The sequence below is a fragment of the Lepisma saccharinum genome, chromosome 2 (genome assembly GCF_977018435.1).
Source record: "Lepisma saccharinum chromosome 2, izLepSacc3.1, whole genome shotgun sequence".
NCBI lineage: Eukaryota > Metazoa > Arthropoda > Insecta > Zygentoma > Lepismatidae > Lepisma > Lepisma saccharinum.
In genome coordinates, this window is record NC_139230.1 from 111,520,948 (window position 1) to 112,097,663 (window position 576,716).

Consider the following 576,716-nt stretch of genomic DNA (forward strand, 5'->3'; position numbering starts at 1 on the left):
GCTCGGTGGTCAAGCTCATTAAGTGATTGACATTCGATATCGTCGCCAAAGTTCCCGGGTTTGAGTACCATCCTTGTCGGGGGTGTTTGACTATTTCGCCATCAATTTCATGTAATGGTCACTCGTCCTTATCGTCGCGATCATCGAACAGGGAATAAAAATTATAAAAATAAATACGATGGAAGAGTACTTATTTCATCTCTCACGAAATCTCCTACAAAACCGGAATATATAAAATACATGTATATTCATTCACATACATTTTCGATTTCTATATTTAACTAATCGAGACCGAGAACGGGAGAGCAATTTTCAATTCGACAAACCGAGAGACGGAGAAACTGTCAAGTCTCGTTTCTTCTTGGCACCTCCGTAATCGAGTTGTTCTGTTTGTCATTGGCTTTGTATTGGCAATTATTGCCAGTATTCTTCCCCTGCAGGTAAACCATAACGATGAATTATGATGAAATGGAGCAGATAAAAGGGCAAGAACAAGAAAGTCATGCCTGTTCGCGACTCCAACCCAGAACCTTATGTAACGAGATTTGAAATTCTGGAGAAGGCGTCCGTGTTTCGCTTGGTTTTCTCTTTCCTCTACTTCTCTTATATTATCATACATGTATAATAAAAATGGATCTGATACGATATGTTGCGATTCATAATTGTGCTGGTTAGATGCTACAGATGTGAACTCCAAACTGCAATATATTATTCCCTTGTGTTTCGTATGTGGTTGAACATGAAATTTTCTTACACTGTGACAATTTCTTTCTTAGTTTTGGTTTGGTGCACAGATATGCTAATCTGGACTCGACCTTCAGTTTAAAGTGGGATACTAACCACTATGTGCATCCACCGTGTATCAAACCCGGGATCCGCTGATTACAAGGCGACGACGTTATCACTACGCCATCGAGGAGGCCCCATGACAAAATGTTATTCACTCGATCTCTACCATAATTTATTTCAGCATTTACATTTTCGATTTCTTCTTCTTTTTTCCTTTTGTTAACTACTCTTATACAACTCTTTTTGCGTCTTCGAATTTCTTCTTGTTTCAGGAAAAAATAATACATGCAGGCTGTATAAAAATCCCCCGTTCAAATAGATAAAACGTTCACTCTCGAGAACTAATTTACATGTTTATCACTAAAGTAACCATTAGGAAGGAAACTATTGAAATGGTAACTGATATAACTGCAGATGAAACAATACTTACAGCCACTAACGAAATATCTATTCTTGTGTAGCCTCACAGACAAGTACCGTGCGTCCATTTCGATCTGCAGCCGAGAGATCGAGAGAAGCGTGGCGGGCGGCACTGACGGAGATGCCGACATTTGCGGCCTGAAATGCCCGCTTATTTTTATGGACATATGCAGACATTTATATAAATATTGCAAAACGAGCACTAACCTGTGTTATAAGAGTATGGTTTTAATTTTAGTAGCTTAGTGACTGTATGTGCCGATGATTTTGACACGCCCACCTCTTGTGAAACACGGCGTAGAGGTTTGTTTGGAGAACGTTCTAACGCTGCACCAATATCATCGAGTTTTGCTTAAAGTTAGAATCCGTCATTTTTGCTTAGGTGTTTTAAAATTTAACGATCCAGTTTCTCGTAATTTAAGGACAAGATATCTAACCGTATCTCTGTGTGGAGTTGAAACGCATGGGAATTTCTGTACAAATTACTACACACGTCTCTACACGAGTTTGTTTTCACGTAGGTACGTGTCACACATAAAAAATCTTTGTTCTAACGTGAATCTTGCGGCTGGCATTCCAATCGTCTCACTGACACGTCACACATACACACTACAATAACACAAACAAGTAACTGCAAGTAACCAAGAATACCACTCTTGCGCACAGTACGAAATTAACACGCTCTTGGTTTACATTGCTCGCCACTATATTTACAACTCTGTCTTCATCTAGTCGCGAAGGAACAAAAAACTCGAGCTCGGATATTTCGGATTGCGAGGAAGCTCACGAAAACCATTCACTTTTATCGGTTTCGTCTGCAGTGTAATCCTGATACAGTGTTGCACATTCGAAACCTCCAAACGATTCCCATCGCCACAAAACTCTTTCAAGGATATAAACTTAAGCAGGACGTTACTGATCAAAACCATGATTAAAATGCTTTTTTATCTGTGGCTCTTAACATCGTTTCTATAGCGTATTTATTTGTGTATATAAGAGCAGAACTTGGATGAATTACAGAAGAACTTTTGCGTGTTATAACACAGGTTAGTGATCGTTTTGCAATATTTATATAAATGTCTGCATATGTCTATAAAAATAAGCGGGCATTACAGGCCGCAAATGTCGGCATCTCCGTCAGCGCCGCCCGCCACGCTTCTCCCGAACTCTCGGCTGCAGATCGAAATGGACGCACGGTATATGGTGAGTCATTCACTCTTGCTGACTACGGGCGAAGGTCACTGAACTAAAGGGTGGTGGCAAGCAAGCAGGCTTCTGCTCTACCAAAGACGAGGTCAAGTGTTCCAGTTATCAATGGCGTACGAAATAAGGAGGAACACAGCTATCTGACGTATGTTTTGGTCCCGTCATTGCACTTTATCGTCGTGGCCTTGAAGTTCCCTCAGGGCACTCCTACGTAAAGGCTTCTCAGCTAGAAGGATATCTTCCCCATTGAGTGGAGGAAAAGTGGGTGCGTATAGAGGTCCTTCAACTTTCGTATTCTTTTTCATTTCAGAACCCGTGCTGTATCGTCGACTTAATCCAATCTATCCGATGTAGGTTTTAGGTTCTGTTTCTGTTCGGTTATTTCACGTTGTCTTCCTGCTTATGTTATTCGCGACGAAGGTTCTGGATTCGATAATCTGGACAATAACGGGATTGTGTTAGTTGCTTGATTTGGTGTCTTAAGTCCACTTTATGTCCTGTTAGGCTAATCGTGAATGGACCTATAATTTAAAGGAGGATCCGAACCACTATGTTCCTCCACCGAGTATCGAACCCGGGATCCCTTAATTACAAGGCGCCCACGATCCCACTGCGCCATCGGGGATTGTGTTCGAAACGAATGAATCAAATTTGAGTGATATGATATGCAACCATTGGAAGACTATTGAAAGAAAAGCTCTGGGAACCTGCCAGTTTTCCTACTGCAGACAGGAAACCATAAACATGGAAGAGAAGCTTATATTCTATGAAACCTGACGCTATGTGCTCGAATACTGGCTAAATATAATCCATAGAGGCATAGCAACGTTAAACAACCTCGTATATGATACATATAGGTTTAAAAAGGTCAAAATACAAAGATTGTGTGCGCCTCACTGATGGCGTAGTGGTAAGGCCTTGTAATCAAGGGGTCTGGGGTACGATACCAGGTGATCGCACATAGTGGTTCGGATCCCACTTTAAACTGTATGCACTTCAGATTAGTCTATCTGTGCCGGTGACTCAGTCGGTAACGCGTCTGACTACCATGCTATAGGTCCCGGGTTCGATTCCCGGCCGGTTCAAGCTCGAGAACTTTCCTAACGTTGGAAGCGGCCCCAGCGCCCACCCAGCGTCGAATGACATGGGTACCTGGGGGAAACCCTGGTGGTAAAGGCGGTCAGGGGCGTGATGCTGATTACATCACCCCCACTCACGAACGAATCAAGAAAGTGTGGGGCGGCGTGATGCTGATCACATCACCCCCACTCACGAACGAATCAAGAAAGTGTGGGGCGGCGTGATGCTGATCACATCACCCCCACTCACGAACGAATCAAGAAAGTGTGGGGCGTTACCCCCACACCCCCTATACGCCTTCATGGCGTAGCGCCAAGCACAGGTGAGAACTTTACCTTTTTTTTTTTGCATACAGTGGACTTACAACAAAATTTCAACTTGCGATAAAGATTATGATAAGGTATTAAAGAATTGGGTCTAACACATTTTTTTATTGTTTACCAATGACATTATTAACTAACATTCTTAATTTCAGTTTCAAGATGAAATCGGCTACGAAATAAAAGGAGTGGATTCATATTTCTGTTACGAAATTCCACTTTTGTAGTAGACCTGTGCCACACTAAGTTGTGACAATAAACAAATCTGAGACACTTTCAAAGTATTAAATTTCTATCTACGTATTTGGGAAAAATCTTTCAATATAATACTTTTTTTGGACGCGTCAAATCATAGTATTTAATTCCTGTTTTAGCAGCTTTAAGAAACCTGATTTTTTTAGGGGGGGTTACAAATGCCCTTTCTGCTCCCGTCAAGTTACGCCTATGACAAACAGGAATTCAAAGTAAAAGACTGTCCCGACTAAATCGGGAGACACGTCTGATAGATTTACAATTGGGAAAATCATAATTAAGCGTGTAGTTGAAAACAACCTATTTTCATATATTGCATGCAGCTCTACTTTTTCTGCAATGTGGATCAAGAACTGGGGACGTGGAGAAGCACAACACTCCACATAACCTATAGTCACGTGACCCTCTTTGCTTTCCTGTCATGTTGACCTTCGCGTGGAACACATTTCTCGGTGTTAAGACAGGCAAAATCACCCGATCATCGAAGGGTGCAATATGTGTTGCCTACCCTCCTGCATTACTTGCTCCTATTAAATTTGATTTGATTTTAGTTTATTTTACTTCGCGTTTTGTGCCTCTTGGCTAATTTGCGAAGATGGGGATGAGTGATGAAATGATGAAATTGATGAATGGACATTCACAAACAACCAAGCCCGACCGGGATTCGAACCCGGGACCCTTGGCGTCGCAGCGCGATGTGCTAACCACTCGGCCACAGGGTCGGGCGCTCCTATTAAAGCCTTATGGGGAAGAACTTTTTTCCATGACTGTACAACATCCTCGAAATTCAATCATTGTTGGGTCGACACATCCGCAAGCTGCTCCTCTTTCTGTATGTTTTCACTGGCTCTAATACCACACCCAGAATTTATCTGGCCTCCCCGATGGCGTAGTGATAACGTCCGTCGCCTTGTATTTAGTGGGCTCAGGGTTCGATGCCTGGTGAAGGCATGTTGTGATTAGGATCTCACCTTAAATTGCATGTCCAGTACTGATTACGGTATGTGTGAATAAAGCGGGCCTGAAACAAAAACTCGAAACCACATCTACAATGTGCTGAATTGTGAAATCCTCAGCATTAAACTGATGAACGTAACTGAACTCCATTCAGCTGCAAATTCATTTTGTTTCCATTCCTGCCAACATTCAGATATTGAAGCCGTTGGAAGAAAAACAATGCTTCTGTTGTATGGCTGCGAGTCGTCGGAATCCACAAACAAACTATGTCGTCGAATGTTAATTGAAAACATTACTAACTAACTAACTCTCTAGCCTTCTTAAACCCGAAGGTTCATGGCTGCAGCAACACAGGCCTTCCATCTTTCCCTATCTTGAGCAAGATCTATATACTCTTTTCCATCCCTACCGATTTCCCTTAGGTCCATCTCAACATTGTCCCTCCATCTTCGTCTTGGCCTTCCTACAGGTCTCTTACCATCAGGTTTCCCAACAAGAATCCTGTAAACTCCTCTTTCCTCTCCCAATCGTGCCACATGGCCTGCCCACCTAAGTCTTCTTGATTTAATTATTCTAATAATATCTGGATATGAATACAAATTATGTACTTCTAAATTATGTAACCTTCTCCACTCACCTGTCTCCTCATCCCTTTTAGGTCCAAAGATTTTCCTAAGGATCTTATTTTCAAATACTCTCAATTTATGTTCCTCTTTCAATGTAAGGGACCAAGTTTCACATCCATATAATACTACAGGCAAAATTACGTTTTTGTATTAGCTGCAGTTATATCGTTTGTTACACCTGAGTGTTTGCCACCTACCGAATCGTCCACAAAGTACCTTAAATTTCGCACACACTATGAAATAAGAATCTGGAAGTAAGACGATCGAGGTAGAAGGAAGGAAGTATGTAAAGAATAATTCCTGCTATGTTGTACATACACCCACAAAATCTAGATTTCCTCCTTAAGGTAGTTTGCTGTTCCTGCACGTCAAACCTTGATGATGCTTCATGATGTGGATGCAAGCGTAATCGATTGTCCTCTTCAATATCTCGTGGCAAGTGGTTGCAATAATAATATGATGACAGTTACTAGCGTACGCAGGATTCACTTTCTGGGGAGGAAAGGGGGGGCTGGAATTGTAAAAATGGGAATTACCTACGTTCTACTGATTTCGTATATTTAGAACTTTCACTCAACATTTCTGTATAAGGATTAATTAAAGAGTGATTTGCATTTAGCAATTTCGTTATTCCCAAGTTCTTTGCTGCTTCCATTTAAAAATTTTGATTTTTCTCAAAATGTCGGGAGGGACTGTAGCCCCCCCCCCCATGTGTAAGCCAGCGTTTACGGTGATGAAGACTATTAATTAAACTTTGTCCATCCTTAGAAGTTGACTTTATAATTAAGAGAACTTAAAAGAACTTTATTTGAAGTAATTGTTATTTTCTCAGTGTCTAACTTCTATAAATAACTTTTAATATCAAAATTGCATAAGAAATGGCATATTTTTGAAAGATAGTTTTAGTTTAAGTATTATTAAATGTAAATAAAAGCATTACCTCTATCTAAAATCCCTAAATTACTTTATTTTTTGCCTTTAGTAGAAAACAGCAAGTCCGCCATTTTGAAATCCGTTTGGGTTTTTCCCTGGTCCGGTTTTGTCTGATTTCGGATATGTTATTCAGCAATGATTTCTGAGCTAGAAACTGTTTAAAAACCTTGTGAAGCAATTTTGCCCAGGTCAAAGTGTAAATTGCCTGGAATACTACTTCTTCTTGCAGTTACCAGTCTGCTGGTTTACATTGGCCGAGTGAGCGGGAGAGTTACTGGGACGAGTTAGTGGCCGTCTGCTCGACTCGACCCTTCTATGGCGATTAGCTGTTTACACACTTTTTACTCGACTCCAGCAAAGTGGGATAGTGGCTGCAACTGTTTGGTGCTCTTTTGATAGAATGAACCCATCGACGTCGTTGGCGATTTTTTAAAAAATGTTCTGAAACAGTTTACACACTTTTTTTCACAAGAAATGAATACAATAATGCACGAGGACATGTCTGGAAAGAAAACTAATTTACTTGATTTTTCAAATTTCTATTGTTCATGGTTGTACGTACAACGTAAATTCCTTATTTTTAATTTTACTTCTCCTACGCCAAATACGTACATCAAATCTCATCTCCTACACTTATAGCCTCATAGATTATTTTGTTTGTTCCTATGATTGCTATGATCGACCAAATTCCATGGTCACTCACACAACACAGACTCTATACTAACTTCAGAAAGCGTTTACATTGACCGAGTGGTCTGTCGAGTTTACGCGCAAGTGAGAAAATCGATGGGAGAGGAAGCAACTCGGTCGAGTCTATCGCACCCCCGGACAAAATTGTCTGTTTGAGAAATGAAACGGAGTTAAGTATAATGTTCAGAGTTGATGAGGATAAGGTCCCCGTGGAAAAGATTTTGTCAATAGTCATAGTTCCTAATGGAAGGGCAGAAACTATTGCAAATACTATTGACGAAGAGCTTGCTGCTCTTGATTTAACATCGATGATATTGTTGCTTTCGGCTTTGATGGTGCCTCAAATATGGCTGGGAATGTTGGAGGTGTGAGAAAGAAGCTTTCGGAAAAGGCTCGCAAAGATTCTGTATATGCATTGTAGAGCGCACATTTTGTCCCTTGCAGCGGCTTCCTGCAAGAATAAAAAACAAAAGGTAAAAATATTTTTTCTTGTTTTCAAAGACATTTACAAGCTGTTTAGCAAGTCGCCTAAAAAGGAAAATATTTTGAGCGATATTCAGGCAATAATAAAGACCTAGTTATCAAGATTCCAGAATGTATTGAAGTCAGATGGTTGTCGCACTACAGAATAGTCAACGCTGTCTCCAGAACCTTGAAGTCAATTTTAATGGCTTGTGAGCATATCCACAATGAAGGGGCGGATCTTGCATCACTGGCAGGAGGCATCTTGCTGGATATCAGAAATGAAAGTTTCATTATTACCTACAATGTGATGAATGAAATCCTCAGTACACTTTCTATCCTCAGGAACGCTTTGCAAAAGAAGGATTTGAGTCAGGCGAAAGTCATCCCTCTAATTACTTCAAGCAATTTGCATTTGCAGGATAATGCAAATGCAAATCAGTGTGAAAACATCAACAGTGATCTGCAAAAAAGTATTCGGACTGAACTGAAGAATATCGGATCTGAAGCGCACCTGGTTGCTGATGAAGATGCTAGGAAAGCTTTCTGTGAGTGAGATGAAGGAATACGCGGAAAGTGTAATTGAAGAAATGGAAAACAGGTTCAACGATCAATCTATTGATACCATGAGATTCGCAAGTCAATTTGAAACCTTTCAATCAGCAGTAGACTTGAAAGACACCGAAGTCAAAAGGTTTTATGCTAATTTTCCCATGCTTAAGGTGGAAGGCGTTCTTGCTGACCTCAAGTCCTACAATTTTTTTGTGAAGTTGATGCTTGATAATGGAATGTATACAGAAGCTGACAAACCATTGGTAGAAATCTTAGAAGCTGACATGGGTTATTGCGAGTTGAAAAAACTCTGTGAAGTCCTTCTAACCATTCCGTAACGACAGCCGGCGTGGAAAGGTCTTTCAGTGCTATGAATAGGATACTAACTAGGACAAGAAGTAGAATGCTAGCAGGAACTTTAATGCATTGCATGATAATAAGCAATGAGGGACCTAAGATTCCAACTGATGATTTTCTGGAGAAAACGATAGATTTATATGCCACGAAGAAAGTTCGCAGGATAAAATTGCTGTAAATTCTTTATGCCATCTTAAGCTTTGAATGATGTGTTTTATTGAGTTTAATAATTGTAATATTTTTCCTGGTTCACCGTCGTGGAATTTGTACTGGATGATAAAATGTAAAAGTAGGTGATGTTTTGTAATTTACTATTTACTTTGTAATGCTGATTGCACAAGATAATATCTGTAAATGTTAGACAACAGACTAATAAAAAGAAACAGAGAAAATAAAAAGAAAAATCTGTCTTTCCACATTGAATTACTAAGTATACTTAGGTCATCGCGTCCTACTTTATTTTTGTTACTATACGTCATTTCCCACCTGTAACGCTCAGGGTCAAGTTCATTGACGAACCACGAACGACCACTGGTAATTCACAATGTTAAACGCACATCTATTTCGCAAATGAGATTCACAACGCCCTCCCGGTTCTCTGGAAGGCCTCCCCCCGGAGCGAATTTACTGAAAGAAACACTGCTGACTACTGGAGCGAGTACTGGCTCCAGTACTGTCCCCAGTTGTTTACATGGGGAAAGTAGCTCGCTTTACCCTACTCGCTCCAGCTACTCTCCCGTATACTCGACCAGGGGTGCCCACAGGGGGGAGGGTACTATGGCGCCATCGATATTTCTTCCCTTTCAAATAACATAAAGTTCAACATTTTTATATATTTCTAAAATATATATAAAAATTTTACACCTTAAATGCACCATATTTAATCCATTAGGTAAAGAAAAGAAAGTACTTAGGGGCAGGGATGCTCACAGGTGGTTTGTGGACACTCGTTGCGTGCACCCAATTTTTTGTGGGGGGATTTTTATGATGGAAATTTGAGTGAACAATATAGCATTGGACACAAGTTACCATTGCTGCTATATAAATAGCAATTTGTAGACTTCCAAGGCAATTGTAAAGGGTAATATGTATTATCGGGAGGGGGTGGAGGGAAATATATCCAACTCTTATATGTTGACATGTGGATTCTGGGAATTAAACATTGGGGGGACAATATCGAACTCTTGAATATCATGTTAAGTCTTAGATTAAAGAGGGTATTTTAGTTAAGGGGGACTGAGAGTTAAATTCAGGGGGTACCCAATTATTGTATATTACTAAGTCTTAGAATTGTTGCGAAAATTCTGGTGATTGAGAATTATTTGTTTTGGAGGAGGCGACATCCACTCTTCAACATAAACAGTAAGTCTAAATTTGGCACGGAAATTTTGGTGGGAGTATTAAGTATTCAATTTAAGGGGGGAGATATGAAGCTCTTGATAAAGTGTTAATCGTCTTGTAATCAAGAGGTCCCGGGTTCGATACCCGGTGGAGGCACATGGCACAGTGGTTCGGATCCGACTTTAAACTGTAGGTCCAGTCCCGATTAGCCTTACTGTGTGTAAACTGGACTTAAAACACCAACTCAATCAATCAATCAATAAATTGTTAAATTTTAGATTGTCAATGAATTTCTGTAGTGGGGGAGAGTTCGAATATTATATTTAGGGGATTATATTTAGCGATATGGTATCCACACGTTTTCTCGCGCCGAACGTGCGAAAAGAGATGCTGGAAAAGAATAAATATCGCGGGGTTATAAGAAAGTATTGACATCCCATTAAATTAATATTATTCTTGAAAGACTTCAAAGAAAAGGATGCAAAAGTTTTCTATCTCGCTTCGCTCGCAATGTTGTCTTGCGGAACTCGTGTTTCACATTTTACTAAAGTTTTGTACTATAGTTGCATTACAAGAAATGAACTACTTTCTCGATGTTGATTCATAACATCACTTCTTAAAATGTAATGCTTATAGCGTTGGTGTTCTGCTCAATTTAATGCAGGTGCATCATTTGGATTATGTACTTCTATTAGCCGTATTATTGTAGTATTGATTCCCTGTATGCTGTAATCATTGTACTAAGTGTACTTCATACAATAACACCTTGCACGTTACCCGATAAAACAGAAAAATAAAAATTAATACGTAATATCTAATTCCCTCGCGTTTCTAACATCTCGTCGCAGGACAATTTTACTTTAACAAGTGATTTTTGCACTGAAGATACGTAGAATCCACGTATTTATTGCTATGGATTACTAAAGCAATTATACTATACCCCAAGCAGAGGGAGCAATTTATTTGAAGGAGGAACCGTATTAAATTCTCGCCATTAGCGTAGGAATTTCTAGCTAAGGTTCTGTAACGTCTCTTGAAACAATAATTGAATCGGTCACACGGCTGTATTTGGTTTGCCCAGGTTGAATTTTCTATCTTAAGTTGTTTACCAATTTCTGTTAAATTCTCAAATTGTGGGTTTTATAAATCTCATAAATCTTATTCACCATTCACCAACACTGTTTAAATGCATATTTGTATAATTTAACTTATTACACTTAACCAATCAATGTGCTAGCTTTCCGTTATTTCGAAAACTGAACTATTAAAAATATATGGACAGTTTAACATGGTATTGTATTCAAATAAACATCAATTATTACTTATTCATCCATCCTATCTATTTGGTGGGGATTATGATGAACGATTTTGAGGAGGTAATGAATGCATCTTGGGGTGATGTTCGAGTAAAGGTTATTAAAAGTAGGTTGCGTTCTAGTTTGGGGGATTCATGATTGTAAAGTTTCCTTGTTTTGTGTAGTGAGTGACATTCTTGCACAAATTCCAAATGATGAAATAATAGATAAATTAGCAAGGTCCAGTATTCAGAGACAAAAGCTTCTTTTAAGATCTTTATACTAAAGTTTGTTTTAGTATCAATGCTGTCTTGTAAATAAACATTAATTTGAAAACACCACAAACGTTCTACTTCTGATATTCCTTTTGAATGAGTAATCAAAAAACAAAGCAAAAGGAGTAATATGGCTTACCATTCACGTGATACTCTGAGAACTTAAGATTTCTTATGTCGTCATAAAAATGAACTTTGTAAGCTGTGGTTCAATAAATACCATTAATTGCTTTCTTTCTACAAAATATTAAGTTTTTAGTGCTTACTAGGAGTACAACTGTACATTTTGTTCATATACATGTTTTAATGAATGAGCACAATAAGTAAATAGTAAAAAGTCAATACATGTCTTTACTTAAATTCATATAATTATAATTACCTATTGTATTTCCAAATATGCAGTATATTTTCTCTTAACAGAATTCGCACATTGTTATTTCATATAAATTTAAGCAGTTTAAAAATGATAATGCATTTTACGACGTTAAATATGTTAAGAGTTAACTAAACCGGGTGAGTTTTTCAGCTAGACACAACGAAATATCTCGAAAGGTACACATCTGATCAAAAAAAGTTCTGAATTAAATTTGTTCGTCTCGAAGGGGCTCATCCAATGATGCCAAACTCCACCCCCCCCTCCTGGGGGTGGGATAAGGGGCAACTGTAAAATCTCATTTTTTATTGCAGATTCGGATTCTCCAGACAAAAATACGTAGGTTTTGTCTTAAACGTGTTTGTGGATTTGTGAAAGATGGCGCTGTAATCGCAAAAATGAAATATTGTGGAAATGGTAAAAAATGCAAACAACAAATTTAAGTCAGAACTTTTTTTGATCAGATGCGTACCTTTCGAAATATGTCGTTGTGTCAAGCTAAAAAGTCACCCGGTATATCCATACCATGTAGTTTGATGTGGCAATTCATCTCCTATCCCCTGATTAATCATAAACCTTGCTCATACTAGACGCAAAATAGATCATCGAGTCTCCACTTTGCACTAAACAGTATTTGATGTGATAGTGACATGTTAGATGAAGAAATGGAATAACCCAGGACGGGGAGTATCAAGTGAAGTGTTCATTAAAACTAAATATATACAGTATATATATATATATATATATATATATATATATATATATATATATATATATATATATATATATCCGGAAACACTGTCCTAATTAAATACGTTATGGGGATTATGACATGAACTTGGGGGGCGGGGGTGCTTCATTGGATTTTGTGGGGATGCGTCATTAGCTTTTGGGGGAGATTGGACTTGGGAGGGATGGGCACCCCTGTACTCGACCAATGTAAACCAGGCTTAAACTGGAAGTTACGAAGCAACATGGCTGCCTCATGCAGCTATTGAAGTTCCACACTCGCAACTTCACTGTCAGATTAAACAAGATATGATTCATAAAAATGTTAAATTGGTACAGAAGAAGACTTGTTTTGTTTGGCAGAGCTTACCAATGTCCATGCAACTATGGAAATTAAGCAACGTAGTTGCTAGAATTCACTTGGCGAGGTCATGTTGGAGAATTTGTGACCAGGATATCCGGTCTAACAGGCGGGACAATCTCCAAACAGTAGTTTGATGCAGTAGTTAGCGTGTTGTGTTTTGTAGTACGAGTTCGAGTCCTGGTCGCGGATCTCTTTTTTTCTTGTCAATTATTCATTGTGTGTGTTGCCTTCAATTTATGCTTTATTGTCGGAATAATATTACAGTAAATTTTAAAATTATCTTTACTCGTACCTTCATATTTTTAGAACTTGACCTACAAAGCATGCTTACTATTAAGTATTAACATGTTCTTTTTTCGCTCAACAAACATGCACCGAGAGGTACAAAGCATGCAGTCAAATGTACAATATTTACATATTAATAGTGTTTATATCAACAGACAGGTATTATTAATGTTACGACATTCGAGATCTTCACGCTTCTTCCACAAGAAACTACGTATCTACCCTTGCGCCTCATAACAGCATTTCCCCGACATGGAATCGACTTTTATTAGAAGAAAGCCAAATCTGTACTGCTTGCTTTCGTTAATTTATTTCGAGGCCTCCCCGATGGCGCAGTGGTAGCGTCGTCGCCTTGTAATCAAGGGGTCCCGGGTTCGATACCCGGTGGAGGCAGATAGTGGTTCGGATCCCACTTTAAACTGTAGGTCCAGTCCCGATTAGCCTTACTGTGCATAAAGTGGACTTAAAACACCAACTCGTAACACCAACTCGTTAATTTATTTCGGAAGCATAAATAATGGATACGCAGCCATAGTTTCAATTCCCAATGCAATATCGTGCTTTCGAGCGCGAAGCGCTTGTAGTTCTATACTTAAACGCCAGGCTGTGTGCCAGTCGACGCGGTTTGAAACTATACTAACAGATGGCGCGCAGATCGATTTCCTGTAATTTCCGTGCTTCAGCATTGCCAACACACTGTTTCGGAGAACGAATCTCAACGAACTATGTGTTGTTCCTTCCGTGTGCTAAGTGCCCCTTTACAGCCTCAGCTTTTAATCTAGGAAAGGGGATTTTAGTCCTCAGAGATAGAATAGTTTTAGTTCCTGTTAAGTATAACGAATGAATTAGTTTTAAAAATTGAGTAAGGAATGTTATATTGTTTTGTTAGGGGCCTGTCCTCAATATTGTTTTAGTTAAGGAGCCAGGCCCGTAGCCAGGAATTCTTTGTAGGGGGGGCAAAGTCAATCCTAGAGGGGGCAAATTTTTAATATATTATGTCGGATTGGCACATATAACAGGGTACACAGAGGAACTTGCCCCTTCCCCCAAAAAGAGATAAGTAACAGAAAAGGGATGATATCTTGAAACTGCAACGAACAAAAGAACTTCGAGCAACATGAAATTACAATATTTCGATAATGACCTTTCCAGATTGTCGATAATGTTAATAGATGATTAAGATGCACCAACAACTTTGGGCCTCTCTGCAGAACTGATTAACGGAGCCCTTTATAAATCATGCTTCATAATGATTCACTCTAGTTTCCAGTATGCAAGATTTTTACGCACAAAGGAATCTAACGAGAATCCAACAACACCATTGTGTTGTGTTATGCAAGAAAAATAGAATTAATTAAATAATAATGGTTACATATTACCTACACTTTCATGAATTGTGTAAAAATTTGTAGCTAATACATTTTTTTTTGTACTTGCTAAAACATTAAAATATGGGTCCCTTAGTCCACCACGGACTCTATTTCTTCCAAAGGGGGAGACTTGCATCACTACAGACAACGTTTGCCTACTGGTTACGTTAACCATTTTGCAAAATATTGTGTGAATTGTATTATATTATAGTTGAAATACATTTTTTGATATCTGACAAACAAATAGGAATCCCTTGATTGATCAATGACTTCTCGGATTACAGTATCATCATTAATATTTCATATTAAGTGTCATAGAAAGAAATTGTTTTAATAGGGTGCAATAATTTCACGGGGCGCCATGGCATTCTCTTTAACATGTTTTTTTTCATATAGATCTTTGGCTCCCAGGTCCGACCCCTGCCGCCCCATAGCTGGCTCTGAACTTGTACTATAAGAACAGCAGAGATTGCGAGCGAAGCGAGCAAGAAAATTTTACGAAATGTTTTTTTATTTGTATAAAATTTGTGAATCGAGGGGGTCAATTGCCCCTCTGTGCCCCTTGCAAGTGCCCTTGGCCGTCTCATAGAAAAATGCAAGGAATATGTAAGAACTAATTCCATCATGAGTATCCAATTGTCCTGCTATTCTTAGTTTCTCCTAGACTTGTTCGTTTTACTTCAATGTTTGCTTCGCCTAGAATGGACTTCTGTCTGCCCCTTGTAGTTGCGGCACTGTTTATGAGTGTCTCTTCATCAATTTCACGTCATCCTTCATTGTTGCGATTAGCTAGAAGTGGCAGAAAAGCAACGCAAAGTAACAAAAATTAAATATCCACTCCCTCTCTCTACCACACTATTACCACAAGATAGACTTGGGAAACAAAAATTTAAGCAATTCAAAGTTCATAGCAACACATCCAAGAAAAACATCCAAACACATTAGGCACCTTTAATACAATACTACTCAAAATGTCACAACTGTTCTAGATACTGAAAATTGTGAAATCATTTCCCGAAGTCTAATCTGGAAAGGAATTTTTCCCCCCAATCCTGATACGACATTATACGGAATCCCATACACCCTAATAAATCACAAAATCAATAAGTGTCTTTGCAATGTTGCTAGAGTAACACATGATATAATTGTAAAGATTAGTGAGAATTCCAGGTAGGAATGTATTCTGTATTTTTCACAGGGGGGGCAGAGCAGGCTCTCAGGGGGGGCAGTTGCCCCCCCTGCCCCCCCTCTAGCTACGGGCCTGTGGAGCCTATCCTTATATCGCGTGACGGGCAAAAATAGCTAAGCTATGTGTTGATGTGTTCATAGATACTATAAAAATCTATCAATCAATCAATATTGCTTTTTCTCAATCCTACAATCATTCTAAAACACTTGAATTTCTTTCCTACTTGTCAGTCCACCACGTTTCCTTCGTCAGATGAGGATTCCAGGTTCCTAGGTTATCGTCATCGTTTACGGGCTCAGCTTGTATTCTTCATAGTGCACATTTGCCCTTAATCGATGATTCTTTACTTCTTGTCTGTAATTTCTTAGATGTTACTTAGATTTTATGAAATATCTTCATTTATTATTTTTTCAAAACATCATTACCATTATTCTTTTCAATTAGGAAAAGAAAAATGAAATTGAAATTAAATAGGGTATCTCTCCTTTATTCCGTGGAACTTTCCTTTTTCCTCGAATATTATATAATATATAATATTATATATATAATATATATATATATATATATATATATATATATATATATATATTTGAAAACTCAAACTCGTCGTGGGCAACACACCGAGATCATTGTTTTGTTTTCTGAGATATTGATAAATAAAATTTGCACAGTTGAAAACTTTGTTACAATTTAAGACACTTGCATGGGAAGGGCAGGGACCATACCCCCCGAGGACCCTGAAGGGGACTGGTGAGCTAAAACCCCACAAGGACTTTATTTTATTTTTTCAGATATGCACAAACAAATACGTAATTTGAAAATTGCATCATTTTACTTCACACAAAAAGTACGTAGGTAGGAGGGGAGCAGGGGCAATTTGTATGGGGTAAAAGGTAAGTGGGCGAAAGATAGGGGCGCAGAATGAAGGGTCTGCCGAAAGTTGGGTGTATAGTGTTCAATTTTCAGGTGCATTTTTGTGTCTTCAAATGACGTATCTTTTCTGTGTAATTCCGATGAGACCCAGAAATTCCTGCATATCTGTTAGGTTCTGTAGTTACCTTATTTTACGAATTATATATATTTTTTTGTTTCAGTGAGCGATTTATGTGTTAACATCATATTTCTTGGCCATATTGGATAATGAAAACTACGGTGATTTTACCAGCTTCGTTGATTACAGGACATAGGATTTTATACTAAATACATTATTGTTGTCCATACCATGCACACACTGGAAAAACTACCCCACAAATTGATGCTTGTAATAGCCAGCAGGGTACTCCAGCTTCGCCGTGGGGAAGTCTTTACACATTATTAAATCCCTTAGAATCAGACACTTCACCTCATTAGCTCGGCGAGTAAAGAAGTTCCGCACAAGATGTCACTATTGTCGCTTCATTTTGTTAGTTAGTTCCTGAAAGGTCCAAAGTGAGGCGCTGTGGGTATTCTCAACACGTCCTTGCATGAGCGTGCGTAAGTTACGAACATTTGTGAGGACAAATGTTTTCAGTAATTAACTTGTTTCCTTGGGAAATCGTTTGCAGACATTACAATTGAAGCTGTGTGTGTGTGCGTGCGTGAGAGCGCGTGTTCGTACATAGGCTACAGAACGGATGCATTGTAGTAGATATCACGGCTAGTGGCGTAGCAAGCGGTGAGCAAAGTAGGCGACCGCCCGGGGCCTCGCACATTAAAGGGCCTCGCATCCCATGAGGTTGATACGAAAAATGTAATAAATAGAAGTGAGAAAAATAGATGGAAAAGGATAATTTTTGTGGGCAGTAAAATTAAAACATTCTGTTTTTATCTGGCTTTAAATTCAGTTTAACGTTATAATTTGAATGAATACATCAAATCAGATACGTAAAATACAGGCAGGCGGGGTCCTAAGCCTAAGAGGGCCCGAAAAAAAAAGTAAAAATTACTGTCGTATTTCTCATGTGAAACATTTACGCAAACATTTGCGATAACTTGCTTGGGCATTTTTTGATTGAGTTTGTGTTTTAAGTCTCTTTATGCACAGTAAGGCTAATGTGGACTGGACCTAAGGTTTAAAGTGGGATCCGAACCACTATGTGCCTCCACCGGGTATTGAACCCGGGACCCCTTGATTACAAGGCGACGACGATACCATTTATTCTTTTCTTGAATAAAAATAGCTTTGTCTTGTCATTTCTTCTTTCTCTTGACCTTCCACTCCCGATTTTAATATGTTATCAAGCGAGCACCTCCAACTGCCAGGGAGCAAGGTGTGAGGCCAGGGACGACGACAGGGATGGGCACGGGTGGGCAAGCGCCCACCCAAAAATTCTTGTGCCCACCTGATTGCCCACCCAATCAAATTCAATAAGTACATATACTCGGGGATATATGAATGATTAAATATTTAAGTGTAACCTGGTGTTCATAACATGTATATTTTACTTGTGAATATTATCTATGCTGTAAATGTTGACATATTATCAACCCATAAAAAGCCACTTTTGTCCTTGTTGAAACAAAAACTGTGATCAAATTAACACTTCCATGTTTAAAAGCAGCTAATAGGCTTAGGAGGCTCAAAATTATGAAGGGTATGATCAAGATTAAATCAGAATTGAGGGTGAACTTGAGGACTGCAGCTCCGGGCCTCCACTACGTATATATATTCCGGCCTGGCTATGGTTAAAATAATCTCCAAATAAACAAAGCTAAACATCATCTTAGCCTTACTTCCTCCAGCAACACAATAAATTATTTCGACTTTTTAATTAATATTAGAATAATTTAATCAAGAAGACTTAGTTAGATGGGCAGACCATGTGACACGAATGGCAGAGGAAAGAATAGTTTACAGGATTCTTGTTGGGAAACCTGATGGTAAGGGAGCAGTAGGAAGGCTAAGACGAGGATGCGTTTGTTGGTCGATCGCAGTTATCTATTGTAATTATACGAATATACGTTATTTGAATTCAACTTCTATAATGTTTAATAGCTTAGTAGGTACAAATGTTTGCAAAGATTAACGATTAATAGTAGCTCACTGCCCGTTGTGACAATAAAAAGTAGATCACTGCTTGATTGAAGTTGGACATGCCTGCTATAGAGTATAATATAATTTTAATTAGCTCTGCATTGAAATTCCAGAAGTGTCCCTTTTTTTTTCATTACAATTTTTATATACCTGTCATCTTCAAATATCAATATGGTATACGAAATATCAACTTTTTATTCGTTCTACTAATAAGAAAGAATCACAACAATCACTACAATACCGAAGTGATAAATTTTAATAAATCAGTTATATATGGAAAAAGCTACAGAATTATTCAATTGCTAATGAGTGGCTTATCCTATTTAGAAATCATCTTTCCACACATACATTTTGTCACATGAATCAACCGAAAATGTCAACAGAATCTGTAGATGCAGCTGAAGTAAAGAAAACAAAGTTATGTCACGAAGTATATAGAAGACGATTTTGTTAGTTTGTTTCTAAGCCCACTTTTATGCTCAGATAGGCTAATCGGGACTAAACCTACAGTTTAACGTGTAGTCCGAACCAGTGTGCATTGTGCTTCCACCAGAGGAGGGGAGAGTCGAACACAGGACCTCTTCATTATAATGCGATAGCGTTATGTCATTGGGGAAAAATATACAGAAAGAACTCGCACCAAACGTGGCATTTTATCACCACAGAAGATGCGTCTATTTTAAGAGGGTGATTGCCTGAGACAAATATTTGAGACTTTCGGAAAACAACGTCAATGTTCACGGAATTAGCTGCCTTGGTCCACTAATGAAAAGCTGTACGATTGAAATTACCACCTCAACTTTCTAAGAGGTATAAACTAACGAAACTCCATTTTTGGAAGAGTAAGTTCTGGTTGATTTGTTTTATTGTAAGTTATTTTTCTGCTAATTTTAATTATGACGACGTTATAAGGTTCAATGGTCATTAGATGAAAGTAACGAAGGGGCGAAAACAAACACACGCTGACACTCAAAATACAAACCCTCATAAATTATGACTTTCACAGTGGTTCCAGTCACCAGGGAATCGTTGCCCTGAAATAATAAAGTTTCCAGGGTATGCTGCACAGGATAGAGGTTGACATTCTAGTGTGTTCGAAATGGTCACGCCATACAACCCAATGAAAAATAGATGAAATATTACTGGTACGATGATAAACTTCGATTAATTCCTTGTGTTCTACCTCTTGTGTGTACCTCAAAAAATATGTTCATGTAACCATACGTGTATTGCTTCTCCCGCATTAATAATGTGACAGTTCTTCAGAAAACGAATAGAAACTTAGCTAATAATCTCTTAAATTCTGAACAGATTTCTCAATCTTACTTGTTTATTACTTATGACGAGTGATATTTTGTCAAAATAGCCTTTCATTAGCCTAGGTATACTTAATGGACAATGAACAAATAATTTGTTTTCCGTGTGTGTTTTAAATCATTCCTAATAAAACGTTCATTTTAATCAAAACATTCAGTGGCTGCGATTAGGAGGAGCGGGAAGTGGGGGATGCAGTTCCCTCCACCACATTTTGCCACTTTTTGCCCCCGCACTGTGGCCTCTTTATGCTAAGCCTTTTCTACCAAGAAAACGTATATTCAGGGGTGCCCACAGGGAGGATTATGGCGCAGGCTGCGCCATCGAGATTCTTTGGGGGATTTTTTCCCTTCAAATAATGTAAAATTGAACATTTATATATTTTTCCAAAATTCAGGTAAAAATTTTACACCTTAAATTCACCATATTTAATCCATTAGATGAAGAAAAGAAAGCGTTTAAGGTCATTATTGAGGGTGGGGGGGGATAAATATCCAACTCTTATATATTAGGCCTTAATTGACACGTGGGTTCTGGGGGGAATTCTGAATTAAACGTTGGCGGGGACAGCATTCAACTCTAAGTCTTAGATTATGGCGGGTATTTTAGTTAGAGGGGCATTGATCATTAAGGTATGCAATTCTTGTGTATTACTAATATCCAGTCTTCAATATCAACAGTAAGTCTAAAATTGGCATGGACATTTTTGTGGTAGGATTGAGTATGAAATTTAAAGGGGGAAATAGGAAGCTTTTGATAAAGTGTTAAATCTTAGATTGTCAAGGGATTTCTGTAGTGAAGAGAGAGTTTGAACATTATATTTCGGACATTGTATTTAGCGATATGGTATCCACACGTTTTCGACCCCGAACGTGCCAAAACAGAAGTTGGAAAAGACTAAATATCCCTGGATCCTAAGAAAGTATTGGCACCCCGTTAAATTATTATTCTTGAAATCCTGCAAAGAAATGGATGTAAAAATGTTCTTGCTTGCTTCGCTCGCAATAATGTGCTTGTTACAACAATGCTTGTTTGGCGCTTTACTGAGGTGGATGTGAATTTTTATGCTATATGCATTACAAGACATGAGCGATATTCTCCATATTCATGAGTAACATCACTTCTTAAAATATAGTGCTTAGTGTTGGTATACTGCTTATTTTAAAGCAGGTGCATCATTTGGAACAAAATGCTAAGAAAAAAGTTACTTTCGGTGTAGGGATTACAATATAGTTTCAGGGCGCAAATGATATTATTTGGGGGGGGGGAGGGGACGGATGACATGGACATGATTTTTGTGGGGATGCGCCATTGGCCTTAGGGGGCACCCAATCGCTGCTGCTACTACAAACATTCAGATAGATTTGTCAGTTGTTCAAACCTTGTAAGCTAAGAAAAGTAACCCCCAAGGAGTAAGAAAACTCTTTCAGTCAAAAACTTAAACGATGAAAATACTATGCTCAGGAACATGCATTTCAATTACGAGAAACTTCACGATTGTCTACCATCGCACTCTCTATCATTGTCGCCGAATACATGAAATCAAGTATGTGCCTTGTATTTTCAACACAAGCTTAAACCTAATTCACATTTATTTCACTGTATTAACATGCATGAAGGAATGTGGTTAGAATGTATGACTGGGCATGGGTAAAGTGATTGTGTCCAAAGAGACAAAGCGAAAGGAAATGGAAGAAGATGGGAGAATAGATTAGAAAAGAATAAAGAGGAAAACAAGGAAAGGGAAAAGAAGTAAGAGGAAAATCGGGAGTGTAAGAGAGAGAGGGGGATACATACGTCTTACGTACACATACATGGTCTTACATTTATACTGCCCACCCTAATCTATCGCTATGGAGCTTCTGCCCACCCGGTCGAAAATTTCTGGCGCCGCCCCTGTGTGAGGCACTTAAATGTTTGCGTTGTTTTCAACTCAAGGAGGGCATGAATAACATAGGTGTACAAAAAATATATATAGCTATAGTTTTGTTTAGTTTACAAGGATTTTTGAACGAATTTAGGACATTTTGGTTGTGCTGAATCTAAAATCAACAATGGTTTTGTCAAGTTGGCTCTAGTTCTTGAGATACTCGATATCCTTCGAATTTAAGTTTATCTCAATATAAGCTGTAGGTGTTGACATGGAATGGGGTATGCCTTTTATTTTAGAATATAGAAATACTTCTCTAGTCCATTCATTGCATTACATGTTAGTTTTTCTTTATTTTGTTCTATTTTTATGTTTTATTTCTATTGTTGCGAGGAATGAAACATGAGTTCTTCACAAACAGGCTGCATAAATGATCCTAATGGATTCTGCTGCATTTGTGATGAATATTCTCTAGAGAAATAAAGATAAACTTCGCTGACTCTGTAAAGGAGTCATATCTATCAGGCGCATACCCAAGAGTGGACCAAGGGGGCCATAACCCCCTCGAATCATGAAATACTAATTTAATGCGAGCCTATATAAATCTACACAAAAAAAAACATTGTCAATTTTTGAGATTTTGCAAGAATTTTGATTTTTTCATCTTGCATAAATGAATGGGTTGTTTCTGGAGAGAAGCAGACTCCAGAAGTCTGCAGTCTATTATATTTAGTAATTTTGATTTTATAACCATCGATGAAAATTTGGTCAGGACAGTTCACTAATATTAATCTCTGTTCTGAATCTCGAACTGCAGTCTTGATGAGAAAATGTCCTTTCTTTGGTTAATTCACATTCAGACATGTTCTTCATTGTAAGAATCATTACTAATACTTGTCATTTAACTTATAAATATATTATTTTCTAAACATAGATTATCATTATTATAAATGAAATGAAATCAAATCATGGCTGTTCAGTGGAGCTGATATAATTAAGGGAAAATTGAAAACATTGTTAATTTTGCAATACATATTCGAATTCTTTTGAGAATTGAATTTAAGTAATAAGCACCAAGCTGTACGTCGTGTGACACCATTTCTCTGTAAGCGTGGTCAGGGAGAGGGGAGAAGGTCTATCGCTGAGTCGAATTATTTGCCGTTACTTTGGACCATAATATTCCAACTCTACAATTGTACATCCAGTTGGTCTCCAAGCTGCATTCCAAAATATGATAGATATCAGGCCTATACCCAGGAATTTTTTGAGAGGGGGGCCAAACCCAAAACTGTGAAAAATATATGTCATGAAATATATGTCAATTATTAAATAATATAATTAAATATATATCAATACATTAATTTGCTACTGGTTCAAAATGTCAAGAAATTAGAAGATAGGTGAAATGTTTTCAATAAGTGTTAGATTTTATTTAATTATTGCTTTCTATTAATATTGATCAATAAAATTTATACTTTTATTGTGTATATGTTTCTATAATGGTGTAAATCTGTATTATACAAATCTACATCTAAACTGAGTTACCAGATATTGTTTACAACTATAGGTTGCAGCATTGGAATTTTGCTGCACCAGCCTGCTTTTTTCTTGACAAAACACACATGGCCCCCTCCAATTTCTACTTTCTCCAGAGCTCAAGTTGTCGCGCGAGACCTATAGCAAAGTATGTTTGAAGTCAAAACAAATTGCTTATCTTTGTTTTCATAACACAAACTCTTCCCATCAGAAAATTTTGATGGGGTGAAAATTTTAGAACAAGATCGTTGGTGGGAAAGTGGGAGATCCCCCTCCCCCATGCGATTAAGTACCCTGGATGTGACCACCAACGCCAGGCACGTATCCAAGGGAGGGGCTTATGGGCTCGAGTGGTTAACACTAGATAAAATGAGTTTTTTTTTTATTTCTTCTGGTGGTGAAAAAAATAATGTAACGATAATTTAAGTAGAAAAATAATTATCGAGGAAAGACGGAGAATGTTCTATAATCCTGTTATTGATAATAGCACCTATCCAGGGTTGGGTACAGGGGGCTCAAGCCCCCCCGAAAATTTTTGGTTAACACTAGATAAAATGAGTCTTTTATTTCTTCTGGTGGTGAAAGAAATAATGTGACGATAATTTAAGGAGAAAAATAATTATCGAGACAAGACGGAGAATATTCTATAATCCTGTTATTGATAATAGCACCTATCCAAAGTGGGGATCAGGGGGCTCAAGCCTCCTTCAGGAATTTTTTCTCTTTACGCTAGATAAAATTATTTTTTTGGCTTCTTGAATAATGTGACGATTATTTAAGGAGAGAAATAATTATCAAGGTAAGACGGAGAATGTTCTATAACCCTGTTGTTGATAATATTGCACGTAAACTTTCCTTGCGCTTTCGGGGTTGTCGCAGAGTACTTGAGCACTACGTAAAGACTTGTCAGCATTTGGAAGCTGCACAACAAAGGTAGCGCCACACGTAGGGCGATTCATTGTATTTTTTTTTTCTCTGTAAAGCGCGAGAGGGAACGTTCTTGAATGAGAGAAGGAGTCGAACAACTGGCAATATTAACGAATCGTTTTATCTGCGGAAAGTTCTAGAATATAATGAGGATATAAATACGCGGATTCAATTTTCCGGTTGATCTGTACAAAGAATCGGTTAATGAGACTTCAGGGGTAAATGTGACAGTTCATACAGTTGATTAGTGATCAGTCAGTGTCCATTGGTAGCTTTATAAGATCTAGTGATGCGAAAATGTAAAGGACTAAATACCGTAAAGTAACGAAGTCTACTACTTATTCCAGATCGGGTCCAGAGCTGAAGACATTGACGACAGCGGAACTTCCGGAGTCTCGGTGTAGTGCTAGTTCGGGTCTAGGGCCGAAGAGATCGAAGGTCTCTCTCTATTGGAGCGGTTTATTAAATAAATAAATAAGCTGCACATATCAACTGAAAATCAAAGTTTTGAGTGATGAATTAGTTGTGCTCGGACCAAATTTTGGGAATGCAGTCCGAGAATTTCATGGCATAAAAAAGACTTTTCTTTAAGCCCACTGGGTTCGACACACACTCAAACACTTAACTACCATGAAGGGACAGCCGAAAATTTTATGAATGTCGAGAAGAGAAAACAAGATGTTGCATATGTAGACATTTTGGCGGAAATTGCAGGCTCTACCAGGACCCGAATTAGGGCTTTGGCATACCGTGCCATTGCTCTACCAAATGAACCACCGAGCCACCGAGCCACCCTTGCCTTCGACTGCTTTTTTGCTAAAATGTATACATAGTACATGTCCTGTGTATGTCAAATCGTAAGATGTTGCCTATATAATGAACAAGCACAGAAAGTAAAGGAGAAAGAAGAAAACTGAGTGGAATTTCCACCGCTTGAGAAGAAATTTTCTGTAGTCAACACGAGCTGCCACTTCGAGGAGACAATGACAGAGGGCCTAGTAAGGGAGATTTCACACCATGTTGCCTGAGGATTTCACAATTCGAACGTAGGTTTGTGCGGCCTTTTGTGTCGCTACGGTGTGAAACGTTGCTGTTGATTGGCTCATTCCAAACAACGTGTACCTCCGGTCTGAAATCTTCGTCTTGACGAACCAAGTCAGAAGGATGGAAAATTATAGCTTCGTTAAAGTTAGGTGCGAAGGCAGGCGACAGCACCCTAAAGGATAATATCCAAACCTGCAGGAAGAACCCATCTTACTTCAGTCTCCAATGGAGGCTATTCACCGGATGTTTACATTTCTGTGCTTCCTTTGCTCGAGCGGGAACTTTACTTCCGGTTTTCAATAGAATAACTTGGAGTTCAAATATGTAAAGGCAGTCAGTGTCTTAAGAAAAGGTGACAATCATTGTGTGGCTTTTGGTTACAACACGAGTTTGGGAACAAATATTTTTTCTCGGGTATTTATGAATAGTTTTTAGACAGATCCGATACGGAAAAATCAGTGAATTCAGGCAGTAAAGCGCAAAGACTGGACACAAATACGAGAAAATAGGCTCTATAGTCGACACTACATCGCCGGAGTAATTCAAATGAAAATATTTTACGTGTTTCGAAAATCATAATTGTCTAACGCACATGTGTTGACTACCTAGGTATATTTAAAAATTGAAACTGTTTATAATCATCCAGAATTCCAAAAAATATAATTTTATAATTTAATGTAATCTATGTAAACTTTATTAGTGAAATTTTTACTAACTTCTAAAGTCTATTCTTGAACAACACTTGCAAAAGTTAATAATAAAATACAATAACTTTGCATTTCAGTATTGTAACTGTTGTGCTTGATATGCACTCGAATAACATTAATAATTAATAATAATAATAAATTTAGAATAAAATTTGTTTATTTCATTATCTATTGTACATCATTTATAACATTTGTAATTATTATTATTATTTCTACTATTCTACTTCTATTACTGGCCTTTACCCCCTACAAAAATTTCTGACGACGCTCTCTCTAAGCCATATGATAAAATTAAAGGGGCTGTGTTTGACTACACAATGTCGAAAATTATACATTATCCTGTTGTAAAGATGATTTATTTCAATATTTGTAATTTATGTAAGCTTTATTTCAACCTGCAGAAGTCTTAAGACGAAACTGTTGGTAGAAGATCAACATTGTCTTGGAAAGGACGACTAAAATCTTCATCCAAAGGATCCGGAAAATTGCCAATCTTTTTTAGGTATCTTTGTTTCTCTCAAAAATTTCAAGTGATCCATTTTGTATCCGATCTTTTATAAGAAAATAAGCTCGGTGACGATCTGCATTCCACTTGTTTACATTGGAAAATTGCCCAAACCGGAAGTTCTTGCCCCGCCATCTATAATCGAATTGTCTGATCTATTATTTTTTGTTTACTCAGGAATAACCCTCACGCGAAATAATAAAAACTTCTGGTGAGTCGATTTTAGATAATGTGTCCGAGATAAAGAAAGAGTGGCGTGCCCAGGGTTTTTGGAAGGGAGAGGGCTTATGCATACTATTTTTGGTAGTCAGTCATTTTGCCATCTTTTCCTGTGTTTGACATTCTTTTTTTGAGGAATACTTGGTCAACTGGAGGTTATGACACCACCAACCCTCCCTTGGCACGTCACTGGAGATAAATGATTGGTTGATTTGGTGTTATAAGTCCACTTTATGCACATTAAGGCTAATCGGGACTGGACCTACAGTTCAAAGTGGGATCCGAACCATTATGTGCCTCCACCTGGTATCTAACCCAGGACCCCTTGATTACAAGGCGATGACGCTACCACTGCGCCATCGGGGAGGCCCTGGAGTTTAATGAGGAAGCATTTGATCATATTGGGAGACGAAACATTAGATGTATTGGGAACGGAAGGGTTTTCACTTTGCATTTATTGTTTCGCTATCCAGCTGTATTCGAGAAGACTTCCTTTGTTTCGTGCCGATGCATGACAAGACTGCTTTGACACAATTTTCAACACTTGCGAATGCTTAGGCCTGAATATGAACGATTTGGTGAGTTTCGGCTTTTATAAGAACTGCAAACATGGGAGGACAGGACACATTAGTGGTGTTCAGACTCAAATCGAAGAGAAATATTCGAGAACTGTCTCCATCCAGTTCGCAGCCCACAGTTTGAATCTCGCGTTGTCTAGTCTCCAGTGCATTGTCCATCCCGTGCGTGTGTAACAGCTTCGTAAAAACAGCTTCCTTGCACCCCCCCCCCTTCCCGTTTTGGAACCCAATCGCCACCACTGGCCTTAAACATACAATTGTGAGGTTCTATCTTTACTCCTTAAAAAGATGGTGTTCAGACATACACCCCCCCGAAAGGAATTCCTGGATACGTGCCTGACCAACGCTATGGTATTATTGCAAAACCTGTGTTGAATGTTTATGACAGGAAAAATGGAGAATGGAAAAGTCTGAACTTTGGCGTGCCTATGGCGTGGAGGGAGCCGAAGAACCACCACGACTGTTATTTTTGTGCTGTGAATGTGAAGGGCTTCAACCGTTACAATAAGCATAAATGGGAGTATCCTGATTTGATCTAGCGCGACGACCTGCTCCTCATTGTGAAAACATTCCTATACCAGTATTTCATTATCACATTGCCTGACCTCCCATTGCACAATGGGAATCGCTACGCATCTTTTCCAATTGTCCACTCAACAAAGCTTGAAGAAGAATATGTAAATATCAAAGTGGTCTCACAAAAGCTGTGCTATGATGAGTACCTACCAGTGGTCTATTTGTGCAGATTTAAAGGTGGCAAAAGTCTTGCTTGAACAACAAAATGGATACACGAAGTACCTTGCTTAATCTGCTTGTGGTATAGTAGGACACTGGCGTACCCGGGGGGGCTGAAGGGACTACAACCTTCCCCGAAATTTTTAGAAAATAAAAAATCAAATGAAGGTAAGTAATGAAGTCGGAAAAAAACAACTTAAAATTACCCCCGATAACCATTTCTTGTTTGAATAACTTTTAAAACGAAGGTTTAAAATGGTAATTGGAGCTCACATCTCATGAAAATAAAACGCCAACAACGGGGTACCACCAAAATTAATTTACGCCGATGTATTCTATGATCCAAGCAAATATTTAATTTCACTCTGTTCAGTAAATGTTAGATTCATGACACTGAACCCGCGTTCGCATTCAGCTGTAGATATTTGTACAATTTTAATTGAATTCGCATAATCCTTGAGTGAGGTGGACATTTGTTTTGGATTTTCTATGTAGATGTGAAAATATTTAACTAGTGACGCACATACGTATGTTTTAACTTACATTAAAGTTCACCTGACATGTCTCCATAAAACACACGTTCATATACAAGCCAAGTGTGTGTGTGTGTGTGCATTTAATAGGACTACATGCGAAAAGAGACCTAAGTTTTCAAACCGGCTATTCATATTGTGCACCAAAGATTGACAAAATTACTTTCGAACGTATGGTTTTACTTTAATTCCTGAACTACCGTCCTCCTACGCAATGAATCAATCGTTTTCAATGTTTCAAGAGTAGCCATGCCAATTTCTTGCTTTGCTCTAAGAACTGAACCATTTTGGTTTTGCATATACAATGATAGTACTTTCAGTACTTGTATAGAGTCTTAAAATATCGCAAATTTCATCATAAATAACTACTTTGACAAATGTGTTACCAATTCTTGAAACCTGAAACTCCCACGAGTCGATCAGGGACCATCTCGACTTATTTTTATAAAACACAACAAAACACTATAGATCTCAACAAGATCTCGAACAGGATTAAACGACGAAGCAACCCAACATACGTCAAACACCGCCCAGTTTAATATTCGATAGAAAAGTAGCCTACTTGTGAAACACCAGAAATCTTAAAGAATACAGAATACATGGCATCTAAAAGAGAGACAACCAAGGGCACCAATTTTTCAAAAGCATTGGGTGGACTCAAACACTTGATTTATAAGTTAACAAAAAATCATACATGACCCCACGCCCCCATATAAATTGGCGCCACTGTACAAAGTCGACATAAATTGCGTAATGATTTTTTTGTAGGTATGGTGCGGTAAACTTAATTTGATTCAACTGGAACACCATAAGTACGATATAGCTTAAAAGTGAGTTGGATGTAATGATCCCCGGTTGAGATGTGTCATTCATAACCAGAGAATTAGGGCCTCCCCGATGGCGCAGTGGCAGCGTCGTCGCTTTGTAATCAAGGGGTCCCGGGTTCGATACCTGGTGGAGGCACAAGTGGTTCGGATCCCACCTTAAAACTGTAGGTCCAGTCCCGATTAGCCTTGCTGTGCATAAAGTGGACTTAAAACACAAAATCAATCAATCAATAACCAGAGATTTGATGTTTCATAAAAGAAAGGGGGGATCCCTCCTATTACCCCTTCAAATCGCACCCTGCATTAAAATGAATAAATGCATGTTTGTTCGCTACTTTCAAATGACAAAATTCTGATTTTCCGTTCCATCACATTCCAAATGAACCCAAAACGATGTCTAGGGGCTTTATATGTGTCGGAATTATCTGTTTTTAAAATAGCCATAAATTCTAAAAAATAAACAAATTAAATATATTTTTGTAAAGAAAAAACAGGATATCCAGATATACACAACATGCAGGACGAATTTTGTACCTCACAGATGAAAAATGATTCTGCGCCACTGTTTATGGACCATCAAATATGCTGTATAAAGAAACGAACTGCCGGAGTACTAATTGAGGTGATTGTACTAATGAAGCAGTTTGTTAAAGTCTTGGACGAAGATGGTGAGTGTTTCATTACATTTGTAGACCTTTTCCTGGACTGAGTATTGAGAAAATAAAAACAGGGTATTTGATGGCTCTCAAATTCGTAAACTCATCAATGATTCAAATCTCTCAAATTTTAAGAATGATATTGAAGCTTCTGGATGGTTCAACTACGACTCAGTTGTCAAGAACTTCTTGGGCAACCACAGAGCCGAAAACTATGAAGAACTGCTGAGAAACATGCTCACAAGCTTCAAAAGTTTTGGTACTAATATGGGCAAAAATGCACGTACATTTCATCCAAAGCCTCATACACAGATTTCCAGATAATATTGGTGATTTTAATGAAAAAGAAGGGGAGAGATTCCACCAAGATATAATGGAGGTGATGGAGGAAAGGTTTCAAAGTAGATGGGACAGACACACACATGATGACAGAATCAGTGGCGGTGATTAAGAGGGGTTTGCACCCCACTTCTTGCCTCGCTAAGCCTTGTCTACTAAGTAAACTGGCCTTGCCCCTGCCCCCCACATCCCAATTTTGATCCCCAATCGCCGCTAGTGTGGAAGATTATTGCTGGTGTCTTCAGCGTGATTGTTCTGATACACTACACACAAGAAAATCTCAGAAACGACGTTCTTCTCATCATTAAGCGTGATTAACGATGAGATTTGTGGTCTTTTTTATGTTCTTCAAAGAGACAGCCGTTACACAAAAACTAGAGTCAATGTAGAAAAACTGATGTCATATTCGAAATCACAATGGAAAACGTACCCTAAAATGACTCTAATTTCATTGGCAATAAAATGTGTATTTACCAGTGTAATATCAGCAGTTCTTTCTTTCTTCCTACAGCTTCAAATGCAGAAATTGCCCTCTGTAACGAGTACGATCATTTATCCTCCGAATTTCCTAATCAACTTCTACGTTTCAGGAATGTGCTTAAATCTGAAATCACCTCAACAGTATTTTGGCAAAGTTTCTTCTCCTTGATAACTCTACATTAGCTTTCAGGGTTCTCTGTACCCTGTACCGCCATCTGTTTGTTTATTACTCTTCCAGTAACAGTCACAACAGAAGAAGTAGCTTTCTCAAAATTGAAACTTACGAAGAACTACTGGAAAGTAGTGTAGAGTAGTATGATTCACACTATATTTAGCAGACTCAGTAATCTCACTGTCGAAATTGAAAGGGTAAGATATATTGATGTTGTGAAGTAATAGTGCCATTCCCAGCCCAGAAGTCAGCTTTCTGTTAAGAGGGGCGGGGGAGGGGAGAAGTACGTTGTAATAAGTTGTAATAAGTTGTAATTAGAAAGATAAGTTGTAATCTTGAAAATTCACAGGTAGAGGTTCGATTTGTATAATGATTAATGTAAGTGTAGCCACAACAAGACTTTCAAAGTTATTGTATTACTTAAATTTCTTGGAAGAATCAGACTACATTGGGGACCCAAATTTGTTTCTTGCGGGCGCGTAGATGGCGATTTTGTTACTGCAACAAGAACACTTCAGACGTATGCAACAAAATGAGATTTACAATTTGGCTATATTAAAAATAAAAGGAAAGTAAAATTAGCTGCACCAATTGATTATTACCAAAGATGACAAACGTATGGAGCAAATCACTATCGTTTTAAGATTTGTTGATATTGAAACCGAATGTGTCGAGGAGCTAGATATTTTGGAACCCTAGTAGGATTGTGGTTTAGAAGAAGAGGGTCGCAATGAAAGAAGGGTGTGTTGGGCCGATAAATTTTGTAGTGATTGTCGTCAGTATGTAGTATGGCTGGAACAAGGTCTATAGTAAACAATGGCAGTGACTACGTCCGGATCGTTTTGCGCAAGAATGAATGGAAGAGAGCTCTTGAGGTAGAAGATAGTTGCCAGATTTAAGGTATTCTGAGGAAATCTCAGTAGGAAGATACAGGGATTTTGCAAGTTGGATAGCTACGAGACGAGGCAAAAGTCAACAGACAACAGACAACGTGTGACGAATTAGGAGTTTGCGAGGGGGAATCTTACAGCAATAACTGGCAAGAGCCTGCCTGCTAAGAAATCGAAAACATGTTGGAACATCGAGAAATACGGAAAAATGAGAGAATTCTTAATCGATGAAGGAAATTAATTAGAAATTAGATATTGATATGGACAGTGATAAAAAAAAATGTTCCAAGCGACACGTGCAGGTTGTATTTGATCGGTTCGGAAGGTTGCATTTTTTTCTGATGGTTCGTTTAGTCGCTTGTCGCTTCTCGCCTGTCGCTTGTTGCTTTGGTCTGGTCGATTCTTACTTCGGATTGAAAGCTAGCTTTCAGACTTAAGCAACACGCGACAGGCAACAGGCGAGAAGTATCGCTTGGGAACAAACTCTCAGTAATAAATTGAATTACTTTGAACCGAAGCGACGCGACAAGCAGGAGGGGATGACAAACACACAGAGAAGTTATGACACAAATCTGTCCTTTAATTGATTGCATCTCTTCACAGGATTCCTTTTCTTCATCTTTTATTCGTGACCGAGAGGTGGGTGGGAGGGGAAACGTTTACAAAGAGCAAGGGAAGTTACATGTCAAAACTCAGTTCCTTACATTAAAAGACTACGATATTGTTTTTGAACAGTTCCTTAGATGGCACGATTTCATGTGTAATAACCCTTGTTCCTTACATGGAAATATATCCTGCTTTGACAATAACAAGTATGCTAAGGCAATCTTACTGTGGATTGCGCGTGATAGCAGCAGTTATTATTTTAAGGCCGTTAAAAAAAATTTAAACTGTTTTGAGAAAAAACATAGAAGAAATTTTATTAACATGGAAAAGCAAACAAAGCCCGAAATTTTCTCTGTAAAGTTTACAATATTTTCATCTGGAGTTCCAAGTAGAGCAACCTTGAATACATTGAAAAATAAGAAGTATTGCTGGGTTTCGAAAGAGTATTAAAATAATTAGGGTAGCCTTTTTTAATGTAATAGAAGCTGATTTAGGTTTCCAAGGCAAACACATCATTCCCAATAAATAAATATTTGCAATTGATTACTTCTTTTGTTTCTATTTATTCGACACTTTCGAGACGAGACGTGACTTTTCACGAGCCGTCTCGTATCGTCTCGTCTCGTATTTTGTCTCGAAAACGAGACGAGAGAGGTGGTCAGTCTCGTCTCGCCTCGAATATTGGAAAGCCTGTCCAGTCTCGTGTCTCGTCTCGTGAACAACACTAATAAACAGGATCGACTAAACTTAACAAGTGTTGTCCCATTTTCCATTCAATAACAATAACAATTTCTGTTGACCTAAACCTTTAAGTTTGGATTACGTCATACATTTACTACAATAGATGGTTGATAAAGGTCTAGTGCCCGGTTCGCTCAACCATCTTTAAAACGTTCTTAACGAGTTGATAGTTAACGCATCACTAAAATCTTAGCAGCCTGTTAAACTTTTAATGTTCGCTCAAGCGATTTTATAGGCCCGTTAACTAACGACATGTTAGTGATGTTTTGCTTTGATGCCTTACTATTCTCATACTTTGATACGAGAAATGCAACGTTTTCATTGGCTGCACCGTGGACAGTAGACTGTGCGTAAGCGGATTTGGGCTTTTTTGTATGAAATCCCAGGAACAAAAATAAATAAAGTAATGTGTTACACAAATATATGTTTAAGAAATGAATGTTAATTAGGTATTTACGTCCGCACACCGAAAATAATATGTATTAGGATTAACAGTTACATTGTAATTTCGTAAGTTAGATTTAAATGCCTACCGACTGCCAATACAAGATCATAAATATATAAATAAAAATTACTGTTCTAGGTAAGGGTAATCTGTTTGAAGTTTTATAAATTTAATTATATTAAAATGGCATTGCAAAAGAGGCCTAAAGGTGGAAATGAACGTGTGTTTGCTATAATAATTTTCCTCAACGAAAGAGAACATTTCACGAAATGTGCACCATGCATAACTTAACTTACTATGCCATGGCAATTAAATAATATGTAAATATTGCAAGTCACTTCTATTGGCATTGATGTAAATGTAAATGTGGCATTGCAAACAAGAAAGCTACTGTTTCCAAATAATCACTGACAAAAAAAGAATGCACGTAAAATGTTTACCAGTATGATTACCGTTCATGCATATGTACAAGGGAGGTTTCTGAATCGTTGTGTTTTCGTTTCGTACAAATATTTTTCAAAGAAAAAATATATATAATACAATACGATATTTAATATTTGATTTATCATAAATGGTAAAAAGGACAAGTACACTGTTAGACAGTATCCTCACCACTTGTACGAACGTACAGTGCAAACAATAATTTCCGAATGCGTGGTAGTGTGTTTTACAAACAAATATGCATACTTTTACAATGTCCATGCACGAAACTACATTACCAGAAATAGCTTAGGATTAAGCTTTTTTCCTAATGAAACATACATGTGTAGTACGGTACTTTACATTATGTTTGGTTATTCATTATGTGATCATTCAGAAAATGTACCTTGTACATGGAATGGTTGATAGTAGACTCCACTACAGATCTGACCAAACAATAGACCCTTTAATTGACATTAATGGCTTTTTTATTCATTTTCGAGGGGTGACGCTATTGTTATTTAATCTAGCGCCACGTGTCGGGGGTGGAGGAGGAGATGAGTCATCGATGACTCATGCACACGTGTGAGTTTGAAATTAATGGTTTTCCATTAGTGCACAAAATACACTATTATGTATTCCGTTTTTGACCTAAGCTAACCTTTTGTTGTATATTATATATGCGTTTCTGCCGGATATGAGTCACAGATGATTTATACTGACGTTGGAGTTTGGAATTAATGGTTTCTCCATTAAGGTACAAAAGACAATATTATGGAGTTCGTTTTCGGACTATTCTAACACTATTGTTGTATTTTATTAATGCGTTTCTGCCGGATATGAGTCACGGGTGCTTTAGGCACACGAGGGAACTTGGAATTAATGGTTTTTCCATTATTGTACAAAAGACATTTTCGGCCATTTTGGCGTCGGTGGTGAGTTATATTTGGTATAATTAAGGATCCGGATTTACCCGTATTCAACCGGTGCCGACGCGTTCGATCGGAGGTAGAAGATATTATAACACATGTTCGCTTTAAAGGCGAAGAAATTGAACGATGTATCCTATATGAAAACGAAGTATGCGAGCAGAATCCATGTTATTAATATTAACCTGTTACGGAAGAACCTGTTATGTGGTTGCATTCATCGGCACCCCCAAACCGCGCGCGTTCATGGACACGTGAGGGGAAAAAAGGTTCTCTATTGTTACGGCCCCCATCGCTTGGTCTTCTTCCGAAGTTGAATGGAAGTCAAGTGTCGCCAAATTTTTACACACGAGTATTGATTTTCTTTGAGGTTCCAATTTTATTTGGTGGAAGTAATCTACGCGGTATTTCTGCCGCCTTTTGTAACATTGCAAAGACTATTTAACCTAAAGCGTAACGAATTTGGCTGAACTAGGAACATTCACTTCCAGTATCTACAGGTTAAAGTGGATGCGATCCACTATTTGCTCTTATTTCTGGGTTGCGAACCACGGCCCATTTGATTATTGGGTTATAAACATCAGGATTCATGTAAAATTGACCAGATGTTTTTACTGTTAGAGACAATATTTCGCATTTTTTGTGTATTTTTACTCAGAAAACGCTATTTGAACGAATCAAGCAAGAGTTCGCATGGGAATTTAGACTCACAAAGACATTTTTCAACTTTAGCTGAAATTTAGGTTTATTTTTTTACTCTAATATCACAATTTCTTCTATTCAGGCAACATTTTTTATTAAATTTTGGACTCACAAAGACATTTTTCAACTTTTAACTTGCTATTTTAAAAGTTTATTTCCATTTTTTACTCTAATATCACAATTTGATCTATTCTTGCAGAAGTGTTTATTGCAATTTTGACTTGCAAAGATAATTTTTTCAACTTCTTTTATTATTTTTTCTATTTATTGCCTTTTGTATCTTATATTTTAAATTCTTAACTTTGAGTTTTGTTCTTTATTTAAAAAATTTCTCTAATCACTAAGGAAGAAGTACTTTTAAGTAAAACTGTACCCACAAAGTTTATTATTACTATTATTATTATTAGTATTATTATTATTATTGTTGTTGTTTTTGTTTTGATGTAGTTGTTGAATCTTGTTGTTGTTGTTAGGGTTTATTGACTTCCACTACGCTCTTTTTGGTTTGCTTCGTAGGAAAGTTTGTTTATTTTAGAGTTTCCTCGGTATTTTCTTACTGTTAGGGTAGGTAAAGTTTCCTAAATATATGAGTAGGGTTCCATATATTCTTGTTCTTGCATGTTTTTCATATGATGTGATCACCACAACTCTCCAAGTGCTTTTACTGCATGTTTCCATTTTTATTGAGGCTTAGTGATTCCTAGAGCCACTTTATGCATGAGAGAAAGCTTGAAAATTTCGATCTCAGATAGCCGTCAACCTTATGTCAGAGTATTTTCGAGTATATTTTAGTCTTATTATGGGGCAGTAGAATATCATGGCTTGCTTATTTTTTAAGTATGTTGCGCAGTTATTGTATTTTTGCTTTTGCTTTCTAGATAAACTGTATGAAATGTTTAATATTTGTACTTTTTGCACTTATAAGAGGCCAAACTTTTACTGTAACTAAAATTATTATCTCTCTAAGCACTGAAACCCCTTTACCAAGAGTACTATAACTGAATGTTTATTAATATTGTTTCTTTCATCCCTTAAATATAACTACTTAACAATATAATGACAAATCACAGGACAAGACGATGTTAGCAGATGACTACGTGGCTCTTAAGTCCACCTGCCAAACTTTTCTTACCATGCTATTTACCCTTATAGTCTTTTATTCGGGGTACGTTTCAAGTACTACTTGACTTTTTGAGTGTTTGATTAACACCAGGGGTTATTTGTATCTGTTATGCTGTATTATTTGAGGCTTCTTTTTTTATTCTACAATCACTATATGTCCCTGAGAACTAAATTTCCACTGACTGAAGCTTAAAGCTTAGGCTCTACAGCTAGGAACACACGCCAGAGCCTTATTAGCGTGCAAGAAGCATTTTCAGGGAGTACTACGAGGAAACGAAGTTGATTTTTTTGAGGGCTTTACCAGTTACACAGCCAATATTTGCTATTTCAAGTAACTACATGTACCAAAACATTTTACAGCCCAACACTAACTAGACTTCAATTTATATTTTATTAGGTGCTAAATGTAGCAAGAACACTGATTGTACATACTTTTGAGAATCCAACTATTTCAGGATTTTTTCTATGTACGCATATTTTTATTGATTACTAACTTTAACAGACCAATCAGGAAGACGCCAAAATTCACTAAACTTAGTACTATAGTGTATGTGATTGCATGAAAAGTAGAAATTATAACAACCACAAGATTTCGCTTTTTTTGCTTTTGGGACTAATCGTGACGCTGAGGATGAATGGATGGCCAAAAATCTTAAGGACTGGATGTATTTTACCACTACAGACGCCTATGTAGAAACACTAGAGTACTGTTAGCTTTCAAAATTGAGGTTATACTGTACTGTTTTTTAAATATTTCGTATTTGGCACGCTTAACAAGTTACATTTATATCCATTTCAGGACAAATATTGCTAAAACTCTCAAATTAATGTGTACAACTTTATATTTCTGCTATCAAAGGAATTAACAATCCTATTTTACAAACAAAGGGTATTGTTTACACTTTATTTACTTCAATCTGAGACTAATATTTTACAGTAATTGAATCATTCAGCCCTAGTCAATATTTTACTGCATCAGAAAGTTTGTTATTAATCTAATAAGTATCCTATTTTGTGCTATTCTAACGCAAACGTTGTTTAATTCACTGGTTATAATGCAAACTTTTGCACAAATTCGATATATTCACTACCTTCAAACCAAACAATTGTACTTATTTAGCGCATTTCATTTATATTTCTTGTAATTAACTTATGTTTCTTATAATTAACAAACTAAACTAATTACTTTGGCATGTTAAAAACCTTATTTTTTACTATTTCCTATTCTATCAGGTTCTATATTGCTGTTTTTATCAATTATGTAAGACCACACTCTGGTAAATGCACATATATTCTCTTTTATACACACGCACGTCACACACACACACACACACACACACATTTACACACTTATACGAACATACATCTGACGTTTTTCAATATTTTGCTATGAAGTTTGCATCCACGCTATTCAAACAAGGGCAGGCAATGTAGTATTTATGAGTATTAGTAATCCCAAAGTGGTGTTTTTGGTGTCCAAGTTCAGATGAGAGGCTGCTATGTGCCTTTTGCAGGGGATTGCATGTGAAGTGTATGCATATGGAGCATTATTGAGTGTGTAGGCTTCCAAGTTTTGCTGTTATTTTCCTATAATTCTGTGAGACTGTAGAGAGTTCTCCCTTTTCAACCAGTTTTCTTTCATTGATTGGATACTTTTTGGGAACTTAGCAGTTTTTTATGTTATGAAGCAGATTGTTGTAGAATATTTTGCATGGTCTTTTGTGATATTGAGTGCCTGCTGTAACGGAAGTAAGTATCTTTCCTTCTTGTGTTGATGTTCTCGTGTAGGTTTCCTATTTTCGGTCAAGTTGCAGTAGGGAACTTAGCAGTTTTTATGTTATGAAGCAGATTGTTGTAGAATATTTTGCATGGTCTTTTGTGATATTGAGTGGGTGCTGTAATGGTAGTAAGTATCTTTCCTTTTTGTGTTGATGTTCTTGTGTAGGTTTCCTATTTTCTGTCAAGTTTCAGAACAGCAATCAACAATAAAGTTAAAAAAGGATAGTCCTGAAGTCAAACAACCTAACTCAGATAACAAGCAGCAACAAGGATAAACAGAAACCAACATGGAATTCAGAAAGGGACATCAATAGCCACAGCCATAGCAAAAATAATAGATAGTCAAACAAGCTACCTCAGATATGAACCAGCAACATACCTCAGATATCTAGCAGCAACAAGGCATAGAATAGAGTAAAACAGGACATGCTTATGGAGAAACTCAACAACATAGGAATAAAAGGGACAGCCAACACAAATACGCTACATCATACATAGCCCCTGCGAATAGAAAATTAACAACATCAGCAGTAACTACTTATACCTGCTAGAACAACTAAGCGACTATAGTTAATCAGAAAAATACATATTTTCACGAACTAATTTACCTCTACGATAATAATACTGTACTAGCAGAATGCCAAGGCTTCAAAAGATAGCTCCCAGAACAAAGTACAACGTGGAGTATAGGGTCACATGCAAATGATTATTCAAAGGAGCTTCGTAGATCAATAAGACAGTAGCGATTATTCTAAGTACTGCAACTTGACAGAAAATAGGAAACCTACACAAGAACATCAACACAAAAAGGAAAGATACTACCATTACAGCACCCACTCAATATCACAAAAGACCATGCAAAATATTCTACAACAATCTGCTTCATAACATAAAAACTGCTAAGTTCCCTACTGCAACTTGACCGAAAATAGGAAACCTACACGAGAACATCAACACAAGAAGGAAAGATACTTACTTCCGTTACAGCAGGCACTCAATATCACAAAAGACCATGCAAAATATTCTACAACAATCTGCTTCATAACATAAAAAACTGCTAAGTTCCCAAAAAGTATCCAATCAATGAAAGAAAACTGGTTGAAAAGGGAGAACTCTCTACAGTCTCACAGAATTATAGGAAAATAACAGCAAAACTTGGAAGCCTACACACTCAATAATGCTCAATATGCATACACTTCACATGCAATCCCCTGCAAAAGGCACATAGCAGCCTCTCATCTGAACTTGGACACCAAAAACACCACTTTGGGATTACTAATACTCATAAATACTACATTGCCTGCCCTTGTTTGAATAGCGTGGATGCAAACTTCATAGCAAAATATTGAAAAACGTCAGATGTATGTTCGTATAAGTGTGTAAATGTGTGTGTGTGTGTGTGTGTGTGTGACGTGCGTGTGTATAAAAGAGAATATATGTGCATTTACCAGAGTGTGGTCTTACATAATTGATAAAAACAGCAATATAGAACCTGATAGAATAGGAAATAGTAAAAAATAAGGTTTTTAACATGCCAAAGTAATTAGTTTAGTTTGTTAATTATAAGAAACATAAGTTAATTACAAGAAATATAAATGAAATGCGCTAAATAAGTACAATTGTTTGGTTTGAAGGTAGTGAATATATCGAATTTGTGCAAAAGTTTGCATTATAACCAGTGAATTAAACAACGTTTGCGTTAGAATAGCACAAAATAGGATACTTATTAGATTAATAACAAACTTTCTGATGCAGTAAAATATTGACTAGGGCTGAATGATTCAATTACTGTAAAATATTAGTCTCAGATTGAAGTAAATAAAGTGTAAACAATACCCTTTGTTTGTAAAATAGGATTGTTAATTCCTTTGATAGCAGAAATATAAAGTTGTACACATTAATTTGAGAGTTTTAGCAATATTTGTCCTGAAATGGATATAAATGTAACTTGTTAAGCGTGCCAAATACGAAATATTTAAAAAACAGTACAGTATAACCTCAATTTTGAAAGCTAACAGTACTCTAGTGTTTCTACATAGGCGTCTGTAGTGGTAAAATACATCCAGTCCTTAAGATTTTTGGCCATCCATTCATCCTCAGCGTCACGATTAGTCCCAAAAGCAAAAAAAGCGAAATCTTGTGGTTGTTATAATTTCTACTTTTCATGCAATCACATACACTATAGTACTAAGTTTAGTGAATTTTGGCGTCTTCCTGATTGGTCTGTTAAAGTTAGTAATCAATAAAAATATGCGTACATAGAAAAAATCCTGAAATAGTTGGATTCTCAAAAGTATGTACAATCAGTGTTCTTGCTACATTTAGCACCTAATAAAATATAAATTGAAGTCTAGTTAGTGTTGGGCTGTAAAATGTTTTGGTACATGTAGTTACTTGAAATAGCAAATATTGGCTGTGTAACTGGTAAAGCCCTCAAAAAAATCAACTTCGTTTCCTCGTAGTACTCCCTGAAAATGCTTCTTGCACGCTAATAAGGCTCTGGCGTGTGTTCCTAGCTGTAGAGCCTAAGCTTTAAGCTTCAGTCAGTGGAAATTTAGTTCTCAGGGACATATAGTGATTGTAGAATAAAAAAAGAAGCCTCAAATAATACAGCATAACAGATACAAATAACCCCTGGTGTTAATCAAACACTCAAAAAGTCAAGTAGTACTTGAAACGTACCCCGAATAAAAGACTATAAGGGTAAATAGCATGGTAAGAAAAGTTTGGCAGGTGGACTTAAGAGCCACGTAGTCATCTGCTAACATCGTCTTGTCCTGTGATTTGTCATTATATTGTTAAGTAGTTATATTTAAGGGATGAAAGAAACAATATTAATAAACATTCAGTTATAGTACTCTTGGTAAAGGGGTTTCAGTGCTTAGAGAGATAATAATTTTAGTTACAGTAAAAGTTTGGCCTCTTATAAGTGCAAAAAGTACAAATATTAAACATTTCATACAGTTTATCTAGAAAGCAAAAGCAAAAATACAATAACTGCGCAACATACTTAAAAAATAAGCAAGCCATGATATTCTACTGCCCCATAATAAGACTAAAATATACTCGAAAATACTCTGACATAAGGTTGACGGCTATCTGAGATCGAAATTTTCAAGCTTTCTCTCATGCATAAAGTGGCTCTAGGAATCACTAAGCCTCAATAAAAATGGAAACATGCAGTAAAAGCACTTGGAGAGTTGTGGTGATCACATCATATGAAAAACATGCAAGAACAAGAATATATGGAACCCTACTCATATATTTAGGAAACTTTACCTACCCTAACAGTAAGAAAATACCGAGGAAACTCTAAAATAAACAAACTTTCCTACGAAGCAAACCAAAAATAGCGTAGTGGAAGTCAATAAACCCTAACAACAACAACAAGATTCAACAACTACATCAAAACAAAAACAACAACAATAATAATAATAATACTAATAATAATAATAGTAATAATAAACTTTGTGGGTACAGTTTTACTTAAAAGTACTTCTTCCTTAGTGATTAGAGAAATTTTTTAAATAAAGAACAAAACTCAAAGTTAAGAATTAAAAATATAAGATACAAAAGGCAATAAATAGAAAAAATAATAAAAGAAGTTGAAAAAATTATCTTTGCAAGTCAAAATTGCAATAAACACTTCTGCAAGAATAGATCAAATTGTGATATTAGAGTAAAAAATGGAAATAAACTTTTAAAATAGCAAGTTAAAAGTTGAAAAATGTCTTTGTGAGTCCAAAATTTAATAAAAAATGTTGCCTGAATAGAAGAAATTGTGATATTAGAGTAAAAAAATAAACCTAAATTTCAGCTAAAGTTGAAAAATGTCTTTGTGAGTCTAAATTCCCATGCGAACTCTTGCTTGATTCGTTCAAATAGCGTTTTCTGAGTAAAAATACACAAAAAATGCGAAATATTGTCTCTAACAGTAAAAACATCTGGTCAATTTTACATGAATCCTGATGTTTATAACCCAATAATCAAATGGGCCGTGGTTCGCAACCCAGAAATAAGAGCAAATAGTGGATCGCATCCACTTTAACCTGTAGATACTGGAAGTGAATGTTCCTAGTTCAGCCAAATTCGTTACGCTTTAGGTTAAATAGTCTTTGCAATGTTACAAAAGGCGGCAGAAATACCGCGTAGATTACTTCCACCAAATAAAATTGGAACCTCAAAGAAAATCAATACTCGTGTGTAAAAATTTGGCGACACTTGACTTCCATTCAACTTCGGAAGAAGACCAAGCGATGGGGGCCGTAACAATAGAGAACCTTTTTTCCCCTCACGTGTCCATGAACGCGCGCGGTTTGGGGGTGCCGATGAATGCAACCACATAACAGGTTCTTCCGTAACAGGTTAATATTAATAACATGGATTCTGCTCGCATACTTCGTTTTCATATAGGATACATCGTTCAATTTCTTCGCCTTTAAAGCGAACATGTGTTATAATATCTTCTACCTCCGATCGAACGCGTCGGCACCGGTTGAATACGGGTAAATCCGGATCCTTAATTATACCAAATATAACTCACCACCGACGCCAAAATGGCCGAAAATGTCTTTTGTACAATAATGGAAAAACCATTAATTCCAAGTTCCCTCGTGTGCCTAAAGCACCCGTGACTCATATCCGGCAGAAACGCATTAATAAAATACAACAATAGTGTTAGAATAGTCCGAAAACGAACTCCATAATAGTGTCTTTTGTACCTTAATGGAGAAACCATCAATTCCAAACTCCAACGTCAGTATAAATCATCTGTGACTCATATCCGGCAGAAACGCATATATAATATACAACAAAAGGTTAGCTTAGGTCAAAAACGGAATACATAATAGTGTATTTTGTGCACTAATGGAAAACCATTAATTTCAAACTCACACGTGTGCATGAGTCATCGATGACTCATCTCCTCCTCCACCCCCGACACGTGGCGCTAGATTAAATAACAATAGCGTCACCCCTCGAAAATGAATAAAAAAGCCATTAATGTCAATTAAAGGGTCTATTGTTTGGTCAGATCTGTAGTGGAGTCTACTGTTGATTAATATGATATTTTATTTTACATTTGATTTATCATAACTGGTAAAAAAAAAAACAAGTGCACTGTTAGACAGTACCATTACCACTTGTATTGTACGTATGTACAAGGAAAAAATTCCGAATGGATGGTAGTGTGTTTTTCAAACAAATATGTATACTCTTATAATTTCCATGCACGAAACGACAACACCTTTAAACTGCTTAGGACCTGAAGCTTTTTTCCTCAATGAAACATATATGTGTAGTACGGTTCTTTACAATATGTTTGGTTATTCATTATGTGATGAAATTGTAGTCATTCACCTTGTACATGGAACGGTTGATTAATATGATATTTTACATTTAATTTATCATAACTGGTAAAAAATATAACGAGTGCACTCAGACAATATCATTACCACTTGTACGTATGTACAAGGAATAATTTCCGAATGGATGGTAGTGTGTTTCATGTCAAAATGTTACAATGTCCATGCACGAAACTATATACCTGAAACTGCTTAGAACCTCAACCTTTTTTTCTTAATGAAACAACATATGTAAACTATATTATGCGATGACATGGTAGTCGTTCGTAAATGTACCTTGTACATGTATCGCTTGATTATTTTTTTGTATTTTTAAGTGCTCTTTCAGTTTGTTATGAATACGATTTAATTTCCATTTGCACCGTTATATGTCAGCCCATTTTCAACATACTGTATAATAATTGTTTTGATTTTGTGATTATATTAAGACTCACGTTATATTAAACAACATGTTTTATTCTACAGTACTTACGTACAGCTACGAACTAAATAAGTAAATAGGTTAGGCAGGTTTTCTTTATTTCTGTACTTGGTTAGGTTAGGCAGGTCAGGTTTGGTGCTTTTAGCATCTCCAGTTTGCTACAGCTGTCCCCAGCCGCTTGTGATTCAGAATATAGAATGATGAACATTTGTGTCGAGCATTCTCGTCACTGCAAAATCATTTTTTTCCATTATGTTAATTGGAGTAGGTGGATAATAATTTGAAAAGTTCGAAAGAACAATTCCCTACTACTTTGAAAGATTGCAAGTTACGTTGTGTAATGTCACAAATTTATTTTACACTAAAGGAGAGTACAGGACATGTATTGCCTATTTCTAGGACAGTTGCTTCATTTTAATTTTATCTCTTACGTTTTCTGACATTTTTCAGTTTAAAAAACAACATAAAATTTGAATGGTAGTTATAAGCAGACATAAGCATAAACACAAGAAACCACGACTTTCTCCAGTTTCTATGTGATCCACTGGAAAACGGCGTGGACGACGACACCGAATATTTTGGTGAATAACTTCACCTTATACAAATTGAAATATGCAAAAGGAGGTTACATTATTTTAAAAAGTCATGCGATATTTTGTGTTTATGGTTACAGTGCATTAAAGGTGGAAGCCCAATATGCATTTTAAAAACATCAAGTTCGTATAACTAACTATAAGCATATATTTTTAGCTCGACAGGCAAAATTAATAAAATTTAAATAATGTGTGATGATCACGATGCCATTATTGACAAAACTTTCAAAAGTACATTCATACAATATTTCTCATTTAACTTACATGTGATTTCTGATTTGCAGTACGAATTTATAATATGAAATACGAAATGGGAAAATTATTTTTGCTGTAGAAAGACATGGTATGGAAATAATGTGTTCAAATCGGTTTGGGATAACATTTCAACACAACAGCTGGCATACGCAATTTCTCCATCTTATTTTCGACATAACACAACGCGCTGTTAAGCACTTCAATGAAGCAAAAGAGTGCCTTTAGATTTAACGACGACATTAGAGGTCTGTTAGCCTTAACGAAGGTTGGAGAAATGCCTCAATGTGCTAATGTAGCGTTAACTTGATTTAACACTTCTTTAAAATTTAACGCGCGTTGCCGGGTTATTAAAAAATGGAATAACTACCATACAAAAAATGGATATTGTCAAAATAACTCAAATCATTCTTAAATTATAGTTCAGACGTTCAGTTTCAGAATATAGGCTATATATATATATATATATATATATATATATATATATATATATACACATACATAAACATGCAAACACATAAACATACACACAGGATGATTCAAAAGTCCCAGTGTCACGGTATCCAGTGACATGTCAAAAAATCACCTTTCGATATTAAACATTTTTGTTTATTGATTCATATTATGTTTAAATGTAAAGTGTGAGGTTTCGTTTATTATGTGGCAAAAATGGTATCCGAGCCAGACATCGGGAGTTGGGAGACGGTTTTTTCTGAGTGACAGCCGAACTGTCAATACGGCAAAGTACATGGCATATTTGCACCAAAGCGGGTCGTCACGGAGAAAGGATGTACTTATTTTCGTCAGGACCAACGGAGGATTCGCCGCGGGAGGGCAAAACTACTTTTCATGAATGACCAGGATAATCAGCTGGAGCCCAAGCTAGCAAGAACCGAGGACACGCCTCGTGACAGCATTTCGAGACAATGGACCGGAGTCATTTCCATCTCTTCGGAAACCCAAGCCAAGCCACTGTAACGTCTTTTCAACAGACAATTTTGAATCTGATATAAATCTGCAGGACTTAGAGTTCACCACACAGTTTTATCCAGATTTTGTAGAGAGAGCATCTCCGCGCTACACTCTCGCGTGACTACTGTTTTGTTTCCGTGGACTTCGTTTTCTTGCGTACCGTGAGCGAGTTACCGATAGTGAGTTTACCAGTGTGTGCTTTATTCTGTGATTTGTTTTTACAAGCGTGGACTACCATAAAGATGGCCGGCTAAAAAGATAGAGAAAGGAGGCTGTCACCTTCCCCGACGCCTGCAACGATGCACCACCACCATCCGCTGAAGCCAGCCGACGCCAAAGCTCTCAATCCCAAGAATCTTGAATCCTAGTGTAGAAAAGAAGAACCCTCAATAGACAGATTTGCCCACACTTAAAATTATGTCAAGAGGGGGCATATAGCCCAATCGGCCATGTGTGTACATATTTAAATCTAAAGAATTCTGAATTCTAGTGTAGAAATGAAGAACCCCCCTCAGACAGATTTGCCCATGTGTGTAAAAGCTACATCTCTCAGTTTGTTGTCCATAAACTTGTCAAAAATATGCCCCCTTTGATATTGTTTTGACTATACTTAAAACTAGGGCAAAAATGCTTATATTCTCATCCTTTACAACTTACAGATCAATACAATAGGACAAGGGCAGGCAAGCAAATTGGTTTCATGTTTTTTCTAATCTTTGATCAGTTTCATGTCCCGGCCAGCAATAAATTATGCACGCCTGTGAGATTTTATATGCTTGCATGCATGAGATAAAATCTACACTGTGCCCTTTCAGGGAAAATTCCCCATACATGCCATTATGTTATTGACTCCAAGGGAAATTCTTAGTAAAAAGAACATTGGCCTCTTGAATGTTGTCATATATGCCTGAATTGGATTCAGGTTTTGCCTTGTTCTGATAATATATACCCGAGTGAGACTTACAGAATATTCATTGCACAGTTCAAAGTCCAACTTTGAATTGTATTTAGTTGATATAGAGCTCATAGCTCCTGGGTTCTGATACTCAATAAAATGTGGACATAGTCCCATGGCTTATTGCCTTGTAAACAAGAGCTCTGGGTTTGAGTCCTGGTAAAATGTGAGGCCTCCCCTGATTGCAAAGTGTTAATATTGTTGCCTTGTAAACAAGAGCTCTGGGTTTGAGTCCTGGTAAAATGTGAGGCCTCCCCTGATTGCAAAGTGTTAATATTGTTGCCTTGTAAACAAGAGCTCTGGGTTTGAGTCCTGATAAAATATGTAAGATTGAAATACATGTGGCAAAATAATATCTCCACACGTGAGATTTTGAGAATATTTACTGCTAGCTGATATACAGCTGAGGTTTGAAACCTGGTAAAGTGTGTTGTACAACAGCATAAAAGAGCAAAACTATTTTATATTGGGGATCACCAGAGCCTAGTTATTGCTGTTGTCTGGGTATAAAAGCACCAGCTCAGCCACTAACTGCTGTTATAATTGTTTTGGCATATTATCCATAGTTCTGTTTTTTTGGACCAATAAATTTTATATAAACAAACAACAAAAATGCCAAATCAAAAATATTGCAATCAGTGTAATAAAAATATATCTAGTTCTAATTGGTCTAGACAAAGGCATATTTGTGACCCTAAGAAATGCAGAAAGGCCACAAAAATGTGTCCAAGATGCCATAAAATATTAAGCAAGGCTTATTACAAATGGCATAAGTGTATTTGTTATGAACAGTCATCAACATTGCCCCCTCAACCATCTACATCTGGTCTGAAAAGGAAGCATGAAACACCTGTTAATGCTGGACCGGCAAAGCAGCCACGCTATGCACCACCTATCCATAGCAGTTTTAATGGCCAACTTAGGGATTACCGGTTTGTATCAGAGCCAAAATGTGACATTAAGAATTTTTTGAACAGTATAAATTCTGATGTGCAGGCAATTCTAAATGCACAAAATGGCTCTTATAAGCTGTCCCTCAAATTGTTTACACAATATAAGAAGCCAAATGGCACAAAATTTACACAGCCCCACATAACAGAAACTGTAGCTGTATATTCAAATGCAAATTCAGACAAAAAAATAAGCAGTTTGATAGATCAATTGAATATTAAACACTCTGAATTTGCTGGAAAAGAGTCTGGATGGAGCCTATGCGGATCTTCACACAAGCTCTATGTTAATATTTCTGAATTCAGCCCATTACAAGGATCTACATATTTGCCATTACCTGCCAATATTAAAAACAAACAAGCCGTGGTTAATATAAAAAATAATGATGAGAAATGCTTTTTGTGGTGTATTTTAGGTGCTTTGTATCCAGTTTCAAGGCATCCTGAGCGAATAAGTTATTATAAACAACATGAAAATGATTTTGATGAAGCAATGGAGGGTTTAGAATATCCAATGTCTGTTCAGAATATTGATAAATTTGAAAAAAAGGCCAGGGATATTAATGGTAAACAATTATCTATTAATGTATTTATTTGTTCTACTGGCCGTGGAAATTGATTGATAGCACCTCTCAGAATCAGTACATTTGATGATGATTCTGCTGTTCCGATTGATCTGCTCTTAATTGAAGGGGATGATACACACCATTATACTCTGATACATAATCTTGAAGCTTTAGTCAGAAAACAACTAGACAAAACTCATAGAATATTCAAGTTGTGCAGAAGATGTTTGACTGTATTTGATGGTAAAAAAATAATAAATTGGGTTCGGGAAGTGAATGCAGAAATTGCTAAAAACAAGTTAATTGAGCATCTGAAATACTGTGGCAACCATAAACCTGTTCATATGCTTATGCCTAACCCAAATGAAAATGCCAAATTCAAAAAATTTGAAGCCTTGTTGGAACACCCAGCATATATAGTCTGTGATTTTGAATCAAACCTCAAACCCCTTGCATTCTGTAGCCCAGATCCTGATGAACCTTCAATTACATCATAAAAGTTACATGAACCTTCTAGTTTTTATTATGTGATTGTACAGGATGGTGTTGTTAGTAAAGAATATTTATACATGGGAGCAGATGCCATCAAAGAATTTGCACATAGAATAGAAAATGAGTGCCATGACATAGCATCTAATATCTTATTAAAATCAAAACCCATGTTGCCTTTAACAGAGAAACTGATTGAAGATTTCAACAATGCAGAAAAATGCCCGGTATGTGATTCTGAATTTTCAGATACAAATATCAAGGTGAAACACCATTCTCATACAGATGGTAAATTCTTAATGGCCCTGTGTAATAGCTGTAATATTAAGATCCAGAGACCAAAATTTGTCCCTATATTCTGCCATGGTGCATCCAATTATGATTTCCATCATCTGATCAGGTACGAGGGGTTTGACAAGCAGAATTTAAATATTTTAGCTGAAAATAATGAGAAATATATTGCCATTAGCAAGATAATTAAAGTTAATGGTGTTCCTATTCACTTAAGATTTCTTGATTCATACAGAATTTTATCGGCTAGCCTGGCTACACTGGCCAGTCAATTATCTGATGATCAATTCAAAATCACATGTGCTTTGTTTCCAAATCAGGAGCTGAAATTAATTAGGCGGAAGGGTGTATATCCATATGATTATGTTACAGATTTTTCTAAATTTGATGAGTGTTCTCTGCCACCACAACAAGAGTTTTACAGCAAAATCAGAGCATCTGGAATCACTGATGAAGATTATCACCATGCCCAGTTGATGTGGAACAATTTAAAATGCCAGAAATTTGGTGATTATCACATGGCATATTTAAAACTTGATGTGACCCTCTTAGCTGATATACTTCAGGCATTTAGAAAATCTTCCATGCAAAATTATAAGCTGGATCCAATGTATTTTTAGCATGGTCTGCAATGTTTTTAAACAATAAAATGCAATTGGATCTGATCCAGGATCAAGACATGTATCTGTTTATGGAACAATGTATAAGAGGAGGCATGGTGCAATGTTCTCAGAGATATGCCAGAGCAAATAACAAATATATTCCTGATTGTGATCCAGCACTGCCATCAAATTATATACTGTATGTAGATGCCAACAGCCTCTATGGTTATGCTATGATGAAAAAACTGCCATATGCAGGGCTTGAGTGGGTTGAAGATTTCAATATTGAAGATCTTAAGGATTTTGATGACAGTAACTATGGGCTGTTCTTAGAGGTTGATCTGACAATTCCTGATGATTTACACAACACATTTTCTGATCTGCCCCCAATTCCTGAGGTTGAGTGCACACCTGGCTCTAAACAGAAGAAATTGATGATGACTCTAGAGCAAAAACAGGGTTATGTCTTATATTACAAAAACCTCCAGTTCCTAATAAATCATGGTGTCCAAATGACCAAAGTTGGAAACGTTTTGAGGTTCAGGCACTCAAGATGGTTGAAGCCATATATTGATACAAACACAGAGCTTCGAACATCTGCAATGAGCCAATTTGATAAGACCTTGTTTAAATTGATGGTCAATTCTGCGTATGGCAAAACAATAGAAAATGTCAGAAAACATATTGATGTTAAAATAATTACTGACCCCAGCCGGAGCAAAAAATTGATTGCAAAGCCCAACTTCAATTACAGAAGAATTTATGATGAGAATATGGTACTTTTCAACATGATAAAAACAAAGATTAAGTTTGATAAGCCTATTTATGTAGGGGCTGTGATATTGGAATTGGCCAAATTACACATGTTAAAATTGTTTTATAATGTGTTGAAGCCTTTTTATAAGGTTCGTGTAAAACTGATGTACATGGACACAGATAGTTTTGTTCTTGATATTCAAACAGAAGATGTTTATCAAGATATAGCACAGCCTGAATTGTTGAAATATTTTGATACCACTGAACATTCAAAAATTAAAAACCCACAACAAAAAGGTGCCTGGCAAGTTAAAAGATGAGACACTTGGTGATGTTATTGTGGCATTTGCTGGGTTAAGGGCCAAGATGTACAGTTTTGAAACATGTAGTGGCGCTATTGCCAAAAAGGCCAAGGGCATTGGCAGAGTGACTGTAGACAAAGAGCTTGAATTTGAAGATTACAAAAATTGCCTCAAATCATGTAGCACAATCAGAACATCAGAATCCAGAATTCAGAGTGTGGATCACTTGTTGACTACAAATATTGTAAGAAAAGTGGCTCTGGACCCACATGATGATAAGAGATGCATTTCATCATGTGGCATACATACTCTACCATGGGGTCATTGTGATTTGAAAAGTGGTAATCAATGCCCAATTACAGAGCATGATTTGAAATAAATAAACATGCCTATGAACTTATTTGGGTTCAAAAAACAGGATATTATGGACCTGCCAACACCACAACCCTCTTCTGATATGATATCTAAACTAAGTGCTTTGTTAATTATTCATCTGAACAGCATACTTACAGATGTTGATGATGAAACAGGTAAAACATTGTACATATTTAACAATAATTTAAATCATTACCAATTACCTGTAGGTGGTCAATTGCAATTTATTACAACCCCTGAGGGTAATGTCAAGATTTCAGTAGGGAGAAATATTTATAGAATTAAGCACTCAAACATGGTTTCTGGCACTGTATATACTGTTTCTGCTGGTGACTGCTTATATATTGAGGTCCCGGGATCATATGACAAGCTTATACCTTTTTTTATAGAATTAAGAATCAGATATTCAATAATAAATAACCACTAAAAGAAAAATGCCTAATGATATATTTGGCCATACAAGGCATGAAGATCACAGTGATGAGATTCTGATGCTTGATGTCAGAGTCAAGAAATTAAGAAGTGATTTACAAGCTTTACAAACCACACTGAATGCCAGTCTTCAACTAGAAATTACAAATTTGCAATCACAATGCATGGACCCTCTTCTTAAAATTGATTCTGAACTCAAATTGCTGCTTCAAAAATATACTGACTTGGCCACATTGGATAATTTTCAAAGTTTAGAAGAAGCTGTAGCAGCTCTTCAAGCCAAATTTAAGACCAAGGCCACCAACTCTGAGCAATTGAAACAGCAATTGGAAGAGCAGATTAATAATGTCCAGACACAGCTCCAAACAATTGTCAAAAGCATAAAATCACAAGAAGATTTTGATCTAGTGATTTCCACTCTAAAGGAACAGATTCAATCACTCCAGATACCTAATCTGGACCCCTTGAACAATGCCATAGCCGAGGTTAAAGAAAAAATTGAGACACTTGAAAATTTTATGAACAACTTGCCATCTTCTGATGCTTTGAGTGCAATAACTCGGAGTGTTGCCAACATTAAGCTGCAACTTAAAACATATGAAGATTTTGGAAAAATTCAAAGTACCATAACCCATCTTGAGGGTACAATAGCAGCAGTGCAAAGTGATTTGACAAATGTACAAGAATCTCTAGAATCTCGCCTGCCTGGTATTGTAGACACACTTGTCAGTGTCCAGCAACAGATCACAAAGCTTGAAAACCTCAACACTGAATCTGAGCTATCTCATTTTCATCACTTGATCGATGATATACAAACAAAACTTGAAATTTTACAACAATCAACACCCACTCAGGCAGATATAGCCCTGCTCCAAAATGCTATGCAAAATGTGGCTGATGCTTCTGAATTAAATAATGTGAAATTGGCACTTGAATCTTTGCAAAATACTGTATCAAATCTGCCTACATCACAGGAACTTAAAAATATTAAGAGAGCTGTGAATCGCATATTGAAATCAGAAGATATCAAGAATATCCAGACAGAGATCAAAAAACTTACTCAGACAGTGGCCACTCTACCAACTAATCAACATATTAATGAACTGCATGCCCTGTTTGAGGATATCAGAAGACAGGTCCATGATCTTACTGCTCAAAATTTAAAATTGGCAGTTATTGAAAATTTGCAACAAATTGTAGCTAATATCAAGCAACAGCTAGGGACCATGGAATCCAATCAAGCAAATGCTCTGTCTGTTTTTGCCACCCAGCTTCAAGATATTGTGCAACAATACAAGAAACTTGTTGTGGACATAAAAATCAAGCCAGGCCATGATGATGTTGTTAGGACCATCAATGAGCACCTTGAATCTGTAACAAGCAGATTGCTTACAGCAGAAAAAGAAATAACAGGCATAATCGAGAATCCAAAACATACAGTAATTCTTGAATTGTACAGCATCCCCAACAAAGAATATGATTCACCATTTACACCAGGTGGCAAAATATATATGCTGTCCCCTGCACAATTTTATTACCAGTTTTTTGTTGGGGGCACACTGAGACCAATCAAGATCAAAGATTGGCTACAACCACAGCACACCACTACCCCGCCTTATCAATAACAAATGCTGACAACAAACCAAAAATCACCAGTGTAGAGTTAGAGGATTTTACAGATCCCAATACATTAGAAACATCTTATGCTGAAGATGATGGCTCTCTGGAATTTCATATACAAATAGGAGACAAATTATATTTAGAGAATCCTGTAGTATCAGTTGCTGAACACCCCATAGTTGCAATATTCCTGTTTACATATTATGTCTAGACAAATTATTGTTGATGAATTACACAGACAAGCCAGACATAATTATAAGAGACTGCCAGTAGTTACAAAAGGCATAAATGATTTATGGCAGAGCGACTTGATTGAGATGGCAAGTGGACAGCTGAAAAACTTAGACAAAATCAACAAGGGCTACAAGTATCTACTTACTGTAATAGACACATTTTCAAAATTTGCCTGGGCTGTGCCACTCAAATCCAAGACTGGAAAATGTGTTACAGAAGCCTTCAGGACAATCATCAATCAGAGTGGAAGATCACCGCGCTATTTGCAAACAGATAATGGCAAAGAATTCTATAATTCTGTGTTCCAACAATTTATTAAAAGCCAGTCAATACAACATTATTCGAGTTACAGTGATCTCAAGGCCTCAATTGTAGAGAGATTCAACAAAACCCTAAAAAATCTTATGTATAAACAATTTACACTTCAAGGTAATTATAAATGGCTTAATATTCTTCCAGAACTTCTACATAAATATAACAACTCGGTCCATTCCACAATCAACATGAAACCCTCTGAAGTAACTTCATCTGATGAGCAAAAATTGATCAGGACTGTTTATTATCCTAGATACCAGCCAACAACAAGAAAAGCCAAATACAAGGTGGGTGATCAAGTAAGAATCAGCAAATATAAGCACTTATTCAAAAGAGGCTTTACAAGAAACTGGAGCACTGAATTATTTACAGTGGTTCAAATTAAACCTGGGACCCTTAACACATATATAATAAAAGACCACTGATGAGAAATTCTCAAAGGCCGGTTCTATGAAGAAGAACTCAACAAAACTAAACAGCCTGACACATATCTCATAGAAAAAATCATCCGCAGAAAAGGCAACAAGTTATTTGTCAAATGGCTAGGACTTCCAGAACACAGCTGGATCGATGCAGACAAAGTGATAATATGAGCACCTGGGATGTTATAAAAAGGCTGCCAGAACCTGAACAGCAGATTAAGAGAAATGGAAAGTGGCTGCCTGATAATATTAGATGTCTTATTGTTGGGCCATCAGCTTGTGGTAAAACTACACTAATGATTGATAATTTTTTATTAGCACCCAACTGGTTAGATTGGAAAAACAGGCACTTGTATGTCTTCTCTAAGAGTTTGGAACAATTAAAATATCAGCAGCTGATGAAGCTATATGATGGATTGGATATAGCCACTTTTGAACCAGATGTTAAGCCACTCCATGACTGTCTCGATAATTCTGTTGTTGTGTTTGATGACATTATACTGGATAATCAAAACAAGGTTAGAAATTTCTTTACACAGGGCCGACACAAAAACATTGATTGCTTCTAATTGGCACAGAATTTTCTAAAATACCGAAGCAGCTGATCCGAGACAACAGCAATTTTATATGTGTGTTTCATCAAGATCATACCAACCTCAAACACATACATGATGAATATGTAGGTGGGGACTTGAGCTACAATGATTTTTCCAAGTTTTGCAGTAGGTGCTGGAATCAAAACAGTTATGGGTTTGTCACAATTGATATGACAAGAAAACCCAATAGTGGCAAATACAGAAATAAAATCAACAATTTTCTAGACATTGAAACATATATAAATAACCATGAAAAGGCCAATCATTGATGATCTTAAATTAAGAGATTATCTTGTAAAAAGATTTAAGGGATGGAAATCACAGAACCGAGGAATTTATGAACAACACAAACAAACAGAACAGCCTATTATTGATGCTATTAGTGAATTAGGTAAAAATATCAAAACTGTTACAGAGCAAAATCAAAATTTGATCACAGAGCTTGTACCTGTAGCTGCAAGGAACATATTAGATTATCCAATCACCCCACTTTCCAGTATTCATACACCTAGTCCTGTTGCTCCTCGAAGAATTGAAGCTACACAGGATCCTATTGAATTGGGTCTTCTTGCTCAAAAATATTTAAGCACACCTAAAGACAACAAAGATGAGGTCTTTGGCTTATATGCTGACACAGAGCGTGATGGTAGCATCATACATAGAATTGGCAATTTCAGAGTAACATTTATGGGAGATGATCTCATTGTATATTCAGAATCTCATCTTGGAGAAAAAGGAGGTTTTGTTAAATATCCCGGCACACCTGGGTTGTGGGAACTGATGACTAGGAACAGACCTGGCAGCTATACAGATCAAGATTATGAGCACTACAAAGAAATATTAATAAAATCAGATGCTCTATACCAGAACAATGATCCTACACAAAAAAGAGTCAAGTCTAGCAGTGGAGCAAAATATAACAACTTAATCAAGCCCATATGGTCACAGATCAAGACTGGCAGTGGAATCAAACAATACAACACCCTGCCTAAAGAATTTGTCTGGGTTGATGATGTCAGGAAACTTGTAGATAGGTTATTGGTGATAGCTGGGGAGGAAAATGCTGGCAACCACAATTTTTACAATGAAAAGGTTGGAATTATGGACATGATAAGCACCAAATTGTCTAATTTTATAGTGAATGACACTAAGGGGATTGGATATCTTATAAAAATTATTAATACTCTACCACCTAAATTTTGGAATATTTCTGAGGGCCGGGGACTGGTTAATGACATTATAAACAAGCTGCCATTTGAACTACACATTCCAGGCTATCAGTATTGTGGTCCCGGTACAAAATTGGACCATAGATTAAACAGAGGTGACCCTGGTGTTAATCCCCTAGATGCTGCTTGTAGAGACCATGACATAGCATACAACACACATTCTGATCTTGACAAGAGACATGTTGCAGACAAAAAATTAGAAGAGGCTGCATTTGGTAGATTTGTAAGCAAAGATGCTTCTTTGAGTGAGAGAATAGCAGCATTGGGAACCACCATAGCTATGAACACCAAACAAAAACTGGGGTGGGGGTTGTGAATATATATATAATAAACCTAGGATGAAGGCCAACGGTGTTATGTATCAAATACGTTATGCAGGTCTTAAATCTCTTAAAACTATTGATAGTCTTTTAACCAAAAAGCAGCGCAAGAAAAAAAGCTCTTGTATTGCCAAGGGCCATGGTATGAAATTGTTGCTTAGTACCCCCCAATTAAAAAAATTACAGCAATCTAGAAAAAAATCACATGTGGGTGGCTTCATATTTACTATCCCGGCCATCTTAGCAGCTTTGGGGGCTGTTGGGAGCTTGGCTGGGGGATCAGCTGCCATAGCAAAAACAGTAATAGATGCCAAAAAGAATAAGGCAGAATTAGATGAAATGAAGCGCCATAACCTGGCCATACAGAAACAAGGCAAAGGTGTTAAGAGAGCCATGAATAAGTTTAAAAAAAACAAGAGCCGCTTACAAACCAAGATATTGAAGCTTTAATCAAGCCACGGGGCATCAAAAATTTTAGAGGTGTGTACATGTGTGATTCTTTACCAGAACAACCACTCAACAAAGAGTGTGGCATTGTTAATTTGGATAAGTACAAAAATTAGGGCACTCACTGGATTTGTTATCTTAAATATTTAAACAATGAGGCATTTGTGTTTGATTCATTTGGAGGTATTCCACCTGAAAATTTAGTAAAATATCTAAAATCAACTAATCTTTATTACAATAATGCCCTTGTTCAAAACTTCAAAGATGTTAATTGTGGACATCTGTGTTTATCTGTTCTTAGATATATGTCTCAAATAAATAAACCATCAATTGAAAATTTTCAAAAGGCCCTGTGGTATTTAAAACATCATGGGGGTATTCCATCTCACCAGCCAAAATTCAATATTGAAACTCAAATTACATGATGATATAGTGTATCCCAAAACAATAGCTCTCAGAGCATTTTATGGCATGTACTTGATCCCTAATATTACACACCACAACAACAAAATTGCAGTAGGGGATCAAAAAATTGTCATCACTCCAGGGCAATATAATCTGTCCACTCTAAATGCTCAATTACCCAGAGGTATAGTATTAACTCAAAATTCTGTCACTCACAGAGTAGAGATTGTATCTGCTACAGAAACAGTGGATCTGGGTACTATAGGAGAGCTGTTAGGCTTTGAGAACAACACAAAACTTGAACCAGCCATCAAACACACTGCTATTAATATACCTAAATTCTTAGCCATAGAGACTCTGAATATTCACTGTAATGTGGCTGAGGGTATGATCACCAAATCAAATGGCATAGGCACTCACAAACAAACTGGCATCATTGCAACATTTAAACCTAATTCTGAATTTATGGAGCCCATCATCTACACTCCATCCCCAACATTATATTTTCCTGTGTGCCATAATAGAATAGATAACATTGAATTGATGGTCACTAATGAAAAAGAAGAATTAGTTGATTTTGCTGGAGCCACAACAACTGCTATCATAGAAATTAATATTTAAATAAAAATACATACAAAAAAAATGGAAAATATTGAGAGTTATGAGCTACAATCATTCCCCCCAAACAGGAGGACATTTGCAAATTTAAATCAACCCAACACAGAAATTGAGGTTGATCTTGATGTAGGGGATGGCTTTATACACCCCCACAGAGCAGATCTATACATAAAATTTGATGTTGTAAAGCTCGATGGAACAGATTATCCGGCAAATTCAAATATAAGATTGGTAGACAATTTTGTGCCGCATCTGTTCTCTGAAATTGAGATCAGAAAACATGGTGTTGTTATAAACAGAGTGGATTATCCCGGCATTACCTCCACAGCTTTGGCCACACTAAAATTATCCAAAACCGAGGCTTCTTACTACAAAATAGGTGGATTTGAGGCTGGTGATAAAATTATATCTAAAAGCCACACAGTGCTGTTCCCTATGCGCCTGTTGCCAGGATTCTTCTCAGATTACAAAGATATTATGTGGAAGGGTGGTTTAAGAATCACATTTAGAAGAGCTGCCAATGATAATAATGCTTTGATGAGGTACAGTTCATTAAACTCTACAGGGGAAGCTCTGCCTAATACCCTACCTGATGAGGGAAATGCATTATTCAGACTATGGAGCTAAGAATCCCGGTTGTTGAATATGAAGCCAGTTATGCTCTTAAATACAAAGCAGATATCATAAAAAATCCACAGATTCCTTTACAATTTTATACATATCAATGTGTACAGCAGCCTGCCGCTGGTACTTATTATGAGTTTGATGCTACAAATTCATTCTCCAGTATACAATATGACATGCCGGATTTTGTGGTGGTACTGTTTCAGACTGGAAGACACAATAATCAGGAAAAAAATTCAAGTAAATTTGATAACTGCAACATCAAGAACATATATCTTAAAAATGGCAGAAATGAGGTATTTCCTAGAGAAAATTATAATTTAGACATGTCCAAGGATGATTTCCTTAAATTATATGAAGCATTTACAGCATACAAAAGGGTCAGTACTGGCAATACTGACATGTATTACACACCAGATGAATTCAAAGCACAGAGACCCATGTTTGTCATCAACACTTCAAAAAGGAAACAAGTTGTGGTTAATGACAGGACAAACATTAAAATTATCTGTGAATTCCACGATACACTCCCTGATGACACTATATGTAGTGTTATTCTTATAGGGGAAAAATCATATATTTATGATGTAAGAAATTAGAGAGTCACAGAGCAATTCTAGAAGATTTTTGCATATTACCGGACCGGAAGTAAATATAAATAGGTGTGGGTGGGTGAGAGTGGCTTTTTGCCTTAATTTTAAGTGTAACCAAAACAATATCAAGAGGGGGGCATATTTTTGACAAGTTTATGGACAACAATCTGGCAGATGCAGCTTTTACACACATATGCAAATCTGTCTGAGGGGGGTTCTTCATTTCTACACTAGAATTCAAGATTCTTGGGATTTTGACAGAATAACACACTATAAACAATAAAATCATATGGGTACTTGACATAGTTTTAAGTGTGGGCAAATCTGTCTATTGAGGGTTCTTCTTTTCTACACTAGAATTCAAGATTCTTGGGATTGAGAGCATATCACACTTGAAGAATTGGGGAATAAGGGCATCTTGGCATAGTTTTAAGTGTAGGCAAATCGGGCTGTTTAATCATATGAGCTCTTCTTTTCTACGCTATAAGTGTCCCAGTAGTATATACTTTTATACTACTGACGTCCAACAGAAACCCGGTACCAGAGAGAGAGAGAAGGATGATTCGAGATCAACGCCCGACAGAAACCCAAAGAGAGAGAGAGAGAGCCGGACCGACGAGTGAGAACGTACAGCCGACGTTTGTGAGAAGAGAGAGACGCGGCGTTCTATGAAAGTGAAAGTGTCCATTATCGTCGCAATCATCCTTCGCCGCGTTCGACCTCGAAGAACATTTTCGCCGCAAAGGAACCTTGTGCAAATCCCCGCATCTAGGAAAGATGAACGATCACACGATGTAGAGTATTCTTCAGATGGTCTATGTCCATGTAAGCATGTATTTGTTGTATCAACGCCGTACCGTAAAAGCCAAAGTCTCACTGATTTGCAAAGTGACTCAGGAAACCCCGAACCTAACTTCCGTGTCTGATATTTTTGAGTAATGTTATATAAAAGGTCATTTCATGTTCATATGTAATAATTTGATTGTCTGCATTCAGAGTTAGAAGCTCCATTCCATTACGTTAATTTTTCGTGTAAATTGTCAAAGTGTGCTCCATTTTTGTGTAACCGACCGCCCCGTCGCGTCAATTAGCTTGTCAATAGTTGACCGATTAGCCTTTTTAATTTGTCGAAAGCGTATTTTATATTGCAAGTCGTGCGAGTGTAGTATTCTTTATTGCATAGTGGTTTTTGTTGTAATTTTTGCTCGCGCCGACGATTGATTTGTGTATTCCGGCAGCTGGAGCCGATTAAGTTTTGCATCACTATGTAATGGTGTATTTGTTCTCAATGGACGAGAGAGGCTTGTGTGTATTACCCCCGTCCTAGAAACGTGGTAAATGTCGTGCTTACGACTTGATGCGTACGTTCATTTGAACGAAAGGTTTAACTACGCCGACCCAGTTGTTTTAGATAATTGCTTTCCGAGGGCTGGCGCATATTTGATTTAAAAGAGCACAGGAGCGGGCAGACTAATGACCTAAATTCACGTAAAGGTTCAAACAAAAAGGAAATGGTATGTTGATTAGATCCATGATATTGTATGTATATTCCCATGTGAAATTCCTCAGAAGTGAGAATGATAGAGAGAATGAGAGAGAGTGAGTGAGGAGGCGATGTAAACCGTTTGTTGATCCCAATATTTTTTTTTGTTGATACAATATATTCATATTTTACCGTTCGTCAGTGTTATCTTTGATGATTTTCAGGTATCTGGTATAATGCTATTAGTGTGTTATTATTGTTCGAGTCTACATATCTAAGGTAAACCAAAAAGTGTAACATTTCAAGGTATTTATCCCCGTCTCACATTAGTACGACAATAAACGACCGTTTCAGTACCGAACTAAAAAACCTGGACCGTAAGTAAAAGTCACGACCGGTTTCCCGTACACATAATGACGTCTGGCCCCGTACCGGGGTATGAAAGATACGCCATTCCGGGGACCGGGAGTGGACCTATTACACCAGTACATCCTTTTATCGCAGAAACGGATGCGGTAATGGCAGATTCACCTTCACTTGGGTACATCGGGGTAAGGGCTGCAATACATTAGGATGCTCGAAATTCCTCGGAATTTCATTAAGGCCGAGAGTACTTGGAAGTGAAGTTTACATCTTCATTGGGTTACGCATATATTCTCCTTTTGCTTCATCAGGGGCAACAACTGTGCTACAAGTACACGTCTGTATGTACAGGAAAAGATGAAATTGAACATGTTATCACCAGGTATCTACGAAAAATTCTACAAAGTTAGGCAAAGTGACCGGTTTAGAACAGTATATTACCGTATAATATAATAGTTCAATATATTGATTGGATTGATTTGTTGTTTTAAGTCCACTTTGTGTACAGTAAGGCTAATAAGGACTGGTCCTACAGTTTAAAGTGGGATCCGAACCACTATGAGCCTCCACCGGGAATCGAATCCAGGACCCCTTGATTACAAGGCGACGACGCTACCACTGCGCCATCGTGAGGCCCTGATATTTCAATATATTGGCAGTGGGGGCCATTAGGGGTGGGGGCATGAGGAGCAGTTCCCCCTCCCCCCACATATTTTTTGCACCCGCACTATGGTCTCTCAATGCTAAGCCTTGTCTACCAGTGGAATTGACCCGAATCCCATTCTCAATGACATTCTTTCTAATTGCAGTAAATAGAAAGTAATCTGTCCTTGCCTCCCCCCTCACTTTAGACACCTAATCGTCGCTTGTGTGCATACATTTATAAACAACAAAAACAACATGTTACAAATGCAAATGAACGAAACACTGCAGATAAAAAAATATTACGTTCTCCTCACCAATATCACAAGAAATGGAACATGGAAAATATAGGGAAACACATGACTCTTCATTAAACTACATATTTCCTGTACCCCTGGCTCTAAAGGCATGAAACAAAAACCATCATCTAGAGAAAATCATTATTTATGAATTTGGTCAGTGACTTTAGGACGTAAAATACATAGTTTCTTACATAATTGCTATTATTTGTGTCGAAAACCAATTTTTACGCTAATTCTGAAAATTAAAGAAATGTTTTCAAGCTTTGTAATTCAATTAAGGTTTATGATAGCTCTATCAAACGAAAACCATAATTTAGCAAATATTCTGCTCTTTCATTTTGTTTATCTTCACTTTTTGTGTACAATGCACCGTTTTTACATATTACTTTTTTTACTTTTCTATGCGAATTTTTGGCACCACTTTTTCAAGATGGTGGCGAACCTACAGGTCAGAGAGTGGTAGACTCTTCAAAATCAGATTCCTCACATTTTTTTACTATAAGAAGCAGTTGGTTTCATTTCTGTTGCAATTAGTTCCCCAGATGGCAAAAAATTGCATGACTTTCCTCGATTATTTTTTTGGGCAAGAGGAGAGACCTTGGAAGGTTCTCTCGGTGCCGGTAGAGTGGCTGTGGCTAGTCCTAGGGCCAGTGGTCACGGGTCAACCATTTTTTCCATGGCAATGCATAGATAAATCCATGCAATTTTTCATTCGCTTGGCGACAAGCCAAAGTTTAGTTTTCGAAGGATATTGTAATTTTTATTATTATTATTATTATTATTATTATTAGAGAAACATCTTTCGAGCCACTGAAAGGGAGCGACCTCTTAATCGGAATCCGAGTGGATTAAGGGACGCCTTTATTTTCCCATATTTTTCATAACACTATCCGTTGGCGAAGTGCCAAGTACCTTGTTCTGCGTACCCTCGTTTAAAGTAGTTGATTCGACACTGTCAAGGTGTATTGTTCTTTCTCTAATCTGGAATTAAAGGGACAGTGGCAATGAGCAATGGAATCAAACCAGTTTTAAGTAATTTCAGTAATAGCTCATACTTACGTATTGTTAAAAATATTTTCGGATAAACTTTAGTGTCATTTTGCGCGGCTATTTTGTATGAGGAAGAAAAGGAGAAAATTAGAGATCCAATCATGTATGCAAGCAGTGGCGTAGCAAGGGGTGGGCGAAGTGGGTGACCACCCGGGGCCTCGCGCTTGAAGGTCCCTCGAGTCCCATGGGGGTTGATAGGAAAAATGTAATAAATAGAAGTGAGAAAAATTGATGGAAAAGGCTAATTTTTGTGGACAATAAAATTAAAACATTCTGTTTTTATTTGGCTTTAAATTTTAGTTTAAACGTCAAATCAGAGACGTAACATTCAGGCGGGCGGGCCTTAAGTCTAAGCGGACCCAAAAAAAGTAAAATTATTGTTGTATTTCTCATATGAAACATTTACGCAAAAAATGAAGATAACTTGTTTGGACATTTTTATCCATTTGTTCTTTTCTTGAATAAAGAGCGCTTTGTCTATTCTTCTTTCTCTTGACCTTGCACTCCCGATTTTAATATGTATAACACTAAAGCAACCCCAACTGCCAAGAAGCAGGCTGTGAGTCATTTAAATGCCTGCGTTGTTTTCAACTCAAGGAGAGCATGGATAACATTGGCAGTTAGTTCTTTCTTCCTTCCTAGAGCTTCAGAGGCAGCGATTGTCCTCTGTAATGAATACGAAGATGATTTATCCTCCGAATTTCCTGATGTTCTAAGTTTCCGAAATGTGCTTAAATCTGAAATCACCTCAACAACATCCATAAGTGATTTGGCAAGTTTCTTCTCCTTGATAACTCTACAGTAACTTCCGGTGTTCTCTGTACCCTGTACCGCCATCTGTTTGTTTATTACTCTTCCAGTAACAGTCACGACAGAAGAACGATCTCTGTCAAAATTGAAACTTACGAAGAACTCCTGGAAGCTAGTGTAGAGTAGTATGATGCAGGCCAAATTTAGCGGACTCAGTGTTTTCACTGTAGAACGTGAAAGGGGAAGGTCTAATGATGTGGTGAAGTAAAAGTGTCATTCGCAGCCCAGAAGTCAGTTTTCTGTTTAGAGGGACAAAGGAAGGTATAAGTAAGTATTTGCCTTTTCTTCTTTTGGAATACACATGTCAAAGAAAGATCAGTTGTAATCTATGATAATTCACAGGTAGAGAGAGGCTACATTTGTATAATTATTAATGTAAGGGTAGCCCCAACTAGCCATTCAAATTTCTTGAAGGAATCTGACTGCACATGGGGGGGGGGGGGGGGGGGCAAATTTGTTTCTTGCAGACGCGTATCTGAAGATTTTGTCAACTCCACTACGTCAAATATTTAACACTCGAAGAGCATTTCAGACGTACAAAACAAAAACGAGATTCACAATTATCATCTAACTCCTGATATTTAAAATTAACTGGTCAAATTAGCTGTAGCAATTGATTGTACCAAAGATTCCACACTAATGGAGCAAATTATTATCGTTTTAAGATTTGTTTATATTGAAACCGATTGTGTGGAAGAGCTAAATATTTTGAGGCCCTAAGCAGGATTGTAGTTTAGCAAACCCCTCCCCCTTGCTCTATCAAATACCAACAATTGTGTGCGTCCTTCGATATTTTCTTATTATGTGATTGAGTGTAAGAAAAGGCATGAGCCGTAATCTCCGCCACAAATAAATAAGAGACAAAGAAATAAATAAAATAAATATTTACATTCTACAAATTTTGAAATGAGGAAACAAGGAAGAACTCATTAAAAATAATATAGGTTGTATTTAAGGATTCGTAGTTTACGTTTCTAATTTTTATAAAAGTTTATCATATTTAAAGCTATTTCGGGTATGTCTTAGTGCCCGAAGATCTTTAAAAACGTACTCTTACTACTACTTTGGTTAAAGAAAATTCCAGTAGTGTGTTACAAGTGTAAATTTCTTCGGTTTCGCATATTATTAAATATCATTTTCGTAAGTAATTTATTATTATTATTTAAATATGATAATCTGCTGACTTATCCCTGAAGATTTTATACCGATTCACACTCAGATTTCAAATTTAAAGAACGGATGAAAGCCTCGCATTCCAATCTCGCCCAGGGCCTCGCGATATGTCGCTACGCCACTGTATGCAAGTGACAATCTCGAATACATTTATTTAAACTAGTACTGCTGGTCTAGGCCAGTGTGCGAACCATTTTCTTACATATTTCAAATAGAGTATTTCATTATTGGATCGTCATTTTTTTATGTGGGGGTTATTTCTTTTGTAACTTTTTTTGTACATATTTAATCAAGAAATAAATAAGATTTTTTATATATTCTTAAACTGAACGTCTGGGATATTATTGAAGAAAGAACTGCGGTTTCCCAATGTCCATGGTGAAAAATATAATATTTTTGTGTGGTAGTCATTGAATTTCTTTTGATTTGGTCGAGCCGTTTTTTGTTAGTTTTTAAGGTGTAATTCAAGCAATTTGCCTCAGGACGTAATGTAAACACACACTAGGTCGAGCCAAGGCAGGTTACTCTCCTTTGGAAAGCAAGTAAAGCATTACATAGAACTCGCCGCCTCTTCTTGGGGTAAATATATTTATTTTAGTAATCCATAGCAATAATTACGTGGATTTTTTCTTCAGTGCAAATTTCACTTGTTAATGTGAAATTGTCCTGTAACAAGAAATTAGAAATTCGAATTTGATATAATTTATTTTTCTGTTTTATTGGGTAAAGTGCAAGGTGTTACTATATGAAGTACGCTTAGTAGAACTATTACAGCATACAGGGAATCAATAATAAAATAATATTGCTAATAGAAGTACATCATCCAAATGATGCACCTGCTTTAAATCAAGCAGTATACCAACATTAAGTATTATATTTTAAGAAGTTATGTTATTAATCAATATCGATAATATCGTTCAAGTCTCGCAATGCAGCTATAGTATAAAACTTCACATTCACCTCAGTAAACGCCAGAGAAGCATGTTTGCAACACGTCATTGCGAGCGAAGCGAGAAAGAAAATTTTTACATCCGTTTCTTTGCAGGCTTTCAAGAATATTAATATATTGGGGTGTCAATACTTTCTTAGGATCCCACGATATTTACTCCTTTCCAGCTTCTCTTCTCACACGTTCGGCACCGAAAACATGTGGATACCATATCGCTAAATATAGCCCCCAAAATGCAATGTTCGAACTCTCCCCCCACTACAGAAATCCCTTGCCAATCTAAGTCGATATTGTCTCCTCCAAAACAAATAGTTCTCAGTTACCACACCAGAATTTCCGCAACAATAGTAGCACACAAGAATTTGATATGAATCCGCCCTAACAAAAATACCCGCCATAATCTAAGACTTGACACTGATATTCAAGAGTTGGATATTGCCCCCCCCCCAATAGTGTATTCTCAATCCCAACATTTTAAGTCATAATATGTAAGAGTAGGATATTTCCCCCTCCCCTCGATAGTACATGTTGCCCGTTACGATTCCCTTGGAAATCTACAAATTTATATTTATATAACAGCAATGATTAATTGGTAACGAAATTCAACTTGTGTTCAATGCCATATTGTCCACGTCAAGTTTCCATCATAACCCCCCCCCCCCCGCCCGCAAAGTTTGGTGGACACAACACTCGTGCCCCTAAATACTTTATTTTCTTCATCTAATGGATTAAATATGGTGCATTTAAGGTGTATTGTTTTACATATATTTTAGAAAATATATAAATGTTGAATTTTACATTATTTGAATGAAAAAAGGCCAAAAATCTCATTGTCCGAATGACGTGATTAAACCTGTTGGCTCTATCAATAATACAATAACTTGAGGACAAGGAAGCGAAATAACTGGATCTCGTGATTGTGTTCTAAGTGATCTAATATTGCATATGGAAGTTAAGTTATTACTTACTGCATCTTCCAAGTGATAGGTGCTTATATCTCTAGTACATATTATGATAGCTCATAATTTATAATTTACAACAATATACTTAGTTTAGACTTTAATATAACGTTCTGTTTATAACAAAAGAAAAAAGAACACTATGTAAGGTGGACTCAATATGGCCTACATAGGAGTATATCGAAAAGGACATTTGTTACTCTTATGTTTACGTAGAGTGTGTGGAACACAGTAAGGATGATAAAGGACCTTTCATTTGCCCAGACTGTGATGGGATCCATGGTTTTCTGGTAACGAACTGTGACATGTCACTCCCTTGTTTATTGGCTTGAAACAATGTTATTTATTTGTGCAAATCTCATTTGTCATTATGTAAATAAAATGCAAGTGTATCAGTACACTTATCTACCTATAAAAACAATATTGTGGTACTTTCTTTACAATTTCTGTTGCATATCTTGATGTGAAAGAACAAAATATATGAGTAGGCCATATTGGGTACATATGTACAGTCACGGACACTTCTGGGTTGTAACAATCCTATTAACTTTCAATGTGATCGTTACAACCCAGAAGTGTCCATGACTGCAAATGTAGTACATTATGGTCTAAACGTAACCTTTTTAATAAAATCTTGCTTACATGCATGTTATTATTTTGAATTGGCTCTAATTTTCAGTAAATGTCCAGAAATGTTCTTGAATCTTGCCATTAGTTTTACCTTTCTGACTTTGTACACCATCAGAAACAATCACAAACCTTAGGTAGGCCATATTGGGTTCAGGTACCTTACGTCTTACAGTATAACCTTTTCCACCATTTTCCTTTATTTTAACACACATGTGAATTATCGGGTACCCCGTTCACGAAATCTTCTGTTTAAAATTCTCTCTTCCACTCCAATCTAGAAAAAAGTAGGAATTAGTGTTCCTTTCCTGATGCCCTTCAATTGTTCACTGGGCACTTCGCTATCTCTTTAAACAAAGAAGGATTCTATCATAGCCTATACTTTATTAGGTGGACGTCAGATTATATTAATTGATTTATTTGTTTTATTTAACTTCGCTTTTCTTCCACTTTTGGCTAATCGCGAAGATGAAGATGAATTGTTATAAGATGAAGGAGACGAAGGGACAATCACAAACACACATGGGCAGATCACAAAACCACAAAACAAGCTCAACGTAGGATTGTTGAGTCCAGGCGCGAGAGTCTCGTTAGTCTGCAAAATGCTGTCTAGAGTGTACTGTGTGACATTTTGGGTGGCAGATTGGAGTATATTATTTAATTTATGCGACAATTATTGAAAATATGGATCGCCGCTCCCCTTGGCGGAGTGGCTAGCACACACATCGCGCTACGACGCCAGGCGTCCCGGGTTCGAATCCCGGCCTGGGCATGGATGATTGTGAGTGTTCATTCATCAATTTCATCATGTCATCACTCATGCTCATCTTCGCAAATTAGCCAAAAGTGGCAAAAGAAGCGAAGTAAAATAAAGCAAAACAATCAATCAATGATAATTAGGATCGAAATTCGATTTTCCTCCAAAATCTATTTGGCATCCGTAATCCCTTTCGCTCCTAAATAATGCTTATTATCAGTTGTCGATTACCCCTTGAAGTCAACGAATTGCAACCCCTCCCCCCCCACACATACTTGAATAGACAAGACCTGAGTCGAAAAACCCGCCTGTGGTGACCTCCCCTACAGCAGGTCACTTGTCACAAACTCTGCAATGCCGATCTCTTCTCAACCTCTTTTCCCTGTAGATGTCCTTGGTAATCCGAGGAGCTGGATTCCTCAATCCGACAGTTTCCTGCCATGTGATCGATTTTTTACTTGAAACTGGAAAGTAAATTTGTTGTATCGTAAGGAAGATACGTCATTCAATATTTTAATTGATCAAGAATGCTATTATGTATTAAATGTTGGAGGGTGTTCGTAACTTTTGATTAAACCCGAGTAAAATTAAACAACAAAGCAATAGTAATAATGTTGAAATAGAAAAGTTAAGCCCAACATCATTGATTCTTTCTTGGCTTTAACGGACTTTCGGAAGGATATTGTTTCTACACAGCACACATATATACTACATATATTTAATTTTAGTTCTCGAAGTAGCGGGACTGTCCTCTCCCCCTTTCTCAGAAATATATGTATGGGTACGGGAAGGAATTTCGCTTTATTTGGTTCTGAATATTGCCCTTCCGCAGATCTGCATCTGATGTTTATTTACAAAAATCACAATTGCGTTCCTTCATTTTCTGCCTTTTATTTCACATATTTCACATAGTTGCGAGTGCTTTTGAAACTTTGTGTTCCTTCGCGTTGTCTGGCGAGGCTGCGAGCGGCCGAAGCAACAGCACTTTCACGCGATCCTCGGGGCATGACACAAGTCACGTGATTTATCGCCGACGTCATTGTCCATATATGGAAGGTAGCCCCACCTTGTACGCAAGTACGACAGCGCAGCCGAGCAGCCACTTGTTGAATGTTGGTGGAACAGACAGACAGTGCGGTGGTGGTGTGTTGCGTTAACAATTTTTTTTCTTCGTTTCCTTGCTTGTGTTCTAGTGCAGTTGTGTTGACATTTAGTGAAATGGCTTACCACGGTCCTTCCTACGGACTAAGCAGAGAATGTCAAATGAAGGTAAGGAGATTTAAGTCTGTAACGTTCTATTGAAACAAATGTTATTTTTTGTCATATCAAAAAAGGTGTGTTCACCTTTGTTTTTGCCGACAGCCTGCTTGCTCTGTCTCTACACCTCGTGCTTCGGATCCTCAAGTATCGGTATGTATCACCATTAAACGCATTCCAGTGAAAATGATCGGTAAAGATACATGCTTGGAAAGAGTGTACTTGCAAATAAAATAGATTTGTGTTTCGGACAGGTTTTCGTGTGGGTGGAGGAGGTCTGTGCGACGAAAGTACCAAAGTTGTATTTGGAAAGTGGTTTCCTTGAGCGTGCGTAGAAAGGCAACAGATGATGCGTGTAATGCTCTCGATAGGTGTGGTGCTGTACTTGTTATTGGTCGGTGCATCTGAAGCTGGTAGCATTGAGGTACACGTTTGCTCAATAGGAATGACAGCATGTGAAGGACCAGATGTAGCCTGTTTTCATTGAACCTTGAATTTGTTTATTTTTGTTTCAATTGAATGATAATAGAAAGGCACCGTGATGGACACGTAGTACTCTGGAATCCAGAATTGGCATTGTAAACTACAAATTCATTAATTTTGATATATCCCAAAATTGCGCCAAAACATAATAATATTATTATAATAATTATTAATAATAAAATCGTCTTTATTATTGCGGGCGCGTTTCGGCCTCTAGGGTCGCCGCTCTTACAACACACCCTTGTCTGGAGATTAATACAATGCAAATATGGAATATAAAAATACAATAAGCATTCTTAAGAATGCATTTTTACAATGGAGTGCACTAACGAGCGAGAAAATGAGGGAATAAACCCTGTGAGTAATCCACTACTTTGGTGGCCGAGTGCTTCTTGTGGTCGACTCACGATGAAGTTACAGAAGGCTCCGGTTTCGAGCCTTGGCCTGGACATCAAGTTCATCAAATGGCGATTTATCCTCATCGTCACGATTTACCTAAAGAGGCAGAAAAGCGATGTAAAATAAAATAGAAATGTCTGTACACATGCTTTGCGACACTTACAGAGATGTGATTATTGGCTAGAGTATATGTCAAATCTTCCATATTTTGTAGTTACTTATCACGTAATGTGAAAAAAAAAATGGCAATCGATTGTAAACCCTGCTACTACATTTCTCCGGTCACCTTGTAAGGGTTCTCATTTCACAGGTTCGACTCCCAGTTGAGGCACATGCTGGACAAACAAACAAATTGCTCTATTGTTCAAATTGCATAATTCTCCAAGGTATGAAGAAACTCTGTATTCGTTGGAAAAGAATACTTTGTTATCACATTTATGGATAAATCACGTCATTGTGTCTTTTGATTTCAAATGTTCTTCCGGCCTCTCCGATGGTGTAGCGGTATCGTCTGCGCCTTGTAATCAAGGGGTCCAGGGTTTGATACCCGGTGGAGGCACTTAGCGGTTCGGATGATCGGCGTGCGCAGCCCTCCGATTAGGGGGGGGGGCAAAGCCTTGATGAAAATTCAGTCGGGGAAAGAAAAACCTCATTCCATATCAAAGGCCAGTACCCAGGATTTTTTTAGGGTGGGGACGGGGGGGTCCGAAAATGTGGAACAAAGAGAAGGGCCGAAAATGCTGTTGGATTAGTTGAGTCAGGTTATTTTACGTCACTTTTTGCTAATCATGTAAGCGTGACGATGAGTGATGATATGATGAAATTGATGAAAAACACTTACAAAGAACACCCATGTTCAGGCTGGGATTCGAATCTGGCGTTGTTAGCGTGATATGCTAGCCACTCTGCCACGGTGGTCGGCGAAATGCTGTTGAAGTATTAGATGTGACCAGCAATGCTATGGTGGTATTGCAAGGAACTAAATAATTGTAGAGTTGAAATTATGGTCCAAAGTAATGGACAAAATTCAATTCATCGATAGACACCCCCTCCCCCAACCTGACAATCAGCAACACAGTCGCTCACATACAAAGTCTGTCACACAGCGTACAGCTGAGTGCTTATTTTTGCACTCAATTCTCAGAAGTATTCTAATACGTAGTACTTTCCTCCGCAAATTGTGTTTTCAATTTTCCTTTTTCTTATAACAGCACCATTGAACAACCATGATAATTCTAAGTTTAGATAATAATATATTTATAAATTAAATGATGCGTATTAGCAATTATTTTTCTAGTAAAAAATATCAAATACTTAGGAGTAATACTAACAAATGAAAATTATATTAAAGAGGAAGTAAAACGTTGGCTTAATTCAGGAAATGCATGTTACTTCTCTCTGTACACATGTTAGTCTTCTTGTTCAATATCGAAGAAATTAAAAGTTAAAATATACAAAACAGTAATTTCTCCTGTAGTATTATATGGGTGTGAAACTTGGTCCCCTTACATTGAAAGAGGAACATAAATTGAGAGTATTTGAAAATAAGATCCTTAGGAAAATATTTGGACCTAAAAGGCATGAGGAGACAGGTGAGTGGAGAAGGTTACATAATTTAGAACTACATAATTTGTATTCATGTCCAGATATTATTAAAATAATTAAATCAAGAAGACTTAGGTGGGCAGGCCATGTGGCACGAATGGGAGAGGAAAGAGGAGTTTACAGGATTCTTGTTGGGGAACCTGATGGTAAGAGACCTGTAGGAAGGCCAAGATGAAGATGGAGGGACAACGTTGAGATGGACTTAAAGGAAATCGGTGGGGATGGAAAAGAGTATATAGATCTTGTTCAAGATAGGGACAGATGGAAGGCCTGTGTTGCTGCAGCCATGAACCTTCGGGTTTAGGAAGGCTAGAGAGTTAGTTAGTTAGTAAAAGAATATCTAATTCTGAGTTAACCAAGAGATTCCCGATCCTTCTTGAACTAAAACTTTCACTACACACACGTTTGCAAATTAAAGGCACATGTTTTTACATATATATTTACAAATATTGGATAACGTAAACACTGGTGGTTAAAGATTAGAATGAACTTCTGCCGTCTTAGGAGAATATCCTATACTAAAACGTTAGTCTTCTTACAGTTGGTAGAAGTTCTAAGCACCTCCACTATGTCTTGAATTGGTGTTTTAAGTCCACTTTATGCACAGTAAGGCTAATCGGGACTGGACCTACAGTTTAAAGTGGGATCCGAACCACTTGTGCGTTCACCGGGTATCGAACCCGGGACCCCTTGATTACAAGGCACCTCCACAATGTCACTGACACAAACCTGTTGCTCAACATAAGGCAACAACAGATACTTTAAACTGTTGAAACGTGTATCTGATATTGCGCCATCTTAGAGAACACCCTTTCACACGAACAACTTGTCACAGGAAAAACATAAAATATCTTCAGCAGTGGCGGTCATGGACGTCCGCAGGATTTTTTCCATGGAGGAACAAGCAAGGTAATTTATTTATACGTATATATATATATATATGTGTGTGTGTGTGTGTGTGTGTGTGTGTGTGTGTGTGTGTGTGTGTGTGTGTGTGTGTGTGTCTGTGTGTGTTTTCGTGCGTGCGCGCGCACGTGTGTGTGTGTATATATATACACACACACACACATACAGGGTGTCCCAGGTAACTTGACAAATCGAAACAAGCACCCCGATGTTAAGAGGCGAGGAGACTCACCCAAAACAAGCACCCCGATGGTGAGAGGCGAGGGGAATCACCCAAAATAAGCACCGCGATGGTGAGAGGCGAGGGGACTCACCCAAAACAAGCACCCCGATGGTGAGAGGCGAGGGGACTCACCCAAAACAAGCACCCCGATGGTGAGAGGCGAGGGGACTCACCCAAAACAAGCACCCCGATGGTGAGAGGCGAGGGGAATCACCCAAAACAAGCACCGCGATGGTGAGAGGCGAGGGGACTCACCCAAAACAAGCACCGCGACGGTGAGAGGCGAGGGGACTCACCCAGAACAAGCACCGCGATGGTGAGAGGCGAGGGGAATCACCCAAAACAAGCACCGCGATGGTGAGAGGCGAGGGGACTCACCCAGAACAAGCACCCCGATGGTGAGAGGCGAGGGGAATCACCCAAAACAAGCACCGCGATGGTGAGAGGCGAGGGGAATCACCCAAAACAAGCACCGCGATGGTGAGAGGCGAGGGGACTCACCCAAAACAAGCACCGCGACGGTGAGAGGCGAGGGGACTCACCCAGAACAAAGACCGCGATGGTGAGAGGCGAGGGGAATCACCCAAAACAAGCACCGCGATGGTGAGAGGCGAGGGGACTCACCCAAAACAAGCACCCCGATGGTGAGAGGCGAGGGGAATCACCCAAAACAAGCACCGCGATGGTGAGAGGCGAGGGGAATCACCCAAAACAAGCACCCCGATGGTGAGAGGCGAGGGGACTCTCCCGGAACAAGCACCGTGACGGTGAGAGGCGAGGGGACTCACCCAAAACAAAGACCGCGATGGTGAGAGGCGAGGGGAATCACCCAAAACAAGCACCGCGATGGTGAGAGGCGAGGGGACTCACCCAAAACAAGCACCCCGATGGTGAGAGGCGAGGGGAATCACCTAAAACAAGCACCGCGATGGTGAGAGGCGAGGGGAATCACCCAAAACAAGCACCCCGATGGTGAGAGGCGAGGGGACTCTCCCAGAACAAGCACCGCGACGGTGAGAGGCGAGGGGACTCACCCAAAACAAGCACCGCTATGGTGAGAGGCGAGGGGACTCACCCAGAACAAGCACCCCGATGGTGAGAGGCGAGGGGAATCACCCAAAACAAGCACCCCGATGGTGAGAGGCGAGGGGAATCACCCAAAACAAACACCGCGATGGTGAGAGGCGAGGGGACTCACCCAAAACAAGCACCGCGACGGTGAGAGGCGAGGGGAATCACCCAAAACAAGCACCCCGATGGTGAGAGGCGAGGGGACTCACCCAAAACAAGCACCCCGATGGTGAGAGGCGAGGGGACTCACCCAAAACAAGCACCGCGATGGTGAGAGGCGAGGGGACTCACCCAGAACAAGCACCGCGATGGTGAGAGGCGAGGGGACTCACCCAGAACAAAGACCGCGATGGTGAGAGACGAGGGGACTCACCCAGAACAAGCACCCCGATGGTGAGAGGCGAGGGGAATCACCCAAAACAAGCACCGCGATGGTGAAAGGCGAGGGGAATCACCCAAAACAAGCACCGCGATGGTGAGAGGCGAGGGGACTCACCCAAAACAAGCACCGCGACGGTGAGAGGCGAGGGGACTCACCCAGAACAAAGACCGCGATGGTGAGAGGCGAGGGGAATCACCCAAAACAAGCACCGCGATGGTGAGAGGCGAGGGGACTCACCCAAAACAAGCACCCCGATGGTGAGAGGCGAGGGGAATCACCCAAAACAAGCACCGCGATGGTGAGAGGCGAGGGGAATCACCCAAAACAAGCACCGCGATGGTGAGAGGCGAGGGGACTCACCCAAAACAAGCACCCCGATGGTGAGAGGCGAGGGGACTCACCCAAAACAAGCACCCCGATGGTGAGAGGCGAGGGGAATCACCCAAAACAAGCACCCCGATGGTGAGAGGCGAGGGGACTCACCCAGAACAAGCACCGCGACGGTGAGAGGCGAGGGGACTCACCCAAAACAAGCACCCCGATGGTGAGAGGCGAAGGGACTCTCCCAGAAGAAGCACCGCGACGGTGAGAGGCGAGGGGAATCACCCGAAAGAAGCACCCCGATGGTGAGAGGCGAGGGGACTCTCCCAGAACAAGCACCGCGACGGTGAGAGGCGAGGGGACTCACCCAAAACAAGCACCGCGATGGTGAGAGGCGAGGGGACTCACCCAGAACAAGCACCCCGATGGGAATTTGAATCTGCAAAAATAAAAAAAATAAAAGGGGGTTCCCTTTTAACATTTCAAGTTTGCCTCCTGCCTCACACGCCCGGGGGTGGCGGGGTGGGTTCATTGTAGCGTAGGTGACTTGCCCCCAAAATACTATTATACTTTCATATGGAACATATTTTCGTTCGATTCATATATTTATCGCAATATTTCGCCCACGGACCACGGAAACGTATAAAGGACATCAAAACAAGCAACTTTTCTTAGTAATATTTTTCTCGTTGGTGCGTCATTTCAGCGCTACAGTCGTTCAAAAAAGCCCGTTTTGCCGCCGTCTTTGCTTGCTGTTTCTTTGTGTGCGTGTTAATTCCCCCCCCCCCCCCCCCAGTTTCATCTAATCTTCATCCATTTTCATAGTCTGGATTTGCCTACAGAAGAAGGAAAGCAAGGTAGCATAAAAATACCAATACAAATTATTTCCTTGAATGTTTTCTACGCCGAAGGGGGTAAAGAGTAACGAAACAATTGAAAATGGCTTTTTGTTTAATCGTCTGTTCACTTGACCAACTCAACTTTATTATTTACAATTTCCAGTTATTACGCGTAGCAATAATTCTGGACGGCATATTCTCAAGCTCCAAACATCGTCGGTGGAAATTGTAAAGCGCTTTCACTCTAGACTAACTGCGGACGATTCTTCCAGCCGCTGTCCTCCAATAGTTAACTTCCTCATTCAAATTTGTGCGATACACCGAACATGTGATTCTGCTCTCGAAAAAAAGAAGCAGAGGCTGGAGAGAGAGACTGGTGCTTGACTGCGTAACAGCATAGCATTTGAGAGCATCCCCACACAACTTATATTCTCATGTTTTGAAGTTTCTAAAATCAACGTTCCTTTTCGCCAGGTGAAGAGAAAGTCCACATTCTTTTTCCGGTAGTTTTGTAACCTTGAAAAAATAGATAATATACTTGTTATTTTCCGAGCATAATGTCGTGTTCACTTATGGTTGTTGCATGCCTTTACCATATTTCTATGCCAGGAAAGTGACAGGGATACATAAAAGTGACAGGGATACATAAAAAGTATCACATCCTGGACGTTACATTTTATGATGAACATCTGGAAGACAACTCCTGCAACTGGGCCTTGGAAGTTCCCACGATCTGATACAGCGTGGGTGTTGGGCATAAAGGTGAAAACACATTGAAATGCTGCGAAGATAGCAAATACCGTTCAGATAAATTTAAAAGATTATAAATACAAGTTTAGTAATATATTTTATTATCAAAGCGTGGAATCTATTAAATCCCTACTGAAGACTAAATCCCAGTTAGGGATAAAGAATCATTTGAGACTAGAAAAATCTTCTAAATGTTTACTTTTTTCTTTTTTTTCCTTTAAAATACCAATGTTGTGTTTGGACGTTACCTCTGACCTCTGAAATTCCTCTAATACATTTTGCTTGAAAACTGAATAAGACTTTCCTAAGGGCAACGTGGGTATGTTCATGAGACAACATGTTTGTCTACAAAATGAACGAAATATTGCGTTCTATGTAAGGAAGCGCTTTCTTTGCATACTAGGGTTGGTACCCAGACAACACTTGTCTCACCCTGTCTCCGTCTCGAGTTGCGGGCGGGGTTTCCCTGCAGTGACGGTGCCAGGAAAAAGTTACTGGGGAGGCGAGAAAATATTGTAGGGGGCAGTCACATTAAAACGTGAATATATAATAATAATAATACTTTTTATTATTATTTGACTATTATTGTTATTATTATTCGATTATTATTTTTATATTCTTGTATGGTGTTTTGTGTTTGTCCTTTATTCAGAATGGAAGTTTACTGCTTAAATTTAGTTCTTGATTACGAGTTCATCTCCATATGATTCGTTTTAATAAGGGCATTAATTCTAATAATGCCGTAAGTTGCGTTGTTGATTCTAGTGGCCTATTTCAGTATTGGAAGAGAGGTAGAAAATGGTCTAAAATTGTTTCCCCATTTATAATTTTATAATTCATCGTCTTTCTGGAGATGAAACCACTGTTATAAATATTCAAGTTATTAGATAGCATAAATGACGAAAAAAATGTTTCGAAGAGTTTAATTTTCTTGCACGATAAACATGACGTTGGAAGAAATTAATTTTCTTAAGCATTAGAAACAACGAAAGTCACTTACTGAAGTGCAATTCTCCTATAGGAGAATTCTGCTATACCTGTATGTGCTTTGGAGAAGGCATGGAGACCACCTTCGATGCGTCCAAGACTTGACATTCCTCCTTCTCAATAGCAAGAACAGTCGAGCAAGGCTTTTCAAAGGTTTCAAACACGAGAAGGTTCTGTCACACGCTGCATTGGAAACTGGGATTGTTGAAGAGAAATGTGGACCTCTTGAAATGCGAATTTATGATTTACTAGGATATCTAAGAAATCCATTAAGTGGACTACTTTTGTTCCATCCTCGTAATGCTGAATACTTTTGGGGAAATCTACGTTTTACCTTTCAGGGAAATGATATCACAGGAATAAAAATCTGAAAAAGGTTACAGTTATCTCATAATTCAAGAAATATTCTGACCCTGGTACACCTCTCTCTACCACTCCAAAGTATGTTTGTGTTACACAATTACAGGCATCTATGGAGTTCTTGGGAAGAAGTATTTTTGGTTTTGATATGTGCAAAGAGCGAACCTGCATCTAATGATTGAAGGGCGGAAAATCCTAAAAAGCGTTATTTTACCTGCCCGCCATACAAACATCTGTCCTGTTCCTTCCTCGCAATGTCTTTCGTCTGATCTGCATCAGTGCGAATACTTTCGCCTCTTCCACTTCCTGGCTAATTTTGCTGAAAATAAGAGTGGGCATTGCGCAGATTAATTTGTTTTGAATTGAATTGTGAGTGTAATTTGCAGTTTAAGGTTCAAGTTCAATACATTTGCGAATAATATCGCCTCATTTTGAAATTACTTTCAAGAGTTCCAACTCATCATCATCTCGAAAGGCAAGTCTCTGAATAATAAGAACCCGCGATGCATCCACAACAACTGACATGTAGCGTCCGTTTTCTTCAACTACCTTTGAAGCCTTTCACTAATTAGCGTTGCCACTAACGATCCACGATTAAAATAGTTCGCGCGTGCTACAGATGATCCTCAGAATGTTCGTGATGATTAAAAAAAAAAGTTTAACGGTTTTCTTCCAGTTCTTTAAACTGGTTAAAACTTAGGTTAATCGCGACGATTACAGGACGTAAATGAATGAAAAATCACATATGCCCAGGTTGGCGCTGGAATCTTGAACGAAAATCACACACACACATATATAAACTAAAACACAATTAATTTTTGTTAGTCAAGTTGGTATTATAGGCAGGGAAAGTGATATCATGCACAATACGCCACTTAGAAAAGGTGAAAATCGCCATAATCTTAGAAATGAACTTTCTAATTATTCGATATTTCATTAACGTCAGTTGGGGTGGGGGGCGGAAGAGGGGGCTAAGTGTCTGACTGGGGAAGCGCCCGCCCCCCTGTCCTTCCTCTGGCATCGTCACTGTTTCCCTTATGGCGTAGTTGTAATGTCGTCGCCTTGTAATCAAGGGGTTCCGTGTTCGATTCCCTGTGGAGGCATATAGTGGTTCGGAATCCACCTTAAACTGTACATTCAGTTCCAATTATTCTATCTGCGCATAAAGTGGAGTTAAAGCAAAAACTCAACTCTGGTTGCAGATACATGTTCAATTCTTGATCTCGTCTTAATATCAAAACTCCCTTCTCCTTCTTTTATCGCTCTTGTCCAGAATCTACAAATAATATCAAAATGTAGAAAATACTTACCAAGACAGGTAAATAACCATTTTTAATTTAAGCAAATTTTTCGTATAGCATACACTCTAATTGAATAAAGTCTCGATCGAAACTTGAGAGAGTAAACCGCAGTCTCGTCTCCACTTTATAGACCTCTGATTCTCATTCTCCTCTCGACAAATCTCAAAGGGTCTTGTCTTGTTCTTTTCATGGTCTTTAAAGAGTGCTTTTCGTCTTCGTCTCATTTATAATTTTGTCTCGATGCTATTCTCTATAACAAACTGAACAAAATTCCCACATCTCTTGTTTTTTAGATTATTTTGAAACCAAGTAAGTAATTGACGTCACGTATAGTCGACTTGATTTATCAAAAATAAAAAAAGTGACCATCATTGTGCTGAAGGTCGTTAAATTATGATATATTTTTATGATGATTATATGATTATGATAATTATACTGCACACAAAAATAAATTTGACAAATTATACTGGAATATACTTTAATTTTGTCGTTCCCTGTAGAATAGCCAGTCACAATGCTTTAGTTAGTACTGAAGTTCCGTATTATATCTTTAAGATTAACACAGGTTAAAGCTGACCCACACTTCACTACTTCGCCCAAGATTCCACGTCAAAATTACTAAAATTCTTAGTTTCACAGCTTTGATTATTTATCTATCATGTTCCGACATAATTTTTGAGGTTAAGATGAAAATAAACTTTTAATATAATAGCAGCACGTTCAGCATCAAATTCCCCATGTATTTAAATGGGAGAACAATTGACCATCAAAAGCGTAGGTACACAACAGGGGTGCTGCCACCTACAATAGTTTGCTTTGACCAGGCCCATTCAGATTATCGTAAATCTTCAAATTTTCAAATAATATAAAAATCGTCACAATGATAGGAAAACCTGTGCTAAAGTGATAACGAATAATTAGAGACTATAATGTTAAAATTCCATATTCATATACTTAATAGTTTCTGTGAAAATGAACATAAAGTTATGACAATTAAGCTAACATTGTCCAGATAGGGAATTGAAACTTTCCTTAAGGCACCACGAAATAAATTAACGTGCGCACGCTGCACGCTTATGCTAGGAAGGTTGGTAAAAATTGCAGCGATGCGAGTCGACGCACCAACTCTATTACCTATGAGTGTATGCTCATCTTTGAGATTTCGGATTCGAACGATCATCCGTAGATGGGCAGCTGCCTGGCAAGCCTTGCACCGCAAATGGCTATCATGCCACTGAGTTTACACATTTTTACCAACAGTCATGTGTGTGTGTATCAGTAGCGTATACTGGGTTTAAAAGCTGGGCTATCTCGCTATACCATAGTTTTCGAATGGACAAATATTTGCTGGGAGATTTTGAGATTTTAGAGTGATGTGGCATTGTGCTTTAAAACTACATCCCTCACAAACAATTATGAAAATTACCATTAACAGAAAACAGTAAAGAAAGTATTTCCTGATTATTTTTAAAAAAGAAAAAAGTACTGCCGGCCTGCTTATCACACCGCGCTATACGCGCCAGGAGTCCCAGGTTAGAATCCCAGCCTGGGCATGGGTGTTCTTTGTGTGTCCCTTCAACAATTTCATCATATCATCACTCATTTACTTCACGATTAGCCAAACGTGGCAGAATAGCGAAGTAAAATAAACAAATCAATCAATTATAAAAATATAGCAGCCGCCCGTATTGTCAAATATTTATGTGGTCCTACATGCGAGAATTTCATACCCTTCTTACCTTGACTACTTTATTTGAACAGGCACTCCATTCTTCTGTTATTTTGGAAAACTTTCTACATGTAGATTGCCAATTCCTAAGAAATCAAGTTCTTAACTCCTAAAAAATCAGGTTGCCAACTCCTGAAATACCATAATTGAAGTGGACAATTTTATGCACATTTTCTAATCACTTTTTCTTCTGTATTTTGGTCGTCTCTGAACATTCAGTGTGGAGGAAATGGCGAGACAATTGTCCATTATATATCCGTTCTCGTTTCCTGCCCGACCCTTCCCTTCCCTTTCTAATTTTACTTTACCACCGCATTCACATTCAGAGATTTTACAGCGTGCGAAGGGAGTGGAGTATTGTGATAATTGTGCTGGACGCCAGAGCGATGTTCACGCCGACGGCAATCAGTGAGTCGGGCTGCAGTTTGAACGTGTTCGCGCTGATTCGTGAATGGTGATCACGCGGGTATAGGCTTTGTTTATGCATGGAATTCAGCAGCTAGTATATGTTATTTTAGCGTGTTATCCTTTCCCCTTACTTGTGTCGGAAGTAAACACTTGATGTAAAAAGCATTAGAACAGTTACCGCAACTAAGAATAATGAGATAAGTATCTTATGGGGGCTAATGGCCTGACGTAAAGTGGGGAATCCTCCTCGTGGCACCGGAATGTATGAGTTATGAGGTTTTTCTTGCCGGTAATTAATCCATATTGTGCCTGGCTGTGAAAGCAAAGGGCTCTGTGGAATGTTGTCCACCGGAGCAAGTTGCACAACACAACTGTCTGCACTTTGTTTATTGGGTTACTTCACGTCTTTGCCTTGTAATTGCTAGCGATTGAGTGAAGTGAATGATAATTACGAACGTGGATGAATAGGGCGATCACAAATACCCATGAATTACCGATATTCAAAAACAAGATTCTTGATCCGTACCAGTGATATTCTAGAAATACAATTATTTTTATAATGTTAATTATTCTATAATAATAATAAATTTTGTAATAATTTCACTTTTTAATGACATGTTCAAAATATTCAGTCGACATATCCACTACAATTTTTTTATAACAATTCTACAAGCTACATCATAGAAAATGGCCCACTACACGTTTTCGATTTTCTGTGCTTTCAAATTAGGGCAAAAACGAGATTTCCAGAGTTGCGAGGCCAGTGATGCGCTAAAAACACGAGCCGTAGATGGTTTGTCGTCTGCTCTTCGAGGTTCAGTTTACTGTATAGCCTGCGGAGAGACAACGTGTGCAGCATTTTAACCATCTGTACAGATTAAAATAATGGAAGAGGGAGTGGGAAGAAACACTTTGCATTGTAACCACCATTCTATTAAATATCTCTGCTGTCCACGTTGAAGATAAATGAAACAGGTCTTTCACACGTGAGTATTCTCATCAAATCACACGAAAAATATTAATTCTAAAAATCTGTTACGACTCAAACTTTTTAAAAAATAAATGTAAATCTTACGCGTCGAAATTGACAAGAAAGAGTAGTGCAAAATTAGAATGAGATAATAGTTGGAATTCAACGTTCATATTTTTCACTCTATTTAGGAAGCCTCTCTTACTTCCTTTTCCATAAGGCAATTCCAGTTCGTCTTTCCTTTCTGTGTGCCCAATCATAAATTATTATCAAATATTTTTGTACAGATGACTAAGAATACAATGTGTAAGATTGCATCAGTTGTACAGTACATTTCAATATTTATTTTATGTATAATGATCGCAAGAAAGTAATGTGCATAACATTATATCAATTATATCACCAGGGTGGCGACAGACCTGGAAAACCGGGAAAAGTCAGGGAATTTGAGGTGTCAAAAAAAGTCGGGGAAATGTCAGGGAATTTCGTCTTGATCGACTTTTTAAATTTTTTTTATTTATTTATTTATTTATTTATTTAAAGATATCGTTATGGAACTCTGCATGGGAACAGGAAATCTCGTTCGTAAGATTCGGCCTCAACTTTTAGGCCCCTTTTATGCGCAACACAACCACGGCGCCAGAAACCAGTGATGGCAGGAGGAGAGAGATAGAGAGAGAGAGAAATTTCTCTCGTCCTGGCTTCTCGGCGGGAATTTTAAATACGAACACTCTTTGTAGGAAAATTGTTATAACTCTGGCACTATGGGAGCAATCTACTTCGGATAACTTTTGTTTTGCAGCTATAACATCAGCGCATGTGTACAATTCAGAACGCCGAACCGAAAAAGGGGGTTTGGGGGGCGCGAACCTCGAATTTCAATGGGAAAAACATAATAATCTGGAGTTTGCACCTCTTCTCCCACTATTTTGGAGAGAAGCGGCGAACTTTAGTATTCTCTTCAAAGAAAGGATATTTGTCAAGAGAATGAAACATGTTTCATGTTCTTGGGTGCCATACAAGTTGAATAATAAGCCAAAATGCGATTTTTACGAAAAATAGGTAATTTGCATTTTTGGAGGAAAATTGTTATAACTCGGACACTATGGGAGCAATCTACTTCGGATCAGTTTTGTTTTTCAGCTAAAACATCATAGCATGCAACCGTGTACAATTCAGAACGCCGGACCAAGGAAGAGGGGCTTGGGGGGCGACCCCCGAATTTCAATGAAAAAACCCACAAAAATCTGGAGTTTGCCCCCTCTTCTCCCACTATTTTGGGGAGAAGGCGCAAACCTTAGTATTCTCTTCAAAGAATGGACGTTTCCAAAGAGAATGAAACATGTTTCATGTTCCTGGGTGCCATACAAGTTGAATAATGAGCCAAAATGTGAAACTCTGTTCGGAAATGTGGCATGGATATGTTGCGGAGAGGGGGGAGGTTGGTCATCAATATGAATTTCCCAGGCTTGCTCCAGACCTGTGTCAGACCGTATGGGAGTAGTAAAGGGACTTGTAAACAGATGGAGGGGATACGAGCGGGTGGGGCCATCCGATAGTTGTCGGACGTCGTAGTAAGGCATTTTGTTGGGCAAACTGAAGGAACATGGAAACAAATAGGTTCCATTGATACATACGATTTTTGTGGAATATCGCCACCCGACAAAGTACCTCACTACAACATGCGACAGAAAATGCATGGACTGCAACATCCAACAAAAATCGCATGCATAAACAAGAAGAGCTTTAGACTGCAAATATGCTGCTCGAATTTTGTTACTCTTCTGGCTCACTTCACGTTATGTAATGTAGCAGTGCTTACGAAGGTTTTCTTTCATCATCCTGACGTATTACTGGTTTCGCACAAGTTAACATATGTTTACAATGACATTGCACTATTCTTAGGTAACAAAAAGAATCCAACCAAATGGGATATATATTGAATAGCCACGAAAAAGTGAAACATAAATCTGCATTGTTGAACGTTATAAAAATTGGCAAGTGCATGCTCCCAACCTCAAATTTACTGCAACACTAGTATTGCAATGAAATTAAGGCCACTCTCTGTCCTGTCTGTTTAAACTCTTGAGAGATGGTCATTAATCTCTCACTGAGTAAGGTTAATGTCCAATATTATGAAATAAAATAATAATAATAAATATGTAAATATTTTAATATCATATTTACTCAAATCATTCAATCATAAAAACAAATCACTTTCTTCAAGAATTGACTTTTCTCTTCCAGCCCTGCTAAATTTTCACTTTCCATCTACTGATTTATACAAGGGGTGGCCAAAAAGTAATTTCCAATTAGTAGGGACATTAATTTTTCGCAAACGCCAAAGCCGTGAAAAATGGTAATTTTTCGCCCGTTCGAAATATCGAAATAATACGAATTTGGCATAAAATGCGAATTATTGGCGTTTTTAGCGATTTTTTAAAAAAGAAATGTCCTAAAACAACGAAAAATTCCATGAAATCCAACATTCTTGTCTCTTCTAGGCCATGTTTGTGTACATAGAACATGCAAGTTTCCCAACATTTTACTCAAGAGTAAACTATAGAGTTATACGTACATGGAATAATTCCGACAGCCACATTAAATCATGTATTTCCCACGATTTTTCCAACTTCTATCAAAACCATTTGCATCACAGAGCAAAGTGGCAGGGTTCTAACAGGAGATCGAGTGCGTATCTACCGTCACACGGGAGCCACATCTTCGTATTTGCCACACGAGATATGTTTTGAATTACCAAGCTAAGTGCGCACATCGGCATTTGTCGAGCGAGTAATAATGGAGCTCAGTCATTAGGGTGTCTGACTACTATGCGAGAGACCCGGGGTCGATCTCCTGTGGGGGAGAACCGGGATGTTTTCCACCTATTCAAACTGTTCCGGCGCCCATCCAGCATCATATGAAGCTGGTACCTTGAGGAAACTTGGAGGGATAAAGGTAGCCAGGAGCGTGGTGCTGATCACATCACCCCTACCTTCAGCCGTGATCAAGAAAGTGTGGGGCTCTAACTCCATACCCCTACTATACACCTTCATGGAAAAGTGCAGGGGAGCACTTTACTTTTACTTCCTCAAAAATCTGTTCCAACATATCAAACTGTGACAAAAATACATAGACCATGTGACCTACAATTTAAAATAATAGTTTAAAACCACAATAGAGTATTACGTTTCGGTATATTTGGCAGATAAATGTTCTAAAACAAAAACGCGAATTTTGAAAACTTAACACTAACAAGTCAAAAAAAGATAATGCCAATTTTTGGTGCCATAATATATCGGTATCTGTCACGTGAGATTGATTGTTTTTAATTTTTTGGGTGCGTCGCCACTTATGGTCATTATACACCCTTCAGTATATACGGGGAGAATTCCATTATCTAAAATCCTTACCTTAAAATTAAAAAAGAGGTATGGAAAATAACTTTTCCAAAATAACTTTCAAGATATCAAACTCTCACGAAGAGGTGTAAGCCATGTGAGTTACAATTTGAAATAGTAGTTTAAAAACACCATGAAGGTATAATTTCAGATATTTGCCAGAAAATGAAAATGTGAATTTTGGGAAAAATAACACCGTTTAGTAGAAAATAAAAAAAATAACCCAATTTATAAAAATATATATCAAGGTCCCTCCCGATTAGGCATAAATATAACAAGAATATCAGTTGTAATTTATTGCATTCGTAACAGTTAGTCCTAACCTAATTTTCGGCATAATCACCACCATTGTTCTGGCATTTATCGTAGCATGGCACTAAATTTTGTATGCCCATGGTATATGTGTCTGACAGCAAAGACTGGAACTGTCTCTACCGCTGTGTAGCTGTCAAATCCTTGCCCTGCCAGAAACCTCTTCAGTTAAACAAAGAGATGAAAGTCTGTACATTCAAGACCAGGGCTGTACAGGGAGTGGTCCAAAATCTCTCACCTGAAGTGATGCAAAGGGCCCGTGTGTACTCAGCTGTATGGGGCTGTGCAAATTCGATTGGCCTTCCGTGAATTGTCTGCACCATCGTCTGACCATACTATCACTCACGACGTCCGGTCTGCACACCTCACACGATTGCTGGTGGCTCTGTGCCAAATTTTGAGCGTGCAATGTAGGCTACATCTACATCGCAGTCGGTGGGAGACTGTATGAGAGCTGCAATCTTTAACCTAGAACTGTCCTAAAACTTCTGCATTGCAACTGTACCAGATTACAGCTACATGCCACTTCTTCCTGCCTGCATGTGTGTGTGTGTCGCTCTCCGACCACTATTGCTGCGTATAGGCACCATTGGAGCGTTTTTACATGATGCCCCTCGTATATGAACTTTCAGAAGCTTTTATTATTAGAGTGTTCCTGTTTTAATGCGTGGTTAGCTAAATCAGGTACAATGCAATTCTATAAATTCCTTGCGTTTAATTTCTAATACCTACGTACCCTTTTCGTCAGCATTAATGGTATAACTGCATGTTGTCAGTTTCACAGTACTTCACTTGGATATACTGTACTGAAGCAGAAATTCCATTGATAATGTAAGGAAATATGACACTTTATTTTGTTCGATTCAATTGTTTCACTTATATGCAAGAGTTAAGTTGTTTGCTTTACATTGAAATGAGTCCGCACTCATGGTTCTTGCAAGCAGAAGGTTCCAAACCTCAGTGGAAATATCAACATATAATACCGAGAATGTATAAGGAGACTGATAAATTACAAATTGTATTTCTTAATCAATCACTCTTCACTCTTCACTCTTATCTCATTTAGTCGTAACTTTATAAAAATAATCAAGTATTTTATTTTAAACTTACTGCGTATGACAAAATTCCGTAATCCTTCCCTAGCTTGTGAATTGTAATAATTTTCCAAATTCACTGTTTTCTGGTTTGAATTCAAATCATAGAGAATAGAGAAATTAAGTCAATTTCATAGAAGATAATATTGGTACTTAACAAAACCATACGTGGATCTGTCTGAGTTTATTATTTCTATTTGCAAAAACATCGATTTAGTTTAGTTTGTAATTGTCAGGGAAAAATGTAAATTTTGTCCTGGAAAACCTGGAAAAGTCAGGTAATTTTATTTCTGCTTGTTTGTAGCCACCCTGATCACATACTGAAATAGTACGATATATTTTCAATTTTGTACTGCGAAATAGTCGCCACATCTCATTAGCCGAACGAGTTGATTGGTGGACTCACATATTCACCACTAGGGATGATATCGAGACGAGTCGATTTATGAAAGTTTATGTCTCGAACTCCTCTATTTGTAAATGCCTGTCTTGTTTTCGGTCTCGTCTCAATTTAAACATCTGTCTCGTTCTCGTCTCGGTCTAGCAGGGCAAGTCTCGTATATAATAAACATCATATGCAACGGGCAACCGCACAAGCTTTCACAGTATAGAGGTTATTAAGACAAACAACTTTCCTTAATAATGTTTTTTGTTTGACGCCTCGTTTCGACAATACGAGCCCTCGAAACCGGGACTTATCCTAATTATACAGTATATGCTAACCACACAGTATATTCACAATTATCACGAATGGACTACCTTTGCAATTATTATAGAAAAAGTACATGACTTCTCTGTAAATAATCAAATAGATATCCGTTTGGTGTGTCTGAAGAAGTCGCACAGTAAAGTAAATTCGGTTTATATTCGGTTTTTCAATATCGTAAGACTTCGAACGAGATCGAGAGTCTCTGACACTAAGTCCCGATCTCGCCTGTAATTTTCAGAGGTCTGTCTCGATTTTTGCAAGTTCCGTCTCGATCTCGTCTCGTCTTCATGTTTCAAGCCCGTCTCGGGCTTTTCTCAATGCTATCTCTATTCACCACCAAATGCTCCAGGTTTGACTTCTGATGTGGGTATATATCCGACCCTTTGTGAATGCCCTTTCATTTATTTCATCTAATAGGGTGTAAGAAAAGGACTTAACAAAAACAAACAACATATTTCCTGTGTTGTTACAGACACCGGCTCCGAACTTCATGTAGGGAATATCTATACACTGTGGAATTTAGTCTACATATTCTTTAGTTCTCAGACTGCAGTAATATTTGTCATGCAAATACTTTTCCTTTCAAGGAAAAATCTTCATGGTGAAAGAATATTACAAAAACAACAGCAGCCCAGGAAATACTATGTATGAGGTGAAAGTGGGTCCATGGCAAGCAATCGGTAATGATAGCAAAGTTCGAACGAACTGGATTACCTTTGAGGCGTCTTGCATGAAAAACATAATTTCATAAATTGCATGAGTTATGTAATTTCCATCTTGAATGAACTGAATATCTGATTTCCTTTGAGAAATATGACTGTTTATTTTCGTTAAATTCTTTTATTACACCCAGTATCAACAGCCCTTGAAGTGAAAATTGTTAGGTAGTGGATGATTGCTCGGTCCTTGAAGATAGGTGGGGGGGGGGGGGTGCTTCTGTGGTTAATATGGTGGTAATGAGAGATAGGTGGGATGTGCTTTACATAAGTTTTGCTGATGGCTCCTGCATCTCCATTTCGAACATTGTTTATCGTCATTCATCCTTATTGTCACTATTAACCAAAAGGAGCATAAAAGCAAAAATGGAGAAGAGAAATATTAACCATTCGTCCACATCGTTGCGATTAACCAAATGACAGAAAAGCGACGTAGAAAAATACATAAATTTGCAAAATATATTAACTAAAGAAAACTTTAGTGTACTGTAGGAAATTCAATTTTTATGCCGTCGTCATCGCATATATTGAGAGAATTGACTTGTAAACCTGAGTGTTCTCATCGTTTCGTGTTTTTTAAATATGTGAACAAAATGTAACTAATGACGAAAATAAATTTAATTCCAGAAAGTGCATATCTTGCTATAGTTTTTGTAACAATAATTTCTTGCCAATCAGAATCTATATGTTGACACTGAACAACTTGTTCACGTGTTCAGCCATTGACTGCTGCCAGTATTATTGCTTTTACAGTTTAGTGGAAAACCCTCCACTGATTGGCTGAATTACAGTAAATGCTGCAACTCTTATGACGTAAAGTATCCACAATAAATGGAACACACGTTTTTGCACTACAAGCTATAAGATATTAGTGTCTTACGCAGTAATTCATGACTTTTTTCTGTCGCTTTCACGGCCCATGCTAAGTTTACGGGGGAACAGAAAGCACTGCCTGCACGCCTTCATGAACGGCGACGTCAGGCCAATCAAATGACGTTTCTACTATAGTGACGCAGGACGTAAATATCAGCTATGTTTGAAGCGTATTTCTCAAGAAAAAACAAAACAAGTATCGCGGAGATATTTTGTACATCTCATTTTTATATCATTATCCTTAGAATGAATTTATTGAAAACGTATTTCATGCTGTAGTGGAAATGTCCATTGTGAAATCGTGCATTTCAAATGTATCATGAAATATTCGTATTGTTCAAGTTTTCTTTTTAAGTAGTTTCTTGGTATAATTTCGGCCATCCTGGCAATGAACACCATGACATGTCATGCATTTGTTTATTTATTTAATAAAATAAACTTACTCTCCAAGTGGAATTAGCAGAGAGGTGAATGGCGGTTTGCAGCAGTCAACCTAAAATATCTGCCTGCCCATTTGCTCTCACCCCTTCAATCTTAAATAAATATACTTTTAGCTTTTCTTTCAACTTTCTTAATTTTGTTCTTGGAAAGTGGAAATGCTTAACTGATCACTTAAAACATAAGAATTGCAATCTGGTTAACACCCGTGATTCGGACCAGTGCAATATCAGCCAGTAGATTTGAGTAACTGCAACCAAGACAGATTTTCTGCGGCGGGAGTGGGGGGGACTCAATACTTATAATGGCAAAAGTGATCATCAAATAAGTATAGTCCGGCATAATCTAGACTCTACCGTGAAATTTGGTCTGTAGTCAAACGTGGTCAAAGTGAGTGGAGATGCGAGGGGATGGTATCTCCCCAGCTAACATTTTCGCAATGCACCTCCTTTCTGTCTTATTGTCACCGTGTTAAACCATAGGAGCATTCCCCCAACTGGCCCCACGGCTAGACCAAACACCCCCCTCACTAAGAATTTCCACTTCAAGCGTTGCTTATGACATATCTGACGTCACCTTTACGCTCCACCGAACATATGCAGCATGGCACATAACTGAGGATTTATCTGAAACATTTTAATGATTTAAACTCTTTTTGACAATGTATTTTGAGATGACACCGATTTAATATAATATAGATATGGCTGTACATTTCATTTTAGAGTAGTTTTGACCAAAACTCAGATATAAGATAAAATTGATGACCTCCCCCTCCCCCTCATTGTCTCTCCTAAACATCGCAAAATGCTTCAACATTCTCATTGTCTGAAAAGTGATTTCCTTTGAAAATGTCAAAAATGGTCAAATGGTGATATATGTATACACACACACACACACATATCCGCTTAGCATTTTTTTTTTTTTGGTAAGAAAGATTTCGTCGATATTCAAGTTGGTTTGTTATTGTACTCATTATGAGAACTACTGAAAATATTGTGGTATGTTCATAAATAATCGGGTATTCATCTAGTTATACACACACACGCACATTTCTTTCGGTAAAATAAAATGTTATTAGTTTAATATTCACCATAAAAAGGTGGTGGTAAGGTTTACCGTTGCGAACCGCCAGAAAAAAAAAACACACACACTGTGTGTGCAGTTACTCATGAAGGCGGACTGGAGTTCGGATTCCACAACGAGGGTCTCCTCAATGAGGCAATTTCAAAATGCACTAGATCGGAAGTGAGGCATAAACTGAAACCTAGGTGAGTGCAATGTGATATGGTTTCAATCTTTCGCTTATCAGTGCCTCCCAATACGCAGGAATTTCACTACAACCTCCAATCCTAGCTTAAGCTTTGATTTGATTGATTGATTGATTTTGGTTATTTAGCATCGCTTTTCTGCCACTTTTGGTTAATCGCGCAGATGAGGATGCACTCGCGGTGCAACTCTCACTCGTCTACTTCGTAGATTTGGTGTCAAGTAGTGTATTTGGTGTCTGCACCGTTTGCACTACGTTCTAGAGCGGTGTAATGTGTGGCGTATGGTCACGTGGTACGTACTAACTAATCAGATGAACGTTTAAAGCAGCAAACAGACATTTGGTGAATCTTCTGAACTTGAACCCCGCTATTCGCCTACTTGGTTGAACGTCATTTCCTTGCACCAGCCTGACACCGGGATACACTTGATACACTTTTGCATACGCTCAAACCAATTTTGAAAGAATTTTTTCCACTCTGAAGCTGATACCTCAGAAACCGCTGTTCGGAATGTGTCAACAGCTGCTTCAGGCGACACAAATCGCTCACCATCGTATTTTTCATGTGTGGGAACAAAAAGAAGTCATTAGGTGATAAATCAGGTGAGTACGGACGATGAGTCATTAATTCGACATTTTTACTGGACAAAAAATCAACAGTTTGGTGTGCTGAGTAGGAACTGGCGTTGTCGTGGTGAAGAATAATGCGACGATTTGGGTTTGTTTTACGCAATTCATTGATGACCTCTGGCAAACAAATTGTTGTATACCACTCAGCGTTTACAGTCCTTCGATTTTCTAAAGTATTGCTGCCACATGTCCGGTATAACCGAAGAAACAAGCAATCATTTGCTTGGCAGCACTCTTCGAACGAACATCTTTTGTTGGTTTCGGCTCACTTTGAAACACCCAAACAGTGGATTGCTGTTTAGTTTCGGGTTCGTATGAATAGATCCAAGTTTCGTCCCCTGTAATGATGTAGTACACCAAATTTGACTTGCCTCGGTTGAATTTTTTGAGCATTTCCCTACACCAATTTACACGAGCCTGTTTTTGAGCTTCGGTCAAGTTGTGTGGGATCCAACGGCTTGAAAGTTTCCGTACGTTCAGATGACCATGCAAAATCGTATGTATTGCTTTCATGTCAATGTTCAAGGATGCCTGAATGAAGGACGGATTTAGGGGGGAGTCTAGGGGGTCCTGACCCCCCGAAAGATTTAGCAAGTATTAAAATTTAATAATGAAAAATTTATTCGTTTAGTCGTTGTTATATAATTTCCTCTAAACTTATTGTAAGACAAGGATTATATTGGGATCATACGGCTTTGAAGGACACGAAGGACGTATTTCGGGGGTCCGGACCCCCCCTTCCTACCCCAAAGGCTTATTAGGTACGAAAATTAAATAATGAAAATATAATAGTTTAGCATTTGTGGTATAATTTCCTCTGAACGTATTGGAAGACAAGAATTATATTTGGATCATATGGCTTTGAAGAACGGAAAGGACGTATTTAGGGGGTCCAGCCCTCCCCTCCCAACCCGAAAGACTTATTAAATTTGAAAATTAAATAATGAAAATATACTCGTTTAGCATTTGTTGTATAATTTCCTCTGAACGTATTGGAAGACAAGGATTTATATTGGGATCATACGGCTTTTTAAAGACAGGAAGGACGTATTTAGGGGGTCCGGACCCCCCCCCTCTCACACACACACCCGGAAGACTTATTAAGTACGAAAATTAAATAACGAAAATATTAGCATTTGTTGCATAATCGATGGTTATTAATTTCCTCTGAACTTTTTAGAAGGCAAGGATTATATTGGGATCATACGGTTTTGAATGGCATTACAAAGAAGATTTATGTAACATCATTTTTGTTATTCGATAAATATTCAATTATTCATCTATTTGACATTAATTCATTGCCAGGGCATTTGTTTTTATGTAAGTTATTCCGATCTTAACTACATGTAAGCTACGTAATGAATATGCGCTGTTATATCTATATTCTTATACAGTCTTTTTACCTATTCGTGTAATAATAATATAATATTAATTTATGTATTGTAATTATTATTAATTTAATTTAAACATTATTATTATTATTATTATTCCTGAGACGCTTGGTTCGGCCCCCCCCCCCCGAAACATATTTCTAGATACGTGCCTGCCCTGAATCTCACGGTATGTCACATACCGATCTCTCTCTATCATTTCACGCACAGCATCAACATTACTGGCAACAACAGACGTGGATGGACAACCTTCACGAAATTCATCACTGAGAAATGTGCGACCACGCTGGAATTCGGAAAACCAATTGGATGGTGCTTCATCCCCAAAAGCCAAATGAAGTCGCTGGATGCATTGTTTCAGTGTTAAACTACATTTGAAATCATAAAAAATCATTGCCCAAAAGTGTTCACGAGAAATTTTCATTTCTCACACGAAACTACTTCTTCAAACTGCTGCGAAAAATAAACGAATAGGCTTAAGCTACATACCACGAAATACGTGGGTGAGCGCAGCGCTCACCACCCGACCAACCGCGTCCGTCTGGTTCTCCGATTTTTATAATAGCGGAACACTAGCACCACTGTTGGTGGTACTTTGCAGAAACTTTTCCAGCAGCCCTCGTATAATGATTACACAACTTGATATTTTTCCTTTGGTCGCAGTCAAGTCGGCACGGACTATAATTTTTCGATTGGCAAGAAATTCAACTCCATAGTGTTTTGGAGCAAATGAAACAATATTAGTGTACATTCAAAAATTTCGAAGTCGAAAAATAAGAAATAAAAATAATGAATTTCTTGCTAGTCGAAGAAAATTTCACTATGAAAATGCGGCCGCGAACAGAGGAAAAATTTAAACAGTGGATGTGCAAAAATTTACGCATCCTCTGTTGGGATATTTTTGGGTATAGCCAAAAATTTGCGCAAAAAAGAAGACATTTTTGGTGAAAATAAGTGACATCCTAGTGTGTGTGTGAGAGAGAGAGAGAGAGATGTGTACCTATATGAAACAAGAAATGTTGTGATTCACTGTTCTACAAAGGTTTTATTTCTTGTGTGAAAGTAAGTTTTTCTGAAGGAATTTGGTATGGGAAATTCAAATCCGTAAATAGAATTTCGCTATCAGGGACAGATTTTTTAGTTATAAGGAAATAAAGAGTCTCATTTTACTCAGATTCACCGTTCGTGATAAATGTAGGGAATTGTCAGATGAGCAGTTGGCAACATCTGCTTCTGTTTCAGATGTTGGCAGTTCTGTTACTAAGCTACATGATGTACCTGCAAGTTATTGTAAAAATACTAAGCATTGTGTTTGCAGCTTTTGTTTAAGTTGATATACTTTGCCTGTCGAAATCAACCAGGTAGCTTCTGCTACATCTGTGGAGTGGAGAGTTGGCCTCTGCAAGGCAGAAGAAGAGGATTCGATCCGATCTATCATGAAGAATTTCTACAAACATTACCTTGGAATTGACCAATATAATCTCCACCCCAGCACAAACGTTACTAAATTTAGGCAAATGTGCGTATTTTCAAACTGACCACCTAGTGACTGATCGCAACGACGTTAGTGGTTTAATGAACGTTGTTCATATGTTCTTCTGATGTCACAAAGAAACCTGTGAGATATTAGAAGCTAACTAACTAACTCTCTAGTTTCTTAAGCCCAAAGGCTTATGGCTGCAGCAACACAAGTCTTCTATCTGTCCCTATCCTAGGCAAGATCTATCCAATATTTTCCATCCTTACCGATTTCCTTTAGATCCAGAGATATTAGAAGAAATCCATGGAATATAATGAGCATAAGTGGAAGATAATCGGCGACTTCAAGATAGTTGCAATGATATTGGGAATGCAACATGGCTACACAAAGTATACCTGCTTCCTCTGCAAGTGGTATACCCGTGACAGAAGAACCACTACACAAAAAAGAATTGGTCTCAACGAAATTGACAAGTGGGAAAAAAATTATACAGCGTGTGATGTTCCTCTTCCCCCTCTTCACACCAAGCTAGGCCTTACGAAACAATTTGTAAAGGCTATGGACTCAATTGGATGAAGATTTAAGTGTATTTCAAACAAATTGTCTCGTCTTTCATCAGCAAAGCGAAAGAAAGGTACTTTGTGGGACATCAAATTAGAGAACTTCAGCAAATCCAGAGTTTGAAGCATGTCTAACAGACAAAGGAAAAAGAGCATGGATATAATGTTATATGCAATATAAATTGCAAAAAAAATATTATATTTTTTGAAAATAAGTATTATGTAACAATTCTGTGTGCGAATATTGTGTCACAAATCACATTTATAACTTTAAAACATAATATACTAGGTTTCAAGAAAGGATGATTAAATTATTCCATGAGTTCACTCAGTATTCACCTTAAAATTAATTGCAAGAATTTTAGATAAAATTAAAATCACGATTACTCGTAAACTATCCCTGACAGAGAAAATTTAAATACAGATTTGAAATCACCGCAAAATTTGCAATAGGAGTCAGAACTCTTTCCTCCAGAAAAAATAAAAAAGATTTTTTTTTTTTGTAGAACTGTCTTGAAACTGTCTTGAATAAAATGAAAAGGTTTGAGTAAGCTGCAACCCATGAATGAGACGAAATAACCAAATAAATACAAAATTTGGGTACTTATTCTTGTATGTAACACTGCTTGCTTGGATGTTTTCCGTGCTTTGGAATGAAATAGTTAAAGTATTTTCATAAAATATTTTTAATTCGCAATCAACAGCTTATTGGATCCTTTGTAAATGACGTTTCGTCTGCTGAAACATCGGTGATCGATGCCTTTTTTCGATATTCTCCCCATGAACGTTAGCGAAGAGGAATGCAAATGAAATTGTGCATATTAGAACAATCAGTCTCCGGGCGGAAGGTCGTAATGTAACCTTTATACTGTTGCCAACCGATGCGACTTGTGTTTTATGACTTCGGTCCGCAGTCTTTACAACCTGCGAATGCTCGTTTATAATGATGCGAGTTTTCTTCATGTGACGTGGTTGGTTAATGTCGAATGGTTTCGCCTTGTGCTTGGTTGCAACGAGGTCTTCAAATCGATTGTTATTGTATTGCATTCTGTTAACGTCGCTTCGACGATGAGGATGATGGTAAGATTTCGTAGCTTTTTACATCTTTAGGTTAATTTCGACGAAAAGATGAATGATGGAATGTATGCAAAGAAATGTATACACATCTAGGCTAGGACTCGAACTCAGAATTTTTTTGACAAGATAGTGAATCCATCACTCATCACAATTTGCCTACGTTCCACTCCTGACTAATAATATTTAGTGAGAGAGATGCAGTCAAGAACCTTTCATTCACACATTATGGAGTATTCAAGCATAAGTTTTGTGAACACTTGTCCTCATTTGACAACTTCGTTAAGGTAAGCTTTTACGAAGTCCAATTTAGATAAAAATATATAATCTTGCATTGGCATTAAAGGGAATGAGTGATTCATTTGTGTTTCTTCTTTTAATCTATTTATCTTAGCTGGTAAATTAGGTCTTCCCTCAAAGACAAGCATACGGTGTAGGTGCCATCTTCATTCCTTTCTGTAGTTTGGCGAAAATGTGCTTCCATTTTCTTATTTTAGGCGACATAATTTTCTCCGACAAATCTTCAATGATCCAGAAACGACATAATTGAAGTTCCAAAGGCTCACCCTGTATCAAGAATGATTTGCTTGGATGTGACGTTGTACACTTCTGTTCAGAGAAAGTGACACACTTGTTTGAGTTGAAGTCAGCTTCGTGTCTGGCAGTACAGCCGAAGTAAGTGTTCGGAAAGCAGCAGTGTTGCTTACTATCAATCATTTTAACCACATGCAGATAATTTTGTGTCTCTCCGACTCAAAGAAAAGGGCTAACGGAAAGATTGCAGCGTAAATATTAACTAACTGAAGTGTCCACGTCTACAATCAAAGTAATATAAATGTGAACATTCGTGAAAAATATATATATAAAAAACTCATTTCTAACATTCGTGACGATGTGGTTATCACAATGCGTTAGAATGCGAGGGCCCCGGGTTTGAATTTGGCCTGAGTCTCTCTTTATCGTCGCGAGTGGAAGAAAAGCAACACTAAATAACGAAAAGAAAAAAATGCCATTAGAATAAGCGAGACGGAAATAGTGCTGTTGTAATTCCTGTAAATGATGAAAAAAAAACAAAAAAAAAAGAAACTTTCGGAAATAGTGTTATCCTAATCCAGGACTTCTTGAAGAATAAAAAAAAACCTTCCCCGGACCCGGACCCGGACCCCACTCCCTAAGCTGGACCCCCTTCCTGTTTCCGTAAGTAGGTGCTGCCGCGTGGTGACAATGGGCGAAACACGTCAAGAATAACGAAATGATTGTGTAGGGAAGGTATCAGCACTAACGTGCAAATATCAAGTGCTGTAGTCCGCCATGACTTGTTTTTGTGCGAATGAAAGTTTGTACATCGGTGCACAAGAATGGGAATTTTGCTAATTAAGAGACAGGTAAGTAGCAATCTTGTTACAATTTAGACACTAGTAAGTGTTGTACTTTGAAATGATGGTAATGGTTTGTTTGAAGGTACGTGTGGTTTTATTGTATAAACAATAAGACTCCACGAGTAAAATGCCCTAAGTAGGACCCCTGTCTACTGCCCAATGTCGGACCCCTCAATGAATGCCTAACATTACAGTTGTGATTGAAGCAAAGGGTCGTTACTTGTTGGTAAAGTCCTTTTACATATTGTTTCAGATGTTCAAGGGGAAAAAAGGCAATGCAGGTGGGAGAAGGTGGGATGTCCAACAAATGGAAAAGGCGATTTTCGCAGTTAGGACATTGGTAGTCTATATTATATTACTTTTGTACATCTATATTCTTTATGCAAGCTCAATAAATGTAATTCATTTACTACATACCATATATTTGCATTTCTTTGCGTCTTTTCCAAGTTTTGGAACTTGTTAAAGGAGGGGCCCGACTTTGACCACTTTTTCTCCGGTGTTACTTTTCGTCCCTTTTTACAGAAATGCTTACTGGCAAGGCATAGTGCGCTTTAAGGTGGATTAAGTTACTTAAAACGTTAGCAAACATATCAAAGAACCCATTTAATAAATTTTTTAATAGAAATAATATTCCATAATGACACCAGGGATGAAAAACAAAACGGGAATTCTATTTTGGTCACTTTCCTCTACAGTTTGGCAAACAGAATCGCAAAGTTGGCACTGAATATGCGATGGGAAAAACAATAGAAATCATAAAGGAAGAAGAGTTTATGTCACAGCCAGGGAAGCACATGAGAGGAGGTACTCCCCCCCACATCAGTCATCCAGGCTATTAAAAATAAGTCAATGGTTGTCATCTCATTTAACTTCAACAGTAAATGGAATTTTTGTAAAATAGAAATTGTCGTGCTTTACTTTTTTTACACGTGCACGTTGGTTTCGTAATGGAGCACAAAAACAGAATTGTTACTCTCGTAAAATTATTACCGAATGAATGAATGCCTCCGTAGATTCCAGAATAATGACTCTTCATATTGAAATAAATAGTTTAAAATAATATAATTTATGTGCTGTGGGTTAATGAGATTCGTCGTCACATAGCAGAATCCGCTATGTTGGAAACTTGAGTACGGTAATTATTTAGGATTGGAAACACTAACCTTCCACAAAAGCGCAACTTCCCAACGTCTTGATTAATTTTCATGCACAAGTTTCACTTGTATTTTGTCAGCAATGTGTACAGCATATGAATCCTATCTGATGAAGCGTATTGCTTTCAAATTAATGTAGCCGGACCTTGTGGCCGAGTGATACAGTCTGGCTCGAGCAGTGGTCTGAGACGGTTGTGTTTGCGCGTCTCTCTAATAGCTCGAAGTCACGTAGCGCGTATTACTCGCGAGTCCGGTTGAAGTGAACCACGGCGACGCTGCCAACATGGTAATCAAGAGATTGAATACACTAAAACTGAACTTCAGTCAAGTGCGAAGGAAACCAACTTCGACGGAAATACACAATTGGATCAGCAAGACCATGAAATTGAAACCGGAACAAGTCGTAAGTATTGAAGTAGACAATTATAGACGTTGTATCTTTCTGAAACTACTATCGAAAGTAGTGTGTGAACAGTTGTTGCTACAGTCAAACGGAGAATATACATATAGTGACGAAGACGGGGATTGTCCAGTGCTTGTTACGTGGGCGGATGCAAATTACGTGATAGTTAGAGTCCACGTTGTACCGAGTGAACTGTCCGATGACGCCATTCGATCGGTCCTGAGTACGTACGGTCAGATAATATCCTTAGACGATGAACGGTATTCCAGTGATCACATTTATCCGGTAAGAACTGGCCGTAAAATCGCCAAAATGAATCTAACTCGTGCGATTCCATCGTACGTCACAATCAGTGGCGGACGATACTGGGTGACATATAGCGGGCAAGACCGTACTTGCAGTTACTGTGACCTTAGTGACCATTTTTACGTTACCTGTCCGTCCCGACGTCGTCAAATGGAGAAACCCGAAGATACGTCCTATGCCGGGGCGGCGCGTCCTGTCCCGAGGAATGTGCCGGCTGCTGAGAAAATGATGACCCCGACACCCACTATACTACCTGTGCATCTGAAACGCTCCGGAGACCAGGAAAATGAGGACAACGTACAAGCTTCACTACAGGGTGTACCTAAAAATACCGTACCAGATTCCACTTTACCACCCAGTGTAGAAAACAAGACAACAGCAGACGTTCCTAACCCCGTCAGTGTGGACCAAGTTAATGTCAACCAAGCAGCCCACGTAGCAGAGAAGAATGGGGAAGAAACAATGGACGTTACCCTAGAGGTGCCCAATAGTCCGATGCAGCAGGCAGATGATGACCATGCAGGTGAAGGTGGGAACTCCGAGACGGCGTCCCCCGCATCAGGCACTCTTCCGAAAACAACGAAGGAACCAAAAAAGAAGAAGAAACGCAGTCTCCCTACGAACGATACGGCGTCGACACGGCGGCAAGATGGCCCTCATCGTTCGGTGTCTCCAGTGTCTCGGCGACTGCGTAGAACGATGAGTGCGACAAGAGAACAAAGTGCGAAATCTAGCGGCGGCTCTGATTGGTCGCTTGACGTCAATGTGTGATATATGTCTACCATATCCCAGTTATGAAGTGTGTTGTTCGCGTTATAATGGTATTAGGGTTATGTTTGTCGCATGTCGTAGTGAAATTGAAAAAGGTAAATAGTTTAACGTCAGTAAATGCACATAACATTCCCACCGGGTACACTAGTACAGAATCCCACATGACGACCCCCATATATCATTTTGCAACAACAAACATTAACAAGATGAAATCTAATGACAAGCATCATGCATTCTTAGACTATATTAAGCAAATTCACCTGGATGTAATTTTCCTGCAAGAAGTCGGGACCGATGATTTCTGTCTGGGCAGTGAATATACCGTGTATAACAATTTTACTCACAATTCTCTAGGAACCGCCATAGTTGTGAAATCAGGCCTCCATATAACGGAAGTTTACCATCACCCGTCTGGTCGTATCACATGTATCCAAATAGGAAACATATGGTTTTGTAATGTTTATGCACCATCAGGTACCAACGCTAGAAATACTCGGAACATATTTTACGCTACAGACGTGGCGAAGGCATTAGGTAGCTCCCGTCAAAACATTGTGCTGTTGGGTGATTTTAATTGTACTCTAAGAAGACCGGACCAATATCCAGGATTCCATACATCACCTAGCTTGCAGGCGCTGGTTGAAGGGTTTAAACTGCACGATGTTTGGGTGGCTAAAGGTCCGAATATAGACGGCTACACATACATACGTGCCGACACAGCGAGTCGGCTTGATCGTTTTTACGTTAGTGCACACATGATTAGCAAAATATCTGCGATTCGAATTTTCCCAACGTGCTTTAGTGATCATTTAAGTGTCCAACTCGACATGAGTTTGGATGTACCTTCAGTTGGACGAGGGCGGGGATTTTGGAAGTTCAATGTACGGTTATTGGAAGATGAACAATTTCGTACCGAATTTAAACAAAAATGGAAGAAGTGGGAAGAAATGAGCGTACGTCAAACTGACATTATTATGTGGTGGGACACTTTTCTAAAACCCTCCATTAAATATTTCTGTTTAGCATATAGTCGTGACAAATACTCAGATTTCAATAAGAAATATAACTTTTACTACAGAGTGCTTCACGAACTAACAACACAGCTACTACAAGGGAAGCCAGTGCGTCAAGAAGTGAAACGAGTGCAAGCAGTGCTGCTGAGCATGCACAGAGAGCGTATGCAAGGTTACAATGTTAGGAGTCGTCTTCCTATGTTTGATGCACAAGAAGAAGCCTCGTTGGTGCAGGTGTTAGCAGAGAGACGCAGTGCACAGCGAAAGAGAATAACGTGTCTCGATACAGCCACGGGAAGACTAACCGAACCCAAGTTAATACGAAAGTACTTACGGGACTTTTATGCAGATCAGTTTAAAGAGAAGGAAGATCAAAGCTCCCGTCGCACTCCACTGCAAGGGATGGACCTTCCCATGTTAACGGAAGATGATCGTCGCTATTTAGAACAGCCATTCTCAAAGATAGAAGTGTACGAGTCTGTTCACAGTGGAAAAAGAGGTAAAGCTCCGGGAATCGATGGTGTCCCGATAGAATTGTTCCAAACCTTTTGGACAACGGTGGCTCCACTGTTCACACGCTGGCTCAATGCGGTATTTACGAAGAAACGCCTTGGACGAACGAGTCTCACGGGTGTTATGGTTTTGATTCCCAAAATATCTCAGCCCAGAAAGCCAGAAGACTTCCGGCCAATCACATTACTATGTGCTGATTATAAAATCTTTGCACGTTTGATCACCCGAAGGTTGCAACAATTTGCGGATACTTTATTAGGGCCGTATCAATATGTATATGGTACAAGTGGTAAAATATTTCACATTCTAACTAGTGTACGTGACATCATCACTTCTATGCAAGATATTGAAGGTTCTCAAGCTGCTTTAGTGGCGTTAGATTTCAAAAGTGCCTTTGACTCCCTCAGACATGACTATCTTTTCCACTACTTTGGTAAAGTGGGATGTGGTGATTTCTTTGTACAATCTATACAGAGCTTATACAGAGAAGCTCGAGTTCAGTTATCTATCGATGGCTTTCTGTTGCAAGCCTTTTCTATTCAGCGCTCTGTTCGTCAAGGATGTCCATTTTCCTTATTTGCATTCTGCGCAGCTCTGGCTCCATTTTTACGACTGATGCATGCAAAACTTCAGGGACTCAGGCTTCTTGGGAGAGACCACAAAATATGTGCGTACGCAGATGATGTGACCGTAATCGTGAAAGATCGGCTAGACTTGACTCGTATGGAGGCCGTACTTGAAACGTTACGAAAGCAGACGGGACTTAGTTTGAACCAGAAGAAATCTAAAATCCTACCCCTAGGGTGTAACCCCACTCTGTGGACTGAATCTGTATCTATACCCATTGTTAATAAAGTGACAATTTTGGGAATAAACTTCACTACGACCATCACAGAGACTGTCTCCAGAACTTTTACAACTATTCTCCCAAAAATCCAGGCAGTGTTGAACATGAATCGTTATAGACAATTATCCTTACGCTCTAGAATACAGTATGTGAACATGTTTGCATTATCGAAGTTGTGGTATGCTGCGCAAGTTTTGCCTGTTACTGCGAAAGACGCGGCGCAAGTACGAAAGATGATAACGCGCTTCATATGGCATGCACATTTGTTTCATGTCGCACATGAAACGTTATGCCTCCCAGCAAGTAAAGGAGGACTGAACTTGCGCCAAGTGGAGAGACAAGCCTCAGCCTTGTTTCTACAACGGAACATTGAGTTGCTACTGCAATACCCTGATAGTTTAACAGCAAGATTACTACATACTCTGATAGATGAAGTGGAACTGCGAACACCCATTTATCCAGGGAAGATCCCTTCCCACTACAACTATTTGAGGACAACTCTTGTCGAGTTTTGCTATCTCCTCATCGGTTCACCTCATATGGATGTCGATGGCATGACAGTGAAATTTTTCTATAACCAATTGACTTGCAGGTTACACCACCAGCCACGAATTGTGCTTCTCCGAACTAATGTAGTGTGGTCAAACGTATGGAGAAATATATCTGCCTCTCATCTTTCTAACCACGTTCGATCTTTGTGGTACCTAGTAGTTCACGATGCCATTGCGACTGGTGCTCGAAAGTGGCGATACCAAATGACTGACAGTGCTGTATGTTCCAATTGTCATCAAGCTGATGACACTCTACGACATCGCCTCGTAACATGTCCCGCAACGGTAGATCAATGGAAGTATTTGTGTAAATGCCTTGGTACTATATGTAGAACATCGCCCGATACATTTACTGTAGATCATTTATTGTTACCAGATTTTGTGTTCTTCCCTCTTACTAAAGTAAGAGCGGTCCAGTTTTTAGTAGCTCAATATATTTATTATATTTTAGGACATAATTCAGTGTCAATGCAAATTTCGCTGCAATATCACTACAGTGAGCATTATTACCAGATGGACCAAGCCAACCGCAAAACACTCTATGAAAATTTTTTGCAGGCCCTTTTCTTGTAAATACACCTAATTATGTAATATAGATCTGATATATGTGTAATGTTATCATAGGATCATGTAAGTAGTCACTACTGCATAAAATAAAGAATATTAAAAAAGAAAAAAAAAGTGGTTAGCTCATCGAGCTGCAATGCTAGGGGTCCCGGGTTCGAATCCCGCTCGGGCTTGGATGTTTGTGTTTGTCCGAGTAATGAGAACCAATGTGAATACAGTGAACTTGACGTGTGTGAAAGATTGTGAAAAATGTGTGAATGACGGGGGATACTGCCGAATAGGGGTATTCCTTTAAGAAAAAATAAAGTGGTTAGCACATCGCGCTGCGACGCCAAGGCTCCCGGGTTTGAATCCCGCTCGGGCTTGGTTGTTTGTGAATGTCAATTCATCAATTTCATCACTCATCCCCATCTTCGCAAATTAGCCAAGAGGCACAAAACGCGAAGTAAAATAAACAAAATCAATCCATCAAATTAATGTAATTAGCGAGAAGCGACATCAAAAGTTTCGAGCTGGTTAGGAAAAGATGCAATGTTATGGATAAATTACTCGAATAGCTTGGTTTCTTCACCGTGGCTTGTGCCCATGTCGGTTAAAGGCCAGCTTTGTAAGCTGAAATCCTAGGTTCGAATCCCCGTGTCTCCAAAATATTTTTCTTACCAAATGAGTGCTACATAATGTATTTTATTCTCGTCACACCAATTGCAGCTTCAAACTTTGTTTTTGTTTGCGTGCCAATAAGAAAATATGTATTGAAACTATTACTCATTCAGAGAACGTGACTGTTACTCTAGACTACTTGAAATTGAGATTTTTAGTTGCTGCTAAGCCTCTATATTTACAACAAGTGCTAAAATTGAAAATTGTTGTGTGATAAAACACACCGTTAATATTCTCAAGAAGAAAACCACTGACATTAAATGAGTAAGTTGTGAGGAACATCAGCAGATGTATTTTACGATGTTCCGCCATTCACGTGTCACTCTCCTCGTTTTATACATAGATAGATATTTACAATGAATGCTCGCACCTTAAGAGTAATTTTCAGATGGAAAAGAAACAAGCCTGGTCCAAATTGTAAAGTCAAGACGTGCTCAGATTGTAGATGTTATTATCAGAAACAAACCGAATTAATCAGTAACTACAATTATTTACCTAAACATCACTCATATGGCAACTTAGAATAGAGCTGTAAAATATGTATTTTGGATAATTAGGTGTTTGAATAATTTTTCTTATATTATACTTATGCATACTTCTGCTTTCGAGGTGCAATTTGAGAGAAAGGGCTGAATCCGGACTGCAATCTAATATTAATAGCAATACAACCATTGCAGTATAGAGAGATGAAAGGGGCAAATATGTCGTTTCCATTCACATTATACTACGTTTACCGCCATGCCACCCAGATCTTCTTGCTTACTTTTCTTGTGTTCTCGTTCTGCGTAGACAGTTTGGCCCGTATGCAATGCCAACCCTTCTTCCGTGCGTCCCTCCTCTACGTATGGCTTGGGCGTGAGGCCGCGAGAAAAAAACAACAACATACGTATATTTTAGGCGCAGAACGGTGGATTGAGGCGGCCAACATGACTTTCCACCTTGAGTCTAAAAACAAACAATGAAAACAGCATTTGAAATAAATCATCCACCTTGATAACCTAGGGTACAAAGAGTGCAAGGGACAAGCTGTCTTGGTTTTCCACAATAATGTTATATACAGGGTGACTGGTAATTAGATGTATTCCCTGAAAGGGGTTAAAGTAGAGACAATTTGCAATAAATTTGACCATATGATACCCCGTCCGAAAATTAGTAGTTTTAGAGATAATCGAGTTTCAATTGTTTTTTTAAAAAATGACAATTTTCCACATAAAAAGATGAATTGAGAAAAAACTGCTCATTGTATGGAACTTATTTCAGCGTTTTCTGATAGTTAACAAATAAGTGGTTCGTTGAAAAAAAAAGTTTTTCCCAAATAACAATCACATGTAAGTAACGGGTGGGTCTAAACTTACAAGTGATGATAAAAAAAATGCACTCTTAGTTTACTTGGCAACGTATTAATAACAAAAATGGTATGACTCGAAGCTTACAAATTACTTAAATTACTTCCTTGTGACATCTGCTATCCAACAAGGTTCAAATGTTGCTAACATTCACATTTGTGTACAAGAAATAATACTTCATTCATCTTCATGTGAATGGAATCAATGAACAATACAATTAAAGAACATTACACGTCTTGCTCAAAGTGGGCACCTCCGTTACGAATGCAGGCACACAGGTTTTTACGGACATTTGGTCTCTTAACTCGTGATGTAATGGTGTCCTTGATGTGTTGACCAGCTGTTAAGATCCTCTCCCTGAGCTCTTCTTGCGAGTTTACCGGTGTCTTGTCATGTGGCTCCAAATGTAAAAGTCGCAAGGCGTAAAATCGATCGGGGGATCGAGCTGGGCAGTCATCATGCTGATAAATCATGTCACGTCTTGTAGCTAGAGGCACATCCTCCAACAACATTGCCATTCCGTTCCTCAAAAAATGTTCATAAGTGATGCCATTTAAGATTTGGGGCAGGAAAAATGGCTCGATCAAATGATTGTTGATTACTCCCATCCATACTTCTGCCTGGGCGTGCGACAGTGTGTGGATGAAAATTACCCAAAGAAATGGATTGGTCGAGGCGGCCCGATTCCCTGGCCGGCTCGATCCCCCGATTTGAAGCCTTGCGACTTTTACATTTGGAGCCACATGACAAGACACCGGTAAACTCGCAAGAAGAGCTCAGGAAGAGGATCTTAACAGCTGGTCAACACATCAAGGCCACCATTACATCACGAGTTACGAGACCAATGTCCGTAAAAACCTGTGTGCCTGCATTCGTAACGGAGGTGCCCACTTTGAGCAAGACGTGTAATGTTCTTTAATTGTATTGTTCATTGATTCCATTCACATGAAGATGAATGAAGTATTATTTCTTGTACACAAATGTGAATGTTAGCAACATTTGAACCTTGTTGGATAGCAGATGTCACAAGGAAGTAATTTAAGTAATTTGTACGCTTCGTGTCATACCATTTTTGTTATTAATACGTTGCCAAGTAAACTAAGAGTGCATTTTTTTATCATCACTTGTAAGTTTAGACCCACCCGTTACTTACATGTGATTGTTATTTGGGAAAAACTTTTTATTAAACGAACCACTTATTTGTTACCTATCAGAAAACGCTCAAATAAGTTCCATACAATGAGCAGTTTTTTCTCAATTCATCTTTTTATGTGGAAAATTGTCATTTTTTTAAAAAAAACAACAATTGAAATTCGATTATCTCGAAAACTACTAATTTTCGGACGGGGTATCATATGGTCAAATTTATTGCAAATTGTCTCTACTTTAACCCCTTTCAGGGAATACATCTAATTACCAGTCACCCTGTATGGCTGCTTCTTGTTGTACTCGTGTGCAGTGGCGTGCCCAAGGGGGGTTGATGGGGGTTATACCCCCCCCCTTTGGTCCAGTATTTGTTAAAAAAAAGAACGTCAAATGTAGGAAAAGATGGCAAAATGAGGGATGACTACCAAAAATAGTGTACGTAACCCCTCCCTTTTAAAATTCCTGGGCACGCCACTGCTCGTGTAAATCACAAATACCTTTCAAAACCTTATCTCCCGTCTCTTCGAAGTTGATATTTTAATAGTGGATATAGAATTATTATTATTATTATTAGAATTTTGACATTTATATAAAATACGAGGGTTTATCAGATACAAACAGCGAAATTCAAGTCGAGCTACGCTCCTTGTATACATGACTAGGATGAGTATCTCTCAAGCAGTTTGGGTGGTCGAGTTGCTGTTCAAACAGTTCCTGCGTCCTCATCGACGTTTCCAGAGAACTCGACTGCTCGCACGGCCGGGGGAGCGGAGCGTCGAGGAGGGAAAGCGAGAATAAACGCTTCTTATGAATTGAAGGCGCCTCCAGGTCTGCATCATAAAGTTTGTGGAGCTGTCAAGAAGATAGGAGCAGGGCTCAGAAGATTAAGAGTAATATTTTTCCTTGTCAGTCTGTACCTTGAACATAATAGTACGCTGATTTCATTTAGTTAGAAAAAACAATATTTTTATTTTGTATTGTTTTCCGTTTTTTCCCTTTGGCTCATTGAACATTTTCAGTTATTTATTGAAATTTTTTTCAGTTTTCGAGATTTCTTATCTGCATTTAATGACCGTTAATTGTAAGAGACCGATGCAGAGTAACTTGGATATTATTGCACGCAGTTGATACATTTCAAGTTGAAGTTTTGGTTATCCATGTCAATTATCGTTGGCGACATGCTTTAGTGGGTTGGCCCGAAATTGCCCTAATTTCAAATAAACAGAATGTTTACCTTACAGTTTTAACGTCAAATGTTTAAGATACACTTTGGTCGTATTATGCACAGTCGGGAGTAACGTAACACAAGTAACTTGTTAGTTCATCGATATTTGTGTTAAAAATGCGTTGCTTTTTCAATACTTCTCTTAATAACTCGTTACTAAATTACATGAATAATTACAACGCACTTCGATATTTTGTGTTATTTCACTTGCGTTAGGTTGATATATTCAGAGCTGAGCCAGTGTCACAGGAATGGTTTACTCCCTCGGTATAAAATCCCTAGGAATCTCTTACCTCCTCCGATAATGTCGGCATATGATTACACTACAAATAAATTTTAGTGGGGGCATCCCCGATGGCATAGTGGTAACGTTTTCGCCTTGCAATCAAGATGTTCCGGGTTCGATACCTGGTGGAGGCACATGACAGAGTGGTTGGGATTCCATTTTAAACAGAAGGTCCAGTACCGATTAGCCTTTCTGTGCATAAGTTGTCTAAAAACAACAAATCAAACAAACAAGTTTTGAGTGAGAAGAGAGTATTATGCTAGGAATGAACGGTTTACTCGGTTTAAAATCCCTAGGAATGGTCAGCCCCTTTCACTATTGTCGACATATTATGATGACACTACAGGAGGACCTAGTAGTTACTTGGTAGCATGGTACATGTATAACATTTTTGAAAAAAAAATTGGTATTGTTATAAGATTCTGATGGTTTTTATAATGCAATATAATTGTTCCAAATAGCCGGACCCTGTGGCCGAGTGGTGCCACAACGCCAGGAGTCCCGGGTAAGGCATGGGTATTTGTGTTTGTCCAGATAATAAGAAACTGAGAAACTGTAACAATTGAAAAGTGTAAAAGTGAGAAAAAGTGTGAATGGTGGGGGATACCTCCGTGTGGGGGTATTTCCTTTTTTTTTTTTTAAAAAAAAAAAAAGTTGTTAACTCATCGCGCTGCAATGCTAGGGGTCACGGGTTCGAATCCCGCTCGGGCTTGGATGTTTGTATTTGTCCGAATAATGAGAACCAATGTGAATACAGTGAAACTTGACATGTGTGAAAGATTGTGAAAAATGTGTGAATGACGGGGGATACTGCCGAATAGGGGTATTCCTTTTAGAAAAAAAAAAGTGGTTAGCACATCGCGCTGTAACGCTAGGGGTCCCAGGTTCGAATCTTGCTCGGCCTTGGTTGTTTGTGAATGTCCATTCATCCATTTCATCACTCATCCCCATCTTCGCAAATTAGCCAAGAGGCACAAAACGCGAAGTAAAATTAACTAAATCAAAAAATAAACAAATAAATTGTTCCAAATAAAGTATTGGATAAATTTTATTTGAAGTGTCGCCCCACAATTTTCGTAGCTTCTATTACGCTTTGGATGTATTTTTTAAATATATAAATATATTTTAGAATTACCTTTTCGGCACATCCAATCACTCGGTATTGCTAAATCTAATATTCATCTGTACTTGAAAGAATATTGTCACTATTTTCCTCAAGGTCTTTTGGTGTTCCAGGTTCACCTCTCGCTTCAGAAATAAAATCCTAGTCATTTTAGTTTTTCTGGAGTATATTCTGTGATGTCACAAATCAAAAGACTTTACAATGCCACACACACAGTAGTTTGTCCCTTACGCACTGCTGTAGCTTTATTTATTTATTATTATTTTGGTACAAGATAACATTTTGATATGTTGTTTAGATATAAGATCCTGGATTACTGTTTTGGTGTATCAAAGGAAACATAATTATTTTACTACCAATAATAATTAGATTGAATATGCCAGTTATGAGTTCCCTTTTTTTTTACATCCATATTCTCAACACGTGTGTGCTAAAATTTACAAAAATAAATTAATATTACTTCATCTAATATTATGTAAGATGGTTGATAAATTAAAGAATAATGCAATAATTAAACATTAGCATGTTTGCATGTACATAGAATGTAAAATATTTGCCATGCCAACGGCAGCTAGGTTACAAACTCCTCAGAAATCAGTTTGCTGCACCACCACCTTCTTACTGAAAGGAACAGTTTTATTCACAGTTTGGAATCGATTTTTCTTCAGTGTGTTTTTAGTCTCTGGCCTTCACACTGCGCAGATAGTCTTAACTAGCATACAATATACGCTCTTGATATATGTAGAATTCGCCGGTAACCACTGTGTATGAACATAACGGCAAACAACTTTTCTTGATAATTTTTTGCCGGTTGAAGCTATGTTTCTGCACTCCAAGACCTCGAAAAATATATTTCATCATTTAGCCCCACACTGCAGATTCAATGTTGTCACACACTCGTGGCGGCCCTGTATTTAACAAATCTGTTGTTACTTCTATGAATGCTAATTTATGGCCTTAACTGATATTGCACTAAATTATTGCTTCGTAATTATTCATGCGAGTGCTAATTTCTGATGTTTCCTGATATTGTACTAAATTTCTTCTTCAGAATTATGTGCTACTCATTCATTCTAACTTGACAACTTGGCTTAAATTTGACGATTTTGCTTTGGATTAATGATTTCGACGATTTGGTTTATCAAAGCATCGGGAAGATCGCAGTTTATTCTTACGGCGAATGTCTCAGATGAAAATATCCTTACAACCGTGGATGTCAAAAGCAGAGGGGACAGTGGTATGTGCATCCCCAATAATTAAGATTTTATATGGATGCATGTGGCACAAATTTTAAATGCAGAATTATCATGATAAAGTTTATAAACATTTATGAACAATTATGTAGTTGTCCAAGACTCAGAATGGAAGAACAAGAGAAAATGCTATGAAATGTGTAAATCAGGAGCTAATGAAATCTATGTATATCCATTCGAATTTCAGGCAAAAATTTGTGTTTGAAACAAAAATGCTATGGAATAAGAAATAATTGTACATCTTTCAAGTACTCTAATACACAACATCTATTTTTCACTCTATGCATTCTTCCCGTTGTTTCATATTCACACTGGAAATCTTAAGGGTTATAAGGAAACACATCGTTATTGAGTTTCTTTTTTTATTAACAAGTCAACTCTTGAAATACTGGCATGTATAAAAGTACGTAGAGTTTGTATATATTGTAAAAAAAATATTCAATTTCGATTTGAAAAATCCGGGAGAAACTTGAAAGAAATCGTATGTACCCTACATTTTGGGTATCACACAACTTGAATTAAGAAAATACCTTTCAATGGAGAGACAGTATATCTTCGGAAAATTATAGAAAATTGTCTCATTGGTGAAATATGCTTGAAACTGTGAATAGGCGGGGTCGTTGACAGGATCTGCGAGAAATATCCCATCCCGATCCTGACCTCGGGAATGACTTCCCAATATAAGTGGGAACTAAAGGCAATTTTGCAGTAACTTTTCGATAACAGATGGCAGCACCGTTTGTCAGGCAACCGAGAGCCATGTTGCCAGATCTACGCATGAATCAAGGGTAGGTACTATTTGTCTAGGTCCTCCTCCGTGGCCATTCGGTCTAAGGCGCTGTACTTTCGGCTCCGACTGAGGGACGGCATTGGTTCGAGTCCACTTGGATTCAGTCTCTGGGTTCTCGGCCTGTGCATAGGGCCGGTGGAAACCCACCATCGTGAGGAAATTTAGGAGCTACGAGTGAGTAGCGTAACCTGGTCGCGGATATCTCCTATAAAGGCTGGGGGTTCGTTTACACAACTTAGCATTGTCACCTATTAATATGTTTAATTTAATCTGTATCTAAAGAGATATTATTCTGGAATCCTAGAATAAGAATGAAACAGACGTTTAAACTATTACCGGTTGAAGAACTCCAAACCTCTAGGTAGGATTGTGGGAGGGAGACTGGCAGTCGGGAGATAGGCCAAGGCCCTTCGAGGGCTGTCGCGCCATAGGTTATTTTTTTATTATTATTATTATTATATTACTATTTGTCTAGAAAGTTTGTGCTTGGTTGATTGTGGCGTTGCAAGCAAAACTTCAAATATTAAACATTTTAAGGTGATATGTGTGACTGAACACACCAGTACCACCTCATTTTTTTTTTAAACTAAGATATTCTCTTTCTCGGAGTTGCACCCCAATAATGTATTGCAGAAAGATGTACATGTGTGGCAGGAGGTTATAAATTATAGCGGTCTGAAAAATAACTACATATGAAAGAAAATGAGCGAGAAGAGATACAAGTCGCTCGTGATGATACAATCGAAACAATTTTCATTATAAGTAAATACTCACGGAGCTACCAGTAGGAGCTGTAGGTGAGTGGTTGTACTCGCTTCGGCGGTACATATACTAAAATTGGAACGATGCAGGGAAGATTAGCATGGCCCCTGCGCAAGGACGACACGCAAAATCGTGATAAAAAAAGAAAAGAAAGTTGTCAGTGTTACGGCTTCACGTTCTGAAGGATGCGTGTTCGAGCCCGGTCAAAAACCTTTTTTTATTTTGTAGTTACCAATGAAGCTCCTACATGTGTGAGTTCGAATCTGCATTTTGACGTTCTAACTTTTTTTAAATCTTGTGTAACTATGCATATTCTCGAATACATGGAATGTGGGAAGTGCATACGACATGCATTTTCAATTCATAATTTGACCCGGTAATTTCTAAAATCGTCTTACATGTTTTGTTCTTCACAAAATCATTTTACACTTGGGAACCAAACATGGAGCTGTTAGACCATACCTACTTTCACAGTGACTGTAAACTACATGCCTCTACATTTTAAACTAAAGGTGATTTCGAGTTTGTTTACACAACTTAGCATTGTCACCTATTAATATGTTTAATTTAATCTGTATCTAAAGAGATATTATTCTGGAATCCTAGAATAAGAATGAAACAGACGTTTATACTTTTACACAACGTATGCATACTACAAATGTAAATCGGGACGATACTGACTGGCCGAAAAACGATGTACTAAAGGTTGTCGTAAGAACATTCGTTTCGCTATTCTTATACATAGTCACAGATTTTAAAACAAAATTATAATGACGTGGTTGTTAAGGATTTTCACATTTAGGTTTTCACACAAAGCAAGAACTATAGTGAAATCAATTCCATACACAACAATATGCTCGTATCAACTCTCTAAGTTTTTTTTTTGTATTTATGGCTCGTCCACGTGCCGTTCCACATAATTCAACGACTAACTTAATGAGTATTTAGATTATTAAAAAAGTTTGCAAAAACATACGAACCAAGATGGATGTTGCGCATTTTTCAAATATGTTTGTGCAGGCTGTGTGTTAATGGGAGAGGGTTTACATATGAAGTTTGGGAGGGGCTTGATTTCTACCAAACCATAAGCATAAGCACCTTTCATTACGTACTACTATTTTGTCCTCAAATTTCTTCATAGCATTATTTATTGTCCCAGTTCATTCAATTTGGTCCACTCGACACTCTTTTCTTCAACGAAGTTGTCAAAAATTGCTATTATCTTTTATATCCCAAAATCATACAAATAGTTACGTTTTAAGAGCAAGGTTTATATCAAGTCAACTTGGCGCACCAAAATCTATCCGGGCTGTAATACTATAGACGAGCTTCCACAAAGTTCGGACATTGGATAGCCTGATAAAAACTAGCCTTCCATTCTATTCCCCAGGAATTCTTTTGTGTTATTACTGCAAATCCGAAGGCGTAGTGGTAACTTCGTCGCATTGTAAGTCAAGGGCCCCGGGCTCGATACCCGGTGGATGCACATCGTGGTTCGGACGCCATTTTAGATTGTAGGTACATTCCCGACTGGCCTATCTGGATATAAAGTGGACCTTAAAACTCAAAACTCGCAAACTTCAGAGCAGTAGCCAGAGATTTCTACCCCGAGGAGGAGAATAGAATTCCACGCCTCCTGCACTGATTTCGGCGGCTTTTTACAGTCACCGGCAATAAAAATGGTTATTATTGTTATTATTATGAAAAAGATTTATACGCATGGTTTTAACTTTCAGGTAAGGATGTTCTATGAGGGAATTTTTCCTCTTATACGTTGAAGGGTGCAAAAATGGCCATTTGTGCCGACACACCCCAAAATTTTTAACTCATTCACTAATTTCGCGCAAAATATCGCTTCCTGTGTGGCCACCTGGTGTAGCAACCATAGCAAACGTAGCATACATAACAAATCTAGCAAATATAAGCTAACGCTTTGCGTGGCCGCAGCTTTAGCAGAGTGAACTTCTAAGGCAGAAGATTTGCGTGACAATATCCTGCAAAGTAAACACAAGTAGAAATTATTTATATCATGAAGCAAACAAAAGAAAGTGGCTCGATTGGAACTGTATGCAATGCAAATGGAGCAGAAGTGTTATGGATATGGAATGTGTACATATAAAAGTGAAAGTTCTATGGACACGTAATGGTTCTAAACTCTCCCGTAATGACGTTACGTGAAGCCAGGTACTTTGTAGAGTTGGCCAGATCCGGATCCTAGCGGATCCGAAATCCGGATCCGGATCCTAAAATTTTTCGCATCCGCATCCGTTTTGCCATCCCACATGAGCGCTTCTTTGGAAAGTAAGAATGTGTTTATAACATATTGTTACCTGCTAATATACATATATATATATATATAATATACATACATACATACATACGTACATATATATATATATATACAGGGTGGTGCAAAATTCCGTTTACAACGCTTGGGAGGTGAATCGCCAAGTAAAAACAAGGAAAAAATGCCATGTGAAAAAATGTCGAAATCGGCACCGTTTGCGAGTGACAGGCGTGCGAAAATCGCCTCACACCATGTTTAAAGCACAATAACTCAAGAAGGAAGAAAGGTATCAATGTCGGATTAAAATAATAGAAAGAAAGTCGTGTCTGACGAATACAATGGTGCAGCAATTGAGGCCCAGTGTAAATTGCGCGAGGGGACTCTCAAAGAAAGTGGGGAATCCCCTGATGGAAAATATAGAAAATGTACTACTATTTTCTACATAACGTTAATGTTGAGATCGGAATGTAGGCAGTAAAAATGACGACGTATGTTCACATGTTCCACTACTGCTGGGACACCGTCCCACACTCGGGAAATAGGAAATTGACCCGATAATGACGCTATGCCGTCAGATTATGCTGAGATTGATTTCAGCTAATTGATACAGAAAGCCCCACTAGAGACGCTGGAACTGTAGGTCACCTGTTACGTATTAGCGTTGGTGGATACTACATACAGAGTGTAGTCGACCGTTGTTCTTCATGTCTGTTCTGCGTGTCGCAGCGTGGAGTTAAGTCTGGTTGAATTGCGCCAAGGAATATTGTACGTAGAGTACGTATTCCCCTGTTCTTTCTCGGTTTGCAACAACTGCGTGGACCTGTGTGACATTACGTGGGTGCTAATAACGGTAGTTGTGATCCGTCACTCGGAGGGAAAGTGCCCCTGTTGCTGGGCAGTTCTCGAACAGGACAATGGCGGAGTACTCTACCCACGAGCTTGCTGATATGCATCTCGTTTGTGGAGAGGCAAACCGAAACAGCCGTGAAGCACGGCGTTCGTATCACGAACGTTTTCCCAATAGCCAGTTACCAGCACATGCACTCTTTCAAAGACTTGATGCTCGACTGCGTGAAACTGGATCTCTACTACCCCGTAGGTGGGATTGTGGAAGACCCCGCACTGTGCAATTTGAAGAGGACGTGTTGCGGGCGCGATACGAGACCGTCCTGGCACCAGCACACGTGTCATTGCTCGTACGCCACAAACTCACCATAGCAATGTGTTCCGCGTTCTTCAGGAGGAGGGATTGCACACATACAAATTGCATAAGGTGCACCACACGGACTTTCCCCTACGCATGGATTTCTGCCAATGGTACGTGCAAGAAACTCTTGCCATTCCAGATTTCCCAACAATAGTTTTGTGGACCGATTAGGCAATGTTCACCAAGGACGGCATGTTCAATAGCCACAACAGCCACGTCTGGGATATGGACAATCCGCATGCAATCATTGTGCGCCATCATCAACATAGGTTCGCAGTGAATGTGTGGCGTGCCGTAGTAGGTGACCACTTGATAGGCCCGTACATTTTGCACTCTACTTTGTGTGGTGGGAATTATCGGGTATTTCTACATGACGTATTACCCGAACTTTTGGAAAACGTGCCACTGGCAGGTAGACAACGTATCTGGTTTCAACACGACGGCGCCCCCGCACATTTCGACCGGGGAGCCAGGGCCTTACTCGGCGATCGTTGACTTCGCAGGGGTGGACCTTTACCGTGGCCACCTCGTTACTCCGACCTCACACCACTGGATTTCTTTGTATGGGGAGAAATGAAAAGGCTCGTGTATGAAACCCCTGTGGAAAGTGCTCAGGACCTCGTTGCTCGTGTTAGTGCCGCTGCTGGGACAATTGATGACATGCCAGAGGTATTTGACCGTACCAGACAATCAGTGCATCGCTGATGCCATCTTTGTCTTGAAGTCAATAGCGGACATTTTCAACAACGTCTCTGAGTATACCGGTGATTGTGAGTCCCTATCAGCACCTCATAGTGCTGGAGATCGCTGTACTTCATACCATCGATCTGCATGTGCGGAGGTTGTTCGCTTCTCAATGGAATCCCTTCAAGATGAGCTGTGCCTGGAAATGTTACATGTCATTGTGTGCGTTTTCTAGCCATTCTACGTCTTCATTCCTTCGAGAATTACCCACTTTCTTTGGGGAGCTCTCTTGTAGTATGTACAGCCTGACGTCATGTAGCCATTGTTTAACTTTTGTTTTTCGTACTGCAAAGTAGTGTGTCAACATTAAGGGATTGAAAACATTTTTTTTATGATTTTCCGGTATTTTTTTCCATTTGGGACGGTGTCCCAGCAGTAGTGGGACATGTGGACATACGTCGTCATTTTTTACTGCCTACATTCCGATCTCAACATTATGTTGAAAATAGTAGTAAATTTCCTATATTTTCCATCAGGGGATTCCCCACTTTCTTTGAGAATCCCCTTGCGCAATTTACACTGGGCCTCAATTGCTGCACCATTGTATTCGTCAGACACGACTTTCTTTGTATTATTTTAATCCGACATTGATACCTTTCTTCCTTCTTGAGTTATTGTACTTTACACATGGTGTGAGGCGATTTTCGCACGCCTGTCACTCGCAAACGGTGCCGATTTCGACATTTTTCCACATGGCATTTTTTCCTTGTTTCTACTTGGCGATTCACCTCCCAAGCGTTGTAAACGGAATTTTGCACCACCCTGTATATATATATATATATATATATATAATGTGTGTGTGTGTGCGCGTGCGCGATTTGTAATTAATACACTTACAAGGGAGGTCTAAGTCTCCCCCTCCGATTTTCATGAAACTTGGCAGGTGTTTAGAGGGGGCCCAAAGGAAGAAATACGTGTTTTATGTTTCGGCTAAAAAACTGTTTTAGGGGGCAACCCGCTTTCAAATGTTAAGATGAGGACAAATTGAAGTGGGGATCTGACCCCGAAACCACGTAAACAGGGGGCATAGGGCTCCTCTATACACCTGCCAAATTTCATGGAAATCGGAGGGGGGACACAGGGGTCAGATCCCCACGTCAATTTGTCCTCATCTTGACATTTGAGGCGGGTTTTGCCCCCTAAAACAGTTTTTTAGCCGAAACAAACAAACACGTATTCCTTCCTTTGGGCCCTTCTATACACCTGCCAAGTTTCATGGAAATCGGAGGGGGACACTTAGATAACCTCCCTTGTTAGTTATCTTTGTAATTATATAACACTGCATATATTATAATGTTCTATTTTAATTTTTAAAACTGTAACTGTAGAACAATTGTATAATTTTTGTATAACATTTCTATCTTGTTAAATGTGTTAAAGGTTTCATCCTGGAATGGAATGTCTCACATTTATGTGTGTTTCCATTTCCAATACATTCGAATGAATACATATTCGTTTCAATGGCATTTACAAAATCACCTCTGACATTTTATGTTAAACAAGTAAGATTATTTTAGTGCACGAGTGTGTTAGCCGATGCGTAGCAAAGTATTTTAGGAACAACACTTGAAAAAAAAATCTTGAAGGACTAACTAACTAATGAAAAATTTCTTTGTAATCGAAGATCATAATACCTTTTAAGGTGTGGTAATATTATAATAGGATTGAGATAGAAACTCTCGGATCCGGATACAGATCCGAAACTTTCGGTCCCGGATCCGGATCCGTTTGGCCATTCTTAGTACATTGAGGCGCTTGTTACGCGTTTTCATGTTCAGTCGATAACTAAAGATTTTTTTTGAACCAAGATTGAAATGATAATTACGACAGTCCATTGCAGTACTACATTTTATAGCCTATTGTTGTATTTCCGAAAATTAGTAGCAAACTAATTTCTTTACCAATTGATGAAATTATAAAATAGTTGAAATGGTTTTTATCATGTACGTACGTACATCATATAAGTTTTTGTTTATATTTGTCTTGCATTATTGTTTTACTTGTATTATTCATATATTGTTATTGGTGTTAATTCTCTCTTGAAAGAGAGCGAGAGAGAGAGAGAGAGAGAGAGAGAGACAGACAGAGAGAGAGACAGAGTACATTCACAATCACACAGAAAGAAAAACATTTTTTTTCGTTCTTTTGTGCGTGTTTTCGATTTTATCATAGTAGGTATATTTGAAGTGAAAACTAATTGCTTATCTTTGTTGTTATACCAAAACCTCTCCCCACTGGAAAATTTTGTTTGGGGGGAATTTTTAGGACAAGATTGTTGGTGGCAGCAAAATCCGCCCTGTCCCCCCAGGATTTCGCACCCTGCTCTCTGTACCTTGGCTGGGATTCGAATTAAGTTTATCAGGATGGTCGACGTGTTGGCTAAATAGTAGCCCGGCGACTATGACTTGTAATGTCGCTTTCTTCTTCGTTTTGTCGTGTCATTCTTTACACCTCTTTGTGTCAATCGCAACGCTGAGGATCAATCGATTTCTTAAAGGCTCAAAACCCGTGAGCTCCCATCGCCTTATTCTAACCATTACACCACGAAGACCAGCTTGTGTAGAGAAGAAAGCAATTATTACAAATATTCATACAAGTGCAGTGCAGTCTGTATAGCAGTGGAAACTTCACAGAACACGAGTGAGAATGAGCATAATTTACGTGGTCCGATGTAAGAGGCTAAGAAAGATAGCTGGCAATAGCGATAAATATACTTTGCTGAGAAAACTATGTACGAACCTTTATTGGCTTCCCCGCCTTGTAATCAAGGGGTCTCGGGATACTCGGTGAAGGCCCTTAATTGTTTGGTTCCCAATGTTAACTGTAGGTCCAGTCCCGATTAGCCTATCTGCATGAAATGGACTTAAAACAAAATTCAAGCTGGAGTGAAAATTTAAAACTTGAAGTAGAACTTAAAAGTGTATAAAATAATAGTTGCAATATGTTGCTGGAATGGTGTTTAACTTTTAAGGTTATCGTATTCATCTACAACAGAGCCTTCCCTCCCCCGGTGGAACAGTTTTATTATTAATAATTTGGTTAGTAAAACCCTTCTGCGTAAAAGAAGCAGTACTTTCTGTTACGCTTCCACGACTCCAGGCATTGAATGGACAAAGCTTGAATTTCATTGCATTTGTCCCATTTAGTCAGTTCGTAATTGATCCTCATCGTCGCAAGCAGGAGCAGTAATGTAATCAAAATGGAAATAGGCCTTGAAGAGAATGACATCTTCGTAAATTGACATATTATTAACTCGCATAATAATTCGACGCGGGAATCGACATTGAGGACACAAAGCGAGAGGTCAAATAATTCCCATGTTTGTGACAGTTTCGCCGGAGGAAATGAATTCTCAGGGTTAGCACCAAGCTGGATTGATTTAAATCAGGTTGATTTAAATCAAGATTCAAATCAGGTGATTTTCTTGAAAAAAAAAAATCACGGATTTCAATCACTTTAAATAAATAATTTATAGAATAATGTACTTAAGGATTTTGTAAATATCAGAATCATTTTTTTATGAAAGTACATTAATCTCGTAATCATTTAATAGTGTTTATTATGCTCTAAGAAAGGAAACAAAATATATGTACTGATGGTGTGAAGTGTCATACAAAAGGAAATGCAATATGAAAACTGTAAACACACTTACATTCTCTTGATTTAAAATTCAATAATTTTTATACGCAAAATAGGAAACATTTTGTGTAAAAAATATACAAGACACTAATGTTGAACCATAAATAGTGTCATTATCATTAAACTGTAAATAAAAATGGCAATTGATATTTTGCAAATTATCATTTTAAAAATTTCCAAAATTCAGCTACAAAGACTAAAAAATATTTTATGTTGCAATTATAGAGTACATCCAGAATGTTTTATTTTCACTGGAACAAAAGTTACTGAAATTATGTGTTATAGTTTCATTAACACATTCAACAAAGATTCCCACAGTAGGTTCGTATGTAGAGTATCAGGAACAGAAAAGTGTACATTTACATGTAATATTTTATTTGCTTTAATCAAACTGTTCAAATATTTTACAGGGCCGTTTTCTAGGAAAAGCCTTTCTATAAAGAAAGCATATCTATATGTATGGTGCCAAAAACCATACAAGCAATTTTAAGCGTGTTTTTTTTTAAAAAAGTAAAGAAAATCGATTTAAATTAAAAAGAATCCGATTTAAATAAAAATAATCCATTTAAATAAAAAAATCATCAAATATGCTTTTTAAAATTAAAATCATGATTTTTATCCACCCTGGTTATCACTCTCTCCAAGTATAATGTAGAATTATTACTATTTCACAAGACAAAATGCAATCACCTTATAATCGAATGGTCATTTGGATTTTTTTCTGGTGGAGGTACAGGTATTACACTGTGAAGGTCGAGTCCCTATTAGTTTATATGACACCAAATTTTGGATCTAAAGTGAGTCCTTGTAATTGTCTTGATGTGAATCATGTGTGTATATTCATATATATATATATACATATATATATCGTAAAATCTGCACATTATATTTCTAGCGTTAGTACATCATGTGCTTTCAGCATATTCTGTGCCCCTACCAGAAAAATCTAGATCCGCCTCTGTGTGTCAACATTAGTTGGTTAATTACTTTATCAGTGTGGGCAGTTACTCGGGTGTCTGTCTACTAGTCTGGAAAACATGAAAATCCTGGAAAAGTCAGGGAATTTACTATTTTTGGAAAAGTCTTGGAAATGTGATGGGAATTTACTGTGTTTCCGGAAAAAAATAATATTTTTGCAGTAGTACACTAATAGTAGGTTTTTGGAACAAACAAGATAAGAAAGAAAAAAGGAAGAGAAATAAAATTTGTTGTGGACACAATGTACTCCATTTTGATATACTTATAAACTTAATAAAATTGTGTGTTTTGCATTATAATTAGAATGAATTTTTAGAAAAGAAATATGTTAATCAGTAGTTCATACATTTTTAAGTATTACATAGAAACTCATTCCTTATACCTGCTTCCCTTCCCCCACTCAATAGTCAATTACCATTTAAGTTTTACATTATTACCTTCACATGTGAAATTAATATTCTAAACTTTGGTTCAGTGGGATTCTAAGTGTGCTGTTTACCTAAAATATAGTGAGTGACCTTGTCACAGACTATGTCCATGTACATTAATTACCCCATTGATCTGGTCTGGAAAATTATGGTTCTTGTTCTGGAAAACCTGGAAAAGTCGGGGAATTTAGTTTTTACAAATCTGTAGACACCCTGCAGTTACATAGCTTGTTACCACCATGCGCTAGGACAGTTAAATGTTTAATTGCTGAAGGGCGGTGAAAGCATGAAAGAAGTTAATATATATTATAAATTTATAAATAACGATATGAGAGCTTAAAATATGCTTTCTGAAGTGAGACAAGTGCAAATTATTGATATAATCCTATTTGTATATCGAAATTTTATTTTTGAATAATATAACAACATTTAGATCTGTCAGTTTGAAAAGAGAATGGAAATCAAGATCCCCTTGGTCTTGTGCCATGTTCGAGTGTCACGCTGCTTCTGGTGGAGAGGCCCTGATCTCGGTCGCAGGATACTTGTAGAACGGGGTCCAAGGACCGGGTGACATATGAAGTTATGAAGCGTGTGGGAAGACAGCAAGTTGAACACAAGTTCAACGAGAGGAATCGTTGAAATAAGACGGAATGCGGAAGTGGCCATCTGTAACTGAGAAGGCTCTGTAGGTTAAGAAAAACGAGTTCAGAAGCCACTTCTTGATCAACCGAATGTCAAGCTGTTGCCACAGTTCTTATTGAAAACCGTCTCGACTTGATCTTTATATGCAGCAGCAGCGTATGCTGACTTCAAGATCTGGGCTTTCACCATAGTCGAGTTTTAATTTAGAAAAAGGTACTGGAAAAGAAGGGGGGAGGAGTTTTGCTCCTTCATGTTTTGTTTTTTATGCGAAGTGACATTGTGTCCAATTTTTCTCTTCATCCGAAAAATTCAAATCACTATTTACAAAATAAAATACTACTACTTACTAATAACAAGAATTCTAACATCACTAACATTTATATAAGTAACCAGTAAATAACCTTTACTTATTGGCACCTCAATTGAGTGTTCACCCCCCTGTATATGTTGTATAGTCATAGGAAATATTAATTGAAATACTTAACTGCAGTAGAACGTTTCCCCAGTGTGTGTGTGTGTAGCTTCGCTACCCGAGACCAAGTTTTCGAGCGATTCTCCTTGCTCGGACATGAGGCCTCGAGATTACATAGCGTGACTTCAGAGCATGTGATATAGCGTTGCCAAGTTTATCGTACAGCTATGAAATGGGGGGGAGGGGTGATAAACATATTAAATCCCAGTTTCTGTAGTTATCAAGAAGCTCACTAACAAGCTCTTTGTAGTCATCTGCCTCATGATTTCCCAGGAAATTCTTTGTAACTTTTTCGAATGCCCCTCATGATGTCGCTTCATCTTCATGGAAAGGTCTGGAATGGGAGGCCTAGGCCTTGTAGCTGAAAAAAAAATATCGTACGGTACAGTACTGAGATAAACGATGCTTTCTCTGCTGCTTATTTGTTCCTTTGTTTTTCATAATATGAAAGGTGTATATTAATTACAATTACAATTTATCATGTTGTAATGCTCAGTATCGGAAGGTATAGAAGACGTGTTCAGGATAAAGTTATGTCTGAAGATAACTTACATCTTTTAAAATGATCATAATTTAGAGCGACTGATTCAATACTTTAGAGTTTCACACTGCTGTTCTCGAGAAAATATCCTAATCGAACTTTACATGATTATATTAATGTCCATTACGTATTAACGTAATAATGCAGGTGTGATTTGGTGAATCACTGTATATTTCAACAAATGCATTTTCTCCCCTAGCAGAGGCAGACCCCGGCAACGTGTCTGCTAACTATCAAATCAGTAAATAGAGTTGCAGTGTACTTCAGTGGTCCATAGTTTCCTATTTTCCTGTTTTTGTGAACATGTTATTTGGGTGTTCCTGCTAAAAATGCAAATTTTCACACTTAATTGTCAACATATACAGTTACTGGCCACATTTTGTGCTTCTTACTTGATATATTTATTTGAAAAGTAAAAATGTTTTACTTGTCTGCTTCTTTGTAAATATTAAAGCTATAAAATAAAATTGAAACCATCTGCATAACTAGGCGCCATAAAACTGAACAAACACACAAAAATGTCATTATTTGGCAAGAGAATATGTAGTTTAATATGTAGTACAGCGATATGTAGTCACAGTGATACCCATTCCATTGCTTGGAACACAATCTACCTCTTTATTTGTTGAGGTGTGAAAGTTGAAGCTCATCCTTCTCTTCATACCAATTTCATATTATATATGCTTCCATTCGACTTTACTGGAGTAATTCTTCCCGCTAATACCACAAACTCTTAAATTGGTTGAAATACAATGTATAGTGTGTTGTTTCGGAGACAGTTTGACACGATACACAACAACCAAGTGTTATTTAATACCGTATGCCTCGTATCATTAAGTAGCTGAAAATAACAGAATGGTCTGAAACTAATTGCGCCCTCGGATGTTCTTCATAATTTTCTTTCAAATGTGATTTTGTCGAGCCTGAAATGTTTCGACACAATTAAACATATTATTTTCATTTGACAGGCAGATTAAAAATATACTAACCAGGGAACTTACCTACGTTTGATAGTAAAGAAATGGATATTCAGTTCTGAGTACTTTGACCTTGCATTGTACAAAATATACTATATAAAATATATATCATACACGACATACTTGCTGCTGTTACTAAGTAAAACAAAAGTCGAATGATAACAATTGCAGTGTATGCATTGTTTGACATTACAAAAACCATCTTATTCAACTTGCTGAACCAAAGTGTTTCAGGCAACCTTTGGCTATGGCAGCCTGTTGTTTTGGATATTTACGGGAACTTTCACACACTCAGTTTGTACATTATTGCAGGATCATCAGTTTGGGATTTCTTTCTCGCGAGGAGCTAGTAATGATCCTTCTGCATTTTGGAAAGGGTATGGCACTCGTATCGTGGTAGTTCTTTCTTCTCATAAAAACAGCCCCATTTCCTTATCCACGGTCACGTTTGCATATATTTACAATGTATTTGTTGTTACATTCTCATTTTTCATTATTAATTTCTTTAGAAAGGAAAATATAATTAATGGGCGTTTCCGTATGGAAATTTCATCCTGTTACCCATTTGACTACTTACGCAGCTACAACGTCATGCACCTCAGGTTCACTGAAAGTTACCCTACAATACTGGAACTTTGCATAATTTGTTCCGTTAGTTATTTCTTTAATGTTTTTAAGCAATATCTACAAATAAAAAATAAAATGGTATCCCGCGCATGACTCTACAGGGCTAAATTTAACGTATTCACATGCTAATCAGCATGGCTAGCTTGTGGGCCTAGTATTCAATAATACCAACAGATGTGATGAAATACATAAGAAGCAACGCACTTGCCGCTCCGGCCAGATACGATGGCGGTCATTGCTCTCTGCTAGCCAGCACCATGGCACAGTACTTAACTGTAACCTGCTCTGTAAGCAACTACAAGAATGATGATTACGCTCTGAGCTTTTGAGCTGTGTTCAATATTTCGGCGATGTTTTCATAAGCGCGAACATCATTATCAACTGAAAATGGCTGTAATTGTATGATTGAAGGCTTGTTTATCGTAACCGTACAGTGCAAAAAATATTCGAGTGTTCCGAGTGCATTATACTGTTTACATTTCGTGATAAGAGTGTAAAGTTGTTTATGAAACAGGCTGTAGTTAAGGATAAGGTGAATCACCAAACCGAGAAATTGTGCATACAGTGTAACACTGCCATTCTCCTTACATGACTCGAAGTCAGCTGACAGAGTAATGGACTGTACTCCTTTCACGATATGTAGGTAAATATGGATACATTTACCTCGGCTTCTCTACTATTGTACATCTAATGTAGACTTTTGTGAAATTAATTATGTTTGTTATCAAGGCGCGATACGCCAGGAGCCCCGTGTTCGAATCTCGGCCTGGGCATGGGTGTTCTTTGTGAGTGTCCCTTCATCAATTTCATCATAATATCCCTCATCCCCATCTTTGCGATTAGCCAAAAAGCGTCTGAAATGCGAAGTAAAATAAACTAAATCAATCAATCATTATTTTCGAACTGCTTACGGTAGTTGAAGTCACTGGTTACGGGTTAACATTTACTGTAAATGAGATATAGCTACAGTGGTTCAAAAGTTGAACGTACACTTATTTTATTAAGTAAAATAAAGTAAAAAAATGTAAGCAGCAAGAGTATAATCATTATACAGTGCGTTCGTTTTGGCTCTGGGCCGAGATAGTACGTGACGGCTCGGCATGGTGCGGATGACGTCATTTTCGACCCAAGACGTCCCTCTTAATTTTACGCACATATCTTGAGCATACAGATAATTATATTTATATTCCATAACGAGTACTAACCTGTGTTGTAAGAGTTGTTCAAAGTGGTGGCCAACTGCATTCACACATTTCTAGCATCTTTCCATGAAATTTTGATTGACACGCAAAAGTTCCTCTTCCGCAAGTCTTGTAAGTTCTGTTTCTCTTAATCTCAGAACAAGTTGCCTAACTGTTTCTCTACCTGTAGCTGCGACATAAGTGTCATACATAAAAATTCTTTGTTCTAACAAACTTTTCGGCTGGCTATCAATGGTCTCAGAATCTTATTAAACACACACAAACGCACACTTGGATTACACTGATGTGATCTATGAAAGTAGACGAACGTGCACACACGCACTTAATTAAACAGACAGAAATTACACTGCCACGGTAAAACGAACAGAACCGTACTGATAAGCGAGCAAAAATTTCACCTGCAACGCTTCCGAGACATCCAGTGGCGCAGGAACGTTTTTCATTTAGGGGTTACAAAGTTCGAGTTGCGCGCGCGCGCGCACACACACACACACACACACACACACACACACACACACACACACACACACACACACACACACACACACACACACACACACACACACACACACACAAATATATACATAACTAAATCGAAAATCAGAAGTTTGTAATATATATATATGAGAGAGAGTGCATGGTATATTCCGTTTTAGAATAGCGCACATGGATTTCCTGCTTTTAAATACAGAATTCACCTACATATTTTTATATTTCTTTAGATATTTAGAAATTTTTAAAGATATTTTTAAACTCAGGTTTTGAAAACATAACTCCGGAACAGATGAAACTCTGAACCTCGTTCTGAACTTGTTTGAAATTTAATAAAATGAAAAATCGTAAGTTACTAATATGAAAGTTGCGAGCAAATAGGCTATACAACTATTTATTTTAAAGTCTCGGAAACGTCCCTGTTCCATTTCAACTAGGAATAGAATCGAGATTAGGTCCTTCTCGTTATTATATCGAGTTGCAAATGTTTGTTTGTTCTCTCTGCGGTCTTGGTCTCGACTCAAAAGATCGTCAAAGTTTATGTTATGTCCAATTTATGACCAGATGGAATAATCCGGACTGCATGTCCAGTTTAAAGTGAAATTGTGCAATGTGTCTCCACTGGAATCAATCTCAGGACTCCTTTCGGGGTGAGAAGGCCCGTTATATCGTTTGGAGTCACTAAATATATAATATGAGAAATATATATGTACAGCCTGGCTTGCATGATCTCTTAAAACATATAGAGGTCATTAAGGCAAACACGTTTTCTTAATAACGTCTTCCTGCTTGACACCCTCGTTTCGACGCTGCGAACTCTCGAAATGCAGAATTTTATCCACAATTGTAACTTATGAACTTTGCAATTACGATAGACAAAACATATGATTTATGTGCTAATAATCAGGTAGATATTTGCTTCATCCGTTTAAATAAATCACGTAGTTATGTCATTTTTTTTCCTTCCCAAAATACAATGCCAAAGTTTCGAACGAGACAGAGTGCCTCGGACACGAATTCTTGTCTCTTTTAAATTTACAGAGATTTTCTTCGGTTCATCTCGAGTTTTAAAAGAGCACCTTGGGCTCGTCTCGAAATTCGAGAGGAGACTGAGAACACACCGAAACTTGCCTCCGCTTCAGCTATATTTTCAAGAAAATCTAAACATGAAGTTTAACTATATTTCTCCGAACATGCTCAGGGAAGTTATGTAAACAATCGGCGAGTCCTCTCAGAAGAACTGAAGAACTAATTTGGTGAATATTAAATAGACTGGGAGTATTTGACTCTTTCGTTTCATTATCTTACGTTTCTAGAAAATTTAATAATTTGTTTTTAATTAATTTAGAGACGCATTTGGAGACACGTTATAGACCTTAAAATTGGTGAGTGGTATGTTGACCGTCACAATTGATATTTTCATTATTTCAAGTTAAAATTAGAGTTGGCTATATAGGATCATAGAAATATCTGCAAACAACATGGCATTTTAATACACTTATTAAAGCTTTAAAAGGAGAGAAATAACAATTCCATTTATAACGATGGATTATGAAAAGTTTAAATTTATCAAAGTTTCGTAGTAAGTTTCCCACAATTACATCTTCTGTGATAATTGAATCAGAGATGAAACAGGGACGAAAATTTGATCAAGAATGAGTCGAAAATGAACTTTCGTTATTTAATGGTTAGTTATTTCCTAAGATTTTATGGAAGTTATGAGACAAAGATCCGTGGTGTCTTTACCGTCCGTTGCGTCTGTGATGCGTCAATCGTCTCTGAATTGAGAAGGGAAATTGTATTACGTTTTGCCATTTTTTGGTAGTTGCTGAAAATCGGCGAAGTATAACGACTTCCGCATGTCGGCTAATCGAATTAATATTTCAACATAATTGTGTAGAACTTTTGAACAACCGTATCGCCATATTTGTCAAAAATATGGGTAGACAGTTGTTCAGTTTTTGCCGTTGAACAATTGGCCGGCTTTTCAATATTTTAAAATTTTCCCCTGAATTCCTACTCTATAACCTGATAAAATGAGCTAGTAAAGAGCTACTCATTTTACTTGTTCTGAAGTTTATTTCCTGAAACTTACTATACAAATATTTCAATTTTTAAAATTTACCGTGTAGTTTCAAAAATATAACTAAAACTTTATATTGGAAGTACGTATTTAGTTTCTGAATATTCCATTTTAGAAACTCGAAAGTGAAAGCCAGTGGTGCTGTTATGAAATAGATTTATGTCTTATCTTCCAATCACTTATTTCTGTAGTGGCGTGTCCAGGATTTTCGAAAGGGACGGGTTATGTATACTTTTTCTTCGTAGTCAGCCCTCATTTTGTCATATTTTCCTACCTTTGACGTTCCTTTTTTAGGAATACTGGGCGAAAGGGGGGGTTATAACCCCCATCAACCCTCCCTTGGGCACGCCACTGCCTTTCACACAAAGTTGCAAAAGCCTTTGATTGATTTCCTTAAACTAAGGTATTAATTGCATAATACTAAACTTTATCTGATTCCATCGTTTTACACGCGTCTTTATAAAAGCTTTTCCAGGGTATAAATCAAGTACCAACCACAATGTAGTACAATAGGTTTACAGTGGTTCAATTTTCTTTCTTTTTGGAAAGGAAGCTCTAATTCTACGCACCCTAGTTAAAGTCTGGTTGTGCATCCACCGTTTAGAATCACAAGGCTTGTATGACACATTGAATCGTCCAAGAGGAAAGAACAAGAGTAAGGTTGCTTTTCTTTATCTTTTAGATTGAATGACCTTACATCAAGTACTAACATTGATTACGTGAACAAGAGTCGAATGCTTACGTAGTTGGTGGGATGTTTCGCTTCCAACTTTGCAATGTTTGCAGTATTTATGTCCATGTGTCACTTTTTGTTTCTTGCACTTACGTATAGTTGCTGAGATATACTCGACGTATAATGATGACACTTGTGACATTTTATGATCGTAAATTTAAGACATTAATATGATCATGTGAAGTTTGATAAGGATAAGTTTCTTGGAAATAACAACATTGTGGAGTTACAAGTGTTGAATGCGGTGTAAACTCGTTCTAAATGATGTTCCTTTTTCAAATGTATTGTAAATTGTCTTAATTCATAATTTGATCTTGAATATGTCTTCGATATATCACACACTGAAAGCCAAAGATATTATTATCTCATCGGTATCCACCAGCGTATAAAAATTATATTGTGTAGACTTTGATGTTGTGGATCATTTTATATGTAATTCGAAGTAGATGAATTGCTGCCTGCAATGATATACGTGGGCTATTCAGAAATCAACTTCCGATTGGCTCGTAAAAAGCAATACATAACCGCAGCGACATGACGCATGCGCAGTAGCCATCAGTAATGTGTAATCGCACTCCACACACAACGGCAGTCGATTTACTTCAACAGTGTGCAAGTAGGAACTGACGAACATGGACACTAGTATTACTGCTCCCGCCAGTTGTGAGATGCGTGGTATAATTTGATTCCTTCAAGCAGGAGTCAACAGAGCAAAAATTCATCGCCGATTGTTTCCTGGAAATTTGAGGAAATTCCTCGGAAAGTTGTGAAATTGTGAAACGGCATTTTGCTCGGATAATTTATTCAATTTGTCGGACGAGTTCATCAGTCACAATCGAAGGTATTCCTTGACCTTCCTCATTGTGCACATCTGCACGCCCAGCCTTAAATTTTCTACACCAGTCTCTCACAACACTATCACTCATAACGCCATTGCTATAAACACGACACAATCGGCGATGAATTTCGACTGCGTTGACTCCTTCTGCTTGAAGAAATCGAATCACACCTCGCACCTCACAACTGCCGGGAGCAGTAACACGAGCGTCCATGTTCGTCAGTTCCTACTTGCGCACTGTTGAAGTATATCGACTGCCGTTCAGTGTTGCCACAATCTGTAAGCACAATTTCCCTTTCCAAGTGGTAAAATTTCCTTTTTTCGCCCATTTTTTCCCTTCATCTAAAGTATTATTATTATTATTATTAATAATAATTAAATATTATCGTTGATCCATGTTCGTATGTATGTATAAAATGTTAATCAATTTAACTTTTAAATGCTACGACGCCAGGAGTACCGGGTTTGAATCCCGGCCTGGGCATGGCTGTTTGTGAGTGTCCATTCATAAATTTCATCATACATCGCGCTGCGACGCCAAGGGTTCCGGGTTCGAATCCCGGTCGGGCTTGGTTGTTTGTGAATGTCCATTCATCAATTTCATCATTTCATCACTCATCCCCATCTTCGCAAATTAGCCAAGAGGCACAAAACGCGAAGTAAAATAAACTAAATGAAATCAAATCAAATAAATTTCATCATATCATTACTCATCCCCATCTTTGCAATTAGCCAAAAGTGGCAGAAAAGCGAAGTAAAATAAACCAAATCAATAAACAATAAAATCAATAACTTTTAAATGTTTTTTTGGAAGATTTAGATTTTATTTCTAAACCAAGCTAATTTTTTTGTTTTGAGATGAAAGCTAAAACTATGTTATAGTTGGCAACTGAAGATTTTCATCAGTAAAAAGCAAAACACACAAACAGAGATTGGATTTAGGGAGGCCAATGCCCCTTGTCTTCTTCTCACCATCAGAAGAAAATTAAAAATATTCTACACAAAATGCTGTTCTAGTAAGGCGCACATATGAAGAGTTTGTGTGGAAAATCACATTTTTGCCTCCCCATAAAACTGTTAAGTTCGGCGCATGGATATACGCGTTTTATTCAAAAAGATATATAGTACATACCTGAGCAAATGTTCTATTCTGGTAAATTTTATTAGGTGGAAACTTCTAAAACACAGCAAGTTTTTTATTAAAATGTAATCCATTGTTGGTCATTTCTTGCCACTCTGCAAGGAATTTTTTAACTTGTTTCCGTGGTGTTTTTTCATCTTCCGATAATTCTCCACGACGTTTTCTAATATATTCTGGAGTTGCAGATAGTTTCCTTTGCTTCCCTTGTTCTCGCGTCGTCCAAGACGGGCACAGCCTTCCACCAAACACTCGCACACGACGAATAACCCACCAAGTGTCCAATGAAGACTGAAGTAAAGATAGGTTTGCGACAAAGATAACTTTATGGTTTGCACGTGTAGTGTTTGAGGCAAAATTCAGAGAACCGGGGAAAGCTTAAATAAACAATACCCTCGGACTCCCACTCCCATAGCCAGATGTGGGTCAACCCAAATTCCACCCTTCCTCTCAGAACAAAGTATACGACAAAATAAAAAAGTAATGAGTTCTCATTTTCAAAACTGGAATCTGTTATAATGTTTAATATAATTAATGTTTAGTCTGTCTTAAAATTTCCCTGAAAATTCGCTATTTTTAATCGAATTTCCCTTTTCCCTTTTCACTTAAAATTAGCTCCAAATTTCCCTTCAAAAAGGGAAATTTCCCTTCATGTGGCAACACTGCTGCCGTTGTGTGTGGAGTGCGATTACACATTACTGATTGCTACTGCCCATGCGCCATGTCGCTGCGGTTATGTATTGCTTTTTACGGGCCAATCGGAAGTTGATTTTTGAATAGCCCTCGTAGTTTGAATAAAAATCACCATTGCCACATGCTATTGGCCATATTTCTACTGTGTTCTAATGCCTTTACCTCCTTTGTACCCGATAACAACCTACATTACATGCTAACCATCCCTTACTACAATCGCGAGGGAAATGAAATTAGGTGTCTGGCAGATATCTGCTGTTTTCACGGCGCTGGCGAACCTCTTTCGGGGGATTCGACAATGTATGCTGTCGTTTTGCAGAGCTCATGGTAGACAAAATGCATCAGAATTTAGAAAGATCCAGTGACGCAACCACAGGGGGGCAGGGGGCATTGCCCTACCCCCAATATTGGACAGAAACCAATTCTAGGGGGCAAGGGAGGGGGCAAACATTGAAGTAAAGAATAGCAAGGCTTGCAGAATCTAAGAGTAGCAGGACAAAATGATACTCATAATGGAATTAGTTTACATATATTTCTTGCATTTTCCTTCCAGATAGCCAAGAGCACCTGCAGGGGGTGCACAGAACGACAATTGCCCCCTTTGATTTCAAGTTTTATGTAAATAAATATACGTTTCGTAAAATTGTCTTGCTAGCTTCGCTCGCAATGTGATTGTTTTCTGTAATGTATTGTAAATTACCAGAGAGATGTAAGCCCAACTATGTACTTCAGACTGTTGTTGATAAACAGTTTTGTTTTGGATGTATGAACAATTGCTTTGAGGAAAAGGAGCACACACATGTGAGAGATAATTTATATAATTTTTACTGTTGGTCTGTTATGATGTGGATGAATTGATTATGATTGATTTGTATGTAATGCAAATGAATAATATACATATGTTTTAAAGAAACATTGAATACGTGCACAATTTAGTGTTAACATATAGTGTTGCATATTTTCTTATTTTACGTCGCTCCATGTTGCATGTGTTTAAAACATGTGTTCTACATGGAAGTTACATATGTACAAAAATAATTATATTCGTCATTTTTGTCTTTCAAATATACAGTTTGTGTGTTTGTTTTCCATTATTAGCCAATGTGAAATTGAACGTGTTGAAAAAATACCAGAATAAAATGCCAATAATAATAATGTCTTTATTATTATTATTATTATTATTATTGGCACGTTTATCCTCTGGGTACTTGCCCCCTCCCCATCAAAAATTCGTGGTTGCGCCTCTGGAAAGATCAGGGATGATATATTTTCCTTTAGGGAATGTTCACGCTTGTATATGTTAACGATGTTGCATGGCGAACGTGGCCACATTATGTGCGGGAGCGGTGATTGTGGGCGTTTCCCTTTAAGAGTTACCAGCACAGTTCTGCCCATTGCGTGGTCATTGGTGTAATATGCATACATTCATACATACCTATACATGTACTCCAAGTTCAGTATGTCATGGACACCTATTTTCTTTGAATTTTTATGTCTACTTCATGTACAGATAGGCTAATCGGGACTGGACCTACAGTTTAAAGTGGGATCCGAATCACTGTGCAATGTACCTCCACCGGGAATCGAACCAGGATGTCAAGGTAACAACGTTACCACTATGTCATCGGGGAGGCACTATTTTTTTCTTTATTGCCTCTTTCTGTAGGATATGTCCTCTTCAATTCTTGATATCTTCTCAAGTGCCAATTCCTGGCGAGTAGGGGGATGCTTGGTCGAGTTTTGGAATAGGTGGGGGGGGGGATGTTTGTTTGGATTAACATAGAGGTCATGCAGTGGCTGGAGGGACATCTATGAAAATTATCCTAGCTGGGGAGGTAGCATTCACTGCCCACCTTCCAGTTCAATCATTCCTCACGGAAGTATTTACTTTGCCTAAAACTTCTTTCTTAAGCCCCTCGACGATTAAATAAATCCTGCCTTAACGCTGCCATTAAGGATTCGGTTTCAGGTGAAATTGGTAAAATTACACGTGTATAAGTTTATTTCTGTGTGTGAAAAATTTCCTGAATGTGAAGTAAACTATGGGAGAATACAGAACTGAACACAGTAGTTGTACGTTATTAATGTTTTAATGTGTTTGGCGGACTTGGTAAAGAGCAGTGCTGAGATTGCGTTCAATGAAAGATCACAGTACGTGAGCAACATTGATATGTATGTGTGAAGAGTTAATGAAGGTAAAGAAATATTGATGCAAAACACTGCAAGTCATCACAATCAATACCCATATTCCTTTAACCGATCTCAAGACAGTTGTCCCTGTGTCCGTCTCATATATTTTTCTTTAGCTCTAAGAAATTATTATTTTGTTTTGCAGAAAGTAGCTGATGCTGTCAGGTGAATCTCCATACTATTCTCTACCACAAAATAATCACAAATTTTCAGAAAGCCTGGTTTCCTGCAAACAATGTACATGATGCCACGAAAAAAAAATCACGTTTCATATAAACTTACTCTGATCGTACTTTAATTTCCCCCGTTCTATATATAGTGTGCGGCAATGAATTGGGCGATTTTGCAACACTGGTTATAGCTAGTTGTTGCGTCAGAGGTAATACGTGGCCGCCATCTTGCAGCCCCTGCTTCACCATTTAGTTATGATGGAATCGTGGAACAGGGCACAGCAAGCATTCGCTATAAGAGCATATTACAAAAACAACGGGGATATTCCTTGGCCAGCCAGATCACCGGATCTGTTCGTGTGTGATTATTTTCTTTTGGGATATTTGAAAGCAAAAGTCTTCCAACCAACCCCCACGCACCCTCAATGAACTTGAAGATCAGATCCAGGAAGAATTGATTGATTGAATTGTTTTAAGTCCACTTTATGCCCAGAAAGGCTAATCAGGACTGGACCTACAGTTTAAAGTGGGATCCGAACCACTATGTGCCTCCACCAGGTATCGAACCCGGGACCCCTCCATTACAAGGCGACGCAGATCTAGGAAGAAGTGGCTCAGATTCCTATCTAAAGACTGATAGCACAGCTGTGTGATAGAGAGTGTGTGTGGAACAAAATGAAGGTCATCGTGGGAGTGGCGGCTGGTGGCCTGGCTCTATATGAGTGTGCACCTACCTTACCCTCGCGTCCAGAAGAAGTGTTATCACCCCGCTTAATTACTCACACCCTCTCTTGCGTACATAATAATGCTAAATGTATTGGCAACTTAAGTTGTGACCACCTTTCAGTGATAATGAGACTATTAAAGAGTTAAATTGCAAAAAATGATTTAAGGTATGAAGTTTTACAGAATTCAAATGCCCCGGTGATTTTTTCCCGTCGATCACGAGAGGTGCGATGTAATTGGGTTTCTTTCGTGACCTGTAGATAATTCAACGTTCGTTGACCTCACCCTGTAATTGGTTCCAGGGGACGTGCTTTCCAAAATTTCTTAACGCTGTACAGCAATGCTGCGGTTCAAATCGCAAAAACTACAAATTAATTTAGGTAAATTATAATGTGTTACAGTGACGAAAGTAACTAATATAGTAGTCTGGCGAACACGTAACAATAAACAATTGAGTCTTCTCGGAGCGCGGGCGCGTTGAGTGCTGAACTCACGATGTCGCCCAAATTCGAATCATGGCGTGGTCATAGTTGTTTCTTCGCTAGTGCCCCTTCATGAATTTCACTAATCCATCCTAGTCGTCGCGATTTGCATAAGATGCAGAAAAGCGAAGTAAAAGAATACATATACAATTGATTGGTGAAGACGTGTTCTCTTGTGCTTGCGGCAGCTAAAATTGCATTTGAAATAAGTACAATAAGGAAAGGCCGTAAAGTAGTCAGTATTGAAACGGCTGTTATTTTTGCATGACTGGATATCTTATGGCTAACTTCATAAAATCAACTCAGGCCGTTAGAAAACTCATGATATATTTTGTTTATGCACACATGCAGTACGTACTTTTGAATATTGCAATTCTTAATTTCGTCCACGGTATTGAAGGTCCTTATATGTTGTGTACTTTTCCATTAGGTTAACAGGAACGGAAAGTATGAAGTGATGAAGGCAAGAAGTGCTCATGCTTTCATTGAGAATACAGTCGCTCGATTTTTATTTTATTCTGGATGGAAAGTTGTAATCACCATGAATGTAGCTTCATAAAAAATTCTCAACTGAGCATCAGACATTTCCTTTACAAGCCGTATACATTTCATTTGTTATTCTTAGCATGGCGATTGTTCTAATATCTTTGTTTTTCGCAGGTCACTTAAAAGAGTTCGCTGAAACTCGACTTTACCACTTTGCCTTACGTAACACAGCGAATTGCTCAATGGTTTTTAAACTCTCAATTGCTGACGTCAAGCATTTGCATTTGTTGACTACGGCGAGAGAGCTGAACTGCTTCAATGGAATCGTAATTCATTTATGTTGCATAAGAAACTTGTATCTAACGAATAGAAATGTAGGTTAGAAAGATAAACCTTGTTTCTTTGGTTGGATATTCATGCCGCCTATATTAATCATTACACCAACAAGAACAATAAGAGACGGAATTAAAAAGGAATACAATTTTTCATGACAATTCAGATATTCATTCCGAACACTGTTTCCCGGTACCACACACGAGTCACTTCACCACGGAAATGGACAATGATTTCCCCTCAGTACCGACCACATATATGGATATCTGAATAATAATTGCGATAAGTGTCTAATGTGTTTGCCGCGCTGCGACGCCAAGGGTCCCGGGTTCGAATCCCGGTCGGGCTTGGTTGTTTGTGAATGTCCATTCATCAATTTCATCATTTCATCACTCATCCCCATCTTCGCAAATTAGCCACGAGGAACAAAACGCGAAGTAAAATAAACTAAATCAATCAATCAATCAATAATGTGTTTGCCAACCTCCGTGGTGGAGTGGTCAACGTAACGTGCTCATGTTAGAACCCTCGTCAGGCAACGATTTTGATTGATTGATTTGGTTTATTATGCTTCGCTTATTTCCCACTTTTGGCTAATCGAGAAGATGAGGACGAGTGATGATATAATGAAATTGATAACACCCATCCCCAGGAAGGGATTCGAAAGTGGGACCCCTGCCGTCACAGCGCGTTGTGCAAACCATTTCACCACGAAGGTCGGCTCAGGCAACGACGTATCATTGTGATTGTCCCGTGATTCATTACATCAGTTCATCGTTCATTCTCATCGCCGCAATTAACGCAAGATGTAGAAAAGGGAGGTAAGTAGCCAAAATGTATACAGAATACAATGGAGTGTATCACGGCTCTATATCGTAAGTGCAGATTCAACCCGTTTGCATAAAATCATTGTGTGTCAGTATAAAACTTGCCCTTCATCACATTGTTACTTGTGTGCTCTTTGCGAAGCACAAGAGAGAGTTGGCGTAATTTTTGTATCCTGTTGAGCATCCACGGTTTGAAACGACGTGGGATGCGGGAGGCGCACATTGAGCAGATAGCTAGATAAGTGAGCGTCCGCTGGAGCAGGGATGTATCAAATGTTGTGTTGTGCAAATTGTTTATGGAACTTTACACAGTCTGTGTAAAATAGTTATAATACTGGCGAAATTTCTAGTGCCGAAAGAAAAGAGGAAAAGAGGTGTTCAGGTTCATGAGGAAGAAGTGGGTGTCTTCTGGGGCCATTGTCCTTGGAGGTTTCTGGAATAAATCTCTCTCTTAAAATTCTCCCGAATTCGTTGGACCAGGTGATGTGAAAAATCACCCCCTCTCCAGACACACACATAAACATATTGTATATAGGCACTGAAATAGCTGTTATCTTCGAAAGAAACGCTTGTGACTAAAACAGTCACAAAGTAACACTATACCTGTGAAATATGAATACCACTCACTCAGGCACATAGTTGTTCAGATCCCACTTTACACTGCAGGTCCAGTCCCGATTAGCCTTACTATGCATAAAATGGACTACAGAAGGTTGTTTCACGTTGATGGTAACGATTTCGATCACCAGGGAGCAGCACATAGGCACAGCACAGAGCAGCAAGAGCCAGTAGGACGAAAGTACTGTGTGTTGACTTGCAAAGACGATGGTTGGTGTGTGAGTGAGTGTTTATTAGGCACCAAAAATTCCAGTCTTTTGGGAGGGGTGCATCTTTGTTCTTTCCGACGTTGGTTATAGTTATAGCCAGATAATTAAACAGTGCCACATGAAAGCATTCCATGTGTCAAAGAAGGCATCAATGCAGTGTTGAATCGCCATAAAGCCTTCACTGTACCTGTTGCTGGAACCAGTCAAAGTGAGCCCCTGACATATCGGAAGCCCAAGCGTTCCTCCGATATTGTGCGGAAAGTGAGATCCTTGGTGCGATGTGAAAACCCTGCAATGCAAAGAGTGATTGCACAGGCAGTGCAATATTTCCCTGCAACTGCAAATCGCTTCATAGCCCAAGATTTACAACTTGTACGGAAGCACAAGGCTCAAGTTCATAAGTTGCGTGCCTCACATGTCCAGGAGAGGAAGACCAACAGTCGGAAGCTCTAGGAACGCCATCTGGCAGGGGGCCGCTGGAAGTATGTGGTGTCCCTGGATGAAGCATGTGTGTATCTGTCGGGTTGTGGTAAAAAAAGGGCCATCTACTATCGTCCACGTGATGCAAAAGGTCGATCTGAGTGGGTACGTGATTGTGCTGAAAGTTTTCCATGCGGGTTTATGGTTGTTGGTGGTTACTACCATAATGGCAAACTTCCACTGCGCAGAGTGGAAAAAAAGGCTCAAATAAATGCAGCCTATTACCAGACGAATATTTTGTAGCTACTTTACAGACATGATATTCCTTCTCTCTATGGCAGCGACACATCTCGTGTTGTCATCCACCAGGACAAGGCTTCCAGTCATACGGCAAAGTCCACGCAGTCATACATGGATCGGATGGCACGTGAAACGGACATTCATGCAATCCCCTTTACAGACATCCCTGTGAAATCCCCCGATGCCTCTTTCATGGATTTTTGTGGGTTTCCGTTGTTGAAACGAGCCTTGGAAAGCAGACGGCCCCGCACAATTGAGGGTCTTTGGAAAGATTGTCAGGAGGAATATGATCGTTTGGACCAATGTGTTCTTCAACGCAGTCTCCTCCAATGGAAACTCCCCTGCAGGGCCATTGCTGCAAGACAGGGGTATCACGTGGAGCACCACCGCTCGTGGCGTCACGGTTTTTCTTAAGGTAAGGTGGGTTCTAACTTTGTTACCATGGACGTGAAACGACCTTCTGTAAAAACACCAACTCAATCAATCAATCAAATAGTACCACTCATAAATGTCACGATACGGGTTTTAAACATAAACGCCTACATTATATGGCCAGGGATCAAGAAAAGACAATTTACAGCAAATCGTTAGCCTATTATCGCATAAAATTTAAAACAAATCTCCGGGATCAGCCCACAAATTTCCTAAAACCATGCCAGAAATGTGTGGATGCACGAGGACAACATTTCCAACATCCTCCGTGACAATTCACGTGCTTATTTTAAATGTAATTATAACTGTAATTCTGAGAACTTGAAGTAATTTCGAAGCTAGCGGTTTCCATAGCGGATTTATCGCACGCGATTTGACGGGAGTTGGCATCCGGGCGACCGCCAAGCGTGCCGCCGACAGGCGCCCAAAGGTAAAAGAAACACACTGTATGTATATATATATATATATATATATATATATATATATATATATATATATATATATATATATGTATATATATATGTATATGTATGCATATAATATATATATATATATATATATATATATATATATGTATATATATGTATATAATATATATATATATATATATATATATATACAGGGTGATTCTAAAGGTATAGTACAAACGAAAACCACAGATACCTCCCATGAAATAGAGACGAAAGTTCCCACTTTGCCGAGAGATGCCTCCGTGAGGAGCTAGACAACGCCGAAAACGTGTGAAAATGAACTTCACACCTCTGTACAGCCAGTACCAGTGAAGATAGAAAGGCGGAACAAACGAAGTCAAAAGGAACACCAAAGTCGCCCATCCGAAAAACACTAGGCGGCAGCTGCGCAACGCATGCGCATGGGGTTCCACAAAGGAAATAAGAGTGTCCCGCAAGGCAAGTGAAGGGAAAGGGTAGCGATCGACAACGGTAGGGAGAAAAGAAGCTATGAAGCATGAAGTAACAATTGCACAGCGGGAAACAAACACCATGACTGAAGCAGTGCAGTCGAGAAAAGTAGTGCGGGGTTGCAGAACCACGGGAGGACGACGTAGGATGTAAAAACACACCGAGAATGCAAGCAAAGTGGTCCGTGACACTCGACAGGCAACAGACGCGTACATGGTTCGGGGCAGAAATGGCTGCGCTGGCGGTGCAGCGCAAGGGGAGTCCCAAAAACACAGTGGGGAGACACCGCAGCAAGAACAAAGCACGGTGCAACAAAAGAGAAAGAGGACCGGATGGGGAATGGTACCTGCCAAGGAGACAACAAATGCGGGACGAGGGATTCCCCGTAGCAGCACCGAGGGGATGTCACACAGAGGTCGTGCGCCAGCAGGACAAACACAGCAACTACGGGCACAGGAGGTTATTGCTAATGAAAGGTGCACGTACAGATAGGACCACGTACCCCGTACTGACGTTGTAACAAACGTCGTGATGGGGCCCAATCAGCCTCTTAGAAATGAAGCCGGAGGCACATCGCTGGGTGGGAGCGGGCGAAAGGCTGCTGGAGTGTCGTACGGACCCCACCACTCCGTACGGTGGACGACACTAATGGACGAGGTCGGAATGTTTCCATCCCGATCACCAGGTCCACCGTTCCCAGACCTGACGCGGCTGCTTGCTTCCGAGCGCAACCCCAGCCGAACAACTCGAGTCCCTCCTCGGCCGCAGCCTTCCGCTCCGAAACCAAGCGTGGCCTCACACCACCGCAGCCGCACACTGCCGCGTGGGTGTGAGACCGAGCCGAGCAAAGCTGGACAGATAAACTGCCTGGGACAATTGTGTAATGAAGCTACGTGGGGGTATGCACGTCTGTTCAACTGCTGGGTTACCCCACATTGGTGTACACAAACACCACACGATCGTACGTAGTGCTCCCCGTCGGCTCGAGCAAGACGGACGAAGTACGTGTTGTGGGTGAATGGGGCAAGAATGAAGGACGCTACATGTGTTCCACGATGACAAGGCCCCAGAGTACATGGCCCCACCTGACGGCAGTGGTCAGGTAGTGAAGAGCACAGGCACGGGTGGCTCAGGAACGTCAGCTGATTGTACCACAGCGCCGTGCGGACGTGTGGGCTGATTGGAAGTGCGGCGTCAGGGAGCATGTCAGTGAAAGAGCCGGTGCGGTGGTGGCGTGCTTGACGTACGACAATTGAGTACGTTGTTTCGAAGCCGTTGTGACCAGTGTGTGTGTGTGTGTGTGCCACCTGTGCACCTCACCGTACCATGGAACGCTACACATCTGTAGAACTGAGGGACATGCATTTTGTCTACGGCCTTGCAGATGGCAATGGCCGAGCAGCTGCACGCCTTTATCGCGGACGGTATCCGGAGAGGCGACAACCCGACAGCAGGTTGTTTTCGAACGTGCACCGTACCCTTGGTGAATCGGGTGTGTTACGTGCAGGCCATCATGTCGGTCACCCAAGACATGTGCGCACCGCGGCGGTCGAGGAGGACGTACTTGCTCGCGTGGACGACACACCGTCCACTAGCACCCGTAGCATTGCACGTGCAGTGGGAGTATCACAGTCGACAGTGTGGCGTGTCCTTCATGATGATCTGCTGTATCCCTATCATCCACAGCGAGTCCACGCGTTGCAGGCTGGGGATTACCCACGACGTGTGGAATTCTGTCAACGACTGTTGCAGTTTTGTACCGACGATCCCCGTTTTTTGCGCCATGTGCTTTTCACGGACGAGGCAACATTCATCCGTGAGGGCATCTTCAATTGCCGAAACAGCCATGAGTGGGATTATGAAAATCCACATGCAGCAGTCGAGGTGCACCATCAGACCCAGTTTGCAGTGAATATCTGGGCAGGTATCATCGATGAACAGATTATCGGTCCATACCTGCTGCCACCACGTTTAAATGGCCGCCTCTATCGCACCTTTCTTGCATCAGTCCTTCCAGAGCTGCTAGAAGATGTACCCCTCAACGTGCGACATCGTATGTGGTTTCAATTGGATGGAGCGCCTGCACATTTTGATGGCACAGTGCGAACCCTTTTGCACCGTACCTACCCACAGCGCTGGATCGGCAGAGAGGGCCCCGTCCCCTGGCCCGCCCGTTCGCCTGACCTCACACCAATGGATTTCTTCTTGTGGTGCCATGTGAGTACACTCGTTTACGAGACCCCGGTGCCTGACAAGGAAACATTGGTAGCGCGGATACTTGCAGCATCGGCCGAGGTGTGTACCATGCCAGGGATTTTTGATAGGGTTCGCCAGAATTTCCTGCGACGCTGCAATGCCTGCATTGAATGTGGTGGTCGTCAATTTGAGCAACTTTTGTAACAACGTCAGTCCGGAGTACGACTACGTACTACGTCCTATTCCTATCTGTAAGTGCACCTTTGCGTGGCAATAAACCTCCTGTGCCCGTAGTTGCTATGTTTGTCCTGCTGGCGCACGACCTCTGTGTGACATCCCCTCGGTGCTGCTACGGGGAATCCCTCGTCCCGCATTTGTTGTCTCCTTGACAGGTACCATTCCCCGTCCGGTCCTCTTTCTCTTTTGTTGAACCGTGCTTTGTTCTTGCTGCGGTGTCTCCCCACTGTGTTTTGGGGACTTCCCACGTGCTGCATGTGTTTGTTTCCCGCTGTGCAATTGTTACTTCATGCTTCATTGCTTCTTTTCTCCCTACCGTTGTCGATCGCTACCCTTTCCCTTCACTTGTCTTGCGGGACACTCCTATTTCCTTTGTGGAACCCCATGCGCATGCGTTGCGCAGCTGCCGCCTAGTGTTTTTCGGATGGGCGACTTTGGTGTTCCTTTTGACTTCGTTTGTTCCGCCTTTCTATCTTCACTGGTACTGGCTGTACAGGGGTGTGAAGTTCATTTTCACACGTTTTCGGCGTTGTCTAGCTCCTCACGGAGGCATCTCTCGGCAAAGTGGGAACTTTCGTCTCTATTTCATGGGAGGTATCTGTGGTTTTCGTTTGTACTATACCTTTAGAATCACCCTGTATATATATATCAGGGTGTCCAAAATGTTGCTGAACCGAAACTTTGAACTTACGTGACGATAGAGACATGAAACTTACATTGGGTATTAGCCATATCTATGTGGATACTTTGATAAACGTTCACCAAGAAAATCGTGCTCTCCATGAACGTTGAGTACGCGGAAAAGTTACAAAGGTGTCAAAAAGTTTTTGTACGAAGTAAAAACAAATATGGATAAAAGACAACTGCGGAGTCGCTTGCAAAAATTTTTGATGTGTTTCGATGGTCTCCATGGGTATCCTATTTTATGATAGTAGTGGTATTGATACTACGGACAGCACCGGAAAGGAAGAGCTCCTCTCAAGCAGCTTTGCTACACTTAAAACTTGCTCAACATGTTCATATGAGTTTTTTGCTCAAGTGTGGAACTCCGTCTAATCTAAGATTTTTGTAAAAATGCCCTCGGGCATTTTTTCAGAAAAGAAGAGCTCTTCTCAAGCAGATTTGCTATACTTAAAACTTGCTCAACATGTCCATATGAGTTTTTTGATCTAGTGTAGCACCTGCCTAACCCAAGAGTTTTGTTTCGGAAAGTATCAACCCCCCTCAAGCAGATTTTGCCCATATTTACAAAAATTGCATCAGCCAGATTTTTGTCCATAAACTTGTCATATTTTTGGCCACACCAGAAATTAAGCCAAAAACCCATACATACACACACATATTTACTTCTGGTTTAAGTTTAATTGGATACCAGGTTCAATTTGCTTATCTAATATTAAAACAATGCAATATGCAGAGCCCCTCTAGAATTGCCCTCGGGAATTTCTCGGAAAGAAAGAGCCTCTGTTAAAATCCCAGGAATCTTGAATTGATATCTATTGGGTTCTGAGACCCAGTGGAGTGTGGTGCATGGTTTTTATTGCCTTGTAATCAGGAGGGTTTTGGGTTTGAGTCCTCATAAAATATGAAGCCTCCCCTGATGGCAAAATGTTAATATTGTTGTTTTGTAAACAAGGGGCTCTGGGTTCGAGTCCTGATAGATTGAAATATGTGTGGCATTCCATACGTGAGATTTTGATGCTAGTTGATATACAACTCCCAGATCTGAAAACCTGGTAAAAGTGTTATACAACAGAGCATAGTTAATAGCTGTTGTCTGGGTATAAAATCACATTAACTGCTGTTATATTTCTATGAGGCAAAACTCCCTGATCAATACAATAGAATGGAGGTCAAGTAAACATAATTCATTGTTTCCATGTTCTTTCCAATCTTTTGATCAGTCCCATGTTTCGGCCAACAATAAATCATGCTTGCCCGGGAAATTAATGCCAACAGATATAATCTTTATTGTGTCTTTTCAAAGAGTTATTCATCATCAAAGAGTAATTGCCTTCTTTCTGTATGCCTGGGAGATTTTATCTATTGGCTTAACCTGCACTATGCTTTTTCCGAGGGAAATTACATGTCATTTGTCATGGGACTCAAAGAGAAATTCTTATCTACACTTTACCCCTTTCAGGGACCATCCATCATATTGAGGAAATTCCTAGTATTGGCTTCATGGATATTCGTCATGCAAACTGAATTGCAAGTTTGGTCTTGTTGCAGCTCAAGTTTTTAACTTACAAAATATTGTATATTTCTGTATTTCAGCTTTTGGCAGATGTGTTGTGTTTTGGGTAGGTATAAAAGCTTTCCTGCCACGAGCAGAGGTACTATAAAATGGGTAGGTAACTGACGGTAAAGTGTTGGTATTATTGCTTTGTAATCAAAGGGCCTCTGTGTTTGAATCGGGCTTCTAGAATTGCTCCGTGACCCTCTCATTTCTTACATCATAAACATATGATTTTTCACCTATGAGAATGACACTACAAATGGTGTCATCGGGTAATGCCTCGTGGAATTCACAGATAATTTTAATGTTTGTCCTGTCATTCACCACAACCTGTTTTCTTTTTGAAGTGTTGATTACAAACATGGGTCTCCGTGCCTTGAATTCATCTGGAGTGTAATACATATCTGTATTGCCAGTAGTGACACGTTTGAAAGCCGAAAAAGCCTCATATAATTTGAGGAAATCACCCTTGGACATGTCTAAATTGTAATTTTCTCTAGGGAATACCTCATTTCTGCCATTTTTAAGATATATGTTCTTGATGTTGCAGCTATCGAATTTACTTGAATTTTTTTCCTGGTTATTGTGTCTTCCAGTCTGAAACAATACCACTACAAAATCCGGCATGTCATATTGTATGCTGGAGAATGAATTTGTAGCATCAAATTCATAATAAGTACCAGTGGCAACCTTCTGTACGCATTGATATGTATAAAATTGCAGAGGAACCTGTGGATTTTTTATTATATCTGCTTTGTATTTAAGAGCATAACTGGCTTCATATTCAACAACAGGGATTCTTAACTCCATAGTCTGAATAATGCACTTGCCCTCATCAGGTAGGGTATTAGGCAGAGCTTCTCCTGTAGGGTTTATCGCACTGTACCTCATCAAAGCATTATTATCATTTGCAGCTCTTCTAAATGTAATTCTTAAACCACCCTTCCACATAATTTCTTTGTAATCTGAGAAGAATCCTGGCAACAGCCGCATCGGGAACAGCACAGTGTGGTTTTTAGATAATATTTTCTCACCAGCTTCAAATCCGCCTATTTTGTAGTATGAAGCCTCGGTTTTGGATAATTTTAGTGTGGCCAAAGCTGTGGAGGTAATGCCGGGATAATCCACTCTGTTTATAACAACACCATGCTTTCTGATCTCAATTTCAGAGAAGAGATGCGGCACAAAATTGTCTACCAATCTTATATTCGAATTTGCCGGATAATCTGTTCCATCGAGCTTTACAACATCAAATTTGATGTATAGATCTGCTCTGTGAGGGTGTATAAAGCCGTCCCCTACATCAAGATCAACCTCTATTTCTGTGTTGGGTTGATTTAAATTTGCAAATGTCCTCCTGTTTGGAGGGAATGATTGTAGCTCATAACTCTCAATATTTTCCATTGTATGTATTTTTATTTAAATATTAATTTCTATGATAGCAGTTGTTGTGGCTCCAGCAAAATCAACTAATTCTTCTTTTTCATTAGTGACCATCAACTCAATGTAATCTATTCTATTATGACACACAGGAAAATATAATGTTGGGGATGGATTGTAGATGATGGGCTCCATAAATTCGGAATTAGGTTTGAATGTTGCAATGATGCCGGTTTGTTTGTGAGTGCCTATGCCATTTGATTTGGTAATCATACCCTCGGCCACATTACAGTGAATATTCAGAGTCTCTATGGCTAAGAATTTAGGTATATTCATAGCAGTGTGTTTGATGCCTGCTTCAAGTTTTGTGTTGTTCTCAAAGCCTAGCAGTTCTCCTATAGTACCCAGATGCACTGTCTCTGTAGCAGATACAATCTCTACTCTGTGAGTGACAGAATTTTGACTTAACACTATACCTCTGGGTAATTGAGCATTTAGAGTGGACAGATTATATTGCCCTGGAGTGATGACAATTTTTTGATCCCCTACTGCAATTGTGTTGTTGTGGTGCGTAATATTAGGGATCAGGTACATGCCGTAAAATGCTCTGAGAGCTATTGTTTTGGGATACACTATGTCATCATGCAATTTGAGTTTCAATATAGAATTTTGGCTGGTGAGATGGAATACCCCCATGATGTTTCAGATACCACAAGGCTTTTTGAAAATCTTCAATTGATGGTTTATTTATCTGAGACATATATCTGAGAACAGATAAACACAGATGTCCGCAATTAACATCTTTGAAGTTTTGAACACGGGCATTATTGTAATAAAGATTAGCTGATTTTAAATATTTTATTAAATTTTCAGGTGGAACACCTCCAAATGAATCAAACACAAATGCCTCATTGTTTAAATATTTAAGATAACAAATCCAGTGAGTGCCCTGATTTTTGTACTCATCCAAATTAACAATGCCACACTCTTTGTTGAGTGGTTGTTCTGGCAAAGAATCAGACATGTACACACCCCTAAAATGTTTGATGCCCAGTGGCTTGATTAAAGCTTCAATATCTTGGTTTGTAAGCGGCTCTTGTTTTTTTTAAACTTATTCATGGCTCTCTTAACACCTTTGCCTTTTTTCTCCATGGCCAGGTTATGGCGCCTCTGTTCATCTAATTCTGCCCTATTTTTCTTGGCATCTATTACTGTTTTTGCTATGGCAGCTGATCCCCCAGCCAAGCTCCCAACAGCCCCGAGTGCTGCTAAGATGGCAGGGATGGTAAATATGAACCCCCCCACATGTGATTTTTTCCTTGATTGCTGTAATTTTTTTAATTGGGGGGTACTAAGCAACAATTTCATACCATGACCCTTTGCAATACAAGAGCTTTTTTTCTTCCGCTGCTTTTTGGTTAAAAGACTATCAATAGTTTTAAGAGATTTGAGACCTGCATAAGGTATTTGATACATAACACCCTTGGCCTTCATTGTAGGTTTATTATATACATGTTCACAGCCCCCACCCCAGTTTTTGTTTGGTGCTCATAGCTATGGTGGTCCCCAATGCTGCTATTTTTTCACTCAAAGAAGCATCTTTGCTTACAAATCTGCCAAATGCAGCCTCTTCTAATTTCTTGTCTGCAACATGTCTCTTGTCAAGATCAGAATGTGTGTTGTATGCTATGTCATGGTCTCTACAAGCAGCATCTAGGGGATTAACACCAGGATCACCTCTGTTTAATCTATGGTCCAATTTTGTGCCGGGACCACAATACTGATAGCCTGGAATATGTAGTTCAAATGGCAGCTTGTTTATAATGTCATTAACCAACCCCCGACCCTCAGAAATATTCCAAAATTTAGAGGGTAGAGTATTAATAATTTTTATGAGATATCCAATCCCCTTAGGGTCATTCACTATAAAATTAGACAATTTTGTGCTTATCATGTCCATAATTCCAACCTTTTCATTGTAAAAATTGTGGTTGCCAGCATTTTCCTCCCCAGCTATCACCAATAACCTATCTACAAGTTTCCTGACATCATCAACCCACACAAATTCTTTGGGCAGGGTGTTGTATTGTTTGATCCCACTGCCAGTCTTGATCTGTGACCATATGGGCTTGATTAAATTGTTGTATTTTGCTCCACTGCTAGACTTGACTCTTTTTTGTGTGGGATCATTGTTCTGGTATAGAGCATCTGATTTTATTAATATTTCTTTGTAGTGCTCATAATCTTGATCTGTATAGCTGCCAGGCCTCTTCCTAGTCATCAGTTCCCACAACCCAGGTGTGCCGGGGTACTTAACAAAAGCACCTTTTTCTCCGAGACGAGATTCTGAATAAACAATCAGATCATCCCCCATAAAAGTTACTCTGAAATTGCCAATTCTGTGTATGATGCTGCCATCAAGCTCTGTGTCAGCATATAAGCCAAACACCTCATCTTTGTTGTCTTTAGGTGTGGTTAAATATTTTTGAGCAAGAAGACCCAATTCAATAGGATCCTGAGTAGCTTCAATTCTTCTAGGAGCAATAGGACTAGGTGTATGAATACTGGAAAGTGGGGTGAATGGATAATCTAATATGTTCCTTGCAGCTACAGGTACAAGCTCTGTGATCAAATTTTGATTTTGCTCTGTAACAGTTTTGATATTCTTACCTAATTCACTAATAGCATCAATGACAGGCTGTTCTGTTTGTTTGTGTTTTTCATAAATTCCCCGGTTCTCTGATTTCCATCCCTTAAATCTTTTTACAAGATAATCTCTTAACTTAAGATCATCAATGATTGGCCTTTTCATGGTTATTTATTTATGTCTCAACGTCTAGAAAATCGTTGATTTTATTTCTGTATTTGCCACTATTGGGTGTTCTTGTCATATCAATTGTGACAAACCCATAACTGTCCTGGTTCCAGCACTTGCTGCAAAACTTGGAAAAATCATTGTAGCTCAAGTCCCCACCTACATATTCATCATGTATGTGTTTGAGGTTGGTATGATCTTGATGAAACACACATATAAAATTGCTGTTGTCTCGGATCAGTTGCTTCGGTATTTTAGAAAAAGTCTGTGCCAGGTAGAAGCAATCAATGTTTTTGTGTCGGCCCTGTGTAAAAAAATTTCTAACCTTGTTTTGATTATCCAGTATAATGTCATCAAACACAACAACAGAATTATCGAGACATTCGTGAAGTGGCTTAACATCTGGTTCAAAAGTGGCTATATCCAATCCATCATATAGCTTCATCAGCTGCTGATATTTTAATTGTTCCAAGCTCTTAGAGAAGATATACAAGTGCCTGTTTTTCCAGTCTAACCAGTTGGGTGCCAATAAAAAATTATCAACCATTAGTGTAGTTTTACCACAAGCAGATGGCCCAACAATAAGACATCTAATATTTTCAGGCAGCAACTTGCCATTTCTCTTATTTTGTTGTTCAGGTTCTGGCAGCCTTTTTATAACATCCCAGGTGCTCATATTATCACTTTGTTTGCATCGATCCAGCTGTTTTCCGGATGACCCAGCCATTTGACAAGTAACTTGTTGCCTTTTCTGCGGATGATTTTTTCTATGAGATACGTGTCAGGCTGTTTAGTTTTGCTGAGCTCTTGTTCATAGAATCGACCTTTGAGAATTTCTCCTCTGTGATCTTTTATTATATATGTGTTAAGGGTCCCAGGTTTAACTTGAACCACTGTAAATAATTCGGTGCTCCAGTTTCTTGTAAAGCCTCTTTTGAATAAGTGCTTATATTTGCTGATTCTTACTTGATCGCCCACCCTATATTTGGCCCTTCTTGTTGTTGGCTGGTATCTAGGATAATAAACAGTCCTGATCAATTTTTGCTCATCAGATGAAGTTACTTCAGAGGGTTTCATGTTGATTGTGGAATGGACCGAGTTGTTATATTTATGTAGAAGTTCTGGAAGAATATTAAGCCATTTATAATTACCTTGCAGGGTAAATTGTTTATACATAAGATTTTTTAGGGTTCTGTTGAATCTCTCTACAATTGAGGCTTTGAGATCACTGTAACTCGAGTAATGTTTTATTGCCTGGCTTTTAATAAATTGTTGAAACACTGAATTATAAAATTCTTTGCCATTATCTGTTTGCAAATAGCGCGGTGATCTTCCTGAATGATTGATGATTGTCCTGATGGCTTCTGTAACACATTTTCCAGTCTTGGATTTGAGTGGCACAGCCCAGGCAAATTTTGAAAATGTGTCTATTACAGTGAGTAGATACTTGTAGCCCTTGTTGATTTTGTCTAAGTTTTTCAACTGCCCACTTGACAACTCAATCAAGTCGCTCTGCCATAAATCATCTATGCCCTTTGTGACTACTGGGAGTCTCTTAAAATTATGTCTGGCTTGTCTGTGTAATTCATCAACAATAATTTGTCTAGACATAATATGAAAACAAGAATATTGCAACTATAGGGTGTTCAGCAGCTGAAACTGCAGGATTTTCTAAATATAATTTGTCCCCTATTTGTATTTTAAATTCCAGAGAGCCATCATCTTCAGTATAGGCTGTTTCTAATGTATTGGGATCTGTAAAATCTTCTAACTCTACACTGGTGATTTTTACTTTGTTGTCTGCATTTGTTATTGATAAGGTGGGGTAGTGGTGTGCCTGTGGTTGAAGCCAATATTTGATCTTGATTGGTCTCAGTGTGCCCCCAACAAAAAACTGGTAATAAAATTGTGCAGGGGACAGCATATATATTTTGCCACCTGGTGTAAATGGTGAATCATATTCTTTGTTGGGGATACTGTACAATTCAAGAATTACTGTATGTTTAGGATTCTCGATTATGCCTGTTATTTCCTTTTCTGCTGTAAGCAATCTACTTGTCACAGATTCAAGGTGCTCATTGATGGTCCTAACAACATCATCATGGCCTGGCTTGATTTTTATGTCCACAACAAGTTTCTTGTATTGTTGCACAATTTCTTGTAGCTGGGTGGCAAAAACAGACAGAGCATTTGCTTGATTGGATTCCATGGTCCCTAGCTGTTGCTTGATATTAGCTACAATTTGTTGCAAATTTTCAACAACTGCCAATTTTGAATTTTGAGCAGTAAGATCATGGACCTGTCTTCTGATATCCTCAAACAAGGCATGCAGTTCATTAATATGTTGATTAGTTGGAAGAATAGCCACTGTCTGAGTGAGATGTTTGATCTCTGCCTGGATATTCTTGATATCTTCTGATTTCAATATCCTATTCACTGCCCTCTTAATATTTTTAAGTTCCTGTGATGTGGGAAGATTTGAAACAGTATTTTGCAAAAATTCAAGTGCCAATTTTACATTGTTTAATTCAGAAGCATCAGCCACATTTTGCATAGCATTTTGGAGCAGGGCTATATCTGCCTGAGTGGGTGTGGATTGTTGTAAAATTTCAAGCTTTGTTTGGATATCATCTATCAAGTGATGAAAATGAGATAGTTCAGATTCAGTGTTGAGGTTTTCAAGCTTTGTGATCTGTTGCTGGACACTGACAAGGGTATCTACAATTCCAGGCAGGCGGGATTCTAGTACATTTGCCAAATCACTTTGCACTGCTGCTATTGTACCTTCAAGATGGGTTATGGAACTTTGAATTTTTCCAAAATCTTCATATGTTTCAAGTTGCAGCTTAATATTTGCTACACTCCGAGTTATTGCATTCAAAGCATCAGAAGATGGCAAATTGTTCATAAAATTTTCAAGTGTCTCAATTTTTTCTTTAACCTCGGCTATGGCATTGTGCAGAGGGTCCAGATTAGGTATCTGGAGTGATTGAATCTGTTCTTTTAGAGTGGAAATCACTAGATCAAAATCTTCTTGTGATTTTATGCTTTTGACAATTGTTTGGAGCTGTGTCTGGACATTATTTATTTGCTCTTCCAATTGCTGTTTCAATTGCTCAGAGTTGTTAGCCTGGGTCTTAAATTTGGCTTGAAGAGCTGCTACAGCCTCTTCTAAACTTTGAAAATTATCTAAAGTGGCCAAATCAGTATATTTCTGAAGCAGCACTTTGAGTTCAGAATCAATTTTAAGAAGAGGGTCCATGCATTGTGATTGTAAATTTGTAATTTCTAATTGAAGACTGGCATTGAGTGTAGTTTGTAAAGCTTGTAAATCACTTCTTAATTTCTTGACTCTGACATCAAGCATCAGAATCTCATCACTGTGATCTTCATGTCTTGTATGGCCAAATATATCATTAGGCATTTTTGTTTTAGTGGTTATTTATTATAGAGTATCTGATTCTTAATTCTATAAAAAAGGGTATAAGCTTGTCATAGGATCCAGGGACCTCAATATATAAGCAGTCACCAGCAGAAACAGTATAAACAGTGCCAGAAATCATGTTTGAGTGCTTAATTCTATAAATATTTCTCCCTACTGAAATTTTAACATCACCCTCAGGAGTTGTAATAAATTGTAATTGCCCACCTACAGGTAATTGGTAATGATTTAAATTATTGTTAAATATGTACAATGTTTTGCCTGTTTCATCATCATTATCTGTAAGTATGCTGTTCAGATGAATAATTAACAAGCCACTCAGTTTAGACAGCATATCAGAAGAGGGTTGTGGTGTTGGCAGATCCATAATAGCCTGTTTTTTGAACCCAAATAAGTTCATAGGCATGTTTATTTATTTCAAATCATGCTCTGTCATTGGGCATTGTTTGCCATTTTTCAAATCGCAATGACCCCAAGGTAAAGTATGTATGCCACATGATAAAATACATCTCTTATCATCATGTGGGTCCAGAGCCACTTTTCTTACAATATTTGAAGTCAGCAAGTGATCCACACTCTGGATTCTGGATTCTGATGTTTTGATTGAATTCTGGGATTTGATGCAATTTTCATAATCTTCAAATTGGAGATCTTTTTCAACAGTTACTTTGCCAATGCCCTTGGCCTTTTTGGCAACAGCGCCACTACATGTTTCAAAAGTGTACATCTTGGCACTTAACCCAGCAAATTTCACAATAACATCACCAAGTGTTTCATCTTTTAACTTGCCAGGTACCTTTTTGTTGTGGGGTTGAATTCTTGTATGTTCACTGGTATCAAAATATTGAAACAATTCAGGCTGTGACATATCTTGATAAACATCTTCTGTTTTAATATCAAGAATAAAACTATCCGTGTCCATGTACAATAATTTTACACGATCACCATAAAAAGGTTTCAGCACATCATAATACAATATTAACATATGTAATTTGGACGATTCCAATATTGCAGCCCCTTCATAAATAGGTTTATCAAACTTGATCTTTGTTTTCTTCATGTTGAAAAGTGTCATGTGCTCATCATAAATTCTTCTATAATTGAAATTAGGCTTTGCAATCATTTTTTTGCTCCGGCTGGGGTCAGTAATTATTTTAACATCGGTATGTTTTCTGACATTTTCAATTGTTTTGCCATATACAGAATTGACCATCAATTTAAACAAGGCCTTATCAAATTGGCTCTTTGCAGATGTTCGAAGCTCTGTATTTGTATTAATATATGATTTCAACCATTTTGAGTGCCTGAACCTTAAGACTTTGCCAAGTTTGGTCACTTGAACACCATGTTTCATCAGGAACTGGAGGTTTTTGTAATATATGACATAGCCTTGTTTCGCCTCCAGTGTCATCATAAGCTTCTTCTGTTTAGAGCCAGGTGAGCACTGAACCTCGGGAATTGGGGGCAGATCAGAAAATTTATTGTGCAAATCATCAGGAATTGTCAGATCAACCTCTAGGAAGAGGCCACAGTCACTGTCATCAAAATCCTTAAGATCTTCAATATTGAAATCTTCAACCCATTCAAGCCCTGCATATGGCAGTTTTTGCATCATAGCATAACCATAGAGGCTGTTTGCATCTACATACAGTATATAATTTGATGGCAATGCTGGATCATAATCAGAAATATATTTGTTATTTGCTCTGGCATATCTCTGAGAACATTGCACCATGCCTCCTCTTATACATTGCTCCATAAACAAGTACATATCTTGATCCTGGATCAGATCCAATTGCATTTTAGTGTTCAAAAACATTGCAGACCATGCTAGGCCCGGGGCACTGTAAAAATACAATGGGTCCAGTCCATAATTTTGCATAGAAGATTTTCTGAATGCTTGGAATATATCAGCTAAGAGAGTGACATCAAGTTTCAAATATGCCATGTGATAATCACCAAATGTCTTGCATTTTAAATTGTTCCATATCAAGTTGGCATGGTGATAATCTTCATCAGTGATTCCAGATCCTCTGATTCTGCTGTAAAACTCATGTTGTGGTGGCAGGGAACACTCATCAAATTTAGAAAAATCTGTAACATAGTCATATGGATATACACCCTTCCGCCTAATTAATTTCAGGTCCAGATTTGGAAACGAGGCACGTGTGATTTTGAATTGATCATCAGGTAATTGAGTGGCCAGTGTGGGCAGGCTAGCAGGTAAAAATCTGTAAGAATCAAGAAATCTTATGTGAATAGGAACACCATTAACTTTAATTATCTTGCTAATAGATATATATTTCTCATCATTTTCAGCTAAAATATTTAAATTCTGTTTCTCAAACCCCTCGTATCTGATCATATGATGGAAATCATAATTGGATGCTCCATGGCAAAATATGGGGATAAATCTTGGTCTCTTGATCTGAATATTACAGCTTTTACACAGGGCCTGTTTATATCGACCATCTGTATGAGAATGGTGTTTCACCTTGATATTTGTATCTGAAAATTCAGAATCACATACCGGGATATTTTTCTGCATTGTTGAAATCTTCAATCTGTTCCTCTGTTAAAGGCAACATGGGTTTTGATTTTAATAAGATGTTAGATGCTATGTCACGGCACTCATTTTCTATTCTATGTGCAAATATTTTGATGGCATCTTCTCCCATGTATGAATATTCTTTAATAACAACACCATCCCGTATAACCATGAAACAAAAGCTGGAAGGTTCATGTTGCTGGTATGGTGTAATTGCAGATTCTTCTGGATCTGGGCTACAGAATGCAAGAGGTTTGAGGTTCGATTCAAAATCACAGACAATATATGCTGGGTGTTCCAACAAGGCTTCAAACTTTTTGAATTTGCAATTTTCACTTGGATTAGGCATCACCATATGAACAGGTTTATGGTTGCCACAGTATTTCAGATGCTCAATTAACTTGTTTTTTGTAATTTCTGCATTTTTTCACGAACCCCATTTACCATTTTTTGACCATCAAATACAGTTAAGCATCTTCTGCACAACTTAAATATTGTATGAGTTTTGTCTAGTTGTGTTCTCACTAAAGCTTCAAGATTATGTATCAGAGTGTAATGATATGTGCCATCCCCTTCAATTAAAAGCAGATCAATCGGAATAGCAGATTCATCATCAATTGTACTGATTCTGAGAGGTGCTATCGGGCAATTGCCAGTGGAACAAATAAATACATTAATAGATAATTGTTTGCCATTGATGTACCTGGCCCTTTTTTCAAATTTATCAATATTCTGAACTAACATTGGATATTCCAAACCCTCCATTGCATCGTCAAAATCATGTTCATGCTGTTTGTAATAACTTATTCTCTGAGGATTCCTTGAAACTGGATACAAAGCAGCTAATATACACCACAAAAAGCATTTCTGGTCGGTATTTTTTATATTGACCACGGCTCTTTTGTTTTTGATATTGGCAGGTAATGGCAAATATGTAGAACCTCGCAATGGGCTGAATTCAGAAATATTAACATATAACTTGTGCGGAGAGCCGCATAGGCTCCATCCAGACTCTTTTGCTGCAAATTCAGAGTGTTTCATGTTCAGTTGATCCATCAATCTGCTTATTATTGTGTCTGCATTTGAATATACAGGTACAGTTTCTGTTATGTGGGGCTGTGTAAATTTTGTGCCATTTGGTTTCTTATATTGAGTATACAATTTGAGGGACAGCTTATAAGAGCCATTTTGTGCATTTAGAATTGCCTGTATATCAGGTTTTTTACTGTTCAAAAAATTCTTAATGCCACATATTGGCTCTGATACAAACCGATAATCCCTAAGTTGGGCATTAAAACTGCTATGGATAGGTTCATAGCGTGGCTGCTTTGCAGGTCCAGCATTAACAGGTGCTTCGTGCTTCCTTTTCAGACCAGATGTGGATGGTTGTGTTGATGATTGTACAGAGCAAGTATCTTTATGTATATATGTGAAGTATTGCATGCTGTATTTTTTATGGCATTTGGGGCAAATTTTTGTGGGAGTTCTGTATTTGTCTGGATTACAAATTTTTTGGTGTCTGGCCCAATTAGAGCTAAATATATTTTTATTGCATTGATTACAATATTTTTGATTTGGCATTTTTGCTGTTGTTTATTATATACAATTTCCTGGGTTTCAATTCAAAACTTTATACTGAACAAAAAATATCAGTTGGGTTCAGCACTGTGCTTTGTATGTATGTATGTGTATATGTGTGTATATGTGTTAATATTTTTGGCTTTGGTATTTATATACAATTTCCTGGGTTTTAAATCTAATCTCTATGGATTAATATTAATAATATTAATCTTATGACAGGTTGTAAAGCCAATAGCCCACAAGTGGAAAAAGAGAATAAATATTCATTCACATTGACCCAGCGCAAATACCTGTACAGACGTGCAGGACATGGAACAAATATAAGCTTGACTCTAAATGTGAGATTTTATATTGTTCAATTAAACCAAACAGGCCGGTAAGTATGAGAAGTACTGCAAAAACACATCTGCTCTCCTCAACCACGCTCACAATACTGGATGATGCAATACTCGGGAATTTCTGTAAATACTGGCGCTGGGGAGAAACGTGCAAAACAAAAATCAATACTACCGTCTCGGGAATTGTACACACTGACACAGAGAGGGAAACATGCAAACACGGGGCAATTCTAGAGGGGCTCTGCATATTGCATTGTTTTAATATTAGATAAGCAAATTGAACCTGGTATCCAATTAAATTTAAACCAGAAGTAAATATGTGTGTGTATGTATGGGTTTTTGGCTTAATTTCTGGTGTGGCCAAAAATATGACAAGTTTATGGACAAAAATCTGGCTGATGCAATTTTTGTAAATATGGGCAAAATCTGCTTGAGGGGGGTTGATACTTTCCGAAACAAAACTCTTGGGTTAGGCAGGTGCTACACTAGATCAAAAAACTCATATGGACATGTTGAGCAAGTTTTAAGTATAGCAAATCTGCTTGAGAAGAGCTCTTCTTTTCTGAAAAAATGCCCGAGGGCATTTTTACAAAAATCTTAGATTAGACGGAGTTCCACACTTGAGCAAAAAACTCATATGAACATGTTGAGCAAGTTTTAAGTGTAGCAAAGCTGCTTGAGAGGAGCTCTTCCTTTCCGGTGCTGTCCGTAGTATCAATACCACTACTTATGATTGATAAAATGACGATAAATTTTTACGCATTTTATGCATTACAGACCATTTATGGGGATAATTATGACATATTAAGAAATATGTTTTTTATGTTATTTTAATTACTATCACTACAACATTGGTCGTGTCAGAGGGCAGTACCCAAGACTATTGGAAGGAGAAGGCTGGGGCCATACCTGATCACGTGGTCCTTGACGAAAGCGTGACGTCACCGGGCGAACAGATCGCTCCGTGCCACGGTTTCTTAGCGGAATCAATACAGAAATTATGAACAAAAAAGAGCCGTGATTATGCCCAGAAGCTAGTTGGGACTGAATATACAGATTCACTTAGGATCCGAGATAATGTATGTTTTCAGAATTGGATTACACAGCTAATAACACATGTATTGCATCGGTAGTTTTTAGGTCGTCACATTTCTCTGTGAAACCTAAAGTTTCATGTAAAATTGAAGTTAATATGCCTGGTCATGCGTTTTGTTAAATAAAGAAAGGCAGAAAGTCAAAATTATGGATAAGTTGAATATGTAAAAGAATACCAACCTCATCTACAGGAAGGTTGTTAATGCGTATTTTTCTATATAAGATTGACCAGATTTTAACTCTATGTCCAATATTTCACAATTGTTCACGTATCTTTACCCAGAAAACGCAATTTATTCGATTCAAGCAAGAGTTTTTATTACATATTGAACACACAAAGTGTGTTTCTTCAACTTTAACTGAAGTTTAGGCTTATTTTAACTCAAATAACACTATTTATGCTATTCAGTCAAGGATTTTTTAATATATTCTTAACTCACAAAGAGATTCTTTCAACTTTTAACTTATTATTTTAAAAGTTTACTCATTTTTACTTAAATAACACGATATAAACGTGCGAATCTCCAAGGCGTACGATGAATATCTGCTAAACTGTGAATTAGGTATACAATACGATCCCAAAAGATTTTGGTCCTTTGTAAAAAACAAAAGAAAGAATACACCTACCCACCCCACCACCTACCAAAATAAATCTCTACGAAGCAGAAAAGAGATTGCGGATGCATGTGCTCGTCATTTCAAATCAATCGATAGCGATGAGAAATCAAGCTACGAAACAACATTCCCCCTGGATAACGCTAACGAACTATTGGACATGCTCCATATTGGTGAAATTTCCCTAAATGACGTGGAAGATGCAAATAAATCACTAAAACCGAAAAGATCTGTTGGTCCCGATATGGTCCCCCCGTACGTGATAAAGGGATGCTCGGAAAGCCTTAAGTACCCGCTACACATCTTATTCAACCTTTCACTCTCCACCTGCGTTTTCCCGGAAATATGGAAGCTTTCCGAGGCGTGTCCCGTACCAAAGACGTCCGACAAAGCTGATATCAACAACTATAGACCAGTCGCTCTTATTTCAACTCCTGCAAAACTCTTCGAACAAATCTTATGTAAATACATTTCCAGACACATTCATCCGATACTGTCCCCTCACCAGCATGGATTCATACCTAAACGGTCCATTGTAACAAATTTATTGGAAATCTCCGACTTTATAACCTTGATGCTAGACGGGAAAGGGCAAGTTAATGTAATTTATACTGATTTTTCAAAGGCGTTGGATCTTGTTGACCATGATACACTTCTCCAAAAGCTTCACCATCTTAACATCTCAGCCCGTGTTTTAAAACTTATCTCCTCCTACCTGAAAGACCGAAAACAGTATGTTAGATATGATAATAGCATGTCTACTGTATTTCAGACCTCCTCGGGTGTCCCGCAAGGATCGAACCTTGGACCACTGCTATTTCTTGTGATTGTTAACGATCTCCCAGAATGCCTGCTACATTCCAAGAAACTCTTGTACGCGGATGACCTGAAAATATTTAAGTCTATAACGAACGATAAAGATACCTTGGAACTGCAAAACGACATTGAAAATCTTGTAGAATGTGCGCTAAAAACAAACTAAAACTCAATTTTAACACATGCAAAATTATGACTTTCACTCGAAAGAAAAAACGCTACACGCACACTTATACAATCAGTGGCCACACGTTAGGCAGAGTGTCAAGTTATAAAGATCTTGGTGTTCAGTTTGAAGAAAATAACAGTTTCCGAAAACACATCGACCGCATTGTAGCAGAAGGGTACCGAAACCTAGGGTTTATAATGAGAATGGGAAACGACTTTAAGAAATTAGAAACATTCCAAACGCTATACAATACCTACGTAAGGTCGAAATTGGAATACGCGTCTATCGTCTGGTCCCCACAAAACCTAAATGAAACCAGCAGAATAGAGAATGTACAAAGCAAGTTCCTTCGATTCCTAGGACTGAAAAGAGACGGCGTTTACCCCAAATATACTCCTTATCATACCCTAAAAAAATACTTCAACGTACAATCCCTAGGCGATAGAAGAAACATACATCAGTTACTATTCTTACATAAACTTTTAAACAACTCATTAGACTCCTCTCAGCTGCTTTCAGAAATCCCTTTTTATGTACCATATAATAAGGTAAGACCACGGAAAGAGCTGTTTCAAGTACCGAGAGCTCAAACAAAGTCAGCCAATGCGGCACCCACTCGGACAATGTGTAGGTTATATAACGAAATTGCAAAGACATATGATAAGATAGACAGACATCTTCCAAAGTATTCGAAAATTCAAAAGGGAAACAGAAACTTATTTCCAAAGCCAGACTTAACTTTGTTTATTAGTTCAGTCTCTTTATGTACAGGCGTAGAGTCCATCCTATTTTTCTTTTTTCTTTTGTGTTATTTACTAATTACTGTCATTACATCTATATATCATCGTTTTTAAATGTAAGGTGAAGTACATATGTTTTTCCTTGGTTACTTTCTTGGTTATCATGTGTAAGTTCTAACCCAAACTGTCAGGTTAATACTTTATACTTCTCTTTCATATCTAATCTTATATTAATTTTTATATTACTGTAACACATATTATCATTTTATTGTACTTTTTAAATTCTTCTGATTGCATATTTTGTGTACCAAACAGTGTTATAATTTCATACCAACAAGACACTGTAAATGGGCATTTGCCTGTAGTGTCATGTCTTTAAATAAATAAATAAATAAATAAATATTGAACACGCAAAGGCTGTTTCTTCAAATTTAACTGAAGTTTATTCCTATTTTCACTCAAATAACACAATTTAAGCTATTCATTCAACATTTTGTATTGCGTTTTGGACACACAGTGTATTTTATCAAACTTTTAACTTAATATTTTACAAGTTTATTTCTATTTTTACTCAAATAACACAATTTAAGCTATTCAGGTAACATTTTTTATTGCATCTTGGACTCACAAAGAGATTTTTTCAACTTCTTGTATTAAGTTTTCTATTTATTGTGTTTTGTATCATATATTTACTAATTTTTAACTTAGAGTTTTGTTTTTTATTTAAATAATTTCTCTGATCACTAAGGAAGAAGTACTTTTAACTAAAACTTAAGCCACAGATATATTACTATTTTTATTATTTTATTATTAGTATTATTGTTGTTGATGTAGTTGTTGAATGTTGTTGTTGTTGTTAGGGTTTATTGACTTCCACTATGCTATTTTTTGGTTTTGTATTTCTATATTTATTCAAGTCAGGTTATGCATGCTACGTACGAAAAGTTTGTTTATTTTAGTTTCATCGGTATTTTCTTACTGTTAGGGTTGGTAAAGTTTCCTAAATACACGAGTAGGGTTCCACATATTCTTGTTCTTGCATGGTTTTATATATGACGTGATCAGTACCATGCTCCAAGTGCCTTTACTGCATGTTTCTATTCTATTGAGGCATAGTGATTCCTAGAGCCACTTTATGCATGAGAGAAAGCTTGAAAATGTCGATCTCCGATAACCCACAACCATATGTCAGAGTATTTTAAACTACATTTCAGACTTATTATGTGCCACAAGAATATCACTGTTTGCTTAATTTTTAAGTATGTTACGCTGTTATTGTGTTTTTAGCTATTGCTTACTAGATAAACTATACGAATTGTTTAATATTTGTACACTTTGAACTTATACGAGGCCAAACTTTTACTACAGCGCCTTGAATAACGTAGTGTGGAAAACGACCCAAGAAACTAGTTCCCCAGACGGATGACAAACATACAAGTAGATGGCAGTACGATCGAACCAGGTGCTAATTTTGTTATGAAAGTAATGCGGCTTAGTTAGTTTTTGGAATATATTGTGTAGATTTGTTTGTCTAGAAAGGCGGTAAGTGAATTTATGGAAACAGTTATATTTGTGGAGTGATTTGCAGTCACGAAATGACATTAATTTGGAAAGAAAAGTAAAATAAAATAAATAAATAAATAAATAGCATGCGTAACACAAGAAGAAACATCGCAAAGTGATTCCGGACGTCAGGTGTTGGATTGTGTACTAGAGTTTTATTTTTCTATGTTATTAGAATATAAATAGTATCGTGAGAGATATTTCATACCGAGGCGACAAACCACAAGTGTCGCTTGGAAGCGAGCAGTCCGTAATCAATGCAGCCTTTCGAACCATAGGGACACAAGCTCTGACTGCACCGTTTCCTCAAGGAGATTTTACACCAAAGCGACACGCGACAAACGATACGAGGATTTCACACCAAAGCGACACGGGTCCTTCGGTCCAAGGCAACTTTCACACCGAAGCGACACATGTTGCTTGGAAACGAGCCAATCAAGAGCAACATTTCACATTGTAGCGGCATGACGGGAAGCACAGGCCAGCGTTCGGTTGGTGAATCCTCAACCGATAAGTGTCGCGTTGTCCCTTGTCGCTTTGGTGCCCAATCTCCCTAAAGCAAGACACTCATTGCATCGCGCATGCACGAAAACAAACCACGGCAACATGTTGCAAGCTATTGAGGAAATGGACCAGTTTGAGCGACGCACAAGCGACAAAGCGACACGTGTGGCTTATCGTGTCACCTAGATCTGTTGTTGTAAAGTGCGGTTTGTCGTGTCGCCTATCTGTTGTTCGCACAATTAGCAGCGAACGCTTGCCAATAGACTGAAGGCACCATGTCGCTTGTCACTTAGTTGGGAACTCCCCCTGTAGCGCGTCGCTTCGGTCTGAGCACCCTTCCTTTAAGGAGCTTTCCGACCGAAGTAACAAGTAGCACGCGAATACGCCATATGAACGTGTCGTTTGCTGTTTGGACCCTCATGTGCAATGAATGCTATTTTACAGTCTGGAAGTGTGTGTCACTAGTGTGACAGTGTGAACATCCCGTGTCGCTTGTCCCATTGGTTTGAAAGTTTCCTTACACTCATGTCGATGGCACTAAGAAAGTTTTGTGGGGTTCCCAGTGTCGTTTCATGCAATCATCATTATCATCATCGCAGCGATTAGTTTAAAGCGGAAGAAAAGAGACAGTAAATATCAAAAATACAAATGCTTCAGTGTGTATATCTTCAAAAGAAATGATGATGATGATGATAATAATGAACCTAATTCATACACAAAAATTTAGTTGCCAAGAGCATTCCACGCGTATTTTTTCTCCCGTATTATTAACGAAAGTATGACGATAACAGGACGTGGTCTAGAATGTTCGTTAATATCTTCGCGACCACTGTACCAAATATCATAGCAATTATCACATTCATAGAAATGCTTCATGTAAAAGAATCAGACGTTACAGCGAAAACTACATTTACTTCCATTATAAGCAGACGAATACCAAGCACCGGGTCCAACACCAGCGCCTCTAGCGGATCACTTTCGAGTGGAACCAGCCAGAGAGCGCAGAACCGTGCCGTTTTCCACACTACGTTATTCAAGGCGCTGTACTTTTACTGCAACTAAAATTATTATGTGTCTATGAGGACTGAAATCCATTTACCAAGGGGACTATAACTGGACGTTTATTATTATTATTGTTTCCATTTCCTCCTTAAATATAACAATATAATGACAAATCACAGGACTAGACGATGCTAGCAGATGACTACGTGCCTCTGAAGTCCACCTGGCAAACTTTTCTTACCATGCTAAAACATTTAGCCTTATAGTCTTTTTATTCAGGGTGCTTGTCAAGTATTAGTGACTCTCTTGAGTGATAGACTTAATATCAGGGGTTATTTGTATCTGTTATATCATACGAGTCTTATTTATACTACAATCACTATATGTCCCTAAGGACTAAATTCCACTGACTGAAGCTTAAAGCTTAGACTCTAAAGGGGCCATTTAACACGTATAGTGACAATTCATAGGACAATATGAACCTTACGGAGGCTTGTAGGAGGCATAGGACCACACGCCAGAGCCTTATTAGATACGAGTCTTATTTATACTACAATCACTATATGTCCCTAAGGACTAAATTCCACTGACTGAAGCTTAAAGCTTAGACTCTAAAGGGGCCATTTAACACGTATAGTGACAATTCATAGGACAATATGAACCTTACGGAGGCTTGTAGGAGGCATAGGACCACACGCCAGAGCCTTATTAGACTGCATGAAGCACTTACAAGGAGTACTACGAGGAAACGAAGTTGATTTTTTGAGTGCTTTACTATAAGGTTCGTATTTTTCGAAGTAATGTTAAGTCTGTACTGTTGTATGGGTCTGAGACATGGAAAGTAACAAAAACGATTACCTCTAAATTACAGACCTTTATCAATCGCTGCCTGAGAAAAATTTTGAATATCTTTTAGCCAGATGTGATTCAAAACCAAGAACTTTGGAGAAAATCTGGAGAAACCGAGGTGTCCATACAAATAAAGCGGCGAAAATGGAATTGGATAGGGCATACGTTGAGGAAGGAAAATGAGGCTGTCGAGAGAGAGGCACTAGACTGGAACCCGCAGGGAAGAAGGAAAAGAGGGAGGCCTAGACAGACGTGGCGAAGATCTGTTCATGCTGAGGCCTTGGAGGAAGGAAAGAGCTGGAATGCAGTGAAGAGAATTGCCGTCAGTAGGACCAGGTGGAGATGCTTTGCTGATGCCCTATGTTCCACAGGGAACAACAGGAATTAAGTCAAGTTAAGTCAAGACTATAAGACTGTATATCATGGAAAGCCCTTTTCCGAATTCGCCTTCCTTTTGCCGATAGAGCGCGCACAGCGTTTACACCACCAGATGTTTTGTCCAGGCCCGCTTCGCGAGGCTCCTCAAGAACACGCCTCCTCCGGTACACGGACAGTTAGTGATTGACAGGTCGTAAAACCCTTGTAATTTCTTTCCTCAGACATGTCCTAGGTTTTGCTGTTCGGGTCTTCACTGCCAAAAGCTGATCTTACCATTTCGTGTCAAAATTCCAGACGATAATATAGAGTCCTGCAGCAACAATATGTGGCTTGTAACATACATAATTGTGAAAGCTTCTCTTCAACGAATAAGGAGTCCCAGTAGTCTATTATTGACCTCCGGGGCGAGGTAGTTAGCGCAGCGCGCTTCGACAGCAGGGGTCCCGGGTTCGAATCCCGAGTAAGACATGGATGTTTATGTTCTGAATGTGAATGTGAAAAAATATGGAACTGAGTAAAAACTGATATATGAGAAAAGCAGAGAAAATATGACATCGGACTGCCACGTAGTAAACCCAGGTTCGATTCTCAGTGTGAATGATTTCAAGCAGAAAATTTTCCAACATTATCCTTGCATAAAACCAACACTGTGAATGTATTTGATCTATTTTTATAAAACTTTCACTGATACGCAATATATGCACTAATTTAATCAAACTTGCATATTTTAATTAATATTAGGTCTAAAGCAAAATATGGTTATTTAATACCATGTTTTCCAAAAAGATAATAATAACAAAATGGCCAACTTTTTCTATTTATATATATTTTTGTTGTTGTAACCCCTATGCAAGGGTAGTATTTTCCTAAACTTGATTTCGTATAAAAACTTCAGCCATGTTTGACTTATGATTTGCGGCATTTTTAGCCTTTGTAGACAGTTGCGGTAATTATGATAACTCATCTAGCTTGGGTAAAGAAACATTGTTTTCAGTTCATTTCAAGCTACATTGTATGTTTCGTGTATTTTTTCAACATATTGATTTTGACCATAATTCAAAGTTTAGGATCTTTTTTTTAGGGAAGTTATGTAATATTCGGCTGAATTACTGTTATAGCTTTTTGATCGTTTCTTGATTCTCTTTTTCAAAATTTTGAGCCCAGATGTCTCCGATGGGGGAGCTAAAAAAATTATATTTACAGCGTAAGGATTACTCTATGACAGGTACCTGTGAAACAAAATTTCAAGATTGATATTTCATGGATAACAAACCTACAACAGGGGAGGGATTGTTCAAAAACAGGCATTTTACATTATTATTTGCAAAGAAATGTTTGCTTTTTAATAATCATGTAATTAGAATTATTGTATTTATTAATTACATCATGCGAATGGCGTAATAAGTCCGTTAGTAGTGTTACGAATTAAATTTTCCTTTTTCTTTATCCCATTAGTTATGAAGAACTTCATCCCATCTCGACAAATGTCACAAGGTCTTTCAAACTAAAAAATAGACTGCTTTATGCCAAATTTAAGTCAGATTACGTGCCAGTAAGCAGTTTTACCTGTTTAGACCACTACTTCAACTGCGACATTTGTCCGAACGGGAAGTTCACCGATTCTGGCCTATGTTAACTTATTCTTTATAGAATTACAACAAAATGGGTTGCTTTGTTATTTTATTGTAATTTTGAAAAATCCAATTATGTATAAAAAGATGTTTTGTTACTATAATTAGCTACTTGTATTTGAAAGAAATTGGTAAAGCCACCCACCTGCATTATGCAATGTGTTTTGAAGGCATGTTGGTGGGTGGGTGGTGGTGGCTCTTTACATATTCATAGTCTTGGTTATTTATAGAGGCGATGCAGATCGTCTCTATGCTCCCACGAAGTTATATAGTAGAGTCCCTTGTACGTAGATGCACCCCATGCAGTGGGAGAGTCCACTTTCCTCACCCTCTCCTCCGGGAATCGAACGGCAGTCAAGCTCTCCTATCGACTGTCTTTATTCTCCCGAAAATAATTTCCGAAATAAATTATGACCGATTTTGAATCAGGTGCAGCACAAACAACATTGGAGATATTGAATCGGTAGAGAAAACCCGATTTGCAGGTTGTAAACTTATATTGGCTCCCGAGCGTTCGTGTATACTCGTATAAATACAACCTCCCCCCAATTTTTTATAATTCTCTAGGCATTGAATTAATAATGAAGGTTAGTATATTGAATCTTTAACCCGAAATTCATTATAAAATTTTAAAATGAATTCTTAATGATTTATTGATTTGGTGTTTTAAGTCCACTTTATGCACAGTAAGGCTAATCGGGACTGGGCCAGGCATGGAACCCGGGATCCCTTGATTACAAGGCGACGACGCTACCACTTCGCCATCGAGGATGCTAAGTTTTTAATGGGGATGTAATTTAAATTACTAATATTACAAAAGCCTCCCCGCTATTTATTCCATCCTGTTTAATGATTACGAAAGATTGTTGTTTCAATTTAGCATGTAGAAGGATTCGAACAGGTGTACCAGCCAGATTATATCGGCGTTATCTTCCAACGTTTCGAGCACATACATAGCAACAACATCTCATCCCTGAAGATGAGAGCAATGTATACGATGGATGCTAACGCTGATTTGACCTCCCCTGTTCAATTGACGTCGCCAGGTAAGCTACAACTCCTATGTAGAAGGGTGGAAATGCAAACGAGTTGGATGAGATAATTGAGGAAATTAATGAATGATAGCCTAATTCTGATGAGATGGAGGCCAAAAAAAATGTACATATGAAGATAAAGTGCCTACTGGCAAGAGCTAAATAGAATAAGATATTAGATGGAAAATACAAAAATTGATTTAGTAATAATTAGAGGTTATTGTAAGCGTAAAAAATTGATGAATGAAAAAATATGTTTTGATATGTTGAATAAGTTTTGATTAGGGTGCGGATTTATAGGCAATTTTTTCTATCTATCTCTCTATCTCTCTCTCTCTCTCTCTCTCTCTCTCTCTCTCTATATATATATATATATATATGATATATCATTACATATGTTTTGTCACTGCTGTTTGTCTACTAACTATTCATACTGTGCTTCAAAAGCTGCTTACTTTTAGGGGTACTTCATATCGAAGCAACACGTGTCTCTTGGTAACTGGCTCTCAGTAATAAACGCACTGAGTTCTTTTTCATACCGTGCATCGTGTCGCCCTGGCCTGTTGGCGCATGCACAATGAATATTTTGCTTAAGACGGTGTGAAATATCCGTGTCGCTTGATTGAACGCAGGTTTGTTATCCTACAACTGTGTGAAACGTGACAGGAACTGTTAATTTAAAGGAATGACATTTCTCTTTGTACATTGCATGAAATGAAACTGTGTATTTTCAGAATATCTGCATGTAATATTTCAGATTCTTGAAATTACTAAAGGACAGGGGTTCGAGGCTGAGAGCTTGAGTATAAATTCCTCGTAAGTTGGGGTAGTTGAAGTGTTTGTTTAATAGGGTTGGCATGGATCTCAGGATACCAATAATATAATTTTGAGAATAGCCCGCACTGCCCTAAGTCCTTACCTTAGTGATATTAGACGAACGTTGATTGGATTGTTCTCTAGACGAACGAGTATCTTTTTATCTTCGTATATTAAAAACAACTATATTCAACGTCTGGTGCTCAAATTTGCTGCAGATCGGAAGTATTCTGGTGGGAAATAAATATTTACAGTCTAACTCATAAACAGTGGGTGGATTTTCTTTACACCTACCATGAGATGGGTTGATGCCCCGACTACTGGAGAGGGATAGAGTAGTTTCTAGGAACGCAAACCCTTTCCGAAAATAAAATGGTCGCTACGCTGCGCCGCTGTTATTGTTGTTACTTTTATGACAGTTTTGCCATTCGCCGGCTTTACTGATCTTCAAATTTAACAAGTATTATTTATATATTTATTCTATTTCTGTTATTTAGCGTCATTTTTTAGCCAACATCGACTAATCGCGATGATGATGAAGGGACGCCACCAAGGTCTAGTATATTATTGTTGTTGTTGTTTCATTTACTGAGTTTTAATTGTTTCATCATTTCACAATTTGTAATATGTAAATATTAAAAACCATTGCATAAGAAGAAAGTATAAAATGTCGGTGCTTAGTAGTGCGGGGGAAAGGGAGGCATCAAACCACAATCCTGCCCAGGGATTGATCTATGGGGCTGGCGTCTTGTTTCAACTCTTAGAACCTCGGAAAACTGAATTCGCCTGAATATGTGAAATGAATGCGCACAGGTTCACAGTTGACACTTACGATTTATCTTTATGATTGTAATTTCGATTATGATAATCTGTAAATAATGAAGTTGATAAATAACGTTCAGTGAAGTAGTCGAGACCGAGAGTATGAAATACTAATTTAAAAAAAATGAAACCTGCAGAAATGAGGTAAAGGCGAGGAAGAAGAAAGATCATCCGTGTTAGATGTAGTGAAACAGCAGTATTTGTTGGTGTTTACCATAAATGTGGAAGTACTGCGCAATTAACATAAAATTTCTTGCCCGATCATTTAGCCGTACCATAGAAGTGTACCATTAAAATTCCTTTGAATTATTATTACTTTTCAAACAATGTATCTATATTTATTTATTTATTTCGTCTTCTTTTACATGGCTAAGTTAAGACTGTGGAGCCTTTTCTTCCACTTGACCATGTTTACAAAAAAAATGAATGTGAAATAATTAAAATATTGAAAAATAAAAATATATATTAAAATTACAGAGAAATAAGAAATACATATAAGAATGGTAATCTACTAACCTATAGATACGGGCACACACACTCACTCACATACAGTGCTGTGCAAATTAATGCGGACAAAGAGAGAAAAATCACCCTTCCACAGTTCTCCACGCTTTATGGGAGATAATCGAATAAATACGTAACATAAACTTATACTAGTAGTATCAGCTAACTGTTTTATGCGTACTTGATACTGTTTACAACAATTGCAAGGTTTGAAGCATTTTTGTTGTTTCATTATTGTCGTTGTGGTGCAATGCCAATTATTAACCAACAGACTTCTGTGAGTGCTTGGCTGTAGTAAACACGCTTTTGTTGTGCTCCGTGTTCCTACGTGTTTTCAGTATGGATATAACACCCAGAAAACGTTCTAGAATTATTACATTGAGTGAGAACATATCCATGACTGTGCGGCAAATCGCTGAAGTGGCTGGTGTTGGGAAATCAGCGGTGTCAAAAATTATTAGAAACTACAGGGCAACTGGTAGTTTTTCTCCAAAACGAAAAGGAAAGTGTGGTAGAAAACGTATTTCACAACTGTATACATAGCTACAGCTCCTCGACTCACACATGAGAAGGAATAAATATCCTACCTCCAATTCTGGTTTGGTTCTATTTTAGAGACGGAGTCTCATACTCGATCTCGTGTCCCTAGGCCACGCAGGATCTGATCTCGTTCTTCAATGTAAATTAATATCTTTCTGATAAACTATGGTAGGTGTGGTGAATGCAAACATATAGTGACATTAGAAAATCATGCGCTTATTCATACCTGTATGCTACACTGGTTGTTCTCTGAATTAATTCATGTTAAAATGGCATTTGAAAATGATTAACTAATAGTTATTGTCAGCTTAAGAGCATATGTGCTAAAAAGGCTACAGAAGTGGCTGCAAGGGTAGGGACCCTCTTAGTATCGATCACGTAAAATTTGAATATCAAAATATATTTATGTGAAGATGTGGTCCACCCAAATGTTTGACAGGTATCCAGTAGTTCTCCCACGTAAGAAAGTCTGGCGCTGTCACTGCTGTTTACCTATTAACTATTCAAAAGCTGCTTACTTTTAGGGATACTTCATATCGAAGCAACACGCGACAAGCGACACGTGTCTCTTGGTAACTGGCTCTCAGTAATAAATGCTACCAACCATTCAGCTTGTGTTGTCTGTTGCTTGTGTGTCCCTCCGACTGAGTTCTTTTTCATACCGTGCATCGTGTCGCCCTGGCCTGTTGTTCGCTCATGCACAGTGAATATTTTGCTTTAGACGGCATGAAATATCCGTGTCGCTTGAGGATTTCACCAATTTAACGCAGGCTTGTATGATATGTTATTCTACAGCTGTGTGAAACGTTACTGTTGATTGGATTGTTCTCTAGAGGTATGTGTCGCTTGTCACTTCGGTCTGCAGCTACATTGAGAAACGTTGCTGTTGACTGGCTCGTTCCCAAGCGACACGGAACATTCACATCAAGCAACAAGAGCCTATTCAGTTTAAAGCAAAACATGCACGAACAACAAACCGAGTCGACATGATACACGATATTGAGAGAAAGTCCCAATCCGAGCGACATGCGACACGAGTAGCTTCTTTCAGTCATGAACAAGCTATGAAGATGTAATTGAATTCATTGTCACTCGCCCTCTTAGGGAGAACTCACACCGAAGCGACACGCAACACATGTCGCTTGGCAACGAGCCAATCAGCAGCAACGTTTCACATCGTAGCGGCATGACAGGCAGCACATGCCTACGCTCGATTGGTGAAATTCTCAAGCGACACGTGTCGCCGGTCACTTGTCGTCCCGGTGTGTTTTCTCCCTCCATCACGATTAATGTATTCACATAATATCCAAAGTAAAATACCAATGAAACTAGAATTAAAAACTTTGCAAGATGTGGGTTCCATCATTATAACATAACATTACATATAGTATAATTGAATGTGCAGTGAATTATTTTTAAAATTTAAATATCTACCTTCAGCATAGTTGTCTTACCTCTTTATGAAATAGTTCGGTGTTCTCTAAATGTGAATGTATTGCCCAAGCGTGTTCTTTGTATAGACACAAATTGTATTTTTAAAATGCGTTGAAGTTAATGTGACTACCTATATGCCTTCATGGCGTGGTGCTATGCACAGGGGAGCACTTTACCTTTTATAATTGAAATTATATTCAGAGATCGAGACGAAAACGAGAGAGCTTTTACATAACTTGGGACAAGAACAAGATTTACAGTTTGAAAGGGGACCAGACTGCCTCACTTCCTTTCCCTGTAATTTCTGTAGGGCCTCCCAAGGCACGTATCTAGAAATACACCGAACAAATTGTGTCAGGAATAATAATATGATGTTTAAGTTAAAATTATATTATTACCACATAAATAGGTAAAAAGATCGGATAACAGCACGTATTCATTATCTAGCTTACCTGTAGTTAAGATCGGCATAATTTGCATAAAAAACAAGTGCCCTGACAAAGAAATTCATTTCAAATTGATGAAGAATTGAATATTTATTGAATAAAAGAGAATGTTAGATCCGGTTAGCGAAAAGTAAAGTTCCTGATTAATATTTTATGTATATTGTTATAAATAGTAGCGTGCAATCATAATTCTTTGGTAATTGGTACTGTCCTTCTAAGCTCCCTAATTCCAATCTTTCTTCCAATAAGTTCAAAGAGTGGGCCTCCTCGATGGCGCAGTGGTATCGTCGTTGCCTTGTAATCAAGGGATCCCGGGTTGGATACCCGGTGGATGCAAGTAGTGGTTCGAATCTCACTTTAAACTGTAAGTCCAGTCCCGATTAGCCTTTCTGTGCAAAAAGTGAACTTATAAACTACAAATCAATCAATAAGTTCAAAGGAAATTATAACCATCGATTATGTACTAAATGAATGCTACACAAATATATTTTCATTATTTAATTTTTGCACTTGGAAAGTCTTTCTTGGGGAGGGGTCCGGACCCCTCCCCAAACAAGTCCTTGAGTTTCCTCGATGAAATTAGTAGTAATTATCTCGACTTGTATTCAAGGGGTCTGACGTTCGATCCCCGGTAGAACTACACAGTGGTCTGGATCCCACTTTATCCTGTAGCCCCAGTCCCGATTACCCTATTTAAGCATGTAATTAACTTAAAAATAACTTTAATTTTGCTATAATGTATGCAAGATTCAATTGGGACAGTCTCTGTATTAATGTATTTTTCCTTTTGGAAAATAGAAATAAGACAAATGGAACACAATGAAAAAACAGCCGGGTGAAGGAAATCAACTTTGGATTTTCCGAAATGGTCGGAGCACGGTCAAAAGCCGCCCCCAAGGGAAAAGACAATACCAAGGGTAGAAGAAGAAGTAAGCGAAGCCATGCCCACTATCCCACTATTGTAAAACCTGGTCAGAGTCATCTATCGGCAGACGGCTGAACTTGTAGGACTTGAACATAACCCCGCCAGCCGATGGCCAGCCCCGCTATGGCTCGAATAAAGCCATTCTCAAAGCTGTTTGAAAATGCATATCAATGTTTGCAAATGGCGTATTGTCACAATGGGCCTCTCAATTTGAAAAAACAAAAAATCAGTTTACTCAGGAAGGATGCAAGAAAGCCTTGCAAGGTTTAATTTTTACAGTAACTTAGAATCGGGCTCTATACGCCGATCCAAAAAGTGAGATATTTGACATCTAATATCTTTTAAAATATGGAAGTAATAAAAAAAATTCAATATTCACTGTTAAGATTCATCCTTTCTAATCAATTCACCACAAAGCTCATTCAAATGTCTCAAATAGTTTTCGAGTAAAAGTGTTCTGAATCAAGGTCTGTTTTTCCGCTGCCCATGATATGGCCTCTTAACAGTTACACAACCAATATTTGCTATTTCAAGTAACTACATGTACCAGAATACCTTACATCCGAACACTAACTAGACTTCAATTTATACTATATTAGTTGCTAAATGTAGCAAGAACACTGATTGTACATACTTTTAAGAATCCAACTATATCAGGATTTTTCTATGTAAGTATATTTTTATTGATTACTAAGTTTAACAGACCAAACAAGATATTTGATATTTATCTATAATCTTGTATATTTATTTTTCAGTATTTGTCAAAGTTTAACTTATTTGATATTTTGAATGGTATCTTTGTCAAGTACCATGATTTTGGAATTTAAATATATAAATTGATGTTAATTTACTTTAATCTTATATCATCTAACATATTTACTTTAACAAAAGTAAACAATTGTAGAAAATGTTCAAATAGCAGAAAAAATATACTTTTAAATTTTTAACTTTGACAAATACTGAACAAGAAATTTACAAGATTATGGATAAATATCAATTTTTAAAAATACTTTTGATACTATAGTATATAATATTACAAGTCACAAAGAAACAATCAACAATAAAGTTAAAAAAGGATAGCACAGAAGTCAAACAACCCAACTCAGATAACGAGAAGCAACAAGAATAAACATAAATCAACATAGAATCCCGAAAGGGACATCAATAGCCACAGCCATAGCAAAAATAATAGGAAGTCAAACAACCTAATTCAGGTATCAATCAGCAACAAGGATGAACAGAAACCAACATGAAATCCAGAAAGGGACATCAATAGCCACAGCCATAGCACAAATAATAGATTACATAGAAGAAACCTTAGAGAAACGTGAAACTGCAAACACAATATATCTAGACCATCTCAAGGCATAAGATAGGGTAAAACAGGGCTTGCTTATGGACAATCTCAACAACAACATAGGAATAAAAGGGACAGCCAATCCTAATTACAGTACAGAATTCAAATTTTCCAAATAAGCTACACCATACATAACACATAAGAGTAGCAAATTAACAACATCCGCAGTAAACTAATATCTAACTTATACCTGCCAAAACGACTAGGAGGTTATCAGAAGAATACATATATTTACGGACTAATTTGCCTCTACATTAATAATACTGCCAGAATACTAAGGCTTCAAAAGAAAGCACTCAGAACAAAGTACAGACTGTAGTACAGTGGATCATGCAAATGATTATTCCGGGAGAACTCCATAGATCTATAAGTCAATAGCGATTATTCTATGTTCTATAACTTGTCCAAAAATAGCTAAATACACAACACAAGAATGAAAGATAGTTACTACCGTAACAATAGACACTCAATATCTCAAAAGACCATGTAAAATATTCTACAACAAACTGCTTCATAACATAAAACTGCTAAGTTCCCAAAAAGTATTCAATCAATAAAAAAAAACAAAAAAAAACCTACTTGACAAGGGAAAACTCTTTACAGTCTCGCAGAATTAATGGAAAATAACAGCAAAACTTACAAGCATACACACTTAATAGTGCTCAATATGTATACCGTTCACATGCAGCTCTCATGAAAAAGGCAGATAACAGTCTTCCAGCTCTGTTCTCATCTATACTTGGACAACAAAACCAGCACTTTGGTCTTACTAATACTTATAAATACTACATTGCCTACCCTTGCTTGAATAGCTGAGGTGCAATCTCCATAGTAAAATATTGAAAAAGTCATGAGCGAGAGAATATTTGTGTACAAACCTGAGTGTGCTCTAACATAAATTGATAATAATAGCAATATAGTTAAAATCAATGACTACACCTAATAATATTATTTTGAAAATTAACTAATAGAAAAAAAGATAAAGTAATTATAAGCTTTTTAACATTTTAAAGTAATTAGTTTAGTTTGTTAATTACACGAAATAAAAGTTAAATATACTAAATAAGTACAATTGATTGGTTGAAAGCAGTGAATATATCGAAAATTGTGCAAAACTTTGCATTATAACCAGTAAATTAAACAAAACTTGCCTTAGAATAACGCAAAATAGCATACTTATTAGATTAATAACCAACTTTCTAATGCAGTAAAGTATTGACTATAACTGAATGATTCAATTACTGTAAAATATTTGTCTCTGATTGAAGCAATTAAAGTGTAAACATTACCTTTTGTTTGCAAAAAATGCTTCTTAATTACTCTGATAGCAGAAATATCAACTTTATACACCTTCATACATTCTAAACAACCTAACTTAGACACCTAAATTAGTAACAAGTCTTAAAAATTAAGTTAAACTGTAAAGTAATTACCTTGGTTCATCAAAATAAGCATAAAGTATTTAAAAATAATGAAAGATTTTCCTATTATTCGTTATCAAAAGGATGCCAGATAATGTTAACCCGTTGTTGTTATATTACAAATTTAATTAATTATTAATCATGTATAGAATTTAATACCTAACTAAATAACATAAAAACAACATTTGAAGGCACTAACAATATATTTTTTTAAAAAAATTGTTTTTTTTTACCTCACTTTGTTAATTAATTCCTAGTACCTTTTGTCAAGTTATAAATAAAATGTAGCTCTTTCTTTGGTACTTGTGCTATATTCAAGGAAAATGTTATTAAAAATTAGCTAGTAGTTCGTATGTTCACCGTAAATCTGAGAGTTTTAGCATTATTTGTCCTGAAATGGATACAAGCGTAACTTGTAAAGCTTACCAAAAACAAAATATTTAACAAACAGTACAGTATAACTTCAATTTTGAAAGCTAACAGTACTCTAGTGTTTCTACATACCTTTCTGTAGCGATAAGTTATATGCAGTCCTTAAGATTTCTGACCTTTCGCACATCCTCAGCGTCGCGATTAGTAACAAAAGCAAAAAGGAGAAGTCTTGTGTTCGTTATAATTTCTACTTTTCATACAATCACCTACACTATGGTACTCTGTTTAGTGAATTTTGCCGTCTTCCTGTTTGGTCTGTTAAACTTAGTAATCAATAAAAATATACTTACATAGAAAAATCCTGATATAGTTGGATTCTCAAAAGTATGTACAGTCAGTGTTCTTGCTACATTTAGCAACTAATATAGTATAAATTGAAGTCTAGTTAGTGTTCGGATGTAAGGTATTCTGGTACATGTAGTTACTTGAAATAGCAAATATTGGTTGTGTAACTGGTAACCTTATAGTAAAACACTCAGAAAATCAACTTCGTTTCCTCGTAGTACTCCTTGTAAGTGCTTCTTGCAGTCTAATAAGGCTCTGGCGTGTGGTCCTATGCCTCCTACAAGACTCTGTAATGTTCATATTGTCCTATGAATTGTCACTATACGTGTTAGATGGCCCCTTTAGAGTCTAAGCTTTAAGCTTCAGTCAGTGGAATTTAGTCCTTAGGGACATATAGTGATTGTAGTATAAATAAGACTCGTATGATATAACAGATACAAATAACCCCTGATATTAAGTCTATCACTCAGGAGAGTCACTAATACTTGACATACACCCTGAATAAAAAGACTATAAGGCTAAATGTTTCAGCATGGAAAGAAAAGTTTGCCAGGTGGACTTAAGAGGCACGTAGTCATCTGCTAGCATCGTCTAGTCCTGTGATTTGTCATTATATTGTTATATTTAAGGGGGAAAAAGAAACAATAATAATAATAAACGTCCAGTTATAGTCCCCTTGGTAAATGGATTTCAGTCCTCATAGACACATAATAATTTTAGTTACAGTAAAAGTTTGGCCTCGTATAAGTGCAAAGTGTACAAATATTAAACAATTCGTATAGTTTTTCTAGTAAGCAATAGCTAAAAACACAATAACAGCGTAACATACTTAAAAATTAAGCAAACAGTGATATTCTTGTGGCACATAATAAGTCTGAAATGTAGTTTAAAATACTCTGACATATGGTTGTGGGTTATCGGAGATCGAAATTTTCAAGCTTTCTCTCATGCATAAAGTGGCTCTAGGAATCACTATGCCTCAATAGAATAGAAACATGCAGTAAAGGCACTTGGAGCATGGTACTGATCACGTCATATATAAAACCATGCAAGAACAAGAATATGTGGAAACCTACTCATGTATTTAGGAAACTTTACCAACCCTAACAGTAAGAAAATACCGATGAAACTAAAATAAACAAACTTTTCGTACGTAGCATGCATAACCCGACTTAAATAAATATAGAAATACAAAACCAAAAAATAGCATAGTGGAAGTCAATAAACCCTAACAACAACAACATTCAACAACTACAACAACAACATCAATAATAATAATAATAATAATAATAAAAAAAAAATAAAATAAATATTATATCTGTTGCTTAAGTTTTAGTTAAAAGTACTTCTTCCTTAGTGATCAGAGAAATTATTTAAATAAGAAACAAAACTCTAAGTTAAAAATTAGTAAATATACGATACAAATCACAATAAATAGAAAACGTAATACAAGAAATTGAAAAAATCCCTTTGTGAGTCCAAGATGCAATAAAAAAATGTTACCTGAATAGCTTAAATTTTGTTATTTGAGTAAAAATGGAAATAAACTTGTAAATAATAAGTTAGAAGTTGAAAAATGTCTTTGTAAGTCCAAAATGTATTGAAAACTATAGGCCTGAATAGATGAAATTGTGTTATTAGAGTAAAAAATAAGCCTAAACTTGTAAAGAATAAGTTAAATGTTGAAAAAATCTCTTTGTGAGTGAAGAAATATATTAAAAACTCCTGCGTGAATAGCTTAAATTGTGTTATTTGAGTAAAAATAGAAATAAACTTGTAAAATAATAAGTTAAAATTTGACAAAACACACTGTGTGTCCATAACGCAATACAAAATGTTGAATGAATAGCTTAAATTGTGTTATTTGAGTGAAAATAGGAATAAACTTCAGTTAAAGTTGAAGAGACAGCCTTTGTGTGTTCAATATGTAATAAAAAGCACGTTTATGTCGTGTTATTTGAGTAAAAATGAGTCTAAACTTTTAAAATAATAAGTTAAATTTTGAAGAAATCTCTGTGAGTTAAGAATATATTAAAAAAATTCTTGATTGAATATCATAAATAGTGTTATTTGAGTTAAAATAAGCCTAAACTTCAGTTAAAGTTGAAGAAATACACTTTGTGTGTTCTATATGTAATAAAAACACTTGCTTGAATCGAATAAATTGCGTTTTCTGGGTAAAGATACGTGAAAAATTGTGAAATATTGGACATAGAGTCAAAATCTGGTCAATCTTATATAGAAAAATACGCATTAACAACCTTCCTGTAGCTTATAAAGCAATAATCAAAGGGTATTTGGTTCGAAACCCTGTAATAAAAGCAAATAGAGGATCGCATCTAGGCCTGATTGCCTTGTTCCTAGTTCAGACAAATCCCTTACGCTTTAAGTCAAATAGTCTTTACAATGTTACGAAAGGAGGAAAAAACCTCCAAGTTACTTCCACAAAACAAATCAATACAAACGTGTTAAAATATTGGCAGCACACGACTTCCATTACGAATTATTATCCCATCAGTCCCGTAAGGGGAGCGCGGGGAACCTAACAATGATCCCCTTTCTCCCCCTTATATCGGAGGCAAACCCTCCGGTTCGGGACGGTGGGAAAAATATTCTTCTTTTCTGGTGCAAATTCGTACGCTAGGTGTGTCTGCACTCATCGCGTTCTTGCCTTTTTTAAGAGTAATTATTATTAACAACATGTTTTCTGCCCGTATACTTCGTTTTCATAAGGGTTACAACGACCCTGAATACTAATAAGTTCTTCGCCTTTAAAGCGCACATAATGCTATCTTATAATAGCCTCTACCCCAGGTCGCTTCGAGTTCCTCAATTATACCAAATGTGAGTCAGCAGCTAAGCAAAATGACCACTCCTGACGTCATCACCAACTGCAAAACCTCGCATAAATAGACAAAAACGTGTCCTCGATAGTGATAGTGAATATTGTTCCAACGTATTCACTTCAAGTTCCCACGACTGCATGAATCATACGTGACTCATCCGCGCGCATAAGAAATGCATAAATTGGGTTAGAATAGGCCGGAACCGGGTTCCAAAATAGTATCTATTATACACTAATGGAAACCCTCGACGGCATGAATCATCCATGACTCATATTCGGCTGTAACGCATATATAAAATACAACAATAGGGTTAGATTAGGGTGAAAACGGGATACATAATAGTAACTATTGTGCACTAATTGAAAATCAATAAATCCAAGCTCCCACGTGCGCATGAGTCATCGATGACGCATTTCCCTCTCCCTCTCCCTATACTCTCCGCTTGATTAATTAACAATTGCGTCACCCCTTGATACTGAATAAAAATGCCATTAATCATAATTAAAATGACAGAATAACAATAGCCGAGCGTCGTTATGAATAAATTAATGTCCGGGAAGTGTTGCCCCTTCTACTCGGGTTTGTGGAAGCTGGTTGCGTCCACTTAACTTTAGGGGGGGGGGCGATTGTGATGAAAATTTGACTGAATAAATAAAGAAGCAATGGAGGACGGAAGTTGAACTATCGTTGTCATTTAAGCATCACTCGTATATAAGAAGAGATGGGATTTTCACGCGACGAGAAAGACCAGTGTCTTCTCTCGGCAACACTTTATCTTTGAGATGCACAATATCCAGCTATTACATATTAAACGTTAAATTGCCACGTGAATTCTGGTGTGGAATTACCCTTGCTAGGGGAAGTTTCTAACTCTATAGGAAGGGAATTGAGCACTAGGCTGGGAGATAGCCAAGTCTTGAGTATTACTGTTGCGCTTAGACTGTTATGGGAATTTTGGTGTGGCGATTGAGAATTAAATTATTTGGAGGAGGTCGAAATTCAACTCTTCAATACCAACAATATTTTGCTATACTCGTCAGAGTCTTTATTATAAATTACAATATATATTTTTTATTCTAATAATTGTAACCCAATTGAAGTATATGGTAGTCTGATGTTGTGTAATGAGACTACTGGTATCGCAATCCACGAACAAGTCTCGTTAGATGCGTTGTGTTCAGTTATATATTATCACTCGCTGTTTTCTTTTTTCGTCGCAGATTACGACTCGTCGCAACACTTCACTCTGAATGCATTATAAACTACAACACTTCACAACCCAACAATCCAGAAATACAAGAAAAATGGAGCGAAAAGAACAAAACAGACCAACCTTTCCAAAGAGTTAATATGTTTCTTTTCGTATGGGGTTTTGTCAGCCGATGACGTCACACCCACGCCAGTCGCGAAAAAATGCGTGTCTGACCCCAGCCTCAAGTTCTAGTAGTCTTGGGCGGTGCCAGGTGAGCTCGACATCTGGATATGTTATTCAATCAATACCCAAATGATGCCGCCCCCGGTGGCGGAGTGGTTAGCACATCGCGCCACGGCGCTAGGGGTCCCGGGTTCGAATTCCGGCCTGGGAATGGATGTTTGTGAGTGTCCATTCATCAATTTCGTCATATCATCACTCATCCCTATCTTCGCAAGTTAGCCAAAAGTGGTACAAAAGCGAAGTTAAATAAAGTAAATCAACAACAAAATACCCAAATAAATGAAAAGAATTGAAATTTGACTTACAAGAAATTACCTACCTAACCTACCTATTCTGTGCGATAAATTTCAACTCTTTTCTTTAAATCAACTATTCCTTTAATAATTCCACTAACTCTGATCTCCATGAGGTCCGTCACCGTCTGGTATAGCCAAGCATATCGTTTGCAGCTTTCAATCAAAATTTCAGGACAACGAAATTTTGTACCCGTGCGTCCATTTCGATCTGCAGCCGAGAGATCGGGAGAAGCGTGGCGGGCGGCGCTGGCGGAGATGCCGACATTTGCGGCCTGTAATGCTCGCTTATTTTTACGGACATATCCAGACATTTATATAAATATTGCAAAACGAGCACTAACCTGGGTTATAATTCATCATCTGTAATTCATCCAAGTTCTGCAATTATATACACAAAAAAATACGCTTTAGAAGTGACGATAAGAGTCACAGATAATAAAACATTTTAATCATAGTTTTGACCAGCAACATCCTGCTTAAGTTTATATCCTTGAAAGAGTTTTGTGTCGATGTGGATCGTTTGGAGGTTTCGAATGTGCAACACTGTATCAAGATTACGCTGCCGACGAAACCATTAAAAGTCAATGGTTGGCGTGAGCTTCCTCGATGAACTCGATGAAATTGGGGCAGCGTTAGAAAGTTATCCAAACAAACCTGTACGCCGTGTTTCACAGGAGATAGGAGTGTCAAAATCATCAGCACATACAGCCACTAAGCTACTAAAATTAAAACCATACTCTTATAACACAGGTTAGTGCTCGTTTTGCAATATTTATATAAATGTCTGCATATGTCCATAAAAATAAGCGGGCATTTCAGGCCGCAAATGTCGGCATCTCCGCCAGCGCCGCCCGCCACGCTTCTCCCGATCTCTCGGCTGCAGATCGAAATGGACGCACGGTACTAAACAACTCAACTTACACAAGGCGTTGGTGGGTTGCTTATAGAGTTAGGCGTAATATCAAGATTGCCCGGTGCAGAATGGATATGTGTGAAATAAAACAGAAAAAAGAGATGTACGTTAAAATATACGTTGGATGGTAATGAAGTTCCGCAATAGATTCAAATTTATACTATGAAATTAACGATTTACATTGATTGATTGAGTTGGTGTTTTAAGTCCACTTTATGCACAATAATGTTAATTGGGAATGGACATACAGTTTAAAGTGGGATCCGAACCACTATGTGCCTCCACCGGGTATCGAACCTGGGACCCCTTGATCACAAGGCGACGACGCTACAACTGCGCCACCAGGGACTTTGGGGGTGAGCTTAATATGGAAAGTCTGTATCCAAGTATGTGTCTTCTGTAGAAAATATAGACTTAAAATTGTTAAAATTTACCTTTTAAATAATGTAAGACACTACGTGCGTATCTCTTGAGTTTTAAAACAATTTATTGCGCTTCTCTCGGCATTGTAACTATTGCTGTGACTGTCTTGAAAAGAAATCAGAAGCTAATCCTGTACGTGTGCCACGAAATCGTTGCTTCTGGCGGTGCTGTCGGGCGCGCAACTAGCAGCGAGGGTGGGGTTAGCTATGGGATACTGCACTTGGACTTTCTTCCAATGTTGCCAAAATAACGTTTGTAACAACCAGGAGCCGACGCTCTACAAGTAAACAGAAATTTCAAATGTTTTACAATAGCAAAAGCAAACAGTTGGGAGGTGTAAAAATGGAAAGAAAAAAATTATTGTTCGGATGACAGAAAACTTGTAATTAGCGCAATTGGAGGGTATATAAAAGGCCGTAAACTTTCATTTGTTTAACGTCGCTTCGGAATTTTGTCAGTTATTCTCAAGAAATTCACCAACTTTTTCGGTCACTCGGGGACATTAGTTATTGCGCGAATATGGAGTATATGTTGAGATATGTTCTGAAATATGGAAATAATATGTAAAAATATCTAATACATGTAAAATGCGAGCCTAAACCTAACTACATTTTTCGAGTCTACATGCCATGATGCGCAAAGATAATACAAAATGTAACTGATTTCAGCTTCATACATAAATATTTATTTGCATATAAATTCGTTCCCTGATCATAAACAATAGTAGTTTTAGTAGAAGATTGTACGACACGGACTGTCGCATGAGGGTACATATTTCAGCTTTGCTGATTGCTAGCTGAAAAAAATCATGATCATCATGCCGTGCCTCGAGTTCACATTCATGAATTGGTGAATTATGAGGGAATTTACAATTGTGTGCACTTGCAGATCTTCTGCGAGGGAAGCAACGTCCAGCCAAAGTCTTCACTTTGCACGCAAGATCAACACGAACTCTAAGTCTCAAACTTACCGTGAAGCGCAGGCAATCACCCAGTCACAAGCTGTGAACAGTGTGTTGTGGTTCGTCCTTGCTTCCGAAACGACAACAGTTTATCCACATTCTCGTACCCCCCTCCCCCTCTTATACTCTCGCAATGCATACAGGTGAAAGTACGTCATTGTGGTAAATTCTAAAGAAGATGTACAATGGACAATCTTGTCAAGAATACGTTCAACTCTTCACTCATAACAAAATCGTGGATATGTCCTGATCTATAAAAACCGATGAGCTTGAAAATGTTATAAAATTAGGTTGTTACGTTTTTATATCCCTTACTTACGGGCGTCTGGGACCGGGGGAACGAGTCAGTATAATAGTAAAAAGTAGTTTGTGTGTGGGGGTGGGTGATGGTGTGGGAGGTTGTTTGTGGGAGGTGGTGATGTTGGTTTTAGGCAGTGGTCAGAAGTAGCTAGCTACTTGTAGCGTCGCTACTGTAGCTAGCTACAAAATTTGTAGCGGTAGCTGTAGCGACGCTACATTTTGAAAATTGTAGTTGTAGCGGTAGCGAAACTACAAAATTCCTGTAGTTGTAGCGGTAGCGAAACTACAAAATTCCTGTAGTTGTAGCGAAAATTTCGCTACAGCTACATTTTTCTCAGCATTTTGAGGTGAATTTTGAATGCGGCAACAGCGCCAGAAAAAATTGACAGTAACCCTTAATTTTGCAGGAGGTTCATAAATTTTGCAGGAGGTTCATAAAGACAGTCTATTGCATGGAGATAAAGATTATCTAGATTGTAGATTATAGATATCTGCGTAATTTATTTAATTAGTATATGAATAATTCAGATATCCAGATAACTAACTGACATATATGAATATATTCCTGCTAACAGCTACGTTTTTTTAGGGAGAAACATGCCTCGTTTGCTGCACCACTGGAAAAAATGCCTCGTTTGCGTCACCCTCGGAACAAATCCTGTGGATATTCATGGTGTAAGAGACACCAAAGTGTCATTAATTGCTGTGTAAGACACAACTTGCAGTGCAGAAACGAGCGATGGATTCTCCACTGCACTGACAAGGGAATAGTGCCAGCAATAAATGGCTCAGTATGTTAACAGCATTGATCATCCATCGTCAGTATATAGGATCTCACCAGCAAGAAATTATTGTTACATGAATGATAGAGTTTCTGGAATTACAATTATTTTCGCGATAGTATTTGTTCACAAATTTTAAAATTACAATACGTTTAGAGCACTCAGGTTTACACGACAGTTTCCTCAATAATTTTATCATATTGCAAAAATTATGTACGAGTTATTGACTTTCCTGCAGAAACGACAATTTTCTTTAGTTAATATACATAGTTTTCAAATTTATGTATTACTCCTACTTTTGCGTCACTTTTCTGTAACTTTTGCTAATCATAACATGATCATCATCATCCTTTGCCGTTTCCTGCCTCTGTCTGGGTCGGCATAGAAGTCAAGCCTCTCCATTTTTTCGTGGTCTTTCACAACTCCTCTCTTTCCACGGTGTTCCAATCTTGTCCTCTTCTCCTAACACTCTCCACTATCTGCTCTTTCCACCGACATCTTGGTCTCCCCTTGGCCTTATTCCCACTCCGTAAGCTCTTACTGGTAGTCTTTCTGCATCCATCCTCTTCATGTGTCCAAACCATCTCATCTGTGCCTGATCTATCCTGTCCTGAAACTTCACTACACCCACTGTCTGTCGGATCTCCTTATTTCTTATTCTATCCCTTCTAGTCTTCCTCAAAAGACTCCTTAAAAATTTCATCTCCACTGAATGCATCTTTTCTTTGTTTCTCTGTCATTGTCCAAGTCTCTGCTTTGTACGTAATTATTATTCTCTTTTCTATAGTCGCTTTCTGCCACTTTCGGCCAATTGTGAGAACGAGGAAGAATGATGAATGATGCATATCAGTCTATAAAAAATGAAATATTTATTCTCAAGAAAAATATGTTGATGTGAACATAAATACGTAATCCTATCAAATTTTATTTGTGTATAGTTGTAATAATTAATTTGTGTAACACCCTAATTGCAATATTCATATATCAAATTTGAATTGATATGCCACTTGCATAGGTATGGTATTCTCAAAAACTATAGTAAAAATAAGTAACTGAAGTAACACTGCTATCAAAATTATCGAATGACTGGAATCATGAAAACAAATAACAGAATTTATTTACCAGTAGTAGAGGATTTTTTTAATACCCATATGGTTGTTTTCATTTTTTTCATGCAGAAGTAGCGCAAAAAGTAGCGAAGTAGCGAGTAGCGAACAGGAGTAGCGTAGCGAGCTACTTTTTGGTAAATGTAGCGAAGCTACATTTTGGAAGAGTAGTTGTAGCTGTAGCGAAGCTACTTTTGAAATGTAGCGTTCTGATCACTGGTTTTAGGTCCACTCTATGTTCAAATAGCTTAATCGGGACTGGACCTACAGTCCAGTACAGTAGGGTACGAACCATTGCAATGCGCCTCCCGGGGATCGAATCAAGTACCCCTTGATTATAAGGCGACATAACGGAGGTTCATGTGATATATGTATATTACACAATACGCAATAATTTTAAGGTAGCCTCAGTTGCATTATGCTAATTATATTAATACAATGTTGTTTTGTATCGTAGATTCTGCCATGTGGGTCTGAACAACCCATCGGATGACTTCTTAAAATGCTGAGTTAAGAAAGTAAAGCTGCCATGACGTTAAGTAATTCAACTCCTGGGTGTCGTACTCTTCAATAACATCAGCTTAGATATGCGGTATAATGATGGGAAAATGCCTGATGACCATCTTATTTGCCTCGCGTGACTGAGAAAAAATCTCACGACCTTTGGAGTCTATAGGTGACTAACGCTCCTTCTGCTTCTACCTGCTTGCTCGAAGATTGTCACCAACATCCTACGGTGTCTGGAGGAAAATTCTCATACTATTGCTGTCACTAAAATGTATATACATAAGACCTCAGTGAAAGACGATAACTTTTTCGCAATAGAATTAGCAAGTGTATTTGTTTGGGAAGTACATGTCATTGTAAAAGTCAGCATATTGTACACTTTCCTTTTCTTTTTGAACACTAGCAGAACACAAGTTTTGAAAATAGGGTGTATTAATAAAAGTGAACACCTCATCCAGTGGTAAGCATGCGCTCATATTTTGATATGAATGAAATAGAATACATCCTCAGAAATTGACCAGGCGCTAGTGTCATTAAATACACACACTTGCGCATCACCCCGTGTATACGTACATGTCTCCAGGTCATAATAATGTTGGTGCATCTATGAGAGTTTACAACCTATGCGAGGGAAGACTTTATTCATACGAAAATAGAGCACAAACCTCAGTTCTTTAGTATTTGCTTCGCTACAGTTGGATTACGTGTTCATGAACAAGTTAGTAATTTCTATTAATATAGAATTCTTACATTTGATTAATTTCAATTTTCCAAGTCCATTTTTTAAGAAATATTCCACTGGCCAACTTATACATGTGAAACCTTTCGTTATAGAATTAGGCCACCGCCTGACGTAGACTTTCCCGACATGAGCGAGCATTTTGTCCGAGATGTTTGTGCATTTCTGAATGGGTTCAAGTTCAGGGTGTCCGAAACTTTTTAGAACCATGCACGACCAATGCTGAGGGTAATTAATTGTCACTATCCATCTTCTCTTCACATGCACAAGAAGCTTTTTAACACCCATGGGTTTAATGTAGTCTATACGTGTATTCTTGCGGTGTCTGTTTTGTGTTGATGGTGAAAATTTTACTGTTTTTCTCGAAGGATAGTACATTATTGCGGAGACTTTCTTGGTGAAATATTAATCCGTGAAAATGTGATGTGCACCGATCTCACAATTAGTAATGAAAATTTTAATATGGACTTCTTTAGGAGCGGCGGGAGAGGAAGTATCCATATTTCAATTTTGTGAGATCATAAATTTAGAACTTCGGAGCTTCAAAATTTTCGTGTCTTCTTAGATATTTTGAATGGCTTGTTTAATATTGCATTTGAGCAAAATCGATCTTCTTAATATGGCGAGGGGAAAACCTATTTTATCCAATTTTCCTCACAAGCTCCCAATTTAATTGAAACTGTCTGTGCGTTGTAGTCTGAAAAGTAAAGAACGAAACTCTCGGTAAGTTTAGGACCTGATTTGGGCTATGACTAGACAATAAGGAACTTTAATCTTTTAATGCTGTAAAAATACAGCATGTGGTTTATGAGGGGTGGAGGGAGAAACGGGTCAAGTTGCCAGTGTTGTTACCACACTAACTGCCGCAAATTTAGAGCTTTATGAGCTGAAATGTTTGCATCTGCTGGATGCCATTTGAACGAAATAAGCCAACGCCTTTCAACACGGCAAAGTTTGAACTTACGGGAAACAAATTTTGCGAAATGCACGTAACGAGGTTCGTGAGCGGAATGGCGGTCCATTTAAATTCATAAAAAAACCTGGCCTATTAAATGTCGGATTGCGGCTAAGTTGTAATATTCTTTGATTCGAATCATTGGCCATAAATGTGCATGTATGAATGCACGTGTGAACCTTCCAGGTGGTGTAATTTCACTGCCCCCTATAATCAAGGGGTTCCGGGTTCGATACCCGGTTGAGGCGCACTGTGCAGTGTTTCGGATTCTACTTTATATTGTAAGTCCAATCCTGATTAGGCTATTTGAGCACAACGGGGATTAAAACAAATATTATCAAAACTTTAAATGTGTATTTCACAATTATATTTTCATTCTCAACGCAGTCGTTGTATTTAATAATAATGTATCCTAGCGATCTTTCACTAAAATGCTGTTAGGACAGATGGAACCAATTGAAACGATCCTGCAAGATCCTTGAGAGTCTGTTATCTTGTATTTTATCTCTTCGCAAAAGTTGGCGAGCACGACGTTCTTGCGTCTCTCGCTAGGGAGAGTTGCCGTGCTGTTAGTTCTAGAGTCCCTCGACGATGGCTGATGTTAGCCATCATCGAGGGACGCTGTACTCTATCCCGGTAATCTCTGGAGCAAGGCCGCTCATAACGGTAGAGAAGGGGAGAAAGCGAGTTGGCGCTGCAAACGGCTGGTAGCCTCAGTCGCTTTTCCCCCTCCACGTAATCCGTTCCCTTGCACGTGTTCATTGGTCGAATCCTCTCGAGTCACTACTTGCACAGAGTCTTGCTTTCGTTCGACCCTCCAGAGATTCCCAAGACAGAGTAAAGTTACTTGAGTCTTGTTCCGAATATTAGATGACAACAGTAGTAGTAGTTCGCGAGAAAGTCATGCTAGTGGCGAGGTCGGTAGATGCCGGGGCTTGCCACGAGTTGATACCTACCTGGAGACGAGGCCTGCTCGACAAGAAAAAAGAGAAGGTATTTAAAGTTCCGGGAGCTCAGTCTCTGTTGACACTCGGCCGACTTATGACCGAGCCGTGCATCCACGATTGTGTAGCCTATTAAGCACTCTGATGCTTAAGTAAAGCCTCTTACGGTGCAACCTACTGCGTAAAATGATACGTAATCTTGTAGGTTTACGGGGTAGAATGGTACGCACGGTATCAAGTATACGGGTAGATCGTGTATTAATTTTCTGTTAGGAGACGGAATACTGGTGGAGCAAGCAGGCACAAAAGGTATCCGTATATTTTGGCTTACCAGTAGATCTATAAGTTTCACGACAGTCGACGCAGAAGTGACGTTGACTTTTGACCTATTCTATTAGAATGGAACGAAGAGGTATCAGCATCTATAGACCTACCAATATTTAGTATCATAGATGATACTAAATATTGCGGTCACCGTTTATTAGCTTTTGTGTCTAAAGAGAGGAAGCAGCGTATTCATTACTGTAAATCATTAGTAGTACAGGGTGTCTACTAGTCAAGAAATCAACAGGTAGGTCAAGAAAGTCAAGAAATTATTCTTGTAGTAAATTATTCTTGCTATATTTTACAGTATAGTGAATTTACATTGTTACATACCTGTACTGGCATTTGATAAAATTGAATAAGTTAAGATTTGTTCACTTTGTTTCTTAAGAATTTCATTCTTGTATGCGTGAACTTTTTGTAAAAATATGAAATAAAGTAATGTGGCAATTCCCTATCCAGAATGATGTCTGAATCATTAATATTTACATGCATTAATAATTATAGCAAGTCTAAATCTCTTGTATAAGTACAGCTTCAGTTTCATCTTAATCGGCTTTGTAGTAGGGGATTTTTATTGAACAAAAATATTTATTTTCTTAATTTGAAACTATACCTAAGTAGGGGACGAATAAATGTTAAGAAAAATGAAAGAAAAAAAGGTCAAGTAAAAGTCATGACAAAATTAAAAATTTTGGATTTGTTATTTTGGTAGACACCCTGTAGTACTGTTATTGTTTGTAGGATTTCAGATTAATTGTTCGATGAGTTGCGAACAAATCTATGACCTATTGTTCCCCATAAGCTACAACGTTTTCCCGGAGACAATTGGAATACTAACTCAACTTAGTGTTGTGAGAAATGATATCCTAAAGAAAACAAGGTCTCTAATTTCCCCACTGGTTACCTCTTTAGAGGAAAAATTGTATTGCCACTGCCCTCTCTATCGGACCCAAGGTCTTCAGGGACAGCGACGCCTCTTGAAGTGCAGTGATATTATAAGTGTGATTTATAATTGTGTTTGTTCGTTTACATTTATCATTAGTAAATCATTCATTCTCATCGTAGCTATTAAACCTAGTAAGGTGGAAAATAACATTTCGATAGACAATGTTAAGTATTTGTCTTAGTATGTTTAAATACCCCAGTAAAACAGTATTTTGTTCACACATTAAACCACCCTTAAATCTATGTTGGATAAACTTTAGGTTCGCCTTACAATCAATACACTGCTATGCAACACTCCTTTCCACAATCCTTGCAGAGGAACAAGTAATCTGTAATTTGATGGTCTAGACAGTCGCATACTGAGCGTAACTGGTCGAACAGGCTCTTGTTCCTTCGCTTTCGAAAGGTCAAAAGTTGTCACACTCAGTTTTGATGTTCGTTTGTCCACCTAAGTATGAACTTACAATTGTGCTATGTCTTCATACACTGGGGCTGTGACGCATGCGCCTGGCGAAATGATGCCTCTTTCTATGAGAACTCGGACTAGCAGGGCGGAATAACTCACGCCGGACACCAAATAGTTTTACGAGGGTCATTTCATAAATAATGCACGCTATTTTTTTTTATGACAAGTTTATTGTATGTCAGACTCTTATAATCCCTCAGTGTAGTTCTCTTGCTTCTCAATAACCGTGTCCCAACGTCCCAGAAGATTTGCTGTGTCAGTTAGGGTACCACAGTTGTTGAGCCCGCGGATAAATCGTATACCGCTCCAGAAAACTCTCCCGGGGGGAAGGGGGTGTGGAACGTTGTGCACGTATGAGCTCTTTCAACTTGGTGAATAGGCCGAAATCTGGTGGACTCATGTCTGGACTGTCTGGCAGGTGAGTCAATACTTCCTACTCATAATTGCTCAGCAAATCGGCCACAACCTTCCCCAGATGCGGGCGTACAAAATAAGTGGCCCATCTACCACCCAGGTTGGGTTTTATGTCTTTTTCTGCATAATTTTTGGATCCAGACATGATAATATGCTCCTCTCACACTAGTTCCATATGAGACTCTATTAGTCATGATGGTTCCTTGGTGATCACAGCCAAATATGATCATTTGCTTCACCTTTGCCTGTGCTTGTCGATTGATGGGGGGGGGGGGTATGGGGATGATGGACTTCTCCACTCCATGCCTTAACCAGGATTCGAACGTAGAACTGCTGGCTTCGTACCGCGCCGCGCTAACAACTCTGCCAGGCAGATCCTTCCGGAATCCTTGCCGTATAACTGCACTTTCGAACCGTGCAGATGTTTGCGGTTTCATTAGACCCATTACAAGTTTGCAACGGAATCTAGGACGAGATATATTTCTTTCCCTTGGCTTTCCCTTACATTTTAATTAATCTTTTTGTTCCTGCTGCAAGGTTCACTACATACGTAAGATAAAGCAGAAACAGGTCATGAAAACATTTTCTATGGTAGTCAAATGAATACAAGCATGAGTATTGATCTACAAGAGAATAGGAAAACAATTGGAGAATATCTATGAAGCCGTGGAATTTAATTGTTTCATATCTTGCTCGTGAAGTTAAATCCAAGTGAAATTTCTGATTAAAGGTAATTATCAAAAGGTAAAATAATTGTACATATTTTATAGAGTTCTCACTTGAATTCATTATTCATTTTGTCTGTAGAAGAATAGTGGCGAACGTCGTTACTCGTTACATTTCAATCCAGAGTATCGTGCTTTCTATTCCCAGACTGTGTTCTGTTCACTTGTGTGATTGGCCTCTTATTTATAAAGTCTGCTTTAAATTCTTCATAAATAATAAATTTATTTCAGCTCTTAAAGCAGTAAAATTCGGTTATGATAGGGGTATCATACGCAGTTTTTCAGGGAAGGTGATGTAAAATTATTTTATGAAATGTCCGTGCTTCATGATATTAAAGTTTAATATTATAATGAATTGGAACAGGTCTTTGATAAATCTAATATGACATGAAAATTTTCTAATGTGAATGTAAAGAGGAGATTTTTAAACTCACTATCGGCAAATAGAGCCTTCATGAATAAAGTAATGAAAATGGTATCAGATTAATTAACTTTGCAATATCGAAGAATTTAGTTGTGACATTTCAACATAAAGATATCCATAAACAAACGTGATCTTCTCCAGATGGTAGGACAGACACAATGAGATTGATCATATTCTAATTAATAAAAGAATGCAAACAAGTATATGCGTTTACCTATATAGATGTGCTGGCTGTGCAAGTGACCATTATTTAATAATTACTAAATTAAGGTAGAGAATCATAATCAATAAAGGATAGAAACATTAAAATTTGATACACAAAATTTTGCAGATGATAGATATAAGAAAGACTATCTGATAAAATTATCAAATATATTTGAAATTTTGCAACATCTATATGATAATAAAGGTACCAAAGAAGTGGGAATATATTCATGACGTAATACAGTTCGCACCTGAAGAAATTGTAGGATACCATAAGACAAAACAAAGTAAACCGTGGTTTGATAACTAATGCCATAGTTTAACGGAGGTAGGAAAACTAGCTAAACTAAGTAGTTAAATGATTCTAATGATATATTTTAAAGGAATTATAGTAGAATAGAACGTAATGTTACCCACACTTTCAGAAGTAAATAAGATATTATTTAAAATTCAAAATTAATGAAAATTATACAAACAGCAAAAATACAAATATGATATATGTAAGAAGGAGAAAATTAGAAAATTATGGTAACTTAAAATAAATTTGGTAAAAGACCAAAATATACGAATTTTTGGCCATGTCAAGTGATATTCTAAACAGGTGGAAATATTACTTTAAATGTACTACATGCCGGAGACGATTCAGGAATAGATGAAATTCACACAGCTGAACCTTTACTCCCAGAACATAACATTGCTGAAGTTTGCTATCAGAAAGTCTAAAAAGTACCAAAGCACCTACCATTAATTTAATACCAGCACAATTAAATACATGTGATGGAAATTCACTAGTATTCCATATTCATAGCTTAATTTGTCTAATAAATTCTAAAAAATAAAGAAATTCCTCCATTATTGTTCCGGTATCTAAAGTGGGTCATAAAATTAATTGTAATATCTACTGCAGAATTTCCCTCCTGTCAGTATCATTTAAAATATTGTCTAACATTATTTTAACAAAATTAATCTCATATGCTAATGGAATTTTTGGTAATTTATCAGTGAGGCTATAAACGTTATAGATCAACTACTGATCAAATATTTCATATATGGCAGACATCTGAAAAAAGCAGTGGCCACTCGTGGCTATTTTGGGGTGTAGAAAGAAGTTACGGTAAACCGAGGAAGGTTTGAAAAATGCGTCAATTAACGTCACACGTATCGCTTGTACTATCCATTGCATTTAGAATGTTAGCTGCAGACCCATGCACCAGGTAAGACAAGGGGTCCTTACCCCCCTTGAACTATGAAATATTTTAATGTGAACCTATAAAACATACGAAAATAGCATTGACGATATTTTAGATTTTGCAAGAATTTCGATTTTGTCCCCCACCCTCCCTCCCTGTCGTTGTGTGAATTGAGGATAATAAAAAATGCTGCTCTGAAATGATGCTATAAATGCTAATAAATTGTGCTAGGATTTATTATTATTAATTATTTTTTTAATAACTGTAGTTTTAAGTTCAATTATGCACTTACTTTGGGAGTTTGAACTGGTGTTACTTATTATTCACTACAGTTATGTAATATTGTTACTTTTCTCACACAATTTTGTACAATGGCTCAACAAACTAAATGGGTTCAGCCTAGAACTTGAAACGGTTGGAGGAAATTGTTTGTTTACCCCCAACCTTCTACCAATTTCATTACGAACAAAATCTGGCAGGATAAAGGAAAGATAGAGGATGGATCGTGACATGGTTGTAAAAAGGCTTGTCGCCGTGTAGGCATACTCCCTTTTATTTGAAACATGTCCGCTGGTGAAGTAGAAATAAGATTTGGACATAATTTTATTTTTAATTCCTGAAAACATATTCCTATGAATTAGATTTCCCTCTCTCAGATACTCAATTTGCAGATTATGCGAGATTTTACCATTATGCCAAAAGCAGGGTGCCAGGTGCCAACAAAGATCAAACTGTGCTAGGTTTAGTACCATTTTGCGGGGTTGGCATCACTGATTGAGGAAACTCTTGGTGCTTCCTCGCTGGGTCTTTAAAAAACCACAACCTGCCCCCTTCCCTTCCACTCCTCACCCATCTGTTTGCAGTGATAACAGCGAGGTTCCTCAGGCGGGACAGCAAAGCCTGTGTGTCCATCGTCTTTGGGCTGCGGCTGGAGCGAGCCACAACAGTTAACTCTTGGCAGTAGCTAACCTAGTCAGTTGTACGTACATTGCGTTTGTAATTTTATAACGCGCATTATTATGAAATTCCTAGAAAGTAGAGAACTGGAAATAAGTATAAATGAACTGTAGGAAGTTCCTCGCTTCCTATTTGGAGAAATCGCCCCTAGAAAAAAGGAAATACAGTATAATCATAATGTCCATCAACTATTTATTGACTTTAACAAGCATATGGTAATGTTAAAAGAGAGAAATTGTATAATATATTAGTTAAGTTTGGAACAGCTAACAGAAGGTAAAATCCTTGTAGGTAACAGTGTGTGTATGATAATGAAAATTCATGATGGGCTAAAACAGGGAAGTACTTTACCGCCTTTACTTTTTAAATTAACCTTAGAAAATATGGTCAGTAAGGCAGAAAAAACTAAACAAGGATTAAAATCAAATGATGTTATTCAGCTGTTATCGTATGGGAATTATGTTCTTAGGGGGAATGGTGTAAATAATTACAGTTAAGAATAATACTTTAAATAGTTTTAAAACTAACAAGCTATAGCCCTATGTTTGGAAGTTAGCAAGAGAGAACAAAATCATGTGTTATGCAATTATCAAAATCCAATTATAGATATCAATTAATTTGAATCAGTTTCTAAATTCAAATACTTAGGAGTAATATTAAGAAATAAAGACGTTATGAAAATGGAAATTAAATTAGACTTAATTCAGGTAATGCATGTTTCTCTTCTATTCAGAAGCTTTTATCCTTTTGTCTAATAACAGGGAATCTAAAGGTTAAAATACAAATTTAAAAAAAAATGTGTGTAGTTTTGTGTGGATATGAAATTAGTTCAGATGTATCTCGTACAGAAGTGCATATTCGGGGAACAAGTTGTTTAACTTTTTCTTGTCTTTTGGGGACGGACTAACTGACTGGTGGGCTGACACTCCTTTCATGTCGTAGCTTCTTAAATACGTCATTGTTCCCCCATTTTTTACCTGAGGGAGCCACAAACATTCACACTACGCCACTGATTCTTAACCAGAATATGTATCTACCTTGAACATGGCAGAATCAAATTCAAGATTGGCCGCCTCGATTACGTAGTGGTAACGTTGTCGCATTGAAATCAAAGAAGCCCCGGGTTCGAAACCCTGTACAGGCACATTGCACAATGGTTCGGATCCCATTTTAAACTGTACGTCCAGTCCCGATTAGCCTATCTGTCCATAAAGTGAACTTAAAACAACAATTCAAATTCAATATTGAAGTAATCTAATTAGTATTTTGAAAGTAGAAGATTAGGAAATTTTTGAGGTCTGTAATTGTAAATTTTCACTCAAATCGGGCATTCATGGAGACTTTTTTGAGGAGGTGTTTGAGTGTATAGATAAATTCATGCACCATTGCGTCAGATGAGAAGGCTTCTCAAATTCACCAAGAAAATATTACGTGTTTAAAAATATCTTGGGATGCACTATCGCGCTGTCACATTTCAGAATTATGGAAATGTACAACATTGGTGACAATGAAGTTCGACCAGAAAGGAATACGTGATTAAATGCACAGAGGCATAGGCGGTGGAATGGGTGACCCGCAGAAGTGACGCATGTGTGTAAGAGGAGGCGTGTGAGCAGGCAAGAATCGTGATCCCAGCATGTTGCACACAAGGTCACGTAAAGAACAAAAACGGGGAACTATACGCGTGACATTGAACTTCGACCAGGCACCAGACCCATACGGAAAAATTCCAGATAGTGGCGCATTCGACGGAAGCATGACGTCACGGACACGATAAGGGAGTCCGCCGTATATAAGCGCGTGCTGTGCACCGAGGAACCGCAGTGCATCATCACAATGGCCAGGGGCAAACCTATTGACAACACCGTGAGGAGAAGAGTGGTGGAGTTGCAACGGGATGGACTCAGTGAACGGGAAATAGGGCGCCAACTGAACTTACCCAAGTCAACCGTCCACTGCATCATCAAACACCACCAAAATACGGGTACTACAGAGCCAGGTAAGGCCCCCGGTCGAAAACGCCTGCTGAGCGTGCGTGACGTACGGATATTTAGGCGCTATATCCAGACCAACAATCATGTTTCTGTGGCCGAATTACGACTGTGGACTCGAGAACGCTTTCACATTGAAGTGTCAACCAGAACCATTCGCCGTTACCTACAGCGATGCGGTTACCGAGTGTACAAGGCGAAACGTAAACCCTTCCTTTCCATGTTGAACAAAGGCAATCGACTACGGTGGGCACGAATGTACCGGGGATGGACATTTCGGCAGTGGAACAGGGTTTTGTGGACGGACGAATCAATTTTCAATGTTGTGTATGGGAAAATACGGAAAACAGTCATTTGTCGGAAGGAGGAACAGAATGAAGCAAAATGTTATGCACGTCGGGTACAGAAACCTGCGTCAGTGATGGTATGGGGATGCATGACGGCATCTGGGGTTGGCCCACTACACGTCTGTGAGGGCATTGTGAACGCACACGCCTATACACGCATACTGGAGCGGCATCTTCCCACAGTGCGAAGGCACCTGTTCCACGGGCGGCGTCTCATCTTTCAACACGACAATGCCAGGCCTCATACAGCGCGGCTGACAAGAGAATGGTTGACTCGCCATCACGTGCGAACTCTGCCATGGCCACCATCGAGTCCCGACCTCTCGCCCATTGCGAATGTGTGGCGTGTTCTTAAGCGACGTGTGCAACAGAGGGGACCCACGACAGTGGCTGCTCTTATCGCCTGCCTGCAGGAGGAATGGCACCGCATCGATGTGGAATACCTTGAACGACTCGTCCGCAGCATGCCCCGACGCATTGCCACAGTTATTCGCCGACGGTGCGGGGTGCAAGGGGTACCTTCCACGTAGGCGCCCAAAAGTCAGCCTCACTTCCACGTAGTGCACCCTGGACAAGAGACTAACGAGGCTCTGGCGACTGGCACTATGGCCAGTATAATTTTGTTTGTATTGTCCTGTTCTTTTGTCCTTATGTGTGCTGAGTGTTCTTTGCAGCGTCAGCTTTTAACCAAAGTCAGAACATTTTAATATTTTATGATTTTAATTAAGCAACGTTAGAGTTGTTATGTGTAAAGATAAGGGGCTGGACCCCGTATAGTGTGACGGGTGCAAAATAGCCTTAGTGCTGACGCACCCAAAATTTTAAAATCAAAATCAAAATCGCCGACGGGGCGGCGTCACACCATGGTAAACAGGATCCCCTCTAACAGTGGTCGAACTTCAATGTCACGTGTAGATAGACGAAAATGTTTTATTTTGTGTGGACACCATACATTGCTGCGTTGCAGCGGAAATTTATGTATTCCTTTGTTCCATGTAGCCTGCTGAATAAAATATGTTCAGCATATGCATGTGTTCTCCTTCTTTCACAACGCACTCCTATATTTGTGGCTGGTCGAACTTCATTGTCACTAAGGTTGTACGTAGGCCTGCAATAGCCGGGTAGCTAAGTCAATTATGTAAACATCGAGAAACATGGATTCTGAGGTCCGACCTTCTGACTCACGATGTAGCATGTCTGTTTTCTGGTTCCTTCGTATCAGTAACGGAAGTGCTACTTTCCCAACATCTTTGTCTAATGTCTACCTGAGGCAGAATCACTTTTCACAGCAGTTAACAATTGTTCTTGGAAACGGAAACGCGACATTCTGCTTCATCTTATGTCAGATTATGAGGAAGGCTTTCGCAGTTCTCGGTAGGGTTGCCAAGCTAGTGAACACAACGAGAACAATTCCCGGCGAATATTTTATTTGGTCACAAATTACGTATTACTGCCAATTTGAGTTGTTTTAAGACCACTTTATGCATAGATAGTCTAATCGAGACTGGACCTACAGTTTAAAGTAGGATCCGAACCACTGAGCAATGTGCCTCCACCGGGTATTGCCAATTTGTATTAAGAAATATTAACTATATGAATTTCTTTCGAAGGCAGCCTTGGAATAGGTCCTACCACTATGGACAATAACTATTCGGTGTCCCCAGTGAGTTGAATCATTCCAGTATTGCACCCAAAATTTGAGCAACACTCATGAAATTACGCTACACGTTGAATTCAACTACTCATTCGTTTCGTCTGTCTTGTCTTTCAAGGATTGTTTCTGTGACTTTTCGAAGTGATCTACTTTCCTTGATATACAGATGTACGCGAGAAATGATCATAGGAATAGCACGTAAACATTTGACCAATGCTTATTTTTAAGAACCAATATTTTGAAATTCAAACAAAAAGTGATACTTGGATAGTTGTACTTCTTGATCTCCGTGGGTTTTTTAATGTTGAAGAAGGTAATGAGAAATGATTACTATGCAATTTTTAGACCCTCAAAATATTTCCCTTCCCCTGTAGAAAAGTCGAAGTTCAAGGCCATGCCCTCCCATTTTCCATGAAAAGTAAGTTCAGAGTGCGGTATCTTTGGAAAACAACCCCCCAAAGTTTTTTTTATGTACTGTTAATATAAGACTGCCCACTTGCTTTGTTGCTTTCAATTGTTATGCGGCAACAAAGTGTCAAAAATGCAGTTTTTTCCTGTTTTCTACACTTCTCGGTTAAGTAACACTACCTAAAAAATTTGTTCATAGAATAATTAATCCTTTCGTTCATAATTGATTAGTGCACAAAAATCCATTGTCTAGGATAACTTTTCCTGGACATTTTCTAATTAGTTGTTGGAACATGCCCCATAGTTAACGGCCGTAGTCAACTGATAATCGTATTTCAATGTTCATCTTCAGGATGGTTGCATGTTTTACTTTCGCGCAAACATTTGGCCTTGTGAAAAGAACGCATTTCATTTGAAGTATTCTCATTTAATCTTAATATGTTCCTAATGACTTCACCTTTACTGAAATACTTGTAAGTTACTTGGGGGAGTGGTTAGCACAGCGCGCTAGGGTTCCAGGGGTCCCGGGTTTGAATCCCAGCCTGAGCATGTGTGCTTTTTGTGAGTGATCCTTCGTCTTGATCCAGGGGTGCCGCCGATCCCCCCCCCAAGTCTTGTGACGCATCCCCCCCAAAAGGTAGAAAATTCTCCCCGTTCATCCTTATTCCCAAATATTTACTCAATTTTTTTGGTCAGACAAAATTTGCGGAACAATATAATACAGACATATTTGAGCAATGTATGTTTACTTTTGGTATTATTTACAATATAGATATTTACGTACATGTATATTGTACATTACTTTGACATTGATTGAAATAACATTTTACATAAATCGTGATAACTTCTGACGTTGCCAAGTTGTTGCAGCAAATTTATTGATAATTTCCTCTTTTTGAACCACTTTTAAAATATTAGACTCACAAGATTGAATTAAGGTGGACATTAATCACTCATCAGCCATACACGAACGTAGTCTGTTTTTATTGGTTCTTGCGTTCTGCGTTCTGCAGAGCAACTTGTCACTGGGCACTGGTGCGGAGATCAGAATTTTGTAAAATACCTGCAAATTTGGAAAAGTCGATAACTGGACAATAACAACTGGTCAAGCAGACAGTTTGTATTAATGTGAACAGCACGCCCCCCCCCCTTTTCCAAACCGATTCTAAAGACATAAGAGGTGATGTTTCATTTCAACCCCACAGCCGCGATCACCCACAGGTAGGTAGAAAAACTGTACATAATAACCATAACTAGAAATCAATAACAAGTCAATCAAATGAAACGATCACCCCATTTTCGTTTGAAAATATATAGAATTGATAGCTAGACTATAAAAAGTTGTCACCCCAAAAAATTCCCATGACGCAGACGGTCTTGATCGAATCACCACTCATCGTCGGAATTAGCCAAAAGTAGCAGAAAAGCGACGTAAAATAACCCAATTCAGTCAATCGTCATCTAGTTCTGTCAGACGACAGAACTGATTGTTCACTTTTTGATGGTTTGTGCACACTTCAATTAAAATAATTCCACAGACATCTGGAGTCAGAAGCGCAACCACGAATTTGGCAAGGCAAGTACCAGGACCAGGATAAACGTACCAATCATAATAATAATGTAAAAATAAATTAATATTATTAGTAGTAGTAGTTGTCGTTTGAAAGACGTTATTATCCTCGTAAATCACGCAAAAAGGGGTAGAAGTCGGTGCCATAGGATTTGTGTTGGAACAAACGATTTGAGATATTGTTTTTCAAAACGAAGCACACTGTATTTTTGAAAGACAGAAAATGCTTAATAAATGCATTCCGAATATAATTATTTTCTTACACATAACATTTATAACTTCCATGTACAATATACGAACAATCATGTACCGTATATAATAAATTAACAGCAAAAATGATAAAAATTGCCTCCAAAATGTGCACGCTCCTTTTCCTCGAAACAATTGTTCATGCATTTAAGACAAAATCAATTAAGAGAAGTCTTAGTTTTCTCTCTGGTAATTTACGCTGCACGCTCGCAAGAAAATTTTTAGATCCATTTTTTGAAAACTGAAAACAATATTGATTTAATAGGGCCCAAAAAATTTCACCAAGCGCCATGACATTCTCTCCTTTACAACTCATTTCATTTAGATCGTTCGGCGCACATGGTCGACTCCCGCCATCTTGTAACTCTGAATTCGATAAGACAAAGGAAATCAGGCATTGCGAGCGAAGCGAGCAATAACATTTTACGAAACATATTTTTATTTGCATCAAATTTGAAATCGAGGGAGGCAATTTCCCCTCTGTGCACCCTGCAGGTGCCCTTGGCTGTCAATATTTGCCCCCGCCCCGCTTGTGGTTGTGCCACTGTCTGGAGTAATCCATCATGTTCGCAATTTAATATCTGAAAAATTTGTGTATGATGTTTTAAAATGTATTTAGAACAGTGGCAATGCACGCTAATTATAATTATAATAATTATTTGCAGTAACAATGTTAACACCTGTTTTTTCTTGTGTTATCTGAATTGAAATGGGTTTTATTTTGAGAATCTCCCACACACAATAGTGAGTGATAGTGATACAAGTACAGACTTCTTCGAGGAATTAGTTTCTTTCAGCTGTTTTCTTTTGTAAAAATATAGAAATCTTTTACACATTATTATCGCATGAATTGCATCAAAAATAGATATAGAGTTTGGTTTTAATTCCACTTTATGCACAGGAAGACTAATCGGGACTTGCAAATTAAAGTGGAATCCGAACCACTTGTGCCTCAACTGGGTATCGAGCCCAGAATCCCTTGATTACAAGGCGGCGAAGTTTCCACTACCCATACATTAAGAGAAGAAAAACGGAGACAGTCACACAACGTGCCGAAACATGGAATGTTCCATTTAGAACAAAGAAAGGGAGGAGAAAAGGGCTGTTCCACTTTCTGATAGTGGAGGAAGTGTGATAATGTACATTGAATTTTCTTAACGTTTTTTTTTATTTTTTCTCGAAAATGAAACAAGGCCCCACTGCTTTTTCTTTTCCTTATGTTAGTAGAGTACATACAAGATGGTATACTTAGTTTTTTCTGCCCTAATGCTTTTTTTGATATAGGCCTAAATTTGTGAATTTTCCCAATTTTGAGTATTAATATAATAGCATTAATATAACAACCTGTGTCAGTTAGCTTGTCCTAGTAGCGAGCTTCCATGCTCGGTAAACACATTTTTGGGGTAACGATGTTACGCCAAATGTAAGTGTAGAAAAGTATGGGAAGAAAAACAGTGGCTCCAATCCAAGATGTAAGAAAAAAATGTGGCACCTAAAGACGACAACATTTCATAACATCCCCAGAACAGCTATATTTAATTTGGTTGCATCAAATCAGGCATCGCAGAATGCTGGAAAGGAATCCAAGTTTTTCACCCGAGTTGGAGAAACAATTGGTGCAGTACTTCGTTACGGACAGTAAAAATTTTGTGTTGCTACCTCTCTTCTGTCCCATCTACGTCTGACGCTTGTACTCGAACCACTGGCCACCAGGATACTGCTTCAACGTTGACTACGTCTGCTACATCTGGCAAAGAAAATAACACCCTAGGACGGTTTCTTCAGTGGCAATGGTACAATTGAAACAGTTCCCGTAAATCTCGTAGGTATAGTTTTGTAGTTTCTCAGGGCCTCCCCGATGGCGCAGTGGTAGCGTCGTCGCCTTGTAATCAAGGGGTCCCGGGTTCGATACCCGGTGGAGGCACATAGTCGTTCGGATCCTACTTTAAACTGTAGGTTCAGTCTCGATTAGCCTTACTGTGCATAAAGTGGACATAATACACCAATGCAATCAATTTTGTAGGTTTTCAGAAACGGGATATCTCCTAGTTACTTTACTTGTATTTACCTCAGAGTTATGGATGCCACTTGGAAACTTAGGTCCAGTCTTTAGTCCTGCCCCTACATGTGCCTTCATGGCACGGTGCTATATGCACGGGGAACTTTACTTTTACCTTACCTCGATTAGCCTATATACCTGAGCATATAACGGACTTAGAAAATAATATTTGAACGGCTCGGGTGTAAAACATGGTAAGTGACATTTTGGTCATTTCTAAGTTCATAAAGAAAAATGGTTATTTGGAGCTGTACTGTAGACAAATTGTTTTCGTGTTGTGTTTACCAATTTTTGAAGCCTTCACTGACTCCAATGCAAATTGTATGATATGGCAATTTCACTCGAAAATTGAAGGATGGCACATTTTACTTTGTAACTCAAAAATGGCCAAAATGTCACTTACCATGTTTTACACCCGAGCCCTTCATTTATGAAGTGTGAAACAATGTTAGAGCAATTCCGCACCATGTATAGGTTTACATTACGCTGGTTTCAACTCTAGTTTCTTACCATTTACATAAGGACGAACGACAATCATACATATTTCATATTTCCATTGCACGAACTTTCATATTCAAGAATAAACTACCCTAATGCAAAGTCATCTCGAATATCATATATGTAATGAGGGGACAAATAAGATCTCTACTTTGACGAAACCCTAACATTGATCGATCTTAACATTAAAAAATTGCTCCAATATTTACGCTGTGTTTACATCATTATGAAGCCTTATCCAATGAAAGAGTGGCTTTGGAAGGATGCATACTACAGTTATTCGGATCCTCCTCTGCACTAACCTGTGATACATTACATATGGAATTTCTTTGCCGTTACCCACACCTAGCCATTATTAAAAATATCCACGACAACTGCCATAGCCTGTCACATTTTCATGCTAAGGCAATCAACTGTCCCAACTCCGCAAACATCCTGGAGGTAGAGCCGAACTCAGAAAAGCACTGGAAATAGCTGCACTTTTCTTCATTTATAACTACACGTATAAAACCCATTCGTCTGGTATCAACAGTGAAATATAGATATTGTGGGACACACGGAATTTAAATAACTCAGTCGCACTCATTGCACCCTTGATTAGGAAATAGATGGATCAGTACGGTTGTAATCTAATCAGCTTTCCACCAAAAGAAGGAATGAGTCGTCTGTTGGTGTGATTTTATGTATTTTTACGAATGAGAATACTACTGCAAGTTTCATCATACATTCGCAAAAGCAAATTAAAAATGAGACAGTCCTATTATTTTATAATGTTCCTGAACATGTATTCTTAAATTTCTTATCGAACATTAGAGTGAGTTTTGGTAGATCGATAATCTTTTATAGCCAATAGGCGCTTGGAAAGGCATGTGAAGGGGCAAGAATAGATGCAAGGGAATCAGATCTCTTACTAGTCGTCATGTCATGCAGTGCGAGTTCACACACAAGCTGCAAGCATCGATTGGGTTGGCTAGTGAGCAGTGATGGACTAAAAGTAAAAGGTGTGTGAGGTGGCTGGCCGTTTGTTTTAACTGCGTCAGGTGAACGAATCATTCTTTCTTGCATGCACGTTTAGTTCTCGAGTGGGGATGGTACGTATATACCAAGACAAGTCTCGCTCGTTCCCGAAATTCGAGACGAGACCGCTGTGAAAGTCTGTGCGACGACACGTAGGGTATGGTATTTACCAGTGAATGTGGATGGTTCTTGAAGAACGAGACCGAGTCTTGTTCTTCAAGAACGAGACGAATGTTTATGAATTGTGACGAGAACGAGACAGGCATTACAACTCAAGACGGGATCGATACCTGTTTTCGAGGTATGATATTTTACGCGTGGCTTCGCACCATTTAAATTCCCAGTTACCGCAGCAGAAACGTCAAAAGGAATAAACAGTGATTTGTTCAAGGCAGGGGGTGCGGTTCTTGGGCTGGAACCCCTCTAAATACCTAATTTCCACACTCTAATAATGAGAGAAAATATACACTTAAAATGCTATTACGTGCACTAAAATTTCGAAAAAAAAAAACCAAAGTGCCCGTGAAGACACATTCCTGGCACGTGCTATCTTGAAATGTAGTATATCGTAACAAAACCAGAAAAACTAACAAGTTGCTAATTAAGTACAAGCAGAACGCAAATATGATGCAAATTATTGTGTTACAAAGTGACAGTACAATGTACACGACTGCCATATAAAGTTTTATCATTATAGTTGTGTATATGTTATGAGGGTAAATCTAATTCTTCATTATTTAGAATATTTGATGTGAGTATTAAATATTTTCCTGGAAAATTTGATTTGGTTTTGGTAAAGAAAAATCGAAAAACTATAGCTACGTAAGGTGCCGAAAGAAATGGTAAGGCAACTCAATATAAAATAAGAAAACCTTACCCCTCCCCCCGAAATGAAATCGTAAATAGGCCACTGCCGGTAAAACCTAATTTATCCGTCAATCTACTTCATTATCTTTAGATCCATTCCATTGTCTCTTTGAGTCTAGCTGTAGAACTACGCTACTAAAACAACAAAGAGTTCACCAACACAATACATACACGGGTTTAGTTATCAAGTGTAAATTGTAGATTAAAATGCCTTACTCCTAGTGTATAATATATCATTCGTATTTCTTGTTAATTATCTTAATGATGTTTAGGTAATAATGCACCTAATTGAACACTGTAATTGAGCATGCGCCTGTTATCTTCCAAATAAATGAATTAATGTATCGTTTGAGCAATACAGCTGTAAGTATCTACCGTATTTGCCAGCGTATAAGACGCAGTCTGAAAAACAGGGTGTGTCTTATGTGTGTCAGGGTGTGTTTTTTTTATTACTTTTGGAAACTTTCTCTGCTCTGAATTAGACGAGTTCTTTCTAGCTTTCTTGCGGTGTGTGATGAAGAAGATTAAAATGTATTCTTTCCTAGTCAGATTAGGCAAGTTATTTGTTGAAAGTAGACCTACTTATTACTTTATATTTGAAATACTGTAAATTAATTATAAATTCAGTGATATATGCTTTTCCTAAAAAATGTGCACAAAAAATGGAGTACGTCTTATGTGCCGGCAAATACGGTATTCTCCGATTTATACTAAGAACATTTCCGTGAATGGAGTGTTTCTTGCATAATAAAGGCAAGAGCCAGTGTGCTTCCAGAGACTGCAATGTAAAACAAAAGAGAAACAATCTCCCGCAGATATTGTTGCATTCGCTTTCACAAGATCCACTTGGTAGAAACGCTGCAGTTGCAAATCCAGTCAGGATGGCATTGTTGCACATTCTTCCATGCAAGGCGATCAACTTGCACGCAGATATTTATTTTATTTTGTCTACGTAGCATGCCGACGTAAGATTAATTATTCTCAATTGGTTAAACATCAACCTGACTGGGAATTTGAGACATTTAGCAGAATGAGCTAATGCCGGGTAGGAGAGACACACGCTGTTGTGTCCCTGCGAACATTTTCGCACTAAGTCCAGTTGAAAGCATTATCCTTGAACTTGATATTTTTAAAAGTTCGTTGCCATTCCTGTAACAGTTTTTTTTTTGAGGAAATATGTTTTATGCCCCAACGTGTTCCACTACGAAGCTATTGCTACCTCCGGAGGGCGACCCTTGTGAGGGCAGACCTCATCCTCGCCCTCCGAAGACTTGTGATGGTAAGGGCGTGTGAGGGTGAGAGCTGGGTCGTGAGGGCGGGGGCGAGCCGTGAGGGTGAGTAAAAACGAAAATAACAACATCTGTTACACATGCGGGACACGTTGCTACATACCCTGAAAACGTAAGAGAAAAGCTGTATGTGGTAAATCATAATAGTTGTGAAAAACGACGTAAAGTATTTGTATTTTCGTTACTTGGAACTGTTCGGACTGAAGCGGCGTCACGACCATAGACAAACTACTAAGAGAGACCTGTGAACTCTATGTTACCTAGTCTGGCCATAAATACTGTTACAAACTTTCGGCTTGGACTGCACATCCGGTACAGGCTCATGAACCAAGCTTGTGCTGAAGTTCACCCCTTACCATTGTGTGTTCAGCTGTGAAACAGCAAGCGTGTATCTTCTTGTGCTTAGCATGGAGTGGGGCAAATATGAAAACAGAGTAGCCGTAATTGCTCTGCATGTGGTTGGGAAGTCACTCACCGAGATTTTCAAGCCCCTAAAAATCCCTAAGATCAGCAAAAGGTTTGTGTATCAGACAATCCAGAGATTCACTGAGACTGGTAGCATGAAAGATCGCCCAAGAGTTGGTCGACTTCACACCGTATGAACAGCTGCGGCTGTTAAAGCAGTGATGGCTCACATCCGCCGAAATCCCATCCGGAAGCAAGTGATAATGGCACAGGAGCTGAACATTTCACAACAATCAATGTTCAGGGTCCTGAATGAAGAACTTGGAATTAGAGCTTACCGGTGGAGTACTGGAAATTTCCTGACGACACAAGTGAAGAAGCAGAGGGAACTGAAATCGAGACGGCTTCTGCAGCGGTACGTTGCTAATGTACATTGCAGGATTATCTTCACTGATAAAAAATTATTCACCACTGAATAAAGTTTTAACCGCCAAAATAAAAGGGTGTATGCTTCAAACTCTCGAGAAGTTTGTGAGAGAGTTCCCAAAAATCAGAGATGCCAACAGCCCTCCTCAGTCATGGTTTGGTGGGCGTGAGCTATGAGGTTACACCAGGCCTAATTTTAAGAAAAGGGCTTGAAAGCCGTGCGAAAGTGTATGTGGAAAATGTCCTGGACCCTCTCGTGACACTGTTGAACCAAACAATGTTTCACAATGATTCCTGGATGTCCAAGAAATATTCTGCCCCAGCTCATAAGGCAAGGATGACGCGACGGTGACTGGAGACCAGTGCACTCGATTTCATATCCACTTTTGATTGGCCATCTAATAGCCATGATCTCAGTACCTTGGACTACAAACTATGCCCAGAGCTAGAGGGGACTGTCTGCAAGAAGAGGCACCCTATCACTGAAAGTTAAAAGCGCTCCTTGATAGCATCAGGGGCGGGCTTTCCCATCAAGACCATCCGTGCGGCAATAGATGCCTGGCCAGGAAGACTTCGAGCCTGTGTGAGGGTGAAAAGTGTACATTTTGAAAACTGATTGGTGCTATTTGCGTGTAATATATGTAAGTGTTAACATACTAAAAGAACATTTAAAAATCCGAAACCATATTCAATTTATTCACAAAATAGTGTGTAACAGTATTTATTGCCAGACTAGGTATAATCTGTGATCTTAATACGTCACGGACGAAACCTGCGACATCTAGTTGACGATGGCCTGACATCTAGCGTAAAACTATGAAATACTTCGCGACTGAGAAGCGCATAGCTTGGGTGCACTGCCAATAGATGTCGCTAACATCGCTGACGTCACGAAGACCACATCTCTCGTCATTAGAGTCTCACCCCCCCCCCTCCCTGGTCACGACACAACGTCCTGTTATTTGAGTGTAGTTGTTGTAGTTGGTTGTCTAGGCAACGAATTGCCGACATCATTGAAACCACTGTTGAGGAAGTTGAGAAGAAACTCCCCACACTCAGATCACAGTATTTGAGGCAAAAAATAAAAACCGAAAAAGAGTATATATATATATATATATATATATAAAGTGGTGCAGGTGCAAAGGATGTTTACGTTCCGAAATGGCACTCCAGTGTTGTTGCGGGCGTATTTTTCAGAAGTAGTTTTGAATTGGAAACAGTGCACTACATGACACCCAACATGCGACGGAGCATGTTGCGAGTCATGAGTCTGGAACTTTTCAGAATGGAAACGTAGCTTAACACCACTAAAAACTTTCCGAACCAGCTCATAAAATTTTCTACTGAGACATTTTCTTGTCATTCTTGGGACTGAACTTACCCTTACACCCGCCTAAAAGATCTTGTACCTCCACAGACAGAATATCCTGGATAATCCCCTCCTGAAGCAGCTTAGGTATTCTATGATTCTGAGAGTTCATGGCGTGTGCTTGATGTGGAATAATTGTAATGGTAGTTTTCATTTTCACTTGAGATCGCAGGCCTCTTCAGATATACAAGGTGACCTTCCGAAATGTTGTGAAATGTCAACCGCCAACTACTCTTCCACGTACTTAGTACATCCTGGAAACTGCACCTTTGCATGATACTAAGTTTTTTTCAGCTGGGAATACGAAGCATTGATAATCCCCTGTGGGGTTGTTTATTTCCTTGTCTTGTGTTTGTCGTGTGTAACAATTTACACCTGGCGTGGTGTAACAACTAGCTCCATGTGCTACTATATAGATTTTTTGTCGCTACACCTAACCTATACGTTCAGATAAATTTGTAATGCATATAATACAAAAATAAAATAGTATACTTTTAAAGTATGCTGAAGAAAAACTTACCTCGTAATATAGGAAATCACGAACACGACAAATACGTCACGAGACTTTTCAAAATGCCTCATATAACTACAGAAAACGAATGAATCGCAACGAATTTTCACTCGTAGTCAACAAGACACATCTGTGATAGTTACAAGAGACTACAGCCTCACCTGCAATTAATATATATTTTTTTTCTACTTGGACAAAGGACATTTCATCTCTTTCATTTGAACCATCTTGGCGCAGTTCATGTATATCTCCACTTGATACGTAAACTATCTCGTAACCAGAGGTACTAAGTTCTATTTCAATACTAGAAAATTGTTATACTTGTAATTATAATGCAAGAGGGAACTCTGGCAGCTCATGTTCATTCAGTGTGTAGGCTCATAAGCTTCCATGCTTACTGGAAGTGGTGTTTTATCATTAGGAACTCCTATGTCCATCAGATAAATTTTTTCCCTGCCTCGTCGTCCAGTCCTTTTAATACTTTTTTTTTGCATTTCAAGTTAAAAATACGCAGATTAAGTATCAAATCAATGTGTCAAAATTCCAAATAGTGCCGAGATTATTTGATATTCTTTGCTCCTTTCCTAGCTTAAGCCATAAAGTCAACTACCACTATTGTATCTGATTTTGATGCTGTAACAGGGTGGCTGCTTACCGGGAATTCCTTGAATTCCGGGAATTATGCGTGAATTATTGGCTGCGGGAATTATACGTGAATTCTGTGGGAATTTTGCTCCTCAGACGTGAAAAATTGCAACTTTTATTAATCCACATCTCATTTAATCTATTCATATTCATAAATGTTCAGAAGCATGTTTTTCACATTTTAGATTTTTGTTTGTCGAGGAAGTAGAAGAAAGATGCATTGGGAAATATTATAAAACAGAATTCTTATCTGAACTCGTGGTAGGACAAATGTATAACATTGGTAGGCTATGATAATTGCTAGAAGATCAAAGAGGAAAGTACAGCACAGTAATGGAATTAGTATACAGGGAGGTCACAAAGTGGGCGTACCCCCCTTTGTTTCCGATACTACAGTGGTTGTTGTTGTTATAGCGATGTGATCACGTACCTGACAGTTCACTTATCCAGGACATCGGCATGGAGACCATCATGATCGTAGCACAGCTGAATTCTGCGCCATGTCCTGGCAGATGTTTTGCGGAGATATTCCGGCGCCACGTCCTATGAGCATCAGAGATTTCATTAACGTGACGAGGAAGGTACGGCTTGCACTTTAAATCAAGTTTCATGTGTTTCATCATGGTCGAACGATTGCAAATCCACAACAATTAAACATACTTTCCGACGAAAACCTAGGGGTACGCTCACTTTGTGACCACCCTGTAGATTCCTATTTTAGCTTCTCGTGCAGTCTTTCCTTATTTTAGCTTATTTTTATGAACAATGTATCATTTCTAAAACTGGGACGTTTATGTACGAGTACAGTATCGGAGATAGGCCATTATTTTGCATTATTTATATTTCTTTAGGATAGAAGCAGCAAGTCTAGTATTACTTTTCAGAACTGTAAATATTATTTTTTCTCGTTTGCTACAATATGTGAAAGTTCAGGAAAGTAATATACGTGACCTGCTTGATGTGCTTTATCAAAAATTTGGTACTCTTCTTATCCAAGCATCCTCCTACAAAAAAATATTGTTTTATGGAACACAATCTTCAACTGTAAAGAAATTTTCAGAGAAAAAATTATATCAGGACTCGAACTAGAAAATTTTGAAATAATGTGCTAATGATCTATCTGGCCAGGTCCTACTATGATGATTCTGAATTGTGTTATTGAACGACAAAACTCTTTAGAAATACAATGCCATATATTGTGTGCTTTATTGTTTTGGTCCCTATTGTTTTTTGTAACACAAGGAATATTGTAAAGGTAAAGTTTTCCCCTGCACAGTCACCGGCAATATAAATGGGATATATAGATCCTGAAATACTCGTTTGCCTGCAAGACGTTGTGTATGTTGCCCAACTCTGCGGCGATAAACTGATTTTAATAGATAATTTTCAATGGCAACTTCTACCAGCCCCGTAGATTTAGGCAACACACACAACGCCTTGCAGGTAAACGAGTATTTCAGAATCTAGGTGTTCCATTTATATTGCTGGTGACTACATTGCACCGTGCCATTCAGGAATACAGAAGGTGTGGAGGACAGAGCTTCATACATTCTCGATCTCGGCCATACTGGAAGTGATGTGATCAGCACTACGCTCCGTCCACCTTAACCCCCAGGTACACGTTGATGCGAGGCTGGGTGAGCCACAGAACTTCTGCAGGGACATTTTCTGAATATTACAATATTCTCACCTGAAATCACAGACCTCGGGATTGGAACTATGGTTACTTAACGAACCACAAAGTTTATCTTTATTTTTTAGATATTTTTGGCCCATTGGAACCACAGAAACCCTTTGTATTGTTAATATATATGTGTCTGTGTTTGGGTGGGGGGGGGGGGTTAATGAGTAAGGTTGAAATAGAGGAAAGTATTGCATGTACCCTTAATAGGCCAGTCAATAAGGGGTCCAATAAGGAAAGAAAATTGGGAAAGCTGAAACAAATTTTATTATTTTTCTAACAGGTTCTTAACAAAGTATTAATTTTGCAATCCTTCTCTCTTCTATAAAACTGGACTTATTAATTTGTTCTTTATTTTAGAATGTCATTTATGGTTCAATTGCTTTTATCATTGCATGCAGTACTTTATAGGAAATAGTTTAGTATGTAACAAGGTAAAAAAATGTAAAGTGCTTCCTTGTGCTTTGCACCGTGCCAGTTTAGTGTGTGCGGGAGATAATATGTTTGGTTAGAAAGTCAAAGTATCTCCAAAGGAACATGTTGACTTTGTCCAAAAGGGCTATTTAACAATAAGACGCCAATCTAATCGAGGAGTCCCAGGTTCAATACCCGGTGGAGGCACATTTGGTGGTTTGGAGTCCATTTTGACCTGTGGGTCCAGTCTCTATTAGCCTATTCGTGCATAAAGTAGACTTAAAACAATAATTCAAACCACAATAACACGATCACAAAAGTTTTGGTCTCTGATCTGGTCAGATATGACGACTGAGCCGTGATGTGCCCCATGAAGAGTTGTGGGGAACGGCAGAGAAGTGACTGACTAAATACTAACCAAGTGGATTTTTGGCATGCCTACTAGTTCACAGATAAAATAGATGAGCTGCATGTCGATGTACGAAAGTCTCGTATATCAAGGGATAAGCAAAGACTTCCAGTTCATTTGTCAGTGATTCTCTCTCACCCATCATTCCCTGGTTTTGATTGTATAAAGTCAATAATTACAGGATTAACAGGAAACAAGAAAACCAATCCTTCGGCTGCTCATGATGTTAGAATGTCTTCAATGTTGAGTATTTGGCAAATGTCAAGTTTGAATGAAATAAGAGAGATAATTACTGGATCAGTCACTTCTGAAGTGAAAATCAGAGAAGCATTGTATCCAGTTGATCCAGTGATTTTATTTAAAATAATATTTTACTAAAAAATCACAAGACCTATTCAGAGTACAAACTGTCCCATACCCGTTGTAGCTGATGAGGTAGGGATGTGGAAAACCAAAAAGCCTTCTCTTTATGAGCCTCTTTGAACCACTCTCTTGAAAGTTTCACAGATGGTATCAACAGACAAGGAAGCTGCACCACCAGAGTTTCTTCGCATTATATTCTGTGAACACCTTCAAGGTTCCACAAGGGGCCTTGTAGCTGTAGAAAATTGGGCTAAAGAGTTCAGTGATCTGTGAACATTGCAAAGATTTACCTGTTCAAAACCTGACACTGTTCTATACTCTGTCCAGGGAATATCTAAAGCAAGGCCGCGCGCATTATAGTAGAGAAGGGGATAAAGCGAGTGGGTTGCGCGAAGCACTATAAGCTCCTGTAAACGGCTAGTATCTACAGTAGTTTTCCCCCATCACGCAATTCTGTTCCGTCTCACGCAGAGGTTTGGAATTAGGAGTGTGGAGTTAGGGCCCCACACTTTCTTGAGCACGGCCGAAGGTGGGGGTGATGTGATCAGCACCATGCCGCCTTTACCTCCAGTTTCCTCCAGGTACGCACTTTATACGACGCTGTGTGGGTGCTGGAGCCGGTTGAACAGGTGGAAAAAATCTCCGTTCTTCCCCGCTGGGGATCGAACCCATGTCTCTCACGTGGTGGTCAGATGCCCTAACGACTCTTTTTTTTCTCCGTCTTTCTTTTTCGCCGTCATTCACCATTTTCTCAACTTTCACACATATCACTTTTTACTAATATTCTAGGTTTTTCTCATTACGGACATACACAAGCATCCATGTCCTAGCCGGGATTCGAACCCGGGATCCCTGGCATTGCAGCTTGATGTGAAAATCACTCCGCCAGGGAGGTCGACAGGATTGAGCTACCGCGGCTCATACATTTAGAATAGGTATTATAATAAGAAATAAGCCCTCAAGTTACCTTGTAAGAAAGTTTCCTTGTCTTTCGCTCTTGCAAAATAGAGTGGAGAAAAATAAGTGAAATTACTGGCTCCTCTAGCACCCTAACGGTGCTTCTTAAAACAAAAATGCACATAACCTTTTTTGTAGAGCATTTTATGTCAATTATTTTTCATCATAACCTCTTTTCCTGCAAAGTGCTTTCCAAGCGAGATATTTGCAATAAACTGATTTTGGGCTCCATTTTTCAAAGATGGCAGCCAAATCCGGGGTGGTACAGGGGTGCAAAATTAATATGTTTTTAAGAACCCTTTTAGGAAGATAATAAAATTTGTTCCAGCTTTCCCTAATTTTTTTCCTTATTGGACCCCAAAATCATTCCTTGTTGACTGACCTATACATTTTTTGCGTTGAATTTTTTGAAAGTTCGCCTTGAAAACCGGGAATTATACTTGAATTTTTTCACGGTCTTAGAGTAGCCACCCTGTGTAAGCTCCTTTAGAGAAAGTTTACTAAATAATATTTCAAGTTTATGCATAAGTCTGACTTCACAATTTTCTTGCAAAGAAACATTTATGCATAGAAAAAAATATGTTTGTGTTATGAATAGTTGTTTTAAGTCCGCTTTATGCACAGATAGGTTAATTGGGACCAAGCACCTGACTTTCCTTTTTTTTATTTACTTTCTGTTAGGAGTTCAAAGAACACCTCTCTTTAATGAAGGAAATTGTACTATTTGTTGTATTAGTGATGTTGCTCAATGCGTACCATCTACATCTATCATCATGATGATGTTTTCATAATTTTGGAGGTGATGTGATCAGCACCACGCTCCGGCCGCCTTTACCGCCCAGGTAGCAATTGATCTGAGGTTGGGTGAACCTCAGAGGCGCTTTATGCGGAGACTAGGCCGGAATAATTCCGACCTTAGATCACCCACCCCGGGAATCGAACCCGGGTCTCCCACATGGTAGTCAGACGCCATACTGATTTTTTTAAAAGGAATACTAGGCGGTAGTATCCCCCGACAAACACAAACATCCATGTCCTAACCGGGATTCGATCCCGGGACCTCTGGCATCGTAGCGCGATGAGCTAACCACTCCGCCACGGAGGCCGACAACTAGACCACTCTCTCAGAAGATGAGATATTTTGTATTTTCTCCTGCTTCAGAATGTCGTGTTTTGCTACTGCTACTTTTCTTCTGGTGATGCTGATAATTCCTCCATTACGTTTTGCAGGCTATTTTAATTTTCCTTCAAACCCTTATCCATGGGCACACTATTAAAGTGTCTATCTTAAAGCATCACAACAAAAAAATCAGATAGTAACTCCTGTTTTAACTCATGGCAGTTTTCAGCCAGCTTCAAGCAATTGTAAACAAACTACCCCACTGTGAGTATTTTATCTTGTCAAACCCTAAGTCAACAGAAATTACATGAAGCTCCCAGTTTTCATCTCGAAGAGTACATGTGAGGTCTCTGAGCACTGGAATGAATTGTTCATCTTCTCTTGCACCTTACAGTAGGTTTGAACAAATCTTTTTGCCTACAGGGCCAGTAGCTACTTGAGGAATTGATCGCGGGCCATATTATATCGTATTCACTAAACTTAATGCCTCAAAACAGTGGCGACGATAAGGGGGGTTCCCCCACCAAACACACTTTTTCCCACTTTAGCCCCCGCACTATGTTAAACCTTATCTACCATGGGAAATAATAACCCATAGCGCGACAGCCCTTGAGAGCCTTGGCTTACCTACCGACTGCTGGTCTCCCTCCCACACTGTTCCTCCGTCACCTGTTATAGCGTGGAGATCTTAGACCAGTATTGGGGTGACAGGTGGTCAGCCCGACGAACCCCCAGCCGTTGTAGGTCTTCTCGACCGGGTTACCGCTCACTCATTCGGAGCTCCCTAATTTCCTCACGATGGTGGGTTGCCACCGGCCCTATACGTAGGCCGAATAAATTCCGACCAGAGCCGGATTCGAACCTACGCCGTCCCGCAGCGAACGATCTCAAGACGAGTGAACGCCTTAACCCGCTCGGCTACGGAGGAGGACCTACCATGGGAAAGTAAACTGTTTTTCCCCATCAGTTCTGGTATCTTGCCCCCGCCCCTCTTCAGTTTTGAAACCGAATCACTGCCACTGCCTCAAAATAAAATTAGTACTAGGGAGGGCCATATAAGAGGTAACGGTGAGCCTAGTCTCATATTTTCATTTGTGCCCACAAATCCCTTTGGATTCAAACGAAAAAAGAAAAATTGAAATCGGTTGAGAAATAGCCGAGAGACAATCGATTTAAAAAAATTGAATTCCGCCATCTTGAATCCAATATGGCGGCTAATCGATCAACAATCAAGTCACGTGACCAATTTTTTCTACATACTAGGACCACCTGTTGAAAGCCTGTGAAGTCAAACAACTGAGGGTACATTTCAGTGCACATGACTATTACAATGTAATCGTTAAATATGTGTGTTTTGACACAAGATAATGCTTTATGTTTCCTATATATTTTACATAGTAGCTAGAGATTATAAAACATACAAGTAAAGCTTAAGCTATTCCTGCGCTTTTACCTTGTCGTCCGTGTCATGAAAGCACATAGTGACTGTGGGGGCCCTCTCACATATTTTCGATTTTGGCAATAGTGGAGGTGATGTGAACAGCACTGCACTCCAGCCATCTTTACCCACTCCGGACGGTTTTCCTCCAATTTACCCATCTAAGTAGGCTACATAACCGTTTTGTGCAGGGTTATCATCGGTAAAGTTTCCATCTGTGATCATCCACTTAGAAATCAAACCTCGGTCTTCCGGGTGGCAGTTTGACGTCTTGCCAACAGACCAGTTATTTAATTCAGAACTTCCATGGAAAATGTGTCTGCAGTCCATTTTTGTCAAATAGACTGTCCCAAAACACCCATAGCGATATGGAAAACGTCAGAACTTGCCTGGGCATGGGTGTTCTTTGTGAATGTATTTTTATCAATTTTATCTAATCGGTAATCATCCTGGCAATTGTAATAGTTCAAGGAACTAGTGGAGCTTCTTAAATAGAACACAATTAGTACGAACGGTCCCCACCCTTGACACTGAGCAAGAGAAAGATATAGTGGGGGGAGTTGCTCCTTTACTTTTGTCCTCACCACTTAGAATTCGAGGTAATTCCGTCCATTTGACCATCTTCTAGTTGTTCCAGTAGTTCACACGAAGAATGATATCAGAGTAATTTCCTGCCATTAATTCCAGCTGTCCGACCCCGTCCGGCGTTATCCAATTCGACTCTCTTTAGGTTGCAGGTATGGTCGGCTTCCTCACTGGCGACGTGTTCGGGTCCGGGATCTGCCTCATCTACATCAACCGCTTTTCTTCCCGTGTGATAGTTGCGGCGATGACCTCGGTGCCTCCGAAATAATTCTCGACTTGATTTTGACTTGATTTTGACTTGATTTTTGTTATTTAGTGTCCCTTTTCTGCAACTTTTGAATCGCGACGATGAATGTGAAATTGATGAAATGAAGAAAAACACACAAAGAACGCCCATCCCGGGATTCGAAACCTGGTACTCCTGGTTTCGTAGCACGCTGTGCTAACCAATTCGTCGCTTTCCTTTTAGGTGATTATCCCTTATTAACATCTTTATTCTATTGTACAATTGAAAAATGAGGAAAAGAAGAACATGTTGAAACATGCCCGTTCCCAAGAGAGGGCACGCCCCCTCCCAATGTGAACCTATAAAAAACCTACGAAAATAACGTTGATGGTTTTTCAGACATTGCAAGAATTTCGATTTTGTCCTTGCACACTGAATGAATGGGTGATTTGTGGAAAGAGACAGACTCCAGAAGTCTGCTGTGTGCAATATTTGGTCATTTGTTTTGCTTGCGAGCCGATTTAGTCGGGGCAGTTCATCCCTTTTAGTCCATTTTAGTCAAATCCGGCCTTGGTATGGGTGTTTGTAAGTGTCCCTTCATCAATTTCATTGTATCATCACTCATCCTCATCTTTGCGATTAACCAAATGTGGCAGAAAAGAGAAGTAAAATAAACCAAATCAATCAATCAATCCATGTCCCGACTTTTTTCATCTCCGAGTATACTTCGGTCACTACTTACTACAAAGGGAGACCATTGCACCACTCTGACATTATACTGGTTATGTAGGGCATTCTGTAGACTACTGTATACATAGTTAAAATTGTTTTAAATTTCCTTATTAGTGAAAAACTGTTGTTTCACACTCGACGAACAGATAGGAACACCTTGATTAATGAATGGTCTCGCCGATTACAGAATCATTAGTGTTTGACTTTCATTTCATTTTCAGAGAAGGGAATTTTCTAAACTAGCTACATTATGGAACAATTTACGTCTCCACCTGCATCGTAAAGTAAATGGTACCTTTTCGCTGACACTGAGCAGGATGATAAGAAACTTTGTCTTCTTTCTCAAACCTCAGGGTTTTTCTGCAACTGACATCTATTCTGCCAGTCACAGAATGGCTTAGGATTATTGAATGTAATATAAATAGGAAACTCTACTTCACAGCAGAAGGGTTGCTAGATTTTTTTATCAAAAATTTACCTGAGATACTTTTAGCAGATACCGTTTATTTTTCCAAAACATTCAGAAAGTTAAGTATAATATTATAAGAGATTGTTACATACAGGTTAACGGTGATGCGTTATGGAAATCCACAACAAAACATCCTTCGTGAAAAATCTAGCGAAGATAGGTATAATCATATTAAGCATTTGTTTCATTCGTGTTAGATTCTATAAATATTGACAATATCTCTGAAGACTGTGTTAAGAAGATTAGTGTTGATGTGTCGCGGCTTAAGCAAAGTATTTTAAAGATATGAAAATTGTCGCTGAATAGAAGATAAGTTTCTTTAAAAATTATTGCATTTGGATTGAAAAGAATGAGGCGTTCTTAGTTGCTTCTTTTATAATATATGTATGCACTCTGAAAAGCAGAGTGTCAGTTTTGAAGAAAGTAGCGAGAGAATTGAAAACCGATAAACTGAGAAACTTTGCCGGAAAAGGAAGGAACTCACATTCGCAACCAAAGTACAGTCACGGACACTTCTGGGTTGTAATGATTCCATTGAATTTTAATGGGAGTGTTACAACCCAGAGATGTCCGTGACTGTACATTTAAAAGAGGAAGGAGAGGGAAGGCATCGGAACTAGTGGGGGAAAAATATTATTTAATGCCTTAAAATACAATAGTTTATCTTGAAAGGGATTTGAGAGGAAGTCTTTCTTTTCCTGTCGTTAAACATTTATGGACTTTAAGGACATTTTTCACTATTATATCAATATTATTATTATTTAGTATATTTTTGGAGATGTATTTCAGTATTCAAATGCCTTGCTTATACGCCTCGCGCGACAACTTGAGCTCTGTGAAAAGTGGAAATCCGAGGAGGCCATATGCGTTTTGTCAAGAAAAAGGCAGGCCGGTGCAGCAAAATTCCAGTGTTGCCACCTACAGTTGTAAACAATTAACTGGTCACTCAGTTTAGATGCAGATGGCAGGAGAGGAGGATTCTGATGGCAACCATTGGCGTAACGCAGTTTCCTGTGGCCTTCCGCAAGTAAAATATTTGGGGTCCCTAGTGAAATATATATATCGAGAATACTATACTATGACATATATACGCACGCATTCATGATGTCAGAAGGATGGACAGACGTTTGAACCCAATAACTTCCATTACGAAAAGGAGAGAGGAGGAAATGGGGGGGGGGGGAAGAGGAGCTCACAGCATTGCGTAGAAAGCAAACATGGCTGTAATACGTTAGAAGATCGATAACCTTTTTTGTCAATGAAGACAGCGTAGTGTATATACAGCTTTGCTAAGATATGCTCTTGATTATCAGGCATTCTAGTAACATATATTGGGAATAGCAAGAAATTAGTGTGGTTGCAAACACTGCTTTTGAAGGGTGGAGAATTCATTATGAGGGTTGTCACTGCCTCCACGGTCAACTCGAATACTTTCTCCCCAAAGCACTAGTTGTGGCGCAAGACCTACAGTCAGGGACGTCGTTAGGGGGGGGGGGGGGCACGCGGGGGCACTGGCTTCGGCAAACGTCCACGTGGCCCCGGAAACTGTTGTGTATTTGCTGGAAATTTTACTTTGATGACAAATATTGCAAAATAATTCTTCAGTAAATTTTGCTTGCAGTTTGAAACACTTCTTCAATTTTCAGTAGCACGAACCCAAGCAAGGCATTTATTTCTTATTTCCCTGTTTCTTGCTTGTTCAACACAAACAGATGTATTGGGAGGGGATGTAGTTAATGGGTTTGTGGTCCGCCCCTGTCAGGGAAGTCTTAAGACCTATTGAAAATGCACTTTTCCTCCCTGATGCACACCAGATCCATAATCCCCCCCAAAACCCTCACTTTCTCTGCATCTGGCCCTGCACTGGCTCCATGGGCGCCGAAAGGACGACACAAACAGGAAGATTTAGCTACGGGTGGCTAGAACTTTTTTGTTAATTATTTTATGGTTCAGAAAAGATATCCCCATGCGTTTCAAATTCCAAGAACAGAATTCTATTGCTCGTCCCTTTTTCGGCGCGGGAATGAATGACATAGCGGTTCTTCTCACATGCACTCAACCCACCTGCTAATGACCTGCCCTGCAAGGAGGGAAAGGCCACTTTCTGAAAATTCAGAGAAACATCGAAGCAGTCGGTTCATCTGTTGATTTGGTGGACAGTTGATATCTGCCAGTTTGAAGTAGGATTTGTTGTCAAAGCGGTGGTAAACTTCTGTAAACGCGAGAAGATAGCATCACGAAGTGTTTGTGATCCCATTTTCCTACATCGCGAGTGAAATGTCGAATGAGAAGCTGCCAGATTGTCTTCCTCTGAAAACAATGGATTAGGATCGACTGATCGACCAAATATCCAACATATTGGCATTCTAAAAGAGAGCCTGACTACCACACAAGATCCTGGGTTCGACTCCCAGGGTGGTTGATCTCATGCATAATGAAGAATAAACCACGTTTTAATTAAGAAAGGAAACTAGGTATGTAGCAATTGTTTTTACAGCCGTCTGGATGCTCTATAAGTATTATGTTACAAAATTTGTATATATTTCTGACTTTCTGTGATTTTTCTTCATTTAGCCTCCACCTGCAAATGCGGAAGCTGATGCTGCTTAGGTGGCTAGGTTGGCTAGACATACAAATATAATTAATCCCTAGTCATACAGCGAATAATACTTATAATACAGAGTGTCCGAAAAGTCACGCAACCCGGTGTTTACGACCGTATAACGGAATAGCGAAACGGAATGAGAAGAAACGCTTTCTGCCAAGAGAATGCCCTGTACATTGGGAAAATTTAGAGAGACAAACATATGTAAGAACATGCATGTTTTAATAACAAATAAGCAAAGTGTTGCCAAAGGCGGAAAAAAAATATTTGCAAATCGTGTGTATTGATGCACAGAACTCATTGAGGTAAATTATTGCAACATTTCACAATACCAACGAACAATTTGGATGGCCATCTATTGAATTTGACAGAAAAAGAACTTTGACGAAGTTTCAAAAACATTGCAGAAGGGAATAAATGGGCTGTTCCAAAAATCGATGTTTTCACAATATTACGAGGGACACTGGCAACACTGTTGGTGTCACGTGTCACTCAAAGACGTGTTTCACCTCAGGCTATCACACTAAGGCACTTTTAACGACAAAGGAGAAAGTTGGTTATTATCGAACATATGCAATAAATTACATACACCTTGCAACCCTGAAAGGTGGGTGCAGAAGAACGTGTATCAATTGTTATGTTTTCTGTGCCTTAGGTGGTTGCTGTTTGCCGCGAACGACATTCCAGATTGTGTCTACTTATGCTGACGTCGTGTGTGTGTTTTTAAAATGCCATATTCTACGCAGGAAAGAGTGTTTATTGTTGAAGAATATATCCGAACATCGTCATATTCTTGCGTAAGAGAAGCATTTAGGGATACCCACATTTCAGGGTTGCAAGGTGTATGTAATTTATTGCATATGTTCGAGAATAACCAACTTTCTCCTTTGTCGTTAAAAGTGCCTTAGTGTGATAGCCTGAGGTGAAACACGTCTTTGAGTGACACGTGACACCAACAGTGTTGCCAGTGTCCCTCGTAATATTGTGAAAACATCGATTTTTGGAACAGCCCATTTATTCCCTTCTGCAATGTTTTTGAAACTTCGTCAAAGTTCTTTTTCTGTCAAATTCAATAGATGGCCATCCAAATTGTTCGTTGGTATTGTGAAATGTTGCAATAATTTACCTCAATGAGTTCTGTGCATCAATACACACGATTTGCAAATATTTTTTTTCCGCCTTTGGCAACACTTTGCTTATTTGTTATAAAACATGCATGTTCTTACATATGTTTGTCTCTCTAAATTTTCCCAATGTACAGGGCATTCTCTTGGCAGAAAGCGTTTCTTCTCATTCCGTTTCGCTATTCCGTTATACGGTCGTAAACACCGGGTTGCGTGACTTTTCGGACACTCTGTATAATCATGAGTTATGGAGAAGCAAATATCTTATCAAGCATTTGCTGTTTCTGTTTGTTGTGGAGTGGTTAACAAGGTGCATTACGATGCCAGGGGGTCCTGGATTCGAATCCCGGACTGGGCGTGTGTGTTCTTTATGATGGTCCTCTCATCAATTTCACATCACTCATTGTCACCTTCATCTTCACGATTAACCAAAAAGTGTCAGAAAAGTGAAGTAAAATAAACCAAATTAATCATTTATATATTTCTATATTACGCCGCTTTTCTACCTCTTGGGTTAAATGCGACGATGAGGATGAATGATGAACCAAAGGAATGGCGATGGGACAGACATGATACAACCATACCTCTCCAATGTCCGAACCTTGGACATCTGGTTTCATAGCGTGTTATACTCACGTCAGTGGAATACTTAGGAAGAAAAACTGTAGAAGTAGGGTGAAAAGAAGCAAAGTTGTACGATGCATAAAAAGCCATGTTTAGTTCTTCTAAAACCTTCCAATTATAGAGTTCGTGTTTTAAGTCCACTGTATGCACAGTAAAGCTAATCGGGGATCCGAACCACTATGTGCCTCCACCGGGTATCGAACCCGAGGCCCCTTGATTGCAAGGCGGCGACGCTACCACTGCGTCATCGCGGAGGCCGAGAAAAACGTAAAATTAATCAGTAAAATTAATATTGAGGGACAAGGTCTGCGAAGAGTTCTTTCATTCTGTTGCGCGTGGTCATCACATCCAGTCCCATAGTTTCGAGAGCAGAATTTGCTTCCATGTCGCTTTCAAGTACTTCCCAAATTGTCCTCACGATGTTGGAACAGCACAGAAATTTTGGAACTAATACAAGCAGGCACATACCCAGGGAAGGGGCTCGGGGGCTGCAGTCCTTTCCCAAAATCCTACAAATATCTGATTTTAATTATGTGTAGTAGTAATTAAATTTACTTCATTAACATGATTAAACATCTTGTATATGGTAAGTTGCAATATACCAAGAAATTCATCTTCAGCGCATTTACTCCTCCCCCCAACCTTTTCGTCTTTAGATGGCGGCTGCCGATAAGGGATAAATAAGCCCCTTCCGAAATCAAATTCTGGCTACCGGCCTAACCACCAGCGATCGAACCTTGAACCTTTCGATTGATTGATTAATTGAACAGGTGTTTTAAGTCCACTTTATGCACAGTAAGGCTAATCGGGACTGGACATACAGTTTAAAGTGAGATACGAACAACTATGTGCCTCCATCGGGAATCAAACCCGGGCAGGTTGTTGAACCTGCCGAACCAAAGACGAGAGCTTAATTATTTGAGCATGTGGGAACTTTGTTTTATCGAGTGCCATCATACAGGGTGTTTCGTAAGTTCGTTTACAACGCTTGGGAGGTGATTGTACGAGTGAAAATAAGGTGGAAAGTTCATGTAACGAAATTCCGGAAACGGCTTTGTTGCCGAGTTATTGACGTTTGAAAACGTGACAAAATGATTTTCCGAAGTGAATAATGGCAAAACGGGTGGAGAGAAGTCGTCGGTGTTGGGCGGTCCACTAAGAAATTGGGTACGATCTTGTCAAAAAATCACGCGGCAATGTTGTGCAATGGAGGCGAAAGTGATTCCCCAAAGGACGCGAACGAAGATGTTGACGGGAGTGGGGTGGGTGTGCGTTCTGCGTGTACTGGTATCGAAGAAAATTGGCATTTGTTGAATGGCACCAAACAACAGAGAAAATTTCCTCAGCGAAGGGCACCATGACGTAAAAACGAAAAAAATGAACTGTCATAGGTTGCATACCCTGAAGGGCAGATGGGTGTCCGTGTGATCTGATGTTAAGTACCACTTCCCGGTAGGGGCGCCAACAGTGTAGGTTTCCTCATGAAGGAGCGCACGTGTCTGTGCCATTCGTGCTTCAGGTGCTGTGCCAGCAGCAGGTTGTTAAACATTCACGGTTGAATGGAAAGACGTGAGGATCTTGCACAGTAGTGTTGGGCAAACATTTGACCTAGCAGTGTTACGTGTTAATTCTTAGCCACAGCCCATCGTGTTCTGTGAAGTGTACTAGTGTTAACGGCCATAAACACTTGAAGCCCGGTGTAACGGATGGCTGCATACACGTCCCAAGAGCTGGCGGACATGCATCTGATTTATGGGGAGGCTGGAGGTAATAGCCGTGCTGCAAGGCGTCTGTATGGGGCACGTTTTCCAAATAGGGTGTTACCATCGCACACCTTATTTCATACTGCAGACACTCGACTTCGGCAAACAGGATCAATGTTGCCACCTCGTCCAGAAGTTGGACGACCGCGAAGTGTGCGAACACGACGGTTTGTGGAAGATGTGGTAACTGCAGTGATGGATCATCCAGGCACCAGTACGCGCGCACTATCCCACGAACGAAACACCTCCCATGTGTATGTGTGGCGAGTCCTGTCAGAAGAGGGGATGCACCCGTACAAATTGAAGAAAGTGCAAGACCTTTTACCTCGGGACTTTGGCTCACGTGAGGACTTTTGCCAATGGTTTGTTCATCAAATTGAAACTATCCCTAATTTTCAGAATACGGTACTATGGACTGATGAGGCTATCTTCACGTAAACTGGTGTGTTTAATAGTAAAAATATTCATGTGTGAGAACATGAAAATCCACATGCACTGCTAGTGGCACATCATCAGCACAGATTTGCAGTGAATGTGTGGTGCGGGATACTGCATGACCATTTGATTGGACCGTACATTCTGCCTTTTCGCCTATGTGGACCCACTTATCAAGCATTTCTCAGTGAGGTTTTGGGTGAACTACTAGAGGACGTGCCCTTGGCACTGAGACAAAGACTGTGGTTTCAACATGACGGTGCACCCCCACATTTCGATCGGAATGTGCGCCATTTCCTCAATACCGTATTCCACAACCAGTGAATTCGCAGGGGAGGGCCTGTGCCATGGCCACCTCGATCGCCTGATATTACGCCCCTGGATTTCTTTCTCTGGGAGAGATGAAACGCCTCGTTTACGAAACACCTGTGGTGTCAGCCGAGGACCTTGTTGCCCGTATCAATGTAGCTGCAGCATCGATAGCAGAAACGCCGGGGTTGTTGGGTCGCACTAGACAATCCTTGATTCACCGTTGTCGCCTCTGCTTGGAAGTGCATGGTGGACACTTTGAAAACCGTCTGTGATGAGGTTCCCTTCACATCTCCATTAAGCATACTGTGTGCCCTTCAGGGTATGCAACCTATGACTGTTCATTTTTTTCGTTTTTACGTCATGGTGCCCTTCGCTCAGGAAATGTTCGTTGTTTTTTGGTGCCATTCAACAAATGCCAATTTTCGTCGATACCAGCTCACGCAGAACGCACACCCACCCCACTCCCGTCAACATCTTCGTTCGCGTCCTTTGGGGAATCCCTTGCGCCTCCATTGCACAACATTGCCGCGTGATTTTTTGACAAGATCGTACCCAATTTCTTAGTGGACCGCCCAACACCGACGACTTCTCTCCACCCGTTTTGCCATTATTCACTTCGGAAAATCATTTTCCCACGTTTTCAAACGTCAATAACTCGGCAACAATGCCGTCTCCGGAATTTGGTTACATGAACTTTCCACCTTATTTTCACTCGTACAATCACCTCCCAAGCGTTGTAAACGAACTTACAAAACACCCTGTATAATCAGTTTTCCTCACACAAATAAGATTAATTTTGAGAAATTAGACGTGTGCATATAATTTCTTATCGTCATCATTTCCAAAGTGAGCAATCAGATGCCATACAAGACTCGGGCCCGCCCTTGAACTAAGAGATACCGGATTCGATTCCGGTATGAACTGTATACATGACATGCCTAGCTTGAACTCATTACGCACACATTTCATATTTGCACTGTTGCCAATACTTGTAATCCTGGTTCCAGCACTTTATACCTAAAATCACTGAGAAGGGTTTTATCTACTTCTCAATTTTTTTCCATCAAATTTACAAATCTAAAGACTAATAACATTGTTCTTGGTGTATAAACCATTAAGCTAATGAGTTCATTCTGCATTTATTTTCCCGAATAATGGCTGTGTATTTCGCGAGAGTATATCCGTAGACTGTTGGGGGCTACAGACGAAAATGATGTTCCTATCCAATTTATTGATTGATTGAGTTGGTGTTTTAAGTTCACTTTATACACAGTAAGGCTAATCGGGACTGGTTCTACAGTGTAAAGTGGAATCCGAACCACTATGAGCACCCACCGGGTATCGAACCCTGAACTCCTTGATTACAAGGCGACGATGCTACCATGCGCTACCGAGGAGGCCCTTGATACTTTTCCTTCCAAGACTATATATATATATATATATATATATATATATATATATATATATATATATATATATATATATATATACACACACACACATACATATAAGCGTATAATGTATGTATACAGCATAGGCCTATATGGTGTATAAATAGTTTGTTCATTTATAATAGTTTGATAGAAAAAATCTTACGTTTGGGCCCCCGCAAACTGATTAACCTAGCTACGTCCCTGCCTATAGTATTATCGTGCTTTCAGATGTTTATTGAAAGAGGTCAAATTTATACTTGGGGTGTAAGGGGTGAGTGAGCCTTCCATGTAGTACACCCAATTGTCAACTTCACTTCCACGTAGTACACCCTGGATTGTATTGTGCTGACTAACAAGGCTCTGGCGTCTGGACCTATGACCAGTATAATCCTCTGTAGGGCTGTGTGTGTGTGTTGTCCTGTTTTGTCCTTATGTGTGCTATGTGCCCCTTTACAGCCTCAGCTTTTAACCCAAGTAAGAATATTTTAATCCTTGGACATTACAGTTATATTTTAGTTATGGTAACGGGCTGGATCCCGTATAATGTGATTGGTGCAAAATGGCCTAAGTGCTGACGCACTCAAAATTTCAAATTCAAATTCAAATAAATTATACTTCTTTATAAAAAATTTAAATAATCAACCTCGTGTCAATTCTTTAGACCCAAATTGTCCATTTTCCCTTAAAATTGTTAACATTTGTATAGATTGAGAGGTCAAATAGCGAGCTCCAGATTTTTGCCGATTTCTTCGGCATCCTGGATCACTGTGCGTCTGTCTGGTCCGACTGCCGATTTGTAGAGGGGAGCTCCACCTGCATACCGACCTGTTGCGGGTCGTTCGGGAAAATTTATGGTGCCAGACCACGTGTGCAGCTGTGCCATTAAGCCCATTTGATTTCGACGATATCGGTTTCGGAGACGCCACCGATTTTATTGGTCCGTGTTCAAAAGTGTAAATGCAGTGGAACCTGCAGAGGGTTGTTATCTGCCGTTTCAAAATAACTATCTGCTTAGTTCTGCGTGGCCGTTTTTTCAGAACATATGACAAAAGCTGAAAGAAGAAAATATCCATGCATTTGAAAACGTAAAGAAAAGTAAATATAAAAGTAACCGTTGACTACGTTAATAGTTACCACAAAAAGTAACATAGTTACAGCTACAGTTACTCATTAAAGAAGTAATTTACTTACAGTTACAGTTATTCGAAAACGTAACGACACGTACATTACAAGTACTAGTTTGTTACTTTCAAATGCTAAATATTGACACCTGTATTCGATTCGTAAACTTGGGAGAACATAAATTTTATTTAAATGTGCAAAGACGAGGTTGTTTTTGCGGTTTAATCGAAAATGATATTTGTGATTGATTTAATTGTCTAATGCATGTACACATTCAACGGACAGTGAAGGCTGATTTTACGCTAAGAACTACTCCACAGTATCTGAAATGTTGACACTCATTGATAAGAGTAGAGTAATCATATTTCTTCTCCGCCATACTTGGTACGAGGCCTATTATTTTTATTAATTTAAGCACAATGGAAAACCTATTTTGACGATGTTTTTGTTGATTTTATACTTTTGCAAATCTGTGTTTTTTCATCTCGTACTTGGTACGAGTGGTACGAGGCCTAATATTTTTATTAATTTAACCACAATGGAAAACCTATTTTGATGATGTTTTTGTTGATTTTATACTATTGTAAATCTGTGTTTTTTCATCTCGTACTTCGTACGAATGTCATAATTTCTTACGAGTTAAAGTACGTAACGCCTACACCCACGCACGCCTACACTTACTCACACCCACACTCACGCACACCTACACCCACCCACGCACACCTACACCCACTTACACACATTTACACCCACCTACGCACACATACGCACACCCACGCCCACCCACCAACACACACGCACAAGTTATTATGCTACATTGCGATGGCTCGTAAGGGTAAACTATTGCATCATGTTACGCAACAAGTTATTACGCAATATTGTGATGACCTTGTATCTGATGTGTTGTTTTCTGATTGGTTGGATTATGACGTAATGGGTGTCTTCTGATTGGTTGGATTATGACGTAATGGGTGTTTTCTGATTGGCTCACTGTTTGTGATGTTTTCAACGCGGTTTGCGCTGAGGTTATTTAAATGCGAAAGCATTACAGGTCAGTCAGTATCGTGAGAGTGTTTGAAGAGTGCGGACGCGTTGTTGCAGTGCTGCTCATAATTTTTTTCATGTGCTAAGCACAGGGTGATATTTTTTATACTTAGTACAAATATATATTTTATATATAATAAAAAAATAGCTAATATAAAATAAAACGTCATGAATATTTTTGGGTTTAAAAAGCAACAACATAATCAGCCTGTAGAGAGAATTCAAGTGAACATGGATGTCTTGAGAGAAATTTATCATCAATTGAAAGGGTTACTTCTTGTTCATTTGAATAGTATATGGTCTCATGTTGACGAGGATACTGGAAAGCACTTATTTGTATTTAATAATAACTTATCATCATATAAGTTACCTGTTAGTGGGAAAATTCAAATAAACGTTTCACCACCCAATGCGGCAGTTTTGCACATAGGTCGAAATTTGTATAGAATTAAACATAGTACATTACTTCCTGATACGTCTTATGATGTGGATGCTGGTGAATTTTTGTATGCTGAGATAATTGGAGAGTATGATAAATTTATTCCTCTGTTTGTCGAAATAAGAATAATCTATCCTCTTATTAATATATAAAATACCTAAAAACAAAAAAACATGGATATATTTGGTAATAGAAGGCGACAGGAGATTCCAGATAATTCAAGCGAGATTGCTAGTTTAGATGCACGTCTAAAGAAACTGAAATCAGATTTACTCATATTATAGAATTCGCTAAATCTAAATATTCAAGCAGAGATTACAAATCTTCAAACTCAACTGATTGATCCTATAGTAAAAATTGATGGAGAACTCAAATCTTTGCTTGAGAAGTATACTAATTTAGCTTCAATAGATAATCTTCAGAACTTAGAAGAGAATATTGCCAACTTGAAAAAAGAACTTGATAAATTGAGACAAATCCAGAGAACGAATACCGAACAGCTGAAACAGCAATTAAATGACCAGGCAAATAGTATTCGTACCGAACTGCAAACCATCATCCAGAATATCAAAACTCAAGAAGAATATGTGCAGGTAAATGCTAGTATTGCAAAATTGCAAGAACAGTTTCAATCTTTCGAAGTTCCTACATTGCAAAGTATCAAATCTGAATTACAGACAGATGAACTGCATACCGCTATAACAGAAGTTCAATCGAAACTACAGACATTGGAAGATTTTATCAATAATTTACCTTCATCTTCTGAATTAAATGCTATTGCTCGGAGCGTTGCCGGCATCAAATTGCAGTTGGAGACTTATGAAGATTTTGGGAAGATACAAGGTACCATAGCTACATAGAAGATACTATGGCAACTATGAGAAATGAGCTAACAAGTGTACAGGAAACTCTGGAATCGAAACTGCCTGGCATTACTGATATTCTAGCTATAGATCAACAGCAAGTTACTAAGCTTGAAAGCTTGAATACTGAATCAGAATTATCGCACTTCCATCATCTTATTGACGACATTCAGCGTAAATTAGAAACACTGCAACAGTCTACACCTACGCAGGATGACATAACGCAACTGCATGAAATTTTGAAAAATGCAGCTGATGCAACAGAACTCGATGCTATAAAATTGACTCTCACCACACTTCAGAATACTGTAGCTGCTTTGCCTACTTCTCAGGAAATCAGAGCTATGAGGAGAGCAGTACATCGAATTTTATAATCTGAGGATATCAAAAACATTCAAGCAGAAATTGCGCAAATCAGAGAAACAGTTGTCACTCTCCCCAACAATCAAATAATTAACGAACTACATGCATTATTTACAGAATCAGAAGTCAAGTACACGATCTTGCTACCCAGAGTTCTAAATTGAAACTTGTAGAAAAAGAGATTATTTCTAATATTACGTCACAAATTACTACTCTTGAAGCAAGTCAAGAATCTGCTTTATCAGGTTTTGCTACTAAACTTCACGATCTCAAAGAGGAATATAAACAACTGTATGTTGATGTAAAATCAAACCTAGCTACGATGAGTTGGTTCGTACTATCAACGAACACTTGGAATCGGTATTAAGCAGACTAGATGACGTAGATACTCGTCAATTTTATTCTATGGAAATTGTTAGGTTACAAAGTGTTCCAAATGCTCGAGGGCACTGGACGTACGCCAAAGCTGCCAATGTTTACAAATTATATCCGTACACTCAGGTACATGAATTTTTTGTTGATTGTAGTTTACGATTTCTGAAGTTTAGTTTTCTAAAACATGGAAAAAATATTGAAGTTCCTCAGTTTACTATAGTGCGAAAAGATTGTATACACAAGGCAGTTCAAATACCTATTGCATACTGGGATGAGTCTATCAATAAATATGAAGTACATGACGACGAACAATTATCAGTTTTTGATATTGAAATAGGTGACAAGCTAGTATTTGATATAAAGCGGTTATACCCTGAGGACATCCATTTTATGCGATATTCTCACTTCGAACTCGATGTCAAGACAAGATATAGTTCATGAATTACACAAACCAGCCCGTCGCAATTACAAGCGATTAAGTGTAGTAACAAAAGGTGTAAATGAATTCTTCCAGGCTGATCTGATTGAGATGGCTCCTCGTCTAAAGGGGGGGACTTTAAAAAATGTGGATAAGATAAATCATGGTTACAAATATATGCTTACAGTTATTGATACTTTTAGCGGTAAATTTCTCGTATCGGACAAACGGATTTCGTCAAATTTACAGGAGAAATTACTTACCGAATGCAGTTTCTTTATAGTTGTGGAAGTTCGGGGAAGTGTTTTCTCGCATCGTTCATTCAATTTTGCCGGTTAATCATCTTTTTTTTTCGATATAAATGTGTGACCGTTGCACGAGAGCTCTTGCATCCATTTACTTCCAGGTGGATGTAGCCTGTGCGTGATGACGTAATCCGGGCCAGTGTTTCCAAACATACGTTTATGTAACTGGTCACACGTTTAAATACGTATGATCGGTTGAACGTGATCAACGTTTTGAAAATGACGTGTGCAGGATGCGCTGATGCTAAATTGAACGAAAGGAGTGCTAATGGAACCGAACCTAACAGGCCTAACCTAACCTAGTAGGCATACCTCGTCCCCGTGATGGTCCTTGGGGCTATCGTGAGTTTTTGGGCTAACGTCAATGGTTTTTGGGGCTACCCGTGCATGGTTTGTGGGAAATAAGGAACAACAGTAAGTACTCGTTAATGTAGTTAACGTAACATTCTGCATTGCGGAACATTTCTTTAGGTGAAATAATGAATTTGTAACGAAAATAATGTATATTTCTTACATTAACGAGTACTTACTGTTGTTCCTTATTTCCCACAAACCATCCACGGGTAGCCCCAAAAACCATTGACGTTAGCCTAAAAATTCACGATAGCCCCACGGACCATCACGGGGACGAGGTATGCCTACTAGGTTAGGTTAGGCCTGTTAGGTTAGGTTCCATTAGCACTCCTTTCGTCCAATTTAGCATATACGGACAACGTCGGCTTCTAGCAGCAGCAATAGCGTGTATTGTGCTCTTGTGCAGAAAGCAAATGGCGGCAGCAGCAATAGCTCGTCGGAAATATATTTTCGTAGAAAACCACATGCATTCCCATTAAAATGGATCAAAACTTCATTCCCGAACACGTTTCCCACATTCGGACAACATCGGCTTCTAGCAGCAGCAATAGCGTGTATTGTGCTCTCGTGCAGAAAGCAAATAGCGGCAGCAGCAATAGCTCGTTGGAAATAGATTTTCGTAGAAAACCACATGCATTCGCATTAAAATGGATCAAAACTTCATTCCCGAACACGTTTCCGACATTCGGACAACATCGGCTTCTAGCAGCAGCAGCAATAGCGTGTATTGTGCTCTCGTGCAGAAAGCAAATAGCGGCAGCAGCAATAGCTCGTCGGAAATAGATTTTCGTAGAAAACCACATGCATTCGCATTAAAATGGATCAAAACTACATTCCCGAACACATTTCCGACATTCCTCCTCACCGGTAAATAATGAGCAATTGTGCCAATCGCGGATCACTCAATTTCGCTTATCTTGCACTTTCTACGCGTGGTGGGGTTGAAACATTGCATATGGACTACGGTGGTGAAACTGTGACGGCCATTTCCCGTGTTACGGAAGGGAAGAAGCAACCAAGAAAACTTACTCGATATGTCGCAAATATAGCTATTTTCGGTGAAATTAGCGAAATGTCACCTTCAGCAATGTTTGTCAATACAGAATACGTAAGTACGAATATTGAAATGAAAAGAAGTATGAAATTTCAGCTGTTTGTCCGATACGAGAAATTTACCCTTTTAGCAAATATGCATGGGCTGTTCCCCTATAATCCAAGACTGGTACTTGTGTTACCGAGGCTTTTAAGTTGATATTCAGTGAGGGAAGGATACCAAAATATTTACAGACAGATAGAGGGAAAGAATTTTACAATGCTACATTTGCTAAGTTAATGCAACAACATAATATTAAACATTATTCTACATACAGTGATCTGAAAGCTAGTATAGTGGAACGATTCAACAGAACATTAAAAAATCGCATGTGGAGACAATTCACTCTACAGGGCAATTATAAGTGGGTGCAAATTTTACCCGAGCTAGTTCATGATTACAACAATACAGTACACAGTACTATTCGCATGAAACCTGCTGAGGTAACCAAATCTGATGAGCAACGATTGATTTCTACTGTTTATTGTAATAAAATATACATACACTACCAAGAAGCCAAAGTATAAAATAGGAGATCAGGTAAGAGTCAGTAAATATAAACAGTTATTCGAGAAGGGATTCACTAAAAATTGGAGTACGGAGTTATTCTCAGTGGTTCAAGTTTTACCAGGGAATAGAAATACATATGTCATAAAAGATAATCGTAACAAAATATTGAAAGGGAGATTCTATGAAGAGGAACTTAGTAAAACAAAATATCTAGATACATATCTAATCGAGAAAATATTGAAGAAGAAAAATAATAAATTGTATGTGAAATGGCTAGGTCTGCAAGACAAAATTTGGATAGATGCAAACCAGATGATTCTTTGACACCAACATGGAATGTGGTACAGCGTTTACCAGATGTAGTGGAAACTAATAAGAAAAATAGAGAGTTGTTACCTGCTAACATAAGATGCCTCATTGCAGGCCGATCAGGTTGTGGAAAAAACAATTAGCTGGTTGATAATTTCTTGCTTGCCCCCAATTGGCTAGATTGGAAAAATAGACACTTGTATGTATTCTCAAAGAGTTTAGAACAACCGAAATACCAATAACTCATGAAGATGTACGAGGGACTGGACATAGCTACATTTGCATCAACAATAAAACCTCTCGACCAATGTTTGAAAAATTCTGTTGTGGTATTCGATGATGTTATTCTGTAAAATCAGAATGAAATTAGACATTTCTTTACACAGGGTCGTCACAAAGAAATAGACTGCTTTTATTTAGCTCAAACTTATTCCAAAATTCCCAAACAATTACTACGAGATAATACAAACTTAATCTGTTTGTTTCGTCAAGATCATACTAATTTGAAATATGTATACGATGATTATGTGGGAGGAGACTTAAATTACAACCAATTTTCAAAATTCTGTTCATCTTGTTGGAACAGCAACGATTTTGGATTTTTCACTATCGACATGACTCGCAAACCTAACAATGGTAAATTCAGAAATAAAATGAACGACTTTTTAAACGTTGAAACGATATAAAATAACCATTAATCAAAAAACAAAAATATGACGAAGCATAAAATAGAAGATAATTCGAAATTACGAGAGTACTTGTCCAAACGTTTCAAAGGTTGGAAATCAGAGAATCGAGGTTTTTACGAACAACACAAGCGTCAAGACCAACCTATTATCGATGCAATCAGTGTTCTTGGTAAGGAGATTAAGAGTGTGATAGAACAAAATATAAACCTCATCAATGAATTGGTACCTCTTATTGCTAAAAATTATGCAGATTTTCCTCCTACGCCATTATCTAGTATCCACACTCCTCTAGTACTTAAGGAACCACCTGCTAAAGCAGCTATAGAAGAATCAGAGAAAATCGAGTTGGGTCCCCTGGAAAGGGATTATTTGAGTACAGGAAAATTCGAAAAAGATGAAGTATTTGGATTGTATCCAACTATGGAGGGTAATGAAGGCGTAGTATGGAAAATTGGTAAGTCTAAAGTAACATTTGAAGGGGACAACATAAAAATTAATTTGAGTGGGAGAAACAGCTGGTACCGTAGGGCTATGGGAGCTTATTACCAAAAAAACAACCAAAAAATTTTACAGAAGATGATTATCAAAGTTACTCTGAAATTTTGACACTCTCTGATGCTTTGTACCAAAATAACGATGCTAGTCAAAAGCGTGTAAAATCGAGCAGCGGGGATAAATAAAAAAATCTGATTAAACCTATCTGGAATCAACTCAAAACCGGTAGTGGTATAAAACAATACAATACTCTACCTAAGGAATTTGTATGGGTAAACGATGTGAGAAAACTTATAGATAGGTTGCTTGTTATAGCAGGAGAGGAAAATGCTGGGAACAATAATTTGCATAATGAGAAAATGGGTACTGTAAACATGATTAGTGACAAATTAGCTAATTTTATTGTAAACGATCCTAAAGGTATAGGGTACTTAATTAAAATTATTAATACTCTACCTCCTAAATTCTGGAATATATCAGAGGGTCGAGGTTTAGTGAATGATATTATTAATAAACTTCCGTTCCAGTTACACGTACCTGGTTACCAATATTGTGGTCCTGGTACAAAACTTGAGAAACGAATAGAAAGAGGGGACGGGGGTATTAATCCTTTGTATGCAGCTTGCAAAGAACATGATATTGCATACAACACACACAAAGATCTGAATGATCGTCATGTGGCTGATCAAAAACTAGAAGAGGCAGCTTTTGGAAGATTAACAAGCAGAGATGCATCACTGGGTGAAAAAATAACAGCGTTGGGTACAACTATTGCTCTGAATACAAAACAAAAAATAGGGTGGGGTTTGTAATATAAATACACTGAAATATAATAATAATAACAACAACATGAAACCAAAAGGAGTTGTGTACCAAATACCGTATCATGATCTTAAAAATTTAAAACTTAATTCGATTTTAACTAAAAATCAACAAGAAAGGAAGAGGCAATGTATAGCCAAAGGGAACGGAATGAAATTATTACTCAGTACGCCAAAATTAAAACGATTGCAAAATGCAAGAAAGAAAACGCACAGTGGTGGATTCATATTCAGCATTCCAGCTATCCTGGCTGCATTGGGGGCTGTTGGGAGCTTGGCTGGGGGTAGTGCTGCTATTGCCAAAACTGGGATTGATTCGAAGAAGAATAAGGCAGAACTAGAAGAGCAAAAGCGTCATAATCTTGCCATGGAGAAAAAAATAGTCAGCGGTGTGAAGTCTAGAGCACTTAGAAAATTAAAAAAAAGAAGCACTTACCAACCAAGACATTGAATCTTTAGTTAAAATATTTAAAATTAAACACTTCAGGGGGTTTTCATGTCTGATTCTCTCCCTAATGGTAGTCCTCACTCTCGAGAATGTGGTGTGGTGAATTTGGACAAGTCCGAAAACGTTGGTACTCACTGGATATGCTATTATAAACAAAATGACAATGCTTTTATTTTCGATTCTTTCGGAGGGGTACCTTCTACAGAATTAATTCGTTACTTGAAACATGTTAAAATTTATTACAACGACGATCGTGTTCATGATTTCGATCAAATTATATGTGGCCATGTTTGCATTACGATGCTCAGAATTTTAAATAAAATACCAAACATCGAATTAAAAAAATTTCAAAAAGCTGTATTATATATTAAATATGGGAATTTTCCATCTCTCCAGCGAGACTTCGGTTTTGAAACTACATCTTCACGATGATATTATCTATCCAAAATCCATAGCTCTGAGAGCATTCTACAGTATGTATCTGATTCCGAATGTAACTACCTACAACAATACTATATTAGTAGGTAATGAAAAAATAATTATTCCTCCTGGACAGTATAACTTATCTACTTTACAATTTGAACTTCCAACCACTGTCTTGCTTTCTCAAAATTCTGTAACACACAGAGTAGAGATTGCAACTACCAATGAAACAGTGGACTTATCTACCATGGGGGAACTTTTAGGATTTGAGAACAATAGCAAATTAGAACCAGGTATTAGGCACGTATGTAAATTTATACCGAAATTCTTAGCTATAGAGACATTGAATATTAACTGTAACATTGCCAAAAGTATGATTATCAAAGCAGAAGAAAATTCGATTGGCAGTCACAAGGAGACAGGTATCATTGCTACATTTAAACCGAATTCGGAATTTATGGAACCTATCTTCTATTCCCCAATCCCACCAGTCTATTTCCCTGTTTCTATTGATAAAATTAATTACATAGAGATAACAATTACGAATGAGAAAAATGAGATCATCGATTTTGCCGATGCTAATAGCACTGCGATAATAGAAATATTTAAAATATATAAATAAATACCAAGATGGAAAATATCGAGAGTTATGAATTACAGTCCTTCCCTCCAAACAGAAGAACATTTGCACATTTGAATCAGCCCAACACAGAGATAAAGTATGAAATCACAGTAGGCGATGGGTTCATTCATCCACATAGATCTGATCTGTATATAAAATTTGATATTGTAAAACAAAGTAATTGTGAAGAATATCCCATCCCTGGGGCTAATATAAAACTTATAGATAATTTTGTTCCATTCTTATTTTCTCAAATTGAAGTCAGAAGGCATGGTACAGTGATTGACGGGATTGATTGCCCTGGAATTACATCCACTACAGTAGGGACATTGAAACTGTCCAAATCAGAGAGTGCATATTATAAAGTTGGTGGGTTCGAAGCTGGAACAAAAATTCAAGAAACAAGTCACACAGTACTGTTCCCCATGAGATTGCTGTTTGGATATTTCTCTGATTATAAAGAAATTATGTGGAAAGGTGGTTTGAGTGTCATATTTCGCAGAGCACCCAGTGATCATAATGCCATCATGAGATACAAAACTTTGAATGCAGATGGAACAGCTAATGAGGCTAGTTTACCCGAAGCTGCGAAATGTGTGATCCAGTCTATGGAGTTACGAATGCCTATAGTTGAATATGAGTCCAATTATGCTCTCAAATACAAAGCCAACATTTTGAAAAATCCTCAAATTCCGATTCAATTGTATACTTATCAATGCATTCAGAAGCCTTTGGAGGGTAAATTGTTTGAATTTGACCTTACTAATCAGTTCCAATCTTTGCAATATGACATGCCAGAGTTTGTAGCTGTGCTGTTTCAGACAGGGAGAGATGACAATCAGGAAAAGGATAGCAGCCAGTTTGGTAATTGTAAAGTTAAAAATGTGTATCTGAAGAATGGCAGAAATGAAGTATTTCCTCGTGAAAATTACAATTTAAACATTGCAGAACAAGATTATTTAAAATTATATGAAGCTTACAGTGCATTTAAACGAGCAACTGAAGGTAGCATAGACATGTATTATAATCCAGATGAGTTCATAATTCACAGACCAATGATTTTAATCAATGCATCGAAATGAAAATTAGTAGTTATAAATGATCGAACTAATATAAAATTGATACGTGAATTTCATGAAACTCTACCGGAAAATACTACATGCAGTGCAATTTTAATTGGGGAGAAATCATATATTTATGACGTAAAAATTAAAGAGTGATAGAAAAATTGTAATAGTATAGTAGAGAATAATATATAAAAAATTAAACTACGTCTAGATTTTTTTTGTTATTTTCAAAATTTTAGTTTGATGTTAGGTTTATTTTTTTACACATGTGTTGACTGCAATTATTATTAACTTCTAAACTAAAATGCCCCCAAGGCAAAGTATGGATTCCACACTCGAGAATACACCTTTTGTCGTCATGTGGATCCAGGGCTAGTTTTTTTTATTTTATTCGTTGTAATCTCATGGTTTGAGCTTTGTATTCTATTATCCTCTCGAAGTATCCTCGACTGTGAAGAAAGACAACAAATATAATCCTGGAATGTTAGTTTGTTTTCCACAGTCTCTTTGCATGTTCATTTTGCTTTCTTCGTGATGGTGCTCTCTGTTCTGAATGTATACATCTTGGAACGCAAACCAGCGAACTCAACCATAATATCACCGTTACACTCATCTTTGAACTTGCCGAGAACTTTCTTGTTGTGGGAAGGAATTCCAAATCTGTTGGGTTGAAGATAGGAAGAAGTGTCGAAATACCCAAGCATGGAAGGATGTTTAAGATCTTCGTAGAGGTTAGATGTTTGTATGTTATAAATAAAACTATCAGTGTCCATGTACAAAATTGACAGCTTATCATTATAAAAAGGTTTCATAATATTATAGTGAAATTCGAACATGTACAGTTTCGACAAGTCGAGAACCGTTGCGCCAACGTAAATAGGTTTTCTGAATTTTATCAATTTTATATCTAGATTAAAAAGTGTTAAATTCTCATTGTAAATTTTTCGCGATTTGAATCTAGGATCAGATACTAATTTTCTACATTTATTGTTATCCGAAACCAATTTTATGTGTACATGCTTTCTGACGTTCTCCATCGTCTTTCCATAAACGGCATTATTCATTAGTTTATAAAAATCTTTATCTAATTCTGAAATGGCAGCTATTGTGTATCTCGTGTTGGTCTCAATATAAGATTTTAACCATGCAGAGTGTTTGAACTTGAGAATTCTTCTCACATTTATTACCTGAACACCCTCCCAATCAAAAACTGGAGATTCTTGTAGTGGACGACATATCTCTCTTTTCTCTCCAGAGTTAACATAAGCTTGCTTTGATTAGAATCAGGTGGACATTTAATTTCTGGAGCCGGAGTCAAATCGGAAAAAGTAGCATGCAAAGTATTTGGAAATTCAATGTTCACCTCAATGAACAGACCAAATTCACGATCGTCGAAACGATTAATATCAATTGAAGTAGGATCCAGCCACTCGAATCCTCCTTATGGAAGTTTCTGTATCATTGCAAACCCGTAGAGATTGTTTACGTCAGCGCAAAATATGTAATTCGATGGTCGATTTGCATCGTATTGATTCTCAGACATGTGAATATTGTTTGCCGCGTATCTCTGCGAACATTGCACCATCCCCCCACGTATCCCCCTTTCTATAAAAAGTAACATGTCCACATCCGATATCAATTCCAACTTGATCCTGGTCTGGAGCAACATAGCAGACCACGCCAAACCAGGAAGACTGTAGAAGTATGCTGGATCTAATTTATAAATATTTATTGCTGTTTTTCTAAACACTTGGAAAACATCAGCAAGTATTGTTTCGTCTAATTTGAGATACGCATCGTGATAATCGCCGAGAGTATTGCATCTCAATTCCTTCCATATTAATTTCGCATGTTCGTATTCTTCGTTCGTGATTCCGGTTTTTTTCAGTTGACTGAAGAATTCTTTTTGAGATGGGAGAGTGTCATCGTCAAATTTAGATTCATCAGTTACATATTCGTAAGGATAAATGCCTTTACGTTTAATCAGCTCTAGGTGTAGGTTGGGAAAACTAGCTTTTTGTAATTTTAAACTGTTCGTCAGTAAGTTTACTCGCTAAAGCATCGAGACTTGCCGATAGGAATCTAAAAGAATCTAGAAACCTCATCTCTATGATTTCATTCGTTGCTTGAATCTTAACTTTCTTACTTATAGAAATATAACGCTATTCGTTTGAGCAAGAATATCTATTTTTTGCGTATCGTATCCAAGATTTCTAATTAAGAAATGGAAGTCGTAATTGGATCCATTCTGAAAAAATATTGGTACGAATTTGGGCTTCTGGATCTTGAGGTTGCAGGTGTTACATATTCCACTAATGTAGTTTCCGGTGAAGTGATTGTGGTGAAATACTTTCCGATTCTCATTCGTGAAATGTTGATCGCACACTGGACACGTCTCAATGTTATTGTAAGATTGAAGTTCATCGCTTGATAGTGGAAGCATTGTGGAAGCCCATGTTCTCAACATCCTCCCCCATCTTTTTGATAAAGAGTTCAATGACATTCGGTCCGCGATATATATATGGTTTATCTATCCTATCTTGCCAAACAACAACATGTCCAAAACTATTTGAATCATGAACCTGGTACGGTGTTGTGGAAGAAAATTCTGGATCCGGATCGCAATAAGACAATGGTTTGAGAAAAGCCTCAAAGTCCGCAATGATGATGGCCGGATGTTCCAACAAGGCCTTGTGCATTTTAAATTCTTCGAATTCATTTGCTTTGGGCATCAACATGCGAGCCGGTCTGTTGACTCCACAGTAGACTTTATGTTCAGCAAGTTTTTGTTTGGCAATTTCTTGATTTTGGATATCTTGGTAATTACGTCGGTCACGATCCTCGAATACGGTTAAACACCTTGAACAAATTTCGATGTGTGCACAATGCTTGGTTGCTTGGCTTCTGACTAAGCGGGAGAGTGAACGAATTAGCGTGTAATGATAAACATCATCGTCAGCAATAAGAAGCAGATTAATTTCCATAGCTTCGTCATCAACAATATTAGTTATCCTAACAGGATGCACAAAATACGTAACTGAATTATACGAATATACATTTATAGGTAATCGTTTTCCTTCTCTATTTCGTACCCTGTTTTCAAACTTTGTTATGTCGGAAATAGCAACATGGTATTCGATGCCTGTCATAGCATATTCAATCTCATCGATATATTGTGTGTAGTGACTAACTCGATATGGATGATTTGAACGATAAACCGGGTGAAGCGCTGCTAAAATGCACCATATGAAACACTTACCGTCAGTGTTATAAATATTTAGCACAGCTTTCTTATGCTGAATTTCTACCGGAAGTGGAACGTAGCTCGAAGCAGAAAAAGGTGTAAATTTGTTTACATAAGCGATTAACCTGTGAGGACTTCCGCATAGAGACCAACCTGATCCCTTAGCCTCGAACTCATCGTGTTTCCTAATCAATTCACTAGTAAGATTAGAGAAAAAACGTTCAAATTATCAATGTCTGCCAAATAAAGAACTTGGTTTCTTGTTTTGTGAAAGAAAACATTTCTTGTACCATTGGGTTTCTCATATTCACAAGTTAGATCAACATATACTTTTATGCAGTTGTTTTCTAGTTTATTTTTCAGAATATTTATGATAGATGTTTTAATTTCACTCAATAAACTAGAAATATCACAGCGTGGGTTCGAGGTTAAACAGAAATCCTGTAGTTGGTCGTTGAATGCAGATCTAATCGGCTTTTGGTCATTAGACATCTTAATTTCTTTAGAAGTAGAAGCTTCAGTTTCAGGATGATCAATTTTTCTTTTCAATGTTCCATGTCTAGTTGATGTCTTGCAACTTTTCATGTGTTTACTTAAATTAGCAATGATGATTATTTTTTCGCATTGAGTACAAGGCCTAGTAGGTAACAAACGATTTATTTTCGAACCTGCTTCAATGCATCTTGCCCTATGCTTGCTAATATTAGTTTTGGAGATGAATTTTCCACAAATGACACATTCGATGAAAGTGGTAGATGACATTTTTTTTAATATGCTTTAAGTAAATAACAATAAGACGCACAATCAAGTCAAGATTCAAAAAGACAATTTTAACCTTACGATAATTGATAGAATGTAACTTAAAAAAGACAATAGTTATAATTATATTTTTTTCAGCTCTGGTATTTATATATAAATTTTCTCCGAAAAAAATACAAAATTCAATACAAATACAAATTCATACAAATTCAATCTGTATGAAAAAACAACTTGACCAACTTCAAAATAAAATAATTTTAGCCATTACGACAAAATTTTCGGCTATGTTATTTATACAGAATTTCCAGAGACAATAGAAGTAGACCGGAAGTAGACCAGAAGTAAATTTGTGTGGGTGGGCGTGGGTGTATACTTAAAAAAACAACAAAAAACCTGGAAAAACTCACAAGTGTCTGTCAAGTGGACCGGAAGTAAACCAGAAGTAAACCGGAAGTAGACCGGAAGTAAATTTGTGTAGGTGTAAGTGTAGGTGTGGGTGGGTGTAGGCGTTACGTACTTTAACTCGAAAGAAATTATGACACCCGTACGAAGTACGAGATGAAAAATCACAGAGTTGCAATAGTATAAAATCGACAAAAACATTATCAAAATAGGTTTTCCATTGTGGTTAAATTAATAAAAACAATAGGCCTCGTACCATTCGTACGAAGTACGAGATGAAAAATCACAGATTTGCAATAGTATAAAATCGACAAAAACATCGTCAAAATAGGTTTTATATTGTGCTTATATTAATACAAATAATAGGCCTCGTACCAAGTATGGCGCAGAACATACCCGATTACCCTACTGATAAGGAATGATAACTGAAGCAGGGGGCAACGGAATATAGGTGTGTGTTTATCTCGCACTCTCTCATCCTCCGGAGTCTAATTTTCAGATAATGTTGGGTTTGTGTCAACTTCAGCGATTTTGTTGCTACAGATAAAAATATAAGATCATGATTTTACCTATTCACTTATGATTTCAGGTTTAATGCTCACTGATATGACACACTGACTGAACTAGCTTATGTATTCACATTCTATGGATGCGTGATTGTATACGTCGGACCCTCGGATATTATCAGTACTTTTTATTGTTCATCAGACCTCATTCGCATAATTTTTAAGGACCACCAAATGGAGAAATCATAATAAGAAACAGGTTGGTGTTTATTATTCAGTCTTCGAACAACGATAGGCAAACGTTTTGGTCATCCTTTGAAAGTCACCGAAGTTCCTGGGTTCAGGTCTCGACGTGGATGTCCTTTGTGAATGTCCATCAAGTCTACTATTCCGTTACAATAGCTACGAAAGTGATAACATTTCATTTTGCTTTTTTCCTATCGTATTTTTTATAGCAGGTCTTACTTATTCGTTTTTCTTGGACATTCTGATGAATTTCCTGCAATTGCGTTGATGCCATTGTGAGTATTTCTGATCATAAAATTTGGAATTATCGTTATGGAAAGAAATTAGGTTAGTGCCATTTTATAGAACCTTTACCTTGTATAGTGGTCTTATTGGTACTTCCTTGATGCCTCAAATCAATATTTTGAAGAATGGTACTGGATACTTTTACGTTTATAGAATTGGCCAGAATGTAAAACGAATGGTACTAGATACTTTTACGTTTATAGAATTGGCCAGAATGTAAAGAAATTGTAAATTTATTACAATGTCATGTGTTACAATACATTCATATAGAAGAATTTTCCAGTTTCTTAAATTCATTATAAAATGTTGCTTTCAAATCTTTAGGATCTTAACTAGCTTTCAATTATTTGACAGTAAAATATTTATTCTGTGGGAAAATATGTACTGCATGACTGATAAAATTAAAAATGTGTCATTCCATGTCAAGTGGCCTAAATTCAGATATGGTCCCTGCTCGACCATCTTCAATTTTGATGAAACTTCTACAGTTTGTGCTTAAGTATCCCACATGGATACCTGCAAATGATCAGATTTGTAAGTAGTTTTGTTGGTGCTCCAGGGCTGCTGCTGTGAAGGTCACTTTTTCAAGGCCGTGGCATATACGAATGTTGTGATGAATTCGCCCTAAACAGTAAGCAAGCTGTCACTACTCAATAAATTGCTTTCAGAGGCTGTTCATGGGCCATGGCCATGCCATAAAGCTGCTTAAATTGTATCCTATCTGCGCCCCTAAAATTTACTTCATAAATTTGAACCCATTTTCAGAAACCTATATCTAAAAAACTGACACTTCTAATTTGGTCATTGTTAGCATCAATGGAGAGAGCAAATCCAAGTTGTCTAAAAACCTTGTTTCATTTTGGCATCTAGCTGCCATATTGGACTGAAAATGGTGGATTTCGTATTTTCATATTGCTTGTTTCTCGGCTATTTATCAGCCGGCCCCAGTGGCGGAGTTAGTACATCGCGCTACGGCGCCAGGGGTCCCGGGTTCGAATCCTGAATGGTCATGTATGTTTGTGAGTGTCCATTCATCAGTTTCATGACTCATCCCCATCTTCGCAAATTAGCCAAAAGTGGCACAAGAAGCGAAGTAAAATAAAGCAAATCAATCAATCAATCTCGGCTATTTATCAAGCGAGTCCAATTTTTATTTTTTAAAATTTGAATATTCTATAAATAAGATCTTCATTTTTTTTTACCAATTTTAGTCTTTAATTTGAAAAATAAAAATTATATAGTAATATGATCAATTTATGATTTATTCAAGAAATTCACCTGTAATGCAGGATTATGCGGTTTCTTAAATCAGGCATATCATATATGTCCGACTTCACGCCGGGGTAGGCCTTTTATGGTGCAGGGTGCTCAGAAAGTAGCTCGTTCTGATTTCGGATCTCGGCCGTTTCTGGGCTAACGATGACAAAATCGGCTGCTTCCAGTTTGTACCCAGCGGACATGTCGGTACAAATAAAAATGTGGGATTAGGACATATGCGTATGCCAGGGACGTCTAAACCACTGCTCGAAGGGTCATATCGGGCTGACAGTTGCTTCTTATGGTAAGCAAGCTAGAGAGCTAGCTAGTTATATCATATAGATCCTGCTAGGTAACAACGTTAGTTTAGATAAAAAGTATTTATACAATCCTTTAAACTTCAGAATTATTGTATCTTAGAGATAAACCTAAGAATATTAGCTCAAATAGTTTGATTTCTTCGTAGTTACTATCTGAGTACAATATAATTTCTAAAAATCTTCTTTAAATTTAAAATTTCAAACTTTACACAGGAAAAATTGGGATCACAAGAAACTCAAATCTTGAAACTATAGAAAAAATATATAGAAAAATCTCGTTTATCCGATAAGCGGACTTCTCTTAATCCGGACAGAAAAAGAAAGCAGAATGCAAGGTTTTAAATGTGGCTAGAAGTCAACAAGAGAACTTCCCAATGAAAAGGCAGTCAACCACTGATGAAATTCTGCTTCCCGCAGTCTTTGTACTGTACTGTATAGTGTATTTAGGCCTATGGCCTTTAAATACACCATAATAAACGTGTTTTGTTGCTATAAACTGCGTTTTAATGCACTTTCTACTGTTCTTTTAGGTTATTTCATTTCATCCGGACTTTCGTTAAACAGGTCAACTTATCCCCCATTACTTCGGATTAACAAGGTTTTACTGTACTTACCAGCTAAAAAAAATTGTAAACTGATCCTAACTCTCAACAAAAACTCTACGCAGTAACCTCATAGAGCTTCAACATATAAAAAAATAAGAAACTTCTTGCCTCAATCTAAACGTTCACACTATTTATACAAATTATTGCCCCTCAAGGAGCATAACAAAATATTACCCGTTCTCTCCGCACGCTTTTCGTTACATAGACCAAAAACAATGCTTCGCTCTTATTGGTCAGCCTAAAACCCGCGCTTTGTTCTGATTGGATATTAAATTTTCGACTCCCCCCCCACTCGAAACTTGTGCGGACTTGTTTCTCCTAACTACATTAAACCCATTTCTTGCTAAAGCAGGAAATCAACATTCAGTAACACCCTTGTAAGTTCAAAACAACATCTACACCGTCCTTCTTTCTTTTGTTCCTTTCCCCCAAGTCTGCCCGTGTCCCATATATGGGCTCTGTCCTATTATATACTCACAAAACACGTTCAAGGTCATTTTACCTACCCTTGTGCACCGCCGTCCTTCGACCCCTTGTTCCTTACTCTCGAGTCTTACCGCGCTCTGTATACCTCATCTTTCTTATTGTGTCCACGCAAAAACACTTTCAAGGTCATTTTCTTTCATCGCCTTTCCCCGTTTCGCGTTACAAGAACGCAAACTATTCAAACAGTAACAATACTGTATTATATTATGTGTTTCTCTTGTTTATGTATTTCTATTTTTATTTGTATTTTTATTGGCTACCTTCTGTAAAAGGGGAAAATTTCTCTGTTGAAGGAAATAAATAAATAAATAAATACCGCGGCTTCTCTTTCACTTTACAAAAACCTTTTCATTAAATCTTTATTTTGTACATTTGAAAAACCCGATGTTCTTCTTTTTCTTTTATCCTTTACATAGGCAAACTATTCACTGGGTAACAATACCACAACTTCTCTTTTGCGTTACAAAATCCTTTTCATTACATCTTATTTTCTACTGGGTTCTCTTTCGCTTTACAAGACCTTCTCATTAAAATTCCTTTTCTATCGGGTTCCCTTGCGCTTTACACTTTTCATTACATCTTCTTTTGTACACTTGAAAAACAGATGCGTCTTTTCGAGTATACATTTTCATCTTCCAAACAGCTGCGCTCTTACGCTTGCACTATTGTGAAAAACTCTCGCATCATTCACCTTTGACAAACTCTTTTATTTTATAAAAATACTAGCTGATTGCCCGGCGTTGCCCGGGTATTTATTTATCCCAATCTTCTATTAGACAGGAAAATAATGAATTCTAACTATAGTGTAAAATAAACTTGGAGTTGAACGGTATTGGGAGTGTGTCTATTCATCTTAGCGACCCCGAAAACTATGGATTCCACATTAATATCGGTCGTTTTCGATTTATTTTACATTTCATCCCCTTCCCACCCCCACCCCTAGATGTGCCAGGGGTGTTTTGGAGTTGAACGGCATTGGGAGTGTCTCTATTCATCTTAGCGACCCCGAAAACTATGGATTTCGCACTAATATCGGTCGTTTTCGATTATTTATACATGTCACCCCCTTCCCACCCCCTGTAAGCTTTGCAGGGGTGTCTTGAAGTTGAATGGCATTGGGAGTGTCACTATTCATCTTAGCGACCCCGAAAACCATGGATTCTACACTAATGTCGGTCGTTTTCGATTATTATTACATGTCATCCCCTTCCCACCCCACCCCTAGGGGTGCCAGGAGTGTATTGAAGTGGAATGGCATTGAAGTGTCACTATTCATCTTAACGACCCGAAAAGGATTCCACACTAATATCGGTCGTTTTACATGCCACCCCCTTCCCAACCCCACCCCTAGGAGTGCAAGAGGTGTCTTGGAGTTGAACGGCTTTGGGATTGTTACTATTCATCTTAGCGACCCCGAAAACTATGGATTCCACACTAATATCGGTCGTTTTCGACTATTTTTACATGTCACGATTCTGGAACGATTCTAATGCCGACCACCGTCATTTATTAATTTATAACATTTCCTATATATACCAGTAGAGTAAAATTACAATGTTAAGCACTGCAAAATATCTCAATGGATGAAGTTTTATAATGTAGAAAATCCGGTGTGCTGGTTTTCATATTATAAGTGACTTTTGAAGCACACTATAGTTTTGTGAAGACCGAAGAAGTCTGCAGGATGGCGGTAGGTAATGTGGAAACGAGACTTTACTTCACAATCTTAATATGAATATAACATTATCATAACATAGACCTTAACTCTACAACAGTGTATCGTAGAGTGACATCATGTTCATGGGTTATCACTAGACCTCGGATTTTAGGTTTTTTACCTATTTTTTTCCTTTACAAGTATGTAAGAAATAATAAGTTATGTCAGCGTTTCGTTAAAAAACGCAACAACTGATGACGTTTTATAGTAACTAAAAAAATCTATTTTGCTTGTTAGAACCTATTTTAAGTTTATGCGCCTAAATGAAGCATTTTTTTAGGTTTTTATATATTTTTAAAGGTTTTCCAGGATTTTTATGTCACACAGAGGCATTTGCTTTGTTTGGTCACTAAAAAATTCAATGACGAACGTGTTTGAAACATACTCTCTGTCGATTTCCCTTCCTCCAAGTCCTTGGTAATTTTTCAAAGCTCTGAACAAAGCAAAATGTCTGGTGCCACTGTTACCTGTACAATCCAAAGTGGTCTGATCTGTGTGGGTTTGCTCACTTTCGCGTCACTTCGGTTCTTTGTGGCATTCATGCGTTGCAAACTAACATTTCAGCATTGAAGTTTGCACCACTTACTATGTTTTTGTTGAAAGATTAATTTCAGCATAAAAGATGATCCTCACAGACAAAATTGCGGAGTTTGACTGTGGATAACATGAAAACAGATTGGTGCCTAACTATACGGCGATGAGTGGATTTTAATAGCAAATTTCCAATGGTAAGTCTGCCATCGACGTAGGGTTAGGCAACGCACATAACGTTATGCAAAATAGTGCGTATTTCAGGATGTAGGTTTTCCATTTTCATTGCCCGTGACTATACCAAATCAACATTTTTCAGGAATTTTGAACTATTTTAGGTTTTTTGAACCTACTTCAAGATTTTTCGAGCCTAAAAAGATTTTTAGGACATATTTTAGAATTTTTAGAACCTATTTTAGGAACCTAAAAGCACACTTTTTAGAACCTAAAAATCCGAGGTCTAGTTATCACATTGATACTTTAGTTTTCCAATGAAATAATGATATATTTGATACTTTGAAGTTCATGTCAGAATGACAAATTTTGTTCCTTATTTTCAGGCACAAGCAAAATTCAACCTTGAAAGAGCAAAAGAAGCACTGATCTGGGTTGAAGAAATGGTGGGAAGACAAATGGACATACCAAGGCCAGATGAAGGTATAAGAGATCAATTGGATTTTGCGGCAGGATTAAAGGATGGCGTTGCCTTATGTGAGTAAGTACCATGTAACATATTTTTAAATGCCACAGTAAGTTTCTGATTTGCCGACGTCAGTTGTTACTCGTTCATTACTCTTAGCTTACTAAAAACTTCAGGAAGAAAAGTAGAATCCTATTTGTTATCTTGGATATGACTCAGACAAGAAGTTTTCCCCCAGGAAGAGGAAGGTGGGACAAAAGGCACTAAGGTATAAAATCTGGCTGCTTAAGGTAGCACCGACTTTCAAATAAATGTGAGCTTTAATTGACACGTTCAGTGAAATTGAGTTCTGAACCACAATATTTTGAAGTTCTATTACGATACAGGAATGTATTTTTAAAAAAATATTTATTGTTATATTCAGCAAGAAACACAACGATAATTTTAAACATTATAATTATGTAATAATTACGTTTGAACAAAAATTGGAGTTTTTTCCAAACCTATCTACAAGCCCATAATAGAAACTCAGTTCCTACAAAATTATTTTTCGATGAACGTTCATCGTACACAATCTATCTATTGTTCACTGCAAGGTACTAAAATAATCTTTACATTGCGCAAGTCGTTCACCCAACGGCAAAATAATCAGTAGGCGAATTGTTCATCACCATTTTAATTCGAATTGTTTTATACAATGTGATGGTATGAATTGAAATAAAAACGTCAATAAGTGGAGGACAACACGTGCTTCGAAACAACATAATTTCATTCCTTAAAACTACACAGGATGTAGAATAGAAAAGTAATGAAATTAGCGATGGACATTTCGCCTACTATTATCTTTGTCTTTGACTGTACAATCACGGACACTTCTGGGTTGTAACGAACCCACTGACTTTCAATGGAATCATTACAACCCAGAAGTGTCCGTGACTGTACCAGAGAGAATTAATGCAATTTCTATATCCTCTGTCAGTGAGTAAAAAGTGTAGGCGTACACATGTTGCAGCAAGTCAAGCCAATCAAAGGTGTTCGTGGCTTAATATTTGAACCAACATTCGGCTCCGGAAATGAAATTAGAAATGACATAGTGTTATATACCGATGTTGTGATAGGAACAAATTCCTGCAAGCTCAGAGACGCCATGATCATTGGCTTTAATGGCAGCCACGCAGACCCTTAGATGAGCCGGTTGACCCACGTGACTTCAGGTGAGTGGTCAGCGGTAGAGGAGTTCAGCGTCGCGAGACTGCCTTAGATCGACTTCCGAATTAGAGGCCGAGCTCTAGTCCTGAAGCGGAGACTGTGTGAGACTCTGAGCCAAGTTAGACTTCTAATACCTAGTTAATATGAACATAGCGAAGAGGTGTAGGGTGTAAGGTGAAAGCAGGCGAGATTGGCAACAAATATGTAATGAAGAAATGGATAAAATAATGCAAATGGAGAAAATGTTATAACAAGGAATGCAAATGAGGCGTTAGATCGTGAAAAGACAACTGGACGACTAACTGGTCAGAATTTGTTTTTAAGTGTTCACAAATTTTTCAATTGGAAAAGTAACATTGTTCTATTTGTACACAAAATGCCAAATTTCGGATACATTGGGTTTCATGAAGGGATGGGAGAGGTGTTTTTAATAGGTTCGAATTCTTCTCAACAGAAATGAGAAATTTTATTTGCTGATTTAGAGAATGTTCTTGCATATGGGATCACTTATAAAAGATCCTATTCTGGAATGAAAACCTGTTCGTTAATGTGATGGTTAAAGCCACATAATCACGGATTTGTTTACCTGCAGGGATGTAAGGTGTGTTATCTCAATATCGTTTTCTCACAGCACACATTTCACAGCTGATATCATAGTCAATAAAATCTTCTGTGGTGTTTCTTACATGGAGAATTGACCGGTAGGAAGACCAAGATGAAGATGGAGGGATAATGTTGAGATGGGCCTAAAGGAAATTGGTAGGGATGGAAAAGAGTATATAGATCTTGCTCAGGATAGGGACAGATGGAAGGCCTGTGTTGCTGCAGCCATGAACCTTCGGGTTCAAGAAGGATAGAGAGTTAGTTAGTTAGAATTAATCGGTGTTTTGACGTTGTTTGTACTGAATATCGACGTTGACAACCTCACCTTTTATCACAGGGATACAGTACTACACTTGTCCACAAAATTAAAGTAGCACATAGTAAAGTGCACAGTATTAAAACAACAAACATACAAGCGTCTCTTTTGTGTGGGAAACAGCTCAAAATGGTGTAGGGATAATGTTGAGATGGACCTAAAGGAAATTGGTAGGGATGGAAAAGAGTATATAGATCTTGCTCAGGATAGGGACAGATGGAAGGCCTGTGTTGCTGCAGCCATGAACCTTCGGGTTCAAGAAGGATAGAGAGTTAGTTAGTTAGAATTAATCGGTGTTTTGACGTTGTTTGTACTGAATATCGACTTTGACAACCTCACCTTTTATCACAGGGATACAGTACTACACTTGTCCACAAAATTAAAGCAGCACATAGTAAAGTGCACAATATTACGTAAAACAACAAACATACACGCGTCTCTTCTGTGTGGGAAACAGCGCACAATGGTGCACCATTGCCATCCAATGTGACAAAGAGGCTGGCGCAGTGCCAGTCGAAGGGGAAAATACCTTTCCTGTCCCCATACACAGTTCACATTGACTCTGGGCAGCTATTGATTCCTGGACGGTACGTTTAGCGTGTGTATCACTGGTGGTTCAACGTGTACCTCATTCTATACGGTGAACTGTGACACGAAGATGTGTGGACGACTCTTTACGGTGGAGAGTGACAGGAAGACTCGAGGCGGGGCAGTCGTAAGCGGAGGTGGTGAGGTGGCTGAAAGTGAATCGTTCTATTGTGCCACAACTATATAAGGTAGCAGTTTGTAGAGACCTAAACTACATTCTAAAACCCGGGCAAGAACATTCTAGAGCAACGTCACGTGGAGAGAACCGGATGTGGTCCTCTGAGCACAGCGATATCCTGATAGGCCAACACAGATGTTGGCATTGGACCTCGCAGCATCTACAGAAACTTTGATATCCAGAACAACAGTATTCTAGAGGCTCAGGCAAAGAGGTGTTGTGTACGATAGGAGACCTGTGTCAGCTCGTGTCATAAAAGAAGACACCTGTAGAGGTCAACTGGACTAATGGATAGACTATACAATGTGATGATTTTAATGTTCTCAGACAAACTTTTCATCTTCCCGACACCTTGTCATCCATGTCCAGGCTGGGATTCGAACTCGGGACCCCTGGCGTCCTAGCGCGCTGTGCTAACCACTCCGCCACGGAGGTAGGCTTAGATATTTTGGAAGACTGTTCTGATAATATATTTGGACGAAATCAATCAAAAGACAATTACATACGGTGGACTTATCATTTGGCTAGGGCTGTGCGATATCGATTTTTTTATATCCACGTTCGGTATCGATTGGATATCGATTCGATATATCGAGTATTGAAAATATCGACGTCGAAACCGATAATATCGATATCGGCGATACCAACAGATCCAAATATTTCAATTTGACGTTTCAATTGTAGTGTTACCCAGGAGAATCAGAGAATATTGTTGTTCTTTGGAGGAAGCTAGTAGGAGTCCCATAAAACAATGGAGTCTACGGTTCTTAACCACACTAATCGATAAACCGAAAATAAGCGAGATGGTGGTGTTGCATTCCTTACGTACAAGTTAAGTCAAGCACAAGGTTGTTTATTCATTCAAGCATAGCGCCCGTTCGTGGGGGCAGAACTTGGGAGATGATTTGCCTCTGATTACATGGAAAGCAAATAACGTGCAACAACCAAAAAGAAAGTAATACTAGTACTTTATAGAACTTGCTGGTTGCCTGAGTGTGCCCAAGTGTAAGAATGGTATTGAGACATCATGAGACGAGACGAGATTTGGCAGAGCCTCAGTCTCGTCTCGACGTGTAAATGACTCGCTTGATCTTAGTATCGTTTTGATTTGGAAAGACCAGCCAGTCTACTACAAACAAACTACGAACTTTTTCGTAATAACCCTTTTTCTGTTTGACACACCGTTTAGACGCTATGAGCAATAACAGCGCCAGAAGTCAACTAGTCTGCCACCTCAGCAAACAAACAAACAAAAATACTAGACAAATAAGTAAATGCTCTTTTAGCCTAAATGGATTGGCATATGGTGGTTAGATTTTTTTCTAAAAGTAATCCCCCATCAGAAAATATTCCAGTCCCTCTGCCTCTCCACTCATTTCTCTTGCTTCGCCACTGTCTATGAGCCTTCGAAATACAAAACTGTATCCTGAATATACGTATCCAAGCAACATAAGTTTAAATTTGACACATTAGATTCACGTTGTAATTCCTACAAACAAAGTACAGGGTGTCTCGTGATTACAAGCCGACACTGACTTCATTGTTTGTAAACGTCGTCCTAGTTGGTAAAATGCTAATAATCTGTGCGAATGTGTGGGTACAAGCCGTCACTGACTTCCGTGTTTGTAAACGTCGTCCCAGTTGGTAAAATACCAATAATAGAGTATGAAAAATCAGGAGATCTCATTGCTTTTATTGAACATTCTACTTGCTTTAACAAGGAATACACCACTAGTTTAGTATGTTCTACTACGTTACAATTACTGTACACTCGTACCTGTTAAACGAGGTGTTCAAGGTGTATGCATCCTTCCATCTGGATGCAATACTGTACGCGATTCCGCATTGAGTTTCGAATTCTTTCGAACACCCCCGGATCATTTCTGAATTGGTCACAAGCATGTACAATTCTCTGTTCCAGTTCTCCACCGTGTCAACGGGAGTGTTCTACACTACGCTTTTGAGGTGATCCCAGACACAAAAATCTAATGGATTTAGATCCGGTGACCTTGGAGGCCACGGTACGAGCCCGCCTCGACGTATTTATCTTTGATGATATCTGCATGTTAGATGTCGTCTCACAAGTAGCAGCAAAATGTGCCGGTGCTCCATCATGCATGTACCACATACTCTGACGTGAATCAAGAGGAACATCCTCAAGCAATCCTGGAAGATCATGCAGCAAGAACCAAAGGTACCTCGGTCCATTGAGTTTTCTTGGAAGAATGTGTGGTCCAATGAGACGATCACCTAGTACCCCTAACCACACATTCAATGAGAAACGTTGCTGATGTGGTGCCTCATGAACAGTATGTGGGTTTAGTCCACTCCAAACATGAGAATTATGAAAATTAAAAATACCATCGCGTGTGAACCCCGCTTCGTCTGTAAATAAAATGTTACTTGCAAAACGAGGGTTGAGTACAACCTGTTGTTGCATCCACTGACAAAACGTCACTCTAGGAACACAATCCGTATCACTGAGACACTGAACTCGTTGGAGGTGGTAAGGGTAGAGTGAATTGCGATGTAAAATTCACCATACACTACTGCGGCTTACTGTCACTTGTGAGGCAATTCTCCTCGTCGAGGTTCCTGGAGAGTGTTCTACTGCTTCCAACACCATATCCTCAACTTCAGGCGTAATGCGTGCAGGTCTACCTGCTCTCCTACCATGTTCGAAGCCCCCATGTTCTTTGAGGCGCTGATGTACCCTAGTGCGACTCTCGGAGTGCCTTCGAGCAGGGTATTTTTCTTAGTACAAGCGTGCAGCCTCCCGTGCATTGTCGTTAGCCAAACCATACACAAAATGCATATCCACATACTCTTCGTTGCTGTAAGGTTCCATTTTCACTACGCAGTCCAGCACAACTGACGTGACTCCCACAGTACGATACGATTAGACTGTGTACTGATTGTATCCATACAACGTCACCTCTCGGGAATGTTCTGTTTGATTGCAACCCCACCTGTCGGAAATGTTCTGTTTGATTACAACGCCACCTCTCGGAAATGTTCTGTTTTGTAAACAAAGAGAAAACCTCGGACCGCGCAAGGAGTAAAGCACTCGGTGTTTACAAAATACAATCAATGACGGCTTGTAACCACATATTCGCACACATTATTAGCATTTTACCAACTAGGGCGACGTTTACAAACGATGAAGTCAGTGTTTGCTTGTAATCACACATTCGCGAATATCTCGAAAACGGCTCGTTTGCAGACCCATGTTTACTGAGACTTTTTTGCTTCTATTATCGTGTACTTTGACCTGTGTCAGTTCCCTATTACTTACGAGACACCCTGTATACGACTTACCTACAAATACTCAAGTAGATTTCCGTTTGCTATGGCTGATGTAATAGCAGTAAATTTGGTGGAGGTAAAATTTCCAAATGTCATATCAAAGTCACGGCTTCGTCTCGAATTTACAGAGGCCTACCTCATCTCGATTTATGAACATTATTAAATATATCAAATATCAGTCTTGCTCCACGAGAAAATCTCTGTTCCAATGACGTTGAGTTGAGTTGAGTTGGTGTTTTAAGTCCACTTTATGCACAGTAAGGCTAATCGGGACTGGACCTACAGTTTAAAGTGGGATCCGAACCACTTGTGCCTCCACCGGGTATCGAACCCGGGACCCCTTGATTACAAGGCGGCGACGTTACCACTGCGCCATCGGGGAGGCCCTGTTCCAATGACGTATTTATGGAATTTAGTATGGTTCGAAACCGATGTCCCTGTAAATAAGCCACTATCCTTTCCTTTTTCTTATTTCATTAACACCATTATCATCAATAGCCTCTTTTCAAATCGGCTCTTTTGTCTCTCTGATTCAACTTTGTTTAATGTGCTTGTTTGTATCGTGTTTCTTTCTTAGGATGTGCATTACCTCACAACCTTAACTTTACCTCACGGTATCATGAGGTCATAATGAAACCGATCAGGAACAATGGACATTTCCAATACGACATTATCATACGTTTTAAATCCATTCATTGTATGGATAATGTTTTTAATCCATTATATGGATAATAACATAAAAATGAGACGTGCAAATTATCTCGGCTATATTTGTTTTGGTTCTTGAGAAGTAGGGCTTTAAACATTGCTGAAATTTATGTCCTCTGATTGGCCTCACGTCATCTATTAGGAAAACGTGCAGGCAGGGCTTTCTGCTAGCCACGTAAACTTGGCATGGTCCGTGAAAGCGACAACAAAATGTCATTACTTACTGTGTAAATCAATCGCTTGTTGTCCTCGTAATGATGAAATGACGGTAAGAAGTGAATTTAACCATTGAAAGGAAATCCAAATCTATGAGCTAGTTTTGCAATATGCAGATAGGGAACAATACCACAAACTGAACACGCAAAATCGAGTACACAAAAATCGCATTTTCTGATGTAAGATGCTTTCTTCTTCTTTAAAAGCAATTAACCCATGTACAGTTTATGGATTCAGATAAATTGAATATACTGACGGGTAGCTACTTATAATACATAACGTGAAGGTAAAACTATTGCCCGATGTTTACAACGAGCAATAAGATTTCTTGTTTCAATATGTTACAATGTAAACACAAAATTTAATACAAATAATACACCCTACAATGTAATTTGATGAAGTTTAGTAAATCACTCCATAAGTTTCTTGAGCCACGGTTTACATATGTCTAATCTGTGGTTCATGATTTCATAACTTCAACTTGGCGTCCAGCCGTTTGACGGCGCTAGTGGCATTTCCTTTTCCACAGGCTATGGTAAACATTCTTACCTAGAGATTGTTCTTGTTCTGGTGTTTAATATAGTGCGATTCAAAAATCCCCGAACTCTGGTTTCAATTTTTTTTCATGGAAATAGTGAAGGGCAATTGAATTAAAATATTTTTATATTACGACCCAGAACTTTATTGAAATTCGTGCTTGCATATAACCATACAATATTTAAAGAAGATGCTGGAAATGCCATCCATTTTTTGAATACGAAAATTCACGTTACAACACATGTTGGACCCTACTTTTTTCAATATGTTGCTTGGGATGTCCTTTACGGCTCAGATCATGTTGTTCTGCAGATCTTGCAGCCCTGGGGTTCTTGTGGTGCATTGTCTTTTTTTAGATGTCCCCCATAAATAAAAATCTGGAGGACGTAAATCTGCTGAGCGAGGCGGCCAAATTTTTACGAGATCAGTCGATCTTGGAGAATCTCCATTGTCTCGTTCGAAGTGTGGCAGGTTGCACCGTCTTGTTGGAACAAACAATAACCTTCCTCTTCTTCAAGCATCGCCACGAAATTATGGATAATATCTGCGTACACAGCCGAATTAACAGTCAGGAGATAGGCCAAGGCCGTTCGAGGGCTGTCGCTCCATGGGTTATTATTATTATTTAAAAAAAAATAAAAATGGTCACACAATTTGCCACCTAGAAATTGCACACCACACTACAACTTTTCAGAGTGAAGTGGTACTTCATATAATGCGTGCGGATTTTCTTAAGACCAGATGCGAGCGTTCTGACTGTTAACATACCCGTCCAAATGAAACCAGGTTTCATAACATCACAAGATAAGCATCCAACATAGCAAATCTCTGTTCTTGCGCGATACTCATGGCGCACGGGATATTACTTGCCAACTTCAAATTCAGCACTATACAGTTCACATACAACTCACGAAAAGGCTCGAAACAGTCTCCCAGCTCAGTTCTCATCTGTACTTGAACAACAAAAACCTGCAACAAATTCTCAGAAATCCTACCTTTCCTGCCCTTGCTTGAATAGAAAAAAAGTGCAATCGTCATACTAAAATATGTACTTAAAAGTGTGTACACATGTGTTTGTCTGTGAGTACTCTTAGATAATTTGAAAAAACAGCAATATAGTTAAAAATCAAAGACTATACCTAATAATATTAATTTGAAAATAAGCTGATAGAAAAATATATAGTAACTATAAGCTTTTTAACATATCATAGTAATTAGATTCGTTTGTTAATTACAAAAAAATAGAAGTTAAATACAGTAAATAAACTTGGTCCCTTACATTGAAAAAGGAACATAAATTGAGAGTATTTGAAAATTAGAGCCTTAGGAAAATATTTGGTCCTAAAAGGGATGAGGAGACAGATGAGTGGAGATGGTTACATAATTTAGAACTACATAATTTGTATTCGTGTCCAGATATTATTAGAATGATTAAATCCAGAAGACTTAGGTGTGTAGATCATGTGGTACGAATGGGAGAGGAAAGAACAGTATACAGGATTCTTGTTGGGAAACCTGATGGTAAAACATCAATACGAATACCAAAACAAAGGTGGAGGGATAATGTTGAGATGGACCTAAAGGAAATTGGTAGGGATGGAAAGGAGTATATAGATCTTGCTCAGGACAGGGACAGAAGAAAGGCATGTGTTGCTGCAGCCAAGAACCTTCGGGTTTAAGAAGGCTAGAGAGTTAGTTAGTTATACATTAAATAAGCATAATATTTGGATTGTAAGTAGTGAATATAACAAATGTACAATGCATTGTGCGAAAACTATGTCAACTTTCCATCATAAGCAGAAAATTAAACCAGTTTGCCTTAGAAATACATTTTAAGAATAGCCCAAAATAGCATGCGTAATAGAAAATTAAGAAAACTTTCTGATGCATAAAAGTACTGACTAGTGCTGAATGAATCAATTACTGTAAAATATTATTCTCTGATTCAAGTAACTTAACTGTAAACATTATCTTTTGTGTGTAAAATATAATTGTTAGTTGCACTTATAGGTACAAATATTAGCTTTATACGCCTTCATACACTCTAAATAACATAACTTTGATATATAAATTAGTAACAATTTGTTAAAAATTAAGTTAAACTGTAGAATTGTTTTCTTAAATAAATATAAAGTAGTAAAAATACTAAACAAATAATTCCTTCTTTTGTTATTTAAAGGATGCCAAACAGTGTAAACCAGTTGCTATATTACACATTTAATTAATCATTTATCAAGTATAGATCATAAGACCTGGTAAATAACATACAAACATAAAATTTGAAGGCAGTAACAATATTGTTTTTAAAATACTGTTTTTTACCTAACTTTGTGAATTAAATACTAGTACATTTTGTCAAATTATAAATAAAATATACCTATTTCTTTGCTATTTGTACTATAGTCAAGGAAAATGTTACTAAAACTTGGCTAGTACAGTAGATCTGAGAGTGTCAGCTTTATTTGTCCGTAACTGGATGTAAGTGTAACTTGTTAATCTCGCCAAACACAATCTTTACCTCAATTTTGAAAGCTAGCTGAACTTTAACGTTTCGAATTACATATAGTGAAGGCCTCTATATTAGTAAAATACACCCAGTCTGTCAAAATTTGGAATTGTCGTCTCCTTCTCTGTCGAACCACACCAAGAATGTTCTCAAGTGATTCAATATATTTCTTAACATAACTAACTTTTCAAGAAAAGAATACCTTGTGTCCAGATAGCTTAGTTGGTATAGCGTTAGGCTTTTAACCTATCTGTCCAGGGTTCGAGTCCCTGTCTGGGCGATTACAACTTTTAAATTTTGTCATCGAATCTTGTGCAGAATAGCTGTAAAATATGTTTACAGTCTAACAGATTATTATTTATCTTCAAATTTCGCAAATAAACTTTTAAGATTCTCAAATATCAGCATATTTAGCTAACAGTACAGCATAACCAGTATTTTATAATAGAAATGTTGTGGTGGTAGAACCTACACCTACTATAATAACTCTGTGGTATTAACTTATATGAAGCCCATAACTTTTGGGACTGTTTCTCCTCCGTTACATTTCCTCGCCATTTACCCATAGCGTCGCGATTAGCCTCAGAAGCAAAAAAAAGCGAAATCTTATATGTGTTCTTTTTATATCTCTGAAACCACCTATACTATAGAACTACTTTTAATGAATTTTGCAGTATTCCTGTTTGATCTGTTAAATAATCCAGTCAATAAAAATATTCTTACATAGAAAAATCTGTTTTTCAGATACTTTAATCGGGTAATCTGGTTTTGCGTACTTTCTCAGAAATATAGACAATCATAGTTCTTTATAAATTTAGTACCTGGTATGGTATAAATCAAAATCTAGTTAGTGTAGGCCTGTGTGCATCTGGTACATGTAGTTACTTGAAAAGCAAATATTGGGTGTATAAAAGATAGCATTCTTGTGAAACAGTAAAAAATCAATCTTATTTATAATATTAGCTGTAAGTGCTTCTTGCAGACTAAAAAGGCTCTGGCGTGTGGTCCTACGTCACCTACAATCCTCTGTGAGGTTTGTGTTATCCTACAAATTGTCGATATAAATGCTAAGTGCCTAGTTACAGCCTAAGCTTTTAGTTTCAATCAGAGGATTTCAGTATTCAGATAGTGATTGTAGCCTCTTATAATAAACCAAATAGAAATAACCCAAGTGTTGATGCACCCAAAAAAAACAGTAATACTTCAAAAATACCTTGAAAAAGGCTATAAGGCTAAATTATTCTTCTAGCATAGAAAAAAAGTTTAGCAAGTGGACCTATGGTCCATATAGTCAGTCGTCTGTGATCTTCGTCTTGTCCTGTGAATTGTCAATATATTGCTAAATGGTTATATTTAGAAAAGAAAAGAAACAATGTTGGTAAGCGTCCAGTTATGGACCCCTCGGTAAAAGGATTTCAGTCTTTATACACACATAATAATTTTCGTTACACTAAAAATTTGGCCTCGTATAAAAGCAAATAGTCGAAATGTTAAACACGTTACAGACATAAAAATTAAGCAAGCTTTGATATTGTAGTGGCACATAATAAGTATAAAATATCCTTTAAAATACTCTGACAAATAGTTGGTGTTATCTGAGATCGAAATTTTCAATCCCTCTCTCCTGCATAAATAGGCTCTAGAATTCACTAAGCCTCAAAATAATATTGGGTACATGAGATAAAAAGCAGATGGAGAATGGTGCTGATCGCATCATCTCCAAAATAGCAAAAACAAAAGTATATGGAGTCCTATCTGATATATTTAGGAAACTTTACCTAGTATAACAGTAACAAAATACTCAGCAAACTCTAAAATAAACAAACTTTCCTACGTAGCAGGCGTAACCTGCCCTAAATTAATATAGAAATACAAAACCAAAAATGGCATAGTGGAAATCAATAAACCCTAATAATAATAATAATAATAATAATATATTCTGTGGCTTACATTTTAGCTAAAAGTACTTTTTCGTTAGTGTTTTTGAAAAGATTTAAATAAATACTAAACTCTAAGTTAAAAATTAAGTGAATGTCGGATACAAAACAAAATAAATAAAGATTAATACAAACCCTGCAAAAAAAATCAGTAAAAAAGTTGAAAACATCTGTTTGTGCATCCAAAATATAATAAAGATCCTTCCTGAATGGATTAAGTTGTGTTATTAGAATAAAAAATTACATAAACTTGTAAAATAATAAGTTAAAAGTTGAAAAAAATGTGTTTGTGAGTAAAATATAATAAAAAAAAGTTGCCTGAATAGATGAAATTGTGTTATTTGAGTAATAATAAGCCTAAACTTGTAAAATAAAATGGTAGAACTTGACAAAACATACTTTTGCATCCAAAATATAATTGAAAACTCTTTCTTGAATAGACTAAGACGTCTTACTTCGGTAAAGTAAGTATAAAATTGAAAAATAAAAGGGTAAAACTTGATGACACACACACTTCGTGTGTACAAAATTTAATTCAAAACACATTTAAATTGTGTTATTTGAGTAAACTTGGAGAATAATCCTGTAAACTTGGAAAAAATCTCTCTCTCTTTCTGTGTGTGTGTGTGTGTGTGTGTGTGTGTGTCCAAAATGTAATAAAAACACGTTCAAATCGTGTTATTTGAGTAAATATTAGGCTAAACTTGTGAAATAAACAGATTAAAGTTGAGAACGCACACTTTGTGTGTCGAATATGTAACTAAAAGTATTTCTTGAACAGATTGAATTGTGTTATTTGAGTAAGAATAGGTATAAACTTGTAAAATAATAAGTTAAAAGTTGTAAAAATTCTTTGTAAGTCTAAAATATAATAAAAATGTTTCCCGAATAGATGAAATTGCGTTATTTTGGTAAAATAATAAGTTAAAAGTTGACAAGACAAACTTGAAAAGTAAACAATTAAAAATTGAAGAACACAGTTTGTGTGTTGAAAATATAATAAAAACACTTGCAATAATCGTTTAAATTGTGTTATTTGACTAAAAATACATAAAAACTTGTAAAATATTTGACAAAGTCAAAGTTGGTAAAAAATAAACTCAATATTATGTTAAATAGCACACAGTAACATAAATTTACTAACTAAATCAATAATCAAAGGGGTACTAGGTTCGTTACCCGTGATAAAAGCAAATAGTGAAAACTTTAGGCCCCGTCCCAGATAGCTCTCCCTTCTTCCTAGTACAGATATAAAACCCTTACGCTTCGTTTTCCTTGTTCAAAATACAATTCTCACTCCAATCTAATTTGGTATCCCAAAATCCTTTTTTTTTTGTGTGTTCTAGTTAAACCTTGGGCTACTTTGACAGAAACCTGTTCTAACATGCAAGTGTTCTACACTAAAACCCGCGCTACAGCGTCCTGTGCCTTGGGGCAACCCTGAGCGGAATATTGATTGGCTGCGGAAACCGGTTCTACAAGCGACGCATAGCTTCAAGGATTTGACCTTGACCGCGCAGTCCCAGACATCCTTTGGTGTCTGGTTCAATCCCTCCCCTGCCCTATGGCATTGCATACCTTTCTCCTATTCTTGCGTTCTAGTTGGCCTTGGAAAAACTGGTTCTGATTGGTCAATCGGGTTCTTTCTTTGTTCTGACGTCATTTGACCTTGACCGCACATCCCCCAAATTCCTTTCTCGTCTACCTGCGCGGAATTCACCGTCTCCTGTCTAGCGTCTCGGATCAACTTATATCATACCATAATAACATTATTACATAGTATACTATAGGCCTAACCATTTATTACCGTACCGGGACCTTCTTCTTTCGTACCATTAACACCCGTCATAGCGTTTCATAAACCATAAAAACTTATTTTCAATATTATAAACATTAATATTATCGTTTTATACATTACATACTTTGCAGTAATGAATATAAAACTATATGCATAACATTTAGTACCTCTAATTACCTTCTATATACATATTTTTCATAAAATAAATAATTATATCATAAAAGTTATAAATATGCAAATACATAAATGTAAATTATTCTAATGATATGCAAATTTATTCTAAATTATGCAAATTAGTTCTTAATTATATGCAAATAAATTCTAAGTACATGCAAACAAATTATGCATATTAAATACCGACCGGCCTTGGCTCCCCATCTACTTCCCGTTATTTTGCAAATGTACTTTACTTTAAAGTATAGTTATTGTACTTTTTACGTCGCTTTTCTGTCACTTTGTCTAATCGCTACGATGATTTAACCCTCCGTAACCCGCGCGGCGGCCTTTTATAAAATTTTGAATTATTTTCCTTACCAGCGCAATAATGGTCAGGAAAGCACCAGGTAACTTATCTTCACTATTTCCCCGAAAACATAGAGGCGTTGGCGCCTTTTTTCTGTCGTTCTTTCAGTTGATTACACGCCCCTCAAGTGACCGGTCCCCCTTTGGCGGCACTCAGTACCGCGCGCGGGACGTTTCCTACCTTAAATCACAGCACGCCAGCCATGAATTTGGCAGAAATGAGAAGAATAAAACCACTGTACGCTGTTTGGAATGCAAATTATTTGTATGCAGAAACCGTTGCAGTACCCATACGAAATGTCGGAGTTATCAAAATAACGATATTGAAAAGTGACAACATTCGGTTCCTTATATTTGAGTCAGTATGTCTTTTCTTACGTAGGCTATACCTCGTAAGAGTACGAGGAACAAATTGAGATTTGAACATTTCAAAAATATTTTGTACGTTTCTTCGAGGTGTGTTTTCTACATTCGATTGTTTTTTTTTCTGCGAGCTAGAGAGATTTTGACAGAGAATTTTGGAACATATAGTTCCTTTCTACATCCATATAAGTTGTATGATTTCAATGCATTTTGAAAAATACGTTGAAATTTTTTTGGAAAATACTTTGATATTTTTGTGAATGGTGAGTTCACTTTTAGTGCCTTCATTATATGGAAAAGTTATAATTTCTTTTAGAATAATATTTTGGTGCATTTCCTTCAAGAGTCTAAGCTTGCAATTGTATGAGACTCTGTCATTTTGTTCACTTTTCTTCTAATAGCTAATAAAAATGTCCGAAATGGACATGTTTGCGTTCATGTATATTTCCCTTGATTTTCAGTAAGTGCTAGTGTAATTCAATAATTCACGTAAATAACGTTGGTTTTAATGAGGCGGCACTGAGTGCCGCGCTCGAGACATTTGTGCTGCTATGAGGACGCGGATGAAGGAGGGTTCATTTGAGTTTGATTTTTGTTATTCAGCGTTGCTTTTCTGACATTTTTGGCTAATCGCAACGATGAGGATGAGCGATGATATGATGAAATGGATGAAGGAATCGCAACAATGAGATCTAATGGTTAATTAAGTATTTCTCTTCTCTCGCATTACTTACCTTGCTACTTATCGCTAAAAGAAACGGTGAAGCTGATTGACGATAAGCAGTGTTCCAAGTCGGGGTTCAGGAGGATGCTGTCCCACCGCCCCCAGCTGATTCATGCCCGTTTCGCCCATTCCCCTTTCGCCCAGTACCGAAGAACTTGTTTTATTGGCCCAAGTGATAACCTTCGCCAGAACGGAAGTACCGTTTCGCCCAGAGGGAAATGTGAAATTAAAAATTCCCAACGGTATAGAGCCAGTGTTTTAAGTTCACTTTTATGAACAGTTTAAAGTGGAATCCGAACCATTGTGCTTATCATGAGTGGTTGTTTTTACGCGGGATTTTTTTTCTCAAATTTATTTTTTTCTTTTTTCAGGCAAGAATTTGCTAAAGCTAAATTAACCAACGAGGAGTATGCAAGAATGCCTAATTTCAATGGCGTTAAACACAGCCTTTATAATGTGCGAGAAAGGTATCTACCTGCAATACCTAAAATAATAGACGATTTGCCTAACCTAACCTAACCTCACTGGCTAATACTATTAAACAATGCGACAAGGCTCCCCTTTGGAAGCCACACCTGATTATTTGGATTTTTACTTTCACGTTTCCCTTCACATTCAAACCATCTTTTAAAAATTCCCTCTGGGCGAGACGGTACTTCCGTTCTGGCGCGTGTTATCACTTGGGTCAATGAAACAAGTTTTTCGGTACTGGGCGAAAGGGGAATGGGCGAAACGAGAAGACACGCCCCACCTGTTCCCAAAGGCCAGAGCAAACATCCCCCACCAAACAATTTCCACTTCAATGAAAGGGCATTCGCAAAAGAAGTGATTAACTCAGGTCGAGTGTCAAACCTGGAACATTTGGTTACGAGTAAGGTTGACCCCGAGAAGAGCCCTAGACGGGCTTGTAAAAATCGAGGAGAACGAGAACAGACTCCTAGAAAATCGAAGAGAGCGAGAGACTGGGACTTAGTGTCCGAGGTTCTCGATCTCGATCGAGACTTTAGTACGATATTGATTTTTTTTTAATTTTTGAATTTGATTTTTTTTTTTTTTTGGGGTTCGTCAGCACTGATGCTATTTTGCATACGTCACACTATACGGGGTCCAGACCCTTATCATAACAAAAATAAAAGCGTGTCTGAAAACTAAAATTTCCTTTCCTTGGTTAAAAGCTGAAGCTAAAAAGGGCGCTCAGCACAAATAAGGACAAAACACAGGACGACACAGAATTATACTGGCCATGGGTTCAGTCGCCAGAGCCTCGTTAGTCTGCAGTCCAGAGTGTACTACGTGGAAGTGAGTTTGACAATTGGGTGTACTACGTGGAAGGTCACCCCTTACACCCCGGTACGATATTGAAAAATCATGTATTGTGTGTGTAATACGCCTAATTACAACGCCAGTTCATTCGTGGTAATTGTGAATCTGCGGTTGGTTTGCATATATAATCAAGATAATATCCAATTTTCGATAACTCGTAGCGTCGAAACGAGGCGTCAAACAAAAGAAGTCATTAAGAAAAGTCGTGTGTCTAATAACCTCTGAAAACTGTGAAAGTTTGTGCGGTGGCCCGTTCAATATTTTGTTTATTCTATGAATTTCGAGACCTGGGACGAGACCGTCAACGAGACCTTTACAAATGGACACGAGACCAAGAATGCGACGGGCATTTCTCGTCTCGTCTCGATACCATCCATCTGTAGTGGTGAGGTTGTGACACAACGAAGCCACGTGTTCGGGTAAGTATTTCATAGTACAAAATTGAAAATATATCGTACCATTTCAGGATGCGATATAATGTTATTCACAATATTTCCTTGTGATAAATATACATAAATAAAGTACTGAAATTCATAGGCGTGCGCAGACCTTCTGATTAAGGGGGGCAAAAGCCTTGATGAAAGTTCAGTCCGAGAAAGATACACCTCATTCTACCTCACTGTTTTATTGTAGTGATGGGTAGAAAACTAGGCGTATATAGTGTCCGTCCCGCCGAAAATCATTGCCTTAGAAGAATTCCAACTTCCCTGGCACAGATTTTCTCAGGCACTCCCCTTTATTTCCCTTCTCTGTGCTCAGATACAAATTTACATATAAACATGGTTTCGCGCAGCAGATTCAAAACAATTGCACATAATTTATTCATTTCCAATAGTGACTGTGATTAGGGGGTCATAGGGGCAGTTGCTCACCCACTTTTTGCCTCCGCACTATAACCTCTTAATGCCTTGTCTACCAAGAAAAAGTAAAGTGTCCTTGCCCCCCCCCCCCCTTCGTTTTGGCACCCAATCGCCCCTACATTTTTAAATGAGAGTATTAGAGGGGCAACTGCTCCCTCTTGCCCCCCCCCCCTCCCTCCGTGCGCACGTCTATGCTGAAATTATGACAAAACTACGGACTGTCTGTTTACTGTGAAGCTAGGGAGCCTCGCATGCAATCAAGGACGCCGCTAGGGGGCAAGCTTGCCCACGCCCAGCGAAAGAAAGTAAACAAAACAAATGACTGTCAAAGTAAATTCTCACACACTCGACCAAGTGGTGAGAGAAGCGGTGCTTGACTGGGTGTTGAAATAAAAGGAATTATGCCCGGAATGGGGCAAAAGGGGACACGGTTCCCCTGTAAAATGAAAGCCAAAAGTTACATATTTCACACATATAATTTGATGTCAGTCACAATAATATGTGTTAATTGTTGCAAGGACATTGCAGGAACAACTTCCTCAGACCTCAGAATAGAAATTAGTTTTAGAGAAAAACGAAAATACTAGGAATATCTACCGATCTTCTGGTGTTGCTATTTCTTAGAAAGTAGGAGGCAATTCATTTCACTTTCACAGTCTATTGTCGCTACTGTCTGAGAAATCAACAATGCTTAAAACTCGGAAGCCGACACCTAATGTTCTATTTTGTTATTTCACGGCGGTGTTCTACCACTCTTGGTTAATTAAAATGATAAAGATAAAAATGTGATACATGATGGAAGTTGGATAAAGATAGTGAAATCCATATTTTCTAGATCAGATTCTGACCCCAGATATTCGACCTCGTAGCGCTTTAGCTAACCAATTCTCCACGGGGGGTCTGCGTTTTCGTGTTTCTTCGTTCATCAAATTAATTTAGTCGTCATTCAACTTCCAGAGATAGCAAAGCGATGTAAAAAAAAAAAAGGCAATTTCATGCTGGCCAAATCCACAAACAAAACTCTTTTGACATTTGTAGTTTTGCAGAATGGCCTTGGAGAATAAAGATCGTACATTTCCTGGTTCAACTCCAGACAATTCAGGTACCTTATCAAAGTTGCCCTTGAGCACGCAGGGTTTCAATCCTACTTCGCCGTAGAACAGTTGTCGTTCCTACTGATGTATTCAGAGGCGCAACCACGATTTTTTGTCTAAAGATGGCAAGTACCAGGAGTACAAACATGCCTATAATAATAATAATAGGAATAATAATAATGACATTATTATTATTGACATTTTTTCCTGGTATTTTTTCAACACGTTCAATTTCACATTAGCTAATAATGGAAAACAAGCACACAAACTGTATTTTTGAAAGACAAAAATTATAATTCTTTTTGTACAAATGACATGTGTAACCTTCATGAAGAACATATGATCTACACATATGCAACATGGAGCGACGTAAAAATAAGAAAAAAACATATGCAACATGTTAACACTAAATAGTGCACGCGTTCAATGTTTCTTTATTACACACACACCACACACCCCCACCCCCACCCTCACACACAAACACACACACACACACACACACACACACACACATATATATGTATATATATATATATATATATATATATATATATATATATATATATATATATATATACAGATACAGGGTGTACCAAAAGTCCCATTGCACCGCCTTTGAATTGTAGACAAACCTGCAAAACGTTATTTTAACAGCATGCGTATGATGAGAGGATGGTATACCATTAAATCAGACAAATGGCCACCATTTACTCCAGAGGATCTATGTGCAAACCGCCATTTTCATGGCACAGTATTATTCGCCTCCAGGTGCGATGTGAAATCCTCCGTAACATGGTGAGGGAAGCAAACGCACTGCGAACAGCTTCTTGAAGTTCCCCAGTTGTCTAATAACGATTATGGAAGACTTTATGTTTGATATGTCCCCATAGCGCATTATCGCAAGATGTCAGATTTGGACTTTAGGGTGGCCATTTTAGAGGTGCTGGTAAATTTGGCGATCCTCGTCCAATCCATTTGTCTCTGAACACATCATTGAGGTATTCTCTTAAAATGGCCACCTGAAATCCAGATCTGACATCTTATGTTACGGAGGATTTCACATCGCACCTGGAGGCGAATAATACTGTGCCATGAAAATGGCGGTGTGCACACAGATCATCTGGAGTAAATGGTGGTCATTGGTCTGATTTAATGGTATACCATCGTCTCATCATACGCATGCTGTTAAAATAACATTTTGCAGGTTTGTCTACAATTCAAAGGCGGTGCAATGGGACTTTTGGTACACCCTGTATCTGTATATATATATATATATATATATTCTTTAAATGCATTACATAATCAATTCATCCACCTCATGACAAGCCAACAGAAAAATGATATAAATTGTGTCTCACATGTGTGTGCTCCTTTTTCTCAAAACAATTGTTCATACATTTAAAACAAAACTGTTTAGCAGCAACATAGATCGTTCGGTGCCCAGGTCCGACTCCTGCCGTCCCCTAGCTACGGCTCTGAACATGATGAGACTGTAAGAAAAGCAGGTATTGCGAGCGAAGCGATCAAGAAAATTTTACGAAACGTATTTTTATTTGCATAAAATTTGAAATCGAGCGGGAGAAAATGCCGCTCTGTGCCCCCTTCCCTGCAGTAGATCTTGGCCGTCTGTAAGAAAAATGCAAGAAATACGGTAAAAGTATAATTTCGTCCTGCTACTCTTAGATTCTGCTAGCCTTGCTTTTCTTTACTTCAATGTTTGCACGCCTTCCCCCCAGAATTGGTTTCCGTCCAAGGTTGGGGGCAATGCCCCTCCTGCCCCCCTGTGCTTGCGCCACTGGATATATTAGTGTTTGATTGTACTCATTTCGGTACCCTAGTATATATTCTATAATTATACATGTAAGCTAAATGCCCCAGTGTTCGACCATTTACCAGTAATCGACACGTCATTGTTAAAGTTAAGAAACAAGGGAATGTGCAAGCCTAGCAATGCGAGAAAATATTTGGCAACAGTGTATAACTTCTGACTTCTGTCGTGTGAACAATAGTCGGTTCAACAAGGAGAGTGTCGTCTGTTATCTAGATAGCATTGTTGGTAGCGCAAATTTTGACTTGTTTTCTTGCTTTCATTGTCAGTTTTGTTAGAGGAAAGTGTAACTTATTTGACAGTTATTTTTTCATCATTACTTCAAGATAATGTGCTTTCATATGACTTAATATTTGTGATAGTTTAAGTTCCAAGACATTGACTAACGAATTTATTAACCCCACATACAAGACAAGACAAGTGAAAGATCTCGATTGGCTCATTTGATTATTTTTATTAAGTAATTGATTAATTGTATTGTCGGTCTATGTTTGTACGCATGCTAATTGTATGGTTTATGGTTTTGTGTAATACATGTGTAATTGGAGGTTTTATCTGCGTGGAGGACAGTAATTAAATAAAAAAATGTTGCTGTTGGTGTGGATCTGTCAATGGTCTCTCGAAAGGAAATATTTCCTCATCAGAACTGCAGCTAGAGATTTCATTGCCCAAAACGAGAATAATTTATCGCGCCCCCTTGCACCGAATTTGCACCTTCCCTCCCTATATACAGGGTGTTGCAAAATACCTGTTACAACTCTTGGGAGGTGATTCGACAAGTAAAAACAAGGAAAAAATGCCATGTGAAAAAATGTCGAAATCGGCACCGTTTACGAGTGACAGGCGTGCGAAAATCGCCTCACACCATGTTTAAAGCACAATAACTCAAGAAGGAAGAAAGATATCAATGTCGGATTAACAGAATACAAAGAAAGTCGTACCTGACGAATACAATGGTGCAGCAATTGAGGTCAAGTGTAAATTGCGCAAGGGGACTCTAAAAGAAAGTGGGAAATCCCATGATTGAAAATACAAGAAATTTACTACCATTTTCTACATAATGTTGAGATCGGAATGTAGCCAGTAAAATATGACGACGTATGTCCACATGTCCCACTACTGCTGGGACACCGTCTCACACTCTGGAAATAGAATATTTACCCGAAAATGACGCTATGCAGTCAGATTACGCTGAGATTGATTTCAGCTGATACAGAAAGCCCCACTAGAGGCGCTGGGAGTGTAGGTCACCTGTTACGTATTAGAGTTGGTGGATACTACGTAGAGAGTGTAGTCCACCGTTGTTCTTCCTGTCTGTTCTGCGTGTCGCAGCGTGGAGTTTAGTCTGGCTTGTGCACCAAGCAGTATTGTACGGAGAGTACGTATTCCAGTGTTCTTTCTCGGTTTGACACAACTGCGTGGACACCTGTGTGACATTACGTGCTTTCTAATTGCGAAACGCCCTTCCTTGCCCGGGAAAACAAATGCTACCACTACCTAGATAGAGGCGGCAAAATCTCCTTCGGACAAGTGAAATAGCGATACGGTCCAGGTTGAGTTCGTGTATAGGGACCGGTGACCAACAGTGCATAGCGATTAGCCATATCGAACAAACAAAAAGAAAACATATACTTTCAGTTACCACCTCTTTACCTGTAGCCGGGAAGCGGCTAGCTGCATACCTGAAAATCACGGGTAGCGACATGCATACGAAATGATATACCCAAAAATTAACATGAAAAAATAAAAAGTATATTCTATTTATAACAAAACAAAACTCAATTTGTTACATCTCCCCCTCTTTCGCTCACACATTCACTCACAGAATCAATCTTTACGGGGTCATCAACACAAAATGATGCATAAAATGTACTGGTTTTATGACGACGAGCCCTAATTATGGAATTCGCATTTAATTTTACCTTGACTTTTGTCAAATCAGGTCATTTGTGATTTTTGCTCCAGTGCTACTCAAATCCTAGCCAGCCCTTACTTAAGTTCACCTTTTTAAAAAAAACTAGGTCGGTGCGGTGACAATACATTATTTGTCCAGCATAAACAAAGGCGTCTCAACAGCAATTACGCTCACGTGGGCGGACGTTTTCCTTTTACATGACCTCACGTGGTTCCAAACATAACAATAACCTCCGTTCAGTGACGCAACATATACTCTCTAGCAGGCGGGACTTCAACACTTCGCCGCGACGAGCAATTCATATTACCAGGCAAATACTTTAACAAATAATCACATACGCGACCTGACGTAGCTAGCAGCGACACAGCGCTGACACATAAAAATGATCAAACCTCAAATAGATTAAACAATTAAGCGGGCGGCGCTTTACTCTAGTAGTTAACACTTTAAACAAATACAAAAGGAGCACAAACAACAGCGAATTTAAGATCATTAAAAAAAATCACAAGAAATAAGTAAAATTGACCTGAGACAAATAAATTACAAATGATAAGCGCAACGGGAGTTTTGATATGAAGTTTCGAGTTGTGTGGGCGTTTTCAAAATGTTGACGAATTTCAAGGGCATTCTCTAAATATCGATCGAGCCGTCACGTGTTGACATTATTACAGATGAATACATTACCACCTCTCAGGTTCCACGGCGCATCCTGGTATCTTTATGGGCGATTGAAATCACTTAGTATGCACACGAAAGGTTTTCCTATTCTTCCTTGATCGTTTTTTTGATTTTGATTTTAAAATTTTGGGTGCGTCAGCACTAAAGCTATTTTGCACCCGTCACACTATACGGGGTCCAGCCCCGTACCATTACACATAACAACTCTAACGTTGCTTAAATAAAATCATAAAATATTAAAATGTTCTGACTTTCGTTAAAAGCCGAGGCTGCAAAGAACACTCAATACAAGTAAGGTCAAAACACAGGACAACACAAACAAAATTATACTGGCCATGGGGCCAGTCGCCAGAGCCTCGTTAGTCTTCAGTCCAGGGTGCACTAACGTGGAAGTGAGGTTGACATTTGGGTGTACTACGTGGAAGGTCACCCCTTACACCCCAACTCTTCCTTGATCGTGGCGACGAGGATGCGAAGAGCGTTCATGCATCTGGTTCCTCGGCGGATCAGTGACGATGGGTCGTCGGCGTCGGTCGGCGTCTCTTCCTCTCTGGATCGGTGAACATCTCCGTGGTCTGGCGCGATTCGGACGTCGCATCTGGGCGGTCGTTCTTGGCTCGTCGGCGTCTTCTCCGTCACCGTCGGACGATCTCAAGCGTCGGGACGTCAACAGGGCAGCGTTCGACATCTCTCTCTCTCTCTCTGTGGCGGCTGGTAGGCATCGTCGGCGTCTTCTCCATTACCGTCGGACGATCACAAGCGTCGGGACGTCAACATGGCGGCGTTCGGCATCTCTCTCTCTCTCTCCGTGGCGGCTGGTTCGCATCAGGCGGCGTAGCTCGTCGTTTCTTGGCATGTTGTAGGCAATGGTCGGCGTCTCGTCTGGCATCGGGCGAATCGAGGGTAACGCCCTCATCTCTCTTCTTCCGTTAGCCCGCCATGATTTTCGATGTTCCTTGTTTCACAAAAACTATAAACGGCGTAAGATTATCACGGAAACACAGTCTCGCTTCAACTTCCTCCAGCGGTTGAGGTAAGCGCACTCGTATCGACTTACTGCCTATCGCACACTGATGTTCGCGAAACAAAACAAAGTCCACAGTATACGGAGAGGTGGCACGGAGGTGCTCTCGGTACAAGAATCGCGGTAAAACTGTGTGTCGAAAAAGCATGTCCTTCGTTTTATCCGGATTTCGAAAAAGGACGCTCGGCGGTCGTTGAAGGAACGCTTCCGGAGAGGTCATTCCACTTCGCTCCATTGTCTCCTAGGCTGGACAGGGTCGTGCTGGAGGTTTGGGTCCTACGGATTAAGCTACCGTCTCGTTGGCGCCCAGAGCTCAACTGCAATCTTTGCCCATAAACTGATCGATTACAACCAATTCGATCTGGCATCCGTAATTCTTGCTTGATCGCGACGAAACTCCACACATCCGTCCTTGCACAAATGTTGCTGCGCTGGTAAAAAATTCACACAAATCCGGCCGCCGGAACCCGAGATATTTAAATGGTTGTCGTTAAGGTCGAATTTCCTAAGGTTTAGACGCAAAACGTGACCTTTCAGGTGCTCGCCCGTCAGACTCGCGACTTCCTTTCTTTCTCCCGTCGGCTTGGCATATCAAATATATATTCATACAAATAAAGACACTCAGCAGCTTGATTAAACACATTTTTTACGGCTAATAGTAATAATAATAATAATAATAATGACGACGGTAAATCTGACTGTCACATAATCACGGTAGTTGTAATCCGTCACTCGGATGGAAAGTGGCCCCATTGCTGGTCAGTTCTCGAACAGGACAATGGCGGAGTACCCACGAGCTCTCTGATATGCATCTCGTTTATGGAGAGGCAAACCGAAACAGCCGTGAAGCACGGCGTTCGTTTCACGAACGTTTTCCCAATAGGTGGTTAGCGGCCAAGACTAGTAGTCTTGGTTAGCAGCACATTCACTCTTTCAAAGACTTGATGCTCGACTGCGTGAAACTGGATCTCTACTACCCCGTAGGTGGGATTGTGGAAGACCCCGCACTGTGCAATTTGAAGAGGACGTGTTGGACGCGATACAAGACCGTCCTGGCACCAGATCACGTGTCATTGCTCGTACGCGACAAACCCACCATAGCAATGTGTTCCGCGTTCTTCAGGAGGAGGGATTGCACCCATACAAATTGCATAAGGTGCACCACATACTGCCCACGGACTTTTCCCTACGCATGGATTTCTGCCTATGGTACGTGCAACAAACTTTTGCCATTCCAGATTTCCCAACAATAGCTTTGTGGATCGATGAGGCAATGTTCACCAGGGACGGCATGTTCAGTAGCCACAACAGCCACGTCTGGGATATGAACATTCCGCATGCAATCATTGTGCGCCATCATCAACATAGGTTCGCAATGAATGTGTGGTGTGGCGTAGTAGGTGACCACTTGATAGGCCCGTACATTTTGCATTCTACTTCGTGTGGTGGGAATTATCGGGTGTTTCTGCATGACGTATTACCTGAACTTTTGGAAAACGTGCCACTGGCAGGTAGACAACGTATCTGGGTTCAACTCGACGGCGCCCCAGCGCCATTTCGACCGGGGAGCCAGGGCCTTACTCAACGATATTTTCGACGATCGTTGGATTGACAGGGGTGGACCTTTACCGTGGCCACCTCGCTCCCCTGACCTCACACGACTGGATTTCTTTGTGTGGGGAGAAATTAAAAGGCTCCTGTATGAAACCCCTGTGGAAAGTGCTGAGGACCTCGTTGCTCGTGTTAGTGCCGCTGCTGGGACAATTGGTGACATGCCAGAGGTATTTGCACGTACCAGACAATCAGTACTACGCCGATGCCATCTTTGTCTTGAAGTCAATGGCGGACATTTTCAACAGCGTCTCTGAGTATACCGGTGTTTGTGAGCCCCTATCAGCACCGCATAGTGTCCTTTAGTGAAACGTGAGAGTGAAGATGCTGGAGAACGCTGTACTACATACCGTAGATCTGTATGTGCGGAGGTTGTGCGCTTCTCCGGGGAATCCCTTCAAGATGTGTTGTGCCTGGAAATGTTACATGCCGTTGTGTGCGTTTCTTCGCCATTCTCCGTCTTCATTCATTCGAGGATTACCCACTTTCTTTGGGGAGCTCTCTTGTAGTATGTACAGCCTGACGACATGTGGCCATTGTTTAACTTTTGTTTTTCGTACTGCAAAGTAGTGTCAACATTATGGGATTGGAAACGTATATTCCATTTGGGATGGTGTCCCAGCAGTAGTGGGACATGCGACAAATTGGTTTCTTTTCTTCTTCGTACAGCAATATGAACCGTGAGCAACAGGAGATTTGCAGTTATTTTCCTATTTCCCGAGTGTGGGACGGTGTCCCAGCGGTAGTGGGACATGTGGACATACGTCGTCATTTTTTACTGACTAAATTCCGATCTGAACATTATGTAGAAAATAGTAGTAAATTTCCTGTATTTTCCATCAGGGCATTCCTCACTTTTTTTTTAGAGTCCCCTTGCGCAATTTACACTTCTCCTTAATTGCTGGACCATTGTATTCGTCAGGTACGACTTTCTTTGTATTATTTTAATCCGACATTGATATATTGTATTTCTTTCTTCTTGAGTTATTGTGCTTTAAACATGGTGTGAGGCGATTTTCACACGCCTGTCACTCGCAAACGGTACCGATTTCAACATTTTTTCACATGGCATTTTTTCCATGTTTTTACTTGTCGAATCACCTCCCAAGAGTTCTAACAGGTATTTTGGAACACCCTGTATAGCTGAGCTGGCATGTTTAGATATTAAAGAAATATTATGAACGTACCTACACACTCTTTTCCTTTGAATCCGAAAAAGATTCTAATATACTAATGCTATGAACCATGTTTTACGTAACTAGGTGGAGGGGCAAAAAAGGAGAGACATGAAGAAGATGTTACTTTCCCACGTAAAATTAACATCGAATTGATGTTACATGTTTTATTTATAATTATATACTTTGCAGTAACTCACGAAAGGAGATGAGAAAAGGAGAAGAAATAATAGGTCGGTTTCATTTCTGTGTTCCAGAGATTTCTGGGTTCAGAGTTCTTTGAAATTGATCTCTTTGTCTCAGCGCCTGGAGCGACAGTCCCCCGGTCTCCCCCTTCCCCCTTCGGAGCTACAACTCTATTTCTTACTTGTCCAGTTTGATATAATTTTAAAATCTAATCTGTGACCCTAGTGCTACGTTTTAACCCCATGCTGTTACCAGCTCAAGAGAAGAAAGAAAGAGACAGATGGGGAGGGAGATGCATACAACACTCACCCAGAGGCAGACATTAATCTTTATTCTTCATGTGTGTTTTCAATATTATTCTTAGTAACGTGTATTCTAAGTCGAAACTAATTGCTTTTCTTTCTTGTAACAACAGAAACTCTTCCCACCAGAAAATGTTGGTGGGGTTAAATTTTAGACCCCCCCCCCCAAGAATTTTACACCCTGATGTGACCACGCTATGGCATTATTGCAGCTAGATGCAATTATAGTCTTGCAGTATTATGGTCCAAAGTAACGGGAAAAATCAACTCACAAATAGAGTCCCCTGACCCGACTATCAACAATACAGTCCCTTACAGACAAAGGCTGCCACACAGTGTACAGCTTGGTGCTTATTGTTTAAATTCAATTCTCAGAAATATTCGAATAGCACTGTATTCCGCTAATTAACAAAGTTTTCAAATTTCCTTAAATTGTCTTGTACGTACCAGCACCATTAAACAGCCATGATAATTCTATGTTTAGAAAATAATGTGCGTATTAGCAATTTCTTATAATGAGGAACATGTCTGAATGTGAGTTATCCCTCCCTAAAAAAAATACATTTTCGCATCACGACTGCAGTTTGAAAACTGTCGGGACAGGGATTAAAAGGAACGGTTCTGACAATAATTACTAAATATTGCAGACCGCAGACTTCTGGAACCTGCCTCACTACTGAAACAATTCATTCCTTTATTCAAGGAGAATACGGAAATTCTTGCAAAATTGATAAATTTCCAATGTTATTTTCGTAGGTTTTTATACGTTACGTTAAAATGTTCCATGGTTTGAGGAGAGCATCACCCCTTTGCCCTCCCCTTTGCAGCCACAATAATTATTGTAGTACCAACAGGAATTGTCACCCTACATTGAATAAAAAATAATATGAACATTAGGGTTTATTTTATTATTTACGGGCCTAGTTGTAACGATAATTCTTCTATTAAGTATCGCTGCTGCACACGTGGAAGATAAATGAAAATGGTCTTACACGTCAGGCCCGTACCCAGGATTCTTTTTTAGGGAGGGACCAAGCCCGAAACTGTGGATATATATACATACATACATAATTAAATAATTAATTGATATCATTAAACATATATTAATATATTAATTTCCTACATTTATAAACTAGCAAATTAATTCCTTTAACAACTTGTTCAAAATGTCAAGAAATTAGAAGATAAGTTAAATGTTTCTTAATAAGTGTTGGATTTTATTTCATTATTGCGTTCCATTAATAATGATCAATAAAAGTTCATACTTTTATTGTGTTATGTTTCTATATTGGTGTAAATCTGTTAACGGTGTATCGAAAGGAAATATTTCCTTATCAGGGCTGTAGCTAGAGATTTCAGTGCCCAGGACGAGAATAGATTTTCGCACCCCCTGCACCAAATTTGCACCCCCCCCCCCCTCCTAACTAGATGTTAGACAATGAAGACATTTTATGTACCTACTCTTTTCCGTTGAATGAGACGAAAAGAAAACTTAGCATTCTAAGAAATGTGCCTAATAAAAGGACAGTCGGTTGTGCATCCCACATCTTCATTCAAGCAGTGTGTGGTATTGTTCACATCTGCAAATTCGATTGCAAATTAAAGATCTGACATACTAATATTATCAACAATGTTTTATGTAACTAGGTTGAGGGACAAAAAATAGGAGACTATAAGAATACATTAGTTTCGTATTAAATTAAGATGTAAGTGCTATGTCCTTAGTGTCCTTAGCCGACGAAAGGAGGTGAGAAATGGAGGAGATATAACAGGTCGCTCTAATTTCTGTGTTTCAGGGGCCTAGGGTAACAACCCCCTTCGCAGCTACGGCTCCGTGCCTTGCTAGTCCAATTTGATGTAATTATAAAATCTTGTCTATGACTATAGAAGTACGGATTAACCCCGTGCTGTTACCAGCTCTAAAGAAAGAGAGAGAGAGAACAAGAGATCTATGCAACACTCACACACAGACAGACATCATTCTTTGTTCTTCCTTCTTTGTATGTGTTTCTGATATAATTCTTAGTAAAGTATGTTTGAAGTCAAAACTCTTCCCCTCGGAAAATTTTGATGGTGATTTTTTAAAAAAATTTAAGAGAACAAGATCGTTGGTGGGAAGGTGGGAGATTACCTCTCCCCCATGGGAATTCGAACCCTGGATGTAACCAACAGCGCTACTAGTATTGCAGCTGGACGTACAATTGCAGTGTTGCAATATTATGGACCAAAGTAAAGGAAAAAATTCAACTCAGCAATTGCCCCCCTGACCCGACAATCAATAGTACAGTCGTTTACAGAGAAGGAGTGTCATACGGCATACAGCTTGGTGCTTATTGCTTACATTCCATTCTCAAAAGTATTCGAATAATACAGTATTCTAAAATTAACAATGTTTTCATTTTCCTTTGTCTTATACCAGCACCACTGAACAGCCATGATTTGATTTGATTTATAATATAGATAATATGTTTACAAAATAATTTATTTATAAGCTAAATAATTATTAGGAATGATTCTTGTAATGAAGAACATGTCTGAATGTGAATTAACCAAATAAAAAAGGACATTTTCTCATCAAGACTGCAGTTCGAAAAAGAGTCAGGACAGGAACTGTCCCGACCAAATTGGGACGTTTGGGAGCTTTGTATAAATGGTTATAAAACTTAAATTACTAAATATAGTAGACTGCAGACGTCTAGAGTCTGCCTCTCTCCAGAAACAACCCATTCATTTATGCAAGAAGAAAATCGAAATTCTTGCAAACTCTGAAAAATCGTCCATGTTATTTTTGTAGGTGTTTATAGGTTCGCATTAAAATATTTCCTAGCTCAAAGGGAGGCATGACCCCCTTGCCCCCCCTTGGGTACGGGTCTGTTACACGTATGGAGTGGCGAAGCACAGTTCTCTGGGGCTCCCCTGCAAGTAAAATATTGGGGACCCCCTTAGTCGAGATGATGCCAGAGTGGGATGGACGCACAATAGTTGGTTAACCTCCCTCCCCCCAGGTGTAAAATAGATTAACTTTTATCTCAAATACTCTACCTTCTCATTTTTTGTCATACTTATGTATCAGTGCAGTTGCTTTTAGAAACTAGTAGAAACTAAATCAGAATGGTGTGAAGCTCTGATAAATAACTGGAAGAAGAAATTAGAAATATTTTCTCTTACTTCAATTCAATGGCACAGCCAGGATTCTTTTTTGGAGGAAGGGGGGGGGGGCTTCACGCAGCCAAATATTTTGTTTGTGATCCTTTGTAATTTTTGTTCGTAACATTTTATAAAAAAAATAGGTTATATAAAAGGTAAAAAAAGAGGTAAAGTGTTCCCCTGTGCATAGCACCACGCCATGAAGGCGTATAGGGGGTGTGGGGGTAACGCCCCACACTTTCTTGATCCGGTCGTGAGTGGGGGTGATGTGATCAGCATCACGCCCCTGACCGCCTTTACCCCCCAGGGTTTCCCTCAGGTACCCATGTTATTCGACGCTGGGTAGGTTATATATGATACACATATATTTAAGAAATACTGTTTGAGGAAATTGTTTAAAGGATAGTAAACACTCCTTTTTTGGACTTGAGGTGGATGTGCCTTCAGCTCCAAAACCCGTCCTCTGGCTCCACCAGGCCAAGATTCAACGTAAGAGCTGCTCACATTACGCTTCTAATACTAATAGTGTATCTTATCATTTCAGCTATGAGGGTTCAACTGGACCTCTAGATTGTCGGTGGTGACCTAACATCACAAGGTGAATTGCATTCTGCTAGGAAGAAATAGCAGCAGAAGTCTTGAGAGAGAGATCATGAAACGGCGATGGGACTCTATTTACTGAAAATTTGTCACTCAATGAACTGCCAATTTCAAGTACTGGAGTGCAGAGAGAGAACATTGCAGGGCCCCCCTTTCGTTGCGGGGCGGCATCTAAGCCACTTCACGTACGTGTTCTCATCAATTCATTCGAAACATATTGCTTCTAAAATTGGTTACTGACCACTTTTTTAAAATAAATTTTTAATTTGTTTCTAAGAATTTCGCAAGTAACAAATTTATATTTATCGAAATGCATCATAAAGCGTAGTACAAACAATGAACAAGATAAAAGTTGGACACTGAACGTTCGTATTTTTCACTTCATTTAGGAAGCTTCACTTACTGTATTTTCCGTAAGGCAATTTCAGTTTGCCTTTGCATTCTTTGTGCGCAATCATAAGTTTTGCTCAAATATTTTTTTGTACAGATAAGTAAGAATACAATGTACAATATTTCATCAGTTGTACAGGAAATTTCAATATTTATTTTATATATAATGCTTACAAGGAAATACTGTGTAGTGTATAACATTGTATTACACACTACAAAAGTACGATATATTTTCAATTTTGTACCGCAAAATAGCAGCCTCATCTTATTACGTCCTGAATTATTATTTTGTGGTTCAAATCATCAGTTCTGCATTCCCATTTTAGTCAAAAGGGGTCCGTTAGAATGTCCCAAGTATCTGTTTATGATAATATTGTTCTCACTGTTGTGAATAAACCAGCGTTAATCCATTGTGATGATGTGCGACAGGATGTATAGAAATTGCTTTGATGCTTGTTTGAGCTTGTTTTAGTTTTAAGTCCACCTTATGAACAAAAGGCTAATCGGGAGCACAATGTGCCTCCTCTGGGTATCGAACCCCTGACCCCTTAATTACAAGGCGATAACACTACCACCACGCCATCGAGGCCCATATCTTAAATGCAACTGCTAATTTTGGTTTTGATTGTTGGTATGGGGATGAGGTGTCACATCGCTGATTGCAACTTAGGTAACTATCGTATTGGTTACATAACCAGTAAAAATAATATAATCAATAATAATGACAATTATCGTGCCTAGCGATCTGACTACGGCATCGGCAATATAATTTCAACTCTCAGTTTTCCGAAACAAATACACGTTTCACCCTTCTATGACAAGAAAAGGTAATTAGCTCTATATTTCTTCTACAGTAACATAAATTTATGGTAACTTTTGCAACAGTTGGAAATTATCCAATTTTGAATTCTTGGATCATAATGTCGTTTCATTGCATATCAACGATAGTTTTTTTTTAAAATAAGGTTAGTAACCCTTAGTTAAAGACAATGTAAATGATTTGTGGCGTTGTAGTTGGAAACCTCGCGAGGATTGTCAATTGTTCATTGACGCTACTCAACCAAGATGCCACACACGCCTGAAGCAACCCACGGCCGCGTAATTGGTATGTTTGAATGTAACGGCACAATTTCCGATATGGTGACAGCCATTGGAAGACATGAAAATAGTTTTCGTCACGGGATGGGGCGTTTTCAACATGGAGGATTTTTTGATTGATTGAGTTGGTGTTTTAAGTTCACTTTATGCACAGTAAGGCTAATCGGGACTGGACTTAAAGTTTTTATTTTACTTCGCTTTATTTCTACAATATACAACCATGACAAATGACTTCTGGGAAATATTAAGTTAGACTGACGAGATGGCCAAATTAATTTGTGGCGCCCGGACAGAACTCGTTATGATCCAAGGTACTTTCGTAGCAACCGAGGAAGTGAAAAATTTTCGGTGGCATTTTGGGCGTGGATGAGTGCAACTTATGCAGGAAAAATCGCAGAAATATCTTCAAAGATGGGTTCCGATGATTTGTGAAGTGCTCGAAGAAAGTATGCTACCGACAGTTAGAGGAAATGCCCATCATCAACATCCCATGATAACTGCCAAAAGAACTAAACAGTGGTTTGCACGTCATCCTGAAATTCAGCCACTGTAATGGCCAGCGAAATCATCGAACCTCAAACTGCGTTAATTGAGCTAGTGATAAACGGTCTCAAATCATGGCATTTCAGTTTGAAACAGGCAAGCTATACTCTGTCCCTGGAATAAAAGAGAGGACAAAATAGGATAGGAGAAGTAGTGAGAAGAAAGGAAAAAGTTTCGAGGAGAGATGAGGAAAATAGAGCAAAGTAGAGAAGAGATGAGGAAAACCAGACGATGAGAGGGGAGAAGAGGAGTTTGGAGAGGAGAGGAGGAGGTGAGAAGAGGGGAATGGAGAATAGAGTAAAAGAGAAAAAGAGAAGAACGAAGAGAAGATGAGAAGAGTGTAATGCAGTCGGAAATCGAAGACAGGAGAAGAGAAAAGAGTAGTGGAGAAGAGAGGGATAGAGACAAGCGCCAAAAACAGGAGGGGAGGCGATATGAGTTAGAAGAAGAGGAGAAAGAGGGGTGAGAAGAAGGAGAAGGAGAGGGGAAGAACAGAACATACTGGAGACGAGAGGAGAGATGAGGTAGTTGCAGTCAAGAATTGATGCATTGATCAAATTATCGACATGAAACATTCAATAACATCTTAAAATGTGTTATAGAATGTATTAGATCGGTGCGAAATGCATTATGGCTGAGTTCACGTTAAAAGGGATATTTTCACATAGAAAATAAAAGTTTTATAAGATCGTGAGTTATGATGGATGCTCTGATAATAATTGTATACAGATTCAAAGACATTGACAAACATTAATGAAATTTTATTTATATATTGGTGCTAATTCAATACATTTTAAAATGTTATTGAATGTTTCATGTCGATAATTTTATCCCTTTTTCCAGTCGGGTTAAATGCAAGAATACCTGTGCAAATATCGAATGAACAGTTTTCATCATGTGCAATTTTCCATTAAATGTTTGCGCCGATTCATACCACCTTTGTTTTCTTTGTTCCAATCAAGTATTCTTTGCACATTACACGTAGGTGGCGAGTTGCATCTACACTTCACATCGATTAGATCCTTCTACCTACTTTCGGGAACGAAAGCTTGTAGTGTAGTGGTTACCGTTAAGGATTGTCAACGTCATTGTCGTAGGTTCAAATTCCTCCGGTGGTAGAAAATTTTCATAAGTTTTAGACATATCTCATTTTGTTCATTGTCCACGCCGTGTGGTGAAATGGAATGATTCTGTTTGAAATTAACGATGAAACATTAAAGAATAAAATCTCCATTCAGCGAACTGAGAAGTGGAGAAATATTGCATAATTATTATAAATATGAAAATTACATTAATGTTTTTAGTGGTATAATCGTAGGTAGAAGCGAAAATCTTACGTGGAAGATTTTATCTTGCTCTGAACTCAGCCAAAATGCATTTCGCACCGATCTAATACATTCTATAATACATTTTAAAATGTTATTGAATGTTTCATGTCGATAATTTGACGCTGCGACGATATTTTCTGCAACTACCTCATCTCTCCTCTCGTCTCCAGTATGTTCTGTTCTTCTCCTCTCCATCCCCTTCTTCTCACCCCTCTTTCTCCTCTTCTATCTCATATCGCCTCCCCTCCTGTTCTTGGCTCTTGTCTCTATCCCACTCTTCTCCACTACTCTTTTCTCCTCTCCTGTCTTCGATTTCCGACTGCATTGCACTCTTCTCTTCTTCTCTTCGTTCTTCTCTTTTCTCTGTTACTCTATTCTCCATTCCCCTCTTCTCGTCTCCTCCTCTCCAAAACGGTTATACGTCAAAACATCGACGTAAAAACATCGACAACAAAAACATCGCCTACATTTCATCGACAGTACAAAACATCGACAGTACAAAACATCGACAGCACAAAACATCGACAGTACAAAACATCGACGGTAAAAACATCGACGGCCAAAACATCGACGACAAAAACATCGACGACAAAAACATCGACAGTACAAAACATCGACAGTACAAAACATCGACACCAAAAACATCGACGACAAAAACATCGACGGCAAAAACATCGACACCAAAAACATCGACGGCAAAAACATCGACACCAAAAACATCGACGGCAAAAACATCGACGGCAAAAACATCGACACCAAAAACATCGACAGCAAAAACATCGACTGTAAAAACATCGACAGCAAAAACATCGACGGCAAAAACATCGACACCAAAAACATCGACGCCAAAAACATCGACACCAATAACATCGACACCAATAACATCGACGGCAAAAACATCGACGGCAAAAACATCGACGGCAAAAACATCGACGGCAAAAACATCGACAGCAAAAACATCGACGCCAAAAACATCGACGGCAAAAACATCGACACCAAAAACATCGACACCAAAAACCGCTATTTTTTTGTCATTAAAACTGTTAATTTATAATGCAGTCATGTTTTATTATTATTGGAGGAAGGCGGAAAGTAGGAGGAGCAGAGTAGAAAGATGGGGGTGAGTAATAAGGTGGAAAGTAGATCGGTGCTAAAACTTCAACTTGCCCAGGTGAAATTTATATCTTGATTCGCTTCATGAATAGGATTTAGTGTTATGATAATAGCATCATGAAGCTACAGCTCTTCTTTGTTTCGACCAAACATGCCTACATTGGTCGATCTTGTTTTTAGATTTCTTATCAGCCATGGTTGTTGTGCAAGAGCGGTATTTTCATTGATTCGATAATTTCGGGCTGCACGCGCACCTTCTGACATCAAAACAATATTATTATTAGCACCTGATTCTTGCCCCAAAGCTCAAACAATGGAATCGTAAACAATGCGAAGTGTCATGTTTCCTTCTGCTGCTTTTAACTTCATAGACGGGATAGTTGTATGCTCGTTATATTGTGGATGTGGAAGAAATGTTCCTTTATGACTATGGTACGAACCGACTGAGGGCCCCTTTGCTTTACCTCCCCCGCCCACCTTCACACAGCAGACCCCTTGTGACAGCGACTGGACAGAAGCCTTCAAAACATCGTCTCTCACAAACATCAGGGTTTATCTGTAACTGATATCAATTCTACCAGTCACACCAGAAGGGTTTCTAGAATTTTTGTCACAAATGTAGATTGTGCATGAAGGGTTTTTAACAAACAACGTGTTTTATTTTTTAAAATACACAGCCTTATATGAACTTAAGAAAATAAGGAGAATAATTTAGCTGTAATTTTTTGCTAGTAGTTTGTGTTAGACATAAATATACAGGTTGTCGCCATACACATAGGCGGATCTAGAACTTGTTTCTGAAATGATGTCCTCCTGCATCCACATATTTATAAGAAATTTTCACTAACACGTATCAGTTCCTCTTTCGAAATTGCTTCAATTTATTTCTTCATATTTTCTTTCAATTCTTCTGATATATGGCTTCTGGTATAAAACTCGCCACGATGACGTTAGAAATATGTCTTTCTTGTGCAAGGCGTCTGAGAGATTTCTGAGGAGTATGTTTCAATCATGTTCCAACGTTGTCTATTTTATCCTCAGTAAGCACGTGCCGTTTTACCTTAACAAGAGCAGACCCCATTTTCCTAAATTTGTTCACAAGTAACAGATCACTGTCTCTGTGTGAAACAGAAACATCTGGTAATTCTGCTGCAATACACATTCTAACTTCACTACAAGAATTCGTAATGACGTAAGAGTCATATATAAAAATTCCTTGTTTAAAATTGTACGGATAGCGTGGCATTATTAGATTGCAGAAAGAACTGGTAATACATAAACTAAAACAAAACAATCTAAAACACTTGTTAACAATTTAACACTTCACAAACACGTGCAAACTAGACAACAGCTGTTTGGATACTGAAGCACGGACGTGTCCAATGTCAAGGTCAGCATACAGTTGTGGGTTTAAATGCCGGCAGATGTGCTCTTACTTTCCGACGCGCTAGCCGCCGCCCAACGGCCACCTCGGCCGTGAAAGGCAGTGTATACGTATATCCTTATCACTAAAAATTCCGAGAGAGAGAAATACGACGTTATGAAATCAAGGAGTTAACAAACTATGAATTAGAAATATTAAAATTGAGTTCCACACCTAGGTAGTCTGGCAATAAGACTGTTGCCTTGTAACCAAGTGTACCCGTGTTCAATCCCTGGTGGGGGTACATTTCATTAAGTGGCTCGAATTCCACTATAAAATACTGCAATTTGTGCAAGAGTCAGCACGCTTGGGCAAATTAATGCTCTTCGGAGTCTTAGGAGTATGCCTACATTCCCCAAGCGTGCTGATTTTTGCACCGTATTGCAGTATTTAGTTGGTTGGATTTATATTAACCTCATTTCTGAGGTCAGAAAATAATTTGTGCACTGTCATAGTAGGCCATTTCGATTTCAGCATGTGAAAGCAGAAGAGCTACATGTGAAGAGAATATTAAAATTATGATTTATTAATTTCTAAATTAAAGGAAAGCTTTATTAAGGACACTAAGTGATGTGTTAATGGGATTTGGCCCTTTCAGTTCAGAAAGTTCCGAATTTATGAACTACGGAAAGCTACAATCCTACGCCGCTCACTACTGTTGTGATATGGAAGGGAATTAGCAATAAGAACCCTTCAGCAACTGCTTGCAATGGTTGAAACGTTCAAAATTGCCTTTAACGAACTTTATAAGCTTTGTGTTATTCATCAACAGTTAAATGCAGTGGAGGCGATTGGGTTACAAAACTTTGGGGGGGGGACAAACAATTTACTTTCTCTTCGTACATACGGTTTAGCATAATGCGGGGGCAAAAGCGACAAAAAGTGGGGGGGGGCATCTGCACCCCCATGCCAACCTAATCGCCGCCACTGCACTAATCGAGAATCGAAAAGTTGTTCCATCCCATAAAAATAATATCCAGGCTTATTTTGTTAAATAACTGTTACATTTGAGGGAATAAATACAGCACTCAACCTCCAGTTACCAATCCCATTACGAAGGTAACCCATGATTTGCTGCAAAGTAGAAAAATGTTCTTTCACATTTAACTAGAGGCGGAGATTATGGGGACGTGGAGGGACAGTTGCACCATCTCATACATTTTGCCACATTTTCTCTCGCACTATGCTAAACCTTATGTACTAAGGGAAAGTAAACTGTCCTCCCCCTCCCCCTCCCCCAGTTTTGGAAACCAATCGCCGCCACATTTAGACATAATTTTGCCACGTATTATCTATTTTTTTGTTTGACGAGGAATTTCTCTATCCACGTTCATGGGTGTAAGTAGTAGGGAAAATACTTTAGACCTAACAATAGACCCGTTAATTGACATTAATGGCTTTTTTATTCATTATCGAGGGGTGACGCTATTGTTATTTAATCTAGCGCCACGTGTCGTGGGTGGAGGAGGAGATGAGTCATCGATGACTCATGCACACGTGTGAGTTTGAAATTAATGGTTTTCCATTAGTGCACAAAAGACACTATTATGTATTCCGTTTTTGACCTAAGCTAACCTTTTGTTGTATATTATATATGCGTTTCTGCCGGATATGAGTCACAGATGATTTATACTGACGTTGGAGTTTGGAATTAATGGTTTCTCCATTAAGGTACAAAAGACACTATTATGGAGTTCGTTTTCGGACTATTCTAACACTATTGTTGTATTTTATTAATGCGTTTCTGCCGGATATGAGTCATGGGTGCTTTAGGCACACGTGGGAACTTGGAATTAATGTTTTTTCCATTAATGTACAAAATACATTTTCGGCCATTTTGGCGTCGGTGGTGAGTTATATTTGGTATAATTAAGGATCCGGATTTACCCGTATTCAACTGGTGCCGACGCGTTCGATCGGAGGTAGAAGGTATTATAACACATGTTCGCTTTAAAGGCGAAGAAATTGAACGATGTATCCTATATGAAAACGAAGTATGCGAGCAGAATCCATGTTATTAATATTAACCTGTTACGGAAGAACCTGTTATGTGGTTGCATTCATCGGCACCCCCAAACCGCGCGCGTTCATGGACACGTGAGGAGAAAAAAGGTTCTCTATTGTTACGGCCCCCATCGCTTGGTCTTCTTCCGAAGTTGAATGGAAGTCAAGTGTCGCCAAATTTTTACACACGAGTATTGATTTTCTTTTAGGTTCCAATTTTATTTGGTGGAAGTAATCTACGCGGTATTTCTGCCGTTTTTTGTAACATTGCAAAGACTATTTAACCTAAGGCGTAACGAATTTGGCTGAACTAGGAACATTCTGTTCCAGTATCTACAGGTTAAAGTGGATGCGATCCACTATTTGCTCTTATTTCTGGGTTGCGAACCACGGCCCATTTGATTATTGGGTTATAAACATCAGGATTCATGTAAAATTGACCAGATGTTTTTACTGTTAGAGACAATATTTCGCATTATTTGTGTATTTTTACTCAGAAAACGCTATTTGAACGATTCAAGCAAGAGTTCGCATGGGAATTTAGACACACAAACTGTGTTTCTTCAACTTTAGCTGAAATTTAGGTTTATTTTTTACTCTAATATCACAATTTCTTCTATTCAGGCAACATTTTTTATTAAATTTTGGACTCACAAAGACATTTTTCAACTTTTAACTTGTTATTTTAAAAGTTTATTTCCATTTTTTACTCTAATATCACAATTTCTTCTATTCAGGCAACATTTTTTATTAAATTTTGGACTCACAAAGACATTTTTCAACTTTTAACTTGCTATTTTAAAAGTTTATTTCCATTTTTTACTCTAATATCACAATTTGATCTATTCTTGCAGAAGTGTTTATTGCAATTTTGACTTGCAAAGATAATTTTTTCAACTTCTTTTATTATTTTTTCTATTTATTGCCTTTTGTATCTTATATTTTAAATTCTTAACTTTGAGTTTTGTTCTTTATTTAAAAAATTTCTCTAATCACTAAGGAAGAAGTACTTTTAAGTAAAACTGTACCCACAAAGTTTATTATTACTATTATTAGTATTATTATTATTATTGTTGTTGTTTTTGTTTTGATGTAGTTGTTGAATCTTGTTGTTGTTGTTAGGGTTTATTGACTTCCACTACGCTCTTTTTGGTTTGCTTCGTAGGAAAGTTTGTTTATTTTAGAGTTTCCTAGGTATTTTCTTACTGTTAGGGTAGGTAAAGTTTCCTAAATATATGAGTAGGGTTCCATATATTCTTGTTCTTGCATGTTTTTCATATGATGTGATCACAACAACTCTCCAAGTGCTTTTACTGCATGTTTCCATTTTTATTGAGGCTTAGTGATTCCTAGAGCCACTTTATGCATGAGAGAAAGCTTGAAAATTTCGATCTCAGATAGCCGTCAACCTTATGTCAGAGTATTTTCGAGTATATTTTAGACTTATTATGGGGCAGTAGAATATCACGGCTTGCTTATTTTTTAAGTATGTTGCGCAGTTATTGTATTTTTGCTTTTGCTTTCTAGATAAACTGTATGAAATGTTTAATATTTGTACTTTTTTTGCACTTATAAGAGGCCAAACTTTTACTGTAACTAAAATTATTATCTCTCTAAGCACTGAAACCCCTTTACCAAGAGTACTATAACTGAATGTTTATTAATATTGTTTCTTTCATCCCTTAAATATAACTACTTAACAATATAATGACAAATCACAGGACAAGACGATGTTAGCAGATGACTACGTGGCTCTTAAGTCCACCTGCCAAACTTTTCTTACCATGCTATTTACCCTTATAGTCTTTTATTCGGGGTACGTTTCAAGTACTACTTGACTTTTTGAGTGTTTGATTAACACCAGGGGTTATTTGTATCTGTTATGCTGTATTATTTGAGGCTTCTTTTTTTATTCTACAATCACTATATGTCCCTGAGAACTAAATTTCCACTGACTGAAGCTTAAAGCTTAGGCTCTACAGCATGTTGAATGGTTAAGCACTGGTCAATATGAATTTTACAGAGGCTAGTAGGAGGCATAGGAACACACGCCAGAGCCTTATTAGCGTGCAAGAAGCATTTTCAGGGAGTACTACGAGGAAACGAAGTTGATTTTTTTCAGGGCTTTACCAGTTACACAGCCAATATTTGCTATTTCAAGTAACTACATGTACCAAAACATTTTACAGCCCAACACTAACTAGACTTCAATTTATATTTTATTAGGTGCTAAATGTAGCAAGAACACTGATTGTACATACTTTTGAGAATCCAACTATTTCAGGATTTTTTCTATGTACGCATATTTTTATTGATTACTAACTTTAACAGACCAATCAGGAAGACGCCAAAATTCACTAAACTTAGTACTATAGTGTATGTGATTGCATGAAAAGTAGAAATTATAACAACCACAAGATTTCGCTTTTTTTGCTTTTGGGACTAATCGTGACGCTGAGGATGAATGGATGGCCAAAAATCTTAAGGACTGGATGTATTTTACCATTACAGACGCCTATGTAGAAACACTAGAGTACTGTTAGCTTTCAAAATTGAGGTTATACTGTACTGTTTTTTTAAATATTTCGTATTTGGCACGCTTAACAAGTTACATTTATATCCATTTCAGGACAAATATTGCTAAAACTCTCAAATTAATGTGTACAACTTTATATTTCTGCTATCAAAGGAATTAACAATCCTATTTTACAAACAAAGGGTATTGTTTACACTTTATTTACTTCAATCTGAGACTAATATTTTACAGTAATTGAATCATTCAGCCCTAGTCAATATTTTACTGCATCAGAAAGTTTGTTATTAATCTAATAAGTATCCTATTTTGTGCTATTCTAACGCAAACGTTGTTTAATTCACTGGTTATAATGCAAACTTTTGCACAAATTCGATATATTCACTACCTTCAAACCAAACAATTGTACTTATTTAGCGCATTTCATTTATATTTCTTGTAATTAACTTATGTTTCTTATAATTAACAAACTAAACTAATTACTTTGGCATGTTAAAAACCTTATTTTTTACTATTTCCTATTCTATCAGGTTCTATATTGCTGTTTTTATCAATTATGTAAGACCACACTCTGGTAAATGCACATATATTCTCTTTTATACACACGCACGTCACACACACACACACACACACACACACACATTTACACACTTATACGAACATACATCTGACGTTTTTCAATATTTTGCTATGAAGTTTGCATCCACGCTTTTCAAACAAGGGCAGGCAATGTAGTATTTATGAGTATTAGTAATCCCAAAGTGGTGTTTTTGGTGTCCAAGTTCAGATGAGAGGCTGCTATGTGCCTTTTGCAGGGGATTGCATGTGAAGTGTATGCATATTGAGCATTATTGACTGTGTAGGCTTCCAAGTTTTGCTGTTATTTTCCTATAATTCTGTGAGACTGTAGAGAGTTCTCCCTTTTCATCCAGTTTTCTTTCATTGATTGGATACTTTTTGGGAACTTAGCAGTTTTTTATGTTATGAAGCAGATTGTTGTAGAATATTTTGCATGGTCTTTTGTGATATTGAGTGCCTGCTGTAACGGAAGTAAGTATCTTTCCTTCTTGTGTTGATGTTCTCGTGTAGGTTTCCTATTTTCGGTCAAGTTGCAGTAGGGAACTTAGCAGTTTTTATGTTATGAAGCAGATTGTTGTAGAATATTTTGCATGGTCTTTTGTGATATTGAGTGGGTGCTGTAATGGTAGTAAGTATCTTTCCTTTTTGTGTTGATGTTCTTGTGTAGGTTTCCTATTTTCTGTCAAGTTGCAGTACTTAGAATAATCGCTACTGTCTTATTGATCTACGAAGCTCCTTTGAATAATCATTTGCATGTGACCCTATACTCCACGTTGTACTTTGTTCTGGGAGCTATCTTTTGAAGCCTTGGCATTCTGCTAGTACAGTATTATTATCGTAGAGGTAAATTAGTTCGTGAAAATATGTATTTTTCTGATTAACTATAGTCGCTTAGTTGTTCTAGCAGGTATAAGTAGTTACTGCTGATGTTGTTAATTTTCTATTCGCAGGGGCTATGTATGATGTAGCGTATTTGTGTTGGCTGTCCCTTTTATTCCTATGTTGTTGAGTTTCTCCATAAGCATGTCCTGTTTTACTCTATTCTATGCCTTGTTGCTGCTAGATATCTGAGGTATGTTGCTGGTTCATATCTGAGGTAGCTTGTTTGACTATCTATTATTTTTGCTATGGCTGTGGCTATTGATGTCCCTTTCTGAATTCCATGTTGGTTTCTGTTTATCCTTGTTGCTGCTTGTTATCTGAGTTAGGTTGTTTGACTTCAGGACTATCCTTTTTTAACTTTATTGTTGATTGCTGTTTTGTTTATTACCTTATTTGTTTTTATTTGTCTACTGAATCTATTTGTTTTGTGTCTTGTAATATTATTTACTATAGTAACAAAATTATTTTCCTTCCATCCCACATTTATTATTCTGAGCAACAGAACTTCTCCTTCTTTCCTATATATTTGATTATTTCTGGTGTAAAGTACATTTTTTTCAAAGTGAATGTTTTAAAAGTACAATTTTTACAAAGTTAATGTTTTAAAAGTACAATTTTTACAAAGTTAATGTTTTAAAAGTACAATTTTTACAAAGTTAATGTTTTAAAAGTACAATTTTTACAAAGTTAATGTTTTAAAAATACTATTCTTTCAAAGTTAATAATTTAAGAGTACAATTCTTCTGCTATTTGAACTTTTGTACAATTTTGTTATTTTTGTTAAAATAAATATGTTAGTTGATATAAAATTACAGTAAATTTTCAGGAATTTATATATTAAATTTCAAAATAGTGTTATTTGCTAAAGATAGCGGACAAAATAAATTAAACTTTGACAAATACTGAACAAGAAATATACAAGTATGGTGATAAATATCAATTTTTAAAAATAATTTTGTTACTATAGTAAATAATATTACAAGACACAAAACAAATAGATTCAGTAGACAAATAAAAACAAATAAGGAAATAAACAAAACAGCAATCAACAATAAAGTTAAAAAAGGATAGTCCTGAAGTCAAACAACCTAACTCAGATAACAAGCAGCAACAAGGATAAACAGAAACCAACATGGAATTCAGAAAGGGACATCAATAGCCACAGCCATAGCAAAAATAATAGATAGTCAAACAAGCTACCTCAGATATGAACCAGCAACATACCTCAGATATCTAGCAGCAACAAGGCATAGAATAGAGTAAAACAGGACATGCTTATGGAGAAACTCAACAACATAGGAATAAAAGGGACAGCCAACACAAATACGCTACATCATACATAGCCCCTGCGAATAGAAAATTAACAACATCAGCAGTAACTACTTATACCTGCTAGAACAACTAAGCGACTATAGTTAATCAGAAAAATACATATTTTCACGAACTAATTTACCTCTACGATAATAATACTGTACTAGCAGAATGCCAAGGCTTCAAAAGATAGCTCCCAGAACAAAGTACAACGTGGAGTATAGGGTCACATGCAAATGATTATTCAAAGGAGCTTCGTAGATCAATAAGACAGTAGCGATTATTCTAAGTACTGCAACTTGACAGAAAATAGGAAACCTACACAAGAACATCAACACAAAAAGGAAAGATACTTACTACCATTACAGCACCCACTCAATATCACAAAAGACCATGCAAAATATTCTACAACAATCTGCTTCATAACATAAAAACTGCTAAGTTCCCTACTGCAACTTGACCGAAAATAGGAAACCTACACGAGAACATCAACACAAGAAGGAAAGATACTTACTTCCGTTACAGCAGGCACTCAATATCACAAAAGACCATGCAAAATATTCTACAACAATCTGCTTCATAACATAAAAAACTGCTAAGTTCCCAAAAAGTATCCAATCAATGAAAGAAAACTGGATGAAAAGGGAGAACTCTCTACAGTCTCACAGAATTATAGGAAAATAACAGCAAAACTTGGAAGCCTACACAGTCAATAATGCTCAATATGCATACACTTCACATGCAATCCCCTGCAAAAGGCACATAGCAGCCTCTCATCTGAACTTGGACACCAAAAACACCACTTTGGGATTACTAATACTCATAAATACTACATTGCCTGCCCTTGTTTGAAAAGCGTGGATGCAAACTTCATAGCAAAATATTGAAAAACGTCAGATGTATGTTCGTATAAGTGTGTAAATGTGTGTGTGTGTGTGTGTGTGTGTGTGTGACGTGCGTGTGTATAAAAGAGAATATATGTGCATTTACCAGAGTGTGGTCTTACATAATTGATAAAAACAGCAATATAGAACCTGATAGAATAGGAAATAGTAAAAAATAAGGTTTTTAACATGCCAAAGTAATTAGTTTAGTTTGTTAATTATAAGAAACATAAGTTAATTACAAGAAATATAAATGAAATGCGCTAAATAAGTACAATTGTTTGGTTTGAAGGTAGTGAATATATCGAATTTGTGCAAAAGTTTGCATTATAACCAGTGAATTAAACAACGTTTGCGTTAGAATAGCACAAAATAGGATACTTATTAGATTAATAACAAACTTTCTGATGCAGTAAAATATTGACTAGGGCTGAATGATTCAATTACTGTAAAATATTAGTCTCAGATTGAAGTAAATAAAGTGTAAACAATACCCTTTGTTTGTAAAATAGGATTGTTAATTCCTTTGATAGCAGAAATATAAAGTTGTACACATTAATTTGAGAGTTTTAGCAATATTTGTCCTGAAATGGATATAAATGTAACTTGTTAAGCGTGCCAAATACGAAATATTTAAAAAAACAGTACAGTATAACCTCAATTTTGAAAGCTAACAGTACTCTAGTGTTTCTACATAGGCGTCTGTAATGGTAAAATACATCCAGTCCTTAAGATTTTTGGCCATCCATTCATCCTCAGCGTCACGATTAGTCCCAAAAGCAAAAAAAGCGAAATCTTGTGGTTGTTATAATTTCTACTTTTCATGCAATCACATACACTATAGTACTAAGTTTAGTGAATTTTGGCGTCTTCCTGATTGGTCTGTTAAAGTTAGTAATCAATAAAAATATGCGTACATAGAAAAAATCCTGAAATAGTTGGATTCTCAAAAGTATGTACAATCAGTGTTCTTGCTACATTTAGCACCTAATAAAATATAAATTGAAGTCTAGTTAGTGTTGGGCTGTAAAATGTTTTGGTACATGTAGTTACTTGAAATAGCAAATATTGGCTGTGTAACTGGTAAAGCCCTGAAAAAAATCAACTTCGTTTCCTCGTAGTACTCCCTGAAAATGCTTCTTGCACGCTAATAAGGCTCTGGCGTGTGTTCCTATGCCTCCTACTAGCCTCTGTAAAATTCATATTGACCAGTGCTTAACCATTCAACATGCTGTAGAGCCTAAGCTTTAAGCTTCAGTCAGTGGAAATTTAGTTCTCAGGGACATATAGTGATTGTAGAATAAAAAAAGAAGCCTCAAATAATACAGCATAACAGATACAAATAACCCCTGGTGTTAATCAAACACTCAAAAAGTCAAGTAGTACTTGAAACGTACCCCGAATAAAAGACTATAAGGGTAAATAGCATGGTAAGAAAAGTTTGGCAGGTGGACTTAAGAGCCACGTAGTCATCTGCTAACATCGTCTTGTCCTGTGATTTGTCATTATATTGTTAAGTAGTTATATTTAAGGGATGAAAGAAACAATATTAATAAACATTCAGTTATAGTACTCTTGGTAAAGGGGTTTCAGTGCTTAGAGAGATAATAATTTTAGTTACAGTAAAAGTTTGGCCTCTTATAAGTGCAAAAAAAGTACAAATATTAAACATTTCATACAGTTTATCTAGAAAGCAAAAGCAAAAATACAATAACTGCGCAACATACTTAAAAAATAAGCAAGCCGTGATATTCTACTGCCCCATAATAAGTCTAAAATATACTCGAAAATACTCTGACATAAGGTTGACGGCTATCTGAGATCGAAATTTTCAAGCTTTCTCTCATGCATAAAGTGGCTCTAGGAATCACTAAGCCTCAATAAAAATGGAAACATGCAGTAAAAGCACTTGGAGAGTTGTTGTGATCACATCATATGAAAAACATGCAAGAACAAGAATATATGGAACCCTACTCATATATTTAGGAAACTTTACCTACCCTAACAGTAAGAAAATACCTAGGAAACTCTAAAATAAACAAACTTTCCTACGAAGCAAACCAAAAATAGCGTAGTGGAAGTCAATAAACCCTAACAACAACAACAAGATTCAACAACTACATCAAAACAAAAACAACAACAATAATAATAATAATACTAATAATAGTAATAATAAACTTTGTGGGTACAGTTTTACTTAAAAGTACTTCTTCCTTAGTGATTAGAGAAATTTTTTAAATAAAGAACAAAACTCAAAGTTAAGAATTTAAAATATAAGATACAAAAGGCAATAAATAGAAAAAATAATAAAAGAAGTTGAAAAAATTATCTTTGCAAGTCAAAATTGCAATAAACACTTCTGCAAGAATAGATCAAATTGTGATATTAGAGTAAAAAATGGAAATAAACTTTTAAAATAGCAAGTTAAAAGTTGAAAAATGTCTTTGTGAGTCCAAAATTTAATAAAAAATGTTGCCTGAATAGAAGAAATTGTGATATTAGAGTAAAAAATGGAAATAAACTTTTAAAATAACAAGTTAAAAGTTGAAAAATGTCTTTGTGAGTCCAAAATTTAATAAAAAATGTTGCCTGAATAGAAGAAATTGTGATATTAGAGTAAAAAATAAACCTAAATTTCAGCTAAAGTTGAAGAAACACAGTTTGTGTGTCTAAATTCCCATGCGAACTCTTGCTTGAATCGTTCAAATAGCGTTTTCTGAGTAAAAATACACAAATAATGCGAAATATTGTCTCTAACAGTAAAAACATCTGGTCAATTTTACATGAATCCTGATGTTTATAACCCAATAATCAAATGGGCCGTGGTTCGCAACCCAGAAATAAGAGCAAATAGTGGATCGCATCCACTTTAACCTGTAGATACTGGAACAGAATGTTCCTAGTTCAGCCAAATTCGTTACGCCTTAGGTTAAATAGTCTTTGCAATGTTACAAAAAACGGCAGAAATACCGCGTAGATTACTTCCACCAAATAAAATTGGAACCTAAAAGAAAATCAATACTCGTGTGTAAAAATTTGGCGACACTTGACTTCCATTCAACTTCGGAAGAAGACCAAGCGATGGGGGCCGTAACAATAGAGAACCATTTTTCTCCTCACGTGTCCATGAACGCGCGCGGTTTGGGGGTGCCGATGAATGCAACCACATAACAGGTTCTTCCGTAACAGGTTAATATTAATAACATGGATTCTGCTCGCATACTTCGTTTTCATATAGGATACATCGTTCAATTTCTTCGCCTTTAAAGCGAACATGTGTTATAATACCTTCTACCTCCGATCGAACGCGTCGGCACCAGTTGAATACGGGTAAATCCGGATCCTTAATTATACCAAATATAACTCACCACCGACGCCAAAATGGCCGAAAATGTATTTTGTACATTAATGGAAAAACCATTAATTCCAAGTTCCCACGTGTGCCTAAAGCACCCATGACTCATATCCGGCAGAAACGCATTAATAAAATACAACAATAGTGTTAGAATAGTCCGAAAACGAACTCCATAATAGTGTCTTTTGTACCTTAATGGAGAAACCATTAATTCCAAACTCCAACGTCAGTATAAATCATCTGTGACTCATATCCGGCAGAAACGCATATATAATATACAACAAAAGGTTAGCTTAGGTCAAAAACGGAATACATAATAGTGTCTTTTGTGCACTAATGGAAAACCATTAATTTCAAACTCACACGTGTGCATGAGTCATCGATGACTCATCTCCTCCTCCACCCACGACACGTGGCGCTAGATTAAATAACAATAGCGTCACCCCTCGATAATGAATAAAAAAGCCATTAATGTCAATTAACGGGTCTATTGTTAGGTCTAAAGTATTTTCCCTACTACTGGTGTAACTTGGAATCTAACTTTAGGGGGTCACAATCGAACTTGCCGCTCAACTTTTTTGGGGAGGATGAAAAAGTTTTCTAGGCCATAAAAATAGCGTCCAAGATTATTTCTATTTTGTGAAACAACTGTCACATTTGTGAAATCATAAAAATTGCTCCTCTGGCCCGAAGAGGTCAATAAAAGTACCATTGACTTGTACATTTTAATAAACCTGAAAATTTTAGACGGCCAATGCCCCCCTTGCTTCCGCCATTCTCATTTGCGAAAGCAGTCCTCTTCTATTGCCTTCACTTCAGTTACTTTTGTATTTGAGACTATTTCCTGATGTCAAATATTTACGCACAGCAAGCCCATCTTGTTACAGATAGGATCTTTAAAGGAATAAGTTTCTATCCTGCATCTCTTAAGATGCTTTCGAAGATACCATGCCTTGTTGGACTACTTGCAATTAAGCTATATATGTATTGCATTATTAAAAAAGATCACACTGTTTAAATTATATGTGACTTTAAATCAATCTCTGAGGTTCAGATTCAAAACAACTACACATAATTTATTAATTTCCAAGTATGAACCATTTATTCGCCAGCCATATTAAGCTACACAGCTCACAACTTACAGCTAACGTATAAAGTATGTGTGAGTGTAATTACAAGAAATTTCCTAGAAAACGGAGTGGAATAGTTCAATTATATAAAAAGTAATACAAGCAACCCATTCTCCCGTAGTTGCTTGGACATGTATCGACTTAAAAATAGGCAACATTCTTTTAGAGTTTAATATTATAACTGCAATAAGATTACATTGCATTTCTAAGTAAAGGATTAGGGGAGACAGTTGGCCACCTTTGTCTCCCGTGCGCACGCCTATGAAAATGAAGCTTAAAGGTTCGTTAGGTGTTGAACGTTCTCCTACTTATAAAAAAATATTTTCGCACCTGTTACACCTATTCCTAATAATGGTGATTCAATTTTTGTAGCAAGTTTGGTGAGTTATGATTGGCCAAATGGAAGTTTGTTAATGAAAAATATTGAGTGAGAAAACTTCTAGTTTTTCCTATTTTTGGTCGAAATGCGTCTAACCTACTATATAAATCTTGGGGAGAAGGGAGCCAGAGATGTTTTGTCCCCTAGCCCGCCTGGAACGCCGTCCCTGATGAGGTGGACATAAGGGAATAAGAGCGAATATTCTGAGGGAAAGTGACTCACTAGATTGACAGTTTGATTCAGATGGTCATTGATACCCATCACTGTAACATTTGTAAGAGTGCAGTGAAAAATTTAAAAATACTTTCAATCACCAATTACTTTATTTGCAAAAGAAACTAATTTTTCCAATTGTCTCTGCAAGAAACGCAGTGTTACCCTGTAATCAATGGGTCACGGGTTCGATACCCAGTGAAAGCACATGGTGGTTCAGATCCTATTTTAAACTTTGGGTCCAGTCCCGATTAACTTCTCTGTGCATAAAGAGGACTTAAAACTATTATTATTAATATTATTTTATGGGTGCACATGTAACATTGAAATTTTCGGTATTTGGAATGTTATTTATTTTGTCCTGTATATTTATTTTTAGAAACTGAAATATGCAATTCGTAGTTTTATACAATATCAATTGTTTACAAATATATTTATAACAAAAAACAATATATATATTTAATCGTAATAATTGAGGATTTGGTGTGTTAGACCTTTAATTTAACTTATATCAAGATCCCGGTCTCTGGCACCGTGGGCGATCAACAAGAAATTTTTTCTCGTGTGACCCACGAAGGGTTAATCGGAACTGAACCTATAGTTTAAAGAATCCATACCACTGTGCCACTTTCCTCCACCGGGGATCGAACCTCGGACACCTTGATTCAAATACAACAGCGGTACTGATACACAGTGAAGGCGCTTCGTCGTGCGACACCCGGGGAAAATGTCTGGAGAGGAAGGGGGTAAGACAATATTGCAAGGGGGCAGTTATATTACTTGCACACGGTGTGTACCAGTGCATGAACCGAAAGAAAGTCACTACAGAAAAGTCAAGTTGTATATTGGTCCTTTCGGTCTCCTGCGTCTAATAAACAAGAAATAACAATAGTCGGTGGTCTTTTCATGTTTCACACGGAGGAGCCTTCCTTTCCCTTTCCCCCGACCACAAACGCTGCCGGCGAGAAGTGATAAATGGTTACCAGAAACTAAACAATCACGTTCACTGCGCAATCTCATTGTTTGTAATTTAATCATCAATAATAATAATAATAATAATAATAATAATAATAATAACGTCTTTATTGAGAGGGCGTGTTTCGGCCTCGCGGACCGTTCTTAAAACAATGACCATTATACATTGGTAGCGCGGTAGCACTATAAGTTGGCAACTTGAGTTGGCTCATTACACATTGTTCGTTTCACTGAAACACTTTATAATTTAGGGTAGCCCATCTCAAAATATTCGGGATTAGATATGAATTTATTAGTGTGGAAAACTTTGTCAAAAAATGATTTTCCCGTCGATGTTTTTGTCGTCGATGTTCTTGCCGTCGATGTTTTTACCGTCGATGTTTTTGCCGTCGATGTTTTTGCCGTCGGTGTTTTTACCGTCGATGTTTTTGATGTCGATGTTTTTACCGTCGATGTTTTTGCCGTCGATGTTTTTGCCGTCGATGTTTTTGATGTCGATGTTTTTACGGTCGATGTTTTTGATGTCGATGTTTTTGCCGTCGATGTTTTTGGCGTCGATGTTTTTGATGTCGATGTTTTTGCCGTCGATGTTTTTACCGTCGATGTTTTTGCCGTCGATGTTTTTGCCGTCGATGTTTTGGCCGTCGATGTTTTGGCCGTCGATGTTTTTGATGTCGATGTTTTTGCCGTCGATGTTTTTGCCGTCGATGTTTTTGCCGTCGATGTTTTTACCGTCGATGTTTTTACCGTCGATGTTTTTGCCGTCGATGTTTTTACTGTCGATGTTTTTGCCGTCGATGTTTTTGCCGTCGATGTTTTTGCCGTCGATGTTTTTGCCGTCGATGTTTTTGGTGTCGATGTTTTTGCCGTCGATGTTTTTGGTGTCGATGTTTTTGCCGTCGATGTTTTTGATGTCGATGTTTTTGCCGTCGATGTTTTGTATTGTCGATGTTTTGTACTGTCGATGTTTTGTACTGTCGATGTTTTGTGCTGTCGATGTTTTGTACCGTCGATGTTTTGTTGGCGATGTTTTGTCGGCGATGATTTGACGCTACACCCTCCAAAACTCCTCTTCTCCGCTCTCATCGTCTGGTTTTCCTCATCTCTTCTCTACTTTGCTCCATTTTCCTCATCTCTCCTCGAATATTTCTCCTTTCTTCTCACTACTTCTCGTATCCTATTTTATCCTCTCTTTTCTTTCCTCCTCTACTTTTCCTCTTCTCCTTTCGCTTTCTCTTTCTTCTCTCTTTTGTCTCCTTTCGATTCCTCTGTCCTCTTTTTCTTTGTGTAGACTCATTAGCGATGAATTACTAGAAAACCGATTTTCTTTCTTTCAGAAAGAATCCTGTAAATTCTTCTTTCCTCTCCCATTCGTGTCACATGGCCTGCCAACCTAAGTCATCTTGATTTAATTATTCTAATAATATGTGGACATGAATACAAATTATGCAGGTCTAAATCATGTAACCTTCTCCACTCACCTGTCTACTCGTCTCTTTCAGGTTCAAATATTTTTCTAAGGATTTTGGTAAAGTAAAACATGAATGCAAGACTAATATAAATATGAAATCCTATTGATAATTATTAACAGAAAGCAGGAATTCAGAAAATCTAACACTTAATAAAAATATTTGAACTACTTTGTCATTTGTTGACATTCTGAACTATTTGTTGAAGAGATTAATTTTCTAGTTATACATACGTATCATATGAATTCCTTTTACATATTTAATATTATTTTTAATTATTGAATAATTGAAATGTGTGGGAGTGTGTGTGTGTGTGTCTATACAAGAAGATATTTCTCTCCCCACCTATCTGGAATGATTTCGCACCCTGGTCACCTCACATCTACTACTCCAGCAGCATTTCATATCCCCCCTCCCTTTTTTAAAAAAATCCTGGCTACGGGCCTGATTACAACTCAAAGCATCCTTCCCACTATTGCTAGTTTCTACATTATTTCATTATGTAAATAATGATCATACAACTGCCGCACACGTAGTCTCTGGCCCACCGCTAATGAATGCTTAGGCGAAGCGTTCTGTAATTCACCAATCTCCACTAAGCTTTCACCAACGACGTCATTTTTCACCGGCTTGAAGAGCTTTACCGGTTGGTGCATCGAAATTGCGTCGTCTGCTTCGAAACATATTCTGATTCATGATATCCGTTCTGTATGCAATAGTACGGAATGTCACGCCGATCTTGTTACACTGAGGACGAATAAACTGGATGCAGACGTTTACTGCCGTTCGACATTTTAAATAGTATTTCTTCTTCATTTGCATGCAAAATGAAATAAAATACGTTGATTCATCAAAACATGCGTCCGTGTTCTGCTGCAAAGTGCAGGAAAGTCTCCAATCGCAATCTTGGATATTTTTACAAAGGGTGCCACTTAAATTCGTAGTGCACATGTAAAATGAGAAATCGTTGTATGAGAATATGTAGTATCATAAAATATATTTTGATTTCATCACTATCAGTGACTTGCTCGTAATAAACGCTAATATACGTGCCTTTTCCGAATTTGCTCTTCATATGTTTCAGTGTGAAGCTTTCCAGATTTCACCGAATTTGACGTCCTTTTTGGTTCACCAGTCTGATGCCCGCTGGTGAATTCTAGAATGCGTGGTCTCTGGTCCGAACACTTGAAGAGCACACAACAAACCAACTAACCTACACATTGACGTATCCATTGACGTATCAACATGGAGGATAGTGTTTTGAGCACACCGCTGACCTCGCTGAACGCGCAGGGCTTATTTTTTATTATTATTATGTTCATTTTTAAATTGTTGTAAATAAAATTTAGTGGAAATGTCCGTCGTTTCCTGGCCAGCTTTATCAACTGTTTAAATGAACATTTAGAAAAATAATGACGAATTAAAGCTTGAAATAGTTTTTTGAGTCTCAGAACAAGTTTCAGTGAATCGATCTTTAGCTAAAGAAAATGTCAAACGTTCCAGCATACTCTGTACGATTTAAAAAGTTATCATTTTCAGGATTTATTTTGTGGTTTTGTTTGTTTAAAAGAAAATAATGACTGCAAAATCAGTCGAAAATGCACTACATCATCATACATAAGGCACAATATCTTCTCAGTGTATTAGCTCCACAGATCGTGAGTTCGATCATAGTAAAGCAGATTTCAATTCCTGCAAAAAAATTTACAGGTTTGTATGGAGCTTATAGAATGAACACGTGAGCTGATTTGCCCATTGAATCAAAAAATTGATAAAGATAGGTAGGATAGGGGAAAGTTGCCTAAATGGCACCACTGCTCTAAAAACCAATGTACTGAAAATTGATAAAATCTAGCGGCTGTATATGGAACCTCAGACATTCCCAAGAACACCGCATGTCAGTTATAGCTGTTGGAGATGTGATAGGCTTTGAACTTTAGTTATTTGTCACATTTGTCAATTCTGTTAGATTAATTTTAACCACGTTTGCATTGTGATATGATCAAGAAGTGAGGCAGTTTTTTTTTTTTTTTTAATGGCGGGAGCTCCTAAATCGCATCACGTCGCGTCTGAATTTTGTTATTAAAACTTTACGAAGATTCGCGTTTGTACAGAGATAGGGTCCTTCATTCTCATCGCAGGCAAAGAAACAGATGAGAGGACTCAAACAACAACCTGCACCTCCATCTATATTTCACGATCTCAAGACTACCAAAGGAGAGAACAAAAGTTAACTATCAGAAGAGAATAATCCCTTGAGGCCTATAATTAGATTTAAGAAATTGAAATGTTGTGACCAAGGTAAAACCCAAACTGAAAATGACACACAGTATTCTACCTATGCGGAGAAACTGTCGAAGAAAACACAGTGCAATGCATCGAGTGTTCTGTACACGATTCGTGTTCTGGCCTCTAAGACGAGGAACTGCATTTCTACGTTTGTCATGTTTGCAAATAAACTAGAGTCTAATGTTGTGTTTACTTTTTCCAGCTTCAAAATATATGTCGAGAATACCTTTCCATGTTTGTCATTTTCCATTATTTATTTCTTACACTGAAGAATTGATGCATCACATACGTTTGGAATGATAGTGGTTCTAAATGAAAATACTGTCAACAGAAAACTTGCCACTATATTTTGTAGTCTTTGAGCCTTTGAAAAATATTCTTCCTCAATCTTTTAAATAACGGTGCGACTTGGGCTCCCTTTGGTGCGATTTAGGAGACCAGTTGCCTAAATCGCACCATTTGCAAGGGTTTGGAATTTCATATTTTTCTGGCACTTCCAATTCCAATAAAATTTTCCAAATACATGTGAAGCGAGGTAAATGTTCCCTTTACGAGCTGGTGTATCAAAAACTTACGTCATGTTACGTGTTTTGCAGCTACATCTATTTACTTGAAAACTGGTGCGATTTGGACAACTTTCCCCTATGAGTGTAATTTGATTGTTGCCCACCTCTTAACTGAGTACATTCTTATCCGCTATGCTTAGGTGGGGTGGTATATGTAAAACGGCAAGTGTCGACCTCCGTGGCGGAGTGGTTATCACATCGCCCTTCGACGCCAGGGCTCCCGGGTTCGAATCCCTGACCTGGCCATGGATGTTCTTTGTGAATGACCCTACATCAATTTCATCATGTCATCACTCAGCCTCACCGTCGTGACTAGTCGAAAATGGAAGAAAAGTGACGCTAAATAACAAATATCAAATCAAATAAAAATATAAGCCTTTCTCCTGTGTATGACACCGTACCATGAGGGCACATAATAATTCTGGAGGCAAGGCGTCCACATTCTCGATCTCGGCCATAGTGGTGATGTGATCAACACCACATCTCGGAAGCCTTTATTTCCCAGGGTTCCCTCCAGGTTCCCATTGATTAGAGGCTACCTGTGCCACAGAACCGCTGTATGCGGAAAATTTTCCACCTGAGACTACTCACCCCGGGTCTCCAGCGTGGCAGTCAGTCACCCTACCGACTGAACCACCGCGGCTCTAGGTGATGTACGTGGTCTAGCAATATTCAGTTTAGTTAAATGAACCAGTGGTCTTAGGTTCCAAGCACGTAAAGCACTAATGTTCCCTTCTGGTGTCTCATCTCCATATTTCCTAATTGTTGCCATCTGCATTTCACGTTACCTCTATCCTGAATAATATATGTATGTTAAGTGCCTGAAGTTCCATCCTGGTTTGAGCAGAATTTTAACTCTGAATTTCTTATTTTCAGATTAATCAATAAATTGCATCCTGGTGCTGTAAAGAAAATCAACACTATGAAAGCTCCCTTTAAGCAGGTAAGAAAATAATATATGGTATCCATTACAAGATAATAATAATATTGCATTTTATCATACAAATAAAGTATAGAAATGAGTAGAGCTTTTGTTATCAGTTCACCTTACGTTAGAGAAGGTTTTTCAGTAATGTTCAATGCTGTAATAGTATTATGTACAGTGGCGACGATTAGGGGGGCAAGGGGGGCATATGCCCCCGCACTAAGCTAAACCTTATCTACAAAGGGAAATATACTGCCTTTGCTCCCAGTTTTGGCACCTTGCCCCCCGGTTTTGGAACTCAATCGCCGCCACTGATTATGTATATTATACATCACTGCAGTAGGTTGTGCTCGAGTCGTGTTAATTTTCAGATATGTAAGGGAATGAAAACCTGTTTGTATTTTTCTATTAACAAAGAAAAACAGTGAAGGAATGTCAAGATATTACACTGTCATCATGATGTAGAATTGTAGCATTTATATCTACATGAATTGAACTAAGAATTAATTGAATTAGTGCATTTGGGCATAATGAAAATTCATTGCAAATCCTGCAAGGTTATGTTGGTGCAGGTAGCAAGAGATGGAAATTTCATGTTGCAGATTAATTTTGAAGAGGCCTGCAACATGTTAGCACATTATGCAGTAGTATACATACACCATAGCAGTATATGTTTATAATTTAATCAGAACCTTTAGGTATCAACTTAGCCTAAACATACTTGATGTCAGTTTGTGTGGATAAATTTTGAATATGTGTATTTTCTCAGGTACAGGATAATGTATATTCTACATGATCGTTAAAATTGTACGTGAATATGACATTTTCATCGAGAGAAAATTATATAATTTTTATTATTATTATTTTTGTTTGTGTGTTCGTTTTCCAGTAAGTTGTCCTAATATTGGTCAAATACTCTTAATATATATATTTTTTTACTTTCTTACTTAATGTTTTGGGTTACACCTTTATCCTGTCGATAAAAATGCGTGTATTGTGCAGTGGCGCAGGAACATTTCTGGGTGTATATATATTATATATACGCCCAGAAATATAATTCATTACATATCTGAAGAACACACAATTGTTTAATTGTTCCTCATAGCTCCACATTTTAAAATTACATTGCATTTTTTAACTCCAATTAAAAGGCTATGTGGATCTTAATTATGAGAATTATTCATTTTTGGATATTTTCAAGATCCGTGTTTTTGTTTTCAAATGTTTTAAAAACTATTTAATTTTGGAACAAATCAAGATACAGATCTCGTTCCGAGCTCATTTGAAATTTATTGGAACCGAAAATTGGCTGGAGAAGTCAGAAATTTGTAATATTAGATTGATAAACATGCATGGTTCAAATATTGGGTGTTGTGCCAAAAAACAGACGTGCCCAGTTTCACCAAAATCTTTATGTGTAGAATTAAGTACAGTTGTTCAAATACCTCTGACATGATTCTGAGTTCACGAGGCTTTGAAAAACTGGAGAAATAAACAGATGAACATTTAAATGTTCCATATCGTTGAGATTGATTCTTTCCATACGTTCATTATCTTCTGTCTTTTAAATTAATTTATATGCACATGTAGTGTCACCCATGAAAGACTTTCAAGAAACGTGTGCCATACGACCCTCTCGGTTGATATTATCAATAATTCGAAGTTAAAAATCCAGTTGGCTGTGTAGGCTCAAAAAAATATGTAAATGTTGCCTAATAAAAATTACACCACTTTCAATACACGCATTTGTGCATGAAAAAAATATTGAGTTCTGCTTACAATGAGAGAGTTGGAGAAGCTATAATTTATACAATCATGGATTAAGATAGCAGTAATCACTCAATCAGTTGCGTCTTTTCCAACAACTGAAACGGGTAGATTGAAACATTGACCTAGGCTGAACTGATATCGAACTGCACTGCAGCTACTGCTAATATCTAGTTATTTCTTGTGGTTTTCTGGAAGTAAGAATATGTAATTACATTAGTCTCCTACTATCTCGGGGTGTAAGGGTGCTTCTTTCTCAAGACACCCAAATGTCAATCTCACTTTCACGTAGTACACCCTGGACTGCATTTTGCAGACTAGCAAGGCTCTGGCGTCTGGACCCATGGGACCTCTACAGAACTTTGTTGTGTGTTGTCCATGTGTGTTTGTGATTGTCCCTTCATCTTTCATCTTATAACCATTCATCCGCATCATCGAGATAACTGAATTGGCAGAAAAGCGAAGTACAATAAAGTAATTCAATCAACCAATCTCCACTGTCTGGGAATTTACAAAGATGAATCTCATCTGACATTGTCTCCTATTGTTAGGTGCCAAGAATCGACAAAGCGTATTGATTTCTCGACATTCAAGAACCACATTTAAAAAAATCAGAAACAGAAACTTATTTCTCCAACATTTTGTCGTAACTGTGTGGCAGACTAGATGACAGTACACCTAAATTTAAGTAAAAGTTTTTAGTTTCTAATATTTTCATGTTAAAATTCGAGGGAGTAAAGGTCAATCGTCCTGTTTTCTGAATCAAATTTTGTACCATATGAATTCCATTGGTTAATTTGTTTATAAATGTGTACCCTCCACCCTGTTCAACCAATGACTTTAAATTGCAGTGTCACTAGCGTAAAGTAAATTTAATTATTTTCTCATCTTACACTCATTTTAAATTAACTTTTATCACCTTAAAAAAGTTTCCAAGGCCACGAATGAACTAAGCTAAGTCGTACACTTCTGTTTAGATAAACTGGCACGCTCGTTTGAGTTGAAGTCCAGCTTCGGAGGCGATCGAGTGTGGCAGTACAGCCGAAGTAAAGGTTCGGAATACCGTACTCTGCACTGTTGCTTACCACTGAAGTTTTTCACTACATGCAGGGAATTTTCTGACTTGGAAAACATTACATTGTAATTATTAATGCAATGCAGGGTCTAATTTTACATTCTAACGGCAGGGAAAATTTTCCGAAAAAAAAAAGGCTCCAAAAACTCAGTATTCCATAAGTAATCTAAAAAAAACCTGCCTCAGTTTCTTCACTTGGAGATACGCTCATATTTATTTTAAATCAGAAGGGAGTAGATGCTGGTTCAATTACCCACCTTCCCCTAGCATAACGTAACATCAAAGTCGACATTCACTCAGATGACCCGGTTTCGAATTCCGGCCTGGGTCCGGGTGTTCGTTGCAGATGTCCCTTCATCAGTGTTCTCATATCATCATTTATCATCATCGTCGGGATTAGCCAAAAGTGGTAGAAGCGTGACGCTAAATAACAAAAATTAAATCAAATTGAGATTCAAAATGTGGACGGGAAAAATAAACAATCCAAAGTAATGGGAGTATATCTCTTTCTGTAACGGCCCGAATTACGTGACGTCAGGATCACATTCGTTTCTTTCTCTTACGTGTGCATACTTCTTTCCAAGCATGTCATTGAACACAAGAGTAGGATAATAAAGCTTGAAAAATCAGTACAGGCCGAATGAATGTGTTTGTATATTCCTGAATAATTACTCTTGTTCGTGAAGAAAATAGTTAAAAAATACAATAATATTTGCGCCCTTGACTAATAAGATTCGTCATCACATAGCAGAATACGCAATGTTAACGGAAACTGGAGAAAGTTTACCATTTAGGATTGGAAACACCAGTGGCGTAGCGTTATAGTACGCCCGTACGCCCGGCGTTCCCAGATTTAACATTTCAAAAATGCGTAAATGCTGTAAATATAAAGTAAAACGTGACTAATTTCATATATGTTTGACCTTCATGGCATTATAATAGCTATTTTTCGCGATCCGCTTGCAACGCTCCACTAACAACACTCGTTCTAGCATTTTTTTTTCAATGCCCTTACTGGCCGTACGCCGAGCTCGGCGTAAAGAACTCTATATTCCTTGCTGCCTTTCTTGAGGGAAAGCTTGGATCTCTACAGTACGGGCGTAAATGCTCTCTCATACGCCAGCGTACGGAGCAGAGGGCTACGCTACGTGATTGGTTCATGTGACCCTTCATGCCTTCTGAAGCAGACGACAGCGGTAGAATTCCTACCCCGTTCTTCGCGCTCATGCCACTCGTGCTATGTGATGTTACAATACGCAATATTGACTGACGTAACTTTACCAAAGTCAAATATACCACTTCTTAATGGCCACTTCATTGTATAATTTATCACACGAAGAGCGATGTGCATTAAATACTAAAAGATCAACACAGTTTTTGTCAAATAAGTTGGTGAAGTCCTCGTGGTAGAAGTTCAGCCTGTGCCTGCTCTACCACTTAACCCGCAAAACTATTCTTTTGTTATTATTATTATTATTATTTCGTTAGTATCTAACTGCTTAATATTGTGTCAATGGAAGTGTTTAGCATTCATTTGAAAACTCTTTATATCGAATGATCTCTGGACAAAATTATTTTAAAATGTTTATCAACATTCTCAAGATGTAATAAACAGGGGTCTGAATTACTAATCGGCACTGTTACGTCAGTTGAGTGTACGATAGTTGGATCATCTACCACCTCCGTGTCAGTGTGTTTTGCACAGCGCGCCAAGACGACAGAGGCCCCTGATTCGAATCCCGGCGTGAGCACGGGTGTTCTTTGTGAGTCTCTCTTCTTCAATATCATCACTCATATTCGTATTCGCGATTAACCAAAAGTGGTAGAAAAGTGAAGTATAATAAATCAAATCAATCAGTAGTTGGATGGCCCACAACAATGACGTCTACTGTTGTGCAGAGGCGCTTGTGATTCATGTAGGTTTTTAATGACTTGCGTCATGCAGAAAGGTATACAACACCAGAGTTCAAAACATTTGTTGCATAGTGAGGCATCTAATTTTCTAGCTAAAACATGCATGTTTTATGTTTTATTAAAAACCCAGCTGACTTCAGGCAAATGAACAATGCCTGTGGCTACTAATACCATAAGTAAATTATTAAAGAAAGGGCCGACCCTACCTTCGGACTTGGCGTTCCCACCCGAAATGCCCATGCTACGCCACTGGGAAACACTAGCCCTGCACAAAAGCAAGCAGTCCAATCGTCTCCATTAATTTACATGCTCAACCTTTACTTAATTCTGTGAGCAATGTGTGACACTAATAGAGACACTATTCGATGAAACGTATTGCTTTCAAATGAATGTAATTAGAAAGAAGCGACATCAAAAGTGTCGAGCTGGTCAGGCAAAGCTACAATCTTATGGAAAATAAACCAAATAGCTTGGTTTCTTCACCGCGGCTTGTGTTCATGTTGGTAAAACGTCTGGTTCTTAAGCTGAAATCCTAGGTTCGATTCCCCACGTGGTCAAAATAATTTTTTTTTTTTCAAATGGGTGCCACAAAAACTATTTCACTGAGCCATAGTTTCATGCTTTGTTATTGTTCGTGTGGCAAGAAGAAAATAATTATTGAAACGATTACGCTTTCGGAGCTTGAGACATAAATTTGAGTGTGGGAACTATTTTTCTTTATTGTGTTGTTTCTAAAACTTCGTGCCTATAACAACCAGTGCAACAATCTTCTGGTAATAAATCCCAGTGGAACAAATCTTCATTGAAACAAAGTCACGGAAATTAAGCGGGAAAATTTCGGGTTACATCAGTAAGTTTTTAAAATGCATTCTGTCTTTCGTGCGCCACTTCCTCGTTTCGCACACATGCACTAACACAGCCTGGGTGCACGCTCGTTTCTATGTCAGTAATTTCTGGACGGGAGGAGGAATTTCCCTGGAAAAATTGTAAAGACATTCTTGTATGTGTGCTTGAAGATGTAATTACTTTTCAGTAAAATTATCTATCAAAATGGCATTTATTTCGCTTTTGCTTAAAGAACAGGTAAAAATTTCTCCTTGTTTGTGAATTCGATAATTGAATCTAACAACATCCAACATCTTGCTGACTTTCTACTTCCTTGATTTAAAGAAAAAAGGAAAAAGTGAAGTAAACAAGTCTGCAATCTATCGTCTTACATATTGCTGGTTCGACTACTCGTTTAATTGGCGCTTTTTAACTGCACTAGGTGACGTCACTTACTACAAGACCGTACTTCAAGCCTGCTTTTTGGACTGTTCGGACACATCCTGACTTCATTTCCGGATTTCGGGATCCGATATGCGTCCATCGGGTATCGAACCCGAACTCCTTCATTACAAGTCGACGAAAGTGCACAAGAAATGAATCCCTAGTGATGCTGTCGTCGGGTGGAAACCAGAGGGATGTATTCTTAGGTATATGTCTGACTCTTAAAAGGAGTCGGTAAATTGGAGATACCTTACTGCTAAGGATTAGATTTGGAGATATGTCAATCTGACTCCAAATGGAGTTTATTTAAAGAAAACTGAAAACCAAATTTTACAATAAGTATTAATAATTGCAAATATAACGTAAACATGATATGCTCAGTGCGAACACTAATGTTTTCGTATTTTGATTATTGTTGTGAAGCATTTGTAATCTATTTGGTTGCTTCGTACTGGGAATAAGTCTCAAAACCGTACGACGAACGGATTCATTAGAAGATGAGTAGATCAATATGGAGAGTTCATCTCTTGACGTCTTTTCATCTTTTGACGTGATAAGCTTTTTTCTTGCCATAAAGGGTAATTCCCGTTACACCACATGAGAACCTAGAAGTCCCAAAATCTTCGAAAACCACAGGACTTGACTCTCTCTCTCTGTCAAAGAGTAGGCAAACGAAACAATTCACGCAAGAAAAAGTTCATTTCTTGAGTTTTCTAAAATATTACACACAGATAGCTGGGACTTATGTTACTGTCCACATTACTACAGCCCCATATCAGTTTCACTAAGGGGACCACATTTTTTTCAATTACTGAGAGCATTATTATAACTAAAAAGTTAGTTGATGATTCGATTTTTGGCTTTGACACAACTGTTCTTTGCCGAGTTCCAAAAACTACCTGTTCACTTTCGCTAATGTAACTTGTCATAATTGTAGTTTCTCTAAAGCCAGCCAGACACATGAATTCCTCTACTCTATTTTATGAATTATTTATGTTGCATACCAATACAAAATGGCAGCACGATGGCTAGGAAATAATAAAGTAAAATGGATAGGGTGGCGGAGAAACTACTACAAATAATTCAGAATGCTGTTGTGTACGTTACGGCAAATTCACAGTAGGCTTCATGACTTGTTGCCTTGTTCATTTGCACATCACATGGAATAAAACAGACAAAAATGTCTGCAGGGAATTTTTCGTTCATCAAGAAGAACAAATTCCTATTTCTGACAAATTGAAAGTTTCAGTAGCATCCGAGCATGTTGGTCGGGTAGAAAGTTATACAAGATTAAGCATGGTGCTAGGAATTCTAGCATTGTTATGGGTGTTAGAGCAGGTGACCTTATTTCTGATTACATAAGCGTGGCTATTTGTTTGTTTGAGTCTTTTTTAACTCCACTTCATGCACAGTAAAGCTAATCGGGACTGTACCTATAGTTTATTAAAATGGGATCCTAACCACTGTATGCCTCCACCTGGTGCGTGACTAATAGAATTGGATTAATTTAACTTATTGCTGCATAACATATTAAGTATATGGAAAAATCAAATCATGTAGCAATTTAAGCTAAGAGATTACTGTTATTATGTAGGTATTAAATAAACACATACCTACAATAATAATCTTATTTTAACACTTAAAGTATGTTTAAAATAATGCTATTATTTTTCGTCATTAAATATATAAATATATAACATAATAATAATAACCCATAGCTCTACAGCCCGATGAGGGCCTTGGCTTACCTACCGACTGCTGGTCTCCCTCCCACACTGTTCCGCCGTCACCTGTTGTAGCGTGGAGATCTTAGACCAGTATTATATATATATATATATATATATATATATATATATATATATATATATAACATGATTTCTTTATTTTTGTTAAAGAAAGCTGGAAAGTTGGAGGACCAGGGTAGAAAGAAAGGGGGGTCAGAGTGGAAAGTGTGTGTGTTGGTGTGTGTGTCGAGGGGTAAACATCTATTTCGGTTCGAAAATTTTATCTTCAGCCGCCCAGGACTTACAAACAACGAAGTAGGACTGAGCGGCTTGGTGCCTAGTGAATAGAAACAATTACTTCAAATAATTAGTAATAATCAGGACAAAAAGGAACACAAAAGTAGCTCGTGCCGAATGTACAGCGAGAAAATTTCCGAAATTCATGCAAGGACGTCGGCCCTTCGCCTGTTCTTCCACTGGCGCAGTTATTGGTTTACCTTTAACAATGACCTTCGCAGGCCGGAAATAACCGAGCGTCGAGTATAGTGCTGTCGCACGTAACGTAAAGTCCACTTTATATGTGGAATTATTGTTCATGTGGACTATTTTTTTATTTTACTGTATTTCACTACTTGTTTTAATGTTAACAACGCCACAAAAACTTCCTGTAAGCAGTGTGGTATTTGATAAAATTGCATTGTAGGAGAATACCCAGTACTTCTTTCGAACCATTGAGGTATTATATATATAAGCTATCGGATAATAATAGTTCTATAGCATCCCCAAGCACTGGCGTACGTAGGATTTTCTTTTCCGGAGCGGGCTGGAATTGTAGAGGTGGATAATACATAGTTTCGTTCCAGCGGGTCGGGATACGTAATATATTTTCCGTGTATTTGGAGCTTTTCACTCTTAAAATTGTACTCAAAGAAAAAGGATAACTGGAGGTCATTTTAAGGAAAAGTTTCGAGTTCTTAACGGCTTACATTGTAAAATGTTGATTTTCTCAAAATTTCGGCATGATCTGTATCCCCATCAGCCCCCTGTGTACGCCAGTGAATTTGTACAGTACAGTGCATTCATGCATCATGATTATGTACAAATTCAACTGGAAAAAGAAATAAAACCTTTTTTTACTTTATTTTTATTGACAAGTTTAAGAATTTTAAAATATAATTGAATTCTATTATTGAGGTTAAATTGAAATGTTTAAACATAAGTGAAACAGCATGACACTTCTTCTTTTTTTATATGTGTTGCTAACACACAATCTCCTAAATTTATCATGTCTACTTTCCATATACAGGGTGTTCCTAAAGTTCGTTTCCAACGCTTAGGAGGTGATTCTACAAGTGAAAATAAACACAAAAGTTCATGTGACGGAATGCCGAAAACGGCACCCATTCGGAGTTATTGAAGTGGGAGAAAGTATGAAAATTATGTTTACATGGAAATAGTGGCACAACGGCCAACCATATGACCGCGGCGAAGGGCGTTCCACAAAGAAATGCGGCATGCTCTATTCAAAAAAGCACATGGCAGATGTGTGAAGTTGATGCGCAAGGGATTCCCCAAAGGAAGCGAATGGGTCTGTTGAAGTCATGGGGGGGGGGGGTAGGGAAGGGTTTAGCCAGATGTGTTATCCACGGAAAGTGATATTTGGAGACTGACAGCTAAGAAGAAAGCGAATATCCGTAGTGGACATCACCATTACGTAGAAAAACAAAGATGGTGGTGGTGCTGCGCTAGGTTGCATATGTGTCGACATGTTCACTGTGCAAAGTGGAGGTGCCGAGGGAACCACATCACAGACGATGTTCAAACTGTCTGCCATTAACTTCCACGCAGAGATGACAACGCCGAATCAACGATTGTCTAGTGCAAGCAAACAACCCCGCGGTGTCTGCTATCGTCGCTGCGGCGACATTGATGCGTGCAACGAGATCCTCGGCCGACACAACAGGTGTTTCGTATACGAGGCGTATTATCTCTCCCCATAGAAAAAAGTCCAGGGGAGTGATGTCTGGCGATCTTGCTGGCCACGGCACAGGCCCACCCCTACCAATCCACCGATTGTGGAGCAAGCCATTGAGGAAGTGACACACATTTTGGTCGAAATGTGGTGGTGCACCATCGTGTTGGAATCCTAGTCCTTGCCTCAGTGCCAAAGGCACGTCCTCCAACAGTTCAGGCAAAACATCACGAAGAAATGCATGATATGTACCACCACACAGGTGAACAGGGAAAATGTACGGCCCAATCAAATGGTCATGCATTATCCCACGCCACAAATTAACCGCAATCCTGTGCTGATGGTGTTCCACGAGAATTGCATGTGGATTTGCAAAATCCCAAACGTAATTGTTTTTACTATTGAACACACCCGTTTTGATGTACATTGCTTCATCTGTCCACAACACCCTGTTCACAAAATACGGGATAGTTCCCATGTGATGCAAAGAACATTGGCAAAACACCACACGTGGAGTTTGAGTTGGAGTTTGAAAGGGTACATCGCCTCTTCGGATAGGACGCCCAACACATTAACAAGGTGTTGTGGGCACTGGCTATAGCGCGCGTACTGGTGTCAGGACGATCCCTGACAGTATTTAACACCGCAACTTCACCTATCTGCCATGTGCTTTTTTGAATAGAGTATGCAGCATTTCTTTGTGGAACGCCCTTCGCCAGCAAGATCACCGGACATCACTCCCCTGGACTTTTTTCTATGGGGAGAGATAATACGCCTCGTATACGAAACACCTGTCGTGTCGGCCGAGGATCTCGTTGCATGCATCAATGTCGCCGCAGCGACGATAGCAGACACCGCGGGGTTGTTTGCTCGCACTAGACAATCGTTGATTCGGCGTTGTCATCTCTGCGTGGAAGTTAATGGCAGACAGTTTGAACATCGTCTGTGATGTGGTTCCCTCGGCACCTCCACTCTGCACACAGTGAACATGTCGACACATATGCAACCTAGCGCAGCACCACCACTATCTTTGTTTTTCTACGTAATGGTGATGTCTTTCTACGTAATGGCGATGTCCACTACGGATATTCGCTTTCTTCTTAGTTGTCAGTCTCCAAGTATCACTTTCCGTGGATAACACATCTGGCTAAACCCTTCCCTACCCCCCATGACTTCAACAGACCCATTTCGCTTCCTTTGGGGAATCCCTTGCGCATCAACTTCACACATCTGCCATGTGCTTTTTTGAATAGAGCATGGCGCATTTCTTTGTGGAACGCCCTTCGCCGCGGTCATATGGTTGGCCGTTGTGCCACTATTTCCATGTAAACATAATTTTCCCACTTTTTCCCACTTCAATAACTCCGAATGGGTGCCGTTTTCGGCATTTCCTTACATGAACTTTTGTGTTTATTTTCACTTGTAGAATCACCTCCTAAGCGTTGGAAACGAACTTTAGTAACACCCTGTATATATAAAAAAAAGTGTATGTTCAATTCAACCTTTACTGTAATGATGAGTCATTACAATCAAGAGCAACGATTTTTTGGGGCGCCCTCTTAAGGAAAATTGCCAGCGCCCTCTTGGCAGTCCCATTAGATTAGATTAGAGTTGGTGTTTAAAGTCCACTTTATGCACAGTAAGGCTAATCGGGACTGGACCTACAGTTTAAAGTGGGATCCGAACCACTATGTGCCTCCACCGGGTATCGAACCCGGGACCCCTTGATTAGAAGGCGATGACACTACCACAACGCCATCGTCTTGGCAGTCCCAGTGCTGCCCTGTGCAGAATGATATTTTGGTCACACTAGACGCATTGACGAATCTTCATTGGTCAAATATGACATCACAGTCAAGCAAGTTAGGGAATCTTCAAATATTGCAGAGCACTCCCAACTCCACCATTCAATCTGAAATATCTAACTTCCAGTCGCAGGTGATAGACCCCAAACTGAAAACTGATGCATAGGGTAAAGCGCTATTGCCAAAGTATGTGGACCTGCCCTCACTCGATAATCTGCAGAGCATAAAACTAAGCCTGGGTAATCTCCAATAACTCATAAATTGCAGCAATTAAAAGTAACGTCGTGGAGCAACTGAAATAACGATTCCAAGAACAAGCCTCCAATAACGAAGAACACTTTAATGAGCTGAAAACTATTATTCATAACATCAAAGAAGAATGCCAAGTCAAAATGGTGAGCCCAATGTTTTTTGCTAGTAAACCCTGCTACAATCAGCCTGTGAGATGAACTGGAAGCATTTCCATCTTTGGAAACTATTAAGGATCCATTTCAGATGGAGATGCTTCACAGTGCTCTCGTAGAAATTAAAAAATAGAGACTCTCGAAGATAGTATTAATAATTTATCTTCATCGGGCGAGTTGAAAATCATCATCAAAATTGGTCGCTTGCAGGCAGCTGTTGTCAACAACGAGACGATTTTGACATCAATAAAGGAATCTTGAGTAACCACGCTTTGGTCAATGCACTCCAAATTGATGCCCTGGAAAATCTGAACATTGGATCTCTTGAATTCTTATGTCGTGAATTACATTCAGCGTAACCACGAGGCCCTGCAAAAATCTACTCCCACGCAGGACGACTTAAGCTTGACGCCCACTGAGACGCCGGAAACGCGCCACCCCGAACCTCAAGAGTGGAAAATTCCCTGTGCCTTTCCGAGGGTATAGTTCGACCACAAGGAAAAAAAAACTTTCGTCAAAAGCGTTCGCGCATCTTCCCTGCCGTTGTCGGTGCTCGGGGCAGTGTTGTCAGGTCAGACTTGAAAAAATCAGGAGATTGTTCCTTGAGAAACCAGAAGATCTGCTACAAAATCCAATGATCTACTAGTAGCGGATAAACAACGTTTTTTTTTTGGGGGGGGGGGCATAGGCGTGCGCACTTGAGGGCAAGGGAACGTACGCAGATTTTTCCAGCGTGGGGGAAACAATATTTTTTTTTTATATCATGCGGGTAAACTAGGCATATTAACCCGTAATAGCGTTGCCCTCTCAGAAAACACCACTTGAGTTTGAATTTACCACGTTCCTATTATAATTATGGATGTAAATTACTGTGACTGAAATCGACTCATAGGTCTGAAACAATAGGTACTTTTATGCCAAGATTCATTTTCCAGAAGGGAAGGGAACGATACAGGTTGTGAATAACCTAGAGTCGCCAAGCAAAGGGTCACAATAAAAGCCCCCCGCTGCAGTGGCGCGCGTTGTTTAAGGTGTAAACGTCAGAGATACTTTTGTAACAATGGTGTTAAACCCAGCACCCTGTGTTTGGCGAAAAGAAACCGAACATCTCCATTTCAGGAGTGGACATGTTTCAAACAAAAGAAAGTAAACCGTCCTAGGGACCCGACCAATGTCTTTCATCTCTTCCGCATCTCCCGGTGGTAAAATCTAAGAGGGTGCACGGAAAACACCCTCAAGTTTGCCCTTTCTCAGCACCGACACAAGGGGTCTGCCATGCCTCTATTTTCGGACAGTAAATCATAGAAAGTTGTGTTCACAAATGAAGCTAACGTGCCACCCTTCGTTGTCGGGGATTTTCCACAATCTTTCAAGTCGAATGCTAACAATAACAAATAATTTGCCTTCTGCTGGTGTTCGGTGTACAGGTATCGTTAGGAGTTGCCACGCGTTATGCACCATAATGAGAAAATGAATTACGTATGTGAAATATATTGATGAATTATACAGCATGTCTTCCTCAATAATTGAAGATAACAACGCTTATGCTAGTGTTCACCTATCCTCCCCATTCGCCCACGCTACGAGGTCAGAGGTTCTACCAAGCAAGGCATGGACGTTTCACTGTGTTTGTGTCACTTCATCCATGTCATCACTTCTTCATTCTTCAAAAGCGACGTAAAATAACTAAAATAGAAATAGAGTTTGGGGTGGGATAAAATACAGCCATCTAAAAATAGTAATGTAGTAAAAATAATAAAATAAGGTCCTGGCACAATTGAGTAGCGTTTGGCATAATTTCACAGTTCAAACAGCACTTTTCACGGCTGAGTGGAGTTCCACTCCACCTCTCCCTTCCATGTTCAAGTAAGATGATCAGGAAACGTGTTTTTGAGCTGGCCGTTGGAGGTTCCATAGCAATAGTTTATTAAGGAATTCTTCCGAAAAATGAATAGGCCTGGCAACGCTGACGTGAGCCGCACTAAATGTTCCTTTCCCGCACCCGCCGGCGCGCTGTGCTTCTGCGCAGGTTTTCTTTGCTTGTGGTTCCACTATAGTCTGCCCATGTACCGCGACTCCACGCTCCGAACCACCCCCTCCGCAAGGATCATTTCCCATGCTCGGCTACAGCGGGGCCGAGCATGACACATGCCGGAGCTAAACTAAGAAACGCGGAATTACACAAGAGGGCATTTGGGGACGCGGTCAAGGGAAAATTACCAACCTAGAAACCTGCAGACTTCTGGCACGAAAATTCCGCGCGTTTCGCTTTAGTGAGCGTTACACCATTTGATTTCAATAGAAGCAGACAACAGAAGTTCTGTTGCCGCGTTTTTCCACGTTTCCCCGCGTCTCAGTGGGCGATATGCTTTAGCGGTCGAAATTGCCATATCTGAAGACTTAATAAAACATTAAAATGCTAACTAACTAACTCTCTAGCCTTCTTAAACCCGAAGGTTCATGGCTGCAGCAACACAGGCCTTCCATATTTCCCTATCTTGAGCAAGTTCTATATACTCTTTTCCATCCCTACCGATTTCCCTTAGGTCCATCTCAACGTTGTCCCTCCATCTTCGTCTTGGCCTTCCTACAGGTATCTTACCATCAGGTTTCCCAACAAGAATCCTGTAAACTCATCTTTCATCTCCCATTCGTGCCACATGGCCTGCCCACCTAAGTCTTCTTGATTTAATTATTCTAATAATATCTGGACATGAATACAAATGGACATTTCCACTTTGACATGAAAAACGTTTTAAATCCATTCATTTTACAGAGAATGACACAAGCATGAGATGTGCAAAATATCTCAGCGATATTTGTTTCGGTTCTCGAGAAAAACGCCTTCAAACACCGCTGAAATTCACCTTCTACGTCACGGATTTGAAAACGTCCTCTCCACAGACAGGAGGTCCTCTGACGTCATCACTTAGAAATGCGTGCAGGCGGGGCTTCTGCTCGTCCCCTCAACTTAGCATGAGCCGCGGAAGCGGCAGAAAATTCACTTGTTACTGTGTAAAACAAGTATCTTACAACTTCCAGTGCAAAAATCTGTGCTCCATTTCTTGGAGATGAATTATACCCTAGCAGTATAGTAGTATTTACTATAATTCAGCCACTCGGTACAGTGTTTTCCCATTAGGGTGACAAAGCAAACCTTGTAACAGTCGATGGCTGAACACGTGAACAGCCTTGTTCATTGCGAATACATAGGTTAGTTCTGACTGGCAAGAACTTAATGTTATAGGAATGCCTTTTCTGGAATTACAGTTATTTTCGTCATAATATTTTCTTCACAAATTTTAAGATAATACTTTTAGAACACACTGGTTTACACGCCAATTTCTGCAATATAAGAGGTGATACGGTATAAAAAGGTACGGTGAGTTTTTAAATTTCCTGCAGTAACTGACAGTTTGCTTCAGTTAATATATATATATTGCAAATTTTTGTATTTAGCCTACTTTTACGTCGCTTTTCCGTTCACTTTGTTTAACATCAACGATGAGAACGCATGGTTAATTTATAATGTATCATCTCTAACATATCATTTCTTCCCACTTTTGGCTAATCGCTACAATGAAGATGAATAACTAGAAGCTGTATTCGAAGTCGGGGTGCAGGAGTACACCCCCCCCCCACACACACACACTACCACCAACTGCACAATCTAAGTATCACCCAACCTGCCATGATAAGAGACGAAATTTTTCTTCTGTCCCATCTCATTTCGAAAACATTCACTTGTCCAATCTCCTTCTATGAGACGAGACGGAACATGCCTCGACTCGTGAGCAACACTAACATTAACAATAGAAGCATCCCCCTAGCTGTCCCCAAAGTCTCGAGCAAACATCCTCCCATGTAACAATTTCCAGTTCAATGAAATGTCACTCACAAGGAAACAGTCATGCCCAGGTCGAGTGTCAAACCTGGAACATGCGACTTCCTCAGATACATCATGAATTTTGTGTATAATAATTACAACGCCAGTTCATTCCTGGTAATTCTGAATCTGCAGTTTGGTTTGCATATATAAGCAGGATAATATTTAGTTTTCGAGAGCTGTACCGTCGAAACGAGGAGTCAAACAATAATAATAATAATAATAATAATAATAAAACTATTAAGAAAGGTTTTTTTTGTATTTATAATGATAAGCCCCTGCATACGTTGTTAATTCTATATTTTTCTAGACTTGAGACGAGAACGAGAATTGCCCTCTCAAACCCAGACGGATGTTTACAAATTGAGTCGAGACTGTCAATGAGACATTTACAAATAAACACGAGACAGACATTACAACTCTCAACGAGAACGAGACCAAGGCTGCCATGTCTCGTCTCGATAGGATCCTTAGTGGTGAAGTTGTGAACCAACCAATTAATGCGTTCGGGGTAACGAGATGAGGCTCCTTTTTTCGCAGTACAAAATTCAAAATAATTTTATTTCGTAAGTGAAAATCCAGGACACTGCTGGCCGGAAGCTTGTTGGGGAGCATGTTGAACCCGACAAAGTTGTGTGTTTGTAGTCACGAAGTATTGTAACTTTTCTGTTCATCTTGTGTCAGTCACTACGATTTTAAGAACCAAATTTCTTTAATATGATTCGAGGGGGAAAAAATAACTGATTTGATAGTCTCAATGCAGTTTCTTATCGCAGAAATTCCGAAATTATCAGGAAATTGCAGATATTGGTCTGCAGTCCCATCTGGTGTGTGGAATTACCGAAATTTCCTTCCCATCCGTTTCCCGTCCTATACGTCTCTAATTTAAGAGAATGAAATAAGTCCGAAGGATTTTTTTATGAACAAGCGGATAGAACAAGGAAACTGGTAATTTTAGTGAACCAAAAAAAGAGGGGGTTGGACCCGTTGAATCCCCCTTAAATACGCCCATGGTTATATACACATTATTTCCTTGTAATAATTATACATAAACTAAGTATAGATATGTACTGTGCAACTGATGTAATCTTCTCAGTGTATTTTCTCTTATCTGCACAAAAATATTTGATCATAATTTGCGCAACAGAAATGGAACACAATCTGAAATTGCTTTATGGAAGAGAGAGTTAAATAGGCTTTATAAATAAAGTGAAGAATGTGAAAATTCCTATTTTGCACTACATAGGTTACGGTAAATATCGATAAATATAAGTTTAAAAAATATTTTTGAGTGTCTGGTCAGCAACCAATTTTATAAGCAATATTTTTCGCATGGCATGAGAACACACACACAGCTGAACCCTTTCAATTATCTTGCACGTGAGCAGCACGGATATTTCATAGAAGAATGATCATTATAAAGCATAGCTTTCCTTTCTCCTATCGCTCCTTCTTCCATTATTTAAATCTGTACAGATTTGTAAAACTGCTGCACGTGTTCGCTCACCGTGGGCTACCCATCCGGAACTGGACGCTCGAAGCAGACGACAAACAAGCTCTCCCTAAGGAGTGACGTAGTAACATGGCGGCGGCGTGTTTTCAGCGCAACGCTAGCTTCGCAACTTTGGAAGTCTCGTTTCTGCCTTAAACTGGACGCAGAGAAACGCGAGAACTTGCAGGGGTCATTTTTCCAGGGTGTAGTTTTTAAAATTGTTGTAAAAAAATTGAGTGGAAATGTCCATTATGTAGTTCTAAATTATGTAACCTTCTCCACTCACCTGTCTCCTCATCCCTTTTAGGTCCAAAGATTTTCCTAAGGATCTTATTTTCAAATACTCTCAATTTATGTTCCTCTTTCAATGTAAGGGACCAAGTTTCACATCCATATAATACTACAGGCAAAATTACTGTTTTGTATATTTTAACTTTTAGTTTCTTAGATATTAAACGAGAAGACAAAAGTTTATGAAGAGAGATGTAACATGCATTTCCTGAATGAAGCCTACTTTTTATTTCCTCTTTAATATAATTTTCATTTGTTAATATTACTCCTATGTATTTGAATTTGAAAACTGGTTCAAACGAGTTGTTATCAATAATTAGATTTTGATTATTACCGAACACTTGGTTTCGGCCTGTAAGCATACATTTAGTTTTCTCTTTGTTAACTTCCAAACCTATCTCTTTAGCAGTTTTGAAAAATATTTTAGCATTATTCTTAATTGTATTCATATCATTCCCCAGTAAGTCTACATCATCTGCATATGCTAACAACTGAGTCACACCATTTAATTTTAGTCCTTCTTTAGTTTCTTTTACCTTCCTAACAGCATATTCTAAGGCAAAATTAAAGAGCAATGGAGATAATGCATCTCCTTGTTTTAACCCATTTGTAAATTTGTCAGACATATTAATACCTACACGAATTTTACTTTCTGTTTCACTGGTGCATATTTTTATCATACTAACAAGCTTCTTAGGTATTCCAAACTCTACTAATATATTACATAATTTATCTCTTTTGACCGAATCATATGCTTTTTTGAAATCAATGAATAGCTGATGGACATTTTGATTATATTCCCACTTTTTTTCAAGTGTCTGTCTGATGTGAAAAATTTGATCTGTAGTTGATCTGTTACGTTTAAATCCACATTGATAATCACCTATAATTTCATTAGCATATGGGGTAAGTCTTGTTAAAAGAATGTTAGATAATATTTTATATGTTGTTGGGAGTAGAGAAATTCCACGGTAATTATTGCAGTTCATTTTATCACCTTTTTTAAACACAGGAACAATTATGGATTCTTTCCACTGTTGAGGGATTTCTTCTTTATTCCATATTAAACAAATTAATTTATGAATTTGACATATTAATGAATTTCCACCATATTTAATTAACTCAGCTGGTATTAAATCAATGCCAGGTGCTTTGTTATTCTTTAGCCTTTTAATAGCATCTTTAATTTCAGTCAAGTTAGGTTCTGGAACTAAAGGTTCTGCTGTGTGTACTTCATTCACTTCTGATTTATCTCCTACATGGACATTTAAAAGGTCATTAAAGTAGTTCTTCCATCTATTTAGAATATCGCTTGGGTCAGCTAGAAAATCACCGTCTTTATCTTTTATCAAGTTTACTTTAGGTTGCCACCCCTTTCTAAACTCATTTACACCTTTATATAAATCTCTGATATTTTTATTTTTGCTGTTTGTTTCAATTTCGTTAATTTTACTTTTCAAGTAATCTCTTTTTTTACTTCTAAACGTGCGGTTAACTTCTCGCTTTATTCTATTATAATTGTTTAGATTTGTATCATCAGAATTATTTAACCACCTAAGTCTAGCCTGATTTCTTATTTCTATTAGATTATGACATTCATCATCAAACCATGGCTTACTTTTTCTCGGTTTATGGTATCCTATACTTTCTTTAGCTGCTGATTCTATTGCATTACGTATGTGCTCCCAATTCTTATTTACGTCTGTTTCATTTATATTTTCATCATCATTTAAATCCTGCAAAACATCAAATCTATTTGACAGTTTAATTTGGTAATCTTTCTTAATTCTTTCATCAGTAAACTTTCCTGTATCAAATTTTATAACTTTTAGATTTTGTTGCTTATGATTTATCACTGAGAGTCTTTCTCTTAATTTAGCAATTACTAAATAATGGTCACTGGCACAGTCAGCACCTCTATGTGTACGAACGTCAATTATACTAGTATGCCTTCTCTTATCAATGAGAATATGATCTATCTGATTATGAGTTTTACCATCTGGAGAAGACCAGGTATATTTATGGATATCTTTATGTTTAAAAGTGGTACTTTTCACAATTAAATTCTTTGAGGTTGCAAAAGTAATCAATCTTATACCATTATCATTACTTAATTCATGAAGACTTTCTTTACCAATCGTGGGTTTAAATGTCTCTTCTTTGCCAATCTGTGCATTACAGTCACCTAACAGAATTTTCATATCATACTGAGAAAATTTATCAAAGACCTGTTCTAACTCTGTATAAAAATCATCTTTAGTATTATCATCTTTATCTTCCGTTGGAGCATGTATGTTTATTAAAATATTTTTACACCACCTACCCTGTAAAATTGCATATGATATCCTATCATTAATAAATTCTACTGTTTTAAGAGCCGAAATAATTCTATTATTTATAAAAAAGCCTGTTCCAAAATTATGATTTTCAGTACCACCATAGAAAAAAGTATAATTTTTAGTTTTACAATTCCCTTCTCCTGGCCACCTAACTTCCTGGACAGCTACTACATCTAATTTATACTTAACTATCTCATTAACTGTACACTGAAATGCCCCAGGCCGGTAAAGGCTCAGAACATTCCAGGTGCCTAATTTAATATCCTTATTCCTAATGTAAATCTTATCCTTAGTCCAGGGACCTCCCAAAGTAGTCCCCACCCGGAGATCCGAACGGGAGACTATTTTACCTCCGGAATATTTTACCTTGGGAACATCCATGGCCTTATATTTCTGTTTCTTGACATGTCTTTTTACAGTGCAGAGTTGTCAGCTCTACGCCTAACCCCCAATATGAATGGAGGAACTACTACACAAGACAAACACAAACACATTAGACAGCACAATTACTACACAAGACGAACAGAAACACATTAGATAGCACAACTACTACACAAGAGACACACAAACACATCACAACTATAACACAATATAAACACGAACACACCACAACTACTACACAATATAAACACAAACAAACTACACACCACAACTACTACACAAGACAAACACAAACATACTAGACAGCACAACTACAACACATGACACATACATACACACCACCGATACTACACAAGACAAACGAAAACACATTAGACAGCATAACTACTACACAAGATAAACACAAACACACTAACACACTGTTGTTGTTTTTACACAGAAGATTAAATTTTGTAAGTCTGTATTTTGTGACAGTGTAGTAAATTTTCTCAAGTGGAATATTTCGACTATAATGCACAAATCAACAACAACTAATATATGTTGTTCAGACTGGAAAAATGTTTGCTAAAGTGTCACGATGAAATGATGTGTGTCTTAGCTTTACTGAACATTATAAAATTCATATGCCCCTCCTCCCTAAACAGGGGTGCTATCACTCAAGACCACCCCTAAAATCGTTCATCATAATCGAGAATATCGCGTGGATACCACTTTAAACTGCAGGTCCAGTCCCGATCAGCCTTAGAGTGCACAAAGTGGACTCAAAACACCAAATCAATCAATCGAGAATATCGCTTGTCTTGTAATGATAAGTAAGGCTATGAACAAAATATATTCATTGTAGATTAATATGTTGTACTAACAAACAAATGTATTATACCAGGGGTCTTGGTTTCGAATCCTGGCCTGGGCACTGATGTTTGTGAGTGTCCATTCACCAATTTCATCACATCACCACTCATCCCCATCTTCGCAAATTAGCCAAAGTGGAACAAAAGCGAAGTAAAATAAAGCAAATCAATCGAATATTATACATAACAAAAATTCTAGAAAATCCTTATTTGTGGCTGTAGAAAAAGGAACTTTACATGTATTAAACTGGAGCGTGACTAGTGAAAATTAGTTTTATCTGTAGTTATGTTGGTTATAATAAAACTAATATTTACAAAATGGAAGCTGCCAACACTAGTTTTTACTCTGAAAAACTAAATTTCCTTGTTTTTTGCCTGTCCAGCATAATTTCTCTGACCCCTTTAAATCTTTCTAACTTTCAAAATTTGTGGGAACTCTGCAATCTTGACACAGTTTGTGCCTAACCTATGAATACAATTCTTCCAGCCATGAGACAATGTGGCTTTCAGTGGTGAAAACAAAGAAAAAGGATATAAAAACACAGAATCGATTACCCTAAATCCATCAGTGGATCTTCTCCACCCCCTAGAAGGTCATTGGTCCCTAACGAGTAGGAAAGAGAACCTTGTAAGTTAGCAATCACGTCACCTATTTTCCCCATTGACACAACAGTTAGGTGAAAGGGAAGATGCACCGGAAACTGTATAGAAGTATAGAAGCTGTTCATCAAGGAGAGAAGACCACTGCGAATCTGCCTGCAGTTTGAGTTTTGAGGTTGAATTTTTTGAGCACAACATTAAGCACAGATAGACTAATCGGGACCTGACCTACAGTTTAAAGTGGGATCCAACCACTATGTACCCTCAACGGATAACGAACCTACGACCTCTTCGTTACAAGTCGACGACGTTACCACTATGCTTCGGGGAGAATCAAACCTGCCTTGGGAATCAGGAGTAGTTGCATTTATGAAGCTTGCAGTAATAACTTCCTGCAGCATAGATAGAAGGTTCTCCATGGGCGCTAGTCATTTTGCCACCCTGGGCGGTAGCAGCAGATGCCGCTCCTTTTCAAACCCACCCATCATTACGCAGCAAGGGGAATTTGAAAATCAATATATTCCTAAGTAAAACATGAAACTATAAAATAAATAATGAGACTTCTTACGCTATTTCAATACTATTAAGCACAAAAGAATATCTCACTCGACCACAGTTAAACTTTGGAAACTGCGACACTAATTTTATATTATTGTTATATTTTATGAAAATTCTCTCTCTCTCTCTTAAACGTAACAAGTATTAGGAAAGAAATGAAGGCTTGACTTCATATGTTTACCGTTGTAGGTCTGTGATATATGATTGTATTATTAAAAAAATTACATATACTATTCGCGGATCTCAAACGTGGGTGATATAAGGTCTGAATTATTTCCTGCGTTGTCCCCGCATAAAGCAGCTCTGGGGTTCTCCCAGCCTCAAATTAATGGGTGCCTGGGGGCAACCATGGGAGGTAAAGGCGACCAAAGAGTTGTGCTGATGACATCACCTCCAAAATGGCCGAGATTGAGAATATGTGTGGCCCTACCCCTCCATCCCCCAAATGTGCCTTCATGACATGGTGCTACGAGGGGAACATTTTATAGTATAAAAATATACATAAAAACGTAACGTTTCCACCCTCTAACAGGGTCTTCTTCAGACGAAACTTCACAACAGCAACTTGTAGAGAGTTGAAACGTTACGTTTTTATGTATATTTTTATAATATAAAAGTTTGCCTTGGTCAGCATTTTAATGTTTTATTAACATCGTAAAGCTTAACAGTGTTACCATCTGAAGAGGTACACGCTTCTATTTTAGAGACCTTTAAGAGCATACTGTAGACTCTGAAAAACACGGTGGCCACCCTCCTTAACTGGCACGAACTGAATACGATCAAAATAACTGTCGCTCGAATATTTAAGCACCTCGAATCTGAAAATACTGCAACACGTAAAAATCAAAATCGCGAAACTTGGAAACACAATAACTTCCCTACCTTCAAATAAGAGACTGACAGAACCTTAGAAACTGAGACCTCGGATAAACAATTTGACAATAGAAAAATCGAAACTTGTGGTTGAGAGGATCTAGAAAATTGTTGCCAACATTAAAGATCAAGTAGAGATCTTATCCGGAAGTGTTAGCACGCGGGAGACTACGCTCGTGGTTTATAACAGCAAGTCGCAAGATTTAAACCAGAAGTTGAGGTACAGATAAAACTCTTCCTGTTCCGATATTGTCGATAATGTTACTAAGAAACTTCAACCTGTCGGGAACAGACTTAAGGATTTATAAAATGACATACAGCGCTATGTTGCTGACATAGAGTCGATGTTCATTAATTTACTTTCACTCCAAGCTTTTGAACACAACAGCAGCACGATCGTTCATAACATTCAATTTTCTTTAATAGGGTGAAGCTTCATATGCTAGCAGCACGATTCACCTTCAAGAGATTAGTTATTGGAAATCAGGGAAACATAACGCAGTCCCCACCATGACTCTGATAAACAAGGGGCCTCCTACAGGGCACACTGGTAACGACGCCAGGGGTCCCGGATTCGAATCCCGGCCTGGGCATGGTTGTTTGTGAGTGTCCATTCATCATATCATCACTCATCCCCATCTTCGCAAATTAGCCAAAAGTGGCACAAAATGCGAAGTAAAATAGAGCAAATCAATCAATCAATCAGTATTGTAATGAAAGGGTGACGGGTTCGATACCGGTGGAGTCGCATAGTTGTTCGGATTTTACTTTAAACCATAGGTCAAGTCCCAATTAGCCTTTCTGTACATAACTTGGTATTAAAACCATAATGCAAGCAAACTCTGATAAACGAGCAAGGTAAAATCGACGTTCGGAATATTCCGGTGATATATTGGTATATTGGTATATATTGATATATCAATATAAAATGGTCGATGAAATATTGGCTGTTTTCTATGTGAAGGGCGGAGACAAGCTGTTCATACAAAACAGCAGAATTGCCTCCCCAAAATTCCCATTACATTGGTAAAATTGTTAAGCGTGATTTTACTATTACGAAATCATATAGGTGATAAGAAAGGCATATGATTGTTCAGTTAGTTGTACTTTTGAAGCCAAGGTGGCCGCCACAATACTACAAGACTTTAGTGCGTACATAAAACCAGGTAGTACCAGGTGTAGAAGTATGAAACCGGAATTTGTTTGCAAGAAGTAAACGGCTGGTGTTTGCAACTGAGAAACAATATTTTATTCAAAGTAAGCTCCATTGCTAGTTACACATTTCTCCCACCTTTCCGGCAGGTTATGAATGCCACGCCAAAAAAAAAAAAAACGTTCTTCTTTTGAAGCGAACCAGTCCGCGAGCCATGTTCGTATATCTTCATACGAATTGAAGCGCTGTTCTGCAAGAGCGTGTCCCAGTGAGGCAAATAGATGATAATCTGAAGGAACCAAGTCGGGAGAATACGCCGCATGCCCTAGTATCTCCCATTTGAACGCCTCGATCGTTTCCCGGACCCGTTTTGCTGTGTGTGGTGAGGCATTGTCATGGAGCAGGATGACCTTGTGTTGCCTTGATTCATATTCCGGCCGTTTGTCACGTAATGCTCGATGTAAAATGATCATTTGCTGTTGGTAGCGATCTGCGTTAAGGTTTCACCGGGTTTTAGCAGCTCATAATAGATGACGCCCCGCTGATCCCACCAAACACAGAGCAGTGTCTTTTTTCCAAAGCGATTTGGTCTTGCAGTGGATGTCGATGGTTCGCCTGGATTCACCCACGATTTACGACGCTTAGGATTCTCCAAATATATCCATTTCTCATCGCCGGTCACTATGCGATGGAGAAACGACTTACTTTTGTATCTGGCGAGCAGCATTTGACAAGTGGTCTTGCGGGATCCTTGCTGTCTTTCATTCAGTTCATGCGGAATCCATTTGCCCGCTTTCTGCACCTTTCCCATAGCTTTCAAACGAAGAGAAACGGCTTTCTACGTCACATTCAATTGTTCCGCGAGCTCCTGCTGCGTTTGGGTATCATCTTCATCCAATAAGGCTTGCAATTCGTTGTCTTCGAACTTTTTCGGAGGTTTCCCACGTTCCTCGTTTCGCAAGTCAAAATCGCCACTTTTGAATTTCTTGAACCACTCGAAACACTGTGTTTTCCCGAGAGCATGTTCGCCGTAAGCTTCGACGAGCATTCGATGCGATTCTGAGGCGGTTTTCTTCAAATGATAACAGAACACCAATGCTGTCCGCAAATCGTAGTTCATAGGCACAAAACTCGGCATGTTCCGGGTGTGCAACACCTTCCTCTGTCTGGCACTCGGGTTACTGTGCTCCGACATAACGTCCTCGGGAGTGGCGGGCAGCAGCTGGCGCTGCTTACGCGATCTTCCGCGCCCTCCACTGCCGGCTAGCACCATCTATCGGCCAATTCCGGTTTCATACTTCTACACCTGGTAGTCTCTGTAAGAGCAGGGAGACGCTACGAGAGAACATATCGCAGCTGTTTGTAAACGTTGTATTTAGCTACGCAATACATTAAGAAATGCCTATTTGAGTGTTTCCATTATGTCTACAGCGTCACACCCATTCCTGGAGAAGCTACAGACTGCGTCCCGGAAAGCAAGAATACGTGCTTCGGTTGGTAAGTGGGCGCTTACAATGATCGTTCTGGCAAGCCGATTTAGTTGAAATGAATAGCGGCAATTTGAAAAACTTCTACAAAGTGAAGAAATGCTACAAGTACGTGCTCACGGTAATTGATACTTTCAGCAAGTTTGTGTGGGCAGTTTCCTTCAAAGATAAATCTGGTACTCGGATAGTTGAAAGACCCAGAAAGCTAAACACTCAGACACGTATCTCATTGACAAGATATTTCTTAAAAATAATGGTAAATATCTAGTTAAAGGACCTGGTTTGCCGAGAACAGTAAAATTCTTGGGTCAATGCCAGAATCGTATTTTTTCGATAGAGCAACAATAAGCATACCATTGAACTCGTGAGAAAATTTCCTATTGAACTGAGGTGTCACAAGCTATCATTTCCATTAAAAATTTTGAAGTTTAATTCAATATGACGGGCATCATCGTCACATGCCCTATAACATTTCCCCCTGTCCCTATTACAAACATACAGTGTTAGTATTGCGGAACAGTATGGCATTCAACTTTTATTCAGGTGTCTCCATACTTTTAGACCACCCTGTACATGAATTATTTTGAGTATTATAAGCTCTGCTAAGCAGTGCTCGAAGTTGAAATTCCTAGCTGAAGGGATGCTTTGTCGAGTTTGGGGATATGTGGGGGGATGCGTGTTTGGAGCAACGTGGAGACAATGCTGTAGGTGGGGGATGCCTATCCAAATTACGAGTATCTCAGCTGTGGGCATGGGCGGCGCCAGGATGGTGCGAAGTGGTGCTTGCTTACCACTTAATTTTCTTCCGAACCCCTTAGGGTTATGAAAACCTATTTTGAACAGAAAAGAATTACTCTTCCAGTGTCACTTCACATGAAAATGACTACAAGATCTGTTTTTTTCTTTTTTACGTGAATTTTCTTTTTCAAATAGAAGAATTTCAGGTTACTTAGCAAACTTATTTGTATCCAACACACACACAAATTGAACACTCAGCAGCTACTTTCTTCTCGTTATCACCTGTATAATGTATTTTACATTTGATTTATAACTGAATTGTGCAACTCTATTAGTTGCATTGCAAAGGTTCAAGAAGTGCGTTTTTACAAAGAAGGAAAATAAACGTTATAGAATATGTATTTAAGCAGCGCTATTGCTCTGTACCTAGAACCTTCATATAGGAAGGTTACGTTATTCCTCTCGGTTGAATAGTTTTCGTTTTTTTAAAAATGTGAAGTGATACATTGCTTGCATCTCACGTGGCCGCCATTACATTTGCACTCGTGACCTAGTGGTCGCTTTGGTTATGCTCCAAAAAATGCTACGGAAATAGGACTGATCCTATCCTTGAGAAATGCCATGAAATATGCCATGGCATCTGAAATGCCATAACATTTTTCACTTTACACGGTAACATTTCGGTCATGGCATCAATGTTAAGAAAAATGCTGAGGAAAATGCTTTCGTCTAAAGCGGGCCTTATCCTCTGTGGGGCGTGTCTTGTGTGCTGTCGATGCACGTTTGTGATTGTCCCTTTATCATTTTCATATTATCGCCATTCATCTTCATTCTCGTGATTAGCCAAGAGTGGCAGAAAAGTGAAGTAAAATAAAGCAAATCAATTTAAAGTAGAATTATTTTAAGTTTCGTATTTCCCAAATAGTTCAATGCGACTTTTACTTGTCTTTTTTTGTTTTATGTTTACACTCTATGACCACTTTCTTGGAGTGTCAGACAGAATATATGCCATTGGCTTTGAACAAGTTCCGTTAGTTTCAAATTTCCAAACATGTGGTTGTAGTGGAAACACTGGCGGTTTCAGGATTCATGAACAAGGGGTACGATAAGCAAAACAGCGCCCCCCTGTACTTATACAGAATGATAATCGACTCACAGTTTCACACCTTCTTTTATATATTACAATACCTTTACCAATTGACGTGACTAATGTACAATTTACTGCAAAAGCGAAGCAAGTGCAAAAGCAAACCCATTCTTGCGCAAGTGCGTAACCTATTTTTGTTCACATTGAATTTCAATAAATTAAAAATTTCCTGCTTTTCCGTTGATCCATTGATAATTTTGTACAATAAAAAAATGCTCGTGGATTTATCTTCTAGTAGAATGTATTATACCATTTTTTTCTAGCAATTTTATATGTAGTACCTGTATGACGATTTTTATAAGTTTAATAATACAGTGTAATTAACGTAAGAACTTCTTGGAATATACAGCACTCGTAAAGAGATCCCATATTATACAGGCATATTTCTATATTTTTCTAACGAAACTATTAACTTAATAATTAAATAATATAATTAATGCATCTACAGGGTGATTCTAAAGGTATAGTACAAACGAAAACCACAGATACCTCCCATGAAATAGAGACGAAAGTTCCCCTTCCACTTTGCCGAGAGATGCCTCCGTGAGGAGCTAGACAACGCCGAAAACGTGTGAAAATGAACTTCACACCTCTGTACAGCCAGTACCAGTGAAGATAGAAAGGCGGAACAAACGAAGTCAAAAGGAACACCAAAGTCGCCCATCCGAAAAACACTAGGCGGCAGCTGCGCAACGCATGCGCATGGGGTTCCACACAGGAAATAGGAGTGTCCCGCAAGACAAGTGAAGGGAAAGGGTAGCGATCGACAACGGTAGGGACAAAAGAAGCTATGAAGCATGAAGTAACAATTGCACAGCGGGAAACAAACACATGCAGCGCGTGGGGAGTCCCCAAACACAGTGGGGAGACACCGCAGCAAGAACAAAGCACGGTTCAACAAAAGAGAAAGAGGACCGGACGGGGAATGGTACCTGTCAAGGAGACAACAAATGCGGGACGAGGGATTCCCCGTAGCAGCACCGAGGGGATGTCACACAGAGGTCGTACGCCAGCAGGACAAACACAGCAACTACGGGCACAGGAGGTTTATTGCCACGCAAAGGTGCACTTACAGATAGGAATAGTACGTAGTACGTAGTCGTACCCCGGACTGACGATGTTACAAAAGTTGCTCAAATTGACGACCACCACATTCAATGCAGGCATTGCAGTGTCGCAGGAAATTCTGGCGAACCCTATCAAAAATCGCTGGCATGGTACACAGCTCGGCCGATGCTGCAAGTATCTGCGCTACCAATGTTTCCTTGTCAGGCACCGGGGTCTCGTAGACGAGTGTTTTCACATGGCCCCACAAGAAGAAATCCATTGGTGTGAGGTCAGGCGAACGGGCGGGCCAGGGGACGGGGCCCTCTCTGCCGATCCAGCGCTGTGGGTAGGTACGGTGCAAAACGGTTCGCACTGTGCCATCAAAATGTGCAGGCGCTCCATCCAATTGAAACCACATACGATGTCGCACGTTGAGGGGTACATCTTCTAGCAGCTCTGGAAGGACTGCTGCAAGAAAGGTGCGATAGAGGCGGCCATTTAAACGTGGTGGCAGCAGGTATGGACCGATAATCTGTTCATCGATGATACCTGCCCAGATATTCACTGCAAACTGGGTCTGATGGTGCACCTCGACTGCTGCATGTGGATTTTCATAATCCCACACATGGCTGTTTCGACAATTGAAGATGCCCTCACGGGTGAATGTTGCCTCGTCCGTGAAAAGCACATGGCGCAAAAAACGGGGATCGTCGGTACAAAACTGCAACAGTCGTTGACAGAATTCCACACGTCGTGGGTAATCCCCAGCCTGCAACGCGTGGACTCGCTGTGGATGATAGGGATACAGCAGATCATCATGAAGGACACGCCACACTGTCGACTGTGATACTCCCACTGCACGTGCAATGCTACGGGTGCTAGTGGACGGTGTGTCGTCCACGCGAGCAAGTACGTCCACCTCGACCGCCGCGGTGCGCACATGTCTTGGGTGACCGACATGATGGCCTGCACGTAACACACCCGATTCACCAAGGGTACGGTGCACGTTCGAAAACAACCTGCTGTCGGATTGTCGCCTCTCCGGATACCGTCCGCAATAAAGGCGTGCAGCTGCTCGGCCATTGCCATCTGCAAGGCCGTAGACAAAATGCATGTCCCTCAGTTCTACAAATGTGTAGCGTTCCATGGTACGGTGAGGATAGTGCCAATTATGGAATACTGTACTGCAGTGCACAGGTGGCACACACACACACACACACACTGGTCACAACGGCTTCGAAACAACGTACTCAATTGTCGTACGTCAAGCACACCACCACCGCACCGGCTCTTTCACTGACACGCTCCCTGACGCTGCACTTCCAATCAGCCCACACGTCCGCACGGCGCTGTGGTACAATTAGCTGACGTTCCTGAGCCACCCGTGCCTGTGCTCTTCACTACCTGACCACTGCCGTCAGGTGGGCCATGTACTCTGGGGCCTTGTCATCGTGGAACACATGTAGCGTCCTTCATTCTTGCCCCATTCACCCACAACACGTACTTCGTCCGTCTTGCTCGAGCCGACGGGGAGCACTACGTACGATCGTGTGGTGTTTGTGTACACCAATGTGGGGTAACCCAGCAGTTGAACAGACGTGCATATCCTCACGTAGCTTCATTACACGATTGTCCCACGTAGTTTATCTGTCCAGCCTTGCTCGGCCCGGTCTCACACCCACGCGGCAGTGTGCGGCTGCGGTGGTGTGAGGCCACGCTTGGTTTCGGAGCGGAAGGCTGCGGCCGAGGAGGGACTCGAGTTGTTCGGCTGGGGTTGCGCTCAAAAGCAAGCAGCCGCGTCAGGTCTGGGAACGGTGGACCTGGTGATCGGGATGGAAACATTCCGACCTCGTCCATTAGTGTCGTCCACCGTACGGAGTGGTGGGGTCCGTACGACACTCCAGCAGCCTTTCGCCCGCTCCCACCCAGCGATGTGCCTCCGGCTTCATTTCTAAGAGGCTGATTGGGCCCCATCACGACGTTTGTTACAACGTCAGTACGGGTTACGTGGTCCTATCTGTACGTGCACCTTTCATTAGCAATAACCTCCTGTGCCCGTAGTTGCTGTGTTTGTCCTGCTGCCGAACGACCTCTGTGTGACATCCCCTCGGTGCTGCTACGGGGAATCCCTCGTCCCGCATTTGTTGTCTCCTTGGCAGGTACCATTCCCCGTCCGGTCCTCTTTCTCTTTTGTTGCACCGTGCTTTGTTCTTGCTGCCGTGCCTCCCCACTCTGTTTTAGGGACTCCCCTTGCGCTGCACCGCCAGCGCCACCATTTCTGCCCCGAACCATGTACGCGTCTGTTGCCTGTCGAGTGTCACGGACCACTTTGCTTGCATTCTCGGTGTGTTTTTACAAACTACGTCGTCCTCCCGTGGTTCTGCAACCCCGCACTACTTTTCTCGACTACACTGCTTCAGTCATGGTGTTTGTTTCCCGCTGTGCAATTGTTACTTCATTCTTCATCGCTTCTTTTCTCCCTACCGTTGTCGATCGCTACCCTTTCCCTTCACTTGTCTTGCGGGACACTCCTATTTCCTTTGTGGAACCCCATGCGCATGCGTTGCGCAGCTGCCGCCTAGTGTTTTTCGGATGGGCGACTTTGGTGTTCCTTTTGACTTCGTTTGTTCCGCCTTTCTATCTTCACTGGTACTGGCTGTACAGAGGTGTGAAGTTCATTTTCACACGTTTTCGGCGTTGTCTAGCTCCTCACGGAGGCATCTCTCGGCAAAGTGGAAGGGGAACTTTCGTCTCTATTTCATGGGAGGTATCTGTGGTTTTCGTTTGTACTATACCTTTAGAATCACCCTGTATATTGTTAATGTTTTTGTATTTGTTATAATAAAACCTGGTACATGATACGAGGTATTACATGCAATATTATTTCAATATGTGTTCCGAAAGACGAAAGTTAACTTATGATCGATTATTTATTTCTGTCCTCCTTTCCAAAATATTACCACCCGCCTTACACTCTAAGCAGACGAAATCTACCTTTCTCTTGTGGGGACTGTGCCGTAAGGTTTATTTAATTTTCCTCTATTTGTGTCGCTTACGTGCCTCTCGGACTGTGCCGTTTTCTCAATACCGTGCATCGTGTTGCTTCAGTTTGTTGTTCGCGCATGCGCAGCGAATGCTTCATTCTAACGAGCTGTATTTAGACTCTACAAGAGAGCCCAACCTGCATTATGTTTGATCCTCTAATTTGTTGATATGATAAAGTATCGATATGTACAATGTTTTTATAATGTTTTAAGATTTGAACACAACGTTCATTTCGCTTTATCAAGTTTTTTGATGCAGTTATCTATCGGCTGTAATTTGCCTTCAACATCGTGAAAAGAGGCCATGTTTTGGCCATTTACCTGACTGCTTTTATTTGAAAAAGTCAGCTTATGGAGGCACTTTAGTCCAAAATATATTAGTCAACATGGTAAAGTACTCTAGTGCATTGTTTCTAAACCGCCGGGCCGCGACCCGATACCGTGCCCTCGTATCAACTATACTGAGCAGCGAAAGGTTCTGCTGAAAGTGGTTGACAACTAACATAATCCCAATATCATATCTGAGTTTTGAGTTTTCGTTTTTTAAGTCCATTTTATGCACAAATAGACTAATCATAAGTTTCCTTGGCATACTTTTGCATATGCCTACTAAAAGTTGATTTGCCATTTGTAGATGTAGTGGCTAAAGCGTACGAGCATGTTTCATGCTATGCTTGTTTTCAACATCGCACCCCCTAAGGGAGAATTCACACCGAAGAAACACGCAACACGCAACATGCAACACGCGACACGAGTGTTTCACACCGAAGAGACAAGATGCACGCGGCAAGCGACACTTGGTTTCTTTGCTCAGTTTGCATGATGGTACCGATATAATTGCATTAATCAGTTTATTAGTCACCCGAAAATAACGTAACAAGAGACATTGTTACATGTAAACCGCGTTATAAAATTTGTGCAAGTTATTGAAACTTGGGAGAGGCATGTTGTGCACGAGAAAACTGAGAAATAGTATGCACTGAAATCAAACTGTATACACTAGACTTTTCAGCCTGAATAAAGCGAATACCTAAACACTAGATAAATGGTTCTCAACCCTCTTGAGACCATATCACGGTATTCTTTTTAAGTCAATGCCCTTAGCCGAAGAATTTTCCTCGTAAATCTTTACAGTATTAAAGATTTTATGCATGAATTAACATGTACCTATGAAATTAAATATTGATAAATAAATTCTAGCATAATCATAAGAATAATAATAGTTTGATTACGTTTCGAATTTGAATATATGAATTTGAATTTAAAATTTTGGGAGCGTCAGCACTTAGGCTAATTTGCACCCGTCACGTTACACGGGGTCCAGCCTCTTACCATAACTAAACAAACTTAACTGTCATGTCGTGTCGTAACTAAAATATTAAAATAATACATTTTTTTGACTGGTTAAAAGCTGAGGCTGTTAAAGGCACTCGGCACACATAAGGACAAAACACAGGACGACACAGAATTATACTGGTCATGGGACCAGTCGCCAGAGCCTCGTTAGTTTGAAGTCCAGGGTGTACTACGTGGAAGTGATTGATTGATTGATTGATTTAGTGTATTTTACTTCGCGTTTTGTGCCTCTTGGCTAATTTGCGAAGATGGGGATGAGTGATGAAATGATGAAATTGATGAATGGACATTCACAAACAACCAAGCCCGACCGGGATTCGAACCCGGGACCCTTGGCGTCGAAGCGCGATGTGCTAACCACTCGGCCACAGGGTCGGGCTACGTGGAAGTGAGGTTGACTATTGGGTGTACTACGTGGAAGGAGCACCCCTTACACCCCTAGTTTGATTACGTGTGTAGGATTGTTGACAAATATAAAAATATGGAAGACAAAGTGGTAACGTCGTCCCCTTGTAATTAAGTGATCCCGGGTTCGATAACCGGGGAGGCACCGGGCAGATCCAGTTCTGATTAGTCTATTTGTGCATAAAATGGACTTAAAAAACGAAAACTCAAAACTCAGATATGATATTGGGATTATGTTAGTTGTCAACCACTTTCAGCAGAACCTTTCGCTGCTCAGTATAGTTGATACGAGGGCACGGTATCGGGTCGCGGCCCGGCGGTTTAGAAACAATGCACTAGAGTACTTTACCATGTTGACTAATATATTTTGGACTAAAGTGCCTCCATAAGCTGACTTTTTCAAATAAAAGCAGTCAGGTAAATGGCCAAAACATGGCCTCTTTTCACGATGTTGAAGGCAAATTACAGCCGATAGATAACTGCATCAAAAAACTTGATAAAGCGAAATGAACGTTGTGTTCAAATCTTAAAACATTATAAAAACATTGTACATATCGATGCTTTATTATATCAACAAATTAGAGGATCAAACATAATGCAGGTTGGGCTCTCTTGTAGAGTCTAAATACAGCTCGTTAGAATGAAGCATTCGCTGCGCATGCGCGAACAACAAACTGAAGCAACACGATGCACGGTATTGAGAAAACGGCACAGTCCGAGAGGCACGTAAGCGACACGCGACACATGCATCTTGCCGTGTCTCTTCGGTTCGAAAGGTTGCATTGATTACTGAGTGTTGGCTTCCAAGCGACACGTGTTTCGTGTTGCATGTCGCGTGTTTCTTCGGTGTGAATTCTCCCTTAATTTCATTCCACACCCCCTGGCGCCGCTCTGGCTGGTGGGATGCTTGATGAAAATTTTCTTAACTGGGTGGATGGCAACCCCGTCCCCCGTTCGATTCCTGGTGGAGGAACATAGTGGTTCGGATCCCACTTTTAACTGTAGGTCCAGTCCCGATTAGCCTTACTGTGCATAAAGTTGACTTAAAACAACAAATCAATCCAATCCAAACCCGCGCCCCCACATTCATCTCACTTTGAGCACTGCTGCTAAGTTTTTCTTTACGAGTTTTCTCAAACTGTTGACAATAGTGGAACCTCACAAGTATTTGGAGCAATAATTTACATTTTCTGAAAAAAAAAAAAAAAAAAAAAAAAAAAAAAAAAAAAAACAATTTGTTGACTGGTTCTTTGGTGGGTTTTCGAGGTGTTTGTTTCTGAAGAAAATACAAAGGAGGAATCTGGGCTAGGCTCACCCGGGTTAACCTTGGCTATAGTCTAAAATTTTCGTAGGGTATATGCTAAATTTTGTGAAACCTTAACACGTTAACTGCCATGTCGGTCATAATGACCGAAACTGGCGCATTCCAATCACGCCATGTTCGTCATTATGGCCCAAATATGTTACTGGTCTGCTTCTACAGGCGAACTTTATGATTGAGGGGCTTACTATTTGAGTATTTAGGTCTTTCAAACATTCTGTCGTTGAAAAAACAATGCATTTCAACAGAATTGGAATGAAAAATGTGCAGACAACCTTCAGAATGATCATTATTCGTGGAAGAGAACAACACATTTCACTGTCTTAAAGCCGGTAGTAGGTTCTACATTTCCTTGTAGGTTTCGCTTCATACACGCACTGGGTAAGAGAGGCACAGTATTTTCGATGATTTTTTTTTAATTCTTCACGAAACGCCAATAAAGCTGGGCGATCATTCGATTTTTGTCACTTTTAAAAATTAGATCTATATAAATGCCGAACTACTGGATGGGATAGATATTTGTGCGTTGCATTTGGAGCAAGACATGATTTCTAAACTTTTTTCGTTACAAATCCAGCAAATTAAACCAGGGAAGATAGTTGTACCAATTTCTACCTATAACCTCAAAAGAAAGCCAAAAATAAATGCATTAATTAATTAATTAAAATAAAATTAAAAAGTAGAAAAGTGATTGACTTATGCTCTGAATAACAAACAAAATAACTATGTACTAAATGGTTATGACACATTGGCGTATCCAGCTGCGAGTATGGAAAACGAGTTGTGGAAAATGTCATTTATTTCATTGCGTTCTTTTTACGTGAAAAGTGAAAAATGTTATTCCCTTTTCAAATAATTCAAAATGAAAAAAATTGCTATAATATCGAATCCTTGTTTGTCCCCCTCAGCGCACAAAGTGTTGTTTCTTCTGCTGGAAAATAATTGTTTCCTTCCCCTAGAAAAAAGAAGTTTCGTTTGCATGAAGGTACCTTAGTGTATGCAGTTAGGGCTTCACACATTCTCGATCTCTGACATAGTGGTGATCAACATCACGCTCCGACCACATATACTCACCCAGGGCTTTCCTTACGTACTCACTGATCTGAATCTGGGTGAGACCTAGACCCTCTTATGCAGGAACACCGATGGAACACCCGAGATAACTACACAGGAAATCGAACCGGGTCCTCCGTGTGGTAGTCTGAAGCCCTAACGACTGGACCTTCGCGGTTCCTTGTTCCTTAATTAGCGTGTTCAAAATTCACTATAAGGTGAAATAATTATCTTACTTTTAAAAGAATTCATAAGAATAGCAGATTATGAGCGGCAAAAAACTTTTCAAGGTTTTTCCGGCATGCTATGAAAATTCGGTTAATTGTTGCCTAGCCTATTTCCAGTGGCAAAGTTGGATATACATTTTCGAAGTGTATTTTGGAACAAATCCCAGATTAACAGAACTATTCATTCCTTCACTTTGCTGCGTTTCGGCACTGCTTTGGAAGTTAAACTACTGTTTCTAAATAGCTAAATAGCTTATACAGGGTGGCCGACTGACACATTTGAAAGTGTGCATGCACGATAGTTTCAAGTGGATTGCGGGGGGCATGAGAAGAGGATAGGACGCCATTTCATAAGAACACAGCAACAGTCATAATGGACCGTTGAACATCGCGTTTTCTGTGTTCGTATTTATTACGAAACGAAGTCAGTGCCATCTCGGAATACCATATTGGCTTGGGTGAAGTTTATCTTTAATGCTAAAAGCTATCAAATTTCACCCATACAAACTGCAGGTTGTTCAAAAACTTTACGACACAGACAAGGAAGCAAGAGTTACATGCGGCACTAACATGATTAATTTGCTAAGGGAGAACCCTGACACCATCAATAATTTGCTAATGACTGACGAAGCACATTTTCACCTTTCGGGCTATGTAAACAAACAGAAAATGCGCTACTGGTCACCAGTAAACCCGAAAGAACTGCATGAAACGCCATTGCACTCTCCCAAAGTGACAGTTTGGTGTGGAGTTGGTCTATTCGGGATTGTTGGGCCGTATTTCTTTAAAAGTGACAATGGAGAAGCAGTGACTGTTAATTCGGAACGTTATGTGGCAATGTTGGAACGCTTTGTGGAACCCGAGTTACGACGTCTAGGTATTGATCCCAAAACACTTTATATACAGCAGGATGGAGCAACAGCCCACACCGCAAGAATCAGTATGGAACTCAACTCGTTCGACGGTTGTTCCGAAGTGTTATCTCCCGAAGGGGAGAGATTGCATGGCCAGCTCGGTCACCCGATCTTACTGTCCCTGACTTTTTTCTCTGGGGATTCTTGAAGGGCCGTGTGTTCAGAAGGCATATCACGACTCTTCAACAACTGAAAAAGCCATTGTTGAGGAAGTAACGGCTGTTGATGAGGAACTACGGAGACGTGTGTACGATAACTTCCAGAGACGTCTGCAACAATGCATTGATGCCGAAGGAGGCCACCTGTCTGATGAAATTTTCAAACAATGAACTTGTAAGTTGTTAGTAATAAAATTGCGTACTTCAATGTACCATTACATACGGTTTTCCTTATTCTCCTTCCTTTCTTTCATCATCTATGAGCATATCAAATGTGTCAGTCGGCTCCGCGCCATCCTGGGCTGTTCTTGTTTAAACTTGTGTTAATAGAGTTTCGACTTTGTCACTTTGTAACAATAGTAGCATAACTTCGAACATACACAAGATGACAATTCTTGAATTGCTCTTGAATTTCTGTTTTAAGTCCACTTTATGCACAGATAGGCTAATCGGGACTGGACCTACAGTTTAAAGTGGGATCCTAACCACTGTGCAATGTGCCGCCACAGACAACATGAAAATTAAACATCCACTCACTACCAGCGTAAATGTACACAGGTGGACATGCAAAGTTTTCTCAGCACCAGTCGGGGTGCAACGCCTCTAGCAGAGAAATGTGGAGTTTCAACCAGCGCAGAAGATCGTCTTTGTGAGGGCGAAAGTGCCTATGTTTTGAATAACATAGCAGACCATGTTGGTTAAGGAAAATTTTAACTTGCGCTGGATTCCATTTGTAAAACTTCCTGGCTATACTCTATCCAGGGAATCTGCGGAGCAAGGTCGCGCAGAAGGATAGGAAGGAGGTGAGCGTAGCGAAGCGGTACACGCTGATACAAACAGCTGGGAGCTGCAGTCGTTTTCCCCTCCACGCAATACTGTTCCCTCGCACGTGTTCATTGGTCGAGTTCTCTCGAGTCACTACTTGCGCGGAGCCTTGCTTTCGTTCGCTCGCTCCAGAGATTCCAGGGATAGTTGGTGAAAAGCTTGAAAAACGTCGGCGCGTAGCATCGTACCCAACCGAAAGTATGCCTCATGATACTCAGCTGATGCCCTGCACTCAAGTACACGCCACATTAACTGTGCGAGCTCGTAGTCTCTCTCCGTGGTTCCTGTGCCTTGGAACTGGGTGTATAACACCGGTTTATTTTTGTGAATCAGTAACATATTGGTATTGATAATGCACTTTTGTCTTATAAGCCAATGCCAATGCTTTATTAACAGGTTTTTTGTAAGTATCGGGACCATTGTGCCCTTGACTTACTATCATGTTCTTACAAAATAGTGTATATACAACATTTTTCTTGCTATAACCCGGGTCGACTGTCGGCCGGGATTTGGACAATAGTTCATCTGTATTATTTCACTAATTTGAAATTGTTGAGTTCCTTGTTATAATTTTACATTGACAGAGGAAGGAAATAATCACTATTATTTTTCAAACCATGCAATAGTTCGGTGCACTGATGAAAAGTTCTAATCACAAACTACATTTTGCACATCACTTTAAGACACAAAACATAAAATAACCACATAGAATAATAATAATGATAACAATATATAAGTAACAATAAGTAACAAAGAAACAACAAAATCACAATCTGTGCTTTTATAGCTGCACTATCAAGGAACACTAATCTGCTCCATTGAAAACAGTACTTTGAAGTACTCATAAACAGGGAGTATATGTAACACATAACATAATAATACAATAGCATTTTTTGAATTTAGATTTGTTCAAAATTTCGGGGCATGGAGTGGGTCATCCGGACCTGTGGTCGAGTTCCAATGCCCCGAACCGCTGGATTTGGATGCTGTTGGATCTGGCTCCAATTTACTTCATGTACCAGCGAGTAGACCAATCTTCCAACTCTAATAGTTGTTGTCTCATCCTGCTATAGCATAGTTCTTGTAAAGGGCTATTTGTAAAGATGGCAACATCATCTGCATAGGTAGCTAACATGCATCTATGAGTAGCAGGGATATCACTGGTATATAAAGCAAACAGAAGTGGAGATAAAACAGCTCCCTGAGGTCTTATAAGCTTCATGACCAAGCTTTGGTGATTGACAGTTGGTTTTCACTCAGCTTGCTTGCTAATGTATCAAGGCTGAACGCCTCCAAAAAGAAGGTTTCAGTCAATCGTGATGTGTTGGGAGTGGTACTAACTTGCTTAGGTTGATATGACGCTACTCGTTCATCTGAAACGTTGATGCGGTTTGTGTCATAGCCAAAGTTTTTGACTAAGTGATGAAAAGTCATACCCACATGGAAATACCAATCTACAATATCAATATTACTGTCCATTTACAAAATATTCAGTAAAAGTTCCTCCGTCCATTAGAACGAACGTTTGGTCCTTGATCTTGAGGTTGCAATTGTTGCATAAAAGAACAATTTGCCAGTATATTGGCCATTAGCTGCTGTGAAGTTTGTGTTGCACACCGAACAGGTATCAGCAGCGTTATGATCCTGCTGCTCGGTATTGCACAACAGATTATTTGGTTTTGGTTCCAGCAATACCTTTGCATATTTTCCGAGCCTCACCATTTTTTCCCCCATGAAATGTTTTCCTGCATCGCGTCCTCGATAAGACGGGGTTCTAGGCTTGCTGGGTTTGTTCATATTTCGAGGATTTCCGCCATGCAACTTCATGTGCGAAACTTGACCGTACGTGCATGTGGTGTAGTTGATGAGTGCACAGGATTTGGTTCACAGGTGACTAGTGGTTTGAGGAAGGACTCGAAGCCTGTAACGATGATCCACCAGAGCAAGGTCATCCTCAAAGGCTTCTGTTTACAGCAGTAAGTTTTTTATCAGCTATCTTCTCGAGAGCAATTTCGCGGTCTCGACTATCAAATGTAGACAAGCATCTGCAACAAACTTCGGTTTGACCACCATGCCTGCTTATTTGACTACTGATCAGCGGCGATATCGAGCAAATAAGACAATAGTGCAGTAGTGTGTTTCTGCCTTTTCGCATGTACACATCCAAATAAATCTGTAATCAGGGTGGCTACTCACCGAGAATTACCTGAATTCCGGGAATTATGGGTGAATTATTGGCTCCGGGAATTGTGCGTGGATTTTTCTCTGTAGACGTGAATAGTTGCAACTTTTATTAATCCAATTCCCGTTGGACTTATACATATTTATAAATTCCCTGAGGCAAATTTTTCACAGTTTAGTTTTTATTTTTAACGAGGAAAAAAGAAAACTGCACGGAAAATAAAAACAGAATTATCTCAATCCGTTTACTTTGTTAGTGTCCTTTGCAGAACAATCTATCTGAGAGGCAGATTATTGCAATATAAGATATCTTGAAGTTCATTAGGTAAATTTGAGTTTGAAATTCTTATACAATTTACAATTTTTCTATATCCCGTAACATTTGTAGATGTATTTCGAGTTTGAGTATGTGAAATGGCACCGCACCGCACCGCACCTTAACTTAAATATTTTACATATACATACCTTTTAATTGAATTGAATTAGAATTTTTGGATACAAGTAGTATCTGACTGCGCCAACGTCTGTTTTCTCCATGGGTGGTCTTTTATTTGCACGTACTTATAACTAATTTGCACGTACTTAGAACTAATTTGCGCGTACTTAGAATTTATTAGCAAGTACTTAGAATACTTTACATTTATGTATTTGCATGTTTATAACTTTTTATGAATATATAATTATTTATTTTATGAAAAATATGTATATAGAAGGTAATTAGAGGTACTAAACGCTATTCATATGGTTTTATATTCATTACTGCAAAGTATGTAATGTATAAATCGATAATATTAATGTTTATAATATTGAAAATAAGTGTTTATGGTTTATGAACCGCTATGAACGGTGGTAATGGGTGTAGGTACAGGTCCAATTACGAAAGAAGACGGTCCTGGTATTCGAACCCGCGATATGTAATATTATTAATTAGTACTATGTAATAATTGCATTATATTATGAAACACGGTGGTGCAACACGCTAGACAGAAGACGGTGAACTCCGCGCTCCGCGCTGAGGGTAGACGAGAAAGGAATTTGGGAGATGTGCGGTCAAGGTCAAATGACGTCACAACGTCAGGACAAAGAAGGAACCCGATTGACCAATCAGAGAACGCGTCGGTAGATTTTCAGAACCGGTTTTTTCAAGGTTAACCAGTACGCAAGAACAGGGGAAAGCTATGCAATGCTGTAGGGCAGGGGAGGGATTCAACCAGACAACAAAGGATGTCTGAGAATGCGCAGCAAGGGTCAAATCTCTGAAGCTATGCGGTTTCCGCCGCCAATTAATATTCCGCTCAGGTTTGCCTTCAAGGCCCCAGGACGCTTTAGCGCAGGGTCATTTTATCTGTACTATGAAGAAGGGAGAGCTATTAGGGACGGGGCCTACAGTTTTTACCATTTGCTTTTATCACGGGGTAACGAACCTAGGACCCTTTGATTATTGATTTAGGTAGTAAATGTATGTTACTGTGTGCTATTTAACTTAATTTTGAGTTTATTTTTTACCAAACTTTGACTTTATGTCAAACATTTTCACAGCTTATTTTTATTTTTACAAAAATAACACTATTTGTACTATTCAGGCAACATTTTTTCATTAAATTTTGGATTCACAAATACATTTTTTTCAACTTTTAACTTATTATTTTACAATTTTATGTTAATTTTTTACCAAAATAACACTATTTATACTATTCAGGCAACATTTTTCCATTAAATTTTGGATTCACAAAGACATTTTTTTCAACTTTTAACTTATTATTTTACAACTTTATGTTAATTTTTTACCAAAATAACACTATTTATACTATTCAGGCAACATTTTTTCATTAATTTTGGATTCACAAAGACATTTTTTATACGTTTAACTTATTATTTTACAACTTTATATTAATTTTTTACCAAAATAACAGTATTTGTACTAATCAGGCAACATTTTTTATTAAATTTTGGACTCACAATGACATTTTTTCAACTTTTAACTTATTATTTTACAACTTTAAGTTAATTTTTTACCAAAATAACACTATTTGTACTATTCAAGCAACATTTTTTATTAAATTTTGGACTCACAGACATTTTTTTCTACGTTTAACTTATTATTTTACAACTTTATATTAATTTTTTACCAAAATAACACTATTTGTACTAATCAGGCAACATTTTTTATTAAATTTTGGACTCACAAAAACATTTTTTCTACGTTTAACTTATTATTTTACAACTTTATATTAATTTTTTACCAAAATAACACTATTTGTACTAATCAGGCAACATTTTTTATTAAATTTTGTATTTACAAAGAGATTTTTTCAACTTTTAATTTATTATTTACAAGTTTAGGCTTATTATTACTCAAATAACACAATTCTATCTGTTCAGGAAAGATTTTTAGTTACATTTTCGACACACAAAGTGTGTGTTCTCAACTTTTATTTGTTTATTTTACAAGTTTAGCCTAATATTTACTCAAATGACACTATTTATATTATTCAGGCACTATTTTTATTACATTTTGGACTCTCAAAGACACACACACACACACACACACACACACAGAGAGAGAGAGAGAGAGAGAGAGAGAGAGAGAGAGAGAGAGATTTTTTCCAAGTTTAGGTTTCTTTCCACTCAAATAACACAATTTAATCCAGTCAGGAAGGATTTGTTATTATATTTTGGATGCACAAAGAGATGTTTTCAACTTCTTTACTGATTTTTTGCAGGGTATGTATTAATTTGTATTTATTTTGTTTCGTATCATATATACATTTACAAATTTTTAATTTAGAGTTTAGTATTTATTTAATTTTTTTTTTCAAAAACACTAAAGAAAAAGTACTTTTAGCTAAAATGTAAGCCACAGAATATATTGTTATTATTATTATTATTATTATTAGGGTTTACTGATTTCCACTATGCTATTTTTGGTTCTGTATTTCTATATGTATTTATTTAGGTCAGGTTACGCCTGCTACGTAGGAAAGTTTGTTTATTTTAGAGTTTGCTGAGTATTTTGTTACTTTTATACTAGGTAAAGTTTTCTAAATATATCAGGAAGGGCTCCATCCATATACTTTTGTTTTTGCTGTTTGGAGATGATGCGATCAGCATCACTCTCCATCTGCTTTTTATTTTATGTACCCAATATTATTTTGAGGCTTAGTGAATTCTAGAGCCTATTTATGCAGGAGAGAGGGCTTGAAAATTGGTTGGTTTCTGTGTATTCCTCTTGCTGCTTGAATTTGACTTAGGTTGTTTGCTTTTTTTCTTAGATCTTTATTTGTTCAGTATTTTTTTATTTTTTTATTGTTTTGAATTTTAATTACTTTAATTTTACATTAACTAACATATTTTACTTTAACAACAAAACAATTTACCCTAGTATAAAAACCTCTACTAACAAAAATGTACTATTATAACTTTTAATTTTAGAAAATTGTATTTTTAAAACTTTAAATTTGAAAAATTGATTTTTAATTACCTTAATTTTACATTAACAACAAAATAATTTGCCCTAGTATAAAAACTTCTACTAACAAAAATATAGTATTATAACTTTTAATTTTAGAAAATTGTATTTTTAAAACTTTAACTTTGAAAAATTGAATTTTAACACACTTTGACTTTAACAATGTACTTTGAATTGTTTTGTTGTTAAAGTAAAATATGTTAGTTAATGTAAAATTAAAGTAATTAAAATTCAAAACAATAAAAAATAAAAAATAATGAACAAATAAAGATCTAAGAAAAAAAGCAAACAACCTAAGTCAAATTCAAGCAGCAAGAGGAATACACAGAAACCAACATGACATCCAGAAAGAGAAATCAATAGTCACACCCATAGCACAGTTTAAGAAACTACATAGCTGAAACCTTAGAGAAACATAAAACTGCAAACACAATATATCTAGATTCTTCCAAGGCATAGGATAGAGTAAAAACATGGATTGCTTATGGACAAACTCAACAACATAGGAATAAAATAGACAAGCAACCCTTTTTTAAGTAGAAAATTCCAGTTACTCAAGTAAGCTACATCATACGTAGTACATAAGAAGAGCAAATTAACATCATCAGCAGTAAACCATCATGCAACTTCTACCTGCTGAAACAACTAAGTGAGTATAATTTATCAGAAAAAATGCATACGTTTCAGCCTAATTTACCTCTACATTAATAATACTACCAGAATACTAAGGCTTCAAAAGTGAACACTAAGAATAATATTCAGACTAAAGTATAGGGCATCTTGCAAAGGATTATTACTCCCTACATCTACAAGTCAATAACAATTATTCTAAATACTACGAACTTGGACAAAATATAGTCAAATACACAACACAAGAAGGAAAATAATTACAAGTAAAACAGCAGACACTCAATATCTCAAAACAATCATGTAAAAATATTCTACAACAAACTGACTCATAACATAAAACTGCTAAGTCCCAAAACCATATACAAATACAATCAATAAAAACTACTTGAAAAGGGAAAACTGACTACAGTCTCACAGACTTGATGTAAAATAACAGCAAAACGTAGAAGCATGCACAGTCAATAGTGCTCAATTTGCATACAGTTCACATGCAAACTACCATGAAAAGGTTCAAAACAGTCTCCCAGCTCAGTTCTCATCTATACTTGGACAACAAAATCCTGCAACAAATTCTCAGAAATCCTACCTTTCCTACCCTTGCTTAAATAACTAAAGTGCAATCTTCATACTAAAATATTGAAAAAAGGCATATCTATATACATAAACGTGTGTACACATGTGTTTGTCTGCGTGTACTCTTAGATAAATTGATAAAAAAGCAATATAGTTATAAATCAAAGACTATACCTAATAATATTAATTTCAAAATAAGCTGATAGAAAAAGATATAATAACTACAGTATAAGCTTTTAATTTTTGTTAACTACAAAAAATAAAAGTTAAATACAGTAAATAAACTTGGTCCCTTACATTGAAAAAGGAACATAAATTGAGAGTATTTGAAAATAAAATCCTTAGGAAAATATTTGGACCTAAAACAGATGAGGAGACAGATGAGTGGAGAAGGTTACATAATTTGGAAGTACATAATTTGTATTCATGTCCAGATATTATTAGAATGATTAAATCAAGAAGACTTAGATCTGTAGATCATGTGGTACAAATGGGAGAGGAAAAAAATATACAGGATTCTTGTTGGGAAACCTGATGGTAAAAGACCAATAGAAAGACCAAAACAAAATGTAGGGATAATGTAGAGATGGACCTAAAGGAAATTGGTAGGGATGGAAAGGAGTATATAGATCTTGCTTAGGACAGGAACAGATGAGAGGCATGTGTTGCTGCAGCCATGAACCTTCGGGTTTAAGAAGGCTAGAGAGTTAGTTAGTTATACATTAAATAAGCATAATATTTGAATTGTAAGTAGTGAATATAACAAATGTACAAAGCATTGTGCGAAAACTATGTCAACTTTCCATTATAAGCAGAAAATTAAACCAGTTTGCCTTAGAAATACATTTTAAGAATAGCACAAAATAGCATGCATAATAGAAAATTAAGAAAACTTTCTGATGCATAAAAGTACTGACTAGTGCTGAATGAATCAATTACTGTAAAATATTATTCTCTGATTCAAGTAATTTAACTGTAAACATTATCTTTTGTGTGTAAAATATAATTGTTAGTTGCGCTGATAAGTGCAAATATTAACTTTATACGCCTTCATACACTCTAAATAACATAACTTTGATATATAAATTAGTAACAATTTGTTAAAAATTAAGTTAAACTGTAGAATTGTTTTCTTAAATAAATATAAAGTAGTAAAAATACTAAACAAATAATTCCTTATTTTCCTATTTAAAGGATGCCAAACAGTGTAAACCAGTTGTTAGTGGCTAAATAACATAAAATTTGAAGGCAGTAACAATATTTTTTAAAAAATACTGTTTTTACCTAACTTTGTGAATTAAATACTAGTACATTTTGTCAAATTATAAATAAAATATACCTATTTCTTTGGTATTTGTACTAAAGTGAAGAAAATGTTACTAAAACTTGGCTAGTACAGTAAATCTGAGAGTTTTAGCTTTATTTGTCCGTAACTGGATATAATTGTAACTTGTTAATCTCGTCAAACACAATCTTTGCCTCAATTTTGGAAGCTAGCTGAACTTTAGCGTTTCGAATTACATATAGTGAAGGCCTCTATAGTGGAAAAATACACCCAGTCTGTAAAAATTTGGAAATGTTGTCTCCTTCTCTGTCGAACCAGACCAAGAGTGTTCTCAAATGTTTCAATATATTTCTTAACATAACTAACTTTTCAAAAAAGAATACCTTGTGCCCAGATAGCTTAGTTGGTATAGCGTTAGGCTTTTAACCTATCTGTCCAGGGTTCGAGTCCCTGTCTGGGCGATTACAATTTTTAAATTTTGTCATCGGATCTTGCGCAGAATGGATATAAAATATGTTTACAGTCTAACAGATTATTATTTATCTTAAAATTTTGCAAATAAGCTTTTAAGTTTCTCAAATATCAGCATCTTTAGCTAACAGTACAGCATAACCATTATTATTATGATAGAAAAGTTCTGGTGGTAGAACCTACACCTACTGTAATATCTCTGTGGTATTAACTTACATGCAGCCCATAACTTTTGGGACTGTTTCTCCTCCGTTACATTTCCTCGCCATTTACCCTTAGCGTCGCGATTAGCCTCAGAAGCAAAAAAAAGCGAAATCTTATATTTGTTTTTTTTTATATCTCTGAAACCACCTATACTATAGAACTACATTTAATGAATTTTGCAGTCCTCCTGTTTGATCTGTTAAATAATCCAGTCAATAAAAATATACTTACATAGAAAAATCTGTTTTTCAGATACTTTAATCGGGTAATCTGCTTTTGCGTACTTCCTCAGAAATATACACAATCATAGGTCTTTATAAATTTAGCACCTGATATAGAATAAGTCGAAGTCTAGTTAGAGTTGGCCTGTAAGTACTTCTGGTACATGTAGTTACTTGAAAAAGCAAATATTGGTTGTGTAAAAAATAGCCTCCTTGTGAAACAGTAAAAATCAACCTCATTTCCTCGTAATATTAGCTGTAAATGCTTCTTGAAGATTAACAAAGCTCTGGCGTCTGGTCCTACGTCACCTACAATCCTTTGTAAGGTTCGTGTTGTCCTATAAATTGTCGATATACATACTAAGTCCCTAGTTACAGCCTAAGCTTTTAGTTTCAATCTGAGGATTTCAGTGTTCAGATAGTGATTGTAGCCTCGTATAATAAACCAAATGGAAATAACCCAAGTGTTGATGCACCCAAAACACCAGTAATACTTCAAAAATACCTTGAAAAAGGCTATAAGGCTAAATTATTCTTCTAGCATAGAAAAAAAGTTTAGCAAGTGGACCTATGGTCCATATAGTCAGTCGTCTGTGAACTTCGTCTTGTCCTGTGAATTGAGAATATATTGATAAATGGTTATATATATTTTTTTAAATAAAAACAATGTTGGTAAACGTCCAGTTGTGGACCCCTCGGTAAAGGGATTTCAGTCTTTATAGACACACAATAATTTTCGTTACACTAAAAATTTGGCCTCGTATAAAAGTAAATAGTCGAAATGATAAACATTTCGTGTACTTTATCCAGTAAGGCTTAGCTAGAAATACAATAACAGCGTTACAGACATAAAAATTAAGCAAGCTTTGATATTCTAGTAGCACATAATAAATATAAAATATTCTTTAAAATACTCTGACAAATAGTTGTGGGTTATCTGAAATGAAAATTTTCAAGCCCTCTCTCCTGCATAAATAGGCTCTAGAATTCACTAAGCCTCAAAATAATATTGGGTACATAAAATAAAAAGCAGATGGAGAGTGATGCTGATCGCATCATCTCCAAACAGCAAAAACAAAAGTATATGGATGGAGCCCTTCCTGATATATTTAGAAAACTTTACCTAGTATAAAAGTAACAAAATACTCAGCAAACTCTAAAATAAACAAACTTTCCTACGTAGCAGGCGTAACCTGACCTAAATAAATACATATAGAAATACAGAACCAAAAATAGCATAGTGGAAATCAGTAAACCCTAATAATAATAATAATAATAATAATAATAATATATTCTGTGGCTTACATTTTAGCTAAAAGTACTTTTTCTTTAGTGTTTTTGAAAAAAAAATTAAATAAATACTAAACTCTAAATTAAAAATTTGTAAATGTATATATGATACGAAACAAAATAAATACAAATTAATACATACCCTGCAAAAAATCAGTAAAAAAGTTGAAAACATCTCTTTGTGCATCCAAAATATAATAACAAATCCTTCCTGACTGGATTAAATTGTGTTATTTGAGTGGAAAGAAACCTAAACTTGGAAAAAATCTCTCTCTCTCTCTCTCTCTCTCTCTCTCTCTCTCTCTCTGTGTGTGTGTGTGTGTGTGTGTGTGTGTGTGTGTGTGTCTTTGAGAGTCCAAAATGTAATAAAAATAGTGCCTGAATAATATAAATAGTGTCATTTGAGTAAATATTAGGCTAAACTTGTAAAATAAACAAATAAAAGTTGAGAACACACACTTTGTGTGTCGAAAATGTAACTAAAAATCTTTCCTGAACAGATAGAATTGTGTTATTTGAGTAATAATAAGCCTAAACTTGTAAATAATAAATTAAAAGTTGAAAAAATCTCTTTGTAAATACAAAATTTAATAAAAAATGTTGCCTGATTAGTACAAATAGTGTTATTTTGGTAAAAAATTAATATAAAGTTGTAAAATAATAAGTTAAACGTAGAAAAAATGTTTTTGTGAGTCCAAAATTTCATAAAAAATGTTGCCTGATTAGTACAAATAGTGTTATTTTGGTAAAAAATTAATATAAAGTTGTAAAATAATAAGTTAAACGTAGAAAAAATGTATGTGAGTCCAAAATTTAATAAAAAATGTTGCTTGAATAGTACAAATAGTGTTATTTTGGTAAAAAATTAACTTAAAGTTGTAAAATAATAAGTTAAAAGTTGAAAAAATGTCTTTGTGAGTCCAAAATTTAATAAAAAATGTTGCCTGATTAGTACAAATTGTGTTATTTTGGTAAAAAATTAACATAAAGTTGTAAAATAATAAGTTAAAAGTTGAAAAAAATGTCTTTGTGAATCCAAAATTTAATGAAAAAATGTTGCCTGAATAGTATAAATAGTGTTATTTTGGTAAAAAATTAACATAAAATTGTAAAATAATAAGTTAAAAGTTGAAAAAAATGTATTTGTGAATCCAAAATTTAATGAAAAAATGTTGCCTGAATAGTACAAATAGTGTTATTTTTGTAAAAATAAAAATAAGCTGTGAAAATGTTTGACATAAAGTCAAAGTTTGGTAAAAAATAAACTCAAAATTAAGTTAAATAGCACACAGTAACATACATTTACTACCTAAATCAATAATCAAAGGGTCCTAGGTTCGTTACCCCGTGATAAAAGCAAATGGTAAAAACTGTAGGCCCCGTCCCTAATAGCTCTCCCTTCTTCATAGTACAGATAAAAAGACCCTGCGCTAAAGCGTCCTGTGCCTTGAAGGCAAACCTGAGCGGAATATTAATTGGCGGCGGAAACCGCATAGCTTCAGAGATTTGACCCTTGCTGCGCATTCTCAGACATCCTTTGTTGTCTGGTTGAATCCCTCCCCTGCCCTACAGCATTGCATAGCTTTCCCCTGTTCTTGCGTACTGGTTAACCTTGAAAAAACCGGTTCTGAAAATCTACCGACGCGTTCTCTGATTGGTCAATCGGGTTCCTTCTTTGTCCTGACGTTGTGACGTCATTTGACCTTGACCGCACATCTCCCAAATTCCTTTCTCGTCTACCCTCAGCGCGGAGCGCGGAGTTCACCGTCTTCTGTCTAGCGTGTTGCACCACCGTGTTTCATAATATAATGCAATTATTACATAGTACTAATTAATAATATTACATATCGCGGGTTCGAATACCAGGACCGTCTTCTTTCGTAATTGGACCTGTACCTACACCCATTACCACCGTTCATAGCGGTTCATAAACCATAAACTCTTATTTTCAATATTATAAACATTAATATTATCGATTTATACATTACATACTTTGCAGTAATGAATATAAAACCATATGAATAGCGTTTAGTACCTCTAATTACCTTCTATATACATATTTTTCATAAAATAAATAATTATATATTCATAAAAAGTTATAAACATGCAAATACATAAATGTAAAGTATTCTAAGTACTTGCTAATAAATTCTAAGTACGCGCAAATTAGTTCTAAGTACGTGCAAATTAGTTATAAGTACGTGCAAATAAAAGACCACCCATGGAGAAAACAGACGTTGGCGCAGTCAGATACTACTGATACATTCTAATCACAGACACTTGTTAATATATTTGTGTGTGCGTGTGTGTGTTTGTGTGTGTGTAGGAGGTGAGAGGCCAGATACGTAAAATTGAAATAGAGAGAACATCTGCCCGTAACCTTGAATTTTTTTTAAAGTTCGTCTTGAAAACCGGGAATTATACTTGAATTTTATCATGATCCTAGAGTAGCTACTCTGGTAATGCAAATCATTACTAATATGCTTTTTCATTGAACACCATTTCCTTGAAAACGTCAATATTCCCACGCCGCTTCACCTGACATTGGCTTCGCTTCGCTACGAAAGGTAGTGGAGAAGCGTGTGATCAGTTATGTCCACACGCGTAGACCTTGGCGCGCTCACAAAATTCGAGTTTTGTTACCTCTACGCAATTCGCGATTAAAATTACCACCTGAGCGCTAGTGTCGCTTCCAATAAATCTTTGTTTACATTCAGTAGTAGTACGTAATGGCAGCGTGTTTTCATGGGAAGAAACATTTAAATTACGCGATATTTTTAAATATTGCGAATGCGATGTGAATTCCAGGAACTATAACGAAGGTGAAGCTATGCTGAGAGCGAAGCATTTAATTATGATAGGCAAAAATAACACAGAGAACGCAGACGAAACTAATGTATACGCACTGGTTCTTCAAAGCAGTGCCGTTTCATCTGCACCTCAGGTTGTAACTGGCGGTCTCGGAACTCATTTGAAAATAGAGCAATTCACCTGTATTTGCAAGTCTTGGGCAGGAGAAAAATGTAAACATACTGTTGCAGTTCTTCCCTCAAAGAGGCAGGATAATAACACAGGATAATAATAAAAGAATTCACAATTTCATCGAGGCTATCTTCACTAAAAAGGGACATACTGAATGAAACAGCAACATTAGCATGTCATTTTATTTTTCTGATTACCTTTATGATTAGACATTAATTAATTCTCAAACTATTTTCATCTTCGCACTTAATCAAATTGCACCTGTTCCAAATTTAATACATAATACCACAGACAAGGTCTGCGATAATACATTGTTTTCGAAAACAATGTTTTATTTATAAAGAACAATTTAAAACTTTACTTTCATGTTAATGAATCATCTTTCGGAAAATAAAGAGAACAGACTGGTGCATTCTTCGTAATTTCCTTGCCGCATTTCAATGTTATCCTCCATGCCAATCTTCTGTGTATCAATTCTGTTTTCCCTGATGTATTTACAAATTTCATTTTGTTGATTCCACAGGGTGGAAACACATGTAAACTTTTCACTTGTCCTGACCCACAAAACCATTTAGAGCAAAAAACTGAACAGTAGACGTTACTCTTTCGAACATTTCCCATGCTCTGAACGACTTCAACACAACATAGGGCCCGTTTCGAAAGTCGCAGGAGTTTAACGCGTTAAACGAGTTATGGTAACTGGCTGTCCCATAAATGCTTCCGTGCGTTTCGTGAGGTTCATTATCGTCATTGCCTTGTAATCAAGGGGTCCCGCGTTCGATACCCGGTGGAGGCACAAGTGGTTCGGATTCCACTTTAAACTGTAGGTCCAGTCCCGATTAGCCTTACTGCGCATAAAGTGGACTTAAAACATCAAATCAAATCAATCAAGTGAGGTTCATTATGCTGTCCCAAAAGTCGCATTCCGTGCGTTTCGTTCAAGAACGAGACTCACCAAACACACGGGAGTAGTAGAGAGGCAGCACTTCATTCCTACGCGTCAGCAAAAATTCGATGCCACTGGTGTTATGTTACATCCGGTCGTAGCGGTGTACGAGCGATTTTATTGTTGAGTCAGCAGAACGTGTCTGATCACGTTGAAGACATCGGAAGCGGTGGGGGAGGGGGGTCAATGGATTTGTCACGTTGTTTCTTGATGTATGCTAACCTAACACGTGCGTATGTTTGTGTGTGTGTGTGTGTGTGTGTATGTGTGTGTCTTTGGAGGAAATGCGCGCGCAACCATTGCGTATGATGCAAACACATGAAGAAATGATTTAAAGATGGCGCCGAAGGTGTTGTACCCCGAAAGCTTAGCGGCTAAGGTTATTGCTCTGTAAAACAAGAGGCGTCGAGGGTTCGATTCCTGGTAGAGTCAATATTGATTGATTGATAGATTGAGTTAGTTTTTTTTTAAGTCCACTTTATGCACGGCAAGACTAATCAGGAGTGGACCTACAGTTGAAAAGTGGTGATTCGGACCACTATGTGCCTCCACCGAGTATCGAACCTGGGACCCCTTGATTACAAGTCGACGATGTCAATATTGAATGATTTCGATTAGCCTGTGTGTAAATAAAGCCAACAAAATGGTTGAGTTCGAAAATCGAGTTGGGTTAGTGGTTAATGTTGTCACCTGGCAATGAAGAGGTCGCGGGTTCGATTCTCTTGGTAGTTAAATTAGGCCAATTGTTTAATCCCGCCATTATAGGTTCCGATTAGTCCATCTGTGCATAAATAGTGATTGAATAAAATCAATATGGCGGCCTTGGGGTAGTGGTTAATGTTGTCGCCTGGTAATGAAGAGGTCGCGGGTTCGATTCTCTAGGTAGTTAAATGAGGCCAATTGTTTTGTCCCGCCATTATAGGTCCCGATTAGTCCATCTGTGCATAAATAGTATTTGAATAAAATCAATATGGCGGCCGCGTTTTGTGTTTAGCGGCGGCGGCGGCGGCGACCGGGGCGCGGCGCGGCGCGGGCGCGGGGGGTGTTTTTTATTCCGCGAGATGTTTCAACCAAGTGGTTGAGGGTTTGATTCCCAATGTTGGTGAAAATTGGATATTCAATTGTATTTGTTTAAAAGTTCCGATTAGCTTTTTGTGCACAAAGAGAAAATGAACTAATTGGAAATAGGATGTTTATGCTGTAATGAAAAGGTCCCGGGTTCGATTCACAATGTCAGATTGGCTGATAATGATGTTCTAAAAAAAATAGAAGTGTGTTGAGTCCCCATTAGTATTTAGGCAGGAACAGATATTAAAAATCAAAACAAAATGCCTTTTGATTACAACGCAAAGACTTTACCGCTAATGTATAAAGATAAATTAGAATCTGTTGTTTTGCTGTGTGGGGCCCCAGTACCGATTAGCTTAAATGCATAAAGAGTAGGTAAAATAAGCAAGATGGCCGTCACTATTGTTTTGTGATCAAAAAGGAGTCACAGGTTCGATTCAATCAAAGGAGGCAAGATTCTATGTTTCAATTCCATGTAAAAGTCTAAAGTTATGTTTCGATTAACCTCAATGCATAAAGAGGAATTAAACAAAAACAAGCAAAATGGCGACAGATGTGATAAAAGAAAAATTGAATTAGTTTTTTATAGTGACAAGAAAAAATAGCGAATCATTGTTAGAAATAGAATGAAAATAAAGATACTTGCCTTTGCGTGTCCAGCGCTGTGCAGAAAAGCTCTCATGCTTTATCTCCGACAAGTCCACAATACACATTTCTTTTTTATTGTATAGTTAATTATTAATGTTGTTATTAACACAGATTCTTACCAGTGTGAAGAAAAGCTCTCATGCTTTATCTCCGACAAATCCACAATACACACTTTTTCATTATATAGTTAATTATTAATGTTGTTATTAACACCGAGTTTTACCAGTGTGAAGAAAAGCTCTCATGCTTTATCTTCGACAAGTCCACAATACACACTTTTTCATTATATAGTTAATTATTAATGTTGTTATTAACGATTGTTACCAGTAAAAATATAAACCATGAGGATTTTTAAAGGGGTGATAAGTGAAAAAAAGCCAAGACATATATTTTATCCCTGTTTATTACCAATATTTACAAAATTCAAAAGAGCCGCACACACACACACACACAGACATACATATGTAAAATGTTTATATTGTGTCACCAGTTTATCAGCATGTTATTTAACAAGTTTTTATTCTTCAAGTTTGTTCACTCACCCACATAAGGAATTGTGTCACTATCATATCCATTTTCTGCTGCAACCACTGAATTAAAATGTTTCACTATTTTTTCCACAAGCATGTTCTCGCAAAAAACAAACACTTCTTTGGAAAGTATTTTTCCGTCGATGTTTTGTATAGACAAAGGCTCAGGTTTTGTACATCCATGTAGATGGGAAAGCACAAACTTCTCCTTATTACATGCATGGACAGGGGAAATATCTGTGCAACCGAAACATTGTTCGCGAAGGTCGAGAATGCAAGATTCCACACAGTTTCCAAAATATGATTTCAGATACGGCGACACTGTTTCACACATAACTTTCGCATGCTCGATGCACACAAATATCTTCATAAAGTTCCGCCACGAACTTTCTGCGATGAACACTATCTCCAGGGAACCGTAAGCTGGTTTCTTCCTTATAATGATCTGACGGCGATTGTACAGTGTGGTTATCAGCAATTCATGTTGCTCACTTAGTGGGTAGGAAACACGAGGCTGCTCACCTGGAATAGCGATGTAATTGTCGATTACTGGAAACAATTCCTGAAGAGCGTGCCACTCCTGCAACTGTAGTTCAACACCGGCCGCCCCGCTTCTGTGTAGCCTGACCACAGGTTGAAAATCCAGATGAGAGGAAAGTCCGATTGAGATAACTTTTGTTTTCGAAGCATTCAAATAGTAGACGTGATCAAATAATATCGACTGGCGTATAAGACTAGTTACTTGTTTTTGTTCTTCAGGTAAATGCTGATCGCTCTCTTTCTGAAGAACCCCCTTGAAATTAGTGTACGGTTGAAATATTTTTTTCAGCGGCATCGAAATAGAGGATTCCATGACTAAGAACTGTGAGATACTGCATGTCGCAGCGTGCAGGTATACATTTGAAGAAATGCGTGGGTGTGTTTTTGAGACGCATGCGCGCGTAGCAAACCAAGCATGTGCTGGACAAAAAAGGTGGAGGGGGCGGGGCATTACAAAGATCAATGGTGAGAGAAAAATCAGCAGAATATCATAAACGTCATATTGAGGAAATATTGGATAACAAATATTAATTAATTTAATTAAAGCATCAACCGCATTGTCGATCTGAAATTAGGTTTATAGACAGGGGGCAAAATGGAAAATATCGACGATGTTCTAGTATTGGATTGTTTCTTTATTTCCATCGGTATAATCCTCCACCACATTTGAAGCATACTGTTTTATCCTCTTTTTGAATGTAAAATAATCCTGCTTCGGACAGAGCTTCTACAAACGGGAATTCTTTTGATTGCCAGTTTCTGAAAGAGGACAATCTAGCATTGAAAGATCCCATCTCTGGATATTGCGTCATTGTTCTGTAAAGACACAAAACAAGTTATATATTATAAGTAAGCTGTTGTAAACTGTAACGCTACAAAATTATTAATATACTATTAGGACTATATGTAACTTGTATAAAATTTCAAACAGTATTTACTGTCAATATTTTCTAGTATACGTACCGAGTATTATAAATTTAATTTACTAGTCAGCAAATAAGTTGTTATAATATTGTCGTTTTTTATCGGTACTGGGAATAAAATTTGAAATTTATGCATGGGTTTACCAGAGGCTCTATGGAATAAATACAGAAAACAGTAATGCCCACAGTACACAGACCCGTAACTTTGTATCTGATGAGTGTTGTACGTATAGAATTTAGAGTTATTTTCCAGAAATCGCAAATGGTTATGCACATGTGGAGGTTTTCCGTAACTATCAAAAAATTCCCCCCGGGAGTTACTGTCTATGTAAATTGCTACCCAGTGCTTCCCGGGGCTATCTTTGGGATCTGTATTTACAATCAACGCTGCTGGTAGTTCCACATGTACAGGTAATTCATTAGCTGCGAAAACCCCAACATGATGATTGTCAAAGGCTCTATTTGATATTAACCCGTGAAGCAAATTTAAAGTCGACAGCATTGCTGGACACTAAATAGTAATATTGTGCAACTCACCTTGTTATAAAATTAATCCAGATGAATATCTCTTTGATTATTAATTTCCATGAGAGCGTCAAATTCAGAGTAGATAACACAAGTCACAGTAGATTCCAAAGCCGATTGGATGTGGACTTCCAAGCTAACAGCCCCTTGCCGTTGAAGACTGCAGTGGGATATGGCACTTGCAGCTGCGTCTGGTGTTATATCGAAAACAAGTAATGCGTATCCCTGGGGGTATTCCTCACGCGATATATTGTTTCCTTCATCCATATAGTGTATCCCTGTTCCAGAGAATAATGTGTGATATGCTGTTATGTACTTGTTGTTTTCAAAGTCTGGTTGAAGTGGTTTGCCGGGAATTTGGACTCCATTAACATATAAAGTAAGGAAGTTGTAATTGAAATGTTGAAAATTGAATGGGTTTGTAGACAGAGTGCCGTTGAATGCATCGTTGGTAACAAACCCCACAACTAATCGTTTCGGAAGACGTCCAAGTATCACATTGTCAATTGTTTTTGAAACAATATCTTTTGGAATAGTTACAGCTTTAAGTTGTACTCTTGTTAGAGGGTATTTTGCTGTATGTTTTTGTAATATGCGATTGTGACTAAGTTTGATGGATGAACTGACCGATACTTTTCTCACATATAGTGTAGCATCCAGAATTTCCACTTTGCCTTCACTGTCATCTAATCCCATCAAGCAGAAAGTGTTTTTCGAAGGAATCAGTTTTATTCGCATTTCCACTCCATTGATCAAAAATTTCTCTTGATTGAAAATATCAGAATGCAAGTAACCAAACATATCAAATGTTTTACTCTGTTTTGTTAGTTGGTTACGTTTTGTAAAGCCTTTGTTGTCTTCCGAAACGTTATCAAAAGCGCCTGCTGTATCTTTGTACCACAATGCACTTTGGAGATGAGATGATTTTGCAGATATGTCATGGTTCAGTGCTTTTTCAAAATAAGACCTGTATGGGTGCATGTGAGATGGAAACGAGATGAGTTTGTTATTTAAGTAGATTTGTACTTCGCTGAACATTGCATTGAGAAAATCATTGACAGGTCCAATTGTTTTATCTGTGGGTAGCAATAACTGACCATTCGATTTTACAATTCTGGCATCTATATTCAACATTGTGTGTGCTAAATCCATATAATCATCACCATGTCCAGGTATTACAAACTCGGTGGGGGCATTATCTGCCAGAGAACTAACAGGTTTGTATCCGATGGTGTGGTGTTCTAAGATGCTTGTCTGAGTAGGTTTTACCGAGAAAATATCCAATTCACTTTTAAAACACTCACATGATTTCTCCCTAATTAGCGCCATATCTAATCAAAAATATCTGATGTTATTTGAATTTTCTTACGGTTGCGTTTGGTTGTTTTCTTGGTGTTTGTATTGGCACTGGATCTCTTCTTTCTCTGAGCGATCCTTCCAGTTCGCTGTCCCGAAGCAGAGTGATTCCTTTTGAAATGTTTATGCCCCTGATAACCTGAACCAATCATTTCTTTTAGCTTTGTTTCAGCTTTTCTTTTAAGATTTGATCTGGCATCCGAAATTCTGGATTGTAGTGACTGTTTTAGGGGTGTTTTGTCTACAACATCACCTAACACATTTACCCCTGTTTTTAACATTTCTTTCCCTACAGCTTTCGCTCCTTTTTTGATAAGAGGCAAAGCTGACCGAAAAAGTCCTCCAAGAAAACTTCCAATGCCATGTCCTTTTTGATAGGCAGCACCGTAATATATGTTACCCACACCAGATCCAGCTTGTTGATGGTAGTATTGAAAATATGGGTCATTCATAATCAGAGCTTTTCACCACAACGTCTAAAATGAAGTTTCAAACACACTAGTCCGAAGGAGAATGGGATGTGTGCACCAGTGCTATCCCTTAAGTCAATTTCTATTTGTTCGAAATTATGTTTCTGCACTGGGATGTAATGTGGTGAATCGAAAATTTGCACACCATCACTTCCAAAAGTATGTTCCATAGGATTAATGTTTATAATACGTAATAGAGGGGCGACAGCATCTCCCACCATATGTGATTCCGCAATATCTGTGTAAATATACATCTGGGAAGGAATTTCTCTCACAACATTTGGAGGCGAGCGTCCAATTTTTACTTCTGATAGATCATCGGTCGGTTTAAAACCTAATATCCGTGCCAGTTGAGGTGACAATCGTACATTTATGTTTCTCTGCTTGGTAGATATATCAACAGTCACATGTTTGTACGCAGGATGATTTCGGAGACTAAAATTTAATGTTTCAGAATATTTATTGATTTCTGCAACAATGCTGTTTATAGATGCGTAATAGCCTTCGGATATTCGAAGTTCGTTCCATTTGACATCATCCATAGATTTATATTGAATATAGTTGTTAAATCTTGTAATGTTTAGTATTGGATAAGGATAATGCACTTCTACCAGTGCCATCTCCCATTTGTTGGTGTCCAACTCCACACGGTTCTGAAGCTTTGTGGTGTAATTAGTTAGAGTATTACTTGGGAAATATTTCATGGAACTGTTACTAGGCATACACCAGTTTTATTTTTTGCAGGGACAGCCCAAGCATGCCTGCTAAAAATATCGATAACTGTGAGTATATATCTGTACCCTTTGTTGTGATTCCGCAAACTCTGTATGTCATTCAAGTCAGCCTGCCATTGGTCATCGATATTATGCACAAAATAAAAGTTTCTCGGAAATCGACGCTTTACAGGTCTATGCAAAGTGTATGCAGTTTGCTTTGTCAACCAATGTTTGATTGTTGACAATGGTATGGATTTTTTACAGCTTTCCATAGTGTGGAAGCTGTAGAATAGGATGCTGGATGAGATGGATTGTACCAGATATTCTCTAATATTTTTTCGCTCATGGTTTGTATCTTGACCAAACTGGAACAGTACGTTTACGTTTGTGCCCTGGAAATGATGATACAAAAGAAATTGGTTCCTTTTCTTCTTCTTCTTCTGCTTCTGTTAATTCTTGTGCCTCTTCTTGGTTAGCTCCGGACAGCGGAACATGGCGTCCGGGGTTGCCAAAAACAATCTGTTGAATAAACTCCTGTCTCCGGGGGTTTCCAATATATTCTTGAGGAATATTAGATAACGCCAGAGCTCTATTGAATAGTTGCCACCCAACAGGATTGCTTGTTTTTCGTGGTCGAATTATATCCGATACTAGATCGACAATATTTGAGCCTTCAATTTTATTATTGTTAATAAAAACTGCCCCATATTTATCCCAATCAATATTACTATTATGTAAAAGACGTTCATACAACAGTTCGGCTTTTCTACGATACATGCTAGGTGTAGCAGCTAGAATTTCTTCTTTCATATCAGTCAACTTCTCAGTAGATTCTGTAATCGGTAGCGACACAGGTTCTCTTTGTTTTCGAGTAATAGACAGAAATTTTTGGAGCACAATACTGTAACGATTCCATTTTTCATCATCTGAAGGACCTTTGAGATTCAAAATTACTTGCATATCCTGATCCAATTGCGATAAGGATGTAGACGGTGCAGACATAACAGGATGTCTCATGTTATCCATAAATTCTTGAGGTATTATAACCATTTTTTTGGCATGCTCCATGTTCAGATTTTTTTTTACTTAAATAAACTTGATAACACACCTCCTATTAAAGGGGCTAATAACGCAGGTAGAAATCCTCCGTGTTGCACTAGTATCTGTTTCTTCTGCTTTGTAGAGTGTTCTTTTTTCAGAGAGATTACGTATCACCTTCTTGTACCGGCTCAATCTTGTTTTCTGAGGTGTTGAAAGAGGAACATTCCCTTTTAGAACATTGTAACAACACTCACAGATTGAATTAACTAAGGAAGAATCAGCAGCTTGAAATATCGCTGTGCGAAGAGCTGGTTTAGCATCCGACAAAACTTGGAGCACTTTTGCGTGTTTCACTCTTGGAGCCATGATGACAGAATAAACGACTAGTGATTATGCTTGCTTTTTTTGTAGGAATATATACATAATTGATATCATCGTCGGGAAATATCCGCGACCGAAAACGTACTTCTTCCGGAGTGTTCTGCTTCAGATCAAACAGCAAATATCCATGGGGTTCAGCGGTGGCATTGTAATATGCATCTTTTATAAAATTTGGATTCTCCGGGTATACTTGTCTACATAAATAATTAATTTGGGCTCTGTCTCTTGGATTTTTGAAGCATACAATATAATGACTATTTAAAGATATATCCCTATTCCCTTTTCCTTGATGGAATAGATTTTGAGTGATAAAGAAAAGACTAATATCACGATGATGACACCCTTTCGTAAATAAATCTGTGACTCTTTGATCGCTTTCCCTCATCTGATCATCGATAATAATAAGATGAGGTCCAGAATTTGGCACAATTTGGTCAATATTAGGCATTCCTTCCCGAAATTGTACAAAACCAGGGAAATCATTGTATGCAGATTGCCATTCCCCGTAACACACCAAAATATTGTTGAATTTTACATTTACCATTTGGGGTAAACACTGGAGAAAATGCTTCACAAAATATGTCTTTCCACATCCTGATGGACCAGCCAATATTGCAGAGAACGGGTGTTTCCACAAGCACTCCATTTCTCAAACTGTGAAGAATGTTTTAAATTACATATATATATATTATATTGTATTGTATTATATATATATATATATATACACACTTCATCAATAAATAAATATGCGTGTGTGTCTGTATATATATATATATATATATATATATATATATATATATACACACACATAGACAATTTTCTTATAGTACAAAATTCATTTTACAACAGCACAACAAATGCCAGATAGCATTGTACGCATGCGCGTTTGTAAACCCCGCCTACATATACCGAGCATCAGCGTTGTGTTAGATAGCTCTCCATTGTTTCAACAACGATAAACAGCTTGGTGGCCCAGATCAAATTGGTTCTGAAATCTACTGTGACGTGTACCGTCTACATTGAAGTATAAAAAGGTGAGTTGCACAATATTACTATTTAGTGTCCAGCAATGCTGTCGACTTTAAATTTGCTTCACGGGTTAATATCAAATAGAGCCTTTGACAATCATCATGTTGGGGTTTTCGCAGCTAATGAATTACCTGTACATGTGGAACTACCAGCAGCGTTGATTGTAAATACAGATCCCAAAGATAGCCCCGGGAAGCACTGGGTAGCAATTTACATAGACAGTAACTTCCGGGGGGAATTTTTTGATAGTTACGGAAAACCTCCACATGTGCATAACCATTTGCGATTTTTGGAAAATAACTCTAAATTCTATACGTACAACACTCATCAGATACAAAGTTACGGGTCTGTGTACTGTGGGCATTACTGTTTTCTGTATTTATTCCATAGAGCCTCTGGTAAACCCATGCATAAATTTCAAATTTTATTCCCAGTACCGATAAAAAACGACAATATTATAACAACTTATTTGCTGACTAGTAAATTAAATTTATAATACTCGGTACGTATACTAGAAAATATTGACAGTAAATACTGTTTGAAATTTTATACAAGTTACATATAGTCCTAATAGTATATTAATAATTTTGTAGCGTTACAGTTTACAACAGCTTACTTATAATATATAACTTGTTTTGTGTCTTTACAGAACAATGACGCAATATCCAGAGATGGGATCTTTCAATGCTAGATTGTCCTCTTTCAGAAACTGGCAATCAAAAGAATTCCCGTTTGTAGAAGCTCTGTCCGAAGCAGGATTATTTTACATTCAAAAAGAGGATAAAACAGTATGCTTCAAATGTGGTGGAGGATTATACCGATGGAAATAAAGAAACAATCCAATACTAGAACATCGTCGATATTTTCCATTTTGCCCCCTGTCTATAAACCTAATTTCAGATCGACAATGCGGTTGATGCTTTAATTAAATTAATTAATATTTGTTATCCAATATTTCCTCAATATGACGTTTATGATATTCTGCTGATTTTTCTCTCACCATTGATCTTTGTAATGCCCCGCCCCCTCCACCTTTTTTGTCCAGCACATGCTTGGTTTGCTACGCGCGCATGCGTCTCAAAAACACACCCACGCATTTCTTCAAATGTATACCTGCACGCTGCGACATGCAGTATCTCACAGTTCTTAGTCATGGAATCCTCTATTTCGATGCCGCTGAAAAAAATATTTCAACCGTACACTAATTTCAAGGGGGTTCTTCAGAAAGAGAGCGATCAGCATTTACCTGAAGAACAAAAACAAGTAACTAGTCTTATACGCCAGTCGATATTATTTGATCACGTCTACTATTTGAATGCTTCGAAAACAAAAGTTATCTCAATCGGACTTTCCTCTCATCTGGATTTTCAACCTGTGGTCAGGCTACACAGAAGCGGGGCGGCCGGTGTTGAACTACAGTTGCAGGAGTGGCACGCTCTTCAGGAATTGTTTCCAGTAATCGACAATTACATCGCTATTCCAGGTGAGCAGCCTCGTGTTTCCTACCCACTAAGTGAGCAACATGAATTGCTGATAACCACACTGTACAATCGCCGTCAGATCATTATAAGGAAGAAACCAGCTTACGGTTCCCTGGAGATAGTGTTCATCGCAGAAAGTTCGTGGCGGAACTTTATGAAGATATTTGTGTGCATCGAGCATGCGAAAGTTATGTGTGAAACAGTGTCGCCGTATCTGAAATCATATTTTGGAAACTGTGTGGAATCTTGCATTCTCGACCTTCGCGAACAATGTTTCGGTTGCACAGATATTTCCCCTGTCCATGCATGTAATAAGGAGAAGTTTGTGCTTTCCCATCTACATGGATGTACAAAACCTGAGCCTTTGTCTATACAAAACATCGACGGAAAAAGACTTTCCAAAGAAGTGTTTGTTTTTGCGAGAACATGCTTGTGGAAAAAATAGTGACACAATTCCTTATGTGGGTGAGTGAACAAACTTGAAGAATAAAAACTTGTTAAATAACATGCTGATAAACTGGTGACACAATATAAACATTTTACATATGTATGTTTGTGTGTGTGTGTGTGTGTGTGTGTGCGGCTCTTTTGAATTTTGTAAATATTGGTAATAAACAGGGATAAAATATATGTCTTGGCTTTTTTTCACTTATCACCCCTTTAAAAATCCTCATGGTTTATATTTTACTGGTAACAATCGTTAATAACAACATTAATAATTAACTATATAATGAAAAAGTGTGTATTGTGGACTTGTCGAAGATAAAGCATGAGAGCTTTTCTTCACACTGGTAAAACTCGGTGTTAATAACAACATTAATAATTAACTATATAATGAAAAAGTGTGTATTGTGAATTTGTCGGAGATAAAGCATGAGAGCTTTTCTTCACACTGGTAAGAATCTGTGTTAATAACAACATTAATAATTAACTATACAATAAAAAAGAAATGTGTATTGTGGACTTGTCGGAGATAAAGCATGAGAGCTTTTCTTCACAGCGCTGGACACGCAATGGCAAGTATCTTTATTTTCATTCTATTTCTAACAATGATTCGCTATTTTTTCTTGTCACTATAAAAAACTAATTCAATTTTTCTTTTATCACATCTGTCGCCATTTTGCTTGTTTTTGTTTAATTCCTCTTTATGCATTGAGGTTAATCGAAACATAACTTTAGACTTTTACATGGAATTGAAACATAGAATCTTGCCTCCTTTGATTGAATCGAACCTGTGATTCCTTTTTGATCACAAAACAATAGTGACGGCCATCTTGCTTATTTTACCTACTCTTTATGCATTTAAGCTAATCGGTACTGGGGCCCCACACAGCAAAACAACAGATTCTAATTTATCTTTATACATTAGCGGTAAAGTCTTTGCGTTGTAATCAAAAGACATTTTGTTTTGATTTTTAATATCTGTTCCTGCCTAAATACTAATGGAGACTCAACACACTTCGTTTTTTTTTTAAAACATCATTATCAGCCAATTTGACATTGTGAATCGAACCCGGGACCTTTTCATTACAGCATAAACATCCTATTTCCAATTAGTTCATTTTCTCTTTGTGCACAAAAAGCTAATCGGAACTTTTAAACAAATACAATTGAATATCCAATTTTCACCAACATTGGGAATCGAACCCTCAACCACTTGGTTGAAACATCTCGCGGAATAAAAAACACCCCCCGCGCCCGCGCCGCGCCGCGCCCCGGTCGCCGCCGCCGCCGCCGCTAAACACAAAACGCGGTCGCCATATTGATTTTATTCAAATACTATTTATGCACAGATGGACTAATCGGGACCTATAATGGCGGGACAAAACAATTGGCCTCATTTAACTACCTAGAGAATCGAACCCGCGACCTCTTCATTACCAGGCGACAACATTAACCACTACCCCAAGGCCGCCATATTGATTTTATTCAATCACTATTTATGCACAGATGGACTAATCGGAACCTATAATGGCGGGATTAAACAATTGGCCTAATTTAACTACCTAGAGAATCGAACCCGCGACCTCTTCATTGCCAGGTGACAACATTAACCACTAACCCAACTCGATTTTCGAACTCAACCATTTTGTTGGCTTTATTTACACACAGGCTAATCGAAATCATTCAATATTGACATCGTCGACTTGTAATCAAGGGGTCCCAGGTTCGATACTCGGTGGAGGCACATAGTGGTCCGAATCACCACTTTTCAACTGTAGGTCCACTCCTGATTAGTCTTGCCGTGCATAAAGTGGACTTAAAAAAAACTAACTCAATCTATCAATCAATCAATATTGACTCTACCAGGAATCGAACCCTCGACGCCTCTTGTTTTACAGAGCAATAACCTTAGCCGCTAAGCTTTCGGGGTACAACACCTTCGGCGCCATCTTTAAATCATTTCTTCATGTGTTTGCATCATACGCAATGGTTGCGCGCGCATTTCCTCCAAAGGCACACACACACACACACACACACACAAACATACGCACGTGTTAGGTTAGCATACATCAAGAAACAACGTGACAAATCCATTGACCCCCCTCCCCCACCGCTTCCGATGTCTTCAACGTGATCAGACACGTTCTGCTGACTCAACAATAAAATCGCTCGTACACCGCTACGACCGGATGTAACATAACACCAGTGGCATCGAATTTTTGCTGACGCGTAGGAATGAAGTGCTGCCTCTCTACTCACGGGCCAGGAGGCTGGTTTGTTCCGTGAGAATCGTCTGCTAGTTGGAGACAACGCGCATGCTTGATGGATTCAAACTGCTCTAGTTCGGAAAATGTATTATAATTTTTACAGAGAGCGATATGAAGCAACATGCACAAGATGAGTATGCCTTAACTGTTCTTAGAATGTGATTAAAATGAGTAACAGTGTCCCCAGTAGAGTTTAGTTTTCCCATAAAGACATTTCTTCCGCTGGACGCCATGTAGAAACTTTCTCTAAACAAAACGCTGCGCCTGCGCTTTCGCCTAGAGTGTCCCATAAGTCTGTAAAATAACTGGTTTCACCAGATTCACGAGCCCAGTTATTTTCGTTCAATGCGTTCGTTTCGTTAAGACTTTTGGAACGCACCCATAGTATCCTACATAGAGTAGTTCCGGAAAATCCCACCAGATGGCATATCGGATAATTTTAATCGCGAATCGCGTGGAGAATATCGATTGGGTTTTCTGGCTCGGGCGCTATGCCTGGGGCTTTTGCATCATTAAGAACTTCATTCATGCAAATCCATTCCATTCGAGACCATGTGACAGAGTCGAGGCAACCCATACATCATTACAAATTGAAGGAATGTTTTTTAAATAGAAAGGTGGAATTTGGATGGTATCTTGCCTTTCTCACCCTGTTCCGCGCATGACAGGGACAAGAAAGAAGTGGAAAGGGGGTCAACTTAAAAAAGCGTAACTGGTGTTTTAAACATGCACTTTGCTTAGTGCAACTTGGCCAAAATAAACTGTCCCTGTGGCGCTGTAATTGAATTATCAATCCACGCGAAGGTTGATTGATTGATTTAGTTTATTTTACTTCGCGTTTTGTGCCTCTTGGCTAATTTGCGAAGATGGGGATTAGTTATGAAATGATGAAATTGATGAATGGACATTCACAAACAACTAAGCCCGAGCGGGATTCGAACTCGGGACCCTTGGCGTCGCAGCGCGATGTGCTAACCACTCGGCCACAGGGTCCGGCGACCCGTGCAAAGGGAAAGTGGATTAGTCAGCCATTGTTTGTCTGTTCCTGCTATGCAAAACTGTTCAGCACTGTTTCAGTGCAAAGTGTTTAATTTCATAATGTAAGGGAAAACTGTGCATAGGAAAAGCAGAGACTTTATATTTAACGCTGTTGAATTTTTGGAGGGAAATTAGCTACAAAGCGTACAGCGACTGCAGTATATACGGTTACGGCGGAAGGGAAAGAAAAATTGTGACGTATGAACCAGGGTAGTGTGGACTGAGTACTGTTATTATTTTTTTTAAAAAATATATTGTTCTCTTGATTTCGCTTGATTAATGTTGGTTCGGCCAGTTGATCATTAGAAATAAACAACGGCTAGATAGATTACAACTGATTTTCTGCATATGGTAGTCACATCGACTTCTTTGTTTGGTGTATGCAAATGTTCATTTCTACTTCAATATTATCAGCGGAGCGACTGAGAAAGTGTTTACTAAATATATTTGCAAATTACGATAATATTGATATTGTAGATTGGTATTTCCATCTTTTAAGATAACTATAGCTCAATAACATCTCTCTTCTCGTCATTGGCGGAAATATCACCGAGGCATTTCAATTATTTTTTTTAAAAATGATGTTTTAAATTTTTTTCATGAAATACAACTCTGCCATTATCAGTGAAAGGTGGTCATAACGTGGGTTGCCAATACATTTAGCATCATTATGTACGCAAGAGCGGGTGCGAGTATTTGACTGGACGCGAGGCTGAACTGCACACCCATAGAGCCAGATCACCAGCCGCCACTGCAATAGTGAGACTTGTTTTCGTTTCCACAAGCAGAAAATAAAGTTCCACAGCCTCATCATTATAAAAAGTGCTTATTCTAACTGGAAATATGACATAATTGTATGTGTTCGAATAATTACACATTAATGGATATTAATGTTTTGCGCATCCCGATACTGATTCTCACATTTTACAATATTAGATAGAACAACTGGGCAGTGAATTCTCGTCATTGCATGCTCCAACTTGGATTTATATTGAATAGCATGAAACTCGTTTCGGACTGTTGGCCCTGAATCGAGTGCAATGCAACCCAAACGCACCATTTTTGTTTAATATTCGACACCACTTTGTTGCATTGAATTTCAGGCAGTGAAACAATGGCTTGATGGAGAAATATGCTCAAATTTGTTAAGCTTTAGGCACAATTTGTGAGGATTGCCGCAAGTGTCCAACATGAATCCCGAGCATCAAACTTCTTATTTTCTCAGCAACGTATTTAATTACAGTAGTAAATGTCATAAAGCTGGATAACATCATCCAAATACAAAGTTTGCATTCTGGAGCTATGATAGAATGTGTGAGTTTTGCCACTCGATTTTTTATATTTAGACAATGAAACAACATTAAATGTAATGGAATATTTTGAATGCTCCCGATCAAGAGTAGCAGTTATTGAAGGCTTGGCTTCCTACAAGAAGCCGTTGTTCCATTTAGGCAGGCGCGTCGCCTGATAATGTTCGCAAGACCACGTGAACTCTCATGCATGTTTTAAATTACGTACATATTAAATGCACACACACATATATTTATTTGAAAAGAATACTTTGATGTTCGAGTATATCCAGACAATTTACTCTGACACGGCTTCTTTCACGTCTGATAACTTTTCTAGATAGTTGGTAACACGGACTCCCATGGTGTTCATCGGAGGGCTTTGAACACAATTGCTGTGCGTGTTGCATAAAACTGACAGTTAAGGGGCTGCTGGCCACTATATCCCGAAGATGTTTACTTGGCTGTGCGAACACTGATGCAAGCGGAAATACTTCTTACATTCAGCACCAGAGTGCAGCATATACAAGGCATGTCTAGGGGGACTCGAAAAGATCAGCGCTACATAGTTGCAAACTTCAGCGAGAAGTCGCCAAACCTGGCGGATTATAAATTTCGGTGGGCGCTAAAATTCACGGAATAGTGACGAATAGTTTTCTTTAGAAACTAGCCTGCAGGAGTTGCATAATATCTTTCGAGGTTTATATGATTTGCGCATGTGCGTCTAAGGGCCATTCAGACTGTGCAACTTTTTTAGCACTCGACGTCTTTCATGAAAGGAAAATAATTCTCACCAACTTAAGTTACAAAGGAAAGTGCCGACTACATTTACATCAATTCAACGCGAATTTTCCTAGTAACTATACTCAGAATAGTATGGAGCCCTAGGGCCTAAATAGCTGTTAACATACAAGTAACTGAGCGTTCCAAGCATAGGCGTAGTTTTACCCATCCGCTTGGGGGGGATAGCTTGGGCTAACTTTATTCATGCTCTTATCATTACAAAAGTCATTACGGGCATTCTCCTTGGGAGACAGATGATCCCCACATCATCTTGTGCAAAATAATTGGAATTGTTAAAAGCAATAATTACGCTATTATAGATGGTTGCAAATTTATTAAAGAACACACTACTTCTTTAGGATAACGAAGGTATAACTTTAATACGTGATAATAGCTATTAATGGTTAATCCTGTGGTCATGGTGCTGAGCAACGCACACAAGACTTGGAATAGAGTGATTTCGCCAATGAACTGTAGTGATCGTTATTTAACCCTCGGATGCATGTCACTTTTTTTTACAACTTTACATATGTGGGGTCAATTTGACCCCAATGCAATTATGCATTGAAATAAGTACGACAGAGTAAATAGTTTTGCTAATATGGTTCATGGATCAATAATTTCTCTGAATATAACATAGGAACAATTACCATTTTATTATTATTATTTATGCCCCCCCCCCCAAGAAAATAACAATGTATTGACAATTCACTGTTCTACATATTAATGGTAGTTACACTTCGCTCGCAATTATCAGAACTTCAGTTGACCTGAGAAACAGTATTTTAGAGAAAACACAATACAGCACTAAATATTATTTTATCTAGAACAAATAAATTAAAACAAAATAAAATAAAAAAATAATAGAAAAGAAATAAAAAGACGAATGTGCCGGCCTCTCATGGCAATTAAATACACCTCACTCTTATTCTGAGCACAACACAATCACACTGCTGTGGACCTTGCACACAGGTTTCCCACATCTTCTGCAACGTTCCGTCGTCTTCCTGCCCTCTTGTCTTGTGCAGACCTGGCATCTTACTCTTCTCTTTGAAGATCTATCCTACAGTCTCTGTGCCTGCCTTACTTTACTACGCCGCAAAGTTTCATTGCCTTGGTTACTGGTTTCTTCAGGTTCAAGCTTTGGCACTTCCCCGCATCTGAGGAAGAATCAACTCATTCGCACACTCGATAAGGAACATACGGCGTCTTTGACTGACGCATGAATGGTAATCAGAATGCTGTGACAAGTAGCATGTGTATGCATTGAGAACGCCTACATTGATTACATTATAGAAGAGCGGTACTCGGTCCACACTTGTGGAATGCTAATTTCGAACCATGTCTCCAAGTCATGAAGGGCCTACAGGTAGTACACAAGTGTATTGCGTATGCAGATGACTTATTGCTGGTGATAACTGGAAATTCCAGACGGGAGATTGAATCACGCACTTCTACTGCTCTTAATAGATTGACGCAATGGTGTAACAAAGCCAAATTGGATCTTTCTGCGAATAAAACCAACTATGTTTTACTAAAAGGAAAATTAAGTTTTAACAGAAACCCTACAATTAAAATAAATAATAATTCCATCAAAAGAGTGAAGGAAGTAAAATATCTCGGAGTCACTCTCTACGAGGGGCTGCTTTTCAAGAGGCACATCGAAACCATTACCTCTAAGGCAGAACTAATAATGAACAAGGTGGCCACGATAGCCTCCAACAAATTCCATCTGCCACCCTCAACTTGGAAAACGTACTTGGTCTCCATTTATGACTCGATAGTATCGTATGGTGCATCTGCGTGGGCATCGACATCCCTGGGGAAATCGACATACGTGCATAGACTCAGATCGTCGCAGAGAAAGGTTCTGCTCAGGCTAACCGGGGCGTTCAGAACAACATCTACCGAAGCCTTGCTCACAGTAACGGGCACCTTGCCGTTGGATTACATTATAAAGCTCCGGGCCCTTTCCTACTTTTTCAGGAAGGGCAACGAAAGAAAGATAACCGAGATGCTAGGAAACTTCTACCCAACATTCCGTGACATAAAGCATAGAGTAAGAGAGGATTGGCAGAGGGAATGGAGCTCTTCCGAGAAGGATAGGAGACTCTACCAGTTCATGCCGAACACGAACGAGCCTTTGGTGCATAGAAACAAGGGGTTCTCAAGGGGCTTGATCCATTTTCTCACGGGCCACGGCCCATACGGCACCCATCTTTTAAAAACGGAGAGACGAAACAACGATCTCTGCAGGTCCTGCACGACGGAAATCGACACCCCAGAGCACAAGGTATTTTTCTGCCAAGCTTCGGACGAAATTATCATCGCAGCGAGGCGGGAACTTCCCCACACGGACGTCTACAATCTGCTAAGGAGTCCACATTTTGATAAACTAAATGCTCTGGCAGACACGGTGTCCGATGCGGAGCTGAAGATATTCATGCGAGATAATCGCCAGCGACCTTTTGCCCCCCTGCCCCGCCCAGCCCCCGCCGAAACACCAAGAAGAAATCCGAGGAGAGGAATCCCTGCGCCCCCTCCCGAGCCCCTCCCCGAAGAGGAGTCACCGGAGGGTGCGTCGGGGCGTCGCTGCTGCGATGTCGCCGCTGGACGAAGGAGGCGGCCGAGAGAAGAAGAATCCACCCACCTCGCACGCCTGGGGAGCGACACAGGAAGTACATGAGACGGATGGAACGGCGTTAGGAGGAACAGCAGTGTTAAGTAAATGATGTCAGCTCGATCCCCAGGGAGGACCAAAAAATGCTAAAGAAACAAATTTAAAAAAATTAATTAAAAAAAAAAATCCCAAAACAAGAAACTGACATCCCGGGAGCTTCCCTTCTGGAGATTTTTAATTTACTTAAGAAAGTTTATCTGATCAAATTAGATCAAATAAATGAATCACCGCTGGAAGCCAGTGGACTCCCTGGGAGTTGAGCTCGGGACTGAGATTAGAATTACAATTTAAGATTATAATTTAACAACATCTAATATATGTATGTTCATTGCGTTCAATTAACTTACACAAGTTGTACGCTTAGCATGGTTAAACATATTCTATTTTTCTTATGTAATATATTAATGTTTATATTTCTTGTACTTTAAACATATATAATTTTAACAGGTGAAGGTAATAAAGGGATATTTTTAGTTTCATAAACATTAATCACTCCCGTTACATTGATTAAATAATTAAATAATAATGTAATAAAACAAAAAGTTATGACCCCTGGTAGTGAGACGGGCGTGATAGGATGCCATTTTATAATGTAGAGAAGCAACGACAATAAAGCATCGTTCTTCACACGGACATTGCTCCTTGTCCGTCGTGATCCCTTGTCCCCTCCCTGGAATGCAGATGCTGCACTCTTGCATGGACGTGTGCCAGATCAGCAGTTGTGCACGCGGCGGTAACGACCCTAAAGAATTCAAATACAAATACAAATATCACACTCCAAAATTTTAATTTTATCTCTTCTTTCTAATTAATGAATAGCAATCAGTGTGGGCGCAGGATGCGGCCTTTCTTTGGGCTCCCTGCTCTGGTATGCCAGACTGGGGCTCTGGACTTGTGAGTTGGGTTCTGTGGGTGTGATGAGGAAAATAATCTTGTACATCAAACCGCTCTGGAATGCCGGAACGGAATCTTCTGCGACTCCAATATTATGCATGCTTGTCTCACTGCCAGGAAAACGTTATCGAGAATGTTATTGAAGATGTTCTTCATGATGTTGTTGAAATAATATTATTAATATTGTTATGTAATGTAATGTCATGTCATCTGTTCTGGATTCCAGAACAGAAATAATATCACATAAAGTACATCAATTATATCATGTATATGTTCCTTGTATAACATTACAATTTATTATTATTATACCTATTTTAAAATGCAAATAGTAATAAATAGAGGAAATAAAGTCGGGGGAACCGTCAAATTCGGAGCAACTGACGTCCTGGTATATTTTTAGGAACCAGGACAATAAGACCATACCCTCGAATGTAGGCGGGAGGAGCCGGGCTTACTTCGGGGGTTCCCCCCTTATTACATGTATTGAATAGCTGTATATTTGTGTATGATTGTTGCTTATAGTTGATAATTGTCTAAATTATATGATAATACAAATTCAGTATGTAATGTAATAATGTAATAAAGGGAATTATTATTATAGAAGAGCGCCATTGGCCATCGACGTGTCTGTATTCTGCAGGTGTATGTTTGAACCAGTTTGTCCATGGCGTCCACTCCCTTCTTTGTTTGGTTGTAAAACATTATGATTTCTGACTTCTTCTTACAATCATCATCATCAATGTGTGTGTCATGATGCATGGTGCTGAGTAGAATAACACTCTTGTTTTTCTCCGGCATGTAGTTACCAGGGTCTCATTTTCATGGAAGGCGATGTACAAGGCTGTCTTGTCTTGATATTGGTAAGTGCAGGTGGGATTTCACTTTTGTATTTCTTTACTCTTCCAACAATGGTTACATTTTGTAACAGGAGAGCGTTAGCCAAGTCATGACTTGTGAAGAATTGGTCAGTTGTGATATTTCTTCCAGAGTTCCGCAGTGTGTAGCACACAGTTTCTTCATGACGTTGCTGACGAGGTTCTTTTGAACTGGCTCTCCTCGCTGTCGTCCCAAGTAGATTAGACCGTCTTTGGCGTAAAAGTTGTCAGCATCGCACAACCAGAAGATCTTGATGCCGTATTTGGCCAGCTTACTTGGTATGTATTGCACGAACTTGCATCTCCCACGGAAAGGCACTAACTGTTCATCAATCGTAAGAAAGGCGCCGGATACCATGATTCTGAGATAGTTTTTGATAAAAAGTGTCCAGATATATCGAAATGCAGCCATGTGATCAGTCTCCAGACATGCAGCGCCAGTATGTTTGTCATCAGATCAGAGCAGTCTTCTGATGTCTTCGAAACGATTTACTTCAAAGGTTGCTTTGTACTTCGGGTTGGAGAATTTGTTGATAAAAAGCTCAGGAACAGGAACATCCCAACTTCTCTCAGTTGGCCTCGATCCGTGCCAAATACATCTGCGCATGCGCACTTTGCAGTGAGTCGTGGCAGGGTATGTGGTTGACCTTGAGATGATTGCGTTTAGTTTGGGCATAATTGAACATAATATGTAGGATCAATTTCCCTTTATGAATGTTTTCCTGCTGTTTTCAGGCTGGGGTCAAAATGACCCCACACATGGAAAGGAAGGGTATTGTTAAAAAACGTTAAAAATATAATTTAAAATAAATTGTAAGAAATTTATTTATACATGTTCCTATAGCTGAAGGAGTATGGTAAGATGTCACAGAAAATCAGAATTATTTATTTAGATTTTATTATAATACCAGGAAATAAACAGACAGTGGGGTCAAAATGACCCCACACATGCATCCGAGGGTTAATAAAACAATTACCCATTATTGAATCGCTTCTACAGGTTCGCGACACATTCAGGCGACATTTAGGGGTACATCTTTAAATGTCCCGCACGCAATACAAATCCACAGTAACTAAATCCACTTCTTTTTGAGCTGACGCCTTTTCGCTATAAAAACTGCTATTCTTTTCAAGTCTCTACAATAACGGCTTCTCTTTTTCATGTTCGAAAAAAAAACACAATTTTGTGAACTCATTGTTGGAAAGCTATATTTAAGTAAACACTGGTTCCAACGCCTCTATTGTTTGAATGTAACAATGTTTACCTAGCGCTCCAAGGTGGAAGATCAAAAGAAATAACTGCGATATATTTTCTTTGAAATCTTGTTCGGAACATATGGTTCTCGTAAAAGCACATGCACTTCAATTATCATTGTATTCCATTTCAGGACATAATTTGAAATTCTTTCTTTACCTGTGACTGCCACACCACAAGAGTAACACATGAAAGTTTCATGAGAATTATCGAATTTCTGTGTGCAGTTTCTCTATCCTTCATAATTTTATGCATATCTCACATACGTTTGGGGGGCTTAGTCCCCCACCCCATAGCCCCTACCTAACTACGCCTATGGTTTCAAGTGTTATATACGCCTACATTCTGACTTGGGCGCCGCGGAGAAATCTTGAAATTCTAAGCGCGTCGTGAAGCGAAGAAGTTTGGGAACCCCTGCTTTAAGTGGTCAAAATTCAATTTCTCTGAACCATGCCAAAATTTGCTAGGAGGAAAAATAAGAAACATGAGGAAAGGAAGGAATATGAGCAATATCACATTGACTGATACTTCAAGCATAAGCACCTCAACCGAGTTATTGTGGGCGGGGGGCATTCTGTGTAATACCCAAATATCTTACACACACATAATACATTTTTTCCGGACTCTTGGGAGGACGCGTCCCGCTAACGATGCTTTCAATGCTGAATGATTCTCGTTGGTTAACATATGGTCAGTGTAATAAAAGGTAGATTGCGAAGTATGGTAGTCTTGCGTTGTACATATCTGAGATTGCATGTTATACTAATTACGAGTATTAGTTTGGACTAGCCATTACTAATTGTAAATAACGTAATTAAAATGGTGTTAACTGTATAAAAATATCTTGTATTCAAATATAGCGTGATTTTTTGGGTAAATTGTTGAAAATAAGTTGAACTGTTATTCTCACTTTTTCAATTGAAGATGAAGTTACAAGGGAGAGGAGTAAATCTGCATTCAGTTTAAAGATTTTATTGTGAACACCCGTATGTGAATACTGTATTTAGGTTCGTAGGGGAAGGGGAGAGTCGTCCAAAACTGGGACGGCGGGTTAAATGGGGACGTTTGGTTTCTCACTGATTATTGTTGTTACCTGGGACCCAACACGCTACTACCATTCCTATATACCAGTTTGAATCGATACGTGTATGCAGCTGCCCGCTCTTCTTTGTTCTACGAAGATTTCAGGTTGTCGATTTTCTCCCTCAACTGTGTTGGACCTTATCAAGCCACCTTTGAACATTCAATTTTGGTAAGTACAGCATTGATTCATCTAGTTTTAAGTTAGAATTTGACTACCACTTGATAGGTGATCTTACATCTCTGTGAAGAGATGCCATCACTGTCTGTTAAAACGGGGATGTTGAGGGTCGTCCTCTTTTCGAACGCCACCGACCAATATTGAAGCATGTTTTACCTACTAAGCCTATGCTTTAATTCTTAGACAATATAATATTATGTTGTTCAATAAGTGTTTAAATGGAGTGTAGGAGATTATTTGAAGAACGAGTGTTGTCATCTGATGAAGAGTAGGATACTGATGAGGAGTAATCATCATCATCTTCTATAATGAGCTGCTTGTGAACTTAAAGGGAAATGGGAGTTCATAGTGGAATGGAAAAATACGAAATGGAATTCATAGTGTAGCAGCTGTCGAGGTTGGGCACATGAAGATTGTTCGAGTGCTGAAGAAGGAGATGGATCACTCTTTCATATCTGTCTTATTTTGCTATAAGATGCTAATATATGTTGAAAACATAAATACTTCTTGTCTTATAATTTTATTGCATATTTAATGGTAAACTTCACTTTTGTTCTTTCAAATATGTTATTGTAACAAAATTTCGCATTAGACTTTGAATTTACATTGTTTCATATGCAGGATCGTGCCCGTTGGGGGGGGGGGGGGGCAGATCCTATCCGTAGGTAGATCTAGAAATTATTTCTGTAATGCTGTAAACACACACATATATTTTGTTTAAGATATGTTGATGCTACATAATATTTTGTTGACTTTTGCATCTGTACTCTATATGTACTCTATAACGTTTTGCTCATTTCGATGCTATGAATCCTTGAAGAATGACATTTTCTAACTTATATATATGTAACCATGTGACAAATATTTGCAGTTGACACTGACATTTATTTCTGTCAGAGAGCAAAAAAAATGCTCTATGATATGGATAAACTACAGGAATCCTGTAGATTGTAAATATCTCTCACAAAACTTACATTTTTTTAAAAGCAAACAAATCAAATAGTCTACGATAAGCAAGATGTGTGAGCAGTGATAGATGAGGATTCACACCCATTTTGCAAAATCAAAGTTCCTGACTTTGGGCAAATGCATCACTTTCCACAGGGCCATGACATACTACTGACCCCTTTTCCAGGTGTCTCGACTACTGTATAATGATTTAACTTGATAATAAGAGTTATACTTCAACTTTGCAACTTAATCAAGTTTGTGGAACATTCTTTACATGAATGAAAAATAAATTAGAGGACGTTTTTATATTTAATATTATCCGCAAAGGAAGATTGTTGGGAAGAAAATACGAAATGTGTTTTCAGTTACCAATCCTGTCAATCAAAAATCATCTGGCGTCTGAACTCACAGCCAGGTTTTCTAAAAGCTCTAAAGATGAAGTAACGTATAAAGTTCCCCGTGCATGTAGCACCATACCATGAAGGCACATTTTATGGGATGTGGGGGGTATGGCTCCACACATTCTCGATCTCGGCCATTTTGGATGTGCCTTTAACACCCCCCTCCCCAGGGTTGCCCCTAGGTACCCATTGATTTGAAGCTGGGTGAGCCCAAGAGCTGCTTGTTGCGGGGAAAAGGCCGGAAAAATTCCGACCCTGACTTTTTCAGGTTTGGAAGCTTTTTAAAAAATTGCTGTTTTTTTTTCAATTATCTTCTCACTCCTTACTTGATTTCCCTGACTTTTCCAGGTACTCCAGGGTTATCTGAAGGGACGTTGTCAGTGTTGTATGGTCACACCCTGTGAATTTAAGTTCAAGATGAGAAGAAAAGTTGCACTAAAATATATTCTAATTGACAGAATCTCGAAAATAATGTCTATAGTGGTGCAAGAGTCTTCCTTTGTAGCAAGTAGTGTCCGAGGAGCTGAGATGAAAAGAGATGGGACATGAATTAAAAGCAATGGACTGTCCCAACTAAGTCAGGATGTCTGGTGGCTTTGTATCAATGGTTATAAAACTAAAATTACCAAATATTGCAGACTTCAGACTTTTGGAACCTGCCTCTCTCCAGAAACATCTCATTCATTTGTGCAAGGACAAAATTGGAAATCCTTGCAAAATTTTAAAAAAATTCTTAATTGCTAAGTGTATTTTTGTATTATTATAAAAATGTATTATCTTCATTACATTATCAATTCCCTTCAATATTAATATGTGATGCATTACGTATAATTACAATGAAATTACAAATATAAAATTTGAAGTTTTCAAATGCAGGGGGGTCATGCTCCTGACCCCTCTTTCAGATGACCATCCTAGACAAATATGCAAACTAAAGCACTTGAAACCAATGTGGTCTAATTGCTGTTTCCAAGTATTTATATGATTTAATTCAACAGATGACGTTAGTACATCATATAGTCTGTACAAATCACATGATTGACCCTTTTGGCTGTACCTATAGTACAGTAACTTGAAGACAAAGAAGCAAAGTAGCTGGATCTCTTAATTGTGTTCTAAGTGATCTAATATTGCATATGTAAGTTATTACTTACTACATCTTCTAAGTGATGGGTACATCTCTAGTACATATTATGATAGCTCATAATTTATACTTTACAACAATGCACTTAGTTTAGACTTTATAACAAAGGAAAAAAAACACTATTTAAGGTAGACTCAACATGGCCTACGTAGGAATATATCGTGAAGAACATGCGCAAATGCGACATTTGGTACTCTTATGTTTATGTAGTGTATGTGGGAGTCTCAAAGGATGATAAAGGATCTTTCATTTGCTCAGACTGTGATGGTCTTCTGGTAACAAATTGTGATCCATCACTCCTTTGTTTATTGGTTTGTATACAATGTAAATAACATTGTGTAAATCTCATATGTCCCTGTCATTATGTGAATAAAATGTAAGTGTATCAGTATACTTATCTACCTATAAAAACAACATTGTGATATTTTGTTTACAATTTCTGTTGCATTTTTAGAACAAAATATATTATTAGGCCATATTGGGTACATATGTAGTGTAGAACTCGGGAATAAACAGAGTAGTAAATGCACCCCCCTAAAATGACCCCAATTGCCATTTTTGTGAGTAGAAAGTTCTGAATATATGTAATATCTTATTGTGTGTACTGTCCCCCTAGAAAGCAGCTATGTACAGTGGGATCCATAAGTATTACCGTGCAAATTGTCCATGGCTATTTTCATTAATTTTTCTCTTACATCTTATGTGTTTTTAAGCGATGAATTTTTATGTATGCTGGTGCAGAAGTTGTCAACAGCTTGTTTTGAGTTTTCTTTTAATTCTTGAAGCTGTTGTTGGGTCAAATAAAGTTCATGAACATGATGATGGATAATTTGCACGGTAATACTCGTGGATCTCACTGTACTATCCACCTTTACAATTCCAGCCCCTCCAAAAAAATACACTCAAGAAAAAATAGCATCATTGTATTCTTATTACGAATATTGAAATGTTTTGGATTCCCTTCAATTTATATTTATTGCACAGCTTAAATTTGATTGATGGAAGCATTTGTCTGGTATTAGTGTGTCGTGGAGTGTTATTCTTTTGTTTGTCTAGTGATTAATATTTCCGCCAGAGGGCTTTGTAATCAATTAACGCAGTCCTGTTGGTGGGAGTTCGAAATGCGATTGTTGCTAGTTGAGCTCGTGATGTGTTCAAATTTGCAAACTGTGTATATTATTGTTACTTTTGTTACATTTGTATTATTTGGGAGTGTTCTGGTGGTTAGTAGTGCATTCAGAACAGGTTTTCTAGAAAGAAAAAAACTTTGGTAGATAGTGTGTCATTTCCGCACGTAAGCCAGGAATGTTCCTTGCTTTACTTAGAGACGTCATTCTCAGAGATAAGCCCTAAATTGGGTAACAACTTCATTACATAAATCTACACAGTTAGCCGTTCCCTGAGAAGCAAGAACAATATGGAAAATCATCACTAAGAAGTCGCTGTGGCACAAAGAAAAAAACATCTCAAAAGGATTGTAAGATAAAGGGCATGCCACTAAAGAATAGTGTTTCATGAGTTTATGAATTTGTGTGACGTCAAAAACTATTAAACTGCTGGGGAATGAGAGCTCAATGAAATTGTGGATGTGGAAAGGAGAGAATCTTCACAATTCCTGCATTTCAGTGACTCAAAAGTGTTGTGGCAGTGTTATGATATGGACATGTTTTTCTGTGAAAGGTATTGGAAGAATTCATATCTGTACAGGTACTGTTAATACTGATGAATGACTGCAAATCCTGAACCTGAAATTTCTACAAACTGTACAAGATCCCTCTTCTGGGCAGAATTAGCATTGCTTTATTTTTTAGATGACAATGCGACCTGTCACCATGCACAGATGATAAATAATGGTTTCAAGATATGAATATTCAACACACTGGTAGCCACCCAACTCTCCAGACATGAACGCACAGAGAACCTGTAGGCTATTATGTGCAAAAGACTAGGTAACATGACCTACAAGCCAAAACACGAACTCATGGAAGAAATTGTATGTGCTTTGTTTCATTAAATTGACGCCACATATTGTCAATCTCATTCGTAGCATACGCGAAAGGTTGGAAACACTTGGAAGACCAGAGATGACCACACTTGGTATTAGTCTGTATAATTACATACTGTATTAACAAATTAACAACCGTTGATCAGCCTACATACTTCCATAATTGTTTTTAAGCGTGTACGTTCCACAAGTATTATTTACTATAATTTTATTATTAGTTTTGCAAAGTGCTCCATACACTTAGCCGTGGCTTAAATAATAAACATATATTGATAAGATCTAGTATTTTATTTAACATTTAGAAAAAAAACCTTCAAGTTGAATGTAATCAATAAAATAACTTAAATTGTAAGAGCGAAATGCCGAAAGCTAAAAATAATGAAGTGATGCTATTTTTTCTTTACAAAGTGTATATCCTGTATACTCCAGTGCTGGTCTCCATGTTGTTTACACAAATTGCACATAGATGCACATGACTGCTCTGCTCCAGCCACTTCGGTGGCCAAGTACATTGAGTAGTTGCCTCATGATCAGAGACCTGCACAAGACCCGGAAAAAACCCGTCTGTGAGGAGGCGCCCCTACAGTAACATGCAACACGCACGTCAAGCCCAGGTATTCGGCATCGCGCAAGCGACCTTCACGTCACAGTTGTGCACAGGCATCGATGCCTGCCAGGCTTTTCTATTACCCGGGTCTTAAGAAGACCCGTGAGACTCGATGTAGTTCTTGCAGGTAGACGCGAGCCATGGGCGGAGTTTGAGCTTTTGCTTTGGGGGGGCCCAGACTCTGGGAGAAGCATATAATGTAAAGTGGAATCCATGAGTATTACCGTGCAAATTGTCCATGACTATTTTCATAAATTTTTCTCTTACACTCTATGTGATTTTAAGCGATGGATTTTTATGTATGCTGTTGCAGAAGTTGTAAACAGCTTGTTTTAAGTTTTCCTTTAATTCTTGAAACTCTTATTGGGTCAAATAAAGTGCACGAACATGGTGTTGGACAATTTGGACGGTAATACTCATGGATCCCACTGTACATGAGGGTTATTGAATATACCCTACTTTATAAGGGGTCCAGAGGCCTTCCCCCGGAAATTTTTTTTAAAAAAAAAACAACTTAAATACACTGAGTTTTAGGCCTTTTCGATTTGAAAATGTTAAATTGCCTCGCTTAAGTAAACAAATATTAATTATTATATTGGTTGTCAGTTTTAAAAGAAGCCAAACAGTTCGATTATTGCATTTTACATTTCATTATTTTTTTATTGATACAATATTCGTATTACTTTTAAAAAGTTACGGTACAATAGTAAGCGTCAGAAATTTTAGAAAAATTAAATTGAAAAGTTCTTTTGATGCCTCAGCAGTAACTGTAGACTAAACGCAAAGTCATTTTACGTTTTTCTTTCTTCAAACTGTACACATCAACAAATCGTCTAAGACCCGCTATTGCGGCGCAATTACCGCACATGACATCATGCCAAACGTCAAGATTTGCCGTATGGCTTCATAACAAAAATGTAGTAACTGAACTTAATCATTTGTTATATTTTTAGTCTTCTTTAAGTTGGCGGGGGGTCAGGCCCACCGTGGCCCCTCCAGAACTCCGCCTATGAGTCGCGAGCACTACTGTCAGTGTTGCCAACGGCCATTATATTTCACTACGCATGGAAATATTTGAATTTCTGCTAGGCGCAGGTGCCTTGAGGTTGTATAACCATTGGCGAGCAAGGGGTGGGTGAAGTGGGCGACCACCCTGGGCCTCGCGCATGTAGGGGCCTCGCGTCCCATGAGGTTGAAACGAAAAACGTAATAAAAGGCTCATTTTTGTGGGAAATAAAATTAAAACCTTTTTCCTATCTGGCTTTATATTCTAGTTGAACGTTATAATTTAAATGAATGCGTCAAATCAGAGGCGGTCGGGAGCTCTAAGCCTAAGTGGCCCCGAAAAAGTCAAAATAATTCTCATTTCTCATGTGAAACATTAACGCAAAACTTGCTTGGACATTTTTATCCATTTATTCTATTCTTGAATAAAAAGCGCTTTGTCTTGGCTTTTCTTCTGTCTCCTGACCTTGCATAGCCTAAACGATTTTAATATGTTAATGATAAAGCACCTCAAACTGCCACGGAGCAAAGTATGAGGCATTTAAATGCTTCCGGTGTTTTAAACTGAAGAACGGTATGGGATAATATTAGCAGTTCTTCCTTCGTTCATACAACTTCAGATGCAGCTATTGTCTCTGTAACGGGCACGAAGATGATTTATCGTCCGAATTTCCTGATCAAGTTCTACGTTTCAGGAATGAGCTTAAATCTGAAATCAAGTGCTTTGGCAAAGTTTCTTCTCCTTGATAGCTCTACACTAGCTTCCAGTGTTATCTGTATCCTGTACCGCCTTCTGTTTGTTTCCTACTCTTCAAGTAACAACCACGAAAAAATAACTGTCTTTCTCAAAATTGAAACTTAGGAAAAACGTCTGGAAGGTAGTGCCGAATGGTATGATTCAGCCCAAATTTAGTGGACTCAGTAATCTCACTCTTGAACAAGAAAGGGCAAGATCTAATATAAAAGTGTCATTCGCTGCCCAGAAGCCAGCTTTCTGTTAAGGAAGGTGGTTTGATTTAAATCAGGTTGATTTAAATCAAGATTTAAATTGGGGAATTTTATTTTAAAAAATCACTTATTGAAATCACTATAAATAAAATTACAGCATAATGTACACAAGAAATTTGTAGATATCAGAATCACTTTTTGTGAAAGTATATTAATCGCGTAATCATAACGTATTATGCTCTAAGAAAAGAAATAAAGGAAACAAAATATACCGGGTGTTCCGTTTAAATCTCCCTAATTTCAATTAATCGTAGAATAGAAAGTATGAATGATAGAGCAATGAAATTTCAGAGAATTGAAGAAAACTCATCAATTTTATTTTCCACACACTAATACACCTCCACATGTGCCCCATTGGTAACACGAACAATATCCAGTCTGTATTCAACTTCTTGTCATGTTCTCTCCAACATGTCCCCTGTTACTGTTGCAATCGTATCACGTATGCGGGTTCGTAACTCTGAGATGTTATTCGCTGGAGTAGCAAACACACGATCCTTGACTTAACCCCAGAGGAAGAAGTCCAGCGGAGTGAGGTCAGGTGAACGTGGCGGCCACCGTATCGGTCCATCGCGTCCAATCCAGCGATTAGGAAATATCGAATTGAGGGACCTCCGAACATCCAGACCTAGTGTGAGGGAGCCCCATCTTGTTGGAAGATGATATCCGATTGTAGAGCAAGTACCTGGGGGTACACAAACTGCTCCAACATGTCCAAGTACACAGTGCCTGTTACTGTATCTTCATTGAAAACAAACGGACCGATGATCCTGTCCTTCATTAGACCACACCAAACATTCAATTTTTGGCTATCGCGGACATGTTCTCTGTACACATGTGGGTTTTCAGATCCCCAGATACGTACGTTATGCCGGTTGACATCCCCAACACGTGAAACATTGCTTCGTCTGAAAACAGGACGTTGTCAAGGAAGTGAGGATTCATGTCGATACGCTGCAGCATTTCCATACCAAATTCTTTGCGACGCGGCTTATCATCTGGCTTCAATTGTTGCACAATCTGCACTTTATACGGATACAACCGAAGCCGCTTGTGCAGAACTCGATGCATTGTTGTTGGAGGCACATTGAATTGCCTAGATGCCTGGCGGATGGATTTACTCGGGCTTCTCTGAAACCCCGCTCGAATTTCTTCCACCTTTTCCTCTGACACACGACGGCGAGCTCCACCAGAATGTTTTAAGACACTGCCGGGTGTTAGAAACTGACTAAACCACAGCCTAATTGATTTAGCATCAGGTGCAACTCCTCCGTACACTCGTCTGAAATTTCGTTGCGTTGCAATCACAGATTTTGTCTCAGCATACCACACCAGTGCCTGCGCGCGTTGTTGAACAGTCGCCATTTTTATTTATGCGACCGTGGCGCTGCGTAGTGAGCAAACCGACAACTTCAAGTCATGAAGACAAAACTTGAAGATCTGTTCTTTCATTTGGTGTTACAGTTATTTCACAATTCATCATACTTCGTTCACAGTAATTAATTGAAATTAGGGAGATTTGAACGGAACACTCTGTATGTACTGATGGGGTGAAGCTCATACAAAAGTAAATGTAATATGTCATCTGAAAAAAACTTAAAATTTCCCTTGATTTAAAATTCAATAATTTTTATAAGCAAAAATGGCACATTTTTTAAATAGAATAATATACAAAATACTAATCATGTTAAACCGTAAATAGTGTCGTTTTCATTAAACTGTAAATAAATATGGCAGCTGATATTTGGCTAACTATCATTAAAAACACTAAAATTCAGCTGCAAAGACTGTAAAAATTATTTTAAGTTAAAACTATAAAGTGCATTCAGAATTTATTATTTTCACTGTAAGAAAAGTTACTGAAATTATAATAGTTTCATTAACACACTCAACAAACATTTTCATATTAGGTTCATTAAGTTCAGCTCCAGAAACAGAGAAATGCATATTTACATGTAATTTGTTATTTGCTTTAATCAAACTGTTCAAATATTTTACAGGGCCGATTATCAGAAAAAGCCTTTCTATATAAAAAATATGTCTATATGTACGGTGCCAAAAAAAGATCGATTTAAATAAAGAATATCAAAAATTATCAATTAAAATCATTATTTTTATCCAACCAGCTGTTAAGAGGGGCGGGGGAGGGGATAAGTAAGTATTTGTATTTTCTTCTTTTTAATACATAAATGTCAAAGAAAGATATGTTGTAATAAGTGAAAATTCAGAGGTAGAGCATCGATTTGTATGTATGTAAGTGTAGCCACAACCAGCCATTCTAAGTAATTACATAAATTTCCTGGAAGAATCTGACTACTTGAGGGGCCAAATTTGTTTCTTGTGGACGCGTACTTTACGATTTTGTTACGCCACTGCGTCAAATATTTAATATTACAAGAACATTAAGACGTAACAACAAAATGAGATTCACAATTATTATTATCATCTAAGTTCTAAAATTCAAAGTTAACTGGTACAATTAATGTGCAACAAAGTCAAAATTGATAATTAAAAATGTCAAATTAGCTGTATCAATTGATTACTCCAAAGATTTCACACTTATGGCGCAAATGACTATCGTTTTAAGATTTGTTGATGTCGAAACCGATTGTGTCGAAGAGCTTGTAGGTAGATACTTTGGGCCCCCTTCCCACCGCTCTATCAAGCACCGACATTTTATGTGCGTCCTTCGATTTTTTCTTCTTAAGCCATGGTTTGTGACATGTACATCCTACAAATTTGAAATGAGGCAACAAAGAACGACTCATTAAATAATATATAGGTTATATTTAATGCTTCTTAGTTTGTATTTCTGATTTTTTTTAAAAGTTTAGCACATTTAAGAATATTTCAGTTGTCTTACTGCCTAAAGAACATCTTAAGAAACGTACTATTACTACTACTTCGGTTAATGAAAATTCCAGCAGCGTGTTGCTGTAGCTCTGAGAAGTGTAGCTTTCTCTGTCGCGTTCTATTAAATATAATTTTCGTCATAAATTAATTATTATTATAGGCTATTATATAAATATGAAAATTTGCTGACGTTTCCTTGATGACTGTGTATCGATTCACATTGATATTTAAAACTTAAATAACGGATGGAGGCCTTGCATTCTAATCTCGCCCAGGGCCTCGCGATATGTTGCTACGCCACTGTAGTATACCTAAGATTTTGTAAGTTCTCAAATTAGTTTCATTATTACGTCAAAGCGACTACCACATTTTTCCCAAATTTGTTTCGAAGGTCTTGAAATAGGTTTGTGTGTCTTGTTCATTTTATGTCACTTTTCTGGTTTTGAAATCGTAAATCTTCTCTCGGTAGAAGATGAAGATACAACCTAACAATTATATTTTGCATCGTATTACTATCAATGCGGTCTGTAGACCTTGATAACTAGCAACAACATGAGCGAACGACGATTTGTTGAAAGAGATATAATATTCAAAAACCTTTTATAATGCAAATTCTGATTTCATGTTCCATTTTATGGACCATCGTGCCTTAGTGTTCAGGGGGGGAATCTTGAGCAAATAATTCGGATATTGAATTGGCAAAATTACACCAGAGAGAAAATCTGTTTGATTGATTGATTCATTTATTTGGTCAATTCATGCACAATAAGGCTAATCGGGACTGGACCTATAGTCTAAAGTGGGATCCGAACCACCATGTACCTCCGCCGGGTATCGAACCCGGGACCCCTTGATTACAAGGCGACGACACTACAACTGCGTCATAGGGGAGCACCCCCCAAAAAAGTATAACGTAGAACAACCACCAGTCACACAAAGTTCCAAAATATTTACGATGGCACTTTTTGCGAAACTTGGTTCGAACTCCTTTACAGGTGTCAGCAGTGGCGGGGCCGAGAGGGTGCAGTCCCCCCCCCCCCCCACTTTTTGCAACTTTTGCACCACACTAACCTCATGTACCAAGGGAAATTAAACTGTCTTTGCCCCCCCTTGCCCCCCAACTGCGTCATAGGGGAGCACCCCCAAAAAAAGTATAACGTAGAACAACCACCAGTCACACAAAGTTCCAAAATATTTACGATGGCACTTTTTGCGAAACTTGCTTCGAACTCCTTTACAGGTGTCAGCAGTGGCGGGGCCGAGAGGGTGCAGTCCCCCCCCCCACTTTTTGCCACTTTTGCACCACACTAACCTCATGTACCAAGAGAAATTAAACTGTCCTTGCCCCCCCCACTTTTGCACCTTGGCCCCCTAGTTTTGGAACCCAATCGCCGCCACTTGTTGTGAGTGATACAAATGTTTTCTACCAAGGAATAAATGTCTGCAATTTGAAATTATAAAAGTGCTCCTTGACCAGTTTAGAATCTAAAAGTTGGCAACGGTGACTGCGTGACTCATGTATCTGGAGTCTGTGTAAAACTGGAATGAGCGTTCGCTGAAGATAAGCGAGCTTCGTCTTGCAAGGTCTTCCAGTTACCCGTGGGCTTTCGATGCTTGACGGGTAAAAACTCAGGTCTACAGTTTTACTTGCCCGCTCGCCAGCCAGGCGGGCCTAGTAAGCGAGTCTGGCCGATGTGCAGCTCTCTGCTCATGATCCAGCAAACTAAGATTTTTAGACTAGAGTCCCAACATGGGTACCCATCATCAATTAAATCGTAACTCTTCCTCTTTTTCCATCCACCTACAAAGAGGCACAAAAATGAAATAAAATACTAGAAACATTAAGAACTTCCACTTTATTCCAGTGTCTCTTGGATTTCATCCTAACCATAGTATACCAATTTTTGCAAGATAGATTTGCAAGTCAGCAGTATGCTGCAGCCATGGATGGGCTGGAGTGGACCAAGACCAATCACGAAACATCTGGCCCACCCAGTTCAATGTAAAATTACTTAATTGGAAAATGTGATATATAAAACTTCGAGAATATAAATACCATATATTTTTGTGATGAAAATTAGTTCTGTGTTTATGTTTTGGGTCAGATACCTGCATGCTACCGGTACAAAAAAGATTAAACAAGTATTGAAAGGTGAAAGTAGTACTAATGAAATTAGATTATTCTAAAAATCTGCTCTGTGTTCAACACTTTCCCTATCTCTGTTTCATTCTACATTTTGTGAGTTTTAAGTCAGATTTAGACTAGTTTCAACAAAGTTATCACTTTAAGGTATGCCTTATCAATTGGTCATTCTAGCAACAATTCGTTGAAAATGGGTATCTACTTTTTTTTTTTTTTTTTTTTTTTTTACTTTTTTGTTCAAGCTAGAAATTTGACATTTTCTTAGGTATACCAGTTTCACAGACAGGACTTCACCATCAGTATTAAAACAAATTAAACAGAGATAAGGATGGTGCTCATGGGTGGTGAACGTTTCAGATTTTTAAATTAATATAATCTTACGAAATATTTTTATTTTTTTCATATTTTTGTCATCTTTCTTAGTATCATGAAGATACACAGAACACACTGTTGTTTTCATCACAAAGTTAATACTTATTACATGATTATTAGTATTTTTAAAATTTGAAGTGCAGTGTTTTGTACTAAACATTGAATGGGCTGTGACATAAGAAGTATATAATTTTTTAAATTTTGAATGGGTTTTCTTGTGTTATTTCAGAGAGAAAATGTTGAAATGTTCCTGAAAGGCTGTGTCAGTTATGGTATGAAGTCCCAGGATTTATTTCAAGTGAATGACCTGTATGAGCATAAAAACTTGTATATGGTAAGAAACATACTCTCTTTTGGTTTAAGTTAGTGTTAAATAATTTTACGGCATTAGGAGATACATAAACTCTGCTGATAAGAACACCATTCTTCTTCCATGAGAATATTTGATGAGTTGTTAAACTTCATTTAGAATTAATTGTATACATTTTTATAGCGTGACCACAAACAAAAGAACCTTCGGCCAAAGCCTTCATGCATCTTCCCCTCCATCCATTCAACTCGGGCTATAAGGATGCATGCTCCACTCTGCCCCTTTCCTACCTGCATGAGTAGGATGCATCGGACAGGTTCTGCACAGGTCCTTTTGCCTGTGGTCCCACTAGAATTCCTAAATTGTCAATTTTGGATCAAAAAGGTATTTACAACTTTTCTGACACATACTGTGACATGAATCATCTGATACCTTCTTAATGTTATCTCTAATCAATGAAGTTTAAATAATCATGAAAAAAACCATTAAATCGCTAACACCCCACATTGTGAAGCAGTATCCCTTAAAAGTATTATAAAAGTGTATTTTGTTGAAATATAATTTAATATTTTATTTATGAAATTCTACTAATTGCAACAGTTGAGTTTGACAGAAATATTGTATCAATGTTTGTTTTCTAATATTTTCATAGATGATGAATTTATATATTTTCTTATTTGTCCAAACATTCTTTTTTAATCGAAATGTAAACAATACCAAAGGTAGAAGTTATATAGCTCTACACTAACTCAACTATGGGTATTTTGCTATAATTTACTGAACCCATTAATGCCGGTGGTAGGGTAACCAACTGAGTTTCCATTTTTGGATCTGATAATGCATTGTTCAATAAACGTTGTTTTCTGAACATGTTGGCTTGCTACATGTAATTTCGACTTTCATATTGGCCATCATTTATAGGTCTGCACAATGGACAGAAAAAAATACCTTACATATTCTCAAACAAAATATTATTATATTTAAATTTTGTTGTTTCATTAAACCATTTTTTATATTCTCAAAGTACGTTGTAATCATTGTACCAAACATTGTACCTAGCAAATGTTTTTGTACACAAAAATAATGAGTGAAATTACATTTGCAAGAAATTTTGCCCTCAGGCATTTATGTGATAAAACAAGGCATGGCACATGGATTTCACCAGCTTTTTTTCTGATTTATTTGTTTCATTTGTATTTATGCCTTCATGCAAAGGTGTAGGGAGTAACGTTATTACTCTTGTGTTCAAATCTTTACCATTTTTATTTCTTATAACTTGGTTAATTGTTTATACATGTATTTAGTCTATGTTGAGTAACATTTTTGACAAGTTTGAAAAAGAACCAAAGCAGGCACGTATCTAGAAATAAATTCGGGAGGTCTGAACCAAATGTCTCAGATATAATAATAATAATAATTGATTATATAAATAATTAAATATGTAAATTAATTAATATTGTATTATGAATAGGTAAAAAGACACTATAAGATTCGAGATGTAACAGCACGTATCCATTTTTTAGCTTTTGTATAGTTACGATCACCAAAATCGTATAAAAACAACTGTCCTGGCTAGGAAATTAATGCCAAATAGATAATTATTTGAATATTTAATGAAAAAATGTTAGATTCAGTAGACGAAAAGTATTGTTCTTGACTAATATTTTATGCATATTATTATATGCAGTAATGTGCATAAATCATGTATGATACTGACCTTCAAAACCATATGATCCCATTATAATCCTTGCCATGCAATAAGTTCACGGAAATAAATAACCATCGATTGTAGAACATACGTTAAAAAAAACTATTTTTTATCATTTAATTTTATTACTTGGTAAATCTTTCGGGGGGTCCAGATCTCCCCCCCTAAATACATCCTTGAACCAAAGTTCTGAATTCCTTCATATTTTTTTTTATTCGTTGTATTTCAACTTCTAGACTAACAATAAATGTATAAGGAAATTTGAGATGAATGCAGGGAAACATTTCAGTGATACAGTTGACAGAATCATGCCTTTATTTCAGTGGAGATGGAACACCTCTTTTCATGGAATATGATTGTATTTTTATTATTATTCAGATGCAATCAGCATTCAACATCAAGTTGATTGATTGAATTGCTTTATTTTACTTCGCTTTATGTGCCACTTTTGGCTAATTTGCGATTATGGGAATGAGATGAATGGGAATGATGAAATTGATGAATGGACACTCACAAACATCCATGCCCAGGATGGGATTCGAACCCATAGCGCGATGTGCTAACCACTCCGCCATTGGGGCCGGCTCAACACCATGTAAATTGGATTTAATTGCCTATTATAGTAGTGAGGGAGCTAGGGACAGTCTTGTCCCCTTTCCTTTAAGGTACTAAGTTCCAGAAAATATCTCGCATATACTTCATTGTAATTTAGACAACTGGATATAAATATAAAATGAAAATTAAAAGAAATTAATATCTTAAGCCGGCCCCCGTGAGTGTCCATTCATCAATTTCATCATATCTATATAAAAATGTATGTATGTATGTATGTGTGTATGTTTGTTCCGGCATAACTCTCGAACGCCGGAAGCGATTTCAACCAAACTTGGTACACGTATCACTTACAATCTGGGAAGAAATACTGTGGGTGTAAGACACCCCTGGCATCCCTGGGGTGGGTGACATGTAAAAAATAATCGAAAACGACCATTAATAGTGTGAAATCCATACTTTTCGGGGTCTCTTAAGATGAGTAGTGACACTCCCAATGCCGTTCAACTCCAAGTTCATTACCTATCGGATGGGTGGTGAGAGAGGGTGAAAAATAAAATGTCAAAAATGACCTAGATTAGTGTCGAAACCATACTTTTCGGAGTCGATAAGCTAATTGGTGACATTCACGATGATCAAACTTGGTACACATATGACTTAAAATTGGAAAGAAATGCTGTGGGAGTAAGACACCCCTGGCACCCCTAAGGGTGGGGTGGGAAGGGGATGACGTAAAAATAATCGAAAACAACCGATATTAGTGTGAAATCCATAGTTTTTGGGGTACCTAAGATGAATAGTGACACTTCCAATGCCATTCAACTAAAAGACACCCCTGGTACCTCTAGGGGTGGGGTGGGAAGGGGGTGACATGTAAAAATAATCGAAATAGACCGATATTAGTGTGGCATCCATAGTTTTCGGGGTCGCTAAGATGAATAGTGGCACTCCCAATGCTGTTCAACTCCAAGTGCATCACCTATCGGCATGGGGGTGAGAGGGGGTTAAAAATGAAATGTAAAAAATTACATTAGTGTCGAATTCTTACTTTTCGGAGTCGCTAAGCTAATTGGTGACGTTCACGATGACATTTACCTGTAAATAAAATTAGTTACATTGGCACCCCTAGGGGTGGGGGTGGGAAGGGGTGATATGTAAAAATAATCGAAAACGACCGATATTAGTGTGGAATCCATAGTTTTCGAGGTCGCTAAGATGAATAGTGACACACTCCCAATGCCGTTCAACTTTAAGAAACCTCTGGCACCCCTAGGGGTGGTTTGAGTTGCTGTTTTAAGTCCACTTTATGCACAGTAAGGCTAATCGGGACTGGACCTACAGTTTAAAGTGGGATCCGAACCACTTGTGCCTCCACCGGGTATCGAACCCGGGACCCCTTGATTACAAGGCAATAACGCTACCACTGCGCCATGGGGGAGGCCGCCCTAGGGGTGGGGGTGGGAAGAGGGTGTCATGTAAAACGACCGATATTAGTGTGGAATCCATAGTTTTCGGATTCGCTAAGATGAATAGTAACACTCCCAATGCCATTCAACTGCAAGACACCTCTGGCACCCCTAGGGGTAGGGATGGGAAGGGGGTGACATGTAAAACAACCGATATTAGTGTGGAATCCATTGTTTTCGGGGTCGCTAAGATTAATAGTGACACTCCCAATGCTATTCAACTCCAGGACACCTCTGGCACCCCTAGGGGTAGGGATGGGAAGGGGGTAACATGTAAAACGACCGATATTAGTGTGGAATCCATAGTTTTCGGGGTCGCTAAGATGAATAGTGACACTCCCAATGCCATTCCACTCCAGGACACCTCTGGCACCCCTAGGGGTAGGGATGGGAAGGGGGTGACATGTAAAACAACCGATATTAGTGTGGAATCCATAGTTTTCGGGGTCGCTAAGATTAATAGTGACACTCCCAATGCCATTCAACTCCAGGACACCTCTGGCACCCCTAGGGGTAGGGATGGGAAGGGGGTGACATATAAAACGACCGATATTAGTGTGGAATCCACAGTTTTCGGGGCCACTGAGATGAATAGTGACACTTCAAATGCCGTTCAACTCCCATGTTCATGCCGCGCCGATCGCGGCAGAAACTCGTGGGTTTTATTTTCCTGTCTAATAGAAGATTGGGATAAATAAATACCCGGGCAATGCAGGCAATCAGCTAGTATTTCTTAAAGACTTTTCCTTGAAACTCGAAGAGTGTGCATGAGGGGGGGGGGGAGGTTGTAAGGGACGTAGGGGAATACTATCCCCCCAGCTAAGAAAAATGCATAAAGCATCCCCCAGCTAGGATAATTTGCATAAGCATCCTGCTCCACCTTCTGCATTGTCTTCACATTGATCCTTATAAGGATCCTTCCTTCTATACCCAAACTCGAACAAGCAAATTTGCAGCTAGGAATTCTCACTTCGAGCACTGTATACCGTGCGTTGTGGAATAGGGGCTACTGGACTTAAAGGCAAAGGGATAATTGCCCCTGGGCTGTTTTTGGCCCCTTTTGAAGTAAAACACGACAGGTGTGGACAATGTGGGAAATTTATCTCAGCTCTTATTTCAATTTCATATTGAATTTTGAATTTGAATTATTATTTTTTGGGTGCGTCAGCACTGAGGCTATTTTGTACCCGTCACACTATACGGGGTCCTGCCCCTTATCATAACAAAAATAAAAGTGTGTCTGAAAACTAAAATTTCCTTACCTTGGTTAAAAGCTGAGGCTAAAACGGGCACTCAGCACAAATAAGAACAAAACACAGGACGACACAGAATTATACTGGCCATGGGGCCAGTCGCCAGAGCCTCGTTAGTCTGCAGTCCAGGGTGTACTACGTGGAAGTGAGGTTGACTATTGGGTGCACTACGTGGAAGGAGCTCCCCTTACAACCCCAATTTCACATTGAGGCTTATGGCCCCCTTGAAAATATTTGGTGAGTAAGTTACAGTTTAAATAGCACCTGTAAAACTAGTGTTACTGGTAAAAACAAAAACGCACATGAATTATCTAGTTTGTTTGTTTAGGTATTTTGTAACAATAAGGCATCGACTGGTTTACTACACTATGTTTACGACAAACTACGTATATATAAAGGTATGAGGTGAGAAAAGTTTCCTATTGATTGCCATCTGTGAGCAAGTAAGTTAATTCTGCATTTCGGAGAAGACCCATATGTCAAGTTGCCTGGGCCCCTCTGGTTGAGACAATACGCCACTGCTTATTATCGCAGACGTCATCATATTATATGCTACTGGGAGCCAGATTTCTGTTTCATAAATCAATTTTTCAAATAAGCGACACTATCCGTTGTATTTCTGGGATTATATAAAATTTCACAAAGGAGAGATCATTACAGGGCCCCTACTACAGAAACTTACAACAATAATTGGTTGGAAAATATTTTAGAACCAAAAATTCCTATGAAGAAGTTAGTTTTGCAGAAAATTGTAGCTTTGTGGACACAGTCAATTTTTTAGTCTAATATTTAACGCAAATAATTTTTGTTGTGAGGAGAAGAACAAAATGATCTCGTCGACATTCAGTTAAAACTATGAGGCAAAAGCTGAACACTTTTCCCATTTAAATCCATCATGAATTCTCAGTGAGGGCTTGATTAAATGAAAAATTCAAAGTCCATCCACTAAGCAGAAGAATTTGTACTATCTGATACATAATGTACAAACATTTATATTATTTTGAAGAAATAATGAATTCTTCAAATTTGCATGGAGAAATGGTATGACAAAAGGTTATAATTTGTATTTTGTATAACTTTTCTTTACTTTCTTAGCATGATTTTAATAATTGAGAAGTTATAGCCACCTCACCTTTTATGGTCATACCCATTTTCAAAATACATGTCCACACTACTGGTAGGCACATAATTCAGTAATGTTTTTGATTTGATTTGATTTGATTTAGTTTAGTTTACTTCGCGTTTTGTGCCTCTTGGCTAATTTGCGAAGATGGGGATGAGTGATGAAATGATGAAATTGATGAATGGACATTCACAAACACCCAAGCCCGACCGGGATTCGAACCCGGGACCCTTGGTAATTCAGTAATGTATTAAGGCCCCAGATGGCATAGTAGCATGGGCGTCCAGAAGGGGGGGCAAGGGGGGGCCGTGCCCCCCATGGAAAATGAAAGTCAACCAAAAATTATGTATTTCACACATATAATTTCATTTTAGCCACAATAATATGTGTTAATTATTGCATGAACACCATAAATTCAAATTTAAGCAATGTATTTTTAGGGAACAACAATATTTTGGGAGAAAATGTGCCTTGTTTGCCCCCCCCCTGGAAAAAAATACCTTCCTTGCCCCTCCATGGAAAAAATCCTGCGGACGTCCATGCATAGTGGGAAAAACTGTTGTGTTGTAACCAGGGGGACTTGGGTTCTATCCATGGTGGAAGAACACTGGATTATGGTCTGGAACTCACTTTAAACTATAGGCCCAGTTTGAGCATAAAGTGGACTTAAAATGAACTTTGACACAGCAATATCTTAAGTCTTGCTTGTTATCGCCTTCCCAAAGAAGATGCAAATTGTGTGGTATCTTATGAAAAGAGAATTTGTTTGAAAAGAAGAAAGACAAATATTCAAATTAACTCAAGTTCAAATCTGAAGATTTATACCCTGTGATAGTGATGATTAATAAACTAGAATATTACACTTTTTAAAAGAATAATCTCTACTAACTCTATTTTTATTCATTTAACATATTTTGTGTGTGTGTGGAATAACTTCCCTTTCATTCACTCTGAGTATATAACACTAGCCTGCAAGTTCTGCAGTAAAAATGAACAAAGGTGATTCAAATCTGTATCGGTGACCTAAATCCGAAAATAATGGTTTTTGTGTATCACGTCCAGTTGTTGCACAATGTACGTTTTTTGCTTTTATATAGGTACATTATATTGCAGTGTAGTAATACAACCGCATCTCTACAGATTACACTGAATATGAACAAGGATCTTGAATGAAACAAAAGTGGATAAGAAATACATTAGATATGATGCATAATGACATTCTCGAAACATTTGCAGGTGTTATATGATCAATGGGAATAGAAAATAGATTTTTTTGTGAAGAAACTGTACTTCTTGTATTTCAGAGTGAAGGTAGGTGATGAGGATAAATTCTTTGCTCCACATAGTGCATGTAACACTTGTGTCGAGGGACTACATTATTGGTATAAAGGAAAATGGAAGGCAGTGTCTTTTGCAATACCTCTGGTGTGGTGGAAACAGAAAAATCATCATGATGAATGTTATTTTTGTTTGTCCCAAGTTACTGGTTACAACAAAAAAAGAAAGGAATTAAATACCCCAATCTGCCATCAGCTAGGCAGCCTATTATGCGTAGACCTGACTTGCCAGTGCCTAAACAACCAGATAATGTAAGTAACAATGAATTTGAAAGCAGTTTTTCATATTCAAACAGTGATGAATTGTATCCCGAAACAGATGAGATAGACACTGCACCGAAACTATTTACCCAACCTGAGTTGAATGATTTGGTACGCTATCTAGGGTTCACGAAAGTAAAGAGTGAATTACATGGCTCAAGACTACATGAAAAGAATCTCTTCGATCCTGTGGTTACATTTTCTTGGTACAGAGATCGTGACAAACATTTTCGGAAATACTACACACAAGAAGGTGAACTGGTATTTTGTACCGATGTCCCTAATATTGTGTAACAGGAGAGGAAGCATATGATTCCAGCTCCTGGCGTATTTTTATAAACTCCTGCAAATGAAGCCTTAAAGCCGTTTTGCTGCACAATGGCAATAAATTAGCATCCATTCCTCTTGCACATTCTACATACCTAGCTGAGTCATGTGAAAGGTTGAAGTTAGTTCTGGACAAAATAAAGTACCAGTGGAAAATATGGGGTGACCTTAAAGTAATTGTTTTTTGGTTTTTTTTCTGGGATAACAGGGAGGATACACAAAATTTAACTGTTTTATGTGCAAGTGGGATAGTAGGGCCAGAGACAAACATTGGAATACTGTATATTGGCCTAAAAGAGAGTAACTGAAACCAGGATCCAGAAATGTTAAAAAAGCAAATCTTATAGACCGTCAGAAAATTCTCCTTCCCACATTACACATAAAACTTGTAATTACAAAAATTCGTTTGGTAAGACACTAGACAATAGTGGCCCATGTTTCCAATACTCATGCAAGAAATTTCCTTCGTTATCACAAGCTAAAGTCAGAAGGTGTATTTGATGGACTACAAATTCGTAAGCTGATGATTGATGATGATTTTAACAAGACAAAATTGAATAAGATACATGGGAAGCATTCAAAGAAGTTGTGAGGAAATTTCTTGGTAATGTGAAGGACTCATTGTGAGAAATGTTGGACAAATTCAAAGTGCTTGGTTGTAATATGAGGTTGATTATTCCTTGCATTTAATGTAGAATATATAATTTATTTATGTATTTAGATACATATATTGCATAATAAATGTAATTATATTTTATTTTGTGTACTATGTTACAATATTATTATAATTTATTGTATTTATCTTGTATTTGTAATAACTGCATTATTTCTAAACGTTGTTATCGATAAATTGATTTAATAATGAAATAACATATTGTTAAATGCGCTGATGTGATACAACAAAACAAAATACATTTTCAAAATTAGCATATCGCAATTAGTACAAGTCACCCATTGTGGTTCATACCGCAGAAAAAAGTTTTAATTTGCAGGCTAGTGTTATTGACCACAACCTGAGTGTTTCCACCAATCTAATTATTATAAAAACACTGGAACATTTTTTTTGTTTCAAATTTGAAAGAAAAACGTGCTTTCAAATTACCTTTGTGGGAAGTGGGAAGTAGGGGAGAATGGGGCAAATGAGACCCCTTAAGAAAAGAAAGGTCATAGCGTGCACATCATTTATTTGAGAAGAAACGAAGTTTTGCCAGGCTGCATGTGGAGCAGTTATATATATTTTTATCTAGTTCAAACACAAAAATAATTAACTCCTCTGTTAAAAAATTGAAATGAATAAAGTCTGAATCTGGATGCACTTGCCCCACCTGGTGGGGCAAATGAGACCATCCAGATACAGAAATTGAACACTGAAATTTGGCAAATAACTTTCACCAGACAAATGTTCTAAATTACTTAAATCATTTGTCGAGATTACACTGGAAGGATAGGAAGCTAATTTTATTGGCAACTATCACACACAAAATTGTTTTGTCCAGGTTTCCAACGACATTTCAGCTGTGAATATGCGAAAAAATAGGCAATAATTCGAGTCGGGCAAGACTGAGTACATTGCAGAGCGGGTGGAATTTGTGATACCAGTGTTGCACATCCCACTATTTTAACCCTATGTTTATTATGATTAATAATCATGCTATACAGTGGCGAGAATGGCTGAATCGAGGTCTGTTCAGCGAGTGTTATTGTGGGCTTCATCCGAAGGGAAAAGCTCTTCAAATCAAGCAAGTTGTTTAAAATGCATAATCCTCCTTAGGGAAACAAGATCAAAGTAAAACAGGGCGTGAGGTGATTTGCCATCAATGTGCTCATGAACTGTATCCCGGGTGTTGAATGATTTGCGGTTTGAGTTTAGGAAGAGGAAACGATTGTTTGTTGTTTGACGACAAAAGAATGTCCTCGGTATTAAAAGATATCCCCGTGAGAAGAAACATGTTTATTATTTGGACCAGACGTGCTTTAACTCGGTCAGGGATAGGAGCGGGGGCGTATATTGAATTTTTTTTATATATACCACCGTGCAAAACCATCGCCAGGGCTGAAGAAACCGACGAGAAAGGGAGAGGGGAAGGGGGAGGCTTATTGTTTCACCCACTGGCAGCAATGAAGTCTTTGTTCAAGGAGCATATTTACTGTTCCGTGCAAAGAAAGGGAAGGATGATTAGCAAAAAATGGACAGACGAAGATTTGAATCCTGGTTTAGTGAAGTGATTCATAAATTGAAACCAGAGTAATAGCAGCAGACAATGCACCTGATTGTATATATCACCAATAACAAATCATGCTTTTTCTTGCTGGTATAACTTGAAGTGCGTGTGTCTTACAGTAACCAAGTTTTTCATAAATGTATTTTTTTATAAACCATAAACAATAATTTGTCATTAAATTCAAGAGGGCCTATCGTTGTTATCTTTGTCTATTTTTATTTTTGCAGGCTCGAAATATACACACTTGCTCATGGGCGTCCAGAAGGGGGGCAAGGGGGCCATGCCCCCCCTCTGGAAAATGAAAATCAACCAAAAATTATGTATTTCACATATATAATTTCATTTTAGCCACAATAGTATGTGTTAATTATTGCATTAACACCATAAATTAAAATTTAAGCAATGTTTTTTTTTAGAGAACTACACTCTTTGGGGGAAAATGTGACTTGTTTGCCCCCCCTGGAAAAAAATACCTTCCTTTCCCCTCCCTGAAAAAATCCTGCAGACTTCCATGCACATGCTCTCATGTTTCGAAGATACTTCGCATTTATATTAAGTAATGACACATTTTTAAAATAATTTATGCACCCAAAGTACTTCTAAAATGTTATGTTTCAGGAGACAAAAGAAACAAAAATACATTCCGCTTGACATGCTTGCAGGTTTTGATGTGTTGTGCGGTTAGCAATACTGTGGATTTTCCCAGTGTCTGCGATGTAAGCAGCTCGGCGGTTGAGGCAAGACTGGCACGGAAGATTTTGAGCTCAGTTCTGGCGCGGATTGATACAAAAAACCTGCTGCAAACTTAGCCTGACGCGCGGCTTAGCTACTTGAGGGATCTTTTCCTATCATGGTCTACAATTCAGCTAGGGTGGATGCACTTGCCCCACCCTCCCCTAACTATATTAGTCCCATATTTCAAAACTTTTACATGTGCAGTAGCAATATGATATCTGTTACAATAAAGTTTGTTTATATATAAAAAAAATATATTGTCCATTATAACTGTACAAAACAAAAAGAAACATATTGTTACCAACCTTAACATATTTGATAATATATTTGCCTGGTGGCAGGAATTCCTGTCCGTCTTAAACTCTGACACTTAGATATATTTTTTACATATAATGTTTTTGGAGGTTTATTTGAACTACATACATCACGTTTTTAATACCATAAGCAAAACAATAATAAAAACACAATTTGAGCATTAACTCAAATAAGGCTGACATCCTTCCAGAAGGACGTGTACAGAGGTTCTACTGAGTGTTAATTTCTTGTGTTTCTTTTGTTCATAAATAGATTGTGTTTGCTTGTTCCTCAAATATGAACTCTAGCATCTGACTCAACCATTAAACAGCTTGTTGTGTTTATTCAGTGCTCTATATTTGCACAACCTTTTGAGTTATTCTTCAACTATGTTTGAACTACTACATATGACAATAGGTAGATGTGCATTTTAAATTTGTTGTAAGGTTTAAATATGCTGGTAAGTAATCACGTTAGGATACCCCCTCTTCATATGTATTCATGAAGCACTGTTATTAAAACACAGCTTGGGGATACTTTCAGAAGGACGTTAGCAAAAAGCACATACCAAACTCCTTGAAATGTAATTTTCCAGTCCAAGAGGTGTAGTTTACGTAGTCTGAGTTTTTGTAGAGTTTGCATGGAAAGAGTCAGAGCTATAAGTAGCTAGAAGATCCCTCTTTGTTCTATCTTGAAAGTATATAATCATGCTAGCTCATGGAGAGTGCTTATGGCATAGCGACTTCTGCCTATTCACACGTGCACACCCAAATAAATCTGTAATGCAAAACACAATTATTATGCTTATTTATTGAAATCTATCTCCTTTGAAATATCAAGTAGATCTGTACTTATATGTATTGAGTGATTTTGTCACATTATCAAATGCTGAATTACATATTGCACAATAACATCGTTCTTCTCGTGATTGGCTGGGTAATTTCCGAAATATTTGAAATTTGTAAAAAATCCATTTTAAAAAAATCATGAAATATAACTCTATCATAGCCTTATTTTCAGTGAAAGTTGATCAAAACTTGGGCTGCCAATATATAAAGCATCAATATGTGCTCAAAAACGGGTGCTAGTATTTGACAGGGGTGTTATAACACTTCTGGACTTGAGACTAAAGTGCACACCCATAGAGCCAGACCACGAGCCACCACTGGCTTATGGTCCCAGTTCCAGGTTCAAATCCTGGTGATCATGCAAATAAGTGCTGACTATGATATGATTTCAAACTTTTTGTTATGATAAGATGTGTCAGGCTTCTTACATTTTTTATTTCATGTCAATTTATGTGATTCCTGCTGACGATGAATGAGTGATGATAAATGATGAGTGATCATGAATCATAAATGATGATGAGTTATTATGCCATCAAATTTATGATTTCTGCCGAAGGTAAATGATACATGATGTAGAATCATAAGTGATTATGAACTTTGAAGAAACAATGATTCTATGTAGTAATTATGTATAACAAAGTAATTTAAATTATAACAAATATAATGTATATTTCATGAGATGAATAACCCTAAATGAACTCCTGGATATCCTCAAAGAAACAGATGAAACAGGGCCGGAAACTAGTTTTGATACTGCCTATAAACCTTACTGCTGATTTAATAGATGATTCTGGTGACAAAAATACCCTGTCAATTGATAATGTCGCAGCAAATAAACTAAATGCACCAGCGATTATATGTGCAGAACTGTGGGTCATTAGGGTCAGCATCAACATCTGGAACATGCATAAGATCTCAGAGCAATACAACAGGAGACACGGATGGCATCATCAAGTAAGAAAAATGAAAGAAGAGCAGGCAGTATCTCATTTCTTTCGTATCCAGCAAGAAGGAAACCATGGACTGTGCCACCCAAGTCTTTTCAGAAGAAGAAGGGATATCTGCCAGAATTTAATGCAAACTGGCCTCCAATGTACACTGAAAGCTACATAGAAGGAGGAAACATTGTTGGAATACTTTGAATTGTTTTTTGATGAAGAAATAATTTGTCTTATGTTGGCATATAATATTCAATATAGAGCAAAACAAAACAGGCTTCTGCTGGTGAAATTAAATGTTCTATTCCAATATTACTTTTGAGTGGGCACGTTGAAGTACCACTCAGAGTATGAATGGAATACACTCTATCTATACAAGATACCACTTACTGTATCTAATGTACTGTTCTACTTCATGTAGCTTGCTTTATTTAGTACCACACAAAATAAATATTTTTCCTTGCATAAAATACTCAATTTTTGTGAACAGAAAAGGCATATGAACTAATTAGCCTATGACACTGAAATTAACCCTCTGGTGGTCACGCCGGTGCATAGAGTGCACAAAGTGCTTTTTTGGGTTGTGTGTACAGGTGATGCGTGCCACTTTTTTTTATTCTCCCACCTGCTCCTCCAGTGGGGTATGTGGTATCATATGTTGAATGCATCTTTGTTATATCTCCATACGTTTACATAGCAGAAAAGTTTTTCTATCATTGGTGCACTGAATGCGCTATGTGACTGGTCTTGCAACAAAAACTGTCACCTTCTTCTTTGCTTGTTTTTCTTTTTGTCTTATAATTTTTATAACTATTATTTGTTTTGTCACCATCCAGTGGAGTGAGTGGTTTCATGTGTGAAAGGCATGTTTGTTACATCTCCATTTAACTACATTAGTAGAAACACATTTTTCTCAGGTGCACTGAGTGAGTACTGCTCATGCTACAACATTTATTTTCACCTTTGTAACACATTGCCCATTACTATTCTATGGTGAAAACAATATACATGTTTAAACTCAAAGACACAAGTGAAATATGTAAGAATCTCTCTAGATAAAAGTATTCATTTACAAATATAAACAAACCAATTTTAAAATGAAAAACACCCAGTGCACTTCGTGAGCTGTGCAACTATTCATGTTATAAAAAAGAAGTCCGACTGCCGGAGGATTAAAGATAATACAGGGTGGCCATAAAGTCTTTCCCTCATTACAAAAATGTATTTAACAACATGTATTACAAGTACAGTCCTATGGTTTGCTGCAAACAAAAGAGAAACTCATTAAGTTTTTTTTGACAATGTCAAAACACTTCCACATGTGCACCGTTTGTTGCCCGCAGAACGTCTAATCAATATTCAATTTCTCGCCATGTATTGTTCAACATTTCTTGGGTGACACCAGCAACAGATTCAGTTATCCTTCTTCTGAGTGTGTTCAGATCAGGTACCGGTTTTGCATACACACTGTCCTTCACATAACCCCACAGAAAAAATCCAGTGGCATTATGTCTGGTGATCAGGGAGCCAGGGGGTTGGACCTTCATGCCCAATCCACCTGTCAGGAAATGTCAAGGAATTTTTGAACCATTAATCCCCAGTGTGGTGGTGCACCATCTTGTTGAAAAACCATTGTGGGTTGCAAGTCATTCAGTTGAGGTGCCACAAAATGTTCCATCATGTCCAGGTAAATGTTGGCTGTTATTGTCTTCTTCGAAAAAAAAAAAAAAAAAAAAAAAGGACCAATGACTCAGTCATGCATCAAGCCACACCAGACATTCACTTTAGGGCTATCTCTTTCTTGTTCCATGCCAAAATGAGTATTTTCTGAACCCCATATTCTCACATTGTGCCTGTTTACTTTCCCGGACATGTGGAAAGTAGCCTCCTGAGAAACACACACGCTGCAGGTAATTATTGTCATCATTGATCTTTTGTAAAATCTCGGTTGCAAAATCAACTCGACAGGGATGGTCAACCGGCTTCAAAGCTTGCACTAACTAGACTTTATATGCATGTAACTGAAGCTGTTTGTGTAAAAGTTTTTGCACTGTAGACCGAGGAATTCTTCCAGAGATGCTCGACGAGTGGACTTGGAAAGGCTTTGATGATACGCTTGTTGAACAGCCTCAACATTCTCTTGACTGACAGATGGTTTGTAGACGGAATTCCACACTTCCGGTTACCTTAAATTTGGTATACCATTTAGTGATGCTTTTGTGATCAGGTGGTGGTCGTCCATATTCCCTTCTAAAATTTCGCTGAACAGTAATTGGCGATTTTGTCTCATTATACCATAAGACACAGTGAGTTTTTTCCTGCACTGAAATCACCATTTTTAGTTTCAGCGATTGCAGCACCTTCTATATTAACTGAACTTGTACCTAAAACAAAAGAAAAAAATAATGAGTACATTAACTTAAAATAACAGTAATTATGTATGTAGCTGTAATAGTTTTTTTAATAATTTTTTTTAATGAGGGAAAGACTTTATGGCCACCCTGAGATTTAAGTTATATCATATATGTAGTAGTTAAATATGATATTTGATGAAAAAGTTGAGAAAAAAATAATTCCACCTTATCTGGTTTAATGGGTTAACATAATTGCCTTGTTTTCTTGAAAGTATGATGTGTCTTTAAAATTATTTTATCCATTCTCCTTTTACATGCACATATTAATATACCTTATCAAACACCACAATGCTGAAGATGTTCTGAAAAATAAATATTGTTTATTCCAAACATGTTTTGCCTGAAGTTACCATTAATTATTATTATTTTTAGTTTCCAAAATTCTGCATGAAAACTGTATGCATTGTGACAACAATTATGACATGAATTACAGAAGCTCATTCTCTCCTTAATAAACATAACCGCTCCATTCACCTCATGTCATGTAAGAGCCAGGAAATACGTAGATTGAAATGAAGATTTTTTAGTTAGACTGCTTCACAATGGAGATACTCTTAGATTTGTGTTTTTTGTATATTAGTTGTATAGTTTATAGTGTAGTTGTGTGTGTAGTTATTCATTTTTTCACTTGTCTTGCAGGTGGTGGACTGCTTATTTGCCTTGGGTGGAATGGTAAGTTAGATATATACATATCATGCATTTACTCTGTAGATAAATAGTAGAAAAAGTTTAAACTTCTTATGAGTATTGTCTGTTGTGAGGAATCTGAAAAGTAAAACCAAAACTGAAAGAATTGCACATATTCATAGTATATTCTCACACATGACAAATCTTGTGAAATAATCTATCATAACCAAACCATCTCTCTTGTGTCTGTATAAAATATGCAGTGCGTCCATTTCGATCTGCAGCCGAGAGATCGGGAGAAACGTGGCGGGCGGCGCTGACGGAGATGCCGACATTTGAGGCCTGTAATGCCCGCTTATTTTTGTGGACATCTTGCAAAATGAGCACTAACCTGTGTTATAACACGCAAAAGTTCTTCTGTAATTCTTCCAAGTTCCACCCTTATATACACAAATAAATACGCTTTAGAAATTATATTAAGAGCCACAGATAATACTCTGTAAAACATTTTAATCATAGTTTTGACCAGTAACGTCCTGCTTAAGTTTATATCCTTGAAAGAGTTTTGTGTCGATGGGGATCGTTTGGAGGTTTCGAATGTGCAACACTGTATCAAGATTACGCTGCAGACGAACCGTTAAAAGCTAATGGTGTTCGTGAGCTTCCTTGCAATCCGAAATCTCCTAGCTCAAGTTTTTTGTTCCTTCGCGACTACAAAGCTGTGAATATAGTGGCAGGCAGATGTAAACCAAGAGCGTGTTAATTTCGTACTGTGCGTAAGAGTGTTATTCTTGGTTACTTGCCGTTACTTGTTTGTGTTATTGCAGTGTGTATGTGTGTTGTGTCAGTCAGACGATTGGAATGCCAGCCGCAAGGGTCACGTTAGAACAAAGAATTTTTATGTATGACACTTACGTGAAAACAGACTCGTGTCGAGACGTGTGTAGGCAATTTGTACAGAAATTCCCAGGCGTTTCACCTCCACACAGGGTTGGCAAAATTTGTGTTTTTTTTAAAAAAGAACAAAACAAACTGTTTTTTTTGTTTAAAACATGTTTTTTTTGTTTTATACATAGTTTTAAACATGAGTTAAAAAACATGTTTTAAACATGTTTTAAACAAAACAAATTCAACCTTTTCCCAGTAAATTATACTTAAAGTCGTTAAAGAGAAAAAATTCTCATTTTTATGAGTACAATTGCGACAAGGACAGTTTATTTACCTTTGGAGATAAGTTTTACCATACTGCAGGGAAGGGGTGTGCGGGACAGAATTTTTTGGGTCGGAACTGGAAATTCTTTAAATCCCGACATTCCGGACGGGGAAAATTCTCAATTTCCCGAAAAAGTCGGAAAATTTTCGGGACGGGATGTGTTCGAAATTTCCAAAAGCTCTTGAAATCTCGAATTCCACCCGTAATTTCCATCTTAAGTGCTTGTTTTTACACTTCTGGTACAAAACCACAATGCAGAGAACGTCTAGAATTGACGACGTTTTAAAATGACCATTCGGAATTTCCAGACTGCTTGGGATCCCAAAAAGTCGGGAAATCATTTCCGGAAGTCGGGATCGGGATGGAAATTTTCTTTCATCCCGCACACCTCTACTGCAGGCATAGGCGCCGACTCCATGGGGCTTGGGGGATCGAGACTCCCAATATTAACAATGTGGGGGCAGAGCCCCCCCAAATAATTTTGCTTAAGAGGATCTAATGTATTATTTTGCTTCTCTTGTAAAGTTTACTCTGAATTGTGCCACATGAACTTAACTTTTAATACACATTTAAAACTTTCTAGACCATCAACTTTGGGGGACTGAAACCGCTAAACCATCATCTTTGGGGAGGCTATGACCAGAGACAGCAAAACGCATGATTTATTACTAGTATATACTAAGTATGTAATTATGAGTATTGTTAAAATTTTTACTAAAAAAGAGTTTCAAAAGACGATGTGCATGAACTAGGGGAGTGGATGGGACGTTCTGGCTACAAATGGCTCTCACATGACATTCAGAACGACATCATTGATATATTAGGGAGATCTTTTTTGCGCTCCGTGGTAGCAGATAATAAAAGTCGGGAATATTTTGCTATTATGGTTGACGAAACATGTGACACATCCATCCGTGGACAATTAATATTTTGTGAATAAAAAAATGATATTTTTGAGGAATTCATGGGCTTTTATTAGGGGTGTGCGGGACGGGATCGGGACGCGAAAAAATTTCAATTTCCCTACTGAGTCGGGAAATGTTCAAAATTTCCAGATGCTCTGAAAATCTCGAATTATACGTCATTTTCACTTTAAGTGATTTCTGGATTAAAAACTAACAATTTACGGCAAGTTCCAGAAATTGACAATGCAGAAAACGTCGAGAAATAACGACATTTTCAAATGAGCATTCGGTATTTCCCGACTGCACGGGATCCCGAAAATTCGGGAAATCATTTGCCGAAGTCCGGATCGGAACGGGAAATTTTTTTCCCGATCTCGGTCCTGACTTTTCGGGATCCCGCACACCCCTAGCTTTTGAGATTCGGAACACTGAGGCCAAAACTTAAAAAAGGGAGAGAGTGAGTCATTCATTAATTTATTTCAGTGATCAGAGCTCCCCCAATAATTTTGACAAATCGGCGCCCGTGTCTGCAGGGACAAAAGTTGTGGGTAATAGCCCACCTTTTTCCGCCACTACTGAAATAGGTTAGGATTTATATTCATCTAAATTTCAAGAAACTGAATATTATAGAATTACTATCCTCGTCCTGAAAAAATCACTGTGAAATATTTCCTGCTGTCTGAACAGTTTATATAGCAGAAAACAACCTGCAGTGTCATAATAGATTCTCCAGATGAATTTATCTTTCAAAGTACAAAATTATGTTACCAAAAGTAAGCATCTGCGCTTCATTCAGTTATACAGACCAATGAATCGTATCGTATGAAAAATCACGTCATGATCAAAATCACGCATTGTGTATTTAGATAATTAGTTTGCATTTCAAGCTTCCACCAGTCTCAAACTTACAGGACGATACGAAACAAGGAACTGAGAGGTTTCGATTTCTACAGTAAAGCACGGATTTTTCTTGTCGCACAACAATTTTGCGACCTTGTGCATACATAGCTAGCCTGCCTAACCTAACAACATAGGCATTTAGCCTAAAATTGAAAAGCTTTCTCCCGTGACGACAGAACATAAGGTTGCTCAAGTGTTGTGCGATAAGTGAGACCTGTAAAGCACGGATTAATGGACACAGATTCAATGAAAAACAGGGTTGCCAAACAAAAACATTATCACAGACTATAAAATATCTACCACCAAAATGTGTTTTAAACACTTGTAAAAAAAACATGTTTAAAACATATTGTTTTCAACGTTTAAAACATTTGTAAAAAAAACAAAGCCGTGTGTTTTAAACGTTTAAAACAAAGTGTTTTAAACGTTTAAAACAAAGTGTTTTAAACACTTTTGTTTTAAACATGCCAACCCTGCCTCCACATAGAGATACGGTTAGACGTCTTGTCCTTAAATTACGAGAAACTGGATCGTTAAATTTTAAAACACCTAAGCAAAAACAACGGATTCTAACCGAAGCAAAACTCGATGAAATTGGTGCAGCGTTAGAACGTTCTCCAAACAAACCTCTACGCCGTGTTTCACAGGAGATGGGCGTGTCAAAATCATCAGCACATACAGCCACTAAGCTACTAAAATTAAAACCGTACAGAGTTTCTATAGTGCAAGAATTACGGCCCCCTGACAACGTAAGTAGAGTAAATTTCTGTAATTGGGTTTTGCAGAATATTGTAGATGGTGTTGTTGATCCACAGTTAATATTTTTTTCGGATGAGGCATGGTTTCACTTGCGTGGTCATGTTTGTTCACAGAACAATAGATACTGGAGCACTGAAAATCCCCGAATAATACACGAAGTTCCGTTACACGATGCAAAAATTGGTGTGTGGTGTGCTGTAAGTGCCAAAAGAATAATAGGGCCTATATTTTTGAAGACACAATAAATTCAGAGAGGTACCGCACACAAATACTCGCGCCGTTTTTTCAGTTGTTATCAGATAATGAGAGACAATATGGGTATTTTCAACAAGATTCGGCCACAGCCCATACCGCGGCTGATTCTTTGGACGCTATAAGGGAGGTGTTTGATGACAGAATAATTTCAAGAGGTTTATGGCCTTCACGTTCGCCAGATCTTACCGTATGTGACTATTATTTGTGGGGAACCTTGAAAAATAGAGTCTACCGAAATAACCCTCATAGCATCGACGAACTAAAAGACAATATAAGGGCAGAACTAGGAAGAATTACGGAAGAAGAACTTTTGCATGTGAATCAAAATTTCATCAAACAATGCCAGGAATGTGTGAATGTAGGTGGACATCACTTTGAACAACTCTTATAACACAGGTTAGTGCTAGTTTTGCAATATTTATATAAATGTCTGCATATGTCCATAAAAATATGCGGGCATTACAGGCCGCAAATGTCGGCACCTCCGTCAGCGCCGCCCGCCACGTTTCTCCCGATCTCTCGGCTGCAGATCGAAATGGACGCACGGTAGTTCCATGTTTATTCTTGTTGGGAAACCTGATGGTAAGAGACCTGTAGGAAGGCCAAGGTGAAGATGGAGGGATAACATTGGAGATGGACGTAAAGGAAATCGGTAAGGATGGAAAAGATTGAATTGATCTTGCCCAGGATAGGGACAGATGGAATGCTTGTGTTGCTGCAGCCATAAACCTTCGGGTTTAAGAAGGCGAGAGAGTTAGTTATTTATTTCATTGTCTGAAAGAAATTAATGTTTTGTTTGCTCTAGGTCACAACTTATGAGGATGGCTTAAGTTCCTATATGTCAGTGACGTGCGGTGACGTCGACACTTGGGGTAGCAGTCAGTGGCGTGCTCTAGGGGGGGGTTTGGTGTGGGTCACACCCCTCCTCCCTTTAGGGCCAGTATTCCTACAAAAAAGAAGAATGTCGATAACAGGAAAAGATTGCAAAATTATGAATGAGTACTAGAAAAAAGTACACGTAACCCCCACCCACATTCGAAAATAAAAAACTATTTGATTTGACTCTAAGCCTGAGATCCTGGGTTCGAATCTCGGATTGGCCATTTGTGTTCTTTGTGTGTATCCCTTCATCAATTTTGTCGTACCAAAGGTGGCGGAAAAGCGAAGTGAAATAAACCAAATCGAGCAATCAATCAATGATTTGATTTCATTTTTGTTATTTAGTGTCGCTTTTTTGTCACATTTGGTTAATTGCGAAGATGATACGATGAAATTGATGAAGGGACGAGCACAGGGAACGCCAATGCCCGGGTCGGGGTTCGAACCCGGAACTCCTGGTGTCGTAGCACGCTGTGATAACCACTCCCCCACGCTTGGTTGATTTGGTGACAGGTAACAAAACACAACACACTTTTTTGTAGTTTCTTCAATGATATTCATTTGACTTTTTGAGTTCTGAGATACATTTCTCATTCCAAATTATTTCATTATTCACTGCAACACATAGGACAAGAATGCGCACTCATCACGGGTTCGAATCCTGGTCTGGATTGTTCATGAGGTCCCTTCACAAATTTCATCATATCATCACTCAATCCTCATTTTCGCGATAACCAAATGTGGTAGAAAAGCGAAGTGAAATAAACCAAACCAACAACAATATGAACACGCTTTCTCTTGCCGAAATAAATACATCCGTATTTATGACTGATTGAGACCAAGAGTAGTATATTTAAATAAAACACTACTAAAACGAGAGTCAGAGAGAGCCTGAGCACATATTTGTAATTTAATCATTATATATTCCATATTTGAAAAAGAAAGAAAGCATAACATTATTGTCTGCACATAACACGTTCCCATTTCATAAATAATAAAACTACATCCCATATTATAACTACACACGCACATTTTGTACAACGTGTAAAAGGTTGTGTAAATACAGAGAACATAAGTACTGTAGAAAATTTTACTCTGTGTTCTTTAGAGGATTTACAAAAAAATTGTGAGAAACCAATCCCCTATCTGTCCAATAGGAGATAGACTGGTGGACCTGAAAGCCTGGGCTTTCAACCATTGCAGCGGGGGGCGAGGGGACAAGGAAGGTAGAGGTAGAAATCTTCCTTTTCCTTGGGCCGGCCGTTTCTACCTGAAAACTGGTCTGGTGGAAGAAGAGCGAGCTAGGGTATCCAGCCAGCTTTGCCCGCGGAGAACACCGATGGACGAGAAGCGCTTGGAAAAGAAAGTGTTGCGTATGAGCTGTGGTGGTTTTAACAAGACAATAAATATTGTGATTTGAATATAATTCTAGATGTGAGATTGATTGATCTATCTCTGCTAGACTAGCTACTCCTCAGTGCACGTCACTGCTATATGTACTTTACCACTGTTACTATCTAACAACACACATGCTTTTCCTCAGAAAAAGATGCATACTTTCTGTCTCGAAGGAGTCAGTTTCTAGATTGTGAAGGGTTTGCCGCGAAGGAAAGTCAGTTTTTGGTAAAGTTTCAGACAACCGTGTTGCTGTCTAAGGTGTGCGGGAGTAAGAAAAGAACTATAGAAGATGAATGTAGAATTTTTCAAGTGAAATGGAAGATTGCCTATTTTTGTTGTGAAGCATGTGGAAATATCACATGTTTAATTTGTGGCCAAAATATAAGAGTATATATTGTAAGGCAGCACTACAATACTCGTTGTTCTAAATATGGCCAGTTTCAAGATAAAATATGAGAAGACAAGTTAGGGACTTAAAACTGGGATTCACTAAACAACATGTGTTCATGAAGGTACATGAAGACAGTGAAAGAGTGGTTTAAGCTAGTAGCTATCTAGTGGCAGAACTGATGGCTAAAAATTCAAAGTGCTTTACCAAAGGTGAATTTGTAAATTATTTAATTAAAATAATTTTAAGTAATACCATTGGCAGATTCAGACAATCTCTCATGTGGTTTGTAATTTCTAAGCTGTCACCAACTGTATTCTTTTCTTGTTCACTTTATGCACAGATAGGCTATTCGGAACTAGACCTACAGTTTAAAGTGCAATCCAAACTACTATGTGCCTCCACCAGGTATCAAACCCAGGACCTTTGATTTCAAGGTGGTATTGTTACCATTACACCAATGGGAAGGCAATATGTAGTAAGGTAACTGGGGGGAATAATGCCATGCTAAGCTTCTTCGATTTTTCCTGGCATTATAAAAACATCTGGCAATGTAAAAACTGGTTAAGGCAATAGATGCATTTTTTTTGCTAGCAACAAAAAAATTATGGTATCTTTATTTCATATAGTAAATTTTCTGAGAGCTTTTTTCTAAGAAGGTGCATTTTGGCATTATTTCCCACATAACCGGGTGATAATGCCACATTTGTAGGGGTAATAATGCCATAAGAACTTACCTTCTCAATTTTACATCAGCGTCTCCAAATAGCCGCTTTCACCACAAACAGCTAACTCTCACTGGGAAGAATGGCACGACGTCAGAACAAAGGAATCACGTGACTTACTTGCTAGTAACGCACACACTGCATATGCCATCTTTCGAATTCACTTTAAACTTTTCGAGATATAGCCACCTGGCGTTATTCCCCCCAGTTAATTGGAGGGTTAAAGGCTATCACCCTTGGGTGGAGGGGAAGGGTAAGTTTTTTTGTGTTATTAATTGTTACCCACATGTTCATTGAATGTTTATTGTTAAAGTTCCGCCGGGCCAAGATCTGGAGCGGAGACTGCCTTTATGGCAGTGACCCTGAGTTGCCGCATTTACCTGCGAAGGAACTCATGGTCAAACAGCCGATTAGGCCCACTGCTTTTGCAAGAGCTGACACCATTAAAATTCCCCCTCTACAAAGCAGCCAGTAGGGAAATAGGATTTTGTCAAAATAACCATTCTGCACTGTGAATGCACACCGGTTAGTACGCCGTCCCAACTGTAGTTTTAGAAGTCTCTGGAGAGCCCCCTCTGAATTTTGGATTTCAGTTGATTGTGGTTGAACTTTTGTGGATCAGAGAGTATTGTTAAGTGGCCCTACTTATGAATTGAGTTTGACATGGCTGGTCTAAATGGACACTTAACTTAAATTTCGCTTATATACATGTATTCATTGGAATCTTTAGAGGAAGTGCTGGCCAATTTCTTAAAAATAATTAGACTGTCAAGTACCTGAGAAACCTGAGAATATGGCAAAATATTGTAATAGCCAGCCAAAAGAGGTATCATTGCCTTGTCTTCTTGTCTTGGTATCTCAATATGACTTCCTTTTCTAATAAATTTTCTATTTCCATGTTGTTACGTGTCGTAACAGTACGGTATTCTCCAAATATGTTCCTCCTTGACAGTTCCATAAATCCTTCAAACTATCTTTTTTTTTCGAGTACACATAGCTTATTGGCATCTTCGGCAGTAATATTCCAAATTTCTGAGCCATTTACTACTACTAAAATCAACAAAAAATAATTTTCATTGATTTTGATATTAGTTGAGATTTTCATAGTGTGAGATTTGCAAAGTGTGCTCGATTTCCTATCATAATTCTTTTTTGTATCTCTTCACTAACTCTATTATTATTATTAACTGTTGAGCCAAGATAAACAAAACTGTTAACCCCATGAAGTCATAGTTGTCTATTTTCAAATATTGTATGTGGTTTCTGCCATTTCTTGATGTCATATTCAAATAAGATGCTTGAACCCAATATGACCTAGTACCCAATATAGCCCATTTGCTGTTTCCAAGTATTTACATGGTACATTCAACACATGACACTAGTATGTCATTTAGACTGTCCGAATGATGTGATTGAACCTTCAGACACTTTCATGCTAGGGGCTTGTCTACATTGAGTGTGTAGGCGAAGCTAGTGACAGGAAACATTCTAGGATGCATAAAGCTTGTGCTTGAGACCTTTAGTTTCAGTCCACATAACGGCATTGTTGTGAGATGATGTATTTAATTTGACCTTCGATTTTTTTATTCAAAATTTCATTTGCTTGAAAGTAAATATGCCGTTTTTATTTTATTGTCTTTCATTATGGTGTTCTGAATGCTTGCATTATTGAATAAACACATGTAATGTAAAACTTATGAAGTTTTCTCTTGAAGAGTTTACATCACTTGTTTGATATTTACTCATAATGGTGGCATTACCATATGGTAATGCTATGCAGATACAGTAGCAACAGGCTTTCTGTGTTACTTTTAACAATTGCTTCATTTATCATATTTCTTACTCTTATTATTGCATGTAAAGCAAGACGTAGTAGCCTTTTGCATGGCTTATTTATTTCTATTTCTTATTTTATTTTTATTTTAGACATAATTTTAATAACAATAATAATAATAAATGACCATTTCATGGAACATTTTGTGCCTCTTCAGTAGCTCGGATTGTTCAGTAGTTCAACTTTGTTGTGTCTATGATCACGTATGATGGCGAAACATTCCTGCAAACAATTTACTAGAGGTAAACATACAGTGACGTGTGGTGACGTTGACACTTGGGGCAGCAATCAATGGCATGCTCAAAGGGGGGTTGATATGGGTCATACACCTCAACTCTTTAGGGCCCAGTATTCCAAAAAGAAAAGAACATCAAAGACAGGAAAAGACTGCAAAATGATGAATGAGTACTAAAAAAAGTACACCCCCATTCGAAAATAAAAAAACCATTTGATTTGACTACTAGGCCAGAGATCCTGGGTTTGAATCTCTGCTTGGCCATGAGTATTCCTTGTGTGTGTCCCTTCATCAATTTTATCGTATCATCTTCGCGATTAGCCAAAAGTGGTGGAAAAGTGAAGTAAAATGAATGAAATCAAGCACTCAATCAATGATTTGATTTCATTTTTGTTACTTAGCGTCGCTTTTTGTTTGTGAAGATAATGCGATAAAATTAATGAAGGGACAAACACAAAGAACACCCATGCACCGGTCAGGGTTTGAACCTGGAACTCCTGGTGTCGTAGCGCGCTGTGATAACCACTCCCACACGGTTGGTTGATTTGGTGTTTTAAGTCCACTTTATGCATAGAAGAAACAAAACAGGTAACAAAACACACTTTTTTGTAGTTTCTTCAATAATATTCATTTGGCTTTTTGAGTTCTGAGATACATTTTTAATTCCAAATTATTTCATTATTCACTGCAGAATACAACACACAGGAACAAGAATGCGTGCTCATCACGGGCTCGAATCCTGGCCTGGATTGTTCATATGAGGTCCCTTCATCAATTTCATCATATCATCACTCATCCTCATTTTTGCGATAACCAAATGTAGCAGAAAAGCGAACTAAAATATACCAAACCAACAACAATATGAACGTGCGTTCCCAAATAAATACATCTGTATTTATGACTGTTAGAGGCCAGGAGATTAGTATATTTAAATAAAACACTACTAAAACGAGAGTGAGAGAGAGCCTGAACACATATTTGTAATTTAATCATTATACGTATGTTTCATATTTCAAAAAAAAAAAAAAGAAAGAAAGAAAGCATAACATTATTGTCTGCACATAACATGTTTCCATTTCATAAATAATAAAACTACATCTCATATTATACAAACATATTGTAGGTATAACGTGTAAAAGGTTGTGTAAATACAGAGAACATAAGTACTGCAGAAAATTTTCCCCTGAGTTCTTTAGAGGATTTACAAAGGAATCGAAGGAAAACAAATACCCTATCTGTCCTATAGGGGATAGACTAGGGGACCTGAAAGCACGGGCTTTCAACCATTGCAGCAGGGGTCGAGGGGGCAAGGGAGGTAGAGGCAGAAATCTTCCCTTTTCCTTTGGGCGGCCATTTCTTCCTTGGAACTGGTGAGGTGGAGGAAGAGCGAGCTAGGCCAACTTTGCCCGCGGATCACACCGAGGGACGAGAAGTGCGTTGAAAAGAAAAGTGTTGCATATGAACTGTAGCTTTAACAAGACAATATATATAAATTAGAGATGTGAGATTGATTGATCTATCTCTGCTAGACTAGCTACTCGTCAGTGCACATCACTGTAAACATATAAAAATTGGTTACAAACCCTGGTGCTTGAACACCTTCCATGGATACCTCATTCGTTTTGACATTTATCAAGGCAAGAGTATAAGAAGACTCCACTTTGACATTGAAAACAAATTTAGAAAGGCTCAAGCCAGGGACACCGAAAACGGGGGATGCCCCCCCAGTTCTCGTTTGGGCCCCCTTATAATGGGCAAAAATATAAAAGTTTCAACACTAGTTTATTTTATAACAAAAGATAATTTGTGTGATGAAAATTTCATGAATTATTTAAGGGCTCTGTGAGAAATTATGCAGAATTCTGCTCTGAAATGGGCATTTTACTCCAGCTCAGTATTTCTTTTTCCAAATACACAGTTAATGAAAATGCATGATATATTATGATTATGTGCGAGAATAGAGGAAGAAGCATGGGAATAATGTAGTCCTCGTGTTCTTAAGCTAGTCAGTCCATCGAAAATTAGGCAAATGCATTTGTTTTCCACACGAATGTAAACTACTTTTAACTTCCATTGTCGGCGCCTATTGTCGATGTAGTGGTTACCCAGTGGCTTTACCCAGGGAGGAGGGGTAGGGAGCATTGGATTAGCAAGCATTGAAGTAAAGAAAGCAAGGCTATCAGAATCTAAGAGTAGCAGGACAAAAGAATACTGAAGATGGTATTAGTTATATATTTCTTCCAGACAGCCAAGGGCACCTGCAAGGGGGGGGGGGGCAATTGCCCTCCTTGATGTCAAATTTTATGCAAATAAAAATACATTTTGTAAAATTTTCTTGCTCTCTTCGCTCGCAATGATTTCCTTTTCTTATTAATTTCTTAGTCTCATCCAGTTCAGAGCCATAGCTAGGGAGCAGAGGGAGTCGGCTCTGCACGCCGAATAATCTAACTGAAAGAGTTGTAAAAGAGAGAATGCAATGGCACCCTATTAAATCAGTATTGTTTATTGTTTGCAATAATATGGACCTAAAAAATTTCTTCCTTGCTTCACTCGCAATATCATTGTTTTCTGTAATGCATTGTAAATTACCAAAGAAGAAGTAAGACCAAATATGTACTTCAAACTGCTGTTGTTAAACAGTTTTCCTCTTTGGAGGAAAAGGAGCGCGCACATTTGAAAGACAAGTTATATCATTATTGCTGTTGGTTTGTTATGAGTTGAATAAATTGATTATGTAATGTATTTAAATAATGTATGTCATATATATAAAAGAAACTTTGAATAAGTACACAATTTAGTGGTAACATGTTGGATATGTATTTTCTTATTTTACATCAATCCATGTTGCATGTGTGTAAAACATATGTTGAACATGAAAATTATACATGATATATGTTCAAAAATGCCTTCATGGCATGGTGCAAAGCATAGGGGAACACTTTACTTTAAATTTTTTTATATGCACAAAAATAATTATATTCATTCATACTGCATGTATCATGCATTTTCTGTCTTAGAAATACAGTTTGTGTGCTTATTTTCCATTATTAACTAATGTGGAATTGAACGTGTTGAAAAAATATTTAAAATCCTTCATTCCAACACTAATGCTTTAGCACAGACTTTTTCTTGCGCTATATATGAGAACAATAACATCATTGATACTACTACTACTACTACTAATAATAATAATAATATTGGTATGTTGATCATGGTACTTGTCACTGTTTTATTTAATCAGGATTAGTTTTTTTTTACTTATACCTGCAAACATAATATGTGTGCTACTTCATACTGCATTACTGCGGCTAGTGTTACATTTTCATACAATGCATAACAACGTTAAATAAATAAATACCTTTGTTTGTATATGTGTGAGCATGTGTGAAGAAACTTCCATAAAGGATCATGCGAAAAAGTACAGTATATAAACAGAATATGATAATAAAATTCTCAATCAAAAGTTACAAATAAAGTATATTATGTTATATACTTACATCATCACATAATGATTTTTTGTCCAGCTCATCAAGTTAGATGTACCTTAATATGTATATTTTTCAGCGGCGTGCATTCAGGATATGCAAGGTACGGACTACGTACCCACAACACAGTAAGAAAAAATAAGCATTTTTTTCGTCTTCCCCGAACATGAAAATTCAACAATTATCGCTCCGAAAGCAGTTCCACTGCAAGAAATTCCAATTTCCGCTGCTGCCTTCCTGAAGGCAGTCCTGAATGATCCCGATTGTGACTTCGGCACCCACCCAATCCGCATTCCTGCCGATTTCCGCAGAAAGACGCTGTTTCTTCTGCTTGGTACCCTAGAAATTCGGAAGGTAACCCCATTGGCTCATATCAGCCCCGACCACGTGTTTGGGTCTGCCCGCGCCTACCCTCTCTCCCACTTCTTTCCCGGTTCTAAGCATCAAGGGTACCGAAGATTTTGACAGCGTATGCAGTGTTGACAGTAGTCAACATATTTTTTTGGGGAATGCTTAGCTTACTAGCATTTAGCAGCCACGCGTAGATAGATCACTGTTGGGTTGCAATAAAAATATGTTATAAAAAGTGATACAGGAATCAGACAGGAGGGCAAGAATATGTAGTGGTGGAAGATCATATTTAATATACGCGTAAACTATCACATACAAAATATTTATGTGAGGTTAAAGTTACACTAGCAAGTTTTTTTTTTCGTATAGGGAGGTGAGGACCAGAATGGACTGTCACTGTGTCGAGGGGAAAATATGTGAACAATTTGCAAGTTTCGCGCAATTCTCAGAGTATGAGAGTATCTGTTTATCTTCTTTTCGGGATCAACATTTCCTTTGAGTTCCATAGCATGGGTGTTGATTGTTGACCCGACGATATGAATGAATGATAAAAGAAAAACATAATAAAACACAATAGTAGTTGTATTTGTGGTATTATAAACTCAAGAAAGTATGAACCCCCCTCAAGCAGATTTGGCTATACTTAAAACAAGCTCAACATGCCCATATGAGCTTTTTGCTCAAGTGTGGAACCCCGTCTAATCCAAGATTTTTGTAAAAATGCCCTCAAATATTTCCTGAGAAAGTATGAACCCCCCTCAAGCAGATTTGGCTATACTTAAAACTATGCCAAGTTCCCATATGATCTTATTGCTTATAGTGTGTTTTTCTGTCAAAATCCCAGGAATCTTGAATTAATATAAAGCTTATAGCTACTGGGTTCTGAGGCCCAGTGGAGTGTGGTGCATGGTTTTTATTGCTTTGTAATCGGGAGGCTCGGGTTTGAATCCTGATAAAATGTGAAGCCTCCCCTGATGGCAAAATGTTAATATTGTTGCTTTGTAAACAAGAGGCTCGGGTTTGAGTCCTGATAAAATTTATAAGATTGAAATACATGTGGCAAAATAATATCTCCACACGTGAGATTTTAAGAATAATTATTCCTAGTTGATATACAACTCCCAGATCTGAAAGCTGGTAAAAAGTGTTGTTCAACAGAGCAAAATTATTCTCTATTGGGAACCACCCGCTCAGCCATACAATAGGGGAAAAGCGGGCAAACATAATTAATTGTTTGCATGTTTTGCCGGCACGCAAGAGATACAATCTATACAGCTAGAAGGGAGCATTAATGATTTTTCTGTGCGATTCACTGAAGGGGCCATTAATCTTTCTGTGTGACATGTAAAAATGTGACAAAGATTATTGAGATAAAGATACACATTTTCTGTGCAACATGTAAAAGTGTAACAAAGATTATTGAGATAAAGATACATATTTTCTGACACAGTAGCAATGGACTGCTTTTCATGCTGAAAGCAATTCTAGTTTTGTATTATTCTGATAATAAGAGCCTAGGCAAGGCTTGGAGAATAATTCATTGCAGTCAAAATCCAATTTTGTCTGTATTAAGGTCTCAGAACCCAGTAAAATGTGGATATATTCCATATGGAGAAGTGTTAATATTGCTGCATTGTAATCAGGAGCTTTGGGTTTGAGTCCTGATGTAAGATTGAAATACATACAACTGCCCACAAATAAGATATTCACTGCTAGCTGATATACAGTTGAGGTTTGTGTGTTGTACAACAGGATAATAGAGCAAATATCTTCTAGAATTGTTCTGTGACTCTCTCATTTCTTACATCATAAACATATGATTTTTCACCTATGAGAATAACACTACATATGGTGTCATCAGGTAATGCCTCATGGAATTCACAGATAATTTTAATGTTTGTCCTGTCATTCACCACAACTTGTTTCCTTTTTGAAGTGTTGATTACAAACATGGGTCTCTGTGCTTTGAATTCATCTGGTGTGTAATACATGTCAGTATTGCCAGTAGTGACCCTTTTGAAGGATGTAAATGCTTCATATAATTTAAGGAAATCATTCTTGGACATGTCTAAATTGTAATTTTCTCTAGGGAATACCTCATTTCTGCCATTTTTAAGATATATGTTCTTGATGTTGCAGTTATCAAATCTACTTGAATTTTTTTCCTGATTATTGTGTCTCCCAGTCTGAAACAGTACCACCACAAAATCAGGCATGTCATATTGAATACTGGAGAATGAATTTGTAGCATCAAACTCATAATAAGAACCAGCGGCAGGCTTCTGTACGCATTGATATGTATAAAATTGTAGAAGAATCTGTGGATTTTTTATTATATCTGCTTTGTATTTAAGAGCATAACTGGCCTCATATTCAACAACAGGGATTCTTAACTCCATAGTCTGAATAATGCATTTGCCTGCATCAGGTAGGGTATTAGGCATAGCTTCCCCTGTAGAGTTTAATGTGCTGTACCTCATCAAAGCATTATTATCATTGGCAGCTCTTCTAAATGTAATTCTTAAACCACCCTTCCACATAATATATTTGTAATCTGAGAAGAATCCTGGCAACAGGCGCATGGGGAACAGCACTGTGTGGTTCTTAGATAATATCTTATCACCAGCCTCAAATCCACCTATTTTGTAGTAAGAAGCCTCGGTTTTGGATAATTTTAATGTGGCCAAAGCTGTGGAGGTAATGCCGGGATAATCCACTCTGTTTATAACAACACCATGCTTTCTGATCTCAATTTCAGAGAACAGATGCGGCACAAAATTGTCTACCAATCTTATATTTGAATTTGCCGGATAATCTGTTCCATCGAGCTTTACAACATCAAATTTGATGTATAGATCTGCTCTGTGGGGGTGTATAAAGCCATCCCCAACATCAAAATCAACTTCAATTTCTGTGTTGGGTTGATGTAAATTTGCAAATGTCCTCCTGTTTGGAGGGAATGATTGTAGCTCATAACTCTCAATATTTTCCATTGTATGTATTTTTATTTAAATATTAATCTCTATGATAGCAGTTGTTGTGGCTCCAGCAAAATCAACTAATTCTTCTTTTTCATTAGTGACCATCAATTCAATATAATCTATTCTATTATGGCACACAGGAAAATATAATGTTGGGGATGGATTGTAGATGATTGGCTCCATGAATTCGGAATTAGGTTTGAATGTTGCAATGATGCCGGTTTGTTTGTGAGTGCCTATGCCATTTGATTTGGTGATCATACCCTCCGCCACATTACAGTGAATATTCAGAGTCTCTATGGCTAAGAATTTGGGTATATTCATAGCAGTGTGTTTGATGCCTGCTTCAAGTTTTGTGTTGTTCTCAAAGCCTAACAGCTCTCCTATAGTACCCAGATCCACTGTTTCTGTAGCAGATACAATCTCTACTCTGTGAGTGACAGAATTTTGACTTAACACTACACCTCTGGGTAATTGAGCATTTAGAGTGGACAGATTATATTGCCCTGGAGTGATGACAATTTTTTGATCCCCTACTGCAATTGTATTGTTGTGGTGTGTAATATTAGGTATCAAGTACATGCCGTAAAATGCTCTGAGAGCTATTGTTTTGGGATACACTATGTCATCATGCAATTTGAGTTTCAATATTGAATTTTGGCTGGTGAGATGGAATACCCCCATGATGTTTTAAATACCACAAGGCTTTTTGAAAATCTTCAATTGATGGTTTATTTATTTGAGACATATATCTGAGAACAGATAAACACAAATGTCCACAATTAACATCTTTGAAATTTTGAACACGGGCATTATTGTAATAAAGATTAGGTGATTTTAAATATTTTATTAAATTTTCAGGTGGAACACCTCCAAATGAATCAAACACAAATGACTCATTTTTTAAATATTTAAGATAACAGATCCAGTGAGTGCCCTGATTTTTGTACTTATCCAAATTAAGAATGCCACACTCTTTGTTGAGTGGTTGTTCCGGTAAAGAATCAGACATGTACACACCTCTAAAATTTTTGATGCCCAGTGGCTTGATTAAAGCTTCAATATCTTGGTTTGTAAGCGGCTCTTGTTTTTTTTAAACTTATTCATGGCTCTCTTAACACCTTTGCCTTTTTTCTCCATGGCCAGGTTATGGCGCTTCTGCTCATCTAATTCTGCCCTATTTTTCTTGGCATCTATTACTGTTTTTGCTATGGCGGCTGATCCCCCAGCCAAGCTCCCAACAGCCCCGAGAGCAGCTAAGATGGCAGGGATGGTAAATATGAATCCCCCTACATGTGATTTTTTCCTGGATTGTTGTAATTTTTTTAATTGGGGGGTACTAAGCAACAATTTCATACCATGTCCCTTGGCAATACAAGAGCTTTTTTTCTTGCGCTGCTTTTTGGTTAAAAGACTGTCAATAGTTTTAAGAGATTTGAGACCTGCATAAGGTATTTGATACATAACACCCTTGGCCTTCATTGTAGGTTTATTATATACATATTCACAACCCCCACCCCAGTTTTTGTTTGGTGCTCATAGCTATGGTGGTTCCCAATGCTGCTATTTTTTCACTCAAAGAAGCTATTTTTTCACTCAAAGAAGCATCTTTGCTTACAAATCTACCAAATGCAGCCTCTTCTAATTTTTTGTCTGCAACATGTCTCTTGTCAAGATCAGAATGTGTGTTGTATGCTATGTCATGGTCTCTACAAGCAGCATCTAGGGGATTAACACCAGGATCACCTCTGTTTAATCTATGGTCCAATTTTGTACCGGGACCACAATACTGATAGCCTGGAATATGTAGTTCAAATGGCAGCTTGTTTATAATGTCATTAACCAGGCCCCGACCCTCAGAAATATTCCAAAATTTAGGTGGTAGAGTATTAATAATTTTTATAAGATATCCAATCCCCTTAGTGTCATTCACTATAAAATTAGACAATTTGGTGCTTATCATGTCCATAATTCCAACCTTTTCATTGTAAAAATTGTGGTTGCCAGCATTTTCCTCCCCAGCTATCACCAATAACCTATCTACAAGTTTCCTGACATCATCAACCCACACAAATTCTTTAGGCAGGGTGTTGTATTGTTTGATTCCACTGCCAGTCTTAATTTGTGACCATATGGGCTTGATTAAATTATTGTATTTTGCCCCACTGCTAGACTTGACTCTTTTTTGTGTGGGATCATTGTTCTGGTATAGAGCATATGATTTTATTAATATTTCTTTGTAATGCTCATAATCTTGATCTGTATAGCTGCCAGGCCTTTTCCTAGTCATCAGTTCCCACAATCCAGGTGTTCCGGGGTACTTAACAAAAGCACCTTTTTCTCCGAGACGAGATTCTGAATAAACAATCAGATCATCCCCCATAAATGTTACTCTGAAATTGCCAATTCTATGTATGATACTGCCATCAAGCTCTGTGTCAGCATATAAGCCAAAGACCTCATCTTTATTGTCTTTAGGTGTGGTTAAATATTTTTGAGCAAGAAGACCCAATTCAATAGGATCCTGAGTAGCTTCAATTCTTCTAGGAGCAATAGGACTAGGTGTATGAATACTGGAAAGTGGGGTAAATGGATAATCTAATATGTTCCTGGCAGCTACAGGTACAAGCTCTGTGATCAAATTTTGATTTTGCTCTGTAACAGTTTTGATATTCTTACCTAATTCACTAATAGCATCAATTACAGGCTGTTCTGCTTGTTTGTGTTTTTCATAAATTCCCCGGTTCTCTGATTTCCATCCCTTAAATCTTTTTACAAGATAATCTCTTAATTTAAGATCATCAATTATTGGCCTTTTCATGTTTATTTATTTATATTTCAATGTCTAGAAAATTGTTGATTTTATTTCTGTATTTGCCGCTATTGGGTGTTCTTGTCATATCAATAGTGACAAACCCATAACTGTCCTGGTTCCAGCACCTACTGCAAAACTTGGAAAAATTATTGTAGCTCAAGTCCCCACCTACATATTCATCATGTATGTGTTTGAGGTTGGTATGATCTTGATGAAACACACATATAAAATTGCTGTTGTCTCGGATCAGTTGCTTCGGTATTTTAGAAAAAGTCTGTGCCAGGTAGAAGCAATCAATGTTTTTGTGTCGGCCCTGTGTAAAGAAATTTCTAACCTTGTTTTGATTATCCAGTATAATGTCATCAAACACAACAACAGAATTATCGAGACATTCATGAAGTGGCTTAACATCTGATTCGAAAGTGGCTATATCCAATCCATCATATAGCTTCATCAGCTGCTGATATTTTAATTGTTCCAAGCTCTTAGAGAAAACATACAAGTGCCTGTTTTTCCAGTCTAACCAGTTGGGTGCCAATAAAAAATTATCAACCATTAGTGTAGTTTTACCACAAGCAGATGGCCCAACAATAAGACACCTAATATTTTCAGGCAGCAATTTTCCATTTCTCTTATTTTGTTGTTCAGGTTCTGGCAGCCTTTTTATAACATCCCAGGTGCTCATATTATTATTTTGTTTGCATCGATCCAGCTGTGTTCCGGAAGTCCTAGCCATTTGACAAATAACTTGTTGCCTTTTCTGCGGATGATTTTTTCTATGAGATATGTGTCAGGCTGTTTAGTTTTGCTGAGCTCTTGTTCATAGAATCGGCCTTTGAGAATTTCTCCTCTGTGATCTTTTATTATATATGTGTTAAGGGTCCCGGGTTTAACTTGAACCACTGTAAATAATTCAGTGCTCCAGTTTCTTGTAAAGCCTCTTTTGAATAAGTGCTTATATTTGCTGATTCTTACTTGTTCACCCACCCTGTATTTGGCCTTTCTTGTTGTTGGCTGGTATCTAGGATAATAAACAGTCCTGATCAATTTTTGCTCATCAGATGAAGTTACTTCAGAGGGTTTCATGTTGATTGTGGAATGGACCGAGTTGTTATATTTATGTAGAAGTTCTGGAAGAATATTAATCCATTTATAATTACCTTGAAGTGTAAATTGTTTATACATAAGATTTTTTAGAGTTTTGTTGAATCTCTCTACAATTGAGGCCTTGAGATCACTGTAACTCGAGTAATGTTTTATTGCCTGGCTTTTAATAAATTGTTGGAACACAGAATTATAAAATTCTTTGCCATTATCTGTTTGCAAATAGCGCGGTGATCTTCCACTCTGATTGATGATTGTCCTGATGGCTTCTGTAACACATGTTCCAGTCTTGGATTTGAGTGGTACAGCCCAGGCAAATTTTGAAAATGTATCTATTACAGTGAGTAGATACTTGTAGCCCTTGTTGATTTTGTCTAAGTTTTTCAGCTGTCCACTTGCCATCTCAATCAAGTCGCTCTGCCATAAATCATCTATGCCCTTTGTGACTACTGGCAGTCTCTTATAATTATGTCTGGCCTGTCTGTGTAATTCATCAACAATAATTTTTCTAGACATAATATGTAAACAAGAATATTGCAACTATGGGGTGTTCAGCAGCTGATACTGCAGGATTTTCTAAATATAATTTGTCCCCTATTTGTATTTTAAATTCCAAAGAGCCATCATCTTCAGTATAGGCTGTTTCTAATGTATTGGGATCTGTAAAATCCTCCAATTCTACACTGGTGATTTTCACTTTGTTGTCAGCATTTGTTATTGATAAGGTAGGGTAGTGGTGTGCCTGTGGTTGAAGCCAATATTTGATCTTGATTGGTCTCAATGTGCCCCCAACAAAAAACTGGTAATAAAATTGTGCAGGGGACAGCATATATATTTTGCCACCTGGTGTAAATGGTGAATCATATTCTTTGTTGGGGATGCTGTACAATTCAAGAATTACTGTATGTTTTGGATTCTCGATTATGCCGGTTATTTCTTTTTCTGCTGTGAGCAATCTGCTTGTTACAGATTCAAGGTGCTTATTGATGGTCCTAACAACATCATCATGGCCTGGCTTGATTTTTATGTCCACAACAAGTTTCTTGTATTGTTGCACAATTTCTTGAAGCTGGGTGGCAAAAACAGACAGAGCATTTGCTTGATTGGATTCCATGGTCCCTAGCTGTTGCTTGATATTAGCTACAATTTGTTGCAAATTTTCAATAACTGCCAATTTTGAATTTTGAGCAGTAAGATCATGGACCTGTCTTCTGATATCCTCAAACAGGGCATGCAGTTCATTAATATGTTGATTGGTTGGTAGAGTGGCCACTGTCTGAGTGAGATGTTTGATCTCTGACTGGATATTCTTGATATCTTCTGATTTCAATATGCGATTCACTGCCCTCTTAATATTTTTAAGTTCCTGTGATGTGGGAAGATTTGATACAGTATTTTGCAAAAATTCAAGTGCCAATTTTACATTGTTTAATTCAGAAGCATCAGCCACATTTTGCATAGCATTTTGGAGCAGGGCTATATCTGCCTGAGAGGGTGTGGATTGTTGTAAAATTTCAAGCTTTGTTTGGATATCATCGATCAAGTGATGAAAATGATATAGCTCAGATTCGGTGTTGAGGTTTTCAAGCTTTGTGATCTGTTCCTGGACACTGACAAGTGTGTCTACAATACCAGGCAGGCGGGATTCTAGTACATTTGCCAAATCATTTTGCACTGCTGCTATTGTACCTTCAAGATGGGTTATGGAACTTTGAATTTTTCCAAAATCTTCATATGTTTCAAGTTGCAGCTTAATATTTGCTACACTCCGAGTTATTGCACTTAAAGCATCAGAAGATGGCAAATTGTTCATAAAATTTTCAAGTGTCTCAATTTTTTCTTTAACCTCGGCTATGGCATTGTTCAGGGGGTCCAGATTAGGTATCTGGAGTGATTGAATCTGTTCCTTTAGAGTAGAAATCACTAGATCAAAATCTTCTTGTGATTTTATGCTTTTGACAATTGTTTGGAGCTGTGCCTGGACATTATTTATCTGCTCTTCCAATTGCTGTTTTAATTGCTCAGAGTTGTTAGCCTGGGTCTTAAATTTGGCTTGAAGAGCTGCTACAGCTTCTTCTAAACTTTGAAAATTATCCAATGTTGCCAGATCAGTATATTTCTGAAGCAATAATTTGAGTTCAGAATCAATTTTAAGAAGAGGGTCCATGCATTGTGATTGTAAATTTGTAATTTCTAATTGAAGACTGGCATTGAGTGTGGTCTGTAAAGCTTGTAAATCACTTCTTAATTTCTTGACTCTGACATCAAGCATCAGAATCTCATCACTGTGATCTTCATGTCTTGTATGGCCAAATATATCATTAGGCATTTTTGTTTTAGTGGTTATTTATTATAGAGTATCTGATTCTTAATTCTATAAAAAAGGGTATAAGCTTGTCATATGACCCAGGGACCTCAATATATAAGCAGTCACCAGCAGAAACAGTATAAACAGTGCCAGAAACCATGTTTGAGTGCTTAATTCTATAAATATTTCTCCCTACTGAAATTTTAACATCACCCTCAGGGGTTGTAATAAATTGCAATTGCCCACCTACAGGTAATTGGTAATGATTTAAATTATTGTTAAATATGTATAATGTTTTGCCTGTTTTATCATCATTATCTGTAAATATGCTGTTCAGATGAATAATTAAGAAGCCACTCAGTTTAGACAGCATATCAGAAGAGGGTTGTGGTGTTGGCAGGTCCATAATAGCCTGTTTTTTGAACCCAAATAAGTTCATAGGCATGTTTATTTATTTCAAATCATGCTCTGTAATTGGGCATTGATTTCCATTTTTCAAATCACAATGCCCCCATGGTAGAGTATGTTATGCCACATGATAAAATGCATCTCTTATCATCATGTGGGTCCAGGGCCACTTTTCTTACAATATTGCTAGTCAATAAGTGATCCACACTCTGAATTCTGGATTCTGATGTTTTGATTAAATTCTGGGATTTGAGGCAATTTTCATAATCTTCAAATACAAGCTCTTTTTCAACAGTTACTTTGCCAATACCCTTGGCCTTTTTGGCAACAGCGCCACTACATGTTTTAAAAGTATACACCTTGGCACTTAACCCAGCAAATTTCACAATAACATCACCAAGTGTCTCATCTTTTAACTTGCCAGGCACCTTTTTGTTGTGGGGTTGAATTATTGTATGTTCACTGGTATCAAAATATTTAAACAATTCAGGCTGTGACATATCTTGATAAACATCTTCTGTTTTAATATCAAGAATAAAACTATCCGTGTCCATGTACATCAATTTTATATTATCACCATAAAAAGGTTTCAACACATCATAATACAATGTTAACATATGTAATTTGGCCAATTCCAATATCACAGCCCCTACATAAATAGGTTTATCAAATTTGATCTTTGTTTTTTTCATGTTGAAAAGTGCCATATTTTCATCATAAATTCTTCTATAATTGAAATTAGGCTTTGCAACCAATTTTTTGCTCAGGCTGGGGTCAGTAATTATTTTAACATCGGTATGTTTTCTGACATTTTCAATAGTTTTGCCATACACAGAATTAACCATCAATTTAAACAAGCCCTTATCAAATTGGCTCTTTGCAGATGTTCGAAGCTCTGTATTTGTATCAATGTATGGTTTCAACCATTCTGAGTGCCTGAACCTCAAAACTTTGCCAACTTTGGTCACTTGAACACCATGTTTCATCAGGAACTGGAGGTTTTTGTAATATATGACATAGCCTTGTTTCGGCTCCAGAGTCATCATGAGCTTCTTCTGTTTAGAGCCAGGTAAGCACTGAACCTCGGGAATTGGGGGCAGATCAGAAAATTTATTGTGCAAATCATCAGGAATTGTCAGATCAGCCTCTAAGAAGAGGCCATAGTCACTGTCATCAAAGTCCTTAAGATCTTCAATATTGAAATTTTCAACCCACTCAAGCCCTGCATATGGCAGTTTATCCATCATGGCATAACCATAGAGGCTGTTTGCATCTACATACACTATATAATTTGATGGCCGTGCTGGATCATAATCAGGCATATATTTGTTATTTGCTCTGGCATATCTCTGGGAACATTGCACCATGCCTCCTCTTATACATTTCTCCATAAACAGATACTTATCTTGATCGTGGATCAGATCCAAATGCATGTTAGTGTTCAAAAACGTTGCAGACCATGCTAGGCTCGGGGCACTGAAAAAATATATTGGATCCAGTCTATAATTTTGCATAGAAGATTTTCTGAATGCCTGCAATATATCAGCTAAGAGGGTGACATCAAGTTTTAAATATGCATTGTGATAATCACCAAATGTCTGGCAATTTAAATTGTTCCACATCAATTGGGCATGGTGATAATCTTCATCAGTGATTCCAGATCCTCTGATTTTGCTGTAAAACTCTTCTTGTGGTGGCAGAGAACACTCATCAAATTTAGAAAAATCTGTAACATAGTCATATGGATATACACCCTTCCGCCTAATTAATTTCAGGTCCTGATTTGGAAACAAAGCACTTGTGATTTTGAATTGATCATCAGATAATTGATTTGCCAGTGTAGCCAGGCTAGCAGATAAAATTCTGTAAGAATCAAGAAATCTTATGTGAATAGGAACACCATTAACTTTAATTATCTTGCTAATAGATATATATTTTTCATCATTTTCAGCTAAAATATTTAAATTCTGCTTGTCAAACCCCTCGTACCTGATCAGATGATGGAAATCATAATTGGATGCTCCATGGCAAAATATGGGGACAAATCTTGGTCTCTTGATCTGAATATTGCAGCTATTACACAGGGCCATTTTGAATTTACCATCTGTATGAGAATGGTGTTTCACCTTGATATTTGTATCTGAAAATTCAGAATCACATACCGGGCATTTTTCTGCATTGTTGAAATCTTCAATCTGTTTCTCTGTTAAAGGCAACATGGGTTTTGATTTTAATAAGATGTTAGATGCTATGTCACGGCACTCATTTTCTATTCTATGTGCAAATATTTTGATGGCATCTGGTCCCATGTATAAGTGTGGTTCACTAGCTACACCATCCCGTATAACTATATAACAAAAACTGGAAGGCTCATGTAGCTGGTATGGTGTAATTGAAGATTCTTCAGGATCTGGATTGCAGAATGCAAGAGGTTTGAGGTTTGATTCAAAATCACAGACAATATATGCTGGGTGTTCCGACAGGGCTTCAAACTTTTTGAATTTGCAATTTTCACTTGGATTGGGCATCACCATATGAACAGGTTTATGGTTGCCACAGTATTTCAGATGCTCAATTAACTTGTTTTTAGCAATTTCTGCATTTTCTTCCCGAACCCCATTCACCATTTTTCTACCATCAAAAACAGTTAAACATCTTCTGCACAACTTGAATATTGTCTTAGATTTGTCTAGTTGTTTTCTGACTAAAGCTTCAAGATTATGTATCAGAGTGTAATGATATGTGCCATCCTTTTCAATTAAGAGCAGATCAATCGGAACAGCAGAATCATCATCAAATGTACTGATTCTGAGAGGTTCTATCGAGCAATTGCCAGTGGAACAAATAAATACATTAATAGATAATTGTTTGCCATTGATATGCTTGGCCCTTTTTTCAAATTTATCAATATTCTGAACAGACATTGGATATTCTAAACCCTCCATTGCCTCATCGAAATTGTGTTCATGTTGTTTATAATAAGTTATTCTCTCAGGATTCCTTGAAACTGGAAACAAAGCAGCTAAAATACACCACAAAAAGCATTTCTGGTCGGTATTTTCAATATTGACCACGGCTCTTTTGTTTTTAATATTGGCAGGTAATGGCAGATATGTAGAACCTTGTAATGGGCTGAATTCAGAAATATTAATATATAACTTGTGTGGAGAGCCGCATAGGCTCCATCCAGACTCTTTTGCTGCAAATTCAGAGTGTTTAATATTCAATTTATTTATCAAATTGCTTATTATTGTGTCCAAATTTGCATTTGAATATACCGATACAGTTTCTGTTATGTGGGGCTGTGTAAATTTTGTGCCATTTGGTTTCTTATATTGTGTAAACAATTTAAGGGACAGTTTATAAGAGCCATTTTGTGCATTTAGAATTGCCTGCAGATCAGAATTTACACTGTTCAAAAAAGTCTTAATTCCACATCTTGGCTCTGATACAAACCGGTGATCTCTTAATTGGCCATTAAAACTGCTATGGATGGGTGCATAGCATGGCTGCTTTGCTGCTCTAGCATTAACAGGTGCTTCATGCTTTCTTTTCAGACCAGATGTAGATGGTTGTGAGGGCAATGTTGATAACTGTGCAGAGCAAGTATCTTTATGTTTATATGTGAAGTATTGCATGTTATATTTTTTATGGCATTTGGGGCATATTTTTGTGGGAGTTCTGTATTTGTCCGGGTTACAAATCTTTTGGTGCTTGGCCCAATTGGGGCTGGATATATTCTTATTGCATTGATTACAATATTTTTGACTTGGCATTTTTGTTGTTGTTTATTATATACAATTTCCTGGGTTTCAAATCAAAACTCTATGCTGGATAAAAAATATCAGCTGGGTTCAGCACTGTGCTTTGTATATTTTGTGTGTGTGTGTGTGTGTGTGTGTGTATGTGTATGTGTATGTGTGTTAATATTTTTTGGCTTTGGTATTTATATAAAATTTCTTGGGGTCCAAATCAAAAACTCTATGCTTATCTTATGACAGGTTGTAAAGCCAATAGCCTACAAGTGGAAAAAAAGAATAAATATTCATTCACACTGACCTAGCACAAATGCCTGCACGGACATGCATGTCTAGAATGGCAATAACCTTGTTATGTATTGATTTTTGTATAACAGGCTGGGACAGATATAAGCCTGACCCCCTAAATATGAGTGGATTACAATAAACAAGCTGGATGTCAGGCAAAATATTGTTCAATATACCAGAAATATGATATTAAAACAAACAGGCCTGTAAGTATGAGAAGCACTGTAACAACACATCTGTTCTTCTCAACCACTCTCACAATAGTGGCTGATGCAATTGTTTGCACGCAAAGCTTCATTACTTGGGAAGCAAAAATCAATACATAACAAAATCATTGCCATTCTAGAGGGGCTCTGCATATAGATAAAAAAATTGAACCTGGCATCCAATTAAACTTAAACCTGAAGTAAATATGTATATGTAGGTATGGGTTTTAGCTTAATTTCAGGTATAGCCAAAAAATATCAATTTTTGACAAGTTTATGGACAAAAATCCGGCTGATGCAATTTTTGTAAGTATAGCCAAATCTGCTTGAGGGGGGTTCATACTTTCTCAGGAAATATTTGAGGGCATTTTTACAAAAATCTTGGATTAGACGGGGTTCCACACTTGAGCAAAAAGCTCATATGGGCATGTTGAGCTTGTTTTAAGTATAGCCAAATCTGCTTGAGGGGGGTTCATACTTTCTTGAGTTTATAATACCACAAATACAACTACTCACAATGCTTACAATGGGATTAGAATGAGCCCCCCTCCCGCCAGACATTGCAAAGTGATGTACGGTAGTTTAGCTTTTGAAGTGTTCTGGGATGTATGCTGACGTATTTTCTACTTGTCCTTAATTATCTCCCTTCTACAAAATACTTTGTCGACTGGCAACTCCGATTCATTCGTCCACAAGAACGCGTGGTTTTTGGGCATAGCGGGACCGGACACAACGTACCGTGGGAGGTTGACTTTTGCTTTCTTCTGTTGTGTGTTTCATTCATATTAATTACATTACAGGATCTCTATTGTTTGTCGGTGCTGTGAAGTGATAAAATAGGGGGACCGGGAGTTATTGATGACATACTGGAGAAGGGATTTTCGGAATTTACGAAAAAAATGTAAACAATCCGAAATGGAAGGTCTGTTCCTGATTTGGAAAAAAATTTTCAGGCAGGAGTTGTGAAGGATGGTAAGCAGTTTATTAGGCATTTTGATTTTTGAGAAGAAAAAAAAATATCTCTACAGAGTGATTGACTGAGTAGAAAAACAGTGAAACTTTGTTGTTGGCCTTATTCGTTGGTTTCCTCTGCGAAAGATGTTGTGAAATAGTAGAGGATACTGAGATTTATCAAATTTATTACATGAAATTTGAAAGGACGGAAAATGATTGAGCCATTTCCTTCCCATTCAATGTTCATCGCACTGCATGAAGGAAATAATCAAAGTTGAATTGTTGGACTCTACGTACCTACTATCAGAATATATTTGCGAATATAAAACATCATACATATATTTTACCTTGTTACATTTGGATATTGATACAACGATGAGAAATTTCCCATTATAAAATTGTAGAAAAAGTTATTTTCTGAATAACATGATGGCCCGGGAGGGGGGGGGGGTTCTGGCCCCCATAATTCATTTCGGTTGGCCCATGTTGCGTACCCTAGTTTAAATGTCACCGCACGCCACTGATATTTTTGTTGTCAGAACTAGTAATTGTAATTTCAATTTTTCAAATATTAACTCAAGTGTGTATACTCTTAGATTTTTTTTGTGGATACAAAGAATTTTATTTCCTAAACAGTATACAAGATATGGTTACATAGAACGATTATTATTTTATGTATACAGATAAAAGTAGTCAAGCTACTTTCGGAGGTATGTGCTTATGCCCTGGTACCTGAAAATTAACCCAGGGTGTCAGTTCCGTGAATTTTTTACGGATTCCCCCGCTTTTCTTTGATTCATCCTTGATTTCCATTATTTTTTTAATTACAATAATTCACTGTGACATTGGCAAGAATGTCCCAGTGTGAAGAACCAAATTTGTTCAGTTTTCCTGAACAAAGTTGGTTTCACATCATTCTACAAGGTAAGAAGATTAAGATAAAGGTTAGAAATAGTAGGAAGTAAATAAGTGTTAGTGTTTAACATTAATATTATTTATGATCACAGATACGAAATTACATAAGTGTGTAATTGGGTGGGTAATGTTTTCTTAGGATAAGTTTTATTGTGTGTCGTGTGCATTAGTGTTGATGGATGAGATGAGGAATGGACATTAACACGATTCTATGAATGTTAAGCAGGGTCTATGTTCTAGTATGTTATGTTTGAGATAGTGAGAGTATTATTGGCTTTGAGATGTACGTATTAATAGTAGGAAGAGATATGAAAGAACGAGTGGTACCTGATGCAAGGAGACTTGCGGGAGACCAGCAAGAGTTGGTCGGACTGGGATGAACATCGGTACGATGGTTGGTGCCCGGGACATCATCAGGAAGGGAAGAAGTAGGGAGGGATTTCCTGGGAAGTATCGGGTACATTAGTACGTTCGGTAGTGGAAATATAGAGAATTGTCAAGAATCAGTGAGAGAAGTTTGCAGTGTGTTTAGTAACGAGAATAAAGAAGGGGGTGTAAGATTACAATTTAAGAAAGAAACGAAAAAGAAAAATCTGGGTTAAATTCGGTTGGTTCCTAGGTCGAGTCCTTGCAGTGTTATCCTTTGCCTTTCTCTGGGGAGGCGTAACCTTTTTTCGTTTTGGCGTATCACTGTCTTGTGTATTAGTGTCTCCTTCTTGATGTTCCTGTGGGAGGTTCTGCTTCATTATCCTCTTGGTGATCTTAGTCCTAAGGAGGGATGTCCTGTTGTTGAGTTTGTCGAAGGTGGATTCTTTGTGATCTTCTGGGGGGTATATTACATTCCAGAGGTAGGGGTTGAATGGGGAGGTGAGTGATGCCGGATTTGAAGAGGGAATGTTCCTCTTTCGACACCAGGTTTGTTAAGTCGTTTAGTGACGTAAAGTGCTCGGGATTTCTTATTAACTGGTACGTGTTGAAGCTTGGTAGCTTTTGTCTTAAATCTTCGATTTGTTTGTTTGATGTCTGGCAAAAGAAGGCTTTATGTTCCAGTGTGTCCATCTCGGTTTTACATTTCAGGCATTTATCAGTCTGTCTGAGGTTGTGCTTATTTAGGTGTTGACCGTAGGGACCGTGTCCCGTTAGGAAATGTATGAGACCTCTCGTGGGATGGAAATGGTCCATCGAAAGTCGTTCTTTTATGTTTGGAAGGAAGCTGTGAAGTCTCCTTCCTTGCGTAGCTTGTGTCCATTCCTGTTGCCAGACGCTAAACAAGTGGTTGTACATTTCTGGTACCGTGGCAGGGCGTATTCCAATTAGTTTATAGATTTCGTCCTCTTGTCCATTTCTAAAGTAATACTTTGATGCTCTAGTTTTAATAACGATTTCAATAGGCTGTAGGCCCGCAATCATGAGAAGAGCCAGGGTTGAGGTTGTTCTGAATGCACCCGTTAGGTGAAGTATCACTTTGCATTGTGAAGATCTCAATCTGTTTTTAATGTACTGTTTACTGGTTTCCATGGCCCACAGGGGCTAGCCATAGGAAATAATAGAATTATATATGGTAATGAGATATGTTTTTATGTGTGATAGTGGAAGGTTGTAGTTTGCTGAACTCAATGTGGCTAGACTGTTTATAGTTGTTTCGGCCTGGGTTGTTGCCAGGGCTATGTGTCTGTTAAAAAAACATCTTCTCTTGAAGAGTAATACCAAGGTATTTAGCTTCTCTTACTCTTTTTAAGTTTCTTTCTCTGAGTTTGATTTGAGGGTTTCTTTGTAACTTCCCCTTAAGGATAATATAATGAGTCTTTTCCGAAGCTATTTTGAGTTTAGCATGATCACACCAATTGGATAGCATATTGATTGCAGTAGATGCGTTATCTTCGATTTCCCTTCTTGAGTTACCGGAAGTGAGCATGATAATGTCATCCGCATAAGCTATGATCTGGTCTATGTCTGGATGGTCTTGTAGTTTCATAAGCGCAGGCTCCAAGTTAGTATTCCAAAGCTCGGGTCCCAGATTGGAACCCTGAGGACAACCTTTTGACGTGATCTTACTCATTTTGTAGATCCGGATATTTGATGCTAACTTTTCTGTTAGAGAAATAACTTTTCATAAAATAACTCTTAGATCTCTACTAATGCTTAAAAAAAATTTCCCCCCTTCCCCCACACAAAATGGAAAGAAATGGGTCTTTATGCTTTGCTTAGCTTTGGCCCCCTCCAAATATCTGAAGAAATCTGCGCCTATGGCTCAAGTCCCTCTTATTCATGTGCTAGATGTATTTTCGAGGTAAAACAACCTCCTAGATTGAATTTAGATGGGAAATCCCTCAATACTATGTGACATATTTTCGTGTTCCACCTCTTCACGTGTCCACATGTTCCATGGCGACCCATTACAACACACATACAAATTTTGAAAGACATGGGAAATGCAGGTTGTGCACCAGTAGTGTTCATATTGGATATGTCAAATATGGTGTTGGACTTCGCATTCCATGTTTTATATGTTTCCATGACAAGTGAATATTCAGCAGTGATATATGATATGTGAATATTGTAATAATTATGTACTAAATAGTTACCTGAGCATGTTTAGCTCAGAGAATGTGAGATTAATGTACAATGGATCCATGATATTTGTATTTTTTAAAAGAAATAATCATATTTTTAAAGTAATTTTAAGGTTAATTAAAAATTTCCAAGTTTTCAAAAAATAATCAATTTGTAGGGGTGAAGGCATGGCGTTACCATATGGTAAAGGGGCATAACTCAAAAAGGGAGAATGGAAATTTTATAAATATGATTCAAAAAGGCTTACTCGTGAATAACAATTGATATTAGACTAAAAATAAGAAGAAAGTTGACACAATATAATTCATGTGTTTAAGGGTTAATGATAATTTTCTTTGCATGAGTGACACATATCTATCTAAAATGTGCTCTTGCAGTAATGATTTTAATGTCTGAGGCCCTCTACTAGCTAGGTATTAAAGAGTTATTTTTTTAAAAGATTAAGTGTTTAGCATATGTTATACAAGGAACAATGTGTATGCCATTTATATTTACAGGCACAAAAGAAGCATTTTGATGGCCCCACATTGGGTGTTAAAGTGGCAGATGAAAACAAACGAGTATTTACACCAGAACAACTGGCAGAGAGCAACAAGATCATTGGCTTGCAATATGGAAGCAACAGAGGTGCAAGTCAGTCAGGAATGACAGCTTTTGGAAATACTCGCCAAATTTTACCTGATGGTAATTATTCATACTGATAAATGCAGTATCTATAGTGTAGACATGCAGACATGTGCTTTAGAAGTAATGTACAAGGTTATCAAGGTATTTGCATGCAAACATAATTGGCTATTATCCATTTGTTTGTGTATATCTACATATTCATTCTGAAAATATATTTTGAGATAATTTTTTGCTCCTTTTGTCAATGGTGGGGGTCTGTGAATTAATTTGACTGACTTGTGAATTATTATTGAAGCTTCAGCTCTATTGCTGTACTATTTTATGTTACCTTTAAGGTAATAATCTCCCCCACCTCCACTCTCCCTATAGTGGACTCAACACTGAGATAACTTATTTAATTTAGGATTGGGGGGGGGCACTTTGTAGGCTGCTTCTTTGATTTTCCTTTGCTTCCAATTTGGTTTGTGTATAGTATTATTAGATTGCTTGACTGTATTCTGTGGAAATTCTTCCATGCATGTTCTGCTACTTTAAACCTTTGTGTAACTCGTTTTCACAAGTGTTTTTTGTGTACACCTATCCATCCTCCTTTCCAGAGGGAATCCAGATTCTCCCATGTAAGCTCTTCCCCATTTATATGGTATGTTGTATATGCAATTCTTATTGGCCTGTGTGGGGTTTTCTGCCTTAGTGTTGACTTTTTCTTCCTGTTTTGTTGAAATTTGGAAACAATTATACATATCTCCTCCCATAGTCCTGAGAGCCTCTGGCTCCAGTATTCAGACTTTGCTTTATTTTATTATTATATTTATTTATTTATTTGTTTATTTATTTACTTGGCTGAAACTTATGATGTGTTCCTGTTCTTGTCTCAGTGCTCCTGATTCTTAAGATTAAGCAGTAGATTTAAGTGTTCCTTGTACTCCTGAAAACAGAGCACTCACTCATAGTACCAGCAAGACTTAAATATGAATTAGATATGTAGATATTATATTTGTAATATGGCAACATGAAAAGCATACACTATCATATTTCCTCATATGAATTGCGCATCCAGCCATCAGTTAGGTTAAATGTGGAAATAATGAACACCTTCCATTCTTAGATACCTAGATGGCATTCTGAAAATAAAATTGACATGTGCAGGAAGCCAACATACACTGGAAGATACTTGCAATCCACTCAAGTTACACTAGTAACACTAAAACATTAAAAATGCTGACCAAGGCAAACTTTTGTACCGTGCGTTCATTTCGATCTGCAGCCGAGAGATCGGGAGAAGCGTGGCGGGCGGCGCTCACGGAGATGCCGACATTTGCGGCCTGTAATGCCCGCTTATTTTTATGGACTATTACAGACATTTATATAAATATTGCAAAACGAGCACTAACCTGTGTTATAACACGCAAAAGTTCTGTAATTCATCACACAAATAAATACGCTTTAGAAACGATGTTAAGAGCCACAGATAATAAAACATTTTAATCATAGTTTTGACCAGTAACGTCCTGCTTAAGTTTATATCCTTGAAAAAGTTTTGTATCGATGGGGATCGTTTGGAGGTTTCGAATGTGCAACACTGTATCAAGATTACGCTGCAGACGAAACCGTCAAAAGTCAATGGTTTTCGTGAGCTTCCTTGCAATCCGAAATCTCCGAGCTGGAGTTTTTGTTCCTTCACGACTAGATTAAGACAGAGCTCTGAATATAGTGGCGAGCAGATGTATACCAAGAGCGTGTTAATTTCGTACTGTGCGCAAGAGTGTTGTTATTCTTGGTTACTTGTCGTTACTTGTGTTGTTGCAGTGTGTGTGTGTGTTGTGTCAGTGAGACGATTGGAATGCCAGCTCAAGTTTCACTTTAGAACAAAGAATTTTTCTGTATGACACTTACGTGAAAACAGACTCGTGTCGGGAAGTGTGTAGGCAATTTGTACATAAATTCCCAAGCGTTTCACCTCCACATAGAGATACGGTTAGACATCTTGTCCTTAAATTACGATAAACTGGATCGTTAAATTTTAAAACACCTAAGCAAAAACTAGTGATTCTAACCGAAGCAAAACTCGATGAAATTGGTGCAGCGTTAGAACGTTCTCCAAACAAACCTCTACGCCGTGTTTCACAGGAGATGGGCATGTCAAAATCATCAGCACATACAGCCACTAAGGTACAAAAATTAAAACCGTACTCTTATAACAAAGGTTAGTGCTCGTTTTGCAATATTTATATAAATGTCTGCATATGTCCATAAAATTAAGCGGGCATTACAGGCCGCAAATGTCGGCATCTCCGTCAGCGCCGCCCGCCACGCTTCTCCCGATCTCTCGGCCGAAGATCGAAATGAACGCACGGTAGTATAAAAAATATACATAAAAACGTAACTTTCCACCCTCTAACAGGGTCTTCTTCAGACGAATATTCACAATAAATTGATGAAAGATACAACCATCATCTTATATATACACTCCCAGTACAGGGTCCATACACAAAAGAACATGAAGGCACCAGTCCTTATCTTTGGACATTTCCTGTCAGGAATTCTTTAGTGTGGAAACTCCTGACAGGTAATTGACACTACCTGACAGGTGTTCCAATTTGGTTTGTGTGCAGGTAGTGTCAATTACCTGTCAGGAGATTCCACACTCAGGAATTCCTGACAGGAAATGTCTAAAGATAAGGACTGGTGCCTTTGTGTTCTTTTGTGTATGGACCCTGTACTGGGAGTGTATATATAAGATGATGGTTGTATCTTTCATCAATTTATTATGAATATTCGTCTGAAGAAGATCCTGTTAGAGGGTGGAAACGTTACATTTTTATGTATATTTTTTATACTATAAAAGTTTGCCTTGGTCAGCATTTTTAATGTTTTATTAACATGGAAACAAGGCCTAACAGTGTTACCATAGTAACACTACTATTAGTTACACTAATCTCTATGCACATTACAGCTTGCATCATTTTTGCTGTGATAGTTTTCATAACTTCACAAAATATTATATTCTTTAATTCATCTTCAGCTGCAATAATGTTAAAAAATCAAGCAAATAAAAATAAATGAAATATAATACCATAATAAAATTTTCTTACCAGTCATGACTAAAAATATATCATAATATCCATTCACAATCAGCAACTAAATGCAATGTTTATTACATATATACATTCTGTGAAGGACATTCTAATATCTTGAGTTAAATTTTTTGGGCACAAAGATTTTAAACATTTTCCTGCAATGTTGCAAATTCTTACACATATGGACTTCAGAATTTTCAAAGTGGGCAGTATTTTGGCTGTAAGCTGCATAACGTATGTGTGTGTGTGTGTGTGTGTGTGTGCGCGTGTGTTTACAAGGAAATAGTGGCACAACGGCCAACCATATGACCGTGGCGAAGGGTGTTCCACAAAGAATTGGGGCATGCTCTATTCAAAAAGGCACATGGCAGATGTGTGAAGTTGATGTGCAAGGGATTCTCCAAAGGAAGCAAATGGGTTTGTTGAAGTCACGGGGATAGGGAAGGGTTTAGTGAGATGTGTTATCCATGGAAAGTAATATGTGAAGACTGACAACCAAGAAGAAAGTGAATATCCATAGTGGACATCACCATTACGTAGAAAAACAAAGATGGTGGTGATGCTGTGCTAGGTTGCATATGTGTCGACATGTTCACTGTGTGCATAGTGGAGGTGCCGAGGAACCACATCAAAGACGATTTTCAAACTCTTTGCCATTTACTTCCATGCAGAGATGACAACGCCGGATCAACGATTGTCTAGTGCGAGCAAACAACCCCACAGTGTCTGCTATCGTCGCTGCAGCGACATTAATGTGTGCAACAAGATCCTCAGCTGACACGACAGGTGTTTCGTATACGAGGCGTTTCATCTCTCCCCATAGAAAGAATTTCAGGGGAGACATGTCCAGCGATCTTGCTGGCCATGGCCCAGGCCCACCTCTACCAATACACCGATTGTGGAACAGGCGATTGACGAAGTGACACACATTTGGTCGAAATATGGTGGTGCACCATTGTGTTGGAACCATAGTCCTTGCCTCAGTGCCAAGGGCACATCCTCCAACAGTTCAGGCAAAACATCACGAAGAAATGCATGATATGTGCCACCACACAGGCAAACAGGGAAAATGTATGGCCCAATCAAATGGTCATGCACTATCCCACACCACACATTAACGATAAACCTGTGCTGATTGTGTGCCATGAGAATTGCATGTGGATTTGCAAAATCCCAAACGTGACTGTTTTTACTATTGAACATGCCCGTTTTGATTGCTTCATCCACAACACTGTGTTCGCAAGACTTGGGATAGATTCCATCTGATGCAGAAACCATTGGCAAAACACCACACATGGGCCAAAGTCCTGAGGTACAAGGTCTTGTACCTTTTGGAGTTTGAAAGGGTACATCCCCTCTTCGGACAGGACGTGCCACACATTAACATGGGAGGTGTTGTGGGCACTGGCTATAGAGCATGCACATACTGGTGTCAGGACGATCCCTGACAACATATAACACCGCATCCACAAACTGATCTGTGCGCACACTTTGTCATGGAGCATACGGAGAGCCAGCTGAAGAGAATTTCTGTCCCCAGGTGAGCGAAGCTTGCACTGGCATGTTTGCCACTGTGTCTGACTGATATGTTTGCCATGGTCAGAAGAGAACCAAGAGAATCGACTCCCGTGTTGATTCAACAATGCCTCACGGGAGGTATAACAAAACGGATTTCAGTTTAAATGTGTAAACTAACTATTAAGTTCACAAACAAGATGGTTTAATGCTGGATATTACTTTAATTAGAAGCAGCAAAGTGAAAGATAAAAGAGGAATATCTGACAACCCTAGATCCGCAGCAGCCGCCACCTTCCTGGTACGTTGGTCCCCTCTTGACCATAATGTTAAAGCATACGCGTAATACTTTGTGTTGTGATTTTTTTTTAAAAATGTGACCTTTTCCTTTGAATGAGTTGCTTGATATGCTTTTCAAAATGTGTGCAGATATCGTGATAATGAGTAATATTCACAAATGCATTTGCATTTGCAAATGCAAATGCTGTCTTATGAATTTCCTTCAAATGATTCTTTAGTGAAATAAAAATAATAACAACAAAAATATGACATTCGGCGGACTAAAATATAGCTACAGCTTATTGTAAAGTATGGTTAAAAGCAGTAACCACAGTGCAGTCAGGGGGCATTGCCCCCTTAGATGAAAATAAATTATAGGGGGAACAGGCAAGAGGGAGCAAACATTGAAGGAAGAGGTAGGAATAACAAAATGTAAGAGTATTCCGATGAAAGAGAATATTCCAGATGAAATTAGTTTTAGAGAAAACTGACGCCGAATACCGACTGTCATCTTGAAATCATACAACTGTCTTTTTCATGTGACTACATGCTACATGCACATGCACATGCTACATGCAAGCATTTTATCTTTCTCTTCATCGCTTTTACTTATATATGATTCCTACTATTTCATATGTAATTTCTAAGTGTGTGGTAGTACAGTCACGGACACTTGTGGGTTGTAATGGCCGAATTTACTTTCAATGGAATCGTTACATTGCAGATGTGTTTGTGACTGTACATGATTGCAATTCAGATTTCATATTTGCGTATTTTGCTTTCTGGTAGGCAATTCTTTATTTTTCATTACATTTCTTTGCCTTTAAATAGAATTGTGTATGCATGCTTACTGATTTTTATCCGCCACTAGAGATACTGGCACTCATTCCCCAAGGGCATCTGAAGAGGGGGGGGGGGGCAAATAAGGGTAAATTTCCCCTGTTGAATTCAAAATTTACACTTATAAGTCTGTCTAAATTATCAATTTTTACCAAAAATCTGATAATTTGTTTTTGCTCGGTACGCTCGACCTTTCATGTTTGTTGGAGTCACTAGTACTAGGTTTGCCCAATTCGTCAAGTTCACGTCCTTCCACTTGTACGTATTCAACAGCAAACATGTGATGGTAACCTAATGCGCGGTGATGCTGATATAGCAGTACGTGAAGCATGAATGGCAGCGACTGGTGCTTTCCTGCCGGAAGAAAACTACTGAGTTAGTGCCCCCTAGCGAGAAATGCCAAAGTCAAGGTCACGCTTCACCCTTTCTGCATGCGGGTACATACAAATATCAACAACACAACGTCGTGACCAAAAACATCGCCCACATTACATTGCTCTGGTCGCACATGCTAATCACTCCATAAAACCCTTCCCCACCCCCATGACTTCAACAGACCCATTCACTTCCTTTGAGCAATCCCTTGCGCATCAACTTCACATATCTGCCATGTGCTTTTTTGAATAGAGCATGCCACATTTCTTTGTGGATCGCCCTTCGCCGCGGTCATATGGTTGGCCGTTGTACCACTATTTCCTTATAAACATAATTCTCCCACTTTTTCCCACTTCAATAAATCCGAATGGGTGTCGTTTTTGGCATTTTGTCACATGAACTTCTGTGTTTTTTTTTTTCACTTCTGGAATCACCTCCCACGCATTGGAAACAAACTTTAGAAACACCCTGTATATATCAATGAGATCATAATCACTGAAGGGAGGGAGGGCAAGCACCACTTGCATAGGCTTTCCAAAAGTAGAACATTTTCATGTAACTGATGCTTACTGCATATTCTATGAAAGGATAGGTGTTCTTAAAATGTATAGCCACAAATCCCCTTCTTACACTTTGTTTTTTTTTAAATTTATTTTATTGTTTTTTTTTTTTATTATTATTGCACTGGTGCTCCACCAAAGAGAACACAGTTCTCTGCTTATTCCTGGGCCTATGCTTGCAGCATACCCCTCATGGACTTGAATCGTTTTGCACGTTTCAAATAGTAAAATTCCAGGGCAAGAGAGAGAGAGAGAGAGAGAGAGAGAACTGAAAAGGGATGACGAATTCACTTTCATCGTCTGAGAGGAATTGTCAACTATACAATATAGTTCATATTTGTGCCATTTGTCTTAGTCATGCATGGAACCATAAATATTGTTGATCCCTTGATTTCTGCAGCTGTTTTTCATGCTTTTTGTCAAGTCCATTGGTTTCTGTATCTGTACTTGGAAAACTAATCAATGTTAAAACATTTTGTATTATCAGAATAAAAAGAAACGGGCCTCCTCTTACAGAATGGAGTTGCAAGTGGAGATGGAAACACTTGCTTGCAGCTTCAATGCTCAAACAGCATGCAACACTGGGCGAGGGGGGAGGGGAGCTGCAGAGCTATCAAGGTCGCCAGCACCTAAAGAGAACAAGCAGTGTGAGTCACGAGTCTTCAAGGAACTGACATAGTGTTTCGTTCTTTGGCCATTTGACCTCAGAAAAGAGATTTGTTGTCATTTTGAGCTCACAAAGAATGAGCTTCTGAGATGACGATTTATTCACAAAATATATATTTCCTCCATTAATGCATATTGGTTGTTTCTTCTTTTCTTGTTATTGTGGTTATTGTAAAACAAATGTATAAAGAAAAACGAGCAAAGATTGTCATTGTTTGTGTCGTAGCGATGTGATATTTTTAAGAACATTTTCTACTTTTCTTGGTTAATTTCAACGATGAGGACAAATGATGGAGTGACAAACTAAGTGAACAAATAACACAAGATTTTCAAATATTATTCAAGGTTCATAGAGTAGTGTGCTAACCACTCGACCATGGTGGCCCTCAATAGTGAAATAATAATTAGTGTTTAGGCAGATTAATAATCCACACCAACCACAAACAACAATTCCATCTGTATTGTAAGAGATATGGTTCCACCATAAGAATTGAACGTGTTCCTCCTGCCCTCATTAATATCTTTGGTCATAATAGTTTGACATTATCATTCTGCAACACACAACTTCGACTCAGCACAACATGGACATTCCCCTGCCTGTGCCCTTTCTCTCTACTCCAGTTATATTAAGTTTGCCTTCTTGCCTCTTGAGTTTATCATGTCGACGAGGATGAATAAGCAACTGATGACATGGATGGGATTGGACAAACACAGAGATACCTCCGTGCCTGAGTCATGGCTCAAAATTAAGACCTCTGGCTTTAAAGCACATTACGCTCTGCCACATGTTACCTTTCATCTTCACAGTTACCATTATTGTTAAGAGGTAAAAAACGACATTACTCAAGCAAATTGTATAAACACACACACACACAAAGCATTGACATGTATGTGTTGTATGAAAATGAGCCAGTTTCATTTGTTTGTTGAAATTTTTACAGAAAGATATTACATGGAATACAATACAGAGCAGGGTATTCTACAAAAATAATGTAAATATATACTGCGTGTGTACGTCACACATTTTCTGTGGACTGAGCAGTGATTGAGTATGAGTTTTTAAGTACACATTTTTGCACAGAAAGGTCGCAACTGGACCTACAGTTTAAAGTGTGATCTGAACCACTATGCACTTCCACCAAGTGTATCGAATCCCTGACTGGGCAATGTTGTGATCGTGCATAACATGATGCTCATTGAGTGGTCGACTTTTGATCTCGCCACTGAAGTTCCCGGGTTTGTGTTTTGGTCCAAGCAATGGTGTCCCTTGCTAGCATCCCTTCATCAATTTCATCTATCGTCACTCATTCTCATCGTCATGACTAGCCAAAGTAGTTTGAAGGACCACTGTTAAGAAATGCGAGATGTTGTGCAAACTATACCTGCGAGGCACTTGTAGTGTGAAAGAGAAAATATATACATATTCAATTCAACTTAAAATTCTACACTAAAACCAACATGGTTATTAATGCTACATAATTATTGCCCACCCCCACACACACACACCACCAAACACAAGGTTTTCTCATGAACCACAGACAAAATTTGGCATCATGTAAATCACATCAATAAAAACTTACTGCTTTCTACTTCAGGCCCTCTTTCAACTCTACCAGCTCTCGAAAAGCATATTTTACCATGTGTGTATGTATCCATGCACTGGCGAGTCATGCCTACTAGGGATGGCCAAACAGATCCGGATCCGAAAATTCCGGATCCGGGTCTGAAAGTTTCGGATCTGGATCCGGATCCGAGAGTTCCGGATCCGTGGATCCGGATCTGGGTCTGAAAGTTTCGGATCTGGATCCGGATCCGAGAGTTCCAGATCCGAAAATCCGGATCCGGATCCGAGAGTTTCGTATCTCAATCCCATTATAATATTACCACACCTTAAAAGGTATTATGATCTTCGATTACAAAGAAATTTTTCATTAGTCCTACAAGAATTTTTTTCAAGTGTTGTTCCTAAAATACTTTGCTACGCATCGGCTAACACACTCGTGCACAAATGTCCGAGGTGATTTTGTAAATGCCATTGAAACGAATATGTATTCATTCGAATATATTGGAAATGAAAACACACATAAATGTGAGACATTCCATTCCAGGATGAAACCTTTAACACATATAACAAGATAGAAATGTTATACAAAAATTATACAATTGTTCTACAGTTACAGTTTTACAAATTAAAATAAAACATTATAATATATACAGTGTTATATAATTACAAAGTGTAAGACTAACAAGGGAGGTTATCTAAGTGTCCCCCCTCCGATTTCCATGAAACTTGGCAGTATAGTGGGGCCCAAAGGAAGAATTACGTGTTTTTTTGTTTCAGCTAAAAAACTGTTTTAGGGGGCAAAACCCCCTCAAATGTCAAGATGAGGACAAATTGAAGTGAGGATCTGGCCCCTTTGTCCCTCCGATTTCCATGAAACTTGGCAGGTGTATAGTGGGGCCCAAATGAAGAAATACGTGGTTTTTTTTTGTTTCAGCTAAAAAACTGTTTTACAGGGCGAAACCCACTCAATTGTCAAGAAGGACAAATTGAAGTGGGGATCTGACCCCTGTGTCCCCCTCCGATTTCCATGAAACTTGGCAGGTGTGTGTATAAATGGGCCCAAATGAAGAAATACGTGTTTTTTTGTTTCGGCAAAAAAATTGTTCTAGGGGGCAACCTCCTCTCAAATGTCAAGATGAGGACAAATTGAAGTGGGGATCTGACCCCTGTGTTCCCCTCCGATTTCCATGAAACGTGGCAGGTGTATAGAGGGGACCGAAGGAAGAATTACGTTTTTTTTTTTGTTTCAGCTAAAAACTGTTTTAGGGGGCAAAACCCGCCTCAAATGTCAAGATGAGGACAAATTGACGTGGGGATCATCTGACCCCTGTGTCCCCCTCCAATTCCCATGAAATTTGACAGGTGTATAGAGAGGCCCTATGCACCCTGTTGCTTCCTATACCATATTTACGTGGTTTCGGGGTCAGATCCCCACTTCAATTTCTCCTCATCTTGACATTTGAAGGGGGGGGCCTCTATACAAATGCCAAGTTTCATGGAAATCGGAGGGGGAGACTTAGACCTCCCTAGTAAGTGTATTAATTAATTACAAATCGCGCACGCGCGCACACACACTATATATATATGTGTGTATGTATATTATATATATATGTATATTAGCAGGTAACAATATGTTATAAGCACATTCTTACTTTCCAAAGAAGCGCATGTGGGATGGCAAAATGGATCCGGATCCAAAAGCACCGGATCCGGATCCGAAAGTACCTGATCCAGATCCAAAAGTACCGGATCTGGATCCGGATCCGAAAGTTCTGGATCCGGATCCAAAAGTTCTGGATTCCGGATCTGAAAATTCTGGATCCTCAGATCCGGATCCGAAAAATGTTTGGATCCGGAACCAACCAGATCCGGATTTCGGATCCACCAGGATCCGGATCTGGCCATCCCTAGTGCCTACCTCAATGGCAGAGTGGCACAATGACAGGGGTCCCGGGTTTGAATCCCTTCCTTTGCAAGGGTGTTCTTTGTTAGTATCCCGTCGTCATATAATCACTCATCCTTGTCATCTCAATTAGCCAAGAGTGGCAGAGAAGTGACTCTAAATAACAAAGAAGTAATTACTTTGTTTCATAAACGTCAGTTCTTTTTATATTGGGAAATGGAATATGTAGCATTCACCTTCTTTTTAATGTATTACTGAGTTTCAACCCTTGACCTCGAACTAAGAGCAATTCGCATGTGTCATGTCGAAGTTTGCCTATATATTAACTTTCACATAATTATCTTGGATGGCACTAAGAACAGACAGTGCAGAGCATGGATTACAGTCTATGCTTTAAGAAATAATTAAGCACACGATGATGAGGGACAATGTTTTTCAGTAAGAAAGAAAATGTGAAAAATGCAGGGACACAATAACAGACTTATTTGTTTTATTTTACTTCGCTTTTCTGCCAATTTTAAACATTTGCAAAGTTGAGGATGAAAGATGATAAGAAGAAATTGGTGAAAGGACAGTCTGTCACAAACAAAGATGGACAGAACACAACACAAGCCACACAGATGATTGCACTGGCAGTGTGTCCAGACGTCAATGCCTCATTAGTCTGCAAAATGCAGTCCAAGGACACAGTGACATAAGCATTCATAGAATAGATTTGTATACCATTCTTTATTTGAAAAACGCAAGCTAATCTACTGTGCATTCTGTGATCTTTTGGCTCGTCACTTCTTAGGAACTACTCACGGTATAGCACCATAAACACGGCTTCAACTAGTTTTATCCTTCAGGGAACTGCGGGTTACTATGTTAACAGATACTTAGAAGACAATATCCAAAGAATGCTGTCACATAAAAAAAAAAAATATTTTCTTGTTTCTTTGACAAGAGTAGGGAAGCTAATCATGCCCAGAATTTTAGTATTTTTGATCCTTCTTTCAGGTCTTCATTGCTAACCTAGTTTATTCCCATGCAGCAATTAAGTGTTAGCTTCAATAAAACATACGTCAACCTAAAAAAGAAACCAAGTTTTGGGGTGCACACGTGCACATACACACGCACAGGGAGAGTGGGAGGGGGCACATAACATTCTTCCACAAACTACCCAGTTAATGTCTGACAGACTCAGACAACTCTCAAGAAAGAAGTTTACATGCAGGCATTGCTCACACCTAGGCTCTGTGTTTCATGACACTGATGACCTTCTCAGCAACGACTTTCCTTTGCTTCACTCCTTTATCAGAATAAAGGAGTAATGAAGTGTTTCCAACTCCATTCTGTAAAGAGGAGGCCCATTTCTTTTGATCCCTATAATACAATTCCATTCTTGTAACAGTTTAGATTGGGTCCTTGCATGCCTACATGATAATGCACATTTCCACACAGCTAATCAGCTGTTTCATGGTTTTAAGACATGGGGGGGGGGGATAACTTCCTGTCTGGCCCATAACTTCATTAAAAAAAAAACAAATTGAGTATATTTTGGGATGAACCCTAGTGACATCGTGTTCCAGACCTAACACAGCAAACAATATGCATCTCGCTTATTATTGTGCTTTCCAGCGTGAATTCACCAAGAAATTCTTTGTGGTTTGAATGGTGATGCCACTTCATAGTCTCTTATTTATTCTCACCAATGGCATGGGAAACCAAAATTTCAGTCCCTGTGACTTCATGGCTCTGAATTTCATCTCTGTGATGTGATTTTATGTGATGATATTGTATCATTGGTACAATCCATCTGGCACACCTTTTTATTTTTCCTTTCTTCTAAGATGAGTCATAATGTTTTTAGAGAACAAGAAACTTCAAAATAAAAAAAAACTTTTGATCTTTAAAAACAAATTCAAATTCTTGAAGTCCTTTGTTACGAGAGAAAGATGCCCAAATTCCACTAGAATGAATGTTTTGTGCATTCTATGAATCATGATCAGGAAGAAAAACATGGTGATTTGTCACAAGGAGAAAGAGGTTTTCAATTTCCTTGTTCATTTCAAACTTGAATAATAATAATAATAACAAAAGTCACTGCAGAATATTCACCAAGGACAACCAATGAAGTGAGACTTGAATACCCAGAGCCTGGGTGAAAATGCTAAGATTCTATGTTTGAAAGTAGCAGTGAGCAGAAGGATACATTTGACGGCTGAATGGACTGATGTTTTAATTTGCACACTGAAAGCATTCAATAATGGTCTCTTGCCTGAATATTTGTGGTGACTGTAGAAAATTAACCTCATGTGCATTAAATAAAAATGTTTCATTCAGTTTCCTTTGCTTAATTTTTATATTTAAAAATGAATATTACTTTCTATGTAACACTCATATTTCCATTACACTTTCAAACTATTTTTTCATGGAAATTACCACATAATGAATGTATCAATGTACCAAGATTTCCTAATTTTGGAAACAAATTTTTCAAGAAGTATAGAAAAAGATGATTTCTGACAAGGAGAGTATGCATTCTATGAATTACGTACATTCTTTTCACCTGAACTTGTAATCAACGTGTTACAGATATACAAGTATCATTAGAAAAAGCAAAATAAAAGTTTTAATGAGCCACATATTGGAAATGTCTTCATCGCATCACATGTATGTTGTAATGTTCATTAGATTTACAAATGTAAAGGAGTCAGGGGAGACAGTTCAAAACTAGGATATTTGTACAATGTAATTGAATTTTTTCAAGTTGTAAGAACATAAATTCAACATTTTTTGCAATTGCTTTATGGTTCCTATTTGTGTCCATCCCAGCTGCTATTCATAACCAGAATTGTAACTAACACATCCCAGTTGAGGGCCTCCCCCATGGCGCAGTGGTAGCGTCATTGCCTTGTAATCAAGGGGTCCCAGGTTCGATACCCGGTGGAGGCACAAGTGGTTCGGATTCCACTTTAAACTGTAGGTCCAGTCCCGATTAGCCTTACTGCGCATAATGTGGACTTAAAACACCAAATCAATCAATCAATCAAACATCCCAGTTGAGTGCCACTTAAATCTCAGATTAAAAAAAAATAATTATATAGTGGGGAAAATGGACAAAATTTAGTTAACTTATGTATTATTATTTAAAATATTGTCGGAGAATCTTTCTTTATGCCATTGTAATTAAATACACCTTATCTTGAGCCAAAATAATTACCGTATATCTGTAGTATATCCTTTTAGCTTAGATTTTTCTATTATATATCAGATGCTGCTTCAGTTTCTTTATACATATAGTAACTAAAGTTTAGCATAACACTTAAGAAATTTTCCACCAAACATTCCGTAGATATGAATGGTTAAATTATAATATACTGTAATCCAATACTATATGTATTTATTTAAGCACACTAGACAAGAAATTAGACCCCTTCTGGGCAAGCACATAATGGTTATGGTTGCTCCCCCAGAAGACACTATGTGTAGCACTACATTTAGCTGATATGGGGGTTGTGAGGTAGGTGACAAAGGTAGGGATGAAGAAAATCAAGACAAGAAGTGATGTGGTGATAGAGCAGGCAGATAAAGGAGGAGCAATTGTGGTGATGGAAAGAGAATGGTACAAGAGGAAGTATGAAGACCTAAAAGAGAACGGAGATTTGTGGAACAGAACAAACTATAAGAGAAAGGGTCATACAAGACTGTAAGAGGAGAGGATTCAAGAAGTGCATAAAGGAGACAGGAAGACTACCAAGATTGAAAGGCTTTCCAAAGATACACAAAGAGGAGATAAAGTTGAGACCAGTAATGGACTGCAGAAACAATATTTTGGAACCCTTGGAAAAGAAATTAAAGAAAGTTATTGAAGTGTTAGTAACACAGCAAGAAAGCAGAACAGTTAAGAACAGTGAACAAGTGGTGGACCTCATAAAAGGACTTAAGTTGAATGAGATGAAGAGGACAATGTTTAGATTAGATGTGAAAAGTATGTTCCCGAGCATCAACAGGGGACACGTTTTGGACATTGTTAAAAAGAGAATGGGACAAGAAATTATAGGAGAATGGGATAGTGAAAGGGTAGTGAAGGCGCTGGAAACCATTTGGAATAATGGTTACAGTATAATGGGGGATAAAATAATGTTAATGAGTGAAGGACTGAATATAGGTTCTAGCCTAAGCCCAGCATTGGCTGAATTGGTTATGAATGAATGGGGAAAGAAAGTGGTAGAAAATGGAGGTGACAAAATGATTCTGTTTTGCAGATATGTAGACGATTGTTTTGGCATATGGAAGGGAACGAAGAGGCAGGTCAACATATTTGCCAAAGAAATACAAGATGAAGAAAGAGGGATATTATTGGAACTCGAAATAGAAGAAGAAGACAAGATAAGCTACCTAGATATATTGATGAAAAGGAAGAGAGGACAAGAAATTGAAACCACTTGATTGATTGATTGATTTAGTTCATTTTACTTCGCGTTTTGTGCCTCTTGGCTAATTTGCGAAGATGGGGATGAGGGATGAAATGATGAAATTGATGAATGGACATTCACAAACAACCAAGCTTGACCTGGATTCGAACCCGGGACCCTTGGCGTCGCAGCGCGATGTGCTAACCACTCGGCCACAGGGTCGGGCTGAAACCACTTTGCATCAGAAGAAGTGTGCAGCAGGGGTATTCTGCCAGAAAAGAAGTGATGTAAGTGAGGTGACAAAAATAAATTTTATAAAGAATATGGAGGACAGAATCAAAAAGATATGCACGAAAGAATGTGAAAAAGAAGGCAAAATAAATAGCCTATGGAAACAGCTGGAAAAGAATGGCTATGAGAAGGAGGATAGACTGGACATAAACAGAGAAAGAGGAGAGAAGAAGGAAGAAGAATGAAGGAAAAAGAGCGTGATATAGAGAGTCCAACCACATTCCATATGGAAGAAAATGTTTAGCCTTTCAGGTGAAAGTACAGTTGACAAGGTAAAGCCACCTGCTAGAATGTTCCAGAACAACTTTCTAATAGTCTGGAGGGGAGTAATTTTTGGGTATATATATCATCCTGTTTTCTACCTTGTTAGATTTGTACTTGGTGCAGAGTCTGAAGGAGACCTTGCTAGAAGGTTAAACGTTACATTTAGTTTATGTTTTATAATAAAAGAAATTTGTGCCTTGGTCAGCATATTGAGTTTTTCAATTAATCAATATATACTGTGCTTGACTTAAAGGATGGGTTTTATCATGTAGAACTAAATGAGAAATCAAGTAAACTGTGTACTTTTAGCACACCGTTTGGGTGTTATAGATTTAATGGCATTTGGTTTGGCACTGGCATCTGAAGTGTTTCAAAGAATCAATGAAAAAAAAAATTGGTGACATTCCTGGGGTTACAGTGTACTTTGATGACCCTAATTGCAACAGAAAATGAAGAAGAGCATGATAAAATTATGAAACTGGCACTGAAAAGAGCAAGGAAGTTAAATGTAAAGTTTAATCCGTCAAAGGTACAGTACAAATTAGGTGAAGTTAAGTATTTTGGTCATGTCTTTAGTAAGAATGGTATAAAAGCAGATCAGGAACAGGTAAAAGCAATTCTGAACATTGAAGATCCCACAAATAAAAAGGAATTGCAAAGAATACTTGGTATGGTAAATTATCTGCATCAGTTTATACCTGGCATGTCTACATTAACAGCACCTTTAAGAGAACTTCTTAAAAGCAATGTTGCATGGCAGTGGTTGCCAAAACACAGTAAAGCATTACAAGAGTTGAAAAACAAAGTGTCACAACTCCAGTTTTGGCTATATATGATGCTAAAAAAGAAATTGTTATTCAGTGTGATGCGTCAAGTGAAGGTTTGGGGTCCTGCTTAATGCAAGAGGGCAAACCAGTGGAATATGCTTCGCGTAGTCTCACCGAAGCAGAGAAATCTTATGCACAGATTGAAAAAGAGATGTTGGCTATAGTATTTTCAGTTGAAAAGTTCCATTATTATGTATATGGTAGGAAGGTAATAGTACATACTGATCACAAACCATTAGTCTCAATAATGAAGAAACAGGTGGCAAGTGTGATGTCTAACAGATTACAAGGAATGAAAATAAGATTATTAAAATACAGTCTTAATGTAATGTATCTTCAAGGAAAAAAACATGCATATAGGAGATTTATTGTCAAGGTCATATCTAAAGGGGAATAGCACAAGTGATCCATTTTTGTCTGAAGTTGTACATACTGTAACTAAACACTTACAAATAAGTGATTCAAGAAACGAAGAATTTGTTGAGTTCACAAAAAGTAATCCAGTGTTATGTAAAATAATAGACTATCATGTAAATGGATGGCCTGATGACAAGAAAAATGTACCTGAAGAGTTGAAGTTGTATTATAAGTTCCGTAGTGAAATTCATGTGGAGGAAGGATTGGTGTTTTTAGGTCATAAGGTAATTGTTCCGCTGGGTTTAAGAAGCAAATTATTGTCATTGTTGCATGAAGGTCACTTTGGTATAGTCAAAACTAAATTGAATGCCAGAAAAATAGTCTACTGGCCAGGATTGACATCAGACATTGAAAACTTAATTTTAAAATGTAAGGTATGTGAAAAGTTTCAAAGAGCTAATTGTAAAGAGTCATTGATATCACATTCAATTCCAGAAGTACCTTTTGAGAAAGTAGGTATAGATATTTTTGAGTTTGCAGGTACATCTTATTTAGCGCATATGGACTATTTTTCTAAGTGGTTGGAAGTAGTAAAACTCCAAAATAAAACTGCAGTAGAGGTAATTGATAAGCTGAAAGTTATATTCACAACACACGGAATCCCACAGGTGATAACATGCCATTTAGCTCATATGAATGTAAAAAGTTTGCAAGGATTTGGGATATTAATTTTGTAACTAGTAGTACAAAACAAAACACAGTAGGTGGAAAAGGCATTTGGAATAGCAAAGGGTATGTGAAGGAGATGTCATGAGAAGGGCTCAGACATTCTGTTGGCTATAATGGAATATAGAAATTCTCCTGTTTTAGGGTTAGATGTAACACCAGCTCAATTGTTAATGAGCAGGAGAGTAAGAACACATTTACCAATTAGCAAGGAGCTACTTAAGCCTGAGGTACAATTAAATGTTACACAATTACTGGCACAAAAAAAAAGTAAAGCTAAATATTATTATGATTGGTCTGCACATAACAGACCAAATTTTCATTCAAATGAAAATTGTTTGATTTGCAAGGACAAGTAGTACATAGTCATGTATCTCCTAGGTCCTATGTGATCAAGGATGAAAATAACCAGCTTCTTCGAAGAAACAAGTTACATTTAAGAAAATCATGTAATGCACCCACATTTAGTAAGGTAACTGGGGGAATAACGCCATGCTAAGCTTCTTCAATTTTTCCTGGCATTATAAAAACATCCGGCAATGTAAAAACTGGTTAAGGCAATAGATGCATTTTTTTTTCGCTAGCAACAAAAAAATTATGGTATCTTTATTTCAAATAGTAAATTTTCTGAGAGCTTTTTTCTAAGAAGGTGCATTTTGGCGTTATTTCCCACATAGCCGGGTAATAACGCCATACTATAAGAATGTCCTAATAAAATAGATAAATGGTAATTTCTCACTTTATACACACTTGAAGCATTATTCATTCTACAACTATTTAGAAGATGCCATAACATGCAACGTATAATATATTATATTAACATAAACATATAGTAAATGGAAATGTATATAATACACAAAAAGAGATTCTATTTTCCACGTTTATTTATTTTCTACAGTACTGATACATTTTTTTATCTCTTGAAATCTATAACTTTAACTGTAAGTGTACTTCCGTGGCATCTAAAACACAAACCGAAAGCAAACAATAAGTGCCCGTGTTGAAGATATCTCATATTAATAATAGCAAAGTTGGCATTGTTACCCCAAATTGAAGTTGGCGCTATTACCCATAATACGTAAGTTTCTCTTTCGGAATGCATTTTGCTTCTTTCTCAAAACAAAGAGAATTAGTTAGTAGTATGTTTGGAAAACATAACGACCCACGTACAAAAATAATACAGAGCGCAAACCTCTAACGTGAGCAAAAAACTTCTGCACACTAAGAACTTACCTTCTCAATTTTACATCAGCGTCTCCGAATAGCCGCTTTCACCACAAACAGAGCTAATTCACACTGGGAAGAATGGCGCGACATCAGAACAAAGGAATCACGTGACTTACTTGCTAGTAGCGCATACACTGCATATGCCATCTTTCAAATTCACTTTCAACTTTTCGAGATATAGTCACCTGGCATTATTACCTCAATAGGCGTTATTCCCCCCAGTTACCTTAGTAATATGTTTGATGGTGAATTGGAAGGTACCAACACTGAAACAAATGCAGATACACTAAAAATAGTTTTATCCATAATAATATTTTTTATTGGAAATTGTGTTGAGCAGTGCATACACTCCCTTCACATTTAGGGTACAAGATTTTTACAAAATACATTTATTTCCTTTTATTTAACCCTTTTGCATGGATTATCTTGTTTTGTGTCATACACCAGATATTATGATTATGTTAATCTCATTTCAGAAAAACCTCTGTTCAACAATCACACCAATGGTGAATAATAGCCAAGAATGAGATGGAGAAACAGGCTGTTCATGTGGCTGACAATTCAAGAAAATATAATTGATAAGAATGTTTGCCTTGTGCTGTACGTTGCCTTTTAAAATATGCATTTACTTCATTTGGGCAGAAAAATGTGAAATCTCCCTTTCTATAACTAACAGCCCTCAGTATGTGACAGTGACAATACAGTCAAGTTAAAGACCTGTACAAGGATTTTATGGTGTAAATAAATCACCCAAATTTATATATAATCACACAAAAGCTACAGTTAACATTTAACTTTAAGAGCTCTTGAAAATAAATCTTTTTCATATAAAGACTGACTGTGATCCAGTTATGACATTGCCAAGTATTCATCCATGCATGCACATGCATACACAAGTAGAAGAGAGAGTAAGGGAGAGAGTGTGTCTGAAACAAAAATTACTGTTTAGAATGCCTTGATATATATTTTATTTTCAGTTTAGCCTTATCAGCCATTCAACATTATCAGACATTTCTGTAACAATGCCATGGAAGTGAATTTGTAATATATATACAACAAGCCACACATTTGTTTTTTAATTGATTATTCAAAATTTATGAAATTAGTAACTGCTGTCCCAATGGAGACAGCATGTCTCTTCAAACCATGTCTTACATTTAATGATTTCATGTTGTAGATATCTCATAATTTGACAACAAAATTATTCTTCACTTGCCTATTATTTAAGTAAGAAAGGCACATAAAACAATTAGAATTTTTTTACATAGGCATATATTTTTTCAGTGAAATGGCATCACATTTGCAAACTTTGTGCATTCAAAGAAGCTGTCATATTCAATGACTATGGTTATCTGATCCACACCAACGTAGCATTTGTTTAGTCCACAATTTTCCAATATCTGCCTGCAGTTGGGTCCTCCATCATAAGAAATAATATAACTGAACACATTGTAATAAGTTAATGTAAAAATTCCTAAATTCACTCTGCTGGTTCTCATTTCTGCCCACATTATTATGAGCATTTTATACTTAACTCCATATCTGTAGTATATCTTTAGGAAATACTCATCAGGTTTACACATAATCTCCAAGAATTTACTTGTCGTGTGTGTATGTATTAAAAGTTACTGAAGTTTAAATATAGTAACCAGAATACCAGATATCACCCAACAAGAGCAAGGTAGAAATTACATGCTTTTGTAGAGGCACTTTTAATGCATTAGGTGTCATACTACCCATGGGCACTATTAGTCGGGATAATTGGCAGGATGTATCCACCCCACCCCCTCAAATGTAATGAAGGTTTTAAACTGGATATAAGTGAGGGGACAATATTTCCTACTTTCGTCAGTTAGTGCCCATATTAATTTCTATTTGTGGCACTGCTGTATCCAAATTATGTTATGTTAGATAGTACAGTCACAGACACTTTTGGGTTGTAAAAATACCATTGACTCTGGATGGAATTGTTACAACCCAGAAGTGTCCATGACTGTACAATATTTTATGTATAAAAATTTTGCTCTTGCACAAACCTGCAACCTCTATCTTACTCTTGTTGGGTGATATTTCCTATCTTGGTGATAACATTCAGACCTTTATAACTTCCAAAGTATGCAACAATGTTATGTGGTTCTGGTACCCACTTTTTGAGTTCCAAGAAGAGTCAAAATGTGCACTCAATTTACAAAAATAAAACTTTTTCTGAAGTTTTTGTTTGTCGTGCAATCATTGTTATATGTTTTATCTTGTGTGGCTCTGATTTTTCTCGGATGTTAATATCAAGAAATCCTGCTGGAGGATAACAATAAATTATAAAGCACCTGAACCCAATATGGCCTACCTAAGGTTTGTAATTGTTTCTAGTGGTGTGCAAAGAGAGAGAGAAAAACTAATGGCATGATTCAAAAGAGGGAACATTTCTGGACATTTACTGAAACTTAAAGACAATTCAAAATGATAACATGTATGTAGGGAAGATTTTATTAAAAAGTTATGTTTAGGCCATCTCGGCTACATATGTACCCAATATGGCCTAGTAATATATATTTTTTTTTCACATCAAAAAATGGAACAGAAATTGTAAAGAAAGTAACACAATGTTGTTTTTATAGGTAGGTAAGTATATGGACACACATTTTATTGCCATTATGACAAATTAGATTTGCACAAAGAAATAACATTGTTTACAAACCAATAAACAAGGGAGTGACATGTCACAATTTGTTACCAGAGGGCCATGGATTATACATCACAGTCTGGCCAAATGAAAGGTCCTTTATCATCCTTTGAGAGTCCCACACACTCTACATGAACATAAGAGCAGGCGCGTCACCTGATAATGTTCGCATGAGCATGTGAACACTCATGTATATGTTGTAAATTACGTACATATTAAATGCACACACACACATACGTATATATATTCGAAAAAATTCTATGTTTGATGTACGAATATATACACAAAATTTACTCTGACACGACTTCTTTCACGTCTGATAACTTTTTTAGATAGTTGGTAACACTGACTCTCACGGTGTTCCACGGAGGGCATTGAACACAATTGCTGTGCATGTTGCATAGAGCTGACAGCTAAGGGGCTGTTTGCCACTACACCCCGAAGATGTTCACTTCGCTGTGCGAACACTGATGCAAGCGACAATACTTCTTACATTCAGCACCAAAGCGCAGCATATACAAGGCATGTCTAGGGGGACTCGAAAAGGTCTGTGCTACATAGTTGCAAACTTTAGCAACAATTAGCTAAACCTGGCGGATTTTAAGGGGGAGAGGGACAATTTCCCCTACGTTCTTCTTGTATTACTTCAAATATAGTGTGATTTTGAGGAGAAATTGTTGAAAATAAATTGGACTGTTATTCTCACTTTTTCAATTGAATATGAAGTTACAAGGGAGAGGAGTAAATCTGCATTCAGTACAAAAACATTACTGAACACTCGTGTGCGAACCACACGTGATGCCACTGCATAAGAGTAACAAATGTCCCATTTGCACATGTCCTTTATGATATATTCCTATGTAGGCCATCTTGAGCCTACCTTTAATAGTGTTCTATTCTTTTTGTCTTCGCTAAAAACAGGGTTTTCGATAAAAGTCTTAACTAAGTACATTGTTGTAAAATACAAATTATGAGCTATCATAATATGTACTAGAGATATAAGCACCTATCACTTGGAAGATGTAGTAAGTAATAACTTACCTATGCAATATTAGATCACGTAGAACACAATCACATCATAAGGGCAGACTAAATGACATACTAACACCATCTGTTTAATTAACCATGTTAGTACTTGGAAACAGCAAATAGGCCATATTGGGTTCAGGTTCTTTCCAAATGTATATTTTATGTAACAAAGGGTGTGGTATAAACAATTAAATGATTTGTAATATAATAGTCATCATTTTAATTACAAAATAAATATGTAATAGATCTTCAATCAATTGAGCTCCACCAAATATCAAGCAAATGTCAGCATGGTGTCAGACTTCGTCCATCAGATTCCCCACCATACCTCCTGAAATCTGGTGAATTTCAGCTAAGATATTACTCTTCAAATTTTGGATAGTGTGAGGTCACTTACCACAGATTTATCCTTGAGGGACTCCCGTGATGATATTGCATGCTGATGCTAAATCCTGGTGTAAGAAGCATCAATCAATTCTAGTTGGGAGATTGAGTGAGTAATCACAATCAGAATGGCAAATAATACACTGCAATGACTCTCTCATTGGTTACACATTTTCTGGACATCCAGGCAGCTTGTTGTTGACAACAAATGCAGTCATTTTAATTGTTTAATCCAGTTCAATATAGTTTGCTATGTAGGAATCTGGTTTTTGCTTCCAATGGCTTACACTGTGTTGTTGTAGAAGAATCATTACTTTAAAGTAATCCTTGGCAGCTAAACTCTGTGAACCATTCTGCAGATGTCATCCAGAGGAATTTTTCTTGGGATGATTGGGGAGGGGTGTCAAGCAAGAATTTCTTTCCAGGGGAGGCAAGTAAGGTATTTTCCTCCTAAAACACTGCTTTAGTGTGAAGTCATCATGTTCCTTCAACAAAATGTACCAGTCTTACTTGTAATCATCAGTCCTTTATAATAATTAATGCAAATTACTGTGTCTGAAATAAAATTGTATATGTTAAATACATAATTTTAGACTGACATTCATTTTGATCCCTCTTGATGGCCGTGACTCTACACATTTCACCCCATCTACCAAGATACTGGCATAGCACTCAATTGAAATTATCTAAATCTTTCTACCCATCCTGTGTTTCCAAAATTGACAATTTAAGAGGGAAAAGAATATCATGCTATTTCATGTAGTGCATTGAGGCTTGTAAGTGTCACTTTCCACTACAGCTACACAGATTTCAAATTTGTTTGATATTCATTGCACTGACACAAATTGATCTAAACACTTCTATAGATTATTACTACAATATTATAAATTAACATAATTGTACATGTTAAGCGATTCTAATAGTGATGACAAGAAAAATACATTTGAATTATATCCAGTACTCTGTTCCATATAATTTATTCTTCAGGTCACAATTACACAAGAATTTTGTAGTGATACCATTAAGTTCTCCTAGTATTGAAATTACTACATTGACTTCATGAAATTCATAATTCTTGTTTCTTATTTGCCAAATCTGCTCAATGTTAGGGGCTACAGATTATGTTAGTGCAGGTGTGTGTGTGTGTGTGTGTGTGTGTGTGTGTGTGTGTGTGTGCATATATGTAAAGCTACTTTGAACAAATATTTTATTCCACTCAATTTTTCTTGCTTTATGGACTTTTACACGAGATGTTTGGTAAATATGTTAACCTGAATGTTCTTTTTAAAATCTTTATTGTAATTAAATCATGTGAACTATGTATTAACTACAGATTTGATACCATACTCTGTCCTTGGAATCTCTGGAGTGAGCTAACAAAAGCAAGTCTCTGTGCAAGTAGTGACTCAAGAGGGTTCGACCATTTGACTAGTGAGAGGAAATGTGTTGAGTGGGAAAAGTGACTGCAGTTACAAGCCTTTGCAGTAGCATGTACTGCTTTCCTCTGCCCATATGTTCTTCCCTTCTCTACCATTATGCACCGCATTGCTCCACAGATTCTGGGGATAAGTATACAATTGCAACACATATTGCATAACAAAATGTTAACAATTAAATCTCTTTTTACATTTAATATGAAATTAAATGTGGAAGCTTGATTGTCATAACTTACAACAAGATGAAAGTTTAAGTGTTATTAAAATTTTATAGAAAAAAAACATGAAAATTTAAATAACATGGAAACTAATTTTGTTGTGGAGAATGGAAAGGGGCAGTATTTTGCTTAGTGCCAATTTAGATATTATTACTTTATAACTGTTAAACTAAACCACATATTCATACTTTAAATATTTCACAAGAATTACACAATGCAATTATTGGTGGAAACTTCGTAGCTTAGAATGAAATTTAAAATCTGATATTTTATGTTTCTTTTTCAAATGTAAAAGTATCAGGCAAGGGTGCCCGCAAGGACTGCTTTAACTAGGGATGTGCGGGGCAGGATTGGGAAGGAAATATTAATAATCCTGTTGTTCAGGGCTGAAAAAAATTCTCCATTTCCAGACCATGTCAGGAAATTTTCGAAATTAAGTTGTCTTCTTTTGATATATGTGCATTGTGAAAAAGTACAAAAGAGATAAAGCACTGTTCATCAACTAAGTGATAGATGTTCATGGAAAGGAAGCTAGGTGAAACCAGTGTCTATCTAAATAGTAGACTCGAATCTGAACGTCAAAGTATTTTGAATTTTATGATTTGTAAAGTAAGTAAGAAGTAATAATAATAATAATAAAAGTTTCTATGACTGAAGGGCAAGATATGAAAGCTTACTCTGCCCCCAAGAAAAAATTCTGCCGGCGCCCTTGGTATCAGGTAATACAGGTAGCTAGTAATATCCTGAATGAAAAAATATTATCTCACTTGAATTTAAGAAAATAATAATCTTGCTTTGTAATTGGTCAAACACAAAGGCAACAACTTGCAAGAGATTGCACAATTATTGTTTATACTTCATTTTGTATTTTGTTATGCAGTTTACAAGTGCTTGAGTTATATCAATCTTGTGTTTATACTTATATGTTGTTTTTTTACATATATAAAGCTATATTGTTTTTTACATAGAAAAATTTTGTAATGAATGGTGTTCATAGAAATTGTATTATGCAAGAATACACTTTGTAATCAAATTAATATGTGTGAAGTATTTTTCATTTGTTTTATTTAATAGTAAAATGCATAAAGATAAACATTGAAAAGTTACCTAACTTCCTGTGAGTAAATTTGGTCATGTTATTCACATTCATTTCTAAGTTCCATTACTTGGCTCTGTGAAATTTAATAGTACTGTTTTGTGCTTTGACTACTTCTATCCATGTGTTGGTTACTAGTTATAATCTTAAAAATAAAAGCCTTTTCTTCACACATTTTAAACTGATGATTCTGTGAGATAATGTAAAATAAAGTTTTATTTTTTAATTAACTTTAAGATTTTACAATTTTATTTATCTGTTCCATTTTAAAGTGTTACCAATCTTCAAAACATTTTTTTTAATATGCTGCTGTGTATCGGTGTTGAACAGATGATGGTCAGGTGGGTAGTTGCTTTTGGACATTATTTTTCCTTGAAAAATTTTCCTGAAAGAAACAAAAAAAATATAGGTATGAACAAAATTAGAAAGAACATGAAGACAGAAAAGATGTTGAGGAAACCTTAAATACGGAATTACTTTTATCAAGGACAAATAGAGAGCATCAATTACAATGGACTTCAAGGTGAACTTAATGTTAAGCTGTTACTTCCTTGCTTTAAGATCATGAAATAATGAATGTACAATATATCCCTAACCATTTGACTAATTAATAAAATGGAATATAATATTCCTAACATCTTAAAAAGATTCCTCAAAACCTTAACACAAACATACAAGGCATATATGTACATATATATGACACACACCAGTAATTCATAATACAAAATTCTTAAATCTTACTATACAATTAATATACACATATACAACTGATATATATAAGGTTCACTCATGAGAAAATATGCTATCTCTATGATGAATAACACACATGTTTGAAGAGCGTCTATGGCAAAATATGGCAAAAAATGTGGACCTGTCAATGAGGGGGGGGGGGTATGACAAACGGGGTACGTGTGCTTGTAGTGGAACTCCCACCGTTAGTACCTTGAATTTCGGGAGGAGGCATTGTTAACAGGAAGTATCCCAACAAAGGAAAATTTAAACACCAATTGACAAGGTAAATCTATTCAACCCCAAAAAAAAATTCAATGAGGGTAATTGTAAAGTGAGGGCAGAACAGGGAAAGAAAAAGCATGCTCTGTTACCATAAACTTTGTAACATCCCTACTGAAAATTCTGTCTACTGTTTTCAGTAGATCAATGGGTGTTTTGAAACATCTAATGTTTTAAGTAGTTCAACTGTAATGCTACTGTCTTCTACTGTTTTCAGTAGCTGAACTGTACTGCTAATGTTTTCTACTGTTTTTAGTTGCCCAACTGTTTCTACTGTTTTCAGTAGATGAACTGTACTGCTAATGTTTTCTACTGTTTTTGGTAGTCCAACTGTTTCTTCTATCTTAAGTAGTTGAACTGTACTCTTAATGTTTTCAGTAATATAATTGTACAACTAACATATTTTATTGTGTTCAGTTTATTGATGTATGAAATTTTCTTATCTATACAACTGAAAATGCAATGGAAAAATCGTATAAACAACTAAAATAAATGTATGGTAAAGCATGTGGAACTTGCTACTTAGGAATGCGTTCACACAACAAAGAAATCAAATAAAGTGAACATGTTTTTAAGTGTGTAGCTTCATTGTGGTTAATGCACTTGTAGAAAATTGAAAAGCATACTATCTTATACATAAGTTGACATATTGTTATTCCTATATTCACATGAAAACAGCAAAAAAATTTGTTTAAATGAAGACCTGACTCTCAATTCTTGGAAAATCAAAACAAGCAAACACTGTTGACTACGTTGATCAAAAAATGGATCCTTTCTGCAATTGAATTACGCATAGCCATGGAAATTCCTTGCTGAAGAAAAGAATCAACTGATATGATCATGTATTCAAACTGCTAGCTGCTTTAAGGTTGAGTTATTTGTTAAGAAATAATTATAGTAACTTATTCATTAAGATATATCTGACTTCAGTAGTATTCATTAGAAAAACAGTAGAAATTCAGTTCATGTACTGTTTTTCAAACTCGCTTCAAAATCACTGAAATAAAGTGTCAAGAATGAATTTATCTATTCTTGGAGTCAATAAATTATTTTATAATATATGGTAGCAAGTATTATGCATTATTATTTACATTGTCTTTCCAGTACAGTAGTCCTACTGTAGATCTACAGTAGCTGTACAGTAGATCTACAATAGGATTTCAGTACATTTCACAGTACACAGTAGAAGACATTTGAAAACAGTAGAATTTGTCTACTGAAAACAGTAGACATTTCCAGCAAGGGTGGGAGGTGGGGGAAGCGATAATAACAAAAAAACTACGTAAACTAAAATCAATAGGAAAGTGACCCAGAGGACTTAGTATCGATCTTTCCAACAAAACCCAACCACCCAGTTTACAAAAGTTATTTAAGGTTTGAAGCTAATTGAAACGTGGTTCATTTCACTTCAGTCTCTTATAGAGATCCAAATTATCCCTTTGTGTACACGGTCACTTTATTCTTGAAATCCCCCTTTTAACAAAGTTATCGTAAACATTGCCGTCACATGTCATTTACCCCAATTACAGACCACTTCAAAAAGACGTATGTACTCAAATCATTCTCGATACCCAATGAACTACCCAACATGATCAGAATTTATGACCTACATCGATCTAAGCTAAAGTAGTCATGGAAGTACAATATTTAACAGTTAATTGTTCATTTATTTCTGGGAACCTATCAACGAAGCTTGGCTCCTGATCCAAACTCATGTACAACAACTTATATTAATTACAATAGTCAATTCATTGCTTGACGTCCGGCGTCAACGTAATTCTTCAGTGCAAAACTAACAAACAACATTTAAATAGCGGTCAAACACGACCGTAAAATATGCATGCAACCTTAACTTCTTTAAATTATCATTATTTACAATCAATCCCACTTTCAACTATTACATTCGCACCAGTGATTATTACGAGGGATAAGGACTCTGAATCATCCCGTTCAAACGTCAACTTGGACCCATAACAACCATTTTAACTTATCTACTCGCAATTGAACCAAAATGGCGAAACTGGGAACCGGTATTACTATTTAAACTATTTGTTGCTAATCCAGTTCTGTTCCGATACAATCGTGGTCCAATTCATTAATAATATCCTTTCTGATGCGCAATTCACAATAATGCACTGTTTCTCACTATCCCAGATAGCACAGACAGCTTGCTGCAAGCATGAAGCAAGCTTACCATGGCAAGCTAAGTAGCTAGCAGCAAGCTTGCCATGGCAAGCTATTAGCTGGATGCAAGCTTGCATTAAGCAATCTAGTTACCACAATTGGAAGTTGCAGCAAACTTGCCAAGGCTTGCTTGCATCAATGCTCGAAGTAAGCGATAATATGTATCTTTAAGCTAAATATATATATATATATATATATATATATATATATATAAATGGCTGTAATGTACATTGTATACACTTATATTCATAATAGCAAAACTAGAAACAATTGGGGCTAATTAACAACAAACGCTCATGTTTGTAACGTCACAGTTTCTCTTTCCGTGCTCCCCAAAATAGGCAATAGTTAGGATGAAGAGTTCAATGAACTAATCAATAATCAAACAATCTCCAACTATACACTGGTATTTAATTTTCCTTTGCAGTTTTTTTTTCTTTCCATTTAGAAGGGTACACCTTCTCTTTGGTAAGTGAATTGTTTTCATAAATGTTTTCCCTTGCAAGGTGATGGTCTAAGTGTTGTTCAATATTGAAGTGGTACATATTTACTTATTCTGAGGGAAGTTCATTTAGATCTTATTTATTCCGTGATGGTAGTGGAAATTTACTTCAGCTAGGAAGGTAATAATTTGCTATGGTACGGCATGTGTTGGATATATCACATGCCGTAGTTCCGGAGGATGATGGATATTATACAGCTGATAGTCAGGATGCTGTGGATCTATCAGGAAGGTGTACATGGTTAAGAGATGCTGTAATGGTGTGCAGTGGTATGTGGGAAGGCAGTCGTGTAGATCATCTTCGTACATTGTGCTAAGAAGTTGTGGATGGTGCGAGTTCATTCGACCAGTTATATATTTGTGACGGATGGCTTCGATGTGGGTTGTGATTTCGGGAAAGGTTATTCGCTCGTACAGTAGTCGTGCAGGACTTGGTAGGACTACTCTGAAGGCCAAACGAAGAGCATGTCTTTCCAGAACTTGTAGTTTGTGATAGAATGAGTCTGGGGCTGATATCCTTGCAGTGTGGCCGTAAGTAATTGCTGGTCAAAGAAAAGCCTTGTAGGTATGTAGGACAACCTGGGAGTTGAGTCCCCAGGATGTTCCAATTAGCCGTTTGAGCAAGCTCAGACGATTTGTAGCTTTTTGGATGATGTTGAGCAATTGAGGTTTCCAGGTTAGCTTGGAGTCAAATATGACTCCCAGGTATTTTGCAGTGGTGGCAGGCAGAATTAGTGTTCCCCGTATTTTGATGTTTAATAATGTTGGGTTCCTTTGGATCTTCGAGCGACAGCCTGTCTGTAAAAACACCAATGCTTGTGTTTTGAGAGCATTAATTGTGAGACGCCATGTGTCACACCATCTTTGGAAGGAGTTTATAGCTGGTTAGAGAGTTTTGTTTATAGCTTGGATGGTTGAACAATAGGCGAGAAATGCGGTGTCGTCAGCGAATTGGTAGATATAAAGTTGTGGGGGTTTTGGCATATCGGCAACGTATAGTATGTAGAGTAATGGTGATAAAGCAGCACCCTGTGGAATGCCAGAGTACTGGAAAATGGGGTATGAAATCGCTCCATTTGCAGTGACATAAGCGACCCTATTTGTTAGAAAGCTGTGTACTAATCTGACATAGGAAAGCGATAGGTGGAATTTATAGAGCTTGTAGATGAGTCCAGTATGCCATACTTTGTCAAATGCTTTCTCCAGGTCGAATAGTACTAGACAGGATGGTTTGGAAGTGTTGAAGTGATTTGTGATGCGAGTCGTTAGTTTTAACAAATTATCAAGGACACTGTGTTGAGGTCTAAAGCCTGCTTGGTGCGACGGAAGTAAACTGTGTGCTTGTAAGTGCATGTGTATGCGTCGAACAACGATGCGTTCGAATATTTTGCTAAAGGTTGATGTGAGCTGAATAGGTCGATAGTTTGTGGGGTTGGTACTATCTTTGTGTGGCTTTGGAAACATTAGAATCTTCGAAATCTTCCAGTCTGTCGGGTAGTGTCCTGAGCGGAGGATAAAATTGTAGATAATAGCCAGAAGGGACAGCAATGCAAGCGGGGCCTGTTTGATCAATACGTATGTGATATTGTCCAAGCCGGGAGCAGTGTTTCTCTTCCTACGCACAGTATTGATAATGTCGTCTGTTGTAATAGGAACAGTTAGAGCATTAGTAGGATCAATATCGTGCGTATTGCTGGGTTGCAGTTGCCTGTTATTGGGGTTGGTGACTCTGTCAATTTTGGTCTGGAGGCGGAGATTTGGAGCTAGTTGTGGTGTTGGAGTGAAAGTGTCTTGCAAGACATTTGCGAAGGCATAAGCTTTTTCAGTGTCGGTGTTTAGGGCTGCGTCCTTGATTGTTATCGGATAAGGAGTACTACTGGATTGTCCAGTGAGCACCTTGAAACGTTTCCAGTATTTGGTGGGATGGCTTTCATCACTCAATTGGTTGCATGTTTCAATCCATCGACGTTGTTTATAAGCTTTTATATAGTTTTGTACTGTACGCAACCATTGACGGTGTAAGTTAAGGGATTCAGGATTTCTGGTCTGGAGGTAGTCCCTGTATGCTTGTCGTGATGCTGTGATTAGGTGAAGATATTGCGGAGGTAGCTTTGGTTTGTAACTATTGAGAGTGGTTGTAGGTATGTGAGTGGTTGCCGCACTGGTAATCTGTGCCGTAAGATGTTCCACCATCGTATTGAGTTCCTGTAAATTGTTTGGTGGTGGATGCGGGTCAGAAAAAGCATTCTGTAGCTTTTCACTACATGCCTCCCAGTTTGCTTTGTTGTAACAACAGATTTTTCGAGGTTGTATTGTACTGCTTGTATTGCAGTTAAGGTGATTTTCACTGGGTCATGGTCACTGCCGATGGAATCCAGCACAGATATGTTCAAGCAGGCACTAAGAGATGTTGATATTATAACAACGTCAGGGGTAGTGTTACTTATGGGACCTTTGCAGTGCTTAGCTCCTGATTATATAGTCTGGGATAAAGATATTTATCATGGGAGTTTCACTTTTATTCACCACATTTTATTTTCTGATCTTCGTTGCAACTTCAATATTCACACACCTTTCGAAGGATAATAAAACACATTTTTTCACTGATTACAATCAAAGTTATCCTTACTGATGTTACTAAAACTTATGTTTGTTTAACATTTGAGTCGCACTGCCATCTAGTGTATGCCACATGGAATAAAAACTTTGGTGGCTTTGGTCCTTTATTTGCACTGGAATTTATTCCACTGTATTTCAGTTTTATTTCATTTTGTCACTATTGTTTATGTTTAATAAGTATGTCTATTGTTATATTAAATGGGTGTGTGTATTGTCTTATTTTTTTATAAAAATCATCTTATCACGCTAGTTATCACATGCATCAGGCTTACGTCGAGCTTGCCATGTCAAGCTTGCTTTGACAAGCTAAAAGGAAGCTATCGCAAGCTTGCCACAAGCTTATGTGCTATCTGGGATACATACCTCGATTTCTGTGTTGCGAGTCCACTATTTCATTACGATGTCTCCAGAGTCAATAGGGGCTGGTGGACAAAACTGCCGCAGAACTTCCGACTCGTGAACAGGTGCCTTCTAGTCATCCAAACGACACCCGAACCAGAACTTCGTCTCGGAATGTATTGGTTCTCTCCATGTCCATGTGCAGCTTCCCAATTGTCACATTCTTGACTCGGCGAACTCGGCTGTGGGGCTGGTAACCTCTTCCCAATTGGTTACAATGTTGACTCGTAGATTTGCTTCACTAGCACACCAAAACTATGTTCTCGTTTACTAGCACCAAAACGCTCTGCTATTGCACATAGAAACTGGAACCTATATCGTGAACAGTTCATTTTTGACGACACTTCAGAGACGAGGAACAACACTTGGTGATTCACTTTCAGAGTACCACTCCCATGCAAACACTCTAATTAATGCAAAAGGTCGAACGCCCCGGAAATGCATCTATCGAAGAATAACTAAGACTCCATTCCAATCTCGTTACTAGTAAAGTTCTCAACAGGCTGCATCTCGTCGTAAATAACGTCTCTATACAATATCTTGCATGACCCAGAATACAAGTTCAATTTGTATGCATGCCCAACATTCCCCCCTTGACGAACTCAAGTGCAGGAAGCACTGACTAGTGTGTGTAGCACGTATAAGTGTCGACCGGTCAGAGATTTCACTTTCTCACGGAGGAGGAAAAATCAACTGAGGGAGCGCAGCAATGCCCTCTATCGGTGACATCTTGTTCCTTATTACATCATAAACAAAAAAAAAGGACGCGGAGCGTACCAGCTCGCAGAAGCTGGGGCAGAGCAGTGACATGTTTTGTATTGCATATTATTCAGATACGCGTAATTGCGATCTTGCAAGAGAAAACTCATCACAAATACTCTTGGCCTTTTTACTCTTTGAGATTTCCTTCTTCCCATCGAACCACGTCCTAGACCAAAGTATTACTACTTTTTTGCTTCTGAGACAAACTGTGTGCATTGTGTTCATCACTGTTGCTTAGTTCCTGTCGATGCATTTCATTTTTAATTGGAGGATATAAATATGCATGAATGCACTATCGTCATATTCCTTAATTTTTTTCCGACTGATTTGAATCTCCTCCCGTTTCATGAAATCTTTAAAAATTAATAGTGTACATTTCTGTATTTGCCACTTTCTACATCTCTTACTTTATAAACAGCAAAACTGCTTCTTTCAATAATTTCAATATATATATATTTCTTTCAGGGCAGTAATAATATACTTTACTTCCAATTGAAAATCTCTCACATTCATAATGGACATTTTTAGTGTCATCTTTAAGGATTATATTACTTGCAGTGTTGTAAGAAAACATTAGTGAACTTGGAGATGTTCCAGTTGATGTCAATGGAGTGTTGTTATGCCAGTGTATTACTGTACGCAGTAGTGATTCTACTTCAGTATTTAATTTTCTAACATCCCCTTTTGGAAAATCTCCTATGAGGGTTAAATACCTTTTCATGGTATTAACCGTTCTCGAAAGTTTATATGGACATGAATGCTTTAGCTCAATACCCAACCTGTGACAGAACATTTTAAATTGTTCACTTGCAAAGGGTTGTCTATTATTTGAGATTGAGACTAACTCTTTTGGAGAACCAAGCATGTAAAATTGGCTTTTTAAATGTCTACTTGCTTCCTGAGCCGTTTAATTAGAACATTGCCAAACATTCAAAAATTTCGTGTGAGCATCAACACACAACAGGAATAAATAACCTTTGAAATAAAAGTGATCGACATGTACACGTTCCATGGGTTGTGATGTCGGTGTCCATGATATAAATTGCCCTTTTGCTGGAGCTCTTGCATTCATCTGACAAGTATCACATTTTGCAACAAAACTTTCAATGTCAGAAGTCATTTTAGGCCACCAAACTAACTCTCAGCAAATCTGTTTTAATCTCACTACACCACTGTGCAGGCTATGAATTTGAGTGAGAAATTTTCATCACAGTGTCTCTGGCAATACAATTCTATTTCCCCACATCAACAATCCATCTTCTGTTGACAGTTCCAGACGTTTCTTCCATAAAGCTACTGCTTCCTCATTGATTTGTAAATCAATTTCTCTTGGCCAACCATTCTTAACGTAAATTATTATTTTAGACAACAATTCATCATGGTGTATGTTCCTTGATCTCCGATATTCGTAACGGTTGTAACTTTTGTTCTAGATCTGCATACGCTGTCGAAACAAAATCGGATTGCAATTCTTCAGGTAGTGGTAATCTTGACAAAGTGTCTGCTATTGGAACCTTCTTAGAATACACTATTTCATAATTCAGAGATGCCATGAATATTTTCCACCTCTGCCAATGTGCACTGTGTTGCATTGGCACTGGTGTATTCGAATAAGCAATGATTTGTTTGGCAGTCGTTGAATCAGTGTATATTGTAAACTTTTGACCTGCCAGATAAGTAAAAATGCTTAACGAACAAAACAATGGCTAATGCCTCTCTTTCTCCCTGACAGTAATTTTTCTGAGCAGGTGAAAGTGTAGCTGAAAAACATGCCACTGTTCGATGTTCACCATCTATCCTGTGCCCTAATCATCCTCCAACACTGTACCAAGAACTATCCATTTCTAGGATTATTTCTTTTGAAGGATCAAAAGGAATTATAGCAGGTGTCTGAACAATCTTATCTTTAACAGCCTTAAATTCTGATACACATTGATTAGTCCACAACTATTTTTCACCTTTCCTCAGAAGTCGATATAGGTGTGGTATTGTAGATGACAAGTTATGTAGAAACGGGCTTTGAAATTCAACCATCCCTAAAAAACTTCATAGTTGAACCTTATCCTTTGGCTCTGGACTTTCTAAAATAGCACGCACATGCTTTTAGTTGGTGTGATTCCATTTGCCGTAAAACGTCTTCCTAAGTAAATCACTTCTTGCACTAGGAATTCAGATTTGCTTAAATTGACTTTAACATTATAATCTTTAAAGCGTTCCAGAACTTGTTTTGTTCTTAGAAAACATTCTTGTATACTACCTCCAGAAATGATAACATCATCAATAAATGCTGCAACTCTTTCCAAGCCTGTTGGAAAAGCTGAGACGAAATATTTGTACCAAATGGTAAACGTTGCATTGTGTACAAGTGAGAATCATAATTTAAACACAATATGTTTTGTGAGTCTGGATGCAAACTTACTTGTAAAAATCCTGAATGTAAATCAAACCTGGTGTAGTACTTTCCTATTTTAACTTTCTGTAAAATATCAGGAAAATCTGGTAGAAGATACACTAAACCATCGGTTTGAAAATTAACAGTTCTAGAGTAATCTGCACAGATACGTAGAGAATTATTTGACTTTTTTACTGGCATAATAGGACTTGCCCATTCTGAATGTTCTATAGGAACTATAATATTTTGCTTACACATATTATCTATTTCTTGTTTTATTTGATCTCGTAATGAATATGCTATTCTGTACGCTTTCCTGAACACAAGCCTGGCATTCTTCTGTAAAGGTATTGATACCTTGAAATCTTTAATAGTGTAATAATATCCTCATTAAACAATTCTGCAAAGGATGTCAGCAATTGTGAACGACAGCCTTCAATGTTCATTTATTCTAAATTACTTGAATTATCTATGTCGGCCTTATGTTTGTTCAAAATCATGGCTTTACTATTTTGCCCTTGCACATCTCATGTTCGTGAACATTAACCCATTTCATCAATCTTCTGTTGATGTACCTTTGGAGTATCAATTATGCCTGAATACTGAATTTTCGAACAAGCATCTGGTAGCGAATCTTTTGATTCCAGACCTATGTAAGCATGTGTAGAATCTTCCGTTTGAATGTAATCAGTTCCAGGAAACTCATTTAGAAGTTTGCTGCGCCAATCACCAAATAATATGTTCATTCCAGCTTTACCAATTAATATATTTGTATTGATCTTATCGCCAACAACAAAAGGCATCATGTACATTTTGCCATGATAGTAAAGTTCTAAGCTTAATTGGCCTAATAAACACAATCTTTCACCTGATATCGACATACCGGGTGGTCCAAAAGTCCCGGAACGGTCACATATCGTGAGAAATACACATCGAATCGGAAAACAAAAAAATACGTGTTTAATAAGTGAAAAAAAGCTATTCAATGATATCACACTTGATATCATTGTATGGGGGGAAGACCAAGAAACAGCTTTTACCAACTTAAAACACGCTTTAATAACTGCCCCAGTTTTGCTACCCTATGATCCTTCAAAAGAAACACGCGTTTACTGTGACACAAGTCTGAAAGCTCTTGGTGCTATTTTAACACAGCCAAATGCAAATAATAATTTCCTTCCTGTAGCATATGGAAGTAGAACTCTCAAAAAAGGAGAAGAAAAATTGTCCATTATGGAACTAGAACTATCAGCAGTTCTTTATGCCCTCAAAACCTTTAGGTTCTATTTAATTGGGAAACACTTCGAACTTTACACAGACAATAAAGCAGTCAGCTATTTGCGTACCACCCGTAATTTGAGTTCGAAGCTCTCGCGGTTGAGTACAGAGCTTGATTCATACGATTTCACGGTCGTTCATTGTAAATCTACACAAAATATTTCAGACGCTATTAGCCGAGAGATGACCAACCCTCCGGATGACGAATCGCCAGAATTCGGCGAGCCTCGTATATTTCTTCTCCAGGATGAATCAGTAGATGTGGGAAAACACCAACGTGTCGACACATTTTTTTCAGAGATCATAAAAGTTTTGGAGGGGGCAGATGACGCTCAACTCCCCTTCAAAAGACAGGGTTTTTATGTGATGGACAATAGTCTCTTATACAGGAATCATAAGATTGGTGGGGAAGTAAGAAATTACTTTGTATACCTAAGTCCTTACGACGTACTGTAGTAGAACAATTGCATTCTCACCCGTGTGGCGGTGGTCATTTAGGGTTTACTAAAACATATTACAATGCGCTCAATCGCATATATTTTCCCTATATGAAACGTTTTATACAGGACAAATGTCGCCAGTGCCTATCTTGTCAAACAAACAAACGCTCTACAGGGTTGCCACAAGGCGAGCCCCATACTTTTCCGAGCTGCCGCCCTTTGGAACGCCTAGCTATAGATTTCGCGGGTCCTTTCCCTCCTAGTGGTCCAAATAAATGTAAATACATCTTATCCTGCATGGACTTCGGTACCCGCTATATGGTAGCTGCTCCTGTCATCGATACCAGTGCCCAAACAGCTGCTAATTTTCTCTACGAGCACATAATATTAAGATTTGGCTGTCCAAAAATTTTACATTCTGACAGGGGTGGTGCATTTAATTCCTCTGTATTTAAAGAACTTAGTGCTAAATTCGGAATTCAGTTAAAATCTGTTACTGCTTATCAACAGAACACCTTAGGATTGGAGGAGCGAGGTCACGGGGTCGTCCAGAGTAAAATTAAGCATTTTATAAACCCAAAACATGATGACTGGATTACCTGTCTACAGCCAGGAGTGTTTACGTATAATGTTAAAAGTGGAGATTCGATGAGATTTAGTCCGTTTTACCTCATGCATGGGTTCGAAGCCCGTCTACCCTGGGAAAGTATGCTTCACGCAGATCCCTGCGAAAAAAGCGCAAACACAGACAAACTTGAAAGGCTAAACAAGGCACAAGACGTGGCTCAAGCAAATTTACGTAAACGATTTGAGTTCCAAAAGAAGTATTACGACAGGCGTCATCAAGCAACAAGTTACGCTCGTGGTGAATTGGTTTTAATCTATAACCTCACTCGGAAGGTAGATACGGCTAAGTGCTTTTTAGGTGTTTATTCTGGGCCCGCGGTAATCGAAAATAACAATTCTTATTTAGTAGAATACGAAAATAAGCGCGGCCATATTGTGTCCGATTCAGTCGCGGTACGAAGGTTTAAAACGCTATCACCGCCCTTCAGAGGATGAAGAAGAAACGAATATTGTATATCTTCAAGAGGAAGATTTCGAACCCGTGACCGCCCCATAAGCAACCCAAAGAACAAGTCGCAATTGTTTACTTTTTGTGTGGATCTTATTTTTTTCGTTCCATCTCCCTACGGTATCAATAGGTTAAATCGTTTTCTCGCCAAATGTATAAAACCTAATGTACGCACCATTGTTGTTTTCTGGTAGATGTAAAACTATTTTGTTAGGCAATTGCATGTTTTATATATGAAGTTATTTATAAATACGCTCAGAAAATAAATGCATTTCTTTCCATCCATGCATGAGTTATGAAAAGAATTAAATATGTTGTCAGTGAGCTCACTTAGTTAATTAAAGCAACGAAAGTACGACAAGAGCGTTATTTAATGTATATTTGCCTATTCCTTGTGTATATTAAAACTACCGGTAGCTGTGTGAAAAGACCCGTTATTATAGTTAATAACGTAAGAAATGTTAATGTCGTCATGACATTTAGTCTTAAATGAAAAGAAGAAGTCTGCGTAAGGCGACTAAAATGAAGCAGAGAACCATATTCTTATTTAGAACATGTAATTTGTACTAGTAATAAGCAAGGTGTGAAGTTTCATGCATTGGACGAGATATTTTATTTTTATATATTTTCAGCTAAAATTATCCCCGGCTGACAGTTGGACTATTTTCTTCTTGACTCCTCCTTGAAAAGCTCCTATTTGCATTGCACTAATTTAGTTGTTTCTAAAACTAACAAAGTTCCGAGAAATTTTAATTTTAATTTATTCTGTGTAAAAATATATGATTTATCAAATTTATTGATTTGACACTTAGTGGCCGAAAAGTAATTCATTTTCTCAATAATAACTAAAAATAACAGTTGTGGTTAATTAAGCACGTTTAGGTTCGCTAATTGTTACCTAATTAAACAAGATGCAGTTATTCCGATATTTATTAATTTTAATTACTTTTATCTCTCACGTAAATTCCCTACCCTTCAAGGAAGTGGTCATAAGATATTTCCAATACCCGTACATCATCTGTTCAGTAATAACGTTAACACTAGTTTTTATTTGTATTTTAATTATTGCCTTTAGTTGTTGTCAGCGGAGATGTAAAAAGTTAAAATTTTTGGAAAATAATTGCCCAAGGAAAATGGAACGAGTAAATATGCATTCAAGTGTACAAGTTTTAAATATCTCCCAGTCGGACAGCGGCTCTTGGAACAGTGGTCCCAACCAACCCGTTATATGTCGAAATCTTGAGTCAGTGTGTACTTTTCAAGACCCATTTTATGACGAAGCAGGTACTCGAAACGAAATTTTGCCACTTGAAATTCCCCCGTCCGTTTAGATACATTTAATGTCGCATGTCAAACTTCTAATCCGTTAAAGTTAGACGCTAAAACCCCATCTCGCTCTGTTCAAACTAATCCTGTTAAAGTAAAGGAAATTAAAGGAGTTAAGGTGAAAACGCAAAAGGTAGATGTGTCTCGAACCGAGGATCCCCAACCCCATTCTGAACCAGTTGTTCCCTTCATTCAAAACACGTTTTATGACGACCTATAATTAAGCTGTTTTCCACGCACTCCCCTAGCAGTTATGCAACCAAGTTAAGCAGCTTGGGGCGCAGACCACATTTTTTCCCCCTTTTCATTCCTTTCCTCTTTATGTCTCGCGGCGAATCCAGGTACATCCAGAAACAAAAGGTCACGAAAGGTACTCTCTTCCTCTTCCTATTTGCTCCTTGGCACCGCACCAGTCCTAAGTTTCTATCGTCGTGTTCCTCGCAAAGGAAGAACACGTTCCTGTTATTGGTCGGGAGCTCTGCCCATCCAGAACGGCAGCCATATAATTTTTGCTGAATTGCACTCCCTCGCAGTTTCTCCTTATCGCAGCCACGTCGGTACACAGTGTATATTTCAGCCTCGCGCTAGCGGAAGAAGCATATCCTATTTCAGTCTCCGAGAGAGAGAATTTGATGACACCGTTCGTTTCATCAAGTTTCGGGATGAATTTATCCTGCACAGGCAAGGAATTTGCTGCAATGGACTTTAAACTCAGGTGGCTTCGACACTGAATTTCTAGCCTCAAACCGAGGTGTTAATGAGAGCCTCTTCAAGGGCGCCTATTTATGCGATTTTTTTTTCTCGTTCCTTCAGAATCTTAAAACTTTCAAGAATGAAATTAATAACTTCTTACAGATTATTTCCGTTTAATTTTAGTAAAGTAGGTAATAGCGAGTAATTGTGTCTATATTTTAATCTCCCACACATCATATAATCTACGTTACTGGTCAAAACTATGATTAAAATGTTTTATTATCTGTGGCTCTTAACATCGTTTCTAAAGCGTATTTATTTGTGTGATGAATTACAGAAGAACTTTTGCGTGTTATAACACAGGTTAGTGCTCGTTTTGCAATATTTATATAAATGTCTGCATTAGTCCATAAAAATAAGCGGGCATTACAGGCCGCAAATGTCGGCATCTCCGTGAGCGCCGCCCGCCACGCTTCTCCCGATCTCTCGGCTGCAGATCGAAATGAACGCACGGTAGTTGCAAGCCTATCACACGAAAGGAACGTGTTTCATAGATTGTTTTTAGGGGTCAGGAAACCGTCGCATAACATAAACCCGGCTAATTGTGACTACCCATGCCAAATGCTATACTCTCTTCTCCCGGCCCGGCGTCATTGGTTTCGTTTATGGTTCCGTTTATATATTTTGACTTCCCAAGGCGACCATAAAGAGCATTACTCGTATTATTTTATTTTTTTTTGTTTTACCCTGTTAGGCTAACAACTCAAAAGACTGGATCTAGAAGCCTACAGTTGTCATGGGTCGAGTATAATCTTTTACGCGACGAGCATTTAGGCTAAGTGAAAAGAAAATACATGGCAGGCAATAGCATGACGTAGAGTAGTAGTCTTTTCCTCTTTTCTGTTTAACGCAATGCCTTAAAATTTGGATATTTTTCCTTTTGTCAGATTCAGTCAGAATTGACGGAAATGAAAAGAGACGAAATTCAGGCTTTCCGAGTTGTTAATAACATTTTGGTAATATTCAAACGTTCTCTTATTGCTCTTAAAGCGGATTTAGTAGCGAAATTTTATACTATCTATACGGAGGAAAAACATCTAATGGCACTCCTGCATGCGTCAGAATTATTTACCCGCATCGATTTTATGATCGCCGATCTATCAATGAATAAAGTATCTTACATATGATTCCTCCCGATTGGCTCCATGTTTTTCTGAATCTTCATTCTGACTTTAAGGACACCCTGTACCAGACGGATATTGGTCATTTTTACGCCCTGACCAATGTATGCCTTGTCAATTATGATTTATCCACTCATTCCTCTCATATTTTGTTAGAAACTCCAAATTTACCTCTTAACGCTATTCCTCCCGTTTTTCGGACTGTCAATGTGGTCACTTTTGTTGATAATAAATGGTTCCGGGTTAAGGTTCCCCAATTATCATATGAAATGGAACATAATGGTCAAACTCAATGAATCGTAGAAATTCTTAATAGTCATTGTAAATTCAATTCCTTTATTTACGTTTGTATTCATACGGAGCTCTCAATTCACGATAATATCAAATGCTTAACAAATATTCTATTTCATAATTCCACTATTTCCTATTCCACAGAAATAAAATCCAACGTCGAGGGCCACCTCACAAAAGTCCGAACACGAACAGGCGTGATTGTTTCCGGCACAGGAAAATTCCTCCTTTCACAAACTATAAATGGCAATTTAAACACCCACAGTACAATAACAGTGTCTGAAGGTACATCCTTGTTTTGTTATTATAAGAATTTTGATCAATTGATTTTGGATGATGAGATTATCCATACTCGTAGGGCTTTAGATACAGAAATAGCTATCCGTGCAATTACTCCCCTTCTTAATACCTCTGTGAATTTTTCAAATGTAATTCTGCCTGTTTGGACTGACCTTCGTCCGGCCATGGAAAAACTGAATCAGTCAATCGCAATCAAACCAAAATTTCATGAAATATTTTTGCCCCATTTTTCCGTTACTGTTATCATATTACTAATTTGAAATTTCATTCTAACCGTTTATTTATGCTATACTTAAAGAGTATGCAGGCGCAAACCAACCTTGAATAGTGAGAGTTAAAAATGCGTTACTATGTTGCTTTTCCCTTATTAATCAATTTTATTATGTATATTTAGTCAATATTGATCCTAACTTCATTGGAGCCATGTCATCTACTATTTACTATATCTTAAGGATTCAGAACTTACTTTCTTGGGTTGGTCCGCTTTAACAGTTGTGACGTTACCAAATTTTGGCTTAATTATTTCTTTCCGTCAGTTCCATATTTTTACAATGCTTTGACTTTTCTGGAATGACGTTAATGGATTTCGTTGGATTACTGTTCTGATACCACGGGTTATATGTTATACCATCCATATTTTATTCTCTATATATTTATCAATGTTTAATCCCAGATATTTTCGTTTATTTTTTATTGCCCCTCCTTTATTGTATTAATCATATGCCAACAAAGGGCATTTAGTGCCATATAATCACTTTAGACTTATATACATATTATTCTTGGGAGAAGCCAGGGGCTATATAATTTAGTCAATATATATATATATATATATATATATATACAGTGTGTTTCTAAAGGTCGTTTACAACGCTTGGGAGGTGATTCCTCACACGAAAACAAGCAAAAAGTGTGAGTTCCATTTTTACGACTGAGGCTTCGTTTCCGAGATAGATGCTATGTTTCCGGCCATTTATTTGCTATTTATTTATTTTACCCTGATTTCAGCAAATTTTCCAAGGGGGAAAAATCAAAAAAATCCAAATTTACCATTTATATAGTATAAAAAATAATTGTTTTTTTTATCAAAGCTCAACTCATAGGGAACAAAATTTACTTTTTGAGCCTATGTCAGTATATTTTAAGCATATATTTGCAATTATTATATTTTTTAAGAGAAATAGATATATTGATAGTGATTTTGAGTTATTTTACAGTGCTGTATATAATTATTTTTCAAATGTGTGTATATTCTGATTAATTTTTACGTCTGAAAATGTAGATATTGTTTTTTTTTAAAGTTATGAGTGCTGCAGTTCTATGTAGCGTATATAAAATTATTTTTCAAATGTATAATATATTCTGATTAATTTTTACGTCTGAAAATGTACACATGTACATTTTTTAGAAGAAAGAAAAAAGGCTATATATAAAAATATATATGCACTTTGGTATGTAGAATACTAATAACATATAAATTTATAACTATTTTTTATTAAATATAAATTGTTCTAACATATTTTTGAAAAGAAATTGAATATATAAAACCAAAGAAATTTTATTTTTAAAAATAAAAATTAAATATATAAAAACCAAAGAAATTTAATTTTTAAAATTTTTAAATATATAAAACCAAAACATTTTTTTTAAAAAATATATATAATTATATATATACAAATTATATAAAAGAATAACAAAAAATGAATAAAGAAACCAAAAACAAAAAAATTGTATACAAAAATATATACTATATTAGACATAAATAACGAAGATACAGATATTCCAAATTTTCTATCTAAATTGAAAGAAAAAAATTATAGAAGCAATTAAAAATAAACTTGAAAGATGTTCTCTCAAAATATATTTTAATCTATTCTCTATGTATATAAATTCTCATAGTGAAAAAGAACAATACATTCATCGTACCCGTGTGTTAATTTTACACAAGAGTGATATTCGTTCTTTGTATGATATTTATGAAAAAATCTGACTTTTCTCAAAGCAACAAAAGTTCCAAGGAAAAGGTTCGGGTTGGTCACTTTGTGATACAAACCATAAACTTGAATTGAAAATAGCAAAATATGTCCCTCTTGGGGGATCTAGTTATATTAAACAACACCATCAAAAACAAGAATGCTGTAATAAATATTCAAAGTAAAGTCAATAAATGTTTTTTATGGTGTCTCATAGCTCATTTTCATCCAGCATCTGACTATAAATATCGTATCTCTAATTACAATTATCCTGAATATATAGAAGAGTCTAAAAAAACTATGTCAGGCATAAATATCCAGTAGATATCTCAGATATTAGTAAATTTGAAAAACAATATAAAGAACACTACAATCAATCAATAGCTGTGCAAGTTTATGGTGTTGATAAAAAGAATAAAATTTATCCACTGCGTCACTATCCAGCAGCAGATGGTACACGTGTTATACATTTATTATATGTTACAAAAAGAAACAAGAAACACTATTGTCTCATACAGGATCTAGGAAGATTGGTACATAGTCAAATAACATCAGATTGTCATAAAATAACAATGATGTTTCATCCAAAAGTGTAAAATTTAGTAATTTCAAATCATTGCTAAAAAATCCATTTGCAATCTATGGAGATTTTGAAACAATACCAGAACCAATAGCAACATGTTTTCCAGATTCGAATGCATCAAGTGCAACAAATATAGCTAAACATAAAGCATGTGGTTTTGCACTAAAATTAGTAAAAACATATGAACAAAATAATTCAGAACTATATTTTTATCGAGGTGAAGATGCAGACCAAAAATGTATTAAAAAACTTCAAGAGTGGGGTGAAAAATATGGTCCAATCTTATATAAAAAATTACCAATGAACCCTTTTACACCAGAACAACAACTGGAACCTGATAATACTTTAAGTTGTAGATACTGTAATAGATATTTTAATTCTGATAGTGAAAAAAAGAAACACCACAACCATTTTAATGGATAATATATCCATACAATTTGTAATTCATGTAACTCGAAAATACAGAAACCTAATTTCATTCCAATATTCATTCACAATTTTCAAAATTTTGATGCACATTTATTTATCAAAGAATTAGGATATGATACAGAGAATATCAATATTATACCACGCAGTAAAGATAAATATATTGCCATAGAGAAAACTATCAAATTAGAAAATGGAAAAAAAGTTGTTCTTAGATTCTTGGATTCATATCAGTTTCTTCCAAACAGTTTAGCTACTCAGGTAAGTCAATTAACCAACGAGGAATTTCTTTATACAAAAGAATATTTTGGTGAGGATAAGAGTGTGGAAAACACTAGATTGCAAACCAATAGATTATCATGACAACTACTTCATTTTGGATACTCTCCAGTTGGCTGATGTATTCGAAACTTTTCGATAACGTTGTTTTAAATTATATGAAGTAGATCCTGTTTTTATGTACACAACACCCGGTTTATCCTGGCAGGCCATGCTTTTAAATACAAAAGTTGAAATTGGTCTTATTAATAATATTAACCAGTTTATGTTTGTTGAACCTGCTAAACGTGGTGGTATAGTGCAGTGTCCTTTAAGATATGCAAAAGCAAACAATAAATATTTACCTAACTATGATCCTAACAAACATCTAAATACATATTTTATGTTGACATGTATTTATATGGTTATGCGATGACTCAATCACTGCCAATTGGTAATTACAAATAGATGAGCAAGAAAGAACTTGAAGACAGGGATTTCTTAAATTGGTCTGAAGATCATCCAAAAGGTTGTCTACTGGAAGTTGATTTGAAATATACATCTAATCTCCATGACAAACACCACAGATTAGCTATGGCACCAGTTTCTCAGAACGTGCCAGGTACAGAGGAATCAAAATTGATATTATCTTTTGAAAAAAAAATGTGCCTCACTATCGACTGTTGCAGTATTACTACTTGGAGCAAGGTATGGAACTTACTAAAATCCATAAGGGGTTAAAATTTGACCAAAAAAAATGGTTAAAATCTTATATTGAGAAAAATACAAAGAATAGAATACAAACAAATTCTAAAGTTGAAAAAAATATTTTTAAATTAATAATTAATGCAATATATGGAAAATTTACAGAAAACATAAGAAATCGAGTAAGGTGTAAGTGTCTATACTACAAAAATAAAGTAGCTCTTAATAGCAATGATAATAAATTGCAAATATTAGATTGCAATGTTCATACTAAAGAATATGGACACTGTAACACAAGTAAACATTGTAATAAATGTTTATGATTTAAAAAATTGATATAAATATTAATATTATTTTTTTAAATATTTTTCTTATTTATTGTAATATTTATTTGAGTTAGGTAGTAGTAGAGTAGCCCTGAGGCTAAATTTTTGCTGTAAAGTAAAAATAAATATAAATATATTGTATTATATTGCATTATATATTAGTATTAAATAGTATAAAAATTAAAATTGTTCTATCACTCTTTCATTCTTTACATCATATATGTATGATTTCTCTACAATTAAAATTGCATTGCATATGGTATTTTCCGGTAAAGTTTCATGAAACTCACATATTAACTTAATGTTTGTTCGATCATTTATAACTACCAATTTTCTTTTTGATGCATTGATTAAAAACATTGGTCTGTGAACTATGAACTCATCTGGATTATAATACATATCGATATTTCCTTCAGTTACCCTCTTAAAAGCACTAAATGCTTCATATAACTTCAAATAATCTTGTTCTGCAATGTTTAAATTATAATTTTCATGTGGGAACACGTCATTTCTGCCATTCTTCAGATACACATTTTTAACTTTGCAATTATCAAACTGGCTGCTATCCTTTTCCTGATTGTCATCTCTCCCTGTCTGAAACAACACAGCTACAAACTCTGGCATATCGTATTGTAAAGATTGAAACTGATTAGTAATGTCGAATTAAAAAAAATTACCCTCCACAGGCTTCTGAATGCATTGATAAGTATAAAACTGTATCTGAATTTGAGGATTTTTCAAAATGTTGGCTTTGTATTTGAGAGCATAATTTGACTTATATTCAACTATAGGCATTCGCAACTCCATAGACTGAATCACACATTTCACAGCTTCGGGTAAACTAGCCTCATTAGCTGTTCCATCTGCATTTAAAGTTTTGTATCTCATGATGGCATTATGATCATTGGGTGCTCTGCGAAATATGACACTCAAACCACCTTTCCACATAATTTCTTTATAATCAGAGAAAAATCCAAATAGCAATCTCATAGGGAACAGTACTGTGACTTTTTGCTTGAATTTTTGTTCCAGCTTCGAACCCACCTACTTTATAATATGCACTCTCTGATTTGGACAGTTTCAATGTCCCCACTGTAGTGGATGTAATTCCAGGGCAATCAATCCTGTCTATGACTGTACCATGCTTCCTAATTTCAATTTGAGAGAATAAGAATGGAACAAAATTATCTATAAGTTTTACATTAGCCCCGGATGGGGGGAGGGGATATTCTTAACAATTACTTTGTTTTACAATATCAAATTTTATATACAGATCTGATCTATGTGGATGAATAAACCCATCCCCCACCATGATGTCATACTGTATCTCTGTGTTGGGCTTATTCAAATTTGCAAATGTCCTTCCGTTTGGTGGGAAGGACTGTAATTCATAACTCTCGATATTTTCCATCTTGGTATTTATTTATATATTTTAAATATTAATTTCCATTATTGCAGTGCTATTAGCACCAGCAAAATCGATGATTTCATTTTTCTCATTTGTAATTGTTATCTCTATGTAATTAACTTTATCAATAGAAAGAGGGAAATAGACTGGTGGGATTGGGGAATAGAAGATGGGTTCCATAAATTCTGAATTTCGTTTAAATTTAGCAATGATACCTGTCTCTTTGTGGCTACCAATCGAATTTTCTTCTGCTTTGATAATCATACCTTTGGCAATATTGCAGAGAATATTTAATGTCTCTATAGCTAAGAATTTTGGTATAAATTTACCTATGTGCCTAACACCTGGTTCTAATTTGCTATTGTTCTCGAATCCTAGAAGTTCCCCCATGGTAGATAAGTCCACTGTTTCATTGATAGACACAATCTCCACTCTGTGTGTTACAGAATTTTGAGATAGCAATACGGTGTTTGGAAGTTCAGATTCTAAAGTAGATAAGTTATACTGTCCGGGAGGAATAATAATTTTTTCATTACCTACTAATATAGTATTGTTGTAGTTAGTTACATTCGGAATTAGATACATACTGTAGAATGCTCTCAGAGCTATGGATTTTGGATAGATAATATCATCGTGAAGATGAAGTTTCAAGACCGAAGTCTCGCTGGAGAGATGAAAAATTCCCATATTTAATATATAATGCAGCTTTTTGAAAATCTTTTAATTTGATGTTTGGTATTTCATTTAATATTCTGAGCATCGTAATGCAAACAGGGCCACATATAATTTGATCGAAATCTTGAATACGATCGTCGTTGTAATAAACCTTAACATGTTTTAAGTAACGAATTAATTCTGTAGGGGGTACTCCTGCGAAAGAATCGAAAATAAAAGCATTGTTATTTTGTTTATAATAGCATATCCAGTGGGTACCAATGTTTTCGGACTTGTCCAAATTCACCACACCACATTCTCGTGAGAAAGGGGGATTACCTTTAGGGAGAGAATCAGACATGAAACCCCCCCTGAAGTGTTTATTTTTAAATATCTTAACTAAAGATTCAATGTCTTGGTTCGCGAGTGCTTCTTCTTTTTTTTTAATTTTCTGAGTGCTCTGGACTTCACACCACTGCCTAATTTTTTCTCTATGGCAAGATTATGACGCTTCTGCTCTTCTAGTTCTGCCTTATTCTTTTTTGAATCAATTACAGTTTTGGCTATAGCCGCACTGCCCCCGGCTAAGCTCCCAACTGCTCCCAATGCTGCCAGGATAGCTGGAATACTGAATATAAATCCTCCACTATGTGTTTTCTTTCTTGTATTTTGCAATCTTTTTAATTGTGGCGTACTGAGTAATAATTTCATTCCATTTCCTTTGGCTATACACTGTCTCTTCTTTTCTTGTTGTTTTTTAGTTAAAATTGAATTTATTTTTAATTTTTTAAGATTGTGATATGGTATTTGGTACACAATTCCTTTTGGTTTCATGTTGTTTGATTGATTGATTGATTGATTTAGTTTATTTTACTTCGCGTTTTGTGCCTCTTGGCTAATTTGCGAAGATGGGGATGAGTGATGAAATGATGAAATTGATGAATGGAAAGTCACAAACAACCAAGCCCGACCGGGATTCGAACCCGGGACCCTTGGCGTCGCAGCGCGATGTGCTAACCACACGGCCACAGGGTCGGGCAGGTTTCATGTTGTTGTTGTTGTTGTTGTTGTTATTATTGTTATTCAAGATATTTACGTTGACAAAGTGAACTTCACACCTAACTGGGACGAATACTATCACAGATAGAGAGGCGGTTCTAAGGGAATCATCAAGGAATCGTATGTGCTCAGTCCGGAAGTCACTATGAAAAGTTCACTGCACTCATGCGCAATGGAGTCCTCAAAGGAATTGGGGATTTCCAGCAAGAACAATGCAATTCCTTTGAGGACTCCATTGCGCATGCGTGCAGTGAACTTTTCATAGTGACTTCCGGACTGAGCACATACGATTCCTTGATGATTCCCTTGGAACCGCCTCTCTATCTGTGATAGTATTCGTCCCAGTTAGGTGTGACGTTCACTTTGTCACCTTTTGCGAGGCTCCTATCTCGGAAATGAAGCCTCAGTCGTAAAAATGGAACTCACACTTTTTGCTTGTTTTTGTGTGAGGACTCACCTCCCAAGCGTTGTAAACGACCTTTAGAAACACCTTGTATATTAATTTTGAAGAAGTCACATTTTCATTTTACTAGTGTTACAAGGTTAACCCGGGAGAGGTCGCGCCCATTTCTCAACTTATAGCGGTCGGGATGGGTCACTGTGACCCGCAATTATAAAGTTTTCTATTTTTAACATATAAATATTTTTCTTTGTTTTGTTCTTCGGATATTATTTTTTAACCTATTTGACAAATTAATATATATATATATATATATATATATATATATATATATATGTTTCCTGATTTTTTTATTTCTAATGTTATTTGGAATTACATATTGAATAAATGCAACATTTCTGTGATTGTCTCAAGTAATCACTAGAGAGCTTTACAAGAAAACAAAGAATTACAATTTTTTGAATATTAATACAATAAGTAAAGATATACAGTACATTTTCATGTGAAATACCTTAGAATTTGTTTCTTTCCAAACAGTCATCACAGGTGATTTTTCCATGTTTCCCGCAGATTGGTACCTGACAAAGCGGGCAGCATTGGGAAGTCTTATTGTCAGTTCTCGGACATTTTCCACATCTTTTTCTTTTACTTGAAGTTCCTTGTTCCAGGTCATCACTAGGAGATGGTTGAACATGGTCTTTCAAAAGTTCGAGGATGTCAGTTCTCAGTTTTCTGCTGAGATTTGGAATTTCCAAACGAGACCTTATGTATGGTCTCACAACTCACATGGCTAATTCTTTCAAATACTTTTACCTTACTATACGCCGGCTTTCATCTTTACTGTTACATGCAGATATAACCAAAGCATTTATTGCTGCTATATTTAGCATGTTATAAAATACTGTTAGTGGCCATCTGTTGCTCTTTCTAGCGACAGAGTAGCTGCCTGACATTTCATCAACCGTGTCTACACCGCCTTTCGTTATATTGTTATAACTTCAGGTTTTGTACTGTCACCAGTCTCTTTATCAATGGCCTTGCTTGGATGCATAGTTACAATATGGTAAAGCCCCACAACATTTCATCAATTGTTGTGTACTTGCTAACACTAAAATTCTTTTTACAGTTTTGCACAAACAGTTAAAAAATTTCCCGTATAGGAGAAAGCTTGTCAAACGCACGTCTTGCCTGTCGGTCTCTCTTCTCATCAAAACGCAACATTCTCAATAAAAATCTAAATCGTGTTTGACTCATGGCAGTACGAAAAATAGGAATTCCTGTTCCATCATCACTCCACAAATCATCAATATGCACGTGTGATGACTTCAACACGCCAGCCAAATACAAAAGTCCTACAAGGACTTTCATCTCAACCAAATCGGTACATTTTACATCTCTTTCACGAGAGTAATTAGCTTTTGAAACTTCAACATACTTATTTGTGTAATCCACTATCTTCTGCAGTATTGGATCAGTAAACAAACACTGCCACGCTTTCACCGGTGTGTTGGCCTCCTTTGCTTCGCCTGTACATCCTGGAAGGTGAGTGACTATGTTGTGGCGTCTTGTGCGCAATGATTGAGAAGGCTCAGCCCTCTTCCACTTGGTCCCATCGTTCCCAATGCAGTTATCTCTCTCGAGTAAAGGAGTAGCATCATCACCACTTCCATCTTCATCGTGAATGTCACTTTGTTCTGTGTCAGTGTCATGCTTTTCATTATCTCTGTTTTCTTCTTCCCTATCAACGTCACTTCATACCTCTTGGCCTTCTTCGTCTTCTGACAACACTTCGTTCAGCATACGACGAATTTGATCTATAGCTTTTGGATCCATCACGCCGAAATTCAAACAATGCACGATGCAACAATGCCACGCTACTGCAACAAACTGAGCGTTGACTATTTGCGCAAACGTTAACGGTCGCTGCCGGTCACTGTGACCCGCACACACCCTTCCCTGCCGACACCTGAACGCAAACTAAAGATCGTCTGCAGGGTGGTAAAGGACAACAGAAGCTAGGAAGCTACTACAAGCACCAATCGCTTATTCCGGACCCTAACGGAATTGTAAAGAAAGAAAACTTAGGTGCGGGTCGTGGTGACCCGCGCGATCTCTCCCGGGTTAAGGCGTCAAAGTACATTTTCCGCCTTTTTTATTTTATTTTTACTCATTTCAATTTTATTTTATAATTTATATTCAGTCATTGGGTAATTTATTTCATGTTATTTTACTCATGGTTTTCACTTGCCTATAAAATGACGATTATTTTATACCCCCTTTATGTTTCCTTCACCCTGTTCGGAAGTCTACGTCAGTTATGGCAGCATCGCACCAAGTACTCCAGAAAGTTGGCTACACAAGGAACAGTCTCCTTTCATACTGGATCGGGAAGCACCCAGCCTTTCCATGGATACCAGTTACGCTAGCCGGTGGTTCTCTAGTCCAAGGAATTCAGAAACCCAGGATCTGTCCCTACATCGCTTTGAGGCCAGTCCAGAATCCACCTCAAAAGGACAACAAACTACCTAGCCCTGTGGTAGTTTCCGCCCCTGTTCCCAATTTCTCTCATCAATTGGGATAGCAGCTACAAACATCCTACCTCACGCGCCAACCCAGATTTATAGAGCAAACTATCCCCCCCCCCAATAACCTATAACCTCCTTAAGAAGAAACATGAGCATCTTTCATGTACATCCTCCCTTTTTTGTTCTGTTCCGCCTGACAGTGTATCTTAACGACATATTGGAACTTTCCGGGTACAGTCAACTACCCAAATGTGTTAAGACGCAACCCCTGTGGATATGCAACCTACAAGGTCACCTCTGCACAGTTTCACCTCAGCAGTGGCCATGATCGTGTTCCCCTTCTTGGAATGGTTGAGGCGTCGCAACCCCTGGACACCTTGCATACCGTATGCAACGGCAACGTACAGTTCCGCTCTCGTATGCAACCAGCAACATTTCTCCAGTGTCGGCATAAGATGTGTGCCGGAAATATGGAATGGCGTGTTATTTTAACTTTCGGGGGCCTGTCATAAATCCCCCCCCACCCCCAGTGACCGCCATTGGACATCGCATATTTTGTGGCCTGCTAACGCTACTTGGAGTGGCTCTTCCTGGATTACCCTGTGTTCACCCGCCCCACTGCCAACGAGTTTCATCTGCTGAAACTGTATTCCTGACAGTGCCGGATCTACAAGCCGCAAAACCCCGCAGTGCGGGGGGGCCTGGATACAAGTAAGCCTTTAGGGGGCCCTCAGCCATTGACATAGTAGAGGGTTCGCGTATGTAAGAAATAAACATAGTTACTCAGGGGTACAGAAACGAATACAATAAAGGTAAAGTTAAAGTTCCCTGTACATATAGCACCGTGCCATGAAGGCACATTAAGGGTACGGGGGGCACATATTTTCGATTCCTGACATCTTGGAGCTGGTGTGATCAGCACCATGCTCCGGCCGCCTAGATCCCCACCTGGTACAATTTTATTTGACGCTGGGTGGGCCCTGGAGCCGCTTTATGTGGGGACATAGCCGGAAAAATTCCGACCTCAGATCACACACCCCGGGTCTCCCGCGTGGCAATCAGACTAGAATCAAATCAGGCTAGAATTTAACGAGAAATGCAGTAGTGAAGGTTTCTTCAACCTATCCTTAATCAGGAAATCATTATGACTGCATGATTGTAACAAATGCATCATTTTTCAAGTGTGAGAAAACAGTGTCCCGGGGGGGGGGCAGGCCCCTCCAGTTTTAGTTTGGTCCCCCCCTTCCTATATGGGCCCAATATATATTTTCAACATATTGCATAACTTTTGCACACAGAAACTTCGCACACAACAGGTGAGAAATTACGCAAAATTCTGCTTTGAAATGGACAGAATCCATAATGTAGGACTATCACTCCGTTTGATTGTCTTTCTTGTGATTGTGCGTTTACTAATTCAGTATTTCCTTTTTCAACCCGACAATTAATTAAGGAAAACGCATGGTATATTATGAATGAATATGTCCGAGAATAGAGGAAGAAGCATGGGAATACTGTAGTCTTCATGTTCTTGAATAAGCCAGTCCATTGAAAAATAGGCACCTTTGTTTCCCTTCGGAAATGTCAAGCAGAAGTTGAAAATATTCTGTTTTCAATATGCCTCTGTTTTATATAATCAAGATAAGTATTTTTTTACATGTACCTGTGAACATGTGTGTGCTACTTCATACTGCATTGATGTGGCTGAAAGTTGCAATAGTACATATTTATACTAATACTTAACCAACGCTCAAAACAATACTTTTATGTGTGTGTATGGAGGAGTGGATTAAGGGCCGGGCGACCCAAGCGATTACCGGTGCACCGCCTTCGACGGTGCCAGACCGGGGCGTCCCGATTTATTAGAGCCAAATCCTTATTTCTGATTACATAAATGTGGATATCTGTTTTATAAAGAATTGGATTTGGGTAGAAAAAAATTGATTGAAGTTGCTTCTCAATGACAAATGTATATTGCAAAATCATGTAGCAATTTAAAGTGAGAGGCTACTTTTATTTTGATATCAACCTACAATATACGCGTTCTTTGACATTAAGGCACTAGAAACACAAGGTTATTATTTATCGTCGTTAAAACCGTAAACATACAACACGGACATTTTTTTTTGGCCGAAGTTGGAAAGCAGTGGGACCAGGGTAGAAAGTTGAGGCGGGGGGGGGGGGGTGACAGGGTGGACAGTTGGGTTGCCAAAAATTGACCTCGCCTTGATGAAAATTTTATCTTGGGCCTTCCATTTTATGTAAATATGTATGAATAACTCCTATAGAGGATTGTACTAATAAGTACCGGTATTATAAACTGAATATGATAATCAAATTCTCAGTCAAAAGTTACATGTAAAGAATTATGTTGTATAATTACATAATCACAGTAGTACAGTGAACTTTTTGTCCAGCTAATAAAGATTGATGTACCTTGATTTTACATACATATATATATATATATATATATAAAATGTGTGTGTGTGGTGTGTGAAAGTAGGTACGTAGAGTGCTTTGGTAATATTTTGCGAGGGGCCCAAGGCTTGTAGATCCGGCACTGATTCCTGAAATTTTCACACCGGGATTCGAACCCGGTCCACCAGTGCAATTGTGTTCGGTCAAGAAGCATGCCTCTCCCGAACAGTGCATCGTACCCCCTGGTCTCCGGGGTTCACGTGTGTCTGGATTGCCCTGCCTTCTGACTTCGCATGTTGTGTAACGAGAACTCATGTTTCCCGATATCCTAAACATAGTGTGCTACGAACGTCAATGGCAAGTGAAAATATAATCTTCAACTATTTTATTATCTTCGTGTAGTTGTGGGTAGCCAATACTGAGTGTGTTGTTTATTTTATTGGCTTCAGTGCGTCAGCTTCAATGCCGAGTAATCCAAGCGGAGATTGATGTTTACCATGGTCTTTTTCTCTTTAGTCCTGACGAGGGGGAAGACCGCGAACATAACACCTCAAGGTTTCTCACAGGATTACGTTCGGCGCTTAGGTACCACTTGTTCAGATGCCATTAGTTATCTCTCCGTGTTGTTATGTGAAACGCAGAAGCCATTACCATGTCTCGAGTTACGATACAATGTGTTGAATTGTCCGCTGACTCCGCGGGCCTGCGAACAACACTTGCTATCGCATGTTGATCAAACGTCAGCATTTCTCATTACGAAAGACTCTTCCATCGTGTGGCTAATGAAAACAAAATACTTTATTTCTGCAGTCAAGCTTTGAGCTTCAAATATGTTCAACCAATTTTAATTTTTAGGTGAAAGGTTTTCGACATTATTATTTTATTTTATGTAACCTTTTTTTCATGTAATAAAATACCTTTTAAATTTTGGTGAATGGCAGAAGGTTCACTTTAACATTTTAATGATTACAATTTCAATTCGGGAAATTGTTTTGCAAGAGGGCGATCATAGCATATTCGCTCGGTTTAAGAAATATTGACCCTGACAGACCTTGCCAGAGACTGCTTAGAAATATGTAGCATAAGACTTTTACAGGAAATGATAGAACACTGGCCTTTGGCTAGAGGTGATGGGAGGCCAAGCAAAAGTTTAAATAGGTAAATAGGTGTGTATGAGAGCGACACGAGGTCTTTTACTTGGAATCATCGGAGAAGCAGGAGCTATTGGTCTATTTTCTAAACCGATCAGGGTAAGCTATCCTTCACCCTTATCTGCCATTCGCATTGCTCAGTTCAGTATAAAACCTGATAATGAGTTTATTTTAATGTTAATTTAAATAATTGTACCTGGCCCTTTCAGGGCTGTATCTACCATCAATAGGGTTAATCGGGAAGGGCAAGTTACACCCTTATTTAAGATCCCCGCGTTCATGTTGGAACGCTACGACTGTGCAGAAATATCTTATAATTAATATGTTAATTGCAATACCATTGTTAAGAAATATATCGCATTCTGAAATGTAAGTGAGGGAAAATGACACAACCATCCTGTTGTATTCTAATTTTTCTTTTTCTGAGTCCCATTGCAGAACGCCGGAGGGTATGTTAACCTTCCTACGTTCCTCGGGTCCATTTAGACCCATTTTGATTCATAACTGTTAATAAATCAATAATGCTTTGCTCGCCAGATTTTTCCTTTGGTGACTTTTATTTAAATGTAGAATTGAATAAGTTTTCTATGTATTATGTAAATCTGGATCCAACTTCAGCCACCACAAAATTTTTTACACCTAAGTTCCTTGGGTCCATTTGGACCCGTTTGAAATACATCCACATTTTCACAACCAGTGCAATCTATATTGTAGAAATTTACTAGTCTGCAATTTGTGTACTATAAAAATAAGTTCATTATTAATTTTGTAGGGAGTTGCGTTGATTCTCTGAAGAAAACACAATCACAAATGCACACGCTGATTCTTTTAAGATATCTATATTCTACCTGTTAAGCACTACATACATTGAAGAATAACTGAAATGCAATACTGATCACATCAGACGACGATTGTTCTTAGTAATGTCCAGCTGCATGTCACCGCGATTCGCGCCATGTTGCTTCTCACTCACTAACCGTTCTCTCTGCTTGGCGCCCACGCAAACAGCTGATACATGGACTACATACGCCATCTCTTGACAACAAAAATAATTTAACTCACATATGTAAACCAAATAATGAAAACAAGAATAAACGAAACACATTTCTATACATATTCCCCCCTCTTGATTGGATAAATTCCAATCAACAGATTTGCTAATTCAACTGTCATTAGGTAAGGGAATCAATTTGTTTACTGGTCGTTTAGTAAAACCAGTTTTTGATCTAATTTTTGCCACACGCACTGCACCGTTTTTACCAGGAAACGTCTCTTCCACTACTGCTATCTTCCATGTAAGTGGAGGTGCGTTGTCTTCTTTGACCAGAACCACCATGCCTGGTTGAAGATTTTCTGTTGAAGCCGTCCATTTACGACGCTGTTGTAGTTCGTGGAGATAATCCTTCGACCATCTCTTCCAAAAATGTTGTTGTAATTGCTGAATGTGTTGCCATCTAGAAAGACTGTTTTGGGGCAAGTTAGTTAAATCAGGCTCAGGTATGGACATGAGAGGTGACCCTATAAGAAAGTGACCAGGTGTTAAGTAAAAGGTATCACTGGGATTATCAGATATTGAGGTCAGGGGTCGGGAATTGAGGTATGCTTCAATTTGCGTTAACAATGTTGCAAGCTCTTCGTATGTCAAAGTAGCATTTCCCACTATTCTCTTGAAGTGATATTTCATGGACTTTACAGCGGCTTCGCACAATCCTGCAAAGTGGGGCGCGTTAGCTGGAATGAAGTGCCAGTTGATTCCATCTTTTGTTGCAAAATCTTCAAGTCCACCTTTTAGTTGTTCTGCTTTGAACAGTTGACTGAGTTCTCTCAGTTCTCTATTAGCTCCAACAAAATTAGTCCCGTTGTCACTGTATATGTTTTGACATTTTCCTCTTCTAGAAACAAATCTGCGTAGAGCAGCGATAAATGCTTCTGATGTTAAGGAAATAACTGCTTTAATATGCACTGCTTTAGTAGCCATGCACACAAATATAGCTACATATCCCTTGGTAGTGATTCTGCTTCTTCTGTTTGTTCTTATGATGCAAGGACCAGCATAATCTACTGCTGTATTTAAAAATGGACGTGATGGTGTGACTCTTGGGCTTGGTAATTGTCCCATGAGTTGATGTGACGCCTTGGCTTGCAACTTAAAACATATTAAGCATTTATGCAAGACAGATCTTACTGTTTGTCTGATATGTGGAATCCAGTATTCCTGTCTTAAAGAGCTTATCAGCAATTGAGGCCCTGCATGTAATAAACGACGATGTTCTGATTCAATTATGAGTTGCGTCAGATGACGTTTGGTAGGCAAAATTAATTGATATTTGCTCTCATATGGCAATTCTGAATTTTCGAGTCTTCCACCAACTCGTAACAGCGGTCTGTCATCAATAAATGGATGAAGATCCTTGATAGGCCTATTTTTTGATACTTGTTTTCCTTCTTCTAAGTCATGAATTTCTTGTGGAAATGAAATGCGTTGCACAATTAAGATACATTTCATTAGTACTGCACGTAATTCAACATAAGAAAATCTTCCTGTTCTCTTCGAAGCAGGATTCTTAACATTGTGAATGAATCTGTAGCATGTTGCTACTACACGAAGCAATCTCTGTAATGTAGAAAATCTCAGCATGAAATCTGCTTCTGTTCCATGTATCTTGCTAAACATTGATGTAACAATCTTCCTTTGTTCTGTTATGCATTCTTCAAGTTCGCTATTTTCCATAACATGTAATGGCCAAGTATCTTCTTTTAACCACGAAGGTCCACTCCACCAAATTTCCGAATCCTTGAGGGCTCTTGGTTCTACTCCCCTTGTTATCAAATCTGCTGGATTGCACTTAGATGTGACATGATGCCATTGGTTAATCACAGAAAGTTCCTGGATCTGTGCAACACGATTACCTACGAAGGTTTTCCATCGAGTGGGGGACGCTGCTAGCCACCCAAGTACGATTTTAGAATCTGTCCAAATTTTAGCTAATAGAAGAGCACCGCACAATTCTAGTCGTGGCAAAGTAACGTTTTTTATTGGCGCTACTCTTGACTTTGCGCACAGTAATTTAACATTGATTCTTCCTGACTCATCTCTTGATCTGATATAAATGCAACAACCATAAGCTCCTTCTGCTGCGTCGCAGAATCCATGTATCTGAATGTCATTTGTCCTCTCTCTTGTCAGTACAAATCTCTCTATTTGTATGTGAATTATATCTGGTAGTTGTTGATACAAATTTGTCCATTGGTTTCTTAAATCTGAATCTAATTGTTCATCCCACTCCAATTTACAACTCTAGAGTTTCTGCAAAAACATCTTGTATAAAATGACAGTTGGACTGATAAGTCCCAGTGGATCAAATATAGAGCTAACAATTGACACAACTTGTCGTTTGGTTATGTTCGTTAATGGTGAACAAAAGTCTCCATCTTTCGCTACTTCGCACGAAATTAAAAAAATGTCTGTTGATGGTTGCCAGATGAGACCTAATGTGTTTATTTCTGCTTTATTATTGAACTGAAATGGTAAATGAACTTCTCTGTGTTCTTCTGGTACTGCTTGCACCAATTCCTCACAATTGGAGCACCATTTGCGTAAAATGAATCCACCTCGTTTCAAGAGTTCATTCAGTTCAGACTGCAATTTAAGCATAGTTTCAATGTTACTGACACTCGCCGATCTTGGTCTTTCAGGTGTATCCCTGTGCAAGAGAGTATTATGTTTCAAATTACAAATTTTGCAATTTCCAGATTTACAAAATTTCACTGTATGTTTTGAAGATAAACAATTAAAACAAAGACCTTTCTTCTTCACAAATTCTTGCTTCTGTTTATAACTTGCCTGTAAGAAAGTCTCACATTGGTACAAAGTATGATTTGCGGAACAGTACATGCACTGAATGTTAGTGGATGTTGCTAAATACGTGTTGCTTTGTTTCATGAATTTACCTTGTTTTTCATGTGATTGAAACTTCTTAGCATTGGTGTCACTATGTGTCGGTTTCATGTTTTCTAAAGCTTGACACCTGCGCTCTACAAATGCAAATAATTCTGACAAGGTAGGAAAGTAATCATGCTCTTGTGATAATTCAAATTCCTTACGAGTATTGTGATCCAAATGAGATACAAAATGTTGTGATAAAATGACTTCATCCAAAGGCACCTCAAGTTTAAGAGCCTTTAAAGCATTCAGATTTGAGGTTGCTGTATTTATGAACTGTCTCAATTCATTAGCATCTTCTTTACGCACCGACTTTATGTGTAATAGTTCACTAACGTAATGTGATGCAATAAGCCTGCTATTATCATATCTTTCAGTGAGCAAGTTCCATGCTACTGTATAATTTGCCTCACTGACTTGCAAGTTTGAAATGAGCTTACTGGCTTGTCCCTTTAAAGAGGACCGCAAATAATGAAATTTTTGTATTGCTGGTAATGTATTGTTATCATGGACCAACACTTTAAAATTGTCCTTGAATGGAAGCCAGTATTCATAATTTCCATCAAAAGAGGGTATGGAAATCTTTGGAAGTCTAAGTTGAGACTGAACTCACGTAACAGAACTAGTACTAACACTGGGCTGATTCATTTGCTCATGCCGCATCACTATTGTCTCCATTTGAAACCTAATGCTGTAGTACTTTTCTTCAAATTCTATTCTGTGAACTTCCTCTTCGGTTGCTTCCGATTGAAGTTCTAAACTGGTTTGAACGTCATTGAATTTGTCCAACATCTCAGTCAAGTGACTTAATCTCAGTTTAATTTCCTGAACACTCTGTATATTAATGCCAAATGCATCGACGAATGCTTTCATACGGGTCAATTGCCCTTTGTAGCTTCCTCGCACAACTTTTAAACGTTTAATCTCTGCCTCTGTCATGGTGAAAGGATAACTGATAAGGTTTCACAATAATGCAATTAATGAACGTAATGAGCCTGATTACCTGCAAACTTCAGCGCTGCCGATGTTGGACACACAATCGTCTCGCCGGTTGGAAACACTGCTGCACTGCTCGCACGAAGAATCAGCTGATTTCCTTCCCCGCCTTCTGCATATGCTTGCTGCGCAATAAATTTAGTATCGAGATTCCAGAATGTTCTTTCTGCAACCCGTATGAAATGTTCAGTTTTTCACGTGATATGTACTCTATGGATTACTGTACATATACACACTTCACGACACTGTCCTTAAAGCAACACAAAACTAATGCTATACCTTATTATTGTCCCACCGACAATCTTTGATTTGATTTGATTTAGTTTATTTTACTTCGCGTTTTGTGCCTCTTGGCTAATTTGCGAAGATGGGGATGAGTGAAATGATGAAATTGATGAATGGACATTCACAAACAACCAAGCCCGACCGGGATTCGAACCCGGGACCCTTGGCGTCGCAGCGCGATGTGCTAACCACTCGGCCACAGGGTCGGGCCCACCGACAATCAAAATGAACGTTATACCTTTCGCGTTTGTTGGCACGCACGAATCACTGCCATGTTTTGTCTGCTGCAAAATAGCACGAGCTGTCAGTTACTCCAATGTTGGTTTCGAGATACGAATCTACACAACTGGACCACGTAATGTCAAGTAAAACGAGAACACACCGTTGCACGTTTTCTTCACCACAATGTTCACTGTTCACAAAAACAGGTAGAGATATAAGACATCCTAGGCTTGGAGGACCATAAAAATGTAGGGAGTTGCGTTGATTCTCTGAAGAAAACACAATCACAAATGCACACGCTGATTCTTTTAAGATATCTATATTCTACCTGTTAAGCACTACATACATTGAAGAATAACTGAAATGCAATACTGATCACATCAGACAACGATTGTTCTTAGTAATGTCCAGCTGCATGTCACCGCGATTCGCGCCATGTTGCTTCTCACTCACTAACCGTTCTCTCTGCTTGGCGCCCACGCAAACAGCTGATACATGGACTACATACGCCATCTCTTGACAACAAAAATAATTTAACTCACATATGTAAACCAAATAATGAAAACAAGAATAAATGAAACACATTCCTATACAAATTTTAACATTTACAAGAATGTTATTCATGTTGATCTAACATTCATATTCATGTTCGCAAGCAAGTCGCAGCAATCTCTTCAGATGGCAGTTGTCTTTCCATCAGGACCACACTCTCGAGTAAACACCTGAATTGTGACCTACTGCTGGGTATTTAGTGCTCCTATCAAAATCTCAGTATCTGCTTAGACAGTCCAATATATATCTGCACTGCGTATATTCCTGTGTTTTTCCATGTTTGTTATGGCGGGTTTGTCAAATGAAGAAATTGACCATCTTCTAGCACTTTCTGATGAAGAAGAAGTGAATTCAGAAACATCAGATCATGTTTCAGAAGATCCAGGTATATCATCTGAAGAAGAAATGGACAATATTCGACCTGCCTCCAAGATAAATGACAAGGAAGATAATACATATCTGTCAAAAGATAAAACAATTCAGTGGAAGGAAGACCCTCATGTTAAAACTGGAAGGCTGGGAGCACAAAATGTTGTTCAACTCAATCCAGGGCCAACAAGATATACTACAATACGAATTGTGGATGAAATTTCTGCTTTCCTTTTGTTCTTTCCTCCCTCTATTCAGAAGATCATATTTACTAACACAAACATAGAGGGAAGGAATGTTTATGGGAATGACTGGAAAAGTTTAGATAAAACAGACTTGTTAGGATATATTGGGTTACTGTTGCTGGCTGGTATTTTCAAGTCCCACAATGAATCAACTGAATGTTTGTGGAATGAATAAACACGACGTCCAGTTTTCAGAGCTACCATGTCTCTAAAAATATTCAAAATGATATCAAGGGTTATTAGGGCTTGAAAAATCCCGGTCGCCATGGCAACTAAAAATTTCAGCCTGGTGATTGTGATCTTTTGCTGTAATATTGCCGTTTTTTAAGTTTGCATGTACGAAATTTTGAAGATTCTAAGTTCAAATTGCAGTACTGCGTAAGTTAGCAAATTATTATTTTTTTCAACGTTGTGAGCATTCCATACAATCAGTAACAATTTCTAACTCTTTGTCCCCTAACCCATTTCCCGCTTTCTCACATGATTTAGCGATGTTTTGAATACGGTGATGCTCAGCTTCTTATAGATTGATTGATTTGCTCTATTTTACTTCGCTTTTTGTGCCACTTTTGGCTAATTTGCGAAGATGGAGATAAGTGATGATGTGATGAAATTGATGAATGAATACTAAGAAATGCCCAGGCCAGGATTCGAACCCGGGACCCCTGGCGTCGTAGCTCCGATGTGCTAACCACTCCACGATGGGGCCAGCTCAGCTTCTTATAATATGCACAATTGCTAGTTGGTGGTTTCCTGGCGCCTAGGTCTGAGGAAGATTTTTCGAGCACTGGTTATTACGTTCAATGACGGTGGGACTAGCTACAATGCGTGAAATAGACAAATTTGCTTCAATAAGAGATCTCTGGGGAAAATGGGTCGAGTTACTGCCTAAATGTATAATCCAGGGTTATTTGTTACTGTTGATGAACATCTTGTTGCCTTTAGAAGAAACTGTCCCTCCTGGCAGTACATGCCTAGCAAGCCTGCAAAGTATGGCATCACATTTTGGCTCCTATGTGATAATGAAACAAGATATGTGTGGAATATCCAACCATACACTGGAAAACCATTGGGGGGTATGCCAAAAAGAAACCAGGGAAAGAGAGTTGTGCTTGATTTGGTCTCAAATGAACTGAAAGGACATAATGTGACTTGTGACAACTTCTTCAATTCACATCAACTTGGACAAGAGTTAGTGAGGAAGAAGATTACTATGATAGGTACGATTCAGAAAAAAAAAAACCTACAGTTCCACCCCAACTGCTGCAAACCAGAGGAATTCCCAACTTCACATCTTCTTTTGCTTTCACCAAGGACACAACACTGGTTTCGTACATTCCAAAGAAAAATGAATGTGTGATACTACAAAGTACGCTTCATAACAATGCAAAGGTGAGTGATTCTGAAACTAAAAAAACCTGAAATCATACTGGACTACAATTCAACAAAACCATCTGTTCACACTTTGGATAACATGGTGACAAATTACACTACAAAAAGGATGACCAAGGGATGGCCAATTGTAGTTTTTTTCCAATATAATTGACATCTCAGCGGTCAATGCTTACATTCTTTTCACAAAAATTAACCCACAATGGAGAGAAAATTATTTCCAAAAAAGAAGAATCTGCATTCAAAATCTGGGAGATGCTTTGATAAGACAGACAATTGAGTGAAGGGAACAAATTCCAAGAAGGAATGCTTCCCGAGAAATTGTAGAGCAAGTTCAAAAGGAACAGCCAGGACCAAGTGCAGTACACACATCATCAACTGAAGCAATCTCCAGAAAACGAGGAAGATGCCATTTGTGAAAAAAAAAAACAAAAAACTGATAATAAAAGTAGTGTAAGATGTTGCAAGTGTAACAAATTTGCTTGCAAATTCCATTTGTCTTAGGTCTGTAGTAACTGTACATAATGTCTGTTTGGGGTTGTATTAAACAATGAAAATACACATATACATGTTTAGTGAATTTTGCATGCTATGAAACCAAAAATGCAAAATAAATAGACCTATATTGCAGAATATTGTTTGCATGAAACTGACAGCAAAAAGTAATGTAAAATGTTGAAAATATAATATATTTGCTTGGAATATCCATTTGTCTCAAGTATGTAGTAACTGTATTTAAGGTCTGTTTGGGGTTGTACCAAACAATGAAAATGCATATCTGAATATGAGAATTTTGCATTCTATGTAACAAAATATGCCAAACTAAATATATATTGCAGTATATTGTGGGCGGAAAACTTTGAATTTTGTAAAATCAATTCAAGTATAACAAATTTGCTTGTAAAACCCATCTGTCTCAAGTACGTAGTTATAGTACATAATGTCTGTTTGGGGTTGTATAAAACAATAAAAATACATATATGAATGTTTAGTAACTTTAACATGCTATGTACACAAAATGTGCAAGATGAATATATTGTAGTATGAAAATACATACAGTAAATGTATGTTCAGTAAATTTGAAAGCTATGCAACCTAAATATGCAAAATAAAAATATTGCAGTATTCACTGTGAATATTTTAATCTTATTTCACAACCTAAATATGCAAAATGAAAATATTGCAGTATTCACTGTGAATATTTTAATCTTATTTCACAACATAGAGTGTTAAAAAATTGTGTAAAATTCCATTTGAATATAAAGAAATCAGTACGGGTCCATTTGGACCCGAGGACCCTAGGTGTATGCATGGAATGAGGGATGTAGGAGGGTTAATTGTGGACACGTGGAAGGACTTCCGATTAACTGCAGGAAGGGATTTGTACCAGAACAAAGTTATGAACTTGCATAGGTGTCCTGTGTTCCTCAATGCTGTTTTTTACAAATTGCATTTCAATTATGACAACAGCTCAGATGACAGAAACAAGTATTTAGGCATGTATGGCGGATTTGTCACTACTCTTGCTGAAAGAATGAACAGTACTATGATAACGACAAATGATATTTACAAAGAAACAGAGAACCTCAGGGCGTTATCGAATGGTACAAGCTTTGGCACACTAAGAGACTTAGATTTGGGCCTTATTGATATCACCACAAAATTTGCATCACATCGCGAATTTGGCAGTTTAATGTTTATTGTTCCAAATCCAAAACTCTGCCCTCTATGGATGAACCCATATTTCCCATTCCAGCCACATCTATGGCTCCTTACCAGTGCCGGATCTACAAGTCACAAAACCCTGCAGTGCGGGGGGGCCCGGAGACAAGTAAGCCTTTAGAGGGCCCTCAGGCATTGACGTAGAAGAGGGTTCGTATATGTGTATGTAAAGAATTAACGTAGTTACTCATGGGTACAGAAACGACTACAGTATACACAGGTAAAGGTAAAGTTAAAGTTCCCTGTGCATGTAGCACTGTGCCTTGCAGGCAGGGGGTAGAGCCCCACATATTTTTGATGTCAGACATCTTGGAAGTGATGTGATCAGCACCATGCTCAGACTGCCTTTTCCCCCACCAGGTACCATTTGATTTGAGGCTGGGTGGGCCTTGGAGCTGCTTTATGCAGGGACAAACCCTGAAAAAATCCACCTTAGATCAAATCAGACTAGAATTTCACGAGAAATGCAGTGGTGAATGTTTCGTCAACCTTCAACCTATCTTTAATGAGGAAAACGTTATTACTGCATGATTGTAACAAGTGTATCATTTTCCAGGTGCAAGAAAACAGTGTCATATATATATATATATATATATATATATCATATCATATCACCATGGGCGCCGAAATCGGAGGGGGGCAGGGGGCCCAGGCCATCTACAGTTCTCGTTTGCCCCCACCCCACTCACTATAGGGGGCCCAATGTATAACTTTCAACACATTACATTATTTTTGGACAAAGAAACTTCGCACACAACAGGTGGGAAATTACACAAAATTCTGCTTTGAAATGGGTCGGATCAATTATGTTGGACTACTATTACTCAGTTTGAGTGTCTATCTTCTCCTTACGCTTTTACTATTTCAGTATTTTTTTTTTTCAAACCAACAATGAATTAAGGAAAATGCATGGGAATACTGTAGTCTTCATGCTTTTGAATTAGCCAGTCCATTGCAATATAGGCACCTTTGTACCTCTTCAGAAAAGTCAAGCAGAAGTTGAAAATGTTATGTTTTCAATATGGCACTGTTTTATATAATCAGGGTAAGTATTTTTTGAGATGTACCTGTAAACACGTGTGTGCTACTTCATACTGCATTGATGTGACTGAATGTTGCAGTGTTACATATTTATACCAATGCTTAACCAACGTTCAAAACAATACATGTATGTGTGTGGAATGGCGGCTTAAGTACTGGGCGACCCAAGAGATTGCACTCGCCCTCGACTGCACCACACCAGGGCGTCCAGATTTAGTAGAGCCAAATCCTTATTTCTGATTACATAAATGTGGATATTTGTTTTATAAAGAGTTGGATTTGTGTAGAGAAAAATTAATTGAAGTTACTTCTCAATGACATATGCATATTGCAAAATCATGTAGCAATTTAAACTAAGAGACTACTGTTATTTTGATATCATTCTTTGACATTAAGACATTGGAAAAAGAAGGCTATTATTTATCGTCGTTAAAACTGTAAATATACAACACGGTCATGTTTTTTTATTGGCCGAAGGTGGAAAGTAGTGAGATCAGGGTAGAAAGATGATGCAGGGGGTGACAGGGTGGACAGTTGGGGTGCCAAAAATCGACCTCGCCTGAATTAACATTTTATCTTGGGTCTTCCTTTTTAATGTAAATATGTGTGAAGATATTAAACTCCTATAAAGGATTGTAGTAATAAGTATTATAAACCGAATATGATAATCAAATTCTCAGTCAAAAGTTACATGTAAAGTATTACGTTGTATATTTACATAATCACATAAGTACAGTGAATTTTCGTCCAGCTAATAAGGTTCGATGTACGCTGTTGTCAAAGATAGCTATTGTAATTACAATTTTTCAAAGGTCAACTCAAGTGTATCAGGTCCCAACTTTCAAAAGAAGAAAAGAAACTCTTTGCCTCTCTACCCCCCAAAACAGAAATAAATCAGTATTTATGCTTTACTCAGCTTTGCTTCCCTAATCTCTGAATAAATCGGCGCCTATGCACATCACCACCTTCCCCTTTAAAAATTTTGAGTTGAATTCAATACGTTGGCCACCACTATGGCAGACGTCTGCTTGGAACACACCAATGTGGTTCCCCCTAAGCCTAACCTGTTTCTATCATGACCAATAGTACCCAGTCTAAATACTTTACTTTTTATAAGGGGTGTTAAGAGACTTTTGATATATATATATATATAATGTGTGTGTGTGAAGGTAGGTAGACAGAGGGGGCCTTTGGTAATATTTTGTGAGGGGCGGCAAGATTTATAGATCCGGCACTGCTCTTTACAATGTAACCATTTATCCTTTTTGTTGGTTCCATGAAAGTAATTTGTTTTCTGGTGGGCAAATGGGCTTTGTTTTCCAGTTGGTTGGTTTCCCTGGCTGCATCTATGCCCATTCTCCATCCCATATTTACACTCAGTTTTATTTTCATCATGTGGTTATTTCCTCACTAATATTGTGTACGCTGTATCAGTCCTCTATGTTTGGTTTCATTATGAAGCCCAAGAGATATCCCTACATAGATACCTTGGATTTACAATATCAACTTGCAAGTTGGAGATGATGAGTCAGGACTTCACAATTTAAAGCTAATAGAGAATCCAATTATAAAAAGGTTTGTTGAAATGTACACAGTAGAGAATGATAATTTCAAGAACTACAAATGGATTGCAAATATAGGAGACTTTGCTATTTCCATACCAAGTATGTTTCCTGACATTTGGGCATATGGAAGAATGTTTTTAGATCCTTATGGCAAGAAAAAGTTTCATGTAACCTCCCAGAGGATGTTAAGCATTCCTCTGGTCTTTCTTTTGCAATGAAGTTCACCATTCACAGTCCCATTCAAACATATAATAGTCACAAGTATTGAAGCAGGATTACCTGCAAAGTGGAAGAATGACAAAGGACTGAAGATAATGTTGAGAGCTGTAAGAAAGAAAAGTTTGAATCTGAGCCTAAAGCAATTGTGATTCCTCTTGAGAATCTAATGGGTCCTTTTGCACTACTCGTGTTAGACTTGATATTGAGGACAGTTGTAATTGCTTTGGAGAATCTTGTTTTGTATTCACAAGACAAAATCATCAGTTGGAATTTTGTCGGTCATCAGACGGATTTTATTTCACAATTAATTTTCACAAATTTATCTTCACAAATAATTAATAAACTAATTATTTCTTTTCAAATATACTTTCATTTCTTTAATACAGTAATTCTTTCAAAATAATATTTATGAATAATTAATAAACTATATTATTTTCTTCGCACAAATTTTCAACTTTCCATTTTTGCTATTAGAACAAGGTTTCAATTCGATATTGTTCTTCTTCTTGGACATCCCATGTTAATTAGTTGCTAAAGAAAGATTAGCTGGTTTCTTTCTCCTTACAAACCATTTTTATTATGTTTGTATTTTGCTTGCTTTAGCACTGTAACCTTTTTCTCTCCATGCATTTCAAAGGAACGTAAGGTTTGTTTTCTTTAATCCACACCTCGAACCACGTTGCTTGAGCAATAGGGTGTATCGAAAAAAAAACTTTTTTTCGAAATGTTAAGGTGGCTAGTGCGGAAAAGTGGCCATTTGTGACCAAAAACACGTCTGATTTTTTTCAGATTTTTTGGAGGTCGTTTAGGTGGAGCGCATCGACCTTGAAGTTTTGATAGTGATTTGGTTATGCAACACGCACAACAATTTCACAAAAATGTCATTATTTGGCTATTCCATGTCTTTTTTTTCTGCATTATGGTCATTATGGTCCACGAGCCTCCGTTGACTAAAAATATTACAAATGAAGAAGTAGATGACTACATCAAAAACAAAAACAAAAAAAATAGCGGAAATTCAAGACTTCCCCTGCCACACACATGGAGTGGAGCGACTTGGGAAAATTATCACAGAGGCTGCTTCTTCCGTTTTCGGCGCCAGCGCACGTGAAGGCTACATCAAAGCGAAATTGGAATATAGAGAACATATGCCAACATTTCGAACAAAAAGTGACTATAAAGTTCAAGGAGAAAACTAGAAGAAAATCTTGGCCTGCCCCTTAGTAAAATTATGTTTGCCAACATAATTTGGATGGGTGGGTGGAGCTCGCAGTCCAGCCACCTCCTCATGGTGAGCTCTGGGTTATTTTCAAAGCATAATAAGCTATGAAAATAAGCGAAGCGCTGGACAGTAATTGAGGAACTGTTAGCAATTAGAAAGCCAAAATATTTTATTTAGTCTTTTATATCGGAAGACTTTCGAATAAAACACAAAGTCGAAACCAATTGGAAACCATCAATAGAAAAAATGGAATTTTTAGCCTCAAATTGACAATTTTTGATCAAAAGCATATGTAAACAGCATAGGAAACCACCCCTAAGGCACAAATGTAACATATTTTCCATAAACAAAACAATAAATGACCATAATGCAGAAAAAAACATGAAATAGCCAAATAATGACATTTTTGTGAAATTGTTGTGTGTGTTGCATAACCAAATCACTATCAAAACTTCAAGGTCGATGCGTGCCACCTAAACAACCTCCAAAAAATCTGAAAAAAATCAGACGTGTTTTTGGTCACAAATGGGCACTTTTCCGCACTAGCCACCTTAACATTTCGAAAAAAAGTTTTTTTTCGATACACCCTATTGAGCAACCAAAGTTCAGTATAAATCCACAATCCACATTGCATTACTCTCATCTATTGAATGTTTGTTTGTTCAATTGCAGCTGTATTATCCTGTGTAAACACACATTGTGCTTGAGTTGTATTTCAATTCGTGCCTGAAAAAGATTGACAACGTGTCTAAAAGTGGAACTGTGGAAAAAGGTCTACTATGAACAAGACAAGTATTTCTCCTTAGTATGAGAAAAATTACTGATGTGATTCATGCCACTGCAATACCAAAAGAACAAATACAAAGAAGGAGATGTTCCGGACAACATTTAAGAGAAAAGGATGAAAGGAAATTGTACTTTTTTGTGTTTGCGTACTTGTATGTTTATGTTTAAGAATTCACGACAGGTGTAGCTAAATCAAGATATGACATTTTACACTTGGATGTAACTGATGTAACATCATCCATGGCTCAAATATAAATTTTGATATCAGTGTTCTGTCGTATGTGGAAAGGTGCTCACCTTCAAAATACTTACAACTTGTTTTTCAACTTCAGTGTTCAATATTTACAGAGGCTTAATGTTTTGCACTTCTCTGGCCTTCTAATATAGTTGGTAATATTGCCTCTATAAATGTTAAAATAATCTTCATGTATTATGGCCAGAATAAAGAGTTATGAATATGCCACATTTTTCTGCATTATATGATAGCTACTAAACAGTATTTTGTAATGGAATGATTACAAATTACATCCTTTAAATTTATTAAATTAAGTCAAATACAGAAATGAAGATTGACAACAAATTTATCTCATAAAATTCATCTTAAATTACATTAAATACAAGCTTTGGTCTAAAATTGGCATTTATCTTCAGATCAAACAATGTATTTAAAAATGTCCATTTTGCATTGTCTTATTACATACTTTTAGATGCTATATGATACCTTTTATGTAGAATCCACATACAATAAAAACTAACAAACATAATCCCTAATGCATATATAACTTCATGTTGGAAACCATTATGTATTGCTGTACACAATGGTACACCAAATTGCATCAAAATTGCTCCCAAACTTGTACCCTGATCAGTATAACCTTCAACATATTGCATATGTTTTGCCCATGGCAAGGCGATTTTTGATACAACATCAGAAACAAAGTCAGATCTCTGCATAAGCCACACTAGGGGTGCAGCAAGACGCTGGTAACCAGCCAGGGCTTGAGGTATTTCACGTGAGAGTCTCATACCAAACTGTGCATCTGCCATGTATGTCTCTAAATCTAGTCGGTCTTGCATGAACAATTCCGTGCATACTACAGTGATGTCAGATTTTACTTTACCAATTAATCCTCCACAATTACCGAAAGTACCAATTATGCAGGGTCCCATACATGCACCAGGAACAATGCCGAAATCAACTTTGGTCAGTAAATGATAGCACACAACACAACCAGTTGCAGCTCCTACACATGAACCTATATTTGGAAGTTCACCTTTTATTTTCTGTTTCACTGGGTCCTTGAACTCCATTGGTGATGATGGTGGTGGTGGATGGGACTCTTCTGGTTTCTCATAAGAAACACCATAACTGCCATAATAATCATCTCTGTCATGAGCATCATCATAGTAATAAGAGCTTGGCTTCGATTTTTGTGAGTAGTAATACTTCACTTGACGTCGAGATCGTTTAGATGTCTTCACTGCAGACAAACAAGAAAGTGCGTTATTTGAAGATGGGTGACAGAGCCACTCAACAGTTGCATCCTGGCAACGCAATGTCATAAAATATCCATTTTTGTTAGGAATAATAAGAACATGAGTAAAATTTTTACTAAATACAAATTGACTCCTAACTGGAGCACAACTAAAGGGGTCATATGTTTGAACAACAACAGGCTCATCAGTGCAATTCATATTTGCTGCTTTTTCTTTTAATGTAGTTAAGTCTTCTGGAAGGATTACAGTTGAAGTTGAAGGAATTATGCTGAAGTTATTGTCCACTTTTATAACATAATTATCAAGTAGCCATTCACTATTTTGCAAAAGATGAATGAAGTGGTTTGATTTAATACTGGGTCGAACAAAAGCACCATACCATTTGCCATGATTAATATATTGAGTTCGTTTTTGCTGTAGGATCAGATCATGAGCATATTCAATAGCCTGATAAACTCTTGCCCAATACAATAGGGAAGGGGAATTTCTAAGTGAAAATGATTTTGTGTGTGCAAGGCTTTGAAGAATACGTCGTTCATTTGCAGTATCATCAGCATAAACTGCTGTGTACAAACTGACTTGCCTGGCAATATCCAATGCAACCATGTTATTAAAAATAGAATCCTCATCAAATATAGCAAAAGGGGAGAACCACTGTCTGTTGTGTGTCCCAGTAAATTTATGGGATGTAACTAAAATTTTATGTGTACTTTCCGTTATTAAAAGCAGTGGAATACCAGGTTTCTTGCTTAGAGTCTGGTTTAAGGTATGCAATATATCCACCAAATTATCACTGGTAAAAGAAGTGTTACAATAAACAGGTTCATTCAAATGAAAGTTCATGTTATCAGCTTCTTTTCTCAATACAGTGTGGTACTCATGGCATAAAGGACAAGAATCTACAAGGAGAAAAGTTTCATTCCAAACTGTAGATTTAAGTTTCCTTAGCAAAACTGCAGCCATGTCTGAAAGGGAAGGTTGTAACTGCACAATGTTCTGGGATTCAGTGTTTGATATGTGTGGACTGATAAACACTGCATCTTTGGCAAATACTTTAGCATAATTTGAAATGTGGGAAAGAGCAGTTCTTGGTATGATGATAAAAACACGTCCACCACTGTTATACATTTTGTTAAAAGCTTCAATATTTTTCCTTAGCTCTTCTCCACCATAAGCCATCACATAGTCAATCTGGTCACTTTGGTCTTTCACTGCACTTATAAGTACTTGCTCCATCATTTTCTCCATCTTTGATGCACTGTTCCCAGCTGCTAATATGCCTAGTTTTCTCTCCTTCATAATGTCTGAAAAATACAAATAAAAATAAAATTTATTTAATTTATTAACTTTCTATTTGCTTCACAAATTGCTTTTGAGTGATTGACTTAATTTATTTTACATCACTTTCCTGCTTGATGAACATAACAAATAGCAAATGTTCAAGTACATATTTTGTTCAACTTTGTGTTTCACTTAGACTCTTATCAGGGTTCTATCAGTATGCTGGTCAAATGGGTAAAATGCCAGCCAAGATGAGTGGCAGTTGCAAAAAAATCATAAGTTTTCATTAATATTGAATGTGTATTTAAATTATGTATGTCAATCCCTATTTTTACATTTGTACTCTTATGGTAATTTTGTTAAGAAAATAGCCTTTCTTTATTTTGAATGTTTACATATTTAAGGTGAATGACAACATTCATCTTAAATATATGATATTTACCTTATCCATTTTTTTCTTGCAGTGGGGCATTGGACAACTGCAATATCACATACAATATATTGTGTGTGCGAAATGTGAATTTTATGATTATTATTATTTTCACTGGTAATCACAAGGGTCAAAGTTAAACCAAATGGTGTCTCTGGCCTCTTGACACATGCATATGTATTTTATAGAATAGTGTTTCCATCAGTGATGAAATGCTTTGGATAGTTGAAAATTCAAAATATGTTTTTTATTGATGTTTTTATTCATGTATCACATATAGTGCTTAGGTTTACATGTCTGTACAATTCAAAAATTAAATTTTTTTATGTTTTTTCATTTATTATGTATTTTATATATTTATTTATTTATTTATTATTGCAAGAGTAGAAATACACAGCAGAATAACTAAAAAACAAACATAAAACCTCCCAACATATCCATCCATTTTACATTTCAAGAAGCACAAGGTAAGGGAGATAAAAACAGGTGTATTTTTAAGAAGTGTACTTTCACTCAGATTATGTGAGCAATAAATCTATGTAAAGGATATTTTGAAACTCTGGGATAGGAACCACACAATTTAGAAGTGGATTTGCATGAAGTAGCATGGATGAATGGAAGGCAGCTGGGCTTTTAGCAAGCGAGGACATGAGTTTATTTTGAAATTCAGATGATATTAAAAGTAAAGTGCTCTCCTGTGCTTTGCACCATGCCATGAAGGCATATGGGAGGTGTGCAGTTAGGGCCCCACACTTTCTTGATCACAATGGAAAGTGGGGGGTGATGTGATCAGCACCACACCACTGGCTGCCTTTAGCCCCCAGAGTTTCCTCCACGTACCCACTTTATATTATGCTGGGTGGGCGCCGGAGCCACTTGAACAATATAATATAAAATTTGGATATTGAGGAAAATTGTATTCAAAATTATTTAATATCCCTCTAGCAAGCACTTTTCATTTGAATTTCACATCATTGACTCCATTTAACTGCAGCAACAATATCTGAAAACATAATTACAAAAAGTATTACCTTCAGCCCAATAGAGAAATGAAAGTAAAGGGTGTGGCAGCCAGTATTTGGTAAGGTACTCAAAGAAAGTAACATATTAATATTGGTGTTATTTTGCATCTAAAAGTCAAGTATTACTGACACCATTATTTTTCACAAAAAAGTAACAAGTTTCTTTTTGACTTTGCAAGTTATGTATGTTACTTTAAGGCAATAAAGGGTTTCCCTCCATTCCTAAATTGTATCACCTGCATACATACACCGATACACCTGCATGCCTTCACATACATACATACATACATACATTATATATATATATAGGGCATGTGTGTGTGTGTGTACAGGTTGTGGTTGGAGGAGCAGTGGTTGTTGATTCACTTCACTGTCATCATCCATGCCAACCATCACAACATCGCTTTCAATGACTGCTTTCAAGTAGTGATCTTCCACCTCTTATCCGCCAACACATCAGTATGCAAAAGATGTGAGAGGGCCTACATATCAGCCATGAGTGCAACTACATTCACTGGCCTGAACAAGGCCATCCAGTAATGGTCCCCATCCTAACCCATCACCTTCCCCACCACCACTCATAGTTTTCGACAAGCCTTGTGAAAGAACAAGGTTTTTCTTGGCACTGTCAACACTGCAGGCCATGCTGTCAACACTGCAGGCCATGCTGTCAACACTGCAGGCCATGCTATCGCTGTCACATCGCAATGTTCATGAACCATTTTTCCCCCTACTCCCGATGATGCGGCACAAGTCCGCGAAAATTTGAATTTTTCCTGTGTCTGGTGAGTGTTTCCTCTTTTACTTGTTATATGTACGTATATACAGGGTGAGCATAAAATCTTTCCCTGATTATGAATATTTATATCTCAACTTCCACGGCAGATGGGCAAATAAAACCTATGGCAATAAGTAGTGCAATACATCAAGTATTTTTTCCATTTCTTTGTTTTGTCTGCTTCTTATTCTTTTGTCTGATTTCTTCTTCTCTTGTGTTTCAGTTAGCGTAATTTTCAGATGAAGCGACGTTTCACATATCCGGGAAAGTAAACAGACATAATGTCCTGATATGGGGATCGGAAAACCCACATGTCATGTTACAGCACATAAGGGACAGCCTGAAAGTGAATGTTTGGTGTGGCTTAATGCACAACAAAATTATTAGACCATTCTTTTTCATTGAGCCTACCATTACATCAACAGTTAACCTGGACATATTGAAACTTTACATTGCGCCTCAGTTACAGGAATTTCAACCATGGGTAGTGTTTCAACAAGACGGTGCACTGCCACACTGGGAGTTAACTGTTCGCCAGTTCTTACATGACACCTTTCCAGACAGATGGATCGGTAGAGACAGTCCCATATCATGGCCACCGTGTTCTCCGGACATAACCCCTCTTGATCTTTTTTTATGAGATTACGTTAAGTACACAGTGTTTAGTTCACCAGTTCCTGATATGCAAACTCTTCAGACATGAATACGGGATGCTATAGAGACGGTGATGGGAGAGATGTTGGCAAAGACATGGAGAGAAATTGAGTATTGCCTAGACGTTCTAAGGGCAACAAAGTTGAGCACATGTCGAAGTGTACTGAAGTGTACTGATAAAAAAACATTGTGAGTTAAGCTACCATTTCCAACAAACCGCATATCTGTATCTAGTATAGTTCTTTAGCAATAAAAGTTTGTAATGAGGGAAAGACTTTATGCTCACCCTGTATATATATTATAGATATAAGCTTTCCCTTCAAATTGCATCATGCCATTAAGGTAGATGAAAAGGAATGGGGTAAGGGTGGGGGTGGAAGTAGAGGCTCCACACAGTCACAATTTTGGCCTTTGAGGAGGTGATGTGTCAAAGGTTAGAGCTCTCATATTTAGTCAGGTTCTTTTCCTGGTGGGAGGTCTAAAATTTCTGTGTCCAGCATTGTGAGAATAACAATAGGGTTTACTTCAAAGAAACATCAGGCTCCAGTCTAGAAAACCAGAAAACAGCAACGATGGGACTCCATGTACTAACTACTCATCATCCAATGGAAAGCTGCTTGAGACCTTAGCCTCAAAAGACTATTATGTCATGGACTCTGTGTGTGTGTGTATGTAAGAACATGGGCATCAGAAGTGGAGGACAAGATACACTCTCAATAATCAAGAATCCTGTTGTTTTCGGTGGACGTACTTTGAATACTACCACTTTTTGCTCTAATTGCTTTAACTGATAGAAGCAGAAGGTAAGTAGTTCACAAATATCTATATTAAAACTTAGTTGAAGTTATGGTGATCAAAGAGAATGTTCAACGCCAGTATCGGGGAAGGTTGAAATTTCATTAACTTCTTTCAAAGAATCATAATATGATATTTATACAAATACCATGAAGTATTACCTGGTACTTCAGGCCTCTCCAGTGATGTACTAGTAATGATGTCGCTTTTTAATCAAAGAATCCTGGGTACGATCTCCAGCAGAAGCGCAATGCACAGTGGTTCAGATACCACTTTAATCTGTAGGTTCAGTCAGAATCAACCTAACTGAGCATAAAGTGGACTTAAGTCAAACTTTGGGTCATCATACTACAAGTATGAATTGAAACATGAAAAATTAACAACCTACCTTCTTCTAAGATTCAAATTCTCCTAGCTACCAAAATTCCAAAGAAAGCATCAAACTTCCTAAAATCATATCTTCTTGGCGCCAAACAAATATTACAAAACTTGAACTGGGAATTGTTAAGTGGAGGGAGTGTTTGCTTGAGCCTTAAGGCTAGCTAGAGGGATGCTCCTTTGTTTAATATGCTGGCAATGAGACAGCTGGGGGATGCTTGCATAAATTTTCCTAGTTGGGGAATACAATGGCCATATATCCCCCTTTACTTGAATCACTGTTCTAGACTCCTCCAGGGAAGATGGGGGTCAGCAGGGAGGAGTCACTTGAATCTCCCTGGAAAAATAAAGGATAAATGTTTACTTCATCACTGTCAAGCATGTAAATGTACCGTACATATTGGTCAGGGGCAACCTGCATCATGTACTCTATTCATATGCAGTAGATCTCTGTGGTGACAATATCACCTTCATCTGGTTGAAATATCTGAAATATCCATTGCCATCTCTCCCCACATCTACCTCCAAAAGATGTCACCTAAAATGGTACATTCACTTTTCAGCTTCACATTCGGACATGGAGAAAAACTTTGTTCTTCCATCATAGCCGAACGAATGAATGAAATGAAAATTTTAGGTGCATCAGCCTGGGGCTATTTCTCCCATCACATTGTATGGTGCAAAGCCCCTTACCATAAATCAAATCAACATCTGTTGATCAAATCTCCTTACCTAGGGTAAAAGCTGACTCTATAAAGGGGTGCTCAACACAGAACAAAACACATGAGAACACACAGCCCTACATACAGGGGTGCCACCCTCTTAAGGCCAATGGCACATCCTCCCCAAATCATGTCATAATCCTCATAAAGTATTTAATTGTGACAGCATGTCTAGAGAAACTAACTTTTTCAGCTTTACTTAACACTACACTTGATTGATCTGCCCCTCCCCCTAAACAGGGGTGCCCAAAGCTAGAACATAGATTCTTTAAATGCCAGTGGCATATTCTTCCATGTTATCTTGTTTACCGCTGGTAAACCAACTGTTTTCATATACATAGAGTGATTGATTGATTTTTATATTATGGACATTTCAGCTCTCATGCTATTTCTACCCATCCCACAATGTGGGGCACAAGCCCCTTAACTAAAACAAAATTGAGGACAGACCCCTAACAAGAATTTCTGCCAGTTTTGCCATAAAATAAGTCAAAAAATTAAAATGTTGCCAAAAAGTAACACAAAAATTAGAATCTTGCCACAAGATTTCGGCAGAAATTAGACCCTTGCCAAAAGATGGCCCACAACCAACCGAATCCTGACTTTTAACACAGGCCAGGATTTTTCTTGGAGGAGGGGGATGCTTCATGCAGAAAAAATTGTTGTGCATGACATTCTGTGTTTTTGCTTGATACAATTTAAAACAAACAATTAAGTTACACATCTACACACACACACACACAGAGAGATATTCAAAAATACTGTTTGAAGGAATTGTTAAAATGATAGTAAAACACTCCTCTTTTAGACTTTGATATGAGTGGGGTTTTGCTCCAAAAGCCATCTCCTTGGCTGTGGGAAAAGTCGCTCACATTCCTCTAATAATACTACAGTATACTAATAATGCTGTAGTAATATAGTGACTAATACATTCAAGCAAACTTACAATTTCATTTCTGGGGGGTTGAACTGGACCTCTAGATTGTGGGTGCTGACTGTACAAAACAAGGTCAATAGGAATCTGCTACAAAGAAATAGTTGCAGACTCCAGTTAATGAGATAGTTAATGAACTGACAATAGGACTCTGCTCACTGAAAATGTGTATTCACTCAAAATAATGGGGAGCATTTAACTCATACACTGTATAGATCTACCCTGAGCAACTGAAAAGGGGGTAATGGACCTTAGGACAAGGGGATAATTACTCCCTGGACCCTACGTCCTACTACGTTTTTGTGACCATTTAAGAGTCACGTCAAATCTCTAGCAACCATAACTTCAAAACACATGCTGCATTATCAACTATCTGTATTCTGCAAAATGGTATTATATACTATATGATAATTGATTGATTGAGTTGGTGTTTTAAGTCCACTTTATGCACAGTAAGGCTAATCAGAACTGGACTTACAGTTTAAAGTGGGACCACTATGTGCCTTCACTGAGTATCCTTGTTGCCTTGATTACAAGGCAACAACTCTTCCACAGCTTATCAAAGGATGATTTTGTGTTAACTGCAGTTAAGAATCAAAATATTTTTATTGTAGAGTTATGATAGGCACTTGGGACTAAAATTAATAAGTGTATACTCTTCTGAAATAGATTTATATCTTCCAATCAATTACTTGTTCATGTACTCATACAGGATCATTAGCCTGGAGCTTGATTTCCTGAAACTAAACTTTATCTCATCATTTCATCATCCATCGTTTTCCCCTCATTTTAAATAGTTTTCATCTCTTGAAAAAGTTTTCTAAGAGCACTATCAAGTGAACTAATACCATAATGATAATAATGTAGTACTGTATGTACAAGTGATTTACAGTGGTTTCTATTCTTAGGAAGATAATGTTTGTGGACAAAATATTTTTTGTGCTCAACTAATACAAATGATGTTCTTTGAATGGGCATCTTGTGACCATCAAAATATTTGAGGAGGTACAAGGGGTACAGGTTGAATATTTGAATTTAGGGGGTACTGTACCCCTGTACACCCTCGTTCCTGCATTACTGGTAAAGATAACATTTTTTCAACAATGTTTCTGGGCCATCACTTTATCTGTTCCAGAAGTATTGTTTCATGTATGAGCATATTCTACTTCCAGTGCTATCTATTAATATACAGAAGTAGAAATTTTATGATTAAAGTTGCATTGAAACCCATCACTACTAAGAGAACATTAATGAAAGAGAATCATATATAGGAGGGGGTCTGTGCAACAGTGGTCTAACCCTCTCCAACAGGCAAATGAGATAATGCTGCCATCTGTTGGCAATCGAGGTGAACTATCTTCCTACCATGTGGATTAGACCTATTCACAGCGTATATTCTGGTTAGAAACACTTACTTTTGTCCCCGAACAAAATTCCGTGTTGTTTGAGTGCAAAATTGGTCAAACCTCAAACTGCCAATGAGAGGTCAGTGTAATAACATCAAAGATGGCTGACGTTCAGGGCGAAAGTGATGTCTCGAGTAATGAACAGTGACGTGCACTGAGGAGTAGCTAGTCTAGCAGAGATAGATTAATCAATCTCACATCTCTAATTATTTTCAAATCCCAATATTTATTGTCTTGTTAAAGCCACAGTTCATATGCAACACTTTCTTTTCCACGTGCTTCTCGTCCATCGGTGTGATCCGCGGGCAAAGCAAGCTGGCTGGATACCCTAGCTCGCTCTTCTTCAGCCTGACCAGTTTCCAGGTAGAAACGGCCGGCCGAAGGAAAAGGAATATTTCTACCTCTACCTCCCTTGCCCCCTCACCCCCCGCTGCAATGGTTGAAAGCCCATGCTTTCAGGTCCCCCAGTCTATCTCCTATAGGACAGATAGGGGATTGGTTTCCCTTCGATTTCTTTGTAAATCCTCTAAAGAACTCAAGGAAAATTTTCTGCAGTACTTACTTATGTTCTCTGTATTTACAGAATCTTTTACACATTATGTATAATATGGGATATAGTTTTATTATTTATGAAATGGGAACGTGTTATGTGCAGACAATAATGTTATGCTTTCTTTATTTTTCTTTATTATTTTTTTCAAATATGGAATATATAATGATTACATTACAAATATGTGCTCAGGCTCTCTCTCAATCTCGTTTTAGTAGTGTTTTATTTAAATATACTAATCTCTTGGCCTCCTACGGATGTATTTATTTGGGCAAGAGAACGCACGTTCATATTGTTGTTGGTTTCGTTTATTTTACTTCGCTTTTCTGCCACATTTGGTTATCGCGAAAATGAGGATGAGTGATGATGTGATTAAACTGGTGAAGGGACCTCAAACAATCCAGGCCGGGATTCGAACCCGTGATGAGAGTGCATTCTTGTTCCTGAAAAATGTATCTCAGAACTCGAAAAGCCAAATGAATATTATTGAAGAAACTACAAAAAGTGTGTTTTGTTACGTGTTTTGTTTCTGTGCATAAAGTGGACTTAAAATACCAAATCAACCAACCGTGAGGGAGTGGTTATCACAGCACGCTACGACACCAGGAGTTCCGGGTTCAAACCCCGACCTGGGCATGAGTGTTCTTTGTGTTTGTCCCTTCATTAATTTATCGTATCATCTTCGCAATTAACCAAATGTGACTAAAAAGCGATGCTAAGTAACAAAATTCAAGTCAAATCATTGCTTGATTTGGTTTATTTTACTTCGCTTTTCCGCCACTTCTGGATAATCGCGAAGATGATACAATATAAATTATGAAGGGACACACTCAAAGAATACCCATGGCCAAGCCAAGATTTGAACCCAGGATCTCTGGCTTAGTAGTCAAATTAAATCTTTTTTATTTTCGAATGGGGGTGGGGGTTACGTGTACTTTTTTTTAGTACTCATTCATCATTTTGCAATCTTTTCCTGTTATTGACGTTCTATTTTTAGGAATACTGGGCCTAAAGGGGAAGGGGTATGACCCACACCAACCCCCCCTTGATCACGCCACTGATTGCTACCCCAAGTGTCGACGTCACCGCACGTCACTGGTAATGAAAACGAGGAAAATAATGTTGTGTCAATTATTGTTATTCAGATGCTATAGAGCAAGGTACATATGTGAATATTGTTAAAAGACAAAAGAGTAGGGATAAACACACTCTTGAACTACAACATGTTCAGCTAATACCAAAATATTCCAATCCAAGACCAATAAACCCAAAGAAACTTAGAGATATTCATAACCTTTTGAAATATGTTCCACCCATTCAGCATTCATTTTACAATAGTCTGGTATCTCAAAATAGAACTGAGGAAGATGAAAATATAGAACATATTATGGTGGATGATAGTGAAGACAATTTTTACATTCCTGATTATGTGTTGTACTGTGTAATCATGTACAAAACATACTGGAACAGTATGGAACAAAACTGTTATGCTTTTGCTCGTAATGATACAGTGTATACTCTAAGCATTTTATTAATAGAACCACATTGTGTACTATGTAATCACTTTAAATAATATTAAAATTTATAAACAAAATATTAGGATGGAAATATGTTTCTTTGCACTACATTTCTTATTTTTTTTATTTTTTCTCATGTACAAACACATGTCAGTGTAACAATGGTCTAACCAAGGAAGGGTGTTGCAGGTTCCTCATAAAAATTACAATATATCTAAAACTACTTAACAAAACACTGTATATCATTGTAGTTAAGTTAACCAAGCATCATGGCACACACCACTACCAAAAGAATTGGGATTTCCAAATTCCAAGAAAAAACACAATTGTCTAACTTGCAGTTTCTCTATTTTTTAAAAATGTGGCTTAGACCACTGTTGCGCTGACCCCCTCATATGAAGTTTCATGTCCATCAGTATAGCTAGAAATTGCAGCCTTGACCAAACATGAGGCTTAAAATAAAAGCTAGTCAAAATCATCTACAACAATTTGATATTTTATAATTCAAACCAAGGCGGGATTTAATGGGTAGATGCCAGAGATCCTTCCACCATAATAGACACAAGCATCCCTGGCAACAAAGGTAAATGTTCATCCCTACAAGGTATGATTTACGCCTCCCCTCCCATAAATAATATATAGGGTCCGGCAGAAACATTCTACCACTTTCAATGGTTGGTAGCTCGTATGGCCCTGCAGTGAGCATAAAACCGAGCAGGGTTGAGTGTAGCAGGAAAGATGCCATTTTAGTTACAATGGAGCATTGGACCAAGATGCATCGCGCTTTTGTGATTGAAGCGTATTTCAAAAGTTGTGACAGTGTGGTAGCTACGCAGCGGAAGTTTCGACAGCAATTCAACATTGGGAGACATGGAAGAGTACCAGAACGGCACACAATTCGGAGGAGGGTCGATCAGTTTCGTGCTACCGCAAGTGCCACGAATAAGAAGCCACCGGGAAAGCCGAGGACAGTGCGGACACCAGAAAACATTGAGAGGGTACGGAATGCTATTGACAGGAGTCCTAGGCGTTCAGTAAACAAACATGCTGCAGTTTTACACTTGTCAGACAGAAGTGTGCGCCGCATTCTCCACAGCGATTTAAGTTATCATCCGTACAAAATACAGGTGACCCATAAGTTATCCGAGCGTGACTATGCCTCCCGGAAACAATTAAGTACAGACCTTATCGACCTATTGGACGAGAATAGGGACATTCTTCTCAACCTGATTATGTCGGATGAGGCACACTTTGAACTGACAGGCCATGTCAACAAACAAAACATGCGATACTGGAGTAATGTGAATCCACAGGAACTCCACGAAAAACCACTCCATAGTGAAAAGGTCACGGTTTGGTGCGTTGTTTCGGCTTCCAGGATTATTGGACCCTACTTTTTTTAGGATCATAACGGAAACGCAGTCACAGTCAATTCGGAACGTTACAGAGGCCTACTGAGGACTTTCCTGATTCCTGAATTACAGAGATGATTTGTCATCACTTTATTTCCAGCAAGATGGTGCAACTGCGCATACCGCTGGAGACACGATGACAACATTACGTACGTTGTTCGCGGGCAGAATCATCTCACGTTTTGGGGACATACCGTGGCCAGTGAAATCCCCAGATCTGAGTGCTTGCGATTTCTTTCTGTGGGGGTAAATCAAGAGCCGAGTGTTTGCATCACGTGTCCCCCAACTTAGAGATTCTGAAGCGTCGCATCAGTCAAGAGGTCAAGGCAATTCCCCCTGAAATGCTGGTGAAAGTAATGGACAGTTTCGTTCGTCGACTCCGTCAGTGCATCACAAAGAACGGTGGTTATCTAACAGATGTGATTTTCAAAAAATAATTATTGTGTCATAAAATGGCGTTATGTTATTTATCAATTACCACTCTCGTCCCTTACATTCCCTATGTAGTGTTACTGTAGGAACTATAATAAACTGGTACATTGTTTCTGCCTGACCCACTATAGTTCATGAATTCAATAGATATTATCATGTTTTCGAACATTATCAGTATGATTCTTGGTAACACATGTTGCAAATTTTGAAGTGTTCGCGTGTGTCCAGTTTATTATCAAGAAATAATTAAAATATTTGGTATTTGTTATTGTTGGCTAATGGACTAAGGTGCATTCAGAGCCGTCGTTTTGGAATGTTGTCTTGCTTTCATTCATGCCAGTTTGGTTGAATCAGGTATATTATTGCCACCAGAGGTCAACAAAATCGTTCACACAAAGACGAGCAGTAAACGTGCATCACATTTCATCCAGGAGGTTCAGGATGGGATAACCAACAATTTTGCAGCTCTTCTCATTTTGTAATTTTCACATTAAATAATATAACACAAATGATGCACTTTTTTGGAACATAGCTATGTGTTAACTTAAATATTAATTCAATATAGCAGTGGCATGGCGTGATGTTCTCAAAACCCCATCATTGACCAGGGCCTGCTCAGCAACTTCAACTACCGTATCAGTTCAAGAATAATAAATTTCACAAAAGGCTACATTTGGTGCAGTAGTAGGTACATGTAATTATATAAATTTACCAGAAAATAGACTGTAAAGCCTTAGCATCTACTTCTTTCACTTCGAGTCACATAAGGAGTTTGAGTATTCAAATCCACTTTATGCATAGATAGGCTAATTGGGACTGGACCTACGGTTTAAAATTGGGTTCGAACTGCCTCCAACAATAAGGTGACGACGTTACCACTATGCCATCGGTGAGGCGAGTCACATAAGAAGAATGACAAGATTACACTACACGACCAATTTCTCAATTTGGTGATTCGCCAGGTCACTTCACTACAGTCAGTTTAATTAATAACTTTCCACTCTTACCACGAAATTTAAAACAGTAAAAATAAATGTACTTAAAGCACTCGAATATATCTTGCACTAAAGGATTTGAACATCAGGAAGTCTTCAACCACACAATTAGTCATTTTCTGTTAATAATGGCTTTCGTTTGGAGGAAAACATCGTTGAAATGTTGAATACAGCACTAAATGCTCCCAACGTAAGCATTCTTGTACGTACAGTCAACGGTAAAGATAATGGTAGGCAAATTGTCCACCGCTATTTTAATTACTTTTTTATTCTACATTCTGTGTTGTTTTAAGGAATGAAACTATGTTGTTTCGAAGCATGCATTGTTCTCTGCTTATTGACGGCATTATTTCAATTCATTGTCATCACAATGTGTAATACAGACCGAATTAAAATGATGGTGGACAATTCGCCTACTGTTTCTTTCGCCGTTGGGTGTACAATAGTTGCTTACACGACAGGTTACAGTCAAGTCCTGTGCCGTGGCGCTGGTAGCGAGCAACGACCGCTGTCGTATCTGGTGGGAGCGGCAAGTGCGTTGATTATATTTATTTTATCACGGCATCTGTTGGCATTATTGAATACTAGTCCAATACAAGATAAACACACTGATTTGATTACCATTTGAATACCTAAATTTCGCCTGTAAGATGCGCGGGATATAGTACTGTATATTGTATTTGCAAGCATTGTTACAATGCTTAAATACACGCCACACCCCTGCAATAAAAACCAGTTAATTTTCTTGTAGAACAAGGAAATAGCTATAACAAAGAGTCAAAATGACAATTCAGGAGAGGCAGCAGTGGAAAATGTCTGTAGCTTTTAAATTTTAAGGGTTTTCTTCTAGTTATTAATAATAACCATTTCCTACGAGTTTCACCTGAATCCAGCAATGGATGACAAATTATTAATTTAATTCCCACATTCTTTAAGCATATTTCTAGCACAAATCCACGCTTCCTCACGCGTATTCATCATTTGTGCTGAAATAAGTGTAGATGGAATACGTTTATCCCCCAATTTTCCGAGAAAGAACAGAAGGTGCGCTTCACGTCACGGAACTCGATAATTGTTGATCAGAAGATTGGCGAGAATAAATTGTGCCAACATTAATGAACAAAGCAAACATTACAGACTGTGGAGTGAACATTTCCTCTCAGGTAAGTTCATATATCACCTTTCTCTGTAACTTTTAGTACAAATGGATCAAGCTGGTGTGTTTAATCATACTTGCAAGTAGTGTTTCTTTGTTTTTGTTTGGTAGAAAGGTCCGATACTTCCGATAAATTTGATGATAAAAATAATAACATTCAACGTTAAATTCATACTGATAATTTTACGTTTGTACTTGATTATTTATATTTCGTTATTTAACACAAACTGTTATTAATTTTTAGCCGATCCATGAGAAACTTTGCTTTGCGTACTGTCAGAAAAAAAAGCACTGCTTGATTAAAAGATATTAACGATACATCAAAGTATTCCAAATTGATCTGATTTACTTTACTTCGCTTTTCTGCCAGTTTTGGATAATTCGAATCCGGGACCCCTGACATCGTAACGCGCTGTGTTAACCACTCCGCCACGGAGGCCAGCAGACTGAAATTACTGTTTTTGAGCAACTCAACATTTTAAGTTACAGCGCTTGAACAAACCTTAAAGGGAAACAGAGACGATAATGGCAGAGCCTTGGAAATATTAGTAAATCTGTACTGGATGTAAATATTTCAAGCAGAACCCGAACTACAAATAAATACGAAAACGAATTGATTTCAGGTAGCTGGGTCAAGTAATTAAACACACGTGAACTAGAGTTGGCCATTTCATTTCGTTATCGTCCAGTTCATATGGATCTACACCGCAAAACTTCGCCTTTTCTCCATATCTTTTTGTGTTGACTGCGCAAAGAGCTTGAACACGAAACTAACAACAAACGTACAGTTGGCGTAGGTGTAACGAACGCTACGTGCAAAGAGAATGGATTCCATGTGGTGGTTATTTCCTTGCAGACGACAAACAACTCGGCCGCAAACATGGCGGCGGTGCGAATTCTGACGTCACATGAACCCACCTATATTGGGTACAATTATAGCATGCAGAGAATCATTAATAAAAGTGTTTCTAATGGAACGTCATTGTAAAGATGGTGCACTTTTGCTTTAAATATAATAAAGCCCCAAACAAAGTATTATGTTATATCCTTCGTTAATCAATACTCAGAATAATTTTAATGCAGCTACAGTATGCACAGTATACACTGTAAATACTATATTATACCTTCGTAATCCCTTCATCAAAGGTGAAGCCCGTATTTCCCTACAGAAGGTTGTTCGGGATCTCTGGTGACGATTTTGAAAGCCGCTGTCGGCGCTGTTATCAACGTCAGTCCGTCCAAACGGTGCATGCTGAGTCACGTCAGTACCGAGAACGCGTGTGCAGAGTGTTGTGCCATTTACCTACAACGATGCAAAAGAAAATTGAACCATACTGGGAGGGCTACATAACAGCCCTTTCCGATGCTAAATATAGCTATTCGGCAATCAAAGGAATGTGCAAGAAGCGTGGTTTTGTGATATCGAAGAACGGGATCGGTGCGGTATTGAACAAAAAAGGCAATGGCCGACTGGGCCTAATTCCACAGGGGAAGAAACAGGCAAATCCACGAGCAGCTACGAGTAGTATACACCGGACATAGTGAGAAAAGTGAAGGCCCTTGTGTCAGGTGTAACCCTGCCCCCCAAAAGAGTATCGCACGTAAGTGGGGAATGTCTGTGTCAACAGTGAACACCATAATCAAGAAGGACCTGCAACTAGAAATGCGGCATAAGCGGCAAGTTCACAAGCTGTTGCCTCGTCACATTGCGGAACGTCTCACGAACGTTAGAAAGCTCTATGAGACCTATCTTGCCGGGGAGAGATGGAAAAATGTGGTGACATTAGACGAAGCATATGTCTACCTTAGTGACTGTCACAAACCCCGCGCTATTTACTACCGCCCTCGCGACAAAAACAATTATCAAACATTGTATCGAGAATGCCAGGAAAGTTTTCCACGGGGTTTCATGATCATCGCTGGATACTGCTATAATGGCAAGCTAGCAATTCGCCCTGTGGCTAATAATGTGAAGGTGAACTCCACGTACTATCAGGATGAGGTTTTAACACCCATTTATAACATAGATATCCTGGCACTGTATCGGGGGGCCAAAAACCAGGTCTGGGTGCACCAAGATAAAGCATCCAGCCATACCTCCCGTTCGACTCGTCTGTTCTTACAGCGAATGGAGGTGGAAACTGGCATCCATGCAATTCCTTACAGCAACATTCCGGTCAAGGCGCCAGATGGGTCACCCATGGACTTCTGTGTATTTGGACTTCTAAAACGGGCCTTAGGAAAGAGACGTCCACGCACTGTCAACGGCCTCTGGAAAGCCTGTCAGGAGGAGTGGGAAAAGTTGGACATGATAACTCTTCGGAAACGTCTGTTGCAATGGAAATTACGTTGTCGGGCTATAGCGCGGAATGCTGGTTTTCCAATTGAGCAAGATCGTTGGTGGCGACATGGGTTTTCATGAACTTATCACCCTTCCAACATTGTCCTCAGAGATCCCGAACGACCTTCTGTATTTGACAGTTTTCGACGGTCCCTGCACACAGGTACTTTTAGTCACCACTCGGTATATCTTCTGTCACGTCATCATAAACAAATCATATGCATACTCTGTCCCGGATATCTCTGGAGCAAGCAAACGAAAACAAGTCTCTGCGCAAGTCGTAAGGCGAGACGGCTCCACCAATGAACACGTGAGAGGGAATGGAATTGCGTGGAGGGGGAAAGCGACTGCAGTTACCAGCCTTCGCAGCAGCGTGTGCTGCTTCGCTCTGTTCACTCGATGTTCCCCCTTCTCTGCCGCTATGCGTGACCTTGCTCCAGAGATAGCCGGGACAGAGTATAATATATGTTTCTAACGTGAGGCAGGTCTTACAAAACTAACTACATTGTCAGCGAAGCAAGCAAGAACATTCTTAGATCTACTTCTTTGTAAAGAGAAAATAATATTTATTTAACAAGGCACCAATATTTTCACAAGGAGCCGCACGACGGTAAGTCCCCTTGCCCCCTCCTTCTTCAGTGGCTATTGCTGTGGCTAATGTGAGCCCTACTTAGATACTGTCCTCCAAATACAGCAATTTTATCTTGATTGTATGCAACCATGCATCACAGATTCAGTTTTCACGGACGTTTATTTTATCTGTCGGAGAAAGTACTAAAAGCGATATTCCGCTATGAGAATACTCATGTGCGTCTAGACGCCGTCAAGATGAAATAATTGCGGCACTTACACTCAAATCACGTGTGTATCACCATCCATACACATATTGCTAATTCTATTTTATGCTGTAGCATTAAGTATAGAATTCCACTTTTGGCTCACCAGCTTCCCCGATGGCGCAGCGGTAGCGTCGTCGCCTTGTAATCAAGGTATCCCGGGTTCGATACCCGGTGGAGGCACATAGTGGTTCGGATCCCAGTTTAAACTGTAGGTCCAGTCCCGATTAACCTATCTGTGCATAAGGTGGACATAAAACTAAAACTTCTTCCCCCCCTCTCAAATCACACATTATATTTAAAAGGATTTATTGCCAAATTGGAGCGCAAGTGGTGCTTTAATACTGTTACTTACTACACTAAGCTGGAAATATGTAGCCTGCACGAAGTTTTGTGTTTTTTATTTCAGTTTTTTTTATTCTTACGTCACTTTTCTGTCCATTTAAGCTAACCCCTACAGTCAGAATGGATTATTACTTGAAACTGATAAACTGATAAGAAACACTCACAACTATGTCCAAGCCAGGACTCGATACTGAGACGTGAGTTGACTACAACAACGCGTTCGGCTACCGAGGTGGCTTACGTAGTTTTAGAAACAACAAAAACGGGCAAGAGGTGCGAGAAGAACGAAAAAGAAGATAAATAAGATCTAACTCTACTGGAAAGAAAGGGACTTCACAAGGTGGTTTCAAAGCGTCGTATCGAAGAAATGGCATGTCAGTCAACCCCCTTTACCTTTCGAAATTTTCAAGGTATCCCTCGAGTAGCCCCCTCCCCCTTCCCATGCGAGGCACCACATACGTTCAAAATACCACCATTCAACTGGCTCCATACGTTTTAGTGAGGTAGCGTCAATGCCTTGTGCAATTAATAATCCGTTTCGAAACTATTAGCTTGTTATGAACGTACAGACTCACCCTATGTGTACTTCACACACACACACACACGCGCGCGCGCGCACGCACACTTTCCACCGAGGTTCCTGGGTCAAATCTCGGCGTGGGCATGCGTGTTCTTTGTGAGTGTCCCTTTCATGAGTGGAAACATATCATTTCTCATTTTCATCGTTGCGATTACCCAAAAGTGGCAGAAAAGCACGTTACATAACACAAATACAAATGCGATTCTAAGTATTGTGTACGAATGGTTTGAAACCTGGAAAAAATAAAGATAAGCAAATGTGCCACATATTCACTTATCTGCTATCTTGTGTACAAAACAATCATAATAACAGTAATAATAGTTAATATTATTAGTTTATAATAATAATAATTGTTATTACTGCTTATACTATTATTACTACTACTACTATTATTTACCTAATTAGTTTTATATCAACGAACTGATCAGCCTTCAAAAATTACTGGCGACTCCCCACTTCCCGTTCTGACTCCCGTACATTAAAAGATGGTAAAAATTTAGGATAGACTGCAAAGCAAATTGTACCCCCTCCTTTACGAAACTTCTTGAGAGAATCATGCAAAATCTTCTCCCTTTGAATCTTTATATGAGTCCAGAGATTCGGTAAAAGAGGGTGCCTGACTTCTCCTCCTCTGTCCTTACTATTTTACTATGTGAACTTACCATTCCTTTGTGATGCTATGTGGGGAGACAGGAATATGACGAATGCAGAAACGCACAACAGAAACCAGCTCATTTCTTATGGTCAGTGGTATTACACCTTAGTAAGAAAAAGAAGAAAAATAAATTAATAATATAATTATTTTACATTTACGGAAGGCATAATACCGTCTACATGCATGAAAAATTGTACTTCCATTGTTAAAACTCATAAATCTTAATGAAGTTGTAAAATACTGAATTGTGACAAAAAATTGCTTCCTTGCAAACTGTATATAATAACGCCTAATAGTTTTCAATGTTTGATTAGCACTGCAATAGTTTATTGAAATATATTTTCATTTCACACGAAACACGCCCTCTCAATAAAGACGATATTATTATTAAGGCCTTCCCGATGGCGCAGTGGTACCGTCGTCGTCTTCTAATCAAGGGGTCCCGGCTTCGATACCCGGTGGAGGCACATAGTGGTTCGGATCCCACTTTAAACTGTAGGTCCAGTCCCGATTAGCCACTATGCATAAAGTGGACTTAAAACAACAACTCAATCAATCAATTTCACATGTTTTCTACTCATTTTCTTATTTTTCAACATTTGTCTTTGAAAATTGATTTAGCTATGTTAATTTATTTGCATCCATATTTGATTTTTTTTAAATATACATGACAGCAATGACCCCCGACAACAATTTTGTTCACTGTATGTATGGGATAAACAATAATAACTCGAGTTCTTACTTCTACAATCGCATTATGATTTTTAAACACGGATCAGTTTTAGTATGTTTAATATATTTGCTTCAATATTTTTCATATATTGCAAAACAATCCGATTTACAGTATCAACTATGGATACAATTTCAAATTCCCTCTTCCTGGATCCATAACAATGTAAAGGCTTTCTTGTGTTTTTAATGCGATTTTCTTCACATGTAACTTAATATGCGATTCCTTCATATGCAAAGAGGGAAAATGCATAATTACACTTCATTGTGTTATATTCAAATTACTAGTCAACCAAATTATTTCTATTCTAGGTTTATTAGTTTCTGAGAAACTGACAATCGATTATTCTCCAACTGATCTTTTGTCTGCCGTAGACACACAATTGGAGATAATTTATATCTAAGTACAGTCAGGGACACTATCTTTGTTGTTATAACAAAACTCTCCCACGATATTTTTGGTGAGGGAATTTTTTAGGACAAGAGCGTTCGTGGGCGGAAATCCCCCCTGTCCCCTCAGGATTTCGCACCCTGGTTTCATATGTTTGCTTGGTGTAGAAACTGTTTAAGTTGCTGAACCTAAATAAAACAACTTTCAAAGTATACCGTTTTGATTTGAGTTTCGTTATTCAGCGTCACTTTTATGTCACCTTTGGCTAGCGACGATGAGGATGAGTGATGATATGATGAAATGACACTGACGGAACACCCATGCCCAGTCCGGGATGAGAACTCCTGGCGTCGGAGCGGGCTCTGCTACGGAGGTCCGCTCAAAGTATACCTTGAAACGTATCTTTCAAATAACCTCACCAAATCCGACTTCGTTACTATGTAATCCCATATTTTCGTGCCATCAGAAACTCTTTAGTCTAATTTTGTACTATTCAAAAAATTCAATAAAATATTTTTGTACCCGTCATTCTATGAAATTGAAGGGTAACATGTGAACCTCTTCATTAGTTTCGGATACGCTATATCCACCTAAAATATGGTATTGTTTTTGTTTTATTTTGTACCATTGCTTAAAATTGCTGTACCCACCCACAACAGCCAGAAACATGGCGGGGAAAATGTATAGGTACTTTATAACAAGCTGAAGGGTCGCCTAAGAACATAACCAAGATTATGGGAATGCCCGGATTAACACCATGAGACCTCTCCCCAACAATTTGCCTAGTTACTATGCCAGATGGTCAGTTGCTTTTCTAATATATTTTTATATTTATATCACATTTCAAATATCACTACGAGTTCTGACTATCTACGAGTTCCAGCAAAGATTTGATTTTGAGTTAAATTGAAGTTTTTCAATATGGCAGACATTAAATATACGGTCACCAAATGTAGAAAAACACGTTGGGTGTGCTTGATACTACATAAATAGAAGTGTCAATACTGAAAAACGATGAGATACTTTTCTAAGTTAGAGAACAACAATGTTATGCTCACACAATGAAGTCATTATTCTTTAGATGTCATGCAGACTCGAAAAAAATTGTTATCTTACTCGGTCCTGTTTGTGGAAAGATTCTATTTATTCAAAAGGTAACGTTAAAGCAGGCCCAGAATACCAAATCCGAAAATCCTCGAAATTCTTTCTTACGTATTTCACTCAATATGATGTTTCTTTAAAAGTAACATTACACTCATTTTGAGCGGCGAGACTGAGCACTTAGCAATGTTTTAATTATCATTTTCAATTCTCATTCTCTCGATACGTGCCTCTAATGAAACACCATTAGTCCTATTTAAAATCTACCTATTGGCTTGTATTTAATTTTAAGTTGTCATAGATTTATTGACGAGATATCGCCACCGTTTGAGCGAGGGTGGATAAAATATTGTAAGCCCTCACTCCTGCCTAGCCAAATAGCCTGAACGATATATTTTAAGATGATGCAAATACGCACTTTAAGTTAGCGATTTGGTAACAGTAAAATATAATTGCTGAATCCTTAGCAGCCACGATCACAGAACATTAACTCATCTGATACAGTTTCGTGCACCCTGTGCACACCTAAAATGCTTTGATAATGGCACCTGCTTGTTCAAGTACATATCTATATTCGTCGGAAGAATTCATTCTCAAGGAACTTCGAGAATTTTTACTCGTACCAGTGAAACGACACCCATACATGGACAGAGAAAAGTTATTTTAAGTAAATTAACTGCAATATAATGCAATATTTGGTACTATGACTCGTCATGTGACATTTTATTCTCCTTTTAACACCCCGCATGTTGACCAAAATGCTCAACAGTCTCTAGATAAGGGTAGCGCGCGCTGCTCTTGGGTATGTGGAGTGTACGCTACTGTATGTACTGTAGTATGTGTGCACATGGTGAGTGTAACTCAGACGATAAATCCACCCATGTCCAATACAAAAGTGGTGCGGAGTGTACTTTGAAAATTCTGAATAGGAAAAAGGTTCGAATGGGCTTCCTAATTTGAGGCATATCTTGTGCACAAGAATTCAGATTCGTATATATTAGGGCTGAGCCGATACCGATGCCAATGTATCGGTATCTGAAAGTATCGGTTGGAATTCATTTACCGATACCAGACGTTACTTTTCCGGCATATTGGTCTTTCACGTGGTCCGCAAAAATGCTGCACGACACTGACGAGGAGTCTAATTATCCTGGAAATTATGAAACAATTGGAAGTTTCTTTTTATTTTGCACCACTTTTGCACGAAAGCCTGTATTTTGTAATTACATAACATCTATTTTAATATTCTGATGTAATTCTAGAATATTCTGAAGCAAATTTCTTGATAAATCGATGCACATAATTGGAGAGGAATATTTACATACCAATACTGTATTGATCAACATTTTGAATAAATTTTAATTTGGGCTGAGCCGATACCGATAGCGATGCAGATACTCTCAGCGATATCCACCGATACCGATACTTGAAAATTATAAAAATTAAAAGTTGTTTAAAATATTGATTAATACTTGTTTTAACTATTCCCCTTCAATTTTATTCATCAGTTTACCAATATTTTTTCTTTAGAATATTCGAGAATTAAGTCAGAATATTAAAATACGTGATATGTTACCACAAAATTACATTTTTCACACATAACTGGTGTAGAATAAAAAGAATCTTTGAATTTTGCATAATATCCAGAAGAAATTACTCCGCCAAAGTGTCGAGCGGCATTTTTGCGGAGCTCGTGAAAGACCGAAATGCCGCAAAAGTATCGGCCGGTATCGGTAAATAAATTCCAACCGATATTTTCCGCATACGATACATCGGCATCGGTATCGGCTCAGCCCTAATTTTAATTATTGCAATTTTCAAGTATCGGTATCGGTTCAAAGTGGTATCGGCTCAGCCCTAGTACATATGTATGCCAAACTATGTAAGACTATTATTCTGCATCGAAAAAAGAGAATGTAATGAATATTAGCTGCTTTGAATCTTCTAGTTCCCTGATTGCCTGACTAAACATTTACAAATGCACATAGTGTTCATGTTACAGGTTTTGGAATGGAGGAAAATAGTTTTGAGTGCCCATTCAAAAGACAGGTAGCCATATCAAAAATTTTCCTACAAAATTTACTTGAAATTAAGTAACTTATCGAACAAGATGGAGAGAGGTGTCATTCAACACCTTTTCTCATTCAAAATTTTCTAGCTTAAAGTATCGCTTGTTGTCTCTCTCTGCAGGCTTTTATGCAACAAAGTTGAACATTTGTACCTTTTAATATCCGTTTATAAAATAATAGCATATTACGAATGTAGGCTCATTGAAACCGACTGCCAGTTTTTAGGCATCCATTCGAAACCCGTGAGCCAAATTAAAAAATGTTTCATACCAAAGTTGTTTATGGTTAAGAGACCTGCCCCACTCAAAATTTTCGAAGTAACCTCCTATTTCACGAGGCATCACTGTTAAGTTCAAAATACCATCTACCGACTCGCCTCATGTGTTTTATGCAGAGACTCTGTTGGTTGATGCATTTTAATGTAGATTTTCGAAACTATTAGTCTTTTACAAATACAGATTCTCCCTGTGTGTGTGTAACGCGAACGTAATGAAACCAGCGCCAACTTAAAATAAATTTTTACACGAATTTTAGGGGGAACAGAAAGTGGCCTTGCCTCCCTAAAGTCGGCACCTAGGCCTATGTACAAAAATATGTTCATTAAAATCTTCGACACGTTTATCGACAATACATTTTTGCCAGTTTTACTGTTTCCGTCTCTATAGTGAAGAATTCCCTTAAAACATATATTTTATCCTCAAATATGTATTGTAAAAAAATTGTATTAGCTCTGGAATAAAATACTGTTTATTTTTGTCATTGTTATATTATCTTAGAGTCATGCTACCAACGAAAAAGACACATTCTATTTATTTATTTTTTTTTTGCTAGGTAATCGCAATCTGATTTGAACCCGCGATTTCTGACAAAAGTAACAATTAATTAATTGAACGTGTTGAAAAATCAAGAAACAATTGTTGGCAAATATTTTATAATCCGCCTAGTAATGTCTATGCATATGTGCGTGGAAGCCTTCTGTTATTAGGGTTTAAAAATCTACTATAAATGCTATTTCTTATATTAAGAAATAACATTGTATAAGTTTTAGTAATAGTTTTATACGAAATACTTTCCATATGCAAGTTTTAATAAGATTTAACAACACGCTAATTGCATTTCAGTTGAAAGTTTTCACATCAGACTTTTCGTCACTAGTATTCCGTTAATGAATAATGACACAAAGTGATAGTGGAGGATAAAAGAGAATTCGATGACAGGAACTGTTACTTCGCAGATCGTTACTCTACACTGTTTAGCCATTAAAATCAACAGAAAAACAGACCTGAAATATTGGGAGGCTTAGGGAGGGAACAGCTCTATTCCCCACCTGCAAGGGGTCTTCAGCTGATAAGGGTAACGTTGATAATGGTCATTTTTTTAAAAAAGAAAAAGAGATATTCCAAATGTGATTAAATTATAAAAAATTGATATAAATTAATCTAAAAATTAAAACTGAAATTAGATATTGTTAGTCCCGGACCTCCACATATATAAATCTGAGCCTGCAGATAAGATATGTCATTTCTCACATTTACTACACTACTGCAAGTAATGATTCAGAACAAGTACACGACGTCAAACAACAACTACTGAACTCTACCTGGTTGTAGCGTGGCTCCTTCTGATCTGCTAAGAAAAGAAGGAAGACTGACAACACTATTTCAGAGAAACTTTCTGCTAATCCCTCTCTTCTTGGGTGGGGCATGGAAACAATGAACTCCCAGATGATGGTGACCGACGAAAGATGATTGACAAGTTGGCTTATCTTACCAAAAGTTTGCCATGCTTGACCACGCTCCACCTGTTTTGCATCTAGAAATCACGATCGTCTTAGACACACGAAACTGTCTAATTTATTCCAGTAGAAGAGAGGTTTCGGCCTGCCGAATAAATAGCCCATTTTTAAATTTAACTCCAAGAGTAAGTACCGTAAAAGTAATGCAACAACGCCAGTAACTCTTTATTTTAGCACAGTGATTATCAACACACCCCAATGTTTCCATATCTCTCTCCATACACACTGTCAAGATACCCTCTAACTCTAACAAGTTCACAAATGCTCGATTTATGGACATTTTGTTGTACATCTCTTTAATCAGATCCGGATTTATTTATGTGGAAGCCCTGGACTAATGACAGCTAATACAATTTGAATTGCAATTGCTAAGACAGATTGTGTGGGGTGGTTGTTTATTTCCAGTGCTTTCATTTTCTAAAAAAAAAGAGAAAAGATTGAGTGATTGAATTCCTTTATTTTACTTTGCTTCTTGTGCCAATTTTGGCTAATTTGCGAAGATGAGAATGAGTGATGATATGATGGAATTGATGAATGGACACTCACAAACATCCATGCCCAGGCCAGGGTTCGAACCCGGAACCCCTGGCGTCGTAGCGCGATGTGCTAACCACTCTGCCATGGGGGCCGGCAAAAAAGAAAAGAAAAATAAAGATAAGAAGGAAAGAAAACTGTTGAAGTATTCTCAGATTCCACTTAATATGGTATAACTAAGACCATGGGCTATGGAGGTAATTTCCGGGACAGGAAATTTCAGAGATTACTTTTAAAACTTTCTTTGTGTACATTAGTTACTTTTTTTCACCACACTCAAGTTCCGCGTTAACACATGAGAGATGATCCAAAAGTCCGGGGTACGAGATTTAAGGAACCAACTTAGAAAGCGAAATTAATGTTTCTTCAAATTTATTCACTTTCAAATTAACATACTCGATTGCTGATGCTACATACAAATATAGACTGTACAGACGATTCCCAGGTAGTGGCCCACAGCATCGTCGAAAGAGTAATAGCCGGAAGTGCATAATCGAAAGAATCGAGAAGGGTAAGGTTCGACCAATTAAAGATTTATGAATTACAAGCATTGATGATAGGATTATTAGGTACCATTGGGTAGAAGGATCAACATAAATTTATACTCAAGAGGACTGGAGAATTTTTCTTTGTCCTAGTTCAATTGGGACAAATAATATGAGCTTTACATACCTCTGCCTAATTAGTATGCAACTTGCCAGATTATGTTCTTATATTGTGACGTTTATAATGAGGTGTCACAAATTTCCTAGTGGGGGAGAGTTAACGCTGACCCACTACAATGTCCCAAGTCAGGAAGTGCCAACTGAAGAAGTGCGACGAAAGTTCTCATTTCAGTAACTGATATTTTTTGGTGGAATATATATATTTCGGTGGAATGTATTCCCTACTCAGGAAACACTTGTACTTGCCTAGGGAGGGGGAGGTGACAGGGTAAGGATTGTTTTTTTAGAGGTTTTTCATAGTTATTGCACGTGACATTGAAACACACATACTTGTCACACCCTTTGATATGTGATATATTTACCAAGGGAGGATTAAAGGGATCCGGATGCCCCATCACCGAGGCCCTTGAGAGGCGTCGTGGGCGACTTCCACCAAGGACCTATATATATATATATTTTTCATATATTTATAAATAATTTTCACAGTTGGAATGAAATATGGCACACATAGTGTCAATTAAGAAACATACAATAGTGGAATAAAGGGGGATGGGGAGAGCGCCCCACTACCAGAGGGGCGCCAGAGCCTCGAAGGCCTTATTTATTTCTTCAATAATATGAACGGTTCAAACGCAATAAAGCAAATAATGTGGTATTTTACGAAGAACTCCGTCATGGGGGAGCAGGAAGCTTAACGGCGAGTGCAGCGAGTGACTAAAATAGGGGTGACGAAGATAAGAATGATAAAAGATAGGGGCGACGAGAGACAGGGAGCAAACAAAGATAAGAATGACGAAAGATAGGGGCGACGAGAGACAGGGAGCAAAAAAAAAATAAGAATGACGAGATAGGAGCGACGAATGATAACGGGGCGACGAGAGACAGTGGGCGAACAAAGATAAGAATGAGAAAAGATAGGAGCGACGAGAGACAGGGAGAAAACAAAGATAAGAATGACGAAAGATAGGAGCAACGAATGATAACGGGGCGACGAGAGACAGGGAGGAAACAAAGATAAGAATGACGAAAGATAGAGGCGACGAATGATAACGGGGCGACGAGAAACATGGGGTGAACAAAGATAGGAATGACAAAGAATGGCGGCGACGAATGATAAGAGAGCGACGAATGATAAGAGGGCAACGAGAGAAAGGGGGCGAACAAAGATAAGAATAACGAAAGAAGGGGTGACGAAAGATAAGGGCCATGACGAGCTCCTCCACCAAAAGGTAGAACATTCCCCCCCCCTCTCCGTTTATGCCAAATTAATTACTCAAATTATTTTTGTCGGACAAAATCTGCGGAAAAATATAATACTAGAGGTGCAACCACGAATTTTTGTCTGGGGAGGTGGCAAGTACCAGGATAAACGTAGGCTACCAATAATAATAATAATTATATCATTATCATTATTAGTAGTATTGCTAGTGGTAGTAGTTATTATCCTCAAAAATTACGCAAAAAGGGGATAGAAGTCAGTGCTAAAGCATATGTTTGGAACGAACGATTTGAAATATTTTAGCAATACCGTCAATTTCACATAAGCTAATAATGGAAACCAAGCACACAAACTGTATTTTCAAATGGCAGAAAATGAATTATAAATGCATTCCCAAGATAAATGTGTAACTTTCATGTACAGCATATGTTTTACACATATGCAACATGGACCGACATAAAATAAGAAAATACTACATATGCAATAAGCTAACACTAAATTATGTACGTATTCAAAACTTGTTCAATACAAATATACATAATACATTACATTACAGAAAACAAGTAGATTGCGAGCGAAGCGATCAAGAAAATTTTTAGATCCAATTTTTGCAATTGAAAACAATATTGATTTAATAGGGCGCAAATAATTTCACTGGACGCCATGGCATTCTCTCTTTTACAACTCTTTTCTTAGGATCATTCGGCGCCCATGGGCGGCTCCCGCCGCCCCTAGCTACAGCTCTGAACTTGACGAAAACGAGAAATGCAGATAATGCGAGCGAAGCAAGCAAGCAAGCAAGCATAAAATTTGAAGTGGAAGGGGGTAATTGCTCCTCTGTGACCCCCTGCAGGTGCCCTTGGCCGTCAATGTTTGTCCCCCTTGCTCCCTAGAATTGACTTCCGTCAAAGGTTGGGGGGCAACGACATCCCCTGCCCCCTGCCCCCCTGTGGTTGCGTCACTATATATTATACCACTTTTTTATGCAATACATGTTTACTTTAGATACTTTAGGCTCACTGCCATTGTTAGTCAACCTAATTCTGTACAGTTTGTCTGCTCGACTAACCTTGTATTAATGCGAATACCACACCTTTCCCCTTCCATCCAAACCGATTCTAAAGGCATAAGAGGTGGTGTTTCATTTCAACCCTATCGCCACGATCACCCACAGGTAGGTAGAAAAACTATACATACTAACCAAAATTAAAAATCAATAACAAGTCAATTAAACGATACAATCCCCACATTTTTGTGTGAAGATATATAGAATTGGTATAAAATTTGGTCCCCCCCAAAAATTCCCATGACACAGGCGCGTCACGAAACCCCTCTGTGGGCACTCCTGCCTCTGATCATAAAAACTGGGGACCATTCAAGACGTCACTATTTTCATCCTGGAACACGACAATTGTCCTCAATTTACCCATAAGTGGCCTCTGTAGTTTGCGCACTTTCCAAACTTCAGCAAATAAAATGAAATATTATATACGGAATAGTGTTCCTCAGCAAAGATAAACAAACATATCCGTTTTGGACAGGTAAATGGAACGGCTAAACGTTGAACACGCTGTGAAACTCTTTGCTCATGCCAAAGGACGCAAGCGAAAGTTTTAGTTGTTCAAATAATTTAATATCGTTACTTATTTCTTGTATCTTGATGATTGGCCTCCCCGATGATGGCGCAGTGATAGCGTCATCGCCTTGTAATCAAGGGGTCCCGGGTTCGATACCCGGTGGAGGAACATAGTGGTTCGGATCCCACTTTAAACTGTAGGTCCAGTCCCGATTAGCCTTACTGTGCATGAAGTGGACTTAAAACACCAATTCAATCAATCAATTGTATCTTGATTGTTAGATATGTGGTGTTAAATACACATTCATTACTTGTTATGCTGTAAAATGCATACTTCTTTCAATAAACATCAGCCACAGAATGTGGATTTTCTGACTTAAAAGCATGCAATTCATAATTCTAACCTCCACCTTAGTAGAAATACTATTATGGCTGAGGAGGGACGGGCCAAAACCTGACACACGGCTGGGCCTCCAACGTTTTAGTTACGACAGTGACGTATGACATATATGGTAGGACCCATGGTTCTAAGACTAGTAGGTTGGCTCATCCGGCGGACGACTTTCCTCCCTTCCAGCGCATTACGTCATCTGGTGAGCAAATGTCGCAGCCAGCGGGTAGAAAACACATAGCAGGGGTTCTTTTTCATTGAATGAAGTTTTCCGGGGAAGGTTTACAACCTTATTTACTGCTTAAAAGGACTGGTATTTCTTTGTGCACAAAGTCAGTAAAAGTAGGAATGAATAGAGCGTAGGGGAGGAGCATACGGAAGAAAACCTGTAGCTAATTTAGTCGCTTTTTCGTCTGTACCTCAAGTTAACACACGTTGCATTGATTCTTGTAAGTGTTTGGACAATGTGATAATATTTTCGCATTTTCACCATGGCTGTTGTTTTTTTCTTCTATATTTCGCAAAGGCAAGTAACAGAAATGCTTTACCCGGTATTCGAACTTTTGTAACTCACTACACACTACTTGCGTTTACTAAATAATATATTGTCTGATGATACGTAAATTTAAAATGAAGCCTACGCATTTAAATTCCTAAAATGTAACGTGTTAAAACACATGCTAAGATCCTTCAGTGTCATTGTACTAATTTCAGTTAGTTTAATATACCCATATCAGCGTTTGTGAAAAGTAGTAAAAAATAGGTTAAATATAGTACATAGGGAGGTAGTCACGGTAGTCATCCAAGATACAGTTCGTCGGGTAGAAACAGTATCAAAGAAACAACAAAAATCTAAATTGAATATTTTCTTTAATGGAAGAATGAAGAATATAAATATAAAATTTTATATAGTTTTTTTTTTTGTAAATGATATTTCCAAAACGCCAAATGTTTAGTTACATTATTTATAATGTAAGTTTGTACTGCATTTTTTTTTGGTTTAACACAAATTTTATAAAGTACACAAACAACATTACAGTACCACACTGGGGGGTGGGGGTTCAGGGGTACATTCTACCCCATACATTTTTGAAGGAGGTACTGTACATCCTAAATAGATTCTAGTTGTACCCCTTGTACCCCCCTCATATACAAGTTGCTACTGTTAAAAGAACCTAGTATTTTCTAATTGCTCAATATAAAAAGTGTAAATTGTAAGCATTATTTTCCTTACCACAGGAATTCAAACCGTTGTAAACTTATTCTACATGTACTACATTGTTCTTGCTACTACAGTTAGTTCATTGATCTTTTTAAGGAGATGAAAATTATTTAAAATGTGTGTGGAACGACGGAATGAGCTAAAGTTTACTTTCAGAAAATCACGCTGCAGACGAATTCACTTCGTATAAGGGGGGTACATGTTTTGTAAACAAGTGATCGCGTCGATTCGAAGATATATCAGAAGAGAATATGACTGACCTTCTTTCATTTTGAATTTTTCAAATGGAATTTTCCGAAACGAAATACTTCCACAATTCCTGCCTCGTCTTGTTTTCGAGACGCGACACGACAGACCAATTTCGGGGGTACAATATACCTCACCGATTATATTTATAACTTCGTCAGAGGGTGTTCGGAAAACTGTACTTAAACCTATATATTAAGAGATTTTTGTCTCATCTCGATACCATTCCTAGTTTAAATGGATCAGCGATATTTCCTAGACATTAAAACAGGGTGCCATTTGTGATTTTATCAGAAGGAGACATTACCTATGAATTAGATATGCTTAGAATTGGACATAAATTGCTTAAAATCTAATTTTGATATTGAATGCAACACAAACACAACACCATTTCAAGTTAAATTCTAAAGTCAAACTGTAAGAAAATTACATTATTCAGTTGAATGCACGAAATTAATGAGACACTGCAGGTTCGATGATTTGCCAGTTGGCTTGTCAAGGACACTGTAATGCTTGCTACTTGATCCATTTTGTTGCAAATTTTTCTGCATTAAAACAATGCACTGGGAGTCTACAAGTATTGAAAGAAAAAGCAGGTTTAAACTTCTAAATGATTTCTCTAATCAGTTAAGGTAAAGTTCATGGCACTGACCCCGCTTTCACACTCAGCTGTCGATATTGGTACAATTTGGATTGGATTCACAAGGTCTTTGAGTGAGGTGGGAATGTCTATTGAATTTTCTTTGTAGATGCGAAAATCTTCGACTGGTGACGCGTACATGCTTTCGCTTACATTAAAGTTCACTTTTTGATATAAAGGAGGAATTAACATGTCACCATAAAACACACATGTGTATCTGCATTTAATACGACTACACCCGAAAATAAACCTACCTTTTTAAACCGGCTCTTCATATTGTCCACCAACCATTGAAAAAATTATTTCGAGCGTATGGTTTTCCTCTAACTTTGCTTGCTCTGAGATATGAAGGATTTCGGTTTGGCATATGAAATGATAGTACTTTCAGCGTTTGAAGAACAACATAAGGTACAGCTAATTACATTACAAATAATTAGAATGTCAAATGTTTTACAAATACTTCAAAGATAGATCTGTTGCGAGTTGATCGGGAATCATCTCAACTAAGTATTTCTTCATAAAAGGCAAGACAACGCTATAGCTGTAAACAAGCGTTCGAAAAGTGCTGTTAACATACGTCAAAGTTTTCGTATTTGATAGAAAAGTACATGTAAAACACCTTCTAGAAGTCTGAGAAAATACCGAAGGGCACTGCATACGGTACATATCTGTCAAAAATTAGTTTAACCTTTAAAGAGCCCAGTCGGTTTTCGGAAGTAACCACTCTCGCCCTGGGGCCTTTGTGTGCGATTTTTAAATTTTTACACTTATTTCAAAAAAACGTTGTATCTCTGAGACTATTTGAGCAATCTACTTCGGATAACTTTTGTTTGAAAGCAAAAACATCGGAGCACGCGACCGTGTACAATTCCGAACGCTCAAGTGAGAAAAACGGGGTTGGGAGGGTCCAAGTCCCGAGATTTCAATGAAAAAAAAAATATCTGGCGTTCGCACCCTCTTCTTCCGTTATTTTCAAAAAAGGGCGCAAACATTTGCATTGTTTTCAAAGAATAGACCTTTTGCAATAAAGTGAAACTTGTTTCAAGTGCCTAGTTCTCATACAGGCTGAAATATGACGCAATATGTACAATCCTATATTTTGGCAAAAAAATAGCTAATTTGCATATTAGAGAAAGGGAGGGAGGGGGGTGGCTTTTCTTCCACATGACATTTCAAAGTCTTATCTCAACATCTGTCAGCGTTTACAACCTCACATACAACTATGAAGGTCCTAAAAGCACGTGAATGTTGTAATCGGCACCATGGGTCATATATGACCCATTAGCTGTTTTCGCCTATACTTTCTATGGGTCATATACTATATGACCCATTGGCTGCTTAAAGGTTAATGATATTTTATATATAGCTATGGGGTTCTAAAAGTACGATATCTTTAAAAATATGATTTTCATATTCAGTGGGTGGGAAATGATTATTCCTGATTTGGAATGAATCAAGTTAGAGGAGGGGGAATACTCCTCACCTCTTTTATATAGCAACCTGCATTAAAATGAATACATGTAACTTTGCTCGCAATTTTCATATTACAAACTTCTGATTTTCCATCCCATTAAATTGAAAATGAGCTCAGAATAAGCTCCAGAACTTTATATGTTTTGGAATTGTTATCTGGTCTTAAAACCTGTTTTGAAATAGTCATAAATTGTAAAAGCTAAATAATAATAAATAAATAAATAAAAATCAGTTAGGCAAATTTTCATTAAAAACTCTATATTCGCGTCTAAAATGGAATTCCCCATGCTCCACATTTTACCTAGGTATACATATATGTGTGAAGTACACACGCTTCTACAAAGCGAAATCCACTGTTTTCGTGCATTTTCATCTCTCGGAAATCTAAAATACCTAGCAGCTCCTTCTTTAGTCTTACGGTTGTAGTTATTACATCGGAACACAGCACAAGCCATTTTGAAGAAAACTCTCACTAAAGAAAGAAACGTCTATTTGTTAGCGAGAGACAAAGATTCACTGCCAGATGTAGCGGGCGAAATCTCGAGTTGCTCACCAGTTGACGTCACAGCGGTCCCGGGGAACCCCCGGCGATGCGCATGAGCCTACCATGTCTCTTAGTATCATGGGTAGGACCGTAGTTTGTGAGGGAAGTGTGCTGGGCGCCGAAAGTTTGGGGGCGCCTTAATGGGTGTCCGTCCTCTCCGAGAGAACGTCTTTAATCTGCCACTGATATGTAAAGCCACAGATACTCTCAATGGAATCCTTACACCAGAAGTGTTCGTGAACGTATATAGCCTATATTTCCATTTACAGAGAAAGAAGGTGCAATACTGGGATACCCGGTGGAGGCACAAGTGGTTCGGATCCCACCTTAATCTGTAGATCCAGTTCCAATTATCCTTCCTGTGCATAAAGTGGACTTAAAACCTAAACCCAAATCAAATCAAACCCAAAGAAGGTGCTTTGCAGGGAGTTTCGTTGTGATCACCTTCTCACTCTACCTGCCGTAAATATGGACGTATTAACTTATTATTGATAACTTTCATGTGTCTAAGACGATCGTGATTTCGAGATGCAAAACAGGTGGAGCGTGGTCAAGCATGGCAAACCTTTGGTAAGGTAAGCCAACTTGTCAATCATCTTTCGTCGGGGGCCTTCCCTGCCCGATGGTGCAGTGGTAACGTCGTAACCTTGTAATCAAGGGGTCCCGGGTTCGATACCTGGTGGAGGCACATTGCACAGTACTTCTGATTCCACTTTAAACTGTAGGTTCAGTCCCGATTACCCTAACTGTGCATAAAGTGGACTTAATACAACAAATCATTTAATCATTTGGGAGTTCATTGTTTCCATGCCCCACCCAAGAAGAGAGGGATTAGCAGACAGTTTCTCTGAAATAGTGTTGTCAGTCTTCCTTCTTTTCTTAGCAGATCAGGAGCCACGTATAGTGTTCCAAATCCAAATTTGAAATAACAAAATAAATATTAAAATAATTTGAAATAATTATTATGTCTAAATTCTGACATGGCAGGTGGTGATACAGAAGTCACACTGTGCGAAATCATTAGGCACTTTTTGCTGACAACTTGTTTTATTTTATAGAGCACCACGAAAAAGATTTAATATAATCCAATACACTGATTTTAGAGTTACAACATTAATATCTAACGGTGAATAAAAGCCAGATGTACGAGTAAGCCACACTATGCGATATGGCCTCACGTCTTACTTAGATCAAAGAAATGTCTTACCCCGGTTTCCACTTTCACTTCCAAATTTTCTGTGTATTATTTTTGTGCATGAATGTCATTTCTAACCCTTTCATAACTTTGTTCTAAAGCTGCTATTTAAAATATGACGGGAGGAAGAGATTCCGAAAACACAAGTGTGTGTGTAATTAGAACTATTTCGAACGCCAGTTCGTCCTCCCCCGAGGCAACCAGAAATAATTACTTACTGAGTTGGGAAGACACTTCACTGAAATATCCAAGTGGTAAAGATCAATTCCTGACAGGTCATTGGCATTTCTATAATTCCCGAGTTGGAAAAGCATGAATGAGTCATAAACCAACGCTTCCAAGTAATTGCTTCACATATTTTTATTTTTTGAGGGTCTCGGTCCATGCCGCAAAATCATAATTTTACAGGCAATGAGTTCCGTATAAAAAATAACAGTTAACGTGTCATGACGGAAACAGGCATTTAAATGTATAATTTGTTTATGTATCATCAAATCGTGGTTGCTATTATATAATTTACGGAGTCAATAAACGGTATTAAACAACACAAAATAGTCATATCAAACAGTGATGTAGCAATTGCTTCCGCAACCCCTGCAATACCGGAAGAAGGGGGGCGAGGTTTAGGCGCCCAGCAACATTCTCTATGCATTTCTGTAGTTTTACATGATCTCAGAAATTCAACGGATAGTGTCGTTCATATGGAGAAACTCGGTTAACTCCATCAGGAAATCAATTGCCTCGAAAAGAGCCACAAAATTGAAAAGTGAGACATTTGAAATGTGTTAAAAATATTTTTAAAATTTAGAACTAACCATCTAGCATAACTTGGTAGAATGTGAAACTGTATATACAGTGGTTCTCGCGATGATGTTGGCCCGAGCCTGATGTAGGCGATGTATTGTGAAACTACTCTGAGGTAAAGAGTATCGTATATAATTTAAGTGACATATGTTTCTGTTGATTTTGTGAAGTTCCTGTTTCTTCTGTTGACCGGAAATAGATCATAGGATGTTGAAACGACTTTCCTTCCGATTGAAGTTCAAGAGACATTTTTATCGAGCCAGTTTTTCATTTGCAATGTGTTCTGAATGTATTGACTACTATTTTACAAAAAAAGATCTTGTTTCTGAAAAGTATAATAAAAGTGAATTCATTGGTACAGCGAAAAGAAAGTGTATTGTTAGGTATAATTCGTATTGAGGTCCAAGTTGACCCCAGTTGTCCTGGAGTTAACATCAACAGTTCGGGAACTTTATCTGGGATAGAATCCATGGTCGTAAGAGTGCTAACCACTTGGTTAAGAGGGGACCCTGGACAATTTTGCTCTCAAGAAAATTAAAAGTACCGAGACAAATTGAAGAAGTTCAACACGCAAAACTGTAAAATGATAAGGAATCTGATTGAACAGTCATTATTAGAATTAGTAGGCAAATGTTAGTGGCCTTCAGTTGAATCATGAGCCGGGGCAGAAAAGGGGGTGGCTTATGGGGCCGAACCCTCTCCCCCCCGTAAAATCCAGAAATAGAGTGTTTACTATCCTCTAAACACTTCCCAAAACAATATTTTTACATGCTTGTGTATGTATGCATGTAACCAAATTGTTTAAAAATGTATAAAGCAGAGAAAAATTGAATCGTGTATTTCAGAAACCCGCTTTCGACCACTTCTGGCGAAAAATATACTTGTACAGTTTCATGTAGCTCTGGCCATATTATAATATGCCATGCAGTGGCGATAACCGAGACAAAATTACCCTATTTGCCATCAGCCTTTGTGCTGATCACAATAGCCGGGATTGAGAATATGTGGAGCTCTTCTCCCACACCTCGTGTGTGTCTTCATTGTAAGCTGCAATGCAGAGGAGTGAACTTTACTTTTTTAACCTCAGTGTAATTCAAAAACCAAAATATAGAAATTAGTAGGCCTGTTATGGGTACAATTATTTCATTTCTGGGCATTGAACCATATTTTCTTCGTTTTCTTTCTGAAAGCCAAGTTATCTACGTGTAATTGATACGATATGTAAATTCTTTTCCATGCACAGCTACACTCGCTTTGGTAGTTCGAGACTTTTAATTAAATCTTGTTTTGTTAAATAAATTGCAACCACACTGCAAATGCCAAACTGACTCGACAGAAACGATATTAACGAAGCAAAAGTAAATTCAAAATTATATCTCACCTGTATAACAGAATAAATAAAAATGCAAAAATCCAGAGAGCGAATACACGCAGTTGTACGTTGTAGAACACACAGAGGAAAGCACCACTTCAGAAATCACAGAGGACACCAACTTGATCGTTGAGGAGACGACGTACAATGCAACTGACTCCGATTGTTGACATTTTCAAAGTTCACCGACAGTAAACAACAATAGTGACTGTTTTTATTCGGTGCAAGCCTCAAACAATGGAAGGCTTTCTGGTTAGAATTGTCGCATTCTCGATTTGCAGACGTTCTTTAAGTTGGTTTTTCCGGAGTGCGCGTATTCTTCTGCGTGAGAAATCATTACTAGTGTTGGGCGATATATCGTCCAGACGATATATCGCGATATTGAAAAAATATCGTCCAGACGATATCAACTAGACGGTATATCGTCAAGATATTTTGGCGATATACACGTATATATATCGTGTCGGCGATATATCGTCACGATATTTGGCGATATATTGTCACGATATTTGGCGATATATATATCGTGTCAGCGTTATATCGTCACGATATTTGGCGATATATATCGTGGAGACGATATCACTATACTGTAAAAATATCGTATCGTTTCGTCTGTGACGACATATTGCGATATCAAATTTCCGATATCGTCCATCCCTACTTTTTAACCCTTAAACACTAGGATGGGTGAAAATTCACCCACTGATATTTTGTAACAGTTACACAGGATTGTTCTTCTGGCTATTCTCAAGAGGTTCAGAGAAAAGTAACATTCCGAGAAGGGAGAAGTATTTCGTGTTGAAGTTTTGGCTGTGCTGGGGGTGGGTGGGTGAATTTTCACCCATCCTAGTAATAATGTAATATTTTCTCGGTACCAAATTTTCTAATATTTATAAATTTAGTGGATGAAAACTGCATATTATGAGAAAGCGCTGTCTGGTTTCGAAATGTGTATGATATTGGAAAATATGTTGAATTTAAATGATGAAAACTTGAATGAGGAGGAAGGAATGCTAAAATTTGTTGATTCCAAAGACGACCAATTGGAAGGAGACCATGCAAAACTGAAAGTGAAACTATCTATGGCACTTGACACTTTTCTTGTGTAAGATAGAACTTTTTCTGAAAGCTCTTAAGAGTTTCAAGAGTGTAAGTGTAATTACATAAAACGAAATTAAGGTGGTTCAGACTTTGATATTGTAATTGACCACAATATATGCAAGAGACGCAATTATGTAGAATAATTAATCATTTTAAATGTATATATACATACACAAAGCTAATTCAAAGTTAATTCTTACTCATGTAAGAAAATATCTTATCAAAGCAAAAAATTGTAATTTTTCACCTTACCGTAGGAAAAGATATAGCAAAACGTGTGTTGCTAATTGAAGTAACATTACAGTAATATACAGTATCCCTCTAAACCCTTCGATCCAGATTGTATTCCTGTACGTACAACCCAGTCCCAAATAATTTCTCAGATGCAATAAGCTGCCTTGCAAGGAATCTAGTGTTTAGTTGCTAGGAGGGAAACTTTTCTTTGTCTTTCTTTCTCTCCTGTACTTAACAAACAAGACTTAGTGTCTGAGACTCTCGGTCTCGTTCGAAAGATTGGTTTGATTTGAAAATTTTACCTAAACCTAATTTAGACTGTGCGACATATTCAGGCGCATAGTGTAATGTATGGGTTGCAATTGCGAATCTGTGCAGCGTGGTTTCATAAATTAAGGATACAATTTTTCTTTTCAAGTCTTGTCTCGATACCAAACCCAGTTGAAATGGGACAGAATTTTTTTAAAAATGGAATGAATAATTAAATGTCTACTCTCAACTTTCATGTTACAAACTTCTGATTTTCGTTCCATTATATTTCAGTTGAGCACAGAAAAAAGTCTAGATATAAATCTCTAAGAAATTGCATACATCTAAAATGGAATCATGTTTATACATACACACATATTACAAATGTATGTATCTATGAATATAGGTGTGTATAGGGAGCTTGAACTTTGTACCCCCTCCCCCGCCCGATGGTTAGCACAGCGCGCTACAATGCATGGGGTCCCGGTTTCAAATCCCGGCTTGGGCATGGGTCATAGGCGTAGTTCTGCCCGTCCGCTTGGGAGGGGGGCTAGCTGGGGCTAACTTTATTCATGCTTTTATCCATTAGAAAAATCATCACGGTCATTCTCCTTGGGAGACAGGTGATCCCCACATCATCTTATCCAAAAGAAATGGAATTGTTAAAAGCAATAAATACGCTATTATAGATGGTTGCAAATTTATTAAAGAACACACTACTTCTTTAGGATAACGAAGGTATAATTTTAATATGTGATAATAGCTATTAATGGTTAATCCTGTGGTCATGGTACTGAGCAAATTATAATGCTACAAGGCATTGGACACAGGTAATGGAATAGTAAAAAATTAAATTTCCTTAATTTCTTCACAACGAAAGTTTGCATTTTCCTAATTTTACTACAACTGAGAACCACTTGCGACTAGATTATTGAAGAAAACTTTAAGATGAACTTTGACAGGAGAGAGGAGATGGACTTAGTTGGTTTACTATCTTAATAATCTTATAAATGTTTGCAAAGAGCTCCCGAGAATACTATTAAGTAGGCTGTAATTACAGTTGAGACTGCTTTATACGTAACTCAGTTCTGCGTAATTCTGTTTTATACGTAAATTACTCTAGGTCCAGGCAAAATATTTCAAAACATGTTAATTAAACCTTATTTGTACGTAATGCACTTATAGGTAATTCGGTGTTATACGAACTAATTTTAATAAAATACAGTTGATTTGTAAGAAACAAGCTACAACAATGTCACAGAAGAGAGAGTTTTCAGTTGCTACTGGTCGGCCATGGACAACAGAAAGAGGAAAAGTTACACGCTTGACCAGAAATAAAATTTATACGGGAAGTGGATGCTAATCCACATACTCGTAATACTAAAACTTCAGATTTATTCATCGCTTATACCTCACTTTGCACAGACGTTAGTAAGATAAATGCTATTGAACTCAGGTTCAACTGTAGTTGCCATTCATTTAAACCTCACATGCAGATCTTCTTTTTTACCAATACACTATGCATGCTTATAATTGGACGTTAATTGCTTAATCAAGGCTACCCGCAGTATTTTTCTCCGGGTGGGCAGCAGTACTTAAAGTGGAGGACAGGTGGGGTGTTGCTTTCTCCCAGTTAAGAGAATTCTGGCATAGCATCCCCACCACTAGGATAATTTGCATATACACTTAATGTGCTGTTTTTCACGGCACCCCTCGTCCATGTTTTCACGCTACAATTTCAAAATTTGAATTGTATAAAGTCTTTCCAGATATCTCCACCCCCTCTGCGGGCGCCCTTGTGCTTAATATCTAATCGAACAGAAACCAATGCCATTCTAAGTTTCGTTGATTTAGATTATAGTCCAGTACCGCCTATTGGCAAATCAGAAACTAAATAAGAATGAACAGCAACGTAGAAGTTTTGCCAACATTTAATGAACAGCGACGTATAAATAAAATGCCGAAATAATGTGTATTTTTATATGTAGATACGTATGGGGTTCTGAAATTAAGTGCACTAAACTGGAACACTGTAAGTATTATGACGCTTTGGGTTCTTAAGAAATGTCTATTGGAAAAGTGAATTAAGGAAACGAAGAATTACGGACTATTACAAAATTGAAACCTCGCCAAGTTACTGAATTATCGCGAAAGGTGCACTATTCTTGGTCTCTGTGTAGGCTGAAGGATAAATTCATTTCCTTATTAATAGAATTACCATTTGTGCCTGAAAACAAGGTCTGAATGAAACAAAATATATATTAAAAAAACCTGCACTAATAAATGATGGTATGAAGGATGTAGAAAATTGCTATCTATAGGCATAATATTTAATTATCCTGAAAACTAGGGTTTTAAATGGGTATCCTCGACCAAGTGACTTCTATATAACCCTGGCCAAGTGACTTCAAAAGTAAACCGATTATGACATTAGAAGCAGGTTTTATGTGATCCTTTTGCCTATGCATTCTTTAAATTTCTTTCCGAAATTCAATAGTCTAAGCTTGTTTTCTCGATGCCTGACTTTTACTATAGGTAATAAACTCTCTATTAAAAGAAATGCTTATTCCGACATCTGTGATTTCATTAATTTTACAAACAGTATGAGCAATGATTTTCCGATAATTCCCAATCTCCAATAGATGATTAAGATTTCTTGCTGTTATACAACCAGCATATGCACGTGTCCTTCCACGATAATCTTCCTGTGGGTTACTTGAAACAACGAATAAGCATCTTCTTACCTCCAGAAGAATAAATCTATCCCAAGACTCCAAGAGATACAGTACCTGAGATTCCTAGCATCCCTAGAAGTGATTCACAAGATTCACCCGTCACCAGGAGAGTTGAACACAACTTTCAACTGCACCGCCTTCGTGCAATGAAAAATAATTAAAAAAACCGGCACATCTGCATACATATTGGTGACGCAGTGCAACGCACGCAAGACTTGGAAAAGAGTGATTTCCCCAATGAATTGTAGTGATCACAATTTAATAAAACAATTACGCATGATTGAATCGCTTGTACAGGATCACGACACATTGACGCGACATTTAGACGCACATCTTTAAATGTCCCCACGCAATACAAATCCACAGAAACTAAATTCACCTCTTTGAGCTGACGCCTTTTCCCTATAAAAACTGCAATTCTGTTCAAGTTTCTACAATGACGGCTTCTGTTTTCCATGTTCGGAAAAAACACAATTGTATGAACTCATTGTTGAAAGGCTACATTTATGTAAACACTGGATTCAATGCCGCTTTTGTTTGAATGTAACAATGTTTACCTAGCGCTCCAAAGTGGAAGATCAAAAATAATAACGGTGATATATTTTCTTTGAAATCTTGTTCAAACAAGTGGTCTCCATATAAAGGTACATGCACTTCACCTTTCATTGTATTCTACATCAGGACTTAATTTGAAATTCTTTCCTTACCTGTGACTACCACACCACAAGAGTAACACATGAAAGTTTCATGAGAATTATCGAATTTCTGTGTGCAGTTTCTCTTTCCTTAATTATTTTATGCACATGTCACATGGTTTTGGGGGCTTAGTCCCCCCCAGCCCCTACCTAACTACGCATATGGCATGGGTGTTCTTCATCAATTTCATGATGTCATTAATCACTTATTCTCACCTTCGCGATTAGCCAAAAGTGTCAGATAAGCGAAGTGAAAAAAATCAAATCGATCAATGTATCCTCCCGAATAAAAACGTTCCTGCGCCATTGGTAACGTGAACTCTCTTTACTCTACTACTTCAACTATTATTCCATTTTTGTGCAGCTAAAATATTATTTTATGGCGTAAATTCGAAGCCATATTAAAAGTGATGCTAATATGAGTGATAATATCCAAAATTTCAGGTGATTCGAGCCCGACAGCTCCTTCATTGCACCAATGTTTGCGTGTGTCATTGTATGAACGAAATTAAAATCAACAGACAGAGTGTTTTTCCTTCGTTCGTTGCTGACATGCGATTTTGCGTTGCATTGTAAAATGTAGACGATTTCAAGAATGAATTCCATTCAAATATCCACCTTTTTGATAAAGATTGTTATTTTTCTGCCTCTACCTGGCAGAATAATTGTACTCCCGCCCAGCGTTTTGTTGATTCAGCCAACAGAGCGAAGACACGTTCCATAATCCTCATTCCGCAGCACAATACCAATTGTTCCTCTTGTGCGTCATCTCAAAGGCTATTACCGCTGATCTTTCTTTGGGAAAGCAAAGTTGAAGGCGAAGGTGAAGTTCTGGCTGTGTTGTTCAATGATAGCATATTTGAATCGTTGAACTGACCTCTTCATGCACAATCATGTTACGAGCAGAAATAGGGATTAAAACTGCAAGTTTCACAATTTCTACAATGCAACTGATGTTCAGATTTCCAGAGTATTGAGGAGCAACGCATCAACAAGTGCATTTCCGAGTTCGAGTACGATAGGTTTAAAGTTCACCATACTGAAATGTGTTGATCGATTTTCTGTGAAGTGTAAATCTGGATTTGTACTTTAAGGTACTGGAAATTCTGTTCAATAACTTTCAATTTAGAGTCTCGGTGGTTCGTTCGGACTGCCACGCTGAAGTCGCGGGTTCGATTCCCGTATCCTGGAGGAAACCCCGGGGGTAAAAGCGATCGTGGCGTGGTACTGATCATATCACCTCCAAAAATGGCCGAGACCGTGAATGTGAGGGATTCTGCCTCCACATGCCACCTTCATGGCACGGTGCAATGAGCACGGGGAACTACACTTGCACATACTCTCAATTTAGAGAATTTAGAGTAGGTATTACTATTACGCTTGTAATAAGTGAAATCTGTTGCTCTATTTTACTCAAACGCAATATTAAGCCAGATGGCCAAGGAACCTAGCTGATACAAAGATTTCATCTCATGAACCTCGAATCTCAACCCTTCTAATCCACTCACTATATTTTAAAGTTTTTATTACCAAATTCTACCCGTATGATTTCCTGAAGATTCTGTGAATTCTGTAATTAAAACCCCATGATCACTGAAGAGACTAGAAAGAGACCCAATACTTCAAATGCGGTATTAAATCATAAATAATGAACAAAGTTCATTAAATTTGTAAATTTGTGCATAGATTGTAAAAGGCACAAACCATCATCAACGTCAATTCACCAAAATGCGTGAGACAAGTCGAGGGTTTGTATTTTGAACATACTAAACTACTATAGGTACACCCCAGGTAATTTCAAAAAGTTAAAAAAAAATCAGAAGGTAAATGTTGTAATGTCACACACTTCGTTTGATAGAACTCTTGTGCTCTATTGTGCTTCCCCGATGGTGTAGTGATATCTTACTCGCCTTGTAATCAAGGTGTCACTAGTTCGATATCTGGTGGAGGCACACGGTAGTTCGGATTCCACTTTCAACTTTAGGTCCGGTCCCGATTAGCCTATATGTGCATAAAACGAACTTAAATTAAATAAGGATAGATCTCTTAAATTTTAAGGGATAGAGCTTCGTGGCGGAGTGGTCGTCGTAACACTCTGCAACACCAGAAGTCCCAAGTTCGATCACTGGATAAGGTAATGAACCGTTCCGGTTCAATATACCTACAAGCCAGTGTTGTCACTCTGTTTGGGTGGATAAATATTATCAGGTGAACTCTGGGTGTCTATGACTTGTGGGATTTTTTTTTTACCGTAAGCATTTTAACAGTTTTGAAATAGATACCCAAAAACTATTTTGTGATTTTAATAAGTCTGAAACTTGGTAACAAGCTAATAGTTTAGCTGAGAACAAATCATAAAAAATAAAATCTTGTACGTCATTTCATGAAAACACAGGGCGAGTCTAACGGTGGGATTTTAAAAATTCAGGTGATGCTCTGTGAAAAGAAAACTGGAATGAATTGGGAGAAAGCATCTACAGTGGTTGGATAGAATTAGTGAATTCTGAAATAAAATTTAAAAAATCACTTGTTCTCCCAATAATTCGCTCTCTCTCTCTCTGTGTGTGTGTGTGTGTGTAAAGTATATTTGTATAATTTGAAGTCATGTTGTATTTGTTTACTGCTGACTTGTCCCACTGCTCGAAGTCAACATCAACCACTCAGCTTATACTTATGGTTTTAACATGGAATTCAACAAATTTACAAATTTCACACGCATTACAATAATAAATAATTAATTTCCATAGGAATCCATTGCCGTCCCATTATGAAATTTTGCACACAAAAGAATTAAAAGGTGCGTTTTTGAGATTTTCAAGGAAACTTATTTCGAGTTTTATAACAACTACAAAATTGAAATAACACAGCCATATTGCATTTAAAATTAAAACCCATTAAGAGAAGAGAATGACACCAATTTGAGCTCTCTAGGTCAAATAGTTTATGATCTACAGCTGTTTAATCTTTCAAAATTTGGTCAATTTTGGTATTTTTGCTTTTTTGAAAGTCAATAACTCAAAAACTAGGAGCGCAATAAATTTGGCAGTTTTTGTCCTCTTTATATGTACAATGAATACACAAAAAATCTTAAAAACCTGAATCATAAAGGTTCAAAAATATTTTTTTATTGGTTGATTTGACATGGAATGACCCTCTAACTATTCCTTCCTCTTTTATTTGCACAAGCCTCTTTGGAAACACAATAATTTTTCAATTGTAAATTAAACAATACTGGAATACATCGAAAATGTATTTGACTAAAATTAAGGCTTTCTTTCTTGTACAAAAACCCTTTACAAATTATGTTTTTGCCATCCTGTTATGATTTTGAAGATAAAATTAGTGTTTTTCTAAAATGTGTCTATGATTCCATTAATGGTTTGGTGTTCTGAATGGTTTTCTGTCACAGCATGTCACCTAAACACGCAACAGACTATTTGTAATCAGCAATACAATTTAACAGTGTGCGAATTAACGGGGGAGATGTCGGTATTTCCCCCTCCCAAAAAAAGTTATCCCCAGCAAAAGAAAATTATTTTAACCCTACCAGGGATGTTTTTATCCCCCTCAAAGAAAACGGAATACAAAACATAGGCTATAGTATACTATTTCTAAACTGTGTAACAAACACAACTGAAAAATCATTCTGCAACTGACCAATTTCACCGAACCTAGACAACAGCAGGCTGTTTACCACTTAAGTTTTCATGGCATAGTGTTGAAAAGTGTTCACAAGAAACTTGTAGCTAAGTCAAATGGATGTTAAGTTTGAGCTTGGCAATAGAAATTTGGTCCAGTTTTCGGTGTTGTTCGTTCGATAGCTCTTTTTGTGTAAAACCTTGGGATTTCTGAGAATGTAAATGTTTTAAGTGTTTCTATATTATGTACAAAAGTTATAAGATTGAATTACCAAGGTTAGAACCAATGTTCTAAGGTACTTAGAACCACAAGGCAATATTTTAGTTTACTAACTGGTAACATATAGAAATTTGCATACCAAAGAGCCTACCTCCCGAAGTGAAATCAGAAATACGCCACCGAGTGGGCAACCCTTCCCCCCCCCCCCAAAGCAAAAAGATTCATTCGCACAGTGCTATCTAATGTTAGAAAAAAAAACCTTGCAAATATGCAAATAGAACGAACGTCACATCAGAAAGTCCGCGCTTACGTCTTTCTGAGCTTGTCATTTACCAGGTCCATCGATTATTATTCTTCTCTTTTCCCGTTACATGGACATTCAGTACACGTGTGTACAAATACCATTCCAACTTCTGCAGGGGAAATGGTACAAACACACCACAGTTGATTCGTGCGAGACGGTGAGAATTTAAAAAATGCACCTAACCTGTGTCGCGGCAGTCTCTAAGTAAATAGAAAATGTAAATGTGTTATGGAAGTTCTAAGCTGGACCACTTCTCAATTGTCATGCCAAGTTCATGTCCATCCTAAGGGGAATGTTCAGTCGGTATAAACATCGTCTGCCTCCAAGAAATTTACATATATAGAAAAGAGTGAACTCTTAGTTCATTCTCCTCTATAGTCTCGTGGCACACTGACTGAACTTCGTTTGCCGGACTTGTTAGGGAGGCAGCGTTTTCTGTGAAAAGAGAATCATGTTTCTTTATTGGATGTTTTGAACTCCAACTATGGTTTTCGTCCGTTAATTACGTTACATAACGTATGTTCTTAAAATAACTGTATTGTGTTACGATTGTTACAGTACGAATAAAAAATAAGGTGCTTATTACTGTAAGGAAACTTAAAAGCAGTCAAATATATCTAGAAAACTGTCTGCTCTATTAAGTATGTTGAGAGTGGAGGGTTACGTATCATAAGGAAGAAACAACATAATTTTTTCTCATAATTTTTGTATGAACTATGCTAAGGGGAGAAATGTAAACAATAATATTTCTTGCAAGTTTTATAGTATGGTGAAAAATTATTTGTGTATGCAGAATCTTTCTGGAAAAGTTGGGAGTTAGAAGTATATTTTAATTATTATCAACTTGCTTGAAAGGCAATTTTTAAAATGTCAAAATTAAATTACTCAGTGAAAGCTTTGCACCATTATTTCTGATTACATATTTTCATCAATGCTCCGTTCTTATGACACAATGGCAAATTAACTTGACTTAACTGAAGAGGTTATATTGTGTTTTGTAGTATGTATATCTGTTTCTATTGGGTTTTTTACTTTTCCTCTAAGTGTAAGTAAATGTTTTTTTTGTAAGAAATCTGCATAAATTCTTACCTACCTCTTACTATTTCTTTTCTCAAATATAATAATATTTCAATAAATTATTTTGGATCCTAGGAGAGCTCGAAGACAATACCATATATTCCGTGTAAGCATTGTGTTGAAGTTCTCACAGTAAATAAGCACTAGTTTTGAAATATACAACAGCACTTAATAAGAACGCGCTTTCAAAACTTGACTTCGAAGCCGACCAGTTGAGAGGATGGAAGCAGCAGAGGATGCGAGAGATGAACTGGGTGGAAAGAGCAAATTGTGAAAAGGGTGGAACGAAAAGGAAAGGATCCGGCTCGGTGGCTGAGCACGTTAAGTGGTCGACTTTCGATCTCGCTACCGAAGTTCCCGGGCTCAAGTCCCGGCCTGGGCATGGATGTTCTTCGTGAGTGTCAATTAATCATTTCCATCAACATCATCGTCGCAATTTGCCACAAGTGACAAAAAAGCGTCGCTAAAAAACGAAAATGAAGGGGTGGTGAAACGTGCCAGCAGAAGAGTGTCATGAATATAAGATGGACAAAGATGGTAAAGAATGTAAGAGATTCTAAATTTGCCATAAAATGCAGAAAAGTTTTCTTTGAGAACGAAAAAATTCCAAATTAGATCACCCACAGCAGCAATCGAGCACCCATGTTTATGGTAACAGCAAAAATAATATTTGTATATTTAGAAAAAATAATTATGTTACATTGGATTTCAAATACTACAATGAAGTCAGAATTAGGCAGGTATTATTTTTGCCAGTAGATCCGAAGCACAACTCATGAAATAGTGAGAGACTTACTGCAATAACACAAATATGCTAGGCTTTATATGTTCTCAAACTATACAATTTCTGAAGTATGGAAAACTCTTATGTTTTTACTGATGATCTCTAGAGGGAACAACTTTCAGTTACTTGGGGTTCCAACATTAGAAGTATGGATAATATTTCTGAGTAATCAAAGTTACTTCTAATAATACGTAGAGCAAACAAAATGCAGACACAGATAAAAAAAAATTGACGTTTTTACAATTCCAACATCTAATCTATTTCCGTTGTTACTCAGGTTGTATGTTATTCAAATACAAACGCAGAAAAATCAGAAATGACTAAATGGTTTCGTCACCAAACTTGAAGGCCAAGCAAGACAATTGGCTTTTCGTTTTGCCCGTGTCCATCATCGCTGTTGGCCTTCTATCCTGGAGCATGCTTGTTCCCTTCAAGTAGCTCACCAATTATCCTCACGCCGCAGGGTAAGCACCAAAAGTTTAGAGCTTCCATTCGGGATCGAACCCTGGACCGTTCGTGCCAAAGACGGAAGCTGCTCTAATAATATCTTATCATTGCATTCTAAAAGTCATCTGTTAATAATGATCTGATCATGCCTTCTTTCGCCCATACATTCCCTCCTAAGGGCTTCCTCAAGCATACTGATACTCCTCACAATTCCCACCCGAGAACTTACGAGAACGAGACTATACACTTCGAGCTTGCTGAGACCAAATCAAGAGCGAGATAAACATTTGTAAAATTGCATTTGTATTAGAGACGAGACCGAAATCGAGACAGGCTTTCTCATTCAAAAGACGAGACGAGAGACTGTCCAAAGTTTTGTGTCGGTAATACACATTACTATCGGATAAATTTTGTTGTTTAGTGTGTGTCAGGCTGGGCCACTACGACCCTAGGGAAGTCGTAGTATTTGAATGGCGCTGGTATTAATAGTCATAATATGTTTAGGTTCGAGGGAATTTCGGAGAAGTTCATGCCCGATAACTTCCCCTTAAATGCGTCGCTGGTTCTATTCCAGTATTAGTCTGGGATAGCCGAAGGGTAAAGCACTGAATATCTTTTGGAAATCTGGGTTCGAATTCCATCTATCTGCTGCAAGTTCACAACACTTATCACTACTTTAATCGACGATACGCTGCACTGGTAAAATAAAACTCGCACCGAATGCGTTCATTAAAATAATTAACATAAAAGAAACAGTCAGCGGCACGTCTGGTAGAACAATATTCTGGTAATACAAATGCTTGTTAAGTCCGTAAGTGGGCAGATTCGAAGGCAGGGGGCACTGATAGCTGCACTAACTTTGGAGTCAGACATACCTGAGAGGACACGTTTCGTGAAGCATAAACTTCCTTGATGAGCTTCTGTGGTCCAGCCTGGTTACGTCCTCGGCATTCAGAGGAAAAGGCGTTTAACCTCAACGTCAGATGTGTTTTCCATACGTAGGGACTTTTATCTCTCTGCAATGTCTCTCCTCTCATTGGTTCCTTTTCGCCGTGGAGTCTGTCTTTTGTATCTGGGGTACCGTTCCCTGACAGTTATGGTTTCAAAGCAGAGCTAATAAAGCGTGTGTCAGTTTCTCGCTCGTCCTAAAGGACCAGAACAATGGGTTTACGAACAGAGTTCGTGCTTTTGAAATACAGGTATAATTTTCGAGCAATTAAGAAAATAGCCATTAGCATGTTTAGTCAAGTTGAAAACGTGGAAAAAAAGAGAAAAAATCTTTAACAAGGGGAAACTGGATCACTTCGTGCAAAACATGTTCATCAGATTTATGCAACTTGTATAAAGAAATAATCTTAAAAGCCATAAAATCTTTGCTTTGATTAGAGAAACAATAAAACACACATTATACATCAGATTTGTCATTCAACATGTTTCAATTATAAATGATCCTCATATCATATCGATTCTTAATAGCATCTGGGAAGTTACGGGTCAAATGCATGTCATGCAGAGGCAGCGCCAGAATAGAACTATGAGATGTTTGCACACCCCTTACAACACCCCACATGTTAACCTCAGTATTATTATTATTATTATTATTAATAATAATAATAAAAAATAAAATTACATTTATTTTTATTTAACATTGCAATAAAGTGGTCATCATCGACTTTCGAATCTAGTTGGAGACGGACATGCCCAATCTGCAGCCCCCCCCCCGATAGCGCAGTGGTAGCGTCGTCGCCTTGTAATCAAGGAGTCCCGGATTCGATACCCGTTGGGGGCACATAGTGGTTTGGATCCCACTTTAAACTGCTGTAGGTCCAGTCCCGATTAGCCTTACTGTGCATAAAGTGGAATTGAAACACCAATTCAATACCCAAACTACAGACCCGCTCTAGTTTCATTAACTACCCCTCCTTTCTTTATGTTTAGGCAGCTGATCATAGGCTAACTAATCATTTCTTAGATAGCCTATGATCAACTGCCTGTAAGTCACTTCGTGTATGTGCTCGTGTTTATACCACTTCTAGGGGAAAATATAAATTTTAATGCTCGAAATATCGACAGTTTCATTTTCTGCGGTTTATGTTTCCTATGCTTCGATTACGATACACATGCACCCAGGGTCGCCGTTAGGAAAAAACAAGGAGCTGTGTGAACTATATCCGCCAGGTCCTTACATTTAAAAGATAAAATACAAAAAGATAATATCCATTTCTCGTAAAGTTCTACACTAAAACCAACAAGGTATTAGTATTACGTAAATATTATCCATTCTAACAGTATATACAGGTTTTGCCTACGGACGCAGGTTGCGTTCACCCATTTTTTTTTTGGGGGGGTGATTTTTTTCACTTGCTTTTTTTGTGCAGCATTGGACAGAAGTTGAACTTCGTAAACATGTAATAATTACTTCGTATATTGCTAATATAATGCTAAGGGACAGGTAATAAATATTATTTGGGGGGACAGTGCTCAGTTCTGATATTTTAAATTGTCTGGTAAATTCTTGTGAGAAGATTAAGCATTTTGGGTGGGGCACTATAAAACTCTTGACTATTAACATTAAGTCTTAGATTATAACGGGAATTGTACTATGGGGAGATTGAGCATTAAATTTTTTGGGGCGGACTCTTGAAGGGGAATACCGAGATATTGGATATCAATGTTATAGATCTTAGATTGGCACAGAATTTTCATAGTAAGGGGAGATCGATCTTTGAATTTCGCGGGGGGTATTTAACACTTTGGTATTAGTCGTATGCTGATCATTATTAAGGCTGTCATTTTTCTGGAAGTTGTATAGTGTCAAGTGGATTTTACTGTGGATTATTCGCAAAGCGGGGAAGCGGTCATCCGCCTTTGTTCCTTCTCTCCTAAAACAAACATCGGATACATGAGAAGGTACTTAAGTAAAATATGACACAGACTACTAAAAAAGAAGTCCACGGGTAATTATTTTTGTTATTCCAGTTGTCGCTTTTCTGCCACTTTAGAATAATGAGGTTGAGTGATGGTTAGACACTGCATTAGCTACGAGGGAAACCAAAGGGGCGCCACAAGCCAGAAGCAAAGTGGGTGCTGAAGGAGCAAAAAGAGAAAAAATTGGAAGGAGTGAAGGTCGCAGCACCTTGTGAAAATATTAACTCCTTATTAAATTAGTATTATTGCCAGTTTCGTAATAAATACGCTAAAAATGTACTTGCTCGCTTCGCTCGCATTGCTGATCACAGTGTGCAAGGGCGGATTGGAGGGGGGATAGGGAAGTGAGTGACCTCTCCTACAAACCTGTCAAAGTTTCACTGTTCCCATTTTGTGATTATATTATACACGAAAAAGTTATTGGAGCTTTTGATTGTCTTAGCATTTACTTGATATTGTTTCACTTTTACACCCCGTTTCTTAGTGATGCACCATTTTCGTTGTTGGCGCCCTTGAGCAAATGGAGAAAAAACTTAGATAGAGCAAATATCACGGCATTCTGTGAAAGTATTGATGCAATATTAAATTAAATTAATATTCTTGTAAGTTTGCAAAGAAATAGATGTACAAATTTTCGTGCTCGCTTCGCTCTCAATTGGCAGGGTTTGACGCTTTGATGAGATGATTATGAAGGATTATACTATAGCTGCATTACGATTTGAGTTTCGTTATTTAGCGTCGTTCTTCTTTCACTTTTGGCTGATCGCAACTATGAGAATGAGTGATGATATAATGAAATTGATGAAGGGACACTCGCAAAGAACACCCATGCCCAGTCCGGAATTCGAACCCGTGACACCTGGCGTCGTAGCGCACTGTGCTAACCACTTCGCACGGAAGCTCGGCTGCTGCATTACCAAACAATTTTAAAAATACAATCCTTAGTGTTTGTATACTACTATATGAGGGGTGTTGAAATATTTTAGTAAATTTTCAGGAGATGATACCGCAGTTCATTTGGCGAATAGATTACTTTCCCAACAGCCCAAAAAGTGCTTCTTCGACAGGAAATTCCCACAAATCGAGCGTGCAACGGTGTGTCGTATGATTTCTTCCTTCAGGTGCATTATTTTAACGATGTTGCTCTATTAGACATACTACTGTATTGTCTATTCGCTGTGCTGTAATAATTGTTCTAAATATACTACATAGTAGTAGTGGTAGTGGGCGGGTTCTGGAACCGAAAATGAGGCTCGGTGAGGCTCGCCTTAATGGATTTCTCTCGTAAGGCATGAGCCTCATTTTCTCGCAGTGTTGCCAGCTGCTTACTCGAAAAAATCACCAAGGTTTTTTTTGGGTCTAACGTAGCCTAAAGCAAGGAGCTAGCAACCTTGCTTGAGGTTTGCCTTAATGGTTTGTTTTTGTAAGGCATGAGCTTTATTTTCTCGCAGTGTTGCCAATATTTTACTCGAAAAAATCACCAAGGTTTTTTTTTTGGGTCTAACCTAGCCTAACGCAAGAAGCTGGCAACCTTGCTTGAGACTTGTTTTACAGTGCATAAAGCAAGGAGCTGGCAATCTTGCTTGAGGCTTGCCTTACAGTGCATAAAGCAAAGTTGCCAACCTACTGGTACTTTTGCCATAGTTTTTTACAAAAAAGAGAGAGGAGAGAGAGAGAGGAGAGAGAGAGAGGAGAGAGAGAGAGAGGAGAGAGAGAGAGAGAGGGAAGAGTTAAACAACCGACAGCTGCCAACACCCAACCTAACCTAACCTAACCTAACCTAACCTAACCTAACCTAACCTAACCTAACCTAACCTAACTAGGTCTAACCTAGCCTAAAGCAAGGAGCTGGCAATTTTACTTAAGACTTGGTTTACAGTGCATAAAGCAAGGTTGCAAACCTACTGGTATTTTTGCCATAACTTTTTACAAAAAGAAGAGAGAGAGGGGAGAGTTAAACAACCGACAGCCTACCTACAGCTTTTTTGGTCTAACCTAGCCTAAAGCAAGGAGCTGGCAATTTTGCTTGAGGCTTGGTTTACAGTGCATAAAGCAATTTTTGCCAACCTACATATACTAAACAAGGAGAGCCGGCAACAAATATGTACTGCCGTAAAAGAGAGAAAGATGGGTGGATGGCAATATAGTATGTGCGTGCGTGTGTGCGTATAATATGTAGCATTATTAACTAGAGTGTGTTGGCAATTTACTTACAGCTAAAAAAAAATAGAGATGCCAACTTTGCTGTAAGATGAAGAGAGAGAGAGATTTATGGCTGGCAACAGTAATGAGCGAATGCGCCATATCGTAATTTTCCAACTCCCGGGGAAACGATGTGCCACACACGCGCGCGCGCTTATGTATTGTAACACAAACAAACAAACAAAATAATAATTGTTGTTTTTTAGAATACCTGGCCCCTAACCCCGCCAGGGTGCGTGGTGCCCAACCCAAAAAGGTTCTAACGGCTACGGCTCTAGATAACCGCACCTCTGTAGGGTTTCACGTGTTTTTTTTTCCCCCAAACTTCCATGAAACCCTACAGAGGACCTCCGTAATGCATGCAACGTGTACTAACGACTCTAGTGTTATTTGATGTTGTGATATTTTTGGATATAGAGTTTTATTGTGAGATATAGATAAAAATAATTATGTTTATTATAATATTTTCTTGATGAAGATGGAGAATATGTGTGTGTGTTACAAATAAAGTTGCATGCTTATTTTTCTAGTGTGTGTGTATGTGTTTTTGATGTTTCGACAGCATCTGAAACGATAAAAAAGAAATTTTATTGTTAATTTTCACGTGTAAAAACAACAACAAATTTTTTTGTGCAAATTTTCTGATTGTCTCGTGCTATAGTGCAAAAAAGATATTGTAACTGATAACTAATGAAATTGACATTTGTAACTGATCTGAACTAGTGAAATTCGTATTGTGCCATTGTAACTGATTGTGCTAGTACAAAAAATTTCTTATTTGTGCAAGAAAAGATGTTAAAAACTTGTTAAAACTGCTCTGTGACCCTCTCGTTCTTCACGTCGTAGGCGAAGGACTTCTCTGCAATCAGGATGACACTGCATAGGGTATCCTCGGGCAAGGCATCGTGGAACTCGCAGACGACCTTGATGTTGGTTCGATCGTTGACCACAACCTTCTTTCTCTTAGATGTGTTGATGACGGTCATGGGTCTCCGTGCTTTGAACTCGCTGGGCGTGTAGTACATGTCCACGCTTCCCTCGGTCACACGTTTGTAAGCCGAGAACGCTTCGTAAAGTTTGAGGTAATCGTTTTTGGTCACGTCGAGGTTGTAATTCTCGCGCGGGAACACTTCGTTGCGTCCGTTCTTCAGATAAACGTTCTTGATCTTGCAGTCGTCGAACTTGCTGGAATCTTTTTCCTGATTCTTGTCCCTCCCGGTCTGAAAAAGCACTACGACGAAATCTGGCATGTCGAACTGTATGTTGTTGAACTGCGTCGTCACGTCGAATTCCATGTGACTTCCGGACGCTATTTTCTGCACGCACTGGTAACCGTGAAAGTGAATCAGCACCTGCGGATTTTTCAAGATCTCCGCTTTGTACTTGAGGGCGTAGTTCGTTTCGTATTCCACCACCGGCATTCTCAATTCCATGCTCTGGATGACGCACTTGGCTGCTTCGGGTAAAGTGTTGGCTATCGGCGTGGTGCCGTCCGGACCCAAAGTAGCGTATCGCATCAGTGCGTCGTTGTCGTTGGCCGCTCTTCGAAACGTAACCCTCAGTCCTCCCTTCCACATGATCTCCTTGTAGTCCGAGAAGAAACCAGGCAGCAGACGCATGGGAAAGAGCACCGTGTGACTTCTCGTCGATATTTTGGTCCCGGCTTCGAATCCCCCGGCCTGGTAGTACGCTGCGTCCGTTTTGGATAATTTCAACGTTCCCACTGCCGTCGACGTGATGCCTGGATAATCGATTCTGTCGATGACGGTGTTGTGTTTCCTCACCTCCACCTGCGAGAACAGGTGAGGCACGAAGTTGTCCACGAGTATCAAGTTTGCTGCTGCAGGAAACGCGTCTCCGCTTTCTTTCTTCACCACGTCGAATTGAAGGTAGAGGTCCGCTCTGTGAGGATGAATGAACCCGTCGCCTACGTCCACGTCGTATTCGATCTCCCTGTTCGCCTCGTTGAGATTGGCGAACGTGCGACGGTTGGGAGGGAAAGATTGCAATTCGTAACTTTCGATTTGCTCCATTTTACATGTATGGTTATTTATTATACGTTGATCTCCACGATGGCCGTCGTAGTGGCACCTGCGAAATCCACCACGTCTCCTTTCTCGTTCGTCACCACCAACTCTATGTCGTCTATGCGGTTGCGACATACTGGAAAATAGATCGGCGAAGAGGGTGTGTAGATGATCGGTTCCATGAACTCGGAACTTGGTTTGAAAGTGGCTATGATTCCCGTCTGCTTGTGACTTCCTAACAATCCGTCCGAAGATTTCGTGATCATACCTTCGGCCACGTTACAGTGTACGTTCAGAGTCTCTATGGCCAAGAATTTAGGAATGTTGGTTGCCACGTGCTTGATGCCAGCTTCGAGTTTGGTGTCGTTCTCGAAACCTAAAAGTTCTCCCATGGTGCCCAGGTCCACGGTCTCCGTAGCGGATAGGATTTCCACTCTGTGCGTGACCGAATTTTGAGAAAGGTATGTGCCTTTGGGTAATTGAGCTTGCAAAGTGGAAAGATTGTATTGTCCTGGCGTGACGACGATGTGTTCGATTCCGACGCTAATTTTGTTGTTGTGCTGCGTAACATTAGGTATGAGGTACATGCTGTAGAATGCACGCAGAGCCACGGATTTAGGATAGACGATGTCGTCGTGCAGCGTGAGTTTCAAGATTGAAGATTCGCTCGTGAGATGGAACACGCCCATCCTAGTGATGCTGTTTGAGGTTCCACAATGCTTTCTGGAAATCCTCGATCGTAGGGCTATTTATTTTAGAGAGAAACGTGAGTACGGAGAGGCAGAGATGGCCGCAGTTCACGTCTCCGAAATTTTGAATGCGTTCGTCGTTGTAGTATATAGAGGTTTTGTTCGTTTTCAGATAATGAACTAAATTTGTAGGTGGAACACCTCCGAAAGAATCGAAAACGAATGCTTTATCATCATTTTTGTGGTAACATATCCAATGCGTGCCTGGATTTTCTTGACCGTCCAAATTGACTACTCCGCATTCTCTTCTTTTAACGCTTGAAGGTAACGAGTCGGACATGAAAACTCCTCTGAAGTGTTTGATTTGTAACGGTTCGATCAGAGATTCAATGTCTCGGTTGGTGAGTGCTTCTGTTTCTTTTTTTTAAACTTTCTCATCACGCCTTTTCCTCCTTTCTTCTCCATGGCCAGGTTGTGACGTTTCTGTTCTTCCAACTCGGCCTTGTTCTTCTTCGAGTCGATGACGGTTTTCGCGATGGCGGCACTTCCGCCAGCCAAACTTCCAACGGCCCCCAATGCTGCCAGGATGGCCGGGATGCTGAATATGAAACCTCCGATCTTTTGCTGTTTCCGCGAACGCTGCAATCTTTTCAATTGAGGTGTGCTGAGCAGTAATTTCATTCCGTGTCCTTTCGACAAGCAAGAACGTTTCTTCTCACGTTGTTTCTTGGTAAGTAACCCATCGAGGGCACCTAGATTTTTAAGATTCGAATATGGTATCTGGTACACGACACCCTTGGGCTTCATGTTGATGCTCTATGTGTTATTTTCACGGTATGTTATTTATATATATATTCTGAGATTTTTTCTTGTGTAGTTTTTTTACGGTATGTTATTTATATATTTTCAAGGCCTCGCAGTCGTTACACAAATTCTATTACGTGCTTCGTTTTCTTGCCAAGAAGTTCCTTTGTCCCCTTGTACACGATTCGAGTTTTGTTCTCGATTAAAATAGATAGCTTCTCGTCGGATAACATGTTAGCGTATCGATCTGGTAAAAATAGACTGTATTGTGCGTTGAGCAACAGGCGTACCTTGGGGCCATACTGGGTAGAAACGATTGAACCGGAAGTTATCGTGTAAGGTTTGTCGACTTCCAATTCCTGAATTTTTACATACTCGACTGACAAATTTAGCATTTGTTTTAATGCTTGGAGATCGCTCATTTTTTCAGTTGTCAGAGTGTTAGAGAGAAATTTAATTGCTTTTTTTTCACGATGTGTGTTATTTATATATACCGAAGATTATTTTTTTACGATGTGTGTTATTTATATATCAAGTTTTTTTTTACGGTATGTTATTTATATACCCCACCCCAATTTTTGTTTCGTGTTCATGGCGATGGTGGTACCCAGTGCGGCGACCCGTTCACCCAGCGATGCGTCTCTGCTCACGAACCTTTCGAAAGCTGCATGTTCCAATTTTTTGTCTGCTTCGTGACGTGCGTCCAGATCCGTCTGCGTGGTGTTGTAGGCGATGTCGTGATCTTTGCATGCTGCGTCCAACGGATTCACACCCTTGTCTCCTCTCTCCAATCTTTTCTTGAGTTTGGTACCCGGTCCGCAGTACTGGTAGCCAGGTAAATGCATCTCGAAAGGTAACTTGTTGATGATGTCGTTCACGAGTCCCTTTCCTTCGGCCACGTTCCAGAATTTCGGAGGCAGCGTGTTGATGATTTTGATCAGGTAACCTATGCCCTTGTCGTCGTTCACGATGAAGTTGGAAAGTTTCGTGCTGATCATGTCCACGATGCCAACCTTCTCGTTGTAGAAATTACGGTTGCCTGCATTCTCTTCGCCGGCTATCACCAACAATCGGTCCACGAGTTTCCTAACGTCGTCCACCCAAACGAATTCTTTGGGTAACGTGTTGTAGCGTTTGACGCCGCTGCCTGTTTTGACCTGGTTCCAAATCGGTTTGATGAGATTCCTGTACTTCTCGCCGCTGCTCGATTTCACCCTATTCTGCGAGGCGTCGTTGTTCTGGTACAAGGCATCCGTCATGATCAGAATTTCCTTGTAACTTTGGTAATCTTCGTCGGTGTAATCTTTCGGCTGCTTTTTGGCGACGAGTTCCCACAGTCCCACCGTGCCGGGATACCTGTTCCAACTATCCTTGTCGCCTAAATTGACTTTAATGTCGTTGCCTTCGAAGGTCACCTTCGATTTCCCAATCTTCCACACCACACCGCCGCCTTCGCTGGTTTCCATGCTGGGATACAATCCGAACACTTCATCCTTGTCGAATTTCCCCGTGCTCAGGTAGTCTCGTGCCAAAGGTCCCAACTCGATTTTATCCGAAGACGTGCTACCAATGGCTCGACGTCGTGCCGGTGCATCCTTCAGTTCGAACGGTGTCGAAGGAATGCTCGAAATAGGCGTGGGTACGGCGTAACTTTTAGCTGCGAGCGGTACGAGTTCATTAATCAAATTTTTATTTTGTTCCGTGACACTTTTAATTTCTTTACCTAGACTGCTGATGGCATCGATCACAGGTTGATCCTGACGTTTCTTCTCTTCGTAGAATCCGCGATTCTCGGATTTCCAACCTTTGAAGCGTTTCGCGAGGTAATCGCGAAGCTTGAGATTTTCGTCCTCGATTTTTCGTTTCGTCATGACGTTTATTTATACACGTCGTTTCTCACAACGTTGCAACGTTTAGAAAGTCGTTGATTTTGTTTCTGTATTTTCCGTCGTTGGGTTTCCTCGTCATGTCGATCGTCGCGAATCCGAAATCGTCACCGTTCCAGCAAGTAGAGCAGCAGCCTTCCGAAAATTGATTGTAGTTCATGTCTCCGCCTACGTAGTCATCGTACGCGTGCTTGAGGTTGGTGTGATCTTGACGAAACAAACACATGAAATTAGCGTTGTCGCGTAGTAACTGTTTTGGAATTTTGGAAAAAGTTTGAGCTAGGTAAAAGCAATCCATTCCTTTGTGACGACCTTGCGTGAAAAAGTTGCGAATTTCATTTTGATTTTCCAGGATGACATCGTCGAACACAACGACTGAATTTTCACGACAATCGTCGAGTTGTTTTATTTCCGAAGCGAACGTTGCAATGTCCAGACCATCGTACAGTTTCATCAGTTGCTGGTATTTGGATTGCTCCAAACTTTTCGAGAACACGTACAGCTGCCTGTTCTTTCAATCTAACCAATTCGGTGCGAGGAGGAAATTGTCCACGAGCAGTGTCGTTTTCCCACACCCTGAAGGACCTACGATTAGACAGCGGATGCTGTCGGGAAGCAACTCGCCGTTCTTTTTTTTTTTTTGACTTTCCGAATCCGGTAGACGCTTCACCACGTTCCACGTACTCACAAGATCACTTCGTCCGCGTCGATCCAACTCTTTTCCGGAAGTCCCAGCCATTTGACCAAAAGTTTGTCACCTTTCCTACGCAATACTTTCTCGATGAGGTACGTGTCGGGGTGTTTCGTTTTAGAGATTTCCTCTTCGTAAAATCTTCCTTTCAAAATCTCACCGCTACTATCTTTTATTATATACGTGTGTCGGTTTCCAGGTAAAACTCGAACCACCGTAAAGAGTTCCGTACTCCAATTTTTTGTGAATCCCTTCTCGAAGGTGCGTTTGAATTTGCTGATCCTCACTCGGTCTCCAATTTTGTATTTAGCTTTTTTTGTCGTGGGTGTGTACTTTGGACAGTAAACGGTAGAAATTAAACGCTGCTCGTCGGACTTGGTAACGTCAACTGGCTTCATGCCTATCGTTCTGTGTACCGTATCATTATAGGTGTCGACGAGTTCCGGCAGGATGTCGACCCATTTGTAATTTCCCCGAAGCGTGAATCGTTTCCACATGTGTGTTTTCAAGGTTCGATTGAATCTTTCCACGATGCTGGCTTTGATGTGACTGAAGGTCGAATAATGTCGAACGTCATGTTTTTGAATAAACTTTTGGAATACAGCGTTATAAAATTCCTTCCCCTTGTCTGTTTGCAGAAACCGTGGTCGTCTGCCACCGCTTTCGCGAAAAATTGTCTTGAATGCTTCCGTGACGCATGTTCCCGTTTTCGCCTTCAAAGGTAGAGCCCATGCGAATTTCGAAAACGTGTCTATGACGGTGAGAAGGTACTTGTTGCCCTTGTTCAATTTATGTACGTTTTTCAAATTGCCGCTACTCATCTCCACGAGGTCACTTTGCCAGAGGTCATCGATGCCCTTGGTTACCACAGCCAAACGCTCGTAGTTACGGCGTGCAGGTTTATGCAATTCTTCGACGATGGCTTGCCTAGACATTTTTTTTTAGAGATTACGTTTCAAGAGAAGCACAAGCGTGATGGGATTCAAAGAGGGTGGCACTTCGCTCGTGTTTTGAATGATCAGCTTATCGCCGGCACTCACGTCGAAAACGGTGAGATCTTCGTCTTCGTGTATTTCATATATGTTGCGCGTTTCGTTCCAACGTGCCAGAGGAATGTTTCCTGCTTTCTGGACACCACGATTCGATATCAAAGTCATGGTAGGAACGCTAGCTTTTCTACCGTGAGACCAGTACGAAAATTCGTTTATCTGAATCGTGCCATCGAGGAGAAACTTGTAGTACGGATGATAAGGATGTAACATGTACAGTTTGTTACCTTCGACGAACGTGGAGATTCTCTGTTGATTGGGTATGCTGTTGATTTCGATGGCTTGCAGAGAATGCAGTTTAGCGAATTTAGTGTCGACGCCGAGCAGATTACTGTGAACTTGTCCGAGTTTATTTTCGATGGGCAGCAAATGCTCGATTATGGTATCCGTTACGGCAGAAAACGACGGTTTGATTTTCACTTCCACGTTCAACTGCTTGTAGTTTTCGTTGAGTTCTTGCAACTTGGCACCGAAAGAAGCCAGCGTCGATTCCTGCGTGGATTCCAGCACTCCAACTTGATCTCTGATGTTGACGACAATGTTCTGAAGGTTCTCGACTTGATTCAATTTCGAGCTCTTCTCGGTA

General features: G+C 38.1%; 1 protein-coding gene and 1 non-coding gene across 2 annotated transcripts; both read left to right on the plus strand.

The window, feature by feature from the left end:
• Window positions 1-69,928: 69,928 nt before the first annotated feature.
• Window positions 69,929-469,023, plus strand: LOC145984115 (myophilin-like). The gene is made up of 7 exons (XM_083117549.1): window positions 69,929-70,080; window positions 249,366-249,520; window positions 306,040-306,106; window positions 394,629-394,733; window positions 410,827-410,859; window positions 442,950-443,136; window positions 462,427-469,023. The coding sequence occupies exons 1-7, from the start codon at window positions 70,030-70,032 to the stop codon at window positions 462,462-462,464; spliced, it is 636 nt and encodes a 211-aa protein (XP_082973675.1). The 5' UTR covers window positions 69,929-70,029; the 3' UTR covers window positions 462,465-469,023.
• LOC145984563 (U6 spliceosomal RNA) lies at window positions 112,891-112,997 on the plus strand. Its single transcript, XR_014441356.1, has one exon. It is a non-coding gene; the product is annotated as a U6 spliceosomal RNA (small nuclear RNA).
• Window positions 469,024-576,716: the final 107,693 nt, after the last annotated feature.

Coding starts and splice junctions, on each gene's coding strand:
- LOC145984115 (XM_083117549.1), top strand. CDS start 70,030: ATGGCTTACCACGGTCCTTCCTACGGACTAAGCAGAGAATGTCAAATG. Junction 70,081..249,365: donor GCAGAGAATGTCAAATGAAG/GTAAGGAGATTT, acceptor CCTTATTTTCAG/GCACAAGCAAAATTCAACCT. Junction 249,521..306,039: donor GATGGCGTTGCCTTATGTGA/GTAAGTACCATG, acceptor TCTTATTTTCAG/ATTAATCAATAAATTGCATC.